Genomic DNA, 576716 nt, shown 5'->3' on the forward strand with positions numbered 1-576716 from the left:
CAGACCGCGAGTAAAGCGCTCTGTTATAGTTACCGCCGGGGAGCAGGAATTTATCCATCTCATATGCCGGGTTCGAACCAGGAGCGTAAGTAGCATGATTAATGGCAGACAACTGGGAGGCCCAATAGTACCGTCTAATATCAGGAAGCGCGATGCCCCCGTCATACCAGGAAAGAGTCAGCTTGGCCAAAGCGATACGCGATCGCCCGTCCCAAACCAGTCTCCGCTGCAAACTCTCCACCTCCCTAAAGTAGGCCGCAGGAATGACATCGAAGGAGTTCTGGAGTGCATAAAGGAATCTGGGAAGGGACATCATTTTAAACAGCGCCGCGCGACCAAGCGGAGACAAGGGCAGCTTACACCACCGAGCCGTATCTGCCCTCAAACGCCGGAGTGGAGACAGGAGATTCTGCTCATAGCGGACCGCCGGATCCAACGAAACGTACACCCCCAGGTATTTAAAGCCGGACTGAGATATTTGGAGCGGAAGCCGAGGCGGCAAGAGAGGAAGACCACCAGAGATAGGATACACACAAGATTTGGACCAGTTGATTATCAGACCCGAGTTTTTCCCGAAGGAAGTAAGGACATCAAAGAGAACATTGAGCGACTTCCGCGGTGAGGTGAGATACAAGAGAATATCATCCGCGTACAATGAAACCCGATCCTCGAAGCCCAGGGCCCACCGGAGCCCTCTAATCGAGGGCTCCCAACGGAGCCAGGCAGCGAGCGGTTCCAGGGCGAGAGCAAAGAGCAGCGGGGACAACGGGCACCCCTGCCTAGTTCCCCTCCCGAGAGCGAAAGGCCGAGAAACCCGCCCATTGACAACCACCTGAGCCATTGGTCCAGCATAAAGGAACCCCTCCCCAAAACCAAACTTCGCCAAGACGGCCCAAAGAAATGGCCATTCAATGGTATCAAAGGCCATCGTGGCGTCTAGGGAAACCAATATGGCCGGTTCAGCGAAGTACTCAGCCCTAGCGAGGACGCCGTGCAGACGCCGTAAGTTGAGGGCGGTATTACGATGTGGGATGAAGCCACATTGATCCGGATGTATCAAGTCACATATAACGCTCAGCAAGCGATTGGCGAGGACCTTAGCAAGGATTTTGGGTTCGGCATTCAGCAGGGAAATAGGCCTATAGGAGGCACAGCGGTCACGTGGCTTACCCTCCTTGGGAATCACCACTATAGTAGCCAGACGCTGGTCGTCAGGAAGGGAACCCCTCTCGAGCGATTCCTGAAACATATGACGGAGGAAAGGCGCGATTTTATCCGGGCGCAACTTATATAGTTGAATCGGCAGACCGTTGGGGCCCATAGCCTTGCCCGAGCGGAGGGAGCGAATCGCAGTAGCTATCTCTTCGACAGACAAAGGGGCATCCATCAGCTCGCGGTCCTCGACGGATAAGCCGGGCAGGGCAATATCCCGAAGCAGAAGACGAGAGTCGTCCTCATCTCTATCAGACACCGAGGAGTACACTGCACGGAGGTGGTCAGCAAAACACTCAACAATCTCACCAGGCTCAGTCACACACACTCCATCCGACACCCGAAGCTCCGGGACCACACGATTCACTCTCTCCTTCTTGTCCAACCAGGCAATCAGCTTACCCGCCTTGTCTCCGGCGTCATACAACCTACCCTGCTGCTCCCTATACATAGTCTTGGCAGCATCAGTGACGAGAGACTTATATTCAAACTGCTTCAGGCTGAGGGCATGCAGCCCATCCGGGGTGACACCCGCCTCCAAGGCTGCCTCCAGCCCCGATATTTCAGTCTCCAGCGTCACAACCGCCTCTTTCTTAACCCTCTTGGCCTCCACTATCTGGGACAGGGCATGCCCGCGGAGCACTGCTTTGAAAGCTTCCCACAGGGACACCGAGGACAACACCGACCCCTCATTCCCAGAAAAATATTGATCAATCGACTTAATCAGGCTATCACGGATCTTGGGGTCTCGCAGGTACCAAGGGTTAATAGGAGCGATCCGCCCAGTGGACCGCGACCCGGTGTCAAAAAGCAACCACAGTGGGGAATGATCAGAAATACCCCTGGCCAGGTGTTTGACCTCTCGAATCCGAGTAGCCTGGGCCGCGGGCATAAGGAAATAATCCAGTCTGGAGAGACTCCCATGGGCCCCAGAGTGAAAGGTGTACTGACACTGTGTCGGATGCATTAACCTCCAACAGTCCACCAGACCGAAGGTCTCCAGGAGCCCGCCCAGCCACGCCTGGGCAGCAGGGAGGGCCCTGGGCGGATGACGGTCCAGGTCACCCGAGACAACCGAATTAAAGTCCCCACCCATAAGCAAAAGACTGTCAGGAAGCCCAAGCAACATACGACCCAAGTCTGAGAAGGTGGAGTTCTGGAGGCCCGGGGGAACATAGACCGAGATCAAGGAAAGGGACTGCCCCTCCCACCTCCCAGTCAGAGCCACATAGCGCCCTCTATCGTCTGGGACCACCCTGGTGATCTCCAACGGAAGTGAAGCTCGCAAGAGAATGCCCACCCCTCTCGAACCAGTGGTGAAACCAGAGTGGGCCACAAGTCGATATCCCCCCCTGTTCATAGCCCGACAAACATTGCCAACCAGATGCGTCTCCTGTAAGAACCCCACATCAGGAGTCAGACGACGCAGATATTGCAGCACAACACCCCGTTTGATATGGTCCCCCAATCCATTGACGTTCCAAGACATCAATCTCAACCCCTCCCCCCCCCATCCCCTCCAGTAGATCAAGGGCCCCCTAGCAAAGAGCTCAACACCCAAGGATGAACCATAGCCAATATTTCGCCTTGAAAACAAAAAACACAAATGCAAACAACCCCACCCACCCACCAACCCCCCCCCTCCAACTCCAACACCCCCCACCCTGCACCCCTGCGGTCCAAAAAACCACCCCAACTTGCAGTGTGCCTGTCGCCCTACAAACCCCATTCTACGAAAAGACCCCGGAGGAGGGAAGGGACCCGTCCCCGCCCGCTCCCCACACACAACATAGTGAAACAAAATGCACAAAAGAAGTAGAACCCAGCCGAACAGTACAATATGGCAGAGTCCGGGACCATAAGTCACTCCAAAGGAGACCCGCCACCCTCGGTACCGGCAGAGGGCCCAGTCCGGTCACCCCGGTCCGGCAGCGAATCCAGCCAGTCACTCACAGTCGCAGGAGAGTCAAAAAAGGTAGTCCGATCTTCATGTTCCACTCGGAGCCTTGCAGGATAAAGCATAGAGTACTTGAGACCGAGGTCCCGGAGACGCCGCTTCACCCCCTGGAAGCCCATCCGCTGTTTCTGGACAAGTTGGGTGAAGTCCGGGAAAAAGTTAATGGACGAGTTCTCATGTCGGACCGGGCCATGGACCCGTGAGGCCTGCAGAATCGCGTCTCGGTCTCTGTAATGGAAAAGTCTCGCAACGATAGGCCTCGGGGGGGCACCCGGTCGCGGCCGGCCACCTGGGACTCGATGGGCCCGCTCCACAGCGAAAAACGTACTCAGGCCAGCGGGAGCAAGATGTTCGAGGATGAGCTCCTCGACCAGGAGATCAACCGGGCGGTTATCGGAGGTCTCCGGAACGCCTATGACGCGGATGTTATTGCGGCGGGCCCGTCCCTCGAAGTCTTCCAGCTGCCGGGCCATCAGATCATTGGCCGACTTGAGATCGCCGAGAGTGGCCTGCAGGTCCGACACTTCCATACCAAGGGAGGACGTCCGCACATCCAGCGATTGAACCCTCTCGTTGGTCTTAGAGAGATCCGCCCGGATTAGCGTAATGTCAATGGCCACCGTGTCGATTTTACGGGCCAAGGCCTCGTACTGCGTAGCGATGGACTCACTGATGCCCTTAATGGCGCCCATGATGTCCTGCAGGGACAGATCCGGAGAAACGGACGTGCCACCACTGGTGTCCTCCGGGGGGACATTGGCCGTCCCGGGGGATCCTTTACCCTGAGTGTAGCGGTCCATGTTGTTCGTCTGGACCGGTCCCCCACGTAGGGATGTTTTGGTCTTACGCCTCTCGGGGTCTCCCTTGCCTCCCATGAGAACCTCGATCGCCGAAGGGGACCACTGAGGAAGCGTCGAGGTGGCACAGGCCAGGCAGACGCGTGTCGCACCACAGGCCGCGATATGGCGGAGCGAAGGGACCACCGTCAATGAGCACACTGGCAGCAGACGAAGCCAACGGCATCAAGCAAAGGCAAAATGAAAGCTCAGTCGCACCAAGCAAGTCCACAGTCCAGCCCCTCAAAGACCAAAAGTGAAACCGAAAGTAATGTGACGGCCACTGGCACAGCCCCGCTGCCGTTGTTGTTCAACTACGCCCCGGCTCCACAGATCACCCTCGCATCGGGCACAGCCGTCGGGTGGGCCTCAAAAGTTCAAACCGCCATAACTCCGGATTGCCAGGTCCGATTTGATTTCCGAAAGGAGTTTAGTGTTCAGCCAGCATTCGTCTCCCAGATTCCACCAACCAAGTCAGGATAGAGTCAGGATAAATTCCGAGGAGCAGCGAGGGTCCGGGGAGCCCTGTGCTCACGCGACCATCTTGGATGCGCGCTAGGCTCCTCCTCAGTCTACCCAATCTTGATTCTGTGTCTTCTGGGTGTCTCTGAACTCAATCCTGTACTGTTCAGTGGTTAAGCCAAACCCATCAATGAGTGAACTCTTCAAGATTGAATAGTTGTCAGCATCCTCTTCTCTAACAGCGATGAGCTTATCTATACCTTTGTCAGCAAAGAAGCGCCACAAGATAGCTGCCCTCTGCCCTTGAGGGACCCACTGAACATTATAGGCCCTTTCTAAAGCAGTTATCCATTTATGGATGTCATCCCTAACATGGTAGAGAGGGACAATCTTGCTTAGGTTCCTATTATCAAAGGAATGTTCCTTAATTCTAGGGACAGTGTTGATGCCACCATCCACCTCTTGTCCCAATTTTTTTCTAGCTCTCTGGACGTCTAGGGACTCTTTATCCAGGGCCAATTGCTCTTTCCTGAGCCTAAGCCTAGCTTTCTCAAGTTCAAGAAATTGGTATTCCCTATCAAAAGAGTGGTCCCTCTTGCTAGATACAGAGGTCCCTACAGACTGTCCTGAGTGAACTGACTCTGCAGAGGGAGATCTAGATCTCCTTGGTAAACTCTGCACTCTTCCAGGAGTGGTGAAGGGGGGGGGACATCTTGGCCATCTCCACTGACTCCTGGGAGATCTGAGCTATCCAAGTGGGACCCATTTTGGTCCCCTTGGTCAGGGCTAGAGTTAGAGTGGGTCAAAAAAGGTGTCACCTCCTGACCTGTCTTCATTCCCTGTCCCACACACTCTGTCCTGTTCATCTGACCCAGGGGTCTGCCTAAGGTCATCTAACAGTAACATCTCAGTTAGACGTTGAGTGTTGGCACTTCTCCCTGTCTTCAGCTTTCTAGAGGCACACGGGGCTTTCAATTCTTGGAATGAAAGCTCACTGTATCTACAGGGCTGAAAGCCACTGGCAGAGAGCCACTGGCATCTCCTTTAGTAAACATACTAAGTGTGGTGAGGTGTTGCGACTACCTAACCTAGTGGGAACTAAACGCTCTGAGGTTGGAGAAGGGGTTTGCTAGACCCTTGACTTACCCAACCCTAGGTTCAGTAGAACATACTTATTCTACGCTAGTATTATATGTACCTAGTACTTAGTGGTTTTCAGTTAATCAATACAAATATTTATCTGGTAAAACAATGCAGGCTTGAATGCCAACCACTGCCAGCAATGTGGTATATGCTGTCCACTAGTTAAAGTGGGTACCCTGTACCAGTCTAAACAACCCTTATGGTGATTTAAGAGGTCAAAGATAACCTTAGAAAGCTATCCAAGTGGTAGCTGTGGAGAGCACTTAGCCTTGAAGAAATGTTAAGCAGCTTGTTTTACCAAAATGCAACCTTATAGTATTGGTTAAATGAAAGGAGAACCACACAGTAGTTATAAAAATAAGTAATTATTATTATAACACAATCTATGCATGTCACAGTATCTGCTAAACGCAGATAAACACAAAGCACACAATGCTGTAGCACAGAAACAATCGTAAGTAGCACTAATACACAATGGGCTCCAGGGGAAGACAAAACCATATACTAAAATAGTGGTAAAAGAACCACGACTTGAGTCAAGACAGTATCTAGAGGATGTAGAATTGCTGGGACCCCAAGGAACCACCCAAGGTGAGAAAGTAGGGACCACACGGAGGACGGGTGCAGTGTGGGAACACAACCGCAGGTGCCATACAATTCTATAGGAAAGTCGCGGTTACAGTTTTAAAGTTTAGGGACCCTTCTAAGTGGACTTCAAAGAAACCCCGTGGAAGTTAGAAGGTTGGAGAGCCAGCCCACCCATGGATACTCTAGTACCAGAGTTACCTATCCCAGGGAAGCCGGGTGCATAGGTCTGAAGTGGCGTTGGAAACCTCCATCGATCTCTATGGAGGACTTCGAAGAAGAACCACTGCTGGGAAGAAGAAAAGTGTCAGTTGGAATCCAAAGGTGGATTCTGGATGAAGAGTACCTGAAAGCAGAGGGAACAGAGTCTGGGTCACTCAGGAGTGACCAGAGGCTCGGTAGACGAATGCCCACCGATGTCTGGTGCTTCAGGTGCATTGAGGGGGTTATTGACTCTGCAGCAACAGGGACCAGGAGATGTCGAGGACAACCAAAAGCTGGATTCGAGCTGTCCCACAAAGGATGTCAAGTGCTGAGGGGTCGGTGTCTGGCTGGAGCACTAACAAGCCTTGGCAGCGGCAACCCATGAGGAAGGTCAAGAAAGGTTACGGTTTGGACCATCAAGGACCAGGAGACTCACCAAACACAGGGGAGTCAGGGCAGGCCTGGAGCAACTAGGGGAGCCCAAGAGAAGCATTGTTGACCCTCAAGATGACCCACAGGCCGGGCGCACAGGAGTCATAAGGGGACCTCAAGCAGTTTCACAAAGCAGCAGCCCACGGAGCACCCGGTGTGAGGAGGCTGGAGTCTAGGGAATGGTGCCAGAGGTTGGAGCTGCTTGGAGCCCAGTGCACTTGTTATGGGAACGCCAACAAACATATGCACTTGCAAAACTATGCAGTGCACAGGGGTACAGCTATTGCTGCCCCCACAAGGGATTCTGACCTCAAACTTGGAGAGAGGGCAGCTCAGACCTCAAGGGTTTTGGAAACCTACCTCCTGTGTTGCTGGAGCCTTCGGAGTCTGTAGGAGCTCAGGAGCAGCAGGCCGGTCAATCGTGATGTGGTGACTGCGATTGCAGGGGAGTGACTCCTTCACTCCAAGGGAGATGCCCTCAGTTGTCCTTGATGCTCCACAGGTCATGCACAGAGTCTGTATGGTGCACAGGCACAGACGATGCTTCAGACTGAGAGGGAGATGAATCTGGGCCCAAACAAAGTCCAGAGTAGTCCAGAGGGTCCAGGTGGTCGAAGTTCAGTGGTTACTGGTTCAGAATCTTGTTCACGTCAAATGTAGGGTCCTACAGCCAGGTAAGCCCTTTTGTACCCAGGGAGAGGGTTGGACAGATTCAAGGGACACTCCCAGGGGAGGACCAGTACAGTGGGGAGGTTACTTCCATGTCCTTTGTCCAGTTTTGCACCAGAGCAGTAGCCAACGGCTCCTAGGACTGGTTTGTACTGGACTAAGCACAGGGACACAAAAGTGCCCCTCATGCAGACTTTTGGTTGCTGGCAAGTGCACCCATCCGGGCCTAATACATTAAATCCTGTCTGGGAGGTGGTCACACCTCCCTGTGACTGGATGCCTATTGTTCTGCCTTTCTCTGCTTGAGCTTGGCTCAGCAGTAGGAGGGCAGACATGAGTCTGTGGTCGGCAGCAACCATTTTGGGCTACCCGGGACTAGAAAGCTTGTACTGGGAACACCAGGGACCTCACACAGCTCGTTTCTGAGGTGTGGAATCATACCTCCCACTCCGGTTACCGGTGTGAAGGTATGATTCCACAAAGTTTGATACCAAACATGATAGGGTTACTTTCAGACGTTTTAGAGTTGGTCATTATGCGGTCGCAAAATGCCACTCTATATGTCGTAAATGGCTGATACACTGGCAACCCGGGAGAATGGACTTCGTAGGCTGCAGGGGTGTCCTGCTCATGCAGGGGCACCCTCTCACTTAGAACCAAGCACCCTGCCTTCAGGATTGTTAAGGCCTGCCATAGGTGTGACTTATAGGTTTTAAGTGCAGTGACCCTTAGATATAGGAAACCTATATCTAAAGAAAGAAGAGATGCATGCACCATCTTACACAAGCTGTATTGGCAGGCCTTTAGTTCCATTTTGCATGACCTCTCATGAGTGGCATAATACATGCTTCAGCCCATGTGAGGCCTCTGGCGTACCTATGCCCTGGGTACATGGGTACCATATACTAAAGACTGACAAGGGTACCCCAGTATCCAAGATGGAGTGTACCTAAGTACATGGCATACCATTTTAGGGAGAAAGCAGATAGACTGGGGTCCTGATTAGCAGGATCCCAGTCAGACTAGTCAAAAACAGTATCACATGAAGCAAAAAGTGGGGGTAACCATATAAAGCAGATCCTAATTTCCTACACTCCACAATGCAGGAATCCGGATCAAAGCCCTCGACTGGATTCGATCATTCCTTTCCGGCAGAATGCAGCAGATCAGACTCCCTCCCTTCATCTCGGAGCCCACGCCAACATCTTGAAACACAACTTTCAAGAAGGAATGGAAGCAGTCGCAAAGTGAATGAAAAACAGCTGCCTACAACTGAACACAGACAAAACCGAAGTACTCATCAAAGGCCCACATACTGATGCCTAGAACGACACCTGATGGTCCCCTGCCCTCGGGAACCCACCGCCACCCACGGACCATGCACGCAACCTCGGAATCATCTGGGACTCCGAACTCAAAATGGACCACCAGATCAACGCTGTCACCTCCTTCTGTTTTCACACCCTCTGTCTGCTACACAAAACTTTCAACTGGATCCCCCTCGAACACAGGAAACCGTCACCCACACCCTCATCAGCAGCAGACTGGACTACGGCAATGCACTCTACGCCGGGATCAACAAAAACCTCTCCCGCAAACTCCAGAACATCTAGAGCACCGCCGCAAGACTAGTCCTTAAACTACCCCACCACTGTCACATCACCCAACACCTGCGGGCACTACACTGGCTCCCCATCGAGAAGAGAATCACCTTCAAGCTTCTCACCCACACCCACAAAGCCCTCCACAACATGGGCCCGCCTACATGAACCACCGTCTCTTGTTCCACGCACCCCAGAGATCCCTCCCGCTGAGCCCAGCTTTCTCTCTCCACGGTACTGCACATTAAGAAGACTATAACAGGAGGTCATTCCTTCTCCTTCCTCGCGGCCAAGGCATGGAACACCCTCCCTCTCCACCTCCACCAGACACCAACTCTCTCCAAGTTCCTGAAGGACCTCAAGACCTGGCTCTTCAACGAACCACCATGAGCGTCCGACACCTGACATTCCCTGATGGGCCATGGAAGACCTCTGAACCAACTTGGCCTTTGACGATACTCCGCGAGTGCCTTGGAGGTGCGCCCCCCTCCCCCAGCGCCTTGAGACCCTTCTGGGTGAGTATTTGCACTTAACAAACCCTTGATTGATTGATTGACCAGAAAGGACAAGGCTCACCAGCACCCCAACACAATTTGAGGTGAAGGAATAGCTGAGCCTCATGTGGCTCTGCCATCAGAAATCCTTGACCGGGCAGCCTGTCTGCCACAAGGCTGTTGGGTCACAGAAGTGGATGCTTCCACTTCCTTAGGGGTGTTCATACACTACTGATTTCTCCTGCCGTTGCCTGCCAAAATAGGCATGGTGCAGGTGGGTAAGTAAATAGGAAAAAGTCCCTGATGCTTAGCAAGACAACTCCCTGAACAAAAGGGACATTTGTTTTTTGTTGTGTCAACAACAGAATCATTGCTTTGGTGGATAGTTGCTCAGACAATAAACACAATGCTGAGTGGAACTCATAAAATGGCTCTCTGCTTGGCATTCTACTGCACATAAAGTACGTCGGGGGAGATCTAGATTGGATGGGTGGCCCTCTGTCATGGAAGGCAAGGACCTCTGCTGCTTGGATGGGCTGATGGATCAGCCACCTGCCTCTAAATGAGGTGCAGATTCTCTACAATGTAGGGTATTTTGAGCCACACTCCTGATAACTAGTAAGGCCATGATCAGACCAGTGTTAGTTTCAGATCTTGCCTCATATCCCTCAGCACTCTTAGAACATTGAACATAATGGGTTTGTGGAAGAAAATATACGGAGAAGTGTAAGAATTATTTTAGGATATATAGAATTACTGCCAGAAGATAGCAATGTATTAGTTTCCACCACTGTACCAAGGAGCAAGTGTGTTGTATTATTGTATTAGCACTGGTGTACTGAGATAGCCACCAATTCATTATTGCCTCTCAGGTTGTCAAAATAACCTATCTAGAATGTAATATCATGCTCTGAGCGCCACTAAACATTTCAATGCATAGCTGCCAACCTTTAAATAGACCATTGCTCTGCGGTTCTGATTAGAGATGAGAGGTGACAATAGCTTACAATGTATTTTCAATGCAAGGAAAGGACAATCATTATCTCAACGATTACATCTAAATACAATAGTTTTACCTAGATTTACCTTCTCAACATATATGTTCTCACTTTTAAATTTTCGACCTGCTTTGATTGTTGGTGAGCAAATAAAATAGACAGCCTCTGACACCTTACTTCAATGATTGCATAATGTACAGTAACAGTAGTAATATTTTTGCACCTTTGCTAACTCTAAATATAAACCAATATTAAATATTTTTATTATGACTCTCAGTATAATCCATTCCAAATTCCTTACACAATAAATAACCATCAACATTACATTCCACTCTTGTCCATGGGCCCGTCATCAATCGCCTTCCAGCCCATAGTATGACCACCACTTGCCCCGAATTTTGGTGTGTTTCTGTGGGCATCCTCAGGCATGATGAATCGGTTGTTCCATTTTTTAGCAGACCAGTCCACCACCAATCTGTCAGAGTGCAGAGTGGGGGAGCGGTGATGACCAATATCTCATTTGGCAACCACTGTGTCCACCCCCATCGTTATTTGTTCAAACTGGGAAACGCGAAGTCTTCCAACATGCCAAACAGTCCTATCCTTGGGGTCAAGTCCACCGGTCTTTCCAGGATCTCAGATAGTGTATTTTCCATTATCTGAGGGTAGTCCGATACTACATGAAATACATTTGCATCCACATGAGTGCACTGGAAGCAGGTGGGAAGGGGAATCCTCCTAGTATACCACAGCTGCTTAGGTATGAAATAGGTAATATGAGGCATCTGGGCATCATTGGAGCGTAGATATTTTGATCTCCACATTGATCAGGGAAATTGGTTGAAAACAGGAGCATTGGTTGGGTATTTGTCCATCCTTTAGGAGGACTGCAATTGTGGCCACATCAAGCTCAGAAGGAAACATTATCTTAGTAATTGCTGTATTGTAGATGTCAACGAGATGAGAGCTGAGGAGCTGGCAAAATTTCCAGTAGAACTCAAGGGGGAACCAGTCAGGCCCTGGAGTTTTCCATGGCTTCTTATCTAGTGTGGCATCAGTAATTTCCTTAAGTATATAGGACCCCTCTAAGTCTGAGTTTAGGGATGGTGTGAGCAGTGGCAGGGAGATATCATTTAGGATTGGATTATCATGCTCCTCTTGGGGCCGAAGGAATAGGAATTCCTATAGCAGTCCACAAATGCCATTACAATATCTGCTGAAGTACTTTTGCAGGTACGGGAGGGCTCAACCATTCCGGGGACAATCCTGGAGGTCATCTCTTTAGTAGCTAGCCAGTACAGCAGTTCCCCACTTTTTTTTCCCTACTCATATACCCGCCTTATGGATTACCTGCAACATTGTTGCACCTCATCGGCGATATTTGTCTCAGCGAAGTCCTGGCAAGCTAAAGTTGGAGGTCTAGAGTCTCAGAGGGGCCAGTCAGACTATGTTTTTCCATGTCAAGTATTTATCTCAAGTGAGGTTATTAGGTGAAACATTTCCTTCTCCTTGCGTTTGAGATAAACCCTTGCCATATAATTTATAGTGGCTTTTCCAACCACCCATAATGCCCACGGCAATGACAGCATGCCTTTGTTGAGCGCAAAGAAATCTTAAAGTTCAGTCGATGAGTATTCAGAGCATCGGGGATCAACAAGGTTCACGCGCTGAGTCCCCAGACAGAACGCTGGGTGTTATCAGTCCTCCCAAATTGGGTGGTAATAGGTCAGTGGTTGAAGATTTCCAGGGAAGGATCCCAATGCCAGTTAGGTTAAGGTTATCAGTCGCTGTGAGTAGAAGTTACTCTGTGTAGGATAGTGTCTTATGCACTGCTGAGGTGACTGTGAATTCTTGGTCTCTGTGGTGCCATACCCTCCAGGTATCACATAGCCCAAAGCAATCCATCCAAGAAGAGGGTTGTTTGGTCCAGGACATTTAACTCACTGTAGGTGCGCCGGAGGAGTCGACAACGGCATTAAGGGAGGTGTTAAAGTCATCCCCTATTACGATGAGGCCATGTGGGAATGCGTGGATGGTCTCATCTATAGTCTTCGGGACCTGAGTAGGTAATTGGGGCGGTATGTAAGCACTCAAGAAGTTGTACTGCTGCCCTTCAAGGATGACTTCCACTCCCACAAAGCAACCTTGTGTGTCAGAAACGGCAGAGGTCACCATCAGTGCAAATGTCTTGTGTAGAAGGAGTGCCACCCCTCTGAATCCTTATGTAAACCCAACGTGAAATAATCTATCATATCCAAAGCGTTTCCGGAAGGAGCATTACGTTCCCAACAAGTGGGTGCCCTTTAGCATCAGCACAATGGCAAAATTGAGCAAGTGGCCAGGAGGAAAAATATATAGGGAAAATAAATTCTCAATAGAAGGCGATATATTCCTCTATTGGTAGTACATAGTCCTGTTCTTCATAAGCAAACAATTCAACAAAAGAAACAATCACATACCACAGATCACATAATTTAATTAATGTAATCTAGGGATTACTTCATCCAAATTAAAGGGTTATTTTTCTCATATGCAAAGGACATATTTACACACATATACAAAAGACATATTTTACACACATATGTAACACTTATATACAAAATGGCAAAAGGGAAAACAAAGAATGTTTAGAGTAGTAATACGAAATAATAACAACAATATCAAGTTTCTAGCACCCAAATTATTGGAAAGGAAGTGTTCACCTATAACCTATAGGTAATACACTGGGAGGAAGTCTTGTAAACACAATTGGCTCTAAGATCACTACAGAGCCTCAATCAAAAAATTGTGCATGAATTCTTCTTAGAATAAATCGTATAATTTTCTCATCAGACTCCTTGAAACAAAATCTGTCGACGCGGGCGCGTTTCGCCCAAATGAAACATCACGGCCTCCTCAGGACAGGGGTGAAGAAAAATGACCAGAATTCCATCTGTCAGCACTAATCCAGAAGAAATAAATCCAACTGCGGCAGAGGGGCGGTGCAATTCTTATATCCCAATCAAAGGCACACCTCCAGGCCCTCAAATAAACTATGTGGTGCCAACTTCTTTGGGAGACATAAATCTTCACACAAACGGGAACCGGCACGGGCTAACGGACCTTCCTTCTTCGTCTTGGCACGGCAGGCATGAATTGTTTAGCGTGACTAAGGACGGCTGTTCGCTTGATGCAATCTAGGAGACCGTTAATATTCCAAGATGTTATCTTGAAGTGCGTCATGAGGGTGATAAGCATGAAAATTTTCAATGGGAAAAGGTGCTCAAGATGGTGGGTGTTTAATATAGAGAAATCTGTTTGTGGATGATGAAAGTTGCCCCAGAGTGCATAGATGTATGATGTACTACGTGTAGGCGTGGAACAGATAGGTACTGAAACAAAAACAGAAACAAACCAATGTAAAACATCCCCTCCTCCCAACTGTCAGCCTCCCCATACATTTCCCCCTGAAGCATCTTCCACCCCGAAATACCCTTAAACACAAACTATTTTGTATGTATGTATGTATTAAATTCTTGTTGAGCGCAACTGTCACCCCAAGGGTATCCTGGCGCTGGACCATAGGTGAGTCATCAGATCCGATACACTACATTACTTTGGAAAGAGATAGGTCTTTAGCTCCCTTTTAAAGGAGGGGAATTCTTGCTTGCTCCTGAGCAACAGAGGGAGAGTATTCCACAGCTTAGCTGCTGTAAAACCAAAGGCACGACCACCCATCCTCACGCTAACAAATTTAGGGACTATGGTCAAAAAAGCCGAGGAGGATCTTAGAGGTCTAGCAGCCTGGTACCACGAAAAAAGGTGTTGAAGTGGCAGCGGTCCCAGCCCATGCAGCGCTCTGAACACAACACAGGCAGCTTTAAAGACAATACGCTGCTGAACAGGCAGCCAATGGAGGTCAGACAAAGCTTCTGAAGAAGATGCAGAGCGAGGTCGATCTAAAGCCAGTTTGGCCGCCATGTTTTGAACCCTCTGCAGCCTACCTACTAAGGACTTAGGTGCCCCCAGAAGTAGTGCGTTACAGTAGTCTAACCTACTGAGTATAGTACTGCGCACCACCTCTATTCGAGCCTGTGGGGGGAGCAACGGCAAGATTTTGCGTAGGGCTCGAAGCAGGCCCATGCACGTAGCTATGGTCTTATTCACCGAGGCATTTAGTTGCAGCCCCGGCTCGAACACAATCCCCAGGTTACGGGCCGACTCCGCCGCTGTCACCGTACCTAAGATAGAAGCTGGCCAGAAACCTTCTGGTAACGTACGGGAGGGCTGATCCAATGAACAATGAAGCACTTCAGTCTTTGCCCCATTGAATTGGAGTGAGTTGAGTCGGAGCCATTCTGCTGTTTCCGACATACACTGATGGAAAGTGTCCCTCGAAACCGCCTCCTTTCCCTCAAAAGAAAAAATCAGTTGTGTATCATCGGCATAATTGATAACCGAGATGCCGAAAGATTTTATCAAACTGATTAGGGGCCGGAGGTATAAGTTGAAGAGGATCGGGCTGATCGCAGACCCCTGTGGTACACCCTGCTTCACCTGACGTGTATCTGACCGAAAAGGTGGTAAAGCCACTGCTTGCTGCCTATTTTCCAGGTAGGATTCAAGCCAGCCCAGCGCCAGACCACCCACGCCTGCCCCCTTGAGGCGATCCAGCAGGACAGCGTGATCCACCGTGTCGAACGCCGCCGACATGTCCAGCAGCACCAAAAATGCTGCCTTACCCATATCGACACGCGTTCGCAGATCGTCAAGCACGGTGATCAGGGCGGTCTCGGTCCCATGCGCCGGCCTGAAACCAAACTGGGCAGCATCCAAACAGGCGTTGGATTCCAGGAAGTTTGATAGAGTTCTTGTGACCAACTTCTCTAGAATTTTTATAGGGAATGGAAGCAGCGATATGGGTCTATAGCTGGCAGGACAAAGCGGGTCCAGAGAGGCCTTTTTTAGCAACGGTGTCACAATTGCAAGCTTCCAACTATCAGGAACCGTGGCTGAGGTCAGAGACTGACAGCAGATGGTATACAGCGGAGGTAGCAACTCTATCTGAAAGGCCTTCCATATCCTATGTGGCAGGGGGTCCAAAGGGGAACCCGACGACACACCATTAGCCACTATGCAGAATTCCTCCAAAGACGGGGTGGGAAAACAGGATAATAATTGTTGTTCACCCTTAACCTCCTCAACACCCGAAGGGTGAGGGGGTTTCCGTGGGGAGGACTCCATCAGGGCCACATGGCTCGGAGTCGAGAGGCCACTCAAGATGAGTCTGATTTTTTCCTCAAATGCCGAGGCCAATGAATCACACAGCTCCTGAGATGGTGTGGTAGCTGGGGCTGCAGAAGCCGGGTTTGCCAAGTTGTCAACCAGCTTAAAGAGGGTCTGCGATTTATTAGTGGCTTTAGTCAAAGAATCTTCCAGGAACTTCGCCTTAGCCAACTTTAGATGGTCTTTGTATTCCCGCAGGGCCTGTCTGTATTGTGCACGATCTGAGTCTGGCAAAACATTAGAGGTTGACCTTCTCCTAAAGAGGGTACTTCTAAAGTGTCTGTTGTCAGTTTTGTTACTTGTGGTTACTGTAACCAATTAAGCATTGGTGCGGGCCACCAGTGCCCTAAACTGCCCCACAGAATTCTAAATATAATTTAATAATTTCTTTTGACATTTTAATGTATATGCTCTATATGTGTGCCGTAGTGCCATTTCCATGTTTCTATATTTGTGTTTTTTTGGACATCAGTAGACTTGTGAACACTCTAGAGCTATGGTGAGTTTATCATCTTATTGTTCTCTGTACCTTTGCTTAAATTATTTTCTTGTACTTTGGATTTGAGAATTATACTCTACATTTGCTTCTGTTGCAAAATTGTATCTTCAATCACACAAAAGGAAATGGGAGGAATGCTTGCGGATAGTCAGATCTCTAGTAATACCTTGGGTTAGCATCCCAACCTATCTTTTCTCTGATTTTCTTTCCTTGCGTGTGGCAGTGAATGGTCTCTGTGCACTGCAGCCAAGGGCATGTGCATCAGACATGTCACAACTCACTGAGCAAGCGAGTGAGCTACCAGAATCAGTCGTATTTGCTATATGTGAGATTACTCACCCTTTAACTCAAGATGACACCTCATGGCTGAACCCTTGTCTGAACCTTAGCCCTTCAGAAGCCACCTTTTTATGAGTGGATATGGGACAAAAGGACAAGGAGTGGACAGTACAGAAAGTTAGTAGATCATTTAGTAAGTATTGTATTGCAATTACATTGATATAGCTCTTACTAGCCCTAACAAGTTATGGAAGTGCCTAATGCCAAGCAGCACTCTGCTCGGGAACCATGGTAATTGGTTAATCCAGTGGTTATTGTTTGCATTTATTCTAGTTCTCTCAGGGAGGCCATTCCATGTCTCCATGCCCACTCCAATTTCTTTGAGGTGGATTAATATTAGTATCAGTTAGGTATGATCCTTAGTGGGGGCGAATATATGAGTTCATGCAGATTGTCTGTGGGATTAGTAGATGAGCTAGTGTAGATTATATATTGCTAGGTTGCATGGTCTGAGTTACCAAGAAGGACAGGTTGCAAGCTTTGAGATAAGGTGTTGGACAATTTGCACAAATACAATAAAATAGATGAAGGCAAACAGGCACATGACTTAGAGAGGAGGCATGCAAAGAATAGACAGCAAGGAGAGGAACATTCAAAAATAAAATAGGAGCGGTGACAATTAAAAGTTTTAAGTCAAGGTTGTAAGTTTTAGGCACATAGAGTAGAAGTTTGCCATAACATGCAAACCAAGGATGCTAAATTTTAAAAAGAAATATCAGTATTTGCATGAGAGATATAAAATAGCCACCTTTGATAGGCCCTTGAATCAGGACTACAGTATGTCAACTTCTAGGACAATGCTAAACCACTGCTTCAGCGTGGACAGCTGATCAGCTGAGGGGTTGGAATCGTAAAGTAATGGCTAGTAGCATAAATAGGGAACTATCAAATGTTTCAGGTAATGCTAGAAAGATGCAATACCCTCATGATCAAAACATTAGAGAATATACAGGGTTAATAATGCAAACATCGAAAGGAGATTCTGCAAATCTGAGACCCATGTTTTCTGATGTTTGCCCTGAAAACTTGCCTCACAAATACTTTGCACAACGATGAAGGGAAGGCATTTGGATGCCCCTGGTTTAGCATGGAATAAGATGGAGGTGAGAATAGCTACTCAGACAGTGAAAGTTCATTGTATGCATTCCTGTAGCTGGAGGAAGGAACCAAGATACTGGCGTGAGGAGGGAGAGGCCGAGCTACCTAAAAAAATCAGTAAGGAAAAGGACAGGAGAAAACCTGTTAACTCAGTTGAGACCTGGGTGAAAATATTTTACAAAATAACAATGTCTCATCCGGGAATCATAAAGTAAGACAAGTAAAGAAACAATTAAATGTTGACAAGAAGGTAATGAGGGAGACCACTAAGGTTTGTGGAGGAAAATAGGGTCTACTTTAGAATGAAAGTAGTTATATCAGCACTACATGCAAACGTAACCCAATAGTACAATGTGCACATACGTGCTCGTGAGACAAGTGAACGGCGCAAGTGACACGTGACAAAAAAGTTAGGTAACAGCGGGATGGAGCGCAGAAACAATTTGATAAATGGTCACAAAAACAGTCAGTAAGCAATTCGCAAAAAGATTTCAGCTGTTTAAGGACATCACATTAGCACCCACAATGGTGCTGTATGGCATTTCAAACTGAATGATTCCAGGTCATCATCAGGACCAGGTTACATGGATTACAAGAGTGCTGTATAGGTGGTGAAACAAGGGGAAAGATAAGAACCAGGAGGTTCCTAAAGATGACATGGAGGAGAAAAAAGAAAGAACATGGAGGGGTACCTGTTGAAGTAGCAAGGTACCCGCATGAAGTAGAGTCGATTGATTCAATGAGAGAGCTTCTTAGGACAGTCTAGGGGAACGGAAAAAGAAGGTCATGAAATTACGGAGTGCATGGGGGTATGAAAGGTTAAGGAAATCTAGCCAATAAATGCACGTGTTACATGCAACTTGCGCCATTCACTTGTCAGACGAGCATGTATGTGCACATTGTACTATTGGCTTATGTTTGCATATAATGTAATGTAGTGCTGATTTCACTACTTTCATTCTAAAATTGATTTCCGGGGTCCACATTTTGGGGGTGAGGGGCACTTACCTTGTGTGCTTTGCACTTTTGTAAACTCTGCTTGAGAAGCCACCATCTCATAAAATGTAAGAATTCAACTGCCCCTGATAAAAGTCCTTGGGAAACATGCCTCATGGAACAGGAAGGATGAAACATAGAACATGGCGTGACAGTTGAAAGATGGCTCCAACCCCTGCACTTCCAAGGTCAGATGTGTTTACTGGTCTTGGCCAAGAAGATAGCCCACTTGTCAATGCACCTCCTGCAGTGATATGCATGTATGCACTGATTCCAAGGTCTTAAAATGTAAGGTTCACTCAGCCTTTTGTCCTTCTATGGGAGTTGAAAAGAGTACCCTGAGATGGTGATGGTAACATCACTTGTTAGCACCAAACACATTCCATTTAGTATGCACTGCTTAGTCTGTATTATGATCAGCATGGCGACTGCACCAGAAACCCCAAAAAAGATTTGTAATCCGCTCACTTCAGAACAGTTTCCCATGTCAAATATAAATAGTTCATGAGATTCTGTTGACTGAGAAAAGGCTTTCATTGGACTCTTTAATTGCTAATAAACGGTCCTCTTTGGGCAACATAGCCCTCTGCCCTACACCGGGTGGAGGTACATGCATGTCCCAAACGACGCAAGCACATCCACCCCAGCCTCAGTCCTCTGATACTCCGATAGTGATAGATAATTGCTCTCGGGGGGGCTCAGACTCATTAGGTCAATCAACAACCGACCACACTAATATAGGCAGTCCTCAGCCCGCTAGCACTAACATTGATTTGGCTAATGACAATAACATCATAGGGGGAGGAGTACCTAGGGGGGCAACCAGTGCACAAACACTAATGCCTAACTCACACCCTATACAATCACCCATTAGCGAAGTTATCACACGCTCTAAAAAATCCCAACTTGCGGCAGGGCAACTAGAGAATGGTGGAAGGTTTGCTGCTAATCTTCCCAGCAAGTCTGGCCGTGGAGGGCGAACCACGTCTAGCAAAAGAGGGAACACAAACAGTGAGAATATAGCATGCCCAGGCTGTCAAAATATAAACATGGCGGGGGAGCTGCAGGACATCACCACAGCATTTGGGGAAAAAATGGAACAGCTTTTAGCCCAACACTTAGACCCAGTCCTGAACGTAGTTTTAAATCTAGTGGAAAAGATAAGTAGGCTGGTAAACTTAGTTAGTGAGCAGCACAATGGGGTTACTCCACCAAGGAAGGAGAAGGAGTCAACAGTGGAGGATAGTGGGATTAAGTCTGTAACCAATCCTGACCCTGATCTTAGAGCCCATAGGCAAGTACCCCCGGACCACAGGAATACAAGCAACAGAACCCTCGGTAGCATGGCCCAGGGCTCCACACAACTCCCTCCCGAATCAAACGAGGCCTGTTGGGGACCAAGCGAGCAAGCCACCAGGGATAAAAACACTGCGAATACTTGTGTTCAAAGCACCCCAGGCCTCCAGACTCTGGATTTGCCCCCTGCCTCTAGCCCCTATTCGATTGTTTTAGTAGGAGTGCCGGGTCTGAACAATGATAGAGAGGAAACAACCAACGCTCTGATTAATAAAGCCTCACACTGGTTACTCAATAACACGCCTGATAGAAGTTTGCAGCACAGGCATATCCTTATGGCTAGGAGGGTAGCTTGGATTGGAAAGACCGCGAAAAAATTTGTGGGCGACTGTGTGATAGTTAACTTCAGGTACCCAGAGCTAGTCAGAGATTTGTTGGACAATCGATATGAGGAAAGAGTCCCTGGGTCCTGTATTAGGATGTTACCTCTGCATTTCTTTTATAGAAGTAGAGCTCCGCCTAAGGGTACTAGTTGGCTGGGGTCAGGGACAGTAGTTGGAAGAAGGGAGGAGGCTCACGGCTTTCAATCAAACAGATTTGCCCCCCTTTCAAGCCTATCTCCCCTGGATGAGCAAGACTGACTGACGATACCAGGCAACGGGGAGCAGGAGACAGACATAGACACCTTTAGTAATCATGTAGAATCACCTCCCTTAATGGTACCTGATTTGGCTCAGGGGACCCCCGACCCAGATGTAGCAGTTGGTGATGTAGGCATGTTGGGTAGAGAAGCTGGATCCAGGAGACCTCATACTAATTGTTTATCGAGGGGCTCCACCCCAAGGCACTCGCCCGGTGCACCAAAAGGACAAGACTCAGACCATAACGATTTGAGGTTGATCTCCTGGAATACTGCCGGTTTGGCATCTAAAATTCATAATTCGGACTGGCTAGATTTTATTAGGAAATACCATGTTATTTGCCTCCAGGAGACATGGGAAACAAGTAACAACGCCTCATTCATTGAAGGTTACAAGCAATTCTTTGTTGCAGCCAGGAAATCAACTATGGGCGGTGCCATGGGAGGGCTAATTATGTATGTGGCATTGGCACTGAATGGGAGGTGGGTAGATCTAGAATGGGATTCAAGTTGCCTACAGGGAGTGAGACTCATAACCAAGGGTATAAAGATCATTTTTATAAATTTTTACAATGCAGGACAATCTATGCTAAATTTGGTTGAACTGGAAGAGAGGCTGACTAGTTTAAATGAATCAAGGGATGCTGGCACCCAATTAATTCTTATGGGGGATTTTAATTGCCATCAGTGCCCACACCTGAAATGGGAAGATGGGATGTGGGATGCCTGTCCCACTATTAGTGGATGGCATCCGGAACACTCCAGTGAGGGCCTGGCATTAAGTAGAATTCTCGGCAAGTTTGCTTTAACCCACACGATGGATATGATTAGGAATGGGACACCTAACTCACTGATCCCTTCCTTTAAGGGGAGAGGAAGGGATTCAATTATAGATTATTTTTTTAGATCCACCGTGTTTGAAAATAGGGTAGCCCATTTTGAGATAGTGCCAAGCGTGTTCAGGGATCATAACCCTCTGGTTTTGTCATTAGTGGACATACTTGGTACCAAGGTGGCTGTAGTATCTACTGTGGGTGAATACAGAGCCAGGGACCAGGGGAGAAGAATCAAATGGAGCAACATTGATGGCGATGAACTCCACAGAGCTCTCCTCAACAATGCTGAGAATCACATCTGGAGGTGTTTAGATCCCAAGATAGAGGGGACAGACTTAATTGTAGCATTCGAAGGCACTGCTCAGCACATCGATAGTCTCTTAAGAAGTAAACCCAAGCCTAAGGGTGACTTTTGTCCCAGGTGGTTCGATAAGAACTGCTCAAAGGCCCATAGGGACCTGAAGTTGGCATTAACCAAGGTCCCTAAGGACAAAGGTGAGATAGCCGCTTGCAGGAGTAGCTACAAAAAGGCGACCAAGTCACGGAAAACAGCCCTACAAAATGAAGCATGGGTTTCTTTAAGAGAGGCTGCCGAGCTTAAAGACATGAGCAGTTTCTGGAGGGTAATAAACGCCCCTTGTTTCCAACCCCTGGATAAACCACAATTGGCCTCCCATATTTTACCAGAGGCGTGGGAGGCACACTTTTCCAGATTGTATAATCGTGGGGCACCTGAGGCACAGTTATCACCAGTAAACGGTTGCCCCATTAGTGCCTGGACACCCATTATGGTGGATGAGGTTCATTTGGGCATAGAAGGCCTAGTAGTGAGGAAGGCGCCAGGGCCAGATGGGATACCCCCTGATCTATTTAAAAGCCAGATAGATCTTTGGGCCCCCATTTTAACTAGGGTTTATAACACAGCTATGGAGGTGGGCATGCCGAGATCATGGTCTACGGCCGTCATTGTGCCCATATTTAAGAAGGGTAATAAAAATGACCCTCAATGTTATCGCCCAATATCCCTAATAGATGTAACGGCGAAAGTTTTGGGAAGAGTCATTCTAAATCGTCTAATGATATGGGCTGACGAAAACAATATTATCACTGACGTACAGTATGGCTTCCGAAAAGGGCGCTCCACAACTGATCAATGCCTTAACCTTTACCACCTGGTGGCAAAGTATACTGTGGCCAGGGAGGGGACAGTTTACCTGGCATTCATGGATCTCTCAGAGGCCTTCGACAGTGTGAACAGAAGAAGGCTGTGGGAGATCCTGAGTGCCATGGGCGTGGATCCTGGATTGATCCACGCCCTGCGTATGCTTCATCAAAACACCACGGCACGGGTCAGGTATACAAACGAGGGCGACGTCACTGAGGAATTTCAGTGTAAGGGCGGGGTGAGACAAGGATGTATCCTGGCACCCTTCCTATTTACGCTTTATATCAATGGGCTAGACAAGGCGCTCGGAGCCCTGGAGGCAGATTGCCCCAGCATAGGGAAGAGAGGAATACCCGTCCTCCTTTACGCAGATGATGCGGTCCTCCTGGCGCGCACTGGCAGGAGCCTGCAGGCCCTCATTGGGGGATTTGTCAGCTTTATGGCAGACCTCGATTTAGTCCCTAACCTCACAAAATCTTTCATTATGGAAGTAGGAAAAACCCCACACAAGAATTGTGTTTTCACCATAGGCACACACAAACTGGAGAAGGTGAAACATTTTAACTACTTGGGTATGGTTTTTGACAAAGACTTAAATTTTAAACCCCTTGTAAGTCATAAATGTACCCAACAACTTGGTGCTGAGGGGTCAATTATGAATTATGCACGCAGACTGGGTCGCTGGTCACCCAACGAAATTGTACATTTATATAGTCTTGTCTGCTGCGCCAAAACCTTGTACGGAAGTGAGGTGTGGGGTTTTACAAATGGGAGAAAAATTCAGATTGAGGAAGATAAGTTCTTGAGGAGACTTTTGCAAGTCCCTCAAAGCATCCCCTCTTTCATAGTCCACGAAGAGCTGGGTATCCCCTATATTAGCGATAGGGCATGCCTCAAACCCATCATCTGTTGGATTAAAATCTGGATAAACCCTGAGGCAAGCCTTAGCAGACAAATTTTGGAGGACTGTCTGAAGGGGGACAAGGGGCTGCAAATACCCTGGCTCAAATACGTAAAGGACACACTGACTAGTTTGGGCCATGCTAATCTTTTTGATGACCCCTCCATAATAGGAACGAGAGACAAAGAGGCCATAAAGGCAGACTTCTCACTATATGTAGCTAACGTTAGAGAGGAAAGGGAAGGGCGGAAATCTACCGTAAGAGAACACCAGCTTACAAAAAATTGTGCGGGGATGGAATTCTATCTGTCCAATATACATAACAGACATGACAGATTCCTGATAACAAGATTCAGATTAAACCTCCTGCACCATATTTTATCAGTTCCAGCTGGTTACACGAGTGATATTAGCAAAAAAGGGTGTTGCGGCTGCGATCAACGATCTCCGCAAGACACCATCCACTTTGTTCTCATATGTCCATTTTACGACCTTCCCAGAAAGCGGTTTCTAAAAAACATCTTGAAACGCGCGGGAATTAGACAGGCTAAAGTGGCCCTCTTGTTTCTCAAACTCTCTGCTGACCCATTTGTATTATTTAGCACTGTGCACTTTTTGCGACTGGCAGTTAGATTAAGAAATACCAGAGGAGAGGACTAACTACTAGGACTGCTACCTTGTTATTATGATTATAAAGTATCCTCTCTGCCATAGACAATCATTAATAGGCACAAGAAGGCTGCCGACAAATGAACCTTAGCACTTAATTGTCCTGCTTTTTATGATATCGCATTTTGGGATTTTATTTATTGATGATTTTAGGGTATTATGTATATTTGATTGTGGTTTTTAACAAAAGTATGTTGACTTGATGATGTGCATCTTTTATGGTTATTTGTAAATATCCGAATAAAGATATTTGATTTGATTTGATTTGAAATAGTTCAGCTAGCTCTGGTGCTTTTGCTATATTTAGATGCTTGTTATTTGCTTATCTTCTAGTAAATGCAGTCTGCAAAACAAGACTGGGCAAATTACACACAACTGACACACACAATTGAGCTCTTTGGAACATACTGTTTTGACATGTGCATGAGATGAGTATTGCCAGGCTTGGACTACACCACTTGTATGTGGAGAAACAAACTTCAACAGTTTACAGATTACAACTTTTTAGAAACGACACCAGCAGATATATTTTTTCAACATGGTACTTATGCAGCGATTCAGCCAGTATACATTTTAAAAATCCAACCAGTATCTGCTTGTTTTTATATTAGTAATAATATGATGGAGGAGCAGCTTTACAAAGTCATTAGGTCCCAGGAAAATCATAACCCTTCAGTTTTCTAAGCAAAATTCAAAGTAACCTGCATATCAGTAAAGAATACACATAAATCTATTTGAAGTTCCCTCCCAACACAAACATGGTGTGTCCTTATGGTCTGTCTTAGGAGGGAATAGTCAAACATTGTATTAAAATAATGAGAATATGGCTCAGACTTGTACATTTTTACATCAGAAACTCTAGTGTCAGGCTACACATACCCTCTTTCTTTCGCACTGTTTAAGGTGGAGGTGGGCGAGCCAATAAATTAACAGGGAGAGACGAACCAGACCCGAGTCAAGGGTCTGGCTTGGCTCTTAAAGCCTGTGCATGAGCCAAGACCTGAAAATGCTTGCTATGTAAATCCTACAACAAACATCTTTAACATATGGAAGCTTTAACATTAATATGTCACATTATAGCAATGCACTGAGAAGTACTTATTAAAAATGATAGTTTCTATTCATGAGCCATTAGTGAACTAAGAGGCAAGACAGTTGTCATGTAAACCCTGTAGGTGGCCCAGATTAATAATGAGAAACATTATAATCTATTAAACTAAACACAATTGATATTCTGAACTCACATATTTGAACGTTCTGTCATATGCAATAATGCAATAATAAACAAAATGGAGATTTGGTAAAAAACAAATATCTGCCTAAAATGGCATAATTTAGCCAGTGAAGCTGAGATTTATCCATGATTTATGGTTTCACTTTCTTCAAATCAGCCACCAAATGTGTATCTTTTTATCTTTCCATTTTAAGTTAATGCTTTGATTTGACCTCTTTGTGCATTTTTCTGCCTCTTTTTGTTTAGCACAAACTCCACCGTGACATGGATTCGGGGTTTGAAATGGCTTATAAAGGTCTTAATTTCATGAACATAAGAATGCGCTTCACACCAGCAAGGGAGCAGACGACATTGGAAACAGCCACCTAGTGGTGGCTTCTCCCTCCATAATGGCCGAGGAGTGTCGCCTCTCATCAGAGAAAAATAAAATGACAATGAAACAATATCATTTTATTTTTCTTTGAGTGATTCTGACTTGTGTGCAGGGCGGGTGGGGCCATGACAGGCTGGTGGTGGCACTTAGAAGTGTGCATGTATGTTTGGCTGGGTCCTAGGCCAGCAAAACATACATACATGCATACTTCTATTTCTCCAACATAGCAGTGTTCTTCCGGGTTGGAGAAATGCTGCTGGCTCACAGGCAGTGTCTGAGCGGCACAGCAGGCCGCTCAGACCAATCCTGGCGCTGCTCTCCCAGATCAGCGCCAGGATTTCCTGAGCAACCTCTTCCGTCCCAGAGACTGCTGGTGTCTGAGGCTGCGGGTAAAAGGTACGTTTTTAATAATTATTATTTCCCCCACACCCGTCCGTCCCCCGCCCCCCACCTTCGTGTTGTGGCACCGGCCTGCTCCTGAAGTCATACTTTTCCCACCCAGAGGCCCCCACTGGAATGGTAATGGAAGAGCAGATGTACTGATCCTATACCAGTGAACCAAGATAAAGCTTCCTTTAGCGCTAATGGTTTTAAATAGGGGTGGGCGGAATTTGCGAAATTCACTTTCGCAAATTATCGCGAAAATGTAAAAATTCTCCGCAAACATGCGGAAATATCACGAAAATGAGGAAGTTTTTTCCCCGCCCGTTCGCAGTATTTTCTGCGTGGTCGCGGCTCGCCAATTTACCCATGCAGTTGCTCGCGGGCGCGGCCATCTTGTTTTCACTTGTCTCGCGGTGCATGATCGTGAGAAGAAAGACGTGATTGCGTGACGAATGACGTTACTGCGGGCGCGAACTGTCGCGAGACAGCGCAAATGGCTACCAACAATCCAACATCTCGTGGAGAACGTGACCGGATCGGGAAAACTTGTCGGCGAACGCGGGGATTCAGGTAAGGCGATCGCGCGCACGCGAGAATGTATTATTTTACAGCGCAAGCAAGCAAAAAATTTCCAGTAAAATGCGGATTGCGGAAATTTTTACATTTTCGCACTCTCCGCAGAACGCGAAAATGTCAAATTATCGCAATTTCCACGAGCGGAACGGAATTTTAGCCCAGGCCTAGTTTTAAAGCTCGGGAACGCTTTCTCTTGATGTGTGGTCCAGCAGAGGGCCCCCGCACCTGGAAAGAGAAGCATGGACCCTACAGGGAAAATATATTGCAAGCCATCGTTTTTCGGCCACTGTGCCACGCTAAACAAAGACCCACCTTGTCTAACTAAGTCAATATGGACCCTGCTCCTCACGAGAAAAGTCCATCCTGAACTATCAAGTGGGGGACCCTCCAGAAGAGAGCACAAGTACGTGCCTGGCCTGTTTTGGCCTTGCTATGCCTGTCATTGAGCTATAGCTTGGCTTTTTGAATTTCTTACGCAATTTAGAGCTTCTTTTCATATTTTACTATATTGAAGGTCGGATTATTGTTTTGTATTATATTGAAGTATTTGTATAGTGCTGCATACTGTTGACGAGGATGCAAAGATCTCCTACCGATATTAGTTCCAATGCACCGTTATCAGAGTAGAGGGCTGATAATGTGTCGTTAAAGTTAGGCCTGTGAGGATCAATCTGGTAAGGTGGTCAAGGTTCACAGATGTGCTGCAAACATAGTGTAGTGAACAAAGTACATAATTAAGGCATTCAACCTTTGGATACCCTTATGTTTTTTGGAGTGGTCTGCTTCAAACAAACACAGGCCTGGGAAGAAATTTCAATGCATTCCTTCATTTGAGGTGGCCATTAATTGTTTATATTTTAGCACCATATCCTAGTGATGTGTGAAAGCACCTTCACGCGCATAAGAAACGTTGTAGAAAGTTATGGTCCAATGCAGTGGATGACTCAATCTGAGAAACACATTGCTTTAAAGGTAATAGGTAGAGCCACAGATAAGTTTGCAGCTGCGTTTTGGATTCTCGCATTACTTTGCATAATCAGGTAGAGAGTGGACCCTTAGTCATAAACTGTTGGAATATCAAGGCAATGGTGGCCTTTAGTATTTAAGGGAAACCTGGGTCCTGTAACCTATGACATACAAGATCATTTTATGTAAAAAGATAATTTTGTGAATTGATCAACTTGTGACAAGAGGGGGATATTAGATTCCTCGCTTGGTTTGAAAGATTTGGGGCAAGCCACATTTTTGTGGGGCAGATGCTTTAAGCTGAGTTTTCACCATATTTAGATTGATGTGGTTAATAACCATCCAATGGTCTTATGTTTATCTAAAGTCTATCTGTGATGCCAACCCTTGGTGGCAAGAGCTGAACCACTTAATTGTTGAAAAACTCAAAGCGGTATAAAGAGAGTAGCAGGCCATAGAAAGACACTGGTTAGATGAAGTGAATATGCTCAATGGGGTCCATCCAGGAGCAAATGAAAAGCAACTGACCAAGAGGCACTAACAAAAACAGAAAAAAGTGGGATGAGCCCAAGAGTGAGAGTGGAGCAACCCACCAAAAGACACCATAAGGAATAGGAAGACACCAAAGAAAGACACTCTTAATCTTTCTGCCCTTTACCTGGATTCCCAGACTGCTCAGGTAGGGTGACGGGGTGGGTCAGGCTTTGGGTAATCAGGAAGGATTGCAGTCTGGCCATGTGAACCAAAACTGAAAACAAATCAAGGGCTCATGTTGCCCATTGGGCACTCTATATATATAATTATCCACAGCAATCCACCTTGCTGTGCTGCATGAAAGGGAGAAGTCAGGAATGTGCCATATTTAACAATATTCGGTGCATTCCTGTTCTCTGCCTGCGCTGGCATAGAAACTGCTGCCTGACGCCAATGCAGATATCCTTACCCCATAGAGCAAGGTGCCTGTGCTGTGGGCAGGATTGTTTTTGTGCAGGAAGGTGCCCCTTCCTGCACAATATCAATACTCAGAGGCATTTTCCTCTTTCTAAGTGTGCTGCACAATACAGCACACTGAGAAAGAGGAAACAATGAGTAGAAATAAAGAGATTTCTCCTTGTTGCACCTCAGTTGGGGAGGCGTACAATTCTGATGCATTCCCAGGTCTACCAGTGCTGGGTAATCTGTGAATGTGGCAGGGGTATATGCGTGGGAACGTCCATGTTCCACCCATGGCATGCCTCTCTGCTGCAGAGTAATACAGGTCAACAATTTGCACTGCCTTGCATTATTCTAGCTATATTAAACCATGCAGGGACATGCAAGGTGGCAATGCGTGAGTTGATAAATCTCATTTAGGTTTTGCAGCCCCCACAAAGGCAAAGTAAAAGCTTGATAAATATGAGCCCAAATGTGAATAGAGTCACACAAAAAAAGCACGTTACACCAGCATAGCAACTTAAGTACAGAATTTAGCAAGGCCTATGCTGATATTAGCAATGTGATGACCAGTCTCATGTTTTGGGACCTGATTTCCAAATCAGACTTATCTACAAGTGTGACAAGGCAGGAGGAGGAGAAAAGGACAAAGTCCAGGCCATCAGTTCTTCCCTTCTTTCGGGGTGGTTGCACAAGCTTTTTTTCTGCAGAGTATTACTGAAAGCACTCAACACTATAATCTTATTTTTAAGAATTCTTCTTATAATAGTATATAGAGTTTTCCCATATTGGACTCCTTTTTTCAGTCTGAGGGAACAACAAAGTTTCCAAATTATTCAAAGCATTGGTTTTTTTTCTGTTTTCTACCCCTGTACCTGGATTACTTTGAGTTAAGGGCCTTAGGATTTTGTGCTGAAAGTCAACCTGAGAATGACAAACAGTAAATTTTTTCAAAATGTTGTTATTTATTGCGTTTTACTAATTGCATTTTGAATTGTGATTATTCTTGTTTCATGAAAGTTTCATCTTTAGTGTTAGAAGGTGCTGTACTTTTACATAAGATTATTGCCAAGGTCGTGGTTTGTTTCACTTGCTGGAGGGCTGAATGTAAGCATCACCAGGAATGGGACTTTAGCTCCACCCACATGTTGGGAGTCAGGAGTACAGGATTTGATGGGTAGATATTGTTTGCTTACACCTAAAGAGTACTTGTATTGCAGTCCAGTTGGCTAAACGTGGTCACTAGGGGGCCAATTCACAGAACTAATCTGAGACAAAATCCTAAACTTACTACTTTTGGTATTCACAGAAGGCATTTAGTAGTAGTAAAGTTAGGATTTTGTCTTAAGTTTGACTTAAGTTTGACTCAAGACAGACTTAAGACAGACTTAAGACAGACTTAAGACAAACTTAAGACAGACTTAAGACAGACTTAAGACTGACTTAAGACCGACTTTAGACAGACTTAGGACAGACTTAAAACAGACTTAAGACTGACTAAAGCCAAACTTAAGACAGACTTAGGACAGACATAAGACAGACTTAAAACAGACTTAAAACAAACTTAAGACAGACTTAGGACAGACTTAAGACAGACTTAAGACCGACTTAGACACACTTAAGACAGACTTAAGACAAAATCCTAACTTTACTTCTACTAAATGTCTTCTAAGAATACCAAAAGTTGTAAGTTTAGGATTTTGTCTCAGATTACTTCTGTGAATCGGGCCCTAGGTATAAATGCAGTGACAAAATGGCTTGTACTGTAACCTTATCGCCTGCAAATGCATTTGAATGATTATGGTAGTGAAATATAGGTAATGAAATTGGGTTAAAGTAGTGAAATCGAGTCTGCCCTGCCTGTCAGAATAAATACTTTCTTCTTTCATTTGAACATGCTTCAGCGTTTGCCACATCAGTAATAATAATTATTGAATAATTTGTAGATTTATATAGTGAAGCTTATCACCCATGAGGGTATGCAGGCGCTGTCCATGGGCATGGGAAATATTAAGATTATTATAATTGTTTTTAAATGAATTCATAAGTAAATGTTACATCATTTTCTGCACCACCTAGAACTCCTAATGAAATATTGCAGGGTTGCAGGAGAAAACCTACACCAAGGACCAAACAGCAAAGGTGGGACACTTCTTGGCCAATGTATGGGTTTCCCACGAATCGTGACCTATGCTAGACTTTGCTCACATGCGATAAACTTTGCAAACAGCTATTGAACTCTCAGGCTTGCTGTTGTCACGTAGCATAGATATATGCAGCAGGTCCTCTCCCTTCAAAAGCTATTTTAAAATGTGTGTAACAAATCCAATAAGAGAATCACTTCAGGTGATTTGGACCCTCACAACTCCGTCTCTTTTTGCCACCTCCTCACTCCAAATTTGTGACTTCTCAGAGATTTTATTTTCCTTTCTAGCATTGTGCCTATAAATAATAAATCAAACAACTGATTGAAATAAAGCTCTTAATACAGAGATGGACTGGTCTAGATAAAAATTATTAGATTTCCGTCGCTCCTATCTATGCCACTGTTCCTAACATAGAAATCCAGAGGACAAGCCTATCATAACATTTCTCGCTTTTCTTAATGCTGAGATAATATTCAACACGCTGTAAGGTAGGCGTGCCAAATTTTTACACTTCACTCCTATGTTCGTATGAAATATGTGGTCTCTGTATCAGTAAACATTACCAGAAAGTTGTAATATGTGGGAAGACGGAGGGCTCCTGCCTTACGTCTTTTCTCCATCCCTCTTTATTCCTCCATCCCCTTTCCTTCTTTTGTCCCTACCCTTCCTTTTTTCCTCCCTTTCCATCCACTCTTCTTTTTCCCTCGCTCTACACCCACCCTTCCTTTTCCCTTTCCCCTCCCTCACTCTCTTTCCTCCTCCTTTTCTCTTCCTCCCTCCACCTTTCTTTCCCCACCTGCCTCTTTCTTCCTCTCTGCCTTCCTTCCTTGTTAACCCATCCTTCCTCTTGTTCTCTCTCCCTCCGTTCTCCCTTTGTTTCTTGCTTTGCTCATGTTTCTCTCTCCCATTCCCTCCTTCCTCTTCTTTCTCCTTCTCCTTCCTTCTTTCCATGTTCCATTCTTTTCTCACTTTCTCCCTCCCCTTACTCACCTTCTCCTTCTCCTTCTCCTTCCTTCCTCCATTGCTTCCTCTTTCTACTTTCCCCCTCCCCCTCCTTCCCTCCTTCCTTTCTTGCCACTTTCTTCTTTCTCCTTCCCCTCTTCTTCCTTCCCCCTTCCTTCCTCTTTCTCCTTCCCTTATTCCTTCCTGTCTCCCTCTCCCCTGTCTCCTTCCTTCTTTTCTTCCTTCCTCCTTCTTTCACACTTTAGTGCCTTCCCTTCCATCCTCTCAATTCTTTCTATGGTTTCCTCACCATTCCTTTCTTCCTCCTTAATTCCTTTCTACCCTTCATTTCTCAGTCCCTCCCCCACCCTTTCTGTCTCCTTAACCCATCTTCCGTTTCCCCCTCCCTTCCCAGCCACCCTTCCTTTTCATCTCCCCTTCCTTGTTCTCCCTCACCCTTCCTTACTCTTTCATCTTCCCCTTCCTTCCTTCCTACTCTTCTTGCTATCGTCCTGCATTCCTTCATCCTTCGCTGCTTTCTTTTTCTCCATCATTCTCCTTCCTTCCTCTTTTTACCACCTTCGCCCTTTCCTTTCATTACCCCTACCTTCCTCTTTTCCCTTCTTTCCTCCTCTTTCTTCTTCCCTAATCCTTCCACTTTCTCCCCTTCCCTTCTGTTGCTCCCACTGGATTCTTTCCTCTCTTTCTCCGTCCCTTTATTTCCTTCCTTTCTCCCTCTCTCTTGCTCCCTTTCAGCCTTGATCTTCAATTCTTCTTTCCCTCCTCCCTCTTTCTCGCTCTCGTCCTTCTTCTTTCTGCCTCCTCTTCCTTCATCCCCCACTTTCCTTCCCCACTTTCTCCAACATCTTCCCTCCTCCCATTCTTCCTTTCTGACTACCTCTTCCCTCCTACCTTCCACTTTCTTCCTCCCCTTAGTACTTTCCACCTACCCTTCCTTCCTTTTGATTTCTCCCTCACCTTTCTTCTCCCTCTCTTTCTTCCTCTCCCTTGCCTCCTTTCATCCTCTTTCTCCTTCCTCCTCTCTTCGTCCCTTTTTCTATCCCCTTCCTTCCTCCCATTTCTTCCTTCCTCTTCCCCTTCATACCTCTCACTCCTTCATTCCTCTTTCTCCCTCCTCCTCCTCCTTTCATTCACTCCTTTCTCCCTCCCTGACCAAAGTTTTCAATGTAAGGCAGACCTATTGGCCATATCAATGCTTATTTACTGTTCAGACAAGTTTCTTTTTTTTTTTTTATAAATATTTTTATTGATAGCTTTCAACACAAATAAACGTACATTGGTATTGTACAAATCAGTATTCAGACCATTGGTTTGTGCACAATCATTTAGAATTCAACCTCACAGTACATTAACATAACAGTGGTATGGGGCCCCCAACTGGTCTTCAGTTTTACCATGTGTTTTCATAGCGGTTTTGAATCTACTATTGATCAACTGTAGTCTCTCAGTCACTCACTTCTGACTCTGAGGTAACTTGTGGGGGGTCACATATATTCCCTCTGTACGTATTCCATCCTCCCCATACCTGGTTCCATTTTTTGGGGCAGCCTCTATGTACATATACTGTTTTTTCAACAATCATTGTGGTATCCATGTCTCTACACCATTGGGGAAGGGTAGGGGGTTGCCTGGATCCCCATCTTTGAGCTATGTTTCGCTTTGCCAACAGCATTCCCAATGTCACCCATAGTTGCGCCATGCGACTAAGATCCGTATGTTCCCATACATTAAGGAGACACCTCCTCGGTTCCGGGAGAGTCGTAGTTTTTGTCACCTGTGAGAGTGTGCGCATGATCGCCTTCCATTACTGGACTATTACGGGGCATGCCCAGAGGGTATGGAAGATACTCCCTTTCTCACCACACTGCCTAAGACAAAGCGGTGAGTCCGTCCGTTTAAGTTTATATAGAAGTGTGCGGGTATAGTATGTGCGATGTAGAATTTTTAATTGTACCAGTTTAAGTTTCGATGGTATCCCTACCTCTTTGGGGGAGGAAAGTGCAGTCTGCCAGTCTGTTTCGTCAAATTCTCCCAGTTCTGTCTCCCATTTAGCCTTAAGGGCTATTAGCGGATCTGGCTGGTTATGTATTATTTTCCGATATGTTAGGGACGTGGCTTTTTTAGTCAAATGCTCCATGAGAAGTCTATCCTCCAGCGGCGAGGACTCCGCTAACCGTGTCCCTGGCGGAATTGCAGCACGGAGTGCGTGTCTGATTTGTAGGTAGCGAAATTGTTCAGTGGCTGCCAAGTCATACTCTGCTAGTAAGTGGGCGAACGTGACTATTTCACCTTTTTTCCAGAGATCACCGACCCTCGATATTCCTATCAGATCCCATTGCAAAAATCCCTTGGTAGTATGCATCACTCCCAACCCTTTTGTATCCCACAACAGTGTGACCTGAGTTATCTTTCCCTCCTATCCCAGTGCGTGTTGTGTCTCGAACCATATCTGCAAAGTATGTGCCGTTGGGCCCGTGAGGCTGCGTCTCTTAGTGTGGTTATACAGCGCCCCCATAACTCCTCCGGTCCCCAGCAGGTGGCGGTCCATACGATATGCCGGGTCGTCCCCCGGCACATGTAGCCACTGGTTTATGACCATAAGCTGTGATGCCCAATAGTATATTTTAATATTAGGGAGGGCAATACCTCCGTCATACCAGCCTCTGGTTAGTTTATGGAGTGCTATCCGTGGCGTCTTATCTTCCCATAATAAACTGGTCACTTCTGCGTTTATTGCGATAAAGTATGCGGGGGCAACCGGGAAGGGTGTGTTCTGGAGCAGGTAGAGAAATCTGGGGAGCGCCATCATTTTAAAGAGGGCTGTTCTTCCCAGCAGCATCAGGGGTAGGGAGCGCCAGTGTTTAACATCACGTCGAAACCGGACCAGGGGTTGTGTCAGGTTTTCCGCGACAAATTGCGCTCTATCTGCTGTTACATATATCCCTAAATATTTGAAACCACACTCTGCCATCCGGATTTCACACCGCCTAGGAAGCTGCGGTGGGGGTCCTTGGAGTATATAAAGATAGGATTTTTCCCAGTTTATCGTGTAACCGGATACCCTCCCGTACGATGTACAGATATCCAGGGGACAGCGTATTGAGCGCGCCGGCGAAGCCAAGTACAACAGGACATCGTCCGCATATAGGGAGATGCGGTCTTCCCACCCCATCGACCGGGTCCTGTCGTATCCAGGCCGCTAGCGGCTCCAGTACCAGCGCAAATAGAAGTGGGGAGAGGGGGCAGCCCTGTCTCGTCCCCCGCCCCAACGGGAAGGCGCTCGAGATATGCCCATTTACGACCACCTGCGCCAATGGTTGGGTATATAAATAGCTGGATCCAAGCGCATATCTTGGGGCCAAATCCCAAGTGGCGAAGAACAGCAAAGAGGAAAGGCCATTCCACCAAATCAAATGCCGTCCTTGCGTCTAGTGATAAAATGACTGCATCTTCCTCTATCGAGGAGCGATGCGCTAGGATTCCATGCAACCGTCGTATGTTCAGGGCGGTATTACAGTTTGGCATAAACCCAGATTGATCCGGGTGTATTACGGTGGCCAGGTGCGGCTGTAGTCTCGTTGCCAAAACTTTTGCTAGAATCTTTGCCTCGGCATTAAGCAGTGAGATTGGACGATATGATTTGCACTCATGCGGTGGTTTATTAGGTTTGGGGATGGCCACTATGGTGGCCAGTCTCTGATCTCGGGGTAGAATCCCCTTCTCTAAACTATCCGTGTACATGTTTAATAAGTGCGGAACAATGTGTGTTGTGGCTTTCTTATAGAATTCCACTGGAATTCTATTTGGCCCCAGCGCCTTCCCAGTATGGAGGGCGGCTATTGCAAGTGTGATTTCTTCAAGGGCCGTAACCGCGGATGGGGCCAACGTGGGCATAGCGATGTCTTTAAGGAATGTCAGGTTTTCCACTACGGTGGATGTGGCCTCTGGGGTATATATCGTTTTGTAATGCGTCGACAGGGCCTCCGCAATCCGCCGAGGCTCCGCCGTGAAACTACCATTATCTAACTGGATCCACGCCACCCATCTAGCCGCATGCTCCTTTTTCTCCAGCCAGGCCAACAATCTACCCGCTTTAGCCCCTAGCTCGTATATCGTGTGTTGTGTTGTGGCTTGTCTGGCTTTTGCCGCCTCCCAAACGTAGGACTTATATTCTTGCTGCGCCATGAATACTCTATGTGTAGTGTCGTCATCTATGCGTGCTGCATGGTCTGCCTCTGCCCGGGCCACCCCTTGTTCGAGGTCGCGTACCTCTTGTTGTTGGTTTTTCTTGTGATCAGTCACCATCGAGATGGCCTGTCCTCGAAGAACCGTTTTGTAGGCCTCCCACAATGTCGTCGGGCTTGTCACTGAATCCTTGTTTTCTTCGAAATACTGCCTGGTTGTTACCAGAAGAGCTTTATTAATTTTAGGTACTTTAAGGTATCCGGGATAAATTGGGAATACCCTACGCCTCTGTGGGGTGAAGGCTGCGTATGCGATGAGGACTGGAGAGTGGTCTGAAATGCCCCTAGGCAAATGTGTTACATCCGTCATCCCCCTCAGCCCCGTCGCCAGTGTAAAAATGTAGTCTATTCTAGAGAGACTGTTATGGACCCCTGAGTGGAATGTATATTGCCGCTCCGCCGGGCATCTGGCTCTCCAGGTGTCTATGAGGCCAAGTGCCTCCGTAAATTCCAGCAGTTTGAGATTGGCACTACCGTGATCTCTGGTGGACGACCTGTCCATGGACGGATCCATTGTCGCATTAAAGTCTCCTCCCATTATTAGTTCCCCCTGCGGAAGCGACAGAAGGAACTCTCCCAGCGCCTGGAAAGTAGCCTGATGGAGTGTTGGGGGTACATACACCGTCACTAGGTTATATATTTTTCCCTCCCACTGGCAGGTCAGCGCCGCAAATCGACCATGCTCCTCCTTGCGGGAGTCGGCAATGATCAGCGGGAATCGCTTATTAACTAATATACCCACCCCTCGGGAACCTGATGTAACATAAGAATGTACCACCATTTTAAAGCCCCACCTATCCAGGGCCCTGGTAGTCGTGCCCACTAAATGCGTTTCCTGAAGAAGCGCCACTGCCGGCCTTTTGCGCTTGAGATATTGTAAGACCAGCCCTCATTTTATTTTATCCCCCAAGCCATTCACATTCCAGGACAGTACTTTAAATAAGGGGCTGGGCGGCTGTGGACTCCCTATATCTGAGCTCGTGTTAGCCTCCAGGGTAGGCATTCGTACTCTCTCTGTCATTTAGGGTAGTGTGAAGTTGTGTTAAATGTTCATTTATCCTCCTTTCCATGCCATACATAGCGTGCATCAATCACCAATGTGTAATCTTGAAACACAGAATCAAACATAAAATAACTTTTGCATTTTGCCCCCATTCCTCCACACCACTCCCTGCCTCCCTGCTCAGCGGATTTTGAACTACCCGCCACCCCAACTTAGCAGAGTGCTTAGTCCCCATAACTTTGTACTTGCGTATAGGGGAGGAGCTGCTCCCTGCCATTCGCCCTCTCCCTTCACCAATTGTGGGTCAATGCGAGAAACCAGTGATTTAGGATATCAGAGTTCAGTCTTCAAGCATTTTATGGTGGCTCTTTCTCTTGCAGCCGGGGGGGCACCTCAGTCATCCAACCAGATAGCCACGCGACAGTCCGTTCTTTCCCCTTCTGCTTCATTCTAGTTGGGTGTGCTCCGTTTCTTCCGATCCAGCGTTCTCCGGAGCTTTTGAGGACCAAGAATGCTGTTTATACTCATGCCCTGTGCGTCTAGTGTCCCTTGCCGGGCACCACCCCTCTAACCACTCAGCGGCCTCCGTCGGTGTGGTGAAGAACCATGCCCTTCCTTCCGCCTCAACTCGCAATTTTGCTGGATAGAGCATCGCGTATTTGAATTCACGAGTGCGCAACTCCTTTTTTATGGGCAGAAAATCGCGGCGTTGCTTCATCACCGCTGCCGTGTAGTCCGGATATAGGGTTATTGTACAGTTGTCCACCTTCAGCGGGGGGCAGTGCGCGCCGCCTGTAGAATGGCGTCCTGATCCCGGAAATTAAATATACGTGCCAGGATCGGTCGTGGGGGGCTCCCGGTCTAGGCCTACCTCCGGGCACTTGATGCGCTCTTTCCACCGAGAAAAATTTTGATAGTCCGCGTGGTTGCAGCTGGTCCGTGTTAAGTTTTTCTATGAAGAGGTCCAGAGCCGGCCCCCTCTCGCTCTCAGGCACACCTACTACGCGTACATTATTCCTTCTGGACCTTCCTTCCTGATCATCAAGCTTTTCCAGCAACTGTTTTTGCACAAGTTCTAGTGTCTGTATCTTCTTTTTAAACACCGCCGCGTCGCTGGTAAGGGTCGCCGCAGCCGTTTCCACCTCTGTCAGTCTTGTGCTCATTTTAGACACATCGGCTCTCAGTAGCGTTATGTCTGTCGAGATTGTCCCTATCGAGACCTGCATCTGTGTTAGTGTGGCCATTACATCTTGGAGGGTAATCTCCTTCGGCTTGTCGGGGGGAGGCGCGTCCGCTTGTTCCTTCTGGTACGCGTACTTCTCAAGTTTGACGTGCGGCCCCACACATTGCCCCTTGCCTCCCATGATGGCCAAGGCGAGTGATATTGCCTTCTGACGATCTGGATCTTCAGGGGGGGGGCGTCAGCAGTAAGGATCCGGCAATCGCCGCCGCCTGCCAAGGGGGTCTCCCACGTGCGGCCTGTCAGTTTTACCGGTGTCTCACTGTACCTCCCCTTTCTCAGATCTCACCGCCAGTCGCCTGCTCCTGTGCACTGCAGCCCCCTTCCCCGTGTCACGATCTGCAACCGGGACCCTCGTTGCTCATGCACCACCTCCGAAGCCAATGCCGTCCCCCTCACTGATACTGCCAACCTGCCTGCGGTGTTCCACCCCCAGAGTCACTGGCTCTGGCACACCCCAAGCGGGGGGGGGGGGCCAACAGTGTTCTTCGTAGTGCTCAAGGGGCCGCCCCGCCGGCGTCTGCTAAACGCACCGGCTTTCCGCCTCCGCAATCCTGCCAGCCTTTCCAGCGCAGTCTCGAGCAGGTCTCTATTTCCGAGAGGGGGGGGCGAGGGCCCTCACAGGGCGATGAATCCCCCAAGGCTCCTCTGCCTAGCGATCAGCCGATCTCGGTGTTCGTCCCCGCAGCCCCGGGACATCGCCACGGAGCCCGCAGTCCCCCGGCCAGTACCAGGCTCTCTGGCTGTACGCTCTTCCGGGCAGCGCGGGACCCCTCTCACGGCCTCGCGCGGGTCCTCCGGAAAAGCCCCTGATCGCTCACACTTACGCCGCCTCATACAACACTACTTGCGGCTGCAATGTACTCGCTCCAGATGTCCGGAAGCTCGGGCCACAGGGACGAGGTCGCGCCCGCATGGGATCTCCGGCCCCGACTGGCCGCTACTCGAGGTCCCGGCTTCGCTTCCTCCCTCAGGCCGCACGCACGTTGTCTCGCGGCTCCTCGCCACCACGTCCGCTACCAGGCTGATTTCACTCTTAACCACTGCCCCATTCGCCCAGGGGCTGTCTCCGATGCTGTATCGATGGTTTCTCTCAGGATTTATGCCAGGATAGTTGCGGGAGTGGGCTTCAAACACGGAGCTGCACTAGGCTGCGGCCATCGTCGTTGGCTGCAAGACACGCCCCCCGACATGTTTCTTTTTAAATGACTATTAGAATTATCCCATGACTCCATTTAATTTTTTATTTTGCCATTTTATGTAATTGCTTAATAGTAGCTTCAAATTTTATTACCAAATTTAAAGTCACCTCCTAAACCTAATTCTCTAAATCCTGCCTATCTCAACCTCCTCATAGAAATACAGGATTGTGGCTAGTTTTTTTTTCAGATAGTTTCTCTCTCTGAAAATGTTGAGAGATTTACTGTTTTGAGTTGTGTGAAGTTTTAACTTCACCAGCTAGACCAGGGTGAAGGAAATGAGGTTTCCTGTAATTGTACTATTGGTAATTCGGGGACATCAGGTAATTACTGGAAGTGTATTCTGAGTGTACCCTCAGAAATAAGATGCTACCGGAGGAATCACCGGTAACACACTTGATAGAGTGGAAATTGCATTTTATTTGTAGGCGTGCATTATAATCATGCCTAGATTGCACCTGCATATAATCCTTTGTTGTATTAACATAATGTGCTCTTATTATGAAATGTATTAACATGAACACGTGGCGCATTTTAGGCCACTGGAAAGTACCATGGAGAATCGACGTAGAAAATGAATGTAATTAGCAGAAAACAATGACATGAAAACTCGTGTTGTGAAACTGACCACAGTTTATGTATTAAATGTGCTTATTAATTATGTCACTTCGTACGTAGGTAAATGCATTTTTTGAAAGTGCCTTAATGTTAAGTGAGTTCGCAAAGCCTATCTGATGTTTTCTTACGTTAGATGAATTTCGTAGGCCTGAAATGCAAGTCCCTGGAAACTCTTGCTTTAGAATTAACAGGTTGAATTTCATGTGTGCTGTGGAATCTGCTCTTTCTCATGTTTTGTGTTGCAGGTGAAGAAGCGCTCTGGCTGGATAGAATAATGTCTTTGTTTTATTAATTAGGTAGTGAGAGAAGAGGTTACAATTGTGTGGCTTGAGTAGATAAGGGAAGGTCGTTGTGCTTCATACAGGAGAAGGCATGCAACCAAGGACAAATTGTAGCAAGGAAGGTACACCGTTGCCACAGTGGAAAAATATCTTCAGGACTTTACAGCAGATGATTCGCATTGCAGCCTGGAAGTGCTACATACGGACAACTGGTTGTTGGAGTTAGGGATAGGGCCACACTTCTTTGCCTACAGAGAGAGAGCATCTTAGAACAAGCTCTGTCTTTGTAACTTTATTGTACATGACTCATTAATCGTGGAGAGACTTCTTAGGAAGACTCGTGATGCTGACACCTTTTATCCTTTCTGCTGAAAATGCTTAAGTAGGGATGCCATCTTAGTGCTAGAGTAGGGATAGATTTCACTCACCAACCCTTGATGCAGGGAAAATTGGACTCATGCGTCCTGATCTTTTGTATCTTAATTCTTGAACTAATTGTACTGCTTATGTTGCATCATCTAAATTGGATGTGCAGATTTGGCTTAATGCTAATTTCTATGTAATTCTACGCCCTTGTGTTGAGGTGTCTCTATGTTCACATGTTTTTGACTTTGTAATAAATCTAACTAACCTTACGTAGTTGTCCTTGGGTTATTATGTATCCAAGAAGAGTATTGGCTAATTGACTGGTCTCATAACAACTTTTCTCCCCTTCACACTTTCATGCTGCAAAAAAGAACCATTGGATTGTGACTCTAGAACAGGTCTAGAACTTATGGGCCCAGCCCTTTCACACTCAATTCCCCCACATTTTCTCATTTGTCCAGGAGAAACACATAGAATCTGCAGTTACAGTGGATCTCAGTTCTTTTTGGGTTGACAGTTCCTCTCATCAGCCCTATTAAAAATACAGGGACAGTTTTAAGGAGACGTTAAACTTGGCCACTTCACTGCAAGTCTGAAAAGTGTGTCACAAAAGTGATACATCATCTAGCAGGAAATTATATATATCCTGAAATCCTTCCAGTGCATATACATTGAACAGGGAAATAATGGGGAGGGGAGAATGTGGGGACAGCACCAGTGCACCTGCTATGTCTTCGGTAGCAGGGGGGCCTGTGGTGGAAAATCCCTCAAAATTAATGAGGGTGCAGTGAAGGTAAGTAGGGCAAATATTTTCCATGTCCTAACAAAAAATGGTTACGAATACAATTTTGCGTTTAATGTCAGAGTGTATGTTTTTGTACAGGTAAATTCTAGAAATGTGTGAGAGGTACAGATTCCCATAGTACTTACACATAATTCATAGTGAATCCCATGAGAGTCAGACCTTTCCTCAACACCAAGGAACTTAACTCTCATGTTTGATGAACTGAGCCATTTGTGCTTAAATAAGTCATACCTGGTCCCTGAAATGACATGCAGCGAGTCTGTCCAGTGACCCCTCAAAAACTTTTAGAGTATAGCATTGATGTCCATAAGTCATATGACACAATGTAGCACTAGTAAATCATTAACGCTAACTCACATAAAAAACTTTATGTATGACTTTATTTGGAAATGTTTATTTTCACATGTAATATCACAAAAGGAAATTGCATCAAATCTCGTTTGAAAGTATGGGACGTTCAGCACTGTTGTCATAAGAACTTCAGGAATACACATGTTAATACAATTGCCAGATAATTATAAATAAAATGAGTGAGAGTGGATTACAGATTTCTGCTTCAAAACATTGGTTCTAGCACTTAAGTTCCCGTAATGAAGTTTCCGCATTTTTCAAGAGTAAACAATAGCCAAGGTCAGGAATTAAATGCTGTATTCTGAACATAAGACCTAATAATGCCATTGATAACTGAAAAAATAAAATCATAAGGATATAATGCAGATTGTAAAAATGCATGTTAATCAGTCATTAACAGTAAAGGCAAATGAAGTAACGAAAATGAAACTTTCAAATGTATATACAAAATTATAGCAAAATACTTATTACTAATAAATTATGTGAGAAATCTCTTCTCTTCTCTGCCTGTAATTTCATGTAATATTGTACAGCTAAATGGAGGGACACCTTTTAGTGCAAAAGAGCCTGGATGTACCGGTCAGTGTACTTGGGTTTTACTGTCTATGATTCTTTTGAAGAGGGTTGTATGACATCGCCTCACATGCCTTTATCACGCATCCAATACAACGCAATGCCTTACAATGCATTGACTTTGCCACGCCTCCCTTTTCAACAACATGTTAAGTATGTATAAGGTGTTTGTGTGTGTTTATATATATATCACTGAAAAAACCATAGGTTTCAGACATGTTATAGTTAGCGGAAATTTTACTGATAAAAAACCAATGAAATTCCCCCGTTATAGTTAGTGCAGGCAACTATAACTCACGCGACCGCAATCCTCTGCTGATGCTAATACTGTATTTAGACACTTATTTGCCCATGTCTTCTTCCATAAATTTTTAGCTATACATATATTACAAATATTTTTTTTTCATAAAGACACATATGTCATCAGCAGAAGATTGCGGTCGCGTGAGTTATAGTTGCCTGCACTAACTACAACGGGGGAATTTCATTGGTTTTTTATCAGTAAAATTTCCGCTAACTATAACATGTCTGAAACCTATGGTTTTTTCAGTGAATTTGCAAGGTTTTTTAAATGCTAATTCCTAACTATAATGTGTGTGAAACCTATGGTTTTTTCAGTGAATTTGTACGGTTTTTTAAATGCTAAGTTACTTTACGCCATTCGTGGCGTGCACGCCCACTTAACGCAGTTCGTTCCGTGCGCGCAAGGTGGGCACGCAGTGCGCTACACGCACCGCGTGCCCACGTTACGCACCGTGCGCACATGGAGGACATATTATGCGCTTCCTTGTGATAGGTAATCTGTTAAATTTAATTTGTAAGTGATGACAATAATATGCCATGCACAGAGAGTGTTTTTTTGCATGGGAAAAACGCGTTTTGGGACCCCCCTTTTATCTCAGCCCCCGCTTGACGAATCCCCCCGAGACTTTCAGGGTAGGAGCGGAGCGTAGCGCCCCACCTATTTTGAGAAATGGCAGGATGGGAGCCGTGAGGCTCCCACCCTGCCTTAGCAAACAGCAGTATCCCGGGGTGGGCACCCCGGGACACTGCAGGAGCCGGCCCTGGGGGGTGGTGGGCCCCAGGGCCATCATTGGCTCCAGGGGGGGGCCACACGGCCCCCCCACTTAAGTTAAAGCCCCAGGGTGGTGGTCCCCGGGGCGTGTGGGGGGGCTCGAGCCCCCCCCACACAGTTTTTTTCTATAGCGGGATGCGCGTACCCTACGCGCATCCCGCGATTTAAAAAAAAAAAAATTTAAACATTTTTGGCCTTGGGGGTCCTTGTGGGACCCCCTGAGCAGGCCTAGGGGGTCAGGGTGTTTCTACCCTGCCCCCTTGTCGCGTTTTGCGTCTTTGTTTTTGTGCTTTCTTGTGCCTCGGTTCTACCGAGGCACAAGATGGCTGCCAACACTTCCTGATTCAGAGTGTTGGCAGCCAATTAGCATTCAGCTCGTGCTCGGGAGGGTTCGGGGAGGGTGCGGGGAGGATCCGCGGATCCTCCCCGGCCATAGATATTTATGTACTTTTAAGTCTAATTTTCTCAGGAACTACTGAACGGATTTACACCATTTAAGCAGAAGGCACTAGTCTGAACTGAGGACTACCTCTTTGCCAAATTTGGTGTAATTCCGTTCAGCGGTTCGGGCTGTAGCTGGGACAACAGATCCTATGGGAAATTGCATGGGGAAAACGCGTTTTGGGACCCCCCTTTTTTCTCGGCCCCCGCTTGACGAATCACCGCGAAACTTTCAGGGTAGGAGCGGTGCGGAGCTCGCCAAAAGTTTAGAAAATTTTGCGAAGATTCATCGATCGGCGCCAAAGATATTCCCAATAGAATGTTGCGGATTTCCTATGGAAAATAGGTCCTAACTATAACTATCTACTGGCGACCGCCAGTAGATAATATATACAATGTTTAGATGGAAATGGATGTGTGCTGAAGGTAAGAAACTATATGCATGGAAGTAGATGTGGCTTTGCAAGCGGGGAACCAGGATGGAGTCTTTGAGCTGGTTCACATCATGTGATTCTGGGCAAATCATATACTTTTACCATCCCTAAGAAAAATGTATCTGACCTTTTTTAATGCAACCTAGTGCTTATGTTAAGCAGTCTATTGCCCGTGGGCCAAGTTCATTATGTATAAAACTGCAACAAATACAAAATATGTTTTTTTACACATTCGGGCTATGCACCTCATCAATGTCTCATTGCAGTCTGAATGAACAAAAGATGTGGGACAGTTTTATTTTTTCTACAAATTTGCTTAATATTTTGTTGCACTTCCCAACCGGATAAGCATAAACCCCAGAGTTCTAACCATGGAAATGTTGTCCTGAATATCTGGAGTCCAGCAATACCAAATGTGTGTGGGTTTTCCTAGATACTGTTGTCTGCACAATCAATGGTGTAATATTTACGCAGAATTGTGGCAGAATCATTGTTTACAGTACGCTGTTAATTTGATGACAGATATCAAACTCAGTTATATATGGTGATATAATGATATATTTTCTAATGTTGTATGACCTATGAAAACTATTGGTACAAGTTAATCCTCTTTTGTCATGGCTGGCTTGAAGAACACACTGAACATGATGTTTCCAAAACATGCTAATTTCCTCCAGTCTTCCTCATGCAAGATCATATGCTTTCCAAGGATAGATCGCCAATTTTGTTCCTGTGGGTCTCCAAACATGTATGTATTTATATGGGTTCAGGGTGTCCACAGGCGCTAAAGTAGGTGCAGTTCATTTTGGAAATTTGGTAAGAAATTGCAAGTGAAAAATCGGTTAACAATACCTTTCTTGGGGGAGGAGCCAAGATGGCGACCGGGACGGCAGCGTAGACTCCCGGCTCCGTGAACCTCTGCATCCCGCACGGATATCCTGCCTGAGATCCTTAACCTGTGCTACGTGGTCGTGTTTCTGAAGGAGAGGGGCTCCCGACTGTCTGACTCCGAGGTTTCTAGCTGCGGTATCACCGGAGAAAACTGCATCTGAACTTTGCGGCCTGTGCGGCCCTGGAGCCGGGACATCGAGTGGACGCCGTGGCCGGGTGGCAGTGCGACAACAGCGGCCAGTGGTGACTGGGTGGAGTCGGCCCACCGGAGCGGTGCCAAACTCGGCCTACATTTCGGCATGGTCACTTCTACTGCCCAGCGTAGCGGACCGAGTGCATGACCGGGGGTGCAAATCTTAGATCCTCCGGTGACTGCCCCTGCCTTGCTGGTGAGCTGCCCGGCCGCCGTCCGTATCCTGCCCCGATCGCTGCGGGCCGCCCCCGGATTTCCACGGGGGCTGGTTCGTGGTGGGGACGACTGTTGCCCGTGACCACGGATAGTTTTTTGCCTGCCCCCAGAACCCGGTCACCCGCGACGTGGACATCGCGACGCTTGTCCCGGCCCCGGTGAGGGTCGGGCATACTTGGCGGCCATCTTTGGGCGATGAAGCCTACCATCCTGTCCGCTGGGCCGCGGCGGGCCTGTGAGCGTACGACTTCTGGGAGTAGGGCGGCGAGATCGCAGAGAGCTGAGCTGGGGTACGGCGACCTCCTCGAGGCTCTTGGTACTCTTCACTCCTCCTTGGTTCATGGTTTCGTGATCTTGGGGAGTAGGCTCGATGGTGTGGCGTCGGAGTTGGGGCAGTGGCGGCCCGCCTGTCCGCACGAATACAGAGACTACCCACACTGCGCACAGGAGGATGCTGTGGCGGCCACCCCTGAGGTTAGTGCACGACTGGACGCCCCGGCCAGTATGCTACAGTGTGTTCGACCTTCTGAGGGCCTGATCTGTCCCGGAGGCGTTGGACCTGAGTGTGATGTGGTGGCCTCATCCCGTACATGCCCTCCTACGACCCAGAGACAACTCCAGCAACTAATGTCTGCTTTGGCTGCTTCGGCCTCCCTGAACCTTGCATGCAGTGCAGATCCTAGGGCAGCACTGGGAAGCCTGTTTCCTCACGCGGCGGACTGTGTTGATGTTCAGAGACTTCCACCCCACCTGTGTGCGTCGCTTCTCTGTCGTTGTTGGACATTTCTCCGCCTAGGAACATTGGGTATGGTGCTGGGTCGAGGGGTTGGCATGGGCAGAATTCCAAAGAGTGGTCAGGGATGAGGCTGGCCCCTCGGGGGTGGTCGCCTAATGGACGGGCGGGCAAAGAGGTGGCGTGCTCTCCTGACATGGCTACTGGCACAATAGGTGCATAATGCTCCCCATCGTGGTTTGAGAAGATTGTCTTTGTGCTGTTCCTTGTTCACATTAGGGGAACCTTACCGTGCGGGAGGGAGAACGCCGGGGGTCTGTTATGAAGGCCCTCCTCCAGTTTATAAATACTTTCTCTACCCCCCGCCTGGTGGGGGTCTTTTCTTACTTCTTTTTCCCTACTCTTCTATATTTCGGGTCTGGTTCCAGGGCGACAGGCACACTGCTGGGGGGGGGGGCCGTACTCATTTGCAGAGGTGCAGGGTGGGGGGTTGGGGGAGGGGATTCTGTATTCTTTCATCTCTTTTTCCATGGCCTCCTTTTTCTTCTCTGATTCTTTTTGTTTTTTCTTTTTCTGGGATCAGCGTGATACACTCCCTTTTGCTATGCCTCGTTGCCATTCCATGTGTTCACAACTTCCGAGGTGTTCTTGGGGAGTTTTGGCGGGGGACTGCGGGCGCAACTGTATATTATGTTCTTCCCCATCCTGATGTTCTTGTGTTTGCGCCATCGTCCTAATAGATTGCTGTAAATCGCTAACGTTCATTACCCTGCAGCTCCGTGATCGTTTTAAAATTGATTGTCACCTGATCCTACTGCCTTGTCTCATTATAAAATGAAAACCTTTTTCTCCTGGTGCCCTACTTACGCTGTTCACAGTATTAGTAGTACGATTTTGCTCCCCGAAGTGCTGCCTGTGTTTGTACTTGTCGTTATTGATCTGATTGCTTAGCGGCCGGCCCTGGGGGGTTGTAGGCCCATACTTGTTCTTCTTGAACTGTTAATAAAGGTTTCCAAAAAAAAAAAAAAAAAAAAAAAAAAAAAACAATACCTTTCTTGTGGTCATATGTTTCACTCCTTGAGTGCATGAAAACACACCACAATCATATATTTTTTTAACATTTGCACATCCTAAGTTTATTTTGCTTGGTCCTAGACCAACCTCATGCTGATTGGCTGAGAGGGAGATCTCGCTGAACAAGATGTCACATTTTTCAAATATTTTCCAAATCACTGGCTTCCCTCCAATTTAACTTGTTTCAGGATCATATACCTGACAAGGCATCAGCATCACCTTTAATTCTCTGGGTCTCATGAGTGTGGGGGTACCAGACAGGAATTTGTTTTCTGCAGGTTAAAGTATACACAGTGGTAAACTGGGTGCTATGCATTTGGGTATTTGTAAAGCAACAAAAAGATACATGGGGGTTTAGGCCACCTATCTTTTTTGTTGTATGAAAACATATCACAGTCATTGACTAGCCAGAACAACACACAGAACTAGTTATCTGTCAGATTTTCAAAATCATTCCACAAAATGATGGAGTTTTCTTCAGTCTTCCTCACACTAAACCATATCCCTACCAACACTTGACCCAAATCTGTGTTTCCCTAGATTTTCTGAGTGTGAGGTCAACAAACATATGTGCATTTTCAACAAGTTCCAGACACTGTGTGGATTTTGTCTTAGGATACAAAACAATCAAAGCAGCCTCTAGCTCGTTGCTGGGGCACACAAATGTGTGTCTATGCCAGAGAAAGGAGTCGAAAACTGTTTGGACTGTTTATTAGGCTAAAAGAATATCGAAACAGTGTCTGTCTGGCTGTTTGGTCAGTCACAGACACACATCCCATTCATTTCACAGTGCTTGTCTTGGACAGAGAAACTATGTGAAATGAAGCAGGTGTGGCATCTGAATCATGACGTAGGGAGTGGGTGAGGAGTGTCTAAGAATAATCACAGCCCATCTGCTTCCATTCCCCACCTCTTTGTTCATTTCTTCTGTTGTGATGGTGTGTGGGATGGTTAGTTGCTGGGCAGCTCCTCCCGCCCTCTCTCCCACCTTCCTCCATCTGACCAAGACAAAAAAGTGGATCGAGCTTGTAGGCAAGGATAGGGGGGAGCTAAAGGAAGTTTATAATTGTTTTGATGAATCTTAACCAGTCAAAAAGTAATCTTTGACATAGTTCAAGAATGATCAACATGGAAATTAGATTGCTACTTTATGTATCCAGAAAGCAATTGCTGTAGTCTTTAGCCAACAACTAATTCTGGAGAAAAGCACTGTAAAAATTGAAAATTGTTTATCATTTCTACATGTTTTACGGTACAAAAAACATAATAAAATGTAACTGTTCAAAAAAGAAGCATGGTCTATAAAGTATGCACAATGGTTGCACCCAAAAATTCAGACATCATTTGTTAAATAAATAAAACGATCAGGCATTTGGTCAGTATAATTTCCTTTTTTGCGTTAAAACTAGAATAATATGTCAATCTTACAAAAATGCAAAGAGGGATGGCCACGGTACGTACCCCACTTGGCCACTTCCTCTACCCACTGGGTGCTTACTATATACCTCCAGTGAAGCGCCTATAAAAAGGCGATCAACTGATAACACAGCAGTCTAATTCCCTTCGCAGATCGCCCATCCCAGTAGTTAGGCAGGCATATGTCTGCTTTCCATGCTGCTCAGCCATTCTCGGGGTGCAGGTGGGCTCGTTTCCAAACTATTTTTCACTCCAAATGTTCAGAGCCACCTCAAATGTTTTTGCCACCAGTAAAGATGGAGTTCCTTCCTTTTCTAGGTAAAATAAGATTATGGTCGCATCTCACAGTGCGTTTACAGGATACTAGAGGAAAATGAAGGATTCTCGTAGCAGTTCTGCAGCTTCACTTATATTCGGCTATGTTGTTGGGCCACGCCTCCAGCAGAAAACCATTCAATACACTCTTCATGTACGCATATCTCATCGGTAGGATCCTCGACATGTTGTTCAAATCATAAAATGCAAACAATATCTACAAACAGATCGGATTTTACTGTGAAATGTGTGTTCATGTTTTAGCATCCGAGCCATGTCTTTGCTTCCCGAACCTCAGTTACACTTTGAGTTTTCCTGTCAAATGTTAATGAGTGCTGTCCAATGATGAAATACAGAAATCCTAAAATACAAAAGAAATAAAAAAGTAATCATACACCAAATGTAAAAAAAATGATCATGTCTCAGTAACGCTGTAATAGGATTCAAAAGAATTATACATATACTCGACATATTACACGTCTTAGTCTAAGCTCAAAGAAATGTAATGGGACAAATAAATGAATAAATAAATAAGCACCAATCCTCAATGACCAATAACATAGATATTGTGCTGTCTACTATTGCATGCTCCAGTCAAGCAAAGTTGATTTATATAACACTATATTGGTCACAATTGGTACCACTGTGCTCATCTTCCTCATCTTAATCCCTACCTTATAGAGTCTGTCCTGACGTGCATACATGCCCATCTATTTTCCTCAACTTTCTTAAAATAACAAGCCTTTTCTCTACATGGTGCCCTAAAAATAGGACAGCTTCCACCTCAAGAGCTCATATTTTGTCTCTGGTGAATCAAACCTACCATGCTCACAGTTGGTAGCTGCAGAGGCCATGGTTAGCATCCCTGGGTTCTGGTGATGGCAATGGCTTCAATATGCTGCCATTAACTTTTCAAGTAAAATTTCTTTGCTGGACAACAGGGTTCACAGGGTTTGCTGGAGTCAGCCAATCCAAAACTAAGGGAGATGGCTAAACATGGGAGGATCTCAGATGTCTTAAGCAAGGCCGGACTGGCCGCAGGGGGTATCAGGCGTCTTCCCAGTAGGCTGGAAGGATGGGGGCTGTTTTTTGTTATTGGGGGCTGGTTTTGCAATGGTGCTGCAATATCGGCCTCCAATAACAAAAGCAGCCTTCTTGACAAATTGGTGTCTGGAAAGATTCATAAGAAGCCGACCGGCTGCGTTCTGAATAATCTGAAACCTTTATATCACATAGCAAAGGAAGGCAAGATAGAGAATATTACCATAGTCCAGGCGAGAGATGACAAGAGCCTGGACAATGAGATTTTTGGTTACGAAAGGAAACAGATTAACGGCCTTTCTTAGAAGTCTAGGAACACCAAAGCAGCTTGCTGCTAATTTGATTGCTTGGTGATCCATAGTAAGATTGGAGTCCTGCCACACACCCAGACTCTTTATCACCTCTTTGCCACTAGGAAGACCTTCATGGCAGTCAGGCAAGGGAGTTGGGACATTTTTGTTAAAATGATTGCCCAGTACCATCACCTTGGTCTTATCCTCATTTAGCTTCAGCTTGCAATTGGCTAACCATTTGGCTACTTCCTGAAGACAGGGGCCAAACTAAGGTAGTTAGAGCTGAAAGCAGGGGAGATGGAAATCACCAGCTGGGTGTCATCTGCATAAGAAAACAGAGAAACCCAAAAGAATGGACAATTTCAGCCAAGGGGAGCACATTACGTTTTAAAAGAGTTCGGATCAAAGAAGAGCCCTGTGGCACCCCACAGCTCATTGAGAAGCTCTCAGAGTACCAGGGATGGTCACGCACTTGGAAAGTTCTATTCTTCAGGAAAGAGGAAAGCCATTTCAAATCTCGTCTTTCGATGCCCACTTTGGAAATTCTGTGGATGAATGTGGGGTTGTCTACCATGCCAAAAGCAGCGCTCAAGTCCAATAGAATAGTGGCTGCTGAGCATCCTTGGTCCAGGAGAGATTTGAATTCCTCTACCACAGTCAGCAAAGCTGTTTCTGTGCTGTGCTGTGGTTTAAACCCCATTTGAGTGGGGTGGAGGATTTTAGTGAACTCAAGAAAGGCAGAAAGATGTTTATTGACATGCTTTTCCAAGAGCTTTGCAGGATCCGGTAGAAGAGAGATTGGGCTGTCATTACTGAGGCAGAGAGGATCAAGTCCTGTGTTTTTACAAGCGGTTTCACCAGCGCATGTATCAATTGCGAAAGGACTGCCTCACTAATGAGAGAGAGATTCAACAATTCACCCAAGGTGGGGGAAATGCTATCAACCCCCTGGCATAAGATTTGAATAGTCCATAGTCTGACTACTTGAACAGAGAAAGATGTTCCACCCATGGGTTTATTTCTTGTATGCTGGGGTTTTAGGGTGGGGCGCCAATCTGGAGCGGAGCTTTCTTTGTTGTATGTATTTTGTGATTTTCTTGCTGAGGAAAAGTGGTCCTGTTCCATGTATTACTTTGTGAATGATACAAAGCAGCTTGAAAGTGGACCTTCTGGCAACTGGTAACAAATATAGGGCCCTTAAATCAGGGAGTTGTGTGCTGTAGGCTTGTGGTGGTATATGTAGGAGTAGTCTGGCAACCGAGTTTTGAATTCATTGTAATATTTTCAAAATTGATAGAGGTGATCCATGGTAGAGGCCACTGGTATAATCGAGTTTAGAGAGAAAGTATATTTGACCTTGGGTGGAAATTCGAGGTATCGGAAGGTAATAACTTCATTTAGATGTTGAAAATCATGGGTGAGATGATAGAGCCTTGAGTGACTCTTACGTTTATGATATAGGGTTTGGATAAGAAAGGAAGAGTAGGAATTACATTTATTTTGTTTTGAAAGTAGGATGTGATCCAGTCGAGAGCAGTCCCCTTATGCTTGCATCGCATAGGCCTAGGATTAGAGGGCCATGATCAACTGTGTCATAGGCTGCTGAAAGGACTAAGAGAGACAGTGCAGCAACCCCGTTGTGGTCTGCTGTGTTTTTAAGGTAATAGCAGATGGCGATTAAGGCAGATTCCGTGCCTCTTCCTGCACAGAATCCAGTTCGGAAGTCGGAAAGTATGCAGTTATCTTCAATAAAGTGAGACATCTGGGTGAATGCTGTTGTTTCTCTTAAATGCAGAGTGAGTGCTTGGCAGCAATGGTTGTTGGGTTTCCTCACTTATCCTTGCAGTTCACACCCATACTCATTCCCGGACAGAAAAAAAGCACAGGAGGGGAGAATAGCATGTTCTATTCATGTGCTGGTAGAAGTTATGAAATCCACATGCCAGTACATGATGCAATTTTTAATACAGTCTACATTCCAACTTAAAGAGCATTAGCCCCGTGTGGCACAGGATCACACTATTTTTACAGAAGGGGTCTAAGCAAGGGTGAAGGGCAGACCCTACTACAGAAACATGGTGATGCAAAAGCAATTATGCGGGAGTTTCAACAGTTGATAACAATGATACCTACATTAGTTAGGTTCATGACACATATTATGACAGAAAGATACAATTAATGATATTTCTGATGTTATATATAATATCATGCATGATAACGTCACTAAGGCATTAATGAAGTTACATTTGCATTGGATAATAATTCTATTTTTTGACCATCTGTAGATATAACTTAACACAACTTTAATTAATGTTTTCATTAATGTGTCTGCATGCACATTAAAACCAACTACCTTTAAAAGATATTTAGAAAACTATTTCCAAAAATCAGGAAATGTGATCAATAACACAGCAAAGCAATCTTAAATCTCCACTGATATATTGGAAATAAGATAACAATTTACATTATTAATGATATTATATTCCTGTCATGGCATGCAAATCATTAATGTCATTATCATTGGCATAAATGAGGGTCTCTCCTTTGTTAATAGTACTACAACAAACTATGCAGATATATTTAATGCTTACAATGGGTTTCCAGCATAAACAACATTTTAACTTTATTTTCCCATAGCTCAAATGCAATTTGTGGCTCAGTGATTATCCATTGACAGCTCCCTTTAGTTCTGTTGCATTTCATAAGTGGAAGTCGTACCCAAAATTAATTGTGGTTGCCTGAAATGTTAGGGGAAGGTACTGCGGAAGGGGAGCTATTTTTCCAAATTGTTCAAATGACCCTTTAGTGGCTTTGCCCTCTTTTATAGTGATTGCACACACAGCTAATATTAGTTGCTGACATAACGCAAGCTTTGTTTACAGTGGCAACCTTTATAAGGTCGGGGCACTACATAGATCGCTGGAAGTGAGAGAGCAGTTTCTGTTTCCTGCAGCTAATTTCTTTCTATCTGGCTGTTGTAGTGCAGATGACTCAAGCTGCTTGGCATGGATACCAGGACTCAAGACTCAAGAAATTCTCCTGAGGCTTACTGACTAAAGGACAATGGCTGTTATTCTGATGTTATCCTTCATGGTGTTCAAATTTGGCCCATCTACAAGAAAAGTGATCTTGAACATGAGGCAGCATCTTACTATCAAAGAATCAGATCCAGTGATCTCTTACCCCAGGAGAGTATCATGCACTAACTGCTTTAAGTACATATAAATATATGCAAAGCACCTGCTTGACGTGTGGGCCTTTCATTGCATATGGGTACCTCTCAGGTCCCAAAAATGCCCAAGATGTCTTTTAGCGCAAGCGGACATATGCATGTGATCGGCATACATATTTAACTGGACTAATGTGACTACAGCAGTCACTGAGATAGCTGGGTCAATAAATCAATGAGAATTGAAGATCTGTATCCTGTGCCAGATTCCACAGTGCAAAGGGGAAAAGCAATGAAACCTATAAAATTTTAGCTGTTAGATACACTTTGCTTATCAATGGTGTGGAAAATCATAATGAATCTATCACCAAAAGGTTTTTTTTTATTCTTGTAAACAATCCCTTTTCGGGGCTCAGGCTCTCTCAGCACTCACTGTTGTCTGATACCTCGTCTGAGACAAGACCAGTGATTGCTACAGTGATATAGAAAGCTTTATTTCCTGAATTGTCTTGGCAATCAGTTGACTGGTCACCTTAGCATTGGCTTGTGAGTGCGTACATTTGCTAGCCTGCATTACCTATGGCCTTTACGGGGTTTACTAAGCGTTTGGCCAATGACTTCTCTGATTATTAACTTTACTGATGAACTCTGCTCACTGTAATGTGTTTCAGGCCTCTTAAATCAGTGGCAGGCAAAGAATTCAGGTCATTTTTCACTTCAGGAAGACGTATGAAGGCCCCTAAAATTGCCCAATGCAGCATGGTGCAACCAGATGTTCTAATCAACATGATTGAGACATCAGGCTGCAGGGTCGGTATTTTCCTGCTCTCCCTTCAGCACATGCAAGGAAACACGATGGCTACCACTCAGCTGCTTTATCTAACTTCCCCCTTTTAGCAAACGGGGCTTAGTTCTGTGGGTAGGAAAGTATGCCGCTAGAATCACCAACCCAGTCTGGAAGTGGTAGAGTCCATGGAGCAGTCCAGAGCCCGTTTGAAGTTCCATGTTTTTTAAACATTGGATTTTTTAAATATTTAACATTCCAATATGGTGAAAACCAATCTTGGGGCGATAAATTAATATTAAACAAATAGGCATGAAAACTCATGCAAAAAGAAAGGAGTGTCCGGGGAGAAAATTTGAGGTGTCTTACCTTCTAAAACATTCTTTAAATAAAAGAAAGAATGTGATGGAAAGGTTTGGGGGAGCATCTGAGGAGCAGGTGGATAAAGTTGACACAACCAAATGGCGTGAGCAGTGTGAAGGGAGGTAGAGAGGCAGAGGGGCAACCGAGAATTAGGGGAATGTTTGAAACTTTTTTACAATAAGACAGACAAAGTGGGGTGGTGGAAGAAATGAAATAGTTGCATTACTTTGGGGAAGAGAGAAACAACATGGAGAGTGCGAAGGGATTTCAAGACAAGAAAGCAGGTCAAAATCGAGAGAGCAAATATGACTTCTCCTGATTCGTTATTTGCAATCTCTTGACTTGTTAAAAGAAAATGATATTTCCCTGAATGCAAGAAGTGGAAGAACACAAGTCATCCAATCACAACATAGTGTGAAATAGGAATGGGTGAACGTCCATTCTTTCCATTTGTGGTTAGCGGATGGGAAACTGGGGGCAGTTTCTCTATTTCCACATTCACCTGCCCGACTTGAAAATAGGGAAGGTTTCAGGAAAAATGCCTTGCAAAACACGAACTCCTTGCTCCAGGTGTGTGAAGAATATTGAAGTCCGGTGCTGCCTGGCCCTGTCAGGGGCCAGTCATTGTTACTGACATAACGATAATTGCAGACCTTCAGTTACAATAACCAGCCCAACAGTGCTCTTCAAAAACACTTTACTAGTAGGGGAGCGAATGTGTGGTGCCTTTCAGTCAGGAAGTAAGTAACCCAACCAGCACTGACTGCCCTATTGAGGAAGATGCACTAAAGTGCACTTTCGGGGACCTGACAATGTATTTATATGAATGCACTTAGCTCTTGGTAAAGATGCAGAAATCATTGATTAAAAAGCGTCACATTGATGGGTGCGGTTTTGGCGTCACCATCGATGGCCGCCTAGCGAGGGAGCTCTGTCCATCACGGACACATCGGTGCTGGATTCAGCATTGCCTGAGCTAATGTTTCTGAGGTTTGTGGATGAGGAAGCGGCAGAACGTCTGGAGGATGCAGAGCCATTTTATTTAGATACAGCACTTCCTGATTTTTTTCACTGCTGTTGTGGAGATTTCATTAGGATCGGCCGACATTTGGGGGCTTCTCCACAGAATGCACATAAGCAATTCAGTGAGCTCTTCAGTTATATGGCACCTTTAAACTTGCTTTACTTTGCTTTATGTTGCGCTTTTACATTTTTTTAGAAGTGTAGTGGATTTGACAGAGAACATTGGCATTTTCATATATATTCAAGTTATATATTTTAAATGAGTCTTCTGTATGGCGCTTATGTGACTAGCAAGGCATATTACAATTATATAATAACTGATTATATAGAGGTGGAATTCAGCTAGTTGAATATACGCATCTATATGAGTGAAGCGGAATTGCTTCTAAGGTTTTGGTTTTTGTGTTCTATATGGGAAGATTTAAAAACGCAATTTGTTTTCACACCTAAATTGCCATCTATTCTTGTTGGTATTAATACTTCTACAAAGGAAATGTCAATGGATAAATCAGGTCCTTCTGAAGAGATGGCTAATTAAAATGTTTTGCATGCTTCTTCAATACAACCTTCCACAAGTAAAACTCAGGTATCATCTGCAGAGACTACACAACTGAAACAAGATTCTCCTTCACCTGATACATCTTCATCTCCAATCTCCTTGCAGGTATTGTTGGAGGAGAGAAGGGCATTGCCTCCCCTCATTGAAAAGACTAATAAGAGGCTAAAATATTTAGATGACAAATGGATGCTGATGGATAATTGTATTTTTGTGGTGGAGCAGCAAGTTGTGGATTTACATGATGACATAACTAAAATTGAATGTCTAGAACGAGAGGTTCTTCAATTTAAACAGCACACAGAGGATTTGAAGAATAGAAGCAGGTGAAATAATCTCCGTATTTATGGTCTTCCTGAAGCAATAGAGGGCAATCTCCCGGTCTCCATATTTACTTACTTTTTTCCAAAATTGCTGGACATGCCATCTTCCACCTCTCTCAATATTCAAAGAGCTCATAGGCTTGGTTCTCATCTTTCTACGTTTGTATCGCCTGCTAAACCACGATGAGTGATCACATTATTTCTCCATTTTACAGATTTTTTCACAGTCCTTTCTGCAGATAAGGCCAAGCGACAAGTCATGTGGCTGGGTCAAAGGATTTTTCTGTCTCAGGATGCGTCTAATGCTACTGCTGCCAGACAGAAAGAGTTTCTAAACTCCTTTGTTCTCTACTGTCTTTATGCGCTAGATATGGACTTTTTAATCCTTGCATCTTTAAAGTAACGTATCAAAACCATACTACTACATTTCAATAGCCTGCTGAACTTAAAAAGTTCATACAATCTCATTCCGGATAGTATGGATACAGCTGGTCCTTCTACAAGTTGACTTTCCTTCCTGATATGAACTTCAGGTGATTTCCTATGTTATTTGTTCCAAAATATTACGATATTTATTGTGTATTTTATTGCATTTTTCATCTTGTCTTTCACAGAATCCTTATGTGCATTTGGATAGTACAATTTTCCTCCTGACTGCTTATTGTCCTGATGTAGCGCGGACTCCTTCCTTTAGGGTATGTCATCTGGTCTTGTATCGACACCACCCTATTTCCTTTTGATGCATTTTCATTTATGTTTACTTAGTCATCCCTTTTAGACATGCACTGTCTCTTCTTCTTGTTCATTTTTTCTTTCTCTTTTCTCCCTTTCTTGCATTCCCTTGCGTTCCTTTATCTTCTCCTTCCTATTTGCTGTCTTATTTCTCATTCCTTCATTATTCTTTTGCTATCGTTTGACCTCTATTGCATTTATTTTAGATGTATTAACATTCTCAGAAAGTTTCTTATTACTAATTTTGCATAATTACGTCTAATATCATGGCATATTAAAGACTCTCTTATTTATGTTAGACGACAGAGAGTATTATCTTACTTAGGTAAATCTAATCCCAACCTCGTTCTTCTTCAGGAAACTCCCATTGTTCAGTCTGAAGCATTGAAATTTTAACAAAGCTGGGTAGGGCATGTGTTTGTTTTCTCTTCAGTGAATAAAAAGAATGGGGTTGTTGTAATGTGCAAAAAATCTCTTAACCTTGCTATGGTTTCACAGGAGACAGATGATATGGGCAGGTGGATTGTTGGTAATCTTCTCATAGATAATATTCCTCTTAATATCTTAAATGTTGATGCTCCTACACAACCTGAGCAAACTTTTTAGCCTTCCACTGCAAGAAAATGTACACAATATTATGATGCATATTTTTTCCTGGGTGGGGACTGTAGCCAAATTATAGACCCCTTTTTGGATAGACAGTCCTCAGTTCAATTCTTGTCACATAAATTGCATGAGCATTTTCATTCTGCTATTTCTAAATGTTCTTTGGTAGATTCATGGAGATTGTCCAATCCCACTGCCTGAGATTACACTTTTTATACAGTACACTTTCACGTCTGGATCACATTTTTCTTTCCTAGCCCCTATCACAATGCATTATACAATCCCACATTACTCCAATTATACTTTCTGACCATGCTATGATTGTTACTGACTAGGATTTGGTTCCTCCCTGGTCTCCTTCGCATAGATGGAGATTTAATAATTCCTTATTACAAGATGCTCAATTTTTTAATTCCCTTAATTCTTTTGCTTTTTAATTTTTTTCATTTAATGATACTTCGGATATTTCTTCTTCTCTAATATGGGCAAGTGATTTTATTTTAAATTATGTTTCCAAGAAAAAGAAAAGTCGAGCAAAGGAAGATAATGTATTGCTTTCATCAATTAAATTTTTGGTAAGGCAATATTTCTATTCTAAATTGTCTTCTGATCTTAATAAAGTGCCGCAGGCCAAGTTGAAATTTAATACTATTTCCTCAGATTAAGCTAATTCTATGCTTCTTAGGAAAAATGCACATTATTTATTATGGTGGGAAAAAGAAAAATCGGTAAATTTTTAGCAAATTACTTAAAAGTTAGATAAGAAAGACATTTCAGTGACGCGGTATCATCTTCGCAGTGGCATACCATTACTAATCATCAAGATATTTTAAAAGAATTTGTTTACTTTTATAAATCTTTATATACTCCAGAATTAGAATCTGAATCTTCTGAAATGTTATATTATTTAAGCCATGGATTTTGAATCTCTGGAAAGAGATCTTACCTCTGATGAACTTTCTATAGCCTTAACGTTTTTAAAGTTGGTTTAAACACCGGGCCCTGAGGGCATTATTGTGGAATTTTATCTTCATTTCTCTAATATATCCTTCCTTACTTATATCATTTATTTAATCATTTTATTCAATCCTCTTCCACTGCGGGTACATTTCAAGAGGCAATAATCTGTTTTATTCACAAAAATGGCAGGAATCCAAGCTTTTAGCTCTTCGTCTGGAATCCTTTCTTCCACGTCTTGTACGGAAAGATCAGGATTTCTCAAAGGGAGGCTTTTATCTGATAATGCTCAATTATTTCTTAATGTTCTTAGTGAAGCCCATACACTTAAATCTTCCCTTGAAGCCATAACAATTGATGCTGAGAAGGCATTTGATAGAATAAATTGGGAGTTTATGGTTAGATCATTCCAATGGCATGAATTTGCTCCTAATATTATAGCTCTTATTTTACTTTTATATTGTACTCCTCGTGCATCAGTGTTGGTAAATAGTATAATTTCTTCCTATTTCCCTCTTCATAGCGGAGTAAGCCAAGGCTGTCCACTTTCTTCTTTATTGTTTGTTTAGCGCTTGAGGTCTTTTTCTCCCACATTCAGAATAATTCTTTTTTCTGGTTTTCCTTATGGAGATTGTCATCTAACATTTGCTGCTTATATGGATGATATTCTTTTATTTATTTCCTCTCTTGATAATTCCTTGCCTCCTCTGTTACAGGAAATTTCCTTGTTTTCAAATATTTCTGGATATAAAATCAATAAGGTAAAAACAAAAATTCTTCCAATTAATAAACATACTTTGAGTCATTCTTATCAACTACCCAGTTATAAATGGTCTCCTACTGCTATAAAAAAATATTTGGGTATTTAATTTACAAATTCTATTCCAGATACCATCAAAATTAATTTTAAAGAGCTCAGCGACAAAGTAGATAATATTCTAACCTCTTGGAACCCCTTATTTTTGTCCTGGTGAGATTACCTGGATTCCATTAAAAAGATGATGTCCCCTCTTTTGTAATTTGTTCTCTCTATGTTGCCAGTTCATATTCCAAAATATTTGTTTAGGAAAATGAATTCAATTCTTCTTAAATTTTTATGGCATAATAAAAACCAAGAGTTAATTTACAAAAGTCAAAACTAGTTGGTGGAGTGAATTTTCCAAACTTGTATTGTTATCATAGAGTTTCTGCTTTACTCAAGCTTCTCTTATAACTTTTGATTTGACCTTGTCTTTTTCTCCATTGTGGCTTGATCTAGAAAAAGCCTCTCTTCTTTCTTTTACTTTTACTTAAGTGTTATTTTTCTCTTCCACAAAGTTGTTTCTTCAAACCCCTATTTTACAGAAGATGGTTCCTTGATCAAATCTACATTTCTCCCAATTCACCTGACTTCATCTATATTCCTGAAATTGCCATTATAGAATATTCCTTAATTAAAATTAATAATAGACCTTTCTTTTGGAGGACCTGGAAGGATAAGGGTTTCTCAACTTTTTAAATAATAATTCTTCTATCACTTTCCCTTAATTTTGCCTCACATATCTTTGTTATAAATCTTTATATTTTTTTTTCATTGAGGAATGTAGTTCTTGATGTGTATTTATCCTTGCAATAGTCCCCAAGTCTAGTTCCTTTTCCTTCTGGATTTACGGATTTCTTATAAAACAGGACCTAAAGCGGGGATTATGTATAAGTAGCTTTATCTTCCAGATCCCTCTCAAATCAAGTTCAAGTCAGAGCTTTAAAGGGAAGGGGATATCTGTGTTGCTTGGATTGTTTCTTTCTGGAATAAGGTATGGGCACGCATTTACAATTTCCAGATCACCTAGTAGTACTCAATCCTTATTTTTGATATACCATAGACTTGATCTCACCCCTTTACAATGCTCCATATTTTCTTCAGCTATCTCTGATAAATGTTGGTCTTGTGAGTTTCCTAAGGCAAACCTTATGCATATGTTATTTAGATGCCCCAATACACTTTATTTTTGGCATAGGGTTTAGTTCCAGATTAAAACGATGTTTAGTTTAGATCATCCCTTCAATATTCTTTATATTTTTCGATATTTTTGTCCCTGTCCCATTTAATGTTTCCTTAGTTTTGTCCCATCATTTCCTAGTGATAAATTAATAGATATTTTACTAGCGATTGCTTTTCAGCAACTCATTTTTAATTGGAACATATACAAGGTCTGGTGGAATTCGGTATGTCTGCATCTTAAGTTGGATACTATCTATACCATTTAATGTTTATCCTGTCATAATAATGAATTGTTATGGTTACCTCTTACTACATTTCTTAACCAAGTTGAAAATGTTATATTAAATACTATCCCTGGGTTGTAGATGAGAACGGCATTTTTCCTCGTCATTACATTTATACTATAGGATATTTTTTCTTTTTATTTTACCCATCCCCCTTTCCTTACCTTGTAAAAATGATAAAGAATTTCATCCTTTTTCTCAAAGTTATTAGTACTGTATATTAATTAGTGATTGATTAGTAAATATATCAGTTTGTATTTGTTTATGCTATATTTATTGGCATTAAATAAAGTCTTTTAAACACAAAACATGGTCACATTCGTCAACTTACCCCTGAGTTCAAAAACAGCATCCAATTTACCCCAGATTCCCGGGAAGACATCAGTGATATTTTTCGGATAGTTTTCATCCATGGTGAATGTTGATTCATCAAAACTACAATGTAAACACAACATGATGAATGATAAACATTGTGAATTGAGGTGGAGTACCATTTACTTGATGTGCTACTGTCATTATTAATTAGTAGACAATCATGACTGCAATTGTAAGATGGAAGCATTCATGGATTAGACAAATAGGGAGGTTTATGCAGTGCTGTAGTCAGACAGGTGCATTTATATTAACTAAATATTCCTATGTTAATTGTATATTCTGTGTAAGGAATTTACATTTTTGTAGCATTGTATTGGAATCATAATTTCTCTCTGTACAGATTCACAATTCATGCACTCATGTCACTGTCATGGCAGCACCTCTTTCATTCCAAGCTATTAATGATGATACAATATGTCCCATAAACTTCAGTGCAATGTCACTATTTTCATTTCTGGATTTAAATGTAAAAAATGTGCCGTACCAAAGCTTCTTCTCTTGTATTTGAATGTTCTTAACTAGTGATCTAGGCCACAATTCTGCCACTTTCGCTGTGCTCCGCATTGGGCAGACTGACACTGCATTTTTTTTTTCAGTGCAAGTTATTTGGAGATGATTCCAATTTCATCTGACTTGACGCATAGATATTTTGGTTGGTTAAAGGCAGTTGTCCATTGTTTTGCAACTTTTCCTCTTTTGCATATGTTCCTATTGGACCATGTTTTTAAGTAGCAACTTACGCCCTCATTACCAGGTGTGCAGTAAAAGTGATGCTATAGTACTGAACTGAAAATTACTAATACCATGAGCATGGTAATTGCTGATTTTGTTACTGCTAGGACACTACAAGTTTTTCCCATTGTAAATGAGGAATAAATGTCACAAACATTACCTGTGTACTAATTTCTATGGATTTTCAATCATTTTGTGGACTACTTCCCAGACTTTTTAACTGATGAACCATATACAAAGGTGTAGATTGCAATCCATACCTCCAACACTCCAGGAAGAAACTCAACTTTCTTCTCAAAATCAGAATTAATAGGAAACTTGTAATGAGGGTGTTAGGTGTGAACAGAAGTTAGTTGCGCTGGAAGAGGAGTGAGTTTCATGTTAAGAATAGCTCTTTTGGGTGTGTTGTTTCAGTCATAAACAGGTACCACAATCACATCTACAGTCTGCTACCCAAAGGTGACTCATGCTTTAGTTATCTCTCAAGTAGATTTTTGCACCACTTTGATCGCTGATGTACCTCAGTCTTCCTCTGCTCTCATCCTTTGGGCTATATTGCACTCAACAGCAAAACTCATAGTCTTAGAGCTTTCAATCATAATCTTCCAATTCTGAAGGATTTACATTAGCTCCTGACTGATATAAACCTCAAATTTAACATGTGCTGCCTCAGTTACAAAATGGCCAACATGAATAAACCACCTTATTTAGCCAACCATTACCATATCCAGTTTTAGGAGAAAAAAATCAAACTTATTTGGAAATACTTGGATTGAAAATCTCTCAGTCTCTTGCCATAGATGGACAAGTGATACAACAACTCTTTGGAAATCTTTGCCTATTCAACTAAGATATTATCTGTGTCAGAAAATTGTCAAAAGTTAATCTTCTTTGGTTTGTCTTGAATGAACAAAATATATATGATATCTAGAACTCATCAATGTGACACTATGCAATGACTATTTTGTTACCTCCATCGTCTCTTTTGCTCTTTCGTACATATGAAGGGCACCCATACTAATTGATACAGCAACAACACTGATGTCTTTATTACACCTTTCACAAACTTTATGATACAGAAGGCAAATAGACAACTTTAAAAAATAAATAAATGAGACAGCGGAGAAAATGCCACAAGTGTCTGAGAGAAAAACAAATGAAGCCAAGTACACTAGAAATATACTGGTGCGGATCCCTAACCCACCAACTGATCCTCTCAAAACTGTGCTTTCTGATTCATTTGGTTTCATTTCTTTTTTGTTGCAGTTTTTTCAATATAGCATAAACTCAATCCAAAGGTATTGGAGCACTTTACATGAGGACAGTTTACATTAGACAAGAACACATTTATATTCCCTTGTAATATTCCCTTGCAAAAACACGAGGTACATGACAGTAAGGAATACATACCAGAAGAAGATGACAACTAAAAAAAAAGAAGTTGTATAACCCTGAAATGATGGCCTCAAAATTGAGTGGCCTGAATTGGATATTTCTTATGTATCAATGTTGATGAAGCAGGTGACAGCATTGGCATGGAGGAAAACCCTTTGTGCTGTACTGTATAGTAGAGGCATTTGTATAATGCTTTCATACCCATGTCCAGCCTGAAAGTGCATTTAAGAAGTGTCAAATTAGTAGCTTCTCTATTTCTTATGCATTACTGGGAGAAAGAGAGTAAGGTGTGTCCTTTGAGTAATATCATTTGGTTTTGTGCGTTAGGTTAAGATGTGTGCTCTAATCATGTAGCAGCAGGTAATTTACCATACTTTACTGAATCAGGGGAGGGGCGAAAGCGTGTGAGAGGTAGGGTCATGGTCTGAATATGCAAACCAAAGCTTTTTGTAGTCTGAGACCAACTGAAATCTTTTTTTATACAACAGCCAGGTCTTTATTGTTTTTAATTTGAGGTAATTATTGATTATCTTAGTGTCTTTAGACAGGTCTCATAGAACCTATATGTTTGTATAAACAAGGTGCTCTCATTGATATGTGTTCTGTTGAAAGGCTGATTGGTCAAGAGTGGATCATTTTGGATTTGAAGTGCTGTCTTTGAGTGTTGTGGTTGGTGTTTCATTTAAGAACAGGGGCACTATTCAATGAATCACCTGGTGGGAAATTCAGAAAGGCTCTAAAGAGATTCTTCTTGCAACAGGAAGCTAGTGAAGGGACATGAGGGAAAAATTAATAGTCACACTGGCTCAGGTTTAAAACATGTCTAGCTGCATCATTCTCGATACGTTATAGTTAAGAGTGGGCGGGACTCAAAAACTCTGTGGCATTCTGTGGAGTTACATAGAAACTCTGTGAGATTCCGTGAAGTTATGCCCACCCCTAATTAATGTCATGTTGCCTCATTGTAGTTGAGAAATCAAGAAGCTTGTGCTTTGTAACATTACGTGGTGACTGACAAAGCTGTAAAATGCAAATGCTTGGAATAAAATACACCAAGAGGGTGCCAAACAAGGAGAGTGTTATTCCAGTCAGTGTTATGAATTAGCGGCTGCACATCACACAGAACAAAGCCTGATATCCAACGTACAATTCAGATGGTGTTTACAGAAAATTGCCTGGTCTAAATGGTTATAAAAAGAGAAATAAGGATCGGTCCACTGTCAACAAAAAGGCCTTTGAACACTATGATGAGTACATAAAAGAACTTTAATTTAAGCCCTCTATTTGTTACGAGGATTGCTAAGCAGACGAGAAAAAAAAGTCTACAATCAAATAAACATCCATCTGAGCATATGTGCACAAATACAAAGAATAGTGGATTTCACTTTGTGATTAAATTATATGAAAGTCATGCTACTGTGTTTCCTCCATACACCAGATGAGGCATATTAATTTGCAAGGAGGTCCCTATTGCATTACTGGATCTCACAGATGACATTAAACCTTCTCTGATGGAAACTATCTGAGTGCTCCTTACAGTTTGTGCATACTGTTAATTACTCTATCCTCAAAGTAGAAAACAGATGTATTAAATAGGGCAGGAGCTGCTTTCAAAGTTCATCTGCTTTTGCTATGCCTTGGGTGACCACAAAGGGTTTGGGTCGAATAATTTGGAAATGTACATACTAATGTAACCCCGGGCACTTAATACGGATATATAGGCGCTGAATCGCTCATATAAGTAATCTGTTTGTAGGCTTTATTGAGCATGTTAGGAGACTTCAGAATGCATGGAGTGCCACAAACTAACCACTATAGTTTACCAACATTCGCACAAACTCAAAGCTGCATCTCTCTTTCAGTCCCCTCCTTTCCCTCCCTTCTTTCTCTGCTTCTGGCTACTAGCCTTTTCATTTAAATGAGCATCCCCCATGTGTACACGGGAAGAAAGAAAGATAGCATTCAGGTGGCTGATTTATTTTTGAAGGTGACACAATGACCTTTCAACTATGCACTCTTGCATTGACCACATCTCCATCATTACAGCTTCTATATCAGAAAAGGGAACTATAAAATTGAATTAATTCTAAAAGCGATCTGTGATTTACACCGATTACAACAAACATACAGTACAGTGAGTTCATGGTCGCACATTTAAAGGGTCCTCCTAGTGAGCATGAACACAATGGATCTCATTGTATAACCAAGAGAGTTCAAAATGGTGTTGGGACAGTTCAAATGTAACATAGGGATAGTGACTGTTGATGCAGTTCTGTCAATAGGGTAGTATCAGACACTTCCTTAATTACTAACTTGCAGCTCTGATGGACCCTGCTGCACAAGCCCACCCCTGTGGAGGTACTGCACCGGGCCAAGGTCCAACAGTCCAAACCCAACACCAACTCCGCCACAGACCTAACAGTGCCATTCCCGCTCTTCCTCTCACAGAGAAACAGAAAAGGGGCTAAGAACAAGAATAATGGAGCCTTGTTTCTACACTGAAATGCTCATTTGGCCACAGAGAATCTATGTTGGGGTAAGGCTGTCTGTCATTCGTTGTAAAAAATAATAAGAATTAGTGGTGGATGATGGTAAACTCTGCCACGCAGCAGTTGGCAAGTTTTTGCTGGAGTGGGGAGTGGCAAAACTATGCGATCTTTGTTTGGGGAGTTGAGATTCCGCCCACCCCTAGTTATAGTCTGGTAGGTGCCTCTAGAGACAACATGGAGCCCTTTAGCATGGTAAGCATGTAACTAGAAAGCCTGTACCCTGTGTAGGAATCCAAGAGGAGCAAAGACATGGGGCCCGATTCACAGAACTAACTTAAGACTAAATCCTAAACTTAGTACCAATCTGGTATTCACAGAATGCACCTAGTACTTCTGGTATTCACAGAATGAACTTACTACTTTTGCGATTCACAAAATGAACTTAGGACTTTTGCTATTCACAGAATCCATTTACGACCACTAAACTTACGTCCGCACCCGGGCCGGATTTTCCGCCCCCGGAGCGGAGTTTCCGGGCCCGGAGCGGGAAATCCGCATGCGGGCCGGAAACTCCGCTCCGGGGGCGGAATACCCGCTCTCGGGCCGGAAACTCCGCTCTCGGGCCGGAAATTCCGCTCTCGGGCCGGAACATCATTACTGTTGCCATTGATCATTTGAGCCAAGGGGAAACACCTGTTCAAGTCCCTACCATCCCCCACCATGCATCAGCTGACGCACTCCAGCCAATCCCAGCCAACAGCTCCAGTTAGCCATCATGTTGCTAGTGCCTACCATCCCCCACCATGATCCAGCTGAAGCCAATTAACACAGATTGACCAGCAGCAAAAAACATTTAAAAGCAGCACACAGTGAAGGCACCGGTTTGGCCACACGCAGTTTGTATTTCCAAGCAGAGACCGGCCAAGAAAATGGAGCTCATGAAGAGAAAGAGGAACTTTACAGCAGAGGAGACCACCATGCTTGTGGAGTTCATTGTGAGGCACCATAAACGCCTCTATGGACTCCCACCCTACTGCACCAGTGGGAGCCAGAAGGCAGCCCTGTGGCAGCAATTAGCCACTGCTGTCACAGCATTGGGGGAGGACAGGCGCACTGTGCAGGACGTCAAAAAGAAATGGCAGGATGAGCGGCTGAGGGTAAAGGATAAATACTCCAGGATGGAATTACAACAGATCCTCCCAGCCGCACACTCTGGACCACGCATCCGCCTCACCACACAGGAGGAGGACATCCTGACGACCGTACACCCCCACTTGGTCCATGGGCTGCCTGTCAGTGACGTCCGCTACGTGGTACCAGGTAAGTGGGATGAAAAGTGAAAGTGCATGAATAGAAGGTCTGTGTTGCACTGTCAGTGTGAATAAGGAAGTAGTCCAAAGTGTATTAATTAATCCGTAAGTCACAGACTCCTGTGTCACCCTCTGTATGTAGCACTACAAGTCCCACAATCCTTAGGGATGGAAATGGCAAATCCCTCCTCCACTCCTGAAAACATGGCCACTGTCCAGTTGCATTAATACACCAGCATGCTAAGTAGCAATTGACAAATTACAGCAGAGATGCCCCAGTAACAATGCCACACCCAATCCAACTCTTGTGCAACCGCGGATGCGTCACATTGACAATGCGGTGCACTGTGGCGCTGGGATAGACAGATGGGTGTCGCAACTGATGGCATCAGGGGGATGCTCTGCTGGAGTAGTGTCGCAAGTGTGACGCAACTCCAACTATGTCCATGGACCGCCTACACCTAACGCTCAGGGCAACTCATTACAGGTGCCTCAAGCTGGTTTAAGTTTGCATGGCAACACCCTATGAAAAGTGACTACGTGAAATGCCGTCAATTACAATGCATCACTTGTACGAGGCATAACCAAATAAACACACACCCTGCCAAATCACAGCTGATGCATGTTTAATGTTGCGCAGGCCCGCACACCGTGAGGCATCAACATAGATGCATAACATTGGGAATAAGTCTGAAGCCCTAATTTTCATCTCTACTGCTGTACTCAGAATCTTAATCTCAGCAGCTTGGAAAGATACACAGGCCCCAACATTTCAAATGTGGTTATCCAGATTTCTAGGTATACATAATGTGGAGGCGGCTCTGTATCAACTTAAGGGGAAAAAATCAAGAGAATTGGGGTTGAAGATTTGGGCACCAGTGGCTGCCTGGCGCACTAGTAGATTGTCATAATCTTACTGATTTTCAGAATATAGCTACGTCTGTCTTCTAATATTTATATCTTCATTAGCTATACGTTCCTTCTCGCTCTCTTTCTTCCTCTGATTGTGGCAGATGGCTCTTTGTTTTACTATATGTATCTTAACTTCAATATCAACATCGACGCCACATCATTCTATGATTTACAACCTCCAATCTCAATTAGACACTAGAAATGTAATTCGTCAACCGACTTCTACATGCCTTGTTCTTGCTTTATCCATATTTTTTTTTTTGGCTATTTTTGTAATTTGCTTATACCTCATTCAGCTTTCTTATTTAGTCAAAATGTATTCATATTGTATTGCTATAGTGTAACATGAATCCTCAATAAAAATTTTAAAAAAAATTAAAAAAAAAAAAAAAAGAAAAAAAAAAAAGGGAATAAGTCCAAATGTGTCACCTGTATTACCCCACCGCTGTGACACAGAAGTGACGCAACTGCCGTGTTAATGTATTACAAGGGGCGTGGAAACATGCCACTAAATCTCTATGAAGTAAATCACCCCGTGCAAGCTGAAAGCACAAAGCAGAAGGTGAGAGAACCATCTGGTCCAAAAGTCAGACACCTATTCTGTTGTAAATTTCCCACCCTGCCACGCCACTACGACCCCAATGCACCACTGCTCCTACCTGCCCAGTCAGCAGCAGTACTGCAAAACACTGTTAGCATGCAGAAGAAATGGGGAAATCACAGAAATGTTCCACCAGCACATATTCCAGTTGTTTAGTTTTCTCTCTTCTCACCCATTGACACATTCAGCCAGAGCACAGACAACTGCCGTAGCGGAGGTCCCTGCATCTACTGGGAGGCATCGCCACCGTACACCCTCACCGACTGGTAAGTCAAAGTGGCCAGGAGATGGTCAAAATGCATACATTGCCAGGAGTGACCGAGGGACATGTAGTGCCCACATATGAAAGTCAACCAGAGATGTACAAATCGCTGCATTACTATTGGAGTAGTCAATGGACATCCACCTTTAGATAATTATAATTGTGAACAGCTGAAGACAATATATTACATGTCTTGGCTCATCAAACCTTCGTAATTGCGGAACATGACATGTTTTACAGCAACAGGCCCAGACCTGGGAATCCAATCCTGTTATCGAGTGCCACAACTACTCAAAAGGGTGTCCCCACTATGTTGTAATGGTGTCTGTAGACGTAAGCAATCAAAGTAATTGACTGAAATATGGCAATGATGAACAAGTTAGATCCCAGGGTCATTAGTATTGACAATGCATACACTGTCCAACTTTGAATGTTTCCAATATAGATGAAATGCCCAGTCCACACAGCTGGTCATGTACCACTTACATTGTCTGGCTTCTGTGTTGGCCATCAACAAAACACGATAGTGGACCGCACATCAGGATCCGTAGACATGTCATTGTGATATAGGTTGCATCCAGGTAGTGGGCCCATTCGAAGTTATGTGGGAGCAATCATGATATTACGTATAACACACTAATGCAACGCTGGTGCCCACAACTGCTTGTGCTCATCCTTTGTGCCAGAAATCTAGTGCATCACATGTGGCTGCCGGAATGTTAAGTAGCAAAACACACTTATCATTGTAGGTACAACGAGGTCCTCCCAGAATCAAAGACACATACTGACTTCTGCTACAAGGTTGGCTGTGACATCTGTTCAGGGCCCACACACTGTTCCGGTGCTGGGCCAAGGGAGGGGAACCCAAGAATATATCAGGCTGACTGCTCAAGAAATGTGCCTTTCACGTCCGCCGTATGTTGCATGTGTATTACAACACTGTTGTCCTGCATCACAATATGCTCACATATGGCATTTGAACCCATGCAAGATCAGACCCTGGTGGCTAATGAAAGGATGACACAAAATGTATGCCAAGTGAGTGCAGAATGGACATTCAATAGTACCATGAGTCATATGAAGTGACCAAAACACAACCGGCTTGCAATTCAATGATAGGAAACACCACGATGATATTGCATGGCTGAGGCCAACACTTATGCCAGTAGTGTACCTTTGAGATGAATGTAGGGGCTGCTAAGGTGAATCTTCATGTAGTTACACCTGCTAAATGACTAGGCTGAAGAGCAACACGCTAATCCAGTGCAGGCAGAAGGCATCAAAGCCTTTCAGCCTATCCGCAATGTTACATTCTGCTTGCCTCCTCTCCTACTGTATTCACATGTATAGGTTAGTGTTTGACAAAAGAGGTTTGGATGTCTGCTGTACAAGACACCAATCGTCGTCAGCTAAGTAGTACCATGATCTGGGAAATAGAGTACGCAAAGAGAGGACACTCAAAGGACGGACGTAAGACATCTGTGTTCTCTCATACAAATATGTGTGACTTCATGCGTGGGGAAGCACAAATGAGCAACATCATGTCCCTGACAATTGTAAATCTCACACATGAAACCCTTTCTGACTTGACAACAAACAACATGAGACTCTGGAAATATGTAAGTCTGAATGGCAAAGGTGATAGCAGTGTAATGGGGAGGAATCGGGGTCATTTATCCCTTCCTATCAGTAATCTTCTCATACATGTGTGTCTGTTGATGTGTCATCTGATTGATGTCACTGCTGTGAGCAGGTGCCTAAATGTAAAGTTCAGGAGCTAAACATGCTGCACATAGTCCTGGATTACCCACAAATGGTCTTTGAGAATGACATGTTGGCTCCGAACTACCATCTGTTGTTGCAAAATATAGACCTGTATGTCTTATCACTGATGCTGACCGGATTACACCCCAGCAGCATGCACCATCCCGGGGACTGTATGACATCCAACCCTCGCGCAGCCGTCCTTCAGGTAATTCTAGCATGAGGTGTCTGTTGATGTGTCATCTGATTGATGTCACTGCTGTGTGGAGGGAACGGCTGGCACCTGCTGCATGTGAGCAGGTGCCCAAATGTAAAGATCAGGAGCTAAACATGCTGCACATAGTTCTGGATTACCCACAAATGGTCATTGAGAATGACATGTTGGCTCAGGGCTACCATCTCTTGTTGCAAAATATAGACCTGTATGTCTTATCACAGATGCTGACCGGATTACACCCCAGCAGCGTGCACCATCCCGGGCACTCAATGACATCCTGGCTGCAGCTGTTCACCCCTCGCGCAGCCGTCCCTCAGGTAATTCTAGCATGAGGTGTCTGTTGATGTGTCATCTGATTGATGTCACTGCTGTGTGGAGGGAACGGCTGGCAACTGCTGCATGTGAGCAGGTGCCTAAATGTAAAGTTCAGGAGCTAAACATGCTGCACATCGTTCTGGATTACCCACAAATGGTCATTGAGAATGACATGTTGGCTCAGAGCTACCATCTCTTGTTGCAAAATATAGACCTGTATGTCTTATCACAGATGCTGACCGGATTACACCCCAGCAGCATGCACCATCCCGGGGACTGTATGACATCCAACCCTCGCGCGGCCGTCCTTCAGGTAATTCTAGCATGAGGTGTCTGTTGATGTGTCATCTGATTGATGTCACTGCTGTGTGGAGGGAACGGCTGGCACCTGCTGCATGTGAGCAGGTGCCCAAATGTAAAGATCAGGAGCTAAACATGCTGCACATCGTTCTGGATTACCCACAAATGGTCATTGAGAATGACATGTTGGCTCAGAGCTACCATCTCTTGTTGCAAAATATAGACCTGTATGTCTTATCACAGCTGCTGACCGGATTCCACCCCAGCAGCATGCACCATCCCGGGGACTGTATGACAACCAACCCTCGCGCGGCCGTCCTTCAGGTAATTCTAGCATGAGGTGTCTGTTGATGTGTCATCTGATTGATGTCACTGCTGTGTGGAGGGAACGGCTGGCAACTGCTGCATGTGAGCAGGTGCCTAAATGTAAAGTTCAGGAGCTAAACATGCTGCACATCGTACTGGATTACCCACAAATGGTCATTGAGAATGACATGTTGGCTCAGAGCTACCATCTCTTGTTGCAAAATATAGACCTGTATGTCTTATCACAGCTGCTGACCGGATTCCACCCCAGCAGCATGCACCATCCCGGGGACTGTATGACATCCAACCCTCGCTCAGCCGTCCTCCAGGTAATTCTAGCATGAGGTGTGTCACTGGCTTCGACTCCAAAGCCATGACAGAGATCCTGATTCCCCTCTGCATGTAATCAGCAGTTGTGTACAAAGTGAAATACAAATCAGGAGTGTCATGTGCCTGTCTGACAATTGGTGATGCAGATAATTGAGAATGTTGTCACTTCCCTCTACAGCTGCTGGTTCAGGGACAGCTAGGCCCGTGAGGAGACAGGTCCAGCAGGTGACACTAGGGGGGAACACCAAGGGACAGAGAGTTGTGGCTGGAGCTGGTGAGTTTGCCTGTATCTGTGTAACACCTCAGTGCTATGGTGTGAGCTGTCATTTGTGGTGGTACCCTACACAGGTCACATGATCCTCATCTGTTGATGCAAAGTACAGTTGATACAAACCCTTGTTTTGCACCACATGTCATACAAGGTCAATCCCTAATACGGTTGCAACCTCTGTTCCAGGGGATGCTGATGACGAGGATGACAGGCCTATGACCAGTGCGGGCCGACGTGGAATCAGAGGGGAGAATCCCCTGATCCTCCAAGCTGTCATGTCGGCTGCAAGCACTGCTCAGGAGGAGGAGGAAGAATATCCTGAGGACCTCTGCTTGGTGGATGATGAGGACTACATGTCTGACGATGAAGATGGCAATGCGCGATATCGTGCCAGACTGGCTAAATCGGTCAGGGCATCAACTCCTCTGCCAAGCAACGTCCCTCCGCCTCCTCCCAGGCATACCATGGCCTGTCCCCAGACTCGAGCAAACCAGCCACAGCACACACGCATCACAACACAGACATCACTCCCTCACAGTCCTCACGTCCAGGACCAACATGGTGGTTCCCCTACCCACTCTTCCCTAGACAGTGTATCCCTGCCAGCCTCTCCACCATCTGGGGGTAGTACCAGCCCTGTTGTGCTGCTGGAATCCCCTGGGCACCATTCACCTGCCCACAGGCTCCCACCTCCCACCCCACCCCCTGCCGTAGGACCTGCACATCCCATCCATGGCAGACAGCTGCAGAGAGGGCCTGCACCTGGCTGTGATGACCAGTGGGAGCAGGACTTCTTCCAACAGCAGAGCGATGTGAGGCAGGACATTAGTGCCATAGGGGCTACCCTGTCCACCATGTCGGACTCCCTGCAGGACATGGTCCACTTCCCTCAGGCGGTGGAGAGGCTGAGCCAAGTGTTGGATAGGATGGATAGGACTTGGCAGGACATGTCCAGAAATATGCGAGACATGCTATCCATCCAGAGGGAAGAGAGTGCAAGACACCATGCCTTGGCCATGAAGATGATGGAGGGCATTCTGAGAGTGAGCCAACCTTTCCCTTCACGGTCAACGCAGGGAGGGGAGCCATCATATCTGCCCACAGGACAGCACATCCCCACACCTGTACCAACTGCACACCAACACAGCGAAGGGAGACATCCACACCAGCGGGCTGAACTGGCACTCCCAACACCACCCCCTGTACAGTCACTCCTGCCACCTGCACAACCATCCCCACCTGTACAGTCACTCCCGCCACCTGCACAACCATCCCCACCTGTACAGTCACTCCCGCCACCTGCACAACCACCACCACCACCACCTGTACAGTCACACCCGCCACCTGCACAACCACCACCACCACCACCTGTACAGTCACACCCGCCACCTGCACAACCACCACCAACACCACCTGTACAGTCACACCCGCCACCTGCACAACCACCACCACCACCACCTGTACAGTCACACCCGCCACCTGCACAACCACCACCACCACCACCTGTACAGTCACACCCGCCACCTGCACAACCACCACCAACACCACCTGTACAGTCACACCCGCCACCTGCACAACCACCACCACCACCACCTGTACAGTCACACCCGCCTCCTGCACAACCACCACCAACACCACCTGTACAGTCACACCCGCCACCTGCACAACCACCACCACCACCACCTGTACAGTCACACCCGCCACCTGCACAACCACCACCACCACCTGTACAGCCATCAAGTGTGCAAACACCATCTGCCACAGCACATGTGGATGACCCTGGACAGTCCCTTGGACAGTACCCACCTCCACGTAGGCGGCGAGCCAGACCTGAGCACTCGGAGCGGTCATCCCCCCCCAAATTGCGGCGTCGCACTCACCAGTGACAGGAACCCGGGACAATGTGATCACGTGTTTGTGTGTGCACCAAATAAACACCTACCAAAACTAATCATCTGTTGTGTATCATGTCCTGTGTAACGTTGCAGGTGGCCTGGAGATGTGAGAAGGTATGTGTGTGTGTGACACAGTTACAAGTGTGACCCATCGTTGCAACCAGCCATTATGTGCATAGCAGATGACCCACCAAATATGTGTCCATATTCAGAACCAGACATTCAGAATGAAGTTAAACAAGTGGAAGTTATGAGTATTCCAAATTGTATTTTGAGAAGGTACATAAGAACAACCGTCCGTTTGGAAGGGAGAAAGGAAAACAAATGAAGATCTTAATGCAGAGGGAGATGGGAACCTGGATTGGGGTGGGGCAAAAAAAATATAACACGTCAGGGAGCGTCAGGGAAAACAGTCTATTTACAAGGGGAAAATGAAATAGTTGTTCACGTCTAAAGTCAAGTGTCCTTCTGGTCATCCTCTAGGACCACAATGTCCAGATCCTCAGAGTCCGATGCAGGCACACGTCTGGCGGGTGCAGGAACAGGCACCACTTGGGTTCGTGCCACACGAGGAGTACGGGGGGAAACAGTGTGGGGCAATGGACAGGGGGAGACATTGACAGTGGTATGGGAAGGGATTGGGGAGACAACAGACGACATGGCTGCGGGCAGTGAATTGATGGCGGTGGTGAGGGTGGCCATACATCGGAGCATGTCCTCTCGCATCATGCGTACCTCCATACACACTTGTAGCGCGATGCGAGCGGACATGTCTGGCTGACCCTCACACATCCACATCAGGTCCACTGGCACAGCCACAGGAGGAACAACACCGGGAGGGGCCTGGGGGGAAGAGGAGGGATGTGGTGCCTGAGGTCCGGAGCCAATGATGTTGGGGAGCTGGCGGCTACGATGAGGGGGACTGGTTGCAGGGGATGCAGCTGGGTCCCCCGATGGAATGGGGAACTCTAGAGGTAGGGAGGGGCTGATGGCAGGCCCAGATTGTTTGTTGGCCTGCCCCGAGGACACCTTTTCAGGGACCACAGGTGAAGAATCCTGAGGAGAGTTGCTCTCCAACACCTCATGGTCCGAGGTGTCGTGTTCACCCCCCCCCCATTCAATGTCTGCAGCCTCCACCCGGGATGTGGCACCAGCATCAGGGTGTCCCTTGTCAGTCTGGGTGGGCGCAATCCCCTTGCCTCTTGATGTTGAGGGTCCCTCCTCATCCTCCTCTTCCTCGCTGGTGGAAAGTGGGTGTAGCCGCCGCCGCACTGGTGGCCTCTTGCTCCGGACCAGGTCCTGCTGCCCTTCTGTTCCGCCAGCTGTGCCTGCTGAAATGTAAGCAAAATCCGAATGTTATGTTTGTGTCATGCAGGACGAGACACATTCATAGGATCCAAGGTCAGACTTATTTTCCTCCGATCACACTCAATAGTTGTCAGTGTCTATGAGCTGACATTACGTGTATGTTCACCGTCAGTTCCTGGATTGAGTCTGACATGGCCATCTCACGTGGATGTGTGTGGCTTACACGACTGTATTGGCCAACCCTCAACCTGGCATTCTGGGGATCTGTGTGTCCTGCCACAGCTACATGTGCAGGTTCCACAAGCAGTCCACCAATGGAGAACATGAAGTCCCGAATCTCAGATTATGGCCATTCATAGGGAGTCGCAGCTGTTGAAGGTCTGGACAAGTGTCATCTGCTTTGTAGCATTGTATGGGACACGACAATTGGCGAATGTGGGTCACACATGCACTGAGGCTCTGGCCTATTTCTGTAGCTAAATTGTGAGTCTAGCCTTTGGCTGTCCCCACACATGTACTGACAATCCAGTGGCACATATTGGCTTTGGTGACTGATATGGTAATGCTGTACACCGCTGAACACTGGGGGAATTTAGTGACAGCTACCTGTACATGTGAAATGTGAAACAGGCCACTGAGGCTGAGCCGTCTGTCAGTGAACACCCCTTGTAAATTTAGAAGCGCTTAAGAGTGATGAAAGGATGTCAAAGTCTGTCTTGACTCCATGCCACATGATGTTTTGTCACAATTGGAACCCACACTCTAAAAATGCTATGCAAGTCATAGCATCCAATACCCTTTGGCCTGCCATGCGCACACAGGACAGTGTCTGTACCATTGCTCATCCAATGCACACATGATTTCCTAGTGCCAATTGTAGTGGTGCGGGAAGAGCTGATTTCAGTCCAAATGCACAAATATGGCTCATTTAGCCAGTTGTCATGGCGAGACTCCAACTCCCAAAATGCACTCTGCCCTGTACAGTCCATATGCCACAGTGTGCCTTTTTAAGCTTGGTTACTGCTGCATGGACACGGAATCTGTGAATGGAGGCATCGGACACACAATGGTACAGCACTGTTTCACTCACATCATACTCCCAGACACATTTAGCATATGATGCACTTACCATGTCCCTGCTGCTCATGCTCCTCCAGCTGAGCATGGAGGGTCGGCCAAGCTGATCGCAGGACCCTCCTGTACAGTGGGGATAGGCGAGGACGATGCACATGGTGCTGGGAAGACTGACCCATCAGCTCCTCAGCCTTGTGCCGGGCCCACCGTTTTAGGTCCTCCCAGCGCTTGCGGCATGCCCTCGCACTCCTGGTGTGGACTCCCACTGCACTGCAGCGCTCGGCGATGTTGGCCCACAGCCTGGCCCGGGCTGCATTGCTCAGCTGGTGTTCAGGGTCCCCATATAGCTGAGAAAATTTGGCCAGCACCCCCTCAGCCAAGATGTCCAACTCACTTTCAGTGAAAGGGGGTGCCTTCTCTTCGTAACCCTCAGCCATTATGGGGATAATAAGAAGGATGAGAGCAGCAGGATGTCAGAGGATCTGTCTGTGATAGAGGATGACTCAGAATGAACACAAAATGGCAGCAAACTATTTCCTGTGATGTATTTCCTGCCTCCCACTTCCTGTAAAACATTTCCTGAATGAAATTATGTGTTCCGGGTCATTTTCGGAGTTTACGGCCCGTAAACGCAGTTTCCGGTTCCGGAGCGGGAGGTCCGCACACGGGCCGTACGCTCCGTAATCGGCGTTTCCGCACACGGGCCGTACGCTCCGTAATCGGAGCTTCCGCTTTTTGGCCGCAAATTCCGAAAATGACCCGGAACACATTCTTCCATACAGGAAATGTTTGACAGGGAATGGGAGGCAGCAAATACATCACAGGAAGTAGTTGCCTGCCATTTTGTAGTCATCCAGATCCATCCACAATCTGGGATCACATCTACTGCCATCCTGCTGTTCTGTTGTGGATAAAAAAAGTAAAGACAGTGCATGTGAGAATTAATTAAATGTGACAAGAGGGTGAAGTGACCATTTCAAGACATGTCTGCAGTTTCTGTTTCAGTTTCTCATGCTTTGCATTATGGTACATGTAGTCCATATTAGGTGCTCATTTGCAGAGTTGTGTGATGTGTTCCAGAACATTGTGTTTGAGAAGTGTGGATATATCACAAACACAGGGGGGCAGAGTTACGGCTACGGACGCATCTCTGCTAATCAGCAGAGATGCGTCAGAAGAGTTGCGATGCATCTGCCCACCCGTGCGCCAACACAGATGCGCGGCATTGAAATTTCGGTGCACCGTGCAGCTCGGATGTGCAGATGCGTGACGCATCCCCCGTTGGAAAGGCGGCGCATTGCTGGAGTTGCGTCGCATGCACAACGCAGCTCCAGCAAGGCTCGGGGGTGCCCTATCCCTATGATGCTGCGTCAATCCTTACGCCTGCTTCAAGCAGGCGCAGGGTTTTGACGCAGCATGGCCTTAAAAGTGACTGAGTGAAATATTGTAGATTTTTAGGAGGCGTTTCTGCGCACGGAAGGCCCCCCCCCCAGCACCAGAACGCCTACATGTGGCGCAGGCCTTTACAACGTGACGCATCTCCCAGATGCTTCATATAGTACATTCCCCGCAGCATGGGGCTGGCTTTGCACCACCGCAGCGTCACAAAAGTGACGCACGGCAGCGTGAAAGGGCCGCAATTCCCACATTAATCTGCCCCATGGCGTCTGATTGACCCATTGCATCACTCACGTCGTGGGCGCATCATTTGTGGGGGAGTCACATCTGTTGATGGCACAGGGCCGACAATGCTATGGTTATGGCCTTTTCTGATTAAGAGACCCATCCTCATGAGGTCCGGCTGTGTCTCTCAGTACATGTATCATCTTGCATCTGTGGCTATAGATTCTTTCGGGACATCCACTACACTGATCGCTGACATGGGCACATGTGCTGATGCAGGCTCAACGTTTTGACTACTGTCAAGAGCTGTGATTAACATGCAGTTAGTGTGGCTTGCAAAGTAGCCTCAGGAAGGAATTTATTGACACAGTCGTGTATATCCAAGTTTCATCATTGGCAACAGACAGCAATCCACATTTGGTCCATTCCACTACAGGTTGCTCATGTGAAGAACGTGGCAACAAGCTGCTCACGGACTTGCATGCCCTGACCTCGGTTATGTGCCATGGCCCGGTTTCCCAGATTCATAGGTAGCCGAGGTTCCAGCGGTATCTGTAAGCCATGCGTTAAGGCAATGTTGTGCAAGACACAACAGGCTAATATGATCTTGCACACTACTTCTGGGGAGTACTGCAGCACCCCCCCTGTACGGTCGAGACATCTGAATCGCGACTTCAACAGACCAAAAGTGCGCTCTATGATGGCTCGAGTCCGTATGTGTGCCCTATTGTACCTACGCTGTGGTACAGTGTCTGCACGCCTGTAAGGGGTGAGGAGATGTGGGGTAAGTGCATACCCAGCGTCACCTGAGTAGAGGGGAAAGGGCAGTTGGTTAGATTTCCCTCTTTGACTTGCACAGGACATGATCTATACTGTATTACATGCATTGTCAGGTGGGCCCTGTATCTAGCTTTATGAATCTTAAAGTACTATGGTTAATTTTGGGGGCATTCAGACATTTCAAAAACACATAATCCTCCTTTCTAACGCTTGGTACTTACCCAGTAGCCACATGTTGCCAAATTCTCCCGCAGCTATCCGCCGGGCAAGAGGTGACATGCGGAATATGAAGCTGTCATGGGTACTGCCGGGGAACACCGCATGCACATCAATGAACCTCCCTCTGGAATCACAGACAGCTTGCACGTTGATGGAATGCCATCGGTGTCTATTGCAGAAGATGTGTGCAATGTGGCGGGGTGGCTGCAGGGCCACATGGGTACAGTCAATTGCACCCAGCACACGTGGAAATTGTGCAATGCGAAAGAAATCTCGTGCTGCCCTTTGTCTCAGGGCCAGTGTCGGTGGCATATGTATGTGGAGGTGGGATCTTGCAGTGATGCATCGCAGTACCTGATGCAGGCACCGCGACTGACTTGCCTGGGATATGCCCACATGGTCACTGGAGACCCTTTGGAATGAGCCAGTGGCGAAGAAATGGAGCGCTGATAGGATCTTGAGGTATGCTGGTATTGCATGTGAGCAGCAGGTCACGGAGTCAAGTTCCTGCTCCCACTCACATACCATTTCCAAGATGATTTCTGGAGGGAAACGGTACCTGGCCCTTATATCTTGACTGGACATTCCAAATAAGTTGATCCTCTGTCTGAAGATCCTCTCTGCTCTGGCTCTCATCCTCCTCCTCCTCCTCAAGTGGTTTTGCTGCATGGCAAGGGGCAGTGCAACAAACACATTCAGTGACATGTTGAAAGGGTTTGTGTGTGTCTGCTCTGCAGTTATACGTGGTGCCGAGCTAGGATTGGCTGGAGTGCGTCAGCTGATGCATGGTGGGGGATGGTAGGGACTTGAACAGGTGTTTCCCCTTGGCTCAAATGATCAATGGCAACAGTAATGATGTCCCGGCCCGAGAGCGGAATTTCCGGCCCGAGAACGGAATTTCTGGCCCGAGAGCGGGTATTCCGCCCCCGGAGCGGACTTCCCGGCCCTCATGCGGACTTTCCGCTCCGGGGGCGGAAAATCCGGCCCGGGTGCGGACGTAAGTTTAGTGGTCGTAAATGGATTCTTTGAATAGCAAAAGTCCTAAGTTCATTTTGTGAATCGCAAAAGTAGTAAGTTCATTCTGTGAATACCAGAAGTACTAGGTGCATTCTGTGAATACCAGATTGGTACTAAGTTTAGGATTTAGTCTTAAGTTAGTTCTGTGAATCGGGCCCATGGTGTAGAATTCTAAAAGTGAAAACAGTGTCTTATGGCCGATGGGGACATTGTCGACATCGCCAAGTTAGCATGAGCTCTGCTGCCATGATGCTGCTTTTGCGCACGTTATTACATGAGTTTATTTTTGCAAGACTCTGTTTATGCATTTCACATGAGAACCGTCTGCTTTATGCGTTCTATGTGAGTTCTTGGAGTTTAGTCTGAACACTGTGAGCAAAGTCGATAAACAATGCCCCTTGTTATTCTGTTCTGGTCAGTCCCTAGCACCTAGACAAAACATGCTAAAACAGATGTTGCTGCTGGAAACTTATTATATATTATAGGAATGCATGTTTGGTTAACACACACTGGAGAGGGACCTTTCCAGGGAGAAGAGCCATGCGGTTCCTATGGTGTAGATATATCATCTAGGCACTAAGGTATGGGGTCTGCTGACAAAGCCCAGAGATCTTCTAATATATAATAATACTTCTTACCAAGGGGAGGGTGTTTAGGCCTTATAGTCCTTTATCCACTGTCTTTATAAAATGACATCTCCCTTTATGATATATGGCCTTGCTGCAATGCTAACTGTGTTAGGATTGTGCATTTTGCTGTTAGTTGTGGCACGTACACTGCGTTATAGAGCACGATAGTTGAAATAAACATTTTAAACTATATTCGTGTCTCGGTCAATTCTTATTGTGGGCGTGTACGGGTGAGTGAGCAAAAGGGTGTTCCCGCAATTCCTGAGAGATCTGTGAGTGTTGTGTTCTGGTGTGTCTAATCATTTGCATCTTCGTAAGTGTATAGCAGAGTGAATGAGACACTATATCTAGTCGGTCCTGGGATTGTGGGTGCTGAGGTGGTAGGAACGCATAGCCCCCATGCACTGAGGTCCCGTATTCCTGCGCATAGTTCTGTGTATGTGCAGAATCCCTGCAACATGACACCACCAACGTTTGGTCTGGTACTTATTCGCATGACCCCTGAGTAGTGCTTGTGCTTGTCCACAATATACTCTTACCAGTTTCTGGAGACATCAGTGGTATGAAGGCATAGCCTCCTATATTTGAGATGTTATAGGTTTTTCAAGCTTAAATTTTAAAAGGTCTTTCTTTCCATATTGCCCCTGATTGTGCTACCCTTTATACGTTTGTATTCGTATTTTCCTAGTTATGGGGCTTGCCATACCGGCTCCACACCGCGCTCCAGTCACAGCTTATTTTTTCTCAATATGGAGTTGCTAATGCTGGGGCTAATCTTATCTTTGTTGTTGAGGCGGATGCTGACCACTGCTTCAAGATTTCCTATTCTTGGGTTTCCTTTACTGCAGTGGATGGAAATGATAATTTGTTTCACAAATATACTGCCTACACGATTCCTCTGGACTTTCGACCTTATGAATTAATTGAGGTTCCATTGACAGCTTGGCAGCACACAATATGGTTTAATGATGCCTTTCCTTACCCTGTTTCTAGGGTCCGTTTAGGCCCCTTATCAGTAGATAGGGCCACATCGCCCATTTTGACTGGGTATACACCACATCCAAATTACCTTAATGTTCCCATAGCAGAGCTACATCAATCACATACATCTTTAATATACATACATAGAGCTGTAATACAGTTTATGTCGCACAACATTCAGGTGGCACAGCCTGGAGTTGCTGCGCCGTCACCGGTGCACGGTGGTCTGGTAATAAGTCCCATCATGATTAATTCTGTGAAGGGTAAACGTCCTCAGAATAAAGATGATCTCCCTTATTGGCTAGCCGATAAATTTGAGCAACTCAAAGCTGTCTTTCCACATACCGATCCTGTGGAGAAACACAGGATTCTGACCATTAGTCTCCCAAAGCTTTTGCTCCAGAGTTGGCTGATTGTACCACTTGGGGTAAAGTGTTTGCAGTGGTTTATTCACTGTGTTTTGGCACCCCCTCCATGATCGTTCTACCGTCCGTCCTTAAAAAAGTTCAGGATGAACATGGGACAGAGGCTGGCCTTGAGTTGGGGATGAGATTGGTGGGGGTGTTTGATATTGTTTGCGATATGATCTTGTCTAGTGTAAAAGGGAAGGCAGTTAGCTAACAGGTGAGTCAGCTCTAGGAGGCTGTTGCTGACGCGAATTGCTGAAGATTATTGCCAAAGCACATAAGACCTTAGGTCGCAACAATCTGGGTATTAAGGCTTTTATACAAACTCAACAAAAGACCCAACCTGAAAAAGATGGGCATCCAGTCTTTCCTAAAAAGAACTAGAATAAGAATCAGTGGCAGCAACAACAGAAGCAAGGTTCGCATGCTGGTTCACCAACACCTGAAGCTTCTGAGAGTAGATATGATTTGCGTGACCGCAGTAAAATTAAGACACCTGAGAGGTTTCAGGTTCCTGATCAGCGCTTTCCTCATTCTTTGCAGGACACATCGGATTCTCAAATCAGTGGTGGTGAGCGCCAGGATCGTAGACAAGGCGAGATCGCTCAGCAGAGACGAGATCCGCCACGCCAGTTTGACGTGAAAATCAAACCAGAGGAACTAGCTCTTTTCAGGCCCCTGTATCAAAAGAAGAAAGTTGCTGCTGTAACAGCAAAGTATGCCTCAGACGGCGAGAACCCGTCTCCTCGATTGGACATGGGCAGTGACACTCCTCGACAGTGCGGCGGAAGTTACAATAGTGCGGGAGGCCCTCTATCATTGTCTGGAGGTGAGAGCAACTGACACTTTCACAGTGGAAACAGCAGATACACAAGTTGCACCCCGGATAGGTTTTATGAAAACGTCCTCAAAATTGAAGGTGATATACAGCGTACAATTGATGTGTTTTTTTGGGAAAACCTTAAATCTTCCCATGACTTTTTATTGGCAGAGGCAAATTGTCCTCCACCATTTGTTCCGGCTTCTTCCCAAGGGGAGAACTTGATACTTCCGAGTTTTTCCCGTTACGTCTCTGAAGAGTCTAAACAAGCTTACGCATCGGAGTGCGCATTAGCACTGGCTCCGGCCGTGTATCGTAATCACGTAGGCTGGGATAGAGATTCGCCAGCACATGAGATTCTTTTAAGACCTATGTGTAGTAGTGGCGGGACCGACAGGACACACTGTAGTGGGTTGGGTTAAGTGGTTTATTAGATATACCACAAGGGGGTGAAACAAAGAAGAAAGGCAATCAGGTCCATTAAGTCTCTCCAGGGACTTGGCTGTAGGTGACCGGTCTCCCTTTTCTTCAGGAAGTGTCCCTTCTTCCAGGATGTCCCAGGGGTCTCAGGTTTGAAAAAAAAAAAACAAATAAAGGGAAAAAGAATCAAAGAAACAGGGTTTTAGAAAATGGGTCACTATGTCAGGCTTTCTTAAAAGAGTGCCACCTTCACCAGGCAAAGAGGGGTGTCTGTGCAGTGTGATAGGCAGTGGCTATCACACTGATCATTAGGGTGTTATCCCTTTCTGTTCACCCTCCGCTACCACATGTGCTTCTGTGTGTGCAATCCTCCCCCGATACACCTCTTCAAGTGCCACTACTGCCCAGTGCCCCACCAGCTCAGCCAGAAGCCCCGGAAGGTTTTCGGTACTTGCCTTGAACCACGACCCATCTCCTGGGTCGTGGTGATGGGTCGTGGCATGGGCGGCAAGGGTGCTCGTCTCCTCCGTTGATGTCTAGAGGCTGCGTCCGTATAGACACGGTCGTCTGTCTCTGTTCTCCTCTGCCCTGTCATCCTCGGATTTTGCCGTCTTCCCCTCTCGTGTTCCGCTGTCTGTCTCCGCCAGTCTTTCGTCCCTCGCCGTCTCGCTCCCGTCATCCTTCTCCACTTCCTGGTCCTTACGTCTGCTGGAAGGGCCCTCCCAGGGGAGGAGCGACCCTTTCAAGTCCGGCTCAGCAAGAGCTGGAACGTTCTCTGTCAGTTGGATGCGGCCCAGCTGCCCGCCATGTTGAAATCTCGCATCTCCTTACACTATGCCACAGCCTCAACCCCGATATCCCATCAGACGTGAGACTAAAGCTTCCGTTTGTGACATTTTGTCTCATTTGGAATATCAGGGTGTGATTGAACCCTGTATATCACCAATTAATAATCCTCCTTTTCCAATATCGAAACTGGATGGTTCGTATCGTATTGTATTGGATTATTGCAATTTGAATAGTCATATTTGTACATTTGCTGTACAGAACACACACAGTTCAGTGTTATTGAATAACATTGTTAGTAAAAAATATAAAACAACACTGGACATATCCAATGGATATTATAGTCAATATCTGGCTTCAGAGAACCATGACTTGGCCGCATTTACCGCAGTCGGCAATCAGAAAAGATTTACGTGTCTGCCTATGAGCTATAAGAACAGTCCAGGGGCTTTTGCGTCGCATATTATGTCTCTTTTACACAACATTGACCCTGATGCGTTTTCATAAGTGGATGACATTTATTTGACTGATGACGAATTGGTCCCGCATCTCGTCCGTGTGGACCGCATCATCCTCTCTTTTGCAGACATGGGCTACAAATTAAATTTTGCCAAGTCACACATCGCTTGTTTGGTGGTGGTCTTTTTGGGCTATGAGCTCAATAATGAAGGTCGGGGGTTGGCCCCCCACTTTCTGGGGAAGTGTGCACAATTGCAGCCCCCGTCTACGTAGAAAAAATTACAGTCTTTGCTGGATTTTTTACATTTAGGGAGAACTAAAATTCCTGATTATGCCCAGCGTATCAAACTGCTTTATGCGTTAAAATAAACCCACTTTTTCTACTGCAAGCTGGATCTGGAACATGCCTCTATTCTTCAGTCTTTGCAGTCTGATCTCCTTGCGACTAACTTCTTGTTAATGTGTGATAATCCCACAAACTTGGTCATAAGAATTGTGCCAGGGACAGTAGGTTTCACATATTTAACATTCAATGAAGGTGACACAGTACCTATTGCTTATAAATCAAACTTGTACACATCTGCTGAAATGCGCTTTTCCAATGTTGAGAAGATATTGACGGCTGTCCAGATGGTGATTTTGAAGGAACGCTCTCTGGCACAGGGATAACGCATTCTTATTGTCTCGCCTATACCTGCTTTAGAAGCAGTGACTAAGGCAAGTGCACCGAATTTTAAAGCTTTGCATCCTCGTTGGATACAATGGGATAGTTTGCTGACATCTATGGATGTCATGTTTATTTATGATCCCTCATTACAGACACAGGAGTTTCTACAATACAAACATGTTCATCCTCCTCCATTGTCTTTGCTTCCTTTAGATCAGTACCAATGTATTATCTATACGGACGGATCTGCACAGCCAGCCGTCAAGCCCAAACATGCTTATTCAGCAGCTTGCTTATAGTAGCAGGCTCAATTGTAGATGGTGTATTTAAGTCTTCCATAGTCCATACTCTGGTGCTTGGAGACTGTACAGCTCAATTGGCAGAGCGGCGTGCTTTGGTTTCGGCTCTAGAATTTGCTAACCCTGCTGTGAACACTCTTATTGTGTGCGATTCTTACTACTGTGTGCAGGCTTTCAATGATAACTTGTTCTTTTGGTCTCAGAACGACTATTGAGACTCTAAAGGTAGCACAATCAAGCATAAAATGCTTTGGGTTCAAGTGGCAGAGCTTAAAGATAAGTTGCCTCTTGTGCATTGTTATTCAAACTCTTGCCCATCAGCGTGTGGGAGCACATGCTGTTGGTAATTGTTTGGCTGATCAGGCAGCCAAATCTTAAGTACCACATGTTCAGTTGCAGCAGTTACTAGGTCCATGACTAAGATTGATAATGATATTCTGGTGGCGATAGCTGCTACTAAGGAAGGAACTGTTTTTCCACAAGGTTTCCCTTCCAAGTATTCTTATCATTTGTCACTAGAGCAAGTCCCTTTTGCTACAATACCATCCGTTGGGGATCAGCTGATTCCCAACGAGGCCCACAGACTTCCTTTGATCATAGCCGCTCATGATGGCATGGCATCTGCACATGCCAGAGTTTTTGCATCTGTTTCTATCTTACAGCAAAGTTATTGGTGGCGTGGTTTATATAGACAAACCCATAATTATGTACTTTCTCGTGACATTTGTCAGCAGATTAAACCATCTACGGTTACACTTCCACCAAACACACCTTTACATTTCAAATCAATGGTTTGGCTGTATTTATCTTGATCACTGCGGACTGTTGACTTCTGATACTGCATATAAACATATTTTAGTTGCTGTTGATTCATGCGCTAGATTCCTGTGAACTTGGCCACAACGCAGTGCTGACGCTCGAAATATCATTAGAGATTTGCGTTTCTTTGTCGGGACTTTTGCCTGTGGCACCTTCCATTCTGATCAAGGTCCTGTGTTTGCCTCTGAGGCGTACAAGGACGCAATTAGGTATTTGGGGGTGCTGGTGCAGTTTTTGTCTCCATACAGGCCTGAGGGCAATTCTATAGTGGAGTGAATGAACCGTGACTTAAAGCAATCTTTGACAGCTAGAGTCTTAGGTACTGGCAGGAACTGGTTGACTCATTTGTATGGGGTTCAACGTGCACTTAATAATCTCCTTAGAAGATCTCTGGGTGGGCGAACCCCATTCGAAATGCTCTTAAAATGTGGCATTAAAATGTTTGTGCCACACCTTGATGGTCTAGACGTTGTGGCAGCTGCCCCAATGTTTGACGTTCATAGCCATTCAACTAAGTTACAGGAACTAAAAAATACCCGTGACACCCTGTCTAAGGATCATTCACCTTCTTCCACGGAGGATGCGCTGCTGATTCTTATTGCAGGCTGGCTTCCGAAAGTTGGTGATCTAGTACGAGAACAGCTGGAGAACAAAAAAAAATGTAGTCCCTCTTATCGTGCCCCATTCCCAGTTCTTGAACTGAAGGGTACTCGTACAGTGATTTTGCCTCCTTTGCCTGGCCTCAAGGAAAACAGATTTATTTCTATTGACAATGTCAAGCTACACCATATGGCAGATTCTGGATAGTGTGACTCCCAATATTCCAACCCATCCTATTTCATTGAATCCGATGGTTTCAACTTCATTGAATGGTGCCCGCGTTTTGGAGGCGGAGATGGAAACTTCTATTGACTTTTTCCATGTTGTACCTAATTTTCCTCCAATGCAGACACAACTATGCTTATCCTGCTAACGATGTCCAAATTGACGTGCCTGAAAGTCCTGTACCTCATCAATCTGATGCTGCATAGCCTCCATTAATGAGCTTGGGTGCTAGCGGTTATTACATGGACCATACAAGCTTTTCACATGATTCTTCTTCGTCCTTATCTGTGGCAACTCCACCGACACACATCAGTCTTTTCATCTCCTGGTTCAAAAAGACTTACCTGGACCCTCCTTGGACATACATCTGGCTGGTACGCATACTGATTTTCCTTTTTATGTGGATTGGGTTCATGACAGTGTTCTTCCTGCTCATCAATGGTCATTATTTGCCAGAACGGTCTGCTGGGAAGTTGGTTGATGGAATTCTGGCTCCCCATACATCGTCCCATATCATGAAACGTGATCAAGCCCTCGTGAACATTTCGACTTTCCCTGTTGCTGATGGCAGAGTTTGGGATAAAGTTGCATTTGATATCCATGGTCCGACGGAGGTCCTGAATGTTCCATACGTGTTCCGCGTTTTAATAGGAGATGTGGTTACACAGGACATACTATCATACGACTGGGATGTTGAAGACATTCACTCATTATTTTTGGATTTAAAATATTATGCTGCTTTCCATACCGAAGATTTGTATTTGAATCCTGCCAATTATGCAGATTTATTTTGCTACCAACATTATGGCCACCATTTCTTGCATAAAGCAAACACATTTCAACCAATTTTCAATTTTATGCAGTGGGAACATTGTCCAACTCCTTTACAGGGGAGTTCTAAATCTCTGAGAAGTAAGTTCACGTATATCTCAGATGACAATCCGTGCAATCCAGAGTGCTATTTTTATCGCTTAAAATTGCTAATACAACCTAAATTCATATTGTCGCATACTAAATTGATTTATTCTAATTCCTTTAGGACTGATTTGGCCTTACAGGGTTACGAGCACTGGAAAGACACCATAGATTTAAAGTCCATTTTGGGGTACAAAAGAATGGCAGGTTCAGGGTCCGGAAGCTCTTCATTGGGTATGTCCCATTCCAACTCAAATGTTGTTTTTAAATGCAACAGTGCAGCAGACTACTTGTTTTGTTTTTGGCTACAGCCAAAAATAGTAATTCCCTTCCATTCCTTCATTAGCTGAGTATGATAACTGGTGTAGGAACACTAATCGTATTGCTTGCCATGTATAAAAATGGTACTATAAATGTTTCTGATATTGATCCCCAGGGATGGTTGATGTGGCCAACAAGTTCCATTGCATGTCGAATGCGTTTTCTAAATATGAGTTCCGGTTTTAGGCAAGGTTGACCAGATCCATGTTACCCTCATTCTCATTCAGTCACCACATATTCTGTGGGCAAATTGTGTCAACAATTGTTAGGACACTCCACCCTGTCCTCAGTGACACAACACCTGTCACATGTCAGGTGACATCGATTTGTCAGGTTTTATCTTAGGTCCCAAATCACCTAGATCTAAATGATTTATTTATGAGGCATATAATGAATTGTGGAAACTATCACAAATGGAGACAGTGTTTCACCTACGACAAATTCACAAAGCAAATTTGTAAAAAGTACTTTCAGCGGTAGATAATAGCATTAATACATTGGATAATATTGCTTCCTCAGTTATTGATATTGTACAGAATGATGTATCTGTGTTGTATCATGGTCAAAATCAATTGAGCTATGTAATGCAATTTGCGTGGACGTTGCAGATGTTCAAAATGGGTAAAGTTCCATGGGATTATTTGGATGCTTCTGCACTGTTTTTGCCATTTAATTTAACTGATAAACAGAAGTTTATGTCCATGAAGACTCAACTTCCACGCTGTTACATATAGAACAATTAGAACAGTTGCCTTTCTCTGTAGCAGAAACTGATTCAGCTGTGTGGTTAATACATGGCAAAATTGATCTTCCATTTTTGCTATTTCAGTTCACATTTTGCATGAAACACTTCCCGGTTGGCTGCTTTGAACCCCTGGGAAGTGTTTTTATTCATGAATTGTGGTCCTTGTCTTTCACCTACAGATGTCAGTGCACAGAGAAGGAGGTGTTCCTAACAGGGGAGGAGTGTGATTCCATAGTAGGACATTCCTTAGTATACAAACATGTCAAATTGCACGGCGCTTGTAACGTTTTGGCCCCTAATCTGGCTTGTTTTCTAAAAATAATGCCCGTCCCGGCTATTTCTCCCATGCTCACGTTGCTTTCAAATGGAAGTTATCTTATTTTGAATAACCACGACTGCAGTGGCTTACGGCATAGCATCCTGTATATAGTAACAGTTTTGCAACGTGTGACTTGTTGCAGCAATGTCCTTTTTCCACCCCCACATGGGGTTGTAGATAGTTCACTTTGGCCTTCCATTCCTACTTTGAAACAGATTTCAATAAACTAAGCAGATTCAAAGAGCTGTTGTTTCAACAAAAAGTGGCTCTCACATCAGCGCGAGAGACCTTCAAATTGCAAGTGGCGAGAACTGCAAGTGAGATACACTCACTACTGAACAGCAATCTCCCATTCCAGTTTGGAGAACTAATACACAAAATATTTAATAAGTCTGACACAGAAGGCCTTGCTCATTTTTTTAAACTTGTGGTATCTGGCCGTGTGTCCTCTTTTCAGATGATTCTTTGGAGTAATACTGGCATTTAACCATTCTATTTTTTCGAGCACGTTCTGATGATTTCCATTGATCCTCGCGCTGGCAGGTAGTGTGCTGGTACTTCTGCTCCAGTTACGCAATGGCTGCCCATCTTGTGGTACTGCACAGACCTGGCCAATTGCAACTGTATCGTAACTGAATGCAACAACTTTTTGAATGCTTGCCATTGGCAACGCTTGGCGTAAGTTATGGACTTAGTTTTCACTTCGCCTACTTCACTTGCGTGCAACCTGTGTTCTATTGCCGACGGTGCAGTTTCCATTGGGACTTGGATTTATGCCTCTCCAATGTGTCCGGCGCTGACCTAGATTATACTCTTTTGATGGGTCCATTACTCGCCCATGACAAGGCCTGTTCTGGGGATGGTCGTTTTATGCGTACCGCTGCACTTGGAGTGTTGGCTTAGTGGAAGACCTGTGAGGCGGCACAGCGCCTCTTGCAATGAAGTTTCATCGAGTATCACGCAAGTTGCCCGGATATGCTCTTGGAAGCATCGGAGCATGAGGAGGACATGTGTTCCTTCGATCTCCTCAACAGAATGGTATCCCTCTTTGCTATGAATGACAGGAATGACCTTTTAGAACGAATTGCAATCACAAGAGGAACTCCACAGAGTGTGGAGGGGGGAACGGGAGGCGCGGGGTTCTAGGAGCTAGCAGCCTCCATTACTGAATATTAACCACAGAAAGCTGCTCCTAGAGTAGTGTGACCCTACTACAGTTGTAGAACTGACGGACTGGCCTCACACACCACCTGGTGTCATGCTTCATCATCGGCCAGTCCTCGCCCTCCAAAACCTTCGTTTGATGGAGGGCGGGCATACACCTGGAGACAGGGATGCACTTCTAAACTAAAGAGTGGGGGCCCGTGGGGTGGAACGTGAGGTTAAAAATCATTATAGTTATCAGAATTTTTTTTTAATGTGACCAATAACTCTATGATGCTAAAAACAAAAGGACGGTGGGTGGGGTATTTAGTGTCCCCTAGCCGTCTTGTGCAAGGTCGACATGTTTCTGCCTAGTTGGCCCGAGCGGGTCCAGGGCATTCATCAGGACCTAGAGTTACAAACTGGGGCTCCGTTCTTACCAACAGGTAGCAAGAGAGTACCACTGCGCGGGTGTGGCGGGGGCCACACTCCACTTCCTAATTGGCTTCCAGCTGTCAAGCCTATAGGGAGGAGTGTACAATCAAATGTATAAAAACTGTAGAAAAAGGGTCAAGACACGAAAACATTAAAGAACATAAATGGAAAGATACACGCATGCGTAAATTCCTTAAAGTGAGTGACTAATCACGTGACATGTGCCACTCTATGTGAGTACACAAACATATCGAGAGTCAAAAGTGCTCTCGTAAGGCTTACCCTAGTTGAAATAACTACTTGCCACATGGGGGGAAGGGAGGAGACACTCCTGTTCAATCTAAAGGGAGAGAAGGAAAATGAAGTAGTCAACAGACTATAAGTACCCGGAGTATGGACCCTTGCAAGCTTGCACGCAAGAAAAGACCACGATCATTCATACTGTAACCCACCAGAGGGGTTAGGTTACGAGACAGTAAGAGTATGAATGCTAGTTTTTCGTAACCTAACCCCTCTGGTGGGTTACAGTATGAATGATCGTGGTCTTTTCTTGCGTTTCACCTAATAAATTAGACATGTGGACCATAATGTTAACCATGCACAGCACTAGAGCATGCCTAGAGTATAGAAGAGAAATATAGGAAAACAGTGTCAAAAGGAGAATAGGAGATATTAAAGATACAAAATAATTTGTAGAAGAGGTAAAGAAACAAGAAGTATATGGTGGTATATGGTGGTGGATTAAAGAGGCATGAGTGGCAATCAAGACTAGGTAGCTTTGATATTTGGAATCCAGAGGCTCCTATGAAGTATATGGGCTTCTCTACTTATGTTTTTGCCAGTTAAACTCTTCCTACATGAGAATGATAAATAGAGGATTGGAGGCCTGGGTTGTTCTGGGTGAAGGTTCAAGTGAGTGAGGATGGTCTACAACTTTCATCAGGGGCACAGCAGGAAGAGGCATTGGGGAGGCATTGAGGAGGAACGTCATCAGAAAACAGTTTGTGTGATTTGATATGTAAGCGAAGTAGTGGTCAGTAAGTAGAAGAGTACTATGGCAGTATGAGGATAGTTAGGGTGATTGTGAGAAATTGGGTTGTTGGTTGAGTGGGGTGAAAACCCTGCTCAAGCAACAGCCACAATTGCTGTCAGGGTGAACCACAATAGTCACTAAATTAACCTGTGCTTTACCCTCTTGTAGCCTGGCACAAAAGCAGTCTGGCTTAACATAGAGGCCATGTAAAATGTACAAACAGCAACAAAGTGTAAACACAACACAAGAAAAATCCCACCCCAATTTAAAAACATAGAGTACATGTTATTAAATTATTTGACACCAAAATGACAATAATCCAATTAGTAGGACTGGAGTTATGAATGTTTAAAGCGTAAGGTGAAATCTAGCACCTAAAAGATCAAAGTGCAACTGTGTACATTTACTCTCGAAAGACTGGGACAAATTAAAAAAATATGTCAGACAGCGATGGATCGCAGGTTGGCTTGGGCAAGGTTGGTGCATACCTTCAGACTTAGAAGACATTTTGTGGAAAAACTTCTGAGGAGGTAAAGATCAGTGGGGCAAGCCTGCAGGAGGTGTAAGAGAAGGAGTCGTCATCGTCAGGCAGCCGCTGGATGAAGTCGCAGCAAAGATTTCTACATTTGGACTTTGTCTCTTTTTTACAAGTCAGAAATCTCCATCTGGATGAAGCTGAAGGCTTTAGCCAATGACGGCTCAATGAGGCCAGATACTCCTTCTTGGAGGTGCTGCTGAACAGAATTTTCTGCTGGGAGAAGAACGTAGCAGGAGCTGCTGCGAAGTCAGGCCGACGGGGGATACACCTCTGGTGGATCTACGAGCTGGTAGGTCCTGGTCTCCTCTCGGTTCTCAGAGCGCTTTTTAGCCAAAACATTTATAAGCCCCAAGTTATACATTTTGGGTATTTTTAGCATCACTTCCAAAGGTCCAGGACTGGAGAGGCACCACTTGGAGGAGCAGGTCTCATTCAGGCTGAGTCCAGGGGCATGTTCAAGATGGTTGGAGCCTTCTCTGTCCCTGACGCTCTAATCAGACTAGCTAACTAGCCCTTTTTTTTGTTGCAGTTTTTATACAGCACAAACTTGACCAAAGGTACTGGAGTGCTTTACATGCACATCAGTTATATTACACAATAACACATTCATTTTGGTAGGCATGGGGAGATTAAGTGATTGGCCCAGAATCACAAGATCTTGAGCCCACACCAAGACTCAAACCTGGTTCCTCAGGTCCAAATTCGGCAGCTCTGGCTGCCACACGCTCTCACTTGGAATAATTCTGGCAGTCCAGGGATCAAGCAGTGGAATGGGGCTAAAGCAGCAGGGCGGGACTCTGAGGGTTCAAGGAAGGCTTCAGGTAGAAGAACAGTGTGCAGCAAAGCAGTCTTCTGAAGTAAACAGCAGGCCACAGCAGCAGGCGGTTTTCTGAGAATCCTTCCGCAGGTCCAGAAAGGGAACTGAAGAGTGGGTCTGAGGGTCCTATTTTTATACCTGGTGTCTTGTTTGAAGTAGGGCATGTTTCTAGAAATTCCCTTTGAAGTGCTTGCAATTTTATGCCTCCCCTGACCTGGCTCTAGCCTGGTTGCAGGTGCAATGGGCTAATGTGAATTTCTTCCTAAGTAGGGAGAGCACAGCCTATTGACTTGCAAGTGGGGCTGTCATGGCTATTGGCTGCGGCTCTAGGGGCGCCTCCACACAGCGCAGTTTGTGCAAACACTCTCATGCATGCTCACTTTGTGGCAAAATGCACTGCGCCTTCCCCTTGGCACCATATTGGTGGTTTTGTACTGAACCTTGTCACAGACACTTGAGACTTTAAATGTTATGTATGGATGGAAGGAATGTTATGTGCCTGTTATTGTATGAATATCCCATGCTCCAACAATGAATATGCCCATATATCTCATGCGCTATGATCATGATTATTTATGCCCATATATTTAAAAAAAACACTGTTTTCCTTTACGTTTGCCTTTTATTAAAAAAAAAAACATTGTTCTTTTCTCCTACAATACTGCCTAGTTCTCCGTACCGGTAAATTTGGGCCACGCCCTCTCCCAGGACATACTGCAGCATGGGATCCATCTTGGGCAGGTCCCTTCTATAGAAAGGGACCGCGCCCTTTTGCTTGCGCTCGTTATTCTCTCCAGTTTTCCCGCTGTCAGAGCATCATGGCGGCTTAGCTAAATAATCTTCAGCTTATCAGCACAAGGGTTTTCTGGACGACGGTACAGAGAATGCTTGGCAAATGGAAGGGCAGATGCTCTGCAGAGTTGTGGTAAGAGCATTTCTTCCATTTCTTTGGGATCTCGATTGGATTGTGATCTATGAGTGCTTCATGGATAATTTTTGTGAAAAGAATATGTGCACAAGAGTTATGATCATGAGGTGGTTCTAGATAATTTTTGGAACTATTGACAATTACTGATTCCTACAGAAACCATTAACCCTTAAATGGTTTCGAGGTAATTTTTTAGAACTATTGCTAATCATTTAGAGAACATTTGCTCTTGACAGTTCATCTCTTGTATAACGTTGCGAGGCAGGTCCCGCATAAAAACCACATCTCGTAATTTTATTGAACAAGCTGACATAGCTCTAAAGGAATAAGACTGCTGGTGGGTATAAGTACTTTCATTCTTTAAACCTACTAAGATATAGTTGAATATTCCAGCTGTATGCAGAACCATTGATGTTTCTCATATATTCTATTGTAGAGTTCTCAGTCACACTCTTTCCAGACTAAGCAGTAGGGGAGACACAGGTGAATATGCTAAAATCACTAGTAAAATGTTATCAGTAATTAATAGAAAGTCAGTCTGTTTAACACTCTTTGCAATTTCTATTTACAGATCTCCTTCCCTGCTATTCCTATCCCAGCACCCTTTCCCCCATCTGGCCACTCTAATGTTCTGTGTCATAACGACAATCAGACATGGAGCTGCCTGGAGGTGGACCCTTCTAGCATAGTGCAAGCCCTGAGGAACATCGACACCTGACACCATCCTGCTAGTGATGGCCCATCAAGGCATGCCTAATCCCTCAATTGTGCGGCTGTCTGGGAGGAATAAACAAAGTCAAACTGCCAGCTGCAGCTAGTCATGTGACCCAGGAACTGGCTGCAAGCACAAATTATTTAAGACAGGAAAATGCCAACTTTCTACAAGTGGCATTTTAAAAAATGTGACTTAAAATATAACTTTACCATTAAAGACTTTTAACAGGACAATTTCTGAGACACCAATTATGACTTTCTTACCTGTTCCCAATCCTAAGTTAGCACTTATTAAATGTAATAAGGTAACTCCATGTTATTCTCTGGGAGAGTTAGACCTCACAGGAGTTTTTTACTGCCAGGAGATGTATTGCTTAAAAGTACATGACCATCCTTTTCAGTTACAATGCACCCTGTTCTATGGACTGCCTAGGGCCTACTTAAGGAGTGGCTTATATGTAAATAAAGGGCAGCTGAAGGCTTGGCAAGGGGGTTACCAAGTCAAATTGGCAGATAGAAACTCCATTCAGGCTGCAACAGCAGACCGGGGACAATTTGCGAGAGGCTGCGTAAGTGTATGGCACAATAAGTGCTGCAAGCCCACTAGTAGCATTTAATTTCCTTGCCCTGGATATATGATATTCCACTTTACTCAGGTGTAAGCCAATTTGACCAGGTTTTGGGGAGTGATCACACACACTTTAGTACTGGTTAGCAGTTGTAAAGTACACATAGTCCTAAGACCTGCAAAAACAAACCCTAAAAAATATGAGGGCGAAGGCAAAACATTTGGGGGAATACCTCAATAAGGCAGATGGGTCTAACAGTAATGTACATGCTGACAGACTTTCAGGAACACCAGTCAGCACAGTAGATATGTGTAGATAGGTCTGCCTCATTCTGCATCTGAAATTTACATGCAAATACATCCATAAACATCACAACATGTTTTGTTATCCAGTGATGCTAAAAATAATGTAAACAGGTTGATCTGTATAGATTTAGTACTTTTAAATATTCATGGAATGTTCTTACCTCCAGATATTTTCTCCTTCAAAGAACAATGTTTTGTTGGTCTCATTAATATAAACTGCAGCATCAATGTGACCGACTTCAGCAGGAAATCCCAACTTTGAAATCCTGGTAGGGCGTCGCCTTCCTTTCAAATTCTTTATGGTCCAAAATTTTGCGCCTGTATAAACAGAAGATTCTGCTTAAGTCATTTTTCAAAAATTCATTCTTCTGAAAACAATCTATGTTTTCTGTTCATTTATGTAGTTGTGGACAAGGATGCATTGATCAACTAACCTATGTGTCTTGCATGGTCTGGGTGCCTTGCTGAAGCTTTGTGGTAGCTCCAACTCCCATAAATATTATGTAGTTTGCAGTAAAATGAATACAAATATATCTGTTGGCAGATAAGATACATATTTTTAATGTTTATGTACGGTTGTCCAAATATCTGAGGTTTTGGAGCTTTGAACCAGGGAATGTTTGGTACAATTTCCACTGATTGAATGATATCATTGCACTAGCTGGGATAGTGGAGGAATCCAAATACCCTGGCCAAAATGCCCTGAGTGACCAATTGACTGTGTTCAAGATTCAAAAGGATTTATAAAGACATCTAGGAGATGAAGAGCAGAGCTGGCCTCGTTAGATAGGTGTGAACAGGCTACTATCACCTTCCTCCATTCAACTGGGAGTGGAATATTTTCTCTGTGCAATACTTTGTTGGAAGTGCCGCTGGAATGTGCTTGGTTTAATAAGCAGTCTGTAGGAAGATGCATCTTTTTGCATGATCAACCCCATATTTTTTCAACTTATCTAGCTCTTTCTTGAGTCTGTGCACTGGGACTCAGCTAACCAGGACCCAGCGCATGTAATCTGACTCATAAATCATGTTAAACTTGGCTAAACACCTACTTGACATATTTAACTTACCTATAAGTTCCTAGTAAATGTTACAAAATGTACCCAGGGTGAACAAGGTAATGTTACTACAGAACTTCAGCACACATTGTGCCACAGCTAGAGTGACAGTACAAAACACATCTGCTGGCATACCACTATAGTATGTCTATGCACTGTAGTCTGACTATGCAGTTTTTAGATAGAATTCAACCTGTCAGAATAACCATTTTTGACATTTTTAAATATTGATAAGTCACTCATAAGTACACCTTAATGACCAATAAGGGTACAGTGCATGGTAATTTAAAGTAGGACATGTAACTGTTTAATGTGAAACATATCTTTATTATATTAAAACTGGATAATGCTATAATATAGAAACGTAATAATGCTATCTCCACTTCGGAAACAATAACAAAGTTCATTTGTGGACAATGCCAATTCACTGGTAAAGTTGGATTTACAGCACATATTTTACATAAGGTACTTTCATAAATTCACCTCATATCTGCCTAAAGCCTGTAGAAGCTCATTTGCATGAGCTTCCATCTGTCACATGGGAGCTGAATAGCCTCAGGATGAGGTGTGAACTTGTTCTCAGAGCTGAGACAAAGGCCTTTGGTTGTGGAGAGGTGTTCTGGTTCTCTGACAGGATGGCCATCAGGGCAGCACCCGGGAGCCTAATTAACTTCAAAGAGGCCTGGGTCTGCCCCTCCTTTGTCCCTCTAGTCAGCCAGCCACCAATCTCAGTAGGAGAGGACCTGCCCCCTAACCAGTTTTTGAGTGACCACAGAAAGGGGGTTGCTCAGTTCTCTGGCCACACCTCTGGTGTAGTCACAGAAGCACTGTACAGGGAAAGAAGGGGTCTACCATGTTGGATTTAGGTAAGGAGGGTGTAAGAAATTGGGTTACCATTTGAGGGGGTGAAAGCCTCCTGAAGCAGTAACCACAATTCTTCTCAGGGTAAAGTTACAAGCAAACCCAAAATTAACCTGTCTCAACCCTTGAGTAGCTTGGCAAAGGTTCCTCTTGATTTCCCAGATGTGATCTAAAGTTCTATGGTCTGGGTCCCCCTTTTTATACACACAAATCCTTTGTCTCTGAAGGCAGAGAGTGTCTGTACCCAGCCAAAACCAGTGCTGGTGCAGCTTCCTGGCAGGAGGTGGAGACAGTATTGTTGAAAGCAGACTTGACCCAGGCAGGTGAAAGGAAATCGCCTCCCCCTACTCTAAATTCAACCCAGGTCCCAACCCTGACTCATCAGACTGCCGGATCCGCAGGCCTCTCCCAGCTCCTGTCACTCACAAGCCAGACATGCAATATACAAACCTAGCAGAGGCACACTGGAAAGTTAGGCAAGAAAATACCTACTTTCTAAAAGTGGTATTTTCAAACACAGAATGCTAAAATCACCCACACTAAAAGATGCACTTTAACATTCTGAGTCCAGGCATACTAAGCTTTATTTTCCTATCTTGTTCCCTAGGTCAGTTATGTTTATAAGATATTCTAATCAAACTGCCCTTCCTGGCCTATGGCAACAGATAGCCTTGCAATAGTGAAAAACAAAATTGGCTGTAATTCACCATCAGGACATGCCACACACATCAGGGCATGTCCTACATCTCACATATAATGCACCCTGCCCACAGGGGTACCTTGGGCCTACCTTAGGGGTGATTAACATGCAGAGAAGGGAACGTTTAGGGACTGGCAAGTGTGTGCACTTGCCAAGTCGATATGGCAGTCCTAGACTGCACACAGGCTCTGCAATGGCAGGCCTGAGCCATATTTTACAAGCTGCTTCTGTGGGTGGCACAATCAGTGATGCAAGCCCACCAGCAGCATTTGATTTACAGGCCCTGGGCACACACGGTGCACTGTACTAGGGACTGACACGTAAATCAAATAACCAATCATGGAATCACTAATCCATAACAGCAATTTACAAAAGGGAGCACTTGCACTTTGGCACTGAACAGCAGTGGCAAAGTGCTCAAAGCATCTAGACAAGCAAAAACAGATGAGGCAACAGCAAAAAGTAGAAGGGAGACTCACGCCAATGGTGCCAAGTCTAACACATAGCCTTGCCAAATAACCCAACATATTGTTTACAGAACATTTTCTGATGAAAATAGAAAGTTAGAAGAATGATGCTACTAGTAGAGTTCACATAAAGAAATAGACTAATGGAATTTTGAGAGCACCATTGAAGGCTTTGGAGAGTGAGGCTCAATAGTGGCTTGTCTGGACATTCTGCTGAATATTCCTATGCTTGTGTTTCTTGTTATCCTGGTTTAGTTTAGAACATTCTACCCTCAATGGGTGGAATATTCTATTTAGCATTAGAGCTCTGCTGCTTCAGACTGTACCATGTGTTAAAAACCCTCTCCTTCATTATAAACCCTTTTGTGCCGCTCAAGCCTATGGGCCTGATTCGGCGGACAGGTTACTCTGTCACAACAGTGATGGATATCCTGTTCTCCAATATCTAAATCCCATAGCATATAATGGGATTTAGATTTTGGCAGATGGGATATCCATCACCATTGTGACGGAGTAACTAATCTGTTGAGTTCTAAATCAGGCCCTATATGTTGAATTCAGCTCCTTTTACAACTGGTAGTGTTTGTTAGGGGTTACAATACTATATTAGAATATTCTAATGTTGAAAGCTCAATTGAAGACAATGGAGTGGCTCAAAGTTTATAATGGCTGGTATAAGCCTTCTGCTCCCTGAGTTCAATGTTTGTCTTTCTGTTTCTCCCTTTTTGATTTATAACATTCTGCCCTCAGTGGGTGGAATGATACATTAGCCTTCTATCCCTTCTGCCTCAGGCAGGATCCATTATGCTTACCTTCGACTTGGACCTATAACTTGGGATCAGGGCCTTCAACAACCATTATAGCCATCGACAGTGGGATAAAATGCTAATTTTGAACCCTGGATGCAATGTTGGGAGCAGGCTAGCCAATCAGAATACTTCCTTTGCAACCTTTATGTACTTTTAGAGGCCTAAAAAAGGAGCATTGTGTCCTATCAGGTCCTGCTCCTCGGCAGTACTCTGGCCTTGCCCTGCATAAGTGCTAGCGTTGGTGAAAATAGAAATTGCTGTAGGAGAAGAAGCTGTCTTTCACCTGAAAGACAGAGTGAGGAAAACAGCTCCATGCACCCACGGTGATTTACCAGGTTCAAACCTGGCTGTATTGGCTTCCCCTTTGTTTTGCTGAGAGGGAATCCCAATTGGCTTAAGAAAAGTAGACAAAAATAAACTCTGTTTGTTTATGCTTTTCTACTTTTCTTTGACAGATTGGGCTTCACTCTCTTTAAAAGCAAACAACCATGTCTGAACTGGCTGCTTCACAAAAGAAGAATGAAGATGCACTGAAGGAGAATGGAGCCATTTTTCACATTACCTCTCTTAGAAGGTCCTTTTCTGCAGTGCTCCCTATTTTGAGGGGCATGGAGGTGTGCTAATAGCCTTATTGCCCTACCTACAGGGCAACAATGGTCATTAATAATCTACCTTGTTGTGTGCTTAAACTGCGTCTGAGGCCCATACCTGAAACTTGTAATCTGAGGCCAAATTACTCATTGCTTTAGGCAATTCATACATATCACTGATATGTAAATGTGATTAGTTAATACAAACATACTGAGGAAAGCACTGTCCATCAATTTACTTACACAATGTTACAATATATGTAGTGTGATTTACCTTTGAAAAGGTACAATGATTTCTTTGAAGGAACCTCGTAGGCAGCATCAATATTTGACTTCATTTGAGGTACAAGATCTTTTATAAGTCCTTCCTTAACAGTGGACATGTCTAAATGCCTGCTCCACATATTTCTAAACATGTAAGAAATATTACAATGTTAGTTCATGGCCTTCAATGTTTGCAATTATAGTATATTTGCTTCTCGATGAGGATTGTATTGAATATTGGTATACTTACACCAGAAACATGAACCTTGTCTTGGTGTGTTCAAGTCACTTTCAATGAATAGAATGAAAAAAACTGAATTGCATATACATTTGCATGCCTAATGCTGCAGTGCACTTCTTTTTACACTGCAGACAGCTATGGAAATGCAATTTTAGACTTAAAATTAGATGGAACCAATTTATTTTTTACTCATATCTGGGTGATTTTCAAAACTACTTAACAATCTTAAAATTTCCCAATTTATAACAAATTACTTTACAGTTCTTTTCAGTTTGCAGTAAATAACATTAATAGTTTCTCTTCCATTCTTCTTACTCTAGGTCCTTGATTTTCCTTACTCAATAGCCCAGTTGTGTCGAAAGGATGGAGTGCCCGATTCTCAGAACTAACTTAAGACAAAATCCTAAACTTACTACCATTTTGGTATTCACAGAAGGCACTTACTCATTTTGGTATTCACAGAAGGTACTAACTCATTGATGAGTAAATGCCTTCTGTGAATACCAAAAATACCAAAATGAGTAACTTACTAATTTTTGGTATTCACAGAAGGCACTTACTCATTGATGAGTAAGTGCCTTCTGTGAATACCAAAATGGTAGTAAGTTTAAGATTTTGTCTTAAGTTAGTTCTGTGAATCGGGCCCGGAGTGTTTACCACATCGGGTAAAAGCCACTGTTACAAGGTGTAGTATACACTCCTTATCCTGAGTTTTCATCTTGAAAATGAGGCATAACATGCAAAATTGGCATATAAAATTCTGAATTCCGCATACTTTCCTTTTTCTGGGCCTGCTCCAGTGACACATTTCTGCACATTTGACTTGCTGAAAACAGTGAGTGGAAAACTGAGGGGACTGATAATTACTACACAACTCAAATTCTCTGCACAAATGTCTGTTTGCACAGATCTCAGAACTTAACCCCCAGTTCGTAAATGTGAGATTTAGAACAGAATATAGATTTGAATATTTTTCTGGGAGGTTCATTTCAAGGTAACCAATTAAATATTACACCAAATGTCATTGCTTAGATAATATGTATGAATATAAAATGATGTCAGAGCCGCCTCGGCTGTAAAAAACACAATTGGTAGGATTTGAAATTCATAAACATTTCTGAGTTGCTGTGGAACTGAAATCTTTGTGAGAGTTTACTATTGTAGTGCTAATAGCTTTCACAAGTTTCTGTTACATTCACTAATGTTTTTGTCCCTATTACAAACGTTTAAACTAGTACAATTGCTCAGTATTTTCTTTACAGCAAACATAGATGTCTTTATTACGAAGCCTGAGCTGGTGTTAGTGCAGTTATAGACCACCATGCATACCTCTGTCAAGTGAAAAAACATTTACTGTCTAACCAGAGCAAAAATGACATGCTGCAACAGTTAACTGAGACCTACAGCAAGTGCCTGGATAGCCTCGCAGGTGACAGGCTGCGATTTACAAAACTTGCTTGCTTGATTTGAAGGGCAGATGTGTTACAGCAGGGGAGGGCTACCCTATTGACGAGATGCACATGCTGGCACAGGAGGCGGAGAAAGGAAACCAGTTTCCAAGCCGATTTCATCAGAGGCGTGTAGCTCTGAGGTAGCCACATCCCAAGAGTGGGCTTGTGAGGTCTGTACACCGGGAGAGGGGTCTTGCCATCTTAGGAGTGGGTAGAATGGTGCATCCTGGGATAGCAGCCAGATGCCACACTCCACAGGAAGTATTCACCAGGGTGGAGGAAACCTGGTAACCACAGAGCACTTTTCAAGCATAAAGGCAACCAGACCTCAGATCTCAACAAAGTAGGAAGAAGAACCACAGAAGGACTATCCTGCTGCATCGACGGAACAGCAACGAGAGGTTGCACAGGCAAGGACTGCACCAGCTGCTCTTGGTGGCTAGCGAAGAGTGACGCTGTGTGGAGAAGTTCACTCCAGATCCCAGTCAAGCCAAGAGAACTTCAATAGCCAGCTGACTGGCCTCCTGTTTGCAGCACATGGACACAACAGCTGAAGAAGCTTGCCAGGGAAAGTAGGTAGCCCAAAGTCTTCAAGCTGCTACCACCGCCACCATGCAGCACTAAGGACCACAACCTGATGCAGAGAGTTGCATCTGAGTTCACTGAGCCTGGTAGTGCTGTGAGACAGTTGCTGGGACCCTCAGAAGGAAAGTTAATGAACCAGGAAGGATTGCCTTGTGAGCGCCACAACAGGCAACTGGTAGTCTAGTCGCGACTGGACTTAGCCCAGACCGGAGAAACCTTCGTGGAACGTTGACCCTGCAACTAGGACCACCTGCAGCCATCTTTGTGGACCAAATAATCCCTGCAGGAAGACCCCTGTTGACCACATCTCATCCACAGCATCTTTAGAACATTTTTTTCAGCATTCTTCATCCCTTGCATCAGGACCAATCCATAGGAATCCATTGCAACATAGATAAAGTGTCTGAAACTGTTGAAGGACTGCTTCTCCTGTGAAGGCAACTGTTCTTGAGAACCTTGATAGTCTCCCTGACTGGCTCCCTGGTGGAGTTGGTCGCACCAAGCACTTCTAACTGACCGCATGGTACTTACCTATATTTTCTTTGCTATGGTATCTAATTGTCCAATGTGTCGACTTTACCAATGCTTGTTCATGGTTGAGTGAAATCTATATATCCAGAACCCTACAATACAGTCTATTGATATAAATTGGTGTCAAATTTCTTGAGGGCCATTCCTAATATTCTTCCTCAATTGTTTTGGTGCTATTTAAATGCTTAATACTTTTTCCTCTGTGTAAGCCTTACTGCTCAATGCCACAGCTACCCAAGGTTTAGCTAAGGGTTTTTACAGACGAAATCACAGATGAAAACTACTGGACGTAAGGGGGTGGTAAGTGTATTACACGATGAGTTTGCACAACCACACCATATAATACACCTGATTTCCTCACAGTACCCATCACGGTAGCTCTTTCTCCCATCCTCAATGCCTCTATAGACTCATCCACTTCCCAGACACTAGAGATAAAAAACACGCCACTGCCACTCGTGCAAAAGTAACCTTCCACAGACCCAATCTCGTACACCAACTGAAGACCACTCTCCCTCCTACAGAACCCAGCCAAGGTCTTATGGAAGAACCTACACAGACGCTTCAACAACCACTTAATCAACCACTTCTTTGCCCCACCTCATCAACAGCTCCTTGGCATCACACAGTCCAGCCTTCAGACCCAAACACAGTACACAAATCACCTCCACAGACAACATTACACATGATGGAGGATAGAGGAGATACAGCGGCACTCATCCTCCAGGACCTCTCTGCAGCATTTAACATGGTCTTAACCCCACACTCATCAAACACAAGATTGGTAACTGAGGATGCGCCCCACTAGATCTTCTCATTATTGATGGACAGAACTCAAGCTGTGAGCCTGACATCATACTCTTTGGAAGCTGTCAAACCCATACTACTTCAAGGTTCATCCCTCAGTCTGACCCTATTCAACACATTCATGAACCCTCTGGCCACTGTCATCAACACACAATATCAACATCCCCTTCTATGTCAGCATGCAGCTCATAATCTCCCTCTTGGGTAAGAGGCCCCAACACAAGCAACAAGTTTACCTCCTGCATGACCACGTTGCCTATGAATGAGGTCGAATGTCTCAAGCTCAGCACTGAAAAGACAGAAGCAATGATCTTTGGAAAATAACATTTCACCATTGGGCTTACCTGTTGGTAGGCAGCCTTAGACCCATCCCCAGCACCCTTGCCATTAACCTCAAGATCATCATTGACAGCAAACTAGACAAGTCAAATCGGTTGCAGCATACTGCTTCCATACCTTAATGATGCTGAGAAAAATCTTCAAATATCTCCCAAGCAACTCTAGAAAAACTGTCACTCAAACCCTCGACACCAGCAAGCTAGACTATGGGAAAATCCCGTGTGCCAGAATCATGAAACACCTCACCAGAAGACTACAAACCATTCAGATCTCAGAAGCCAGACGACACATCAATTATTCCTCAGGAAGCTCTATTGGCTCCCAATACACAAATGTGCTCAGTTCAAACTTCTCACCCCCACATTCACCCATCATAGGACCTGCCTATCTAAACAGTTGTATCTCTTTCCATCCACCACCTAGACACCACCACTCCACTAGACTATCTGCACGCATACACAGAAACAAGTCCGGAGACCGGGCCTTCTCGTTCATTGCTCCTAAAATGTGGAACAATCTCCCACTACACATCAGAGCCTCCTCCTTTTTTGAGTTCTGCAATAAGCTGAAGCCTAGCTTTTCAAACAACACCCTGCTGTTAGCAAGGTCAGGCACAGACACCTTCTCACACGAGGATACTCTTGCAGGTGATAGTGCACTTTACAAATATGCATAACATAATATGCTGAGTTTGAGAGATCGGTGGCACAAAAATATTCTTCACTCCTTCTTCCCATATCAGTACTCTGCGCAGTTTTACATAGACAGCTATTTTACCATAGGGACAGCTGTGGCAATTTGAAAATGTAAACACTTATCCTTTAAGTAGTGTACACATGTCCGGGACTGAGTTAGCAGAGCTCAATACAATGGACATCCACATGGGGGCATAGTAAAAAGAAATGAACTAGAAGAAAGATTTGTTGTGTATTTCTAATTAATGATCATTATTTAATTGCAAAGATCAGTGTTGACAATGCCTTCGTTGCATTAATTGGTGCTGCAGGGTTCCTCCATCTGCTTTGTGAAGTGTCATGAGGCTGCTGTTTCTGTGCATCACTTAATCAAATCTGTACATTGTAAACATTTTGCTCTGCCACAGTGTAGGACGCCAGGTTCTTCCTCGTGCTGCTTCTACAAAGAAGAAATGCAGCTGGTGCTCATCATTTTGTGATGTCTGACCATAGCCAGTCCACTCCCTGTCTTGAATATCACGTTGTAGAATGCCTTCCCACATTGTCATATAGCGAGGTCTCGGAGAGTGCATAGAGGTGAGTAGGTAATTGTATAGATATGGGGGAACAACCTTTACAACGCAACTTTTACAACGCACTACCATTACAACGCATTTTTTACAACGCATAATCCATTACAACGCATGACATTACAACTATCCAACACTTACCCTACTGATGCACCCCCTGGAGTTAGAATAGTAATTTTTACCCCTACACTATCCAACACTTACCCTACTGTTGCACCCCCTGGAGTTAGAATAGTAATTTTTACCCCTATACTATCCAACACTTACCCTACTGTTGCACCCCCTGGAGTTAGAATAGTAATTTTTACCCCTACACTATCCAACACTTACCCTACTGTTGCACCCCCTGGAGTTAGAATAGTAATTTTTACCCTATACTATCTAATACTTACCTTAAATGTAATTTAATATTATGCGTTGTAATGGTATGCGTTGTAAAGGTAGTATGCCTTGTAATGGTAATGCGTTGTAAAGGTATTTTTTAAAAATGCGTTGTAGTGTCCTGCGTTGTAATGTCATGCGTTGTAATGGATTATGCGTTGTAAAAAATGCGTTGTAAGTGCATGCGTTGTAAAAGTGTGCGTTGTAACGTCATACATCCATAGATATGAGATCACTACTTTCATAGAATCTATATTTTGGACATACAATTCAAATTCCGTGAGTGGACGTGTGGCTGCGTCATGAATATGGGGTGAGAGGGCCCAGTGTTTCAATTGAAGGTACTGAAAATGTTCAGCAGGCTCCAATCTGTAATCCCTCCTGCAGTTGTTAAAAGTAAGGAGATCAGAGTTATGGAAGAGATGTCAGTGCCCGACACCCATCCTCCCTCCAGGGGTCAAAGGGGCCCTCTCGAAGGGCGGGGGGAAAGGCCAGGTTAAAGTGGAGAGGTGTATACGGTGATGGAAATGTGGTCCATTGGTCGTTACCCAATATGGAGTCCCATACTCTCAAGGTGGTCGGGGTAGGGGTGCTAATGTAGGTATTCTTGGGTCTCTCGCTCTTGGGCCTCCATATGAGATCCCAGATCGTCCTCCCTGCAATAGCTCCTTCCATATGGAGCCAGTGTTTTTCCGACACTCTATTGGCCCATTCCGTCACCACCCGCAGCTATGCAGCTTTATAGTAGAGTCCAAAGTCTGGGAGGCCCACTCCCCCCGCGGACCTCAATCTCCTTAAGAATGAGAAGGAAAAGCGTTTTCCTCCACCCTGCCATATGAACTTTAGTTTCAGGGATCGAACCCTAGAGAGAAAGTCCGTGTTGAGTTCAATGGGTAGTGCCCGAAAGAGACACAGGAGGTTAGGGAGCACTGTAATTTTCACTACATGTATATGGCCAAGCCAGGATATAAAGAGTGGTTTCCAGCGAACGAGATCTGCCTGGAGTCGCAAGAGGGAGGGAGGAAAATTCGCCCAATACAGCCCATCCACTCGTGGCGTCAATTGAACTCCCAAATATTGGAGAGAACGCAAGGTCCACTGTAGCAAGGTGTGCACTTGTAACTCTATGGCTTTGTCCTCTGGAATTGTGAGATTAACTTTATAAGATTTATCCATGTTGACCTTAAAACCCGCCACTGTCTCGAACCTGGTGAGTTCAGTTTGAAGCGTGGGGAGAGATGTGGCTGGTTCAGTAAAGGACAATAGCACTCGCAAAGCAAAAGGGAATCCCCTTTATCTCCGGAGCTGCTCAAATGCACATGGCCAGTGGTTTGATGCTAAGGGCGAATAGTAGGGTTGACAACAGGCACTCCTGATGAGTGCCCCTGGTCAGGGAAAAGGGAGCGGACAGGATTCCATTCACCTGCACTCTAGAGCGAGGTTGGACATAGTTGGCTCTAATCATGTGAATGAATTTATAAGCGAACCCGAAATGCTTGAGTGTGTTAAAAAGGAATGCCGAATCCACCCTGTCAAATGCCTTCTCGCCGTCTAGCCCAACCAGTACTGCCGGTATCTTTTGCTTGTTGGCCTTCTCGATAAGGTTTATTATATGTCTAGTGTTGTCATGAGTCTGACGGCCTTTAATAAATCCCAATAGATCAGGGTGTATTAGGTCCAGCATACGATCGTTTAGCCTGGCCCTAAAATAGCCGACTAAAGTTTCGCATCTAGATTTAAAAGTGCATTGAGAGAGTGACTTCCTCTTCCTCCGCCATTGTATTAAAAAGGTGTGTAAGTTGGGGTATAAGATCGGGGGCAAAGGTTTTGAAGAATTGGGCCGTAAACCCATCAGGTCCTGGAGCTTTCTGTGGTTTCAGAGATTTGATGACTGAGAGTATCTCTTCTGATGTTATAGGGGCTGTGAGTTTGTCGTTCCACTCCTGAGAGACCCAAGGGAACTGTAATGTCTGAAGGTAGCTATGTCGCCTATCTGTGTCTTGTGGTTCCCCTGCATATAAGGTCCTGTAGAAGGAGCCAAAGACATCGGCCTTTTCTGTGTCTTTATGAGTCAGCCCTCCCTGCCTGTCCTGTATTCCTCCTATGTTTTCTCGTTCCCACTTTTCAATTGTCTAGCTAAATGTTTACCAATCTTATTCCCCTGGGAATAGGAAAGTTGACGTAATTTCAGGAGTGTGTGTCTGCTCTGTAATGTAGTGAGTGTGCGTAAATATGCTCTTGTGGGGTTATTTTTATGTTCCGTTTCTGCTAATGCCAATTCAGCCTCCAGGTCTATTCTCTCTTTGGTTCGCTGTTTGTTCAGAGTGGAGTTGAGTGCTATACATTTCCCCCGAATGACCGCTTTTAAAGCGTCCCAGTTGGTGAACACTGAGGTGTCTGTGGGCGAATTCCTAGCGAAAGACATCTGTGATCGTGTCCCTCAATTCAGTACAGAGTACCCCATCCCTCGTGAGTGAGGCTGGGGAGTACCATTTGGGAGTGGTGGATGTGATATTACTTCATGTCAGACATATCGAGACCAGGCAATGGTCCGACACATAAAGTGGGAAGATCTTGGCCTCTCGGAGAGTTCCCATTACATTTTGGCTAATAAAAATGTAATCGAGCCTAGAATACATGCGATTTACATGGGAGCAGAAAGTATAGTCTCGTGTCTGGGGGTAAAGAGTGCGCCAGGCGTCCCTAAGGCTCATATCCTGAATTTGCTGTTTAAGCTCTGTGGAGAAGGAGCTCGTTTCCAATCTGTGGTGGTGGGTGCTGTCGCGATCTGCCTGCCATGTCAGGTTGAAATCCCCCAAGAAGATTCTTGACCCCTCTGCAAAATCCTGTATTTTCCCCATTAGCGTATATGTAAAAAGGCTGCCTGTCCTGAGTTAGGTGCGTAGACCACAATGAACGTGCAGAGTTTACCTTTCAGGTTGCCCCTCACCATAACTCATCTTCCGTCCTTTTCTGATTGGGTGTCGAATGGTTGAAATTTGATAGAGGTATGGAAAAGAATCGCAACACCCCGGTGTTTAGTGAGTGCGGAGGCCCTATAGATCAGCAGGTATTTTTTGATGGCGGAAGCGGGTTTCCTCTGCTCTAGCTAGGTGCGTCTCCTGAAGGCCCACTATGTCAAGGTGGTGGTCTGTAAGATATTTCTAGACCTTTTGTAGTTTTTGAGGCAAATTGAGACCCTTTACATTCCATGAGCCTATGGTGAGTACTATCTGTTCAGTGTTGAACTCCGCCGCCCTCTCATGATCCTGTGTGTTGGTCCCATGAGTCCCGTATCAGAGGCCCTGCAGAGTGTGTTACCTAGATACATCTGTCGTGTGGAATGCAATCTGAGCAAGACATAGCTTTGTAACAAATCTTTAAAAAGCCGTCACCAGACCCCAAACCCTCCCCCACCCAACAAACTTAAAAACCTAAACAAAACATTAATAATGTCATCAAGTGTCGGAGTAGTGATAGTCTTCTGACAATGGGTTAAGCAACCCAGGTAGACTTGATAAGGGGACGGTATGACCAAGGTCTCCGCCCGCGCCCAGTCCGGACGCTCTGAAGAATTTTGATCACCTTACTAGTGTAACCAGGCAGCGAAGCCAACTCAACATGTCCAAGCCTTAATGGGGGTAGAAGAGTTCTGATCACAGGTGTCTCTATTGCAGGGCTCTCGGCCGTGCTGCCGTAGAAAGCGTAACCCCCAAGGACTATGGGCAATAGTTGGCCTTGTTCGAAATTGTAGTCCGCCTGTGTGTCTCTTCTCCAAATTGGCGGGTGCCCAGCTCGTCAGCTTGTTGGCCCAAGTCGTCCCGAAAGTAGTGTGGCTAGTCGTCTCCCATTCCAGGGGCTTACGCTTTTATCCTAGTCTTATGTAGTCCATAGCTAGGCGAAGCTGGCCCTCGGCAGTCCATATTTCGGGGAGTGAGTGGAACGTACCTGTACCTCCTGTTTGCCTTATTTGTGGTGCCCTCGTGGGCTTGAGGTCCATTGTGCCCTGTGGGAGTTGCTACCCCGTGCTCCCTGTGTGGTGTTTTGTGAGGACTCAGACTCCCCTGTAGAGATACTCAACAGGTACAGACCCTCCCTTAGGTCTACAATATGTCGCTGCTTTTTATGGTATTCGAAGCTCAGACCAAGTGGGTAGGTCTATCGATATCTAATTTTATCGTTGCGGAATTTGGACGGGATAGGTCGGAACTGTTGTCTCCGTGCCAGGGTCGCAGGTACCAAGTCTTGGTAAATGGTGCAGGAGTGTCCTTGGAAGGAAATAGCACCTTTTTTCTGAGCTGCCAGAAGGACCGCTTCTTTCACTTTATAGGAGTGAAATTTCATGAGGACTTCCCTTGTCCGCTTCCGTTCGACGGTCGGTGGACCCCCAACTCGGTGTACTCTTTCTAGCTTGATCTTGAGTGTCTGCGGGCTAATAATCTCTGCGAACAGACCCTCCAGGAATGCTTCAAGATCTGGTCCTTCTGCCCCCTCCTCCAGGTCCCGAATTTGTAGGTTCTCCTTTCGTGCTCTATTTTCAAGGTCCTCAGCTTTCAACTGAGTTTGACGTAGCTGGTCTTGGAGGGTAAGCACATGTTCCTGCAACTCGGTGGTGCGTTTGTCCACTTCTTGAGTTTGTGTTTCTAGATCTACCACTCTGGTGCCCACTGAGTCCACATCTTGTTGAAGGTTAGCCATCTGTGCGTTGAGGTCAGATTTCAGCTGGTCGATGGAGGTCTTAATATCTTGGCTCAGATCCCTCCGCAGTTCTGTTTTAAAATCGTGCAAGGAGGCCATAAGATCTTCCTTGGTAAGCGCCATGGCACCTGCTCCCTCATCGCGATCCGATGGTAGGCGTTTATCCGCTGGTGAGAAAAAGTTGGAGACTTTGTTTGACGCTCTAGTCACCGTCTTCTTTGGCAGCATAGAGGCGGGCCTGGCTTGACCTCTATTGGCGTAGCGGGGGCCCCTTATTGCAAAGTCTGTCTGTATTGTACTCTACCCTTGCGTGCAGTCGGGAGGTACCAATGGAAATCACCACCAGGGATCCCCGTGGACACTGGGCGTTTGAGGTCTACGGCCTCGAACTTGTCTGCTATGGATCGCACTGCGGCTCCTTATTTGGTGATCGTTACCTGCGAGTCCCAGATTCCCATGGCCTGAGAACGCTGGAGACCTCCTGGTTCACCGGTTCGCTCTGATCATATTGCTGGTGGGAGCTCCCACGGAGGTGGTAGGGAGATCTGTGGTTCTTGGCTTGTTATCAGTTAGGTGGCGCGCTTTGTGTCTGTGTAGGGCGTGATGGTCAAGCCCTTCCCCCGGGACAGCCGGGGCCCTTCACGAGTGCGAGGGCCTGCACTGTTCTGCAGAGGTCACCGCCGTCGGAGAAGAGTCTCGTCCCCAGTCACAGTGTCAGGCAGCTAAGAGACTTCCCCCGTCATCCATGCATCACTCTGAGGCGGCCGATGCAAACAGGGAGCAGGTGGTGGTAGTAGCGACTCATTCACCGCTTTCAATCTGGCCATAGCCGCCATCTTAGGGTCAGGCAATCCGTGCACGGGATGCATCTGAGGGAGCAAATACCACCAGGCCACAGATTCGGGCCACCGTCAAGACTCGCCGGCGTGCCCTACTAATGTGGCGCTTCGTGGGGCCTCCAGCCTCCCATCCTACTCCTCCCCAGCGACAGCCAGCGGCGCCAAGAGTAACGGAGTGTCTCGGAGCATGACTTCCTCCGCGCCCGTCTCCTCACCGTGTGTATGGTGCTTCCCCACTGGTCACCAGGGCTTGCTTCTGAGTATCTTCAGTGGGGTCTCAGCCCCGGCCCAGTCTCGCATCGGCCGCGTTGACTGTGAAGGTTTCTCCACCTCAAGAGACTGCGGCTGCCATTTTGGGGGAGCCCGAGGCAGATCCGGCAGGGCCTCAGTGTGGCTCTTAGGGGTCAGCACGTATGAAGATTGTGAGTTGCCCCACGCTCCTCTCCCAGAGCTCTCAGGGAATGGTTGCAGCGACAGCTCAGGTTACGGTAAGTGGCTTTTAGGCATCTGGATCACAAGCGCGGACCGGGAGCCGAGAAGGATTATGTTCGTTCGGCCATCTTGCCCGGCCACGCTCCCAGAAATTGGTTTTTAAACTAAACGATCCTCCAGCAGCCTTCCATCTGAAAATAACCATACAATTTATACTACTGAACTAAGTCGTCCATTTGGTAGCCCAAAATATAAACCTGTGTTTTGGATGTATCCATATTATTCATAGGAGAATGATTTAGAGCATAAACGTTAAATGAAAGTCAAGCAAGACATCTACTGTCAATCTGGAACCCTACTGTTATGGCAAAATGTACTGTTAATTGAGAACTATCATTTTGATTTACCATAGCAACTCAAGCAATAACAATACAAGCGGCTATTGATTGTTCGAATAAATGAATCTATTTAACACAAATGGCTATTCTCCACATACGACATATTTACCTGCCTTTGAAGAATATTACACTTTCACCCAGTTGAGTAGCTGCATCAAATGTCAGGTTGGCTTTACATTTTTCCTCTGCCACCAGCCGTCTTGGAAAAAAGTAGCGCATGTATCGATAGACGTATGGGTAAGAATTTCCTCCAAAGAGCGACTCTGTTCCTAAATTAAGACAGGCATTATTTTCTGCTTTCTATTATGGTTTTAACTTTCTTGCTAGTCATTTCCTAAATTAATTGTACTTGTTTTTTTGTGAGTTCGAATGCAGATGCCTCCTATATTAGTAATTCTTCAATTCACATAGGAGCTTATTTATGAGCATGCTATGCCGCCAGAGCGTCACTTTTTGCGATGCTCCGATAGTGCCGATTACAAAATCATACCTATTAGGCCATGCAAAGCCACTATGCATGGCTTTCAATGGTCTCATAGATATGGAGTAGACATTGCAGCGTAAATCGCTGTGTTGTCTTACTCTGCACTCGGGAGGCGTTCCTTGGGAAGTACAGTGGGTTTTCCCATGCAACACCCATGGATTTTGACACTGCCCCAGATTTACAAGTGCATGTAAACCTGGGGAAGCGCCAAATCCTTATGTCACCCGAGCTGAGGCATTGTGTGCACAAATTTGTAAAAACAAACACATTTAAATGAATACATACATGCATACATACATACAAATATACATACAGAAATTGATACCATACCATACATGTTCTGAACCATCTGTGCATCCTCATTTGAGAGTGGAGACCCATCTGTGCTCCGTGACTGGTATGTTGGGTACATTAAAGATGATGGGTTTGAAGAATGCGATAGTCCCAAGGAGTGCCCAAATTCATGAGCTGCCACAAGGTAAAGGTTGAATCCTGCATGGAAAAGGAAAAGGAAAATAAAATTAAATGTACACATGCCACGTTGCAAATAACCACTATTTACATTTTCATAAAAGCTTTTTTTTCAGAAATTGTAATTGTGTGTTATGTTGTCACCTGGTAAGCTTAGATGAATACTGTTGTATGTTCGATTTTACATACAACTCCAGCGTCAGAGTCTGGCTTTTGTGTATCCCTTCCTACAGGCTCTGGGTGCAGCCACAGCCTTTAGGGCAGAACATAGTACATTTGGGATTTAGGGATTATATCCCTTCGGGTGCAAAGGATAACAATGGATAGGGCATAAAGAAATAGATATGCTTTCTATTTTGGTCATAATATTTTAAACTTCAGACATGGCAATGTATGAAATTTTGTAATTTTGTATTTTGCCTGCATCACAAAATTGTGCCAATAATTTTGTAAACTTGCATGAAATTAGTAAAGCTATTTATATCAATTAAATGAGAACAGATCCAAAAAGTAGATATTACAGTAGGTTGAGAACATAATCCGCAAAATAGGTGTTTGAAGTAGGTAGAAAGGTTAACGTTTAAAAGTAAAATAAAGGAGTGCTGTGCATTTTTTGTTTGGTTCAACATTGTCACAGGCCATTATATTCTTGAATGTGTGTTGCCATGATAGTATCTAATTTAAAAACTCAATTTTACAAAATTTACAATTCTGAAATTGGTGAAATGTGCACAGTCTTTCAGGAAAAATTAAAATTCTGCCAATGTTTACTCTTAAAATCTCCCCTCTTGTCATGAAATATCAGCTTGTCACGTGGAAACTCCCATAAAATTCTGCTGCTCTCTGATCACGAGTACTATATATGTAGCAAGTATCAACTGGCACTGAAGGCATCTGTGTAAAAGTCTGACTAAGCACTCATAAGGAACAAATTGTGGTGCAAATCTGAAAATTCACTAAGGATTACTGAGTGACATTTACCCAGGATTACTGGGCAACATTAATGATACACTAAGGCTTAGTGAATGATGGTGCACATATGCGTGTGTACTGAGACTTTATGAATGATGGTATGAATTTGAACATGAGCTGTTTAATAATTTGTAACAGTGAAAATCTGAAAACACACAATGGTTTTCTGATAGTTTAAATGCTGATATAATGGCTGCCAGTAGAGCTATTACTGTTATAGCCATGGCCTCCATATTTAATAAACCTTTTAGTCAATGCAACAGAATTTTGGTTGCAGTAGGAAACCAAATAAACCTAAAACACATATTTTCCAAGCTACCTACCGTTCAATTGAGTTGACCAGTTTTCATCTTCATCAAAATGCGTGTCACCTCCAATACCAACTCCTGGTCCAAATGCATGTGCCAGGATTCCTCCTGGTCCATCAAATGAATATGAATCACCATGAGCTGCAATAGAAATCAAGAAATGGAAGGCTCTTGAACAACTTTAGGAAGAGAAAAGAGAGAGGAAACATTCTCCTAAAAATAATCTCACTTACATCTTCTTGCAAAGTTGACAATGATATCAGCATTTCCAACATTGGAGGCAACAAAACTCAATGGGCTGGCATCACTCCAGACCTTTAAAGCTGAAGAAATGATTGAATTGACTGTTGAGGAAGGCAGACTTGATGTGTATGAAGATATACTATGGAAAGAATGTATATGCAAAATAATGTAATTCTGTCTGGTGTATCAACATGAGACATACAATTAAATGTATATGCTTATTAATTTCAACAAGTTTTTTACAGGACTGATATAAATGTACACACTTGCATTGTTATTTGACATCGGACTAGACGGTCCACACAATATATATATCTTCTGTCCCCATACAAATGATTCAAAACTGGGGTGAATTACCAGAAAGGCATGACTATATTTACACAGTGACACCATTACTAAAGCTACCTCTGTACCCAACACAAGAACATGCCTTATCTGTCATGACTACAATAATTAACGGTATCACCATGTTTATCATACACATTTGATATAGATTAATTCTAGGTGCTACAATTTGTGTTTATTCATTTGTGTTGTGGAATGTATGCCTGTGGTATTTCTATAGACTTAAAGTAGTTTAAAGGCAGTAGAGGGCTGTATTGGGTTAAATGCAGAGATACAGTCAATGACAGTCAATAAGTGATTGGGTGGTAACTGAGCTTTGGGAGCAGCAGGGGGGGCACTTCTGCATCGTGAAGGATTTTTGATTAAAGAAGCATGTTTTCAGCTTTTTCCTAAATAGAAGCAGGGTTAGGGCAGTCCTGATGGATACAGGAATGTTATTCAACATCTTAAATGTAATGATGGAAAAGGCTTTTGCTTAACGTCTCTTGATGTTACAAGTGTGGGAGCTCAGATATCAGTTAGTAATCAGCCAAAGTGAAGTTCACTGATTGCCCTATTTTATGGTGTTGCCACGTTATATTATATTTTTTTGTCATGCTGAGCAGGAAATTTGTAGTAAAGGTTTAGGAATCGCAGTAAAGATTATCAGCCATGACCATGAAAACGAATCTGTCTAAAAACCTAATAACACGTGTTTAGCATCCATGTTTCCTATTTAGTTGCCACAAGTTAATCTCCTAAATCTCTCTGGAAAACAAAATATCATTAACCTTCAATCAGTCTTGCATTGCCTAGAAAAGCTATTCTGCAAATATTTCTCCTAAAACGTGAGGGTGTTCTGTTGGTTCATACTTACAAAAGAATGGGTATCACGACAAGAGTGAGTTCTACTGGAAGATCCCACCCATGCTGCCAAAGCTCTGAAGAAGTAGTGCCAGTTTGGATATAAGGGCACCTCCAGTACACAAACAATCACTATCACCTGTGGAGTCCCCAGGGTCCCATACTGTATTTTGTCACCCTTAAACTTTACATGGTTATGCTTGCTGTTCTATTCTCAAATAAAGCATCAAGGTTGACCATATATGCTGATGCAACTCTTCTTGAAAGGCGCCTGTGATTCAGCTATCCAACTTAACAAACACTGCATCATCCAGACCTGGATGTACAGTGCCTACCTGACGGTCAACCCAACCAACACTGAATTCCTGTTTTTTGCCAAGAACAACAAACAAGATAAAGTACAAACCTGGCTCAATGACATGAACCTTGAAGAATTCAAACCCCAACTTTCGGTGAATGTCAAATCACTTGGATTTACCCTGAATACCAACCTCTTCTTGATCCTGAAGAATTGCTCAGATCATTTATTGACATATTTAGATAAGAAACATGTTGACTGCTTGATACTAATAAGCCACCAGAAATTATTGATTCTATTGGTGGCGCACACGCTTTCTACTCAGGACAGATGGACTCACAGAATAAATATTCTTTAGCCTTGAAATTTTCCTGATCCTTTTTATCTCACTAGCACTCTCTACCCCAACACTCACCTGTTACACATCTACACCTAGGGCCTACACAGGCACTTTGCATATGGTTTTGGAAAAAGATCTCTGCCAAAGAGCCCTCTAGAGGGTGCCGGCTCGACGGGGAGCAAAGTCCTATGATGAAGCATGACATTCATTACAGTGTGTGAGGGCTCTTATTCCAAAAAGGAACCACCCTTCGAATTCCACTAATCCTGACCTGTTAGAACTCTAAGCACACACCTGCTAACATCACCCCTAGGAAATGCATACCCATTTACATTCCGGTAATTGTTTGGAGCATGTATGATGGGCCTTTATGTACTCTTGGTGCTCCCTTGTTCTAAAATGTCAATTTTAAATTTCAATTCTGAAAATGTAACTTTTAGAAAGTTGGCATTTTCTTACTTTAGCCAGGGTCTCTGATACACATCTGGGTAGAGTGACAGCTGAGCCTTCTGTATTCCCCTAGACAGCTACACACACAGTGGTAGCTTAGGTGTGAGTTGATGGGCCATCCTAGAAGTATGGGAGGGAGGAATCTCACTCAGCCTCACTTACACCTGAATAGGCTGTGTCCTGTCCCCACACAAAGGGATGCATACCCCTTATAGTGCATCTGGAGCCAGGGCAGGAAGGGAGGACCTCTTTGCACTTCAAACTCATCTCTTTGAAGTCTCCCCCACTCCAAAGGCACAGCTGGGTAAGAGTACTGGACCTCTGGCACCACCACTTCAGTGCACTTCTGGACCTGTGAAGACTCTGTCAGGAAGAAGGACTGCCACTCAGCTGGACAGTTGCTTTGCTGGACTCCTGCCTTTCTTGTGCTGCAATGCTGCCTGCTGTTCCCCTACCTGGGTGAGAAGGGCTGGACCTAAATCACTTGAAACTTGAGTGATTCCAAGGGCTAGCTGGCTTGCCTTCTGATCTGAAGTCTTAGGTCTCAGGGTTTCAGGAACATAAAAGACTTCCAACTCACCTGCTTCTGCACCTGAAATCTGCCATCTGTGAGTCTGCCCTGCCAAGTGGTGCCACCCCAGTCCTGGATCCTTGAAAGTGAGCCTAGGTTGTTTTCTACAGCAAACCCTATGTATCCTCTGTCGAAATGGCACAACAGTTCCATTGTATGGACCAGAACTGGTGCATCTCCCCTGTGACATGGATCAGAACCAGTGCATCGCTCCTGCTGTGTGACCAGAACAGGCACATTGCCTCTACTGTGTGGATCTGCCCGATGCATCATCTTCAGAACCACCACTGCACAAGGTATTTGCATCTCTGTCAACAGCATCCTCGACGATGAATCTCCCGTATCACAGCTCTTCGTTCATCGGAGCCAACACATCACCGTTGCTGCGTGGATCAGGAGGGGTACATCGCAACCACTTTGTGGATCAACACCGGTGGATTGCTTCAGCTGCACCCCGCATCTTCAACATCGACGCAGCCGGGATCAAGGTACTTTTTTTCAGCGGGCCTCACTTGGTCTCTATATCCGGCATGGCACTCCATCGCTGCCAACCTGAACTTTTGACTTTGTTCCGGTCCGGCGCCACCAGATATCCCAAGAAAGCACTTATTACTTCTGAGTGCTATTTTACAGTATACTCTTCAAAAATTCATCTCTCAAGTTCTACTCAATGAATTGTTGTAGTTTTGGTCTTGTTTTATTTATTAAATTAAGCTCTACTTTCCTAACCTGGTGTAGAATCTTTTTGTATAGTGATTTCACTGTTTTACTGTTTGAAGTATTGCACAAATACTTTACACATTGCCTCCAAGTTAAGCCTGACTGCTCTGTGCCAAGCTAACAGAGAGTGAGCAAAGGTTAATTGAGGGTTTGCCTGACATTTACGGACCCAAGGATCGTGGTTGCGGTTTGACTGAGGTTCACACCCCAGTCAACAATTAACCCAATTTCTAACACCCACCCACAAAGATTTGCATTGCAAAAGAGCCCACAGCTGGGGAAGCCTGAATCTTACGTCCAGCAGAAATGCTCCTTGGTTGGATAGGCTTGGCAGGTGTTTGGAGCCAAAAAGTTTCTAAGTCCCAAGTCTTCAGTCAGGGGTGGAAGGATGTGAGAAATTGGGTTACTGGTTGAGGGGGATGAAAACCTACTCAAGCAGCAACCTCAATCCTTGTCAGGGTGAAGTCGTAAGTAAACACCAAATTAACCTGTGCTCCACCCTCTGGCAGTTTGGCACAGAACAGCAACAATTAACTTAGAGGCAATTTGTGAAGTATTTATTCAGCAGTTCAAACAGTGATAGAGTGAGAACACAACACAAAAAACATCCTACACCAATTTAGAAAAATAAATGTAAATTATAATAATAATAATTTTAACAAAAGTACATTTTAATAAATAAATCAAGACCAAAGATTTCAGTGAATCGGGTGCCAAAAAGCAGAAACTGCCAACTAAAGCTGCAAGGGTGCTATTCTTAAACCTAACCATAAAAAGTGCCTCGTTTAAGATCCTAAAAATGTTAGATTGATAATTCGTCTGGGTGTAGGGGAGAAAGTTTTTGTAAACGAATTTTAAAAATATTAAAAGACTGAACAGATGAGGAAGGATTAATACCTATGGAATAAGGTGGTTTTAAAGCCAACCATTTAACCATAGACCATTGTTTGAGTTTATGGGCCATTGTCAGGACGGCAATCCATCTGAAATGTAATTTCTTTTCTTGCTTTGTAGACTTTTAGGTGACCTTTGATTTTTGTGACTCATGAGATTATTTGGGCTGATCTGGATAAATTAGGGATTCCCAGTGCCCTACTGAGTATACTAAAGGAACTTCAACAGGGGATCTGGGTGCAGGTGGAATTAAATAAGGATGGAGCTTTATCTGATAAGATCCAGATATGTAATGGTCTACAGCATTATTTTTAAGAGGCCTTCCTGAAGGGATCTGCCTAGTCTCACCCCAAGATTGGGGGGGCACCATATGCCGTGTCTGATTTACACGGATGACTTTGCAAGGATATGACCCAAATCAGGCTCCAGCGGAAGCTAGATGCCTTTCAAAGGAACTGTAAGTCCAAGAAACTGGTGATTAATATAACTTTTAGTATTTTATCAGAAGAGGAAAGAGCGTATATGGTTTTTGGAGATGATGCAGATAGAAGAGGTGGAAACATACCATTAATGGACATACATTTCTCATACAATTTAAAATGAAAAATGCATTGTGAGATGGAGAAAACAAATGCCATGCCTACCATTATGGGTGTAAACAAAATTAGGGTGGAGTGTGGTGGGCCTGGTTTGAGGTCAGTCATAACCACTTTTAAAGCTATGGTGCAGGCGGATTGGTTGTATGGTGCTAAAATATTATTCCTGAGTGGGAAGCATAATTGAGAAGGAACTGAAAGGCAGTGTCTGAAAAGGGCCTTGAATATGCCCACATCAGTAACGGTACAGGCACGAGGTCTGGAATTAAGATTGACTTTGCAATTTTGCCTCTTGTCCTGAGTATTTGAAACAAGTTGAGATCTTAAAGAATGAGAGAAACTGGGCTGCAAGCCTAAGAAAGACTTCGGGCCAAATTATGAACCTTGAGGTCTTTGACTGCCTGGCTTGCGGTGGCACAGTGGTGGCTGTCCTGCAGCCGCCATATTATGAGGACTGCCACCGCTGCACCGGCTGTGCCAGAGAACCGTCATTCCCTGGCGGTGGCACATCAGACAGGGGTATACAATATGCCGTGGTCTGCCAAGCATATTACGAGTTTCCCCACCGCCAGCTTTTTCATGGTGGTGAGCCTGCCATGAAAAGGCCAGCGGTGGTGAAACAAAGAGGGTCCTACAGGGCCCCCATGTCCCCGCCACTATGGGGATGCATGCATGGGGGCACAACATGTGTCTCTCTGTTTGCATGCACCCCAGGTTCCAGAACCGCATGGACTTCACAGTCCATGCCGTGCTGGAACTGCTTTTGCATTCCCACAGTGGTGTGTATTTTCAGGGCACCGCCATGGGAACGGCAAAAGAAAAGCCCGTCAGGAATGAGTTCAACTCGTAATCTAGCGGGCAGACCATGCATGGCTTTGACAGTCCTGTGCCGGCGTAAAGCCAGCGAAGCACCGCCAAAGTCGTAATCAGGCCCTTTGTCATCACTAAACGAGTGCTATTTACCAGGTTCTCCCAGTTGTGATGCTGCAAGAAATATCAAGAAGGAGCGGTCTTAAGTATACTTTTACGAAGAAATCCACAGCACTCTTTTGGGACTCATGGCAAAATATTACAACATTTTCGTATTTATCAGTACTGGCAAACCCTGTAATGAGACAAAAAAAATAAGGTCTCAGATTGGGGTTCAGCCTAAGTATTTGAGGCCTGAGGTGGCCAAGAGACTAAAAATAAATGAGAGATTATCTGATTGTAAAATACAAATTAAATCTAATAATGTGCATTTGTTCTTGGATTATTTGTTTTTGAGAAGGGGGATTAGGGGATTTTAAAGCTAGTTTTAAGAAAATATGGAATACTGAATCGCTGGTAAGCTTCCAAATTTCTCTCACCTATGCAATCTTTAGAGGGGACCTGTGCTAGAGGTGTTTTTTTTTTATTAGCAAGTAGGAAACTATTGGATATTTTGTAATGGGGTAGTGTTGCATATGGGCTGGGGAATTTTCTGTTTGGTTTAAGTGGAGCTGGAGTTTTATGCAGAGCTATAGTTGTTGTATCCTAATTAATTCTGGCATCTTTTTAGAATGAATAATATTTTATTATGGACTTGAAGTATAAAGTCACAAAATGTAAGCAAATTTTAAGCTAATGATTTTATTTGTGGAGTATTTTATGTGCTAAGTTTTAAGGACTACAGTCTAAAAAAACGTATTTATGATGATGATACACAATTGGAGAAAAATAATGTGCGAGTTTTGAAACTGGTATATTGGCTGGTAACGACTTGCAGATCAAGATTGGAACATTTTCTAATAAAGAGTTAAGTGAGAATGTCATAAGGGCCCTCTCTCCAAGGGCAACACCTTACGAAAATCACATCCATGACATCATACTTTCAGCTAATTATTCAAAAGTTAATTATTAACTTAGTAGTCAACAATGGGCCCGATGTAGTAAAACATTTTATGGTCGCAAAGTCTGTGATTTTTAAATCACATGCTTTGTGACCCAAAAACGACATGTTGCAATATGCAAAGGACACACTGTAGGTCAGAAATGACTTCCCCACATGCAACATTTCCTTTGCAACTGATTGCAAAAGTCTAGGTGGAAGGAGTGTGAAGGGCGAATCCCACTCCTCCTACGGATTGCAATATAATGTTTCAGGGTTTTGTGATTGTAAATGCAGTTGCATTTCCCTGAAGGGGATGATATCCCGTTCACGAAGTGGAAGTTGTTCCCATGGGACGGATCCACCTAGTTAATGTACCTGTTGGACATTTGGTGAGGAAGACAGTGGTCCAGGCGACCACTGCCAGTTCCCTGTGCTGTCATTCACTCAATGTCAACTTTTTCTGTTAAGGTACCTTTAAAAAATGGCTATTGAAGAATGCGAGTGCAGGAGCGGTAGTCTGCGGACCCTCGCAGGACTCCATCTCTGTATTCCCATTCAACCACTGGGAGTCTCAAAATGACACCTGCCTCATAAATATTAAAGATGCAGATGTTTTTGCAACTTTTTGTAAATGGTCAGTTTGTGATGAAGGTGAACTTTTTGGAAGCTGAATTTGTAACATCAAATGTCCTCTGTTTCTCACCTGTAAGTCAGCGTATTCTTGGACCACAGATTCTGTTGACCCAGGGGGCTGTAGTTGCTGACGTCAGGAACTCCACATCGAGGAGATTTCATAATTTTCAAGGTTTGAGAATCCAATTTCCCTGTTGCATTTAGATGGAAGAAAGCTTGCATCTGCTTGAGTCTATCTGTCATAAAATCCGCACTCCTCTTGGTGCGATTTGCGAAATCTTCTCCCAGGTGGCAAAAATTTTCCAGATATTCCTATTAATGATAAATGGAAGTGAATTGCTGCAGACTGTTATCAGGATTCCATAAATGAAACAGTTCTGTTTTCAGGGAAATCAACAATAAGTCAGCATTTGTAGTTCTAAAATGACCTTCAAAATTGACTGTATCGCTTAACTACAGTGAAAGAAGCACGGTGGAGGCATGTATTTCATGCAGCTCTGGTTACTTGGCATTCAGATGGGTGTAGGTTACAGTGGGGATTGTGGAAACCCTGTTTTCTGACATAGGGCCTAATCAGGACTTTGGCGGTGTAGCAGCAGAGCCACCACACTGCCAAAGCTGTGTGAACACCGCCCGCCAGATTGCAAGTTTCTTCATGTCAGGCAGGTGGTGCTTTGGTGGTCCCACGGTGGTGCCTATTAAGAAGGCACTGCAATGGGAGCACCACAGGCAATTCCTGCATGGTATGTTCTCTGAACTCCATGCAGTGCAGGAAAGGGGGTGCATGCACACAGAGGGGCACAAAATGTGCACCCTTGAATGCATCCTATCACCATGAGGACACAGTGTTTCCTCAGCAGCACTATTTTCATGTCGGGTTCACCACCATGAAAACTGTAGCGGTGAGGAAACTCAGAATATGCTTGGCGGTGCACAGCGGCCCCACTAGCATATTCCTGGGCCAGACCGCCGCACTCCAGCAGACGGATCACAGATCTCAAATGGTTACAGAGGTTTTGTGGACGTGGGACCGCTGCTCTCAAAATGGGCAGTTGGTCTGCATGTACCGCCACACCACATCAAGGACGGCGGTCCTATGGACCGCCATACTCGTAATCATGTCCATAGTGGCTTTAGACCTGATAAAGACCCAGCCGTCTAAATAATTTCTCACCTTATCGACCTTATTGGGTTGGGACATCGAAGCTACACAATTTTCTGGGCTGCGTTCATGTGCTTTGTAGAAAACAGACAAATATATTTTAATACACTTGTCACTTGTGGTGAATACACCTTACACCTGGAATCAACCTATTCTAAATTGACACTCTTGCATATCATGTTCGCCACTTCTCACATGCACTATACCACCAATGTACAACACCAATTCAAATTCATAAAAGGCTAATAATTGCTCATTTTGGGCTGCCATTCGCTTTTTTGTAATGACTTACCTACGTGTGAGAACTCCATGCAGATTCACCAAAAATGTATGAAGGTTACAAGAATATAGACCGTAACAGCAACTGTTGCTCTCAATGGTGCAAGCTAAGGGGCCCAATTCATAAAGGCATTTAAGAGTCAATAATAGGGTGTTCATGCATTACACCTTTATATACTCTTACATGCCTTTCTGAATTTAACCTAAAATATCCTGTAGTACTCTGGTATGTACTCTTACAAGCCTTCCTTAATTGACCCCAAAACATTCCGTAGTACTCTTTTATGTACTCCTACATGGCTTTCTGAATTGGCCCCAGAACGGTCCATTGTAATCTTGTGTACCTACTCTTAAATGTGTTTCTGAATTGGCCCTAAAATCTGCCATAGTACTCTTATATGCCTATGTAAATTGGCCTGAAAATATCCCTTAGTACTCTTTTATGTACTCTTAAGGATCACTGACACAATATCGAGGTAAACAATATCGTTTGACACTGATATTGTGTCAAACATGTTGTTTATCAAAATATTGTGTCCCTATATACTATATTATGGTAAACACAAAATTATCGGAAATAAAATATTGTTTAACACATGCAGATGCATGTATATGTGTGTGTGTGTATTTTTAAGTATGTGTGTGTGTGTGTGTATATATATATACATATTTGGAGTGAACAAACAGGAATTTTTAGATGCTTTTTCTTCCATTCCCTGTAAAATCAAAAGTCTATTCACATGTAAGATGGACCATGCAGTCTATGTTTTGGAATGCACGTATCACCTTCAATACATAGGAAGCACTAAGCTTCAGGTTTTTAACCGTATTTTGCAGCATTTACGTGCTATTGTAAACTCGGATTCTACATATCCAGTTGCATGTCATTTCAAATTGGTACATCAGAACAATTTAAATGACCTTAGTTACTTTGTAATTGACGCAGTCCAAAGATCAATAAGGGGAGGTAACAGAGAGAAAAAATTGCGTCAATTAGAAAGTCAATACATTTTACGTTTAGACACGAAAATACCAAATGGCCTTAACACCGGGGAAGATTTGTACAATTTTCTATAATTTGCCTACTTGAGACCCTCTGCTGCTATATCAGTAAATGACAGAAATGAGAAAAGAAGAAATTTATCTCTTAAACAATTTTATACCTATATATATTTTTTATATGGGATTATTTATTCGTCTGGATTTCTAGCCTTACTTTTATCGGATTTTTACTGGTTTTACTAGATTTCTGGTCTTACTGGTTTTTATTCGATGTCTGAGTGGTTTTGGGATCCGGATCTGGTTGAATTGTTCTGGATATTTAAAGATATATATATGTTGATTCATGTTTCAAATTTGTAGTAAAGATCTGTATCTTACAAAATATTAAGGGCCATATGTAGGTAAATTACATTTACTGATTCTTAAATACCGAATTTTACCAATTCAGTATTTATGAATCGGTAAATGTAATGTAGGTAAATTATTACCGATTCGGTAAATGTCGGTATTTTAGAATCGGTATTTACCGAATCGGTAATGGCAACTGGCTTCCCATTCATTCCTATGGGCCTGGAGGCCCATAGGAATGAATGGGAAGCCAGTTGCCATTACCGATTTGGTAACTACCGAATCGGTAATGGGGGAGGCATCATCATGGGTGGCAGGGTGTCACATTGACACCCTGTTGCACCCCTGATTCGTCCATGTGTGCACATGTGGCGCACATACATGCCCTAAGGGCATGTATGTCTGCCACATTGCACACTTCAAATTGCACAAAAATGCTTTTTTACAGGTTTTCGTCATTTACCATCAACTTCTAGTTGGTGGTAAATAACGAATCCCCACACCAACGAGACACTCCCCCTACATCTCATTTCAGGATTCGGTATTTACTGAATCGGTAAAATAACCGATTCGGTAATTTTACCGATTCGGTAAATTACCGAATCCTGAAATGTGCCCCCTACATAGCAAAAGCCAAAATACCGGTCGGTAACGGTATATTTACCGAAAATCGGCCGTTACCGACCGGTATTTGGCTTCCTACATATGGCACTAAATCTTTTATAATTAGGAAACCGCGTTTTTTGCACACATTTGGATCTATATAACTGATTTGCACTTTCTATGCATAAAATTTGCACATATGGCTGTTTATGTGTATTTATTTTGATATGTTGCTCCATTATATTTTGTTGCCTGGCATACTAACATGATTTTGTATCAGTATTGTACATTTATTTTCTAGGCGTCCGTTTACACCTATTCTATTTATTATAACTTAGAAGCAACTTTTTATGAAATAGCAAGTCACTTATGGAGGTAATAAGTTGACTTGCAAGAGAATAGAATGAGTATAATTTTTTGCACTGGTGGGTTATTATGCACTTTCTGTCCAGGTTCAGGGCATACAATTCTGCACTATGCACTTTAAATATTTCAACAGACACAAGTGAATTTTGTCCATTACATTGGCAATATTGAGATGCTTAATATTAAAATGAGCACTTGTCCTTTATTTCTGATATGTAATTTGAACACACAGTATTATATGAATGTGAATTATCCTATTTTTACAATTATAAATATAAAAATAACGATTACCCTGTGTGAAAAGTAATTTTTTTAATGAATATTGTATTTAAATATAGGATTCATTTTGGTTATTCACATCAAAAGTCTGTTGTCTAGCTCTATGAGCAAATTGGGCGGATCTCATTGTTGTGCAATTGTATATAAGATCACGATTGGTCTCAACATGTCAAGTGATCAAGACCGGGGAAACCCGGTCGAAACGCGTCATGTTGCTGTTTGTGGAATAAAGAAGCACTTAAGAAATACCTTGCTGCGTGGTGGTCCGTTCCTGTGCATTTGCTGGAGATATACGTCTTGCAGTCAGGATTGTGAGTTCATAACTTGCACTTGCACTTGCACTTTATGTACATGGTTTTACCAATTGATATGAACAAAATCTCTCTGACAGGTCAATGAGAAGGTATATAAATTTAAATCAACAATACATCTTTTTTATCTATTTAAGGATATAATATTTTAATATATTTTAGATATATTTATTGATTTACAAAAATAAGATAGTATTTTATGGCCAAAGGGCAGTAGTTGTGAAGACCTTTTGGAATTCTAAAAAAAAAAAAAAAAAATAATAATAATTTTTAAATTACTTTGCCTTTTAGGCCTTCTTTACAATCAAGAATACTTTCAGAGAGAGAGGCATGTGATTGGAAAACACAAGGATTAAGAAGTTACACCAGGACACCCTCTTCGAAGTAATAGTAGATTGGAAGCCCTGTCAATTTGAACAAAGTAAAAATTGGGATACAGACTTGACAGCAGATTGGGTGCTATTTCAGGCCCAGCAATGTCACACTGGGAATAAGTAATCAAGTCGCCAGACGCAATTGTAATGTTTAGATATGATGGTTTGGTAATAATTAATTAAAGGAAATTAGTAATGCGGAAGGTACGCTCAGTAAATTAACATTTGTGGCAGGCTAGAGATTATTATGACACAATATCCACAGCCTATAGAGCAAAGTTTTTAGACTCATTTTAGTACACAGTATGCGTTGAGTTGTAATACCCCTTTTTTTTTTTTTTTTTCTTGAAACTGCACTGTATTTGCACTTTAGGAGATAGGCACTATGCACTTTATTCGCGTAACTGATGTTTACAGGATAAAAAGTCAACTGGGAACATGGCTTTTTTAAACTTAGAATGAAATTTCTGTTTAAATAAATGTCCCATTATTTATTTATAAACACTTTTCCTGCGCATAGTGGACAATATAAAATGTCTTTCATCTGATCGTCTTTGCTCTTGGTAATTGGCTGATTCAGTATAATTGTATCAGTCCATTTAAAAGAATATGAAAAGAATATTTTGTTTTTATTTTAGTGGCTGTGTCGATAAAGTTATGTTTATTCAGACAAAAAAATGGCAACTGTGTATACTTGCCTGTATCTAGGTTTGCTACAAAGTCTTTTGTTCATGTCTAGTGGTCAGCAATTAGTGGATTCTATCATGTGACCCTTTTTTTTGTACTCGTTGTTTGTGTATTTTAACCCACATACGGAAAGAGTTATCCATTACATGATTAAGGCAGGAATGCCGAAACGCGTCGCAAAGGATTGAAATCATTAAACTGTGGATTTGGTGAGAATCGTTGGTGTCGGCGTCCTTTCTTTGATAGAAGACGGGAGTTGGAGGTTGATATATATATATCTATACATATATTATCTACTGGCGGTCGCCAGTAGATAATTATAGTTACAACCTAGTTTCCATAGGATTTGCTAATAACTTTGACGTCGTTTGACGAATCTTTATGAAATTTTCCAAAAAGTTGCACCTTTTAGGTTAGCTCCTTTCTTGAAAGTTTAGGGGTGATTCTTCAAGCACTGGCTGAGAAAAAAGGGGGCTCCTAAAACGCATTTTCCCCATGTTAATTTCCATAGGAAATTTTGCGACGAGCTACAGCCCGAACTGCTGAACGGAATTACCTGAAATTTGGCAGAAAGGTAGAGCTTGGTTCAGAAAGCATCCATTTTTTAAAATGGTGTAAATCCATTCAGTAGTGTTTTAGAAATTCAAAGAATAAGTCAAAAAATCAATTTCCCATAGGAAACGTTGTGCAAGGCTAGAGCAGAAACTACTGAACGGAATTACCCCAAATTTGGCAAGAAGGTAGTGCTTGGATCGGAAAGCGACCTTCTTTTTAAATGGTGTAAATCTGTTTGGTAGTTGCTGAGAAGTAAGAAAAATAAAAGTTTCGCTATCTGGGCGGAGCCTAAGTTCCGTGCAGGAGCTTCACTGTGATTGGCTGTCAACACTCCAAACCAGGAAGTGTTGGCAGCCATATTGTGACTCAGTAGAAGCGAGTCACCAGAAAACAGAGAAACAAAGGTATAAAACAAGAGAAGGGGTCAGGGTAGAAACACCCTGACCCCCTAGGCCTGCTCAGGGGGTCCCAGAAGGATTCTCAGGGCCAAAGAAAGCATTTAAAAAAAACAATATCGGCGTAATTCGCGCTGGGGTCGCGGGTTCCCGCATTTTATTTTAAGGAGACCCCGGGGTGGGCTAGGTCCCGGGGGCATTTCTTAAAAATAATAGCAGGGGCTCGCTGGGGCTGTGGGGGCCCATGTTGGGAGGGGGGTTGCGCGGCCCCTCTCCTAGAGCCCTCCATGTGCTTATAACTTTGGCGTCGTTTGACGAATCTTCACGAAATTTTACAAAAAATGTATCTCTTTTGATCCGCTCCTATCTTGAAAGTTTGGGGGTGATTGGTCAAGGGGGGACTGAGAAATAAGGGGAGTCCCAAAATGTGTTTTCTCAATAGGAAACTTTAGAGAAGGCTTCAGGTCAAACTGCTGAATGGAATTTTGCAAATTTGGCAGGGAGAAAGGTTGTGATGTCATCAGTGATGTCACTGACCATGTCATGAATGATGTAATATGTGACGTCATCAGCAGTGCATTGCGGGGGAGCAAGTTATAGTTAGCTCAACTAACTATAACAGCGGAATTTCTATGGTTTTGTATGAGTGAAATGTCCAACTACCTATAACGTCCCTGAAACCTATGGTTTTTTCAGTGAATTTCAAAGTTTTTTTAAAATACTAATTTGTAACTATAAAGTCCCTGACCTATGGTTTTTTCAGTGACTATATATATATATATATATATATATATATATATGTTCCAAAACAAAGTTGCCCTCCAGATGAAATGCACTCACAGCCAGTTTCTTTACAGGAGAAAGCTGTTTCACCCAGCATGCCTTTTGAACTCACCTGAGGTAATTGGAAATCAAAGAGTTGAGTTTCTCCATTAGTAAGTTTGTCAATCTCATCACAGAGTGCCTGTGATGAAGGGCGTCGGCCCGAAACCCGTCAGGCATGCTGGGTGAAAGGAATCCATTAAACAGCTTTCCCCTGTAAAGAAACCGACTGTGAGTGCATTTCTTCTGGGGTCAACTTCGTTTGGAACAAAAATTCGTCCGGTCCGGTTGTGAAATACACCACCGCAGGATCTAATTGCGGGGCGACAGCCTATTTATTGGGGCAGGCACAGAGTTGCACAGCGGGACTTTTGGATGAAAGAAAGAGGTTCTTTCTGGAGTGCTTCAGCCAGGTTACTGTAGGGATGACAGCCCACATGATCGTTACACTATGGACTAAAGATCCCATAAATCTTGGCAAAACGGACTGTGAGTGCATTTCTTCTGGGGGCAACTTCGTTTTGGAACAAAAATGCGTCCGGTTCGGTCACGAAAGGCACCACCGCAGGATCTAATTGTGGGGATACAGCCTGTTTATTGAGGCAGGCACTGAGTGGCACAGCGGGACTTTTGAATGAAAGGAAACTGTTTTTTGTGGAGTACTTTAGCCAGGGTACTGTGGTGATTACAGCCCACATGGGATATACACAATGGACTACGGATCCCATAAATCCGGGCACTTGCCTTTCAAACTCACCTGACATGAGACTGCTGGCAGTGAGGAAACTTGTGATATGCTTGGAGGGGCCAAAGCGGTACAGCCAAGTGTATTGCAGCTTCAGACCACAGTGCCACTGCCAGGTGGATCCCTGATGGTTGTGGTGGTTCGACCGCCGTAGTCATAATATGGCAGTCAGACTGCCAGGGCAGTGGTCCCTGACTGCTACCACACCTCCACAGAGGGTTTAGCGGTCCGTTGGACTGCCAAACTCGTAATTAGGCCCTTAGTATTTGTTAACTAACCATTCTGTAAAAATAGTTTTACTATTATCCATCTCAAAAGAGGGTGCACTGAGAATTGGTTATATAGGTGCGCAGAAACTCATCCTGGCAAGTAAATAGCTGAGGCCGGTGCAATGAGAACCGTGCCAGAAGGTGCAAAAGATGTTGACACATCTCTGGTTTTCTGGAGTGGCCACAGGAGACATCAGATTATGATTCCTTCTAGGATGGTGACAATGTTGTGTCTACATTGGAAGAGTTGGTGCTACAGGAGCTGGTGAGGTGCACACAAAGCATGATGATGCGAGGAGACACTGTTTAGACACCGCACAAGATGGCCACCTAGATGTGAGGCTTCGCACCTCACAGGGACTGCTGACGGATGATTTCATACTAAGGCCCTCATTATGATGTCAGGTGGGAAGCCATCTGACAACTTGTCGGAGGCTTTCCGCCTAACATCATAGGTTTCTGTCCTGGCTGTTGGAGGGAAATCCACGGTGGAATTCCTCTCCACTTCCGATGGGCACACAGAGCCTGTCGGGTGGCGAGTGTGATTGTAATCCCAAAATGGCAGCGAAGCCAGCTTCGTCTCCGCCCACCAGATTATGATGTTGCTTTCTGCCTGCTCTTTAATGACGGTCCGCCCACTTCGTAAAGGTCGATGGCAAGTGATTTTGGGGGCCCCTAGCAGGGACGCCTTCCCCACAGCCCACTGCTATAGGGCCGGGAGGGAACCTGTGGTGCCCTCCTAAACATCCCTATGCCATGTGACAGGCACCGCCTGGTGCCTGCCACACTGTCCAAGAATTTTTGGAAACACCAATTTTTCTATCGCACTTATGCTGTGGCCAATTTCCAGCCGCTGGAAGAGCTGCAATAGGTGCAATAGAAAAATTGATGTTTCCAACTGCCAATAGCGCTTTCTCATCTTAATATTGTGGGTGGAACCCCTGATTAATAGTAGGGCGGTTCCAACTCGCTAGGGTGTTGGTTCGATGCTCGTTCAACCGACATCATAATAGGGTCCAAAGAAGTCATCAGGCTTCTGGTAACACCTTGACTGCACGGAAGCTAGCCTCTTCCATTACAAATAAGAAGATGTCACTACTGTGGTGACTCTTTGCTTGACACAAAATATAGGGCCAGATGTAGGTAAATGCATTTTTGCAATTCCTTAATAGCGATTTTTAGGGAATCGCTATTAAGGACTCGCAAAATGCCATGTGGGTAGGAATTGCAATATTTTTAGCGATTCCTTAATATTCCTTAATTGTGAATCGCAAATTGCGATTCGCAATCAAGGAATACCTTCCCATTCATTCCTATGGGCCTAGAGGCATGAATGTGTGCCACATGCACTTTTAAAAAAGCAAAAAAGTGCTTTTTTGAAGAAAATCTCTAATTACCACCAACTTCAAGTTATTGGTAATTAGCAATTCCTTAAGGCTAAATTGCACTTTCTTTTTTGTGCTACTTTTTTTTGGGGAACTTTTTTTTCAAGAGTTTTTTGTGTCTTACATTACAAATCCAAAGCATGTCAACATGTACCCAGAGCTAGTATAGCATATATGAGCTGTGCAGTGCGTATAACCGTTCATCAATATAGATACTGTGGATCAATACAGTAGGACCTGAAAAGACTCATTCATGCACCTTACCTAAGTACACATATAGCTAGCAGTAACAGTCAACATATCATAGGGCGTGAAACAGACAATGATGAAGATAGAGGCAAGGTAATGAACGCTTGAATACAGAGCGGAAACTTCTGATTGGATAGCTACGTGTCTGTAAGCAGAGCAGTGGGATGACCAGCCATTAAGCGTATCAATCTGTATCAGAAGCAGAGTTGTGTAGGCGAAGAATGAGCCGCTATTTACTCGCGGGCCATGGGTGGGGTCGTAGTAGATGAAGTAGCATCGGGTGGATTTACCCCTGGATGTACGATCAAGTAGCCCTTAAGAGGGCCCCAGATGTCTGTAGGACGTGATGAACTATGGATTAACTCTGCATAATGGGACATTTGCTCTTGGCAGTATACCAAGTCTGTTAGCCAATATTTAAACTTAGGTGCCCGCCCCCTACCCCACCGACATGCTACTCTTCTCTTGGCCAACAGCAGACACAGGGAGACGTATTTACGTTGTGCTTTAGGGATGTGTTTGGTGTAGCCCAATAAAGCGAGGAGAGGGGTTTTCAGTATAGTTAGTGTGGTCATCTGCTCTAAGGCATCCAGAACTTGACCCCAGTACTCATGTACCCCCGGGCAGTCCCAAGCCAGATGTAGAAAATCTGCGTTTGGACAACCGCACCTATCACAGCAATCCGAGTCCCTGAGCTTGTATTTGTGCATTCTAGCGGGGGTAATGTATGTGCGTTGTAGAAATTTGAAGTGTGTGACGCGCAGCCTGCTGCTGGTGGAGGTTTTCTCCGTCTGCAAACAACAATAACCCCATTGATCATCGGATTATTCAATACCGAGTTCAGAGTCCCATTGTGCACGCGCAGGTAAGGGAGTCCTCTGACATTGTGTGTATGTGATATGATATATCGTAGAAACAAGACGCTTCGGGGAGGTCGCGCTGAGCAGTGCATGGAGCGGGAGAAGGCAAGAAGGTTCCTGTGGGAAATCCAGGGTGATAGAGCGCATACCCTGCCTAAGGCGTATGTATAAGAAAGTGTCCAGTGAGGTTGACTGATGTGTTTGGAAGAAGGTGTCAGCATTACGAAATCTGCCCTCCTGATATAAGTCCCTCCATGTATGGATGTGAACACGGTCTAGGAGCTGACGAAAGGCTATCTCTTGTAACAGCGGCATTTTAGGGTGGTATACGAGGGGGAGCCTCGATGAGTATAACATGGGAGTTTGCATGATGGCCTTTATACGATTCCACGCCATTATCAAGCATGTGAGCGTAGTAGGTTCCTTCTCACGAGGCTGTGTGTTGGTGTGAAGCGCACCTGCAATGGGTATGGGATCGGCCAGCCAGTGTTCTGCCGCTACTTGCGGTATGTAACGGGGAGGATTTATCCAGAAATAAACATAGTGCGCCTGCGCACTAAAATAGTATAGTTCCATATCTGGAATATCAAAACCGCCCTGTGCGTAGGGCCTAGTGAGAATGCTCCAGCTTACCTGCAACTGCTTACCCCCCCACATCAGTCGGATCAGTTCAGACCGTAGTACTTGAAAAAAATATCTACCAGGATGGAAAGGAATATTGAGGTAGAGGTAAAGGAGCCGAGGGAGAATAATTATTTTTTTTAGTGACACTCGCCCCACCAGAGACAGCGGTAGAGCAATCCATCGAGTGACACATTCCTTTATTCGTTCAATGGATGTGCCGTAATTTAAGCGCATCAGTTCTTCCCTATCGCGGGAGATGTGAATACCCAAATATTTTGAATCAGTGTCGCACCATTCTAAAGGGAAGTCTAGGGGAAATTTAGATGTCGATGAAGTTAGCGGGAAGAGACTGGATTTCTGCCAATTGATATTTATCCTGGAGAGGTGCCCAAAACGTATAAATTCATGTAAAATGGGGTTTAAATTCTCCTGAGGGTGTCTGGCATACAGGGTGATATCATCTGCATAGAGTGACACCAAAATCTGACGTAGATTGCATTGGCGTGCCCTGTTTTGGTGATGCTGACGGAGTTTTACTGCCAGTGGCTCCAACGCAAGGGTGAAGAGTAGAGGCGATAGCGGGCAGCCTTGCCTCGTCCCCCTTGAAATCTCAAAGGCAGGAGATGTGTGCCCATTTATGAGAACTGTGGCCATCGGTCGGCAGTATAAAAGCTGTATCCAGGATAAAAAAAGAGGAGGGAAGCCCATGCAGCGCATGACAATGAAAATGTAGTCCCATTCGACCGAGTCGAATGCCTTAGTGGCATCGAGAAATACCGCAGCTAGGGGGAGCTCTGGTGCTACGTTGTGAAAAATCGTGAATAGAGTTCTTAAGTTGGAGGTAGTGGCCCTTCCAGGTATAAAGCCCGATTGATCGGGAAGGACTAACTTTTCCATAAGTAAACTGAGCCTGTTAGCAATGAGCTTGGCGAGAATCTTGGTGTCGCAGTTAATCAGAGAGAGCGGACGGTATGAGTCACAACTAATCAGAGATTTAATCAGAGATTTACCCGGTTTGAGTAGACACGTCACCAAAGCTTCCCTCATCGAGGGCAGGAGTATATTAGATTCAAGAGAGTCTTCATATACTTCGCACAATATGGGGGCCATTAGATCTATGTAAGTTTTGAAAAATTCAATGGGTATGCCATCCATTCCCGCCGCTTTCCCTGACTGTGTGTGCATTATTGCCTCCTGGACCTCATCTAATTGAAAGGGGGCACATAAAAATTTGCGTTGCGTATCGCCTAACCAACCTAAGGCTACGTCACTGATATACTCACTCCAATCGAACGGGTCAGAACTGGTGGATGTGTAAATCGAGGAGTAGTGCTCGGTGAATATATCGAGAATGCCCGCTGTGTCACGATGGAGCGACCCATCAGGCCCTTGAATTTCTAGAATGTAGCCGGAGAAACGTGGTTTACTTATTGTTTCCGCTAGCGCTTTCCCAGGGCGCTCGCCTTCCCCATACCTCCTGGCATTAGTGTCGCAGTAGGATTAGTGGATAGCTGTGACTCCAATGCCCTCAGCTCTGACTCCAGCTTACTCTGTGTGTTATGTATGTCCCATAGTACACCTGCACTCTTGGATATACAAAGGCCACGAATAGTAACTTTAAAGGCTTCCCATATAGTTCCTACTTCTTCCACAGAATCCTTGTTTCTGCTAAAGAAATCCCTTATTTCATCCTCCAACTCCCTCTGAAAACCGTATCCAAGAGTGCAGTGGGCTGCAATCTCGATCTATAGCGCGGAGTACAATACCCTGTCGGGCTCAGAGTCAGCAAGACTGGGGAGTGATCCGAGTACATGTGTGTGAGGTGTGTGACACTGACTATGGCAGTAGATAGTCCAGGGGTGCCCATGATGCGGCCTGGGTAGTAAAGTGTGTGCCTTCGCGTTTAAGCTGGTGCACATGTCTCCAGGCATCCGTTAGGGAGCACGACACCAGTATACCCTGCAGAGTCGCACTGGACTTTGTGTAATGATGTGGACAATGGTTAGATCGGTCTATGGAAGGGCTTGTACTGTATTAAAATCCCCTCCCCGGATTACATGGGTGGATCCGATTTCCAAGATCCTGCCACACAGGGTCGAGAAGAATTCTGGAGCTTCCTTGTTAGGGCCATAGCAACATGCTAAAGTCACTGAGTCTGTCCCCAAACTCCCCCATGCAAGACAATACCTCCCTTCAGGGTCACTGAGCGCTCCTACCAATGCAAAGGGCGTGCGTTTTTTAATAATAATAGCTGTACCCCTGGCATATGAGGAATAGGATGAGAAAATTCTATGGTCAGCCCATTTCTGCGCAAAGTTGTTAGTGTGCTGAGGATTACTATGTGTTACCTGAAGAAACGCTATATTAATTTGGTGCCTGTCTAAATAGGCTATGATTTGGCGCCTCTTCTGAGGATCACGCTACCCTCTGACGTTCCAGGTGACGATGTTCACTTTCCCAGGAGGGGGTGTGTTCGACATTTGTTCAGGGAGTATGTATCGATGGACATAAAAGTCGCACAATAAGGTGCGTCATGAGTATTAATCCATGAACTAAGAGATCCCGCTCTGCTACTGACATGCTAAACCTCAAACAATCCTCTCGTACCCCCACCCCCACCCACTGAAGCAACCTCAACTTGCCAGAAATGTACACCTGCCCTCCCACCCTTGCCCCGAACAATAGAAAAACATAGGCTGCAAAAAATATGCAGCTATCAACAGTGGGGGAATGCCCACTGGGGGAATCCCCTAGGTGCCAGCACAAGTGCACCTCGCCCTCAGAGTCCATGATAGATGAAATGGGTGAACTGAATGAGGGAGAGGGTGCCTGGCGTAACATTAAAAGTAGGCTCAATGTGGCATCCGGCGTCTACCCGCTGAACAAGGAGTGTTCCATAGCAGGCAGATCCAGCCTGTGACAGGACGCCCTGGCACGCCTCAGCCTGTAGGGCGGTAATGAATGTCTGTGTAGAAGTCATTATGACTCATCTTCTGCATCCAATGACGTGGATTGTTGGGATGCCGTGCAAGATCCAGAGTTGCGACCCACACGCTTCAAATGCTTTAAGAACTCCTTCACTTGTTGTGGTTTCGTGAAAAACGTTGTTTGCCCTGGTGAGTGACGCTGAGGTGTGCAGAGTACAGCAGCGCATAATCGATTTGGGCCAAACGCAGCTTATTTTTAACTTCTGTGAATTTGCTCCTCTCTTCCTGTACCGTGGGAGTAAAGTCAGGGTAGATTGAGAACGTGTTACCATCATGGGATAGTTGTTGTTTACTCGCCACACGGAGTGCAATGTCCCGGTCCCTATAATTCAATAGCCTTGCGATGATAGGGCGAGGCGTGCTGCCTGGTGGTGGTCGTGGTCCCATGGTACGATGTACGATGTGCACGTTCTACTATGAACTAGGTTGAGAAAGAGTCTGCTCCGATGGACGCCAGCAGTAACTTCTCAACGTACTTCTCCATCTTCCCTGTATTGGTCATTTCTGGAATCCCAAGGGTGCGGATATTATTGCGCCTACTGCGCACCTCTAAATCCTCATTCTTGGTTGCAATAAGTTTCAAGAGATTATCCATTTGGGCGATTTGTGTTGTGACCTGGGATGTTGTGTCCTCCGTGTCAGATATGCGGTGTTCCGCCTCCTTTATGCGGTCCTCATGGCCCTCGAGCTTATGAGCGAAGGCATCCATGCTCGTGGACATTCTGTCCACTTTGTTGGCGATAGTGGCAAAGCCCTGCCTAACCTCCTGAAGGATACTTTGCATGTCAGCGTCCTGTGCGGCCGAGCTCCCCTGGACACCGTCCCCTTTATCTGAGTCTTGTTCGTCTGGCGTGGCGCGGGTACTTTTCTTGGCTTTGAAGTGAAGCTTAGGCGGACGGCTTCCCCATGTTGACAAGTGCCCAATGACCACCGATGGGCAAAGCTTACTATTATTCGCGCACTCAAACCAGAGTTGGCAGCTTCCGATGCATCTGTGGTAGCGGCTAGTGGGGTCGGTGGCAAGATAATGTCGTATGGCTTTTAGCTTTTCTTCCCACGCTTCGTGTTCTTGGGTACAGACAAATGGCCACCCACTGGGATCAACAGCTGTCCCTACTCACAAGCCGACATGCTACGGTGCCTATATGCGGGCGCGCACTGCTGAGGAGCAAGGGACATGTACAATAAGAGGAAGAAATCGCCACTCAATATGCCGTATGTAATTCCTCTGGTGCTATGGCTGTGATGGATCGTCAGAGTGATGGGTAAATAGTCCCGTTACCGGAGCGGTCACTGTAAGGGAGACTCACGGGCAATAAAAAACAGACTAGGGGGTCCTCTATACCATAGCACGGAGGTAGGCGTTTCGCAGGACCAATCGCAAGCCTAACGAAAAGCCGCACACCATACTGTCAGCACAGCGTCATACAGCCGCACCACCACATGGTCACATAAGGAGGTTGAGCCTGCCAGGCTGAGAGAGGGCTCCCACCGATGTCGCACCGAGTGGCCAAAGCGACGCGCGGGAGCCCCAACCTTGTGCGCCGTTCTGCACCTCCCCGTTGCAGTACTTTTCCCAGGCCGGTGTAGTGGCAGGTGGGCAAAGAGTGTGCGGCTGAGTCTCGAGGCACCCAAACTGCCTGTGCTGCTCGACACGGCGGGGGCAGGGTGCGATCACTAGATGCAGCTTGGATGGCAGGTACAAGGTCTGTGGGGGAGTGAGACACTAAGCAGGAGAGGCACTGTGCTCCAGAGTGATGTATCGGGGAAGGCGGACGCTTTAGATCTCCCGCTGCAGCGGAGCCCAAGGTACCAGTTCTGTGTGGTCCCAGTGCCTCTTATTACTTCCACTTCTACCGGGATTCAGTGTAACAGGTCTCGGGAGGTGTCAGCACCGGGAGTGTCCTGCAAACCCAACATGAAGTGCAGCTGCAGATGGCAGCGTCCTCCCTCTCGCGCGGGCCTGTGGCAGTTCTCTTCAGTCACGCGCTACAGGGCCTAAGCGCCGCACGTGAAGCCTCGGTCTTGCATGCCACCGTCTGCCGCTCCAGCGGTCCACGCCTCACCGCCTGATACTGCAACCAAGGAGTAAGGGTTCTGTAACAGGTGCGCAGATGGCCCGATCTGGCTGCTTCCTCTGCCTGAGGCCCAGCGATATCGAGGAGAACAAGCTGACACCGCGCCTCACTTATGGCGACAGCAGGACGCAAAGCATAGGTAGCGCTGGATGGCAGGAACACTGTCTGCAGTGATTACGATGGACCCAAGGCTCTGCAGGGTTATGTCAGGGATGGCGGGCGCTATATAACTGCCGCAGCAGAGCAGCCCAGGGTGTCAGTTCTGTGGGCCCCAGTGTGACGCGCCACCTATCGCTTCACTTCTGACGGGGTTGACACATCGAGCCCCCGAAGGTGTCAGCGTGGAGAGTGTTCTGTGAGTTCAATGCCAAGCACAGCTTCAGTGAGCGGCGTCCTCCCTCTCGCCAGGCCCGCAGCGGTTTCCTGCAGCTGCGCGCCTTATGGCCCAGACACCACGTGGGAAGCCTCGGTCTTGCGTGCTGTCGTCTGCCGTTCTGGTATTCCACGCTTCACCGCCAGGCCTCAAGGCCAAAGATTGATGGCTCTGCAGCAGGTGCACGGCCAGCGCGATCAGGCTGAATCCCTCACCGGAGGCGAAGCAGTCTCAGAGCTGTGTTGGGTTTCGATTTGGGCAGACAACAGCGCCTATGAGCAGGATAAATAGAGGATTTGAACGCCAGGCTGCAGGAGCCTCACGATAGTGCGGCCATCTTGCGTGTGCGCCACCTAGCGCCCCCCTCATTTGTGCTACTTACATTGCATTTAAGGAATCACAGTTTGCGATTCCTTAAATGCAATCGCAAAATAGGGAATCACAAATTATGCGATTCCTTATTTTGCGAGGGGCTCTTTATGTGCTACATTGCACACTACTAATTTGCAATCGCAAATGCTGAAATTCTGCGAATTTTTGCGTTTGCGGGCGCAAATTGGCTTCCTACATCTGGCCCATAGTCTCTTCATCCGCAAGCAATCGAATGGTTCCCCTTGGTCTGTTGTGGCCACCATTTTGAAAATTACCATGTGAAGATATTACTAACAAGCTTCTTTGGCAAAAATGTACAAAGTCTACAATTTCCATTCGATTTTCTTCATATTTCAATGAAATAATTACTTAAGTAGCGAGGTAATTTATATATTGTATACAGTTTAGGCAGCATCGCTTACCCTAACACTATTAGTGTTTGTAACCTGTATATCAACTCCTTGAGCGCTATGAAGTTTTCTTTTATGGGCAAAATTAAGAAACTCACATATTCCAACAAGAGACACGCTATTAAAATATTAGACTCAGGCCTGTCCTCTGGAGAACCTTTCATGGAGGGTACAGGTTCTTCTTTCAACATGGCACAATCTGGTAATTCTCACTCCATGGCTACAACTACTACTCCTTGCACTCAGCCTTTGCTGCTAATAAAAGACTCAAACATAACACCCCTTCTCCAGACAAGACCTCGACTCCTATTTCTTTAGAAACCATGCTAGAGGAGATTGGAGGCCTAAGAGTATAAATTGAAACAAATACACAGATTCAGACCCTTGATGATGAAAGGTCACCTCTGGAGTCTAGAAAATCATCGGTTAAGCAAAAGGTCAAAGGTCTCCAAGATGAAACTACTAAAACCTCAGCTCTGGAAAAGGGCATCCTCATGTTGAAAAACCAAACAGAAGAACTTGAGAACAGAAACAGATGCAAGAATTTACCTTTATATGGGCTTCCTGAAGGTATTGAAGGAGACAATCTTGGGAACTTTGCCACTTTGTTTTTACCAAAGTTCCTTGTGTTGCCTTCTTCCATGACCTTAAACAGCACACACGCAGATTGGGCCTTCGCTTATCCTCCTCGTCAGCTCCTGTTAAATCTTGTGGTGTTATTATTTTGTTTCAGTAGTTTAGAACTGTAGCCAAATCTAAGAAATAAATTCTGTGGTATGTTGCAAAGATTTTTATCTTGCAAGATGTCTCCTCAGCTACAGCTAACAACAGGTAAGACTTTCTTAATCTTTGTGCTGCGCTCTGTGCTATGGGTGCTTGCTATGACTTGTTTAATCCCTGCATCTTCAAAGTCACTTACCAGAACAAGACCACATCATATGATGGTCCAGCAAAGGTCAGAAACTTTATCCATTCTCATTCAACTGACTCAATGGACATAGCGGGTCCTTCTTCACGTTGAGACTTCAAGCAATGTTTTAATGTATTCAGAACTTACATTATTTTTCCCACATGTTGTCACTTATTGGCTGTTCATCTTTTCATTGTGCATGCTCTGTTTTCTTTTGCAGGCAATCAAGATTTCTTCCATATTTGTTTCTTTTTTTCCAATGCAACATACAGTGTGGTGCATTGTCCCTAGTCGGTTGTGCCATCTTCATCTGTACATCAATACCCCATTATTCCTTTTGTTCTTCAGCAAGGTATGTGCTGTCATCAGTTTATAATATGTACTATCCTCTATTGTTCTATTTTCTTATTTTTCTTTATTTCATTCTCCTCCCTGTTCTATCTTCTTCATTTCCTTCTTTTTCTACCCAGTCTCCTTCTATACCTATTCCTTCTTTATATCTTATTAAAATAGATTTATATTTATTTTTTGTAACATTCAGGGTTGTTTCTTGGAATGCAAAGAGATTTGTCAATCCTATTAAAAGGCAGAGCATTTTATCTCATGTAGCTAAATATTATCCAGACTTGGGGCCTGGCTTAGATTTCAGTGGACGGGTTTCTCTGTCACAACAGTGATAGGTATCCCACCCGCCGAAATATAAATCCCATGGAATATTATTGGATTTATATTTTGGCACGCAGGATATCCATCACCGTTGTGACTTAATAACCTGTACGCTGAAAACTAAATCAGGCCCTTAGTCCTCCTTTAAGAGACTCATCTTACAGAATTAGAACCCTACTCAAATTTAAATGGGTAGATTTTGTTTTTGTTTCACCTGCTTTTACCATGAAAAAAGATTAATTATTTTGTGTCACAAAAGGTTGAAATGCAATGTTGTTACTCAAGAAATCAATACAGATGGTAGATGAATATTTATGAAGTTCCTTATTAATGATATGTATTTAACTGTTTGCAATGTGTATGTACTGACCCAACCTGATTATTGATTCTGGCCCAACATTTCCAAGAAATGTCTTCAAATTAATGATGAATTTTTCATTTTAGGAGGTGATTGTAAGCAGATTTTAGATATTATTTATAGATCACCAGTCTCAAGTTTAATTTGTTCCCAAGAGAACAAATAAATAATTTAAATCTACTATTTCCCAAAGCCACCTAGTAGATGTATGGAGATTTTTCAATCCTTCTATAAAAGAGTTCTCTTTTTACTCCCAGTCACATGGTACTCTCACACGACTAGACCACACCTTTGTTATCAAATCACTCTCACAAAACCTTTTTAATTCTACTATTGAACCTATTGTTATTTCTGATCATGCCCCAGTGGTTGCGGATATGGACCTACTCTCAGCACATCCCAAATCCAGTAGGTGGAGGTTTAATACTTCTCTTTTACCTGACCCAGTTTTCTCTACCTTGTCCACTTCTTTTGATGATTAATTTTTGAATTTCATGCAGAGTCAGATGCATTTCCTCAAATATTATGGGACACTTTTAAAGCTGCAGCTCGAACTTTTATAATTTATTTTGTTTCCAAAAAAAGAAACAATTTGCCAAATAATATAAGTCCTTATTTTCTAATATTAAATGTCTAGAGCACCAATTCTATACTTCCATCTCGGATTCTACACTACATGAACTTTTTCATGCTAAATTTCAATTTAATAAACTAACTACAGACAATGCTTCATCCATACTATTTAATAGTAGTGGACACTATTATGGAGGGCATAACTAAATAGGAAACTCCTAGCTAATTATTTGAAGATCCCAAAAAAATACCATATCTGATTCTATTCAGTCTTCTAGTGGAAAAAAACTGTCAAAACATCAAGAGATTTTAGAGGAATTTTTAAAGTTGTTTCAAAACCTATATACTCCGGAATCTCCTGCTCACCCTTATCTTACCGAGGCATATTTGAAAGATATCACTTCTTCTGTTCACAACACTATTAATCTTGCATCCCTTGAACATGATCTATTAATTTCAGAAATTCTCAGAACTCTCAATTCACTCAAAAAAGACAAAGCTCCAGGACGATGGCTTTACAGTTGGGTTTTATTTACACTCCGAAAATATTCTTCTTCCTAAACTTTCAATTCTTTTATACTTCTGGTTCTGCTGGTGATACTTTTCAGGAGGCTACTATAAGTCTTATCCATAAAGATAGTCGGGACTCTATGCAGTGCAAAAATTATAGGCCAACATCACTCATAAATGTAGACTATGAAACATTTGCCAAGTTATTAACTGGATCCAGTTTTACATAAATTGATAGGCAAGGAGCAATCTGGTTTTGTTAAGGGTAGATTGGTCTCAGATAATCCTAGACTATTTTTAATGTTTTGAATAAAGCCTCTTCTCTTTCTTACCTGTTGGATTCTGTTGCTATTGGTGCAGAAAAAAACATTTGATTGAGTTGACTGGACCTTTTTGCTTAAATCTCTTACCTGGCATGGATATGGTCCCAATATTATCTCACTTATATATCTTCTTTATAAGTTGCCCACAGCTTCTGCATTGGTTAAAGGATGAACTTCCCAATGTTTTCCTTTAAAAAGAGGCATTCGCCAGGGTAGTCTCTTATCTCCAATCTTGTTTGTTTTAGCCCTTGAGCCTTTTTTCCCACAATTTGTAATAATAATAGTTTAAGAATAGGTTTTTAGTATGAGGATAAACATTTGAAACTCTTTTCTTACGGGGACAACATTCTTCTTTTCCTCTCCAATCCTGACCATACGATTCCTACCTTACTTCAGAAAATATTCAAATTCTCTTTAGTATTGTGTTATAAAATAAATTCTAACATAAAAGAGGTTTTGCCCATTACTAAATTTAGTCTTAAACATTCTTTCGACTTTGCTGGCGTTCATTGGAATACTTCTTAAATTAAATACTTAGGTATTTGGTTTACCAATTCTACTCCAGAATCGGTCACCACAAACATGAAAGAAGGAATAAATATTATTGATAAATTACTATCTTCCTTAATTGGTGGGATCATCTTGACGCCATTAAAATGAGGGTTTACCTATTTCATTGTATATCTTCTCTATGGTTCTAGCACACATTCCTTGCACATTTTTATGGCATAATAAATAATCTAGGATTTACCTTTCACATCTTAAAAAAGCTAAGTTAGAGGGTGGAGTGAAATTTCCATATTTTAGGACCTTTTTGTTTGAAACAGACCTTGAAATGGCTTCTTATATCACCTTACGTCTTCACTCTTTTGTGGTTTGATATGGAACAAGCCATACTTGCATCGTTCCCTTCTAGAGAAGTTCTTTCTTTTTAACCTAAGAACACTACCACCTCTTCACTTTTATTCAAACATATTTATATTATGTTGAAACCTCATGATCAATATAATTCAATTTCTGGCAATGTTTTTCTATAATCTCCTTCATAGTATATTAATCTTATTACCATAAAAAATAACCCCCTATATCAGACATCTTGAAAGTTAAAGGTATAATATGTATTCACCACTTATTTGATGATTTCAATCCTCACTCCTTTCCTCAATTCCAAGCAATCTTTGATTGTCCATGATTATTCTGGCATACTTTTTCTATTCTTATAGGTATCATTTTGGAAACTCTTCATTCTTTACCTTCAATTCCTACATTCTCTCTGTCGGATTAACCTCTAATCGGAATACTGGCTTCTACCCCTAAAGCTTCTCTTATTTGAAAATGTGTTTCTTTGCCCCAATCTATCTTGAGCTAAAACCAAGATAGAGCTCCATTGGGAAGCAGATTTGGGATGTGCTTGGCCAATAACCTTTTAAAATAAAATTTGGACTAGAGTATTTAAGATTTCTAGAGCTGCTACCACTATTCATAATTCTTTTTGTATCTCGTAATAAATCATACTCCATCTTCTATTGCCAAATTCTCCAAAACCAATCATAATGCTTGCTGGTCTTGTGGTCATCAGAATAAAGGTCTCATGAACCTTCCTTTTCTATGTCCTCCTACTGCATATCTCTGGGATATTATCCAGAGAGGGTTCATACAACAGTTGTACTTTACAAAGCATAAAGGAGACCTCTTATTCTGAAGCCTGGTGAGGAATCATGATAGAAGAAAAAGATTTCTTCTCAAGAATGTCTTGCAAGACATGATCTGGTAGCCAGAGTTATGATAGCCCACTCACTTCCCAGTTAGTCTTGAGTGTGATAGAAGTATATATGTCCAGAAACTGGTGCTCAAGTAGGAGGGGGACAGCCACTCAAATACTCTCAAATCATAACACAAAATCCCAAAAGATTTGTCAACAGATGTGAGCACTCTCAAGAAATGATAAAAGGTCAATAGGATGAAAATGGGTCACTCTATACCAGTTTAATATTTGGGCCACGATATGGACTAAATAGGCTAATTAAATCCAATTACCTCTCAATCTGGTGGAAGCAACAGGTAGAAACTACTAAGTTCACATGGTACTTCCTAAGCAACTCTTTGTCAAACCAGAATCCAAGGTTTTATTATTGATCACATGGCGCATGTGGCCTATTTGATAACACTAAAAGGTAAACCTGCACAGACTGTACTGACCATGAATTTGCACCTCTGTATAACTGGGACTAAGCTTTAGCAAACTGTCACTCATCCATGCATGGTTTACCCTATGGCAGGAATGGATGGAATAATTTGACTGAAAATTGTGGAAAATCATAAATATGTCCTCCAGATTAAAGGAGAATCCTCTTAGTGGCAGATATAGAATTATCAGACATATTAGTTGGCTTCTCCTGATCAGTTTTACTACTTTCTGAGTTATCAGGTTATGCTTTTTCCAAGAGGCCATTGATAAACAGGAATTCAGAACATCCTATCAAGCTTGCAGAAATCTGTGGTGGATGTCTTTAAGTGGTGGTAAAGCTTGTGTCCTTCCATGACTGAAAATGGTGCTTCTTCACTCTGTCAATGGACCTTTGAAAACAAACTTTGCAAAGTTCTTGGTATGCTTTGCAAAGCTAGACATTGATTTCAGGCAGTTGCGGCCGGTGCAGGTAAGAGCGGTAGGGCGTGACAGGGGGGAAGTCGATAGATGGGCATAGGGAAAATCAAATTAAAAAAAAGAAAACCACTTACTATGCACTCACCATATCGCCAACTCGACGATGCGATGACCTCGTGGTAAGTGGTTTTATTCATTTTTTATTTTATTTTGCCTATTCCGTTGTCTGTCGACACCCCACCCTACCGCTCTTACCTGCACGGTCACAACTGTTTGCAGGAATGTCCCAGTCAATGATTTCTTGACTTTTGATCCTGTAAATTGAGCAGGTATCTTCCTGCAAGTGACTCTATGACCAAGCTCCAGCACACTACTTGGCCAGTGGGTGGCAATGGCTTTTCAACTCCTCCTTTACCCAGCTAGTAATAGGGCATAATTAGGCAACATCTTGTCTTAAATGAGATTTCCCTGACTGCCTCTCAGAATGTTCTTTTTTTAACACTACTGCAACAAAGACACTAGGCATCTTGGTATATGGGGTCCATTATTGAAACAAAAACACTCATTAACTTGGCACCAAAAAGAAGACAAGGAAATTATGGGTAGGTTCAGTCCATGAAGGCTCTAGAGGATATAAGGCACAACATAGAAACATATAACTAAAGACCTCAATCCTACTTGTATGATTTCGAGCAGCTCAGGCATCCACACTATGCTTTCCCTTATCAGACCCACACCCCTTTTTACAAGTGTGACATGTCAAAAAACTGGAGCTTAGCTCTGGGATGTCTACACATTACACTTGCTTCAGTTTTCAAGATGACTAATATTTTCACATTCATGTAAAATGTTTGCTTCTCTCCTCTTGCTTCCATGAAAAGAAAAGTTATCTCTCACTTAACAAGTTAGGAGCGCACTCACTTTGCCTGGTGCCAGTAAAAAGACCTGAAACCTCTAAGAGCAGCAGCCCTGCTATCAGCACCAATTAGTACCTTGATAGATCAAACTAGATGTATTGATTCAGTTAAAAGATAACAATATCAAATAATATTAACATTTTCCAATTTAACACTGCTCTACTTGTTACAATATGTATTAGCCTCACTGACTAAATTAAAGTTCTATAAGAAAGCATTACTACAGCATAATTTATAAACAGGATTTAACCATATTATTCAGATCCAGGAGAGTTGGATATAAATTCACATTGCCTTCCAAAAATGTTGTTGTTAGGTGCTGCCGCTAGGAAGACTTTAAAATACACTTTTAATTAGTTTTAGAAGTTTAGCGACATAGTATCATGCATAATTGTTGTTGCCTTTGTGATGATTAGACTATGAGATGGAAAGGCAACACACATGAATTGAAATGACCAGCAGCTCTGAAATGCATTAAACCTCACTTTTATGGCCAGTGTGGTTTGTCATGGAGTTAAATTGGTTCAATAACACAGATACACGTGAGAGCTGAGACATGTATAGTCACCTGCAGGAGCCCTTTCTGCGTTCTGAATGAGGTGTTCATAATTATATTGTCCTACTATTAGACAGTGATTAGAAGTTGTGTGGAAAAGGGTGGGGTATTTTCCACATGCTGTAATTATTGTTACCCAGGAGCAAGGTATTTACTGCATGTGGTAAATGTATATCAGACATTAGACTGCAGGTCTTTGCTCTGCACTCATTTATTCTGCGGGTATTACGTGTTGACATTTACAACGCATTGTATTACCCCACAGCACTTTACAACACATGCCATCACCATGTATTGTATTTTCTAAAATATATATATATATATATATATATTCACTGAAAAAACCATAGGTTTCAGGGGTGTTATAGTTAGCTGGACTTTTCACTCGTACAAAACCATTGAAATTCCCCCGTTATAGTTAGTTCAGCTAACTATAACTTGCGCGCACGCAATGCACTGCTGATGACGTCACATATTACATCACTCATGACATGGTCAGTGACATCACTGATGACATCACTGATGACATCTCAAATGACATCACTGATGACATCACTGATGACATCATCCTTGTGATAGAGTGCAGACCTCCTCTCACCCTAATATAACTTTTGATACACACATTCATAAATAGAGACTACAATTTTCAAAACAATAGACATACCAATACCAGTTACAACAACCTCTTCAGTAATTCTAAGATCCACATACACATCCACTCATTCACCAACAGTCCTATACAGTCACTCATACATGTACTCACTCATCATATGTACTCATACACCTATACATCCTGTTACACAATGCCACTCATCCATAGAGTTACTCACACACATAGTCAGTCATGCTAATAAAGAATCAAACATACATTTACTTGCATATACAGTTATACACACACCACCACACTTACTTCTACGGAAACTTACACATACTTAGTCTTTTAAACAATCACTTATAGAAACACATACTTATTCATACAGGAACTCTTTCAATCTCTCACTCTCACATATACTCACTTATATACACCAATAGTCACATATACTAGTTTAAAACATATGTAGTTACTCATAAAGACACTATTGAGACAGTCATTCACTCACTAACACACCCATACACACACTCATCCACCCATACAGTCCTGCACACATGCTGTGTTCAACACATACAAACAGTGAGTCACTCATTCATGCACCTATGCACTACGTAATACCCCCCCACCGAACCATGCAGACACTCAGACTGATACTCAAAAAACCAACTAATAAACTATATAGACACCCATGTAGCTACTCACCAACCCATGCAGCCACTTATACACAAAGTGAGAGACTGATACAGATATTTACATATTTAAACATTACTCACTAAGCCATGTATTCACTATGATACACTTAATCAGTCAGTTACACAACCAATTTTTAAAAAACAAATCATCCATTTAGACACTTATATACCCATTTATTCTTCCATCGACCTTGAGATATACATATATAAAACATATTTAATTTTCAGAAAATCACACATTCACTGGATGATGTCATCAGTGATGTCATTTGAGATGTCATCAGTGATGTCATGAGTGATGTCACTGACCATGTCATAAGTGATGTAATATGTGACGTCATCAGCAGTGCATTGCGGGCGCGCAAGTTATAGTTATCTGAACTAACTATAATGGGGGAATTTCAATGGTTTTGTACGAGTGAAAAGTCCAGCTAACTATAACACCCCTGAAACCTATGGTTTTTTCAGTGCGTATATATATATTCACTGAAAAAACCATAGGTTTCACACATGTTATAGTTAGCTGGACATTTCACTCGTGAAAAACCATTGAAATTCCCCCATTATAGTTAGTGCAGGCAACTATAACTCATGCGACCGCAATCCTCTGCTGATGCTAATACTGTATTTAGACACTTATTTGCCCATGTCTTCTTCCATTAAATTTTAGCTATACATATATTACAAATTTTTTTTTTTTCATAAAGACACATATGTCATCAGCAGAGGATTGCGGTCGCGTGAGTTATAGTTGCCTGCACTAACTATAACGGGGGAATTTCAATGGTTTTTCACGAGTGAAATGTCCAGCTAACTATAACATGTGTGAAACCTATGGTTTTTTCAGTGAATTTGCAAGGTTCTTTAAATTCTAATTCCTAACTATAACGTGTGTGAAACCTATGGTTTTTTCAGTGAATTTGTACGTTTTTTTAAATGCTAAGTTACTTTACGCCGTTCGTGGCGCCCACTTTACGCAGTTAGTGCCGTGCACGCACGGTGAGCACGCGGTGCGCTACGCGCACCACGTGCCCACGTTACGCTGGATGGGCCATGTACGCAGGATGCGCTTCGCGCACCGTCCGCACACGGAGGACATATTATGCGCTTCGTTGTGAAAGGCGATCTATTAAATGTTCAAAATGACCTGTAGACTACCTCTCTGCCAAATTTCAAGTAACTCTGTTCAGCCGTTCGGGCTGTAGCTGTGTCTAAAGGTCCTACGGAAAAATGCATGGGGAAAACGCATTTTGGGACCCCCCTTTTTTCTCAGCCCCCGCTTGACGAATCCCCCCGAGACTTTCAGGGTAGGAGCGGAGCGTAGCGCCCCATTAGTTTTGAAAATTTCACGAGGATTCGTCGACCGGCGCCAAAGTTATTCCAAATAGAATGTTGCGGATTTCCTATGGAAACATGGTCCTAACTATAACTATCTACTGGCGACCGCCAGTAGATAATATATATATATATATATATATATATATATATTCCCCAAAAAGCCTCCGAGCTTTAGAGATGCACTCCGCAAAGGATTGTTCGGCTGAACTTTTATTTAAATGGAAGCGGTTACACAAACCCAATTAATTAAATCCATGACGCGTTTCAGTGCCTCCGGCACCTTAATCATAGGGTGGGCAAGTGGGAAACACAGTACTGGACTGCCACATATTTTACCGTTCAGGCACGTGTTCTCCAATGAGCAGCATGCCGGGAGTAGCAGTCCCAATTCTTCCCCTCTGGTGGGGTCCGTTTTCCGACAACACTTCTTTTGCCAATGTTCAATTGTTTTCATCGCCCTCCAGTGGGCCTCAGGTCCGTGCAACCGCTCCCCAATTGTGAGAACCCTTGCGCTGGAACAGGCCGTAACGAATTTACAGCCACACAGACCTTGCCTCCGGTGTCAGCAGCGGTGCAACCTCCCACGGCCGGAGCCGCCGTGCGTCAACATTCCCCAAAAAGCTTCCGAGCTTTAGAGATGCACTCCGCAAAGGATTGTTCGGCTGAACTTTTATTTAAATGGAAGCGGTTACACAAACCCAATTAATTAAATCCCTGACGCGTTTCAGTGCCTCCGGCACCTTAATCATAGGGTGGGCAAGTGGGAAACACAGTACTGGACTGCCACATATTTTACCGTTCAGGCACGTGTTCTCCAATGAGCAGCATGCCGGGAGTAGCAGTCCCAATTCTTCCCCTCTGGTGGGGTCCGTTTTCTGACAACACTTCTTTTGCCAATGTTCAATTGTTTTCATCGCCCTCCAGTGGGCCTCAGGTCCGTGCAACCGCTCCCCAATTGTGAGAACCCTTGCGCTGGAACAGGCCGTAACGAATTTACAGCCACACAGACCTTGCCTCCGGTGTCAGCAGCGGTGCAACCTCCCACGGCCGGAGCCGCCGTGCGTCAACATTCCCCAAAAAGCTTCCGAGCTTTAGAGATGCACTCCGCAAAGGATTGTTCGGCTGAACTTTTATTTAAATGGAAGCGGTTACACAAACCCAATTAATTAAATCCCTGACGCGTTTCAGTGCCTCCGGCACCTTAATCATAGGGTGGGCAAGTGGGAAACACAGTACTGGACTGCCACATATTTTACCGTTCAGGCACGTGTTCTCCAATGAGCAGCATGCCGGGAGTAGCAGTCCCAATTCTTCCCCTCTGGTGGGGTCCGTTTTCCGACAACACTTCTTTTGCCAATGTTCAATTGTTTTCATCGCCCTCCAGTGGGCCTCAGGTCCGTGCAACCGCTCCCCAATTGTGAGAACCCTTGCGCTGGAACAGGCCGTAACGAATTTACAGCCACACAGACCTTGCCTCCGGTGTCAGCAGCGGTGCAACCTCCCACGGCCGGAGCCGCCGTGCGTCAACATTCCCCAAAAAGCCTCCGAGCTTTAGAGATGCACTCCGCAAAGGATTGTTCGACTGAACTTTTATTTAAATGGAAGCGGTTACACAAACAAAAAATTAATTAAATCCCTGACGCGTTTCAGTGCCTCCGGCACCTTAATCATAGGGTGAGCAAGTGGGAAACACAGTACTGGACTGCCACATATTTTACCGTTCAGGCACGTGTTCTCCAATGAGCAGCATGCCGGGAGTAGCAGTCCCAATTCTTCCCCTCTGGTGGGGTCCGTTTTCCGACAACACTTCTTTTGCCAATGTTCAATTGTTTTCATCGCCCTCCAGTGGGCCTCAGGTCCGTGCAACCGCTCCCCAATTGTGAGAACCCTTGCGCTGGAACAGGCCGTAACGAATTTACAGCCACACAGACCTTGCCTCCGGTGTCAGCAGCGGTGCAACCTCCCACGGCCGGAGCCGCCGTGCGTCAACATTCCCCAAAAAGCTTCCGAGCTTTAGAGATGCACTCCGCAAAGGATTGTTCGGCTGAACTTTTATTTAAATGGAAGCGGTTACACAAACCCAATTAATTAAATCCCTGACGCGTTTCAGTGCCTCCGGCACCTTAATCATAGGGTGGGCAAGTGGGAAACACAGTACTGGACTGCCACATATTTTACCGTTCAGGCACGTGTTCTCCAATGAGCAGCATGCCGGGAGTAGCAGTCCCAATTCTTCCCCTCTGGTGGGGTCCGTTTTCCGACAACACTTCTTTTGCCAATGTTCAATTGTTTTCATCGCCCTCCAGTGGGCCTCAGGTCTGTGCAACCGCTCCCCAATTGTGAGAACCCTTGCGCTGGAACAGGCCGTAACGAATTTACAGCCACACAGACCTTGCCTCCGGTGTCAGCAGCGGTGCAACCTCCCACGGCCGGAGCCGCCGTACGTCAACATTCCCCAAAAAGCCTCCGAGCTTTAGAGATGCACTCCGCAAAGGATTGTTCGGCTGAACTTTTATTTAAATGGAAGCGGTTACACAAACCCAATTAATTAAATCCCTGACGCGTTTCAGTGCCTCCGGCACCTTAATCATAGGGTGGGCAAGTGGGAAACACAGTACTGGACTGCCACATATTTTACAGTTCAGGCACGTGTTCTCCAATGAGCAGCATGCCGGGAGTAGCAGTCCCAATTCTTCCCCTCTGGTGGGGTCCGTTTTCCGACAACACTTCTTTTGCCAATGTTCAATTGTTTTCATCGCCCTCCAGTGGGCCTCAGGTCCGTGCAACCGCTCCCCAATTGTGAGAACCCTTGCGCTGGAACAGGCCGTAACGAATTTACAGCCACACAGACCTTGCCTCCGGTGTCAGCAGCGGTGCAACCTCCCACGGCCGGAGCCGCCGTGCGTCAACATTCCCCAAAAAAGCCTCTGAGCTTTAGAGATGCACTCCGCAAAGGATTGTTCGGCTGAACTGCAGCCTCTTCAGCACGAGGGTGACAGATTGGAAAGCGGAGGGTTTGACCTGAGGCCCACTGGAGGGCTTGAAAAGAATGAACTGAAACCGGCAGAAAAGCAACGTTGGTGTATTACTGACTATACCAGAATAGAAGAATTGGGACTTCTACTCCCAGCACATAACTTACTGGAAAGTGTGTGCCTGATGGGTGAAAAGAGGTGGGAGTCCGTGTCATGTTTTACCAACTGCCGCCCTATGATTAAGATGCTTGAAGCATTGAAACGCGTCAGGGAGCATGATTGATTGGGTCATCCACACCGCTTTCATAAATTAAAAGGTTTTGTCAAAACTCACCTTTTGTGGAGTGCTGCTTTAAAGCTCTGAGCTTTTTGGATGAATCTACGACACGGTGCCTCCGGCCGTGGAAGCATGCACCGCCCTTCAACTGGAACAGGGTCTGCGAGGCTAGTTAATTAACTGCAGCCTCTTCAGCACAAGGGTGACAGATTGGAAAGCGGAGGGTTTGACCTGAGGCCCACTGGAGGGCTTGAAAAGAATGAACTGAAACCGGCAGAAAAGCAACGTTGGTGTATTACTGACTATACCAGAATAGAGGAATTGGGACTTCTACTCCCAGCACATAACTTACTGGAAAGTGTGTGCCTGATGGGTGAAAAGAGGTGGGAGTCCGTGTCATGTTTTACCAACTGCCGCCCTATGATTAAGATGCTTGAAGCATTGAAACGCGTCAGGGAGCATGATTGATTGGGTCATCCACGCCGCTTTCATAAATTAAAAGGTTTTGTCAAAACTCACCTTTTGTGGAGTGCTGCTTTAAAGCTCGGAGCTTTTTGGATGAATATATATATATATTCACTGAAAAAACCATAGGTTTCACACATGTTATAGTTAGCGGAAATTTTACTGATAAAAAACCAATGAAATTCCCCCGTTATAGTTAGTGCAGGCAACTATAACTCACGCGACCGCAATCCTCTGCTGATGCTAATACTGTATTTAGACACTTATTTGCCCATGTCTTCTTCCATACATTTTTAGCTATACATATATTACAAATATTTTTTTTTCATAAAGACGCATATGTCATCAGCAGAAGATTGCGGTCGCGTGAGTTATAGTTGCCTGCACTAACTATAACGGGGGAATTTCATTGGTTTTTTATCAGTAAAATTTCCGCTAACTATAACATGTGTGAAACCTATGGTTTTTTCAGTGAATTTGCAAGGTTTTTTAAATGCTAATTCCTAACTATAACGTGTGTGAAACCTATGGTTTTTTCAGTGAATTTGTACGGTTTTTTAAATGCTAAGTTACTTTACGCCATTCGTGGCGTGCGCGCCCACTTAACGCAGTTCGTTCCGTGCGCGCACGGTGCGCTTCGCGCACAGTGAGCACGCGGTGCGCTTCGCGCACCGCGCGCCCACTTTACGCAGTTAGTGCCGTGCACGCACGGTGGGCACGCGGTGCGATGACAAAGCAAGAAAGCACGTCAACAAATCTGTTTCTGCTTTCCTCCGTGACTATGGTATGGGTGCCATTTACCACAACAACTTGCGTTATGACATGCAAGACATTTATAGAGGAGATGGTGTGCACTTCAATGATGAAGGGAACAGAGTCTTCCTCTTGAACCTTAGACTCTGCATCGGTACTTACTTGCAGGTACCACTAAAAAATCATTTCATAAACACAACGGCTCTTTTTAGAGCCCCCTAATATCTAAACACTTAAATCTGATTTTCATTTTTTTTTTTTTTTTTTCCTACCGTACGCTTACCGTAAGCTTACCGTACGCGTACCCCGTGATTTTTTTTAAAATCAATAAATGTTTTCTTTGTACTTTTCTGTCCTTCTTTGACCCCCTTACAAATGTTAGGGGGTCTGTAACTCTCCTCATTGCCCCCTTTCCTTGTTTTCACTCTTTTTTTTCAGAGTGAAATACACAAAATGGCGGCCGCCGCTTCCTGGTTTCGGCCGATTCGAATGTTTACTAAGATCTAAGAGCCAATCAGAATCGCGCTCGCGCACGCCACCGTACGCTTACCGTAAGCGTACGGTAAGCGTACCGTAAGCGGGCTCAGATATATATATTGATTTAAAGGCTATTTTCTCAGAATCTACTGAACAGATTTACACCAAACCTACAAAAGGCACTTCCTTGACCTAGGGACTACCTCTCTGCCAAATTTTGAGTAATTCTGTTCAGCCGTTCGGGCTGTAGCTCGTTCTAAAGGTCCTATGGAAAAATGCATGGGAAAAACGCGTTTTGGGACCCCCCTTTTATCTCAGCCCCCGCTTGACGGATCCCCCCGAGACTTTCAGGGTAGGAGCGGAGCGTAGCGCCCCACCTATTTTGAGAAATTCGCGAGGATTCGTCGACCGGCGCCAAAGTTATTCAAAATAGAATGTTGAGGTTTTCCTATGGAAACCTGGTCCTAACTATAACTACCTACTGGCGACCGCCAGTAGGTAATATATATATATATATATATATATATATATATATATATATATATATATATATATATATATATATATATATATATATATATATATATATATATAATACATTTGAGCCAGAAGTATCCTGAAACTAACCTGCATTATGTACAAAGCCCTAAACACATAACTCCTGACTGATTGACTCATAGACATGACACTTGTCGGTAGTGTTTCCCTATACTTTTTGCTTTTTCCTCCTGTGTTTTGCTGATTCTCTTGTAGTGGCCTGTAGGACCCTGGGCCCTTTCCCATTGTAAATGCAGTGTGAAAGTGCCAGTGCCCTTCCTACACATGTTCGGAAGTTGTGCTGACATGGTGTCCCTAAACATCTGTCAGGTCTGCCACTGCAGACCTGGGTGTGTGTACACTGGCACCTATGGTGTTTTAACTATGTGACCAGCCTGCCATTGCAGGCCGGTGTGTGAGCTCTTGAGCCTATAGTGATTTCAAACATATGTCAAACCTGCCATTGCAGGTCTGTGAGTGTGCAATTGCACTTATGCTCAGGCTTGCCTTTCTTAACCACTGGCCCATCCTGGGGGTACATTTCACCACCATTAGAGCACCCTTAGGGTAGGTCTTAAGGGATGAAGCAGGTGGTAGGTGAAAGGCAGGGCAGGTACACAGGTGTGTTTTCTGCTCAAGTAGTGAAGAATACCCATATATATTTTCACCACCTATTAGGTTTGCTCTTCCTATAGGTTAACATGTGGTAGTGAGTGAAATTACTTCAGGCTGCAATAGTGGATTGCAGTGGAGCAGCCTCATCATGTTTCCTATCATTAGATTCACAATGACAAACCCTTTACTGTGGTAAAGGTGTATTTGTCATTAAGAGCTTAGAATGCCACCACTTGAAAGTGGGCATTTATCTGCTCTAAAACACTTTGTGTGCCTTTAAATTTAACTCCAGTCCACACTGGAGGTTGGGAAGCACATCTGTGAATTCAACAGCAAGTGCTATAACACTTGGGCATGCAATTGGAACAACAGACCTTTGCCATTAGAGGAGTAGCTGGATAGATTGGAGGGAGTGGCTTTGACACTGTGCCTCTGGGGGCCAGATCATGTCCCCATTAAAGAATTAAGATCTGCATTCCACTATCTCATGGCAGACAGGGCTGAAATTTAGAGAAGACATCTGTGGTTCAAAGGGAGACCCGCTGAATCGCCTTCAACTTCAAAGGCACACTACCGTAGACCTACTGGTGCCATATTTCAACACTTGTGGGGATATAGGACTGGATAACCTGGAACGGTGTGGTTCACACTGCCAGAGGAATCTGTTTTGCACAATGAGGATTACTGCCATTGAAAGGGACCTTGAGCCCTTCCTGAATAGTGGCTGGCCTGAGCTGACTATCTGCTGCTGGGTTGCACCCTGAAGTGTGCTCTCCAAGGGTTTGTTGGCTTGCCCCCTGTTCTCTTGAGGAGGTCTCAGGGACATCAAAGACCTCCCAAGAGAGACCTACACCATCTACCTGTGACAACTGGAAAGCGGTGCCCTCATAAGTGCCCGCATCATCTGCTGGACCCCAACTGGTAGGGCGGCGTGAGCTTGAAACCAAGAACGTTGCCTGGAGACCAGATTTCCTGGTGTGAAACGAACCAGGACCTGCTCTGATTAACTGACACCCAGGAGCAGCTCCTCCACTAGGGGGGAGAAGCGTCGCCCCACTGCTTTCTCGCAGTGCGAGAAGCAGAAACATAAAATGGTAATAACAATTGCCTAGATATTGCAATATACCTAGATGGAGCCGGCGAAAGTCCCCCCTGGTTTTTGGGTCATGTCTGCCACCACTATAACAACTTACGCCTTTGTGTCGTGTAGGGTGGTCGGAATTTCCCACATGGAGGGTAAGGCAAATGAGGACAAAAAAAACAACAAAAAAAATGGTAATAACTACCATTTTATGTTTCTGCTTCTTGCACTGCAAGAAAGCAGAATGGTTTGGTTGCGAGCAGGCGGGTGTGCGGGGCTGCTCTGCGAGCAGGGCTGGGTAGGGGAGGAGTGGTGTGCCCACTCCTGGGTGCACATGACTGGTTTGGTCGGCCCTCTGGGGCCGACAAAACCAGTCATGCGCACTCTGCCCTTCTCCATGCAGGCTGCAATGCAGCCTACATGGAGAACATGACCGGGCCAGTAGCTCTTGGCTGGGCAGCTTCCTGCCCAATCACAATGCTGCTTGCAGCATTGTGATTGGCTAAGGGTTGGGAGCCTGGCTGCCTGCTTCCTATTCCTGCTGGAGGCAGGAGAGGAGCAGAGACGACGCTGGACCCGGACGGAGGGAAGGTAAGTTTGAATTTTTTGTTTTATTATTAAATTAAACCCTTCCCTCAGCGACTCCCCACCTCGCGTGACCCCTGGCAGCGACTATTGACTCCGTCCAGAACCTTCTGCCTTGCAATACCATTGACCTGTGACTTACTTCTTCAAGGCCCTGCCAGCCTTTCAAAGTCAAGCCAGTGCCCCAAGCCTGACAGTCTTTCTGAGGAAATGGCCTAGCGTGACTGACTAGATCACAACTACAAGTCCAACAATGCAGCACGGTTGAGTTGACGTCAGACTTGGTTAACCTCACAGATCACACGGGGAAGCTTAACAACTATGCATAATAAGAATTTAGAAAGCTTCACAATCACTGGAAATTAAATACTAGAAATTGGCAAGTATTTTCAGAACTGGGGCGCTTAGGCAAATGAATCTTATCTAAAATGCTTACTTTGATAAATGCGTATGGCACATTTTACTATTAAATGACACCATTTACATTAGTATACAATACCTATGGCGTATGTTTGGTTACATCACCTCTCCAATACCCTCTACAGTTGGCTTATCTTTCTTGCAGTGATAATAAAACACAAAGCAGGGGAAAGGGTGCTCATAAACATTGTTTATGATAATAAACTCTGAAAAGTGCAAATAGCAGTCAAGGATTTGCTTTCTGTGTTTAACGATTCTGTCATGTGTAGTGTAACTGGTGCTCATGTAAAGTCTCAAATACCTTTGGAGTGAAAAAACAGATCACCAACATTCATGCACTTTCAATAGTTGTGAGGAAAACTCTTAAATTACTTTGCGATAAAGCAGCACATCCAGTTTCACAGTCAATCAATATTAACGAAGAAACTGCGAAATAATTATAGGCTGTAGCCACCCAATAAACGTCTGTAATGTGATTGTTAACTTTTCGTTGAAGTTTTAGTTTCAATCAACACAGTGCTGTAATGTAAATTATGTCCCTTCCTCCACCTCGCAGAAGACGCTTCTCAGTCTCCCATATCTCACAGTTATTCATTGTGCCTTTGGAAGCAATGTGTTTTAATTTTGTGATTGTGTGCATAACGAAAGCAAACTTTCTTTGTAATTGTTTCTTCATTTTTAAACTTGGTAACACAATCCACACAAATACACTTCCCACTATACCAAATAATTTCAATCAGCATAATTATACCAAACAGCACACACTTCCACACCACATAATTCTACTCTATACATTCCCATTCCAGACCACATATTTCAATTCAACAACACAATCACACAACACATCTCATACATCCAATCCACACCACAAACTTCCACAACATGCCACATGCCACAAAATTCATCAGCACACCACATAATTATACTCCACTACATACCACTCCACAACACTTTAATTTTACTCCATAACACACAGTCCAACTCCACATAATTCCAGTACACTCAATTCCACATAATTACTATCCACATAATCACAATGCACACTGTGCCACATAATTCCACTACACAAATCCAATCCATACCGCACAATTTCACATCTAGCAGTTTCAATCCAACCTACATATTTCCACCCCACTCCACTCCACATCCACTCCACTCCAAACCAAAACATATGGGTAAAAGACATTATCATTTTCAACACCAATAGCTCTAACTCTCACAAATGCAAGACTTATTGAATTGCAAATGCTTCTTCTAGCTTTCCGTGACTAGCAGAAAGAACATGTTTATTTGTTGCAACCCTTGGATAATTATAGAAAAGTTAGAATCTTTCTGAATGTTTCTGCACATTCTGAACTACTGCAGCTTTTTTTTAACTGGCTTGCATTGAATTGTTCCTAATATCTGTTTTCAACAAATATCTAACAGATTTGATGTGTTTAATTTTGCACTTGAGGTTCTTTTTTTATTCCTCATGTTTGAAACCATGCTCTCTCTTTCATATGAAAGGCTAAACACCCTGGTTTTAATTGGTTTGTGGAAAAGATGATGGTGTGAGGTAAAGAAAAGTCTGGACCTCTGGAAGCAACTCATCCGAAATATTCAGAACATTCCAACAATATGGTAGGTCACTTGCAAGCAGATCTGCAAAAAGCCTTTCTTTTCCTACTTGAAGGGCAAAAGGAGGTTACGCAAATAACCCTCTGCACAAGAAATAGAGTCGTTTTATTACTTATGATTTTGGTCCAGCAAAACGGATGATCACTGACTTTCTCTACTTAGTCAGAAAAGTCGAGTCAGAGAATACCTTTGATTTTATGTCTTTTAAACTTTGATATATGTTTTTTGCTGTTGGAGTACATAGATAGTACCTAATCCCGATTTGGGCACAAAGAGGGGGTTGACCAAGAGTCATGCACACGATGATAGATAACATGCAGTATTATGAGTTATAAACTATTCCGAGGTGCACAAGTCGGAACTAGGTAATAATACTGGTTATTTGTCAAACTATTGAGGTCAATAAAATCAATCAAGAATTACATCAACTCTAGAATATTAAATCCTAACATATTTTCTACTTCCGCATACGTAGAAAAGCATAGATTTATTATTTTTAGCTCCACATTTATTTTCCCTTGGTGATATGTTAGAAATCTACTCGCTCGCCAACGTTAACTTGATGAGCTCGAGTGTTGAAAACCAATCCCAAGACCACCTCCCAGTGAGACTTCTCAACATGGGAGGTCGCAGATGGTCGCTACCGCTTGCAGTGAGAAACCTTCCGTTCGTGTTGAGGAAGCTACCACTCAACACCCTCTTGCACTGTGTGTGGTGCCATTTGCACTGATTTTACAGCATGGGACAACACCTGGCACTAAATATCAGCGCGAACAATGTGATGTACCGAACTCTGCCGCTTGCAGAAAGCGAGGCAGAGTTTTTTTGTCACTACGCGTACTCCGCCAAGTTCTAACTGCTGGTTGATACACTGTAATATCGCACCTGCTCTGCAGTCTCTGCACTAACTAGTGGGGAACTTACCACCTTCCCAAATAGAAGGGCAGTGAGATTGATGACCTATACCATGCTGTAGATTTGAGGAGAAACTGCACTTTGAAAGCCCAAAGAAAGGAGGAAAAACGAATGATTGCTATAGAATGATAAACTCACAGGAGTTACAATACATAGGGGATATTCTCAATGAAGTGCCGGTGAGAGGCGTTAGCCTCCTTGGCTTAATGCCTCACACCGCCACTTTGTAAACGCGAGGCTGCACCCTATTCTCAAGAATGTGGTGCAGCCTGGCGTTTCCCCCTGCGATGATGCTAAGTTTCACGACTTAGCGCCAACGCAGGCACCCTTGCACCAGATTACAAGAGTGTCTGTGTGCAGGGTAGGGTTGTTCATGTACAGGAAGGTGCCCCTTCCTGCACATGAACATTCCTGAAATATCATTTTGCTTTTTACATGTGTGCTGCACAAGGTAGCACACATGGAAAAACCAAAAACGAGGAGAAATGAAGCATTTCTTCTTGTTTTCCGAATTTAAGACCACGATTTTTCTGGTCTTAAGTTCGGCACTGCTACCTATTATCGCCGCCCTTTATAATAGGGGATAGCGTCGATCACAATGGGTGTTGCGGTGGATCGCCCACTACAACACCCACTGCATGCCCCTTTCACGCTAAATTTAGCATGAAAGGGGCCTTATTCTCAAGGCAGTGTTAAGAAGTGGGTTAACGCTGCCTTGAGAACAAGGCGCTGACCATATCGCCACAGGAACTTCAGTAAAAGTGACGTTCCCGTGGCGACAGGGGTTTGAGAATATGCCTTATAGAGTTATAGAGCCCAATTCAAAATAATATTTTCAGCCATAAACCTACATTTACAGCCAAAAATACTTCCATTTATCGCTGCAAGAAATTCACAAAAGGATTCCAGGCAGGCTTAAATGGATTTACTACTTCAGATTTCTCCACCATGAGCATGAAGGAGTCTGCAGTGGTAAATCCCATGCAAAAGAGGGGGAAGTGGGGAGTCACAACGAGTGGTGCATTGTAAGTTTGTGAACACCTACAAAGGTATTTTTGCTGGCATTTAGAAACTCAAATCCAATCCTAAAATCCTGGATATAGACAGAAATGTACTCCTTCTAAGGATTGGACTTGCTCACCTTCCAGGATACAAAGGGCAAGGGACCGCCCTGAGATTTGGTAGGGGTTTCTCTACCGGGAAAAAGTTTTCTATGAATAAAATAATAAAATAATGCCCATTGGCACAGACGACTTCATTTCCCTGTTTTTAAATCTACAATATATAGATTTCTGTACAGGTGGAATAGGCGCCCACAGGAGATAATCCCAGTAAAATGCCTGAAAACCTTCGCAGCTTTGCAGGTGTATTATATTGGAAATGATTGAGAATTGAACAAAAAAAATCGAAAAAGTTCAAGCAGACGTTTTACTCTTTTTTGGGACTTGGGCCCATAGACATTAGAAGTTTGACCACTGTTATTTCGCTACATTGATTACAGTTTATATTGGAGACTTTAACCGAATATAAGAAAAACAGAATTTCAAAATGTCCTTGGATTTCGAGTACGCTCTATCCTTTAAGAGTTCTGTAATAATATCGAACTTTGATTTTATTGCACTTTTTTTCTATCATGAACGAAATGTATTGTTTAAAACATAGATTACTAACATATGAGGATATAGCATGGACATAAAGTACATTTAAAAGGAGGAATAAACAAGAAAAGTCCTGATAAATGTATTAGATGTATTTACACCTCATCAGGGTTGGACTAAGGAACCAGTAGCAGCCCTAAAAAATCTCAAACAGCCCCTCTCCCTTCGTCTCTTCGCACAGTCTCTCTCTTTCATCCATCAATTCTCTCTCTCTTTCTCTCTCTCCTTCTCTCCTCAGTCTTTTCTCCCCCCCCCAGATGCTTTCTCTCTACCTTTCCCCTGCCTCCCTCTGGCAGCCTTCCTGTCCCTGCTGTAACAATCCACTAGGAAAAGTGACAGAAGGACCGGGAGTGGCCCTCTGTCCTCCAGGTGCTCCAGCCCACTGAGGAAACGCCCAGCCGTATAAAAGGCCTGCCGGGCATGCACCTCATTTTATTTTCCGTAGCTTTGATAAATATTTTCTTTTCATTGTACTCACATTTTGATTAGTTGTACCAGTTAAGGAAATAGAAATCTCTCAATATGTATACATATCAATATAAGGGATTAAAAATAACAAACCTTTGCAAATGCCGCATCGCTCTCTGGCACACTGTCGGCCATTTTGGTTTCTTTGCCATTTCCTTGCTGCATAAGAGGAGCAGCAAATACAAGAGAGAACGATGCCAGGAGAACGACTGTAGCCAGCTGCAGCGTCATGGTTACCTTCACGTTACAGGTGTCGGCCTTGTAGAAGCGGCTCAGAGGTGCTCTCTTTATAAGTCCCGACTTTCTTGTGCAATTAGAAACTTGATGATTCACCTGTGGCCAAAACTCGATGGTAACAGAGTGAAAGAGGGAGGTCATAGAGATGAGCACACTGTAAGCTCTGGAAAGCCGCCTCAAATCTCATTCAAATCCAGACTTGAATTCATTATATTTTTAGATAAAGGAATTCAGACTGGCACTGGATGGGCTCAAATAACACAGTAATATTTCCTTAAACCGAAGACAAATGAATGCCTAAAACTTTAGACGTGCGATGTTTCCGTATGCGTCAGTGATCTCTTTCATAACCCATCATACAGTTTGTACAAAGAACATCAAAACATGCATGCTTGAGCATTAAACATTGAATGAGATGATGGAATGTGTTGGTCTTAGTTCGAGCAATATTCTAATTTAGGTCAACAAAATAAGAACAGACACGGATAATGTCTGAGTTAAATATGTGCTACCCCGACATCAGGGCTTTAAGTGGGATAAAAAAACGGGGAGGTCTATCAAAGGGGCGTGGTCAATGTAACTAAGGAAGTGGCATAAAAACACGTAAGCTAAAAATCTGTGCATAACATAGTGTGCTCCCCGACTTGTATTTTGCTGTTTCTGCCATTGCATCCAGATATATGATACACCAAGTAACATCATACCTTCAAAAAGTCAGGACTATTGGCCTTGTCAATGGTTGTTAGTTGCATAAGATAAATAAGCAGCAACTATGGCTTGTATATAATATTGAAAAAGCTTCCACTTAAAGCCCTGGTAACACCAGGACAATGTTGCTGCTCCTGCGTTTCAAAAAGAGAAGGGAAATCCAGGGAGATAATGACGCTCTTTAAAGGATTTCCCTCCTCTACAACGCTCACCTGGCATGACGTCATGCCCTAACTACTCCACTAGTGAGAAGTGAGCAGTGTGAGCACACGCACATCGATGTGCCTGCTGTCACTGCAGACTGGAAAAAAACGGACCGGCTGTGCCAGAGCACAAAACAGAGCCCGATAGAGACCCTTTTCGAGGCCTCCTTTAAAAAACTGCCGGTGCTCAGCACCGGTGAGACCCGGCCCACTTAAAGCCCTGCCCGACATACAGACAAGTGATTATATTATGGGAGTAATCCAGTGGAGAGAAGTAACTGTAGTATTTTTGAAAGGCAAGTTAAAGTTACTATGGTGTTTAGCGACAAGCCTTAGCTTTGAGTTCAGGATGAGACTGTAACCACAGTGTACGAATTACGTGTGAAGAGTTGGTTTGGGCTGGCAACATATGAAATATAGGTGTAGCAATAAGTATAGTTGGTTATCATGCAACCTTTTGTTGGTGTCTAGGGGGTGCCGTAGATACTACTTCGTGGCGGTCAGTCAGAGAAAAGGCAGTGGCCAGTAGCGGTCCGTGGAGGGAGTTCCGTGGTGCGGTGAGGTGGGGCAGGGTGGCAAAATGTAAACACCGGAATATGGATGAATGGAGATAAGTACACATTTAAATAAATAAAACGAATTTCGTTACCCGTTCATCCATATTCCTGTGTTTACATTTCCCCACCCTGCCCCTCCCCCGCCCCGCCTCACCGCCCCACGGAACTCCCTCCACGGACCGCTACTGCCAGTGGCAGAAGTGAAAAAGAGGTGTGGCAATCAGTTCATGAACTCATTTTTGTGAGGATATAGAGGACTCGAAATTACAGCTTATGGTTGGTTGGTTAGGTACGCAAGAAAGGAACTGAATAGTAATCAGTTGTGATCCAGAGGTCCATTTGGGACCCTGGAGTGATGACGAACTAGTTCATGTCTCCAGTTGGGTCACAGGTAACAGATGTTTGGAATGTTATCTTCTAGAATGTAGCCTGGAACCCTATAATCAAGGGACTAAGGTTCATCAAGATGTGCGAAAAAGACTGTGTTGAACTCAAAGCATTGAATCTTCAGATCTGGTAGTGTTCTCAGCTTGTTGAGTCCTGTTGAAGATGGTGTTGGTTGAGGTACATTGAAAATAATGCAAAATTAGCTTACGCATCAGATTTTAGCGCCCTATGACTGTATATGGGCTAGCAGGTGTTTTCTTCCAATGTGACAGTTCCTTATAAGGTCCTAGTAATTAATAGGGCAGGGGGATTCCAACTACCTTTTAGTCCCTAGTATATAATAGGACATGGCAGTTTAGAGGCCAGCAGCCCTTTCTGCACTTGCATTTGTGCACTACTGAGATCCCGAGCTCAGCTTAACCTCTTCAGCGCTGCGCGGATTCCCGCGCGGTGCTGAAAGTTCTGAGCGCGGGCGGGGCCATGACGGAACGGTTCCGTCATAAGCACAGCCCAACCGACGTGCATGACGGAACCGTTCCGTCATCGGCGTCGAAGAGGTTAAAAGCAGCCCTGTGTTGTAGGACTACTTTTAAAATGTAAATTGTGCCCAATCCTGAGTTTGGTGTTTGGGGCACTTAAAATTTGATAAGCTACAATAGTTAGGCATATTAGGTATTCAAAGGGTCTCAGCTAGGTGTCCCAGGGGTGGTGGTTAGGAACTTATAAGGAGGACCCTTATAAAATAGGTTTTATATGCCCTGGGGATAGATACATTGCACATTTCACCACTCTCGTTATAGTACAGTGCTTCCCAAAATGGACTTTTGTGCTAGGAGCACTGCGGAGTGAGGATCTACAATATTTCTACATATTTTTAATCCCTAAAGTCTCCCCTAGGTGTTCCTGTAGATATAGGCAGGGTCCTTATAAAAGATGTTTTATAAGTCCTGGTGTTGAAGAAATAGCCCAGTTCATTTTCCCTATTGCAGACCCACATAGGTTAACATGGCAATAAGTTATTAATTATTAACTAATGCTAGGTTTTGCAGAAAATATAATTCAAGGACTTCGGAGAATTGTATTGATAAATCCAGCAACACTCTGTTGTTGAATTTATCCTAAAATATACAGAAAAGATGTTATTAGACTTTCTTGTCTGTTAGCCAAAATTCATCCTTCAAGTGGTCTGCCCTGATTGGTCAGAGTTAAGTGGATTAGTAGGGGTGCTTTGACGAAGTGATAAGTGGCCCTGGGATGAGGAGCCATCATATCCCAAGCTGCTAAGGTGGTTCATTTCCCTACAGGGAATGGTCTTTACTGTGGAACACAGACCTGGGGTTGCCCATGCCAATTCTGATGAACTTTCCAGGTTGTTCCACTTAGCTGAAGAGGACTACCAAGGTGTGGGTTAATAACCCATCGCCTTTCATTTGCGGGGGAGGACTATGTGGCAAAGTCATCCCATGTCCTGGGCACCCCCATTTTTTGCTGAATGGTACTGGTGGTAACTGACTCCGACTGTCCCTGGGTCTGCCTTACCAGGCCCAGGGCCAGGACTATGTTGAAAACACACAAACAGAATAGGGTACTCCAACGATTGGTGTGACCTCCCTTATAAGGCCCTAGTACATAATAGGGCAGGGGGATTCAAACTACCTTTAAATCCCTAGTATATCATAGGGCATGGCAGTTTAGAGGCCAGCAGTCCTTTCTTCACTTGCATGTGTGCACTGCTGAGAGCCTGAGGTCAGTTTAAAAGCAGCCCTGTGTTGAAGGACTGTTTTTAAAATGTAAATTGTGCACAAACTCGACTTTGGTGTTTGGGGCACTTAATAATTGATAGACCACAACATTGTGACATATTAGGTACCCCCAGGTTCTCCCCTACGTGTCTCAGGGGTGGGGGCACAGGTACTTAAAAGGAGGACCCTTATCAAATAAGTTGTATATGCCCTGGGGATAGAGAAATTGTACATTTCACTTCCCTCATTAGAGTAAAGTGCTTCCCGAAGCGACTTTAGTGCTAGGAACACTGTGGAGTGAGCATCTACAATATGCTTACATATCTGGAACCCCTAAAGTCTCTCCTAGGTGTTCCAGGGGTGGGGGTCCTGTAGATATAGGCAGGGTCATTATACAAGATGTTTTATAAGCCGTGATGTTGGAGAAATTGCCCAGTTCATTTTTCCCATTGCAGATCCCCAGCCACATAGGTTAACATGGCAATATGCTACTAATTATTAACTAACGCTAGGTTTTGCAGAAAATATCATTTAAGGACTTAGGAGAATGGTATTGATAAATCCAACAACATGCTGTTGAATTTATCCTAAAATGTACAGAAAATACATTATAAGAGTATCTTGTCTGTAAGCCAAAATGCAGCCTCCCAGTGGTCTGCCCTGATTGGTCAGAGTTAGTTGGAGTAGCCAGGTTTCTTTGATGAGGTGATAAGTGGAACCTGGGGTGAGGGGCCATCCTGGGAGGAGAGGGTTCTGCTGCACAGGAATGCCAGAGCAAGGGGGAGGGGTCGTAAACCATAATCTTCAAAGGAGGGAGAGGACAGAAGCGAAGTCCAGTTACACCCATCCCCTCTGAACCCAGCCAGATGGCAGGCTTAAGGAAGGAATGTGCAGATTCTAGGGGGAGAGAGACTGTGGAGATGAGCCATCCTTGAGGTTGGTTTAGCTAGGTCTTGCCTCACTGCTGAGACTTCAGCCATGTTGAATTTTGGAAGAATAGTGCTTTCTGGGAGACCATTGTGCCACACTTTGGATGAAATGGTCATGCTCTGGTGTGTTTTCCTGCACCTCATTGGACAGGACTGCCTCCTGATTGACCCAGAGAACACAGAACAGGTATCTGAGAGGGTTGAACCTTTCAGATATTTTGCTTGAAACAAGGGAAGAAGAAGGGTCCACGCTGGAAGTTTGATTTGCACCAACCAGGCCCTGCACTCTGACTGACTGGGCCCGCTGCACAATCCGAAACTCAGCCATGGTCCGTATAGGGCGTGCCACTGGGCGGTGACGTGGGGCGGGGGAGGGGCAGGGTGGGGGTTTCTAAAATGCAGCATACAGACGATTTCAGGTAAGTAACGAAAAAATAAATAAAACGAATTTTGTTGCGCGAGCTGCATCACATTTGGCGATGCAGCGCGCGCAACGTAATTTTAATTTTTTTCCATAATTGAATCGGCTCAACCTGGCCAACAAAGCCAGTGACCCTTAAATGCGAGCCGGCCTGCCCACCAGACTTTCAGAGTTTGACTGGTAGCTGGTCGAAACCCAAGCCGGTAAAGCCTCGCCAAAAACGGCCTGGATGAGAGCATCGAGGGACCCCGGGAGAAAAAGCTCCATAAAAGTATCTAAGTTTGTAGTTAAAAGACATGACCAGGACCAACCGCGAGTCAAACCGCCCACCTTCAACCGCGAGCCGACCTAGTTCCGCCGGAAAGCTACAGAGGTCTGACTTCCATAAGTTCGACTGGGACCTCATCGCAAGGCAAGCCGGTGAACCCTCACCGAATCCAGACTGGTGGAGAGTTTTGATGGACCCCAGTAGAAAAAGCTCCAGAAAAGTTTCTAAGTCAGAAGGTAAAAACTTTGACTGAGGCCTACCGCGAGGGGTAGATGCACTGGGCTGCATCGCGGTTGGCCTGAAAACTTTGAGTTTGTTCCAGTCTAGCACTATCCGTTTGTCCCAATAGGTGCTCTAGGTTTCTATGTGCTATATAGTGGTACATTTTTAAAAACCCATATCTCCGGTTCCCTGCATTGAAGTTTTCATTTTGATGTCATTTTAAAGATAAAAATATCTCCTATGTTTATAAATTAGTGTTGGATTTTTATTGTATGTTTTGCCTGAAATATTTACTGAATTGATGTTTTTAAATGCTTTACATATCAGTCTCTGAAGTTAGGCCCGCCTGCTCACAGCCAAGCTACCAACGGTTGAGCATGGGAATACTTTTCTGAGACCTATTCTGAGCCCTAGACTGTGTTAGTGGCCTTATTTCCAGTGTTAGATATATATTTACCACTTCTAATAATCCACTTTCCAACAATATTAATGTTGGTTTTAAATGAAATGAAGACGTATTGGGCCCACCAAAGAAAAGTGGTAATTGTAGTGGACAACCCAATCTACCCTTGAGGGCTTGGGCAAAGTAAATGGACAGGTATGTGTGCCTTCAAGGGATTTATTGTGATATTTAGTTCGATTATTCTCTATCTTTGTTATGCGCAGGATGTAATATTTGCCTGCCTGGTGAATTAATCAAGGTTATTTTAACCACACAGTTCTTTTATACTTAGAAATCGATCTTTACAAAGATATACTTTAAATAAGCAGCAAAAACACAGGTGTATCTACAAATAGTACATTTTATCTTTGAAATTTCATGAAGGGTACTCCAAATAATACATACAATAAGAAAAGAAGGTAACAGTTTGATATTCCAGATGCCAGTTGAACCTTCAAAATACTTGTTTGTATAAACGTTGTTTCAAATATTGCAAATATAGACTTTAGTTGCAATATATTTGGATTCACAAAGAAAGATGTGGGATTTTGATACAGGTATTTTATGAGGTGCTTCATTTACTATAAAGGTTGTCTACTGGTGTTGTCACACTGACAAAAGCAGTGCTAAAACTGTTAAGAGACTGATCCACGTAGATATATACCGAATTGTGTTAAAAAGGCATCACAAGGCAAGACGAACTTGAATAATTTTCACAGTTGCAGGAATTGCATTCCACAATGTAATTGCATACAAAAGAAAGGAGAGTCCACCAAAACTGCCTTTTCCATCACAGGATTCCACAGTACCGCCACGTATATTGCGGCCTCCTGATCGCCACACCACCTACAGGGAACAGCGGTTACCTGGTGACGTTGGCGGTCCCAGAGCGGTCCGACCACCCAACTCGTAATGGGGAGGTCGTACCACCGGTGCGGCAGTGGCTGGACCACCCCAGCCAGCCCCTACGAGTCTGGCAGTCCTCAGACTGCCAGACTCATAAGTAGGGCCATAGAGTACATGGTAGGCCACCAGGATGGGCTGATAGATTTTTAGTGACTAGGTGTCTGAAGGAGCACTAGACATCATGACCTGATTTTTTTTCTCATTATGCTTTGACTTGATTCACGTCATCCAGGGATCAGGGGAAGTGGTGACAAGACAATACACAAAGGGGTCCTTTGGCACCAATCTCTATCATGACGGAACCGTGGCTGCAATGCCTCCCTTCACAGCCCTGAAGGTTTGCTGAGTAAGCATCATGCTTAAAGTGCCTGCTCCGAAAAGTTTATGTATTGAGAAAGTTAACTGCCAAATACAAAAAATAAATGGCCCTGAAGTGCAGGGAGGTTTCTCCTTTTGAGACATTTCGGACTACCATCTAGGGGTGGTTATTTCCAGATATAGACCTTCCTTTAGAAATCGAAGAATTTTCCATTGCCACTCAACTGAAAATCAAACTGATATTCTGCAGTGTAATCTAATTGCCTGTGTAGGCTTAACAATGTTCAAGATAATTTCTATTCCAAACTTAACTTCAGTCTCCATCTGAATACCTTCATTCATGCACCAAAAACTCACTCGTATGCTATGCCATCAGATATACCTGGAGAGGGGCAAAGCTTACCCAGATCTCCATGCATTCTCACCACAAACCGAATGCCCTGCCATTGCACTACAGACAATTGTCCACAAACTCTGGTGAGATCCCTCTTTCTCATTGGCACCCCGCCCCTCCAATCTTCTGATTTGCCAATCTTCCGATCTACTGACAAAGGCAGCGACATCCACTTGGATGTTATATGTATGGAAGCAAATTGGCAGGTGGGTTGGGTAGAATGAACAACTTCACACAATCCTCAAGGTGAGCATTCTGGGGGTTCGAGTGTGGTAGCGCTTAATAAATTGTCAGGGGACAGATCCTCAGATTTGCATCTGGCTTAAAAACTCTGGATGGTGGAACCAACCCAATGAAAGGATGATGTGAGGTTCACATTGAAAGGATAGACTATGAATTATCATTCAGATTGGTTTGGTCCATTAGATGGTCCTCATCTTCAAAGTCAGTGAAATATTCAATAATACCTTGTGACATGTGCCATGTTGTCACTTACATTACAATTAGACATCACAAAACAACCATAAGTGGCTCAGGCTGATGCAAAATTAAAGCTTTCCAAGTTCCAAAATGTTTAAATATTTTAGTAAATGAAAAAATGATTATATTATCTTAATAATTTATTCAACAAACGTTTTGAGCGATTGTACAGAAATATATAACATCAGATTATTACAAAACAGAGTAGCGATCACTAGTGTCAGCAAAATAATTAAATACAATGCATGAACTTTTTGTGAGTGTAAAACCACACACATAAATTTTGCTAGGTTAAATGGCCTGTTTGTTAGATTTAAGAGGTCAACAAATTAACTGCAGAATAAGCTATGAACTTCCAAACAGAAGTCTCCCACATTGTTGAAGGAGCTACAAAGAATTACAGCACGGTTGGTTTTGTGCAATAAAACTGTGCAATTCCACCTTTGCTTCACACAAGTAGTAAGACCAAAGTGTTTTGAGTTCTTTCAGCATCCATTAGGAAATTAATTAGAAAGTGTGAATATGTTTGTGTGAGCAAAACCTAATTAAGAAAAGGTCTACAATAGTGACCGGCATTAGGAGAATATGTTGTATTCACTGATGCACATTTCTGGATCATACATATATGAAAGTGTACAGCAACCTTTTGTAAATTAAACTAGGACACATATTTCATGTGACATTAAAAAAGTTTAGAATATGTGTACATTAACAAGAACACTTCAAAATTAACATTAGAGTTGGCACAACCTGCCCATAGCACGTTGCACTTTTGAAGCATCATAGTGCGAGTAGCCATAAGAAAATACAATTTAAATATATGGCGGCATTAAATGGAACGTTAAGGGGTACAAACATAGCTGGGGGTAAGGGAAGGAGGTAAGAGGAAGTTAGATATATTATATGCTGAGAAAAATATCAATCATTTACAGCAAATATGTGTGTGTATGTACAGAGTGCTAAGTGGCAGATAGAAATGTAAAAGCAGTTTCACACAGAGTAAATAAATACCCTACTTCCTTATAGTGTTACAGTGAAGGCAAAATAACAATGTCCATGAGGATGAGATTTTAGGAGAACTGAAAAGAGAAAATTATTCGCTATAGGTGCTAATATGGAATCGAATCGTGGTGGCTATTTTGATATTTCTTGGCGTTTCTTATTATCATATAATCCTTCTTGAATAAAAACCCGCTTAGAAAGGCACACAGTGGTCATTTCCTTGGGTTTGTTTGTAATAACTGATTGTTGATTTGGATGTTTTATACAGTCCTCTTTTTTCTAACATCCAATCCAGGAACTGGATTTCACAACATTTACCACCTCTTCTTTTTCAGTGTCGTACTTGTAAGCTTTGGGGCCAGAAAAGAAATAAATATATCCTAGGAAAAAAGATAGGTACACTCACATTAGAGGACAATATATTACATTTACATTACCTAGATGTGAATTTAGCAATGCCATAAACAGTAGCTGAAGCAATAATCATGTTCTCACATTTTGTGAATCTTAAAGCAGTCAAATAATAAGATTTGCTGTTTTTTATATATAATATCGTGACATGTAAAAAAGAAAAATGCATTCTAAGATGATTTGCTTTTTGTTATATAATACTTTATTTTAAGGCGGGGATTAATGCAGTCCAGGAGACTGGGGAAATTGACTATTTTTTCTTAAGGATAGGGAGAGTGAGATTTCAAGCAGAAAAAAAGGTTAGATCAAGAATGAAATAGTTAGAGAGAGGAGAGGTGGAAAGTTTAAATATCGTATGAAAAGGAGAAAAGAGGTAGAGGAAGGTGGCAATAGAAACAAAACATTGTAAATACTAGGGGCCTTTTCAAAAAGGCATTCTTGATTATGTGTTGTAACAATCCTGTGGTGCTGTTTTATGTTCTCTTACATGCATTCATGAGTTGACCCTAAGACTTTTGAAGTGGTAATAAAATTAGAATATTCAGGTATATACGTATACAGTTAGTAAAAACAAAAAGTACAGTGCGCCATCTATTCCCTTTTACTAATAGGGACTTGACTGTTTTGATCCTATTCACAAAAGTATCTAACAGTATAAATGGTACACCGATATGGCGTAAACAAACAATTCAGTACAAAACCCATTAGCAAGAGACTGGCATGATGTTGTATCAGGACACCAGATGTCAAATATTAAGAAACAGAATGCTATTAGTCAGCTGGACTATTATTGCAAGTCACCATTGCCTAGTTCCTTTTATGCCACCTTATTTGGCTGCAGAGCAGGATATTCGTCCCCACAGTCAATCATGTTTTTATGTGATCTAGTTTTGCCACGCAAAGCTGAAAGTTCGTATTTGCTAACATGTATATTTGGCCTGAATTAATGTTTAAAGCCTCAGACTGACATTGATGGGCTATGCAAATAGTTCATATTATTTGGCTAAAAACTCAAAATTTCATATATCACAGTCAGTGTTTCCTAATGTTTTAAGTTATGATGGTTTTATGTTATATTCTATACAATGGAACTAAATGAATAGACAATCACATCATCAGGTTGAACCGCGTATCCACCTAAAGGCCTCATTATGATGGCGGAAGGCCCGCCACCGACAGCCTGTCGGTGGCGGGTCCTCCGCCATCATACTGCGGATTCCCCCCCGCCAGATTACAAAGACCGACTGCCACTGTTCCGACAGGCAGTCATTTTCTGACCGCCTGTCGGAGCAGCCACATTGCTCAGCATGGCGGCGGTGCCTATCAGGCGCCGCTGTCGGGATTATGATATCCCTTTTCGCTGGTTGTTTTGCGGCAGTCAACACGCCACAAAATGGCAGTCAGAAACGGATTTGGAGGCTCCTAGTGGGTCCCCCTTAATCCCTGGGCCTGGGGCAAGAGCACTGGGGGGGCACCACTTTTCACTGCACCATGTGGCAGGCACAGCATGGTGCCTGCCACGTAGTGCAGAGAAATGTTAAAGGTGCATTTTCAGCATTATGGTGGGTGCTGCAGCAAGCAGCACCAGCCGCAATGTTAAATATGGTAGATGCGACTGCCGTGATGGTGGTCGAATCGTTATTGCATATGTGGGACCATCGCCTTATAAGCGGGCGGTCCCCTTCCCCGGGACTTTGGTGGATGTACAGAAGTCTGTCCGCCATCGGAATCAGGCCCTAAGTTATGGACAGGGGTCCAAGAGTCAAAGGTCTTTAGCACAATAAAGGTGGGCCATGGGGAAATTCGTTTGCCTTGCTTCGAAATGGGAATTTGGTATAAAAATTCTTGTCTCTCTGTTCTATCGATGCCTCAAAAAATGTGCCCCCCAAACTGTCAAAGGAAGTTTGCGGAACAGACTTCCCAGTGATGGTCTTGGAATGCTTGGAATGTTGTGAACAGCTTTTTTATCCTGTAAGAAATGTGGGGGCATATTATCAAGAACGGCGTTAATATTATTGCTGTTTTAGCGGCAGGAAACTGCAGCTAAAGCGGCGATAGTGGGCTTGATAATATGCCCTTGAGAATTCCAATAGAAGCCCAGGTTCCCTCTGGATTCCATACTCACTCCCATCTCTTTCACAAACTGGATGTGCAAGTTTGTTCTCACTTTAGTCACTTAAAAAATGAATCAAGTCAACAGAGACCATTTTAAAACAGCGGTTCTTGCCTCCAGCCTAGGCTTTTGAAATGCCAATCTAGCAACTGTTCTGCAGTCCTCTGTGTTACCACTCAAAGAAATACTCCATTTAGCCGTAAGACTGATCACAACCACAAAACAAAATTGACAACATGATTTCCATACTTTATGACCTCCACTGACTTTTAATAAAAGAAAGGATCAATTTCAACTTCATCAGTGACAAAGATGTTCATCTGTACAATCCCTTGACTTATTAGCTCTTCAAGTGCCAAAGGTTCTGATAAGCTGAGGAGTCCAGAAATATATAATATAAACAATTGGTTCTGTCGGGTACAAATTATCTCTTTAAATTGCTAGTCCAGTCATTTGTTTACTTACATGAGAATATCAAAAAACAACACACATATAACGACCATCCAGGGTATTCAAAAGTTTTATAAATTACCTCATTTATAAATACCCACATTGATTTGCGTGGCTGTCAGAAACAAAACATACAGGGCGTTTGTAATCTGTGACAAGGTGAATATAGTGCTCAGTGACGTAGTGAGGGTGCAATATATACAGAGTGAATTTTTCTAAACTGTTATTAAAAGGCCAGAAAAAGAACAACAATGTTTGAATAGCTCTGTAGGTTGAATGAATAAGTCTTGAAACAGAGTCTTTCAACTGGTCCAGGGAATATGTCGACGTTTCAACCCAGGGGGCATTACTAAGTTAGTCAATGCGGGTCTTCATCAGGACAAGTGGCAGACAGCCTATGGAAAATGAGGGTAATGGTCAAGTGTGTTGTGACGGTGATTAGTATAACTAATTTCGACAATAAGGCGGGAAACTCACCTAAAAAGCCCAATTGCAAACAAAGGGCGTGTGTATCTTCAAGAATTCAGACAGTTACCAAATTGTACTGTACTTCCAGGATTAATCCAAAAAGGGGGGACCCTATTAATGAAATGAAGCATGTTTAGGGAACCCAAGCGCTACAATTGATTAATAAAAGGCGCTTGATTAGGTGTAAGCAGAAGCAATAGAATTGGGTAATGTGGGCTTACCCCAGGATGGATCAGTCATCCACGGTTACCACAGGTAGACATTACCCAGGGAAGGAGAAGCAGCCTGTCCTTGCATCTCTAATGCAGTCGATTGCGTGTTTCTAAATAAAAGGTTAAAAACGGAAAATCAATTCCTGCGCAAAAAGGCATCTGTGCTCGTGGAGAATCTGCCTCACACGCATGCTTACCTTTTAGTCTAAATTCCTTTCATAGAACCGGGGGGCCAAGCGGAGCGGTACAGGCAAGCGTCCTGTTACGTCCGTAGAAGTCGCGGCAATGCCACTCGACTGTAGTTAAGAACATAGACGCGTGTACGTTGCGTGGCGTCTGTGAGGCTGGTTGCTAGGCAACGCAAAATATCTTTAGCGTGCTCTGTCATGGAGAGTCTACGTGCGTTACGTGGCATCTTTGAGGATAGTTGCTAGGCAACGCGTAAAGTATCGGGCGTGCGCTCTGGATACGTCAATGTCTCGTAAACATCAGAAGGCGCATGTGAGTTACGTAGCGTTTCGGTTGCTAAGAGACTATGTGACGGGCTAAATCAAGAGTGGCACAGTATCGGATCATTTCTAAAAGAATGCGAGGCCACATTCGCATAGATCTACCCATTAAGAACATCCTTAATTGTCAATTGGGTAGTTTTCTTTATGAACCCACGAAATTCACAGATGTGTATCAAAACGAATTACAACAAATTACATATAGTCAGAACTTAAAATTATCGCAAGATCAAAGTGCAGGATACACTAAACATTGGGTTGAGACATACATTCTCTAGGGTATTGGCAGTATGTATCCAAAGTGGATTGCAGTGGATTACAGTGACATACATGTTATATATCTTCAGAACACTGATTGATCGCAGTATAGTATATGCGAAATCAAAGTACAGATTACACTAAACATTGGGTTGAGTCATACAAATTCTAGTGGATTACAGTGGGTAAAAGTGACATACATATATTAAGAACACGGAGAAGTCGCAGTCTAATATACGCAAAATCAGAATACAGATTACCCAAGACATTTAGTCATAACTCTCCTAGGGTATTGAAGCTAGTGGGAAGACCAAAATTGGCTAGGTTAGATTAGACCCCATCGGACACAGAGATGTGGGTCCCAGATGTGTGGAATTCCTAGCTAGTGCAGGGGCCTGAGAAATTCAGAGTTGTCCCATCTGTCTTGTCGTCTCTTCCATCTCGTTCAACCCATTCTGTATTGAGTTAAGGGAATGAATCCATCTGCACTCCTTGTAGTTGAGGATCCCAGAGATTGCACCTCCCCTTGGGTTTGGACAGATCTTTTCAATAATCAACCATTTTAAGCTGTCTGGGGGGTGGCCGTGTGTCAGAAAGTGATCAACCATGGGTGCGCCCTGTACCTTACATCTTATCCTACTCATATGCTGGAGGATTCTGACTTTGGCTTTCTGAGTGGTTTGACCCACATATATCAGGTCGCAGGGGCAAAGGATAGCATAAATGACATGGGAGCTATTACAATTTGTAAAGTGTGTTTGCTTGTATGTTTTACTGTTGTACGTGAAAGTCATTCCTTCTTGACATAGCTCACAGGCTTTACACTGTCCACATTTGTGATGTCCACTGAGTGCCGGTAATCCAAAGTAGTTCCTTAGATCCGGTTGTTTAGGTGGTTCAAGAAATGCTCTGACAACAGTGTTCTTGATGTTTTTGCCTCTCTTGAAGGCAAAGATCGGGTCTTGTTTGGTCATGAGTTCACTGGACACCAGATTCCAATACTTCTTGATGATTCTTTTGATGTCATTGCTCCGGGTGTTGAATGTCGTGACACAGACAATATTGTCTGATTTGGCATCTTTGGTCTTGACCTCCAACAGTTGGTCACGGGGGCAATACCAGGCGCGTTTCTTAGCACGTTTTAAAAGTCCTTTCGGATAGCCTCTTTCTCTCAAGCGACTCACGAGGGTATCCGCCTCCTTGAAAAAATCAGTTCGCCTGGTGCAATTCCTTCTGAGCCGGAGGAATTGCCCATAGGGCAGGTTATCCCTCAGGTTACGGGGATGGTGTGAATTGTACATCAACAATGTGTTTCGTTCCATTGGTTTCCGGAAAAGGTCACAGTACAGGAGACCATCTTCAACACAAAACGTGAGATCCAAGAAGTCTATTGATTCATTGTTATTCGTCATTGTAAATTGGATGTCATCAGATCTGGCATTGAGCCAGGTATGGAACGCATTCAGCTCCTGCACATCGCCTGTCCAAACCATTATTACATCATCGATGTATCGTTTCCAGACTGTAATCTGGTTCAGATATGGATTATCATTACTGTACAGATGCTCTTCCTCATAATGATCCATGAAAATATTGGCCAGACTCGGCGCATAGGTAGCCCCCATCGCCACACCTTTGCATTGATAATAGAATTGTTTCCTGAAGACAAAATAATTCTTCTTCATGGCGATCTCCAAGATAGAAATCAGGAAATCAGTCGGGATCCAATGGGGTCTCTGTCTTCCCTCAAGTGTATTTCTGATCACCGTCAGTGCCTTATCCTGGGGAATTGATGTATACAGAGATGATACATCGAGCGTTACTAGCAGTTGTGTCTGTACATTAAACGCCTGTCCCTCCAGAAGCTGTATGATATGCATCGAGTCCCGTACGAAGGATTTTGTTTTTGGGACCCATGGTTGGAGGAAATGGTCAATGAATTGGTTCAATGGCTCAAGTATAGATCCACAACCGGACACAATCGGCCTGCCCGGTGGTTTGGTTATCCGCTTGTGCACTTTAGGTAGTGTATAAATAGTTGGGATCCGAGGTTCTTTTTTATTAAGAAAATCATGTTCATGTTGGCTGAGGAATCCGGAAGTCAAGCCATCCTTCGTTATGTTTTCTATCAAAGACTTGAGATATGGCGTGGGGTCGCGTGGAGTAGGTTGATAACTCTCCCTGTCACTCAATTCGAGGTCTATTTCTTCAACATAGTCCGTGGAGTTTTGTAGCACTACGGCCCCTCCCTTGTCCGCGGCTTTGATGACTATGCAGTCATTATTTCTCAGCGAATTCAATGCAAGTTTTTCTTCTTTGCTGATGTTGTATTGTATGTATTTTCTCTCATCCAAGACTTGCATAGCTTCTTGGTGGACAATTTTCTCAAATGCCAGTATTTTTTCACTCATCAAGTATGAGCCCGGTGTAAAGGTGGAAATGGGTCTAAAGCAGGTCGCAGCCGGTTTTGGACTATATGTGTTTTTGCTGAAGTAATATTTCAGTCTGATTTTCCGAAAGAATTGTTGGAGCTCAAGTTTAACCTGGAATGAGTCCGGTATGACCGTTGGCACAAAGGAGAGCCCCTTGGCAAGGACATCCCTTTCAGCAGCGGACATAACATGAGTAGACAGATTAATTATAGGTTCATTCTGATCCAGCATTGTGTCTTTATTTGGTGGTAATATCTGTCTAGGCGCGCCAATCGACAGCTCTTGCGGTGTAGTCATGTTGGTGCTGGATAGGCTGGAAGTTGTCACATTGATGGGTGTGGTCATAGCATGTTCCAGTTCTGTGGTGTTAGACCCGTCACGGTCTGCCATCATGGGTGTGCCAATATTATTGTTATCAGTAACAGTGAGATTGGGTCTATGCGAATGTGGCCTCGCATTCTTTTAGAAATGATCCGATACTGTGCCACTCTTGATTTAGCCCGTCACATAGTCTCTTAGCAACCGAAACGCTACGTAACTCACATGCGCCTTCTGATGTTTACGAGACATTGACGTATCCAGAGCGCACGCCCGATACTTTACGCGTTGCCTAGCAACTATCCTCAAAGATGCCACGTAACGCACGTAGACTCTCCATGACAGAGCACGCTAAAGATATTTTGCGTTGCCTAGCAACCAGCCTCACAGACGCCACGCAACGTACACGCGTCTATGTTCTTAACTACAGTCGAGTGGCATTGCCGCGACTTCTACGGACGTAACAGGATGCTTGCCTGTACCGCTCCGCTTGGCCCCCCAGTTCTATGAAAGGAATTTAGACTAAAAGGTAAGCATGCGTGTGAGGCAGATTCTCCACGAGCACAGATGCCTTTTTGCGCAGGAATTGATTTTCCGTTTTTGGATTAATCCTGGAAGTACAGTACAATTTGGTAACTGTCTGAATTCTTGAAGATACACACGCCCTTTGTTTGCAATTGGGCTTTTTAGGTGAGTTTCCCGCCTTATTGTCGAAATTAGTTATACTAATCACCGTCACAACACACTTGACCATTACCCTCATTTTCCATAGGCTGTCCGCCACTTGTCCTGATGAAGACCCGCATTGACTAACTTAGTAATGCCCCCTGGGTTGAAACGTCGACATATTCCCTGGACCAGTTGAAAGACTCTGTTTCAAGACTTATTCATTCAACCTACAGAGCTATTCAAACATTGTTGTTCTTTTTCTGGCCTTTTAATAACAGTTTAGAAAAATTCACTCTGTATATATTGCACCCTCACTACGTCACTGAGCACTATATTCACCTTGTCACAGATTACAAACGCCCTGTATGTTTTGTTTCTGACAGCCACGCAAATCAATGTGGGTATTTATAAATGAGGTAATTTATAAAACTTTTGAATACCCTGGATGGTCGTTATATGTGTGTTGTTTTTTGATATTCTCATGTAAGTAAACAAATGACTGGACTAGCAATTTAAAGAGATAATTTGTACCCGACAGAACCAATTGTTTATATTATACGTTGTTGCCCAGGTTCTGAGGGATACTGGGTTACCCCATTGTTACTATATGAGGAGTCCAGAAAAGCAGAGGCAAAAATTGAAATGAAAAGAATCAGAGCTTCCTTTGCCCAGAAGTACTCCCATACTGGTACTGCAATTATCAAAATCTAGTAAAAATAGAAACTGTCAATTCTTCAAATGCTAACCCTCCATCTGCTCCTTTCCAACTCTTCAAACACTAAGAGCTCTCCATCTGTTCCCCGAAACCGACCACTTATCTACCTGAATATCATTATAACACATAATGTTATTTATGAGTTCCATGAGGGATCCACAGATTTCCCAAAAACAATGTATTCTTGAAAATGTTCTTCTCGGGTTAAGATAATAATACAGTGAATTCAGTTGCACCTTAATTCACTTTGGTGCAAGAGAGCTAAACCTATTAAAAAACGCTTATCTTAGAGGTTTTGGAGGCATTTGTTGGAGGGACATTGTTTTCATTTATGCTCTCCTTTTGGCGAGCCCCATATGCAACATACCATTGCACACAATGGAAGCTCCCTTCATAGCACCAGTCTCCTGAGGGACTCAGCTGTCCATAGGTTTTTGAGACACTATGGGAAATTTGAAACCCTAGCTTTTTTCTTTGTTATACATTCACAGAATTACAGAATAAACACATTTGTCACCCATCCAGTGCTTAGAAACTCATTGCCATATACAGAAAAATATTGCTCAGGATTCAGGGCACTTTTCAGTGAATGCCCATCTCCCTGACTATACAAATGTACCGCTGTTGTGCTTTATCCCTTGTAGTATGTGGTAGTGCACCATATTAGCACAACTGCCTCTTTGTGCTTGGTTTTGAAAGTTGAATAGCCCAATTAGAGCCCCTCAAACTCTGCATATCATGGCTCAGGTCAGATGATCTCAAAGGATATTTGATCTATTGAACTATGGATCCCATGAAGCACGTTTGAAAAGGCTGCACGCACAAGATACCAGTTGCTGCTAACAGGTTAAACAAATATCATGTTGCAAAGTAAGCGCTGCATATTTAATCCCTCTGGATTTTTTGCTTTTGACTATCCATTTTTGGGCCTTTACTGTGAGTCTCACCATTTGATTCTCACTTGTGTTAATTTCTATGGAAATGGACTGTGTGTGCTAACCACCAGTGTCTGCTTTTTGAGATAAGGCCACTGCTGCACAGCTTTGGTAACAGGCTCTGGACTGATTACACATGAATACATGAACTAATGCATTTGCACAAATGTGCTGGCTGTACAAGTGAGACTACTGTCTTGCACAACCTAGTATCTGCACCCAGGTAACCTGCCAAAGAGGGGATCCTAAAAAAGTTGGTATTTTCCTGGTGTAGGCCTTATTATGTAAGTAGGCATTCCTGCACTTTGACCATCTCGGCTGTGCCCTCTCATACCATGCTGCTCATATGGTAAACATGTGCCCACCTGGTGCTTACCCCGAGATGCGCTAGATGAACCAATATTCTGTGATGCTCAACTGACCCACAACAAGTAGTTGCTGAGAGGTATCTACAGGTGCTAACTGCCATTGTACACCCAGGCCAATATGGATTTCTCCCAGTCCGTAGCACGTCTGATAACATCAGGCAACTCTTCCATGTTATGGACCAGGCATTGCTGCGCTATCCAGAAGCAGTGTGACTCATATTAGACCTTGAGAAGGCCTTTTACTCTCTATCCTGGTACTGCCTTTTCGAGGCACTGTGAGCAGCGGGCCTTGAGAGGTACCTCTTGGCATACATGAAGCTACTGTCCATCAATCCACTCACCCAAGCATGCGTGGGATGCCTGAATTTACCCCTCAGCAGCAGATGTGGGGTCAATCTCTGTGACATTCTGGGATGTTGAAGCAGCAGCAGGCCTTTGGGTGAATTGGGGGAAGTCATTCGCTTTCCCATTCTGGTGGGAGGTGCCCCCTCAGGCCATAAGCCTAGGTTGTGAGCCACTAACATGGACAACAGCGACAGTCCGTTTCCTTGGTATCAGGTTATAAGACTCACAACAGGACTTGTTTGATGCGACTTGCGGTAGGCATTAATGGCCTTCAAGCCATTCTGGCAGCATTTACCACTTGCCCTAATGGACATGATTGCCCTTTCCAAAATTATCATCCTCCTTTGCCTCTTATATTATTTCATCAATGTACCTGTGTTCCCCCACCAGCAGTGCTTCCAGGAAATAGATCATATGCTAGGGGGCTTGCTGCGGGATGGTAAATGGCGACGGGTGGCCCTTAATAAGTTTCAGTTACCAGTGGAACAGGGTGGGCTTGGTGCCCCATCTTTTGAGTCCAATTACCTTGCATTGCTGCTCCAGTGGGTATCCCGGTGATTGGCAGCCAAGAATCTGTACGAGACTAGCACTGGGGACGACCCTCTGCCCTTAAATATTCTTAAATATTCTTTGTCAGCTACCTAAGCTGCAATTAAATTGCGTCACTACTGGTATCTACATTTTTGGGTAGCCCAGTGGTGCCTCACCAGGATCACTCAACTGACCAGACAGGTGCTGCTCTATTTCCCCGCTACCCCCTCCATGGACTTCTAGGACGCTTTACAGCTGACTAACTGACTGCGTGGCATGATTGCCCCCTGGAAACAGGGGGTGGGCTCCTCCAAAATGACCATCTTATCACATTTAACCAATTATGCCAGGATTATGACATCCCCCAGAGCCAGTTTCTGCTTCACAGGCAACTTCTGGAGGTGATCCTGACAACATGGCACACAGTGGATAAAGAGCCTCCTACTCATGTCGTAATACATACCTTACACATTATGGGGGGAGGACGTCACCTGGTAATATGGTTATGCAAAGCAGTCAGAGAGCACACGCGGGCCACTTTGACACACCTCCGACACATCTGGGAGGAGGATTTGGTGCACCTCTACATGACCGAACCAGGGACTTAGAGTCCCCTCAGAATATGTCTTGTAACACACAATTAAAAAACATCCAGTTCATGGTATTACATAAGGTGTACCTCAGACCTTCTCAGTTGAATCACATGTTCCACTCACATACCCCAGATGGCAGGTCCACTGACCTGGACACCATTGGAGAACTTATGATGCTGAACTCCTGTAAAGCTATGGCCTTAGGTATCTTTCCTAAGGGGAAGAGACATAAAGTATGGGCACATTTTGCCAATCTTGCCCTCCTGCTGGCTAAATGTCTTCTCACCATGCATTGGAGAGCCCAACATCCCCCTATGATTTTCCAATGACACAAGGCGCTTCTCCGCTGGGGAGAGGCATAGAGCACCGCTATACACTGGGAAGAATCCCAGTGCTTCTGGAGGCACCCCAGTGCATCAGAGTGGGACACCACACTTACTGAACTTAAAGAGCTGGTTAGAGAAGTCTCCCCCTTCCCCTTGACCCCCTGAAATACCGTTATGACACAGTTGTCACCGTCCCCCACCTCTATCAGCTTCACAAACCCCTCTATACTAGGTTGGTGTCTCCCTCCCCTCCTGTAATCCATGTGACCACCACCTTATTCACTCCCTGTCTCCCATGACTCTCAGCCCACACCTACTTCCTCTTTCCTATATACCGCCTTGATGATCTCACTCGTGCTGATCCCCCATTGATTCTTTTTCCTCACACTTTTCCCTCATTTCCCTGACTCCCTTGTTGATGAAGAGATTTTTTCTTCAATTCACACTACATCCGGCCCTATGGAGTATCTGGGATGCCTAAGCTCAGGCCCTCGATTGATAAATTCCACACGGATGCACATATATATGTCTATTTGACAATGTTTACTAGTCCCTGAACTGCTTGTCATGCATGTACATGCACTTATTATTCTTTCTTTTAATGCTGTAAAATGACTGTTGGTTATTTTATGCTCGGCAATTTGTAACCAAAATATTCACAAAAAACAATAAAAATTATTTAAAATAAACAATTATGTGTGTAGGCCTTAATTGTGTAGATTTTTAGTTCTAACTTAAAGTCTCTGGTGCTTAACTGAATTACACATTAAAACCAAAATGTACACTAAAGTATAGTTTCTCCCCATTTAGATCTACGGGGTTCAATGAGGTATCAATATTGATCTTAGTTTAATCTTGAATCACAAGTGTAGACCCACTGTGCCTTTCATCATAACCACACCCCTTTGGGACTTCAAGAATTATCATGTTTCACTGGCTCAGCCATATTCAGATTCCAGATCTTTGTTCCACCTAATGGGCCAAGTTAATTACCCAGCAAGCCAGCAGTAGGATCAAAGGCCTCCCTAGACAATGGAGTCATTAACAGTGCTTGAGCCAGTTCCTAGGAAAGGAAGGGGTGAGGAGGTAATCTGCATCTGCTAATTAACTGTTCACATTGCACTAGGCAAAGCTAAGCAAACAGAACTATAGCCGGAAAGCCAGACCTCATTAGCCAAATACACAAGAGGTTTCCCTTAAAGCTTTTATGAGAAGGGATCAAGCAGCTGTGTCAGTTGTAGGCAGAGTTGAGGCTTTTAGGAAAGGTCCTTTCATAGACCACAACGTCACCATCTTAAAAGTCCCACAATGCTGTGCATGTGGGGTGGGGCCAGGGTAGAGTGATGATGTGGCACACTAGAATTTCCCAGGTGTGCCTTGTTTCCAGAACTGTCATCCCCACTTAAAAACTCCTGCACTAGGAAAAGACTCTTGAGAAGAAGCTGGACCTAGGAGCAGCAATGGTAAATTAATGTTCAATTAAAAGGAGAAGCTAACTGCTGGTGGTGAGTAGGCTTTGCACTACCCCTCTTCTTTCTCGTCTTCCACATAATTTTACTTATGAAATTGAATATGAATTTGAATTTGCATTGTTTTTACTACAATATTGCACTCTGGTACAGCGATCTATTTTCCCTTATTGCTTGTGCTCACTTGAACTTGATGGCATTCTAGGTCCTTGCGGGACCGCGGGGGCTTCTTCTTTTTTATCTGTGCTACGTGCGTTTTCCTAACTTTTTTCTCATACTCTGCGGCCATGTTGAAGGCACCGCATCTTCTGGGCAGTTCGTGTTCCAGCTCCCACACTACGGCCCTTCATAAGATGTCCAGGGAGCAGACACGCGCAGAGTTTCTTTGCTATTTTGAAGAATTCCTTCGTGTTGTTGGCCACTGTATCTATTCAGGTAATGAAGGTTGCTCTTTGTGCTTGATTCACAGGTGATAGTTGATGAGGGCTGCTTTGTGAGCGGCTCTGTCAGAGAGGTTCATAGTGATGCACCATTGTTTCTCGAATCGGTAGCAGCTGCACTTGGTGGTTCTGAGCTCTGAGGTGCACCAGCTGGCTTGTTTTAGGGTTATGCTTATGTTGGCTTTTACTGGTCTCAACAGGGTGACACTGTCAGTGTATTTGGTGATTTATGAGGAGAAATTCTGGACAGCCTGGTCAAGTCTGCTGAAGCTTCGGGTTGGGTGGTTCTGAGGGCCTGTGTCCACTGAGTCCCGGTTACCTTGCCCCAGCTGTGGTGGTAGGAGCTGAGGTGCTGGGCATCGGAGATGGTGAAGTGAAAAATGGCATGGTCGGTCCAGGTGAGTTCTGTGACATGGCTGCATTTGATTCTGTTGATGGAGGAAACAATGGAGTTGAATGTGTGTCCGGCTTTGTGGTGGGTTAGGTGACCAGCTGGGTGAGATTAAGGTTGTTCGGATTTTCCAGGCGAGGGAAGGAGTTGGCGTCATCGTAGACGTGGAAATTGAGTTCGCCGAGTAGGACATAGTGGAGGGAGTTGATGGCTATGGGGGCAAGGAAGTTGGGGATGGTGTCGCAGAAAAATGGTAGAGGTTCCAGGGGTGTGTCTTAGCATCTGTCTGTAGTCAAAAGTTGAGGTGTTCCATGAGAGGTGTTCCATGAGAGGTGTAAGGTTATCACTGGTAATGGTGCATTGGTTGGTTTTCTTGAAGATACATTTACTGACTCATAATGATACTCAATGCTCTCATGTGATTACAGTGAGTGAAGTAAATAGGTGCATAGTCTGTATTATAAAATCAACAATGGAACACAGATAGTTTTGTTATTTGCACTGTTTGGGTTAGAAATGCTCAGGCACCATACAAGTTCATTGACACAATGTGTCAGGAAAAGGCAGGCATAGGCACCATCAAGGTTCATATGCAGGCTCAAGAAACCCACAATAAAAGACAAAGGTAATACAATGTTATTTCCTCTATCGGCATATATGAAGTTCACTACAACTCCCATGGTCCATCGCGAACAGCTCAATCAGTCATGAGGGGGAGTGACTATAAATAGAGTACTTGCACATAGGCTGTGCGTAAATCCATTCACCTATGAAGTCAGTTTTGTTGTGAGTGGAGCTGAAAAAGTGAGGATCTATGGCTGTCGGTTTTGGCAGTATTTCTATGTGTTCTAGTAAAAAGAACAGTGGATTTTGGTGGCTAAAGGAGGTCTGCCTTTTGTGTCCTTCTCAAGTTTCTTGTTAAAGTACCATGGGAGGATTGCTCTGGTTGTTCTTTAATACACACCAGCTGGTGTGTTTTTCATTTTCTGCATCCTTGATTTATTTGAATTAATTTCTTCTTCCTGGAAGTCTCATGACTTTAGCACTCTACAAACCTGTTGCTAGGAACAGCGGTTTAGTTGTAATTCTTTTCCTGTTCGGCAAAGCATACTATGTTTCTGACATTATACAGATAAGTGACTATTTGAATTTTTGCTTTAAAAATGTTGTGCTGCTGAATCACAGAGTGTTTTTTTACTTCCTACTTTTTTTCTAAACTCCTAACATACAAGACTGGTTCTTCTATTTTTGTAAGGAGAGCTTTTTCCTGGTGACGTTTAAACTTGGTAAATAAATGAACACTTTACAATTAACATTTCCTTTTGAGAGTAACTATAATTTACCAAAAGAATTTTAGCTTTTTGCTGATTTTGGTCCATTGGCTGTACATTTCCCACCACAGAAAAGAAATGACTTTCTGAATCTAATGTTTGGTGACATTATTTGGTTCATTGATGAGATTATTCATCATTGACAAACATACATGGGCTTTACAGTGTGTGCATGGTATGTATGAATTTCAATATAACACATAGCCTGCCTTACACTAGTACCACAAAGGTTTTGAATGAGGATTTTTTAATTTACTTGTGTTTCATTTGTATTGCAGCATTTTGTGCATATCAGCAAGGAAGGATATAGGAGACTAAATGTGGTGCATAAGGAAATTCACAGGTTCCATAAGTCAGCACCCCATATGATAGGTATTGTTCATAGCAAAACTATATCTATTTAAGATATCTTCTAACAGCAGTGAGAGTGGAGACCTTAATTGTCTCCTTCCTTGCAGTTCCATTCCCCACTACGCTTTTTTTCACTCAATCACTCCAAGCGTCTGTGCCTTCATGGTATGCAGAAATGGGGATATTGAGGGGTGGACCCAATTTGAACATCGTTCTGATCCCGAGGAGCTCGTACGCACACAGAGTCAGAACTTGACACAGTGTCCTAATTGTCCTCATAGAAACAGTGGTTTGACCCATAATAACTCAAGGATCATCATCAGGACTTAGTAAATCATATGGAGCATAAGGAAGCCGACATGCCAATTAAGAGGAGTGGCTGGGTAATAATATCTGATTAAAACTTCTTACTCAGGTGACATTGAATTACCATGGGGCACTGGTTTCCATACAATAGATATAACTGGGTTCTTATTAGGTTTGACCGTGGCTTGCCAAAAGCAATACATCACAAGGCTACCATCAAAAATGTAGCTCTTGCGTCATATGATTTACTAGGTCCTGATAAGGACCCTTGAATTACTTGTATGACTTCTGTATCTTGAGTACAAGTAAAAGCTGGACCAGCCCTTGGGGTTTCCTCACAGGTCTTAAACAGCAGATGCAGTTCTATTATGTTCTTTCGTATTTATTGTTAGCACCATCCAGTGTTTAGGGGTGACTCCTGGCTTTTCCCCAACCAGCGGGGGTTAAAAGTTCTCAGAGCGCAATCCTTCCCATTTTTGTAGCAGGTCATGTTTGTCATGATGTAAACAATCCCACAGTGACTCTTGCTACCAAAACCTTAAATGGGTGAACCCTCCCTCCCATGTGCAGGACCTGTGTGCCCAACCAGAGGTGTGGCCAGCCAGATGAGCTGTGCTATCCTCTGTGGTCACAAAAATGTTTTTGAGGGTAGCATCCCTTTCACTGGGATTGGTACCAGCCTGGCTGGGGGATCAAAAGGTTGCCTTCTGCAATTCTCAACTGACATTTACTTCTTGAAAGGGGAGGCCCGGAGTTATTGAAGTTCCTAAGCATACCAAAACTGATCTTCCTGCAAGGGGAAGAAAAATACATCCCTACAGCCAGGCCATTGTTTCTGCTCTGGCAGCAGTTTTTACAACTCATTAAGGTCAAGCACTGGCTGGGTAGCTCCTGGAGAGATAATGCAAAAAGTCAGGTCTACCAATGGTAGTAGATAGGGTTTTCTGTCAAACCTATTGGTGATAGCGAGGGAATGCCCGTGTACCACAGTTAGAATGCTCCTTGATGCAAACAGCATAAAGCAATGCAAACAGTTACATATGTTATTTTTAGAGTTACATTCCTATGCAAAAGGAAGAAAAACGTTGTACAAGTTTGTGTCACTTTGCACCTGTGCAGTGTTGATAAATCTGACCCTAAATATTCATCAGCCTAGTGGAATCTTATCCTTCTTGAAGTTGATTACGTTAGCATCGCTAATCTCTGCAATAGCAACACCTGTTGTTATATATGGTACATTACAACAGAACAGCTTTAATACTGAGTGAAATAAATCTGCATGCATTATCTGGTAATTGATTTGTTAAAGGATTTCTGAAACTGCCTTTTTGTAATAAAAATTAGCTAATAAAATAAATCACATTTTATAAAAATATAAATGTTCTTTGAATACTTACCATTCACCTCTTCTGCTGCATCTATGTTGCCTCCAATGCCTGCAAATTCATCTTCAATACTTTTAGGATACTCTGTTCCCATTTTCTTCTCAGCTTCATCATAGCTTTGGTGTACAGAATAATATTGCAATTTTTAGTCAATGATACTAACAGACTGTAAAAAAGTAGCTAAAAATGCTTGCTGTTGGATTATATGTAACAAAAAATCCACATGCTTGTCAACCTCAAAGAGTATTTACCATGGTAAAGTGAAAATGCATACATATTTGTATAAAAACACATTCATCATACAGCGTAGAGGATATCACAGTTACAATGCTGAACATCACTAATTGTGCTCCTTCAGGAGCACCTACAATATAATTAGTTTTCCCCAGTTATAATAAACAAACATTTTCACCCTTTACAGTGTTCTCCTGCCTATTTGCTAGTTTTGTCTCATACATACATGCATAACAGTGAGACATGGCTTCCCATATACATGCGTTTGGTTATTTGTACTGATTCCAACAGCAGCACGCATAGATACTATTAATGCTTTAGGGGGTCTCTACAGTGCGTGCACATACACAAGAAAAGGTTTTCAAAAGCAGACACATACCCAATCAACCAGATCTATTACCATGAGATCCAGTGAAAAGCCTTTACATCAAAAAGAATCATGCCCATTCATACCCATCACATAGACTGCATCAAATAAGGTAGCAGTCATATTCACATATGTAGTTATGTTCCAATGGGAATAAATTAATTCTGGTGATAAGAATCAATGTTTTCATGAGTCTACTAATACACATCACAAAGATTATGGAACTGAGTTGGGTATTGGAATTAATTAGAAGAGAAATAGGTTGGTATGAACCCCTTTCTACTGTCGGTTTTGTTATGTGGTCAGATTATTTCTTAAACATAATGACATTTTACACACATTTGCTTGTGTGCCTGTGCAGGATTATATTCTCTGAAATGGTTTTGGTTACATTTCCACTTCTTAGGCATATTATGACAATACCTTGGACAGAGGTAAAAGAGGCGCAGCACAAGCCGCAATGCCAAAAGGCATATTTTTAAACATCCCTGCACCCTGTGGCAGGTACCATGGGGCATGGCTGTTTGTGGGGTCACCTGTGGTGCCCCTCGGCCTCATATCAAAGGCCGCGGAGGGACGGTGGCCCTGCTTTGGGCCCCCAAAGTCCATTTACGACAGCCTTTCAATGGCGGTCAGACTTCATTGAAAGGCCGTCGGAAAGGGCCATTGTAATCCCTACGGCAGTGTCTGAGCAGGCACTGCCCTCCTTGTAGAGATTACATTCCGACCACAGACTGACTGCATTGTAATGCGTTGGTCTGACCACTGCTTCAGATGTCGGTGGGACAGACACCGATGTGCCGTCGGTGTCAGTACCACTGACATCCTAATGAGCCCCATAGTTCACTGTGCAAAATGTTGTTCTTTATTATTGTACGCTGGCAACAGAGCTAGCACGAAAGAATCAACAAAAGCAGCCTGGCTGGGACTTTGGCATGGCAACATGGATGATGTTTATTATATAAATGCCTTTACTCCCTTGTTTGGACAAAGGAGCATTTCACTGGAACTGAGAGGTCTCCCCATGCCAGAATTCCAGCCCAGTAGATTCCTGTTTACCCTTTGTGGGTTATGAAGCCCAGCTTTCCACCATGACGGGCTGCATGATGACACTTACCCATAGGTAACGGTGGAGTTAGATAACCCTACAGGGGTTTGGCAGATTCACCCACCCTAGACACACTAGGTTAGGTAGTTCTAGGTAGGAGTACAATAAATTATAGATCGTATATGCAAGCATATATTCTCTGCAACTGCAAAATGTTTGAACTGTTTATCTTATTCACCGTTCTCATAATGATGATCTCTTTATTCTGTTTTTTTCTATTGATTGTTGCAGCACACGTATATTACTCATGAATCACAATGCTTCAATAAATATTGAAACGCCATGCTGTGTATTTCTTGTGTAACTCTTTGGGTATGGATAAGTAACCAAAGGAAAAGGTTCTAGTTCTGTTACCACAATTTCCTTGGTTAGGCAGGGTGGTCATATTCTGAGGTTGCATATTCCACCTGTTACCTTTACTGGTAAGGGGTACAGATGGTGCACTTTAAGCTAGCAGGACTAAGGCAAACATATCCTGAAGGTGTGCTCACAATCAGTCTTACACAGTTTTGAAGTCTATGTTGCACAGTTTTTACTGAGAAAGTATAAGCTGTACGACAGTTTGCCTTTCTTAATAAATATAACAATATTGGCTTGACCTGGCACACAGCTGATTTTCATATGGCTAGTTCATGTCTAAGGTTGCATAGTAGGCCAAAAAAACGTATGGTGTGGGGTGAGGGCCTGAGTAATTTTAAGTAGCTGCAATTAAGCATTCAAGCCATAACCTTTTTGTATGCTTCAAAAACATATGACTGCCCGGAGCACCATTATGCTCTGTAGCAACACAAGAAATGGACAAGTTCCTTGCCATGAAAGGAGACCTGTAGTTATATATTAATTCGTCACCCCTAAAGTGTGCCTGGTACAGCTTTCACAAAGAGGCATTGTACACTAATATACCCCAAGATGAGTCACTATAAGTTGTGGCTGACATTTTGGAGAAAAGGAAAGTACCACACATGGTTCCACAGACTGTTTGGTCCAACTAGGTTCAATTTGTCTGTAAATGAATTTCTTCCTGCTCCAGACAGAAATGTATCTCCAAGTCAAGAAGAGAAATGGATATATGGCAAGAGTAATCCTTACAAACATATAAAGAAATGGAATAAATACATTAATACATTGCACTAGAGACTGCCAATCTGTTTATGGCATATTTCAGAGAGAAATGGTTATATGCAAAGAGTAATCCTTACAAACACATAAGGAATTGGTATAGATACATTGTTTTTCATCATATGGCAAAGGAAAGAAGTCCCTTGGAGACTTTAAAACAATGTCATGCATTACTGTGTAGTCAGCCAATGGATCTGAGATTTACAATGAAGTATGATATCCTTAAATAGATTTTTTGGGATCTATGGATGTTCCCAGATGAGGGGCATCTGGCAGTAAGCTTATTTTCATAACACACCGACAGAAACACACTGCTTCATTTCTCCAGTGCCCACCTATGCTCTCTCAAAGAAAACCATACCATTGGGCAATTTTTGGGGATTCCAGAAATAATACCCATAGGGAAGAGTATTTTTTGAATGACGATATTCTTAAAGAGATACTTAAAGCAATAAGATATCCTTGTAAACTTGTTAGTGGTGCCCTGAAATGTGCCTGGTGCACAACCATGAGACACTGCTGAAGCCTAGAGTGAAGGATAATAACAGCCCCCTTGAAATGTGTTCTCATGTACAGCCCCATTGCAAATACAATCAAGAAGATTATACAAAAAACATTGTAATTACTGCAGAACTTTAATGTTCCTTGTCTCTTTTTTCCTTTATGAAAGGTAAGAATATTCAACAATAAATAGAGAGAGCAGCCAGGACCAATAAGACATCAAGAGTAGATATCCCTTGCTTACAAAGACTTCCTACAGTGCTGGCTCATATGACATATAGCAAATGTAGTACCTGAAAGTACACTCGCGACACTAAAGAAGTGATCATAAATGACACCATTCTGGAGCAACAATTCTTTTTCAACTGCAACACTGCATAATGCCCATGCAACCTATATTATATTGTCCAAGCAACTCAGGAGGTGAAATTAAGGCACATTCAGCATAGATCGAGACTTAGGTGCAGTATTACAGACCCCCCTTTGGTTGCACCCTACAAAGAACTGAATCACCCTGAGAATGGTATCCGCTTGATCATGCTGTCTGTAATAGCTCAGGATCCCAGGGGCGTATCAGTCAAAATTCAGCTCACAAGACGGAAAGCCAGGTTGATAGTGAAATTAAATCCTGTACAGAGGGGTCTGAATGATCATGATGAGCTATTCACGATTATGTGATACCTTCTGGAAGAGCAACGAAATTGGTGCTAATATCACAGTAGCAGGGCAGTGTGTAACTTGACTACTTCATGTCAGCAAGGAGTTAAACACAGACATTTGGACTTTGACACAAATATATAATGTAACAATGATTTTTATTTAACCCTTCTGCTGTCCAAATGCATTTTTGGCCTAGACTGCACTACAAGTGTTTTAAGTATTTGTGTATAATTGTATTCAAGGAATGTTAGACAATCTGTACAGGCACGCCATGGAGTCAGCTGCAGCACTGTATATCACATATGGACCTTATTCCAAGATACCGCTCTGGCTTACCCCGGGTTGCTCCCTGGGCAGCTGACGGACGTTGTTCAAGATGAGCACATCCCAGTCAACACCGTGCCTGTCCTCTGTGGTGACTTTGTCCTGACCGCTTGGAACCAGCACTCATGTAATCTTACATGTGCCAATCTGGTTTAGTTTTAGTGGAGGTTTTGCTCTTATTGTGGTCACACAACCATAAAAGGTTCAGCATGTCTGTTTTAGCTTGAGCTGGCAAACAAGGAGAGTGGATATTTTAGTCTGATTCACAGATTAAGGTACAGACGGTACTGGGACATGGTGAAACTCAATTGTTTCATATTCATGGTGATGATTTTGTTTTGGATGTTTTGTATCCAGCAAGCCTACTTACATATAGTAGTTACTTATGATTCCTTTTGTTTGTTAAAGCGTTGAGTATAGTCGACTAGGAGCCAGATATGGGAATTTGTAGTGCCATTACCATTTTTTATCCAGCCGGCTTCCCCTTCTTTCAGGAGATACCTCATTTAAGCCGCTTTTGCCTTTATGAGGAACAACTCTGATCAGACTTAGGTGTGGGTGTCTGGGGTCAGCTTATTGTGGGTTGGAACCCACCTAAAACCAATGGAGGTCCCATACTGCTCCCCACAATTGAATGGTGACCCTTTCTTTTATAGCACCCTAGGCACCATAAGAGGTCTAAAACAAAACTGAAATATTCTTTTACATAGGATACTGACATAATGACTGTTTCTGCACACTAATGAGTATTATTACCAGATAAGATGGAATGCAAACAATTAAACTAAACTGTGCAATTGACTGTAGACTTTTTAAATTAGATTTTAGATGGGACTCACAGTTGATAATTTGACCATAGGCTATCGTGGGTTTAATTTTAAAATTGGCTTGTGATTGATTTGTACATATGTTTTTGTTTTGCGGGAGCTTTGCGTCTCCTTGGAAAATGTCCTGAGAAAGTCTAAAATGTACAGGCCTCAACACCTCAACATTTCAGTGGAAATAGGACCCATCTTGACAAATACAGTAGTATAAGTATCTATAATATTAAGAGACAAGACTGTAAGGCAATTACAGTTGGTTGAATTAACTGAATGGTTCACTCGAGTGGTGTACTTTGGACTTGATGTAAAATGTAGACACCCATGATGTGATAAATATTATACACTGAATGTGAAGAGAAGAAAGATTGGCTTTAATGTTAACATCTTTTGATGAATTATGTATTGTTGGAACAAAATTAATTTGAGTACTGTGCTTAGCAGCTACTATGGTTCTACATTTCAAGGGCTACAAAGCAATGCCAATTAATGTGTTTAAAATAAATAGTTGCCAGTAGAAACTGATTGCAAAACTTTGGTTGAGAGATTAGGTAAGCTCTTTAGAAAATCCTCCTAAGACCAATGGTAAGCCTCCTAGGCAGGATGCAATATATATATATAAAAAAGAGACAGATTATGGGCATAATTACAGGAGGTTTTAGAGGGTTCCTTTCTGAACAACACACTCTTTAACATGTATGTGACCCCTCTGGCCGAGTTGGTGAGATCTTTTGGGTTCCAGGTGATTTCTTATGTGGACGATAAGAAAATCATTGTTTCCATCTCGAATAATTTGCAATGGGCGCAGAGAAATGTAATAAGTGCATGGCAAGCATTATCTGCTGGATGAGGGTAACTTCCTAAATATCAATGCAATAAGACAGAGGTACTGGTATTTGGTATGTAAAATTCAATTTGGTCAAATGCCTGGCAATTGTGGTCCCCTTCCTATTCTGGTTAGGACAGCAAAAATTCTGGGGGTTACTTTTGACGAGGCTCTGACCTTTGATGCCCAGGTCAGCTGTACTGTCATCACCTGTTTCTATATATATAAAACCCTTAGAAAGGTGCTACTGTACATTCCGGCTAAGCTGTTTCAGTCTACCATCATTGCACTGGTCACCTCTCGGCTTGACTACTGCAATGCTCTGTATCTCAAAATTAATGCCGCTTCTCTGAACAAGCTTAAGGTTGTTCAGAATGCGGCGGCCAGGCTGATCCTTAACATTCCGAAGCACCAATCAGCACTCGCTCCCCATTAGGAAGCGCATTTCTTTCAAGGTCCTTAATATGATTTATAAGGCCTTTCATAATATGGGCTCACGGTAGCTGAACTCCATGTTCCAATGGTACACCCCAGGAAGGACTCTGAGACCCTCCTCCCAGAAAAAACGGATCTCTCCAATGTATCGCAGGGCCCGATGGGGCGGTCGCTCCTTTTCGGTAGCTGCCGCCAAACTCTTGAACCCCCTGCCCCCCTTCCAATCTCTCAGGCTTTTCAGAAAATTGAAAACATGTCTCTTCTCATCCTAGATGGTTGATTAGTGCCTCCTTTCTCTCTTTCGTCTGCTCATCGCCTTGACACCCCTGGGTATAGGTGCGCTTTACAAATGTTATCCTATCCTATCCCATTACGAGTTTGGTGGTGCGAAAGCAGGACTTCCCTGCTCCTGCACCACCACCCCGTTGTTGAACCACCTGCCAGATTAGGAGTTTTCTCCTATCTGGCAAGTGGTTCTTTGGTGTTCCCACGGCAATGCCTATAAAATAGGCAGTGCAATGGAAACATCTAAATCAGTACCTGCATGGCATGGACTGCTGCTGCGGCCTCAGCAAGCATATTACGAGTTTCCTCACTGCCACACTTTTCATGGCAGTGCAACCACCATAAAAAGTGTAGCAGTGAGGATACAAAGGGGATCCTAAAGGGCCTCCTTGTGCCTCTGCGCCATGGGGCGCATGCAAGGGGGCACATGTTGTGACCCCCTGTGTGCATGCACCCCTTTACCTGCACGGTATGGACTGCAGCAGTCTATGCCGTGCAGGTACTGATTTAGACATTCCCATTCCGCTGCCTATTTTATAAGCACTGCCGTGGGAACGCCAAAGAACCGCCCACCAGATAGGATAAAACTATTAAACTAATAATTTTAATTTGGAATTTTAAAAAAATGTAATAATTTAACAAACAAATATATAAATATGCATATACAAAGAACAAGCAATAGTTAAAAAACTAGCCATTCTAAATAAAACAAAAAACGTAAACAACATTAATAACTTGCAATTTACTAAAAATATTTTAGTGATTAAAAACATTAATAATTATAAATATTATAACTTTAAATAAACAAAACATAATAATATACATTGTAACAATATAAAATAAATAATAACATTTCACATTTAATAGAAATATTATTCCCACTACAATTTATACAAAAGTAGGCAAAGTGTTGCACTAAGTATGGATAAAGTTTACTACTCCAACTTCATGCAATGCAGCAGTAGAAAAACTGTTACATCACAAAGGGGGCAAATTTATGAATCCCACTACAGTCACTGCAACAGAAATGATTATATTGCAGAGATACATTTTACTATTTCCACAACACTCAATGCAACAATAGGGAAAGTGTTGGATTGCAGAGGGGTAAAATATACTATTCCCACCCCAGTCAGCATAACAGTAGAAAAAGTGTTGAATCACAGAGAGGTAAAACATGCTATTCACACTCCAGTCAGTGAAACACTGGGGAAATTGATGGATAGCTGAGAGGTAAAATGAACTATTCCCACTCCATTTCCTGCAGAAGAATGGAAAGTGTTGGATTGTGGAGGGGTAACATTTACTGTTCACTCCAGTTAGTGCAGCATTAGGGAAAGTGTTGGATTTCTGAGAGATAAAATATGCTATTATCACTCCAGCCACTGGAAAATTTGGAAAAGTGTTGGATTGCGGAGGGGTAAAATTTACTATTCCCACTCCAGTCAGTTCAACAGTAGGAAGAGTGTTGGATTGCGAGAGATAAAATTTACTATTCCCATTCCAATGAGTGCAACAGTAGGGAAAGTGTTGAATTGCGGAGGGGTAAAATGTACCATCCCACTCCAGTCAGTGCAACTTTAGAAACAAACAAATTATCTTCAATATTATAAAATAATTTCAAAAACATAATAAACAATTCAAAACATAAATATGTAAAAAATAATATATATAAATATATTAAATTAAATAAAACAAATAACATTAAAATGTCATAAATAACTACAAATATTACAATACAAACATTTATTATCAACATAACAACACTGTGGTGCCGATTCCGATCCGTTAAAAATAATTACCGTACGACTCGTATCCGTACTTTTTTAAGTACGAATCGTACAAGTCCCGTACAAACGGCGAAGTATGATTTGTACGTGAAAAATACATACGAATCGCCTCGGGAAAAGTCTACGAGACGTCCCCGGACAGTTTTACTTACAAATCATTAAACTGAAGTCCGAGCGCGCAAGTACGATCCGTATCGCCCGTCCGAAAACACAAGCGCATGGAAAAGGCCCCGTACGGAGCGAACTTTGTACGACCCCTACCCCGAGTACACTTGTGCCCGGGGTACGAGTCGTACGGCCCCCCCAGCCTCCCACCCCTCCCGCGTACGTCCGCACCGTACCCCCACCCCCATATGTATGGACCGTACCCCCCACCCCCGTATGTACGGACCGTACCCCCCACATCCCATATGTACGGACCGCACCTCCCCACCCCCGTACGTCTGCACCGTACCCCAGGTGTACCCCCCACCCATGTATGTCCGCACCGTACCCCAGGCGTACCCCAATCCTTGCGTATGTCCGCACCGTACCCCAGGCGTACCCCCCACCCGCGTATGTCCGCACCGTACCCCAGGCGTACCCCAATCCTCACGTATGTCCGCACCGGTCCGTACATACGCGAGGATTGGGGTACACCTGGGGTACGGTGCGGACATACGCGGGTGGGGGGTACGCCTGGGGTACGGTGCGGACATACGCGGGTGGGGGGTACGCCTGGGGTACGGTGCGGACATACGTGGGTGGGGGGTACACCTGGGGTACGGTGCGGACGTACGGGGGTGGGGGGTACGGTCCGTACATATGCAATGTTGGGGTACGCACCGTACATGATAACACGTACGATGTGGGTGATGGCGTGTACATCGCGTAGCAGGCCCCCTTTTCATCATGTATAGCAGCGTACTTAGCTTTTCCGGCACCTTTTGGCTCCCGTAAAAATATAGCCGTGCGGAGTGCTGTAGGTACGAATCGTACTTGCTGGTCCGTAAAACGCTGCCTGACTCCGTGCGGACGTCGCGTACACGCTGTCCAGGATCAGAATTGTATGTATTTTTTAGCCGTACGGTGTTTTTTACGATTCATACGGAAATGGCATTTCTGTATGAATCGTACTTGCTGGTTTGTACGGTGGAATTCCCGGGTACGACCATTCGTACCCGGGTTTTACAGGATCGGAATCGGCACCCTAATAAGTAAAATATTATTTACACATGTTACATAAGAAAATATTAGTTAAAATATTGATAGTAAAAATGCATTCCTAAAATAAATATAGTTAATTACCACCCCACCATTTATCATTACAAATAAACCAACTCACACCAAACATACAAATTAAAAACTTATCATTTTCAAAATGTCATGATTAAATCTCAATTAAACATTTTTTATCTGCAAATTCGAGTTTATTTGTTGAAGTAGAAAGAGCTGAAGGGGATGAAAACCTGGCCCCTTGTCGAGGCAGTAAATCAGGGAGTTAAAATAGGAGTATTATATCAAATGTTGACAGATACAGCAAGATGACATGGAGTTGCAAGATAGGAATTGGTGTGCCCGGTTACATCAAGATGGATTGTATGTGCGCGATTCATTAGATGTAGCTGGGAAAATACTGCTCTCAGCTAATCTGAGAGCACAACATTTTAAAACACAATTTAATTTGTATCACACACCTTTTAAGATAATGAAATGGGGAGGTACAAATGATGGTAGATGTTTTCGATGTGCAATGGAGAGGGCAGATATCACACGTATGTTTTTTGAGTGTGTGCAGCTAAATTTATAGAGGAGCCATATTGAGCATTTTTTAGCAGAGATTAAGGTGGTTAATGAACAGATAACGATGGATATAATTTTAACGGTAATAGGGAAATCCCTTAAACCAGGGGAAAGGTGCCATCCATTTAGATATGTGATATTCATAGCAGTGGCGGTAGCTAGGCTATGTGTAGCCTCATTGTGGTTGCAACAGGAAGCTCCCTCTTTTGAAATGTGGCGGGACAAATTTTATAATATATTTAATTTGGAGTACAGTTTATATTCTTTGAAATCAATGAAAAAACAGAAATTGGGTATACAGATATGGGGGGCCAATGATAGAACATTTGAAATAGGCAAGCTCTATGAGGGATATATCATGTATGTTGATGTCTGGGTTGTTTTTTTATTTATTTTAATTTTTATTATTCATTGTCTTATTGATGTGTATACATGGTATGGTGAATTGACAATTTATGTATTTATGTATATGACTTCGATTGTTATTATTGATGGATTGAATAAAAAAATGTATTTAAAAAAAAAAACTGTGTCAAAATATGGTGCAACAAAGACCACATAAATATGTTCCACTATATTTTATTTTTAAAAAACGATGTTTCAATAGAAATGAAAGTTACAGCAGGTGTACGCTACAGCACTTAAGAAAACACGTATGTAAAGGAAACATCAACCGCTGCACAAATACCTTAACTGATTAATGCAGGGATTATTGTTTGCGTGTTGGTGATTATTCAGATTTAGTTAAGGATTTTCAATGGCATTGTGTATTTTTTCAAAAGCATCTTTGCGTTGTGCTTTACAGTTGTTGTTGAGGATACCCATTGCACTCTGAGCTCATGTTGAAAACTTTGTATCAAATGACTTAGATGTGTGGCACCTAGTATTGAATTACCTACTACGAAAATGTATTATTTCCATGTCTGTTCAGTAGAATGAACGGTATATGAAATATTGCATGCCTGAATATATAAGACTTATTTAAATGTCAATTCACTTGGTACATGTTGAACTGAATGCTCTAAATGTGACGTTGTGCAGATATTTGTATATAGTTTGGGGTGACTGTACATTTGTACGTTCAGCTGTAACTTATTGTGGTTTAATTGATTATTTGATCCAGCAAATCTATCTGTGTTTGTCCTAAAGTGCATTCATTACATCAACTGCACATTATAAAAAAAAAAAAGGTGTAAACCGTCTGATCTTACGCGTAGGGCATAGTCTGTCAGTTTCGGGGCGCTGTGGTTCCTTTTTTCCTGTTGTTCTCCAATGACATTGATAAAAACCATTGCATATGAAGCTCAAACGTGCTAACAATTTGTGCAACATTTCATACAAACCCCTGGTTAAAAAAGAGGAATAAGAACATAGTGCAAAACAAAAACATTCTTTATTAAGTAATAATAAATTAATAATATTTAATTAAAGTCCCACTATTTACTCCTCCAACTTCAACAACTCACACCATTTATATAATAAAACAAATATTTTATGTACATATTTAACATAATTATTTTTCATTTCTATAATTATTATAAATTAACTTTATTTCATATTTAGTGTAATCGATTCCCTACATAGCCATTATACTTACAAAAACAACAAAAAACGTTTAATATATTACATATTACACAATTAACATAATTATTTTTAATTAAAAAAATAATATTATTTAAACATTACTTATTAACAAATATTTATTAAATCATTCTAATGTAGTTACTTCTCAGTCTATACCCCTACAAAATTTAAACCTGCACCTAAAACGGAACATTAAAAAAATTATTTATACTATCAACATAAATAGTTGTCAATTAACTAATTACCAATAATTAAAAATTAATTATTATTTAATTATAATTAATTTACCTCCCACAATATACTCCTACAAAATGCACAACACACTCTTAAAATTTAACTTAACAAAAATGTATTACACAATTAACATAATGAATTATCAATTTAATAATTATTACCAAATAAAATAAATTATTACTTAATTAGAATTAATTTACTTCCTACCCTATTCCCCTACAAAACCCACTACCCACACATAAAAGTTAACTAGAACAAATTGATTGCACAATTAACATAATGAATTATCAATTAAATAATGAATATTAAAAAAAAATTAAATATTAATTAATTATAATTAATTTACTTCCCACCCTGTACCCCTATAAGTCCCACAACCCGCACTTAAAATTTAAATAAAAATAGAAATTGCACAATTAACATAATTAATTATAAATTAAATATTTAATGCTAATTAAAAACTATTTATCAATTCATTATAATTAATTTATTTCCCACACTGTACCCCCTATAAACCCCACAACCCGCACCTAAAATTCTAATTAAAAAGAAATTAACTGCACAATTAACATAATTAATTATACATTAAATAATTTATATTAATTAAAAACAAATTATCACTTAATTATAATTAAATTACTTCCCGCTCACTGTGTCACTGGATTCAAGCATGTCTGGCTAATGAGGGGTGATGCCCCGAAAGCGGTACCAGGATGCTTGTTTCCGGTCCAGGGAGAACCTGGATTGGCAGTTCAGGCTAGACTGATCCCATGAGGCACAGGGTCAAGACTGGATTGCTTATGGCTGGGTCTAAACTGGGGTGGCATTGTGAGCAAAAGAACAATGGATTTTTCGCAGATCTATTGACTTGGGGTGCATATTTGATTTGCTCTGCATTCCATCTATTTTCTGTGTGTCCTTTAAGGTAAACTACTTGTGAGGCCCTCGCTGTCCCTTTTGCTACATATAAGTCGCCCCTAAGACATGCCCTAGGGTGCCCTATGAGCAGGGTGCAATGTATTCAAAAGGTAGGACATGTACTTTTGACTTTTAAATGTCCTGGTAGTGAAAAACTGTTAAATATGTTTTTTACTACTGCAAGGCATATCGCTCCCATAGGTCAACATTGGGATTGCCTTCAAACATCTTTATAGTGTAATCTCCAATTGGGAAAAGATGGAGATTTGGAGTTTGGTGTCTCTGGACTCACGATTTAAAATCACAACTCATGGTGAAGTTGGATTTTAAATTGTAAGTCTAAAATCCCACTTTTAGAAACTTGGCATCTTCTTACTTTAAACATTCGGTGCCTCTGCCTGTCTCTGATCACACATCTTGGTTGGGTGACAGCTGGGCTCTGTGCATTTCCTCTAAACAGTCACATAAAGGAAGACGGGGTGTGACATTTGCATCCTGATGGCCCATCGCCAGGCTGATAGGACTTTCTGAGGTAGAATGGGAGGGAGGAACTGACATTTCCATCTGTATAGGGCTGTGCGTGTCCCCACACAAAGAGCTTTATACCCCCTTTAGTGAGTCTGGAGCCAGGGCAGGAAAGGCAGGGACATTTTGATCTTCGAAGTGCTCACCGCCACTTCAAAGGATCATTTGGCTATAAGTTATGGTCCCCTGACACCCCCAATTCAGAAGTCTACTGGAACCAAGGACAGTCTGCCTGGAAGAAGAGCTGCTGTGCTGTAGGAGGGACTGCCACTTTGCAAACCTCATTGCTGTGTTGGCTTGCTGCCTGCTGATTTCTGTGCTGTAGGAGGGACTAAGCAAAAACCAAAGGAAATGATAGACGGAGTGTTGAGTATTGGAAGCACTCACCTCCAGTCAACTGATCTGGGTTTAATCCATCACCATTCTTTAGCCCACTCTGCCACCCCAGTTCAGACATGGCCATATGCAAATCAGTCTGACCCTGTGCCTCATGGGAACAGTCCAGCCCGAACTGCCAAGCCATGTCTTCCCTGGACCGGAAACAAGCTTCCTAGGACCAGTTTCTGGCATTTCAGCCGTCTTCAGCCAGGCTTGTTTGAATCCAGTGGCAAAGCGAGCAAGGGACTCACGTCTGAGCATACCCTGCCAACTTATGGTGAACTAAGCAAAAACCAAAGGAAATGATGGAACCAAGGACAGTCTGCCTGGAAGAAGAGCTGCTGTGCGGTAGGAGGGACTGCCACTTTGCAAACCTCATTGCTGTGTTGGCTTGCTGCCTGCTGATTTCTGTGCTGTAGGAGGGACTAAGCAAAAACCAAAGGAAATGATAGACGGAGTGTTGAATATTGCAAGCACTCACGCCCAGTCCACTGATCTGGGTTTAATCCATCACCATTCTTTAGCCCACTCTGCCTCCCTAGTTCAGACATTTCCATATGCAAATCAGTCTGACCCTGTGCCTCATGGGAACAGTCCAGCCCGAACTGCCAATCCATGTCTTCCCTGGACCGGAAACAAGCTTCCTAGGACCAGTTTCTGGCATTTCAGCCAGGCTTGTTTGAATCCAGTGGCAAAGCGAGCAAGGGACTCACGTCTGAGCATACCCTACCAACTTATGGCGAACAAAGCAAAAACCAAAGGAGCTGCTGTGCTGTAGGAGGGACTGCCACTTTGCAAACCTCATTGCTGTGTTGGCTTGCTGCCTGCTGATTTCTGTGCTGTAGGAGGGACTGCCACTTTGCTACCTGCTCTGCTGTGTTGGCCTGGTGCTTCTTGCCTGGCAGTAAGAAGGATGGACCTGTTCTCCACATCCTCGAACCCGAGTTTCTCCAAGGGCTTGCTGGCGTGCACCCTGTTTTCTGAAGTCTCAGGGTCATAAAATACTTCTTGCAATTCTGCTGGCGTCATCTGTGAGTCCTACCCTTGCCCAACATGCTCCCTCTAGTCCTGGGCCTTAGAAGTGGGTTCTGCAGCAGTTTTTTGCAAAACTTGACACAGTGTCACCTTTGCATCAATGGGAACCGACATAAAGCAGTGCGCTTCGATGCCGAACCAGTGCCTATTCAACGACAACACGGGTCCTGACTGTGAGGTTCGATGACAACGCAGCACCGATCTGAAGACACGCTATGAGGCTGGACTGCGATGCAGCGCTGACCCTTCAAAACCGACTGCGAGGCGCAACTCCGACGCATCGACCCAACTGACTGAATCGGAACTGACACAGGGAGTTGCTTGCTCCGTGCCAGGTACTTTTTCAGCTGGCCCTGCGAAGGTTCTGTAGATGGTTCTCCATCGTGGTTGGTATGAACTTTTGATTTACCCCGGTCTAGCGTGCCTTCAAGTAAGTTTATAGTTATTGACTTTTAAGCCCTGTTTTTGGAGTTAATCTTTAAATATTCACATCTCGATGTCTACTGACTGGATTGTTTCTTGTTTTGGTCTTGTTTCACTCAGATAAATGTTCTCTTTTGTTCTAAACTGGTATGGAGTATTTTGTGGTGTGGCACTGTATTACTGTAAATAAAGTGCTGCACAAATACTTTACACATTGGCTCTTAAGTTAAGCCTGACTGCTCAGTGCCAAGCTACCACAGTTACCCCCAGGTTAAATTAGTTTGTACATCTAACCTATCCTAAATAGGATTGTGGCTTCTGTTTGGACATGCTGTGTACTCTGCCAACCAGGAACCTTAATTAATAACAGAAGTGTTTCAGTCTAAGAGAAGAAATACATATCTGCAATTCCCTTTCTAGTACTGACAAGAGGCAGCTTTAGCTGACAGCCAAAAGCTAATATCATTAATACAAAATATATAGACACAGAAGTGTAATGGATCTTCCTCATCTTAGATATTACTTATTGAAAGTGTCACATTCACATTCTGGAACAGCCTATGCAACACTGATTTGCTGTCGAAAATGTCAGTCAAGCTTGCCTCTGTAGGGGAGCACACCATTTGATTAGACAGCAGTGGTAAAAGTTTGCATAAGACTGTAGACTTTCCTTATTTTACATGTTGGTTTACATTGCAGTGCATAGATGGTGAATTGTCCATGTATTTCAATGGAGGCCATGCATCATCACAACACAAACATGGCACAAACGTATGATTCTAGGGAGACCTGGAGGTGTTGCTCTGGTTCTTGATTCCTGTCCTGGATGTGTAACTACAGTACTTTTTGATGATGACCGAAGCTCTCCACTGGAAGTCTGTCATGATGGATGCTGGTTTGTGAGTTGTCGATGCGAGACCCTCTGTCTTCTCACCCAGTGAAGCACTAAGCAAACCTAAGTCATGCACTCATCCACCCACAACATGCACCTACCCCATTATCCTCATCTGAACATTCATACATCTATCAACTAACAAACACTCAATATTTCATCTGTCACTCATCCATCTCCAAAAGCGAATGCCTCCATCCACACATATGAGGAGAGAGGTAACAAGACATCAGGAATCATGATCTATTTGAATTTCATCAGTGCATATTTATGCATTCATTCACATACATACGTTTATTTGTCCATCAGTCCACACTCAAGTATTTGTCCATCCCTCCACTCACACCCATTCATGCGCTCCTAGTTGGTTGGTGGAAGAATGGAATTAATTCTTCCACCAACCAACAGCAATGCATTCATCTTCTGACCTCTGTTATGTTTTTTTCTTCTATGGTGCAGTATTGCCCCTTTATATGAAATCTTCGTGCTAATTGGAGGGAGACCTAGATGTAACTGTTGTCTCCAGTCAAGCATAGGAATCAGCTATTGTACTTGAGTTAATGGGATTAATCATCTTTCATCTGTTTGGTGTGTTCTGCCAGTGCATTTTGTGTCAAACAGGGCAGGTTTCTGAATATGGTGGGCGTTGGCCTATGTCACATCCCAGAATTCTAAATGAAGATCTTTAATGAGGCTCTAGAACTTCAGTGAGGGTATATGACAGTAACATAACCCACTGTTCAAACGTTATATTGGGCCCGATTATGATGTTGGTTGAGCGCCACTAAGAGGCCGGCGGTGGTGGTCCATCTGACATTGGAGGCTGCAGTCCGACTGCCACACAATGATGCAGTCGGTTGGAGTGCAGCGGGCGGAGGGACCCGCCGACACCTCCAACAGGCTTAAGCAGCCAGTCGTAGCGTCGGTCAGTGTAATCCCTACAATGGGAGCGATGCCTGTGGAGGCACAACCGTAGTGATTACGATGTCCCTTTTCCCCCTGACTTTACATGTCCACCCATCCTGCCTTTATATGGTGGTTCGACCCCCATGTAAGGGCAGACAGAATGGGACTTTGGGGGCACCCAACAGGGCCTCTGTCCCCCATAGGCCTCCTCTATGGAGGCAGGGGGGCACATGTGGTCCCCCCCAAGCATCCATGCAGTGTGTGCCAGGCGCAACATGGTGCTTGGCATACGCTGCATGGATATTTCAAAACATGCCTTTTTAATTGTAGCTTGTGCTGTCACACTTTCCCAGCCAGCAGTACAAGCCGTAATTGTAAAAGGTATGTTTCCAACTGTCTTCACAACAGTTGGATCGTAATAAGGCAGGTGGAGCCACCGACTACATGTCAGGCGGTCTCCATCCTGATACGATGGCGCTCGTCTGACCTCCATCGTAATGAGAGCCATAGTGCCTTATGGATGTACTCCACTATAGCTTTTTATTTACTAAACTAAACTAGAAATATAGAGAGGGAAAGAAACCAGGGGGCTAAGAAATGAGGCAGCACAGTGCGTCAAGCAATTTGGATGCACCACATTCACTAGAATACAGTGCACCCCTATGTTTTCCCTTGCACCGGCATTAAAAATGCTGCCTAGCATCAACGCAGACACTCTTGCACCATGGTGCAAGGGTGCCTGCGTTGCAGGGATGATTGTTTATGTGCAGGAAGGGACACCTCCCTGCACATAAACAATAATTAAAGGCAAATTGCTCCTTCTTTTTTTCAAGGGGATGGGGAATTTTATATAGTGCAAACTAGACCTGAAGGTATCAGAGCGCTTTACATGAGCACTAGTTGCATTACAGATGGACACATTCTTTTTTTTTTTGTTAGGCACGGGAGATTAAGTGATATGCCCAGAATCACAGGATGTTGAGCGTCCCTGCCAAGAATCGAACTCGGTTCCCCAGTTTTGAGGACACATAGAAAGAACACATAGAAAGAGCAAAATCCGAGGAGAAATACAATTATTTCCCCTCATTGTGCCACTCTAACTCCTGCTTTTCAATTGCATCAATTGTTGTCATTGCCTCAGATTTACAGATCCTTGTAAATCTGGGGCATTGTCATAAAGCAATTGGTGTTGCAATGGAATACCCAGAGCAACACCCATTGCATGCCCCTTTGATGCAGAAAACTGCATGAAAGGGAATGATATTTACAATGCGGCATTAAGCCAATCAAAGTGGCTCCGCGGCACATTATAAATATGGATCAAGGCATTGCGCCACCTGAGCATCATAAAAAAGTGATGCTCCAGTGGCACAATGCCACTGTAAATATGCCCCCAGGTTCTTGTAAGTAAAAGCAAAAATAGATCAAATGAAAAACAAAACAATTCAATACCTTCGAGTGTAATGATCGCAATTAGAACTCAGTGAGTGGCCCGTCAAAGAGGGCGAGTTTTCTCCTTGTGTGACAGACATCTTTACATTTTCTACACAAAAGCCAAACCTTTGCCTGGTGGACTTTGATTGTTGTTTCAAAATGGTCCCTACCCCCAGAAACCAGGCGCACCCCAAGCGTGCAGCATTTCGGCTTCCATGTAAGCAGGAGCAGTAGTTTATAGTAAATAAATAAAGGGCGCCACATCAGCGTCAGTAACATGAAATACTAACTAGGATGGGTTTAGGGAAAAAGAGTGCTAGGGCGGCACCGAACAGGGGGGCATATCAGCAACAACTGGCGATAATTATCGCTAAGCGCACTTAGCGCTAAGATAATTATCGCCGGCTAGTGTGGCTTTTTTATCGCTGAGATAGCGTGCTATTAGCAACGCTTATCTCACAAGCGATAAAAATCCTAGCGCTAACTGCCTAACGTGAGATTATTGCTGGAAACCCAGTGATAATCTCACGAAATGTTGCGTTAGCTTGTTGATAGGGCCCCACAAACTTAGCCATGATATCCACCTTCCATAGGATATCATGGCTAAGTCAGTCCTGAAGCAGGCGTAAGGAAAATAGCGATAACAGGGGTTATCGCTACTTTTCCTGCCGCTATGCTTCATAGCGTAGGGCTTGATGATAGGATAAATGTTGCTTAGCGACATTTCTCCTGTCATGTCAGGTCAGGAACGCCCACTTTGCATCTCATTAGAGATGCAAAGCTGGGCATTAAGAATTTGGGTTCTAATGCAAGGTTTCACGCGTTAGCGTGACCTTGCTGATTAGGCGATAAAATTATCGCTGCTCTTCGGCTGAAAACGGGCGCAAAAGCGGCGATAATTTTCTATCGTCGCCTTGTAAATATGCCCCAGAGTGAGATCAGAGGGTAATATGCAATGTTCTCTAAAGGCAGCAGAGTTGATTCTTTAACAGTGCAGCGGTGGCAAAGTTGCACAACTGTATCAGATGCTAAAAACTCGCACACTGGCACTCACTCTCATAGAAAATTGTAGCACCAAAATATTACATGGGAAATACGATTTTATAAGAAATTCCAAAACAATCCTCAAAAGTCAGTCTCTGAAAGATGTCAGCTGAGCTAAAATACCTCACATTTGCTGGGTACATTCTTCAATACCATCACTGGCCCTCTGACACTTTATTGTCTTCAATGGAAATGTCCTTATTCCAATATTCTACATCGCTTGGCCATCACCAGGCATAATCATGCTACCGTTAAAATTATCAGGTGAAATTGTGAAATATTCGATTGAGAACCGAGATCAATACATCAGTGAGTAATGCATAGCAACCATGAATATACTGTCTGTGGTTTTTGACTAATTGCACTGTAACAAACACCATAAGCAGGTAGTGTTTGTGAGTAATCCATGATTGAATTAAAGAGCTTCTATTCTGCAAGGAGGTACAATGACTCAGAGCTTTTTTCTTTGTTTTGGAAATAATAATTCTACTAAGTATTGGAATGAAGGTAAGGTAAGACGTTCCGGCACCCGAGCGTCAATTAATATTTTTGGGTATTTTTCTTTTGATCTCAGGTACTGGTGAAAGGGGATTCTGTCCAATTTGAGTATCAACATATAATCATCTTTAAACACAGAGATTTTTTAGCACCCACATTTAACTTGAGTGTGCAAAATACGTACTTTACAACTGCAAATTCCACAGTGTTGGAATTATATCATTCATTAAGGGGCTGATAACGCGTGCACCAATTTGTCTGAATCCTGCACATAGCCTCGTTTTCAGTTCACAGGGGTAGGTATTCTTGGTAATGCAAAATTTACAGCATCTCAGTGAGCTAAACCAACCAGAACCAGGTGCAATAAACAACACCACAAGTTTTCCGATGTACGTTTCAGAATGTGACACCTGCCTGGTGACATACTGAGGAAGAAAGTCCATCAAAAATTGAGAGATTCAGATTTTGGAGAAAAAGTAGCAAAATCTGCAGACTATGCCCTATTGTAAGCCCAAACTAATAATATTAGGTGCAGTTGTTAGTATCGATAAACGCTGAGCCCACCGAGTATTGTGTTTCATCAGGGGGACTTAATAGCTCCTCCATGGAGCTTGTAATCACAGTCTAACAGTACATGAGAACTCTGAAATTCTGCTTGTATGATAGGTTTGCCACATTTACAAGTTTAGGGTGAGGTGCAGATTTGTGGGAACTTCTGGATGGGACTCCTATCAAATTCAGGTGGACTCAGGTCTATGATTGTGGTAGTCACATACCTCCTGTATTTAGTTTCCTACCCGGAAATGCACATAAATCTGAAAACAGCTGGATTAAGTGAGTTTGCAACTGAGAAAGGCGAGCGAATCCCCCATATTTAACAGAAGTTTAGAGAAAGGGGTTTCTTCCTCTGCAAAATGCTGCAAAATGTTTTTGCAGTGCGAAAATAAGGTGCATTTGTAAAAGTACATTTACATCACATATCCACCTGCAGAATTTCCACATACATAAATTCAAAATTAATCTATGACTGGATAAGAGTTGAATGACTGAGGCACCCATGGCTAAACCACACATGCCTCTACCACGCAGCCTGAACAATGAATGTGTCTTGACCATGCATTCTCTTACCACATATGCCTTTACCACGCAGTTTTATGATTGGTATAGGGATGTGTGGTAAGGATCCCACCCTATGCCAACTGCCCTTAGCCCTAACTATTACTTCGACACACTCTGAGCCCTAAAAGGTACCCCAACCCCCACTTGAACCCTAAAAACCTCTCTGAACCCCTCTGAGCCCTACAAACTACCCTAATGCCCGAGCCTAAAAAGTACCCCGACCCCACCCTGAGCCCTAAAAATGAACCCGACCCCCCAACCCCTAAAAACTATCCCAACTTCTAAAAACAACCACGCACCCTCAGCCCTGAAAACAACCAACAACCTAACACTTAGCCCTAAAAAGTACCCCAATTCTTAAAAACGGCACCAATCTCCCCAAAACCTGACCCCAGCCCCATTTACCTCACTGTGTCCTCCCTGATCCTTCCTGTTCCTGGGCCTGCCCATCTTAGGATCTAGATCGAGCATATACCTTAACCACACGTGTGCGTGGTTAAGGAAGAGTGGTTGCGCTTGCATTGGAACGGCATGCGTGGCTCAAGTAGTTCAGGCCATTTCCACTGGCTAAGATTTCATTAAGAAAGCTAGGAACCTTAGTAAATTCATGAAGTGTTGGAAATTTGTTCTAAACTTTATAGTAATCCTAATGGTGAAGCCTGGACCGTTAGGGCTTGGTACCACCACTGTTGGAGACATAAGCTAATGTGAGGGTCTGAATTCAGGTGATAGTATTAGTAGAAGTCTGCCTTTCACATGTCCACTGTATTCGGCCAGAGGGTGGCTGAGACATCGCCAGTGGAGTGGTATAGTATACAATGGAGTAAAGTATTGTAGACTGCAGTGGTGTGGGGTACAGTGAAGTGGACTGGTGTGTTGAAGAGTGCTGGAAAGTGCTGCAGAGTGGAGTACAGTTGAGTGCTACAGAGTGGATTGCATTGTTGTACAGTGAATGGCACAGAGTAGACTGCGGTACCCATGTGAATTTGTGATAAAAATCACAAGACAGTGTTTAGGGACCAAACATGAATTTACTGAAAGTGAAAACAATTGGACACAAATGTTATTTGTTCATGAAATGACAATGTTTTGTTTTGAGTATCTAGAACACATTTAACCATAATTAAGAGTCTGTGTTTGCCAGGAATGTGTGAATTTTCTGAAACTGTCCAGCTGATGTTTAAATAGTCTTTTTGCTGATCTTGAATTCAGGGTGCACATACAGCTGCTGCTATTTAAGTGCTTATGTGTACTATATCTAAATCTATACTGCTAAATCTTTTCATACTTTATCTGTTGCTATCGCTGTGGTACTAGAATATACCAACCAAAATATAATCTGAAAAAATTCTGTGTCCCAAATATTGTTTACAAAAATATCCCCCACTACTGTTAATTACAGAAAATCTATACTCAATGGGATAACAAAATAATATTTCTGAATTTGTTTTGCACGTCTATGTACATCTGGTGCCTAGGGCCTATAATTGTGAAATCTGTAAATCTTTTTATTTTGCCCAGCGGTGCTGGAACAATTTTCACAGTGGGTATGTTGCCATCAATGTTATACTGTGATTGTGAAAAATCCAAGTTGACACACTAACCACATAGAACAAGTATATCAAATGAGCCATGCAAATTCAACAGGAAAGTGGTAAGGTTGTGGTATGTATTCAGTGGTGCATTTTGGAGTACACTAATACAAATATGTAACTTAAGTATGGTGTGGTAGAGCGCTGTAAATTACAGACAGCATACTTAAATTGAAATGACCACTAAATGTGTACAGACATGCAGTTTTACTTTAAACTAAATACTGCATGATAATATGTAAAAATGTGGTTTCAAGGAAACTTTATTATTTGCACATACCATAGTTAAGTGGTTTGATTTGGTTTGATCCTATTAAAATGTTTCTTCCATCACACTTCACAGCTACAAAAAGATGTACTTTCTTAGCTGGTACAATTTGTGTACAGTTCATTTAAAGACATCCACATTTTATTGTGTTTTAGAGCAAAAATGACATCCTTGCCTTTCCTTTGTTGCAGGGATTCTGCTGAGGAACAGAACACTGCTTGGTACCATAGAATATCAGTATGTAGAAGACTGAGTCACCATACCACATCAGTATCTATGTGTCTGAGTCTAGCTATAGTGCCTTACTTGCCCTCCTAACCTTTCCAGAGAGACAAGTGATTTGGCAACCCAGAACGCAACACTCCTGACCCTCTCAGGGATCAGGGAAACAGGACACTCCCTTTAATTCTCTCACTCGTACTTGTCCACAATAAAAAAGAAAAGAGACATGAAGGAAGTTCACAATCTTTATTTAAACTGTTGTGCTTTAAAATACAATATTTGCGCCACAATTAGAAAACAAATACATGTCAATAATGACATCAGCATGGTTAATAAACCTTATACAATACAGAGTCCTGTCATGTCATCTGACTGATCTGCCTAAACCCTCACTTTTTAATGAATCTAAGTGCTTATAAATATAGATCTCTGGGTTCGGTGGCAGACCCAGTACCTTATAAGTTGATGTTCTACATCTCAGCTGATGCAGCACTCTTGTCTCAGAACCTTTGCTCTGTGTGTGTCTTTTTCGGAACCCCTGTCCTCAGTTACATGACAAGATATGTGTATTCAAAACAGGAGCTGCATTCATTTATGTCTAGGTGTTAGTGTCTGACCAGAGAGAATAATAAGGGGCATTGTTGTTTGATCTTGCCTAGGCTATGCAAACTAAATCCAAGGAAAATGATCAAATGTGAAAACGTGCTGGTTCTGCATTAGAATGCAATGTGGCACAAAAGCAAACGTGATATTTAGTAACGTGCAAAACAAAAGCGGCCTACAACGTGCATAATTAGGTTAATATAGGTAAAACGACAATGGGCCGTACAAGAAACATACTTTAACACTCCATGTACCACAGCAAGGTTGTCAAATAGTTTACTTTATAAAATCCTGTCACTTTGCAGTTGGAGAAGCAAAATTAAAAGTCAGTCTCCCTGTTAAAAGAATAGGAATCAATTTCTGAAGACATAGTATGACGTTCGACCCCTATCTTTAAAAAGCACAGTCGAAGAGGCATGCAAATAATATTTTTACGGCCTCTTTATTGCTCATTCACCTTTTGAACTCCAGCATGGTTATATTTGGGGTGCTGCAGCACCCCTGCACCGCTACTTCCAGTGACTAGGATTTTGCCACGCTGCCCATTTCGGGATTATATTCTAACAATCTACTTGAAAGGTGGTAAATGGAAGAATAGAATTGAGTGGGCATTGGAAGAGATGAAAGCTGCTATTTAAGTCTTCGAAATTAACAGGTTTTTAAAATGCCCCTCCCACTAGGTTTTTAAAATGCTTGAAATACCAATAACATTTTAACCAATTTTTAGCAAAACTTTGTTGAGAAATACTAGCCTATGTTGACATCATTTGGAAAAAGGTGTATGAGCCCCAGTACCCCCAGGAAGGGTAAAGCAAGCTTAGGTCGTTATGAAGGTAGTGTCAGTACCTCAAGAAATTCTAGAATTATTGTCAATTTACATGAAAATGGTGCTATAAAATAAGCTGTATGATTACGTTTTTCAAAATATTTAGATCAATTCTAGACCAACATTAATCTCAGGTTCAGTACCAACCACTGAACGATAAAGCAGCAAATATCCAAATTATGGTCCTACTACTGCCCTGTGCGAACTTAACCCACTACAGGAAAATGAGGGAAAGTTATTTATGCTATTTAGTAATTTATGTATTTATACTTTATTTCTTATCCCAAATAAACAATATATTGGCACTTTGCTGGTACTGTAAGAAGTATTTTATGATGTGTCATAGCTGGAATTGGAGTTATTCCCCTAAGCAATCACCTCGAACACTGACATTAATTTGGGCATGGAGGACTTTTCTTCTTGTTGAATACCCTGGACATTTCGCCACATTACTGTGCTATATTTGTTTGCTTCTCCTGAAATGGGGCTTCACGGGGAAAAGAATTGTCCGTGTGCAGGCCCCGTACGTGTGCGTGGCTATAATTCTTTATTTTTAATGTACTCCGTGGGGCAGATTTACAAGCCCCTATCGCTGCCAGTATGTCACTTTTTGTGACGCACTGGCAGAGCATTACATTGCCCATATTTACAAGGATAGGAGAAGCCACCCTGCGTGGTTTTTCCTGTCCTTGTATATAGAGCCCCTTTACACGAATCACTTTGCGTGAAAGGGGTGTTCCATGGGTGTTGCTGTGGGTGTTCCCACGCAACATCCATGCCATGGAACCAGACACAATCCAGATTTATGAGGATTTGTAAATGTTTCATTTCTCCTTGTTTTTTCCTCTTTCAATGCATACTGCATTCTACAGCACGCATTAAAAGAGGAACATGCCTGTAGTGATTGTTTTTGTGTAGGAAGTTGCCCCTTTCTGCCCAAAAAAATTCTCCCCATTGTGGTAAATAATTTAATTACCGGGACTTAATTTGATACAGAAACATAATAAAAATAGCTCAGTAAATAAGAGGCAGAATCCGTGGTATTAGAGGTTCGGAATGGGCTTTATTCCAATGGACGATTCGAATCGGTTGCTCCAAGTTCCATCACCACGAAGGTTCAGGAAGTGAAGTACACACATTATTGATAATTAATCACTTTTATACAATAGGCATTACAGTGAAGCAAATGCAAGAGGCGTAACAATTGATAGTGTAGCTAAGAGATACATACGTAGCAAAAAATAGGCGTAACTGGGTGTGATTAAAGAACGTCATCAGATGTGATGTCATAATAGGGTGGTTCCATGAAAGAATTTCGCAATGTCAGCAGAAATACTTGGCAGAAATGCGCGCGCAGCAGCATGACGTGTGATTGACGTGCAACTAGGGGGTGAAGGGGACTTGACATTTAGCTCTACATGTGGCGACAGAAGTCTGGAGGGTCAAGTCAACCTAATCCCAAATCATATCTAACATCCTATGTTTAAAGAACTATGTTATCCAAAAGAGAGGTCTCTTAGAGTAGAATCTTATTCTATACTGACTATACTGACTGTTAGTGCGTGTACAAGCGTCTAAGTGTCTACACTAGATGCGAGGGCAGAAGTCTTCCATAATAATAGGGCTATGAATTACTTGCATAAAGACAGAGAAGCCGAGCCTTTGCTCGGTAGCTGGAAGAATGTTTACTTAAACTACTAGACAGGAATGCATTGGGCAGGGAGCGAAGCAGATAATTTCGAAGGTGAAATACAGTTTTTGGCAGGCAACAGGCTGATGTCAGACTTCATGAGCCGCGCAGGGAATGAGACAAAGTTCATGGTCACAGATGCAGGCTCAGACTGGAGCTTTCAGAGGCAGAAAACAAGAAAAGCTTGATGACAGAATCAGGGCCTACTTGCCTGGACTGTAAAATGGCATAAGTGAACCATATAAAGCCGGTGGCCTTTCATACTTAGGAATGGAATATCCGGCCTATTCATGGCGGATCTGAAAGAGGACATGTTGACGGTGGACGCACATGTGTTTGCGTCTTCATAACTGGAACTGGAGGAAACATACATGTACTTGTGATTCATACATGAAACCGTTGGGGTCCAAGATAGGGGACATAACTGATCAGAAAAATCCATATTTCCACATTCCCTCCTTGTCCCCTACTTGCCCGTTAAGAGATATCAATCTTCATCAATCCATTGATCTGTTCATATAGCATCATTTGTTCTTCTTACTTCTTCCGTGATGAATGAAATCTTGGTGGTGGAATACACGATGTGGCACACAGACCACAGATCGCTGGTCCACATTGTAGACATAGACAGCAACTGAATAGTATGAGAAGGCCAATACCTAGGAAGGATAGGACCTTCCATCCAAAGGTAGATAATACACTCCAAAACCAACCGGACCAAGTCCAGGTGCCTGGATTCTGGTGTATCTGGCTTACAATCTTATGAAGGCGAGTTATGGCTTTATATACAGATGGCGAATTTTCTGGTATGAAAATGCAACAGCTTGATCCGATGACCCTACAGGCTCCGCCCCTATCGGCCAGGATGACGTCAAGGACAAGACGATTTTGAAGCACAACAATCCGCATAGCAGACTGCTCTTCTGTTAAATTGCCTAAGGCGGAAATAGTTTCGTTCACTACTGCTTCAAGGGTTCTAGTTAATCTACGTATCAGCTTACTATTAGTAACGGTACCTATATAGGGAAAGAGACCTTTATTGAAATCTGTGTATTTTTCCCATGCTGTTTCAGTGTAATCGACTATTGGGAGATCTCTCCTTTCTCTATTGTGTACTAAATGAGTATTTCTGTGATAATCAGGAGGAGCTAGGAAAACAGGTGGCAAAAGAAATCCAATGTAGCAGGTACCATCCCAATCTAGAGGCAAACGTACATATGCCGTCTGACCACATATGAAATAGGAATGGCGGGAAGCTCTGAATGTAGACTTGCCTTGATCACTAAATTCTACTACAGTGGTGCATCTACTATGGCCCATATGTATGGAACCATTCTTTCTTACACATAATTCACCTTTTACTGGAAATATTGACATAGCGGGCAAAATTGGAGTAGCTTCGGATTCGACATTTAGGATCATAAGATTAAGCGTAAAATTACCTAATCCATACACTTCATTTTCTAGGTCAGTTCCTGTTCTTTTGGGAAGTCCCTCCTTGTTAGGGTAGCAGACTTTAAGTAAAACTAAATTCAAATTTCCCCATACCCAGTTATCTTGATAAACTGCAGAATTCGAATCTAGGGAATTAATTAAACTAAACCATGCTCCACAGGAGCCGTTGTGTGTGAACGGGTATGGAAAGAGAGGTAGAATTCCTTTATAATTCTGATAGGGAGGGAGTCGGCCACATATCCAACAATTTGTAGCATTGCTAACCTGATGGGAATGATGTAACATACTAATAAACGTGTTATTGCGCAGCGCAAATCTATAAGACAACTCAAGCGGAGGTAATTCACTAAAAGAATGTTCAGCAGTAACATTATAAACGTGTCTAGAAATAGGATAATATATATGCAACAATATACTTGCAGTAATTATTAAAAGACTTAAGAAAAACAAAATTAATAACGTCACTGTGCAATGACTACGCAGTGATTTACAGTACGCCTGTCGTTTCAACATTTTTCGGGTGTGTTCTCTATTCAGGTCTAAGGGATACATGTCAGAGACAATTCAACCGCTTCACCTTGGAGAGGACTTAAACAATCAAATTGCTTGACTGATTAGACCTGAGTTTTAGTTTATAATGTTCGTTATTACTTGTTTCAACCAAAGGAAGTTTTGAGTCAATGGGTGAAGACACACGAGGTGTGGTATTCACATCCGATGGTAGTCCATGAAATTTCTTGATATGGCTTGAATGAACCCAGCCTTTCCTGCCTTCGATCTTCACGGCTGTCCTTGTGGTGAGCAAGACAAGTTGCGGCGACTTCCACCTAGGATCCAGCTGAGTCTTCCGATCGAAGTTCCTCACTAAGACCAGGTCTCCCGGAACTACGTCATGGGATTTCACCTCAGTGTTGTCAGGAAAAGCTGCAGCTACCTGTGAACGACAAGATTGTAGTGCAGACATCAAGGAAGCCAAGTAATCTGTCAGCATATTACAGTCAATATCAGTTATTTTGCGTGGTATGGGCGTCCCCCACATATTTGGTGGTCTGCCAAAGATCACCTCATACGGGGATAGCCCTGTTCGAGAGTGTGCTACCATTCTCATGTAAAAGAGTGCAACTGGTAACGCTACTACCCAGTCGACACCTTTCTCTCTGCATATTTTGGACAATCTGATTTTCAGGATCTGATTATGTCTTTCTACGAGACCTGCTGCCTCGGGGTGTCGGACACAGTGGAATTTCCACTGATAGCCTAACAAAAGTGAAACGTGTTTCATTAGTTCGGATGAGAACGGCTGGCCGTTATCTGAGTAGACAACACGTGGTAAACCGTATCGTGGGAAGAATTCTCGAACCAACTGCTTGGCAGTAGTCGGGGCAGTGTAATCTGAAACCGGGTATGCCTCTGTCCAACGGGAAAGAGCACAGACAACTACGAGAACATATTTGAATCCTCGACATCGTTCCATCTGGATATAATCCATCTGGAGGACTTCAAAAGGGTGATCAGGAGGCTGAAATCCACCCTGTTCTACGGGAACGCTTTTTCCTGGGTTGAACTGACAACAGATCATACAGGTACGAACTTTTTGTTTAGCTGCTGCTCGTAAATGTTTATTGAACCAAATGTGTTGAATGCTGTCTAGCATAGCTTTTTCTCCTAGATGCGCTGGACTATGTATAGTGTTAATTATAACTTGGACCATTGAATCAGGAAGGAACCACACAGATTTTTCCCTCGTCATCCATCCTTGATCCGTTTGGATCCCTCCTAATTCAGTCCATTTCCTTATTTCATCTGGTGTAGCATGTGTCTGTATGTCAATTACGTCAAGAGTAGGATCTTTAATCGTCATACAATGTGTTGGCGTCGGAACTATTGTCTTTGTCATGTCGGATGTTTGAGTTTGAGCAGTCTGTTTAGCTGTTCTGTCAGCTAGATCATTGCCTTGAGAAATGATATCAGTAACTTTCGTATGAGCTTTACATTTCATAATTGATATTGCAGTGGGTAGATGTATCGCATCTAATAAGGCATGAATGAGGGGTCCGTGCTGAATGTGGGCACCGTGAGAAGTTAAATAACCTCTCTCTCGCCACAGCACGCCGAAGTCATGTACAACTCCGAATGCATAACGTGAATCAGTATATATGTTGACTTTTTTATTTGTGGCTTGAATACAGGCTTGTGTCAGAGCGATGAGCTCTGCGGCTTGAGCTGACAAGGTATTTATGCAATTTGTTTCGATGACTTCAGTGTCTGTTGTGACTGCGTAAGCGGCCACTAACTCTCCTGTACTTGTTCTCATACATGAACCATCTACATACAACGTCAGGTCTGGGTCTGACAATGGGACATCTGTTAAGTCTTGTCTGGGTTTCGTCGTGATTGTAATAACTTCAATACAATCATGAGCTAGTGGGTCTGTTCCGATTACAGGTAAAAGTGTGGCAGGATTCAATGTGTTACAACGTCTGATTTCTATATGTGGCTGAAACAATGTTAATTCATACCCTGTAAGTCGCGCTATAGTCAAGTGTTGTGTTTGCGTTCGATTCACGAGAACCTCTACTGCATGTGGTACTTGAACTGTCAATGGATGTCCTAACACTATGGCATCGCTTTGTCTGATTGCTAAAGCTGTTGCTGCCACTGATTTCAGGCACGCAGGCAAAGCCTGAGCTACGGGATCTAATGTACTAGAAAAATAAGCACATGGTTTGTGTGATCCTGCTTGTTCCTGTGTGAGTACTGACAAGGCAGTACCTTCGCGTTCTGTAACAAAGAGTGTAAACTGTTTATTGTAACATGGTGTTGCTAAAACAGGTGCTTGACATAAAGCTTTCTTTAGGCTTTCAAAAGCTTGTGTATGTTCCTGAGTCCAAGGGAGAACAGTCGATGTGGCTGCCTCCTGTGTTGTCAATTGAATGAGTGGTTTTGCTAGAAATGCATATTGAGGGATCCACTGCCTACAATATGAAGTGAGGCCTATGAAAGCCCGCACCTCCTTTTGTGTCTTGGGTATTTGCATGTTAGCTATTAACTGAATGCGGTCGGGTGTAAGCTGCCTTCCCTCCTTGGACAGCGAGTGTCCAAGATAAACAACTCGCTGAACACAGAATTGCAGCTTAGAAGGGGACACCTTGTGCCCCTTTTCGGCTAGAAATTGTAAAACTGTCAGTGATGCCTTCTCACATTCGGGTTCGCTTCTCGCGGTGATCAGCAGATCATCGACATATTGAAGCAAGGCGGTGTTAACTGGCATGTGGATACTGTCGAGTTCTCGTTTCAGTGCTTGGCTATAGATGCTGGGGCTTTCTGTAAATCCTTGAGGTGCGCGTGAGAATTTAAAGCTACGTCCATTTAAACTAAATCCGAACAAGTATTGGCTTTCCGGATCTATTGGGACGCTGAAAAAGGCATTCTTGAGATCAATTACAGTAAAGAATGTTGCTTCGGAATCAATAGCTGTCAGTAATGACGAGATATCTGGGACCACAGGGAATTGTGGCACAATGCACTTGTTTAATTCGCGCAGATCAATAACCAATCGATATACTGGCGGGGCCTTTGGATCTGTTCGTTTAAGAATCGGAATTATCGGTGAATTACATACATTGGAGTCTGTTTCCACAACCACTCCTTGGGCAATGAGCTCGTCAATGATTTGCAGTAAAGCCACTACAGCATCTGGTGGTAACTTGTATTGTCGCATTCGTGGTAGTACCACTCCTGCCTTTAGTGTAACTCGATATGGTGTAATATTCATGCAACCAACATCAGTAGGGCCTTGTGCCCATAGATGTGTAGGTAAAGTCTGCAATCGGGGATCCATGTCTCTAGACACATAGTGACCTTTGAAATCACGTAAAAACAATCTTACTCCTTCCGGAGAACAACATATTATAGCTCCTAGAGCTTTCAGTGTTTTTATACCTAACAAGTTTTCTGGACATGATTTAGTAAGCAATAAATCTGTAGTTCGGGTCAAAGGTCCTATCGTAAGTGGAAGAGGCTGTGATACTTCATTAACAATAGGTTTTCCTGAAAAACCAAGGGAAATATTCTGTGAGCCTGAGAGGGGTGCCCCTGGAACTTCACTACGTTTTATGGTTGTTCGACTTGCCCCTGTATCGAGTAAAAATTTTCTATCTTGGCCTAATAATTCACTATGTACATAAGGTCCTTCTTGATCTACAGGGACCTCGATAAGGGGTAAGTCAACTTCCCTCTCTAGGCTGGTTCATGCGTATCGTTGATAATCAGGATAGTCGTACTGTGCGGTCTGGTACAGCTGTCGTGTCGTGGTTTGTGTGGCAGCAACAGGCAGCGCTGGTGCAGCTGGCACAAACTGTATAGACTGTGGTGGAGCTGGCATGGACTGTGCATGCTGCGGGGCTCCTTGTTCATTCTGATCCTGTCTAGGTGGTCGTGGTCTTTCTTTTGTATTACCTATGGCGATATTATGTTTTAAAACTGGACAATCGTGTACGTAATGACCTGGCTGTTTACAATAGTTGCATGTCCCTTTTACAGGACCTGCTGAAACACTGGACTGTGTCGTACCCTTTTTATGTCCTTCAGCTGGAACTGTCTGGGAGACTAGCATTTTCATTTTCGTGTCTTTCATGCGTCTTTGTTCATTTTCTTGTTCCTCTCTAATTCTATTGTGATGATACTGTAACATTTGTAACATTTGTGATGGGGTGTTACCTTGCCAGGTACTCTCGAATTTTAATACTCTATTCTTCACTTGGGGTAAGGAATTTTCAACCAATTTTGTCACAAACAGATGTGGGTATGATTCGCTACTTGCTTTTATGCCACTATTTATACCAAAACATTTTTCAAATCGAGCATAGAAATCACTAGTGTCTTCATCTTGCTTTTGTTTACAGGCTGAGATTGTACCCCAGTCTTCCTTTTTCGTAGTTAATAAACGTGGCAGTACCTGTACTAGTAAACCTGGTAGTGCTTTAGTTTTATCCCCAAGCCCTGCTCCTGCAGTTCGGGCCTTTTCTTCTGCTTCTAATGCTGACCATTCTATCTTTTGGTCTCCCACCTCCCACTCTTTTTCCTTGAGTTTTTCGTAAATGCTAGCAGGCATTAATACCTTTAATATTGTCATAATGTCAGGATAGGTATACTCTCCCATGAGTAACATGTCTTTAATTTCTCGGTGGAAACCCGCTGGGTCTTTGTCATGACTGGGTACCACTTTCTTCATTTGTAACAATTCTATTTTCGATATGGGCGTATATACAAATACACGTTTAAACTCATTGTCCTCGCCTTTTATTGGGTGTACTTCTCGTAAGGGATTCTGTCTGTCCATGTAATACTTGGTTCTTTCCTTGATGGGCAGTGAGACATGTTCTGGGCATACAAAGAGAATGTACTGCTTTCTTGATTCTAGTATTTCTTTAATTAATTTAGTACCTGAACCTCTCCATCTATTTGTGAGTAATTCAGACAATATATCAGGTAAGGGACCAGGATCTGAATGCTGACTCTGATATAGTATAAGGAGTTGTTGAATCATATAAATCCCAGCTAAACGCTGTTCATCTGGGGTGAGATTCAAAAATGTGTGTGCTACTGTATCATCACCATACTTTCCGGGACTGTCAACCCAATGAACGGCTGACCTGGCTAATTCTTGTTCATCCATAGAATCGAGAAAATGATAACCCCTTCGTTCTCGGAGTAATTTGTCAGCGGCTTGGAACGAATGCTCGGGGGACCTTATATTTATTATAGGTGTTTGGAAATTCCTGTTATTATCTGAACATATCGGACGTATCGGGTCAATAAAACATTTAGTACTATTACAAGATCTTCCTCTACCTACATAGGCTATGGTGTCTGACTGTCCTGTGGGCAGTCCTGATCCTTCCTCCTCGCTTTGTTCGAACTGGTCTACCGCTAATCTCTCTTCGTGTAGGCGTTCTATTTCTTTACGGATCTTTCGGCACATGGCTATTATACAATTTTGCTTATCATGTCTCCCTTCTGATATATTCTGGCTCCATCTGGTAAGAATTTGCATTGCTTCCGGGTCTACCCCCGGTCGGTCTTGATTTCTGATCACACAATTTATGAGGAAACGTAACAGTTCCCCCTGTATCTCCACTTTCTGGTATTCCATAGCTCTGTTAATACATTCAGAATCTCGCCCTGTTTGGACAAAATGGTATATATTATCTAGATGCACAGTCATTCCTGGTATCTTCCCTAGATACACCGCGGCTCGTCTGATACGTAATGATGCCATGATCATTTCGTCCTCTTTGCCGGGCACAGGGTCATATCTACAATCTATAAGAAGTTCCTTAAGCGTGCGGGCATTTATGAGTTTGGGGGTACGTGAATGTGCTGATTCTTGAAAGGTAAGTTTATTTACTCTGGGTGGCGTAGAAAAAATGTTGGTAGCACCTCCCGTAGCCCCATCTGGGGTATCGGGCGTGAAAGGATTCGTTGAACGCGATACAGCAACTATAGGTGTGGACACAGCTATAGAAGTAGCTGTAGGAACAGATGTAGAAACAGATGTGCTTGCCGGAACTTGTGTCAGGATTTGTTGCTGTAGAGATACAGATACTGGATCTTGGCGTTGAACCTCCCTGGCAGGCGGTCTATGTGGGGCGGGATTAGCGTACTCGGGTGCTGCCTCATCTAAGTATGAGGAAAGAAAAACATCTTCTGCTGTTCTAGGATGCCCCTTAGGATGTATTATTATTGGAAACAATGGGGGTGGCAAGTCTTTTGGTATTTCCGGAGTAGCCTTAGGTAATCCCTCGGCCAGGAGGGGATACATACCATTCATAAGGGCATTTCTTTGTCTGTCTATTTGTTCTGATTTCACTCGTGTACCTTCTTCAATTAATAGATTTTCTCGGACTTTATTTGAACTCTCCTTATTTTTCTCTTCCAGTCGGAGTGCTTTTTCTGTACGTCTATGAGATTCTTTACGCCATAACTCAACGGCGTCTTTCTGTGACTGTCTGACTTTCCTTTTCCATAACTCTTCCTCTACTTTCATGATGCACTCTGCATCCCAGGTCCCAGCTGCGGGCCACTTCTGACTTTCTGGTAATTCCTTGGTGTAGTCTACCCATAAATCAAGAAATAATATAGCGTCTAAGCCATGTTTGTGATACATGAAGTACCCTGGAGTGTCCCTAGGAGGAATAGGAACGGCTTCTTCGAGTACCCCTTTTCTTGTTGTGATCTGTCTTAATTTCGAAAAGAGCGGCATATTGAGAACTGATCTGATACTTGATCTTGAACAAACTTAATACAAATATACACAATAATGAACAGTCATTCATACCACAATATGCAGAACGTATTTAAAACATTTAACATTTAACATTTAACTGAGCAACAATGATGATGACGATCTAAGGAAAACTTAATCACTAAACATAATACTCGGCATTATCTGGATTATTCTGAAACTTGATATACTAGATATACTGCTAAACAGTACAGATACACTGCTGAAACAGTGCAGACCGGATTTGTGTACCCAAACCCGTCTTGACCGGCACAACCTATGTGCACGTCAGAACGCCTCCCCAGTAATGGTACTCACCGGGTAGCTCGGAACGGAAGGCCTCGGAACGGAACTGAACTGGACCGGACTGGACTCGACTCGAAAACTTCGGACACTCTGGACACCTGGTGGGCCTCTGTATACCTCGGATCTTGCTCTCTCAGCTAGGCTCTGGTCGGGATACTTCGCACTTCTCACCGCCTCGTCTGGGTGTTGATCGCAGCCTCAGTCGCCCCCGCTTGACCGGAGGGAGATACAGGAAATCCTGCTGGTACGCATTATTGTCCGTCCAGCTGTGGCAGGAGACCGGGCCTGCAACGCACCGCCGGCGCGTGAGATGAGAAAGTGTCCCTGTTCGGGCGCCATTCATGTGGTAAATAATTTAATTACCGGGACTTAATTTGATACAGAAACATAATAAAAATAGCTCAGTAAATAAGAGGCAGAATCCGTGGTATTAGAGGTTCGGAATGGGCTTTATTCCAATGGACGATTCGAATCGGTTGCTCCAAGTTCCATCACCATGAAGGTTCAGGAAGTGAAGTACACACATTATTGATAATTAATCACTTTTATACAATAGGCATTACAGTGAAGCAAATGCAAGAGGCGTAACAATTGATAGTGTAGCTAAGAGATACATACGTAGCAAAAAATAGGCGTAACTGGGTGTGATTAAAGAACGTCATCAGATGTGATGTCATAATAGGGTGGTTCCATGAAAGAATTTCGCAATGTCAGCAGAAATACTTGGCAGAAATGCGCGCGCAGCAGCATGACGTGTGATTGACGTGCAACTAGGGGGTGAAGGGGACTTGACATTTAGCTCTACATGTGGCGACAGAAGTCTGGAGGGTCAAGTCAACCTAATCCCAAATCATATCTAACATCCTATGTTTAAAGAACTATGTTATCCAAAAGAGAGGTCTCTTAGAGTAGAATCTTATTCTATACTGACTATACTGACTGTTAGTGCGTGTACAAGCGTCTAAGTGTCTACACTAGATGCGAGGGCAGAAGTCTTCCATAATAATAGGGCTATGAATTACTTGCATAAAGACAGAGAAGCCGAGCCTTTGCTCGGTAGCTGGAAGAATGTTTACTTAAACTACTAGACAGGAATGCATTGGGCAGGGAGCGAAGCAGATAATTTCGAAGGTGAAATACAGTTTTTGGCAGGCAACAGGCTGATGTCAGACTTCATGAGCCGCGCAGGGAATGAGACAAAGTTCATGGTCACAGATGCAGGCTCAGACTGGAGCTTTCAGAGGCAGAAAACAAGAAAAGCTTGATGACAGAATCAGGGCCTACTTGCCTGGACTGTAAAATGGCATAAGTGAACCATATAAAGCCGGTGGCCTTTCATACTTAGGAATGGAATATCCGGCCTATTCATGGCGGATCTGAAAGAGGACATGTTGACGGTGGACGCACATGTGTTTGCGTCTTCATAACTGGAACTGGAGGAAACATACATGTACTTGTGATTCATACATGAAACCGTTGGGGTCCAAGATAGGGGACATAACTGATCAGAAAAATCCATATTTCCACACCATTACGCAGGCATCCTTGCACCATTGTGCAAGGGTGCCTGCGCTGGCGTATGGCAGCTGTTTGTGCGCCAGCGCAGGGCAGAGCACAGGAATGCGACATGTCATTGTAAATATGTTGCATTCCTGTGCTCTGAAAGTGCCGAAGCGTGGCTCAGCCAAAGGGCTTGCAGTGCCACGCTACAGCACCTTCTTGTAAATCTGCCACATGTCTTTATATAATCAAATAGTGCATTTCCTCATAGGCCCTTTGCAGTTTTTGCATTTACAGTGGACTCATGATTTGTATGAGGATGCTGCCATCTAGCATCTATACAAATTATTGCAAAACTATGGAGTCATAAGGGAGCTTGTGGATAGCGTAGAGTGCTAGGCAAGGTCTGTGTCATGGCTTTGGGTTGATTGCCGTTTTAATAATAGAGCTGGGGGTGGTGTTAGTGTTTCATTTGCACATTGCGCCGGAACTGTAACGGAAAGTGAAGTTGCTGGCTGGAATATGAATCCACATTACACAATACAACAATACAACATACAAAAGAATGTAGCATAAAGTGTACCCTTCGCTAACCACCACTGCACAATAACACAAAACAGCACACCGCAATACAACATAAAACACAACCTAACACAACAAGCAACAGAAAAATAGCCCCATCACAGCCATCCACATAACACATACAAAAGCAAAATCCCATAAGATGCCACAATAACAACAGCACACAAATTCACAACACAAGAAATGCAACATAAGTCAAATATACAAAACACAATGCAGTGCACAACAAACCATGAACCATCACATTTACACAATACAACGACAATATATCACCAGTGGCACATAAATAAGTCATAACACAGACTATTATAATAATGGCAAATAATATGCAACACAATAGAGCAGAACTGTCAGTTATGTTTGTGTGTTTCTCTGTTGAGTTATTCTTATTTTGTTGGCACACTGTTGCTGTCTTATTTTGTTTGATGTGGTGCTATTGAAAATGCTATGATATACTGTGTTGTAGTGGTCTTGTGTTGATTGTTTACCTAAACTGCAGTCCATGTCCTTAAGTATCTTAAAATCACTCTTGTCGCACAATAGTACTGCTCCAACTCCATGTTACAGACACTGTGATAAAAGCTGTTTGCACCAAGCATTTTGGTACGACCTAGGAAATTAAAATGTTTATAATACATAGTGTTTATATATTCCTTTATTCATTTTTAAAGTTATTATGTTCTGCCATCTGGCTGGAAGCTAAAGTACAGTGAGAGTGTTTATGCTGCATTCATATTCAGGTTTGCCTAATTTACTGTCTCTTGAGAAAGTAACTGCATTTGATAAAAAAGTATGAAAGTTGTTTTCAAAAGTGACTCTATAAGCTTCCTAATAAAAATGTTTTAACTTTAGAAGTCCGGACACTACTTATTCATCTAAATGCAGTCTAGATTTTATCTGGATGATGCAGAGACAGTGTCACTGTAGGGTCTGCTATTTTTCAAGTTATTAACAATGACAAGAGCACCCCGAATCCCAATGATGGCTTGACTACATATTGGATGGAGTGCTATTCTCGGGTGGGATACTGCTTCACCTGCTCACAGGAGGCCTGGTGCTCCTGGGAATTCCTGGTGCTGGAATACAGGCCCCATGTGACTGTCTGAAAATGTTGAAGATAAAATCATATGCAGATTACACTTAAATCATTACCTCCACCTGATTCCCTCCTACAGTACTGGGGAGAGCAGGATGCTTCCCCTGCCAGCCCACAACCTCTCCTGTCACCTAAAGCCCTCCACACCCCATACTTGACCCTTCTATTCATCACGAGCCCCCTCACACCCACGTACTGCCTGAAAACAGAAGTGGAGACGAGAGAGTAGATGTGTCCTCATAATGGGACTCTGTACTGGGATTGGGATTTAAAGGTCTGTGTCCTATTCTTCATTCAAGCCACAGAAGTTGCAAATAGCCTGATTTAAGTGAGCCAACACCAGCTGGACCACTGTTTCCAGCTGCACAGTGTAAAATGAACCGTAGGATGTAGTAGATCTTTGTCAGCAGTAACAGATTTCAGCTTTAACGGACCACAATCGATCCGGGGGGGAGGTGGGGGTCAAGTTTTCAAGCCTCTAAAAGTCTCTAAGTTTAGGTTGCAATTTTACCAAAAGTATGAATGTCCTAAATAGGAATTGAGCTACAGAAAAATCAAGAGTCTGGATATTGTTTGTCAGAACATGGGACATTCCTTTTAGAGGGGGCAAACCTACTAGTTGAATAAAACACATCTTGTTAGGTCATATATATAGGTAATTGAGAACCTTTGCTTAGCCCCTGGTAACTCAGGCACACACAGCAGGCAATTCTCCAGAGACATGTGTGATAGGTTGCAGAAGTACTTAACAGCATCAAAGTTATGAAGGAAACTGTAGGAAGGGAATTCCGCCCATTCAGACCCTGTTGGACCACGCCCCTTTCTTCAGGTTCTCCCCAAATTTTTGCCTTTCTTTACTGAACCCATTTTTGTTACTTTCAGGACTCTGTGCACTCTAGTCCTGCTTACCAGTGGTAAAGTGCTTGTAAAGTGCTTGTGCTAGCCCTTGAAAACATTGTAAAATTGGCCTTCACCTGATTGATACATTTAATTTCCTTTTAACTACCAAGTGTATGGCACTACATGTATCCAGGGCCTGTAAATTAAGTGCTACTATTTGGCCACAGCACTCATTGTTCCCCCCAGTAAAGTAGCACTGTAAAAATGTCTCAGGCCTGCCACAGCACCCTGTAGTACAGTTGTACACTACAATCTTGACCTGGCAAACCTTATTTTTCAATACTTATATGTCACCCCAAAGGTAGGTCCTACAGGCCCATTTGGAAAGGTGCAAACTGAACATGACTACACACGTCAATACAGTCTCAGCATACTGTTTGCTCACCCTGAAGAGGCTGAGGAAGATCTTCAAAAGGCTCCCAAGCAACACTAGAAAAACTCTCACTCAAGTCCTAGTACCCAACAATTTGGACTATGGGAACACCCTCTACACCAGGATCTCGAAGCAGCTCACTAGAAGACTACAAACCATCCAGAACTCGGCAGCCACACTCATCCTCAACTCCCACACAGAACTCATATTACACCACCACCATCTGGGAACTTCAATGGCTCCCAATACACAAATGCGATACACAATTCAAACTCCTCACACACACACACACATCAAAGCACTGAACAACTCAGGCCCCACCTACCTGAACAGTTGCATCTCCTTACACCAGCCACTCAGACGCATCTGCTCTGCAGGACTCATACTTGCACACATCCCCTGCATACACAAAACTAGATCAGGTGAACAAGCGTTCTCTTACGGCTATCCATTCCACATCAGAACCTCTTCCTCTCTTTTTCCAATTAACCAACCTACCATAAATAGGGCTTGAAAACGCTCACATGCTCAGTGCCAGGATACACTCGTGGGTGATAGTGCACTTTACAAATACACAAAACAGAACATAACATAGCATAGCATTGCAGAACATAGCATGACATGGCATGAAATGTGAAGGGAGTGGGTCTGCCTGATAGGATGGCTGGCGAGGAGTTGTGCCATGCCCTAAATACACTTCAAAGGACCCTGCCTGTATCACACTCAAAGTTACCTGACACCAGGTCTGTCCTTGCCTTTGTCTCGTTAGACAGTTTGGAGCCAAACTCAAGGGAAGGGGAAGAACTAACCAGAACCAGTTTGGAAGTAGGCCAGGGATTGCTCACACACACCACAGCTGGCACTAGGACCTGCATGCTTCCAATCCAGGATTCCCAAACAGCTTCCAAAGTCCCTTCCCCGCAACTGCCCAGCTGACCAACACCACCTGGACCTATCTAAGCCCTACTGCTGTTCCCCAAGAGGTGCCTCCAGGTACTCGACCCTTGGCAGGCATGAGAGCAGTCTCCTATTGCTTCAAATCTACAAAATCTGCACTTCATTTGAAAATCCTGAAGTTTGGGGTTCTTCATCATGTCATCAATGGTTGCCATGCCTCCCACAAATGCAAATGTACAATGGTGGCCTGCTCTATGTGACTGCCCATGCCTTCCACCAATGCAAAGCTCTAGCGACGACGGCTCCTCAGGCCAGCATCAAACTCCTCACAGCCACTGCCAATATGAAGATCAAACAGAGGCTCCTCACATCGACTTGGACTTTGAGAAGGTAAACTCTTCACCAAGACAAACTTGGTCCCTATATCTGACTCGTGCTTCATCGTGGTCGGCCTGAACTTGCGACTTTGACATGGTCCAACATGACCAGATACCTGCAAGTGGAGCTTTGTGGTTTTTGGCACTATTTCTACTTAGAAATTTAAAGATTGAATAACTCAATTTCTACTGATTGGATTTTTGTTATTTTGGTGTCATTTATTTATTGAAATTTACTCTATCTTTCTAAATTGGCTTTTAATGTGTCATCTTTTCACTTTATTACTGTGCTGCATACATACTTTCCACATTGCCTCTAAGATAAGCCTGACTGTTTTTGTGCCAAGCTACCAGAGGGTAGCAAATTTTTTTTTAGTGACAAGGATTGTGTTTATTATTTGAGTAAGACTTCCACACCTCTCAAATACTAACCAAATTTCTTGCAGTCTCCCTGGATTTTTCGTTTTTGACTACCTGGTTTCAGACCTTTCATGTGAGTGATTCTCACCGCCTGAGTCTGACTCACAATAATGCTATGTAATGGATTGAGAGTTCTAATCACCATTATCTGTGGCTGTACAGCTGGGGCAAGACACTCTGGACTGGTTGCAAGTAAAAATGTGAGCCCTTGCATGTGCACACATGTGCAGGCTAAGCTTGTGAGAATACAGTCAAGTTGAACCAGTATCTGCACACAGGTAGCCTGTTGGAAAAGCGAACCTTCAGGGATTGGTGCTAACTTTACAATGTGGGTGGACATTAATAATGTAGGTCTGTGGTGCTCATTCATAATCAGATTTCAGGCCTTTGTCCCCCCTATTGGGCCAAGTTATTTACTCAGCTGGCCAGCAGGAGAAACAAAGGATTCCTCACACAATAGAACAATTAACAGTTTCGGGGAAAGGAATGGGTGGTGAGGACATCTGCATGCAATTAACTTCCCACACTGTACCTGGCAAGGGCAAGCCCAAGCTTGCGGAAACAAAGAGGGAAGACCAGACCTCTGGACCCTAATACAGGAGAGGATATTTTGGTGGAAGGGATCAGGCAGCTATATCAGCTAGGGACAGAAATGAGGCTCTCAGGGAAGGTCTTTTATAGACCACTTGTGGTCACCATGTCAAAAAGTCCCAGAATGAGGTGCAGGAGGGTTAGGCCAGGGGTTGAAGTGATGATGTAGCATTCTAGGATTGATCAGGAGATTCTGGCCTCTAGAATGTTTCACCCTCACTTAAAAACCCCTACATAATGAGAGGCACTGAGACAACACTGGATCTGGGATGGTGATGCCAGAATAATGGCCAGCTGGAAGGAAGTAGACACTGAACCTCTGCAAGGATGGACTCAAGGAATTTCACAGCAGCTGGTACCAAAGACTAGCATCAGTCTCTCAAAGGCCAGTGGTGCTGGGCCCCTCATGCCCCTTGAGGAACAGTTGGGAGAATGGCCTTGCTCGGGGACACTGAATGATTCCAATGGAACTTCAGTGGACTGGCCCTTGATTACACTGATACACAGGTGCCTTTCAAGTCACCAGGAGGTTTTGGGAACCGGGGAGTACAGCAGGGAGTTTGTTCGACCTCCTGGTTGTGGAAGGATCGTGGAAGATTTCTCTAAGCAGGAGAGAGCATCAGGAGCCCAGGTAGAGGAGAGGTCTGGCAAGAGTGCAGCAAAATCAAGCTCCCCAACAAAAGTACCATTAAGGGGCAAGGATGCCTAAAGAACATGCCCCTGGGTGCTAGAGGTTGTTGGTTTCCATTAGAAAGCCAGGACCAAAAAGTGTGAAAATTGACTGTACAGGGACAGAGAAAATCACCTCCAAAGGATGGTCCCCCAGGGGGAATTTTAGTTTTGGAGCCAAAAGCACTAAGCAGGACATAGCTGCATTTCATAGATATTAAGGTCACTTTGCTCTGGTACGGATTAATCATCTTGCCAAAGTCCCAAGTCCGGAGGGGGTGTGGCTACCGCGCTGCACAAGATGGCGGCTTTTACATGAGCTCTGCTTCATTGTGGAGTGACAGAGGAGAATTTGAACGCTTCCTGACCCTGCCCTGCTGTCAGGTGGCAGTGTACGCATCCTGCTTGATGGCGGCTCATGTGTGCTGTATTTTGTAGGAGCGCGGCACCTACTTTCATCCGTGTTGCCGCCACTTGCTTCTTCTGACGCGGGCGGACACCGTATTGTGAGCACGGCGCCCGCAGCACCTGAGAAGATTTCCATTGTGCCAACACCGGTTGCAGATAAAGTTATGCTTTACTGGTAACTGTATGTTATTGGCCGTATTCTTTTCTGCTGCCCTTTAATATTTGTGGATGGAAGGATATATTTTTATGCAAGGGGCATTTTTGAGATAACCTAACTCTGGCATTCTTCATATATTGACTTCACCGGGGTCAGGTTTATTGTTCACCCAGGGTAATGTTTACTGGCATTTTCTCAGTGCCTCTTCCCGTCAGGTCCAACTGCCCCAGCTTTTATATCTCCTACCTATGTGACCTCATGACTAACTTTGGGTGTGGAGACCTTCTTCTATAACTCAAATGCGCCAACTGTCATGATGTGAAGAAGCAATAGGATACAATCAGCCCATCTTTTATCGTCATAACAGATATTTGGTTCTGTGACAACTCCTATGGGCTGGTGTTACCAATTATTTCTGTACGTTGCCATCACTCTTACTATTTTGACCACCATTGGAGTTGACTGGTCTTGGATTTTTCTCACAAGTGATTTACTCCCAAGAGGTTGTGTCTGGTTAGTCACTGTTTATGCTTATGTTCTTGCTACACTCAACTGCCTTCATCTTGTGTTTTACCCGTCACCTACATCAAAATTGTGTATGAAACAGCTGCACAACTTTGTTGTGCTCTACAATATTGTGAATCTTATTTATGGGAAGGATCTCTACTCTGAAAAATCATCTTCATCCTCGTCGTCAAGTGTATCTCGTCAAGATGGCCAACAAATCTACTTCTCTCCTGAAGTCATCTGCATCTGGCGCCAAACCGGAAAGAGTCGAAAATGGTCCTCCATCTCCAATTAAATCTTCTTCCACTCCAGTCTTAGATTCAATCCTGGAGGAACTTCATACTTTAAAACCGTTCATGAACACCACCAATGAAAAACTACAACTGATTGAAGACCGATGGCTCAATATGGAAGGTAAAATGTCCGAAATGGGACAACGTATAAATAGTCTTCAAGAAGTGACTACTAAAATACCTTTGCTAGAACAAGAGATTCATAAACTTAAACTCCACACTGAGGACTTAGAAAACCGCAACAGGAGGAACAATCTTCGGCTGTATGGTCTGCCCGAAAATATCGAAGCTCCTGATCTCCTCTCTTTTTTGAAGAAATTACTGGCTGACCTTCTCAATCTTCAGTCTTCGACTCCTCTCAGCATCCAACAAGCGCATCGTCTTGATCGTCCTCAACCTCATTCTACCAAACCGTGTGGCATAATTATGCTGTTTCTTGAATTCACTGACCTGATGCATGTTTTTAAAATTGCCAGAGAAAAAAGTCATCTTGTTAGGTCGGGTCGTCACATTTTCATCTCACAAGACCCTCACAAGACCTTTCTAATGCTACCAATGCTAGGCGCAAAGAATTCCTAGCCCTCCGACCACAAATGAGAACTATGAATATCCGTTATGGCATTTTACATCCCTTTCTTTGTAAAATCACCATGAAGGTGTTTCCCGCTCTTTTGAAGAGCCTCTCAAGTTTTTGCACTCTATTACTAGAATGCCTATAGACACAATACTCCTTGAAATCTTTTTTTTCTTGCTCTTATATTATTAGATTGTTAAGGTTTTGCTTTTCATTAATACTTCTTGCTTCGGTCTTTAATGTTCTTCATCTATTTATGATGATTTATGCGCTCTAAAAAGTTTCTCTTATACTTTTTAATTTCCTCTATATCTCACTTTTCTTATCCTCTCTCTCTCCATCTTTTCTCCGCTGCTGCCCTTGTCCATGTGGTTGGACATGTCAGTGTTTTGTATTTTTCTCTGCATATTACAGATCTGGCTCTCTGTCCTTGATCTGTCTCTCTCTATTTTTCCCTTTTCTATTCTTTTTCTACCTTTTCCTGTTTCAGTCCCTTTCCTTCACCTTCCCTACTTTCGTTATTTTCCTTTTCTTCTTCCTATTTGTATGAGTATTTATTCTATGTGTCTATGTATGATTTTCTCATTTCAATCCTGTTGCCCGATGTTTATGATTATTGATTTTTGTTTTTATTGTTGTTTCTTGCTGTTCCTCACCATTGTGATTATCCCCCTGCCTCCTAAACATTAATATGTTTAATGTTGTTTCGTGGAATGTTTGTTGTTTGGGCCATCCTGTTAAGCGTCAAAAGGTACTTTCACATTTATCAAAACTTAATTCCAAGATTGCTTTTTTTTACAGGAAACTAACTGTAACGATGTTGAATCTCTCAACTCAAACGTCAATGGGTGGGCCAGGTTGTTTTTTCTCCTGCTGTGAATCGTAAGGGGGGTGTTGCTATCCTCTGTCATTAATCTTTGAATTTGTAATTTGTATCTACTGAAAATGATACGAGTGGATGATGGGTAATACTTCTCGCTAAGATTTATAATAAACTTGTTACATTCTTTAACATTTATGGGCCGGTTAAATCTGACCCTGATTTTTGGAACAGTATTAAATTTAAATTATCTTCAATTACTAAACCTAATATTATTGTTGCTGTTGATTTCAATAATTGGTTCGATCTTTTTTCTGACAGGAAACCTGAATATAAATTTAAACCAGATAAATCTCATAAAGCATTTCAATCTGCTATTGCCTCCCGTCCACTTTATGATGCTGGGAAGACTAGTAACCCTGATGACTGTGAATTTATGTTTTATTCCAATGTTCATCATACCATGTCCCGTATTGACTATGTTTTGCTCTCAAAACCTTTACTTCCCTCGCTCCAATCCTCTACGATTGGCTCCATTTTTATCTCTGACCATCTCCCTGTTTCAGTTTCTATTGATTTATACCTTACCACTTCTAAACATGCTAGATGGAGGTTTAATAACTCCCTATTATCCGATCAAACTTTTATTTCAAAGGCTACTTCCTTTATACAGGAATTTTTTCATTTTAACAAACCAGATGACACTTCTGTACACAACAATTGGGATGCCTTCAAGGCCTCGTTTAGAGCCTTTACTATTGCATATACCGCTAGCAAGAAAAAGTCTTTGAATTCACAATACCTCTCTTCACTAAGTCATATTAAAACCCTTGAACATTCTTAATATACCTCCAAATCCCCTTCCCATCTTTTTGACCTAATCAAGGCTAAATCTGATTGAAACAAATTAGCTACAATTGATGCATCCTACTTAAAATAAAATCCAAATATCATGGAGGACAAAACAAAGTGGGGAGAATGTTGGCCAATTATTTAAAAGTCAAATCAGAAAGGAAAACCACTGGTCTCATTCGTAATACCATTAATAACATACTACTATACTCAGATTCTGACATAGTTATAGCATTTCAAACTTTTTATCGTATATTATATACGGCAGACACCCCTCTCCTTCCCTTATTCCGGACACTATGGCCCTCCTGGAAAAGGACATTACTCTTCAGGAGATTTCAGATGCAATTAAATCTTTAAAAAGGGCTAAAACTCCTGTCCCTGATGGTTTCTCCATTGAACTTATATACTCTTTCTCATCTACTTTTGCTCCACATTTGCTTGCTCTTTTCTCCTCCTTTTTACTCAACTCTAAACCTGAAGGTTCTTTTCTTGATGCTCTAATCGTTACTCTTCCTAAACCTGACAAAGACCTCTCCCTTTGCCAAAACTATGACCAATCTCACTAATTAATTATTATTGCAAATGTTTGCAAAAAGTCTTGCTTCTAGATTGGAAGGTGTAATCCTCTTACTTATCAAACCTGATCAATCCGGCTTCATTAAGGGTAGGCTCTCTTCAGATAATGCCAGAATGTTTTCTAATGTTCTCGCCTTGGGAAAGAGTTACCCTGTTCGTTTAGCCACTCTATCCCTCGATGCTGAGAAAGCTTTCGATCGTATCAATTGGCAATTCATGTTTAAAACTCTTCAGTGGTTTGGATTTGGACCCAAAATTATTTCTTTCATCAAATTATTGTATTCTGATCCTCGTGCATGTGTATCTGTTAATGGACTCTTATCCCCTTATTTCAACTGATATAGAGGTACACAACAAGCATGCCCTCTTTCTCCTCTTCTATTTATTTTATGTCTCGAACCCTTTCTTGAACGTATTTGTCACAATTCTTTGATTACTAGCTACTCACACAACTCTCGTGAAATTAAATTATCTGCTTATGCAGATGATATTCTTGTTTACCTCTCTAAACTCTTAACCTCCTTACCTCCCTTTCTGCAGGAAATTGACCTATATTCCAAAATGTCTGGTTATAAATTAAACTTTTCTAAAACTGAAATATTGCTCCTTAATTCAATTTGTTATCAATTCATGTTTGCGGATACCAACTTCAAATGGTGCCCTTCAAAAATGTAATAGCTTGGCGTATGGTTCTCCTCTACATCCCTCAAACTCTCTCCAACAATTTTACTGCTTTATAACTCAAAATTCAAAATTTACTTACCTCATGGTCCCCACTATATTTATCCTGGTGGGGCAGATTGGACACCATTAAAATGATGATTGTACCAATTATTGTATTCATTTTCTCTATGTTACCATTCAAAATACCTAATTATTATTTCAATCAAATTAATTCAATTTGCACTAAATTCCTGTGGAATAATAAACCGGACCCGTATTGCTTTGAATAAATTAGTCAAACCAAAAAATGAAGGAGGTGTCTGATTTCCTAATTTTAAATTGTATAACACTGCTTTTTTAATTAAACAAGCATATGCACTAAATAGACAATATCACGATGACCCGAGTCCTAGCTGGATACACTTCGATCGTTCTCTTTTACATATCTTTTCTTTTTATGATGTCTGCTTTATGTCTAACTGTACCTTTTTATCTAAACACCCTATTCTAAAATATGCTCAACATTTATTACATTAATTGTATATTGATGGCTCCAACTTTCATCAAGCCTTCCTTGCATCCTCTATCTGGAACAATACATTTATTAAGTTCCGACACAAATCTTTCTACTTTAAACTCTGGAAAGAAAAGAATATTCTATATGTTCACCAACTTTTATCTAATAACTCTGTTATTCCTTTTAGTACACTACAAGAATGTTATGGCCTACCATCTTCTTGTCTCTCGCAATTTGTTCAATTATCACAGGCACTTCAATCATTCCTCGCAACCAAATATTTTCCAATCAATACTACTACATCTTCTCCCCTCACTCCTCTGTACAAAATCTCCCCCGACTCTAACCCTAAAGCTTCCTTCATATACAAACTTTTATCCACTCCTATCTTGGACAGACCAAAATCAACAATTGAACTTGCTTGGGAACTAGACCTCTCCAATACCCTCTCTCCTACAAAATGGGATAATTTGTGGCTAAAACCTTTTTCCACATCTAGAGCAGCTAACATTACCCAATCTTTATTCTTTCTGTACAATAGAGCTGTTATTACACCTGTACTTACACTTAGATTCAACCCTTCTTCTTCTCCTCTTTGTTGGTCATGTCTTTCTTCTGATGGTACTTTATCTCATTTGTTATACTATTTCCCCAATGTTAAAACAAATTGGGAATCTATCTGGGCTAAATGTTCCAGGATTTTTCAATTTTGTACTCCCTTATCAACTCAAAATGTGTTCCTTGGATCCCTATCAGTTTATTGTCATGGTACATTGTTGATATTGAAGTTACATGATCTTTTTTATTGCTCGTGCTTTTAAAATCATTCTTACTTGTTGGAAATATAACTCCAAAATATGTATGTTACAATGGTGGAATTTTATTTGCGACGAACATAGAATATCTATTGCTTTATCTTTATCTTTACCCCAAAAAATCAAATCTGATTTACTCTGGTTACCTTTCACTACTTTTCTGTCCTCATACTCTTCTTTACACTAATACTCATTTTACAATTATTCTTTCTTTCTCTCTTCCTTCCCCCTTTTTCTTTTCCTCCTTTTTCCTTCTTTTTTCCTTATTATTAAATTGTTCAATCACCTAGATTCCAGATGGTACCCTAATTTTTCTCTCCTCCTATTTTTGTTATTGCTTGTATTTGCAATTAACAGTTCCTCTATTGCATGGTTTGTATATTTTGTTATCTTCGCTTACTATGTTTATTAATATGTTACTCTTTTTTCTTGTAACCAATTATATTCCTGGTACCTGTTTACTTGCTAAATAAAAATCAGTTAACAAAAAACAAAGACCCAAGTCCAATGTTCAGAATTGGTCTCTTTTCTTGTTCTCAATTTTACTTCAGTGGGGCAAGACCAGAGGTTGCTTAAAATGGGACAAACCAGTATTTTATGGCCAGCTAGGTTATGCCTTTATTTGGGAGCTTTGTTGCCTTTCCTGATCCTCCAGAAGTCAGAGATATGACATATGGTCTTAAGCAGAGTTTGCTGGAGTGGGACAACTGTAGAAAAGTGGCAGATGCCCCACCTACAGTATATAGAGTGTTCTTGACCTAAATATACTCTTAATATAGTAGATAGGTAATCCGCCACTTTTCAGCACATGTCCCACATCCACTCAACTCTCAATAAGATCTATGTATTAAAATATTTTAATGCTGGGATAGACACCCCTGATCTCTCCTGTTATGTTTCATATAGGTACCCTGATATAGGTCCAGGGAACATCCTACCCTTTCACCTACATCATCTCCCCTACATTAACACAAACAAGCCTTTTAGGGACATAACGCCTTATAAGGACAGAACGCCTCTTAAGGACAGAATGCCTTATAGAGACAGAACGCCTTATAAGGATTGAACGCCTTTTATGGACAGAACCTTTCGCCTAGTTCTAGGCAGAAGGAGGGTTTTCCCCAAACAATAGTACTATGACTTCATGCTTAGCACATATGAATAATTTATCCACGCTCCCTTTTGTCAAATCCCCCAAAACCCTATTTACCATACACGGTTAACACAGAGGGGCACTATTTTAATTTTCCTATTTCAAATTGATTTGCCACTCTTTTTGGTCTGGATGATTTAGACTGACTTTCAAACCTTGAGAATGAGGCTGGCAATCCCCCTAAAATGAGTCCTTTGCAAGCCATATTAGACTCAGATTATGTTAATCAGAAGATAAACCCCACGAACCCTAGCAAGCCAGAGACGAAGTTAAACTATGCCACTGATTGTCTCCCTTTAACTCCTGAAATTGATAGATCAATTGGTCGTCTAATAGCCAACACTCTTTCGATCCAACAGCTATCTAGCGACATTTCACTTTCATTAACCCCCCCTTCATCCCAGGAAACTAATGAGATCCTGAAGGACACTAAGAATGGTAACACCTGTAAAAAAAAGCTTCCACTGGGGGATAGTTTATTATCCTGGAATGTGGCAGGTCTCTTTGACAAACTGACCAATCCCTTATGGGTCCAAACTGTATCTCGCCATAGTAGTATCTGCCTGCAGGAAACTTGGACCATTAATGAGCTTCATCTTTTAGGGTATAAGACTTTACATACTCCAGCTTTTCCTAGCCTACATGGCAGAAATAAGGGGGGGGCTTTCGACATACATATCTGTCGAATGTGGGCTAACACATGTAAATTTTACTTGGACTGAAAATTATCAAATTATTGCCCTAACAGGTGGAGCTCTTAAAAATATCATCCTGGTTAATTTCTACAATAACATCCCAAGCCCCCTTCATGAATCGGTCCTCAATAGTTTAAAGGCCGATTTAAAAAAAAATAGAGGATCAGCTCAAAACAGATATGCTGCTTATCTGGGTGGGGGACTTTAATTGCCCCCTGTGCACACAGAGCAACAAGGGCATTTGTAGTCTGGATACCGGCAGGGATGATTCACCCACCCATTTTTCGCATACTAAATTAGGAGACTTATTAAATGGTCTAACATCTCATTTTAACTTATCATATGCGAACGAGTTGTGTTACCCACCGAAGTCTTTTAAACCAACTTATAACGGAAGAGGTTGCCACTCTATAATTGATTACACCTTATTATCCTTTAGATATTCAGGGATCATACTTAACTGGGAGACTCTCGATACTGCTCTCAGCGATCATTACCCTATTGTGGTAACCTTAAAATTAAATCCATATGTTATCTCCAACGTAAGGAAGAACCCTTCCCACATCCCGCCACATAAGCTGGCAACTATAAATGGGTTACATTTGAAATGGGATAAAGTAGTCCCCACAGTTTTTCTCCAATCACTGGTTAAAAACACCTATGCCCATATTTAGACATGCCTATCAACAACAGAAAATCCCCAGGCAATTAGCCATTCCTTCTCTATAATTACGACGGAGATCAAAAGATTACTCGCACGAGCTCCAAGGAAAGCCCCACCGTGCAGCCAAGGCTGGTTTAATAGGACCTGTACTAAAGTTTTGAAACTCTTAAAAACGGCCCTACAATCTAACCCAAGAAATCAGATAGAAATACGGCAAACTAGACAAAACTATCGTGCAGTTCGACTGGCTAGGAAAAACCAGCTGAAATCAGAGGCCTGGTTAGCCTTACAGGAGGCTTCTAGCAAAAGGGACAATACTGCCTTTTGGAAGGCAGTAAATGCCCCTCTCTTGCGGTGCACCCAGCCCCAAAGATTGATCTAGCCATACCTGCCGAAACCTGGGTTAGACACTTTGGCACCTTATATAATATATCAGACCCCAAAGAACCGGCGGGTGTATTGGAAATTCATCTCAATCCTCAGCCAGAGTCAAATACTCCTAGTCTTTTTCCTCTGGACATCTTTTTTGAATGCGAAGAGGTACTTGTGGCACTGAAGGAAAGCCCTTCTGGGAAGGCTCCCGGTCCGGACTGCGTACCAATAGATGTATTTAAATCACAGCCGGACCTGTGGGCTCCCTTGCTCACTAACGTTCTAAATTCCTTGAATGTCATGGGCTTCATTCCGACCTAGCCTGATGCGGTCGTAGTGCCGATTTTTAAAAAAGGTGACAGGAATAATCCCACCAATTACCGCCCAATTTCGCTGCTTGACTCCCTGATGAAAGTTGCAGGGAGAATCATTTTAAACAGAATCCAGGACTAGATAAGCGAGGGAAATATAATTTCCAACTTACAATACGGCTTTAGACATGGTAAAGGCACTATTGAACAAGGCTTGAACTTGGCCCTTATAATTGCCAAATACACCCAGGCAAAAAAGGGAAATCTCTTTGTGACTTTTGTAGATCTCAGTTCTGTATTCGACTGCGTTGATCATGAGCTGCTCTGGGAATCTCTTGTAGAGATTGGCCTAGAGCCCCCTATCCTCTCATTTATTAAAGAACTCTACAGGGGAGCATCAGCCCGCGTTAGATATGGTAGATGTGGAGAATGTTCTGATAGGTTTTATATTAGGAGAGGTGTAAGACAGGGATGTTTATTAGCCACTTTACTTTTTACACTCTATATAAACTCTGTTGGTCACCATCTCAATAGAACTTACCACGACTACCCCACCATAAACTGGAAACCAATACCGATGCTTCTTTACGCGGACGACGCAGCAATAATGTAACAGACTTGCATGGGGCTACAAAGGGCAGTAGGAGAATTCACCGATTTTATGTCACAAAGAGGATTAAATGTCAATGCCTCCAAAACATTCACCATGTCTTGTGGCTCAGGGATTGGAAAGAAACAACGCTCCATTTTTTTAAACGGTAGAAAGTTGGAAAGCACTGATAGGTTCCCATATCTGGGCATTACTTTCGATAAGAGGGGCTCTTGGCGGGCTGCTGCCCAAGCTAGGGGAATCGCGTTCTCTAGAGCTATAGGTGCGTTGACTAACTTCCCCAAAAAGTTGGGGGGACGTCCGATTAACCCCTTATTACAGATCTACAAGGCCAAATGCATTTCGACTGGCACTTACGGATCTGGGATTTGGGAAATTGACCAGGTAGACCACATTCAACGCTCCGAGAACTCTTTTTTACGCTACCTCCTGGCTGTCCCACGCGGTACATCTACATACGTGGTACATAACGAACTCGGTCTTACATATATCACGGACATCATAAATTCTTCTCCCATCATCCTATGGCATAAAGTCTGGACCAACCGAGAGACTAATCTAAACAGGGAAATCATCACAGATTGCCTTAGCCTGAATGAGGCTGATAACATCAAGTGGTTGAAATATGTAAGAAACCTGTCATCTGACCTCGGGCATCCTGAATTTTTTTTCTGATCCTTCAACTCTGAATAAAATACCTAGAGTTACACTAAAACGACTAGTCTTAAGCCATCTGACTAGCCGACGCTGGTTATCTGAAAAACATAAGAGCACGGTAGTTGACTACCAACATTCTACCATAACACAAGGGACCCAGCAGTATTTACTTTCAATACCATCTCCTTTTATCCGTATGCTCGTAACTCGTTTTCGTACTGATACTTTCTTCAGACTATTAACATTCCCTAATCAAAATTGTTGGTCCAGCAACCTGGAGAAATGCCCTTGCGATGGTCTGTCAACACAATCTAACATCCATTGCATTTTGTTTTGTAGGTTTTATCAACTGCCGAGGGCAACCTATTTGAAACCCTTACTTAAATCATGGGGACTACAATCTTGTAGAGCAGCCTATTATAAATTAAAAACATTGGACAATCCCTTAGCCATTGCTGTTGTTTCCTCTTACTTAAAAATGATCGTGAGAGTGAGGGCTTCAATGCAACCTTAGATGATATAAGATTCAACGCTTGTTGTGTATTTCTTACTCAAATGACTGCATGATGGCTGTTGTAATTATGCCTACTTGTACTCTTCCGAATACGTTTTTAATGTTTTTACGTGCCCTCATGGCATTTTTTTATTCTATTTTTTTTTTTTTTTTTAATATATGTGTACTTTTGTGATATTGTTTTTACATATCAAATAAAGTTTACAATTGCAATTGGAATTGGAATAATTTATAGGGAAACTATCCAGGGGCTATACTCCACCTTCCTCCTATCTACGCACAAGGTTCATCCCATATGTCACCCTCATACTAAACAATGGTTAACATAAGCACAAGGGACGAAGGGACTCTATACTCTTTCTGTATAAATATAGCACCTCTTGATATCACTAGTTAGAGGGAACCGAGACTTCCAGGCCGACACACTGACCAGAGACGCTGAGGCTCCTGCATGCAGTCGCTCCAGCTGATAGTGTTCTAACCATCCCTTGAGGGGTGTCCAACTCGAGACCAGGACGAGGTCCCACACTCTCATTATTCAGGTTATGGGGTTTGAATAAATCCTAGCGGGATTCTTGGCTCTTTCGCACCTAATCACATGCTAGGTACACTTAGGAACATCTAGACAGGTCACCCCCCGAGCACACTCCCCGTGAGTGAGCCCTTCCCCTGGTGCCACCTCTGCCCTGAGCCGTGCCCTGTGCCCTCCGCTGTGCCCCGACCACCGGATCCGCTAGGTCTGCGGATCTCCTGTGCCCCCTGCCACCAGCTTGCTTCGCCGCCTTTTCGTATCTTTTTCCCGCCGTTTTGCCCTAGCCCCCTGTGCTCCCCCCCTTCTCGCCCAGCCCCGGCAGCGTTTCCCGCCACCTCCCCGCCGCTGCCCCCCTGCGGCCCCGCCCCCTCCCCTCGCTCGCCCTCCCCATTCGCCACCCCGCTCCCCCTCCCAGCTGCCCCTCCCTCCCACGAGACTACTTAGAGTCCGTTGCTGCCAGTGAGGTGCAGTGACCTCTGTCCCTCCGGACAGGTCACCCCCCGAGCACACTCCCCGTGAGTGAGCCCGTCCCCTGGTGCCACCTCTGCCCTGAGCTGTGCCCTGTGCCCTCCGCTGTGCCCCGACCGCCGGATCCGCTAGGTCTGCGGATCTCCTGTGCCCCCTGCCACCAGCTTGCTTCGCGGCCTTTTCGTATCTTTTCCCCGCCGTTTTGCCCTAGCCCCCTGTGCTCCCCCCCCTCTCGCCCAGCCCCGGACGCGTTTCCCGCCACCTCCCTGCCGCTGCCCCCCTGCGGCCCCGCCCCCTCCCCTCGCTCGCCCTCCCCATTCGCCACCCCGCTCCCCCTCCCAGCTGCCCCTCCCTCGCTCCGCCCCCCCACTCTCCTCATATGGCAGAGTGGCCAACGCGCAGCGTGCACACGCAGCGGGCGCGCCGATTGTGCGCCGAAGGTGCGCCAAAGGTAAGCCCGTCTGCGCCCGTCCGTGCCTGGCCCGCACCCAGCGCCCGAACCCCTGACCCCCGAGGACCCCAGCCCACCCGCCAGATGTACGACGCCGCCACCCTCAACGCACTCAACACCGGCCGAATCCCGGGATGCTACCAAGCCACCCCGAGACGCACCCACGGACCCTTCAGCTGCCACGCCTGCAAGTTCACCTGCATCCGGATCTGCCCAGCACCAGCACCCGCCAAGCCGAACACCAGCAGCAACCACCTCAAGTGCATCCTGCTCAACACCCGCTCCGTCCACAGACACGCCATCGAACTCTGGAACCTCCTCGACACCACATCTCCAGACGTTGCCTTCCTCACGGAAACCTGAACAGACTTCAATCCATCAAATGCATCTTTAATCCACTACCAGACACTCCTTTCCCCATTATCTCACACTTGCAGGTGTCTGCTCCTCCTTTTGTGATGGTTTTTCCAACTTTCCCATCCTCCATCTGGCCACTATGTGTGTTTTCCCTCTTTTGCTTTCGGTAAATATCTAATAAGGAAACATAATTGCCCGTCCCCAAAAATGAGTGCTTGTGACCCTCACCAGCAGCCACCAGCTCAAATTAAGCACTGGCTACTGGGCTCTTTAAACCTACATGCCCTACATATACTAGAGAATAACAGGTAGGATGTCCTTACTAATTAGAAGTATACCAATCAGCCTATACCGTTAAAGAATAGAGCACTAAAACTGGACCTGGCTAGCAAAACCCAGGACACTTTCACAATAGGATGACTATCCCACAGCTACCCGCGATGGACCAGTGGTTAGACTTATTGCATGCAGCCTCCCAACACCTTTTGTGTGTTCATCAAAAAAAATATTAGTTTGTCCTCAATAGAAACAACAAGTGAATGTTGCATATTAAGATTTTGAAGGAACTGACCTGTAATAATCTTCACCAGTAAAGAACAAAGTCTTTTTGGAATCCTTTAAGTGAACAGCTGCATCTATTTTTTCTACATGGCTTGGAAATCCAAAGTCAGATATAGGCCGTGGTGAGCCTTGCATGTTAAATCCTCTTGTTTTCCAGTAATGAGGACCTAGAACAGAAGAAAAACAATAACCCTCATTGAAACCATTGACAGTAAAGTAAATTAATAACAGTGAAAAGCAATTGTACAGGTACCAGGCTTAGGAGGCTTGCTCTGGCATGTACCTCGGCCATATTGAGTCTTGCTATGAGTCTGCAAAGGGGTTTAATTCCCATGCACAGGGATTGTGCACTTAAAGTTGGAGTGAGTAGACAGACTTAGCTGCTGAGCATCAAGGTTCCTCAATATGCTAATTACAAACAACTGTGCCTGAAAATCTTTGCTGTCCATGACAACTAGTGGTTCAAAGAATTGTTTGAGTTAATTTGCAAATGGATGTCGAGTCACACAATCCAATACTAAATAACTCCTCTTTTGCAACAGTACCAAACAACCTCAATTTCAAGTATGGGTCTCCGAACTGAACCTGGACAGCTTCACCCATAACTGACCAGCAAAGTAAAATCTCTTGGATTCACCTTCAACACTGACCTCAAAATGTGGGGGCACTGATTACCTGGCTCACTCAGGGATTCCAGTAAAGCATCACTAACAGTATAAAAATGATTGGTGCTTGATATGTCAGTCATGGAGAAACCCTAAGTCTGGATGTGTGCAGAAAAGAATTTACTGCAATGTGTTCAGGGAAAAAACTGAAAACGTATCCATGCCCCTAACAGATGGTGAAAATAAATACTCTTCAGACTGTAAGGGACAAAGGGACAAGATTAAGTAGGATTTAAAAAACACTTTACTACAAACTATGTATATATGAAATGGATATTTGTATGTATGTAGGTGTTTTCTTCACACTACCTGAGTTTATATAAGATATATAATGCAATTGATTTGTAATGTCTTGTTAAAGCTCTAAAGTAAAATGGAAGCATTGCCTGGTGGTGAGATGCTGCTTTGCAGTTTATGTTACATCAAAGACTTTGATTGAACGTAGTTAACAACTGATGATGTAAGTGTGTGTCTATTTGTATAGTTCAAACCTAGCCACATGCAATGGGGTACTGCACAAGGCCAGATGTCAGAAGTACACTTTAAGTTTGTACACATATTGGAGGAGTGGGGCTATAGTCAACAAAGAGCAAGGCATTTTAGTGTGTCGAAATGCAATGTTCTTTAAGGAGGTGAGTCTCTTGTTCTTTTCTGAATCAAAGGAGTGTTGGGCAGTTCTGTTGGTTACTGGGGTGTTGTTCCAGCCCCTGCCGGAGAAGGTCTGCAGATGATATAGCTGTTCTTGAAGATGATGTTGGTTTGCAAGGGGAGCAAATGAAGTTTCATCTGGAGATGGGTCATATGGTTTAATTTCCTCAGGACCTTGAGGTGGTCTGTTGTAGTTTGGGGGATGCTTTTCAGGGGCCCATTGTGGAGTCTTGCATACCACGGAACTAGGATTGTACACAGAAGGACAAAAGTACGCATGCTTAGAGGGCATTTCTGAAATAGCATTCATATAGCAGTGGTTTCACTTGCTTAAAAAAATGGTATCAAGCGTTCCTGCTGACCTTCCTGAGATATGCTATTAATGCCAAAGATGAAGCTAATAACTTAGCTTTGGTCGATAACTGCAAGTTGAAGCAATCAAAGCTTAGGACATTGTTGTTGTTATTGATTTCCTCCCGTCAAGAAGAAAGTTATCAGTTTTATAAAGCTATTTCGCTTACCCCAACACACAGTGCTAGCACAGTCTATGGTGGAAATTTACATATGTAAATATGTAATAATTATGATCCACATAGCTTTCAAAAATCAATTGTTAAATAGAAAAACATATTTTTGATCTGCCATGTCGTTCTGAGAATATCCAAGTTTTGTTAGAATTTACACAGAGGATTTTGGCATGTTTTATATAAGAGATTTACAATTGGCACCAGAAGAATCTATTTGATACCTTTAAAGAAATAAGCAATTCCTTTATCTGAGTCCTCATAGGCTGCATCAACATTTGACATCAGCTTTGGAAATGAACTTGTAATGGAACTTGGTCTGACATCTTTTAGTTGAGTCTGTCTTCTCCAGAAGGACCTATTAATTGACAAAAAAGCAGAGTGTGAGTTTGCATAAAGTAGCCCTATTACAATTGCCCCCGCTTAGTTATTGAGGGGTTGGGCCACAATTTGTGTAACCGTGTTGTGCACTACTGTACTTTGACATACTGCTATGTTTGTGCGACAAGTATAGGATATGTTGATTTGTCTTCCGTTTTAACTTAAGATCACTCAGGTTCACATTAAGTTTAAATATAACTCAAATTCCCCATCAAGTTAGGGTTGCATTTTATTCATTGCACCATCTAATGGAAGATGCCAAACAGGGCAAAAAGCAATTGAGTGCCACCATACCTTGCTTTTTGTTTATTCTAGTGTACTGACACAGCCCATGATCCCTGTCCTTTCTGGAATCTTTTTTAAGGTAATACATGTTGCTCCACTGTGCCGCAACAGCTTACATTCTCTATGTGGCAGATCTAGTAGCACACTTTGATGTTGCACTGTATATCATATTGCTGAAAAAGTACCTGTCTTTAAAGAACAGAAGTTCTTTCCCCATGACTGTCACTGCATCAAATGATAGGATGGTGTCACACTGGTCTGTGTCTGGGGTGCCCTGTGGAACCTGAGGAAGGCGCTGTAGACCAGTGGACTTGCCCTTCGGAGATTGGCGTGACCCTAAAATACACCATTGATTTATATTATTCAACTAGCATAGAATACAAAATAAAGGGCAGCAGATGCTATGAAAATGGTTTATGATCAATCCAAAAACATATATGTTCAACGCATAGCCCAGACATTATAATCCCTTGACTCAAAACAGTTATCCAAGAAATAGGAGTAGAATCAAAGCCCTTACTTTGTTGCCGTAAAAATAGACATATTTAACGTTATGATCTATTTTAAAATTCCTATTAATTTGTAGGTGTGCAAGTGTTCTTCTTGTAATGTATAACAGAAATCAACATCCATCCATAGGAACTATACCCCCATACATATCAGAACTGTTCTTCATAATGCCAAGCTAGGAAAGTACTGCTAGAGTGATTTTTCAAATGTAGACCACTATATTTGAACATCTGAAAGGACCCAGGAACTGCTGAAAATGCCAGGGAACAAATATTGTAGCCAAATATTGGTCTGGCTATCTATCTATCTATCTATCTATCTATCTATCTATCTATCTATCTATCTATCTATCTATCTATCTATCTATCTATCTATCTATCTATCTATCTATCTATCTATCTATCTATCTATCTATCTATCTATCTATCTATCTATCTATCTATCTATCTATCTATCTATCTATCTATCTATCTATCTATCTATCTATCTATCTATCCATCTATCTATCTATCTAGTGTCTAAATTGAAATATGGTTGAGGCATCTGCTCTTATGTTCACATTAGCTTGCGACCGATGAGGCCTGACCTGAAGGGGGGGCACTGACCTCAGGGGGGGCACTGTGTTTAGAAATAATTTAAGATTTAAAAGCACCTGCTGTAGAGTTCCTTGTGTGTACAGATTTCAGGCAGCAAAAAAAAATGTCAAGATAGCTCTTGTGTTTAATTTCTCTGCTAGAGAGAGAGATTGGAGTTCTGTCTAGCTGCAGTTTTCCCCATAAAGTAGCGGTGAGGGTTTATATTCCTGCTTTAAAGAACAGATCTATATTTTATGTGGATACGTGAGTGGATTAGTAAAGCCAGCCTTTACCAGCGCTTTAAATCAAATCAAATGTATGTGAGAGAAGGGCTATGGAGAGATGAGGGGCCCTTTTGCCGGGTGGTAGTGAGTGAATCAGAGGAGGAGGTCATGGGGGGACGGGTGCCAAAACAGATTGCCGCACCAGGTGCCACCAGCGCTACCTACAGTCGGCCCTGGGTGGCAGTGTTCAGTAGTACATGGAAGTCTGATGTTCCCTGAGAAATGAGCACTTACCGGGGGAATCAGTAAGTTCATTTCCTATTAACCTGATTATTTCCATTTTCTCTGCAATATTTCACCTCCGAGACTCCACTTCACGAGCAGCTCTGCCAAATTTCATGCATCAGGGATTAGAGTGACGCATTCTGCGATTTTCCCTGCATTACCATGAGGCCCCAGAGTGCACACACAAATCAGCTGATCAAATGCTAGCAGTGTGTGTTTCTAGTTCTCTGTCTCTGCAATGGTGAAGGTCATTATTTAAGCAGCATGCCGCCCGCATCTGCCTCCTGCATGTAACTTGCAATCACTCAAGGGGAGTGTTATGACCTCGATGTATGCGGCCCAGCTCCCAAGTGAGTGCCTGAGTCCTCATTGGGTATCACGTACTTTACTCTTCTCTAGCTCTTGCATACATACCACCAGGCAGCAAAGACTGAGTGCTTGGTGCCCAGTGCTGTGCGTGTGGTGTACTTCTAGCCCCTGGAGACCGACTTCTAGCAGTGAGAGGTACAGACTCACTTTGATAAGTGGACAGTGCTCTGCTATACGCGGTACCAGCAGGTCAGTCATCATGTAGGGACCGCTCATACATCGAGACAGTGATGACTCGTGTACAGCGTCATGCACCATCCCGCTTTGTGCATGGGGATCTGTGCAGGGCACAGATCTGGCCACAGGTCTCCCAACAACTCCGTCCTTGACACTCAAATTCTAGGACTCGGCCTACTTCAAGGTGGCATCATTCTTCTGTCAGGACCAAGGAGGCAATTGCGAGACCATGTAGAGAGACGTGTGGGCAGGTGAGAGGCTGAGGAGTGGGTCTAAGCAAGGATGCTGGAAGAGGCAGAGATGAAAGAGAAGACAGAGACCGGAGGTATAGGTGAGGGGCCTCCAGGGAGGCAGCAGGACACATGAGAGGCCTGTCAGGGAGGGAGAGGGGCATAAGAGAGGCTTACGGGGAGCCAGAGCTACATTAAGCAAGCCAGAAAGCGACTCTAAGCAGGCATAGATGAGAAACCGATAAGAATGAACAGGTCAGCGAATGTGCCTTGACAGCAAAGCTTAGATAGAAAACATGTGTGAGCCCTCACACGCTCCCAGATTTAGAATTTCTTACAGCAGCAGTTTGCGAAATTCCAAATTCTGCTTGGCATTTACATTAAGGGAATTTAAACCAGGTAGGTAGCAAGTGCCCACTTTAGTATTTCTGCCTATTTAGCCAACAGCCCATGCCTCCAGTGTGTGTAAGAGAGAGACTTAAAGCCCCAGAATGTAGTTGCTGCTGGATTAAAAAAGCAATAATGGTTAAAGGTTCTAGGACAGCTCTGTGAGAAAAGGGGACAAAGCATGCCTGCGACAATTCCCAATTCAAACAGGAGGCTCATTGTTTTAGGCAGAAATCGACTACATTTTAGCTTTCAACTGCCTAACATTCCCACAGCTACATTGTTAACAGGGAAATTCATTTCACCTATATTTTTTTCCAAATCTCCTTCTTGCGTTTCTTCCTAGGGGGGGGGGGGTATGTGTAGGTTAGTGACCTTCCATGAACATTTCAGGAATGCTTCAGCTTTCTTAACTTATATGAAAAGGTTCATATATAAAATATATCTCACTACAGCATTAGAATTTCTTTTTTTTTCTTTTGATAAAGTGTCACACAGAGACATTGAAATGCCACACATAAGCAGACGGAAAACATGGATCTGTCACACATAAGCAATCTGAAAACTTGGCAGCTGTGGATGAGGAGTGGCTCGGAATTGCAACTTGCCTAATTCAGGCAAAATAAGGGGCATTTTATCAAGCACAGCGTTAAAACTATCGGGCTTGATAATATGCCGCAGAGAATTCCAATAGAAGCCCATGTTGACACAAGAACATAGGCTTCTATGGGAATTCTCAAGGGCATATTATCAAGCCCATTATTGCCGCTTTAGTGGCAGTTTTCTGCCGCTAAAGCGGTGATAATTTTAACGCCGTTTCTTTATAATATGCCCCCATGTGAGTACCAGGACCGGGTGGAGTGAGCTTCTGATAAAAATTTGCTGTAATAGCGCTAGCACATGATCACAGTGGTGCTGGTCGGTGCAACAAAGTTCAATAGAGTCTTTTGGTGCCCTTCCATTTCTGGTGCATTACAGCTGTTTTAAGAGTTTAGAGTTTTTAGTTGGTCTACTTCTTGATATTTATATGTTTCCCTCGCCTTCACTACCAGATTTTGCTTGCCAGAAAGTGCCACTCATAGTTGTTGAATGTCACTCATAATTACATTGAAATTATGAAAATATCACACATAAACAATCTGAAACCTTGGCAGCTATACACCTATTTTGAGCCATATTATAGCGGGACTCATAAGTCCAATAGAATGAGCAACTCTTGTCACACTGTCATTGGAATAAAGAGGGCAATATTAATGAAGCCATTTGTATTTCAAGAGCCTTCCTGAACCCTCTGACATCATGACCTATCTTTGTTTTTGAAGAGTAGTAGATCCTTTCTGATGCTCATCTGTGGGAATGGGGAGAGGCTTTGATATCTGACAAAGAAAACTAACAGGAACAAATAAAGGAAGCCCTGGTAATGCTAACGTTACACACGGTCTGTGCTGCATCTTTGGGCTGACTTGTCTCTTAAACAGCTGAAAAGCTAAAGAAACTGTGCTTTTCTATTATTGAGATAAATAGTTGTAGATTACTAGAAATGTAAAGAAATGTGCTGTTTCTGTCTTAAACTTTTTCTATAATAATTACAGAGCAGAACAGAGCAGAACAGAAAACATCACAGTAACATAACATAAAGTAAAATAACAACGAAACAAAAACATTACAGCTGAATAGTGCAATACAACAACGACAGTGCAACACAGCCATGAAAAATGAATGCAGCACAACAAAACAACACACCACCATCAAACACAACCCATATGCCCAAATATTTTTGACCCATCAATGCCTCCACAAATCTGCTTTCATAATATAGGAATAAAAGGTGTGTGCATGAAGTACTGCCTTTATTACTACAATGGACATATAAAAGCATCTATGGAACATTTTGTGTTCTAGCTCAGGTTGTTTCGTTCTGGGAGATAGACCTCCACTATCATGAATGAGGTAGTAAGTAGTTAGTGAGAATTCAGTTACTGGGTTCAACTTTTGCATCCTTTGTTAAAATTGCCCTGTAGTGAAATGGGTGTATGGATTTGTGTTGTGCTACCCTTGAGTGAGAACCACCAAGCATGACCCGTAAGTAGTGCTTTGTTGGGCCAATCACAGAAGAGGATTTGAAGAGGAGAGGAGTTTCTCATCAGGTTGGAGCTGTCACTGCCACTCCAAGCTAAGAGCAGTGTCACAACCTTAACCCTGGTGACTGGGTCCTGATTAAAAAGCACATTAAAAAATAATGCTTAGAGTCAAGGTGGAAAGGATCCTTCCAGGTGATTTTAATCACCATTACTGCTGTGAAATGCTCTGGGATACCAAATGGAGTGCATGCTTCTCACACCCAGAGTGAGGTGTGCGTTTGATGAAATGGTGACATTTGGGCCAAGTCCGAGACCTCCTGTGTACACACGTCCTGAAAGACCTGACGGGGTAAAGTACAGCAGATTTCCTCACCTGTTCAAGTTCCTGAAATCTTGCAAAGTGGTGTGGGAATATTCCCTGAAGAGGGAGACCAGATAACTGAAAGTAAGGGAGCTATTGATTCACTACCGGAACCATTGCCCAACCCTGATAAGAGTGAGGACCAAAAAGTACAATTGAGATTTGAATGGCCAACTAGTAGGAGTCAATTGAGATCTAGTGTGTCAGTTGAACGCATACTATAAGACATCTTTTAAGTCCAGTGGTATAAGTGAGTCAGAAGATGATCAACAGACACCAAGGAGACACCTATGAGGCCAAGTATCACCAATGGGGAAAATGAAATGTGCAATTCCTTCCTCACCAGGGTTTATAAAACCTCTTTTATAACGCCCCAGATCATAATTACAGGACCCCCACCCCTGGAACAGCTAGGGGAGATCTGGGAGGGTTCCTAATATTAAACAATTTTGGGTATTACTTCACAGTGCCCATGCCACCAAAGTCATGTTTGCACTGCATTTTACTTTAAAAGCTGTGGTCCAACACAGGGCTGCTTTTAAAATGAGCTCGGGCTCTCAGCAGTGCACACATGCAAGTGCAGCAAATGCTGCTGGTCTATAAACTGCTATGCCCTATTATATACTAGGGACTTATAGGTAGTTTTTAATATCCCCTGGCCCTATTATCTACTAGGGACTTATAGGGTAGGTCATGCCAATTATAAGTTTAGCTCAATGTATGTGCTTGTCTTTAACATAGAACTGACTAGCAGAGCCCAAGACACAGTCAGCTTCGGGTACCACCAGTTCCATTCAGCACTACAATTGGGGTGAACAGGCCAAAACAGACTTTCCAACATGTCCCCCACCCCCAAAGAAAAGGTGATGGGTCACTAACCTGCACCCAGGTAGTCCCCATCAAATACGTGGAAGAAAATGGAAGGTCCATCTGCATTGGCATGGGCAACCCCAGGTCTGTGTTCCACTGTGAAGTCCATTCCCTGTAGAGATACAGACCCCCTCAAGAGCTTGGGATTCCCCCCCCTCATCTGCATGAGCCACCAGAAAGGTCTGTGGTCAATCTGAACACAAAAGTGAGTATCAAACAGGAATGTTCTCAGCTTTTTTAGGGACCACACCACGGCAAAGGCTTCCCTCTCAATGGCACTTCATCTTTGTTCTCTGGGGAGAAGTCACCTGCTAATGGAGGCCCTCTTCATTTACCTGTGCCAACACTGCCCCAAGCCCTTAATCTAAATCATCTATCTGAATAACAAATTCCTTGGTGTAGTCAGGGGTCGGCAACACTGGAGCATCTTTCAGTGTCAAAAGCCTTCTGACACTCTGGTGTCCACACAACTTTCTTTGGCCTCTTCTTCGAAGTGAGTTCTGTCAAGGGAGCTACAATGGTCCTATAGTTCTGAACAAACCTTCTATAGTACCCAGTCAGTCCAAGGAAGGCCTTGTCCTGTGTCTGGGTAATGGGAGCTGCTCAGTCCAAAATGGTCTGAATTTGGCCTGGAGAGGCAGTACAAGTTGGCTCAGGTACACCACAGAACTCTGCCCTATTTGGCACTTTCTGGCCATAATAGTCAGGCCTGTTTGCTGCATGGCCTAAAGCACTTCCCTCAAGTGGTTTAAGTGACCCTTCCAGGTAGAACTGTATACAGCTATATCCTCCAGGTAAGCTACACTGAACTTCTCTAACCCAGCCAGAACCCTGTTCACCAGCCTTTGGAAGGTGGAAGGGACATTCTTTAAGCCAAAGGGGATTACGTTGAACTGGTAATGTCCCTATGGTGTGGAGAATGCTGACCTCACATTTGCTTCCTCAGTGAGGGCAATCTGCGAGTAGCCTGAAGTCAAATCAAATGTACTCAGATACTTAGCGACCCCTCACCTATCAATGAGCTTATCAGCTCTAGGTATAGGGTGAGCATCAGTCTTTGTGGCTGCATTCAGTCCTCTGTTGTCTACACAGAACCATACCTCCTTCTTTCCTCCCATGGATTAGGTTTGGGCACCAGCACCACTTGGCTGGTCTATGGACTGCCTGAGGGTTCGATTACCCCCAGCTCCAGCATCTTAGCTACCTCAGCCTTGATGCTGTGTCTGACATGGCCAAACAACCTGTACAGTTGATTTTGGCAGATATGCTGTCACCAGTGTGAATGTGGTGCACACACCAATCAGTGACACCTGGGGTCAATGAGAACAGACCAGCAAATAGCACATGCTTGTAGTCTCTGTGCTTCTGGTCTGTCAGTTTGGGAGAGAGTACAACTCCGTCCACTGACCCATCTTGCACACTGTTGAAGAGGAGGTTGGGCACTGGCTCAGTCTCCTCCTCTCCACCGTCATATGTGACCAACAACATGGTCATGTCTGCCCTGTCCTGGTACGGTTTCAATCTGCTGACATGCAGGACCCGGTGAGGGTTCCTGGGGGTGTTAAGGTCTACCAGGGAGGTAGCCTCACCTGACTGGATAGACTAGGGACCATTGCACTTGTCATGGTGGGCCCTAGGAGCTACAAACCAAGACCTGGAGCATTCGAAGGCATTGCAGCATTCTGGTCATACAAGTGCTTAATTAATGCTTTAGTCTGGGGGTGGTATGGGGTAGTGAACTTGTAGGTAACACATCACATTAGTCCCACATCACTTTCAGATAGCTGGACAGGACATTTGTGCCTCTATCTGGGAACCCCTCTCTGGTGGACACACCCAGTAGGGCCATTGCCACTGCAGGAGCAGAGACTGGCCTGAGGGGTAGTGCGTCAGGGTATCTTTTGGCATGGTCCACTACCACCAAGATATACTTATTCCCTGATGCAGTGGGTGGCTCCAAGGGACCAACAACGTCCATCCCCACCCTCTCAAAGGGGTTCCAACCACTGGCAGTATGATCAAGAAAGCCTTTGTGTTGCCCCCTGCCTTGCCACTGGTTTGACAGGTGATGCAGGACCTAAAGAACTCTGCTACCTTCTCAGACATTCAGGTCCAGTTGAAATCATTTACCAGTGGGTACCAAATCTTAGTCTGCTTCAAATGTCCTGTGAAGGGGATAGCATGACTTAAAGTCAGGATGAACTCTCTGTACTTCTGGGGAACCACCCCTCTCCAGGTAGCCCCTTCCTTGAGTTTCCTGGCCTCAGTATAGAGCAGTTCATCTTCACAGTAGATTGTAGATTGTGTGAAATCAACTGCCATCCTCCTCCTCTTGCTTCAAGGCAATCCGCCTCAAGCTGTCAAGGGTGGAACAGTCTCTCTGTCCCTGACAAAACTCCTATCTGGAGGGTCCACCTGCTCCTGTCAGTTCTGCCAAATCTGACAGGTCTGACAGGGATGGAGTCCATTCCTCAGAGGCCAGATCCTCCCCCTCTGGGTCAGATTTCTCCTGCACCTCTGGAGTTCCCTGGGTTGGCTCACCAAACCCATTCGCATTGTTCTGGGATGCTTGGCCCCTTGTTCCAGAGCCCAAGCATTCCCCACTTCCCTTCTGGAATGTCTGGGACCTGGTCACAGCACATACTTCTTTTTTTTTTACGGAGTTTTATATAGCGCAAACTTGACCCGAAGGTATCAGGTATCAGAGCGCTTTACATAGCACCAGTTGTGTTACATGAGGACACATTCACTTTTGTTAGGCACGGTACTTAGTCAGGAAGCTTCAATATTCTCATATGGAGCCTTCTCACCACCTCTGACCACTCAGAATCTTGAAGATCATTTCCCAATAAACACTGCACTGGGGGCACATGAGACACAGCTACCTTCAGGGACCTGTCCCACCTCCCCATTCCAAATGCACCCTGTCCAGGAGATGGAGCTAGGTGCTGCTGTCTGCATGGGTAACCTGGTGAAACTCACCAGGTAGGTAGGATCTGCTCTAGAGACACCAGCATGTCCATAACCATAGTCACACTGGCCCCTGTCTCTCTCAGAGCCTCCTCCTGAGCACCATTGATTTTAGGCTTCTGTTTGTACTTATCCATGCTCGGAGCTAAGGCAACCAGCGTTGCAATATCCACCTCTCCCAGGGACACCAAGGAGGCACTCTCCACCGCCAACTAGCAACCCCTGTGGGCTACCCACCAGTGGGGGCTTATTTGTGCAGACAGTATCTCCCTGCTTGTGCCCTAGCTGGCTACAGTCAAAGCACCTGCCCATCTTTGAGGAGTCAAAGAACCTACCATTCTTTCCCTGGTACCCCCTCCCTTTGAATTTGGGTTGGGTCGCCCCCCCCCCCCTTTGTTCAGGTTTTTGTGGGTCTTTGGAAGATTTCTTCTGTTTTGACCTTCTGTCCCCTGGGATTTCCTCTGGGAGGGACCTGTTCTCCCTTCTTTTGATAACCGCCCTGATGCTGACTGGAAACCCGGGCTCTCACCCACTCATCAGCTATCCTGGCTAATTCCCGAGGATTAGACAGCTTAGGGTCCATTAGGTACTGGTGTAACTTCTCTTGCACTCAATGAGTCAACATATGTTCTTTCATAAAAGATTATACAACCCCTTATATGTGTCCACTTGGTTACCATCAAACCAGCCTCCTTGTGCCTTCTCTGAGAGATCCACATACTATACCCAGGACTCAGTGTTCACTTTCTGGGTGTCCCTGAATTTCACCCTGTTCTGCTCTACGGGTCAAACCAAATTTCTCAACTAAGCATTGCCTCATGTGAGAGTTGTATTTGCCTCATCCCCTTTAGGGTCAGGAGCCTATCCCTCCGAGCTACTGGAATCAGTTCCCACGAGAGTGAACCCCAATGCTTAGGGCGCACCTCCCACATCTTAAGAGCCCTCTCAAATGCTGTGAGCCATTTATCAATGTTGCCCCACTCTGTGCACCTGGGCACTATTCCCCTGGGGAGCTTGGGGTTAACCCCACCTCCCCAGGACATCTCAACCTCTTCAACATCATTACTGCCACCAATTCTTCTGTCTCTTTCTTCCCCCTCCCACTTCTTCTTAGCTAGAGCCAACTTCCTTTCTGTTAGAGCTAGCTCCATTTCCAACATGGGACCACAGAGAGCCCTGCACAGGGTAGCTCGTACTCCCCTCATTCCCAGTAAGAATGAACCTGGTGCTAGAAGGAATGGAAAGGAGAATCTCACCCACCTACTGGAGGTGGCTGGAGGGGTCACCCTCCCCATAAGTTTCTGGAGCTGATCTTTCCCAGGCCTTAAGGGACCTAACCAATGCTGCCTTCCTAATCTTGTTAGAAGCAGGTAGCCCCCTGGCATTACACAAAACCCTCTGAGTTTAGTCAGTTTAGTCAGATCCATCTTCTCTTTTGGCTAAAAATTGCTGTTTGACAGTAAGGCCTGCCACTTATTTTATCAAAATAGGAAACCCTAAATAGTTGATGCTTGATAGATGATCAGCTCTTAGGTCTTGGGCATAGAGAAGATGTGTCTCCTGAAGTAATATTATCAGTAGGGGGTAACAGCGCATTTTATTTGATGGTGATAACCGACCACAGTTGAGGGTTTCCATAAAATCCGCTACAAGGGCACATGATTTAGTGTATTTTGCAATGCCAGAAAATAGAATTAGTTAAAACCTTGATTTAAGGTGTAAATGGCAAAGTCCACAGAGGCAAAATTGGATACATCTGAAAAGGAAGGAGACACAAGCTTTCTAAGCATGTTCATCAAATGAGGAAATGCTGGATGGAACTGGGAGTCCACAGGGAAAAAACAAGAGAATTTTTATAAGTCTATGAAGATTACAGGAATAATCCATATAAACTACAGAAGCAGCAAGTGAAGGTGTTTGATGTTAGTACAAATGCAGACAGAATAACTTTCCAATAGCTTCTCTACCTGAAGAAAGTTAAGTCAGTGGTGTCAGATTATAAATAAGCCAAAGTACTGAGGGCTCAGTGATGTGGATGCACTAACAGTTCCTCGATAAGAAAGGGTCAATGTGACTGAAGAAGGGCACAATTATGCCACTAAACCAGCTATTTAAGGTTACCCTACACCAATCAGGGTGTTTAGTAAGGGCTAAACATAAACAGTAAACATTGTTTGATGTAAGGTTGATCCTTGTTGTAGTCCACAGGTTAGAGCAACCATTGAGAGTTATCAGTACAACATTATGCGATGGTCAACCTTACCATCCTAGAACAATTCAGTAGACTCCCTATCTTTGCACAATCACATTTTTTAAGCCTGCTTAGCTGAAAGAATGTCTGCTTTGACTTCATCATCTCCAGCATCATACATAGGACAATACTAAACCAACATCTCAGAGGGGTCTGTACAGTTTACCCATTATGCTTGTGTGCTTTGCGCTTTGTATTTGTGTTATGTGTTACAACCCTAGCTGAGCAATTGACCATTGTGCATTAAAGGGAGGTTCAAAGACTATGCAAGAGCATGGTTTTTTTATTTACACAAAATGTATTACATTCAACATGGAGGCATATTAATTGATCTTCGCAGAATCAAAGCATTTTTGGCAACATGCAAACGTTAGAAGCAACTCCCGATGTTCCGCATGCAGCAACGTCACCATTCAACAACCTCTTCTCCCTGCTACATCAAAGCTAATTTCAACACCCATCAAGAAGGCATCTTTTGCATACCATATAGCGCCTGGATTCCTTTGGCATCATCCTTTGGAAGCCGAAAACCAGCAGGATGTTGATATCTGTACGTCGGGTACATCAAGGCAGAGGGATTCGTTGAATGAGCAAGGCCAAGTGCATGGCCAAATTCATGAGCAGCTACAGTAAATAGATTAAATCCTGAAAGAATAACCATTGATTCATGGATAAATCCCACTTCTCATTCAGGGTGAAGACATTCTAATGATGGTGAAATGCAAAATGTACAAAATAAGCCACTGTAAACAATGTCCATTGTTGGCATCAAACATTAAGATTTTAGTAGTCTATGCCCATTAGTAGGTAGGACAACATTTTCTCCCAACTTTGTTCAATGTTTATAGTGTAGCACTATTTTAACCCGCAGTAGTTACTTAGTCGAGTGTTAGTGATAATTGGTAATGTGGGGTATCATCTACAAAAGAGAACAACAACTCATAACTAAAAGCTGCACAATCTTATTGCAGATCACTGAGGACATCATATGAGATATCACATGTGACCTCAAAATGCTATTGTGGAATGAAGAGTACAAAACATAAGTATGTTCTAGGAGTCTCGTTGATGCTAGATATACATATGACGTGTATAGAGTGGTATGATGATGCTCTTTGCTTGCAATGCAAACAGCCAAGCGTGTTCAGTGTGTACACTGGGGCTTATTTAAAAGCCCATTGCGCTGCCGGTACATCACTTTTAATATGGGAAAAAGTGACGTACTGGTGGCGCAAGGGACTTGTAAATAAGCGCCAGTGAATTTATCTTAATCGATATTCCTCCCAGTTAGCGTTTCATTCCAGACAACACAGCTCATTAACAGCGGGCATGGCTTGCCTCTTCTGCTTCCAAACTGTGCTGGCCAGACATAATGTACTAACTCTGATTAATATTGGGTTAAATGAATTGATGTTATTCACCGCAGGTGCATAAAAACAGGCTCTCTGCTTTGCTCCAAGCCCGCAGCACACTCATGATACAGCCCCAAAGATTCCACGCTCATATTATGGTAACACTGGCAAAAGCCCGAGTGGTAGAAGGCCTGTTGGTGCTGTCCCTTTCACTGGAGTGCTCATGCATGTGCTTTTTACTATATCATCTAGGCAATACTACAACATTACTTTGCACTCTGGAGTGTCTATGCTAGTATGAAGATCTGCAAATATTTGGTTACCAAATCTTCAAAACATACATAGAGTAGGTCTTTTGGCTGTTTGGTGTATCATTTTGCCTCCAATAACATGCTTGCTTTGTAATGGATGACAGACTATTTTCTGCCACAAAAGTACACTTGACTCATCACACACTAAATTCTTTATCTCACAGATGCATTCTTTACAGAAAACAATATGTTGTTCTTTTCTTTTTAATGTTTAAACTGAAGATGCTAGCCAGCTCAATTGTCAATTGATATCCAAGGCTATCCTTCCAGTACAAAAACTATGTTAAACTCACAGAGACCCTCTTGCACTAAAGTACGGGTTGTATGGCAGCTAATTTCAGCCCCAGAGCTAGGTAGAGGGGAGGAGAGTGCTATATTTCTGTAAATATGGCACTCTCCTGCTCTCTTTTTCCCACACAACCCAGCACAGCTTTTTGCCTGCTGAGCTGCATTGCGTAAGATTTTAGTAAATCTGCCCCTTATGTTTCTAGGCTTAAGTCTTGCTCTTTTAAAATCCTGTATGATTTGCATCGTTGGAGGAGCGCGGGAGCTAAATAGGTGCAAGGGAGGATGATGCTCCTTGGTGTAAGTGTGATGGCAGGGATGGCCCCACCCCCACTACCTCATGGAGCCTGCATTTTTAGGAGTCATAGACCACTAGAGAGAAAAGGTCCTTTATGGTCTGTATGACTAGATGCTTCATATTTACTGTACTGTGTAAACCAGCATTAGGAGTTGGTATTTAACACAGTCTGTAGAAAATAAACAGATTTAGTTGGTCCTGAAGAAAGCCTGCTGACCCTGGGTGGCACTTGTAACAGGCTGAAACATGTCGACCTTACTAAGTTATAGATGTTAGGGGTCATTGCACTCACAGAACATCACACTGTTTTTATCCCAGCTAAAGGACCTTATTAATAAACAAGAATTAGGATCCTGAAGCCCACCCACAATGATCAAGCATGCCACTGGTGGTACTAATGGGTGAGGACCCTACTAATATATCCATGTGGTGCAAGGGTCGCACCGATTCATCTAGGTGTAGATTCCTTTCCACTTTGATATATATTGAGACCGGTTAATGTGACCTCTCAAAATGTTAGGGGTTCATCAGTCTTGAGGCCTTCCCTCTCTAGTGCTCAGATTTGTTTTACACACCATTCAAGTTGTATAAATAGGCTTAAGGCAAACCTCAGTGTGTTTTCGATGTAGTGTGCGTAAGGCTGATACGGTACATATTTTTGCAACCTGCAGCTCTATTACTCAGTTCTGGCACAAAGTATTTGCATTAATGTATCAACCTTTTAAGACCTATGCTAGCCCCAATCCGAAAACCATACTGTTCGGTCAAGCTTCTAGTGTACCCCCGGAAGCTGCTGGAGTCTTTTACTTTTATATAACGTCTGCAAGATTGCCAATTGCTTGTGCTTGGCTGCAAAAGGAGGCTCCTGAACCCCCATCCTGGTGGAAGGAGTTAATAGTTCTCTGCGGTCTGGAGTTTGCAAAAAAAGAGTGCAATCCCGGTCACCTCAAGCTAAAATGAATATGAGAACCAGTTAAGTTAGGCCCTTTGGAACTTTTACCTAGTTATGACTTGGGAATATGAAGTAGTATGGATATTTTTGCCTCAATTAATTGCTTTTTTCCCATGATAAATTAATTGGTATGAATGATTGGACCTATGTATGATTGAGGGTTCTATAATAATTAATATTTTTCTTCTTATCTGTTACGAGGCCCTGGTATCTATTTGTATTATCACTGTGAGATTTGAATGATCAATAAGCTTCTCACTAAAAAACAAAAAAAGAAATTGGGCGACTAGTTGAGAGGGTGATAATTCAACTCAAATAATAATCATAATCCTTGTCAGGGTGAACCACTAGAGCCACTAAATAAACCTAAGCTCAACCTCCTGGCAGGCTTAACCTAGAGGTAATGTGTAAAGTATTTATACAGTACACGAACAGTAATAAAATGAAAGAACAACACAAGAAAAATCTCAGTTTAGGAAAATAGGGAATATTTTAATAAATAAAATGACACCAAAATGACAAAAACCCATTGAATAGAACCAGAGATATACATTTTTAAAATTGAGTTCAAAATAACACCAAAAAGCACAAAGAATCTACCACAGGTATGTGGTTGTGCTAGACTGGATCAAAGTCAAAAGTTAAGGCGGAGTGCGAGTTGTCGCCGGTCGGATAAAGACACCAGTTTCTTCCCAGTGGAAAGTTACCTTCAGACCTGGAAGGCCTTATGGAGGTCAAAAGTCTTCAGTCGGTCCAGGCAGCCGGTTGGATCCAGTGAAGGCCTCGAGGACACATGGGAGGTGCAACGCGAGTACTCAGAGTTGACTAGAGGTTGTTCGGTGTTTGATCTGATGACATCAGAGAGGATTGTCAGCATTGATTGGATGCTGCTTGGTGTCGAATCTGGCGAAGCTGTTGCTTGGCGAGGAGTCCCATGAAACTTTCAGTTAGGCAGGGAATTGTACACTTTGACCACAATAAAGATATCAAGACCTTGCGGACATTGCTTGAGAGTCAGGGCTTACTCCCACAGAGACCAGCAGAAGAGCCCAGATCAAGTCTAGTTGGAACTGGTCAACACGGGAAGTAGAAAAGTCTTCTAGAAGCTTGCTGTCGCCCTTTGGCTCAAACAGGAGGTCAGCCAACTGGCCCTTAGAATCACTTCTGGGGTCCTGGAGTCAAAGCAAGCAGGCCTAATCTTCCTTCAGGACCTGCAGATAGCAGAGAAGTCCTTCTTCAGATTATCTGCATGTCCAAGAATCTTCTGTGTTCTGAGGATGCACTTTTATACCCAGTGCCAGCCTGTGGGTGGAGGGCAATTCTTTGCCCACCATCTAACTCAGTTCTTGGCAGCTTCCCCCCTTCCACTGGGGTTGGAACCAACCTGACTAGAAAGACAAAAGGGAAGTACCTGTAGGTGTGGGATTTATATACCACTGGTAGGGTAGACATCCTTTGAAGCTCACGTAGGGGCTTGCACTGTCCCCGGGCCATCCTGGCAATAATGGAATATCCCTCCCAATTCAGGGCCCTTTGTTCTCTGAGAGCAATATACTTCTCACCAGAGGGGAGCCATCTGTAATTAGGTGACAGTTGGAGACTGGCGGAAAGGCATTTTAGTTTTAGGCAGGTATAAAACAACTTTCTAAAAGTGTTTTTTCAACTGAGAATGGCTCTTCCCAGGAAGGTTTGATAGACGCGATGTATCAATAATGACTTGCCTGATAGATGGTAACAGACTATTGATGACATCATAGGTTGCAAAATAAATGTGATACCCTTCTGATGCTATTACTACTGAATTGGCATTGTATGACACCCCCTCCACCGATGCTATTTCATTTGTTGTACTTTTGGCACAGGTCCAATATGAGACCATTTTGCTGAGGAGTCACCTCTAATGAGCACTTAAAATGTGGAAAGACAAATTCAACTGACCTCAGTATTATGAATATTTTGCTAACACATTTTTAATGCATAGAAATTCTTAGTAGCATTCCAGAGAAAAGATCTGTGATGTTGCTGCACCAAGCCGGTTTGGCAGGCAGGAGTTCATTATAGATGTATTTGGTTACAAATAAGAGACCAAACAAGGCATGGTAAAGTGTGAAGATTTGGAGGCTTTGAATACCTAACTTCTGCCTTCTTCCCAAAGTAATTTTTTAAAGATTTAGATACATTAGAATTAAATGGCCAGTGTTTCTGTAAAAACCTCTGCACTTTCCACTATTTTAAATATTTGATAATAATAAATCTCTTTATTTTTTAAACTTTTTTTGGGATTGCATCAAAGTTATTCTTTACATATCAATTTGTATACAATTAGAAAGAAACAAGAGCCACACACAATAATACAAAAGTATAAAAATAATGCATTTGATTTTTTTTAATGTTTCATATTAATATGTTATCTACAGTACATGATTTAAATCACTGTATCATTTTGGTCACTCCAATTCAAATACAGGTCCTTCTATACGACAGTGTCTATATTCCCTCGAACCCACTGAACATATTGGGACTACACTATTGCTTAAAGCAAAAGAAAGTATATCGACAAAATAGTGTCATTTTATTCGGTCACATTGAAAAACAGACAGATGCTGTGCATACGAAATAATAATAATTCCAAAACTTTGTAATTGAAACAGTGCCATCGGCATCAATATAAAAAATAAATGTTTGATCTGCCTCATTGAGATTATCTCTATGAAGCATGCTGTCCAGCATATTGAACTGGGATTTAAACAGATTTTCTGACCTAGAAAATGCCTCAAGTTAAATGTTAAATGTTAAATGTTATCGGATTTCTAGAGCGCATAGCTGCCCGTGAGCGTCCCAGTGCTGAACAAGTACTGATGGAAAGAGAGGGAGAGAAGCTCATGGGAACAGCCATGTCTTCAAGGATTTTCGAAATGCCAGAAGATTAGGTTGGGCACGGAGGTCAGGAGGGAGGGAATTCCACATCTTGGACGCATTGTAAGAGAAGCGCCGGCCTCCTGATCGTGCTCGAAAGATCTTGGGTGGTTTAGTAAGGTTGGCATTGGATGATCGAAGGGGTCTGGAAGTGTTATAGGGAGTAACTAGATCTCTGAGTATGGGGGGGCTTTCCCATTCAGAATTTTGTGTGTGAGGCAGAGTGACTTGAACTGCACTCTTTCCATGATGGGTAGCCAGTGCAGTGCTCGCATGGCTGGTTTGGCTGAGCAGCGGTTCCTGGTGTTGGTCAGAATCCTGGTGGCGGCATTTTGAACTACCTGAAGTTTGGTAGTGACTTTTAGAGGTGCACCAAGGTAGAGTGCATTGCCGTAGTCCAACCTTGATAAGATGAGACCCTGTATCAAAAGTTTCCTTGATTGGAAAGGGAGTAGAGGTAGGATTTTTCGGGTGGATCGCAGGAGACCAAAGCAGACTCCGGCAGTTTTTCTTGCTTGGGTTTGCATGGTGAGGTTTTTGTCCAGCCATTGACCGAGGCTTTTAATCTCGGGCTTAGGGGTTGGAGGTTTACCCATGCGAGGGGGCCAGAGGAAGTCTGTGAGGAGGTGGGCTTGATTCCCCATCACCATGATCTCCGTCTTGTCGCCGTTGAGCTTTAAGTGGGATCTGTCCATCCAGCTGACAATGTCAGTCAGGCAGGAATAGAGGTCTATGTTGGGATTTTTTTGCTGGGTGAGGGAAACCACCAGCTGCGTATCGTCTGCGTATGTTAGGAGTTTTATCCCGTGTGGGGTGACTATCTGTTCCAGGGGGGACATATATATGTTGAAGAGTGTAGGGCTCAAAGAAGAGCCCTGGGGCACTCCACAACGTACAGGGGTCTCTTTGGATGAATAGTTGCCCTCTATGACCTGGAATGAGCGGTCTTGCAGAAATGATTTCAGCCAGGATAAGGCGAGGCCTGAAATCCCAAGATCGCTAAGTCGCTGGGCCAGGATCTGATGGTTGACCGTGTCGAAGGCCGCGCTTAGGTCCAGGAGGATCACTGCCACTGATTCTCCTGTATCCATGATCTTCCTGGCCTCCTCGACCACCGTCAGCATCGTGGTTTCAGTGCCCTGACCCGGGCGGAAGCCTGTCTGTGAGGATTTGAGTAGTTCGTTGGTCTCGAGATAGTTGGATAGCTGAGAGTTTATGAATTTTTCTGTTATCTTGCTAGTGCATGGGAGGAGGGAGATTGGCATGAAGTTGGAAAGGTTGAGGGGGTCCAGATTCGTTTTTTTTAGTAGAGCCCTAACCTTCGCCTTCTTCCAGCTGGAGGGAACCGTTCCGTTGGTCAAAGAGGCATTGATTACATTTACCAGTGGTTCGAGAATAGTCGGTGTTACAAGTTTTAAGATTTTTACTGGGGCTGGGTCTGAAGGTGAGCCACTTTTGAGTGACTGGAGAATAGGCGCCAGAGTGTCGGGGCTTATGAGGGTGAATGAATCAAGTCCCGTGTTGAGCGCGTTGGTCTGTTCTGCCGCTACCGGAGGATGATCCGTGTTGGAAAGGGGGGGAAGTTTTTGTAGGATATTTTGGATTTTTTGGTCAAAAAATGCGGCCAGTTTGTCACATTGGTTATCTGAGGGGTCGACAGATCCTGACGGTTCTGGTGTTTTTAAGAGTTGTTTGACGATTTGGAAAGTCTCCCTTGATGAGCAGGATTCCGCACTAATTTTCTCTTGGAAAAAGGCGGTTTGTGCATTTTTCAATGCTTTTTTGTACGCTAGAATCGACAGTCTGTAGTCTTTCTTGCGCTCAGGGTCGAAGTCTTTCCGCCACACTCTTTCAGCTTTTTTACAGAGTTTTTTTAGGTGGCGGGTCTCCTGTGTAAACCATGGGGCCGGAGTTTTTTTACGGGAGGTAAGGTGTGGTTTTTTTGGGAGGATCGTGTTAAGGGAGTTTTCGATCCAAGAGGAGAACTTTATGTCTGCTCTTATAGGGTCTAATTCGTGGATTGGTTTACGGCGTTCTAAGGCTTGTTTCAATTTTTCGATGTCTAGTTTGCCCCAGGGACGCGTGGGAGCGACAGAGGGCTTGTTGGGGGGAGAGATGTTAGGTACTTCCCATCTGAAAGGGATGAGTAGGTGGTCCGACCATGGCAGAGGGATCGGATCGTTGGTTTTAAGATCATCGATGTTGCATATGATAGGGTCAAGTAGATGTCCGAGCCTATGTGTAGGTTGGTTGTTCTGGAGTTGAAGGTGAAGAGTCGCTAAATCTGCCAGTAGTTCTGCTGCAGTATCGTCATCGTCCTTATCATAATGAATGTTAAGGTCCCCTAGGATTATCATGTTAGACGAAGTGCTCGAGAGAGCAGTTGAAAATTCTAGAAGGGAGCTACAAAATTGGCCTAAGGGCCCAGGTGGGCGGTAAATGAGGACTCCTGAGAGGGAGTTGCAAGGGGACAGTTGGATGTTGAAATGTACATTTTCACAGTTCGATAGAGGGCTGTCGTAAAAACGACATGTGAATTGGTTGTTATAGATAATCGCGATTCCTCCTCCCTTACCCTTCGCTCGGTCTAGATGTTGCAGTAGGAGGCCCTGAGGTAGGGCCTGGACAATGTCGAAGTCCGATTCTGGTCTGAGCCACATTTCTGTGAGAAATAGGATCTCAAGTTTCTCCTCTTCTAGTAGCATATGTATTTCCTGGGTATGTTTGGGTAAGGATCGACAATTTAACAAACCCATTTTAATGATTGTCGGGGGGAGTTGGTTCTTCAGAGCTGGGGTGAATTTGAAAGGACAGTTTGGACAGTGAGTGCACTGGTTCTCACCTGTAAGGGAGTTGGTACAGGAAGGCTGTAGGGGCTGGTTCAGTCGGAGCAGGGAGTCCCTGGAGTATGACAAACTTGCATGATTGGAAAGGTCTAGGGTTGCTGGCCCTAGGCCCGTCCTGGCGCGGACGGGCGCAGACGGGCTTGCCTTAGACGCGCCTTCGGCGCGCAGCCGGCGCGCCCACTGGGCACGTCCGCTGCGCTTCCGCCAGAGGCACATATTTATTGGTGGAGAGGGAGCACTGGGGGGAGGTGTGTGGCCTCGAAGGGGCGTGGTGTCGGTGCACGCCGGCAATGGCGTCCGAGAAAGTTTGTTTTTGTCCCAAGTCCGCTCTCAGCGTTAAGATCCACTGTGCAGTGTGTAGCCAAGGGAGGGTTTTCGTTTCTACAAGTGCTCAAATGAAGGTAAATTTTAAACGAAAATACAACCAACAAGTGACACTCAAATTTTAAAAATTGGTTCTGCTCCCGGCTTCCGCCTCAGGAGTACTGTTCTAAAGAGCGCTAGTTGTCAGCGCCTTTATACTGATGCGGGGGGGCGTGGCCTCGAAGGGGCGTGGCCTCGGTGCACGGCGGCAATGTCGTCAGAGAAAGTTTGTTTTTGTCCCAAGTCCGCTCTCAGCGTTAAGATCCACTGTGCAGCGTGTAGCCAAGGGAGGGTTTTCGTTTCTACAAGTGCTCAAATGAAGTTAAATTTTAAACGAAAATACAACCAACAAGTGACACTCAAATTTTAAAAATTGGTTCTGCTTCCGGCTTCCGCCTCAGGAGTACTGTTCTAAAGAGCGCTAGCTGTCAGCGCCTTTATACTGATGCGGGGGGGCGTGGCCTCGAAGGGGCTTGGCCTCGGTGCACGCCGGCAATGGCATCCGAGAAAGTTTGTTTTTGTCCCAAGTCCGCTCTCAGCGTTAAGATCCACTGTGCAGCATGTAGCCAAGGGAGGGTTTTCGTTTCTACAAGGGCTCAAATGAAGGTAAATTTTAAACGAAAATACAACCAACAAGTGACACTCAAATTTTAAAAATTGGTTCTGCTCCCGGCTTCCGCCTCAGGAGTACTGTTCTAAAGAGCGCTAGTTGTCAGCGCCTTTATACTGATGCGGGGGGGCGTGGCCTCGAAGGGGCGTGGCCTCGGTGCACGCCGGCAATGGCGTCCGAGAAAGTTTGTTTTTGTCCCAAGTCCACTCTCAGCGTTAAGATCCACTGTGCAGCGTGTAGCCAAGGGAGGGTTTTCGTTTCTACAAGTGCTCAAATGAAGGTAAATTTTAAACAAAAATACAACTAACAAGTGACACTCAAATTTTAAAAATTGGTTCTGCTCCCGGCTTCTGCCTCAGGAGTACTGTTCTAAAGAGCGCTAGTTGTCAGCGCCTTTATACTGATGCGGGGGGGCGTGGCCTCGAAGGGGCGTGGCCTCGGTGCACGCCGGCAATGGCGTCTGAGAAAGTTTGTTTTTGTCCCAAGTCCGCTCTCAGCGTTAAGATCCACTGTGCAGCGTGTAGCCAAGGGAGGGTTTTCGTTTCTACAAGTGCTCAAATGAAGGTAAATTTTAAACGAAAATACAACCAACAAGTGACACTCAAATTTTAAAAATTGGTTCTGCTCCCGGCTTCCGCCTCAGGAGTACTGTTCTAGGAGTAAGTAGTAATACTAGTAAGTATTCTAGGATATACTACCAATAGAGATAAAAGCATGGGCAGGATCATACCAAGTTGATCCAATCACCTGTGCCATTCTCCTGACACCATGGTCATGTATCAATAACATGTGAGTTCATCTTTTGAAGAAAAGAGGGAGTACAATTCAGTATCTACATACAATACAGCTGCATTCTATAGAGATTTGTAGTTATACATCACATTATCAAATGACAAAATATAGTCCTGCCACCATGTTAACTGCAAAACATCAACTACCACAATATTGTAAAGGCAAGTATACATAGATAACTATAGTGTTACTGTTCTTAACTCCACACCCATGTACCTTAATTAAGAATTAATTGTGGTTCTGCCTCAAATGCAGAAACAAAACCACTGAACTTCACCAGTTATGGTTAACAATGCACACAACACAGGCCATAACAGATTCTGCCTGCTATGCTGTTCTCTTGATAGCTTTTTGCTTTGTTTCTATAGCGTTAAATGTCTGGGGGGCAGCACACGTCATGGACTGTGATGTGTGCATTGGTGCCCATAACTGTCACCTCAGTGGTTTTGCTCCAGAACTATAACAGTTTTGACTGTGGTTTTAAGTCAATGTCATTGTTTTTTTAATTATATACTTACATTCCAACATCAATTATAGCTGCACAGTGACACATGCCAGTTATTAGCGTAGCCAGTGTGTCATAGGCAAGGAAGGAAATGGGCCCTCTGGCCTCTGTTTGAATAAAAAAAAACAGCTAGAAGCCGGACTCTCTGGGCCCTTCTTGCCTTGGGCGCCAATGCACCTGCTGCACCAATGGAAGCTGCACCACTGTCACCACTGTGTAGTTTTGATACTGCTGCATATTCCATTCAAAAACATCTTTGGATTTGCCTATAACTTGGATCGGCATCAGTAGATCTGCACCAACATTGGCACTCACTAAGCGTAATCAACTAAGGTCTGGCATGCCATGTTTCCTGCAGGGGAAAAAAAGTTAAAAGGATGGCCAAAAAAAATCTATTTTTACTTTAGCCTCCATAGGAACTCTTACTAGCACATTCAGCCAAAACCACTGAATGGATTTATACAAAACTTGGCATGAATGTAAAACTTTACTCAGAAGGAATGTTTTTGTTGGTTTGGTAAATCCGTACAGTAATTTCTGAGATATTAGAATTTGAAAAAAGGAGGAAGGAGAGCTTGAAAGAGTTTTTGTCTCTGTTATTTCTATGACAAAAATACATCCCTAATTTCGTCACTTATTGGAATATTATCTGTAGGAAATTATTTCAGTTGTACAGCTTTGAATCCATCAACATGGCATTCAGATGTGCCACACTTTTGTTATAAATGCAGAATGTTAGCGTTCATTAGAACCCTGTGGTGAATCTGCAGTAACTGTGGTGAATTTGCGGATAGATTGCTACTGAGGATGGAAGTAGATGGTTACTCAGAAATTAGACTTTGTTCTCATATGGCTCAGGAAGATAGCACAAGTTGATTTTAAAAAAAATGCGTTCCCATTTTAGCTTTTGGAGCACTTTCCATAATCTTTAACAGAAAATCATGAGAGAAAACCGTTTACTCTCCAACATGTTTCATCAAATACCAGCCATGGAGCAGCATTTTTTTTTGTATGGGGTAAACTAACCTTATAATACACCACAATTCCTAAAATAAGTTCCACCAATGAACAATTTAGAGAATGACTAACCCCTATTATCACCCTGCATATGTGTTCTTTTTTGTGACCCTCAAAAACAAGATATCTCTACAGTGCTTTTCAGTGGTGACCATGTTCCAAAATTCCAGTAATGGCTGACATAACATGTTGTTCATGTGGTGTCCAGCCAATCAAGATATGGGTTATTTTGGGACCCTTACCCCACATACCCCTAGGGGTTAGGGTGTGCTCACCCTTCCCAATTATATGTTTTATAATGCATTTTTAGGGTGCAGGGACCATGACTCAACATATTCTTCATCTTGCCGCCAGAAAATCAGGATTGATCATTGCCCTTTACACTGTCAAAGCAGAGCATATATGGATGCCAATGGTCAATATCACTACCAAGTTCAAGTTCAAAATACAATATTCGATCTAAAAAGCACATATATCATAAAAGCACAGAGCACAGTTTACAGTAAAATATCATAGTTGAAAAGCATTAAAAAGAAATCAGATAAAAGCACATATTTAAAATATAGCTGGTTCCAAATTACTTCATAAGCTTTCTTGCTTTTATTGCTAGAAATAAAAAAGATGCTACTGAATAACAGATAAAATGATCCTGCAACATTTGCAAAAAATATAACGCTACTCGACATTGCCTAAAATTATATTTGTGCATAATTGGAGCTTTAAACATTTTCCAATAAAGTGCATAATGTTTACAGAAAAACAGGAAGTGCACATCAGTTTGAGTCGAAACTCCATCATATTGACAAAAAGGCAAAGCTTGTTGAGAGTGGATACCAGAAGGATAGCCCAAAGTGTGCAGATAAGATTTAATCTGACCCTTAGCAATACAAATAGATGCTGATGATTTGTTACAAATGACAGATAGGAAGCTGGTCCCTAAGGGATAACAGGTATGTTCAAATAAGTTGAAACCATTCTTTTTTGGTTATTGTGTGCATATCTTACTCTTTCCATTTCACATAAAAATGTAGTTTTAATTGTTTTTTAGATATTAACCCACAAGTAGATGGGGTCACAAAAAGATGTTGTAGACCTAGAGTAGTGAGAGTACGTTGAACATACGAGATCCATGGCATCTTAGGAACTTTATCAAGTGAAAGACAGTCCTTAATGATATTTTGAGTTAAGTGTAATGATTCTCTTCACCAGATTGAGTTCCACAACAGGATTAGTGCTAGGTGGACCTTGTTGGTTATATATGGTACTTCTAGCTCAAGGTGACAATTAAAAGAAGAACAGCTTCTAGGAAGGGCTACAAATTTTTTCAAGAAAGTGTTTTCCGTGGACTGAAGTGACTCAGAGTTCATATATTCCCAAACTACTGCTCCATATGTTGCAACAGCGATAGCTTTGGCCCTATACATCAGTTTTATAACATCTAGGGCCATATGTAGGTAGCCTAATATTTACCACTTCATAAATACCGAATTTTACCGATTCGGTATTTATGAAGTGGTAAATGCTATGTAGGTAATCCATCGGTAATATTTACCGATTCGGAATGGGTCGGTAATTTAGAATCGGTATTTACCGATTCGGTAATGGTAACTGGCTTCCCATTGATTCCTATGGGCCAGGAGGCCCATAGGAATCAATGGGAAGCCAGTTACCATTACCGAATCGGTAAATACCGATTCGGTAATGGGGGGAGCACAATCAAGGGTGGCAGGGTGTCACAGTGACACCCTGTTGCACCCCTGATTCCTGCATGTGTGCACATGTGGCACACATACATGCCCAAGGGCATGAATGTCTGCCACATTGCACACTTCAAAGTGCAAAGAAATGCTTTTTTACAGCTATTCGTCATGTACCACCAACTTTTAGTTGGTGGTAAATAACGAATCCCCACAACAACCACACACTCCCCCTACATATCATTTCAGGATTCGGTATTTACCGAATCGGTAAAATTACCGATTCGGTAATTTTACCGATTCGGTAAATTACCGAATCCTGAAATGTGCCCCCTACATACCAAAAGCCTGAATACCGGTCGGTAACAGGATATTTACCGAAAATCGGCCGTTACCGACCGGTATTGGGCTTCCTACATATGGCCCCTAGTGGTTTAGAGCCCAGTATTTTAATAAAACTAAAAATTGCATTCATTTTTTTTCTTAAAAACGAGTTTCTATTGTCAATCATATGGTTCCAAGTTGCGGTTTTATTAAACAATATTTCCAAATACAAAAAGGCATCTATTTGTTTAATTATGCGGCCATCTATGTGAAGGACAGGGTTTTTCTTTTCCCGTTGGCCAGCCACTAACACATAGGATTTGGCTTGATTTACACAAAGGTTCATCTTTTCCATAAAAGACACATACTCTGTTATCAGTTTCTGCAGTGCCAAGACAGTCTGGGCAATTAGCACTGCGTCATCCGCATAAAGAAGTATGGGAATGCAAGTTTTATTTATCATGGGGACATCTGAAGTGGATTAAAGCAGGGGCCCCTCCACCCTGTTAGTATACAGAGCGAATAGAAGAGGGGCAAGGACACACCCCTGTCTGACCCCTCTTTCTATCCTAAAACCCCTTGTGCATTCTCCCTTATTTCCATATCATACACAGGCCGTAGCCTGTGCATACAGTTGTCTTATAAAGCAGATGATGACTTTATCAATGCCCATTTTTCCCATAGTAAGCCATAACTGGGAAGGGGAAACGCAGTCAAAAGCTGCTGTCAAATCCATGAACGCCATGTAGAGCATTCCCATTTTAGCTACAGTATATTTAGAGACAATCAAATGTAAATTTAAACATTGATCCACAGTGCCTTTGTGTTTCTTGAAGCCATATTGCACCGGAATCAGAATATTTCTCTGACTGGCCCAATCCTCTTATCTATTTAGTAGGATGCGTCCCATTAATTTTGTGGTGCTGTCCATCAGCAAAATGGGTTGATACTTTTTGGGGATTGGTATATCACCTTTTTTGTGTATTGGGACTATAATTGATTTTGGTCATGATTCTGGTGGTCCAACACTAGCTATTGGATTAAAAACATTAGTTAAAAAAGGGGCCCATAAGTCCGGTTTATCAAGAAAGAAATCAATAGGTGCACCATCCGGTCCTGGAGCCTTATTCCTATTACACTGCTTTATAAGGATCCCAAAATCTTCAAAAATTAAAAAAGTATTTGTAATTAATAAAGGATTTTTTAGATGAGGTTCCAAATCACCAGAAATACGTTCAAAGACTTTTTAAAATTTGTGGCCCAGGTGTCTTCATCCACATGGGTCTCAAGAGTAGGGTCTGAATTATTTTCAAAAAAGAGTTTATACCGCCCAGAAATGTTTGGCGTTATTTGTGACGGCAGCCTGTTTAAGACACTCCCATGCCTCCTCCTTTAAAGTTTTCGGTCTATTCTTTCTGGCCTCTTTATATTGTTTGCGAACATAACTAACCAATGACTGTTCCCTAGGGATTACCTTAAGAGCCTTGTGAAGGTTAGTTAAAGCTTTTGTACAGGTTGAATCAAACCAACCTCGACTAGAAGTATTATGACTAGTGACCTCACATACAAGATTGGATTTCACCTCCTTTAGAATTAGCTCAAAAGCTGCCACCACATTAATTTGGGGGGAGTCTAAATTAAGGCAATTCATTATTTCAGAAAATCGATTGTTAATCACCAAGGGGACACTTTTCCTTTATCAATACTGCCCCATTTGAGAGATATCCCATTTCTTTTCCCTATACACGTCCTTGGGATACAACTGGTATACAGAATGTGTGCTTTTTCCCCATTTCATTTTGCACACTAATATCATGTGGTCGCTAAAATGTGAGGGATATATTTGTATATCTCTAAAAAGGGTGTTTAGTGAAATTGAGACTATCAAATAATCAAAAATGGTGCCCTGAGAGTTGGTTCCAAATGATTTATGTAACAATCTGTGTTGCTATCGCCTGGATTATTAATTTCTAAATTGTTTGTAATAAACAGTCTGTTTATTGCTGGGCCATGATCATTGTGTGAGAAATGAGGGATCACCTCTCCTTCCTCATTTACTAGCCCACGCACTGGTTTTATCATTTTGTGGCAGCTGTGGGTATTGAAATCACCCACCCATAAAATATTTATAGTGCTATTGTAATCTCTAGTGTATACATCGATTACTTTATCCATTATGTCTAAGATCCTCGACATCTCTATTGTAAAATTATTATTATAGAAATTAATTAGTAGAATGATAGCACCATCCGGGTTTTTAAACAGAAAATGATGATAGTATACGGAATCATTATGAGAAGCTAGTACTTTGAGGTTTAAGGTGTTTCTTACCAACATCAAAATGCCTCCTATCGCACATCTGGCTCTGGATGGTAACCATCTATATAGACCGGGCTGTTTCCCATGTCTCTTGCAGACGTATTAAATCATATTTATTTATGAGTTCAATCCAATTTTGATCCATTAATTTATGTCTTAATCCCGCTATAGTCAAACAGTTCACCCACACAGTTCCCTCTTCAAGTATTGGGAGAGATGTTGCGGGCCTCCTGCTATCCACCCTCTGTCAATCACAAGAATCCAGGATATCATGGGATTTATCTGTGGTTCATAGAATTGGCATGACAAGGACTGGGGGAATATGGTATTATTCCTAAAATCCCTTTAATTTACGTTTATATTTATAGGTCTGTAGAAAAAGCCCAGCGGGAGAGTATAAATCTGTGACTTAGGGGAAGGAGAGCTAGGTAGTAGGTCCAATAGTTTACGTACCAAAAAGTGGCTCTTAATATTTTCCACTATACTATCCTCTCCTATTGTTTTCTTAGAGTTACCTACCCACCTCACTCTTCTCGCCATAATAAGATGTGTAAAAAGTTGTAGCCCTTCCAGGGAGTGTTTGTTCAACCAATGAAGGGCTTTAGTCATCAGTTGTTCAATGGATTCTACTTGAGTAGCATTTAACTCAGGGACATTGGCCAGGATCACCACATAGGGGCATACATCTGGGGCAGATCCAATCTTACAAAGGGTTGGACACTATTGTCTCTCACCCACCCATCCTGTAGAGAATTGCCTCTGTCCTCGTGGGTTACTCCTGCTAGCGCCTTATTTCTATGCCACCAATTTGAGTCCAACAACATACTCTGTGTAGCAGCTATACTAGTATGCACCGGCAAGATATCATGTCACAGGGGAGGGTATAACAGCCTATTTTGTTGTAATTGGGTTCCTCTGTGTGGCCAAGTACCTAAATACAGTTGAGAGTTGGGGTTTTTAACTACTGTGCTCTCTATGCCTAATCTTTGGCTGTTCCCACCCTGTGTCTGTCTTTCTGGTTGATTCAATAGAGCAGAATCCAAGGGAAGGGGAGGTTCACCTAACGCATGCAGACTGGGTGCCTGTGGTATTACCTCCATCCCCAAGTTATGCCCTGCAGTGGTGACAATGCAGCCAGAATTATATTTTTTCTTTGATTATACTTAATCTTTCCACAAAAGGTTTTAAAGATAGTTTAAGTGTTTGCTCCAATCTGGAGCATAGAATGTCACCCTCAGATAGCGAATTTGAGATAACATTAGGTTGTGTGTGAATCATGACTTTGGATTTCCCATAGACTGATTTATTTGCGCACCCCCCTTTTTTTCTTAGTTGGTGGTTCTGTGGGGGAGTTGGTGTACCTGGCCTCGGTAGGTGTGTTTATCATAGTCAGGGTTTCACCACTTACATTAACAGTGTCTGCATTGCGGTCAATCTCCCCACTGGCAGTACTCCAGGAGATGCAGTTTCAAGAACAGGTTGTAAATGTCCCACCTCTCCAACAAATAGCCTTCGATCTGCACTTTCAATCTCCTTTGCCAGTGCAGTCACTGCCTTGGCTAGAAAAGAGTCCAAGGTATTATGTGAGTCCTCACCTTGCTCTGCATTCCATTTCCCGATTATTCTGTTTTTCAATCTGCAGGGCTTTTGTATCATATAAGTTTTATCACTACCTTTTCCAGGAGGTTAGGCATCTTTTTAAACACATAGGGCCTGATTATGATGCCTTTCGGACCTTCCATCTCACCACCGTGGCCGCAATCCGATTCCAACCGCTGAGACCGTGAAAGTTCCCCCCGCCGTATTGCGATGCATACGCTGCTACCACGAAGGTCTCATCTACAGCAGTGCACATACCCCCGAACATGTTGCTGCAAGTGCATGCAAAATCACAAGAAACATGTGATATGTGCACACATTTATGACATATGTAGGGATATGCCTTGTGCACCATGTATCCCATTGCTGGAGTGTTGCGATCTGTGCTCAGTCCAAACAATGAGGATACATGCCACCAACGGAGTCATCTGCAGTCTGGCATTCTGCATTCCGGCACCCAGAAGGTCGTAGTCATCAGGGTTCAGCTGCTGTGGTGTAGGGGGTACTTGGAGAAAGGGCTCCATGCCAGAGACTGTCAGTGAGAAGCTGATTTGTGTGAGTATTCACCCCAAATCAATTGTTTGCAACGAGTCAAGGCAGGCTTACATATCGCCAGTCGCCTGTCTTTCAGCGGTCAGTCAGAGTACAAGAGTCATGCATCGTAATCCGGCAATCGAACCAACCACTTCCGACGAGACCATGGCAGTAGGACTGCCTTCTACAGAACCGCAGAAGCAGGTCCAACTGGCATTGTAATCAGGCCATAATTTCTCAAAAACTATTGTACAGATTTACACCAAACAATGAAAAGTAAACTTTCTGAGTACAGTTCTAAATTTCTGAAAACGACCTCTCCAAGAATACCATACTTCTACTCCCTCCCTAAAATACACAAAGAGAGTAGATCACCTCCAGGCCGCCCAATCGTTTCTGGCATAGGATCAGTCCTAGAGCCACTTTCACAATTTGCCGACCAGTTCTTAAAACCACTGGTTCAAAAGACACCAACCTACTTGAAGGACACTCGTGACCTACTGAATTTTCTTAAAAATGAAAACTTCTCCTCTGACACAATGCTCTTGACAGGTTTTGATGTAGAAAGTTTATACACCAGCCTGCCCCAACAAAAAACCCTAGAAACTCTTGAGGCAATACTTTTTGACCAAGACTGGTCATATCAAACCCCACGGCACTTCATTTTACAATGTTGCGCGTTGGCGCTTACTGAAAACTATTTTGAGTATGAAGGGAAACTGTACCAACAACGACACGGAACATCTATGGGCAGCACATTTGCGCCGAGCGTAGCGGGACTCTACGTAAGCACTTTTGAAAAAATATACATACATAATGCAAGGAACCCATACCAAACTAACATCCGATTCTGGAAACGATATATTGATGATATCATTGTGATCTGGGAAGGTGACCAACAAAGTCTGAGTAACTTTCATGAATGGATGAATAAACAAGATGAATGCTTGAGATTCACCTACACAGCTAACAACACACAGCTAGACTTTCTTGATCTTACTATTTACATTGAAGAAGATACTGTTAAGACACGAACCTTCTTCAAACCTACTGCCAGAAACAGTCTACTGTCATTTAACAGTTTTCACCCACGCCCGTTAAGAGAAAACCTACCATATAGCCAGTTCCTACGGCTAAAACGCAACTGTAGCGATCTAACAGAATACAAAAAACAAGCAAACGAATTAAGCTCTAAACTTTTGAAACAAGACTATCCGACAAAAATAATTTCTAAATGTAAGAAAAGGGCCAGAAATCAGCCAAGGGAGTGTTTACTAGAAACAACACAGAGGGATCCTACCGATGATACACCTACCTGTGTCACGAACTACAGTGCAGCGAGCAATGCTGTCAAGAAAATAATTAATAAAAACTGGCGTATCCTGACCTCAGGCACCTTAAAATGGCATAAACCCAGATTTGCCAATAAAAGGACAAGAAATATAAAAGACATATTGGTACACACACGACCTCCTGCCCCCCCAAAACTGATTAATACTCTGTGGGACTTACAACCAGTTATAGGACACCACCCATGTGGACAATGTTCAGTATGTCACCTTACAACATCAACCAAGACTGTCCAACTAACACCAAACCTCAAGTGGACCATAAAACAACATACAAATTGTAACACATCCTATGTTGTCTACATGATCACATGCCCCTGCAACCTAAGATACATCGGCATGTCGTGCAGGAAAGCCAAAGTGAGAATTTGCGAGCACAGAAGCAACGTGAAGTGCAAACGAGAGACCACAAAAATGAGCCGACATTACATTGAACAAAAACACTCTGTGGATGACCTAAAATGGATCATAATTGAAACACTAGTAGGAACAAAGAACAATGCAGAGAAAATCTTATTTGAAAGAGAACAGAGATGGGTACATCGTCTTAGCACAGACACCAAGGGCCTGAATGATAATATACCCTGGTTGAACTTTAAGTAATATGACTGATATATCACTACAAATTAGCCATGTGCCTGAAAATTGACTAAAATATTCTGATCGATACGCTAATGGTTAGCTTTGATTTTACTTGCCCTACCTTTTCATGTGGCTATACATATGTATCAGCCCCACAGAACTTTCAAACGCTAAATATTAGATTTACTAAAAAACCACCGATTCATGTAAATCACCTTTTAATTACACATTTTCAAAGAGGGCTCCACTTATTTCACATCGAGGAATTACCTCGCAGCACTTAACCGTGAGCCTAACTCTTTTCTGCATTACACTCCTAAGGAACACTATTCCTCATAGTCCTCCCTCAGTTTTCACTGACAGGGTATAAATCGGCCAAACACGGGATCTCGTTCTGTACGAGCCCTGCAAGCCAGCGTCAGCACAAGTCGTGCTTAGCCCACAAAGGAGGTACGATCATCAAGGAAGAATCCTCTCGGCGACAACCAGTCTCTTTGGAAGCAACTACTTAACGGTATTTTCCAACCTCCCAACCTCCCTCCCTCCCTTCCTCTCCTCCCCCCCCCCTCCTCCCTCCTTCTCTGCCTCTCCCTGTTTCTCCACAAAATAGGCTACGTGCTTACGGTGGCAAGGCAGCAGCCGCAATACGGATCTGCTCCAAGGTAACCCGTTTTTCTTTCTTCTTAACGCACTAATCACCAAGGGGCTTTACGGAGCAAAAACGCATAATACCGCTTATAAGATTAGCAATTCTTCATTAGAGAATTAAGACTTAGCGATCTCTCTTTATGCTTTATTACCCCCATGGCTATGATCGTTTTGCCTCAATAACCGTGGTCTAGATAGAGAAACCCACCTCCTATTTGTGTTAATTATTCACATTACCAGAAACCCCCTCGTCTCCCCCCACTTCTTTGGCCGATATCTCTGAGTACAATGAAGATTTGCCATTTTTAAACATTGCTTTACAATATTATAAAGAATTGCCCTTTTCACAATAGTATCTGCTTTACCAGCACCTAGTACAGTGCCCGTATCATTGTTTGTCTCTTTCAATTCCACTTGTCTTTTTGTTTGTAGGTAACACTAACCTTGAGGTACTGTTAGACCTCATGTGTATGAAGACAATCATAAATCTATTTTCAGAACTGGGCATTACCGGCTCTCACAACCACTAGGTCCTGAAGAACGCCCAACGACCCCCTCCTGGGGCACTAGAAGGGCAGAAACATGTCGACCTTTTTTTGATTTGGACACTAAAAAAGTGCTTTGGTTACATTATCTGACCTATTGCACTACTATTTTTACTTTTTTAAGAGTCTCCTCACACACCGGACAGAATAAATATTGCTTTTGAGAGCAGTGTGAGTAAGACATTTTTAACGTCACCATATCACCTTTTTGCACAAATATTTCTGATCACTACTGAGAATCAGTGGTTCCCTCCAGGTGGAGGAAGCATCATACAGAAGAGACCCAATGATAATGCTGACACGTATTATTAAGGCGGAGAATCAAGATAAACCGCCAATACCACCTAAGATACGTGATTGAGGGTTCTCATAATACCTATTCAGGTATTAATGGTTCAAACAACGGCTTAAGAACCCCTTTTTTCAGTTATAAGTGATGCATATTATATATGATCAAGGGACGTAAATGTGGAGTTAAGATTAGTATGTCTATGCTTTGTCAATATAGCTGAAATTTCAGTAGCATTTCCAATGAGTGTTCAAAAATGTACAAAAATATATGTAATTTGTAGAGGGGGTAGAATTTTTTGTAAAGTATGCCTACTCTGTTCCCATGGAACAACCAACACTATGTGGAATTTTATATCATGATGACTCATTTGCAGTGTGGCAGTATCCTCAAATTTCATCTAGATCTGATTTCTCTAATTGGAAATTCCTAACAGGCAAGAAATAAAATGTATAAATATGAAGGTTTAAACTCTGGTAGTACAACAAACTATACCCTCGTGTGAGTTTGAGGAGAACCTTATCAAAAGTGCAAGGAAAAACGTAGCTCTTCAAACCGTTGCTGTGTTCAAAGGACTTTAGGTAACGTTTCATAACTATTTATGACATTTTACTACTAGGAATTCTAATAATAATAATATCAAGTACCATTTGTGCCAGCCGTCCATTTTTCAGCATTGTCAAAGTGAGTGTCACCGCCCAGTCCTTCTCCTGGTGCAAAGGCATGTGCTAGTGTTCCCCGAGGACCATCAAATGGGTAGGAATCCCCGTGATCTGATGAGGGGAAAACAGTTAAGATTTACGGAAGTAAAAGTAATATCTCAAAGTTTATATTGCTGGGGAAGGTTTGGTAGTGTACCTCCAGTTTCGAAGGATATCATTATATCAGCTTCACCATTGTTTGTTTTGACAAAATTCAGAGGTGTAGCAGTACTCCATGCTTTAAGTCCCATCTCCACAGATCTGTCAACATCAGCACGATTCATACTCGGAGTATACTTTGCAATTCTGTAAAACAGAAGACATCTTGACTGGCATAGTAATCACATTTCAGCTGTTAACTGTATATTTTGGCATTGCATACAGTTGTTAAAACTCTCAGCATTGATGGATTCAAGACACTCTACCTTGTTTTCAATTGTGTTACAATTGTAAGAAACAAGGGCTTTTTGCGGTGCTCACCCACTTTTTGCCCCCATTTTGAATACTAGATGTTGGTTTTCTGACTCTGATTGTGCCCTGGGCTCTGCTTACCATACCCTGGGCCTGTGCTCTGATTAAAAGTACATTGTAATTAGGTATAATTACAATTGGTACTGACAACCTACCTGCAAGTACCTAGTATATGGTAGGGCATGTAGTTTTGGAGATCCAGTAGAATTAATGCACTTAAGAGTGAACTGCAGTGTTGCCTACTGTCATTTTAAAGACAGTCGTGCTTTGCAGGCTGCTTTTAAAATGAAATGATATGCAAGCTCGACTTTGGGCTTTTAAGGATTTGGCCAGGTGCATTGTGAGTCTTGTACTTCCCAAGGAGCAACTCAGAGATTCTGGAATCTTAGATTGATGTTATGGACCCTGAAATTCCCAAAAGAAACATCTGGAGAAGAAGGACTGCCGTGCTGGACCCTTGGACTGCGCAAGAGCAGGCTGCACTCATAAAGACTGCACCTGCTGCACTCACAAGGCTTCACAACAAAAGGAATTTGCTTATCTAAAAGGATCAGGAGTGGATTCCCTGATCAGCAACAGGTAGAAAAGTGCTGGAAGGGCTACCTTGAACATCAACAAGGACAACTCCAGTTGACAAGCATCACCTGCATTTTACTTGGATTGACCAGGTGCATTGTGGGAGTTGTGAAGCCTTGGCTTTCTCTATACCTTTTATCCATAAGATTACCTTTTTGCCTGCCCTTATTTATCGCCCTCCTGGGCCTTTTCACAACTGGTGTTTAGCTCTTTCTGACCTGTTGGCCCCCCACATTCTTCGGGCTGCCAACTTCTCGATGCTTGGTGATCTCAACCTCCACCTTCAAAACCCCGAAGATAAATCAGCATCCACATCTACAGAGGACATGAATACTGTCAATCTTTCACTGCTAAACTCACTACCCACTCACATTGCTGGTCACCTTTTGGACCCTATTTTTTCTAATCTTGCTACTGTATCTGTTGGACCACCTGTCCAGCTTTAGTGGACTGATCATTTTGCAGTTGCTTTTACTATCAAGCTTTTTTCTACTTCTTTTACTAGGCTGACATCATTGCCTGAAACTAGGAACTGGTCCAAACTTAATTTGTTAGTACTCGACAAATTGCTTCTTGGCAAAATCCCTTCTCTTGTTTCCCTCCCTGATCACGACCAGCTCTCGTGCACCAATGGCTTACAGCAGCCATTGATTCTGCTTTACCTCTCTCAGTAAAGCCACAGCTCAGAACCCAACCTCCTGCCCCCTGGTTAATGACTCTCTCAACAAGAGAAAAAATACTGCAAAGCCTTAGAAAGACAACGGAGGAAACATTACTTGTCTACTGCTAAGTTGGAGTATTTGGGAGCATTAAAGTAATATCATGCCCTTTGTAAATCAGCTCGTGCAACCTTCTATATTGAGAAGATTTCAAGCTCCCAAAACTGTCAGAAAACTTGGGAAACATCCTTTACCACGCAACCATTACAACGCGGTATGGTTACATTGTGGTTTTAACAACACAAGTCGTTACACCGACTTGCACTGGAGGGCGCTGTAGGATAAGGAATAGTGTGAATTAGTTTCCAACACCTTCCCTACTGTACGTAGACTGGAGTTGGAATAGTAATTCACACTATTCCTATGTCCAGCGCCCTCCAACGCAAGTCGATGTAACGACTTGCATTGTTAAAACCGCGATGTAACATACCGCGTTGTAATGGTACGCGTTGTTACATCATACATCCGAAAACTTTGTTCAAAATTGTGACTAAACTCTCAGCAGATAGTGCTTTCTTGTCCTCTCCCTCGCTTTCCCAGCCTCAATGCGATGTGTTTTTTAAATAATAAAGTCAAGTCCATCAACAGACAACTTGATGTGGATGCCTCCCAGTAAGGGAATCTAATGTGTCCTGTCAACCTAATGGTAGGGCTCCCTGAATTCTTCCCCCAAGTTCTTGTGTCTGGGGATTCCTCACAGATTAGTTCATGGCTTCCTTTGGATTTGCTTTCCCTGAGGCTGTTGTTGAGAGCCATTATGTCTGGTTTACCTCTTGATCCCCTCCCCCTTCTAAACTTAGTCTCCTGGATACGGCTGCCCTCTCTGTGATCCTACTTGCTCAATACCACTTTAAGCACAGGTTCGGTACCTCAGAGGTGGAAACATGCATGTGTCCTTCCGCTATCTTTGTTGGTCAAATTTTCCCCCTATTTCTCTTTTGTCTGTGTTCTCTAAAATTTTGGAACGGCACGATAATACTCAACTTTCCTCTTTCGTCACAACTCGTAATTTGCTGCCCCCTTCACAGTCTGGTTTTTGACCTGCCCATAGTATTGAGTCTGCCCTTCTTGGGGCCCCTGAGCATCTCAGGCAACAACTTGACTCCGGTGGTACTTCTGCCCTCATTCTGCTGGATCTAAGTGCGGCTTTCGACACAGTGTCATATTCCATTCTGATAGACCGTCTCGAAGCCGCCGGCATTGTGGATCCGGCTCTGAGGTGGTTGATCTCCTTTTTAAAAGCCCGTACCTTCCAGGTCTTTTCAAATGAGGTAAGATCTAATACTTTAGCTTTAACCTCTGGAGTGCCTCAGGGTTCTATTATGAGCCTTTTGCTTTTTGACCTATATGTTCGCCCTTTGGCTGACATTGCTGAGAAGTCAGGACTGACTATCTTTTCGTATCCCTACCATACTCAGATTATACAAGATAGTGGTTCAGCGCGCAATTTCAAAATTTGTTAGAAGTACATAGTGAAACTTATGTCTATTGTACACAATTTGTAACTTCCAACAATGTCATCATTTAGTCTCAATAAACAGATTTGAAGATAATTTCTTCTTTCAGTAAATCTTTATTCATCTCTTTTTTTCTTAAATCACATCAATTGAGAGTAAATGATGACATTGTTGGAAGTTACAAATTGTGTACAATAGACATGTTTCACTATGTACTTCTAACAAATGTTGAAATTAAGTGCTGAACCACTATCTTGTATGTTCATTTTGGAAATGTAATTCCTTTCAGAAGTGTAGAAGAGTTGCAATTTGGGTTTGTTGCACCATTGAGATTATAATTTACTGTTTCTACATTGTGCTGACAGGTGCAGGATATTGGTGCCTTGACCCTTCATATCCTTTGTATGATACTCATATTATAATTTCACTTTCCACCGCCCAGCACCAACATCCCTCCCTGCTTCAGCTTGGCATGAGTAATGTCTCCCCGTGGATGACCAGTAATGCCCTGAAGCTAAAAGGCACTAAAACTGAGGTGCTTGTTCTGGGTCATAACCCTGAGCTTTGGGGAATCAAACATTGGCCTGACACTTTGGGCCCTTTGCCTGCCTCTTTCTCCAAAGTTAAAAACCTGGGTTTCATTATTGATAAAAATCTTTTCCTTAAGCCTCAGGTGTTCAGGTTAATGGCATACTGCTTTGCTGTTCTTAGATGGATTAAAAACATCTTTTGGCTATTTCCATTAGCAGCTCAGAGAACAGTTTTGCAGGCTCTGGTGATATCCAGGCTGATCTACGGCAATGTGCTGTATTTGGGTGCAGACAAAACCTCAGTCCACCAGTTGCAGGTCATCCTGCACGTCTTTTTTTCCATATGCCTAGATGCACCTCTACGTCTCCTCTGCTCGACAAACTCCATTGGTTTAAAGTCAATATGCGCATTGAATTTAAGGCCATATGCTACATGTTTCGGGTCAAATGAGGCCTTGCTCCCTCCTATATTCAAAGATTGGTAACATCTTATGTGCCGGATCGACAGTTGAGATCCTCCAGTCTCTCATTGTTTTCAGTCCCCAGGTTTCGTCTTATCCGTATGAGGGGTTGCTCCTTTTCTTACCTGGGCCCAAAGCTCTGGAATGCTCTCCTAATAGATCTTAGGAATTGTCATTCACTTTTAGCTTTCCGAAAGTTCTTGCATGTCAGCGACCTGGCCTGACTCCTATTCCCACCTGTTGCCTAACACCTGCATGGCCCTGCTTCCACTTGTCCAGCGCCGGGAGACCCTGTTGGGTAGCTGCGGGCTCTATAAATCTATAAATAAATAGTTGTAGTCCCAGACCCCAAATAGCAAACCAAAGCTTCTGAACCCTTGGCAGGTGATGTGGACCACTTTTCTGCATCAAGAAACACTTCTGGAAGTAAGTGTAAAAGTGTTACAACGTGGGCGGCTTGGAATCTTGACTTTGTCTTGGTCAAGAGTAACCTTTTTTAACCCTTTAAGCGCTATTTGATCCTAAGCACTAGTTTTAATTTGTATTTAAAAAAAAAATAATATCTCTGGTTCCCTTCATTGGTTCATTATTGTTTTAATGTCATTTCTTTTTTTTTTAAACTCTTTTTATTCAGGTTTTAATTTTTTGATGATCAGCACAAACTCATAAAACATATTTATACAGTGAGGTTTCAACCAAATTTCTTAGCAATCCAAAAGTCATAAAGGAGATAAGCATTCAGAAGCTCTAACTCCGATTAACATTCAAATACAAAGGCATACAATAGTAAGCAGTAATACGTCTGCTCCCTAATATAATCCAAAAATTAGATTAAACAAGGCTCTGTCATGAGTCGAACATAGAGCTGCCCCCAGAGTTTTAAAACATTTAGGCTAATATGACACCGAACATCTTCCCCAGTCCTCCTCAGCTTATAAACCAAGGTTATTTAGTTTTCTATGACTCCTTCCACCTCGCTAAGGGAGCCCAGATGCGACGTCCCAGCAATCTCTTCTTTTTACCCTTTTTCTCATATATAGCTCTTTCCAGAATAAACAGTGAGAGTAACCACGAAAACCACTGCTGAAATGTAGGGGGGAGTGGATCGAGCCAGGCAGAAGCAATGCTTATCCGCACTACAGCCATGGCCAGAAAAAGAAATTGATATTCCGGATCTTGCAGTTCACCACTGCTAACTCCAAGCAAAATCAAAGCGGGGGTTAGTGTAACTTTCAGCCCTAATGACGAGTCTAAGAGTTTCGTAATAGAATCTAGCAGATTTTCAAGACGTTAGCAGGATGCGAACATATGTACGAGATCAGACGCAGGTGCATCACACCGCGGACAGGAGGTCCCTATTGACCCACCCCACTATGCTATTCTCGCCGGGGTATAATAAAGTGCAAAAGCAGTCTTATAGTGCTTTGCTTGAAGCCCAGCTGAGCACATAACTGTGTGGCCTAATTCTAGAGAGTCGAGGAACCTCTCTGGCTCAGCACCCACCCGTTCCATCCATTTTCCCACATGTATGGCTAAATCATCTTGCTTCAATGAAACCAGTTCAGCATATAATAACCTAATACCACCCTTCCTGCTACCTCTGAAAGTGTCTATAACTTTGTTTTTACTATAAAAGGTACGGTATAACCACCATTTGACCTTAGGCGAGTTGTGGGTGCCTTATATAATGCCTGAATAGCTTTGATAAAACCTTCCCCCAGGCCAAACCATTTCATAGTTGCCCACAGGAAATCCCAGGAGACCCTAGCAAATCCCTTCTCAGCATCCAATAGCAAAGCAGCCATAGGGTCCCCTGAGATCTCTGTTGCATCAAAAAGTGTGATTACTCGGCGGACATGCTGTGTTGTTCCCCGACCTATTATGAACCCATTTTGGCTGGGGTGGATTGTTTTCATCATGATATTGTTTAACCTTGTTACCATAGCCTTTAAAAAAAATTTAATATCGCTGTTTAAAAGAGTTATGGGCCTATATGAGCCTCCCTCGGGGGTTTGTCTTTTTTTTTTTAAATTACTATGTCCACCCCGGCCCACGACTCCGGCGCAGGTCCCCCCTTTGAGCTTGCCAAGATCAGGTCCTATTATATCTATAAAAGTTTTATAAAACTCTAAGGGGATCTGATCAGGACCAGCAGCCTTACTAGATGGTAGATTCTGCAAAGCACTCACTATTTCCTCTTGTGTCAAAACCGTCTCGAGTGCCCCCCTATCTGTTGGATCAATCCGATGCAGGGGTATCTTATCTAGATACTCTTGTTTTGCAATCGGCGTCTCTGAGGATTCTTTACTATAAAAATGCCGAAACATCTCCCGGATCCCCGGGAAATAAGCTACTATACTCCTAATAGCATCTAAAATTTCTGATATCTCTCCTGCAGCAGCTTTTTGTCTTAATCTCACAGCCAGGGTATGCCCAACCTGCTCGCTAAACTCATGGCAGTGTTCTCTTTTTGCCAAAAAGGTTTCTGCAGCTGTAGCAGCAATCCGTTCTCCAGCTTCAGCCTTATTCACAGCCAACTGTAGAATTATATCCTCAGTTGGTCTACCCATATTAACCTCTTCTGTGCCCATGACGAGATAGTCTCGTCATGGAGCACGGTTGCACTGTGCCTATGACGAGACTATCTCGCCATGAACCCCACCCACTAATGTAACGCCCGGCACAGGAGGGGGAGAGGGCGTGGCACTGAAGGGGTTAACAGCCGAGGTCAACGCCTCTTCTAATTTAGTCAACTTGTCTCTAACTACATCCTCCTGTTGTGCCTCCTTCCTTTGACGATGCATGCTATAGCTCATTGTTCCCCTCTGACCCCCGCATTAAAAGCATCCGAGACTGTCCCGACACTTGCACTCTCCCGATTAAAATCCCAGAATTCCTTGATCCACCCATTCATATGAGACACATAATCTGGATCATGCAAGAGCCTTCGTTCAAAAGTCCAACCCGGGTTTGCCTAACCCCCCCAGTAAAAGTAACTGTAAGAACTACTGGATTATAATCTGAAAGTATCCGAGGATACTTCTCAATCCTAAAATTAGAGATAAACTGATGTAATACAAAAAAATAATCAATTCGAGAGATAGCCTTATGCGGTGCTGAGAAAAAGGTACTACCGGGGTCTTTGGGTTTCATATAAACCCATGCATCAGTAAGGCCATTATTAGTAATCAGATTTGTTAGAGCTACGGAATCCCTTCTTTTCCTACCAGAATATCTACTTCCCAAGGTATCCCAGTGACCCCCAGCCCATTAATATTAAAATCCCCACAGACAATAATCGGAATAGGCCACATTGCAAGTTCAGAGTCCAAAAATTTGAGGTACATTCGGGTCATCACCGGTTGATCCATATACTGAACAGATTGTGAGTTTTTCACCTCCCACGGTACATTCGGCCATAGCCCACCGATCCCATTGATCAGCTGATTTTCTTATAACCATTACATCACTCCTACGGGTGAGAATTGCTACCCCTCTTGTGCGGGTACCATGTGTAGTATTCACCATAAGCTTATATCCTAGCTGTTCCAAGTTACAACCTCTGATACCTTCTATATGAGTTTCTTGAACACAGAGTATATCTATACGTAAATATTTAAACAGGATTACAGCCCTTTGCCTCTTACTTTGATCGTTTAGCCCGCAGATGTTAACTGTGGCTATTCGTAAACTCATTTTGTTATGCACCCCGATTCTTACCAAAAAACCCCAACATCCTATCGCCTTTTAATACATCCAAGCTCAATCTTGTTCTTACAAAACTCATTCTACTCATATTTTGATTCCCGATGCTCACCTCCATTTCTCCCCTGACCCGCTGTGCTATATCGTTTTGTGCTGACCCCTCCACACTCGAGCATCAAACCCAAGCAAAGGTACCGGGTAAGTCCGCGCAACCATTTTAGTCCATCCAGCCAGACATTTTTAAGGTGCCTCGAGGAGAGTGAGAGCTGGCGCTTGATCTCACTGAGGTCAGTCGGCGGCCATCTTGCCCGATCTCTGCCCCAATCCTATTGAAAATGATGTCATTTTAATGATAAAAATAATTCCTATTTGTATAAATTGGTGTAGGATTTTTATTGTGTACTGTGTCTTACTTATTTAAAGTATTGTTTTTTAAATGCTTTTCACAGCTGTCTCCTAAGTTAAGCCTGCCTTCTCATAGCTAGCTGCCAAATGTTGAGCAAAGGAATAATTTATTGAGACCTTGACTGGACCTTATATTGTAGTTGTGGCCTTATTGCTGGTGTTAGACAACTACCTACACCTACTAATAAACCACATTCCAACAACAATGCACCAAGTACAAGTGCCTGGATTTTGTAGAAATTGGTTTACATACAGGAGGTGAATAACACAAATGATTACAACATTAATGATAGAACTGATGAAACAGGAAAGCTTAGAGAATTAAAAAAAAAGCTTGACAGCTGTGCTTGCTGCCCATATTGATAAGCAGATGGTCTCGTACCTCTGGCATGATAGTCTAAAAAGATTTACCAATATGGATCTACACTTTGGAACTACAAATGGCCTAGGCAGCTGAAGAAAATAAGCTGTGGAGCATGGCCCCGGGGAGATCCAACATGCAATGGCAGTATGGATGACTAAGTGACCTGGCCCAGAATGATCTTCTGAAGACTGCACAGCCCCTTTGTCTCCAGTTTCAGACTGTGAATTGTGAAGGGGCCTGCTCTAGGGCCCAACTTCAATTGCGGAGGGAGCTTGAGAGTGTCCGCTGGCAGACTGCATGAATGAGCACACAGTACTTGTCATATCTGCTGTTTATGCATATGGGTCCTGTTGGACTAGGCCTTCTCTGCAGGGTCACACCCTAACTTTTTGCCTTCTCTCCGCCTGTTTTCTGAACCCATTTTGTTGGATTTTAAGTTCTCTTTGGGCTTTACTACTGCTTAACCCTTGATATGCTAGCAAGAGTATATTTTTCAAATAAAACATGGTATCCAAAAAGTTAGTCACATAAAACTAATGAGATTTATTTAAAAAGGGATGGAATTGCAATCTTTCAAAATATTTCATCATCGAAGTGGACATTTCGCTATTAATCTATTGTTTATGATAAAGAACATGAAGCATTATTTAAGGATTCCAAAGCCCTCAATTTAAAGATGGCTTGACCTGCTGAGGAACAGGCTGGTTCTACTTCTGGTAAAGATTTTGAATGGAAAATGCAATAAATGCAGAAAACTTGCTTGACCACTTGAAGAACACACAAACAATGTGTAGGCCTTGCTGCAGAGTCTTTGGATGATTTGTGAACCGCAAGCAGCTACAGAGACTCAAGGATGTAAGCCCAGTGGTCATATGGTTCATGCTGCGTGATGAAATATGGGATGCAATTTTTGACTCCTCAGATGTTGTTAATCATGACAGACTGCCTATTATACTGTGATAAGTAAATATCCAGCTCTTCATTTCCTTATCTGTGTTTTGCTAACTGTTTTGATGACATAGTTTACTCTCAATGATACAGGGTGTTATTGGCTGAGGTTAGGGCCTGATTAGGTCCCAGAAGCTATTCCCTCACGCTTTAAGTGTCATGTGTAAGTCCACTCTTCAAATATTCTCTTGCTGTTAAAATATTATTTTCTGTTTCTTTCCACTCTACTTGCAGTGATTAGAATCTTCACTTCCTTCTTTTCCTCCTTTTAACATGCTCTATTTTCTATCTATCTGAAGGTCCAGAGATTGAGCAGCCAATATTCTGAATTAAAAAATGCAATTGACTGATATAATGAAACACTGATAATAATGCTATTTATTGGATGACGCATATACACTAATCAATTGGAAAGAAACTAGTTTATTATGGATCCACTAGAGGGTATGAAAACCTGCATCCACAGAGATCACATTCTGCATTGGGATGATGCCCCTTAATGTTTGTCCCTTACTATGCAGTGCTTTAACTTCCTGATGAAGTGCAAAGCTTTACTGTACTGTAAGTAAGTAAGTAGTAGGTCTATTTTCTTACAGGTGACCCCACTGCTCTATGCTGACAAAGCAAATTTGAGATCAACTTAGTTTCCTATGTTATTTCACTTTAATGCTCCCACTAAATCTAAAATAGTGGGATATGGTTTGGGAGCCTACCAAAGCGGTGCTAAGAGGGGCATTAATTGCCTACACTGCCACAATGAGGAGACACATATTAGAGCACTAGGATCTATCTTAAAAGCACAGCATGAAAAGGGCTACACCATTAGAACTTACAGGATTTGGAGCAAGGCTAGAGGTGAGCTTAACAACATTTTGATAGCCACAGCACCCCAGAAAATGCTCTAAATTATGATGGAGGGAAGAAAGGCGGTGAAATATTGGCTATTGAAATGATAAAAACCAGACCAGGAATTACATCAGGCAAACAGACGATTCAGGTGGAGTGCTCCACTCTAACAACGAAGCAGTAGCAAAGATATTCCTAATGTACTTTTCATTCATGTGCTGATGTCAGGGTTGTGATTCATTCAAATACGAAGACCATTAGTCTACCATTTGATCTGGATTCAGTGGACGCCTTGGAGGCAACAATATACCCTGAAGGAAGTTTTGAGAGCTACTAAGGGGTAGGTAATAAGTCAGAAGACAGATTCTTTTACTAGGTGTAAAGTACCCTTTTAATAGGACTTCTTGCCAAAGTTTATAATTGTTACTGAACATCACTCTGGATTACACACTCCATCAAGGATTTGATTCTTACCCTCATATTTAAACAGGAGAAGTATTTACTTTCTAGTATATCGCACAGGCCAATGGTGTTCCCGAATTGCAATGTAAAATACTGTAATACAATATTTGTAACCCAATTGAAGGGTTTGAGGGCCCCATTTGCTCTTGCTATACTAGATGGGATTCATTAAGAGTAAAACTATATATGATAATGTTAGAATACCCTCCCGTTTATATTTATCGAAGCGATCCAGGCTTTATATAAGAACGCGCTAGCCACTATTAGGCCTCCCGCAACAGGTTGAAATTGTTTCCGAGGCAGTTTATTTGGGCACTCGCATCTCTTCTGATGTTCGGAAAATACCAGAGATCAATATAGATCCGATCGTGGGTTCTTCGAATAAGCTTTTACAAAAATTTAATAGACTATATCTATCACTTTATGGTCGATCCAATGTGCTGAAAATGGCAATACTTCAAAAATTTCTTTATCTATTCCGTGCCATACCCTTGGTATTCACTAATGCTCTATTCAGCAAGATTGAAAGAATGTGCTCACGCTTTATGTGGGGATACAAGAGAACTAGGAGGGCAATAAAGTGGCTTAACTTACCTAGAGTACGTGGTGGATGGGATGTGCCGAACTTTAGGTACTATTATTGGGCTTCCCTGCTGCAGCATCTGGGGGTTTTAATAGCAGGCGAAGAAGTAATGTATGATCCTGCTCTCACTCCGTCAATCTACAGGATGATTCTAGGTGATAATGCCCGCTACCTTTTAGTAGAGTTTTTGGAGCCGAGCTATTATAAAAGGACTAGGTTCAAGGTCCTGGAGGCTGCTTTTTAGATTTGGAAAAAGATACGCATTATGTGTAAAATCCCTAAAATATCGTTTCTGACTCCTTTTAAATCTATAGGGGTTCTTCCCAGTATTTTTCAAGATGCGGTTTCTCAGCGGTGGGAGCAATCGGGGATTCGGGATATTGGGCATCTGTATGAATCTGGACAGCGATTGTCTTTTGTAGAGCTTCAGAATAAATTTAATTTGTTGAGGGGCGATTTCTTTAAATATCTCCAGGTACACAGTTTTTTGGACAATGTCCGATCCAAAGGTCTCTTTCAGGAAGAGCGAAACAATCTTTTAATTCTGATCACAGCTAAGTGTAAAATAGGCCAGATCTATAGATGTCTAATATCAGCTGAAGCAGATGATTTAGAGACCCACCAGGAAAACTGGAAAAGGAAACTTGGTGATGCCCCGATTGATATACAGTCGATGCTGGAAATGGCCAGTTCAGTTCTACTTGCGGGGAATTTGAGAAGTCAATTTTATATGTCTGTCTTCAATTTGTATTACACACCCTCAAAAATTGCTAAATGGAGGACGGGAAGGGGGGACAAGTATCCTAGATGTAAGCTTTATGCTGCCGATTCTGTACACATGTTTTTTGCTTGCCCCCAGCTGGCGGTATTTTTATCTGAGGTTCAACACTTCCTCAATTTTTCTTTAGGTATAACATGTAAATTGACTGCAGAAGTTGTATTGTTTGGGGTTGCAGCATGCGATGGCAATGGTGGGGCGTATGCATCAGAGCATTGCTTTCTATTCATTTGCATGTCTATTGTTAGACTATGTATTACATCTAAATGGGTTGACTCTGATCCCCCCACGTTTTGGGAAGGGAGAACTAGGATTTTGGCTATATATCATTTAGAATCTGCTTTGTATAGGCTCAAACGACCGGGGAAAAAAAGATTCGGATTGCAAACCTGGGATTATATCAAAAAATGGCTTTGATTTGTTTTTTGTTGCTGGAATCGCTTAAGTCTGTGAATGTATCCCTCTTTTATTCTCTTTTGATGTTTGTTCATGGATAAATGAATTAAAAAAAAAACAAAAAAAAGAAAAGGAAGCAGAAAAAAAAAGATAATGTTAGAATAGCAGTAACCCTGATGGAAGTGACAGAGCACGAGAACATTCCCTGGGTCCTTCTTTCTTTCGACACCTAGAAGGTGTTCAATCAGATGGAGAGGAATTATTAAGATAACGTTCCAGCACTGTTCGATTAAACAGTATAGCAGAACAAACTTTGTTTAGCCACAAGAAAAGATTAAAATAAGTGGAATTCAAAACCCTACTGTAATTTTCTCTAGGTGCATAAGGTAGTGGTGTCTGAATTCATCATTATGGCTTGCTTTATTCCTGGAGCCCCTAATTCAAAAATAAATGTCAACTCACAGTTTACAGGGCTATTCCCTGGACTGGGCTACCACAAGTGGATTTACTCTCAAGTGATAGTCTTTGCTTTTTGACCCACTCATCTGACTTATTATCTACTCTGCTGTCCACTATACATAGCTTGTAAAGGGTTTGTGAATTTAAAATTACCTGGTCTAAATTCACAGTATGGACCTTAAAAAGGATGGAATGACAGTTGTGCTGGCCTATTTGATGATCATGGTTTGCTGTGGACCTATCTACTGAGTACTTGAATAGATATCTTGAAGTAAAACTTTCAGGAAAGATGAAAGATACCAATAGCTGCAATCCCTAAAACTAATAAATGTATTATATAAAGATCACTATCAATGGGGGAAACATGAAATCTCCTGGTTTGAAAGAACTCAATACTTTAGAATGTACTTGGTGCAGAAACCTCTATATTTGCACCAACACTTTCCTTGCAAGTTCCAAAAGTTATCTTTAAAACTAGGGGCCATATTTACTGATAGTTCATGCAACGCAGTGCAGCAAAGCAAGTTGCTGTGCTACGTTGCGTGTATAGGAGAGAGCTGAACAACATAATATTTACCAAGATATGTTGCTGGTCAGCTCCCTGTACATGCTGGTGCACTTGTGGGTGATTAGCACCAATGCAGGCACTCTTGTGCCATGGTGCAAGAGTGCCTGCATTACAAGCAGGATTGTTTTTGAGCAGAAAGGGATACATTAGTGCACAAAAACATTTCTTAAAGGCATATTCCTCTTTCTATGTGTGCAGGAACACCCATGTAATGCCTACCCGATGCAAAGGAATGAAATGCAGAACAATTTGTGGCTTTTGCGTTACTTTGTATTTACTAAATCACGCAAAGCCACGCAAACTGATTTTGAGTGGCTTAGTAACTGCCAAAAATGGATTTTGCATCAGGGCTGCACCACAAAATTGATGCAACCCAAACACAAAATTTTAGTAAATCTTGACCTAAGAGTCAGAAATTAGAGACCTTCCTTGGAAAGGCAAAATGTGTTGACTACTTGTCTTTAAGTTGGTAAATGATACTAGTTTCAGTTTCAGAAATATACGATTGACAATTTCCAACTGACACAACTATCACAATTGGCAAATAACCCAAGGATAAAAGAAAGGTGGCTAAGAGATATGCCACTTGTGGAAGAAATCCTTAAAAAGGGGGAGTTTAGGCAGGGGTCTCATCGTCTTATAAAGGTTTGCTTTCCATGGCTTCAGCATATTCCCATGTGTACATCACTTATGGATAAGTTATCTGAGCTGGGGGTGGGACCGCAGTAGACTCTGAACAAGATGCGTCGATGTTTTAGAGAAATCCCTCAGGCCCCCAATAACCTTGTCAAGCCGACAAATAGAGGCTAGGATACCTCAAAATACAATCTTAAGTGAGCCCCGAGCACTGCTGGTTATCCAAGTTGGTGGGTGCAAGAGGGCAGGAAAGAGCCACAGACAGAGAAGACCCTAAGGTTGGAACAACCTGCGAGTGGCGGATGGTGGGTCACCTCAGCTTCTATCCTGGTGCTTCAAATCTGGCCCTGACTCCATTTGGTAAGGTTGTTTAAGGGGTTCTGATTCTCCTGCTGTGCCCCATCATGAAAGGCTGGAGCCTTACGGCCTGCAGACACCGGGTTGCCTTCTGGACTACCGTGCCTCAGAGGCTACGGAGTGGTGGCTCTGAATGCCCTGGGGTTTCATGAAGACCAATAAGTGATAGCTGATGCACGTGAGCTGGAGTTGGGCTAGTTGGGTAGATTGAGATGCAGAGAAGTAACTATCTTGCTCCTGCTTTGAATTTCAGGCACTACAACCCATGCAGAGCCACACTGCTCCATTGAGAGGGAGTGACCATCACATGAGGCACTGGCTTTCTGCGTGCCCTTTTGCCCGTCTAGTATGTGGGCTGCCCACTTGTTGGAGGGGGGATCATGTACTCCCAGATTCCTTGACTGAGTAGAAAGTGGTATCTCGATGCGAGGACTGTGGACCTGATACATCCTTTCACACCCGGTGACTTTGGGATCTGAGCTGCCCTGGTGATGTTTTGGGACGCTCCTCCTATTGGGCACTTTTGAGTCTGGCACATGTAGTAAAGGGAAATGTGCTACTGCTGCCATCCTAGCTGTACCACATAGGCACATGTTGAGGAGATAACGATAGCAGCCAATAAGTTCACGATTTAGTGTCAGCCCCACCCCAACAGGAACCTCTGTGCTCCACACTTGCCACCCAGGATTGCAGTCACAATCAGCAAAGGCCGACATCCAGTTATTGTTCCACTGAATTTAAAAAATACATGTTACTGAATTTTAAAAATACATGTTTTAGACCTGTCATCCTTAGGGTGGGTTTTCCCCAAACATTTTGCCTTTTATCTGCAGTGCAGATTACTGCCACTTCAACTTGGCATGTAAAACTACTTGTCAAGCCTTAAACCCCCCTTTTATTGCATATAAGTAACCCCTAAGATAGGCCTTAAGTAACCCTAAGGGCATGGTGCTATGTAAGTAAAAGGTAGGACATGTTCCTTTATGTTCATTTTTCACTACTCTGAGGCCTGCTTCTCTCATGGGCAAGCATTTGGAATTCCATAATACACTTTTAAGCAGTAATTACAGATTTGACCGGACTAGCTTTTTCATATTTCATGTGTTTGCAATGGTAATGATAAATCATCCTTACTGGTGAAGTTGAATTTAACATTACTGTTTTAGAAATGCCACTTTTAGAAAGTGGACTTAGGGGCTAACACTTCACCTGAATAGGCAGTGTCCTGTCCCCACACAAAGGACTGATGATTACCCCCTTGCCCCCCACAGATAGCCTGGTAGACAGGACTGGGTTGAAATGGATACTTGTGCAATTCAGAAAGCTGCTTTGAAGTCACCCCCGTATCAAAGGCACTTTTGGGTATTAGTACTGGATCTCTGATCCCCTAAAACCAGGCACTACTGCACTTGTAACTGAAAATGTGCCAGAAGAGCTGCTGTGCTGCTTAAATTACTCAACTGGACTGCTGATCTGGAAGGTATCCTTTTCTGTTTTTTGTCCTGCTTCCTTCTGCTGCCTTCTGCTTTCTGACCCTGCTAAAGGAGAGCTGGACCCTGCCTTCACACCAAGTGATCTCCAAGGGCTTTGCTGGCTTGCCTTCTTAGACTCCGGGATCTCAAAGACTCTACCCCTGCTCCTGCGCCTGGTATCAACACATCTCCTGTCTGTGTGTAGCAGAACCGGTGCAAAATCGGGAACACAATCGGCACATCGCAGCGGAACCAATGTTTTGCCTCCAGAGACTGACGCATTGGACAGCTTATCGCCGCCCCTGCAGCTTGGTGAGATCGACGTATTTCCTCAACTTCATGGCAGAATCCAGCGCATCGCTTGACTCCCCTCAACCCAGGCACCCATCTTCGGAACTGATGCATCGCATTCACTACATGGAGAAGTTTGACGCATCCTGCCTCTGCAGGCCTCTACATCAACGCATCTCGCTGTTTGCGACCAGGAAAGGTTCTTTGTTTACCGGGGCCTGCATGGGTCCTGCAGTCAGCTGTCACTACATTATGGTCGACTGAACTTTGACTTTGCTTTGGCCCAGCATGACCTAATGAACCTTTTAGCCCCACTTGCTTCTCAGCACTTTACTGCATTTATTCCTTTAAAATTCAATATTCAAAGTTCTATACATTGCATTTTTGCCATTTTTATCTTGTGAGCACAGATTATCTTTTAGTGTTATATAGTTTATCCTGACTAGAGTTGTGGTTCCTGCCTGGCTGGGTACATACCTCAGCTAACAAGGAAGCCCATTTCTAATATTGCTTCACTTTGGCAGGCCTTTCATAAAGCGGTTCTGACCTTGATAATTCCCTACAAAAAGCTAAACACAGACTCAACCATATTCAAAACGCCCTGGTGGAGCATGTCTAAGACAATGATGAGCAAAATCTTATGCTGGATAAGTTGGAATTGTGCCAGACCGGGCTAGAGGAGAAACTAGAGGCCTATGAAAATAGGGTGCAACAGAATATCAACATGTTATAGGCTTTAATAAAAATGTCGCTAATGCTGCTTTAGAGGTGCACATCCCAGACCTGCACATCCCAGACCTGCACATCCCAGACCTGTTCTGTCAGCTGTTGCAGCTTCCCCCAGATTTCAACATGATGCTGGATTGCACACAAACAGTATATTCTCCCTTCCAGTAGAAACGGAACCCAACCGCAGAGTGACTTCTACAAGGATGTGGCAGCCTTATACAGAGACACCTGCGTGGACCAGTTTCACCTCCAACCATACAATGAATATAGGCAGGCTCAATTGTTACACTCAGTTAGGTATAAACAGGTAGAATTAGAAGCCAATAGGAACAGTACTCCAAAAAAGACCTTATTCCATAAACAGACCATGGAAAAGGAACATCTTAGCTATATAAAACAATAAACCAATTACATATGGAGTGTCCCCATTATAAATGGTGGCCTTGGATGGAGACAGGATGGAAGAAAGAGGAGAAAACATAGGAGAAGAGTGTAGGCCATGGCAGCAAAAGTCTATTATATGTGTGCACCATAAAGAAAACGCATATAAGATCCTCACCTGACGGCATCTCTGCTTGGAGGGAATGGGATGGGGATCAGAGCTGTGTTGGAGGGGATGTGGTGCACATGTGGCAGACTCGCCCAAGGGTTCGCAACTACTTACTGGGAAGAGGTGACCCAGAGGGTAGAGGCGATTACAGGAACGAAACTCCAGCTGAACCCTTCTATCCTTTTACTCGGGCCCCTAGTGAGGAATCCATTTATCCTTTCACTTGCCCAACGGGAAAGCTCACTACTCACTTGATGGCTGCCGCTGGCACAGTTCTGGAAACAAGAGCTAGCCCCTCCCTCCCCACTCCCTCCCCCTTTCCCCCATTATATCTGCTGAATGAAAGTTTGGTCTGTTATGCGAGAGAGAGATTAACTGCTCTAGTTCATGATGCTTTGAACAAGTTTGAGAAAACCCGGTCACCATTTCGGACTTACATTAAAAATGGAAAGCACTAAAGGGGAAGCGTTCTGGGGTGGATAGGATGTTCTTAAATCCAAAATCCTCCTCGACTAGTCCATCGACCCTTTGGGCAAACGGGCCATATCCATATGATAGAGGTACAGGCTAATACCCCGGGAGGAAATCCAGGACTGACACCCAATGCTCACACTCCCCTGGTTATGGGTGTTGAGTAGAACTGACTTCCAAAGAGAAAGGGCTCCTTTACATAATCCCGCTGTCACTGGGCCCTAATAGGGCTTGCTCACTGGGTTACACTAGGCAAGGCAGCAGGTCTCACGCGACTCCCTTACCCCTCCTTGGATTCAGTTGTCCCTATTTTGTTGTACCCTATGTCAACAGTTTGGTTTACGATGCACCATGTATGAAATGTTTACAAGATGTCCAGTGGTCAGATTTTTTTAACACTGTACGCCATCTATACAGGCGCTGTCCTGAGGCTCCTCTTCTTCTCGGTTGAATAACTGTCTCTTTTCTCTTACGGACTGGTTCTGGATAATGTAAAATTTGCAAGTAACTATCCATGGCATATATGCATTGTTCTGGTTGTATGCTCAAAATATAAACATTGTTAATAAAAAGATTTAAACTCAAAAATAGAGGTACAGGCTAATAATTGTTTTTCATTATAGCATACAACTGTTTGTCCCTGTGCACTGTGCTACAGTTAAGAAACCTATGACCTGTGGCCGTTTAATATCCTCGCTGTTCTACATTTTTTTTTTTTATTACATGAAATATCCCCACTGTGTTCATCCACTTAAACTGCCTATCGCAGGATGCTTGTTGTAACGCCAATCCTGGATACAAACACAGGATTGAACAAGACAAGGATTCTGAAACACATGACTCCATAAGACCCCTGGTTGATTATATGGAAGAAGGCAGCAAAAACATTTTTATTTTTAAGATTCTCGAAAAATGTATTAAAGTTAATGAAGTTGGAACCTCCCCAAGATTGACGATAGGAGTGCTGGGTGAGGCAGGTGCAGACGGAGGGGCTGAGGCCAGAGGGGAATGCTGGAATCTTTGCGGTGGCCCTGCGTTATAGCGGGGTTTAACAAAGGATTGCACGGTGAATTTACCCTAACCTATTTTATTCAAGACAATGGAAAACAAGGCCGGTCCTGGGAGTGACTGATTTTAGCAGTATCTAATGTTAATTGAAAGTCGAACCTTGTTATACGAGTAAAAACGTATTAATGAATATTTCTGTCTGTTCCTGATTTCCAGTATAGAAATCGTGTCTTGCTGGCTCCTATGTCTAGTACTGGAATCCGGAACCATGATTGGAATGGTGGAGTAGCCGCCAGCTAAGTAAAGAAAAATCCAGACAATGACGCTTTGTTTATGCATGAATTATAGTGTAAGTGAGTATTCTTGTGAGTGTATGAGACTTAGAGGGTCATTAGGATGGCGGGCGGACAAGAATGGGACCGTCCGCCATCGGTGCGGGTTCCCGTTGGTGGCATCAGGATGCGCCCGCCACACTGGCGGGTGCATCCTGCATTCCTGACATTGCGGCGGGCGGTGCTCTCAGCACAGATCACCGCAATGCCAGGAAGGCATGTTGTGCACTTCCATGCGCAGTGCCTGCCATGTTGTGCATGGAACTGCAGGGGGGTACCATAGGTGCCCCCCATGTGCACCCCACACCCCCAGAATCCGTGGGGGCCCGCTATGGGCCCCCAATGACAAAAACCGCCTGCCTTTCCATGGCGGCGTTGTCGCCATGGAAAGGCAGGTCCCCGCCTGTATACTAATCTGGATGGCGGTGTCTACCAGACACCGCCACCATATAAACTGCTTTTCCGTCCGTTAGGCAATCGGGCGGACTGCCTACTGGCAGAAAACCAGCGGACGGTCTTCCCGTCCGCCCGGGTCCCCCTGCCATGGTAATGTGGTGGGGGGAATTTTGAAGCGGTGGTGGTTTTTACCGGGCGGATCACCACCGCCATACGGGCAGTGGCGATCCGCCCGCTATCCAAATGAGCCCCTAAGTGTGAATCAGTGAGCGTCTATGTATTTGTGAGGGAGTGTGTGTTTATGAGTGAGTGAGAAGCAGTGAGAGTAGGGGAGTGTAGTGAATGATCGTGAGAAAATGATGGAGTGTGAGAGAGAGTTTGAGAGAGATAATGAGTGGGAGTGAAGATGTGTGGAAGTATGAAGGAGAATCAGTGAGTTAAAGGGAGTGAGAGCCAATGAGTCTGAAAGAGTGTGTGTGTCTGTGAGTGAGTGGGAATTATTGAGTGAGAGTGGTGAGCAGGGGTGAGAAACAGTGAGTGAGAGTGAGTATAGTGTGAATATGGGAGAATGAGTATGAGGGAATAGGAGTGTGATTGAGTTAGAATAAGAGAGGAGGTTTTAGGGCTAGGTAGTGAGTATTCGTATTAGAATGAGTGAGAAAATGTGAGGAGTGAGATCATTCAAAAGAGTGAATGAGGAGGAGTGAGTGTGAACTAGAGTGAAAATGTTAGTGTGTTAGTTTTGAAAGTCTGTTACATGGAATGGCATGCTTATGGTAATTCTTAGAATATTGTCCATGGCAACATTGTGGCACTGACATATTGGAGGTAATTATTGGCGCAAGTGAAAGCACCCATGGCAAAAAAGCAGGTGCAGGCATACTAGAGGTAATATTTGCTATGTGAGGGAAATCACCTTACAGTTTGCAACCTAAGTATGTACTTCAAAATTATTTTGGGAGAGTTAATTAATCACAATCTCCACAGGCAACATGTGTAGTCCCAGCTACATATGTCTGCTGCCCAAGGTCACGAAGCACCCCCCTCAAGAACATTTCTGAACTGTAGCGCATTTATGCACATTGGAACTGCGAACCCAGGCACAGAGGATGAGTCTTATTGGACATGCCATGTTTTGCATAGGTGGGGAAATCACCTAAGCAGCGCCAGTTAGGAAAAGGAAATTATTTAATCTTGGAGAAAAGGTGTGTGCCCTAGTGAATCAACATATGCTTTAGAATTCAACTGTACCAGTTGGTCATTCCCACAAGCAATAACTGGCATGTCTTCATTGTTATCAACCCCCACTACATTTGGGTCAAAATTCCATACAATTGACTTCACTAATGTAGGGTGAAAAGATCAAATGCTGCAATGAGTAACATATGAATGGCGGTACATCCATTCTAATTCTGTTTACAGTGAGTGTGAATTCTCCAAATGCTTATATTCAAGCCACTATGATTGGCTAAAGGACAGCTAATAAAACTCACAAAAGACCCAGCTTGGTTCCTGTACTAGCTATCAATGCTTAATTTGAGCCGGTGGTTTCCAGTTCTCAGCAATGGCACTTAATTATCAATGCCAGTACTTTTCATGAGCACCAGTTAAGGACACATCCATTTTCGGTAGGCACGGGGAGATTAAGTGATTTTCTCAGAATCACAGGATGTTGAGTCAACGCCAAGACGTGAACCTGGTTCCCTAGCTTAGAACTTGGCAACTCTGGCCATTAAGCCACATTCTCTCCCCACTTTCATGGTAAGTAGTTGGTTCTGTTTTAGGCAGCACTAACAGGAGAAATGGGCTGGTGCAAGCTGCCTCCTGACAGGAGACTTGGCACTTTTACCAATTAACCACTATGTTGTGAGTCCAGAAATCAGAGGAGCTTGTGAGTTTGGCTGTGTTGACTGCGGATTGTAAATTTACTTAATTTATGTCCTGATCCCACCACTCGCCTGCAAATGGTGACACAAACAGTTCTACCTGTTTCACAGCCTGGCTAAAATACTAACATTACTAGCCTTGACAATGTTTAATGGAAAAATAACAATAGATGATTATTTGTCCCCCCTTTCACTTATATCCAATGTTGACATGAAAGTTGTGCCCATACTCACATGCATTTAATAATTAGCACTTTTTCAAATAAGTTTATGTAACTGGCCAAATGTTTACAACATAATTCATGGAGGTCTAAGCACAATCTCCCCTATGGGGAACACGTGACTGAGCATCATCTCATTGCATTAGAATTTGACAAATTCAGACAAGGGGAAAAGAAGAAAATCTGAATGTCATGAGTCAACAGTCTTGTGGTTGGTATTAAAAGAGTATGACTCGGAAATGTATTTTATTCAGTGTTTTCTGGAAGCACTTCATGGTGGTTTGGTCGCCTCGGAGCACTATGCGTAGTGCTATGCGTGTAGGAGACAAAACCAGACATCAGTGCTATGCTGCTATCGGGGGGATCTATTCATCGGCACTGTCACCATTGGGAATTTAGGAAGACGGTGACATCCTAGAAGTGATTGACTACTATAGTCTCTAATAATGGCAAATAAGCGTTAATGAAAATTTATTTTGTGGTATGGTCAAGAGAGTTCAGAGAAAAACTATGCGTAAAATGCATAGAAGCCTTACTCATGAACAATCTGCATAGGCACTTCAGAGGACCTCCGATTAATCTATTGTGTGCTGCTGGACCATTACAACGTGTAAAGCCTGACACACATTTTTATATTTGTCTGAAGGAGAGTGAATAATTTCTGGGAAGTCCGCCTCTGGCACTTGCATGGGTAGTATGACTAGAAACGTTTAGTAAGGTAGCCAGAAGAGCGACTGTATATTGCTTGTTTAGTAGACATATAATCTCCAATTGACATCTCAATTGATGACTGATATAAAGTAAACTCGTGTGCAATGCAATAATATGAAGGAAACTACTGAAAGTAATCAGATACTTAGGTGGTCAATTACGTAAACGTCAAGCCATGTGTGAATTTATATACTATTCTGTGGGTTTTTTTAATTGTGATTTTCCAAATGAATAAAATACAGGCTGAGCACCTCAAGTACACATACATGGACAGAAACACAGTACCTGTAAGATAAACTATTTTTGGGCCATTTTGGTTGACCAGGGAACAGTCTGTAGTTCTCCACATCAGGTACTCCACAGCGAGGAGCCTTCATAACTTCCATAGTCGTGTAGTCTAATTTTCCAGTGACTGGAAGTCCAAAGAATGTTTGCATTTCTTTGATTTTGCCTGTCATGGGATTTCCTCCTTCTACCATCTGACCTACATGTTGATCGCCATCTTTTGTGAAGTATTTGTCCAGGTATTCCTGTAAAGTAAAGAGAAAGAAGTTACAGTAAAAGAGCATATCTTGAGTGAACACCATTCTCGCCTCCGGCTCAAAGAACAATTTAGTCCCAACTGTCAGTACTATTAACAACCACCTCACCTTCAGTATTTATTTATTTATTTATTTTGCGATTTGTAGAGCGCCTGGTGACCCGTAGGCATCCCCGCGCTATTAACCTGTAAAGATCCCGAAGGTGGAGAAGGGAGTGTCTTATTTGGGGAACAGGAAGGTTTTGAGTTTCTTACGAAAGACCATGTAGGAGGGTTCCAGGCTAAGACTGAGAGGGAGAGAGTTCCAAGCTGTGGCGGCTTTAACCGAAAATCGGCGACCGCCAGTGCGAGCCTTCCTGAATTTGGGCACCATAGCAAGATGTTCGGCATCAGAGCGAAGGGGTCTTGAGGCTTTGTAGGGGGTAACCATATTTTTAAGCGCGGCGGGACCAGCTCCATTGATGAGCTTGTGGGTGGTGCATAGGGCCTTGAACTCTACTCGTTGGCGGACAGGGAGCCAGTGTAGAGTTTTGAGGGCAGGCTTAGCTGACGCTCTGGGGGAGAGATTCATGATGGTCCTGGCAGCCGCATTCTGGGTGCGTTGAAGTTTGTTCAGGGTGTACTCCGGGGCCCCCAGATAGATGGCGTTACTATAATCGAGCCGGGCCAGGACAAGACCCTGAACAAGTAGTTTCCTGGATGGGAAGGGTAGAAGGGGCAGTATCTTGCGTACGGACCGTAAAAGACCGAAGCAGGTGCCTGCTGTCTTGGCTGCCTGTGTTTTCATGGACAGGTCGGGTTCCAACCAGACTCCTAGAGTTTTGATTTCCTTTCTAGGAGAGGGGATTTCGCCAAAAGTGTCGGGCCAAGATGTGGATGGGAAAGCAGTCCATTTATTACCCAGGAGCATGATCTCGGTCTTAGCGCCGTTAAGCTTCAATGCCGAGTCACACATCCAGGTATGAATGTCCTGGAGGCAGCGCAGCAGGCTGTCAGGATGGTTATCCAGGTGGGACAGGGAGACGACAAGTTGGGTGTCGTCAGCGTAGTTGATTATTTTTATATCGTAGGGGGCCACTACGTCTTCCAGGGGAGCCATATAGACATTAAACAGGGTGGGGCTGAGCGAAGACCCCTGGGGAACTCCGTTCTTCAGTGGAAGAGGATCTGACCTGGAGTTGCCGTCCCACACCTGAAAGGATCGATGGGAGAGAAAGGATTCGATCCACGCTCGCGCTGTACCCACAATTCCTGCTTTGGCCAGGCGGTGTAAAAGGACGCGGTGGTTCACCGTGTCAAAGGCGGCGCTCAGATCCAGGAGGATCACTGCCACTGATCCCCCTGAATCTAGGACACACCTTGCCTCCTCGATAACAGAGAGGAGTGCAGTGTCCGTGCCATGGCCGGGTCGGAACCCGGTTTGAGATTGGCGCAAGATGTTGTTTGTCTCGAGGAATTGGGATAGTTGTGAATTAACTAACTTTTCAGCCATCTTGCTGATGCAAGGGAGCAGTGAGATCGGTCTGTAGTTGGACATGTCGTCCGGGTTCAGTTGGGGCTTTTTCAGTAAAGCCTTTACGACACCGTTCTTCCAGTTGGGTGGAACCGTTCCACCAGCGAGGGAGGAATTGATAAGGTCCCTTATGATAGGGGCTATGGTGGAGGAGGCCTGTTTGAGCAGTCTAACTGGGGCTGGGTCAAGGGGGGAACCGCTTTTCATTTTCCCTAGTGTGGATGTGACTTCGGTGAGGGAAACTGATCTAAAAGTCTTCAGCTGTGGGCTGTTGTTTTCGTCCACTGAGGCCAGGGTGTGTGGGGGACTGACAGTAGGAAGGGAGTCCAGTATCCGCAGGACTTTAGACTCAAAATAATTGGCCAGATCCTTGCTTCTGTCTGGGGGGGGGAGAGAGTGGGGGGCGCTGTTGGGATGTTGAGTAGTTCTTTAACTATCTGATAGGACTCTTTGGCTGAGTTGGACGCGGTTTGTATTCTATTGTCGTAGAACATAGATTTAGCTGATTTCAGGGCAGCTTTATATTGTCTTACCGCGTTGTGATATATATCCTTGTTGCTGTGGAGCCAGTCTTTCCTCCATGCTCTCTCCGCCTTTTTACACACTTTATGGAGCGCTCTAAGTTCGGGATTATACCAGGGGGCATTGCGCTTGATCTTGTTTTTCACCTCCCGATTTTTGATGGGTATGAGGTTATCGAGGGATAAAGAGATCCAGTCTCTGAACTGGCTGTCTGCCATGGTGGGGTCGGCTGCAAGACTGGGGATAGTAGCCTCCAGCGCCGAGGCCCAGTTGTCCGTCGAGAGTCTGGCCCAGGATCTGTCCCTGGTAAAAATAGGGGGGTTGTGGGGTTTCTTAAAGGCCCCTGGGAGATGGGTTAAGACCAAGAAGTGGTCTGTCCACGGAAGGGGGAGGGAATTGGTGAACTGGAGTGAAAAGATATTCGAGAATACAGGATCGAGCAGATGACCTTTCACGTGCGTGGCTCCTGAGTTAGTCAAGGAGAGACCAAGGGCACCCAGTTCGCTGATAAGGTCAGACGAACCTGTATCAGTTAGATCGTCGAAATGGATGTTGAGGTCGCCTGTAATCAGGAAATTAGATGTTAAGTGGGCCAGGGATGAGACGGCTTCTAGAAAGGCGGCGGAGAAGGGGCCGAAGTGTCCAGGGGGTCTATAGACCAAAAGGCCTGATAGGGAATAGGTCGGCGAGAGTGACAATGTGAACATACAGCTCTCCGATTCCTTGCTCTCGATCTCGGTAGATCGGCAGGAGAAGTCGTCACGGTAGATGATGGCAATACCACCACCTCGACCAAGAGGGCGAGGTTGGGACATGATGAGAAAGCCCGGGGGGAGGGCCGAAACTATATCGGAATTGGAGTGGCCAGTGATCCAAGTTTCAGTTAAGAAAAGTATGTCCAGCTCGTGATCGACGATTAAGTGGTTTATGAGAAGGGCGTGCTTTGGCAGCGATCTACAGTTAAGGGTTGCTAATTTGAGGCCGGGGAGAGGGGCGGCCGTCCTGGGAAGAAGTAGGTTACCAGGTTTGCAGATGATACACCTCGTGAAGGGGACATTAGGGTCATGTATGGCCTGACAGGAGGTACTTTTCGAGGTTCTGAGGCTGAGAAGGTCTCGTCGAGAGTAGGCTATCCGAATGGAGGTAGGATCCGGCATGGGGACAGGCCCTAGGCCCGGTCGTGCACGGACGGGCACAGACGGGCTTGACTTTGGCTCGACTTCGGCGCGATGCCGGCGCTCCCGCTGCGCTCGGCCGCTGCGCGTCCGAAAGTGGCACATTGGTTGAGGGCGGAGGGGCGTGTCCTCTCTGGGGGCGTGTCAGCAGTAGCGGCGCGCGCGAAGGGCTCAGCGCGTTCCTCGCTGTGACCACGCTGGGAATGGCAGAGTGGAGCTAGGCGAGTAGGTGCTCAGGGTGAGTGCACAGATTTAAAAACTAAACCAAACAAAGTATTTTTAAAAAGGTACAAAACAGACCTCCCGGCTTCCGCCTCAGGAGTGCTTTACAAGGTACTGGCGCTTGTCAGTCAGCGCGTATATGTAGTCGGCGAAAAAGGGGGAGTGGCCTAAGTGGGCGCGTCCTCTCTGGGGGCGTGTCAGCAGTAGCGGCGCGCGCGAAGGGCTCAGCGCGTTCCTCGCTGTGACCACGCTGGGAATGGCAGAGTGGAGCTAGGCGAGTAGGTGCTCAGGGTGAGTGCACAGTTTTAAAAACTAAACCAAACAAAGTATTTTTAAAAAGGTACAAAACAGACCTCCCGGCTTCCGCCTCAGGAGTGCTTTACAAGGTACTGGCGCTTGTCAGTCAGCACGTATATGTAGTCGGCGAAAAAGGGGGCGTGGCCTAAGTGGGCGCGTCCTCTCTGGGGGCGTGTCAGCAGTAGCGGCGCGCGCGAAGGGCTCAGCGTGTTCCTCGCTGTGACCACGCTGGGAATGGCAGAGTGGAGCTAGGCGAGTAGGTGCTCAGGGTGAGTGCACAGTTTTAAAAACTAAACCAAACAAAGTATTTTTAAAAAGGTACAAAACAGACCTCCCGGCTTCCGCCTCAGGAGTGCTTTACAAGGTACTGGCGCTTGTCAGTCAGCGCGTATATGTAGTCGGCGAAAAAGGGGGCGTGGCCTAAGTGGGCGCGTCCTCTCTGGGGGCGTGTCAGCAGTAGCGGCGCGCGCGAAGGGCTCAGCGCATTCCTCGCTGTGACCACGCTGGGAATGGCAGAGTGGAGCTAGGCGAGTAGGTGCTCAGGGTGAGTGCACAGTTTTAAAAACTAAACCAAACAAAGTATTTTTAAAAAGGTACAAAACAGACCTCCCGGCTTCCGCCTCAGGAGTGCTTTACAAGGTGTTGCCATCAAGACTGTTAAGTCCATTAACCCCGCACACTGAAAGGCACTCCTAAAGCTATAACACCTGCATATCAAGTACTGACCGCTTATCCAACCACAATCCTGTGTTGATGCATCTCATGTTGATATTTGTGTCTAAATTAGAGGTGGGCGGACCTCGTGGAGTTTTACTCTGAGGAATTCCATGCAGTTACATAAAACTCCATGAGACTTCGCGGAGTTCAGTGAGCAGGCGTAATTCAGCATGTTGTGTTGCTCACGCTGATTTTTAGCACCGGGAACTTGTTCTGTGCTGTAAAAGCAGCTTGAGCCGCACCACATGGCATGCCAGAGGGCATGGCTTCTTTCTGTTGCTCAAGTAGATTTTATACATGAGCATCAGCTTTCTCCACGTGGCCAGTAGCGACCTGCCATGACCGCCTACATTGAGAAATCTCACTGGGAGGCATTCTAGCACTCGAAAATCATGCTAGGGGCTGCAAATTCTCGCTCAGCAACTTAATGTTGGCAAGCCGCATGTGAGAAAAAACTATGCCAGGAGGTGGTTGGAGGAGTTTTGCAGTAACTTCGCACTCCTAGAGGGATGTGGGATGGGCAAATCTCTGCGAACTCCATCAGCGGAGCGAAATCTTTCGCCCATCCCTAGTCTAAATCTGTTCTCATCAATTGGAAACAAGTTCATAATCTACCTGAGTACCCTTGATTTGCATGGTTGAAATGCTACCATATGAGCAATTATCTGATTCTTAATTACAACAATTTAATTAACATTAACAAACCAATTTGCACAAAACTTGACCCTTTCCTGAAAACGTGGGTTGCCGCTAATCTGTAGAAGTACAATCTCACTCAAGCACTATTGGGCCTTTATTTAGCCAACTAGCATAGTACACATTTCAAAATCAAGCAAAAGGAAAAGAATGGAAATAAAAGCGAAAAAGCTGAAAACTAGTCCATATGTTGCTTAAGACACATTCCAACTGTTGTGAACCTTAAAGGTCTCTGCAACTGAATCAGAGCAGGACAGAGAAAGGTATGATCCCACTAAAGTGGTAGCATAAATTCCTACACAGGTATAATAGTAGCAAGGAAAAAAGATAGAACAAAGAAAGATGAAAGCAAGAAAGAAGGCAAGAAAGGACAGAAATAAGGCAAAGAATGAAAGAAGGAAAAAATGAGGATAGAAAGAAAGAAGGAAAAAACAAGCAAAGAGAGAAGGAACAAAAAGACAGAAGGAAGGAAAAAACAAGAAAGAAAGATGACTTCAAGCAAGTAATGGCAAGAAAAGGGCAAGGAAAGAAGGTAAAAAAAGAAGGAAAGGAAAGAAGGCAAGAAATAAGGCAGGTGAAGAAAGGAAGAAGTAAAGAAAGAAGGAAAGAAAAAGAAACTAAGGTAAGAAAGAAAGAAAAAGAGGGAAAGAAGGAAGGAAGAAAGAAAGACAGAAAGAAAGAAAGAAAGAAGCAACAAAAAAAGAAACATACAAAGAAAGAAAGAAGGAAACAAAGAAACAAAAAAGGAAAAGAATAGACACAAAGAATGAAATCAAAAGGAAGGAACAAAAGCAATGAGGAAAGAAAAAATAACACACTAAGGAAAGAAAGACAGATCAGTTTTCAAGTATTCAGAGTTAGTGTGTGCTGCTGTCTGTATTACTGTTGTCTTTCAAAATGCTCTGTTCTCAACAATTGTTTCAGGTTAGTGAAAAAGAAACTGTTAGATAAACAAAGGTCACTTCAAAAGTAATTTACAACAGCACTGGCAGGAGACAGGAACTGAAAAAGCTGGAATATGCTGTGTGTATCAAAAGCGTCCTACTATCTAACCAGGCTCAATAAACAAAGGGAAATGTAAAGTAATTAAAAAGTAAAAACAAAAACACTGGCACTGAAGGGGACTAACGTGTGTGTGGATGTGCTCATTATGCGAGAGCAAAATGCAGTCACTGAAAGTGAAGTTGACCAGTGGCTTAAATAGACTGACCCACTATCCTATGCGGTATGCTGCAGTGGGCGGAAACAAAATGTGAATGATACAACACACCAATGGATGAAAAGAGATGGCTGAAAACACCTTTAAGTAAGTATATTATACATTTAATTCCAGTAAAAAAAAAAGGTCTTTGCTAAGGCCAGAACTAATACTATGCTAACATTTACATTTGTATTCAGGTACTCAGGTACCCACATGCAAATATTTATGCATCGTCAAATCCTTCCACCTTCTGCATTCTTCACATCATATTAAACTGGTGAGAGTTCATGTTAGCATGTTCAAACTTTTGTAGTTTTACCTCCACAGGCTTACCTAAAAATACAAATTCAGTATTAAAAAAACTGCAAATCAGGCAGTCAAGGTTTGCCATAATTTGTTAAAATTTTACCATTTTAAAGCCACCTCAAAATATTTCACTGATTACCTGGGTCTTTTTTAATCATTTTGATAACTCTCACGTTCATGCACTTGGCCTACTGAAAAATAGGCTCTAATCACTATCAAAAATGTGCCTCCAATTACATTCCAACATGAAATCCGCCACCGTATGCGAGATCCAGCAGTGTTTCTTCAAACATTTATAGTATGGTGGTGGCTGATTGAGTATCCAGTGCCCCAAAATCTGAATTGCCTAAAATCCCTGCATAAATTGTGAGCAAAGTGTTTTGTGAATCAAAAAACTTCTCAGGACAGAGCTTTCAAAACCATGATTTTCCCCATAGCAGTGTTTGATTAATATCAGTTATGTAACAACAGCCCTTGCCTCTGACTGAACAAGAACTGCCTTCGACTTTTGATCTAATCATGGTGTCCAACACTACCTGAGCATCATAAGATATCATCAGGTCAATCTTACAAAAGTACAAATAAGCAACTTTATGGCCAATAAAATAAAGAGTACAGATGATAACGTGAAGGCTATAAGGTCACCTAGGTTTATTATGTAACGAGGAGGGATGGGAAAAGGGTGAAAAAATCTAGATGTCTGCTGAACTATTACTAAACAAATCATGTTGGTATTAAGGAAAATGGTTTTAGAAGTTGGCAAATAGGAGGTCATATCCCAAATAAACTGTTGGTTCCTCATTAGTTGGGTACAATAACAGTCTGTTCCGCAACCCATCATTAGCCTCCAATGCTTTGAAAACACCCTGGGAGACCTGTTCGCAAAGGTTCCTTTAAATGTGTAAATTCGCTCATGTGTAAATCTACTACTGCAGCTAGGTGTAAATCTACACTTTTCTTTTATTTACCATTTACGAGTGTATAGATACACCTAAATGTGTACTTACATATCCCCACCCCCTTGTGTACTCCCCTACAACAGGATTTATGAGTGTAAAATTATTACTAATAACTTTTCACAGGTAGGTGGAGATCTCCACCACTGTCATGGTGATATCCCTATAGAAAAGTGAAAACCATTTCTAATATTTTTCTGATAAATCTAAAGTTATTTACAAAATATATTATAAAACTAGAACAAATAAAATAAAATGTTACAGCACATTAACTCATTAATGTAAATGTTTATTCATTAAAATACATTTATTTAATTTATAAAAATTATTTCTTAAAATGTTCTTAAAAAATCCTCATGTGAAGAATTAATTTAAATTAGTTGTAATGTTTTAACACAAGGTGAACATATACATTTCATTTTATTTCTAATTTGAATTTACATTTTAAAATATTAGAGCAATTATTTAATAATCATATATAATTTTTTAACATTAAAGAAAATATTGATAAGTAGAAATAATTGTATTAATTCAACATTAGTACTTATGGGGGGCCCTGCCTCCATTATTTTCTATGGGAGTGTATTGCAGTACCTGTGATGGGCCAAGTGTAATGCTTGACTTGCTTCAAAGCTGGGCTGAAGTTCGTTTACTACTGTTTTTCCACCATTAAGGCTGTAGTACTCTTAGAAGTGTAGTTTGTGAATAGCAAAAGGCTTACTTTTTTAAGTGGGTGTTTGTAGTAGCGGTTTTCTTCCTAAAAAGCACCTTACTTTCTCCTAAACACCTTCCAAATTATAGGGTCTTGCCCACAATGTCATTCCCAAACTGCATGCTATAGTAAGTAAAATGCAATTCACAAACCTACTGGTAGAGGTCTCCACCACTCCTATCTTTTCTATGGGGAGATCTCCATAGATGTAAGCTTACTACCTAATAATAAATGTGGGAGGGGTGGGGGATTAGTGGGAAAATACAGAATATCTACAAGCAACAATACAAACACCCACCCTCAAAAGAGTTAGTCCATTGCTATTCCCACTGCCAGTCAAGTCATGGTAACAGCACTCACTATAGGCTCCCACTCTCCTGCTCAGTCAGAAAGAGCACAGGGAGCAGGCACTGGAGTGAACCGGCACTCCTGCTGCTTGCAGGTTCCCTCTGCTGAGGTCCCATGTACTCAGGCCCTGAGGCTTACAGGGCCCATGTACTCAGGCCCTGAGACTTTTCAGGGAGTGCGAATTCAATGTAGAGTGGTTCTCTACTTCTGTTTGGGGATGGGTACTGAAAACAAACCTCACAACAGCACTTAGGGCTTACTGGTCCGTCAGGGGACAACCTGTAACAGCCTCCTCGGGGCAAAATAGAGATCCTGTCTCGGATCAAATGACATGCAGGTGCCTCTAAGCTCTGGGCCACTTGTCTCAATAAATACAGCACATCACATGAATGGCTAAAGGAAATTAGGATGTCCCTGGCCCCTGTGGCCCAATCTTGGTGGAGCGAGAAGTCCTTCTTAAATAAGCACACGGAAGATGGTGATATAGTCCAAATTAAAAGGTTTATTACGAACAAGAAGAAACTCCAGCCACAGTAAAGCTACAGCTCAGCAAAATGACACTATCATTGTTTCTTTGAATAATCACATTCTATTACAGAACACAACAACTGAATATACCATTAGTGTAACATAGGAGGAATAAACAAGACATCGGGCAAACCAATAAATAAAATATATACAAATGCAAAAGTGAGATACCACACACCTCCCTTCCCAAAAATAAGCAAACATTTTCACATTACATTTGTTCTGACGATCCAACCACCACAATTCATTAAAATTCCAAAATGCAACCATCGTTCATTCTGGCAGCACTGCGGAACACTTTGGTAACCTGGTAAGGAGTACTGAAATTCAAAACATGTCCCTTTCCAGGTAATTTAATCTTGACCCAGTCACCTATCCTGACTGTTTTGAGTTTGACCGCTGTGCGGAGCTCATCATTTTCACAACAACTGCACATTCTCTTCTCTATCTTTCAATGTGACATCCCCCGATCACAAACATTCTCCAAATCATTTTTGTAACTTTTTACACATGGAGGGTTTATGAGAGTGTTTGGAACATGTTTTTTAAGCAGAGATAAGGGAGTAGCACCCGTTACAGCATGAGGAATAAATCTATACTCCTCCACTCGCATCACTAGGGAGGAGCGTCTCTGCAAGTCATGGGAACATTTCTCAACTTCATGGTTTTATCACTCATGTTACACTCTCCACATTCTCTCACACACCGTCCTGTCATAATGTCCATTCCTGGTCACCAATGCGTACATCTTAATCTCTCCCTCTTTTTGCTTATCCCCAAATTACCTTCATGAACCATGGACACCAAGTACTCACGTAATGTAGTGGGAGGAATTATTCTTGTTCTTCTCAAAACGAAACCATTCACCACAGATAGGTCATGCACAACGTTGACAAACCCAGGGAACCTTTTAAAGTCTTCATCTCTGTTTCCTCCAACAACAATTCAATTTTGAACAAGGTAATTGGACCTGCCAAGATGATAGCACCCAGAATGTTCCACTGATAAATGTTAATTGCATACTGTATGAAAAGCTATTGAAAATTTGAATATCTGTAGTTGTTTTGCAAATACATGTGATATACTATATATATCTATCTATCTATCTACTATGCGAATTTGTTATATGGAATGATAAAACCCAACAAACAAATTTAAACAAAAAAAACAATCCAATCTTGAATCTGAGAAATCTCTTCATCCATTTCTCACAACCATTCCTCCTCCAAGACACATGCTCCCATTACAGTACAAACTTTAACCTCAACACCACTCCACCATTCATATCACGCCCCTTTGTCGAAACTCAAAATTTCCGGACAATCGGCTATGCGATTTTCTATTCTAGTAATATATGAGACAGAAGATTGAAAATCTAGAAGGCCCACTGACCCCTTACATATCCTTGAGGAAACTTTGTCCAATCTCTTTTTGTTATACACTTCTTGTAAAGGCTTATGTTCTGTTTGGATCAGGAATTTTCCTCACCACACGAATTGTTATGGCCCAAAACACTGCAAAGTTCTCCTTGTAGAATGTAGAATAACATACTTTAGAGCCGTTCAGAGATCTAGTAGCTAATGCAATGGTAACATCCCCCTCCCCTTGTTTCTGTCTTAAAACTGCCCCAAGACTTTTGCCACTTGTGTCCGGGACAATCACACATTGTCTTCCCGGTATGAAACTCTTCAATTTCTGTGCACAAATATGACTTATTTTAAAAAATCCTCAAATTTATCTTGACACTCCTTCAACCACTCAAAATGTACATTTTTTGTTAACAGGGATCTGATGGCTAAAGTAAGACTGGAAATGTTGGGCACAAATCTTGAGTAATATTCTCTCATCCCTAAAAGGGATTGTACTTCCTCCTTCTTCATGTGATGAGGTAAATTCATCATTGTTTTGACTAAGTTCTCTTTAGGACTTACGTCCTCACCTGAAATCTCATGACCCAGATAAATTATCTTTGATAAGCACAAACAACATTTACTGAGCTTCAACGTGACACCCCTCTCCTGGAAAATTCTCAAAACCTCTGTACCTTGTCTTGGTGTTCTTCTAACCCCCTCATTGAATACCCACATCACCTTGGAAGAACTTAACATTTTTGACAGATTTGAACAATTACATTATTAGCCACTGGAATACCGAAACAGCATCCTATTGAATCGGTACACGCCAAATGTGTGATGAAGGATGTGAGGGATTTAGTGTCCTCAGTAAAACAAACCTGATGATATGCAGATGTCAAGCCTATGGTGGAAAATAACTTGGCATTGCCTATCATAAAGGTCATCTCCACGATGTTGGGTAGAGGAAACCTATCCTCCACCTCTTCCTTATTTAAATTCCTCATATCCACACATAGACATATCTCACCAGAGGGTTTTGAGGTGGCGACTAAGGGAGCCACCCATTGAACTGCTTCCACGGGTTCAATTATGCCCTCTCTCTTCAGAAGATCTAGCTTTTCCGTGCCAGCATTTTGTAAACTCAGAGTAATGTTTCTTACTTTGCATGCAATAGGAATGGCATTATCTTTAAGCACTATGCGGTGCAAGTATTCTTTGACAAATCCTACTTTGTCAGAGAACACAGTGGGAAATTCTTGCACTTGCACTTGTGGATCAGAATTGGGATGAAGTAATATTCCCAACAACTTTTTATGTGGCCTTCATAATATGGTGCCCCCTTCGACTGAGACATATACTTTCCCTTGATCATAGTTCTCCTTAAGCACAAAATCAACTAGAAAATATCAATGGGTCTGCCACCATAACTGTAAAGAATTATGTCTGGGACCATCAAGTCGACTTTTCCTTCAAACAATTGAGATTAATCCTTGGGAGATACAAGTAATAATTCAGTCCATGAATCCATCGTCATGGAAACACTAATTCCATTGACGCTAACAACATCAGCTGGATAATCACATTTAATATTAGTGATATACTTAACGTCATTGACTACTTGTAATACAAACACATCTTTTTCAACATCAATTTCATTGATCTTTTCTTTGCAAGCTGCACCCTTACAACACTTAGCAAAGTGCCCCTTTTTTCCACAAGATCTAAATGTAACTTTTAGTGCTGGACAGTCTTTGCTATTAGCAAGATGACTGGGGTTTCCACACTGAAAACAAACTGTTTTAGGTCTGTTAACATTCCCTTGTTTTTTGCAAGTGTTCAATTGCACCAAAGCTATATTGTCTTTGGATGTTTTCAAGTCGCAAATGCATTGCATTGAGTGCTCAATTTAGCTATTGTTCACACTTCTGATAAGGAAGGATCATTCTTTGACTATAGTTCCTCTCTAACTTTATTGTTGTTACATTCCAACATAAAATGGTCACTGAATATTTTCCTCTGTATTATCCCCAAAATTGCATAATGCAGCTAATTTTCGTAGTGCTGTAACAAGCTCTTCTACAGTTTGATCATCTTCTTGTTTTCTTTTACCAAAATATTATCTTTGAAGGATAACAGATACTTTGGGAAAAAAATGTACGTCAAGTTTTTTAATAGCAGATTCAAATTCATACAGATTATCACATTCACCATCATTTATAAATCAGGTATATTTTCATACATGTCCTGGCCCCACAGCATGGATACACATGGATGTTTTCCTTTCTGCAGACAGGTTAGTCCCACTCAATTTAAGAAAGTTTGTAAATACCAATTTCCATTTTGACCAAATAAGAGGGGAATCTCCTCCTGAAAAGAAAATGTTACCAAACTAGAGAAAAAAAAAGTAGTATTTCCCTTTAAAAAAACTGCAGAAAAATAAAGGGCCTGATTCATAAAGGTAACCTTAGATGTTTGGTCTAAAGTCTAAGTTTATGTCATTGGGAATTCACAAAGGGCATTTAAGAGTACTATCTTTATGTCTGCACTCGGGCAGATCTCTGCCCCAAGTGCAGACATCAAGATACTGCTTGTCCCAATGAATAGATTATGTATGCAACCCATTCTTTTTGGAGGCTGTAAATAAAGATAATGCAAAAGTTTTATGTAAATGAAATTTGCCATATAGTAAACACTAAAATGATGTTTAGTGTAGAAAATTAAACTGAGCACAATTGCCTTGTGTTAGTAGGATAAGGAGTTCTAGCCATAAAAATCTGCATTTTAATTTATCAAATACATACTGAGAATTGTACTATTTTGTCTCTATTTGCCAAAATAGCCACTCTATATCACTATTGTAAGTTGTCTATTCTTAATGTAGCACTGAGTGTGTGCCAGCAGTGATTTATACTGTATAACTATGAGAGACTATCAGCACACCTGTACTGATTTCTAAACTACGAGCATTGAGTGTGGCAGTTCTGATTCATAATGTACCACAAGTTCTCATTGGAGCAGTACCAAGTCAGATTACAAGCACTCAGTGAGACAGTACAGATTCACAATCGGCACTCGTTCAATGTAGCAGTACTCTTTCTTACTACCACTACAAGTAATTTAGTATTGTAGCAGTGGCATAACAAACCCTCAGGGGGCCACCCTGCAAAGTAAGGTGAGAGGGCCCCCATTACCCATTCCCTAACTACCTTGCTGCTCCTGACTGTTTTATTTGTTTGCAGCTGGCTAGCCCAAGGGGGCCCAATTTGAGGTGAATGGCGTGGGGGCCCCCCGCACAGAGTGGGCTGCAGGGGCCTCTGTTACACCCCTGTACGGTAGTACTTATTCATAAACTACAACACCAACAAATATTGAGGGTGGCAGTACTGACTCCTAAACTAAAGCACTTGGGACCACGTGTATTCAGTTGTGTTTGCGATTACTAAATAGCGAATATGTGCGATTCACTACTTGGTAATCGTAAAGACCCATGTACACATGGGAATCACAAAAATCACAGGGATGGTGGCCTTCTAGGGTCAACAGACCACCATGTCTGTGATTGCTTTTAAATAAAGATATTTTTTTTATGCAGCCCATTTTCCTTGAAGGAAAACAGGATGAGTTTCAAGAAGAAAAATGAAACTATTTATTTCCATTTTTTTAGGGCAGGCTATGGTCCGTTGGCCAATAGCCTCCTCCTAAAAAATGCTTTTACGAACATTCTCAAAGGGGAAGATGTCCCTTAGGGACCCCTTCCCATATGCAAATAGATTACTACCTTCTTGGAGTAGGCAGTAACATGTAAATGTTTTCCAACACATGTAACAGTATTGATTCTTGAAGTTTCTCTACAAGCACTGACACTGCTTGTGTGAATAACATAATACATTCACGACGTTTTGATCTTTTATTGCCTTGAACGTACTGAAATAAAAAAAAGAAACATGTTTTTCTATTTCTATTTCTTAGCAAAAATAAATGAAAACCTCAAATTATTTTGCGTACTTTTAAAAGAAAAAAACATAGCGAACTAATATTTTGATAATTTACTTTCCAATGAAAGTGAAATTCACTGATGCATATTTTAACATATTACTATTTTGCTGGAAAATAAATCTGCATTTGTTTTCCTGCAGGGATTTCCCACAAACAGTTGTTTTGGGTGAAACATGTTCCCAGAGGCCTTATTGTTCAAGAAACTCATACTTTTGAAATTGTTTTAAGTGCAAGTAAACTTCACACAATCTTGATGTAGAATCACATTTGCTCAAAGTACAAACTTGCTTCCCCTCATTTAGAAGACTGCACTGTAATGTTTCATAGGGTACCCCAATATAGGCTTAAGTAGTCCCTTAACCCTTCACCTACATTTATCGTACCATTACACTACACAATGGGTTTTGGTATTGACCTTATACCTAGTTAAGCGCTGCATAAATGTCGTGTTATTTTACCTGAAAACTAGCCTCATTAATTATCCATGAAGATTCTCAGAATCACGGCAGGCCTACCATCTTCTGCATAATACCTATGTATAAGGGTCATCCCTTCCATCATCCTCGATCGACATGCCACATCCCCTGAGGATACCTTTTGGGTACATATACACCACATCTTTGCCAGGCAGGCAGAGGAGAAAAAGACTTCCATGCTGACACACTGACGCGAGACGCTGAGGATCCTACATGCAGACACTCCAGCTCGGAGTGGTCTGACATCCCTCGTGGGGTGTCCATCTTGAGACCAAGACGGGTTCCCACAGTGTCTCACTTCAGGTAAGGGGGTTGGTTTCAGCCTAGGGGGATTCTTGGCTTTACACCTACATACATGCTAAGTACACTTAGGTACATCTAGATAGGGTTGTGTCGTAGGAGTACTCACTATTATTGTCATGTATTTATATGCTTGCATCCATTTACTCTGTTGGTGCTTGTAAGCATTTATATCTGTTTCTGTCTTATGGTTGTTCCAGAACACCTATTTTACACTAGAAGGACGCTGGTTCAATAAATGCTTATTGAAAACATCCCCATTGTTTATTCTGTGTATCTCTCTGAGACAAAGTGGGCACGAGTGACTGAGCGAAAAGTACAGTACTGTTTTCACGATCCTTGATGGGACAGAGTTGTCATGTTCGATAGTTGCCAGGAACTATTCACTCCTTGGTAAGAGAAGTTTAGAGTAGCTCTGTGAACTAGCTAGGTATACAGGCGAACATACCCAGTGGGGGTGTCTGGAATCAGTCTGGACACCAAGCCCACAGTCTAAGTTGTCTAAACGCGCAGATCCTATTTATATTTATAGGAACTACACGACAGCACAGCCAGAAAAATGCATAGCAATCATACTACCCTAAATTCGAAAGCATTGCACTATTCTCAGAAGAGAATGAGTAGGGGCCCCCTGCAGCTCGAGGCGGGCTGCCATTAGTCGCACCACGGACAGGAGACCTTATCAGGGAGGTAGTCCCTCATCAATGTCTATGGATCTGGCATGACATCACCAGAACACGCCGAAGATCCTTCGTCCATTTAAGTCGGAGTAGTCCACTTGCGGCCCTCTTTCTCACTGAATTGCATCCTGATAACCAGTGTTTTTCACCCACCCATCCCATTGTGAAAGGGGCTGTCCCTTGCAGCAGAATAACAGGGGGATACCCAAGATTTAGACTTATTGACTGTACTGACCACTGGGCGGGGTGTTGTTTTGAGTGGGCACTGGGCTAGCAGGAGGGGGGACTAACCTGCTGATGGTCCTGGACCCTCCGGTCCTACCCCGTGATGTCTGGTTAGTACTTTGAACTTTAGGGGCTACACCTGTGGTCAGCTACCCCAGCAGGATCGGTGCGGTATGCGGTGCCCTGAGTATGCGCTAGCTTGGTACCCCTCTGGGATACAGGGGATGTCTAGATGTAGGTTTCAGCAAATATATTCTATGCAAATAGTGCCTCGATGTCCCAGGTAGTGGGCCTGGGAGGTGTTGCATGCTTTAGGCCTTCTGACACGACATTGACAACATAATTCATGATAAACCCATATGGAGGGTTTTGTCAAGTAAAATGAGAAGTTGAATTTATTTCTGAATGCAGTTATTTCTCTTCTTTTGAGGTCTTCCCTACCAAACAAGTTCAATGAGTGCTAATGATGAGAAATTTTAATGTTCAAAATAAAAGGCTACACCCAGGTGCATTTACTTTACTGAGTGTCCTCTGACAGGGTTTGAGGTAGGGGGTGGCGACTTGCACGTTGTGAGCTCACGAGGGAAACCAGCACGTCATTGAACTACAACAGTAGAAAGACTACTGGGAATATGCATTTGCATTTGAACGTGTTTAGAAAGATGTCTGTCTCATGCAAAAGAAGCCACTTCATACCGTAAGGACTGGAACGAGGAAGCTGGACGAAGGGGTAATTTGTCAATTCTGCATTGAGAATGAGAATAGCGCAATGGAAAACTGTAACAATGCAGCAGCAAAAAGATAGTGGTAACCTTGCACAAATAATTGGGGTAAAAGTTGCAGTGACAGCATCACTGTAAATAAAGTTTGTTTTAACATTAAGCAAAAATGTGGTAAAAGGTGCGGTAACTTTGTTCCCCAAATTATTGCACATTTATGGGTTGGCAGTCTTTAAGTCAACCAATTTTCGGCAGTAATTTTACCACCTCATCTTGATCTTACTCCTGGATTTTAACACTGCTCTCTATTGCTGGTTCCTTTACACCACTGTAACTTTCAGTACTACCGCTCACGCCTAAAGCCTTAAGCTACCATGTTTTGAGGTAAGTCCGACTATTGTAGCAGGGCCTCAATGAGTCTTTAGAGGGAGCATCCTAGCTGCTGTACATTACGCTCATTTGCAAAATCCTTTCACACAGTAGTTATTTCTGGTAGCCGGTTGTGCACAGGCTTGCCTTAGCTGCACATTTATTATTTATAAGAACAAACTGTACAACATTTAGGGAAAACATGTTTATCATAGGCTCTGATGTTTACAGTAGAGTGTGGAAAACTTCAGCTGAGGATATAATTAACTTGCCAGCGAAAATCCTCTTGAAACTGATCATTACTTTGTTCCAATTATACTCTACAATTATCCAGTTTTCAGATATCTCAGGGTAAGCCTTCATTTTATAAACTTCATGCCCTGAATTGGCATATTTTGGAAAAGTAACGCATTTGGGGAAATGTTGCATTTATTATGCGTGCGTGTAAACTAGAATGCCTGGTAAGTGGTAAACTACTTCGATTATTTTTTCCCATATTATAAGTGCATAAATTAATATTGACTAAAACATGCTGTTGGAATGTTAGACGATCATGCCTCTTACTACCGTGAGTGAGGCCCATTCCAGCGCAACTTAAAAGCCTACATTAAAGCAGCTACGGCAAAGTGACTCGCGTTATGTTCCATATCTGTGCAAGTGCATAAAGTTCAAATAGATCTCAAATACATATCTTCTGATTTTTAAAGGGTGGGTGAAGTTTTATAAAATGCCTTATAAAGTTTATAGCAACAAAGGATTTCAGTGTAGAGTGGTGCTCCCAGAGGAGAAAACCGTGCACTTGTTAATGCTAATACAAATATTTAATCTAAACGCATGAATAAAGGTGCAAGCGTCCACAACACTTTGTTTAGACCGCGACAGTAACTGCGACTTGCCGTCGAGTGCCCCTGGAACTACCCCTGATACTCGAATGTTAGAGGTGACTGCAGTAAGTAAAAGGAAACGGTAAGAGGTGCTGACACTTTGGGTAGAACTGCAGAATACAGACTGGTTTACAATTTAAATATTTATCAGTAGGGACAAACAGAATCATAGGCGTGGTAAAGTATATATGTGGATTGGTGGAAAAACAAACTATACTATGCAGTTCTACTCAGTGTCAGTAACTTCTATTTTTTTCCTTTTGGAAATTCTCCCTCTGGGTTTTAGGGGGTGCAGCAGTGTACTGGCAACACAAATAATTCTTGCTAAATAGGCAATTACAGGGAACTTGGGGGACAAGGGGAACCTTCTCAACTTTTTACTGCAGGAAGTAAGCAAGGCTGTTACAACCATGTTTGCTTTGTGTAGTTCCACTTGCCCTTCATAAAGCCCATCGGCAGGATGCGGGGGGCATTGAGGGCCTAAAAGTGGGACAAGGAATCAACTCTGCTCTATTTAGAGATCCAAGATTGTGTGTTCACCTAATGCTAACTCCGATATTTTGAGGTATCTGTGTCCTGGGGGGCAGGTGGAATGCGCCTACCCGTGATCTGCCATGTGAACTAGTGGAATCGGGGGGCATTTCATCATTCTGGTGACGTCTGAGCAGCTGACAATCAAATAAAAATGTATTAAAAAGATAAGGGGTTCATCAAGCCAATAACATGATTAACATAAGGTATTTCGAAATATTACGGTTTGGGCCGGACCAGTTTTCTATTTTTAAATCACTTTTTTGTACATTTCTCCGTATTGTATAAGTGTTTTCTCTTTGAGGTATATATACACTGCTTCAGTGACGTCCAGCTATTGTGATGTCATCAGGATCAGAGCCATATGGAATCACTTCCTGGGATTCAGGGTCTAAAATCATATAACATAACTCCTTGTAATGTCATTGAGGCCAAAGGATGTGTGATGTCACTTCCACTGCTCTTGGCATTATCGAGAATCGATGTCTATGTATACAATATACCAACATTGCTGTGTGCCTTTTGTTTTTTTAGTTAATTAAACTAGTCAGAGATGTGGTGTCTTGGTTTTGGCGTGCTTTGAGCTAATGTAACTTTCAATCAGCAGTGTGCAAATTGTGCAAAGAAAATTTGCTGTTTGAATTGAGGGGGGAGCATAATTGTTTTCTCTACATGTCCCGATCTCTAAAACAGTGATGATATATTTTGTAGGGGTGGGCAGAATTTGCGATATTCATTTTCGCAAATTATCGCAAAAATGTTAAAAATCTTTGCAAACACGCGGAAATATCGCGAAGATGTGGAAGTTTTTTTCCCGCCCGTTCGCGGTATTTTCTGCGTGGTCGCGGCTCGCCAACTTACCCATGTGGTTGCTCGCGGGCGCGGCCATCTTGTTTTCACTTGTCTCGTGGTGCGTGATCGCGAGAAGAAAGACGTGATCGCGTGACGAATGACGTTACTGTGGGCGCGAACTGTCGCGAGACAGCGCAAATGGCTACCAACAATCCAACATCTCGTGGAGAACGCGACCGGGAAAACTTGTCGGCGAACGCGGGGATTCAGGTAAGGCGATCGCGTGCACGCGAGAATGTATTATTTTACAGTGCGAGCAAGCAAAAAATTTCCGGTAAAATGCGGATTGTGGAAATTTTGACATTTCGCGCTCTCCGCGGAATGCAAAAATGTCAAATTATCGCAATTTCCGCGAGCGGAACGGAATTTTATCCCAGGCCAAATATTTTGCTGTCCCTTTGCTAATAATGTACAGGTCCCACAAATATTTAGGTGGTTGTAGGGCAATGAAGATCAATCAGATAGTCAATTTAGAAGTCATTGCAATGCCAACGTGTGATGTCATTACCTGCAGTTACTCAGAGGATTGTTCATTCTATAAGTTTTTAGAAAGAGGCCCTTCATTTTTAGGTATCACTTGCACTGTGCTTGTGAAGTCTCTTGTATTTAATGTATCTTAAAAGGTGGCTCTCATCTGTTCCCATCACCAAATTACTGTGTTCATTTGTTTTTGGGTGGAATTTTTTTTGCTATCCTCCCCTGGCTGCATGCATTTATAATAATTCTACTAAAGCTGTTCACTCTGTTTAAGCCACATTTACTGTCAAGATAAGATCTCTTCTGTCAAGGTACGATCTCCTCCCACAGAAAAGGCAGACAGCTTCTAACATTATGCTGAAATGCTTGCTTTTTTATTACTTAGGGGCCGATTCCGATCTCGCTCGGAAGGGCTCTGAATGCGATTCGGACGGAAAAAGTATGTGCTGTACGCGTGTTTTCCGACTGACTCGTACAGCTGTACGAGCGAGCAAGTACGATGCGAGAAATGCGAAATCGCGACCAAATTGTTTCCGGGTCCGAACCACTCCGTACATCTCGTCCATAAGCAAACTGTGCCGTGCAATTGAGGCAATTTCTGACCGAGCCACTACGATGCACGAATCGGACAGCCGGATCGAGTCGAAGCCTCCAACACGTAAACGCTACGGGAAGCGGACTTTAGGGGTCCGCGCCAGACCCCCCTTCACCCATAGCCTTACGAGTCGATCACAGGGGGGACCCCAAGGGTCCCCCCTACACATGCATGTACGGTACGGGTGGCACAGACACATCATAAAACACTCTGGATCCGAGTCAAACGGAGCTTTCTCCCAGCGGGATCGGAATCGGCTCCTTAGTTGTGTAAAGCAGATGATTTATTCCTTAGAATGTTTGAGGCATTTCCTATTAATGCGTCAGTACCTTTCTTTGCACTTTGTAGGCATTGTCGCATTGATTTTTTCAACTTAATCTATTTTGTCATTATGATCAAATTCTAAATATTGTAATAAACATTGCACATTAAAAATAAAGTTAATATACAAGAGCTATGCTATATTTTACTACTAAAGAGGCCGTAACAAGTGGATACCTTACAGACAACAGTGTTATGATTTAAATGGTGCAGAAGTGCAGTAGCACCAGGCCAAAAGTTGTCAGAACTCCTATAAACTCATAATATTGCTATATTTGACTATTAAACAGGCAGCCACAATTGCAGGTACCCTGCAGACGACAGGGACTTAATTTGAATGGTGCAGCAGATGCAGTAGCACTGGGCCCAAAAGTTGTCAGAACGCCTTCAAACACATAATGTTGCTATATTTGACTACTAAACAGGCTGTCACAATTGCAGTTACCTTGCATTTAAAAGGGACTTGATTTGAATGGTGCAGCAGGGGCCAACAGCTCTAAGGACCCCACAAAACCTAGACCATTACCAAAATCTTAAACTAAACAGACAGTTACAAGTACAGTTACCTTGCAGACAAGAGGGTATTGATTTCAATAACTGCAGGTGCAGTGGCACCGGGACCAAAAGCTCTAGACACACCACTGAACACCGATTATTGCTATATTTTACTACTAAAGAGGCAGTTACAAGTGCAGTTATCTAGCAAGCACTATGGTCATGATTTCAATAGTGCAGCAGGTGCAGTGACACCAGGACCAAAGGGTCCAGGGGCCCCACAAAATGCCTAATATTGCTATATTTTATTCTTAAACAGGCAACCACAAGTGCAGTACCTGGCAGACAACAGGGTCATGATTTGAATGGTGGAGAAGGTGCAGTAGACCTGGGCCCAAATGTTGTCAAACTCCTCTAAACACATAATATTGCTCTATTTGACTACTAAACAGGCAGTCACAATTGCAATTATCTTGCAGGTAAAAGGGACTTGATTTGAATGGTTCGTCAGGTGCAGTGGCACTGGGGCCAAAAGTTCTAGGGACCCAACTAAACGCAGAATATTGCTAAACTTTATTACTAAACATGCAAACACAAGTGCAGTTAACGATCAGGCACTAGGGCCATGATTTCACTGGTGCTGCAGGTGAAGTGACACATGGGCCAAAAGCTTTCAGAACCCCTCTAAACACCAAATATTGCTATATTTAACTACTAAACAGGCAGTCACAAATGCAGTTACCTTACAGGCAATATGGTCATGATTTGAATGGTGCAGTAGGTGCACTGGTACCTGGCCCAAACGTTGTCAGAACTCTTCCAAACACATAATATTGCTATTACATCAATGAATTCTATTATTTCCCTCTTTCATTTCATTTTTCAAAATGTTGCTATTACTTTCCCGCACTATACGACTATACCACTAGTAACAGCACAATATATTGCCTTTTAGCACATAAACAAGTCATAAAACTTTAACAGACTTTAAGTAACTTATATCATACAACTAGTCAGCAAGCTACAACTTACACAAAAAAACAGCATATTAGTAATCACATAGGTGAAACCTAATGCATTTACCAATGCTTGTATTTTCTGTTGTAACTTGTGATTAATAAACATGACTGCAGAGTGTTTACTGGGACCTCGCGAACAAGAGTAAAGTTGTGATCTAGAAAACAAATCTCGCTACTGGTAACTACAAAGCAGATATCAAAATTACTACATATCTCCATCTCAGCACCGAAGAAACATGCAATTTTGCAACTGTTCCCTTCAATTAAAACAGTAAACTTAGCTTTTCACAAAACAACAGTATTATTTCCAAGATATGATGCATGTGAACGGGAAACAGGTCCAGTACTACACACTATAACACAGGACCTAAACATAGTCCGCCTGGACAGAAAGTAGGCCCTGGCATCAAAATAAAAGTGGATCCCATTAGGGAATAAGACAGCTAAAATAGGTTGCACACATTTGCAAATCGGGGCAGATTTGAACTTGTTGAAAAGTGCTGTATAGGTGTGTCGCAAAGTATAGGCGACGGCACGCATTTGTGCCTGCTGCAGGCACTTTTTGTCTAAAATCAGGGAACTCAACAGTAAAACCCAGTTACCTGACCATAAAATAGGCCTATAAACAGCAACAGCCTAAATAACATCCCAAACGCTGTCCTGTAAGACCAGCCCTACTGGCACATCCAGATTGCACTGCAGGTCAGTCCAATTGTGGACCCTACTCCTGCTTAAAAAGGCTGAAGGGGGTGAAGAATGCGGCAGTATCACCAAGATAATCTAAAACGAGCATCCATAAAAACACACAATGTGCAATGAGTGCATTTTAAATTACCAATGGTAGCTTTATAACTCATCAGTGTGTGTGCATGGATATCTTATCTTTTTAGATGCGACATTAGCTAAGAACTTTTGAATTTACTCAAAATAAAGATATAATAAATTTACCTTTAGGGGCTTATAGGGGACTCTTCTTCCACTAGTCTGATATTGTGTCATTCACATTTTCTCTGCCAACTACAGCATACAGCATGGGGCAGGGAGTAAGCCCACTTCAGCCATTGGATAACTTGACTATGCGTGACAGCACTCTACCATTTCACAAGCAGCACTTCCACACACAAAGCAGTTCCTGTCATTGCCAGGGACAACTATGGCAATGTGTGCTTTTGAAGAGAAAATATATTTTTGCTTTTAGCCAATATTTTTATCTTTGAGTTGATGACAGCCCGGCAGCTCCAACAACAATAATATTTTGCAAAAACCATGAAAAAACAAAACAAGAATTCACGAACCGAAGAGGCTGCCGGCCAACACTAGCCCTATTGGATTTGCCAATGCTTGTTCTGGTTGCAGCTCTTGCTTATCATAAACACAAAGGTTGGCGTGACACCCCAGTCTTCCATTCAATGGGCTCCTTTAGTGAGACCTTAGGAGGAGGTGCGTTGACCTCCACTATTACCGCTACCTACTTTTACGCCTAGTTTCTGGGGCAATTCAAAGAATTGGACGAGGATGGCTCACTCACATAATGTAGGAGTGCTTCATCATTTGCCACCTCGTCCCACCCAGGCAAGATAATACTACCAGGGCGGACTCAACCTCAGGATGGGGCTTACCTGAGGGAGTTCTTAGATATCTCTTGTCTGGACAGTACTGTGATCCAGTTGTGCCAATCTTTGTGCTTATGGATAGTATCTAAGGGCAGGCGTGAATCCATTATTGCCCTATATCGCTCCACTTGTGTGATAGTGCAGCTCTTGTTTCTCATGCACCATTCGATGGACAATTATTCTCCTGAACTTCCATTAACATACCTGCCTTGTTGGACCTTAACCTTTCTGCATGGCCACACCATATTTTTGCTTTCCTCTGACTTCCTTTGCTGAATCTGTGGCTTTTAGAGCTATGTGCACATTTTCCCTGCTAAGCGGTGGTAAAGTGCTTATGCTTTTACTTGCAAACATGGCAAAAATCGCTTAAACCTGAGTGATATATTCAACTTATTTTTAAGTCCCTAGCATATTGTACTACATGTACTCGTGACCTGTAAATTAAATGCTACTAGTGGGCTGCACTACTCATTGTGCCACCCACCAAAGTAACCTTCTTAAACATATAATTAATAAAAATGTTGCCAGCACTAAGTCTTCCTTTTTAATACCTATAGGTCACCCTCAAGGTAGGCCCTGAACGCTCATATGGCAGGATGCATGGTATCAAAACATATAGGTTTAATTCTTTACATTTCCTGGCAGTGAAAACATCCTAAAGTTGTTTTTCACTACTCTAAGGCTAGCTTTCCTATAGACTACCATTGGGATGCCTTATTACACTTAATAAGTGCTAACTTCAGATTGTGACTAGAGGAATGAAGTTTACATTCAATGTAATATAAAATTTGCTTTAAAAAAGACTATCAAATGTCTTCCCATACACACGTGGACGGACATCATTCTGGCACTTGTTATGGCTAGATTACTCTATGCCAGTGTTTTGTACTTGGGGGCCCCGGCTGAACTGCTAAATAAGCTCCAAGTGGTGTAGAATGGAGCTTAATTCTAAAAACCCACAAAAGGCAGTCCATCCATAGGGGTCTGAAGGCACTGCATTGGCTCCCTATTAGGCAAAGAGTCAGTTTTAAAGCCCTAACGATTACTCATAGAGCGCTGCATAAAAAAGTCCCATCTACATATGCAATAAGTCAAAGTTTATGTATCTAGTAGGGCACTCTGATCCACTAACCATGGCCTGTTATGTATTTCTAAAGTCCACACAGCCAGAAGAGAAGGAATATTTTTCTCCATTTTGACAGCTAGGTTGTGGAATTCCATACTGAATCAGTTACGGAAGATCGAAGTGGAATCTGCACTCAAATCTGCTCTGAAGACTTTCCTCTTTAGAGAGATGTAGTTGAGCATCATTTACTTCAGTTAGCTTAGCAACAGGACCCTTCTTTGGGAGTAGCTGTCTGTGCTTTATAAATTGCTCTTCATTTATATATTCAATGGTGAAGTCGGCATTGAAGTTAGAAAGTTTAAAAAAACACTTTTAGAAAGCTGCAATTACTCTGCCTAAACAAACTGTGTCTTTCTGCAAGTGCCCTGGGTCACATGACTGGAAATGGCTCTGCTGTTGTGGATTGTGTATTACTTCAGGACAGTGAGACAAAGGAAGCCCAGGTGTGGGGGGGGAAACTGGGGAGGAGCAGTCCCCTGCCCTGACTACATTTTCAAAGGGTTCTGCCTGCAACACACACAAAGGAAACTAACACCAAGCCTGCCCTTGCCACTGTCACTCTAGACAGTTTGTAGCCAGATCCAGTGGAAGGGGATGAACTGACCAGAACCAGTTTTGGGAGTAGGACACAATGAGCTTCCAGAGGCCTTCCTTCACCTACCCAGCCGATCAGCACCAGCTAGACCTGCCTGATCTGCCTGAGCCCTGCTGCTGGCCTCTACTGGATTGACTTGTGATCCCAATAAATTGCCCCTCTGGGTCGTGGACCTTTGGCTGGCAGCAGTGAGGACACCTCCTCAATTAAAAGGTGAAAATCGAATGAGCCCGTTTAGGCCAAAACACTGCCCCCCCCATGGTGACCACCAATGCGAAGCTCTGGTGGCACTTGCTTTTCCTGTTAACATCGACTGTCCACGATGGCCAGCCACATGAGCCTGCACTTAGTGCCGATGATGAACCATGGCAAAGCTCCAGTGAAGGAAAGCTTTTTGCGCTACAGCAAAGACTGTCCACAAAGCTCGACCTCCTCTTCAAGCAGAAAGCCTTCTTCTTGCAGCCACCTTCAACTCTTTGCAATGGACTTCAGAAGGTAACTCCTCAGTGGGACTAACCAAATCCCTGTATGGGACCCGTACTCCATCACGGTGAGCCTTAACCACAATCCCACAAAAAAGAGTGGTGCAATAAAAGGACAATTAAAGATAATGGGGTAGACCTTGTGTCCCTCAGAACCTGGGTATTGGTAATACAATCTACAATGGGTTCTGTTGGGTAAACCAATGCTTTGCGAACTACATTCAATAAATGGTACAACACAAAATCTTTTTAATGTAGATTGAATAGCAAAGGAAACACACCGGAGAAACGGATTCAGGTATTTATATAAAATATTTACTACTTTCGTACATGGCTGTCACATAAAAAATTTGGAAACAAACAAAATAAAGAACGTGACTTTTGTGAGTTGAGTGAAAAAGTGAAAGGTGGTGCTACAAATGAATATAAAAGACAAACAATGTGTACATAATATGAATCAATGTGGGTCTGTCCTTCCTCAGAACTGATAACAGAAGTGTAGACAGCCAGGTGTAGGTGCTGTCAAAAATGCTGCAGCGAGAGGAGAGCTAGAGCCTAGTCCATCAGCTATAGTTGCCTCGCTGTGGCATTCGTAGCCACGCCATGGTTAAGATTCCAACCGGATGGTGGAACTCCCCTTATTGTTATTTAATGAAAAGACACTTGGGTTTTTAGATTCTGAATGAACACTGAATCTTTTGGACCGAACACCTAAGACTACAGATAATTAAATTCACCTGTGATTGATTCACAGTAACTATAGCTGATGGACGTGGTTACAGCTCTCCACACTTCTGTTATCAGTCCTGAGGAAGACCTGCTGTGACGCCTGTTGATTTGCGAACACTTATTGGTAAAACAGCAACGCTTTTTGTTTTTTTCATGTGCTTAGTCTCCACACCCCAATACCAAGAAAAAGGAAAAACTTTTAGGGTGTGGTTAGAACAAGTGATATAACTTTAGAAGGACAGACCCGCATTGATTCATATTATGTAGACATTGTTTGTCTTTTATATTCATTTGTAGCACCACCTTTCACTTTGTCACACGACTCACAAAAGACATGTTCTTTGTGTTGTTTGTTTCCAAATTTGTTATGTGACAGCCATATACTAAAGTAGTAAATATTTAATATAAATAACTGAATCAGTATTTACGGTGTGCTTCGTTTGCCATTTAATCTGAATTTAAAAGATTTTGTGCTGTACCATTTATTGAATGTAGTTCGCAAAGCAATTGGTTTACGCAATAAAAGGTCAACATAACTGTGGAAGTTCCATGATCACAAAGTTCAAAGAATAAAAATGTAAGAGTTTCATTCAGAGTGTTCCAGGTTTTGGTGTGGTAATACTACGACTGAAAATACTAATATCACAGATTGCTGTACTTACTGATTACTGGTTAGTGTATTACCTAACTATTGCAAGTCCTGCATTTGCCACACTTAACAAATGGTATACAATTTAGCACACTCAGTTACCAAGTGTGCTTCCTATTTCCAACCAGTTTTCCTCATTCATATTTCATCAGGTATTTATTCGCAAAATGTGAATAGAGGCAAATTATGGTTGTGTTGTTTTCACTGCACATATTGTAATCATGATCTATTTTTGCCAAAGCTGATATTACAATAGGACATAGGGTGAAGCTTTAAACGGGGATTATATTTATATGCTAATAATGATAGGTTACTTGTTTTGTATCTAGTACTTCATGCCCCAGTTTTTGCCATTAGACACATCTTCTATATTGTAAAATATACTGAATGGCAAGTATGCAATTGCATACTTTTTTACTGAAACGACGAAACTCTAAAAAAATTATAATAAACTAATGTGATTTTAGCCTTGTGTGGATCACACAAAGTGAAACGAACACTTCTTATTTTACCAACCCTATTTAAATGTGCTTTCAAGTCATTTCAGCATTAAGAGGCCAAATTGTGAAATTGTATTAACTTTAGAAAGTCAAAAGATAATGGGTTTTTTCTGCTTGTGTTTACTTATCCAAGACCCCAGCAAGAGTGTCACTAAAGTTCAAATTGCTTAAAATAGACGTGCATGAAAGCAAGCAGTCGTTAATCATGGGGGTTTTATGAATTCTGTTTTATTATACATTTCCTTTGGAAATCATAGACAGAAGGCGAATAGTTAAAGAAAAAGCACATCAGAGGGCTGATTCTGGCTCCTTATTCTTCAGAACTCCCTGCTGCAACCCTAGTTCCAGTGCCCATGGATGGTCCTGGAGAGTAAACGTCCTCAATTTAGAAAACAATCTTTAGCTTACTAGTCGTCTCATTGGCCAGCCCATGTGGAATTCCTCCCCTGTGTGTGTGAAGTTGACATGGTCCGGTGGTCTGAAAGGGTTCGAGCTGCTGTGAAGACAACAATAGGAACCGGTTTCTACTTGACACTTTACTGCAAATCTGGCTAGGAGATGTAGTTAGCCTTCCACAACTTTATCCTACTACCTCGTGACTAAAGAGACTTTTCTGAAGTTTTTTTTAAATTTTGAGACTTACAGAAGAGCAGGCCTGAAGCTACAGAACATTTCTGAAAGTTGGGGCTTAAAATGTTTTCTATCTTTGGAGGACAAGGACAAAGTGTGCTGACTGCCTAAAATGGAGTGGCCTTGCTAGCTACATTTTGAAGGTTGTGCCCATTCATTTCAGCACTTTGACCATTTACTGTGTTCCGTTGCTTTTTGGCTAGGATTCACACTATAGAAGTACTTTATGCATACATACATGCATTCATTCATACATACATATATTGTGACTAATTTATTAGAAAATGTAATAAACCTTTTTTTTAATGTTTCCCTATACTATACATAGGAAGATATCCACCCTGACTGTGGTGGAGCCTCCTTGGGGCAAAATTTAGGGAAAATTAAAAAAAAGTTTGTTAACCCCAAAAAATGTGTGAAAACATTTTTATGTTAAATATACATTAAATTATAAATGTAGGACAAAATAAGAAAAATAACGATGTCACTTTTACCTTAATTTTAAATTACATCTTTAATTAATTAAAAATATTAAGTTAAATATAATTATTTTCTGATGCTTAGATTAAAAAATAAATTCCCTCCTAAAATGAAAAGAAATTATTATGCATTATTAATTATTAACTGTTTGTATATTATGAATTAAAACAAGAACAATTATATTTGAATAAACAATACTTTTACATTAAAGGTTAAGTTTTAAAAAGTTGATAAAATATTATAGAATTAAATAATATAGCTGTTTTGTTTTTAGATTTATTAACTATTTAACTATATTAATTTATATTCTTAACAATTTGAAATACTATACATTATTTTAATGTTATTTCAAGTCCCTACCGCCATTATTTTCTATGGTAGGGTGTTTCAGCACTAGTGGTTGGCCATGTGTAATACTGGACTTGGAACTGTTTCTTTATGGCAGCAGTAATTTACACTTGTAAATTTGGTTCCACCCCCTGTTTTGGGGTTGGAGACATGCAAGTCTACACTTTTGAGTAACTGTCCACTCAAATTGTGTGCCCAGCCAAGGGTAGTAAATTTACTCAAATATGTAAGAGTAAATTACATGTGTAAATTTCTTACAAGTGTAATTTATATTTGTGACTATCCCCCTGGGTTTGAGGATAATGTGGCATTGAGAAAAACTGGAACCCTGTTCAGCTATTGTTACCAGCCTTGTCATATGGAATATCTTTTACATGCTTCTAAACTGTAAGTCCAAATGTGGAATCTATGTGTAGAATCAACCACCAGTCCCTCCCAGAAATCACTGGAAAGGGTGCCAGTTTCCCATTCCTCATTTGATCTGGGTGAACCTACAACTTGTTTATGACCATGATTCATCACCAGTCCACCTTGGAGAGCCTACCTGTTATAGTCAATTGCTCACTAGTGACTGATTGTAAGTTAATTAGGAGAAAGGAGTTCAAAAATTCAACTAAGAAGTATATAATACAGGAAGATGGTTACTTTGGGTACTTTACAAATATAATAAATGCCTCAAAAGTAATCAAACTTCATGGGTCCATCATTTACTCGAACTGCAAATTCTTGAAGTCACCTCCATACCAACTGCTGGCATTTGTGACCATTGACTTAATGTTACTTTCATTCAGGTAATGGTCCTGACCTGACCTTTTTCAGACATACTGCCATAGTTCACACCATACTTCGTAGCCAGGCTTGTTCTAGTTTTTCCATAAACATGCTTTTATCTTGTGACCCTATGCCTCATACCATGAAATGGCCAAGCTTGATGCCACTGTTCTATCTGGCATCCAGACTAATGCCCTTGGCTTGAAGAACTGGTTTTAGATGCTACACACGGGCATGCACCTACATATACCCCAGACATTCGAAGGTTGCGGTTCCTTTAATTTTCTCCAGTCTTCGCGTTTGAGTCCCTCAAAAGGGTTCTACTGGATAAAATCCCGCATAATTTGCTCCTAATGTTACATATGGGACATCCTTCGAGGTGTGTTTCTTGTCAAGCAGACACACCGCTGCAGATGACACCCAGTATGCACAATAGTTGCACACATTCATTCGCCCCACTCTCTGTCTTGACTGTCTTTTATACCACACCACTTAAACCAAACTTCTAAAGTTCCACCTTATTGGACGTCCCTCCAAATACCTCAACCTTCTCTGCTTTAACTCATTTACAGATTAGCCCCAAGAGGGAAATATGTTTACAGACTCGCAAACGTGGCCTTGACTTACCCACCTGAGCGATGTAAAAGTCTTTCCAGTTTGCTCTCGCTGTTGTGAAGGCCGCAGGAGCTGCTGATAAACATGGCAAGGCCACTGCAAGCTGAAAACAAATCCATAGAAGGTCAGGAGTCTGCATTATAAAAATATTAATTTGACGGGAAAATGTGAAAGTAGATGTAGGTGAAGGCAGAAATGCAGGCACCGGTAGAATTTCACAGCTTTTATAGAGGCGAGAGTCCCTCCAGAAGCGCAGCCCCGGTGATTCATGTCTCAAAAGGTAATTATGCAGCTGAATGTGTTAATGAAGGGGTAGGCAGCGTCCCTCGCCGTTACCAACAGGCTGCAGCGCTCTTTCATGCTGACTGCAAAGGAACTCATTTCATCCAACGAGTGCACGTTACGCTTTGCTTCCTTCTCAAATCCTCATGCCGATGTACAAAAAACCTTAGCTAGGTCTTAGGCATTTTGCACTTTTACCGAGTTTCTTAGGCTTGAGAGTGCACTGCATGACCCGAGATACTTTGCAAATCCCACTTACCCTGCATTTGCATTTTGGACAGTTGGGCACTTGTTTACAGTGCATGCAAGCAAAGAATTTAAAAACAATTTAGGCATAGCTTTAAGTGAAAAACAGATAAAAATACGACAGTCAACCTGTTCTCAATTAGTAGCAGCTTTGTACATACCTTAACAACTTACCGGGGTTAATTCTTCTCATATGTACCTGGGAAGTCTGATTTAGGATTGAGAATATTCGAATTTTCTGCTTGTAAAAAGAACAACCAATTCACAAAAGCCATATTGCATACGTATAATTATGGGTATTCATGCAGGGAAATCTATGTGCAGAGAGCACTACACATGTAGATATCTGTACACGCCTGGGCGAGGAAATTCTCCTGCTACCTATTCACCAATTCTTGGCAGATATTTCCATCCAATAGTAGGACTACATTACTACACCTACTTAAATGAGGGGTTGAGAAATTAATGACTAGATTTACAAACATAATGTTACTTTAAGTAACTTTATGAATGCATTTCAGGTGTAGGTCTGAAAACAAAGTTCAATGCAGTGAAGGCAGGGCAGAGCAAACCCGACTATACTATGTATAACTACAAATGGAAGCGAATAGGGAAATAGCATTCACCAGAGTATAATCACACACACACGTGACAAATATTCACAGTAGAAACACATAAATAGGGCTCACACCCTTGCACTGCCCTCTTCCCCTCCTATTGAAAGACCTAGCGGACGTCAGACAAAAGTCTTAGGGCCTTATAATGACTTTTGCAGTCCTCCAGCGGTTCCACCAACACGCCGTCTGCTGGAAGACCGCCAAGGTCGTGGTGCACCCGCCTGCTGGATTACGATTGTACTCCATGACAGGCGGACGTTGCAGCGGTGGTCTTATAGTCCGTTACACTATTAGGAGAGCTTAAAATGTAGACCACTGCTGTGAGAGCGCCAACTGCGTGTTCCTGCACGGTGTGGCATAAATGCCACACCGTGCAAGAACTGGGAGTGAAAATACAGGGGGCACTACATGTGTCACCCCGAATCCACGCCCAGGCGCGGCCGGGGGCACTATTAGGGCCCTCTTTGTTGCCTTTCTCTGCCACCCTTTCATGAATGGGCCGGTGAAAAGGCAACTTGTAATATGCATGGCGGTGCAGCGGCGCCACTGCCAGCATATTACAGCTCCCTGACCACTGCGCGACTGCTATGGGATCCTGGATCCCTGGCGGACACAGAAGTCCTTTGGCAGTCTAACCGCCACACCTAATACTGCAGGATGGCCCGCAGTGTGGTGGTGGTCTGACCACAACCGTAAGTACGGCGGTCCTATGGACCATTAAACTTTGTGATAAAGCCCTTAGCCTCAAGGATACAGCCCACCCCTATCAGGAGGAAGAAGAACTTCACTGAGGAGAAGAGAGAATTTTTAGTTAAATTTGTTGTTCACACTATAGGGAACCTCATTGTCTACCTCCACAGTTCACACAGCTTCAGTGAAACAGCGAAGGCATAAATAAATTGGAGCAATACAGGAGAAGACAGGTAGGGAGAAGTTTCACAGGATAGAGGTGGCTAAGGCTTCCTAGGATTGGACCCAGATCCTGTCTCTGTCTCAACCCTTCAATACATATCCTCTTGTAAATGCATTAACTAGAACATAACTCCCCACTCATTTCACTCTGTCCTTAGACAGCACACATCTCATCCCTCACAGATATGCACATACCCCACAAATGTCAGTCTTACACAGGCTGCTATCTCTTGAGAGTGAAAAACGATTAAACTAAATGTGATACAACAAAACCCTACTTTCTGTAGAACACGACCAGTGCACTTGCAAAAGCTGAAGCCACAGTAGCTCCTCCTGTGGCAAGGGGCCAACCAGGCCCCACATCACAATGTATCTCCTCACCTAGCCAGGTAGGCCTCACTGCTATCAATGCCACAACTATACCATTCATAAGTATGTATATATGAATGTTGTAGCTCAACATTGCCATTAACATATCTGTGCAGAGACAATGAAAATGGGTTATTATTTGGGGAGGAGGCACACCCTTCCCAATTAATATGTAGGGGTGTGCACAATTTGCTTTATTTGCTTTTGTGCCATTACGCAACATTTCTGGAAAATTCTGTCATATTACATGCAATCGTTCAAAATGTAAAACTACTGTTTATTATGTTTTAGTGTTTAATGGAGTCTTGTGTCAATTTTTGACCGAAAGACACTTTGCATGGTGAAAAATAACATGAATACCACAAATGTGGGAGCAACAGTGCTCACTTCAGGCTGTAAATATTTGCAGTGAATGGAATGTAATTATGTAATGTGGAGTAATGGGGTTATTTCGGGAATCTCATATAACAAGTGTAACTCAAAATTCCCCAAATTACACTATTTACGCCGGCGTCATTTCAATTATGCCCAGGCCTATTATTAAATCCAACACACTCATTCTATGAATAAACCTGGGCACAACCCCTGGTAGCTTTGACACAGAGCAAACAAGCTTACTTTAGGGAAACATGTGTGAAGTATTTAGTAGAAACAAAACAATTGAAAAGGAAAGCATAGCACAATAAAAATCTCACAACCAATATCTCAAAATGGAAAAAATGTCATTAGAAAAGAGACATCAACAAGATTGAAAGCAAATAAGGTGAACGGAAAATATAAATGTTTCAAGTTTTTGGGCGGAAAGCAATTTCACATTGAGTGCATTGGAGGGAGTGGAGGTCGAATACACTAAGTTGGTCAGCCGGTCAAAGATTTTAGGGGCATATTATCAAGAAACGGCGTTAAAATTATCGCCGCTTTAGCGGCAGAAAACTGCCGCTAACGCGGTTGTAATGGGCTTTATAATATGCCCTTGAGAATTCCCATAGAAGCCCATGTTCTGGTGTCAACATGGGCTTCTATTGGAATTCTCTGCGGCATATTATCAAGGCCATTATCGCCGCTTTAGCGGCAGTTTTCTGCCGCTAAAGCGACGATAATTTTAATGCTGTGCTTGATAATATGCCCCTCAGTATCCGAATTAGTCACTGAAACAGAAGCCAAATTCCTTCAGTAGGTCAAGGCTGCAGGCTCTATCTGGCAAATTCCTCTTGAAAAGGAATAGCCATTGGATGAGTCCTGCTGAAGCCATTCACTTTGTCAGAAAAAGCTGTAAACTGGAGAAAATTCAATTTTGAGCCAGTGGAAAACCTCGCATTAGTTAGATACGTTTAAAACCTTTGCGAGGTCAAGATGTATACCTTCAGAATATGGGCCTGACTTGGAGTTAAGTGTACAGATTACTCCTCCCTGAACATGAAGGTTATTCCATCCCCTTTATTGCAAGCGCATTATATCCAATGCTACTTACTACGGATGGGATATACATCATGTTTGCAATGGAGTGACCAGTCTGCTGAACTCTAAATCTGGCTCTTAGTCTTTTTTTTTTTTAAGTTAAAAATCCTCATGCAGGGCAAGCTTCTGCGGAAATCCGCCCACCATTGTTGCAAGGTTTCATTTAAGCTCTGAAGACCTTGCCAGCCCAAAAATGTTCTAAGTCCCAAAGTTTCAAACTTTCTAGAGCAATTCCTCTTGGAGTCTTCTAAAGCACCCACAGTCTCAGGGAAAGTACTTAGGGCCAGGCCTCACTCTATAAGAGATCAAAAGCAAAGTCTAATATTAGAGTCCAGTTTGCAGAGAAAGAGGCCTTTTGCAGCTTGCTTACTGTTTGCTGACATATTAGGTCAGCAAACTGACATTAGGAGTTCACTTCTTAGCCCTGGGTAGAAGCAAAAGCAAAACAAGCCTCTTTGATCTCTAAACAGTTCACAGACAGGATTTAGAGCATCTCTGAGTACGGAGACCTTGTTGATTGCTGTCAGTAACAGCATCTGCATAATCACGAACGAGGGAAACTCTGCAGCTCTTGTCCTATTTGATCTCTCTGCAGTATTTGACATGGTATCTCATAAGATCCTTCTGGACAGACTCCACTTTGAGGGATAGGGATATGGTTTTTGGACTGGTTTAAATATTTTTTAAGTTTTCAATCTCAGTCATTTGTTCTCAGGCCATGCCACTCTTCCTTTATGATCCATAGTTTTGCTGCCTCTCTGGGTTTGGCCCTCAACCCCATCTTGTTTCCGTGGCACCTCTTGCAGATATTAATAGGTACTTTGGATTCCGTTCTTATGCTTATGACAATGTCATGCAGCTTCTTCTACTTTTGGACAACAGTTCAGACTTTTGCGATTGCTTCAAATGTTGTATGTTGGCTATTGCCAACTGGATGAGGGCCAACTCTATGAGTCGGAATTACAATAAGATGGAAGTCCTGGTTTTTGTAAATCTTTCATCTTGGTAATTTGCCTTGTGGCATAAATCTACTTGACTAAGTACTTGGCCCTTTAACTTGATACAGGCCTGTATGAGCAACATAACCAATGCATAGCACCTTGCGTCTCCCCCACTTGACAGCCAGGGATGTTACCGGTGCAATTTCACAAAGTCTGGAAGACATTTCTCTTTGGGGGTGGGCGTAACTCACAAAATTTGCTATCGCATAATTAGGCGAATTTGCAACAAAACTACGTAACTTTAGGTAGAATTCTGCAAGGAGCACAAGCCTGCATTTAACACTATTTTCGTAGCGCAAAATGCACACTCTGGTCCAAATGAACCCAAGCTTTCACTGCCCCTTACTTCCAGGATGTTCTTGGAAAGTAACATTTAAAACTTGCCATTTGTTCACTCAATCTAAATAGAGCATATGGGACAAATGGGAAAACCTCTGATGGTCCTCACTCTGTCAGGCTGTTGGAGGTTTATGTTGGCGGCGGGAACGGAGTATTGTCCGCCTATATCATACTAAAAGTCCACCCAACTCTACAATATGCCAAACTCTAAATCAGGGCCGCATGATTATGTCTGAAGCAGGTGTAGATCTGTCCTGGTTTTGGACACTCATCATCAAGAGGCGCCATGGCTCGCAAGGTATTTTGGGCAGGGTGATCCTGCCCAAAATACTTAAAGCAGTTGACTCGTTAAATGCAAACACATTTGCAAAATTCTATATAAGACCAGTGGAGCATGTTAGTAACATAGCCTTGGATGGCATTAAACATGCATAATGGTAGCCTTCGGTCTTATAATGAAATGACGATTCTCCAACTAATATGCAGAGAGAATCTTGATTTCATTAAAGACATACAGAGGGTATCATTATCCCACCCTCCTCACCCTGAGTTGTTTTTTGTGAGTACCTTTTTTGGAATATTCAAAATGTTTTTGTTTTTTTAAAATGACTTTTCTATCCTGAAGTGTTTACTTCTCTGCATATTATTTTTGACATTAAGTCCACCTTTACTGTATAATTTTTTTGTCTCTATCTTGTCCCATTAGACAATAATGTATAAGACCAAACAGAAATCCTCGAGGCGGCTTATCCTTTGTGTCATCATAGTGTAAAGAGGAAGATAAGATTGTGCAGTGGATATTTATAGCATTTTACGAGTATTCTAATGTTTTATGATGTATGAACATTCTATAAAGAGCTGCATGTTGGAGCAGCTAATGAAAGTCATCTTCTCAAGAGGCTCGAGAGGACATAATATGGTGGCTTAGGAATCTGGAAGCTTGGAATTGCAAAGCCATCTTCCAAAATGTAGCAGACTTTGTCCAAGAATCAGACGCAAGCAACCTGGGTTGGGGAGCCCAAATAGGCAATCAGGAAACAGGAGGAAAATGGTCCATACAGGAACAATCACTCCACATAAACTCTTTGGAAATGTTAGCTGGCCTGAATGCCCTCATGAGCTTTAAGTCCTTATGCAAAAGTTTAACACATTGATTCGACTAGACAAGTTCTCATCTGTATCATATATAAATCGACTGGGGTATCAAAATCACAAATGCTTTTGACCTTAGTGAAACACATTTGGTATTTCTGTTGGGAACAAAGGATAGTGCTGAGAGCAGAATTAATTCCAGGACTTCAAAGTACGAGGGCAGACTGGAACTCGAGGTTCCTCAGAGATTCCAGGGATTGGATGTTGCATCCAGATGTTTTCGAATGGATCCAAGATCTATGGGGACCAGTCCAAATAGATTTATATGCGAGCAGACTAACCCTTCAAGTTTCAACATACTTCAGTTGGAGACCAGACCCAAAAGCAGGCCATAGATGCCTTTCTTCAACCATGGGGCAAGAACAAAGGTTATGGCTTACCTCCCTTCTCCATGATTTAAAGGGCCATGTGGACAGTTAGACACGAGTGCAGCAGTATTATTCTAGTGACCACCCTTCTGGAAGTCCCAAGTCTGGTTCCCAGGGGTGATTGAACTAGCCATGGATATCTCATGCCTGGTCCCGGTGTCATTGGTCCTTTTACTAGGCCCAGGGGGAGAGGAACATCCTTTGGTACTAGAGGGGAAACGTCTGTAGGGTGATGCCTGTGTGTCTTACATGCTTTGTTCTTAATGAGAAAGCTGGTTGTTCTGACATTACGATCTTTCTTTTATTAACTGTGCACTTTTTGTCTCTTACTTTTTAGCCGTTTTAACCGTTTTAACCGTTTTTAACATTTCTATGGTGCTCCCGTGTTATGGGATTGTAGAGTAGGCTGCCTCCTCTCACCTATTTCTTAATATCTAATCTCACCTTATCTCATCTCCCCAAGGGCCTCCTGACTCTCCGGTCCACCATGAGGTTCCTGTCCCATTTGTACGGAGAGAGTGTGGGATGTGGCTGTTTTTTCTTCCAGGTTAAAATGCCGCCATATTCCTGTGGTTAACGGTCTAGTTGTTCTGGGCTGCTGGAAGGATTTCCAGGCAACTTAGGCATAAAATGAGGATGGGAACCCAGGCGCGCAGCGGGGCGCTGCTGGTGCGCCAAAGGTGTGCTAAAGGCTTGCCCGTCTGCGCCCGTCCATGCCTGGACAGCACCAGGCGCCATTGCTGGAGCAGAGTTTTCTGTTGAAAATCTATTGGATTTTTTAAGCTCTGGTTTGTCTATTTGTCAAAAATAAAAATATTAATTCATAATTATTAATTATTTGTTTTGTGTAAATGTTCTGATTAACCAATACGAATTAACAAGAGAAAACTACACGTGGGAATGCGTTCGTGTTGCTTACTAATAATGTGCATGTTTTATTAAATGAATGTTGCTGTGTGCTGTTTATTTTAAAGCACAAAACGCTTTTGAATTGTTGTGTACTAATGCTTTTCTGTGTTGCAAAGGCTAGATAATTACATACACATAAGGGTATTAGTGGGGTTAACACTGTTTAATCACTATGCTGTGGTAACGTTGTTTTTGTCTCTTTTAATTAAGATGGTACGTTTTGGCCTAGTAGAAAAATGGCTGCCGTTTAAAGCCTGTATTCAAGTAGTCGAATTTTGATGAGAAGGCCTTGCTGAACATGGTCGAGAGTCATCTGACCACAGTCTTCACCTGGTTTAAAGTTTTCCGTGAGGACAGCAGCTCTGGGCGAACATCCAAGTGTCCTTGGAGGACAAAGGAGCCACAATGAACTTTGTGATTGTAACGCTGGTTCCGAGGAAATATGAATACGAAAGAAACATTTGTAAACCTAGGGTTTCCTTCTTCCGATTTTTTATTTTTGTGATTTTTCTGAGCGGAGATTTTCCAAATGTAGCGATGCTACATCCTTTCCTTCTCGCTCTGCTCAGCGGTTCAGCGGACGTTTTAAACATTTTATGTTTCTTTATTTTGTTATATTTGTTATAAATATTGTTAGCCTAGAGAGGGTCTAAGGCCACTTCTTCCCAAACCTGCGTTGGTGAGGATCGATGCTGTGAGGACGGCGACTCGGGAGACTTCTACTGAGAGACCTGTCCTGACCCATTCTGACATTTAGCTAGAATAGGTAATTATGAGAATAATGATTTACTCTGATTGATTTTCTTTGACTAATTTTAGATAAAGTACCTTAATTTTTAAATACAGTGTTGGTGGTTATTTCTTGTCAATTATTGAGTACTCTATTTAGATTATTGTTGTATAGATTGTTTAGATCATGACTCAGGACAGTTACAATTAGGTCTTATCGACCTCAGTGTAGATGCAGGGTGTTTAGGAGTTTTTTCTTTCCACAGGTTCAGTGCTGATAGAGTATTTGAGCGTATGTTAGTAAAATGGGCCCAAGTGTATGATGAGTGCATGTGCGTGTATCTGTGAAATTACTCTATCCGTGGAAGTAGGGAGAATTTGTACACTCCGATCTGCACCAATTTCCTGGTAGCAGAATTTGATGGTTATTGATGATTGTCTTGATCTGATTAGATTGCTTGTACATTGGCTTATTGATTATTGATTGATGTTGGTATATGTACTAATACTATATGTTGGAGTCGTCGTGTTGAGTTATATGTAGTGCTTCTGGAATTTGGGAGCTAGTAGCAGTTCCGTAGTAGAGCAGAGGGAAGTATATACTGCTCTCGGGAAAGACGGGATTGTTGGTCCTGTATGTATGCAGGAAAAACGTGTGACAATTGAAGTTGCACGTCACATTGTCTGGGTTCGGAATCAGTGACATTGTTGTATGTTACTATTAGAATATATTTCTGGTATAAAAGGAGTGCGTATGGTAGCGAAGGTTATCTGTGAAACTCTGGTCTTAAGTCCCAGGGATCCGTAAGGTTCACCGTTAAAGCTTATTGCGGGAGAAGTAATAGGTATTCTCTGAGCTTGTTTGAAGGACTGGGCAGAGGTAAGCTGCTTGGTTAACGTGTGTTATAATTCTGTAGCGGGACAGATTGTTCGCTGTTCTCGGGAAGTATTCTGTGTGTATGTACTACATTTTCTTGTATGATTGTGCGTGAATGTATGAGCATTTAGTTGATTGTAAAACTCTTTGGATCAGTCCTAGAGGAAACAGTTAATGAATGCATGATAGAAGGGCAGAGTAGAGGGATGTGCTACTGTGTCAAAGAGAGTATTAATTCCGTACTGAAACAGAAGTGAGTGAAAGACGGAATTCTTATGAAATAGATTTTCTTTACTATTCTGTGGTTAGCGAAGCAGACAATGGAGATGTTTATATGTTGTAACTAATAGATTTTGTAGAAATTTGACACGAAGTCTACTGAAAAGTTTTGTAAAGGAGGGGTAGACGAGTGACAGGAGACAGAGCGGAAACTGCAGCGGCTGCTGACGTCATAGAGACCGCGCTCTGATTGGGTAGTGGATCGGAACAGGGTTCGCGCAAGGATTGGAAGAGGTACAGGGTGACGTAGGCGCTCCAGGATTGGTGCGTTAGTGTGAGTCGCGCTGTTATTGGATGAAATATCGTACTGTACAGTTGTATTTCGGAAGGGATTAGAAAGTTTTGGTAAACGTTAAAATGTATTACCAAGAAGAGAAAAAGAAAAAATCATTGTTTGGAAAAATAAAGCGCTGGTTTGACAAGGATAAAGATGTTAAAACAAGAGAAGGTGAATTGTTACCTCCAACGAAAACGCCTGCATCCTTCATGGCTGAGAGATATGGGTATCATACCTGTATATGGTTGGAGAATTGGGTTAGATATACTAGGGAAGATGGTGTTCTAGCATTCCCAGAACATGGTTCATTTAATCTGGCCGTGTTGAAAAATTTACGGGAAAAGATGTTATGTCTTGACCCAAGACCAAGGCCTACACAGTTTGAGGCTTTAGTGGAATGGGAAGAGGAAGTACATGAGCGAGAAAAACAGAGGTCTGGAGGAAATTACAGATACATGTTTGGAAGGAGGCATGATCGTGAAACTCATCATGATCGAATGAAAAGATGGCGAGATGCTAGCATGTCAGAGGGATTATATCCTATGAGAACAGTTGACGAGAGAGAAGAAAGGAAGGGAGCGGAAAGGGTTCCTGAGGCAGAAGTGAGAAGATATGGAGTTAATGAGTATGAGGATGAGGTCTTGAATGACATGATTTACAAGAGACCACCTCCATATAGACCAGAACCAGAAGAGAGTACACCAGTTGTTTCTCCGATAAGAGATACATTGCGTATCATTGAGACAGAAAATGTGACACCTGAGTTAAGAAGTGGTAATCCTTTCAGGGAGAGAGAGAATCGATGTGGTGACGAGAATACGAGAGAATTAGCCAGAACTACATCAGAGCTGACTGAAAAGATTAGAGAGCTGACAAAGAATCTGGAAGCTGTTACGGTGCCTGTAACCATAGGTCCAGTTATGCCTGTTTTTGATAAGCAGAGGACGAGTGAAAATGGTTTGGTGATTCCATATGTTGGGAATAAGATAACAAGTTCAGCTGGTCCCTCAGGAGATTCAGGAAGAAGGACAGAAAGTAGTGATCTGAGACAATCCAGACATGACACATGTAGTGAAGGATTAGAGGTACAGTCTAATTCGAGATTAGATGCTAGTGAAGCTAGTTGTTCAGGGATGCCGATTTTAGAACCGCAGAAGAAAGTGGTTCCAGTGAGAAAAACTACTGAAATAATGGCTGAAGATTTGAATGATTGGATGAAAGTCCTTCAAAAGAGGGATAAAGATTCACAGGCAATTGATGTGGCCAGGTTACGTGTAGAATTAGAAGAGCTTGTTGCAGGGACAGTTCCTACAGAAATTCTAAAAAATCATCATGATGGTGAATTGTTGTTTATGTGTAAAAACATCACCTGGAGAGCAAGAAATACACATGACAGGTTAAGAGCAGTAGCGAATGAACAGGGAGTTGACATTGATAAGGTAAAAGCTCTGCAGAAGTCTTACAGGATGGATTTCACAGACAAAGACATTGAAAATCTGAATGGTGCTGGTAGAACAGGACAGATTAAGGAAATGGTTGCATTGTTGCGAAGATGGGGTGATGTAGAGAAGTGGAAGGATAGGTGGTACAAGAAAAGGGAAGAATCAGTGGACAGGACTTATTCAGCGTTTCCTGTGAGAGAAAAGGAGAAAACAGTGGATGCTTATCCTATGAGAGAAATACCTGGAGGAGGATATGTACATGTTCCATGGACCAGACAGGATATTTTATCATTTACGAATGATTTCCCTCGACTGAGAGAAAAGCCCGTCGAGTGGTATAGGCAGGTAGATAGGTTTGTGAAATTGTCAAAAGTGCTGTGGATTGACCTGAATAGTCTGTTTGATATAATTGTTCCAGCAGACTTGTGGACTGAGTGTAAAATAGTTGTAAGTTGGCCTACTGAGGAATATCCAAGAGATCAGAGAACAGGAGCACCAGATCCAGAGGTAATGAGAAAGTATGATCAGGTGATGGTATACCTGAAAAGTAAAGTACCTCCAAAAGAGACAGACTGGGTTAAAATAGACCGAACACAACAGGAAGCAAAAGAATCAGTTCATGCTTTTTATGAGAGGCTGATACTGGCTTTTAAACAATTCAGCGGGGATGAGCACCTGGGTGACAAAGATTTGAGTCATTTTGTATACAGATTTGTATATGGCCTGAGACCTGAGATTAGTGAGAGAATTCGAGAGCATACAGTGGACTGGCAGAGTAAGAAAATAGATGAGATTTTGAGACATGCAAAATACTTCAGTGATGAAATTGAAGCAAAACAGAGAAAGCTGAAAGAAAAAGCAATGTGGGCACAAGTGAAAGTTGCGGAAAGACAGGAAGCACAGTTGGTGGAACAGGCGAATAATGCAAGAAATAATGCAGGGAATAGGCCCAGGTATGCAGGGAAAGGAAAGGGGTATCTTGAGGAAGCCAAAAAGAAATTCCCATGTCACAACTGTGGCCAACTGGGACATTGGAGATCTGAATGTACCAATCCACCATTAGCGAATAATGAGGGTAAAACCTTAAATGAACAGGTGCAGAACGAAGGGAATAATCTACAGCTAATGGGAAGTTCAGAATTGTACAAGATTTGAGAAAAGTTAACCAAATTGTGGTGGCATGCTGTCCCATTGTGCCAAATCCGTCAGTGATTTTGTATCAGATTCCACATGATGCTGAGTGGTACACAGCGATTGATTTGTGTCATGCTTTCTTTTCAATTCCATTGCATCATGACAGCCAGCCGATTTTTGCATTTAGGTTTGGCCAGCGTATTTTAGCATGGTGTCGTATCCCACAGGGGTATACAGAGAGTCCTTCGATATTCAATCAGTTATTGAAAAAATCATTGGAGAGCTTGATTATGCCTGAAAACTCAGTACTAGTGCAGTATATTGATGACCTACTTGTGGCATCAAAGACACGTGAAGCTTGTGAAGTAGATACTATAGCTTTACTGAATCATCTGGCAGATGGAGGGTTAAAAGTATCTCCAGCCAAATTGCAATTTTGCAAGAAAGAGGTGCATTATCTTGGACACAATATTGAAAAAGGTCTGAGAAAGGTGACTGATGACAGGATTAAAATCATCAGGGGAATGAAAGCCCCAACGACCCAGAGGGAAGTGAGAATGTTCCTGGGAATGGTGGGTTATTGTCGTCAGTGGATTAGTAACTTTTCTCTGATAGCAAGACCACTGATTAAGCTGACAAAAAGTGAGGTAAAAGACCCATTGGAACTAGATGGAGAACAAATGGCAGCATTTGAGGAACTGAAGAGCAGAATGTGTGAAGCCCCTGCTTTGGGTATGCCAGACTATGAAAAGGAGTTTGAGTTGTACTGCAGTGAGAGAAATGGATGTGCACTTCAGTGTTAATTCAGAAGCATGGACAGCTGAGGAGGCCAATTGCGTACTTCTCATCGACACTTGACCCTGTAGCTGTAGGTTTACCAGGTTGTTTGAAATCTGTGGCTGCAACATGCAGAAGCCTGGAACAGAGTGAGGGAATCATAATGGGATATCCTGTAAGGGTATTTGTACCTCATAATGTGGCAATTCTTTTGACAAGAAGCAGAACCCAGTACATGTCACATAGTCGGCTGACTAAATATGAGAAAGTAATTCTGGGAGCATCAAATGTGACTCTTGAGAGATGTGTGAATGTGAATCCAGCGACATTGTTGCCGGATATTGAAAATGTGGGTGTGAAGACAGAAGATGATCATGATTGTTTGGATGTGCTTGATTACTGTACAAAACAGAGACCAGACATAAGGGATCTTCCCTTGCTTGAGAGTGATCATGTGCTGTTTGTGGATGGATCATGTCTGAGGAATGATGAGGGTGTGCTGAGTGCAGCATATGCAGTGTGCAAGGTTTCAGAGGTTATGGAAGCATCACCATTGAAAGGAGTGAAATCTGCACAAGTTGCTGAATTGGTGGCATTGACAAAAGCTTGCAAAATTGGAGAGAATCTGAGAGTGACTGTGATAACTGATAGTCAGTATGGATTTGGAGTTGTGCATGATTTTGGCCAGCTTTGGCTGCAGAGAGGTTTCTTGACATCGAGTGGGACTCCAATAAAGAATGCTGAAGTGATTGGGAAATTACTTGAGGCGATACAGCTGCCTAAAGAATTAGCAGTTGTGAAATGTGCTGCTCATGGACAAGGAGATGATTTTGTGACAGTTGGCAATAGATTTGCTAACGACATTGCACAATATTGTGCGAAAAATAATCAGTCGATTAATAGGGAACGAGAAAGTGAAATGTCTTTTTGTTCTGTGATGTTTACTAATGTCCTAGAGACGTGGGATGAAGTGAAACAGTTGCAGGATGAGGCAGGAAAGGAAGAGAAGAAAGACTGGATCAAGGCAGGTTGTGCCCCAAGAGAAACAGACCATGTTTGGGTCTATAGAGATGGCAGACCAGACATGCCTAACTCTATACTGTCGACAATGGCAAGGATGTATCATGGCCAGGGACATTTGGGAAGGGATGCTATGATCAGGTCTTTTAAGCAGACTTGGTACAATGCAAAGTTCAGGACAATTGCAGAGAGCATCTGTCAAAGATGTTTGATTTGCCAGCAATTTAACACTGGGAAAAAGACAGTGGTGAGTCTGGGAACAATAGGCAGAGAAGGTGGTCCTTTCACAAGAATGCAGATTGATTTCATTGAAATGCCCCAAGTGAACAGACTGAGGTATGTTCTAGTGGTAGTCTGTTTGTTCTCAAGATGGGTGGAGGCCTATCCGACTAGGAGAAATGATGGAGCAACAGTGGCAAAGTTACTGTTAAGAGAGTTGATTCCTAGGTACGGGTTTCCAGTAACAATTGAGACTGATAGAGGTGGACACTTCTATAATGAACTCATGAGTTTGATTAGTGAAGCATTGAGCATACAGCAGAAGCTACATTGTGCATACAGACCAGAGGCTTCTGGTGTCGTGGAGCAGATAAACGGCACGATCAAGAATAGGATTGGTAAGATGTGTTTAGCCACTGGAATGAAATGGCCTGCTGTCTTGCCTCTAGTGCTAATGACTATTAGATCTACTCCAGATAGAACTACTGGTTTAAGTCCACATGAGATTTTGATGGGACGTGCAATGCGCCATGCATTTGTACCTGTCAATAAGTTGATGACAATAACTGATGACATGATTTTGGATTACTGTAAAGGCCTGGCTGACGCAGTTCATTCTGTGTTTCACCAGGTTGGAGAAGAAGCTACCACACTTGAGAAGAAGCAAGCTCATGATCTGAGTCCAGGGGACTGGGTGAGAATAAAAGTACACAGAAGAAGAAATTGCTTGGTTCCAAGGTGGGGAAGGCCAAGACAAGTCATTCTGACTACGACAACTGCAGTGAAGTGTGCTGGTGTGAAAAATTGGGTACATGCGAGTCATACTCTGAGAGTTCCAAACCCAAAGGATGGGACTGGTAAGGAGTATTTTGAAGAGTCAGATTCCAGTGATGATGAAGACACAGAACCAGTGAGAAAGAATCAAAGTTCAGAAAAAGAAGCAGAAAAGGCTTCAAGAGAACCATTGAGAGTCTCAGAAGGGAGATCAGATTCTGTAAGAGAGCCTGAAGTTCCAAAAAGCAGTGGAGGAAAAAGAAGAGAAAAGAGCAATTCCACAGAAACTACTCCTGAATCAGAAGAGGAGGAGATTGAAGAACCACTTGAGATTATACCTGAAGAAGCAGGGTTAGAAGAAGATAGAGAGGGACAGATTGCGGAAAACCCCCGAGGAGGTGTAGGGAACATTCTTGACAAGCTAGGTGAAGGGACAAGTAGACAGCAAGAAGATTGCGTGTCGGAGACCCGAGGAGGGACAGAAGTAGGGAGGTCTCAAACAGTGGTGAAAAAGACCGTGGAGCGAAAGAAAACTGCTGAAGAACCAGAGGCATTTGAAACAGAATCGGATGAAAGTGAGAATGAGAAATCAGAGGGTCGGGTTCTGAGAAAGAGAACTTGGATTGGAGAAAGAAATAATGCAGAAACAAGACCGAAAAAGGTTATAAGAGGAGATCTTTGGCCTAACAACAGAATAAAGAGGCTGAGATACAGACTGATACGAGCAAATACCTCGAAAGCTGAACAAGTGAATGAGGTGTCGAGTCAGAATCCAGCAAGAGGTGAAAAGCGAAAAGAGTCAAAAGAACCAGAGGAGATTAAGAGGATAAGAAAACCTAACCAGAAGTATAGGTCGCCGGAATGGACGTACGTGGCACTGTCTGAAGGTGAAGAGGCAGAAAGTCAAGGAAATCCAGAGGAGACCGTACGAGAAGTGGTTGAGGAAGATACAGGTGAAATCCTGAAAGTAATCTTGACTGACATTGGAGAAAAGTCGGATACTGAGGATATTGTTGGAGATCTAATACAATTTGATGTTGAAGAAAATGAAGTAAAGAGTGATGAGTATCCAAATTGAGTGAACAGAAGAAATCACTTGGAGAAAGTGAAAAGAAGAGAAACTGAAATTAATTGTTTGAAGTAATCCAGAATTTAAGAAACTCAAGTAGTGGAGTAGTAGAGGCTAAGTCAAAAGACACGGTCAAAGTAGTAAAATGGCTAACATAGAGAATAACCAAAGTAGATGTGCCTTCTTAAGAAGATGGTGTAAAATGTGCTGCTGCTGTACTGGATTATTAATGCTACTATGGGGTGTTTTAGCTTTATTAGTTACTTTTAAAGTTACAATAGGTACATTTGAGATGCATACAGAGAATGTGACAAATGCAGAGAAGAGTTCACAAAAAGTAGTTCCAACTAGAATTAGTAATACTTACATACATAAAGATAGGTCAATTAATGATTTTTCTAGTAATGTTTTTTCAAAGTTGTTATACGAATATGTGAAGACAATGGAAGTTAGGGATTGCTACGTTTGTATGCAGTTACCTGCATCCATTTCAGAGGGTGTTACTTATCACCATTTACCAGCTACGTATGGAATTTCTTGTAGTGTGCTGAGTAGTGTTTTTTATTTGATAGGGAAAATAGATTATGAGATGTCTAACAAAGATAACATTTTTGGGCAATTGCCAATGAACAACAAGCTGAATCCAGCTAAAGAAGCTAACATTTTTGGTGAGATTTTTATTGAGAAAGAAGAATTAACATTGGATTACATGTTTAAGAACAATTTAACTTGCAGTCTGAAAGTAGAGGAGAAAGCTTTTCTAAATATGGTAGAGGAAAGCAGAATGAGCATGCATGAAAAGGCAGGGAAATATAAAGTGGGTGAGACAATTTGGGACATTGAGATGGGAAAAGAATTGAGAAATGGGGCTAGTCCAACTTTAGCTCTAGATGCACCACAGAAGGGTAAGCTGTGCATTACAAGAAGGAAATCCCAATATGATACATATTTTGTTGGGACTAGTGAGTGTCATGATACATACTTCATTGCAACAGGATGGGGTTTCAAGGGAGGAGAAGATACAATTTTCCCAGGAGTGTATTATGTTTGTGGGAACAAGGCTTATTACAGGTTGCCTGACCATTGGTATGGCACGTGTTATGTGGGCCTGGTCTTTCCAAAGATCTTTCATATAGATAGAATAGAAGATGTAGAACATATTGATTTACTAACACGTTTTAAGAGAGAAACTTGGTCTGAAATAGTGGGTGACATTTTTGGAGCTTTAATTCCTGCAGTGGGAATTTCTTTGAATGCTTATGGAATTCGGAAACTGTCAACAGTGGTGGATCGCTTATCGACAAATACCGCTGGAGGGTTTGTTTTGGTGAATACGGAATTGATTGCCGTACGTGCCATGTCTATGCAAAATCGACTTGCCCTTGATATTCTATTGGCCAAAGAGGGTGGAGTCTGTGGAATGCTGAAAGTTCAACATTGTTGCACTTACATTCCAGACGAAAGCAAAGACCTGAAGGTCTATATCAAAAATATTACTGATTTGCATGAAGAATTAGTACCACTGGAAGCTGAGAGTATTTGGACTAAAATAGCTAATAAAATAGTTGCTGTTAAGAGTTTTATTGCAAAAATAGGTAGTACTATTATAGGTAAGATATTGTTTCCTTTGACTTGTATAATTGTTGCTTTATTGATACTAAGATTGGTGTGTTTGTGTTGTAAAAATAGGGGAGGGAAAAAGAAATTAATCAAAAGAAATAATGAAAAGAGAAATAAAAGGTTGAAAAGAGAACCACAAGAAATAGAATTAGAAGAATTGAGGGAGAGTGTTTACTTGGAAACAAAGAGGGATGATGAAAGGGTGTCTGGTGTGTAGTGTTGTGTAAGGAGAAAAAGACATTTCCAATTTCTCCTAAAATGGGACTAAATTTTACTTTTTTTTTTTTTTTTTGGGGTTGTTTATTTGGTGATAATATCACCAAAGGGGGGATTGCTGGAGCAGAGTTTTCTGTTGAAAATCTATTGGGTTTTTTAAGCTCTGGTTTGTCTATTTGTCAAAAATAAAAATATTAATTAATAATTATTAATTATTTGTTTTGTGTAAATGTTCTGATTAACCAATACGAATTAACAAGAGAAAACTACACGTGGGAATGCGTTCGTGTTGCTTACTAATAATGTGCATGTTTTATTAAATGAATGTTGCTGTGTGCTGTTTATTTTAAAGCACAAAACGCTTTTGAATTGTTGTGTACTAATGCTTTTCTGTGTTGCAAAGGCTAGATAATTACATACACATAAGGGTATTAGTGGGGTTAACACTGTTTAATCACTATGCTGTGGTAACGTTGTTTTTGTCTCTTTTAATTAAGATGGTACGTTTTGGCCTAGTAGAAAAATGGCTGCCGTTTAAAGCCTGTATTCAAGTAGTCGAATTTTGATGAGAAGGCCTTGCTGAACATGGTCGAGAGTCATCTGACCACAGTCTTCGCCTGGTTTAAAGTTTTCCGTGAGGACAGCAGCTCTGGGCGAACATCCAAGTGTCCTTGGAGGACAAAGGAGCCACAATGAACTTTGTGATTGTAACGCTGGTTCCGAGGAAATATGAATACGAAAGAAACATTTGTAAACCTAGGGTTTCCTTCTTCCGATTTTTTATTTTTGTGATTTTTCTGAGCGGAGATTTTCCAAATGTAGCGATGCTACATCCTTTCCTTCTCGCTCTGCTCAGCGGTTCAGCGGACGTTTTAAACATTTTATGTTTCTTTATTTTGTTATATTTGTTATAAATATTGTTAGCCTAGAGAGGGTCTAAGGCCACTTGTTCCCAAACCTGCGTTGGTGAGGATCGATGCTGTGAGGACGGCGACTCGGGAGACTTCTACTGAGAGACCTGTCCTGACCCATTCTGACATTTAGCTAGAATAGGTAATTATGAGAATAATGATTTACTCTGATTGATTTTCTTTGACTAATTTTAGATAAAGTACCTTAATTTTTAAATACAGTGTTGGTGGTTATTTCTTGTCAATTATTGAGTACTCTATTTTGATTATTGTTGTATAGATTGTTTAGATCATGACTCAGGACAGTTACAATTAGGTCTTATCGACCTCAGTGTAGATGCAGGGTGTTTAGGAGTTTTTTCTTTCCACAGGTTCAGTGCTGATAGAGTATTTGAGCGTATGTTAGTAAAATGGGCCCAAGTGTATGATGAGTGCATGTGCGTGTATCTGTGAAATTACTCTATCCGTGGAAGTAGGGAGAATTTGTACACCCCGATCTGCACCACCATGACCCCTGCTCAAATGATTAAATATACAAGTGATGAGCTTCTAGCAATTCGGAAAGAGGGTAAATTACCCCCTTATCGCCCTCATTCTCTATTCCCGAGCTAAAATGTTTTAAATGTCAAAATTGAAACTTTGACCTCAAAGAGACTTTTATCGAGCAGCAGGGACCTAGGAAACCTAGAGAAGCCCCCAGAGGAAAAGTGGAGAGGCAGGAGTCAAGGAGGGAGGTCTTATGTATGCTTCTTAATACAAGATCGTTGGTAAAAAAACAAATATGAGTTTGCAGACTTTTTGAAGCAATACAATCCAGATATAGTTTCTCTCACAGAAACTTGGGCTCACAACTCCTCCGGTCCTGACCTGAACATTGTAATTCCCACAGGATATAACATCGAGCACCTGGACAGAATAGGTAAGAAAGGGGGTGGGGTTGCGATTGTGTTTCGCAATTTAATAAAGGCTAACTTTCAGCCTATACCCCATCTGGTTCAGAGGCGCTTGGTTTTGCCTTAAAACTGGACCTTCCAGGGCCTACTGATTTATCGCCCGCCAGGCCCAAAGGCTAATTTCATTCATAGAATACAGGATTTTATGGAATCCTTTATACATTACCCCAGTTTTACGCTAGTAGGCAATTTCAACTTTCATTTGGAGCTCCAGAAACATTCAGACACAAACAGTTTTGCTGATATTATTAAGAGTTTTAATTTAAATCAGATGATAACAGAGTCAAACCACCTTGCCAACCATACTCTGGACGGTATATGCACTAATATTCTGGATTTAAAAATTGAGAAGGTTCTGCCAGTAGTATGGTTGGGTCTTAAGGCTATTTTCTTTACAGTTGGGTTCTCCTCTTACAATGCTACAGATAGCAACAAACTTAGAAGCATAAACTACAGGCCCTGGAAAAAGCTGAATATTTAAGAACTGAGGGACATACTTTCCAATACCTATCCGGCCTCTTATGGCAACACAAATAATGCAGCGGTGACTTATACTCAGTGGCTAAACTCTGCTGCACTAAAATTGGTGCCAGAAAAGACAGTAAAAAGCCATAGGAAGTACCCGTCTCCTCCCTAGTTTTCATTGGAGCTTAAGGCCTTCCAAGGGAAATGCCAGATGCAAGAGCATCAATGGAGAAAATAATATTGTACAAATGAAAGGGCTAAATATAAAGAACCACTGAGGGAATACAAGGGCCTGATAAAAACAGCTAAAATGAAATTCTTTTCGGAAAGCATAAGCACAACAAAGAACTCAAGTAGAGAACTTTTAAAAACTATGAAATCCCTGTCTAAACCAAACACTGAAGGCTCTGGTAGCCCTGATGAGGCATTTTGGAATAAGCTGGCAATCTTTTTCCAGTCTATAGTCAATTCTGTCTACCAACGTTTTTCGCCTTCCCTTAACTCACTAAGCGTAGATAATTTTCCAATGTACATGCAGGAATCTGACTCGCAAGACACTGTAACCTCTCCAGAACCTCCTCAATTCAGTTGTTTTCCCACTTTTACTAAGGAGAAAGTTATTAAGCTCATTCATCTAATCTAATCTGGGGCTCTATCAGATCCCTGTCCACCACTGGTTATCAAACAAATTGCTAATGTGGTTGCTGGCCCGCTTATAGAATTTTTTTAATGAGATTTTGATCTCAGGGCAAGTTCCAAACATATGGAAAAAGGCCTCCATTCTGCCACTGATAAAGAAACCTTCCTTGGACCCAATGAAGATGGAAAGCTATTTGCCTATATCCTGTCTACCTTTCCCAGCCAAAAGTCTTGAGAAAGCACTGAATAAGGAGGTCTTAGCGTTTCTGGATGCTAATTCTTTGCTTGATCCCTCACAGTAAGGCTTTAGAGCAAACCACTGTACTGAGTCTGCTTAGGTAGCAGCCTCAGAGGAATTCAGAATGGTAGTCAATAAGGGTGGAAAAGTGGCACTGATCTTATTAGATCTCTCTGCCGCTTTCGACATGGTCCACTATTCACTCCTCGTGAAACGTCTCCATCAGCTTGGGTTTAGAAACTCGACTCTTACTTTGTTACGCTCATTCTTGAGCAATAGGCAGCAACGAGTGGAGTTGGGGAAAGTGAGTTCTTCACCCTTCTCTTTACCTTGTGGTGTTCCTCAGGGGCCCTCCCTCAGTCCCACGCTGTTTAATGTATATGTTAGCCCCCTCATCAATCTATTTCAAAGTCAAGGACTAGCTGTGTTCTCCTACGCCGATGAGACACAGATAGTGGTTTCTATCTCATCGGACGTGGATAAAGAGACCAGAAATGTCTGTAACATTATGTCCCAAGTGGCATTGTGGATGCAGAATAATTGTCTGAAATTGAATACAGACAAACCGGAAGTGCTGCTTTTTGGAAAGGAAACCTCTTTCTGGAACGATTCATGGTGGCCGTTGAGCCTAGGCACGTTACTTACTCCTGTCCAGAAAGTTAGAAATTTAGGAATCATATTTGACACCGAATTTTCTTTTTCGAAACAAATAAATTCTATTACCTCTTCTTTTTTTTTGTGTTGAAGATTCTGAAGAAAATCTTCCCATTTATTCCCCATGACCTTCAGAAGACAGTTATGTCAGCTCTTATTTTCTCTAAGCTGGATTACTACAATGCTTTGTATCTGGGTGCTCAGAAGTGTGTGATAAGGAGGCTGCAAGCTTTGCAAAATGCAGCAGTGAGAGTACTTCTACAAATTCCCAAATTTAGCTCTGTGTCTGAATCAATGCAAAATTTTCACTGGCTCCCAGTATGGTTCACAAGACCCTTCATTGGACCGGCCCTACAAGATTGTTTCTCTTGGTACCTTAGATCCAACTCTTTACGCTTTGTTAACATTTCTAGATCTAACAAAGCTGGATGGGGGTCGGGCTTTCTCCTTATGTGCAGGTAAATGGTGGAACCTACTCCCGCTCTCGCTGTGAGGTCAAGCCTCCCTGATGTAATTTAGGAAGCAGCTGAAAACATGGCAGTTCACTAAAGTAGTAGAATAAGCTGCCGCATGTACCAGGTGTGGTCCTATCGACTTAACAGTATTCTGTTTTCCGTTCTCTTTTCTTTCTTCTTTTTTTTTTCTTCAGTGGTACGACACCCTCGGGTATGTGCGCGCTTTATAAAATTATCTTCATTCATTCATTCATACCCAAATGTTTCATCAGAAGCTAAAAGTCTTTTGGAAGTATCTTGGGCACCAGGAACACGGAAAAGATACTTAAGGGTATGTAGTAGATGGTGCAGTTGGTGCATGGAAAGGAATTTGGATCCCGTGGAAGCCCCTGTGCAATTCATTGCCCATTTCCTAGCGAGTGTTATTAAGTCTGGACTTTCCTATAGAACGATCAACTGCAATAGATCCGCTATCTCTTCTGGCCATGCTTTGATCAATAATTTGGCGATTGGGAGTAATGCATTAATTAAAAGAGTTATGAAGGGTGTGAGACTTAAAAGACCACAAAAAACATGCTATGAATACATGTGGGATGTCAAATTGATGTTTAAACCTTTTAGTTCTTGGCAAAACAATACACATCTATCCCTTAAACAAATTTCTATGAAACGTGCTACCTTACTCTGTTTGATAACATTTAAAAGAGTATCCAATGTATTAGCTCTAGAAATATCCGACAGATTCTATTCGGGTGAGGGTGTACACTTCGATCTCTGGAAAAGAACCAAGACCATGTCTGATTCTGTTTTTTACCCTTTCTTTCATGATTGTGAAAAACTATGTGTGGGAGATATATGAAAGAATATGAAAGTAAGATTTTAGAATTCAGAGCGCACAGAGTTGACCATAGCAACACTTGTCAGATGGGTACGTATGATTATGAGTGAGGCAGGGGTTGGCCTTTCAAGGTTTGGAGCTCACACTTCAAGATGAGCACTGTCTAGTAGAAACTTTTGGTCAGGTGGTTCTCTACCAGAAATTTTCAAGACAGTTGATTGGTCAAACGAAAGCACCTTTATTAAATTCTATCTGAAACCAATAGAGAATGTTAATAATGTAGCCTTGAGGGGATTTGACCTTTGAACTTTCAATTGTACTACTTCAGTGGTAAGTACACGTATGTATCTTCTGTTACCCACTATAATCATCAAGGTCTTCATCATAACCATAAACTGATGCATGTTTTGTAACACAACCTAGCACTTTTTCATGTCATGTTAATGTCTGCCTATAATCTACAAAATTCTCCTAGTAGCTGCCACCCATAAGGCAACTCTGTGGATGTTTATTCACTGTGTAGCATTAACATGTTTCCATGCTGTCATACTATTTGTGTTGGCATATGTCAATACACTAGACGTTTACCACTCAACAGCTAATACATGGGCACCCAGGAGGCTACAACTGAGGACATCATACAAGCAGGAATTCAGCCATCCACCACCAGTCGATCGGTTAAGCATGTGTCCATAATATATATACTACTATCTTGAAACATTTGCAGTTCATTTTCCCCCTTACTCATTTATAAACAATTTATGCCTGTTAACAATATCTTCATGTGAAAGGTATATGCTATACCTTTCTTTTACATTTTTCATCATGAACACTATATGTCACTATATGTCACATCTATCACAGTTTTCCAGTCATACATTGTTCTTCAGCTGCTTCACCAAGGGATACATGTCCACTGCAATAGTCAAGGACGCATCCACAAAGCAAGTAAGCGTAACAGTCACAGATAATACACTAATATATTGCAGGTCTATGAAGCAACAGACACCTGTATAAAACAATGTAATATCCCATTTGACTTTGCTAACTTGCCCTCTGTGTCTTAAAATTATTATGCAGTATTTCTTGTTTTTGCATCTACACCCTCACTAAAATCTAAGGCCCTGATTTAGAGTTTGGCATCTTGTAGAGTTGGGTGGACTTTTAGTATGATATAGGCGGACAATACTCCGTTCCCGCCGCCAACATAAACCTCCAACAGCCTGACAGAGTGAGGACCATCAGAGGTTTTCCCATTTGTCCCATATGCTCTATTTAGATTGGGTGAACAAATGGCAAGTTTTAAATGTTACTTCCCAAGAACATCCTGGAAGTAAGGGGCAGTGAAAGCTTGGGTTCATTTGGACCAGAGTGTGCATTTTGCGCTAAGAAAATAGTGTTAAATGCAGGCTTGTGCTCCTTGCAGAATTCTACCTAAAGTTGCGTAGTTTTGTTGCAAATTCGCCTAATTATGCGATAGCAAATTTTGTGAGTTACGCCCACCCCCGAAGAGAAATGTCTTCCAGACTTTGTGAAATTGCACCGGTAACATCTCTGGCTGTCAAGTGGGAGAGATGCAAGGTGCCATGCATTGGTTATGTTGCTCATACTGGCCTATATCAAGTTAAAGGGCCAAGTACTTAGTCAAGTAGATTTAGGCCACAAGTCAAATTACCAAGATGACACATTTACAAAAACCAGGACTTCCATCTTATTGTAATTCCGACTCATAGAGTTGGCCCTCATCCAGTTGGCAATAGCCAACATACAACATTTGAAGCAATCGCAAAAGTCTGAACTGTTGTCCAAAAGTAGAAGAAGCTGCATGACATTGTCATAAGCATAAGAACGGAATCAAAAGTACCTATTGATATCTGCAAGAGGTGCCACGGAAACAAGGTGGGGTTGAGGGCCAAACCCAGAGAGGCAGCAAAACTATGGATCATAAAGGAAGAGTGGCATGGCCTGAGAACAAATGACTGAGATTGAAAACTTAAAAAAGATTTAAACCAGTCCAAAAACCATATCCCTATCCCTCAAAGTGGAGTCTGTCCAGAAGGATCTTATGAGGTACCATGTCAAATACTGCAGAGAGATCAAATAGGACAAGAGCTGCAGAGTTTCCCTCGTCCGTGATTATGCAGATGCTGTTACTGACAGCAATCAACAAGGTCTCCATACTCAGAGATGCTCTAAATCCAGATTGGAAAGAGTTGAGCATTTTATGCTTTTCAATGGGGCGATAGAATTGTACATTAACCCAACATTCAAGGATTGTTGCCATTGCAAGCAGGTGGGAAATTGGAAGATAATTGCACAGAATGTCCTGATCTATGGTAGGCATCTTAAGTAGGGGACTAAAAGTGCTGTCTTGAAAAAAGAAGGGACTGTACCAGAGATTAGGGATTGGTTGCACATAGATACAATTACCGGTGTGATGACATCAGCAATAACCCTAAGAATGTTATCTGGAAGAGGACCAAGAAGGAATCCAGACTTAACAGAAAGCATTTTATTGAACTGCATCAATAGTAGACCACAAGGTAAGGGGTTCATACCCAGATGCCACTGAAGGCACAGAAAGAGAAACCTTATTCTGAAAATAGACTGATAAGTCCTGACACAGTTGTTGGTTAAAACAGAAGCTCTTGTTCCTTTCATGCGCTGCTTTCAAAAAAATTCTATTTGGGAATACAAACACAGGAAAGCTGCTCTGCTGTTCCTTGCAGGTCACCATTCCTGTGTTGTGGCCAATCATGGAGAGTTGCAAATAGTGACCTAAGTTATTAATATTCCATGGGTAGGTTGTCTGAGATCGCATGCACCTGCATATTTTATGATGTGACCTATTCGTACATAGTTTGCATAACTAAAGCAAATGATATGTGCTCCCTAATGGTTGCCATCCTCTCCTAATCTTAACTCCATTTTACAGGATTGAAAATATCTAATTAGGCATCCCTAAAGATGTCAAAGATCATACGACAATCCCTCTCCCTCCATCTATCAAAGAGGTCATAATATTGTGCAGGGGAAACACACAGCTTTCAATGAATCAAAGTTCAAAGAGAGAGGAATGTAGTTAATCTATTCTGTCTTGTGTCTTGTGAAAATGTTCCAAGCATTCAGGACAGTTCCCATCACCGTCCTACGTTATACATTCTGCGGTCAATTTGTCCTTGGTTTCCTTCACTATTGCTCATCTCATTACCTATCCATTTTGCAAAATGACTAGTTAAGTAGCACTCACTCATTAAGAGTATTGGGTAGTTTGCTTTGTAAAGATCAGTGATCAAAGTGATTTAAATGGTGATATGTGTGCCTGGATATAATTAAATAGACCTATTTATCCTTTTAAAAGGAGCCACCCTCTTCAATGCTTCTACTTCTTCCAAATTGAGAGTACGATTTAGAATTTTGGATTTGACTAGATACATTTTGAACCCTTCCTTTTTTTCAAATCTCTGTACACACATCATAATTCAATGAAGAGAAGTCTCATCTTAAGGGGTGGTTAGATAGTGATCAGCAGCCTTTTGGCCCCATCAAGAAGGCCATGGACAACTAATTATGCACCCAGTTGGTCTCGACAAACCTTGCTGGTTATAAGGGTGAAGGTTTTTTGAAGGAGTATGGCTACCTGCTCGGGACACCCTAGAGAACACATCATAAAAGACTCTTGTATAACCAAAGTGGCCCAGCAATTTGCACTGTGTCCCCATAAGGTGGGTCTCTTGCAACATAAGAACGTCAGGTGTGTGAGTACAGCACCTCATTTCATTTTCTTCAAGCAGAGCGTTCTAATTCAAGGAGATGATGTTACATGGTAAAGGTTGTGGTAAGTTTAAGGGTATAATAGCTGTGGATTCACGAGATGCAAAAAGAAAATGCATAAATTATGCTGGCATGCTGCATGTAGTGTTGCCATGTGCAGGTTATATATTACCGATCTAGGGCCTCTTAGGCCCACATTAGGGACTTCAATTGTTGCCAGTTGTGTGTATGGCAACAGAGTTCCCAATACTAACAGTGTAGAAAATATGTTAATTAAAAAACTGAAGATCAAAACTATTAATGATTAACCAAAAGGAATTAATTCAGAACCCCACTATCTCCCCTCCCCATATGTATGCCCCCCTGAAGCACCCACCCATCAACCCAAGAACAAATCAATGTCTAGCTAGACAATTTATGTATACTAAACTAAACAATCCAAAGAAAAAAGAAGAATGAACCAAGCAAAGAGGATGTAAAGTGGTCCATCACAATCCCCACAACAACAAATGTGGGCAAGAGCTCACTATTTAAAAATGTAACTTCGGATCACTGTCTTGTGCTGCACACCAGAAAAGGTTGTAGGTGAAAAATATTCTGCAGTCAATAAAGTCATCAGCTGAGTAAATCAACTGTCATCAGGCACTGGACAAGTCATTCAGACTTTCGAACTAAGTGATAAGTGCTGTGAATTGGCGGGCCCACAGGGGGTCACCTCTAGGAGTTTCGCTAACATTATCATTGAGTAAAGTGACTTGCATTGCACCCCTCTCCCCTGACTGCGATCGAGCACGATTATGGGATCATCGCGTCATTGTTCTTAAAGGTCTTGATTGCCCACGGGCCATGGCCAAGTGGGCATGCCTCTCCCATTTCCAGTTTCCTCCGGAGAATCAAAGAACAGGAATTTGGCACCTTTGAAGTGGACTCGCAACCTGACCAGAATCATTGGAGTGTAGGTCAACTCCATCACCTTATTTATTTATATGTGTTTATTGATGTATTTATAGGTTTTTTATAGCACTAGCTAGACCCGAAGGTATCAGAGCATTTTACATAAAAAGAAAACAGCATAACGTAGCATTACAAAGGATGCATAAGGGAGACATTGACTGCGTATGACCCTAAACACATAAATTCTAGATCCAGCCTGAAATAGAGATGGGGAGAGTCAGTAGCAGTAGAGGAGTGATTACAGTATGTGGATTTGTTTAGGACAGCTTAAATTAGAGGAGCAACATTACTATTTTAGAAATACCACTTTTAGAAAGTGGCATTTCTGTACTCCTAAAGCTCTGTGTGCTTGAAGCGTGTCTTCAATACATGTCCGGGGTGGGTGACAGCTTGACTTTGTGCATTCCCTCTAGACAGCCACACACAAAGGAAGGTTAGGTGTGTCTGAGTGCCAATCTGCACCCTGGTGGGCCATCCTAGTCAGGATGTGAGGGAGGAGCTGACATTTACACTTGAATAGGCAGTGTCCTGTCCACACCCAAAGGGTTAATTACCACCTTGTAGTGATTCTGGAGCCAGGGCTAGGAAAAAAGGACTTTTGTGCACTTCACAGCCCCTATTTTGAAGTCACCCCCACTTCAAAGGCACAACAGGGTATAAGTACTGGGTCTCTGATCTCACCAAACCAGACACTTCTGGACCTGTAAAAAAAACTCTGTCAGGAAGAAGGACTGATGTGCTGCTACAAGACTGTCACTCTGCTGGACTGCTGCTCTCAAAGAACTGCTTTTCTGCTGTGCTGCCATGCTGCTTGCTTCCCTCTGACCCTGCTGAGGATTAACTGGGCTCTGCTTGAAACCAGAGTGATCTCCAAGGGCATGTTGGCTTGCCTCTTGTTTTTGAGGCACAGGTATACAAAGTCTCACCACCTGCCCCCTTGCCTGGTCCATTGGATGTGGACTCAGATGCTTGCTCCAGTCAAACCAACGAATCTCCTGTCTGCGTGTTGCAGAAGCAAAATCGCCACATCGCACTTTGAACCAGCACATCGCCTTAAAGAACCGATACATCGGAACCAACGCATGACTGTTCCTGCAGAGTGTGAACATCGACACAGCTCCTCGACTGCGTGGAGAAGCCCAGCGCATCGTCTATGGAACCAACGTCTCTCGACTTGGTGCCTCATCTTCAGAATCAGCACATCGCTACCACTACATGAAGAAAATCATTGCATCATCTTGACTGCGGGATCGACACCAATGCATCACTCAGCTGCACTCTGCAACTCACAGTTGCGACTAAGATCTAAGTACTTTGTTCAGTGGGCCTTGCGTGGCTCCTGTATCCGGCCCGCGCTCCATCGTAGTCAGCCTGAACACTTGACTTTGCCTCGGTCCAGTGCGATCAGATAACCCCCATAGGTGCTTATGGCTTCTAAGTGCAAATTTTACCTTTAATCTTTAAAAATTCATATCTCAACTTCTACTTATTGGATTTTTATTGTTTTGGCCTTTTTACATTTACAAAATCAAGATCTATTTTTCTAAACTGATGTAGAGTCTTTCTGTGGAGTTTACTCTGTTTTACAAGTTGTTGTATTGCACAAATACTTTGCACATTGTCTCTTAGGTTAAGCCTGCCTGCTCTGTGCCTATCTGCCAGAGGATGAGCATAGGTTAATTTATGGTGTGTATCTGACTTACTCTGACTAGGATTGTGGTTCCTGGTGGTGCATACCTCTGCCAACCAGAAACCCAATTTCGAACAGAAAGCAATTACCCAGAACGCTAAAAGGCAGACGATTTTGTTGGCCTTGGCTCCCCATGCATCCAAGGAGCACCTGGACCAGGAATACGCATCTACACTTGCTCCAAGGACAGAAGGAACCTCATGAAAGGCAGCGGCAGACAGGTTAATGCCTGGCTGTATCGTGATGCTCTTCTCTCAGGAACATCAATGAAGTGCGGGAAGCACACAGTAACAGCACAAAACATGTTCTCTCGTTCTGAGTTATGGCTAAGGCATGCGCTGACCTGGCAGATCAGATATCTCCTGCAGCTTTGCTTTGTCCCCACTTAATCTAGTCCATACCCCAGCTTAGCTTGCAACTAAGCTCACAATCACTTTCATCAAAAAATATGAAAAATATAAAAAAAAATATGATGTGCCTGTGCGATTCCAGTGTCTGTCTATAAGGTAAAATGTGAGGGAGGACCTGCAGTAAATTTGCCCTGCTAAACACAGTTAGAAGAAAATATCTTTCCTTCAGTGATGTTAATGAGGATGAATCTGAAGTGGCTATGAACCAGCAATGGAGGGCCTGCAGGCCGGCCTTTCAAGTGCTGGAAAGATTGAACATTAATGTTACTCCGTCCCAGATCAGCGGTGACTCTGCCAACACTGGAATTCTCATGTGGCTTCGCACAAAGTGTGTCTACATCCCCACTGTGCTATATTCTGGAACAGCTGTTGAGCCCTCAAGGCACACCTCTAATTTCATAGTGGACATGCAGGGAGGTAAGGGGAGGGGGATTCAGTGACAATGGCTTCCCTGAGGAAGATGAATTAAAACAATCACTGCACTTCAATAGGAACACCCCCACACTGAGAAGGAAACCTGCTGTACTATGACCCTTAAGGGAGGTGCCAGCAAAGACGACACAACGTTTTAGTAAATCTGGGCCATAGTTTTAATTGAATTAGAAAGAAATGTCTGAATGGAAAGAAAAACAATTATTGGGTAAATTGCTTCAAGCACGTTTTTTCAAATCATAGTTCATTGTATGTGTGATATGTTTTTTTGGATAGTTGTTTGTTTGGAGCCCTAGGTTATATTAGAGTGTAGGCTATGGGCCTCATTTATGAGGTTTTGCCATAGGGAAGCGCAGCAGGCCTTCCTGCTGCGCTTCCCTACGGCAAAAGAAAAGGGCAGGGAAGCGCCGTATCTATAAAATGCGGCGCATTCCTGTCCTTTTCCCCTGCGCCGGCGCACAATGGGCTGCCTGCGCCAACGCAGGCACCTCTGCACCATGGTGCAAGGGTGCCTGCGTTGCGGGGATGAATATTTTTGTACAGGAAGGGAATCCTTTCTGTACAAAAATAATCACAAGAGGTTTTTCCTCTTTGTATGGGTGCTGCAGAATGCAGAACACATAGAAAAAGGAAAAACGAGGAGAAATAAAGATATTTCTCCCCGTTGCGCCTCCCTTACGCCTCCCCTGGGGAGGCGTAAGCTTTTGGCGCTGCCTCAGATTTACGATTTCTCGTAAATCTGGGGCAGTGTCAAAAGGCCATGGATGTTGCTGGGAACGCCCCCAGCAACACCCATTGCACGCCCCTTTAACGCAGGACACTGCGTTAAAGGGACTGATATTTATGAGGCAGCATTAAGCCAAAAAAAGTGGCTCAGTGCTGCCTGATAAATAACACGCAGGCTTCTGCGCCACGGAACGTCACAAAAAGTGACGTTCCGATGGCACAACGGGCCTCATAAATCTGCTCCTATATATTTAAGTGATCTAGGCCTTAAGAGTTTTCAAATAGTTCTACTTTGTTTGACAGCATGTTATCCATGTATTTTTCTTGTTAGGATATTTTAGGTTGTTCTATTCAGTATCTTCATAGATACATTTTTCTGGTACTGGGGAACTGTGGAGTGCTGTCTCTCTAGTGTTCTTTGAAAAAAGTTCTGCTACCTTTCTGTAGATTTACTTATTTTGCTTCTTTGTTTCATGAACTTTCATAGACACTTCTCCATGAGCTATGTAAACTGGGTTCACATCTGTTGCCTGACCAATTCATTTAACCAACCCAGATGCTTTCGAAACAGCCATGTGTGTGCATGAACGCATGCAAAACTGGTATTGTAACTTTTCTTTTGTCTCTGGAATCCAGCAGCATAGCAAGGGGCAGTGGGGGGTCAGTCCGCCCTGGGAGGCACAAGTTTTGGAGCAGCAGCCTCTCCCCCACTCTTACCTGCGGCTGTCACAGGGCGGCAAACACAGGAATCACCAGTCACCCCCCCTTTACTGGCGGCTGCCACTGCAGGGCGGCAAAAGCAGTTACCACCACAGGCGGCAAATGGTCTAGCTACACCACTGCTGGAATCAATCTAATTTAGCGTGTACATTTAGGCCTAGGCTAGTGCTTGACAATCCGAGGTCGAGGGCCTTTCCTGTGACCTGAGGAGGCCCTCAAGTGTGGCCTGATAGTAGCAGAGTACTGTTATCCTTACTTGGGTACATCCAATAAAGTCATTGTGACAGCGTACATGAATCGGTGGCATTGACTAGAACTTTTCCTCTGTGTTAGTGGGAGTGCAGTCTACAGTACCTTCTCATGTACAGTTCAGCTGTTATGTGAAATCAAGAACCTTGCGTTGACATCCTGTGTGCATGTTGAGCGTATGTGCTGTGCATATGTAGCGCATGTATAGTAGAACTCTCTGTGTTGTCTGACTCTGAGTACTAGGCCAGTGGGATCCATATTGGAGGCCTCTGATTTATTATGGCACAAGAGGGGGGGTGAAGATAGCTTCCCCAAACAGTGGAAATGTATTGCCTGCATGCCTCTGTCAGCAGCCTTGAGGCCTAGACACTGAATTGAGGAGGATGGAGATAGAGTAAAGTTTAGCAATTCCATGGCATCCTTGTTAGCAAAGGAGTTCTGATTAGTTCTTCCTGAGCACTGCCATTTGGTAAATTATAGAGGTGATGGGTAGAACCTCGGGTTCTGTTGTACAAAGTGAGGGAGTATCTAGGCAAGGCCTGTCCGTTTGTCTGACTTTAGTAAGGCTGATCACAGCCAGAGGCTGAAATCTCACACCTCATTGCACCCGTTTTAGATACTCCTGCCAGCCCCATTGATAATTACTGTGGGACTCATCAGTTGGAACAAATGTGGTATTTGCAGAGCGTGAAAATCACATTTTAAATTGAACCAGCCCATACCGATTCTTCAGCCTAAGTAATGTATACATAAGCGATATCCAAACCACCTCACTTTGTTTTGGTTTCACACTCTTCGTGACCAAGGAAAAGTGTGCGCTGCAGCATACTCAAAGAACTGCTGTGTGGCCAGGGCTGGTGTCTGCCTGACAGCCAGCCTCACAGAGGTGTGGAGACATCACCTGAAGTCTGTACTTTCTGCTTGAGGAGCTTGAGGTTCTATCAAGTGCCTGCAAGCAGACAGAGGGAGAGAGTTCCTGGCCCTGCAGAATGACAGATTGTTCAGGAGGGGAAGGCCAGTATGTTGCTAGTGGGAAAAACACCCAGAAAAAGAGGACTGACTTACACAGTGAAAACAGGATTGACCCAAGTCATGAGGGGACGTCCAGTCTCTCTACATCGTTCCTGCTATAAATTGCACTAAGATTTTACATGCACACGTATCATAGTGTCAGCTGACAGCCGCTGTAAGCCCACATGGTGGGGCTCCACCTGCCTAGGTCAGAGAAGATTAATTACGATCGAAGTGGAGCTCCATTGGCTTGGGGGTGGGTGGGTGCAACTGTCAGAGACACATCATAGCTGATAATTTGGACTGGACCCCATCAAATCTGATGGTTTAGCCTGGAGGCAGCAACTGCTTTGTCTGTGTACCCATCTGCAATCGGCCAGGGGAGCTGCTGCGACTACTACATAAGACCTGCCATGCTGATCTCATTCAGTGACTGTTGTTCCAGATGGAAGCCATTGCTGAAGTCGCCACAGAGAGGAGATGCTGTTGTAAAAGGAGAGGACATGGGCTGTGCCCATCACACCACGTATCCAGCAACGCCATCAAGCAGGTCAATGCGGTGCTTAGCCTGTGAAAGAGGACTTTTTGCCTGGGTTAATACCTGAAATGAGAATTATTGAACTGAGTGCATCAGAGCTGTGAGGGTAGAAGGGAAGTAATATGCACCTGTGCCTAATTTATGTCTCCGCTAGGAGTATACCAGAGACTATAACCATTCTAAACAGCAGTATGTAGAGAGAGTGGCAGAAGATAAGGCATAGCGATTACTGGAGATTGTAACTCGGATTATAAACCCGTAATTGCAATCCCAGCTGAACTGAGTAGTATTTAATTTTTCAGTCTGATTAAAATACTTTCTTTTTGCATGAAGGCTGAGCTCTGGACTGGACAAGGTTATTGTGTTTTGAGTCCTGAGCGCTTGCTGCCTACACTACCTCTGGGAGAAGCATTTGAATGCTCACCCTCGCTAACCTGAGAATCAAGTGTGGAAAGGGCTGTATTCAGCCCAGTTTGCACAGCTATAGAATAGACCCCAGGACACCAGAGGCAAACAACCTCAACCACCACATTTGGTGACCCGTAGGTACCTCTCAGACCTGTGGCTCATTGATTGGGGTCGGACAGTGTTCTTTTGCTTTAGAATAGGCTCATCCTATTAGTAGTTCATAATATTTACTAACTACTTTAGTGACAGAGACATAGGCTAGAGTAATTGAGTTATTTAATTCAAAAGCAGAGTCGCTGTTAGTGGCATATTCAATACTTAGTGTTGCTGTTGAACTTGGCCCTTTTTAGAGGGTCATCCCAGAACGTTTTGCCTTCCTCCTGTATTTCTTCTGACCTGTTGTTGGTGGTTTTAAGACTCTGGGCACTTAATCACTGCCGTTCAGTGCTAAAGTGCATGTGCTCACTACGGTAAACTTGATAAGATTGGTCTACACCTGTTTGGTATATTTAATTTACCTGTCAGTCCCTTGTACAGTGGTATCTCATATACCCAGAGCCAGTAAATTAAATGCTACTGGTGGACTTGCAGCGCTGCTTGCGCGACCCACCAAAGTAGCCTTTCAAACTTGTCCACAACCTCTGCCACTGCAGGGCCTGGGCACGCAGTTTACTGCCGCTGTGACGTGGACATAAAGTGGATGCCACGTCTGTGACTTCCCTTTTACTTCATATTTTACTTCATATCATTCACCCATAAGGTAGGCCCTAGCTAGCCCTATGGGCAGGGTGCGGTGTAGGTAAAAGGTAGGACATGTGCTTTAACAGTGTTGCATGTCCTGGTAGTGAAAAACAGCCTATTTGGTTTCTCACTGCTGTGAGGCTGCTCTCTCATAGGAATGCATTGGGGGTTCCCTGATATGTGCTTCAGTGGTAATTCCTGACATGAGAGGGGTAGCGTGATCAAGTTTGGTATGTTTGGAATACTGGTGATAAATACTGCGTATTGGTGTTGTGGGATTATTATCACTATTTTAGAAATGCCACTTATAGAAGTAGGCATTTCTGGGTGCTACGTGTCTTTGTGCATGCCTGTTGTGTATTGACTGTCTAGCCTTGAAGTGACAGGGGCTGGGGAGGTGTAGTGGCTCCAGAGAGTCTGGATTAGTCAGCGCTAGACTGAATAGGCCTGGTCTGCATTTGGAGTGGTGGGACGAGTAGCACCTGCACCTGAATAGGGCTGTGTCTGCCTTCCACAATGATGGCTCCGCCCCCCTGTGGTGTGTCTGGGGCCAGGGCTTACACTTACAATGGGGAGTGTTGTGCACTGTAAAGATATTTTTAGGTGCCCCCAGAACTGGTTTGGACTGGGCTCAGAGCCCTGTGCCATCAGAGCACAAAGACTTTGGGGACTATAAATATTGGGGCTGTAATCCCATGTCTTTTGAGCTTGCTTGGAACCACCACAGATGCTGCTGGGTACAGACTGCCAGGAGGAACCGCCATGGGACTTGCTGAACCAGAGAGCTGGCCTGCTGCCTGCTGGGTAGAAAGAGGGACTGCCATTGTGTTTTAGACCTTTTTGTGCTGGCCTGCCTGTGCCTGGTTGTTGGTAGCCTCAGGAATCTCCCAGGGCTGAGTGGCTTGCCCTGGGTGAATTGGAGCAGCGCGTGGTGAGCGCCATGCTCTATGCCCTGTGATTTGGAACAGCTCATGTGGAGCGCTGGTCAGGGCCTGGAAGAGCGCTGTTGTCGGAGCTTGAGTAAGTTGCGGTGCTGGTTTCCTGTCCAGCACCGTGTGGCGTGCAGCAATTACAGTTCAGCAGGGGGCTTTGCTGAAGTGGCCCGTACTGCTGCACCCGATGGAGATGCCGCAACGAGAAGGCGTGGCGGGAGAATGGGAACGTGTTCCCCAACGAAGAAGGCATCTGCGGAGCTGATGGAGACTTCGCTCCATGTCCTGTGCCTTCTGCAACAATTGAGGGACTCCGAGGTGAGGCTGCCCCCAGGTGTAGTCCCTACAGCTGTCCGCGAGGCCCATCGCAGTACCATAGGGCTTGCAGAGAGGTTGCAGGAGACAGGTCCTGCCCGGCAGTTGGCTGCTTGTGTTCAACAGAGACTGGGTGTGTGTGCGCCCTGCCCCTGTATTGGATGTGCAGGTCTCCGGGGATCTCTTGTTCGGCAGGACTGGGGTGAAACCTCGACGGTGCTCCCAGCCCTGCAAATACCACGCAGCCCCCACAGTAAGCGCTGAAGCGCTGGGGCTGCAGAGTTGGAGTAGAGATGCCGTTTCTTCGGCGCCGTACATGTGTTGGGGGCCAGTTGGCTCTCAGGGAGGTTTTTGGGGCAGGCATGTTCAGGCCCTGATTACACTGTGGGACTACATTACGGTATATACTGCAAAGTGTGTAATTTATGTTATGCCCTGATGTGATTAGGCTTTGGGGTTACATTGCCAAGGTTTGTACCCAGCGCATCACCATGGGGATTTTATTAATGGGTGCACTCGCATAAGTGTTTACTATGGTGCACTACTAATGATGTGTGCAATAAGGTGTTACGCTTAGTGTAATATTACCATTAGTTACTGTCAGCTTGATGTATTGTTATGACAGTGGCCCAATTGGCCTAATGATTTATGCAATCCCTGTATGGCAAGTGCCTGGTGGCACAGTGCATATATTTGATTATGTTCTAATGTGTTTTATGGATGAAACAAAGGCTATTTTTAGATAACCTTGTGTGGAGTTTCTTTTGTGGTGTGCCTAGTGTGTCGTTGATGTGTGAGTGTGTTGTGCCAACCCTTTACACATTGCCTCTGGGATAAGTCTGACTGCTCTGCCAAGCTACCAAGGGGGTGAGCAGGGGAAATCTTTAGCGTGTAACTCCCTTGCCCTGACTAGAGTGGTGGTTTCTGCCTGGCTTAGGCACATGCCCTAGCCAACCAGAAATTCCATTTCTAACAGTTGCTTTCTGTATAACAAATTGCTTGGTTAAAATGGAAATAAGAGCCATGAATCTGGGTCTCATTGTAGTTTTTTATGATGGTGTTTATCAAAGTATGTTTAAAATCTAGCGTAGCCGTTCGGGGAGGTTGCACGAAGCAGGGCACTGTCCCAGGAGTCATAGCCTATCAGGCACTCCCTCCACTCGTTCAAAGGCTCATGGTGCATTAACCTTACAAACTTCAAGTTTAACAACTACAAAGACCAATTGAGGCATTATAATTTCATGCAGCAATTTCTCCTGCAGAATTTTTCTTACAACGTACATTTATGACTATATAACACATCACTGTGAGTATAGGAAGGGATCCTTAAGGTCCTGAAGAAGAAGCTTGGGGAGCTTCGAAACATGTCGGCAGATATTTATTTATTTATTTTACAGTTTTATAGAGCGCGAACCAGACCCGTGAGGGTATCAGAGTGCTTTACAGGGTTGAAGGGGGGGAATAAAACATAGGGTGTGAGGGATCACACTGGGAGAGAGAGTTAAAGGAGGGATACAGGAGGAGCACGCAGTTTAAAGTCAAGCTACATGAGGGAGAAAAATTGAAGCATGCAGAGTAACAGTAAAAAGGTTTCCAGTCCACGAGGTGCATCATAGCTGAGGTTGACGCTACATTTGGGATAAATCATGAAAAAATAATAGTTTGAACAGGTAGTTGTAGGGTACAAGAGGCAAGTCTATGAGGTGATCATAAAGAGTTTGCTAGATGAGGTATTTTCCCATTAAGAAGGTTTTGGTCTCCATCTTAAAGTGTGCCAAGGACGGGAGTCTTCTAATGGAGGGTGGAAGGGAGTTCCAGATTCTTGGAGCGGCTCCAGAGAAGGCTTGATTGTATGTTTTTTTCTTCCGGAAGTGTGCTGGCTGCAACAGCAGGTTTTTGGCAGATCGGGAATTTCTGGCCTGTCCGGATATCACGAGTTTTTGTGCAAGAAATGTCGGTGAGTTCGTGTACAGAGCTTTGTGAGTTATGCAAGCCAGTTTAAATTGTATTCTGGCCTCCAGGGGAAGCCAGTTCAGAGCTTTGAAGTGGGGAGAGATGTGGTCAAATTTTTTTGAGCCCGTTATGAGTCTGGCAGCGGTGTTGAGGCAGGCTTTCAGTGGGGCCAGAGAGTTCTTGGGTAGTCCTGCGAGAGTAGAGCATCCATATTCAAGTCTGGAGATGACAAAGGCCTGGGTAGCCATTTTAAGGTCGGACCTATCGAGGAAGGGTTTTAGGTTTCTTAAGTAGCTCAGGTGGAATCTAGCCGTTTTGGCCATCGCGTTTATGTGTTTGTGCATATTCAAGCTGCCGTCCATGGTTATTCCCAGGGATTTTGCCGAGTCAATAATGGTAGGAGGGCAGTTTAGTGCCGTGATTGTCTTGATCCATTCCTGGATGTCTGGATTTGGTCTGGGTGGGGAGATCAGAAGGAATTCAGTTTTGTTTGCGTTGAGTTTAAGCTGGTTGGCAGCGAGACAGTGGACTGTTAGCTTGAGTGCCTTGTTTAGGGAGAGTATGTCCTGAGGGGAAGAGATTTTAATGTAGACCTGTGTGTCGTCGGCGTACATAAGGTAGGAGATGTTGGCGGCACGAAGCACCTCAGTGAGAGGTTCAAGATAGAGGTTGAAAAGGGTAGGGGAGAGGGTTGATCCTTGGGGGACTCCCACGGAGACTGGAGATGGGGCGGAAAGATCACCATTGATGAGGACTCTTTGAGAGCGGTTTTGGAGGAAGGATCTAAACCATTCAAGGATGGTGCCCTCCAACCCCATCCTGAATTTGAGGCGTTCAAGGAGAATTTCGTGGTTCACCGTACCAAAGGCGGAAGAAAGGTCTAGAAGGATTAGGAGACAGGTTTTCCCTAGATCAAGGGCTTGGAGAGCATCATCAACAATGTGGAGGAGGGTGGTTTCTGTGCTGTGATCCGGTCTGAAGCCAGATTGAAAGTCATCTAGCAGGTGAAAGTTGTTGATGTGAAGACTTAGCTGCTGTTGCACACATTTTTCCAGAACTTTGGCAAGGAGTGGGATGTTGGAGATGGGTCTATAGTTCTCGGCAGATATAGGAGGCATAGTTCATTGAGGCATACACACCTCCTCCCCCACCTTTTATTGATACCAGCTCAAAGGTATATTAAAGTTTTTAGACCATCGAGCCAGGTATTTTTTAAACTCGCGCTCCCAACCACCCCTGACCCTTCCTCTCACACCCCTACACAACACATAGTTGTCTCACAACAACAGTGCTCCCACGCAAACGTAGGTCGCAGCACGCCCCATCCCGTAGAAGGGCGGGAAGACCCCTATGATGAAGCATGACACCAAGGGCCCCTTTGGTGTGTGAGGGGTATTTAAACAACTAGTGTGTACTTTCCACCACTGTGGGGATACATACTTAATCTGGGAGGACCTGACGTACATACACACCTGTGGGTGGATCACTATGTTTATAAACTTAACTTCGGGAGGATGTATCCACCTCCACTACTCATGTTGAGTGGTTCCTCTCTACTCCCCATTTTGTTCCTTTTTGTTTAAAATCTACTCCTATTTTCACATGTTCACATGTATTAGTTTTTCGATGGATCACAGATAAAAATTCTTGATAGGTTGAAGCTCGTTTGTTTGCAGAAGGCCATGCACTAACAGAATAATGTTGCGATACTCTCCTGGTAAAGTGTAAATTAGGCTGAAGAGGGAACATGATTTAAAAGTCCCACACACTAGCCAAGTTGGTGGCTGGCTTAATGTTAGTGTGTTATGCGCAGTACTGAATATTATTATTCTTTTGTCACTATTGCTGTTGTCACACAGGATACATTATTTTTTGGGTGTCGTAGTAAGGGGTGAATGTGTATTTCTGCAAAAGGTTTAGATGGTGGTGTGGTGTGGCTAATCTTCCTGCTCTTCTTTTTCTGCAGATCTTTTTTATCAAGTATTGTACTGGTGGCAATCGACCACCTACGTTATTTGTAGGTCTCGGGCATATTCCTTGATTATTGTGGCAGCTAAACCTGGTTTCTGTCTCTGTTAGATCCTTTACAATGTTTCTTGCTTCTATTTTAGCCATTGAAGGTAAATGGTTGTGCTCACTGATGATACAGCTTCCATTGGCGACTCCTCAGCTAAAGTGGAGGAGCGTCGCCCCGCTGCTCTTAGAACAGTAAAAAGGGGTGAAATAAAATGAAAATAACGAGGTTATTATCGTTTTATTTTTGGTTTCTGCAGGCTGGGTTAGGGCAGGTGGGGCTGGTGGCTCAGGGTGGGAGGAGGAGTGGACTATGCACACTAAGGGGCTGATTCCGTTCTCGTTGGGAAAGCCCTCCGTCAGAGTCAGATCCGGAGGGTTTTCTGACCAAGCCGTGCCTCTGGAGTCTGACCGAGTGAGTACAATGCAGCCGTATGCTGACGGACTCGGGTCGCTCGGACTCCCATTGAAGTCAACGGAAGCCGGTCGTACGACGCGTACACACGCTGCCATTGACTGAATGGGTATGTTGCGAAGAAGGGCGCCCCCTGTAGTGTGTACACGCTGGTGCCATCCGCACCGTACATTCATCTGTAAGGGGGACCCTTGGGTCTCCCCATGTGACTGATTCGCAAGGCTATGGGTGAAGGGGTGTCCGGCGCAGACTCCCGAAGTCCACTTCCCGGTGCGTTTATGTGTCGGAGGCTCCGACTCGATCCGGCTGTCCGAATCGTGCATCGTACTGGCTCGGTCGGAAATCGCCTCCATTGCACGGCACGGTTTGCTTACGGATGAGACGTACGGAGCGGTTCAGACCCGGAAACGAGTCGGTCAGCGATTTTGCGTTTCTCGCATCGTCCTTGCTCGCTCGTACAGCTGTCGGTCGGTACACACGGGTATGGCTCGTAGTTTATCGGCCCGGATCGCGTTCGGAGCCCTTCTGAGCGAGATTGGAATCATCCCCTAAGTGTGCATGACGGCCAGCCAAGCAGTCATCTGCACTTTGCACATTCCCCACCAGGTCTGAAATGGACAGCCTGGTGGGGAACATGCACAGGCTTCCTGTCCTGATCTGAGTGCATTGCAGGATTGTGATTGGCTCAGGGTTGCCTGTGTGCATGTGAGTTTATGCAGCTTCTCCGGACTGAAGTCAGGAAGAGCAGAGAAGCGGAGGAGCAATGTGGCTGGTGGAGAAAAGGTAAGTGCTTTTAAAAAAATATATATTTTCAAACCCCCCTTCCTCATCTCTCCCTTGGCCCCCCACACCCCAACCCCCATTCCCTACTAACCGCCACTGACAGCTTTATTACTTGTAGCGGCTCAGCCATAGAAGCTATCATTTATTGAATTTCCAATGCATGCATTTTTCTATAGTGTTTTGTTTTAGAGCAGGTAAATCCCATGTAATATAACAAAAGTTTCCCTTTTTGTCATGTTGTACAGCTTGGTTCAGTTGACCGCCAGGGATCGCTAAATTATATCAATTTGATAACTATGTGGCATAGTTTATTATTTTAGGGCAGGTTACATTTGATTTAGTTTTGATATTTTCGGTACAATACATAATTCACACTTAGGGGTTTCTGTGTGTTCTTCATTTGTGAAATTTTAAATCTTGAATAAAATTTTGACTATATCTTTGGTCGTACGTTTAGTAGTTAGAACTATTTCTCTTGATGTATCTGCACTGGGACTAAAAGGGAAATATGTATATTATAAATATTAACATATATTAAGTGTTAAAAAGACATAACACTGAGTAGAGAAGGAAGAGTCTTTATTGCCTCTTACAACACCAACAGGTTCCAGTCAGCTGAAGTCAGCTGTGGAATCTTCGTTCACCAACTGTAAGAACATTCCAAGGGAAGAGGAGTGGGAGGGGGAAAGGACACTCCATGAGTGAACCAAGTAGATTACAATATACCTCCCTCGGCAGGGAAACCAAATACAAATTGACAAAGAGGAGAGGGAGAGAAAGGAAGGAGAGGAGAGAAGGAGAAAACCACACATTCAATTCTTTAAAAAGTACAGTACATCCAAAGTGTAAAAAGAATAGCTGGAAAGGATACCGTTTATACAAAAAAAACAGGATAAACAAATTCCAGCACATCCAAAGTAAGAAAGCGAATTAGCTGGAAAGGATACAGCTCATACAAAACAACCAGGATTTAACCAACATTATAGTCTTTATGGCATGTAGGGCGTACACTGTTCCTGAGTGATCTGCGAGGAAAGCCAATTGACCTTCCCAACTGCAAACCCCTGGTACTTGATTCATTTAGAAACAACTGGGGAGGCTTGCATGCAATCACTGTGCCCATCCCCCATGTTTACCCATTTTCTAACTGGACCACGTTTCTTCCCACACTTCCTATATTGAGGGGTTGGAGAACCAGGAGTAGTTTTTTCTCCTTGCCTTGGGAAGATCAATTCGTACCCAATCACCTTGTCTGAAGATCTGTGTTTTAACACATTTCGTGCTGTTATATCTGGTTTTGTATTTGCTTTGGTACAAGTCGATTCTTTTGCCAATTTCACATCTGTTTATATAACATGTACACTCTTTATGTAACCATCCCGCAGTGAGGTTGGTCTACGGCTTCCTACCTTTTAAGGAGATAAAAGGTGACACCCCTGTGACGCTATTGGGTGCAGTGCTGTAGGCCCATATCATCTCTTGCAAAGCAAGCTTAGCAGGTACATTAGACATTTCTGCTCTTTGCAGATACTCCTTGATGACCCTGTTCATATGTTCCACCAGCCCATTTGCCCGGGGGCAAAACAAATCAGTCTTTTGGTGAGAAATATGAAGATCTGAAAGAAAGTCTTTCATGAGATCAAAAGTTAACTGAACCCCATTGTCTGTCACAAGTGTGTCAGGTATGTCTTCTTCATAGAAAGTGTCTTTTAAAAATTGAATGAGAGACATGGGATCTATTTGCTGTACACATTTGGTGACTACCCAACGAGTATGGTAGTCCATGAGGACTAAAATGAAGCGTTCATTTAGATAGATGTCTGAGATTGAGAGGGCCAATGATGTCCAACGCAAGCTTAGCCCATGGTAGCGCTGGGACTTGGACATGGGATAACGTGGCTTTCCTGACATCAAGCGTTTTATCACTTTTAGCACACTCACTGCAACTTCCACCATGGCATCCATGCCTGGCCACCAATACTCTGCTCGTACTTTACCCTTGGTAAGGCTGCGGCCCAAATGTTCTACATGCGCAAAATCCACAATTTTGTTTCTGATGTCCTGACGAGGTACAATTTTCTCTTGGTAAATGGTACCCTCAATCATGCACAATTCCAATCTTACTTTCCAATATTTGCTCAGAACTTCAGGTAGAGTATGCTTGTTGTTTGGCCAACCATCCGTTATGTATTTTTTTAGTAAAGGTACTGGTTCATCTCATACACTACAATCGTCCCAATCCTTCTTTTCCAGAACTGCTGCTTCCAAAACTATGTCCCCTTCCTCCCCCTCTTGGGTGTCAACACACACATTCAGAGGAGCCTGAGAAAGGAAATCAGCCACCACATTCTGTTTACGTGGTACATTTTCGACTCTAAAATTGTAACTTTCTAACCCCAAGGTCCATCTTGAGATCCTAGGCGTGGTCCTATTCGAGCCTTTGGTCGTGAAAGCATAAGTGAGGGGTTTATGATCAGTCATAATGATGAAAAGTATACCCCATAAAAAACATCTGAATTGTCCGATAGCCCAGAAACAAGCTAGGGCTTCTTTCTCTACCACAGATTAATGATGTTAAGCTCCCTTCAATGTCCTTGATGCAAAAGCAACCATTTGCTCCTTATCCCCTACCCTTTGAGTAAGGCTGGCTCCCAAACCTCTATTACTGGCATCCATGGATAAGAATGTAGCTTTTGTGGGATCAACCTGCCTATAAAAGGTGCATTTTTGATACAAGACTTGATGGCCTCGAATGCTGCCTGACAGTCTTCATCCCATACAAAGGGTTTTTTATCTCTGAGTAAGAACCAAAGGTGATCCGCCATACTGGCGTAGATTTGTATGTACTTGGAATAATATTCTGAGAGGCCTAAACAAGACTTAAGCTCTTCAACACTGGTAGGAGCAACAGTATTTAGGATGGCATCAACTAAATAAATGTTTCGCTTGATGCCATCTCGGGAAATAGTGGGTCCTAGGTATTCCACAGAACCCACCCCAATTTGGCACTTCTCTTTCTTTAATGTGAGACCTGCCTTGCCCAATTTGTGTAGAACTTGTCTCAGCATGTCATTGTGTTCCTTTATGTCTTTCCCATGTATAGAACTGTCATCTTGGAAGCAGTGGCGGCTGGTGACATTTCAAAGTGCTGGGGCAGAAAACTAGGGGCTGAGTTTTACATAGTGAGCTAGTGAAGTGAGCCAGCCCAACTGCTTAGAGACCCCAAGCAGTAGCACATCAGACAACAGTCCCCTGCAAGAAGGAAAACTCCTTAACTCCCAGCCAACAGACAGACTCCTTGCGTGCACACACAAACGCAGACAAAAACAGCAGACACACACTGGCAGGGATAACACCACACACTCACCAGTCAACACACACAACTCAGTACACACACGTACTAATGCAGACCACTCAAATCAGAGCAAACTGTTCATATCTTCTCAGATGAGTGTGTGCTGCCAGACATCAAACATAACAGCTTCTGTAAATCCATATGCCATTTTCACAAGAGTCTCATGGCATGCGTTGCAGTTCGTCATCTGTCTTCACCAATGACAGATTTGTGGTTAATATTTTAATTCACTCTGTGCAGCTTCTGGAATATTTACATTACAAATTTAGGACGGTTTCTGAGTTACACATGGAGGGGCAGATTTACAAGGCCCTTGTGCCACTTTTGGGTCATTTTTAACATGGGAAAAGTGATGCAAAAGTGGTGAAAGGGGCTTGTAAATCTGCCCTGGAATGTTTAGGAAATGTCCAGCTTCACAACAAAAATACAGCATATCGAATCTTATGGCACAAATGGGAACTTCGCACAATTTCTAAAGCCCCATTTTCCCAAAACTCCAATCAATTAGGTCTTTGATGCGAGCATCGACACCACATCCCCATATTCTGAAACTAAACAGGCTCTAACCTGAACAATTAGGCGTGATAATTAAATTGTTATTAGCGCTCCGGAAAATAGAGTTTAAAATAAGAGCTGTAATTGTGGAATCAAAATGGGTCGCAAAACACCGTGCAGTTTCGCCATTGACACCCCACTTCATCAATAGATTACACAATTGGTAATGTAAACACAATATTTCATGTGAGCTCAATAAGTGCAGCTAAAAAGAGACACAAAGCAGAAAGCTGCCAAGCACTAATCTCTGTGAAGGAAATCAGATCTTTTATTCTAGCCATAATCCCGTCAGCTTGATTAGCAACAGAAGGCCTCCAGCTCCACCACCTCCCCCCCACCCTACCCCACCCCACCACCACACACACTTTTCCCAATAAGTGTGATTATCTATCTGGCATAACTGACAACACCATTGTGATTTTAAGATTATAAAACCTCAGGTGTTCTCGCACTTACGCAGGATAAAGACCAGAATTAATTCATGCTGAAAAGCTCAGCTTTCCCCCAGTAGCAGTTCTTGGCAAGAGGCAAGGGAGCCCCTACTGGACACCGGACAGCGAGAGCAATTACAACCCCCCTCCAGGCGTCAAGTCGTCCCGCTTCCTTCACTGTTACCACCACTGCGCACTTTTACCTTAGAATCACCACTGACAACTTTCTTTGGTGCCTGAAAAGGTCGCAGTTTATTTATCACGTCAATATTTAATTTCTTACATAAATTTTGTTCTCCATTTCAAACGTTCATGGTCATTGCATCGTTTAATGTCCATGTTGTACATGTTGTCTCTTTTCATCTATTGTCCTTTGAAATTCTTTCTCTTGCATTATGGACCCAGCCTCCTCTATTTCCTGGGAGGGGAGGGGCCCCTTTTTTCTGGGCTTCCGATTCACGGGTCTAGGCTTCAGCTTGCTACCGATTTGGAGGGTGTCCGTCTGGACCTACCCGGGCTGCAAGTGCCGTCCCGCTCGCCCTCTAACCCTTTTGTGGGCCCTCCCTTTTCCCAGGGGTCCCTGCCGTCCAAGGCATCCCAAGGACCTTACTTGGGCATCTACTCTACCTTTCCTGAGGCTGAGTCCTTGCCATCTTCTCCCTAGGTACCCCTGCCGTGAGGCATCCCAAGGGTCCTGCGGGAGCATCACATTTCTTCTTTTTATGGCGGCACGCCGCCCCTTGGCTCCCTCAGTGCCCCTGCCGTGAGGCATCCTAAGGACACTCTGAGAGCCTTCTATCTATCTTCTAGTACATTTCTCTTTCTACTGGCTTCCTTGTGCTTGTTCCGCCACGCTACCTACGGTTTTTCGATTGGAGGGAGCTCCCCCCACTCTCCCTTCGCCTTCTTCCTTGAGAGAAACCCCCTGCTCTAGGTCTCCAACGTACTGCGGTAGCCCATGGCTCCTACCCCAGCACCTCCGTTTGCGGCGTTGGTCTAAGGACAGATTAGGGAATTCCTTTAGTTCTAGCCATGCGCCTGCTCCAGTTCGTGCCCTTGCGCCCTGCTGCGGCACTGGTCTGTCTACCTGAATTTGTTTATCCCGGGGTATGAAATTCCTACCACCCGGTGCCCCGCATTCCTTTTTCGTGGTCAGAGCCAATGCTTTTGTGTGTATTTTATCCTTGGGACATGTAGTCCTCCCACCCCTGCTGCACCATCCTTTTGGTTGTCGGTTGCAGTGCGCTATTAAGGCTATGGGGATGAGCGCTGTCTGTAGTTAAGGTCAATCATTTGTCCAAGTTTCTAGGTCTCCGTCCCACTTCCTCATCCCCTATTATTTTTAGAAGAGGTAATTAAACTTTCACCTTTACTCCTTCTGTTCCGTAATGAACAGCACATGTGCAGTATATTGGTGTTATCAAAATTACCCTCAGCACCCGTTAAAATATAAGATGTTCTTTCACTGGTCCTCCCAAATAAGGGGTTCCTGTCAGTCATTTCTGAGTCCCAATAACACATTGACCTGTGGAAAACATACGTGATTTAACACAATTGTTTTAGAAGAGTTGTTTCGCATTTCCGTGTGAAACTATTTTTGGGTTGTTCGAAATGGCCCCGTTTTATTATGAATCGTGACATCGCTCCCTATGCTGTACTTCTGCATTACCTATACTACTTAGTCCCCCACTCCGAAGGGCTTGTGTACTTAATGCCTGTACCTGACGTTTATGCCTTCGCTGAACATGCTGCTGCTTTGTTTGTCCCTGACACTGGACTGCGCCAGAAGCTCACTTTAAAATATTGGCCATGGCCCTTGAACCCATGCCTCCTGTCAAAAGACAAATGGTAAACACGAAACGTGCTAAATTAGAGACCTGAAAACTAGCTTTCGGACGCAGCTCCACAGTGTCTCCGAAATGGAACAGGAAGCATCACACCATATGTGAGTGCATTATTGAGCGCTCTTTCCCGATTTCGACCACATAGTTCCGCGCTCTTAGGCATCTTGAAGCTATGCCTGGGACTGCAACATTGTGATTTTGATCGGTGTGTCGTTTACCGCCATTCCCTCAGAGATAGGTTGCGAGATTCACTCGCTTAGGTTACCGGCTGCCGCATGAATTTAAACACCTGGCTGTACTTTTTTTGTGTAGATATAATGGGCAATGAAATACAAAAAGACATCACGGTAAACAAATGAACATTACCATGCTTAAAGCACCATATGGGCCTACAATACCTACACAACCCGGCGCACACACATTGACCGAAACACTACACAGTAACTTACTCAGCTTGCGCCGTGCAGGATTTGTTCCCCAAATTTCAGCCATGTAAAGCTTGCAGCCAGCTGGTCATGATAGTCGGTCTTTCTCCCTTGAGCCCAGTGAGTGGTCACGCTGCCAACACAAATGAAATCAATCCTGCAGCTGCTCTCAGGCTGTTTAGCATGAGAGCAGCCTCAGGATTGGACAGAGCAGGCAAACCCAGCGCTCCATTTGCGACTGGGGGCCTGTGTCGGCAACCCAATGGTGGATTTATTCGTTCAGAAATGCGCATGCCTGGGCTGGCCGTCCCAAGACAGCCGACCGATCACGACATGCGCTTTCTGCATTTATCATGTCATCCAGGCTGCTGCTAATCAAGGAATCACCTCCCGCCCTCAAACTCACCGGTGTTATGGTAATGAGGCTGTAGGGTTAGCACCATTTTATTAATTCATTTGCTTGTTGATTTACTGCAGCGCTGGCAGCAGGCGGGGCGATGCTATTACTCCCACAGGGAGGAACCGCCCCTGCTTTGAAGCACAAAGTGCCAGGGACATCCTTGAGAATATGCTGCATTATCCTTTGAAAGGCAGTGGCGGCTGATGCCTGCCCGAAGAGCATACATAAATATTGAAATGCACCTAAGGGCGTGACGAATGAAGTGCGGTGACCAGAATCAGGATGCAGTTCCACTTGGTGGTACGCCGAGGATACATCGAGGAACCTTATGAGGGTTAATATTTCATGAATCCTAGGAAGCGGGTGTCTGTCTAACCAGATATTCCTATTTAAATCTCTGAGGTCAAGGCATAATCTAACCTCTTTGCTAGCTGATTTAGATGTAATAACGATGGGAGCCAACCATTGCAAACTTCCTTTGGGTTCGATAACACCCAATTCCAACAACCGGTCTAATTTCTTTTTAAGGGGAATCTGCATAAGGTGTAGGATGGGTCTGACTTTATGTGTTACAGCTTTGGCCTTGTCTTTGAGTTTGATGTGGTATTGGAAGTCTTTTAGTAACCCTGGTGTATCGGTAAAGACCTCAGGAATGTAATCACAAATGTCTTGACAACACACAGAGCAGTCAACTAAAAGTACTTGATCTGGGCTGTTTGGGTCTGATTTGATGCTCAGTTCCTTTTGGTGTTTCCAACCTAAAAGATTGGAACCCTTCTCAGTAATGTAGACTTTACTAACTGTGTTGCTAACCTTGTAACTGAACAGTATGGTGGTCAGCCCCACCAAAGGAAGTGGATCACCATTATATCCTCCAGGCTTGATATCTGCTGCCTGGAGTGCACTTGGGGGCACATGCATCAAGCTAAGAAATAGCGATTCCTTATTAGCGATTTTTAAGGAATCACAAATAAGGACTCGCTATCTCCTATGCATGACGCAGATACCGGAAAATTACCGATTCGGTAAAAATTGCTAAACGCGTTAGCGAAAATAACGAAAAATCGCTAATCGTTGAAAACACACAATTTGCGAACTCGCAATATGCGAGAACGCAAATAGCGAGATCGCTAATTGCGAGATCGCTAATTGCGATCTCGCAAATTGCGAAAGTCGCATCGGGAACTGCCTGATGACATCAGAACCAGGAAGCAACTCTTCCCATGGTGCATTCTGTGTCCAGAGGAAGCCAGAGCAGGAAGCTGAGTGCCTGCAAAGAGCTGTGGAGAGGACCACTGAGTATCCAGACCACTGCCAACCCTGGAAATGGCCAATAGACCAGCTGAGGAGGGTGCAGGTGCCAGGAAAAGAAAACTGAAGTTCAGTGAGAGGGAACTGGAGTACCTCATAGAAGATGTAGTGAAGAGCCATGACAAGCTCTTCGGGAAGCTCTCCCTTAAAGTCCCAGAGGCAGAGAAACGACGCCTCTGGAACAAGATAAAGACAAGGGTAAATGCTGTGGGTGTGACACACCGCAGCATAGATGACTTAAAAAAACGCTGGTACGATTTGCGCAGCCGTGCAAAGGAGCGTATTGCCCAGAGGCTGAGGGAGGCTAGGAGCACCGGAGGAGGACCATCTACAGTCCCGGACAACACAGCCCTGGAGGACCTGGTCGAGGGCAAAATCCTGCCTGAAGCTGCTGCGGGGGTCACGCAGATGGATACATCCGGCGCAGCCTGCAGTACTGAAGGTAAGAGGCACAATGATATACCCATCAATGTACATCATAATAGCGCCCATACAGTAATAAGAAGGCAGGCAGCTGTAACCAACCCCAGTCCACAGTCCATATACAGTAACTAATGCATCATGGGAGTTGTAGTCCCCTGAACCAATCATTGAGTCACATAGCACATAGTGTGACCATTGGGGCCAAGATGCATTACAGACAGGGAATACAGAGAGTGAGAACGTAATAGCAGACATAATCACCATGTAGCAAAACTTTATCCAATGAAACATTAATCCTGCACTGTTTCACACAACAGGTGCTGAGGAAGGAGACAGTGATGACAGCGAATGTGGGGAGACCGTCCAGTCAACCGCAGAGACTGCTGTCGCAAGACCAGTCACACCTCCCAGCACATCCCAGGCACCCATACGACGCAGGGCTACAGTCCCTCCCATGCAGCCAATGGAGAGCTCTCCTGAACCAGAAAGGGCAACTGCAGAAGGGGCGCCTCGGGTCAGGTCCCCCACCACCACCCCGCAGACACCCGTCCCGATGAGGCGAAGACGCAGGGCAAGGGGCCAGACAACTGCGCAGGAGCCATCGACACCAAATGTCTGGGGACCAGTTGAGCTGCAGATGACAAGGGTGCAGCGCATGCAGGCACGCCACATGGGGGCCATCTGCCTTCAAATGTCCAAACTGAACAAAAACCTCTCCACCATGGCAGAGCGCATGAGTGACCTCACTCAAGCTGTTGTGGAGGGCAACAGGGACACCAACGCAACATTGCACGAGCTCGTGCGTGTGATGCAGGAGGGACAGATTAACAAGCGGAGGAGGCATCGCCAATTCATCGGGCGCCTGTCTGGATTGACAGGCTCCAACCTCAAGTTGAGCAACGCCACAGCACTGCTGTCACGTCGGTCGGTGGCAATGCAGATCGACATGGGGCATTGTTGTGGGGACGTGGCCAGGGCCCTTGGACAAGTGACAACAGCTGTAGAGCAGATCCAGGCTGGTGTAGGTGGCCTCAGCAATGTCACTGGCGATGAGGGGAGTGAGGGGGCATCCAGCGTAAGCAGCATGTCTGCGCAAGTCAGCACCGGCAGAAGGCGTAGTGCACGCCGTTCGACGCCTACAATTCCACCAATGGGTGAGGAGGGCGCAGCAGGAGGTAGGCGCCTCGGTGTGCGTGGGAGGAGGCGCTGAGCAGTCTCATCCCTCCGGACAATTGGCCATGGTGGCGTAACCATGGTCAGGACGTACAGAGGGACTGGCAATGGTGTCCCAAACCTCGTTCATCATCGTGCCTCGGTACATGACGTCAATGTATCCTCAGGCTACATGTCTGTTCAGACACCCAAGAATCCATGTGCAAGTGACAATAAAAACTTTGCATTTGATGGATGATCGTTTCTGTCTCATTAATACGTACCTTTGTTGTGATGTTGGGTGATGTGGACACGTATCAACTGCCCCGCCACATAGCTTCCATGATGCGGGTGTAGTGGGTGTACAGGGGGCTGATTGGCCGCAGTGCCGTGGTCATCTATGGGTATGCGTATCGTGGTAGCTACGATGGGCTACATTGCACATGCTGCCACTATCCGACAGCAGGTCACCGGCTGGTCCTGCATCGCAGCCCTAGGTCTGTGCAGGATGTGTAGGCGACTCTTGACCTATCCAAATGTCCTTTCAATCACATTACCTGTGCTTGTGTGTGGTGTGTTGTACCGCAGCTCCAGTTGTGCGCCTGTGTTCAACTGTGGAGTCAGGATATCGTACCTCACCGCGCATGCACTATCACCTACAGGGTAGCGTGGAATGTGTATGTGTCAGGTTTGCATTGCCATTACAGTATGCTTTAGTGTGCATGAGTATATTGTCTGACCTAGCAGGTGTCCCTCGCCATGTCCACCCCTGAGCAGGCGTGTGTGAATGCCAATGTTTCGGAAGATGTATGGATCATTGATGCTCCAAGGAGTTTGCGCTGCGATGTCCGACATGATGTCATCCACATTGCACATTGGTTGGACGTGGATGGAGTGATAAAAATTCCGGTCATGGAAGCTCTACTCATTGACTGATGGTGGACATATGGGTCGTGTGGGCTATCTAGCCATTCAATTCACATCAGGGAACTGTGCAGTCCTATTTGAATGGAGTCTTGGTGGAATCAAATCCTTTTGGGTTCTGGGGAGGCTGATGTGGTCGTGGGTCTGAGTCATCATGGCAGGCAGGGAGGTTCTCTGGACACGTGAGTGGGAGCCCAGTGATACCCCTCCCGCTAATGCCACTACACCCTGGACACCTCATGATGCAGTGGGTGCAGGCAACATTACACCTGGACATGGGGACCCTTTGCATGGGTCCTATGTGTTTAGCGCAGCATTGGTGTTTTCAATTTGGATATGTGGGTGAGTTGTATCGCAGCGTTGATCATGTACTACTCATATGAGTCCTCTTGGGTGTGTCACATCTGAGTGATGCGCAGGCAGTATGCCCTCTCCTGGAATCTCCGTCTGCCCTGCCCTGCTGCATGGGTCCTCATCCCCCTATCACACATGTTGTGTGCCGTCTTTGTGTGCCTCCTAAATGGACTCATTGGTTCGTTGCAATAGCCCTCACCAGCTCCATCATTGTTTTTGCAGTGAAATGAGAAAAAAAAAAATTACCACCTGCTTCTGATACTCCTTATTCTGCACTTGCTAAATTGCGAATTTTGGTGAAATCGCTATTAGCGATTTTTGATGCATCCATTTGCGGGTTCATTCTGCGATTCCTTATTTGCTCCCGCAATTCTGGTTGGTGCTGATTCCGATTCGCTATCTCTCGGGGATCCCGGTATTTGCGAGTCGGTATTTTAGCGAATTTCGGGGAATTGTTTGATGCATGGGAAATCGGTGGTTTGCGCTCGCAATTAGCTACTCGCAAATTTTGCGAGCTGTTTTAGGCTTGATGCATGTGCCAGTTGGTCTGTTTGGAAACATTCCTTTGATAACTCTACCCTCTAGCAGAGTGTAGGGAGAACAAGAATCCACAAAGACCTAGACTTGTTTGTTATCTGGAGTAATACAGCACTCAAAAAACTTACACTATCATCCTTGTTCTCAAGTTGAAATACCAATTTGGTTTCTACGGGTGTTGTCGGTTCTATCAAAGATACAGTTTCTTACGCATGCCACGGCAAACTCTGGCCAAATGTCCTTTCCGCCCACACTTGTGACACGTCACATTCCTAGCAGTGTTACCGCACCTGTTACATTTAAACTTAGGGGCAGATTTATGAGGCCCGTTGCGCCATCGGAACGTCACTTTTCGTGACGTTCCGTGGCGCAGAAGCCTGCGTGATATTTATCATGCAGCACTGAGCCACTTTTTTTGGCTTAATGCTGCCTCATAAATATCAGTCCCTTTAACGCAGTGTTCTGCGTTAAAGGGGCGTGCAATGGGTGTTGCTGGGGGCGTTCCCAGCAACATCCATGGCCTTTTGACACTGCCCCAGATTTACGAGAAATTGTAAATCTGAGGCAGCGCCAAAAGCTTACACTTCCCCAGGGGAGGCGTAAGGGAGGCGCAACGGGGAGAAATATCTTTATTTCTCCTCGTTTTTCCTTTTTCTATGTGTGCTGCATTCTGCAGCACCCATACAAAGAGGAAAAACCTCTTGTGATTATTTTTGTACAGAAAGGTTTCCCTTCCTGTACAAAAATATTCATCCCTGCAACGCAGGCAGCCTTGCACCATGGTGCAGAGGTGCCTGCGTTGGCGCAGACAGCCCATTGTGCGCCGGCGCAGGGTAAAAGGACAGGAATGCGCCACATTTTATAGATACGGCGCATCCCTGCCCTATTGTTTTGCCGTAGGGAAGCGCAGCAGGAAGGCCTGCTGCGCTTCCCTACAGCAAAACCTCATAAATGAGGCCCAAAGTATTTATACTCCCTTGGTTTTTGAACTTGCCATCCTTATCTGTCTTGTGAATTTCTTTACTTTCTTGCTTGGAAATAGCATTCACCTCATGGCAAGAATCAGTGCTCACTCTTATTTCTTTTATGCACTCTGCGGTATATTCTACTCCCAACTCTATTTCTATGGCTTGTTTAGGATCAGGGTTACCGGCTAATAATTTCTCTTGTATTTTGGGGTTATTAATGCATCTCACTAATTGGTCTCTGATAAGTGAGTCAATCAAGCCTTCAAATTCACTGGGGTTGGACAAACCCTTCAACACAGCAATATAAGTTCTGATCTTTTCAGTCCTGCCTTGGACTCGAGAAAAATTTGTGTCTTTCTAATACCACATTAATGGCCTAACCAAAGTGTTTCTCTAACTTATTCATAGTAGCTAAATACACATTGAAATCACCATCCCCCTCATCAACTTCATGTTCAGATAAATTTTGGTTGTAGAAAGTTTCACGACCTTCTATCCCTAAACTATGCAACAGTATGTGTTTGTTTTCTGAAACGAGAGAATTTGTCCCCCCAATAGCTATGAGGTAGGACTCAAATAAATCTTTCCATTCTTTCTACGGAATATTAGTTTCACCAACCTCATTTAAAAATGGAGGTGGTAAGGACATATTGAAAGCAGCCATGTTATAGGAACAACACTACAGAAAATACAGAAATAAAATAGAACCTACTAGAAGGTTGCAATAACTAGTGCATAATGGCCTTGTCAGAAATAGAAAAACAAGGGATAGTAAATAGTACAATGAAGTGCTTTAAAAACACTTAAAATTAAAGTAACATGCTTATGAAGTGTTTTAAATTTTCAGGCGAATAACACTGTAAGAGGTTCAGTCCAGCACCCAGCTGTGCTAGTCAGCGTGCAATGCCAGCGATAAGCCCACCTTCATGTTGCTGATGAGCTTGCTGTGCCCGTCAGCGAAATAAGGCTGTTCCTGCCACTGACAAGCTTGCTGTGCCCGTCAGTGAAATAGGCGGTCCCTGAACTTGACAAGCTTGCTGTGCCTGTCAGCGAAGAAAAAAATAGGTGGAGAGAAAAAAGGATGCAGTCCCCAGCACCTTCCAAGCTTCAATTCTAGAATTGACAGGCTTGCTTTGCCTGTCAGCGTAAAACAGAGGTGGAGCAAAGGGGCCGGCCCTGCCTCGCACACGCCCTTAGCCTCCGGTGCGGAAATGCGTAGGTCGGAGCCTCAATTAGGCGTGAATGAAGGAAGAATAAAAACTCCTTGCCAGAATACGCCTTCCTCCTCCGATGCCGGAATAATTTCTCGGAGCCGGAACCACAGGCTTCCTGTCAGGTGTGACTCAGGAGAGCAGATGGCCTCTCTATGTGGTCTCGTTGGAGAAGCACGGACAATTTGACGCTGCCCACAAGATGGAGTAACAAGGGAAGCAGCAGGCCACAGAGACACCTCCAGCGATCACCAAGCACAACACGCCCCACAAGGACCATGCAACGGTACAGGCACCGCTTGACCACCCTCAAAGAAGACAACAACAACGCTGCACGCAGGTGAGGGTTCTTGAGAACCATGAGTAATTGGTATACGTTAGACCAGGTGACACAACTCCCTTAATGAAAGCTTAAAAGTACAGTATCTCCAGAGCTGTTAGTGAAGTAATATGATGTAGACTCCAAATGTAATTACCGCTGCCACTGGAGTACGGCTGTATACAGTAGGCAGAATACCGCTGGGGATGGTGGTGTGGCTGCCCCCACACAGCTAATTGTCACCTGTTTTAAAAAGACGTAACACCGAGGGGCTGATTCCGATCCGGGTTGGAAAGCACTCCGACCGAGCCGGATCCGGAGTGTTTTCCGACCGAGCCTGAGTCCTGCAGTCCGACCGAGCGAGTACGATGCGGCCGTATGCTGCCAGACTCGGTTCGGTCGGACTCCCATAGAAGTGAATGGAAGCCGGTCGTACGACGCGTACATGGACTCCCATTGACTGAATGGGTACGTCTCGCGCAAGGGCGCCCCCTACAGTGGGTACGCATCGGTGCCATCCGCACCGTACATGCCTGTGTTGAGGGGACCCTTGGGTCTCCCCCTGTGTCCGAGTCATAGGGCTGCGGGTGACAGGGGTTCCGACGCAGACCCCCAAAGGCAACTACCCGGACGATTTGTGAGCCTGACACTCCGGCTCGCATAGGCTGTCCGACGCGTCGTACTGGCTCGGTCTTGAATCGCATCCATTGTACGCCACGGTTAACTTACGACCGAGACGTACGGAGCGGTTCGGACCCTCGGTGAATTTCATGTAGCTCGCATCGTACTTGCTCGCTCGTACAGCTGTACGAGTCAGCCGGAAAACACGCGTACGGCTCGTACTTTTTCCGGCCACATCGCGTTCGGTGCACTTCCGACCTGGATCGGAATCGGCCCGTGAATAGAGAAGGAAGACTCTTTATTGCCTCCTACACCACCAACAGGTTCCAGTCAGCTGAAGTCAGCTGTGGAATTATCGTTCACCAACTATAAGAACATTCCAAGGGAAGAGGAGAGGAAGGGGGGACAGGGAAGGGCAAGAGTGAAACATGTAGATTACAAAATTAAGCTTAGAATTTACTTTAAGTTTTGAAAGCGAAGATACTTTTTAAAGTTGAACAAATCAATGCGCACTTACATCAAGCTTGTAGTTCCTTCTGTCGTGTAGAGTAACTTTTTCTCTCCTCATGCTGCTTTGGCAGCAGCTTTCATCCTTTGTCATCTTTTTCTATTTACATCATTGAATAACTAATGGCTCATTTCTATTTTGTGAACTGTTGCACTTTTGATTGGCTCGACGCAAAGGTTTGGTTCTAATCTGGTTCATGCACAATTAAAGGATGAGCTAGAGACGAGCCAGGCCCTCTGTTTCTATCCTTAGTTTTGTATATGAAAAACAACCAAGCAGCTTTCTATAAAATAAAAGAGATCCTCTGCACCATGATATGCATGGATGACAATTTAAATATGCTTCTCCTTTCACCAAGTTTAAAGTGCTGCCATCTGCCACCTTGTGTGACCTTATATAGTCTATTTAGTCATTTTTTTTTGCTGTGCAGGGAGTGCTCCAGCACTTTGGGGAATATTTACAAGGGGATATCGCTAGCAGAACATCACTTTTAGTGACATTCTGGCCTCCTCCTTATTTACAAGCCCTTGTAAATAAGGGCCCTTTTCACGCTTCACTTATTGTGAAAGTGGCATGCAATGGTGTTGCAGTGGCCGTTGCCCCGGAACACCCATTGCTTTTTGACACTACCCTGTATTCACAAGGATGAGGCAGCGCCAAAAACCTGGTCTTAGGATGCTGATATGAGGACAAACTATTAATTTCTCCCCGTATTTTGATCTTTCCATGAGACAGTAGATCGCCTTTAAAGATTTGTTTATGTGGAGGAAGGTGACCCTTCCTGCACATAAACAACAGCCCCTGCAGCGCAGGCACCCTTGAAACATGGCGCAGGCTCTAGCCAGCTTTTTTAGCAACAGCACTATGAGAAACGCAGGGCTGCTCTGTATTTTTGAAGCTACGGTGCATCTCTGTGTTTAAAGAATATTGGAGTGCGGCGTTACCTATTTTGGAGTAACATCGCGCTCCGACCTTTTATTGTAAATATCCCCTGTTGTGTTTAATTGTCTCCATGGGTAGTCATTTGTCTCTGTGGTTTTTGATAAGGTGCTTAGGAAAGGAAGAAACCAAGATTGACTGCAAGGGAGATCCTTTGTACACAACACTGAGAGACCATTTGTTCAATTCCCTGTATAATATTTATTTTGAATAACTTAATAAAACTTTTTTGTTCCCACTTGAAAACAAATCTCAGCTTTTTTAGAGTAGCCATACACTTTCTGTGTGCTTCATGATGTAAAAACAGCTACCAGTTACACTGTCAGCTACAATTACTTTAAGTGTAAGTTTATATGTTATACTTTGAAGAAAAGTAGTGAGCAATATTTTACAATCACAGCATGTTGTAGATAGAATTCCTAAAGGATGCTTACACCACATTCTAACCTCACTAAATGGTAGGCTGTCAAATGTGTTTTTGGCTAAATCAATTTACAAAATTATACCTTCATTTAAAAATAAGAATTAGCAGGTGCAGCATCTGTGCTATGTGTACAAGGTTATATTTGTAACCTGTAATCAGCCAAGTACATGCGGAACTAGAAAAGTAGTGAAGGGTAAATCGCCGGAAAGCAGTTTATTCAAGATCTGCACTTTGGGGGTCTGAGTCAGACCCTGCTTATAATACTGCAACATGTGTGGCAGTGGTGGGTCTAGACTTTTAAGAAAACTGAACACAAATGGAGCTTGCTCCTTATATGTGATCACACTTTCATATAGATAAGAGGCCTGTTGCTCAGACCACTGATTGGTTAATGCACTGTGTGGTTCACTGATAGAATGTTAAAAATATTAATGTACAAAATATCAGAAAAAAATATGGACTACAAAAATATCGACTCTCATACCTGCACAGGTAAGAACAAAAATATTGAACCAAAAATATTGATGTAACAAATATAGATGTAAAAAATATCGATTTAAATGTGTATAAAAAATAATATATATTACATATATTCAATATTAATATTAATTTTAACAAAATAAATTAAATTTCATATACATTTTTACAAAATATTAAACATAAACATAATAAATAAAATAAACACAAAAACATAATGATTTATAAATATAGGGCCCGATTCACAGAACTAACTTAAGATAAAATCCTAAACTTACTACCATTTTGGTATTCACAGAAGGCTCTTACTCATTTTGGTATTCACAGAAGGCACTGACTCATTCCGGTATTCACAGAAGTTAGGAGTCCTAACTCTAGGACTCCTAAATGCCTGCTGTGAATACCGAAAGTCAGAAAGTTAGAATTTTTCTCAGTTAAGGAGTAGTAAAGTTAGGAATCCTAACTTTAGGACTCCTAAACATATTATAATATTAATTACATATAACAAAAGCCTACAAATACTTTATATAGAAAAATAATAAATACATTTAGAAGAAAATTATTCTTTTAAACTAGAAAATATTTACAGACAAAAAAATTAACTAAAACATAAATGTATTTATTTCATTTCCTATCCTATAGCACCACACAAATAACAAAACACTTCAACATTTCTAATTACATTTATTTAAATAATTAACATAATTAATAATCAATAAAAAAAATATTAATAAAACAAACTAATAAACATTAATTTACTACACACACTTTAGCACTATAATTTCCACAACACACACATATATTAAACTGTAAAATAATAGAACACAATCAAAACTTTTTTAAATTAAAGACTATCACCCCAACACAGACTTAAAATGAATTACACAATTACCATAATTAAATATCAATTAATTAATTTGAATTAATTAACAACCAATTCTGAATTTATAAATTCAAAATAAATTACTTCCTACCCTTTACACCTATAAACACCACAACACACACCAACAATTAATTACAAAATTACCAAAATTAATAACCAATTAATTCATTAAAATTAATTAACAACCAATTATTAATTCATAAATTAAAAGTAAATTACTTTCCACCCTTTCCACCTATAAACACCACAACACACACCTAAAATTAATTACACAATTACCATAGTTAATTACCAATTAATTAATTAAAATTAATTAACAACTAATTATTAATTAATTAATATTACATCACTTTACACATTTAACATTATAACATCTCAATTAAACAAATACTAAAAAATCTAAATGTATCAATTGATTTAATATAATTAATATACTTCCCACCCTAATCTCCTATAAACCCACAACCTGCTACGGAACTAAAAACACAAAATTCTAATAAAAGAATAATAATACATTTAATATAATTAGATTACTTCCCACTCTATTCCCCTATAAACCCAGAACCCACTAGGGAACTAAAAGCGCAAAATTCAAATAATTGTTTTTAAAATAAATTTAATACAATTAAATCACTTCCCACCCTATTCCCCTATTAACCCACAACCCGCTACGGAACTAAAAGCGCAAAATTCAAATAAAAAAATTAATAACTACTAAAATTGTCATACATATATTAAAAATACTAACAATTCTTATGCAAAAAACATACATCACTTACATATAAAACATATACTAAAATATATAACAATAACAAAAAACTATATTTTCAACAACTATATTTTTGCAAATGATATTAAACACTTCGATATTTTTAAAATCGATATTACTTACCCTAAGTCGATATTCTTGACCATGCTGTCGATCTTTCTGACCCATGATATTAATGACTCGATAAGAAAGTAAAAACCCATCTTTTCCTTTGAGGACCGCCTAAGTGTTGAGTGCTGCCGATAGCGCTGGGATGCCTACGGGTGAGCATGCGCTTTATAAATGCTACTTTCATTTAATTTCATTTGTTCAACTCAATATTTTTTACTCGTATTCTGTCTCTGCACCCACTGTGCCATTCTGATAATGGGTCTGTCATCACTGCTGACAGTGATCAACATCAATGTTTACGATCAAGGCTGGGTCTCCTGTCTCTACAAGCCAGAAAGAGTGCCCACCCCTTAATGCATTTGTTTAATTTGACACCAACAATGTCACATTTTGACCACATTAGATATCCTTTCAATACAACTGAATGTAATTATTTTGGAAATAACACTTGAGAAGGTTAGTATAACCACAGTCTCTGTTTTTACACCAACAATGTCACCTTTTGACAACGTAGGATATCCTTCCAATACAACTGAATGTGATTGTTTTGGATATAACACTTGAGAAGGATAGTATAACCACAGACTTTGGTGCCGATTACGATCCGGTAAAAACCGGGTACGAACCGTCGGTCGGAGCGTTTTCCCCGTCCGACTCGTACCCGGTCGTAAAACTTTACAAACATGGAATTACGATTCGCACGGAAACACCATTTCCGTACGAATCGTAAAAAACACCGACCGACGAAAATATACATACGAATGTGATCCGGGAATGCTGCGACGTGACGTCGGGACGCTTTCAGGCAACGTTTCACGACCCAGGAATTACGATTCGAACCGACAGCAGTCCGGACGGCAATATTTTCACGGCACCCAAAAAGTGCCGCAAAAGCGAAGTACGGTGCGAATCGACCAGAGTAGGTGGCCCGGTACGCACCGTACCCCCCCCAGCCCCCGTAGGTACGCGCCGACCCCCCCCCAGCCCCCGTAGGTACGCGCCGCCCCCCCCCAGCCCCCGTAGGTACGCGCCGACCCCCCCCCAGCCCCCGTAGGTACGCGCCGACCCCCCCCCAGCCCCCGTAGGTACGCGCCGACCCCCCCCAGCCCCCGTAGGTACGCGCCGACCCCCCCCAGCCCCCGTAGGTACGCGCCGACCCCCCCCCAGCCCCCGTAGGTACGCGCCGACCCCCCCCAGCCCCCGTAGGTACGCGCCGAACCCCCCCCAGCCCCCGTAGGTACGCGCCGACCCCCCCCGAGCCCCCGTAGGTACGCGCCGACCCCCCCCAGCCCCCGTAGGTACACGCCGACCCCCCCCAGCCCCCGTAGGTACGCGCCGACTCCCCCCAGCCCCCGTAGGTACGCGCCGAACCCCCCCCAGCCCCCATAGGTACGCACCGACCCCCCCCCAGCCCCCGTAGGTACGCGCCGACCCCCCCCAGCCCCCGTAGGTACGCGCCGAACCCCCCTGTATGTACACCCGTGTACGTGTCGAACCCCCCCGTGTACGTTCGAGTCGAACCCCCGTGTACGTTCGAGTCGAACCCCCACCCGTGTATGTACGGTGCGTACCCCCCGTGTACGTACGAGTCGAACCCCCCCGTGTACGTTCGAGTCGAACCCCCACCCGTGTATGTACGGTGCTACGCGCTGGGGGTACGCACCGTACATACACGGGTAGGGGTTCGACTCGAACGTACACGGGGGGTTCGACTCGAACGTACACGGGGGGTTCGACTCGAACGTACACGGGGGGTTCGACTCGAACGTACACGGGGGGTTCGACTCGTACGTACACGGGGGGTACGCACCGTACATACACGGGTGGGAGTTCGACTCGAACGTACACGGGGGGGTTCGACTCGTACGTACACGGGGGGTACGCACCGTACATACACGGGTGGGGGTTCGACTCGAACGTACACGGGGGGGTTCGACTCGTACGTACACGGGGGGTACGCACCGTACATACACGGGTGGGGGTTCGACTCAAACGTACACGGGGGGTTCGACTCGAACGTACACGGGGGGGTTCGACTCGAACGTACACGGGGGGTTCGACTCGTACGTACACGGCGCGTACCTACGGGGGCTGGGGGGGGGTCGGCGCGTACCTACGGGGGCTGGGGGGGGTCGGCGCGTACCTACGGGGGCTGGGGGGGGTCGGCGCGTACCTACGGGGGCTGGGGGGGGTCGGCGCGTACCTACGGGGGCTGGGGGGGGTCGGCGCGTATGCGGGCACGTCTCCATGGTTGCTATGGGAGTTCGGTGCGGACGGTGATTTTTCCATCCGGTTGTAACCTCGGACGCACGGGATGGATCGTGATTCCTCGGTCGGACTTCACCTTTCACGTTTGTACGGTAATTCGTACGAGGACGTGTCGGACACATTTTCCGACCCGAGGCCGTGTGGGGAATGATTCCCAATGCGGTTCGTATGGACTTTTTACCATGCGAATCGTGATTGCCAGTTCGTACGGCACTTGTACGATTCGTACGGTAAAAAGACCGGATACGAGTCGCACGGGGATATTTTTTACCGGATCGTGATCGGCACCTTTGCGTTCTCTCCGTCCGACTCGTACCGGGTTGTAAAACTTTACAAACATGCAATTACGATTCGTACGGAAACACCATTTCTGTACGAATCGGAAAAAAGACCAACCGACAGAAAAATACATACAAATGTGATCCGGGACACCGCGGACGTGACGTCCGGACGGAGTTAGGCATGTTTTTACGTACCAGCAATTACGATTCGCACCGACTGCAGTCCGGATGGGAATATTTTTACGGCACCCAAAAAGTGCCGGAAAAGCTAAGTACGCGGCGATGCGAGCTGATTAGGGGGCCCAGTATGTGCCGAACCCCCCCCGCCCCCCGTATGTACGGGGCGTACCCCTGTACCCCCCAGCCCCCCGTATGTACGGAGCGTACCCCCCAGCCCCCCGTATGTACGGAGCGTACCCCTGTACCCCCAGCCCCCCGTATGTACAGAGCGTACCCCCTGCCCCCCGTATGTACGGGGCATACCCCCCAGCCCCCCGTATGTACGGAGCGTACCCCCCAGCCCCCCGTATGTATAGTGCGGACCCCCAGGGGGTACGCTCCGTACATACGGGGGGCTGGGGGGTACGCCCCATACATACGGGGGGCTGGGGGGTACGCTCCGTACATACGGGGGGCTGGGAGGTACAGGGGTACGCCCCGTACATACGGGGGCTGGGGGGTACGCTTCGTACATACGGGGGCTGGGGGGTACGGCGCGTCCATCCGCGGGGGGGCTGGGGGTACGGCACGAACATACGGGGGGTGGGGGGGGGGTACGGCACGTACCGGGCTCTTGTTTGGACATCTCCATGGTTTCTATGGGAGTTCGCTCCGGACGGTCTTTTTTCCATACAGTTGTACAATCGGACGGATGGGACGGATCGTAATTGCGCATTTGAACTTCAGTTTTCCCATTTGTACGTAAAAATGTCCGGGGACGTGTCGGAGACTTTTCCCGACCCGAGGACGTGTGGGGGAATTTTCCCAATGCGATTTGTATGGACTTTTTCCCATACGAATCGTACTTGGCAGTTTGTACGGCGCTTTTACCATTTGTACGGAAAAAAGTCCAGATTCAATTCGGTTGGGGAAATTTTTTCCAGGATCCTAATCGGCACCAAAGTGGTTGGGGAACACTCTACGACTTCCTAGATATAAAAGATAGAAGAGACATCTGTAGTAAATTCACAAAATACCTGGAACTGGAATACATGCTCCTGTATAGATAACTACCCTCAGTGAATTATAATGAAATCGGTGATTTCAATGATTCTCAACATTAATAGTTCATTTGTATTGTGCTTTTGTTCCTGACAATATGCATTTTACTCCCTCACAACTGCCAATATAATAATTCCATACTTAATTCAAGTAATATAACAGAGCCAGTACAAGATGAGGCAGTGCTTAATTTGTAAAAACTAACATAAATACCAGGGCCCAAGAAGTTTCTAAGAAAGCCAAACCACCTTGGTTGACACTATCTACTGTCCATGGCAGCATAACCAATCAATAACCAACACACATTACAAGTGAGACATTTTGGACTAACCCGGGTCAATTTGTGCTGTAAGGATTTGTGAAAATGCTGTTCTATTTTCTTTTTTTTTAAGGCACAATGAACACTTTATTGACATGCTGCATTCAATAATAGATAGACAGTGCCATCATGTGGAGGACTGTTCTTAAAAAGTGCAATATAATTTGTAATCCTTGGAAGGATGATACTACTGCTTTACAGTTTGCTCTCCTAGGAAGAGTGATTCCAGTATTAATGTGTAATCAAAGTCTAATTCCCAGATCTCAAGTGTTTCCAGGTTACTTCTCTGAAATCAACAAGTTCTTGATAACTCCTGATGAAAGTGAAATGATTTTCAATCTCCTGGCAACAAGGTTCTGGCTGCAGCAAATTAGTAGCACAGTTACCTAGCAAGGAATACTCTGAAAAACAAGGATTACTATATGGATCTATGATAGGTGCCACGCTTGCAAGTCTTGTAAGAATCCAATGGCACTTTGTCTAAAGTAGTTTGTGATTGCTCTGCTTGAGCTTTCACTGTAACAGTGAACCCACCCAGAAGGAGGCACCCGTACTCTATATGTACCACTGACCTCCTCAGCAATGGAACACTCAGGCTCTTTTGAAGTTCCAAGGAGGGCATCTTCTTGTCAGCTTAGTCTACACAGGTGAGCATGGGCCATGGATTATGATATCATGATTCAGTCTTCCTGACCTTTAAATATTTTCTTGTTTGCTTCCAACTACTCAGTCCATTCTCATATATCTTTGCTTGAAAATAAAATCTATTAGCATTAGGCAATGTATGACTGGTGACCTTTCAAATAATATCATTGCAGTTCATGTGTGTGTGTGTGCGTCTTTTTGTGTGTGCGTGTGTGTGTGAGTGCATGTGTGTATGTATGCTTGCGTGTGTGTGCGTGTTTTTGGTTATCTGTAAGCACAATCTCTGTCCCAATGCCCTTTCCAATTATGGACTACTTTCTAGCATCCCTTGGTTTGGAAAAGCTATCAAGAGATATAAATCCAATCAGCTTATCACCTACATTAACAATGAGCAGCTCCTCTCTGACCACCAAAGAGTCTACCTTTCTGGCTACTGAACTTGTTCCCCTAACATCTTAAATCATTTGCAGTGCATTGTGAATGGGGAGGGGCTCCTGCCTCAGTGTATTACTAGATGCTTTGGAGCAATTGTATGATAGGCTACATCTATTCGCCCTATGTCTCCTTTCGCATGGAAATCAGGAGCAACGCCAACTCGCTACCACAATTCCCAACGGACTGCCCCATCCACCCAGGAGGACGCATCGCCATCGTTGACAAAAGCACGCTCCGTATGACCACCCTCCCGGATGACACAACAAACCTCATGGAACACCTCCACTTCCAGATCCAGACCAACCCCAAAACAACTCTCTGCTGGACCCTCATCTACAGGCTGCCAGGCTTTAGCATGCCCTTTACCAATGCTAATACTGACTTCATCACACCCCATGCCCTCGCATCCATAGACTACATCCTACTCGGAGACCTAAACTTCCACCTGGATAACCACGATGACTCAAACATGGCCTCTCTCCTAGAGAACCTCGCAAACTGAGGACTGAATCAACTAGTCACAGCCCCCATGCACACAATGGGACACACACTTGACCCTGTATTCACCAGAGGAAACAGTATCTCCTACAGTCACACCACAGAACTACTCCGGACAGATCACCACTGCATCCACTTCTCCTTCATGAAACCCACCGTACGCAAGCACGCCCACCGACTCCCCCGCAGAACCTGGAACAAAGTAATCGGAGGCCAGCTCACCTCCACCCTCACCAGCACCCTACCACCAACCATGTCAGATGCAAACACTGCAGCATGGAACCTTCACTGCTGGATCACAAACTGCACCGACACACTCGTCCACCTCAATAAGGCACCGGAAACACATCAAGAAAGTAAGCTGGTTCACTCCTGCACTGCAAGAATCCAGACGCTCCTGCAGACAACTCAAAAAGACATGGAGGAACAACAAACACCGGAAACCTGTGCCATCTACAAAGCAGTCACCACCACACACCACCAAATCATCAAATTCACCAGGAAGAAATCTCTCCAAGAAAGAATCCTCACCAGCGCAGATTACACCAAAGAGTTCTTCTCCATCATCAAGGAATTGGCCAAACCTTGCAGTGAAGCAACATATATCCCACCCTCCCAAGACCTCTGCAACAGACTTGCCACCTTCTTTCACCACAAGATTAAGATGATCTACGACCACTTTGACAACCAAGACCACCTCTCAGCTTCAGATACCCGTCCTGCAATGTCACCCAACATACCCTGCTCAAATGGATCCCCCTCACGACAGAAGACACCTTGTAGACCATGAAAAGCATCCACTCTAGAGCACCATCAGACCCCTGCCCACACCACATCTTCTACAGAGCTGCCTCTGCCATCGTACCCAAACTATGTTGGACGATCAACTCCTCCTTCGAGACCGCCACCTTCCCCGATGACTGGAAACAAGCTGAAGTCAACCCCCTCTTGAAGAAATCCTCCACAGACCCGACAGAACTCAAGAACTTCAGGCCCATCTCCCTGCTTCCCTCCACAGCCAAGGTCATCGAAAAGGCCGTCAACACCCAGCTAGCAAGCTTCATTGAAGCTAACAACATCCTGGACATCTCCCAATCCGGATTCCGAAGCAACTACAGCACTGAGACCGCCCTACTCACAGCCACTGATGACATTCACTCTCTCCTTGACCAGGGTGAAACAGCAGACCTCATCCTCCTGGACCTCTCGGCGGCATTCAACACCGTCTCCCACCGCACCCTAGCCCCCACCAGACTCTACTGCACCGGCATCCATGCGCTCGACTGGATACATTCCTTCCTCACCGGCAGAAATCAGCAGGTTACCTCTCAGAACTGACAGAGACCAACTGAGGAGTGCCACAGGGCTCCTCCCTCAGCCCCACCCTCTTCAACGTCTACATGCCCCCCCGAACCATTATCAGGAACCACGGCCTCAACATTGTGTCGTATGCCAAAAACACCCAGCTGTTCATCTCCCTCACCAACGAACCCAACATCACCAAACACAACTTCCAAGAAGGGATGAAAGCCTTCGCCACCTGGATGAAGAACAGCTGCCTGAAAATCAACTCAGAAAAGACAGAAGTCCTCATTCTTGGCTCCACTCCCTCCGCATGGCCCTCTGCCCTCGGAAATCCCCCCCACCCCGACTGACCACGTTCAAAACCTCGGCATCATACTTCACTCCTCGTTTCACGATGAACCAACAGATCAACGCCGTATCCTCGACCTGCTTCAACACCCTCCACATGTCCTAAAAGACTTTCAGAAGGATCCCAAGAGAATCCAGAAAAATCGTCACACACTACACAGAGACCGCCTTCCTGGCTGTAACAGAACATCTGTGGACCATTCTCGATTCCGGTCACACGGCGGCACTGATCTTGCTCGATCTGAGTGCTGCATTTGACATGGTTTTGCATGGGATTCTGCTACAGCGTCTGGAGGAAGCTGGTGTGGTGAGCCTAGCGCTAGAATGGTTCAGATCGTTTCTGACAGAGAGATCATTCCGAGTGTCGCCCCCCCGTTTCTCTCCCAGGCTCATTCCATCGGGCAGGGGGTGCCTCAGGGCTCTGCATTGAGTCCTGTATTTTTTAATTTATATGTTCCGCCTCTTGCAACGGTGGCCAGGAATATGGGCCTCACCATGGTTTCGTATGCAGATGATACGCAGCTGGTGGTGGCCCTTTCTGAGGGTTCCACGCAGGATGCTTCTAGGTTTAGGAGTGGCCTGGCCGCTGTTGCAGAATGGATGACCACAAACTGCCTCCAGTTGAACGCAAGTAAAACGGAGGTATTGCTGGTGGGGAAGGACAGGAGTAGCTGGAATGAGCAATGGTGGCCTACCACTCTTGGGAGTATTCCCACCCCTACGTCAGTGGTCAAGAACCTGAGGGTAAGGATGGATTCTACCCTCAGTTTTCAAGCTCACACAAAAAAGGTTGCTGGTACTTGTTTCGGCCTCCTCTGGGAACTTAGGCCTCTGCTAAGGTTCTTTGACCCGCCTACGCGCCAGCTGATTGTTCAATCAGACATTCTATCTAGACTAGACTATGCTAGTTTGCTCCTTCTTGGGGCTAATCAGGCTGAGGTCATGCGACTGCAGTGTGTTCAAAATGCTGCCGCTAGAGCCCTGCTGGGGCTTCCGCGTAATTGCCCCTCCTCTGGTGCCATCAGGAGGTTACACTGGCTGCCCATGGCCAAGTGGATCCAAATTAAGTCCCTCTGCTTATCTTTTAAGATCTTGAAGCTTGCGTCGCCCAGCCTCCTAGTTAACCTGCTAGCCCCATATGTTCCAACTCGCCAGCTGCGCTCTTTGGGACAACATCTGGTTAGAGTCCCCGTGTGAAGCGCCTTCGGGCCGGGGGTCGATCCTTTCATTGCTTGGCAGCCAAGCTATGGAATTCCTTGCCTCCCCAGATCCGTAGTATTGATCGCCTGCTGGACTTTAGGAAAGCAATCAAAACTTATCTTTTTCCCTCTGCCTAGTCGTTTTTTGTCCTTTTGTATCTTCCTGGATTCTACCTGTTTTGTTTCTTAGCCCTGATCCTTCTGAAGGTGGCAGTGCCGGGATGCCTCTTTGCTGAGGCAGCTGTGCGCTATATAAACTCAGATAACATAACATAACGCACTCATCAGCAGCAGACTGGACTACGGCAACACTCTCTATGCCGGAATCAATAAGAAACTCCTTTGCAAACTCCAGAGTGTCCAGAATGCTGCAGCCAGACTGATCCTCGACATCCCCCGTCGCAGTCAAATCACCCAAAACCTGTGTGACCCCCACTGGCTTCCAAACGAAAGAAGAATAACCTTCAAGCTCCTCACCCATGCATACAAGACCCTTCACAACACCAGACCAGTCGCCTCTCCTTCCACACACCCAAAAGATTAGAACAGGAGGAAAGTAATTTGTCTACCTCGCAGCCAAAGCCTGAAACACCCTACCCATCCACCTCAGGCAATCTCCCACATTGTCCCAGTTCAGGAAGGACCTCAAGACCTGGCTCTTTCAGGATGACCTCAGCACAACACGGAGCCACCCCCTCTCCCCACTTAGTGCCTTGGGACCCTCAAGGATGAGTAGTTGCGCTTTACCAACCATTGACTGATTGATTGATTGATAGGCTAATCCCAGGCATGGAATATGATATGGGCTTCCATGTCTGAGTGCTGAGCTACATACCTTCTTTACTATGCTCCTTTCTACCCACCCGTTTGTTCAAATAAATTAAAACTAGCGGTATGAACTTTAGCAATATCAAAACATTAGGAGAATTAAAGACTGGGCTAATACCAGGAGAACTACAAGCTGGCTAAACAACATAGAATTTAAGATTTTGCATTTAAAAAACAGTTTTAGATAGCAAACTTTGGAGGCAAACTTGATTTATCATTTTTAGCATTAGGTCACCTGCCTAGAGGTGCCTGTGCCAGTGTTGGGCCTCTGGAGGTTGTTGCTGCTGTAAGAAACAAGAAGCTTGAAGAATTACAGAAATCGACGCATCGAAGCATTGCGGCTGAAGAGGACCGATGCAGCGCCACTCAACGCTGCTGCATCGCTCGGCGACACATCCCGGATTTCCACGCATCGTAACTGTGTGGCACGCTTTCCCGACGCATCACCTGTGAACTGGAACCATCACGAAGAATTGACGCACCAGTCCCCATACAGACTGGATTCGATGCAACTCGTCCTCTGCGTGTCGCAGAACTGTTGCATCACCTCTCCAAGGTCTCAGGAGTGATGCATCTCTTTGTTTTCCGACTCTGCGGCTGTTTGGCTTTGGAACTTTGACGGATCTACAGGTACTTTGGTGAAAAGTCACGCATTCATAGTTTTCTATGGTACAAGTTCTTGAAACCTTTTCAAAGTCATATTTTTAACTGTGTATGTTGAATTTTTGGTCTTGTTTAGTTTAGATAAAGATATTTTATCTTTCTAAACTGGTGCGGTGTCTTTTTGTGGTGGTATCACTGAGTTACTGTGAGTGTTGGTACAAATACTTTACACATTGCCTTTGGGATAAGCCTGTCTGCTCATGCCAAGCTACCGAGGGGGTGAGCAGGGGTTATCTAAAGAGTGTACCCTGACTAGAAGCAAGGGTCCCTATTCGGACAAAGATACCTACCTCTGCCAACTAGAGACCCCCATTTCTAACATTGGTGGTCAGCGGTTTTGGATTTGAACCTGTATTTGTACTTGACCCACAGTGATTGGTGTACATCACTAGTTTAGTGCAGACCACTACGCAACCATATACTGTGTTTTGTTTTGGTTCTATTTTTGAGTGACCCTTAAAGTATCCACGCATCATGTCTCATAAGGGTAAACCAGCACGTGAGATGGCAGAATTGGAGTTTGATATTGAGATTTTACATGCCTACAGAGTAGATCAGCTCAAGCAATTTTGCAAAGATTTTGGATGTCCCATGAAGAGCAGCTCCAGGAGGAGGAGCTATAGAAGGCCTTAAGGGCCTGGTGGGAGGCCAAAGAGGCTGGGGAGACGGATGATGCAGAGGTGGATGAGGATGCAAAAGGGGATGGTTTCAGATCACAGGATCTGCCTGTGGGAAGAGCAGCCTCCAGGGCTGGCAGCAAGCATTCAGCTAGAAGTTGTTCCCCAGAGGAGTTGGAGGAAAACCAAAGGGTTAGAGCTCATGAGTTAGAAGTCATGAGGCTCGAGATGAAAATATTGGAAATGGAGAACCAAAAGCTGCCATAGACAGAGAAAAGATGGCAGAGGAGAAAAAGAAGATTAATGCTTTGGAATAAATGAAATTGACCTTGGCACATGAATTAACAATGAAGGAGCTTGATGTGGAGCTCGAGAGACTTGAGGCCATGAGTGTCTTAGCTGAAAAGGAAATGTGTGCAGCTAATGAAGTGAGCTTGGCTAAGTTGGAAGTGGAGTCCAGCTCAGATGGTGGTAGCATAAATGTAGTATCTAGTGCTGAGGGAGAACTACACGCACCCAGAGATGTGGCACCTGACTTGAAGGAGGGGGTTGACATACACCAAAGGGTTCAGGGTTATGAGGTAGCTCCAGTGGTGTGCAGTGTCCCCGAGATAGATTGGGGAACTGAAACAGGGGATAATATTCCTGGTGGTGGGAGGGACACTCTACTGACTCTAGATGAAAGGTGCAGGTAGAGGGGTTCCCCCATGGTAGGAGTCCTGGTATGTGGAGACTGCCCAGAAGAGTGTGGGTCAAGTGACAGAGACAGTCAGACACTGTCTTGCCAATCTCAGGAGAGTGGTGCGGGGTACTTGTGTGAGGCACTGGCTGGTGGGGCAAAGGGTAGCTTGGTTAACAACTGTGGGGGGCTGTGTGATTCAATTGTTGGAGAGCATATTTTAAGTCCCTGTTTTCCAGAGCTATGCCAGCACCAGGTGGAGTGTGAGTTCTCTGATTCCAGGGAGCTTGCGCTGGTGGCAGACCTTTTTGTGGATTCCAGAGGGTCTGAAGAAGCTTTTGGGAGTGATCCTGAAAGGGGTGGCTCAGGTTTCCCCCAACCAAGTGAGGTAGGGGAGATTTGTGGTAGCCCAGATAGGTCCCAGTGTAGTGGGAGGAGTCTAGAGTCGCACGTCCTGTCTCAGAGGAGAAGGAGTGGGAGTGGGCTGTGTCCCAAGGTGCCCAAAATCCAGTGTGTGGGCCTGGTTGGTTCCATAAGTGAACACCAGGAGGGGGACCTAGTCTGTACTGGGTCGCCATTTCCTAAGGGGGATCCCAAAGTGTCAGGTGGACTAGGGGGGGCTGCTGTAACAAGCAGTTCTGATGTCTAGCAGCACTGCTCCTGTGGGGGAGGGCGCAAGAGTCCAGAGAAAATGGTGAGGGGGAGAAAGTCCCCAGTGGAAGGACCAGTGGGTCAGAGGTTGCCAGCTCTGAGGTCAGAGCACCCCAGGACTGACCCTAGTGAGGCCACTTCTGGCCTGGGGGGTCTTCATGCTCTGGCAACTAGACAGGAGGCTGGAGACCTGTGCCAGGCAAACTCTCATACAACTCATGAGGAGTGTGTTTCCCTTGGGGGGTTTGGTGTACTCCCCCAGAGGTCCAGGGTTGCCAGGTACAGGTCCAGCCTAAGGGTACAGACCCTGGGTTGGAGGACCAGGTTTAGGGTGTCCCCCCTGACCTGGAGGAAGGTGTGACAGCTAACAGTGCCCCTACCAAGTTGTCTTCTGGGGGTATCTCTCCAGGTGGGAGGTGGAGAGCCCCAGGGAGGAGGACCGGGTGTGGGAGAGCCCGCCCCAGTCTCCTGTCCAGTTGCAGGGTACAGATCCTGGACTGGTGGGCCAATGTCAGGATGCCATACCTGACTTGGCAGGAGGGAGAGTGGAGAAATGGTACCAGGCACCTGGGGCTACTACCCCCCACTCTCTGACGCCGAAGAGGTTACAGAGGCCTGAAGGGCATGAGGCCTGGCTCTCATCACTGACAGCTGTCAGTGGCCACGGTGGCTGGCTGTCCTAGTGGACAGAGTTGCCCCTGGGAGGGGGACAGGAGTCACACCTCTGGGATGGACTGGGCCACACACCACTGTGTTGGCCATATGGGTACTGTCTGTCTGTTGGGACACATCTGTGAGCAAAGTAAGTTTAGGCGCTGCACAGATGGGGTCCAGAGGTGAGTAGAAGGGTTCCCCATGGGTCAGCTTAGTGGGCCCTGAGAGCATGGACAGAGGGATTGAACTAGGTTCAGGAAGGCGAAGAATGGGAAAAGACACCTGCTGTTGTGGGCCAGGTTCCATGTTCTATCTCCCCAAGCTGGGAAGCCCATCAAGGTATGGATTGGTCTACCCTGGCCTTAGGCTGGATGTGGGTTGTGTTGGAAATTGCCCTTTTTGCAGGGTTATCCTCAAACTTTTTGCTTCTTCCTCCTATTTTTTCCTGACCTGTTGTTGTTGGCTATAGGACTCTGGGCACCTTGCCACTGCTGATCAGCGCTAAAGTGCATATGATCTCTGTGTAAATTGATATTGTGATTGGTTCTCCCTGATTGGCATATTTGTTTTACCAGTAGGTCGCTAGTAAAGTGCACTGAGTGTCTCAGGGCTGGTAAATCAAATGCTACTAGTGGGTTTTCAGCACTGATTGTGCCACCCACATGAGTAGCCCTAAAAAGATGTCTCAAGCCTGCCACTGCAGTGCCTGCGCGCAATTTGTTAACTGCCATGTCGACTTGGCAAGTGCACCCACTTGCCAGGCCCTACCCTTCCCTTTTCTTTCACATAGGACACCCCTATGGTAGGCCCAAGGTACCCCCCTGGGTATGGTGCAGTGTATGTGAAAGGTTCGACATGTACTGGTGTGTGTAACGTCCTGATAGTGAAATACTGCCAATTTAGTTTTTCCCTATTGAAAGGCTATCATGCCCCATAGGACAGAATGGGGAATGCGTTGCAACATTTTACAAGCATATCTTCCTACAGGGATACAATAGAAAACTGGAGGTTGGTACCCCTGAACGGGGCATTTAATAACACATCTTTTAGTAAAAATGGTTTTTAAATTGTATGATTGAAAATACCACTTTTTAGAAAGTGGCTGTTTTCTTGTTCAACCGTCCTGACTACCTCTGCCTAGTTGTGGATTGACTGTCTGGCTTTGGAGTGACAGGGGCTGGGGAGGTGCTGTGGCTCCAGGAGTCTGGATGAGTAAGCACTAGGCTGAAAAAGCCTGATCTGCATTTGGAGTGTAGGGAGGAGTAGCACCTGTACCAGAATAGGGCTGTGCCTGCCTTCCACAATGCTGGCTCCGCCCCCCTGTGGTGTGTCTGGAGCCATGGCTCACACTGACAATAGATGTTGTTGTGCACTTGCAGAGTGCCCCCATGATGGGTTTGAACTGGGCTCAGAGCCCCTTGCACAAAGAGAATAAAGACATTTTGGGGTATAAGTATCAGACCCAAAACCCCAGACTTTAGATCATTCCTGGAATTCAAGAGGAACCTTTGCCAAGGAGAAGAGCTGGAGAAACTGAGGAGAAGTACTACCCTTGCTGTGTGTCTGGGGTTGGCCTGCAGTTGCTGTTTCTGCCAAGGAAAGGAAAAGGACTTTGCTGTGTGCTGTGTTCCCTGCTTGAAGGAGATCTCCAAGGGCTTGAAGTGAGCTGGCCTCCTGTTCAGAAGTCTCAGGGACATAAAGACTTCCCCACCACCTCCCCTGAACACTGCTGTTGTGAGTTCTGACCTGGCTAGAGGTGCCTGTGCCAGTTCTGGACCTCTGGAGGTTGTTGCTGCTGTTTGGGAGCTGTAAAAAAGAAGAAGCTTGAAGAACTACAGAAATCGATGCATCTAGGGATCACGGCTGAAGAGGACTACCACACATCATACGTGTATGGCACGCTTTCCCGACGCATCACTTGCGAACTGGAACCATCACGAAGAATCGACGCACCACTCCCCATACTGACCGGATTCGACGCAACTCATCCTCTGCAAGTCGCAGAACTGTCGCATCGCCTCCCCAAGGTTTGGAACTTTGATGCATCTACAGATACTTTGGTGAAAAGTCACGCATCCATAGTTGTCTATGGCACAGCTTCTTGAAACCTTTTGAAAGTCATATTTTTACTGTGTATGTTGGATTTTTGTTGTTTTGGTCTTGTTTAGTTTAGATAAAGATATTTTATTTTTTCTAAACTGGTGAGGTGTCCTTTTGTGGTGTTATCACTGTGTTACTGTTAGTGTTGGTACGAATACTTTACACATTGCCTTTGTGATAAGCCTGTCTGCTCGTGCCAAGCTACCAAGGGGGTGAGCAGGGCTTATCTATAGTGTGTATCCCCCTTACCCTGACTAGAAGCAAGGGTACCTACCTCTGCCAAATAGAGGCCCCCATTTCTAACACGGGATCATTATGATGTTAGGGGGAATCACTTACGCCCAACACCAACTCGGTCATGGGACCAACTGACTCTGGGTCGGTGGTCCAGACCACCTCATTAGGATGCGACCGAGCACTGTTCGGTCGTACTCCTATATTTAACTATGGGAGCATGCATTATGGCCGTAAACCAGCCATAATACATGCTCCCATAGTGAAATGGGAGGTGTGGTTAATCCCGGCACCTCGTGGCAGGCCCCTCAAGGTGCCTACCACAAGGTGCGGGATTCAACAGAGGTGGCGTGCCACCTTGGCCTCCAACCGGAGGCTGTGCACCAAAGGGGACCCTGCTGTGGGCCCCCAAACACACTTTTGACATGGTTTCATATCGGACAGACTGGCATGGAAACTAAGGGGCCTATTGCGATGGCGGGCGGAACCGCATCGGGTCTCGGGACCGACCGCCCATGCAATTTTAACATTGTAAAAAATGCATGTTGTGCATTTGCATGCACAACGTGACTGGCACCACGCGGTGCCTGCCACCTTGTGCATGCAAATGCAGGGGAGTACCATAGGTACCCCCCATGTGCACCCCCCAACACCCTGGGGGGGGCCGCTATAGGCCCCTAACAGCAAAGACCACGAGCAAAGACCATGGAAAGGCGAGTGACCGCCTGCATCATAATATGGATGGCGGTGTCTTGCAGACACAACCACCATGTTATGGCCTTTTTCCGAAGAGTCGACCGGCGGAAAAGCGGTGGACAGTCTTTCCTTCTGCCGCGGACCCCCCAGCCATCCTAATGTGGCGGGGGGGTCATTCATGGCAGGATGGCGGGTGGATCACCCACGCCGGGCTGGCGGTGGCTTCCGCCGGCCCAGCGGGGGCGATCCGCCCACCATCGTACTCGGCCCTCATGTCGGAAACCATGATCAAAATCTCAAGGGTGGAAAGACCTGCCCTTGAGATTACTTGCCGGCTTCCGACTGGCGGACAGGCTCTCTGAGTGTGTCATAAGCCAGCCAGAATGACAGACAGGTTTACTTTCCGACTACTTCCAACATAATGAGGCAGTCGAAAAGTAAAACGACTGGCCCATTATGATGCGGCTCTAAAGTCTCCGTCCAAAGGTCGGTGCCTTTATGGGCCGTATCATAATTGGCCCCATAATGTATCTTCAGTTTATTCAAATATAAAAACATTATATTTAAAACCTAAAACAAAATGTAAGCTATAAATTATTAAACATTATTCTATCCAAACACCCCTTTTTTTGAGCCCCCTCTTGGCCAATAACCCTAAAATTCTTCCAGGAAGGAGTTGATGTGGATGAACATTTTTTGGAAGAAAATTTTGTGGAGACTCGTCAAAGAGATCAAAAGTTATTAGCAAAGCAAAAAATAAGTTTCTTATGGAAACGAAGTCCTAACTATAACTGCACATTGGCAACTGTGTTTTACATGGACTTAAAAGCCAGTGGTGGTAGCCATTAGTTGTGTGGCCTGCACAAGTAATTGGTTCACATTTGTGGTTGACTCTCTCAGGGTAGTGAAGCAGAGTTGTCCAAGGCCTCCTCAAGGGAGGTTGTCACATGGTTCCTATGAATCACATAGGAATGTGTATGTGGAGAATATAACAGTCAATATGGGGACCAAGTCCACTCATACCATTAGAGTATGATGTCCTGTTTCCTAGCCACCTCACAGTGCGCCATCTGAACCTCAAACCTTCCAAAGTACCAGATGGGATCTGCAACCTCAGAACATGACCACACTAATTCTCCAAGGAAATCGTTGTTACTCAGGCATGCCCAAGGAAGACACAAGGAAGATACAAATTGACTTTTCAAACATTTATTGAAACAATTGTATTCTTGTGAAAAGCACATGATGCAAATATTAGTATGACAAAGTATTGTAACCAGCATTACAAGAATGGTGAAAAAGATAAACAGTTCAACCAGTATAAAGTTACAATGTAATTATAAATATATTTATACTCCTATGCTAACACTACCTACACTATCGAGAGCAGAGTGGGAGTACACTGTGCCAGATCTCTTGGGACACCTCAACCCCCATACCTGTGTGTGATGTATCAGGAAACCGATCTAGTGAAGAGCAGGCTACTGTCCTTTGCAGGAAGTAGGTAAGAATCATCAGGGATGCATCTCAGTCACAGACACAGCATTCCAGGATAATCTGCAGAAGTGCTCCTCTGCCGAATTTGGCTCAGAGGTGGTTTGTATAACAAAATGCACTGTTCCTATTGCACTGTGTCAGATGAATAGCACTGATGTTGTTGCTTTGCTTAGGACTCAGAGCTGTCTTCGACCGGACAACCAAATCCAAGGACATTGCTTACAATGTTCCTTAGCCTTGGACAGAGTGTACAAATGACATGATAAAATGCTTACTAAGAAATGTGCCGCAAGCAGAATACATTATCGTGCAAGTATAAGGCATGCAAAAAGTCACTGTTTAGAAAATGATGTCAAGTGTAAACGTGTAACTAAAAGCGGGACTTGTGCGCTGGACCTGTTGAACCTTACAACAAGATGGTGCGGGCTAGTAATTAACAATAACTGGCACACAAGAATAACACTCTATAAATGATTGTCCAGTCTGTGCTTTTGTAATAGGATAAGTGCATTAATTACACATACACTTCTCAGTACTTTGCAGTAATTTATAAATATACATTACTTAATCATCATCATCATCTTTATTTCGGTTCTTATAAAACCATAAAAGTATACATAAAATATACACAGTACATAAAAACATGAAAGGTTAAGAATAATCCACTGTAATGCACATAAACTTATAGAAGATAAACATGGTGCAATCATAATCATCCAATGCCAAATACATTCGGCTGAAAATGGGCTAAATCATGATAGAATTGGTGATATACTGAGCCTAACCAAGTGCCCCCTTAATCAGACAATTCCCAGTATGAGAAAAACCTCAAAAGGAGTCCTGGAGAATGGGCTCAGATTGGGTCTGCTATGCCGACTGGGAAGTCTATAACTGGGAGCAATTGAATCTGAGTTTAAAGTGCAGGGTGCAAGAGAGGGAGAAGTGGAATGGCAAACGCCCCACCTAAAACTAGTAAAACCGCTCCACTCTTCTGATTGGTGTAAAACATGATGGGTTTGGTTAGTTTGCAGGAAAATAGAGAATACATCTTCCGATGGCTGTCTTGGAAGAAGCACTTCAAGTGGCTTTGAGAACACCAGGTAACCAGCCTAAATTTAAAATAGATAATACAGTAAAAAGGTTGAAACAACAGGGAGACAGCCATTGCAAGTTAATTCCTCCCCACCTTTTTTGCTCTAATAAACGATATGGAGGTTAATTTACTTGAAATCAAATAGGCAATGCGGCTCCTGGTATCTATCTTGTATTCTCTCAGGGCGTTGCACCTGCCATCAAGCCCGGGAAGGCGACAGAGAGGAATCATCCAGCGAGCATGTTGTTTTCGATAAGCACCATAGAAAAACAATTAATGTCATTAATTTTCCATAACCTGGCACCCCATAGGACACAAGTCAGTGGAGCTGGCATTGCTGCTCCACGAGGAAGTGAAAGAGACTGCAGGTAATCTCCCTAATCTAACTTTGATTAAAAAACAGAGACCTTGATGATGGTATGGAAACACAATTCATAAAATATTCGAAATGAGGACCACCATTATGTAATCACTTCTGACCCTCTAAGGGGGGTCCAGTGCAAGAAACCACATGCCACAATCATTATCTTGTATTTAAATGCAATAATCGAATATAACCATGATCACGGGTGGCTGTCAACATTATTATTTCAATAAAGCATTAACAAGAAAAATATATATGCAGGTCTTAATGGTTGGTGTACTCATGATGACCATGCAACATGGAAAACACAATTGTAAACGTTGTCCCTAGAGGGCGTCACATTTTGATCACAGCACTTGTAATCATAGGCTTCAGAACATATACAATGTTTCAACATCTTTGAAGCCACAGTAATTGCAGTCATAGACGTGGCCCTTAGAGGGCGCTGCTCTCCCAGCTATAAAGCCCATGATCCAACCACAGGGGCGCTTGAAAATGGAAGGAAATCCTGCGGTAGTGATGCTTTTGCAGTCCAACCAAACTTATAGTGGGGCTGCTTAAAGCCTTTTTGGGGGGAGGCTGCACACCTCCTTCATCTTCCCCATACTTTTTAATTTCGTTGGTGGTGACCCGCCGTTCTGGGGCCACCACAGAGGGAGAAATAGTGCAAATATGGGCCAGCCCTACAGAGCATTATGGGGTGCTCCTTGAGAGTGTGTGCATATTTTCTGAGTGACTCTCCTGCTTCCTCGGGGTGAGCCTCTGACATTCTTTGTCTTCATTTCATCCACACTGCATCATGCCATGTGGCTCTTTTCCATTTTTTAGGGGTGCCCGGTCCCTCCGGGGCACCGTGCACTTTGCTAATTTTGGGGGCCAGCATATGAAGCCCACTCCTGGCTGTGCCTGCCAGCTCCCGTGTGGGCAGTACTCTTCTGCCTTGCCCGCTCCTGCCAGCAAAGTGCTGTGGCGTGTAGTGGCCTCATACTGACCCCAGACACGGGCATGTGGAGTGGGGAGCCAGCCATGCCTGTTGGGGTGTAGAGGCACTTCCAACCACCTTTCCTCCATGTCGGGCCCCAGGATGGGGTCCTAGGCCCTGTGCTTCCTCTCTCCTCACCTGGGGAAGCACAACATTGCTTCCCCGCCTTCGGTGGCAGTCGGGGCCTGGAGTTCGGCCCCCAGGACCCCAGATAATGAATTGTCTGGGAGTTGGGGTCCTCAGCCCATTGGACGCTGGGAAGGGGACCCAATGCATGCCCCCTCTCAGCAGAAAACTTGACATCCTTCTTGTGGCAACCCCTTGGGTTAGAAAGGCTCCAGAATTGGAACTGCACATTCTCTGGGCCTTGCTGGGGGGGGGTCAAAGGTCAAATCCTTTGCAGGCTCATATCTCGGGCCATGTTGGGCCGTTTTACTTGATCTTGGTCTTGTGGTGCTCCTGGTGGCGCGCCTTTCTTTAGGCTATCTGGCCTGCAAGGCTTCAAACTTTGCAGGGAGCTGGTTTCACTGTGTCCCTGCACCAGCCTGTCTACTTGTCGTCCTCTGGGTCTTTCTCCTCCTTGGTGCAGAAGCGCAGTCTTTTCCCCAACTAGTCCTCAAGGTGTGTATGGGGACCAGCGTCCCTGGACCTAGGGAGAGCCCCACCGATCCTGGGGTCATCTGAAGTCAGAGTCCTTAGTCCAGTTGACCATCAGGGGGTTCTTCCTTGCAATTGTCCATGCCTGGCATCTCCAGTACCAATGTCCAGAAGAAAGTCACAACCAAGAGAGAGCTCTCCCTCCTGTGCAAGACCTTTTAAGTGGGGTGAAGGTCCAACAGTTGGCACCTCTGGTCTATCCAGTGGTGCTCCATCACATCACCTCTCCGACCCTGTCCCAGCCTTCCTTCACAGCCTGCTGGTACTGGTGACTTGGGGGCCTAATGCATCCACCCTAAGGGCCTGTATACAACCTCATAGTCACAGGTTCAAATCCTGGCAGGTCCACTCAGCCTTTCACCCTTCTGAGGTTGATAAAATGAGTACCACTGAGTTAGGTAACAATAAACATTTGTTATTCAGTGCCAAGATACCCTTTGGTGAACGTGTGCTCTACAAATACACATGTTATGTTATTATTAAAAAAAGTGTCACCCAGGAGTCACTTACCACATCTGCTTTGGGGGACTCAGCCCCACCCCTTGCTGACATCCCTATTAGGGCCTTTCCCAGCAAATCTTCAAAGGGAGCCCACTCCTGGGTTAGCTTCTAAAGTCTGGACTCCCTCCTTTGTTTAGTGAGCTTGGGCAGGCCCATATCTGGCACAGTGTGACAGCTGGTTGATTGAAGCGGTGCATTCTGCCTCACCCCTTTCCTCCTAGGGATCAGAGGTAAGCACTGTTAATTGCTCCCTTTGTGTGGGAAGGGCTTTGTTCCTGCTTCTGAAGAGAAATGTAATTAACTTAGCACAGTAGGGTGACAAAAGGAGAACTGATTGTCTCATACAGATTATGCCATAATCTATACATCTCTTGCGTCTGTAGGCCCAGTGGAAGTGAAGCTGCACTCTAAGGCAGCCCTCCCCATAGGTGTGTAATTGAGTATCACTGCAAACAAGACAGTAAACCACACTGAATATCCCTAAGAGTGTACACTAACATTATGAGACATACCCCAGGTCAATACCCTCTCTTGCCAAGTCCCCTCTGTGCCAGGCTACCTGTGCGCAGTTACCAGACTGCACACGGCAGGAGTTTCTCACCTGCAATACTCACACATGGGCACATGCATGTGTACACAAGTTTACGTGTAACCAGCCAAGTGCTTCTTACCCGTGCTGCATCACTTAATAGGCAAAAACGCATAGTCCATTTACCATGAGTTTATCGTGGGTGAGTCACAGGTTTTGATGTTACCCTAAAAGGTTGAAAACCAGGGGATCAAAAAGCGAAAAATCTGGGTGGATTAGATGGGCAGAACCTATCTTCTCACAGCGTCAACAAATAGGTTGAGCGCCAGGCCTGTGCTGAACCCCATGCTGCGCATGGCGATAGACATCTTACTTTATGTTACAAAAACCATAGAAATTCACAGAAACAAACAAAGGTTAAAGTGACATTATAGTTAGGAATGATAATAATATGTTACCTTGCAATAAAAAAACCTTAGAAATTCAATGAGAAACCAAAGGTTGAAGGGGCAGGGTGCGAGCTATATTTACTTTAGGACTCTAGTTGAGATAACTATATCTGTGTTTGTTTGTTTAAAATAGTACATTTTACCTGGCATTTTCACATAACTATGATGGCCTTTAAACCTTTGTTTTTTCAATGAATTTCTTTAAAAAGTTTTAAGTAACATAATATTAGAGTTCCTAACTATAACGTCACTTGAAACGTTTGTTCAATATGTATTTTTAGGATATTATCTACTGGCGGTCGCCAGTAGATAGTTATAGTTAGGACCGTGTTTCCATAGGAAATCTCAAAATTCTGTTTTGAATAACTTTGGCGCCGGTTGACGAATCCTCGCGAAATTTTCAAAACTAATGGGGCGCTCCGCTCAGCTCCTACCCTGAAAGTCTCGGGGTGATTCGTCAAGCGGGGGCTGAGAAAAAAGGGGGGTCCCAAAACGCGTTTTCCCCATGCATTTTTCCGTAGGACCTTTAGTCGAAGGTACAGCCCGAACGGCTGAACAGAATTACTTGAAATTTGGCAGAGAGGTAGTCCTCAGGCCAGGCATGTGCCTTTTGCATATATGGTGTCAATCTGTTCATTATATATATATATTCTTGCCTATACTTACCAAGCGTGGTAAAGGTGGGGTGGTAAATGCATTGCATGGTAAAGGCATAGTTATAAAGGCTGGGCTGCTTCCCTCCAAACACTCTGGACCTCATTACAAGTGGTCAGGTAAAATTGCTGCTTAATACCGGACCTAGGATTGCTGATGCAATGCGCTATTACTCCATATTTATCTGGTGATTCTGAGTTTTACAGCTCGAGTGGGGAAGAACATGTGGAAATTTGGTATTAATGCATCGATTTCCTTCTGTTGTTTCCCGATTTTAATACCTTTTAGAGGAGCGGCTCCTCCGTAATAGTGGAGGAGCATCGCCCCATGCTGGAACCAGACACATGTAAAACAAAATGATAATAAAGCAGTTAATAAAACTGCTTTATTATAACTTTATTTTACTCTAGAGATGCCACTGAGTCTTGAGGGCAGGACCATCAGGAGCAGGAGGAGTGGTGGGCTTAGGGCACTGCCCTGTCTTAGGACGGCCAAACAGACAAGCGAACCTGAATATCTCCATGCTATTGCTTGGAGATATCGGCAGGCTCAGGAGCACAAGCTTTCAGTCCCTGCTAGAGCATGGAACCAGCCCGCTCCAACCAATCCCAATGCTTCTCTCATGCTGGGTAATACCAGTATGAGAGTAGCGTCTGGATTGGCGCATGGGACTCAGGAGCCTGTGTGAACAGAAATGGCGAGGCTGCGAATAAGCTTTTGTTTAATTTTTATATCCACTCCCTTCACCGCCCCGCCCCACCACACGCTGCCTCACCGATTTCCCCTGCTAGCGGCCGCCACTGCCATTGTGAGGTTAACAGTATTATTTCAGCTGGTGCAGCGATATTGTACCACTTATAATACCAACTCAGGGCTTTTGTTCTAAACAGAAACTCAAGGCCACAGACTGTGACTGTTAGTGTCTGGTCTGTGAATCAATATGACGTATCTCGTTAGAATTTAGCAGAAGTTATGAAATATGTTTTTTTTTACTTCGCTGTCGATTTTAAGTGTGAAGTATGCAAGGCGGCTTCGGAATGTGTGCCCCAAACACATTTACACCAGTTTTAGTTATAATAATTCCGAAAGAACAATGGGGCATATCTACAAGGTGGCGATAGAAAATTATCGTCGCTTTTGCGAAAAGCGGTGATAATGTTATCGCCTAATTAGCAAGGTCACGCTAAAGCGTGAAACCTTACATTAGCGCACGAAATCTTAACGCCCAGCTTTGCATCTCTAATGAGATGCAAAGTGGGCGTTCCTGACCTGACATGACAGGAGAAATGTCGCTAATCGACATTTCTCCTATCATCAAGCCCCACGCTATGAAGCATAGCGGCAAGAAAAGTAGCTATAACCCCTGTTATCGCTACTTTCCTTATGCCTGCTTCAGGACTGACTTAGCCATGATATCCTATGGAAGGTGGATATCATGGCTAAGTTTGTGAGGCCCTATCAACAAGCTAACACCACATTTCGTGAGATTATCGCTGGGTTTAGAGCGATAATCTCACGTTAGGCAGTTAGCGCTAGGATTTTTATCGCTTTTGAGATAAGCGTTGCTAGTAGCACGCTATCTCAGCGATAAAAATCCACATTAGCCGGCAATAACTATCCTAGCGCTAAGTGCGCTTAGCGATAATTATCGCCGGTTGTTGCTGATATGCCCCAATATTCAATAATAATAATGATTTCAACTAAATCACATCAACATTTCGAAAATTCAGTGCACTATAACCTGAGAATAGGTACCCACAAATAATTTCGTGCGGCTGGTAAATTTTAAATAAAACAAAAGCACGATGGCCGGGCTGCATAAAGAGAATTTCATACTGTCAAGAGCCTGATCTGTACAGGGGTATTAATCGATAATTCAGGCACTAATGGACCATGGTACAACAGGACGGACTGGAGCTGAAAATAGGCCCAAGTGCCAAAATAAAAGGGGCCCTTTTTAGGAAATATGTAGCTAAAATAAGTCACCCGCATTTTGGAAATTGTGGCAGTTTGGAACTTGTAAAGACGTAGGTGCTTTGCATGGTATTTTATGCTGCAGGCAACGTTTACAGTAAATTCAGGGAAATCAACAAAATCCGGCTCACCAGACTATAAACAAAGCCCACAAACAGAATACTGGCCCACACTCTGACCTGTTGGACCAGCCCTTCTGACACTGCCAGACTGCCCTGGTTCACAAAGCCACTTGCACCTGCAAGTTAAACTGACACAGACTTGGGAGTGTTTGTGATTCACACATTGTGGCATTATCAAATCAACTCATATATTTTTGTGTTGTCTTTGGGCTAGAAGTTCAATCCTAGGGTGGTAATTTCCAAAATGTTTAAAAACTCCCACCATTATGTGGGTGTGTGTGTTTGGATAAATATGAAAACATACTATGTGGCAAATGACTATAAAGTTTGTGGTTAATGACTATATAGTTTGTGACAGGTGACAGATAAGGCAAGTTCCTATATACAAACAGTAATATAATATACAATATAATTATGTAATACTATATATATATATATATATAGATATATATATATATATATAGTATTATTATATTGTATATTGTATTACTGTTGCTATATAGGAACTTGCTTTATCTGTCACAAACTATATAGTCAATCACCACATAGTATGCTTTTTATTGTCAGTGAAGGCATTTCTTCCTCTGTGACATCACTGTGACATAATAACAGCTTTTAAATGGCTAACACTTGCTCATGTCACATAATTGGAGGGTGGACACATGATGTCGCGTGTCTCCCCAGGAGCCATATGGCTTTCACAGCACATGTCATGGACTACTGTTCGTTTAATTGCAGGGTGGAAATGTCCTCGTCTGGGCTCTCTGGCTCCCACCTGCTTAGGTCGCTAGTAGACATTTAATTTTATGTCTATAATAACCTCTGCTGATAGATCACATTTTAGAAGGTTGGACATAAAAATGTCAGGTGTCTCCAAACATTTATCAAGGAAATGCAAAGAACACATTGCAACAGCACCTGTTTTAAAGCATCACAGAGCATCACCTACAAAATGCAATAGAATGCAAGTTTATTATAGGCAGACTGTTCATTGAATAGATTGCTGCAATAATATGTAATATACCCTGGAAATGGAGCCCTGCAGAGACCTCTGATATATTTTACTGTGCCTTATATCGATCTAACAAATCAGGTATTTGACGTGTGTACTGAAAGCAAACTCTGTCAAACAGAAATAAGAGAACACACAGCAGAAGTCACTAAAATCAATTGTAGGGTTGCCCTGAAACAAACAGATCAGAAGCAGACATTCTATTTTGGGTTTTGTGTGATAACCAGTCTGGTCACTACACCTACCAGACCTCGATGGAGTTAACAATGCTGAGCCTGATTCACAAAGGTAACACACTTTTTTTCTAAGTGTGCTACTTTTTACACTTATCAGAGTACAAGTTATTACAAAAAATAATTAAACAAACAGTAGTAAGTCCAGCACCACACATAGCCAATTACTGGTACTGCAACACTCTCAGTAAAATAAGGGAGTTAAGGAATTAAAACAAAACTGTTAGAAACGGGGTCTCCAGTTGGCAGGTGTGAAAAGTTGACCTGATATATGCTGTCCACTAGTTCTAGTGGGCACCTTGTATCAGTCCAAACAACCCCTTATGGTGATAGGTTAAAGACAACCTTTATTGAAATCTATCCTAGTGGTAGCTATGGAGAGCAGCCTTCAGGCTAAGTCTTGAAGGAATGTAAAGCAGCTTGTTTTACCAGTCTATAATCTCTTGAATGATCAAATGAAAAGACAACCACACCAGGTATATATTCAAAATATATGTATTTAAGATAAAACACACCACTCTAGTCTCTTTATGAGACTGGAGTTCGAAGTACTTAGTTTACAAGTTAGCAATTATCAGTAATAGGACAAATACACATTTGGGCCCTAGGGGCGTACCAAACCATATACCAAAAAAGTGGTATAAGAACCACGACTTGAATAGACACAAGGCCTAGAGCCTGTAGAATTGCTGGGACCAACAAGGAACCACCCAAGGTAGTGACACAGGGGACCCACGGGGACTGTATGCAGTGTGTAAACACAACCGCGGGTTCCCGTTATCTTCTATGGGCAATGTCGTGTTGGAAATTTAAAGATTAGGGACACTTCTAATCGAGTCAGGACCAAACCCATTTGGACTTAAGAAGTTCTAGGGCCAGCACCCACGGAAGCACCGGAGTACTCGAGTTACCTCACCCAGAGAAGCCGGGTGCATAGGTGTCTTTTGGTGTCGGGTCGCGTCGTCGATTTCAATGGAAGCCTGCAAAGAACTGCTGCTGCCGTGAAGAGGAGAAGTGTACGAAGATATCCAAGGCCGGATCTAGGATGGAAGGAACCTGAAAGCAGAGGGGACAGAGTCTGGGTCACTTGCCAGTGACCGAGGGCAGGATGGACCAATGTCCACAGATGTTGGGTGCTTCCGGTGAGTTGGTGTCTTGACTCTTCAGCCATGAGGTCCAGGAGGCGTCGACGAAGTCTACGAGCTGTCCCACAAAGTCTGTCGAGTGCTGCGGTGTCGACGACCAGAATGGACCCAACAAGCCTTGGCAACGGCAAGTCACTGGAATTCAGAGAAAGGACTGCGGTGCAGACCAGCAAGGTCTGAGGGACTCACCCTGCAAGGGTAAGTCAGGGCACGTCTGGAGCAACCAGGAAAGCCCAAGCAGAAAAGGAGTTGCCTTCGTGGGGACCTGCTAGCCAACAGGCTAGTGATCGCGAAGGAGCCTCAAACAGTAGCACTTGAAGCTGGCCCACGGGTCACTCGTGGAGTGGAGGCCAACAATCTTCAATGCAGGATGTGCTCAAGGCTGGGGCTACTCAGAGCCCAAAGTACAACTTCGAGGAGGACCAGGAAGATAGTGTTGCTGCAAAAGTTCACAGTGTCCAGGGGTCACAGTTCCACGTCACCCACAATAGCCACAGGCCTCAGCATTGCTGTGGACTCAGGGTAGCCTCGGGGAAGTCTGGAAATCTACCTGTGGTGATGCAAAGACTTCAGTGTCTATCGGGTGCTTCAGCGATGCAGACCAGTCAGTTGCTTCTTTGGTGCCTGTCAAGCAGGGGAGTCACTCCTTGACCCCAAGGGAGATTTCTTCCATCTTCTAGTCAGGATAGAACGTCGAAGGTCCAGGATATATGTAGCAGAGTTTCGTCCAGGGTAATATAAAGTCCTAGGGACTGGATCTGGATTCCTATACTTATAGTAAGTTTAGGGGATGGACTAACTCTAAGGCCCCACCTATGGGTGGGCCTGGAAAGAGGGGTGGTTACACCCATTTCCTTTGTCCAGTTTTGCGCCAGAGCAGGGGCAGGTAGCTCCTGCAACCGGTTTGAACTGGGCTATGCACAGGGACAGCAAACATGCCCCCAGTGCAGGACTTCAAAGCACCAGAGAGTGCTCCCGCCCAGACCCAATACACATCTGCCTGTCTGGGGAGGTGGTCACACCTCCCTTCGACAGGAAACCTATTGTCCAGGCCTCCCCTGATGGAGTTTCGGTCAGCAGCAGGAGGCCATACCCGTGTCTGTGGCAGAGGCATCCATTTTGTGATGCCAGGCCTCAGGAAAGTCCTACCGGGTTTAGCCAGTGTGAACATGTTTCTCCCTCTAGAAGGGTGTAATGCTACCCCCGCCGCCAGAATTGGTGGGGGGCAGTATTTCAAAGCAATTGACACCAAACATGACATGTTTTGATACAGCCATTCCAAAGTTAGCATTTACCGCAAGGTTATAATGCACTTAAGAGTATATGGTATGGCTGTATCAAAGAACAAAGCAAAAACCAAAGGAAATGATGGACGGAGTGTTGAACATTGCAAGCACTCACCCCCAGTCAATTGATCTAGGTTTAATCCATCACCGTTCTTTAGCCTACTCTGCCACCCCAGTTCAGACATGGCCATATGCAAATCAGTCTGACCCTGTGCCTCATGGGAACAGTTCAGCCCGAACTGCCAAGCCATGTCTTCCCTGGAACGGAAACAAGCTTCCTAGGACCGGTTTCTGGCATTTCAGCCATCTTCAGCCATGCTTGCTTGAATCCAGTGGCAAAGTGAGCAAGGGACTCACGTCTGAGCATACCCTGCCAACTTATGGCGAACAAAGCAAAAACGAAAGGAAATGATGGACGGAGGGTTGAACATTGCAAGCACTCACCCCCAGTCTGCTGATCTGGGTTTAATCCATCACCGTTCTTTAGCCCACTCTGCCACCCCAGTTCAGACATGGCCATATGCAAATCAGTCTGACGCTGTGCCTCATGGGAACAGTCCAGCCTGAACTGCCAAGCCATGTCTTTCCTGGAACGAAAACAAGCTTCCTAGGACCAGTTTCTGGCATTTCAGCCATCTTCAGCCAGGCTTGCTTGAATCCAGTGGCAAAGTGAGCAAGGGACTCACGTCTGAGCATACCCTGCCAACTTATGGCGAACAAAGCAAAAACCAAAGGAAATGATGGATGGAGTGTTGAACATTGCAAGCACTCACCCCAGTCAACTGATCTGGGTTCAATCCATCACCGTTCCTTAGCCCACTCTGCCACCCCAGTTCAGACATGGCCATATGCAAATCAGTCTGACCCTGTGCCTCATGGGAACAGTCCAGCCCGAACTGCCAAGCCATGTCTTCCCTGGACCGGAAACAAGCTTCCTAGGACCGGTTTCTGGCATTTCAGCCATCTTCAGCCAGGCTTGCTTGAATCCAGTGGCAAAGGCTGACAACTCAGGAAGGCTATCGGCATGCAGATGGGAGGGGGGAGACTGCAGAGCACAAACTAAGTGCAGGCAGGAAAATGTCCACTAAAAGTGGGGTTTCTAAACGAGTAGTGCCCAAACCCAGAACATCATTAGAGAGGGTTCTCCGCTACGATTCCAACCATACAAAACATGACATACTTGTTAGGTCCCAGTCAGAGTTATCATATAAGGCGGGTTCCCAATGTTGGAGGGGTAGGCATCACTGTGGTAGCAGGGGCCTGTGGCAGATATGCCAGTGTCACCATGTGTTTAGGGGAGAGCACCTGCACCTTAGCACTGTTAAGCAGTGGTAAGGCGCCCAGAGTCCCAAGTCCAACAAAAATATACTGCCAAAGTGGGAGACAAAAGGGCAAAAATGTAGGGGGAAACTGCCCTAAGGCTGACAGGTTCAACAAAAATCAAATAGTAATTATTATTAATTAAATACAATTATTTAAAATAGTTATAAATATAAAGTTATTAAAAAGAAGGGCAGTCTTCAACATACGTGGATTTTTAGGTATGGCTAGACAGTACAGCTGTCACCTGACCTTATGTCATGTGATCAACAAAAAAGAGCTTTCAGATTCCTAATGAGAGAGGGGCTTATGCTCCACTCACATTAGTCAGCCTTTGTCCAGGATTTGATTGGACTGAATGTGTGTGCTTCCACTAAAAAGACACATGCATTGACCTTTTTGACTTGTGGCAAAGTTGCATTCTTGATATGGCAGGACTGACCTGGGTATGGTGGCAAGCCAATCATCATGACAATAGGAATGAACTGCTAATTTTGAAATTATATTGTAAAGGCACAAGGTCTGATGTATTTATTGTGAAAAGCTTATATTAACATTCAAGCCTTTACATTTCAATTCTTATTACTCCGTATTAAAACATTGGAATGTGGAGCACTCCATTGAATACAATGGAGTGCTCTGTGCTTCTACAGGCCGGTAAAAGCCCGCAGAGCAACATTCCACGTTGTGCTTGTTCCCAGCTGTTGCTGTGAGCAAAGGCCTCTCGGAGCCAAAGGGGATTTAAACCTCCTCGGGCTCCGAGAGGCCTTTGTTTTATTTGTTAGAACGTTCTGCCCTCTAGTGGCAAAATGTTCTAATAGCCTTATAGCCCTTTGAGCTGGGCTATACCGGCCATTAAAGTCCCGCTCCCTTTAACGCTGGAGCGGGCCTTTAATGGCCGGTGTAGCCCACTAAGGCAGGCTATAAGGCTATATTAAAGTCTATAGATTGGTGTTTTGTTGCACAAAATCTCACCGTTTACCATAGTAGGCAAGGATTTTGACGTTGGCTACACACTGTAAGAAAGCCTGGGGGTTTTACTGTTATGATTCTAGTTAGACCCTGTTAAGAGGTGCTGTATAATTGCTTTATAAGCTACAATTTCTACATATTTGTAGTTTTATAACTGTATGCATGATGGTTGCCAGTTTATGTGCCTCAAGTAGGCCGGTATTGAATAAAATGTAAAGCCATTGTCAAAGGGTAAAGGCTTCATCAGTTCATTGGGAAAAGCATGCCAGATTTCAATGGTTTTATCTGTTTATTATGAAACATCATGACAAAGCAAGTAGGCCTGACCTACTTATTGTGAAAAGCATGTGTTGAAGAGAAACAGGCTTTTATGGATGGCTTGTTATTACACTATGCTAAAGCCTGCAAACAGGTACTTTATTACATATCATTTTACAGACAACTGTAGTAGCAAGAGTTTTGAGTCGGTGATTTACCTAAACAAACTCTGGGGTTAGAAGACATACACTACAATAATACATATCAGGCTCTCTTAGGAAAGATAGTATTTAGTTTTGCCAACTGTAATTGTGTATACATTTGTACTTCTGTGACTGTGCAAGATGGTTGCTGTGTAGAAAGCTTTCATTCAGTACAATGGGCTTACATTGGTTATGGTGACACACCAATGTCACTATATGCCTGATTGTTTATTATGAAAAGTTACAAGAAATTCAGTAGACCTGATATATTGATTGTGAAAAGCATATGTTAAATTTGCTAGGCATTTAAGGAAGGGTTGTTATTACTCTGATTTATAGGCTATACATAGGCATTTTGGGGAATTTCACAGATTACCATAGTACATGTTGGTGCTGGTTACAACCTCTAGCGAACTATGGGTATAGAAGAGCTGTACTGTTAGAATCCTTGTTAGGCCCTCTTAGCAGAGATAGTGTTTGCTTTGCCAGCTGTAATTTTGTATACTTCATAATGTTATGTCTGTATACTTGAAGGCTGCATTGTGGGAAAGCTTATGCTCAGTACTGATGGGGCTGGGCTCCACATTCTAGTTTTACTCGGGAACCCCTGATCGACAGATCATTGGTTCTTGCTTAAAAGTTTAGAGGGGAGAAGTACCTTGCGCAAATTGATTTCACAATCTCAATAAATCATGGCTGAGAAGAATCACTGACTCCAGGTTCTACGATTAAATAATTTATTACAAAGCCAAGAACAATTGGACATACAACACCTCAAGATGAGGGTGTAGACATACATTGGGACTGATACAAAGCCAAACCTACGGGCAAAGTTTAAATGATGAAGCATGCAAAGGATAACTATTTCTAGGATCAGGACACAGGCAATGACTGCGCCTACATCAAGGTTATTCTTCATTGGAGGTTTGTAAGTAAAAAGCATTAGTCTGTTCCTACACTACCACTAACGTGACATCCCTACTTAGCTTTTCCCCAGGCAAGTTCAGAAAAAGGTGTCAGCACGTGAAGACTTCCTAAGTAGTACACTCACATTGAATGGGTCAAGTAGCATTAAGCCACAGAGCTCATTCTAAGAGGCTCCTTCCTTCTCCATCAGATCTCCTCTCCTAACACAATCCCCGGGGCACTGTCCCTAATTCTAACATCAAAATCCTAGGACACACCCATCTCCACATCATGCGATCATCCCATCCAGCTAGACAGCTCCTCGTAGGTAACTTTCCAGGCGACTTTGATCCTCCCAGCCTCTGGCTCGATGACCTTGATTCTCAGGTCTTCTCCAGTGAGAAAGAACACCATCCCACATTATCAGCATCACTTGTTCAAATGTATCCTCTCCTCTCTAAGCCTAACTCCTAAAACAAAAGCGTTATTCTAACTAACAAAGATGAATTTGTACTCCTGCAAAAGAAACGTGAGAAAGAAAAGATTCTGCATACACGCCAAAATTATGAATGCTTCAATTCTGAGAGGCAGGGAAAAACACACATGAGGCCTACAGAAAATCGGCTAACATAAGAACCACTCTGAAATGTCCTTAACCCCATCGATGCGCATGACGGAGCGGTTCCGTCATGCGCATCGGTTGCGCTGTGCGGATGACGGAACCGCTCCGTCATGGCCCCGCCCGCGCACGAGCCCTTCAGCACAGCGCGGTAATCCGCTGAAGGGGTTAAAGACGCATATACATGTTTAAATCAGTGTGTTACACATCAGTGGACTAATTTCTCATTAGTCAAATATAAAAAAACATTAAAACTTCACCATTTATAACACAATTACAATATTCATGTCTTCACGTTGCATGAAATCCCTATATCACATTACTTTACACGTAAAAACATTTCACATTCTAATAACCAAATGTTAGCACCACAAAAGAATATATGCAGGTGCAAACTACTCATGATTATAATGCACCCCTACGAATTGAAGAGCACAAACATGCTCTATCAGTCCACTAGGCCTCAGTTGATTATGGTGATATACCGTTGATAACAGCTACAAGCCTGATTGGTTAACTAGGGAAATATATTTTTGTTACCATAGATCTGGGCTGTTTATTCTGAAAAGTTATTATGAACACATTAGGCTTGACATCTTCATTGTCAAAAGCATATGTTAAAATCAACCAGCATTTAAGGGTGAATTATATATTAAAGCCTACAAACAGGTATTTTGTGACATAAAATGTCAGATTACCTTTCTAGGGAATGATTTTGGTGCTGGTTAAAGCCTCTGACAAACCCAAGGGGAAGAAGATTTGCACTGCAATAATTCTTGCTAAAATCTCTTCTTATATGTCTGCCAGGATCTTGTCCTAAAACAAAATCATTAACTAATACATAGATCCATATATTTAAACATAATATCCATATAGATAAATAAAGGGTCTTTGGGCCCGCTCTGTTTGGCCTATGGTCTGTCACAGTGTCATTTACACTCTGCTTTCATCCATGACAGTGAACTGCATGGGGTACTGCTTCAATCTGCATTAGCCATTGGCTCTTTTACACTGCGAATGATGGCATTTTCTGACCATGTTTGTACATGCACCTGAAAATGAGTGTGCTTCTATATCAGGGCTGATTAGCCAGTCCTTTACTTTTTAATTTTCTCCTTTTATAGTTCCTCCTTCATTCCTTTGATTCTCTTCTTTTTATTTTAATGTGTAAGAGGATACTACAGTTCAACAGGCAGTGCTAGTGGGTTGCTTGCTTGCCACTCTTTAATCTGCAGTGTGTCACATTCCACATGACACCTTCCGCTAAACCAGGGGCGCACTATGGAATGCTGGGGTCCATAGTATATCATTGTTTACCAGGATTCAAGAAGGCCAATGCTTTGGGTCTAAATGTGGTGGCCATGCGCCAAGATGCTCCCTCCGGAGCGAACGCCGCGCTTTACAAATACCCCCACAAATACAAAATACAAATACAAATACATGCTTGAACTTCAAAACAATGATTGACTATATACAATAACTTTGGAAGTCGGACACCCACTGCTATGTTTAGATTTGTTATGGCAAACATATGTTTAGAAGGCAGCATGCTTCCCTTTTTCTATTTCTATTCTTTTATTATATCTTGCATATGTTGTTGGGTTTTTGGGTGTCTTAATGGAGTTTTGTCAGAGGATGAATGGAAGGATGAGTCAGTGGATTGATGAAAGGACGTTTGAGTGCAGAGCAGTACTTCGGCAAAGCATTGTTCTCCTTGTTTGATAGTCAGGAACAGATTGAGGGTAATTAAACAGTAGCTAGCTTCCTTATTCACCTCTAGAGGTCCTGGGCTCTTAATCTGTCTGCAAACCCTCATACTCAGGAGCTGCAAGCCGTCCGACATCCCTTGACATGGGCAGATTCCACCATCTCCTACCTGGGGATACACATTGCTCTGACGCTCACAGCCACAGTCACAGCCAATTATAGAGCCCTGCTAAGCCAGATGAAGGCAGACCTTGCCCAGTGGAGGCACTGCCATCTCTCTTGCCTCAGCAGAACAGCAGCCCTGAAAATGACTGGCTTCCCAGGGCCCTTTTTCTGTTCCAAGCCCTGTCCTTTACTCTGCCCTGAGGAAGAACTCAAAACACTCCAGGCAGAAGTTAACCACTTTTTCTGCAGCGCAATCAGCGCTGGCAGTCAAGGGGAGGTTGGGAGTCTTAAACCTTCTTCATTATTACCAGGTATCACAGCTGCGCTTCCTGGTAGAGTGGAACCGCCCGGAATCTGAAAAGCATTGGTACTTTATCGACAGAGCAACAGCAGGAGATCACCCCTGGAAAGTGCCCTGGCTGCATTGGAGGCAGAGGCCAGGGGACCGCTATTCCTCACCTGTCGCCAGAGCTATTTTGGTGGCATGGAGTATAGTGGCCACCCGGAAGGGATTGACATCCTTTACCTCGCAATTGATGCCCATTTTCGGGAACCCGGGACTGCAGATCACAGAAGTTACTGCATGGCAGCGCCCAGGCTGTAGATCTACTGGACACCTCCATGAATTCAAGCAGCTGCAGAACAAATATGGCCGTCCCAAAATGGAGCGACCTTCCCTATCTACAGATCAGCACTTGGTACTGCACCCAAACAATTGGAAGGGTGCACAGAGGCATATTATGCCGTACAAAAAAAAACGTTTCTGTCCAAGCAGAGTGATAAACACATCATAACCAAACGGTATGCCCTCCAGCCTCACCCCCACACAGAGCAGAAAACACCGGGGCATAGACGATGGGAACCAGATCTGGGACGAGCCCCTATGCAAGAAGAATGAGAGGACATGTATTACAGATCACGGCACACAGCCTATGATTCCACACGACAGCTACTAACACCGCGAAGTGCTGGTACCTCACCCCGGTTAGACTTCACAGGGGCAGCCCCACTCACACCGAGCTTTGCTGGAGGGGGCGTGGAGTGCCAGGCACGCTGCTGCACCTTCTGTGGGCATGCCCAAAACTGACAGGGTACCAGGATGCAGTTTTGACGGCATAGATACAGACGTTGGAACACAGCTTCTGCGCTTCCTGGCTTACGTTATATTGGGGCTTCCTGACCCCCTGACCTCCACCCTGCGATCTCGACGGGGTCCCCACACTAGCCCCGCATTAGGGGCTGCGCTTCCGATGATACTCTCCCACTGGGGCACAGATAAAGTTTCCGCTCATATTGCGTGTGTACATAGGATATGGCACACGCTTGGGATGGAGACACTGGCCCTAGTGACAACTAATAACCTGGCAGCCTACCGTGACTTGCCCTGGATGCTTGCGACTGCTGCAGCTACCAGAAAGGGTAGATGGCACTGGCATGGAGGGAGATGCCCCTTAGGCCGTAGAAAGGAGGGGAGGGAAGGAGTAATGCTCAGAACACAGTACAGAAGAGTGAGAACAACCAGGGTGGGATGAATGAGGCGGAAGGACGGGTTGTAGGGGGACATGCTCATGCCATTATGTATTGCTGCTTAGTCCTGCATGGCTGGTCTGGGAGTGGCCTTCAGCAGTGTAGGCTTGTTAGTTTTGATGTTTACTCTGGAAAACAATTAAACTGATTTAAACCATGAATTACATTTATAAGTGGGATAGAATATAATGGAGGATGCCATAAATACTGTGGCCAAGCGGTATTAGGAGAGGTCAACCTTTTTGGTCTAAAACATACTGGCTAATGGTGAGCCCTCCATCCACCGCCCTCAGTGCCTTGAGACACTCACGGGTGATTAGTTGTTCTATACAAACCTTGATTGATTGATGTATAGGTAATGCTGCAATAGGTTATTTTTTGATGGCCACTACTGGTCAGTTATGACAGATAAGAGCTGTGTTGGGAGAGTGTGATAAGTTATGTTTACTGTGTACCGATATGGTAGTTGGTTGGTGCGTCTTGGTACTTTAGCATCATAGCATCTTATGCATGTGGGTGTTATGCTTAATAAGACCTGTTGAATGTTGGAATATCCTGTAATATAAAAGCAAGGCACAGCAAACAGTCAGGACCAGGGCAGCTTTAAGCAACCTTAGCGTGCGGCTCATGATTGTTTAGTTTACATAGTTTATCAGTCCCTTCTTTGCTTCCTGACATCCCTGTTTTAATCACAGGTGCCTGATTATGAAACATCTTGGGTTGTTCTATTGGTGGGTTTGTAGTGTCAAGAACCACTGTAGCTCTAGAGCACTCTGCCAATGCAATTCAGTTCCAGTTTGTGGTAAATCTTGTAAAAATTGAGTTACTTAAACCAGGGCAACTTCTTAATGGCTTTTGCACCTCACCACGTGGCCTTCCCTGCATGGCTTGCAAATGAACATTCTGCCATTCTGTTATTCAACTGAGATTTTGTGCAGTTCACTAGATGCCAGTTTGGCTCATCTTGTTCTTCTTGTGGACTTTTTGTTGGTCCTCAAGTGTTCTGAGATAGCAACTGGGATCACTGAAGCTGCTGCAGTGTGGGATATGCTGGTGAGTGAGGGAGGTTGGGGTTATCAACTCTTTGCATCCAGATTGTGATTACCTAGCAAAGCTGTTAGGATCTGGTTGTGATATGTATGGGCTTGTATTCAAAATGGATGCTCAGATTTGCTGTACTTGTAGGATTTCATAAGATTTAGGGTCCTGTATAATCCTATGTAATGACAGGTCCACCAAAACCAGCAAAACAACAAAGGCACATGTGGGTACATGGAAAGGGTGGCTCGGAGTACGGATAAGGATTGTTCTGACTCACATAGCTCCATATGGCACGATGTGTGTCTCTGGTACCCTCATGACTGTGCCTCTGCAGCATTCCACAAAATGCTGTCTCTCCCACTCCATGCACTCACCCAATACGTCCATGTGGGTATGGGCCACTGATCCTTGATGAATGCATATGAGATGTTATGTTTTCCATAGTGCTTAGGTTGCAGAGTCCCTCCAGGTTTAGGCAGTAACATTACCTCCAGTGGCGGCTGGGGCATTTCAAAAGTGGCGTGGCAGAAAGCTGTGACTTGAATATAAAGTTTGAGCAAGCTTGAATCAAACATGGGTGGGGGATACAGGGGGGTCCTCAGAAGACACTTTGAGAAATAATAGGTATAAATGATGCATTTTCAGCATATCTTTCAAGAAAGCTTGTAAACATTGTTTTTGTTCAAACAAAGAAGCAAATGGGCTCACAAACAGATTTGCAACTCTACCTGCTCTCACACAAACACATTACTCACCCTACACTCACAAACACGCCACCCCTCTTGACCTACTGTTACAGACGCACATTGATTTGCTCACTCTACTCTCACACATGCATACTGCTTACTCAGCACTCACACAGACAAACCCTTCACCCTGCACTTATACAGCATCCCTACACAACATAACATAACATACCATGTGTGTTTGTAAAGCACACATTCACCCAAGGGTATCTTGGCACTGAATACCTGGGGGCATATTTACAATAACTGGCGCATCCCTGCATATCAGCAGGGATGCGCCAGTTATTGTGCGCCACAGCTCCGCCACCATGGATACGCCGCATTTATAATGCGGCGCACCATGGGGCAAAAACGGCACAGATGCGTGACGCATCTGTGCCTTAAAAGTGGCGCATTGCTGGAGTTGCGTCGCAAGCGCGACGCAGCTCCAGCAATGCTCTGGGGGGCCCTATCTTTACAATGCTGCGTCAATCCTTACGCCTGCTTCAGGCAGGCGCAGGATTTTGACGCAGCATGGGCCTAAAAGTGACTGAGTGATATCTTGTAGATTTCACTCAGCCACTTTTAGGAGGCGTTCCTGCACTGGAACGCCCCCCCCTGCACAGGAACGCCTACATGTGGCGCAGAGCTTTACAACGTGAAGCATCTCTCAGATGCGTCATGTTGTAAGTACCCCGCACCATGGCGCAGGATTTGCGCCGCCGCTGTGTCACAAAAGTGACGCAACGGCGGCTTAAATGAGGCGCAAGGGGCTTGTAAATCTGCCCCCAGATGTTTATTGTTACCAAACTCAATGGTACTCATTTTGTCACCTCAGAAGGATGAAAGGCTGAGTGGACCTGCCAAGATTTGAACCTGTGACCAGGAGATCGAGCACAGGCCCCCCCAGTGAATACATTAGTCCACTATGCCACCTGAGAGTCCACCCAGTGGACTCTTTTTACTCACCCTGCACCCATACAGACAGACTGCTCACCCTGCACACATACAGGCACACTACTAACCCTGCACTCATACAAGCACACCACTCACCCTGCACTCATACAGCGTCCACACTCATCCTGCATACACACAGGCACACCACTCATCCTGCACTCATACAAGAACACCACACACCCTGCACTCATACAGCACCCCCACTCACCCTGCACACATACAGGTACACCACCCACCCTTCACTCTTACAGCATCCCCACTCACCCTGTACTCATACAGCATATCCACTCATGCTTCACTCATACAGGCACACCACCCACCCTGCACTCATTCAGGTACACCACCCACCCTACACTCATACAGCATCTGCCTCACCCTTCACTCATACAGCATCCTCACTCACCCTGCTCCTACGTGGGAATAGAAAAGAGATCAGGCCCAGTGGAATGGAATTTAATTTAAATACTTTTCCACAAATAGTATGCATTTGTCCATGAAAATGGCACACAATTGTGTAATTGCTGCCTGCTGTTGGCATTTCTCTGGATGTACGCAACATTTTTACTGCCAGCCAGTATTTTTACATACCTAATGCAGACTTCCAGCTCTCCCATAAGGCAGTCAGAAATCAATGGAGACATGGGGGCTGGGGCTGTAGCCTTGCTCCAGTCCACAAAAACACTCAGAGCTTCAACACGTGGGTCATTGGGCAGCACGGATCTGTGGAATCCTGCTGCTCGATGCAACGATCGCGGCAGGACCAAAGTGTATGGGTTTCACTTGTTCCCTCACGTGTGTCAACTGGCAAATACACTGCGGGCTCCTCCTCCAGCCCGTCATCCTCAAAACAAAAGCATGCCAGCATAGGGTTGGGGAGGGGCTCGCATGTTTGCTGACACCTAGTCCACCCTGCCTCTTTTGTCTCTGGCACTGTGGAGCTCGCCCAAGTTCACAGGCCTTAATGCCCAACATGAAGCAAACACACTGGCATTGAAAAATCACCCTGATGACACAACACTACCTTGTTACTCCAGGGCGAGTGACCTTTCGCCCAGCCCAGCACAGGCGCAGCTTCCTTTACTTTTCCAGCACTTAATAAACAAGTTCCGGTTACTTGCTGCCTGAAACAAAGCACCAGGGAGCCTTTCACTAAAGCAACTCCGAGTTTTTTTTTTCTTTTATCATTACTGTTAGTGGGGGATCGCCCACTTCGCCCCTTAATACCAGCCGTCCCTGAGTCGGGACAAGACACCGCGATTTGACGAAAAACCACTCCCTGTCAAGCTGTTGTCAGAAATGATATTCAACACCACCACCCTCTTCTTCAGTGCTGAGATAATAAACCTAAGTAGGTGACTGCGAGGCACGTCAGCAGTTTCTAATTAGCATTAGTGTATAAGGTTGTGTGCATTTTACCCCATTACTGCTTCAAACTCCTGCTGTAGAAAAATGTATTCATCTGCAAAATGCCATGACTGAAGAAGAATGCCTCAAAGCCTCTCCCTGTATAATCTGTGTGGTATAGTATGTTCTGTAGTGTGTACTATGTGTGGCGGTGACATGAGGACAACGTAAACAGCTAAGGCTGTCTATAGTGAGACCTTAAAAAAATGCCTATCTCCACATGAAGCACACGAGTATAGAAGAATACAGAAACATATTCATCGGAACTGAGGGGTGGAGCCAATAATTACCAGATTGATGCGCTGCAGCCACTACCACCTGAACAAAAGTGAGTGTAAACCTGTATGACCAATACCCAGTGCTTGAAATGGAAAAACAGAAGTGCAGGTAGTCTGTGCCAGAGTACCTACTTGCCTCTGAGAAGTGCTGGTACTCTCCAATTAAAAGTATTACGTCTCTCTTGAATAGTGCAGGTACTCTCCCTCTCAAAATAAAAAAGTGCTGGTACTCAGTACCGGACAGTACTGGCCCATTTAAAGTGCTGCCAATACCACTTTTTAGGTCGATTCTGCAACAGTGCGCGCACAGCAGGCGCTCTCTCTTGCAACTATTGTTTATAATAAAGGGCTTGGAGGCCGCCCATTGCTTACCATTTCTTAGCTTCCGTGTCACTCTTCTTTTGCTGCCTCCTATTACTGATCACTCCCCCACTTCCTCTGGGCCTCTCTTGTTTTGCTTCAACCTCTTTGCTTTTTAAAAAAAAATATATATATTGTACAGCATGTGCAAGCAACATAGCTAAAAAAAAGCGATATGACTAGGGTGACTGTTGGACTTGGCCCTTCTGGCAGGTTCACCCCTGAACTTTTTGCCTTAAGCTCTGACGTAGCGGTAGTGATTTTTGGCCTCTGCGCACTTTTGCACTGTGGCCCAGTGTAAAGTGCGTGCGCTCTCTGAGTGCGTGCAATGAGATTGGCCTGCCCTCCCATAGGAATGCATGGGGGATATGTGTGTCCATGGTAATTCCTGGTATGAGAGGAGTGCAGGGTCGAGTTTAGCATGTGCAAACTCGTGAGAATAAATGCTGCGCAATGGTGTGCGCAGATTTATTGTGACTAGTGGAGAAGTGCCACTTTTAGAACTTGGCATTTCTGTGTGCTGTGTGATGTGAATTGCATGTCTGGCTTGTGATTGACAGGAGCTGAGAGGGCTGGGGAATTCCAGGAGCCAGGGTGAGTCTGCCCGGTGGTGAATGGAGAGATCTGCATCTAGATGGGAGGGAGGATTTGCACCTGGGACCTGAATAGGACTGTGCCTCCCCTCCATAATGCTGGCTCCGCCCCCTGTGGTGCGTCTGAGCACCTAGCCCCCACCTGACAAAGGAGAGAGGAGCTGAGCAAAACAAAGTGCTCCAAAGCTCCCCCAAACCAGTTGCATCTGGTTTTTCCCCCAGCCCTGTGCTGTGTCACAAAGGGAGATGTTGTATAAAAGAAGGGGCTGTGACCCCATGAGGTTGCTCAGTTCTTAGAGTGTGCTGATCCTGCTGGGGCGTGCTGCTGGGGCCCAGGGGGTGCTGCCATGAGGGCTTGCCTCCCTGGGCCCTGCTTGGCCCCTTGATGCCTCCAGGACTTTTTCCTTGGACCTTTTTTTCCTTTACCTTTACCTTTGCCAATGCTTGATACAGCCTTTCAGCGCCCTGGGAGCGCTTTATCTGGAGCTTTCCTAGGAGAGGGAGATCCTGGGGGCTGAGCAGTGCTGCGCTGCAGCTGGGGCTGAGGGAATTCCGCTCGTAGGGATTCCCCCTCCTCGTGAGCCTTGTGGGTGCCCACCCCTCTTATTTAGTTATTTCGACGGCGGGTGCACACCCCGCATTCTGGTGAGCTCGCGGGTGCCCAACCGCTCTATATTTTAATTTTGGAGGGAGCCTACCCCTCATTGCCCCCAAGAGCCGAGATCTCTGCCGCCATCTGTGGCCCGCCTGGTTGTGGGTGGTGCCTAACGGACGGAACCGGAAAAGAGGGAGCGATAAAGGTGGCACCGGTGAGCAGGGCTCCCGTATGCTGGGGAGAGCCCTGCCTGCGCCCCAATGAAGCCCCGGGTCCCAGGAGGGGGCCCGGGTGAAGAGAGTGCGGCCGGAAGCTGGGGATGCAAGAGGGAAGGACGGGAGCCTACCCCGCCTCCCTGAGTGGCCCGGGTGAAGAAGAAGTCCGGCCAACGCCAGCGAGGCTCTCAAGAGAGAGAGCCCCTCCCGCTGCCCGGGCGAAGTGCGAAGCGGCGGCCAAGGCTGCCAATACAAGTGCAAGGCTCCCATGAGTGAGGGAAGCCCCGCGGGTACAGGAAGGCTGGCACGACTCGAAGCGGAGCTCTCATGAGGAGAGAGAGCCCTGCGTGGAAGGCGCCACTCCAGAGCCCCTGGAGACAGAGTCCTGCCTCCGCCCCCCAGCCGGTGAGTTGTGCAAGGGAGTTCGGGTGGAAAGAGGCAGAGTCAGAGCGGCCCCGTCTGGCAGCGGGCTGCACCAACAACATGGCCAAATGTTCATAGAGCCTAGATGGCTCCAGCGGTTGGGGACATATCTATTTCCAGAGCCTAGATGGCTCCAACCCGGGGCAAAGCTATTTTGAAGGTCCCGTGGGGGCCAGAGGGCACCGTGGTGCCGTGCCCGCATGCCTTGTTCCCAGCTGCCCCGATGCCTAGAGGGCAGCTGCCACAGTTGGCCATGATTATTTAGAGGGCCCAGAGGGGCCCATGCTTTTCACCGTGTAGAGGCACATGGAGTCCAGGGGCACAGTGGTGCCTGCGTTTTTGGCTGATCTCAGCTGCCCTGTGAGAGCGCAGGCAGCTGCAACGTTTTTGCGCAAGTATTTGATTTAGGAGTCCCTGAGAGGGACAGGAGCGGCACAGTGGTTCCAGGCCTCATTGGATTCACAGCTGCCCAGCAAGTAGTGGGCAGCTGCACCGTTTAGGTCTCTCTTGACTTTGGGGGCATGTCTGAGTTAGGAGTGAGTTGCCCTCCTTTGCCCCTGGCCTTCACAGCTGCGCAGCACTTAGTGCCAGCTGTTACGTTTAGGTCTGCGCAGATTGCGCACCCTTGACTTTCGCTGCTTAGGCAGCGCGCCCTGACTTTCGGGACACAGGGCATTTGAGCCCCCTTTTTGAGGGTTGTAGGGCGCCAGGCCCTAATGTGAGTGTGGCGCTAGGAAATGTGATTCCTGTAGAATGATTTACGCACCTGTGTTGATACCTCTAAATGTATTTTATGATTATGAGGTTGGTTCGCATATTATGGTTTATGCTAGTGAGATTTGTTTCCTAATGTAGTTATACTTAGGAGGTCAGGGTCTAATGCGTTTAGACTTGTGAGATGATTGCCTCATGTGTTTATGATGGTGAGGTTGGCGCAGAATGTAATTCGCACCTAATGTGATGCTGTGCATAATGTAGTTTATGTTACATGCCGATGCTAAGTACAGTGATTACCAGTAGTTACTGGTTGTGTTCTATGTTTATGATAAGTTCTACATTTACTAAATTCACTTTGTGATGGTACTGACAGTGGTCCAGTTGGCCCTGTCAGGTGTAAATAATCCCTAGTAAATATTGCCTAGTGCCAGGTGGCACCCTGTATAATATGTGCTTACTATTCTAATGTGTTATGATAATACAAAGGCTACTTTTATATATAACCTTGTGTGGAGTTCCTTTAGTAGTGTGCCTGGGATGTTGTTGCTGTTGTGTGCGTCGCAAATGCTTTACACATTGCCTCCGGGATAAGCCTGACTGCTCGTGCCAAGCTACCAAGGGGGTGAGCAGGTGTTATCTTTGGCGTGTAACTTCCTTGCCCTGACTAGAGTGGTGGTTTCTGCCTGGCTTTGGCGCACGCCTTAGCCAACCAGAAATTCCATTTCTAATAATGACCAACCGGCTGTAAATTTCAAAGACCGTCAGTAATTTAGGACTCTTGTCCGTTGTCCATGAGGAATTCTTTTACCAATGCCTTTTGTCTGTAATTTCTGACAGAGCGAGCTGTCAGGGGCAAGCAGCCTGAGAGTTCTGTAAATCTCACTCCAGGAGCCAGTTCGCGCTCCTGCTGTGATCTTAAGGGCCAGCAACGGCCCCTCACTGACCAGGCACAGATTGCTATCGGACCAATATAATTCTGTATGCCGGCCTAATTATCGAATACAGAATGATAATGGGCCTCTGCGCAATTACAGCATTTGCTGGGCCTCCTCCTGCTCGAGCCTAGGGCATGCTACCCTGCTTTTGTGTAGGGGCTCCTATCACTGTGAAACAGCGCCTCATTGTGGACAGCATTAGATATGGTGGCAAAGTTATAGTTAGCAAAGCTGAAGACGCGTGCATGCTGATCTCATGTGAATTCACACTGCCTTTCATGCATACCTTACAACTCACTCCTGGTCATTTTTTTGCCAATCAAAACATGCTAGACTGGAACCAGCCCTGCTCATTTTTGCTTGACTGGTGAGTGTCTATAAGTGGGCAAATATTTTTCTTTTTTTCTGTTGCATGCCTTTATGTCAATGAGTTGCCTATGCAACTGGCTTATGGCACAAAAGCACAGAGTCACAGAGTCTATGTCCTGCAGGAGTCACATCTTTATTTGTTACCCTCGTGAGAGCCTCATCCCTTTAATCAGCCTCTGCACCACCTTTCAGCTTTCATTGTTGCTTCACGTTTCCCAAGAAGCTATCTTTGAAACTAGTTCCAGTGCATTAGGACATTTTTCATTAAATGATCCTGCATTAAACCCTTGCCATAAGAAGTAATGGTGTCCTGGTAATCAGCACAAGGACTGGATCTTCAAATGCCTCCTCTAATGGAAAGGAGATTGCTTCAGTAACCCTGGGACGACTGATCATCCATATGCAGAGCTCCTACCTCCAGCGAAAACATCCTAGAACCTCCTTGAGGTTAGATTACTTACTAGCTCCAGGAAAAAATTGGAGACACTTGCTGCAGGGAAATATTGATGGCATTGCTTGCAGAAATTCTGATTTTCCTCTAACACTTCTCAATTTATAGTACCTCTCCGATCAAGTCTTGTCAGCCTCCTGTGCCTCTTTTCACTACTAGATTGAGGCACATGCAAGGCCAGTGCAGATCTTTTGAAAGTGACCAACAGACCTTCACTGCCTCCCTGAGAGATTCTGGAGATTACTAGGTTGTGTCCTAGATCATGCTGCAAGCAATAAAGGTTCTGCGGCAACAAATGATGAACAGAATGCTGAATAAATCAAACATTTACCCCAGTCAAGAATTCTGGGTTAAATCCATTGTTCTTTTGCTCACTACGCCACCCAAGTTTGGACCCAGCCATATGCAAATCAGTCTTGACCCTGCTCCTCATGGGAACTGTCCAGCCCAAACTGCCAAGCCAGGTCCTTCCTGGACCAACAACAGGCATCCTTGGACCAGTTACAGGGCATCATGCCTCATCAGCCAGGCTAGCTTGAATCCAGTGGCACAGGTGCGCAACCTCCTCTGTAAAACTTACCTTTTGTCCTGAATTTTTGTCCTTAATTTTGACCTTCTGCCCTAAATTTTTGTCCTGAATTTTTACACTTACCCTCCTGAATTTGCACACATGCCAGTTGGTCACCCTAGATATTGTAGTGATCGTCCGATCAGCATTCTAGTGTTTCCCCCTGCTGTACCACACACTGAACACCCACCCACCACAGGCGTCACCAGTCAGGTGACCCTGATAATAAAAGGGGCTGAGCGCACGTGCTCATGGCCAATTATGCACCCATACTATCTGTGTCCGTGTAATCCTTTTACGAGTATGTGGGCCTAGTGCCCGCCAACTCTACATTGGCGATCGCTGAGCCTTTTACCAGACTAGGTCGCCCCCAAGCACTGCTGCCTCGCTCCTGACTCGCTCCTGACGACCCAGCCGCCGCTGAGCCGCCCGACCTCCGGAGCTTCCCGCCGCTGCCTCCCTGCGGTCCCGCCCCCCTCCAGCCCATTCGCCACCCCGCTCCCGCCACCCTGCTGCTCCTCCCTCCCGGCTCCTGATTTAAGGGGACCTGTTCCTGTGCCAGGAAGCGACCGCTGAGCCTTTTACCAGGCTAGGTTGCCCCAAGCACTGCTGCCTCGCTCCTGACGACCCAGCCGCCGCTGAGCCGCCCGACCTCCGGAGCTTCCCGCCGCTGCCTCCATGCGGCCCCGACCCCCTCCAGCCCATTCGCCACCCCGCTCCCGCCACCCTGCTGCTCCTCCCTCCCGGCTCCTGATTTATGATGCCCCCAGAGCGACCGCGCAGCGGACGCATGCAGCGGGTGCGCCGATTGTGCAAAGGCAAGCCCGTCTGCGCCCGTCCGCTCCTGGCCCGCGCCCTGCGCCAGACCCCCTGGCCCCCGCAGATGCCAGCCCACCCGCCGGATTTACGACGCCGCCACCCTCAACGCACTCAACACCGGCCGGATCCCCGGTTGCTACCGAGCCGCCACCCTCAACGCACTCAACACCAGCCGGATCCCCGGTTGCTACCGAGCCACCCCAAGACGCACCCAAGGACCCTTCACCTGCCAAACCTGCAAGCTCTCCTGCATCCGGACCTGCACCGCACCCGCCAAGCCGAGCACCAGCAGCAACCACCTGAAGTGCATCCTGCTCAACACCCGCTCCGTCCACAGACACGCCGTGGAACTCTGGAACCTGCTCGACACCACATCTCCAGACGTCGCCATCCTCACGGAAACCTGGATGAACGCCTCCTCAGCGCCCGACATCGCCATCGCCATCCCGGACGGATACAAGATCATCCGGAGGGACCGAGTCAACCAGACAGGAGGAGGCATCGCCATCGTCCACAAGAACACCATCCGCATCACGACCAACTCCGACGCCACGATCACAGCCGCCGAACATCTTCACTTCCAGATACACACCGACCCCAAGACCACACTCGGAGGCACCCTCATCTACAGACCCCCAGGACCCCGCACACAATTCAGCGAAGACATCGCAGACTTCATCAGCCCACGCGCCCTCCCCTCCGCTGACTACATCCTCCTAGGGGACCTCAACTTCCACCTGGAGAACAACAACGACAACAACGCCACCACCCTACTGGACAACCTCGCCAACCTCGGACTCAAGCAACTGGTGAACACCCCACCCATTACGCCGGACACACGCTTGACCCAGTCTTCTCCTCCAGCAAGTACATCTCCTTCAGCCACTCCACCGGACTCCACTGAACAGACCACAGCTGCGTCCACTTCAGCTTCAGAAGGACCACGACTCACCACCACCCGCAACAGGTTCCCCGCAGGAGCTGGAACAAGATCACCACCGACCAGCTCACCACATCACTGAGCCAGAACCCTCCCGCCAGCTCAACGGACCCCAACCAAGCAGCCAACAACCTCACACAGTGGCTCACCAACTGCGCTGACGACCTCGCACCGCTGAAAAACCATCCCAGCAGGCCCGGCAGCAAGAAAGCCTCCTGGTTCAACGACGACCTCAAGGACTCCAAGAAGAACTGCCGTACCCTCGAGAAAGCCTGGCGAAAAAACCCGACTACAGACAACATGACCACCCTCAAGCACGCCACCCGCAAACACCACCAGCTGATCCACACCACCAAGAAGACAGCATTGAAGGAACGACTAGACAACAACGCACACAACAGCAAGGAACTCTTCAGCATCGTCAAAGAGCTCTCCAACCCCAGCGCCGGAAACAACGACATCACTCCCTCACAAGACCTCTGCGACTCACTCGCCTCGTTCTTCCACAGCAAGATCGCCGACATACACAACAGCTTCGGCGCACAGACCACGCACCCGACCACCGAACCGACGCCCCCCACCACCACCCTCCGCACCTGGACCCCCGTCAGCACCAAAGACACCATCCACATGATGAACACCATCCACTCCGGATCACCAACAGACCCATGCCCCCACCACGTCTTCAACAAGGCCGACTCCTTCATCGCACCCCAACTCCGGGACATCATCAACTGCTCCTTCAACACCGCCACCTTCCCGGAGAGCTGGAAGCATGCCGAACTCAGCGCCCTACTGAAGAAACCATCAGCAGACCCCACCGACCTCAAGAACTACCGCCCCATCTCGCTCCTCCCGTTTCCTGCCAAACTTATCGAGAAGACCGTCAACAGACAGCTGGCCGCCTTCCTCGAGATGAACGGATCCCTCGACCACTCGCAGTCCGGCTTCCGAGCCAACCGCAGCACCGAGACCGCCCTCATCGCAGCCACTGACGACATCCGAGCCCTGCTCGACAACGGGGAAACAGCGGCCCTCATCCTCCTGGACCTCTCCGCAGCATTCGATACTGTCTGGCACCACACCCTAGTGCAGCGCCTCAGCAACATCGGAATCCATGAGAAGGCACTAGAGTGGATCATCTCGTTCCTCGCCGGAAGAACCCAGAGAGTCCGCCTCCCCCGTTCAGATCCTAGTCCACCGAAGTCATCTGCGGCGTACCACAAGGATCTTCACTCAGCCCCACCCTTTTCAATGTCTACATGAGCCCCCTTGCAGCCATCGCACGCCAACACAACCTCAACATCATCTCCTACGCCAACGACACCCAGCTGATCCTCTCCCTCACCAACGACCCAGCCACCGCCAGAACCAACCTACACGAAGGGATGAAAGACGTAGTCGAGTGGATGATGAACAGCCGCCTGAAACTGAACTCAGACAAGACGGAAGTCCTCATCCTTGGATCATCACCCTCTGCCTGGGACGACTCCTGGTGGCCCCCTGCCCTGGGCAGCGCACCCAAACCAACGGACCTCGCACGCAACCTGGGCTTCATCCTGGACTCCTCTCTCTCGATGACCAGACAAGTCAACGCCGTCTCATCATCATGTTTCAACATCCTACGCATGCTCCGAAAGATCTTCCGATGGATCCCCACCGAAACCAGGAAGACGGTCACCCAGGCACTCGTCACCAGCCGACTGGACTACGGAAACACCCTCTACACCGGAAACACAGCCAAACTGCAGAAAAGACTCCAACGCATCCAGAACGCCTCCGCACGACTCATCCTGGACATCACCCGACACAGCCACATCTCCGGTCACCTGAGAGACCTGCACTGGCTCCCTGTCAGCAAGAGAATCACGTTCCGACTCCTCACCCACGCTCACAAGGCCCTCCACGACCTGGGCCCCAGGTACCTCAACAACCGCCTGACCTTCTACACTCCCACCCGCCAGCTACGATCCACCAGCCACGCCCTCGCCGCCGTTCCACGCATTTGAAGAGCCACCATGGGAGGAAGATCCTTCTCCTACCTGGCAGCCAAGACTTGGAACTCCCTCCCCATCCACCTCCGTCTGACCCAAGACCACCCCTCCTTCAGGAAGCAACTCAAGACCTGGCTGTTCGAGCAGTAGCGGACCCCCCTCCCCCAAGCGCCTTGAGACCCTCCGGGTGAGTAGCGCGCTATACAAATTTCTTGATTGATTGATTGATTGGCAATGAGGGGGCTGTGCCCATGCGTGCAGCAGCCCAGCAGATGGGGAGAAGGGGGAGAGAGCTGCCCGTGTAGAGGGCACCCCCTGCGAGGAGGCGCGCCGCCCGCCTAACAGCCCGCGGGGCATGCGAAGAGCCCCGGGCCTGAACTGCATGAAGAAGAAGGTGATCGGGAGCCCACCCGGCACCTAGTATGCCTGCACCCCTGGGAGGAGGTGCCTGATGCGCCCGATAGCCCACGGGGCGGGAGAAAGCCCCGGGTGGGAAAGAAGCTGAGCGGGAGCCCACCCCGCGTCGGAAGAGCTGCAGACTGCCGGGGCAAGCGACGAGTGTCCCCATGAAGCAGTAGGTCCACGGGAGCCCACCCCGCGGTGAAGAGTCTGCTGAGGTCGCACCCGGCGGTGAGTGAGCCTTGGCTGCGGGACGTTGGGGCAAGATAGAGGTGGGAGGACGAAGAGTGGAGTAGCTACCCACTCCCCCGTCCCCGCCGGAATGAACAAACTGTGCCCAAGGCCCCTAACGAATGAAGCAGCCCCAGGGGCAGCGCAAACCTCCTCCACCCTGCGCGGTGTGTGAGGAGCGAGCCAGTGGCGGTGGGGTGGAGGAGAGATGGCAACCCCAGAGTGCAACTGCCCTGATGAGAAATAAGGCTGCAGTCCCCGGTGCCCGCTCCAGCCCCCTGGGCAGCGAGGGAAGTGCATGAAACCGCAGAGTGAAAGGCAGTGCAGCAGGCGTCCAGGAGAAGGTAGCGAGGCAGCCTGCCTCATGATACAGAGCCCAAAACAAAATGCCCGTAAAAGCGGCGAGGTGTCCAGCAAGTGCACCCCCCCCCCCATGAATGCCACCAGACGCACAACTCACTGGGAGTGGAGAGACAAGGTGGCCGTTCAGCTGCAGGGTTCTCCTGACGCATGTGTTATCCCCGCACAGCCCCAGGGAAGAAGGAGAGTTCCCCAGTGTCAGCTCCTGCCCTCCCCCATGCAGCGAAGGAAGTGAGTGAGGCTGCTGCGGGGGCGGAGAACACAAATAGACTGTGTGCAGCCAACACCGCTGAAGCGGTGATCTAAAGAGTCCGGAGGAGGAGCGGTGCCCCTCCCCTATGTATTGTGACCTCCCGCATTGACCCAAGTTAGCAAGGGAATAAACAAGTCACTCACCGACCGTGATGTGGGGCAGCCGACAGGAAAGTGACTGGGATTCCGAGAGTAGATCGGAATAGAGCTGGGGAGGAAGAGAGGCGAGAAACCCCTAGCGCTCCCCCCATACACACACCAGCACTGCACAGCAGAGTGCACACACGACAGGCATCTGGCCCTAGATGGAAGAGCTGAGCAAAGCCTGCAGCGTAGCAAAACTTCCAAACACTGCAAAAGGAAGTTGGGTCAAGGTAACACTGCCATCTACTGGCCTTTGTGAAATAGTGCACTCCAGCAAAGGAGAATACAATGATGAAAGGCACTGGTTTACAGCCAAGGAAGGACTGACTGTTGTCACCTGCAGCATAGAGTTAGGCTGCTGTGACCCACAGAAACAAGATAACCAGTGGAGAGCCACCCTGCTGGAAAGTAGCTGCCCCAAGGGAAAAAAAAATGAATAGAGGAAAGCATCACCAAAGAAAGCATTATGGACATAAGCAGTATAGCATTCCCCAAACATGAAGAAAAGAAAACAGGGTGCAACCACATACTATCACAACGCAAATACTGCCTGGACATGCCGACATGTAGGTGAGATGGATCCGTGGGCGTGTCTCGGAAGGAGCATGAAGCAAGTATGCACCGCAGCAACACCTATTGCAACACACAACCAATGGTGAGGTCAGAGCACAGGCTCTGAATACCGGGACAAGCAAATCCGGAAGGAGAGCAAGACGATTATGCGCAGGAACAGGAGCCGCAGAACTCACCGACAGCAAAAAGGGTATCGGCGATAAGGGAGCCCTGAACATAGTGAGAACGAAGGTGCAGCGGTACGTGGTGGCCACAGGTTGTCGCAGCAGCAGCAGGAAAAGGCAGGAGCACCACCAGAAAGACAAGGGTGATTCAGGAACCCAGCACCAAGCAAGTGCGCAGCAGCACAGAGACAGCGGCTACAGCTACAGGAATGCAAGGACTGAAGAGAATGCGCAGTAAGTGCGTCCAATGAAGCAACCAGAAGGCGCAGTCAGAAGCGCGCTGAAGCAATGCGACTGCAGAGACGACGAAGAAGTGGTTGCGCAGACCACCAGAAGCACAAAGACCCGCAAGGAGGAAGAAGCCGACCTCCTGATGGTCGTATGGAGGAAGAAGCCAACCAGTCAGATGTTCGCAAGGAGGAAGAAGCAGACGCGCCAGATGGTCGCAAGGAGGAAGAAGCCGACCAGCCAGATGGTCGCAAGGAGGAAGAAGCCGACCAGCCAGATGGTCGCAAGGAGGAAGAAGCTGACCTGCCAGATGGTCGCAAGGAGAAAGAAACCGGCTTGCCAGATGGTCGCAAGGATGACGCTGACCTACAAAGAGGTCAGAAAGAGAGAACAGATCTGACAAGAGGTTCGACAAGAAGAACGGAGGAGAGGTCCGCGAAGAGGACCAGGAAGAGACAGATGAGAAGTCCAACGACATTAACTAGAAGTCAGAAGTAATCGAATGAAAGAAGGTTGCGACAACAGGTCCAGTCACAGATAGAGGTGAAGGCAGTGTCCTAGGGGAGGATAAGACCAGGGAGACACGTGTAGAGTGCACGCTACACAGAGAGGCCTGGTTAGGGCAGACCAGCAGGAGAGAAGACCAGACCGCATCACGAAGGAAGGAAAGAGAAGACAGATTGTGAGTGGCAAGACGCCATGGCAAAGGAAGAAAACAGAGGAGAAGAGTAAAGAGGTGTGCGGAACAAGTCAACTCACACACCAGAAGGGAAAAAACCCAAAGGGAAAAGTGCAAAGGATCATGAATATCGGAACACAGTGCCTGGAGAACATCAGTATCATTGGGAGTATACATCCACGTGCGAATCCTTAGATCACCTGGTGACGACAGAGGTGAGCAGGCCGGTCCATTGGTAACAACTACCTCTGGGATGGAACGGACACAGGATCGTGGATATCCAAGGGGCAGAGGCCTCTGGGACACTGGTGGCAGCGGGTCCCGACACGAGAGATGGACTGTTGAAGCTCGCTCTGGAAATCCTGCGAGGACAAAGGTATCGTGCAAAGGAGCAAGTGCCAACAACCCCCTTTCAGGGGGAATTTAGGACACACAGAGGTGACCCGTAGCGACTCCTCCAACCTGATTGGAGCGACATGGCGGAAGTCCACCGGTCCAGTGGAAGCCTAGCAGAAAAGGGCCTCCTTGTCGTCCGGTGAGAGGGGACACCCACAAGAGAGGGTCATCCGTGAGAGGGACGTCCTGCAACTGCAAATCCTGTCGGAAGTAAAGAATCACCAGATTGAAAGTACTTCACCCAGGACTGTACAGTGGAAAATAACACATAGCTGATCCACCATCATTCCATCTGCACATTGACTGGATGTGGAATAGGAAGAGAGAGACTGTAGATCACACTTCCACGTTGCAAGTCCAAGAAAGACTACATCTACCGGGCACCCTGACATCGTGCCAAGGAGAACTAGTGGTCCTGGCTGCAAGGATACCATCATCGGCGGTTGGCCAGCAGCGGAAGAGACTACGTGGAAGTCATTATTATTGTGTTGCATTTTGTTTACAAATTATATTCTCTCCCACAGGTTCGGACTTCATTGTTTAGACCTTTATTAAAGTTTGGGAGGGATGTAGTGGTCGTCCGATGAGCATTCTAGTGTTTCCCCCTGCTGTACCACACACTGAACACCCACGGTGTTTATTATCAGGGTCACCTGACTGGTGACGCCTGTGGTGACAGGCGTCACCAGTCAGGTGACCCTGATAATAAAAGGGGCCGAACGCACGTGCTCATGGCCAGTTTTGCACTCATACTATCTGTGCCCCTGTAATCCTTTTACAAGTATGTGGGACTAGCGCCCGCCAACTCTACGGATGTGACGCAGTCTGTGGTGGCCGTGTCATAGCATTTTTTTTACTTTGCTTTAGTTTAAGAAATGTTGCACAGCAGCTCGCTGCTGTGCAACGTCTAAAAAAGCATTGGCAAAGCCGATAGAACTCGCATAGGCGAGACCTATTATCTTTGCCATGGCGATCGAAGACCTTTGCTGAAAATTATGTTGATTTCGCATTTTGGATATCATAATACTTGAGCTCTGTGATTTTCATAATTTTATCACGTCTGATGGTGCTCTTTAAATATTGTTTTCATAAGATCAGCAAATACTCTTCATTAAGAAAAATGCTTACTTTTGATGTATAATAAGACCCAGGAGATTTTCGTTAAAAGCTCCGCCTCCTCATGTGTGAAAATAATGCTTGGTGAAAAGACCGTTTCAGTACCAGTGCTGCTGTATTGTTTTCTTCCAATAGGTGGCGATGTCTTCATGTATATTCAATTCTGTCTGCGTTTGCCGAGACACGCTGATCAGTGAGGTGATGCTGGTCGTTAGAAAGCCAGTGATCGTCTGTCAACAACCGCCAGCGGTAAATGAAATTCGCTTTAAAGTAGGCAGCGCTACAGCGATATTATAGAAATGACGGCCGAGCGTGGGTACGCTAACTTCAGCGAACTTTTAGATCAAATTGTCAGCATTCTGGCAAATATTACGAAATTGTCTGCGGGAAAAGTAGATGAAGTTTTCCAGGTTATTTCCCATGTTACCGTCACCTCTTGTGCCAGGGATGTGCATAGGGTGACCAACTGGCATTGGTGCAAATTCAGGACGGTCAGTGTAAAAATTCAGGATAAAGGGTCAAAATTCAGGACACAAATTCAGGACAGGAAGTCAAAATTCAGGACAAAACTTCAGGACAATCGGTAAGTTTTACAGACCCATCAGAGGAGGTCACGCAATAGTATATATGTAAGCCCAGCCATATCCAAACATATTCAACCATTTGCAAACCTATCCATCATGTATCCTTCCATCTATCATTTCACTCATCCATCCCTTCATCCATCCTTTCACTCATCCATCCATTATCCATCCATCCACGCTTTCACCCTATCCATCCAGCCATTTACCCTTTCACCCATCCAGCCATCCTTTCACTTACTCATCCATCCACCCAGTCACTCATCCTTCCACCCATCCACCCTTTCAGTCATCCATCCATCCTCCCTTTCTCTCTCCATCGACCCTTTCACTTAGCCATCCTTCCTTCCATCCATCCACCCACCCATCTACTCATCCACTCATTACTTCATCCATTGACCCTATCACTCATCCATCCTTTCTCTCATCCATTTATCCTTTCACTCCTTCACTCATCTATTCATCCTTTTGTCCACCTACCCTCCCTTTCACTCACTCACCCATCCTTACATCCACCCTTTCAATCATCCGTCCATCCATTCATCCTTGCACTTATCAATTAATCAATCCATCCATCATTTCACTCATCCATCCACCCACTCACTCATCATCCACCTTGTCACTCATCCATCCTTTTACTCATCCATCCAACCTTTTACCCATCCAGCTTCCCTTCCACCCATACATCCAGCTATTTACCTTTTCCCTCATCCATCCTTCCACTCATTTATCAATCCATCCATCCATTCTCTCTCATTTTCCATCTATTCAATCTTTCATTCACCCATTCACCCTTTCACTAATCCATCCAGCCATCCAGCCATTCCTTCACTTACTCACTCGCCCACCTTTTCATATTAATTTTGAGCTGAGCCTTTTTGAGAAGAGGCCCATCAAGAACTTCACCCTCGCTGCAGGAGCCATTCCAGAACTGGGGCAGAAGCCACCCAGGGAGGAGACAGGATCCACCACAGGGGGGACAGGAGCCATCACAGGTGGGGGCAGGAGCCACCACATGGGGGGACAGGAGCCATCACGGGGGGGGCAGGAGCCATCACAGGAGGGATAACAGGATCCACCAGGGTGGGCACAGGGGTGGGCATGCAGTATTCTAGTATCATCTTGGCCCCTCCAGGGTGGGGTAGGGCTCCTCACCCCCTCCTGGACAGGACATCGAGAAAACAGGTTCTCTTTCCAAAATGTTAGTTTTGTCATCCCCCACTGTGATGTACAGTACTTAAAAGAGATACTCCAAGAGAACTGATTTAACTGATTGTTCTCCATACTTTGTTAATCAGTGTGGGTGCGATTGTGCCATTTCTTTATTTTATTACATTATAGACTGCATGTTTGAAGAACCGAGGTTTGCTTACAATTTAGTAACAGTAATTAAGCTCTGTGAAGAGAACCACGTGCTGCCTCGGTGTAATCAGGGCCGGTTCTACGATTTTTGGGGCCCTGGGCAGAAAGGGAATGTGTGAGGCCCCTCTAAATTGCAGAGACATGACGCATTCAGGGCTGTTTGCATCTGAATAGATGCCCCTGTGCCTGAAGCTGAAGCTGCAGCCCCTCCCTCTCAGCCACCTTCAAGCACCTCTTAACAGCTCATCTAGGGCTGAAGGTGTGAGGGTTGCCATCCCGCTGTGCCTCTCCAATGCTGCCGGGTATCTGAGCTTTGGTACAGCATCAGAGTCTGTTACACCCAACCTCAACAGCATCGGAGTCAAGCAGGGAGGTGGGTGGAAGCTGTGCCGGCTTTAGGGTGGTGCGATCGGTGCCCGGTTAAAATTACGAACAAATGGCGTCCGTTAAAGAATCCTTCACGGACAACGGACAGATGGCCGAAATTACGGACTGTCCGTGAAATTTACAGACGGTTGGTCACCCTAGATGTACAGGGATGGAGGGGGAGGGGGCGGGTGGTGGGTGTAGGTGCTTGAAACCAGTTAAACACAACCCAGCCCTGCAGGAGACTGCAATTCGGCCTCAGTACTATCAATTTCGGTGATATATCGGAGCGCTGTCATTTTGCCTTACGCCACTCTCTTGTGCGACCCTACACTGGCCAGTTTTACAATAGTCTGGGGAAAGTCCCCGTTTTGTGAAGCATCCGTATGCTGCAATACTCACACTATTACTATTACGTGTTTTTACACTTATTCGCACTAGTGGCGGATTCTGTTTTTAAAAAAATTATTATTATTATTTTTTAATTAAGGGCGTCTAACTTTACATCTCGACCTGTGCAAGACGCTTATGTTGTAAACAAATAAAACACTCTGGGGCAGATTTACAAGCCTCCTGCGCCACCAGTACGTCACTTTTTGTGACGTACTGGTGGCGCAGGGGGCTCCTCCATATTTACAAGGACAGGAAAAGCCACCCTGCGTGACTTTTCCTCTCCTTGTAAATATGGCCCCTTCATACGCAGCACTTTGTGTTGAAGGGGTGTTCCATGGGTGTTGCGGTGGGTGTTTCCACGCAACACCCATGGAACAAGACACATCTCCAGATTTACGAGAAATCGTAAATCTGGAGATGCGTCTGAATGGTAGCGAGGCGCAACGAGGAGAAATGTATTCATTTCTCCTTGTTTTTTCCTCTTTCAATGCGTGCTGCATTCTACAGCATTCATTGGAAGAGGAAAATGCCTGTAGTGATTGTTTTTGTGTAGGAAGGTGCCCCTTCCTGCAAAAAAACAATCTCCCCATGACGCAGGCATCCTTGCACCATGGTGCAAGTGTTCCTGTACCGGCGCATGGCAGCAGTTTGTGTGCCAGCGCAGGGAGAAGCACAGAGATGCGACATATTCTTGTAAATATGTTGCATCCCTGTGCTTCGGAAGTGCCGCAGCATGGCGCAGCCAAAGGGCTTGCGGTGCCACGCTGCGGCACTTCCTTGTAGATCTGTCCGTCTCCCTTGAGAATCTTTGGAACCTATTGGTCATTGGTTTGCCAATAATTCAGCAATTCTGTTCAGCATCCCCAATGCTGTGCATCATGACTAAAGAGGAAGCAAAAAAGCATTATTTTGTTTCCTCTTTAGCTATGATGTACAGCATCAGAGATTCTGTACAGTATCGCTAAACACAATTTCAGAGCAGTATGCCCCAAAGGCAAGACCTATTGTTTTTGTCAATGCTTGTTGTTTTAAGGATTGATAAAATAGATTGAGTTTTTTTAACTTGGATTTTCTGTCTGAAAAAAAAAATGTGTTCAGATTTTTACAAATGGTTCTGCTTCTCTCTAGTGGTGTAAAGGAGCAATTGAAAGTTTTTATCTTCCGAATGGGATATGTATGGCGTTACCATCTGTTATCTGTAACGCCGTAAGTATTGAACTATTCTCTCCATATCTATATACCTTAGAAAAATTGCATATATATTTAGGTTTCTCCCATAAATATGTGTTGTAGCCTTAAATGAGTCAAACAAATATCAATGCAATACAGTTTATCACTATTACAATCAGAAGTACCTGTCACAATCTTAGGAAAAATAAAGATATGGTTTGCCATGGCATTATTTTTTCTAATGTAAAGTAGACAGTGGGCCATATGTACAAGGACTGGTGAAAACTATAGCTATCATTCGTTAGCAGCAGATTTCTTACCGCCGTGTACCGCTGAAAACTATCGCCATGTTAGCGACGTATGTAGAAGGTGTCGCTACATGGCGATAGCTTCAGGGATCGGCGGCGAAAACTGCCGCTAACATTAGCGTGATGGCAAAAACCAACGAAAGGCCCATTAGCGGCAAAAAAACAGACGTTAGTCACCCAACATGAGCTTTTTTGCCTCTATTGGAAAAAATAGCCTATCAGTCGACCTCCAATAGAAAATAGGCAAAAAAAACACAATGAAATGCAGAATAGAGCAGCCAGGGCCGAGTGCCGCACACATCAACAACCCCCTCAAGCCACCCAACATCCAGGATGACCAGGATGAGAGCCTGGATGCCTCGCTGGACCTGCGCCTGGAGCTTGGATGCCTCCTGGACCTGTGTCTGGAGCCTGGATGCCTTGCTGGACCTGCGTCTGGAGCCTGGATGCCTCGCTGGACCTGCGTCTGGAGCCTGGTGTGGGATGCGGAGGAGCTGTGGAGTCGATGAGCCTTAGTGGTAGACATTGAGGCGCGGCGATCTCCCATATCTGGTGGTGTAGTCTGGCAGGTCGCATGGAGACACGTTGCTGACCTGTGTGAGAAAACCGTCTTGTGCCCCATGGAGCTGTGAATGGTAGAGGCGCTCCTGCGCACCAACGTAGGGAGGTCTGCATGGCATACTACGATCCACCACTACACCGGGGTGCACAGAGGGGATTTCCAACAGTGTGTGGTGCCTCTCTGCATCACAGGCCAGATGATGTTGCGCTGTCCGGACTCTGTGGAGGGTGAGGCCTCTGAGCTGCGCTGAATTTGTGTGGCGGGAGCGCTGCAACTTCACACCTAAGGGGGCCATGCTGCATCAACTGCATCTGGATGTTCACCAGTGGACTTGGCGGCCACTGCTGTACCCAGGCTTGTGAAATCCCACCTGGCTGAGGCTCCTGCTGGCTGAGTCACAGATTTGGAGAGAGTTTAGCGGATTGCGCCACAGTGTCAATGTCCAGGTAAGAAGAAGGTGGGACACGTAGCGGAGAAAGCCTGGGGGTCGAGTCGCCCAGGCCTAGCACCTGTAGATGACGCACCCCCAGTGTTGACTCATCCGCTTTGGCAGAAGAACGTCACCCCACTGCTTTCAAGCAGTGCAAGAAGAGGAATAATCATTACATGATGATAACTTCCTAATGTAATCATGCCATGTTTCCTTTGCAGGTGGGAGGGTGGGTAGGGCTGCTCCACTCACGGAGCAGAGCAGGGGCGGAGTGGCATGCCCACTCAAATGCACATTGACTGTTTGGTCAGCCCTCTCAGGTCGCCCAAAGCAGTCATGCGCACTGTCCTGTTCGCAATGAAGGCTGCGTGACAGCCTGCATGAGGAACTTGCCCACCCCTCCAGCCGCCAATGACCAATTCCAACGCCACATTGCTGCGTTGTGACTGGCTTAGGGGAGGGAGCCTGGCTGCCTACTTCCTGTTCCTGGAAGCATACTCAGGAGAACAGGAGCAACGAAGACATGGGACCCGGCCTCGAGGTAAGATTTCTCTCATTTAAATATTTACAACACCCGCTCACACACACACACACCAACGTCCACGCCCCATCCAGTGTTCTTTCCAGCGTTTCCCACCTCCCAGCTGTCCAGTCTTCCCCGCAGCACTTCTCAATGGCAGCCGCTGTGCGACCATGTGCAGTGGGCGTACCACTGGTGTGCCAAAGGTATATATGGAGTTACAACGCATACCATTACATCGCATTCCATTGAAATGCATACTAATACTGGGCATATTGCAACAGTAGGGAAGGTGTTGGATTGCAACAATTTACAATTTACCAAAGGATAAATGGTAGAGGGCCAATGGATGTACGGAGCCAATGATATAAAAATTAAATAGTTTCTAAAAGAAGAAAACGGCGATCTCTGATAAGGTTCTAGGTTGGTAAGTTGTATATTTATCGTGTCTGGTCCACTCTCACTTTTACCCTTTCTCTTTTCTGAATAACACATATGGTGTGGCTTTTGCATGTGGTATTTTTTCCTTTTTGTGAGTATTCTAAAGGATATATATCGTGCCTCTCTGTTGTGGTTGGGTCTGTTTCTACACTGCGAAAAATATAGGCACCAAATGTAAATTTAAGGAAGACACATTCTCTTTTCCATCTTCTTCTATTCATTCCTTGTGGATCAATTTATTTTTCTTTTTCCTTTTATCTTAGACACAGAGGTATATATGTTTTATATTAACAAATAAGATGTATAGATCCAAGACTCAGTGTTCATTTATGCATCTATATTTAGTGTCTTTTTATTGTCTGTCTAGGAATCACTGTGACTTTCCTGAAGAAGATGCTCAGCACACCAAAACGTGTGTAGAGAAAATAAGAAAGCTTATTATTCAGCCACCATGTCATTTGTGAAACCTTTTACATGTGTGTGTTTATGTATTGAGTTGTGAGAATCGTTTCACAAATTATACACCAACTTGGATTTTTATATGTCTGTTTATTGTTCATTTAAATGTTGTTTCACCGAGTACAGTATGTTGTAATGTCTTTTGTGTAGTGATGTATATGTTTGATACAATTATCTTTTAACATGAAATTGCACTAATAAAATGAAGTTTTTAATTTGAATTTGTTATACACTGAGTCTATGCTAGCATCAAGTTGCTCTGAATAGGTCCATATAATTAATTGGGCCTAGTGTTGCCTAGGGATGTTACTTTTCAGATTTGTATTTTCCCTGCCCTAGGAGCTACTATTAGTAGCAGGGGGTCCTTTATTTTGACATTTGGAAGACATAGCAGTGCAAGTCACTGCGTTGCATTACTCTGCGTCAAGGAGGTGTTCTATGGGCTTTGTGCAGGGCCGGACTGACTCGCGGACGTTTTGGAATGCTGCTGAGCTGGGGGCTGATTTCGTTGATGGGGACCTGCGTGTACTGAACGAAATTCGTTTTGCTTTAATTATTTCTAAGTATACGCAGGTCTCCATGAACGAAATCAGCCCCCACCGCAGTGAAATCAACCCCCTGCTCGGCAGAATTCCAAAATGCCCGGTAGTCAGTCCGGCCCTGGCTTTGCGTGTGGTTTCCACGCAACACGCATGGATTTTGCCCCATAGTTACAAAATCAAGTAAACCTGGACCAGCTCCAAAAACGGACGCCTCCCCAGCAGAGGTGTAATGAGGGGAACAGTTTTCATTTTTCCTTGTTCTTTGCTCCTTTCATGTGTGCTGCATTCTGCAGCTCACATAGAAAGAGGAAAATGCCTCTCGGGATTGAATTTGTGAAGGAAGGTGCCCCTTCCCGTACAAAAACAATCCTGCCTATGTTGGTGCTACGCAGTAATTTGTGCGTCAATGCAATTGGGAAAGGACGCTGTACGCCAATTCATCATAAATGAGGCCCTTTGTTTTTAGCTACACCATTGACTACACCCCGAGGCTCACTGACCTTTGGATTGCTAAACACTGTTTAATATTATTTCCCCACCGTAAAAATTATTTGCTGTGGGAATTTGGGCCATTTATGGTTGTCGATAGTTGTCGATGATGAGGAGTACCAGGTGCTAGAAATGTTTGCCAGAAGGGGGTCCTTAAACCTAAAAAAGTTTGACAAGGGGGTCTTGGCATCAAAAAGTTTGAAGACCTCTGCTCTAGATTGAAAAACAGCATTCAACCTCCACTTGTCTCAACTTTTGGAGACTTCAGTTAATGCTCTGAATACTCACCAGGAGTCTCCAATTGACTGAGATACCAATGTACATAGGGCAGTCAGCAAACCAGAATGTTCAAACAGCACACGACTGGTGTATAATCGGCCCTACATTTTGCAAGATAAATGCTGTAGTAATCATTTATGTCGCAAAATGGATATTCACAGGACGTCGCAAAAACTCCTTACTCTTGAATATTATGAGAGCGGAGGCATTTTGTGACCCCCTGTAAAATCCTGCAAGCACAGGGGTGAGACCCTGCAAAGCACCTCAGACCTCCATAGGGGACCATGCGTTTGCATGTATTCAGCTAGACATTTTGAAAATATGCCCTAGTCCCTTAAAGGACACACGGTGCTTTAAAAAAAATCACACTGTAGACAAGATATTTAGTGGAGCATACAGTGGTCCCTGGACAACTGTCTGCTGCCCCTGAGGCCTCCTGATTGATTTGTGAAGGGGAAAGTATCCCATGGGGACATCTTTACCTTTGTTTCTCATATACTACCACAAATTAGGATTTGCAACTCATCAGTGCTTTGTAACATACTATTGCAACTCACAATCAGGAGGGGGGGTGCAAAAGAAATATTTTTTCACTCACAAATTTACTTTTGAATATTGTATAGAGGTATTTTTCAGTTGCACAACCTCACCTGATTTTCTTGAGATTTCACACACCTCAGTGCCTGAATTTGATGCTCTGCATTGTGTGAAAGGGAAGACACACCCAGTGCCATATCTGCAAAAAAATGGCTTGCTGCTGCTGTCATTCATTATGTTGGTGCTCAAACAGGATGTCTTGCACAACACCTGCCTTGCACCATGGTACAAATGTTAGGGTGCACTATCTAGTGTAGCGTTCGTGCTGGAAGAATACGCATTATGCCAGAATATATCAGTGTTTGTGCTGGTCAACCACTAGTAACCCCCACAAAAAAGCAGTACAAAGTGTTCTTTGCACTGACAAAAGAGCATCTTTCCAGCGCAAAACCCATTTTGTGCTGTATAGTGAATTGCAGCTACTGCTTTGCACAGCTTGACATTGCTCGCTGTCATGCTAGCGGTGGTGCAAAGACTTACTAAATCTGGCATCTATGTTTTCATTAACAACAGTTATGGCATCAGCATAATACCTCTGCACCTCTGGCCATAGTTTTACTCTTATACGTTGCAACCTTACATTATGATCATGAGTCACGTATAGGAATTAAACAAACGCTTTAGAAATATAACTTTATCAAAACATTATTGACCCTCCACCTTGCCTTGAGGTGTTAAATCTTTGACTTTCCACGTAGAAACCTTCTTGTTAATATACTAATCAGAAAGATAGAATGCAGAGTTGGGAGAGAATGAATCTAGGAATGCAACAAAGACTCAGTGTAATCAAGATTACAGGTAGCTAATAGAGCCTTCACTTCATCATAAGTCTCACTCACCATAATGCTTACAATATGAGCATAGGTCAACCCCTATCAAGTCTTCAAATGACAACCAAAGCTGTTACACATCATGTACAACTCATGGCCATCGTTGAAATACTGACTCAAAAACAGCCACCTAATCAATAAATATAGATGTTTGTCACGTTTGGACCATATTTTGAGATCTTGAAACTGCTCATACCAAAACACACTAGTTGTGGCCAGAGTGTCAGCAAATGACAAGCACATTGTCAAAGACCAAGTGCTACTAAAAAGAAGAAGAAATTACCATCTTTTGCTTGATATTCCACCAGATGTTTGCCTTCTATACCTAAACCTGTTTTGTTGGCCATAGCACTCTGCACACTTTACTCCTGTTAACCAGTGGTAAGGTGCTTGTGCAGTCCCTTTTGAAACATGATAAATTGGCATATACCCATTTGACACATTGAATTTACTTATACGTCCCTAGTATATGGTACTATGTGTAATTAGGGCCTGTAAATTAAATGCTACAAGAGAGCTAACCCACTAAAGTAGCACTGTAAAACATGCCTCCAGGACTGCCCTTGCAGCCTGTGTATACAGTGTTAAACTGCTATTTCAACCTGGCACAACAAACCTTCTGCCAGGCCTAAACCTTTCTTTTTAATACTGATTAGTCACCCCTAAGGTAGGCCCTAAATGCCCATAGGGCAGGGGCATGGTATATAAAAAGTAGAACATGTATAATTAAAGTTTTGCATGTCCTGGCAGTGAGAAACCTCCAAAGTTGCTTTTCACTGTGGCAAAGCTGTCTCTCCCATAAAACAACATTGTCACATTATACCAATTTATAATACTTAACTTCAGTTTGGGAGCAGCAAGAAACCTGATTCAAGGATTCATTTGAATAGTAATTTACGATTCAACCTAATGGTAAAATCGGAGTTTATATTGCTATTTTGGAAATGCCACTGTCAGAAAGCTGTCATTGTCCTGCCTAAGCCAAATGTTCCTTACTGCCAGTGTCCAGTGTCATCTGACACTGATGGCTCCCCTGGAGTGGTATTCCCATTGCTCCCAGACAGTGGACAAAGAGCTTTGGGCATGGGAAGGGATGTTCTTCTCCAGAGCACGATGGCTCGCGGGCTGTACGCAGCCCCTGCCTGAGATTCAAATCGTACTCTGGTGGCTCTACCCAACCCCTTCATGACTTCAAAGGAAGCCATCCCTGTCACTGGCAGATGCAGCTTAGACATAGGCATGCCTCCCCTAAATCTTCCTAGTCAGCTGGCACTAAAGTGACCGGGGGTAGAGGAAATAGTTTAGGGGGTGGACAAAGGCTTTACCTCCATCATCTGGTCATCCTCATGAATCTGGTTTGCTCCTCCAAAGGAGATCTGCTTTCCAGAAAAATGTTTACATTTGATTGTAGAGGGCTTCATCTGGACCAGTGCTGAGCAGCAATCCATCGCTTTTGAGGCCTCGCCAGGCAGGAACTTTGCCCACTAGGAACTATCATCTTATCTTTATGACCAGGCTATGACTCCACTCTTCAGCAACCCACAGTCGTCAAACCCTGCCTAAGATTTAGCTTGCAGGTTGCCTGCTGACAACGTATTGACAACCACTTTTTTTCCAGAAAAACTTCAAAGCCAGAAGGTAAACTTTCCACCGGGTTGAACCTGGTTCCTGTATCCAATCCGTTCTCCATTGCAGTCGGCCTAAACCTTTGACTTTTAGTTTGTCTAGCATAACCAAATACCCTCTGTTGGCACGTTGCTGTTTGCACTGTTTCTAAATCAAACTTTAAAAATGCATATGTCTGGTTCTAATTATTGGATTGTAGTTATTTTGGTGTCATTGTATTTATTAAAATATGTTATTTTTTTTTTTAACTGGTTTAGGATTTTTCATGTGTTGTTTTGTCACTTTATTACTGTTTGAGTGCTGCATAAATACTTTTCACATTGCCTCTAAGGTAAGCCTGACTGCTTTGTGCCAAGCTACGCGAGGGTTCAACACAGGTTTAATAAGTGACTTCAGTGTTTCACCCTAACAAGTGCACTTAATCACTACTAACCAGCGCTAAAGTGCTTGTGCTGTCTCCTTAAAACATAGTTTTTAGCACATTTAATTTGCTTATAAATCCCTAGTAAAGTGGTACATGTACCCAAGGCCTGTAAATTAAATGGTACTTGTGGGCCTGCAGCACTCATTGTGCTACCCACTTTCATAGTCCTTTAAACCTATCTCAGGCCTTCCATTGCAACCTGTGTGTGCAATTGACCTAACAAAAAAACCTTCCTTTTTAATACATATAAGTCACCCTTAGGGAGGTTTCTAGAAGCTTCTCTCTCTTCAAAGTGGGCACTAGGGATAAACTCTTCAGTACAATCCTGAACCAGTGGAAACTACAGAAGAAGGACGCCCTGCTGCTCTGCTGCTTGAGACTGGCCCTGCTTGCTGAGAAGGAACACTGCAGCCTTCATCCCTGGCTGATGTGATGCCAAGGGTTGGCTGATTGACCTTCTGTTAGCACTACAGGAACATTAGAAGCTCCAGAGGCCTCCCAGCTGTCCTGCTGCCTGGACCTGCAACTGAACGTACAAATGAACCTGCTTGAACCCTGCTGGCCTCTGATAGAGTGAGTTCCTGATCCCCAAGAGGTGTCCCTCAGTTCCTGGACCATTGTGTGACATCAGTTGCACTCCTCCCTGAAGAAAAGGAGAAATCCTGAAGTTTTGAGCTCTTTGCAACCACAAACTGACCTGTTTGCACCAAGCTCTTGGCACCCACGCCAACCGCAAAGCTCCGGTGAACCCAACTGTTTGCGCTACAGTGACTGCCAGCGACAACCAGAAAGGTGAGAATTGCACCTCACACTACAGTATGGACAGTCTGCGGTGATCACCAAAGCAAATCTCCAGCAACGGCTGTCTGCGATGCCTGACAGGATCTTTACGCTACAGCGACAGCTATCTGCAATGCCCAGCCTGCTTTTCTTGCTACAGCGACAACCATCCACAACGCTTTCCCTGCTCGTCGCAGCCTCCTCCACCATTAACTAAACTCTTTGCTTTGTACTCTAGAAGGTAACCTATTCAGGACTAACCCTGTATCCGGCCTGCACTCCATTGTGGTTAGGCTGAGCTTGTGACTTTTATCCGGTCTCACATGGCCGGATTACTGCTAGAGGCACTTTGTGCTTTTAGGCGCTATACTTACCTTAAATCTTTGAAATTGCATATCTCTGGTTCTACTGGTTGGATTTTTGTCTTTTTGGTGTCAAATAATTTTGTAAAATGTTACTGTATGTTTCTAAACTGGTGTGGAAATGTTCTTGTGTTGTGTTTTCACATTCTGTTTGTATGCTGCATAAATACTTTACACATTGACTCTAACTTAAGCCTGACTGCTTTTGTGCCAAGTTACCAGCGGGTTGAGCACAGGTTAATTTGGTATTTGCTTGTATTTCACTCTGAGAAGAATTGTGGTTGCTGCTTGAGTAGGGTTCCACCCCTCTCAACTGGGACCTGATGTCCTGCAACTTTATTACTGTTTAAATGCTGCGTAAATACTTAACACATTGCCTCTAAGTTACATCTCACTGCTTTTGTGCCAAGCTACCAGAGGGATAAGTACAGGTAAATTTAGTGACTCTTTGTGGTTCACCCTGACAAGTATTATGGTCATTGCTTGAGCATAGTTTCTACCTCCCTCATTTAAAAAACACATTTGTACCAACATTCTTCTCATTTGTTTTTATAAATTGGAGTGTGATATTTATTGTTTTGTTTTCGACTTTTTATCTGTTTTGGTACTTCTAAATGCTTTGCAAATTTTCTCTAAGTTAAGCCTGTTTGCTCCGTGCCATGGCTATCAGGAGTGAATATCAGGTTTAAATTACTGTAATCTTTGACTGAATTTAACAGGTTAGTAACTTTATTACTTTTGGTGGACTACCATCTACCTAAATTAATATTCCACATTCTGACAGTCACTAAATGTCTTGTGTAATCACCCCCATTTGGGATGTTTTAGGTGACAATGGAGCTTTGATTACCAGAAATCATGACTATCATGATGGCTCCCAAAGGGGCACAGATCGGGTCCCACGGCTGCTTGTCTCAACGAGTCTCAAGATACTGTTGCACGAAATGGTGTGAGGCTGCAAATGTCTCTGGGATATCGATTAGAACATTGACCACTGTTAGAAATGGGATTTCTGGTTGGCTAGGGCTTGCGCCAAAGCCAGGCAGAAACCACCACTCTAAATCAGGGCTGGGGAGTTACACGCCAAAGATAAACCCTGCTCACCCCCTTGGTAGCTTGGCACGAGCAGTCAGGCTTATCCCGGAGGCAATGTGTAAAGCGTTTGCGCGCGCACCCAGCAACAACACCCCAGGCCCACCACAAAAGAAACTCCACACAAGGTTATATATAAAAATAGCCTTTGTATTATACCAAAACACATTAGATAATATTCACACAATTTACACTGTGCCAACTGGCACTGGCAGAATTTACAGGGGACTATTTACACAAGACAGGGCCGCATGGACCACTGTCAGAATTAGCACAAACAACTAATTGTAGATGTAAAACATATATCAACTGTAACACAAATTATCACTGTAGAGCACAACCAGTAACTACTGGTAAAAGGTAAGTACTCCCTACGCAATCCTAAACACCTTAGGCATATATCACGCAGGGAACCATGATCTTCACTAGCACAACCTATACTAGGAAAAACCCTCTCCTACGCATAGACACAGTCAGAAATACAAATAAGCATAACGGCAATGCACATTAAATGTAGAACACATCAGAAATGTAGCACACAACCAGAAACTACTGGTAAAAGTTAGGAGCACACTATGCGATCACAATCACATTAGACATAAAAAATATTAGACCTAAAACACAGGAAAACTGTCCCCAGGCCAACTTGACCTCTCAGGGGCTCAAACGCCCTTTGGCCAAAATGTCAGGGCTGGGCTGCCAAAGCAGCGTAAGCAACAGCGCACAGGGGCACAACCTAAACGTTGCAGCTGCCCACTAATTGCTGGGCGGCTGGGAAAATGAGCCTGGGCACCCGCGTGCCCCCTGAGCCCCTCTCTGGGACTCTGAACTAAAAATGACCCAAGTCCCACTCCGGGACTGCTAAATATCAAATGACCCCCTTCATTGCAGCTGCCTGCGTTCTCGCAGACCAGCTGGGGAAGAGGCACAAAGGCAGCCTGGCACTCCTGGTGCCTCTTGGGTCCCCCCGGGGGCTTTAGAAATCCTACGCCCCAGCATAAATTAGCGCAGGCACCACTGTGCCTGGAGGAGCCCCTCTGAACTGGCTCCAACGTTGCAGCTGCCCTCTCCCTCTCGTGCGGCAGCTGGATGCAGCAATGGACACTGGCACCGACGTGCCTGGGAAGCACAAAGAACCTACGCTTCCACTCTCTGCCCCCAACAATGCTCCAGGCACCGGCAATGTGCCCCAGGGAGCATCAACGCTTTAACCGGACAGGGGCCGGCACCGGCCGCGTGCCAGCGAAGCCCTCACTCACCGGGGCTTCAGACACGCCGACTCCGCTCTTCTTCCTGGTGTCGGTTGCAGCATTCGCGGGGCTCTCCCCGTGGTCACGGGAGCCCCGCCTTCAGACAGGCTGCTTGCTTCCCCGGGTTAGCACGTCCCAGAGCGGGGTGGGCTCCCGCCTGGGCCTCTCGACGCGGCGCTTCCTGCTGCACGGTCCTTCCGCTTCCATCAGTGCGGCCCCGCCCACAACCAGGTGGGCCGTAAATCGCCGGCGTTTCTCCCTCACGAAAGACAATACCAATGGCGGGGTGGGCACCCACCAACGATCACTGCAATGCAGGGTGGGCTCCCGCCGAAAACAATTAGAAAAGACGGTAGTTATGCGGGGTGGGCACCCGCTTCCTGGAATACCGAGAATTGCAGGGGAATCTCCACGCCGGGGATTCCCTTTTCACGATGGGCAGCTCAGCGCTGCGGAGCAGGCATGCTCCTCTTCACTTTGGCAATCTGGTGCTTTTACCAGGATAAAAGGCAAGCGCGCTGACACACAAGTAAGGCACTCTCCTCAATAAGCCAAGTGGTTCTCTAATTAAAAGCAAAGCAATAGAGTCCAAAGTCCAGGGGAAAGTCTTTCAGGAGGCAGGGGGGCAAGGGCTGGGCCCAGGGGCCAGCTCACAGGGCCCTCCAGGCAGGGAGGCAGTCCCCAGTGGCGGTCCTCCTGGCGCCCAGCAGCAGCAGCAGGCCCCCCTCTAGTTAGGATCAGAGAACCCTTTACATGGGGTCACAGCCCATTTTTATTCACAGGTTTCCTTTGTCTCAGGCTGCAGGGTTAAGGAAAAACCAGATGCAACTGGTTTTGGAGCACTCTGTTGTGCTCAGCCCCTCTCCCCATTCACTGGACAGGCTAGGGACATCAGTCACACCACAGGGGGCGGAGACAGCATTGTGTAGGGAAAGTCCAGCCCTATTCAGGTCCCAGGTGTACTCCCCCCTGCCATCAGCATGCAGATCTCTCCATTCACCACCGGGGCAGACCCATCCTGACTCCTGGAGCCAGGCACACCAGTCAATCACAAGCCAGACAGTCACTTCACATTTATTACACAGACATGCCAGCTTCTAGAAGTGGCATTTCTACACTAGACACAGTAACGCCGCACACATCATTGTGCAGCATTCAATCTCATGAGTTCACACATACCAAACTCGACACCGTGCTAAAGTGCCTAGGGGTCTAAAACCACTAACACTCCATAGGGAAAAAGCTAGGATAATTGCAAAAAGTTTTGGGGGTGAACCCGCCAGAAGGGCCAAGTCCAACACAACCCCCTTCCAGCCAAAACGCAGGGGAGATCAATCACCACCGTGATGGGCTTCCCTGCTTTGGGCGATAGAACACGAACGCGGGCCCGCAACGGCAGGGACACCCTCCGGTTCTACGCCACTCTGAACCTACGTGGTTCCCTCTGTAAAAGCTCTGCGTACCAACTGTGCTACCCCACTGGTACTCCTCAGCTGTCCGCGGCCAGGACCAGGCCCTAGGCCATCCAGATGCCACTGGTCCTTGCCTATCCACAGAGTAGGGGGTAGTAACCCCTGGCACATGGTAACCATTCTCCACTCTACCCCTCATCAGGGCAGTTCTAAAACTGCCACTGATCCTCCAGCCTAGGGTTTGTACCCTCAAGCTGACCAACAGTCACGGGCGAGGCTCTCCTCCCCCTACCTCTTCTTCTAGGGTTCCGTCCTCTCTTCCTCTGAGAGGCACCCTCATAACACAACTTTCCCACCAGTTCAGGACCTCTTTCCAAGAACTGCTCTCCCAACCTAGGGTTTAACCCAGGGGCGGTGGGTGAGATTTTAAAGTGGTGGGGCGCAAACGAATTAGCATACAGCACCGTAGCGAGCGAGCACAGCTCGCGAGCCCGAACCCCAAAAAGGGGGTTTGGGGGGTTCCCCCCCCCAAGAAAATTTTGAAAACAAAGAAGAAAAATCGTGCATTTTCAAGCAAATTTGAGAAAGCAGGAAGGTTAATAAAGCAATTGTGAAAGTGCAGTTATTAAATTAATAGATGGCATAACATAGGTAGCTGATTATTCAGTATTACCACAGAGCTTCATACATTCTGTCCTATTATGCTCAGGTGCTGAATTCAGACTATAAGACTCATGGAAATCTCAGCTCTAAGAGTAGAAGAAGTTGCACAGCAGTGTAATGGTTGCCAGGCTCGTTCCACAGGAGCGTCAGGAACTTGAAGAAAAGTCCACAGTCTTCCCCTACGGCCTTCCGACTCTATGAGACTCTAGAGTAACGAATGGCATCCCAGGGGAAAACAGGGAAACAAAACAAGGAAAGGCGGGGGAAGAAAAACAGTCTTACAACATACTGAATATTAGACTCTAGAGTAACGAATGGCAAGCAAGGGGAAAACAGGGAAACAAAACAAGGAAAGGCGGGGGAAGAAAAACAGTCTTACAATATACTGAATATAAAAGAGGCAGCGCAATGCGCTGTTACCGTGATTCTGGTTGAGCTGAGCTTTGTACACACACTTCACATAGGTCCACGCAAGTACCCCAAATATAAATGGTATAAAGGTTTTCGCAATTTGCCAAGGGGAAAGGTTTGATAGGCAACACAAGCAACGAATCGTTCACCCTGCGGGAGACAGGTCCGGCCAGTGAACAAAGGTGAGCAAATCTGTGTAGTCTCCAAATAGAACAAACACTACAAAACTTTTAAAAACAGAGATAACAATGCATTTCTTACCTCAATCAGAATTTTTTGTATTCAACAAACAAGTAGCAGCATTCACTTTTTGTAAATGAAATCCGCACGTCTGTCTTTCAGTGTAGCAAACTTGTCAATTACTTTCATGTTGAAGTACGGTATCTTTTGGACTAGCTTGCTCTCTACAGATAGCATCGCCAAAGCATTTAGTCTTTCCTCTAGCATGGTGTTCCTGAGGAATGTCTTTATGCGCTTTAAGGCTGAAAAACATCGTTCAGCTTCTACTGTTGTCATTGGAGTCGTAATCACAATTTTTAGTAAAGTCACTGTCTCTGTAAGTGAGTTTTCCATATGCAGTTTATGAATTAAACTCAGCAAAGTCAAGGCACTTCTGGCCTTCCGGTACACAGGCATTTCGTAGAGTACAGTTAACTCAGTTCTCAGCTGCTCTTTTTTGAGCATAGGATATGCTTCCACAGCCTGATTCAGTGCACGCTCAGGGAAGGATTCATCATATTGTGCAAACTCTTTACTTTGCAATAAAGTTGCACTCACCAAATGTTTTGTGAATGAAAAACGTTCTTTTGCCTGCACAATTACAATGTCACATATCTCCTTTCCAATTCGAACCAGAGAGGTGATTTTTTGTCTGCGGTTTGCAAAAATAGAATGCTCCGGCAGTTTGCTCTCTAAATCTTCAACCCCATCTCTCACTTTCATAATCAGTTGTACAAATGCAGATGTATTGGCTTTCACAGAGACAGTATCTAGGTCTTTTCTTTGCAACTGATCGTATAACACATCAACAGGAATCATTATGTCATGAAATAAAAACAGTAAGAACTGAAACTCTTTGTCTTGTAGTGTTCTAATAAAGCCATGGGCTTCACTCTGACTTGTGTGATCAAAGTCTGCTCTGGATGCTATGACGACAAAACATTTCTCAAGGCCCTCCCTCTGTTCAAAGATTAAGTTGACTGTACGAATGTGAAAGTTCCAACGAGTTGAGGATCCCCTTGGTACGCTTTTGTCCACAATCTCATGAAGGGCTTCTGTTCTTTTGGGGGAACGTGTGAAGAATGCTGCTATGCGTCCGATATCCTGAAAGAAAACTCGTGTCTCTCTGATCTTTGATAACGCCTGTTGCATAATAAGATTGAGTTGGTGGGCGTAACAGTGCACAAAATGAGCATTAGGGTACACATCTCGAATTCGTTTCTGTACTCCACTAAGGCTTCCACTCATTACGGACGCACCATCATAGCTTTGTGCGATAAGTTTTTGTTTTTGAGGCAGGTCCGGGAAAATTAAGTCCAGTTGACACAGTATTGCTTCAGTGATGGTTGCTGCACTAGAGTCACTTAAATGCGTGAAGCCATAAAATCTTTCCACAACGTTTCTGTCACTGTCAAGGTACCGAAACACTAACACGGACTGTGTTTGAGTGGACACATCAGTGGTGTCATCAGCCTGAATAGCCACAAAGTCTGTGTTTCGCAACTCTTGCACAATATGGCTTCTTATAATTTCGAGCATACAGTCAAGAAGTTCATTTTGTATTGTATTAGAGGTGCCCTTAAAGACTGTAGCATGTGCTAAATGTCTTTCCAAATCCTGGTCTATGGTTGACATTAAATCCACTAGGCCTCGGAAGATCCCAGGTTTTGAGGAAGTTTCTGATTCGTCATGGCCTCACAATGCCAGTTCGAAAGCACCACAGAAACGAATGCAATCAATGATCTTGGATAGATTTTGTCTGTTCTTATCAACAGCTTCATTGTGTTTTTGAATGGATTTGCGATACGCATCATTTATCTGCTGCTCATTTGGTGCGTCTTCCCCCAACATTCCCAGTCTTGTCAGGTTTTCCAGATGATTTCTTGTGAGCGCATGCTTCTTTATTTTTTCAGCGATGTGCTTCAGGTCGACCATTCCTTGCCGTGTCCAAGAAAAGTCACCGCCAAACAGCAAGCAGGGGAAGCAGAACAGAGAATTTCTTATAGGGCACCCTGTAAGCCAATCAGCTTTTGTGTACCAGGCATTTGAGAATGTACGTTTTGACATTTTTCCTCTGTCCTGGGTAGTTTGCTGTAGGTTTATTTCAGGCTGATGAGGTCCTAATTGTTTTATCTGTAGTTTTTGTTCAAGTGGCCGTGACTGGAATGACTTTGTAATCAGCTCTTGTACTGTATTCATGATGGTGTGTTGCTGGCCTTACCAATATATATATATATTAAAGAAACCTGTCAATAATCAAAGTACAACGTATAAGGTGCAGTGCAATAATATCAAATTTCAGTATAAATACATTATACATATATCTTGTGCATTATCCTAATACATCTCAAATGACTGCTAAAAATAGAGCCGTACTGCCTTCTGCCTCTCTGTGCCATAGTGGTTGCTGGAGGCACTGAAAGACACTGCTTGAGGGCCTTGAGAGTGACCACATACATACATAGCCCTAACTCCCATGTAAAAAAATATATAGCATCAGTTTCCTTACCTTTAACACTGGTGTTTGCTGGGTTGTAGCCGGGGTCGGGTGAGAGAGCAGCAAAGGAGGTTGGGGTCCTCTTGTTGTTTGCTGGAAAATTGCCCCAAAAAGCGGTAATGTTTCAGGTTGTCAGGTGCTGAAAATGAAAAGATAACAATTTATTTTTGAAACAGTAGGGTAATGAATAGGCCTGGGCGAAGCACTACGCTACGCTCGCGTAGTTTGCGAAGTTCGCGCTACTTCGCGCTACGCGAACTGCACGTAGCACAGTGCGAACACGCGTAGCGTAGTGTTGCGTAGTGCTGCGGTCATTTTTTGCTTGCTCGCGGTCCTCAACGTCAAGTTGGCGACCGCGAGCAAGCAAAATGACATCCTGGCGAGACTTTTTCCTTGTTCGCGATCGCGAGCATGGAAAATAAACCTCCCGGCGAGATTCCCAACGCGAGAAGGTCAGGTTTCTCATTGCGAGGGGTCGCGTATGCTCGCGACCGCTCGCGATGAGAAACTACCAGTTCGCGTTGAGAAAGCTGCAGCTCGAGTAAAAATCTACTCGAGCAGCAGAAAACTACAGCTCGCACTGTGCAAGATGCCATTTTCAATGATTGCACAGTGCCGGTTGCTTGTCCGCACTGTGCAATCATTGAAAACAACATCTTGCACAGTGCGAACATGTTACTTCGCAGTTCGCGAAGTGCTACGCGTAGCTCGCGTAGTGCGAACTTCACTTTGCGTAGCTTCGCGAAGTGCTACTTCGCGAACTACGCCCACCCTTAGTAATGAAACAAAGACTGTGGGGAAAAAACATAACGCTCCGATTTTTTCCTTGCAGTTTGCATCCAGCTCTTAGATGACAGTTAATAGCTCTCTGTTGTATGTTAGGATTTTAACTTAGAAACTGCAAGTACCAAAAGGATCTCTCTGACAAAAGCAGTGCCTCACTGACCTATTTACATCATATGCATTTTGTGATCTGCATCAGGTATATATGTTCTTTGCAGCAGGCACATTAAGCTTCTGCGCTGCCGCCTGCTGCTAGTTCACTACTGGGACGGTGGGACCACAAACATAGTCTGGCAGACTGCCAACGCTCCTACATATATAGGCCAACAACTGATGTTTCTATTTTTTGTTTTATATAGCGAAGTAGACCCGAGACATCGGATCGGGCATGTATTTTATGTATGTGTTGTAAAAACTTGCAAGTGGTTGTAAACACGCACTTTTCTACTTTTCGTCGTTGCTCACGAGAACCAAGGCTGGCAGTAACTGCGCCTCGTTTACTGCCAGACTTGCTTGTCGTAAGCAAGGACTACAAGTACAAAGTGCTTATTTACTCACCGCTTTCAGGTTTTCAAAACACATAAATAAAAGGCATTGTCAATAGCTCAAACTCTTGCAAATGCGAGACCTATTGCATTGCAATTGCTTGTTTTTATAGCGGCCTAATCCTCAGCAAAGATAAATAGGCTGCCCTGAATCACCTTTGTGGGAAGGGAAGAAAGACTTTTACACTCCTGTTCCCCGAATATGCATTCCTTTGCCTCTAGTCACATTCACTTCACGTCCATTATTTCTGTAAATTCGGATTCCTACTCTGAGTGCCAGAAAACAGGCATTTAAGAGGGCAAAAAAGATGTTGGTGGATTGATTGCGCTTCACATAAAATGCTAACCACTTAAAACTCCCACCGCCTGGAGTTCTTCTTTCAGCTTTTTATAATGTATTAATCGCTCTAAGAATCTGAGCCATGTGACAAAGCCAGAATTGACTCCCTTACCTACATTTGGACCAAGCTATGCTTCCCTAGCAAGCTCTAATGGGTAAATGCTCTTTTTCAACGTGGGTTTGAATGGTATTTCTATGATATAAAAGCAGGAATACTTTGTATGGAATGGTAAATGTTTCTTGGTTTTTGGCTCAGGATTTCGCCAATCTCCTACAAAGGATCAGAGAGAATACAGACGTTTACAGCGTTGCTGGCCCACAGCTTTCTTTCACTCACATGAAATGCTCTCTCTCTATAACTGGAAGCACCCAGAGTTCTTTATCCCACCCACCCGCAGTGCACCAATAAGAGGCCGTACCCCCTCACCTCCGGTGCCCTCCCTTCTGGGACCACTTCCTAACTGAAGCCTGCTTCTCCTAGTCCTGTCCCTGGTAGATTAGGATCAATGCATCCATTCTCCCTCACCGATTCTGTATTTATGTGCCAGGAAGGAAATGTCCCCGAATCCTCTTATGTTTCAGAATCCGCCATGCACTGCAGGGACAATTAGAGGATTTCCCATTGGAGCTGGCGGCTCTTACCCATATAAAAGAAAATGAAGACAATTACAAAAATGTACAATGAGGCCGTGGCAATCGAAATTGTTACGAGGCAATGGGTAGATAACCTGGGGGTACACAGACCAACAATGGGGATACTTCAGTTTACAAATTAAGCCGATATCTTTCAATAGAACACAAAATGATACATTTCAAATTCCTAGAGTGGTTCTACTACTCACTGGTCAGGCTATATGAATTCCAGCTGTGACTAGATGCTAAGTCTGCAAGATGTTCCTAACCACAGGCAGATTTCATACTTTTGGCCTGGGAACACTCAGAAGACAAATGATTTTCGTTAAGATCTGCAGCATGACAGAAATCAAGCATCTCCCCACCCCATTGATAGCATCACTGGGGCATGGTAAGTAGATCTCATCAACGGAAAGGTGCTTTACAGCTCTTGCAATGGAGTTGGCAATTTATAGCACTTGCAACGAAGTTGGCTAAAATACAGTAGAAATGTGTTGCTATAGAGGCCACAGCCCAACCATGGAGCCCTAGAAGAAGGATTCAATACTCTGCAATGAAGCATCAGAGTCTTATTCGCTACTCCTGCCACGTCAGGCCAGACCAAAAGATATTTGGGAACCCCCGAGAAAATAGTTACGAACAGGAGAATAGGGGAGTCCTTCCATATACCCGAGGTACACATCTTAAAAGTGCAGGAGATTATTTGAGCTATTCCGGAGGAGAGATATTTGAATTAAAGCTTATATGTGTTAGGTGCAGGGCCGAACTGGAAACCAAAACCGGCCCTGGCAAAGTGCTTGGCCCTCCCTCCCTGGTAGCTCCATATAAACAATAAAGTTAAAAAGAATGTCACATATCAGCATGTGGTGTTAAACAGATCACCAATTAATACATAACAAATGGTCATTAATACATAACAAATGGTCAGGAAAGGTGTTTGTACATACATTAAGCATTTGTAACCTTTCCCCCCTCTCTGCCTTCTCTTTTACACCACCCCCAGTTATTTCCCTCACTCGCTGCTCTTTAACATCACATTCAGTTCCTTTCACCCCTCTAGCTCCTCTTTTAGGACACCTTCAGTCCCTTTCCCTCGCTCGCTCCTCTTTTCGGTCTCCTTCAGTTCCCTTTCATCTCGCTGGGCCCCTGTAGGTCACTCTCAGTTCCTCTCGCTCACTCTTTTATCCTTTCCATCACTCAGATCTTGGCATTCTTATTTTTGTTTGCCTCCCCCGTAGGTGTTACCCGTCATTTCCAGTTCTTGTCTTTTACATGCAGCTCGCAACCTTTCCTTTTAGCCCCTGTCTCTCACCCTCAGTAACTTGTCGTCTTACCCAGATGCCACTCTTGCTCCCCGCCTCCCCACTTTCAGTCCTATCGGCAGCTACCCTTCACTTTCATCTCTTGCCCCTCACTCTCAGCTCTGTCACTCTCTCCAACTCTTATCTCCCACTTATCCCTCACTCTCACGGTTGTCACTCCTACTCGTGCCCCTCATTCTCTGCTCTGTCACTCTCTTCCGTCTCTTGCCCCTCACACTCAGCTCTGTCACTCTCTTCTAACTCTTATCACTCACTCAAGCCTCACTCTCATCGTTGTCACTCTCTCCAACTCTTGCCCCTCATTCTCGGCTTCTGTTACTCACTGCCAGCTCTTGCCCCTCACTCTCAGCTCTGTCACTCTCTTCCGTCTCTCGCCCCCCTCTCTGCTCTGTCACTCTCTTCCAACTCCATCACTCTCTTGACTTCTATGACCCTCACTCTCAGCTCACGTCCCTCAATCTCAGCTCACGTCCTCGCTCTAGGCTCATGTCCATCACTCTCAGCTCATGACCTTCACTCTCAGCTCACGGCCCTCACTCTCAGCTCACGTCCTTCAGTTGCGGCTCACGTCACTCACTCTCAGCTCACGACCTTCACTCTCAGCTCACGTTCTTCCGTTTCGGCTCACATCCCTCAATCTCAGCTCACGTCCTCGCTCTCAGCTCACGTCCCTCACTCTCAGCTCACGTCCTCGCTCTCAGCTCATGTCCATCACTCTCAGCTCATGACCTTCACTCTCAGCTCACGGCCCTCACTCTCAGCTCACATCCGTCAGTTTCGGCTCACGTCCCTCACTCAGCTCACGGCCCGCCTCACTCTCAGCTTACATCCTTCAGTTTCGGCTCACGTCCCTCACTCTTAGCTCACGTCCCTCACTCTCAGCTCACGTCCTTCAGTTTCGGCTCACGTCACTCACTTTCAGCTCACATCCTTCACTCTCAGCTCACGCCCCTCACTCTCAGCTCACGTCCCTCACTCTCAGCTCACGTCCTTTCGTTTCGGTTCACGTCCCTCACTCTTAGCTCACGTCCCTCACTCTCAGCTCACGTCCTTCAGTTTCGGCTCACGTCACTCACTCTCAGCTCACGTCCTTCACTCTCAGCTCACGCCCCTCGCTCTCGGCCCATGCCGCTCACAGTCACCGCTTGCAAGCTCAACGTGTTTCGGTGTGGTTCTGGTTCAATCACGTTTTTCTCAATGATAAAAAATAAGCCTGCCATGACTACAATCAGTTTTTTTTTTAAGTAGCCACTGAAGCCCAAACAAAAACGTAACATATATGATTTGTAAATGCATTTGACGTTCTTACCGACTACAAAAAAAATCCAGCCAAGAAATAAATTCATTTGAGTCGAGACACAGGAGACATGAATCGGTCGGACCCTTTAAAAGCACCTGTCCCTGTGGAAAAGCTCTGAACACTGAACTATACACATTATTCAAGAGCCGTGACAAAGGCTGTCCTATTCCGACCTAACTACCTTCCACACGCCAGCCAGCACCAGTGCACCACTCCACACACCGTCCACGAGTTTCACGAGGCGACGCGAGTGAACCGTTACCGAACCGGATCCAACGCAACGACACTGCAGCGCCGCAAATGGCCAATCACTGCATGACTACATTAAGTCAGAGACAGTGATTGGCCATTGTGCAGGGCGGCTGAGCCACACACGCTCGGCATCCAATATGGATTGCCCCTGCAGTGCTGTGCGGTGACCGGCCAATCCTGGCGCTGCATGCAGCGCCAGGATTGGCTTGGAGGGCATACTAACTGCTCGCCCTGTCGCCCTTTTGCTGCCAGGGGCTGCCGCCAGCATAAACCTGCACCCCCCCCTACTAGCTAATGGGGCCCTGGCCCTGGGGACTTTCATGCGCATGCTCGGGCAAGTTGCTGCCCGAAGCATACATGCGGGAAAACAACTGAAGACGTCACCTCACACAGTGTCAATCAATCACCAGCCCGCCCCCCCTGCGCACTCCCGATTCAGTGCTGCCCGGCGGCGCCGGATAAATATAGTGCTAACTTAGTAAAAACATTTATTTTAATTATATTACGGCAGCCGCGGGTCCAAGCAGGGCTGGTGGGGCTACGCCCCTACGCCCCAATGGACGCACCGCGGCTGGTTTAACCCCTCAGGTTGCATCGGGGTCAGAGGCGAGGACTCTCTCCCTCTGCACCCCCTTCCAGAGTCTGGTGCCCTCCCAACTGGAGTGGTGCCCCTAGCAGCTACATCGGTCAGGACACTGCTTACAGTTGTCCTTCCCTCCAGGTCAGGCAGATCCTGAATCTGGCCTTCCAACCGTGGGTCTAAACCCTTTTGCTGAGTACTCGCCTGGTACATCAGGACTTCTGGGGACTCACACAATATCCCCCTGAGCTAACACCTGACTCATATGTTGCGTAACCGTCTGCCTGACTCAGATTTCCCGTCCCCTGTCCACCTGACAGTGCGCAAAGATCCACCAGAACATAAGTGGTTTCATCATGGTCACTCCAAGGGAACTCAGCCGTACTGGCTGGTCCCTGACCCACTGGTTCTACCACTGGGGAACACATTCCCCATTCACTCCTCAATTCGGACTTCTGTACCCTCCCTACTGGAGCGGCACCGCCCGACACCAGAACCACTGGGGCTCTATTTACAGACGCTCCCGGCTCTCTAGACACTAGGAGATCCTCCTCAAATGGACTAACAGGACAGCCTAGGCCCCCAACCTGGTGTTCCCTGAAGAAACCATCCAGGTTCTGAGACTGGGTTTTGGGCACCTCAGGACACTCAGTCCCATACTCACTCCTACTCCACTCTAGACAGGATGTGAGCCCCTAAACCCCTCTCGCTACACTGGGACCTAGCTGGGCTACTCTCAACCTCTTCCCCAATACAGGATGGGAAGATACCTGAACCACTACTTTTGGAATCGCTCTCCCATGCCTCATCAGAACCTCGGGCACTTTCCCAGCGGTCTGCTTCCTCTGCAAGGTCCCAAGGACAAAAGCAGTCACACCTCAACAGGTGTTGGCGCAACCCTGGAAAACAACAACTGAGCATCTGCTCTTTGATAACCAGATTGAACAGTCCTTCAAAATCCTGTTCCGTGTTAACTCTTATCCAATCAACCAGTGCATCATTACATTCATCCGCAAACTCCCCCCAAGTCTGGTGAGACAGTTTCTTGCTACCCCTGAACTTCAACCTGTACTCCTCTTCTTGGGGACAAGATACCATACTTTGGGAACTGGAAATGGGACTTCCTGCACTGGACTCTATATCGCTGCCACCACTGGATCTCACCCTTACTGGTGAATCCAGAAAACCACAACTGCGCTCAGGGGATAATCTACCCTCCAGAGCTAATTTTTCCCTGGCGAAGGCCCTCTCAGCCTCTGCCATCCTCTCCTGCGCTAAGACCTTCTCGGTCCCAAACTTGTTCTCCTCCACACTCAGCTGCGTTATCTCCTTGGCATGCTCTAACCTGAGCTTCTCCAAAGCCAGCTGACGCTCCCTTTCTTCCCTCCTATTTACCCACTCCTCTGGGGACAGGGAAAGGGATGAGGCGCTGCCCCCGACACTGGACCCAGCAAGGGACTCCCTATCTATCGGGTCCTCACTATCTACTGGCGTCCCGGTCCTGCCACTTTCTTCCTCCTCTTCAGACTCCTCAGGGCTCCCCTCAGACCCACCACCCTCTTGGCGTGCGGCCCGGGCCCTCTCCTCCTCACTGCGCTCACATTCATCAGGTTTTCCCTAAGTTTTGACTGGGAGTCTGACACACTCACTGCTATGTCTCTCTCCTCACAAAACTCAACCAACTCCCCCATACTGTATCTAAACAGACCACAGAAATTAAAAGCAGACTCCATTTTGGCAGGACTCTCAGGGACACGTGCAACACCAGGGACCTAGGTGTCTGAGCTGAAGCGAGAGTACACAATTAAAAAATGACACTTTTTAGGAGAAGAATTATAAAAAAACCTCAGAACAATAATCCCCAAACACGTGATTATCTAAAATGCAGAGTTTTGTAGTGCAGCCAGTCGTCGCTGTGGTACTGCGCAAACGCAAGTCCTAATCCCACCGCTGATCATCAATGTTAGAAATGAGTTTTCTGGTTGGCTAGGGCTTGCGCCAAAGCCAGGCAGAAACCACCACTCTAAATCAGGGCTGGGGAGTTACACGCCAAAGATAACCCCTGCTCACCCCCTTGGTAGCTTGGCACGAGCAGTCAGGCTTATCCCGGAGGCAATGTGTAAAGCGTTTGCGCGCGCACCCAGCAACAACACCCCAGGCCCACCACAAAAGAAACTCCACACCAGGTTATATATGAAAATAGCCTTTGTATTATACCAAAACACATTAGATAATATTCACACAATTTACACTGTGCCAACTGGCACTGGCAGAATTTACAGGGGACTATTTACACAAGACAGGGCCGCATGGACCACTGTCAGAATTAGCACAAATCACTAATTGTAGATGTAAAACATATATCAACTGTAACACAAATTATAACTGTAGAGCACAACCGGTAGCTACTGGTAAAAGTTAAGTACACCCTACGCAATCCTAAACACCTTAGGCATATATCACGCAGGGAACCATGAACTTCACTAGCACAACCTATACTAGGAAAAACCCTCTCCTACGCATAGACACAGTCAGAAATACAAATAAGTATAACGGCAATGCACATTAAATGTAGAACAAATCAGAAATGTAGCGCACAACCAGTAACTACTGGTAAAAGTTAGGAGCACACTATGCGATCACAATCACATTAGACATAAAACATATTAGACCTAAAACACAGGAAAACTGTCCCCAGGCCAAGTTGACCTCTCAGGGGCCTCAAACGCCCTTTGTCCAAAATGTCAGGGCTGGGCTGCCAAAGGAGCGTAAGCAACAGAGCACAGGGGCACAACCTAAACGTTGCAGCTGCCCACTAATTGCTGGGCGGCTGGGAAAATGAGCCTGGGCACCCGCGTGCCCCCTGAGCCCCTCTCTGGGACTCTGAATTAAAAATGACCCAAGTCCCACTCCGGGGCTGTTAAATATAAAATGACCCCCTTCGCTGCAACTGCCTGCGTTCTCGCAGAACAGCTGGGGAAGAGGCACAAAGGCAGCCTGGCACTCCTGGTGCCTCTTGGGTCCCCCCGGGGGCTTTAGAAATCCTACGCCCCAGCAGAAATTAGCACAGGCACCACTGTGCCTGGGGGAGCCCGTCTGCACTGGCTCCAACGTTGCAGCTGCCCTCTCCCTCTCGTGGGGCAGCTGGATGTAGCAATGGACCCTGGCACCGACGTGCCTGGGGAGCACAAAGAAACTACGCTTCCACTCTCTGCCCCCAACGATGCTCCAGGCACCGGCAATGTGCCCCAGGGAGCATTAACGCTTTAACCGGACAGGGGCCGGCACCGACCGCGTGCCAGCGAAGCCCTCATTCACCGGGGCTTCAGACGCGCCGACTCCGCTCTTCTTCCTGGTGTCGGCTGCAGCATTCGCGGGGCTCTCCCCGTGGTCACGGGAGCCCCGCCTTCAGACAGGCTGCTTGCTTCCACGGGTTAGCACGTCCCAGAGCGGGGTGGGCTCCCGCCTGGGCCTCTCGACGTGGCGCTTCCTGCCGCACGGTCCTTCCGCTTCCCTCAGCGCTGCCCCGCCCACATCCAGGCGGGCCGCGAATCGCGGGTGTTTCTCCCTCACGAAAGACAATACCAATAGTGGGGTGGGCACCCGCGACAATGAATACAACGGCAGGGTGGGCTCCCGCCGAAAACAATTAGAAAAGGCGATAGTTATGCGGGGTGGGCACCCGCTTCCTGGAATACCGAGAATTGCAGGGGAATCTCCACGCCGGGGATTCCCCTTTCACGATGGGCAGCTCAGCGCTGTGGAGCAGGCATGCTCCTCTTCACTTTGGCAATCTGGCGCTTTTACCGGGATAAAAGGGAAGCGCGCTGACACACAAGTAAGTCACTCTCCTCAATAAGCCAAGTGGTTCTCTAATTAAAAGCAAAGCAATAGAGTCCAAAGTCCAGGGCAAAGTCTCTCAAGAGGCAGGGGGGCAAGGGCTGGGCCCAGGGGCCAGCTCACAGGGCCCTCCAGGCAGGGAGGCAGTCCCCAATGGCGGTCCTCCTGGCGCTCAGCAGCAGCAGCAGGCCCCCCTCTAGTTAGAATCAGAGAACCCTTTACATGGGGTCACAGCCCCTTTTTATACACAGGTTTCCTTTGTCTCAGGCTGCAGGGTTAAGTAAAAACCAGATGCAAGTGGTTTTGGAGCACTCTGTTGTGCTCAGCCCCTCTCCCCATTCACTGGACAGGCTAGGGACATCAGTCGCACCACAGGGGGCGGAGCCAGCATTGTGTAGGGAAAGTCCAGCCCTATTCAGGTCCCAGGTGTACACCTCCCTGCCATCAGCATGCAGATCTCTCCATTCACCACCGGGGCAGACCCATCCTGACTCCTGGAGCCAGGCACACCAGCCAATCACAAGCCAGACAGTCACTTCACATTTATTACACAGACATGCCAGCTTCTAGAAGTGGCACTTCAACACTAGACACAGTAACGCCGCACACATCATTGCGCAGCATTCAATCTCACAAGTTCGCACATACCCTGCACTCCTCACGCATCAGGAACTACCATGGACACACACATTCCCCATGCATTCCTATGGGAGGTGAGGAACTTCGATTTCCGATCGCGATCGAATCGACCCGCCATTTTGTGCTCCGCCGCCATTTTGTGTTGCCATCACTCAGGCAGCACGGCGAACAAAGTCTATTCTGCTCTTTCTACAGCTTCGTGTTAAAAAACAGCCTTTCTGCCTCTATTTGCAAAGCTGGTGTTAGGACTGGCCGAGTACACTAATCCCCATCTGTTTTTCTAATCCCCGTCTCAACTATCTGTTGATTCACACTATTCTTTTCTGACTTTATCTTATCATCTGGCCTTCACTGTCCCCTGCTAGTATTCTCTCGTTTCACAACTGTCCTCCAACACACAAAAAACGTATCTCGCCACCTGCAAGTTAGTTACGAATCCGTTAATAAATTAGTTTGAGGGAGGCGTGACAAACATAGTTGGGGGAGAGGTTTCTTCGAGTCATCTGACACATTGTTTTCCAACTTTCCTTATTGGTTCTTTTCTTGTATGCTCTGGGTGTACATTTGGTTAATGTATATGTTTCTATATGGTATATAAGATTGTGCGACACAGAGTGAAGTGGCAGTCTCCTGAGAACCTACCTTGTGTACTTCTGGGATAACTGTACTAGCTGCAGCTAATAAATATGATCTTCTAACGCCGACAGAGTGTCCCGAGTCTCTGTGTAGCTAAGCAGGTGAATCCAGGAGATTAAGGCGTACCCTGCGCCGCCAGGCCCAAAAGGTTCTGGTTCTTCAACTGGTGCCCAACGTGTGGCGGCTTCAGTGGTACCGGTTCTGCCCGAAGGTCGTGAGGAACCCCGCAAGAAAATTCCGGAGGGTTCGCGAGCTACGTTAAGTGACCCCTGTATGTCGAAAGTGGTCTGAAGGTCTTTTGCAGCGCGGTTACTCCTTCCTGATGGCTACTGACGACTGCTGCCCTGACTGCCGCCCTGCCTTGGCCCTTTCTTTGGTGATGTATGGTAAGGAGAGACGATAGACGGGCCTCTGTTGGTGTAAGAAGACGTCCTTAGTTAAGTATCTTCGTGGGTCGCGCCCACAATTTTTGTTCTTTGTTTTCTTAGTATTTGTGGTCCTTGGATTCGACTATTGCAATAGCCGAAGCCGAGGGTAAGTGCATTTGTGCTGCGTAAACTGAGTTTTACCCCCTTGAAGTTTGTGAACAGTCCGGTGAAATCACGAGATGCCTGGTCTGTCTAAGTTTGGAGAATTTTGTTGCTTGGGTTGTAATAGGGATTCCCGACGTGAGGACTCTTGTCCGATTCCTTCGGTTGGAACTCCCACATATTAGCTCTATTCAAAACATGGCATTGGCCCCATTGCCTTTAACGAGGCATGGACCCGATACACGAAGAAAGATGGTGTTTTAAAATGGCCAGAAAATGGTAGTTTTGATCCTGATGTGTTAGACAATTTAGAAGCAGTTCTATTCAAAAGAAAAGCCCGGCCGGCAATGTTTGACTCTTTCCACCTTTGGCGTAAGGAAGCCAAACAGAAAGAAATTAAGCAAGCAAAACGAGATAGAAAAACACAGGGTATGACAATTATACAGGCTGCCCAACAATTCAAAGATGATGAAATTGATAATGCGACTGAAATTTCAGAGACACAGCATCGCATGGCGATAGATAAATGCTATCCGGTGTTGCCTGTTTCCCCTTCCGATAATAAGAAAGTTATAGAAGAAGATCCCCTAATGTCCCATTTGTTGAGGTTGCCTCCGCCTTATGCACAAAATGCCAATGCACCCCAATTGTTACAGCCTGTTCAGCCGCCAGCGGTACCTCCGCCTGTTCCGGCTCTTCCACATTTGCCTCCTTCAGTATTACCGCCTCTGCCGGTTTTACCATTAACTTCAACTTCTTTGCTCTCATCTCCTGATCTTAGATCTCCTTTGCCTTCTGCTCCTCCTGCAATTATCGGTTCTCCTCCTGTTGGTTCTCCTAATACTTTGTCTCCAATTCTTATGTCCAATTCTCTGTCTGTGCGTAAGCGTCTCACAGACACTGTCACTGGTATTTTATCTCCTTTCTTTGAAGCTTTAAATATGTCTCCGGCTTTTGCTCGAAGACAGTCTTGTAGTCAGTTCCCAGATTTTGAAGAACGAGAAAGGTTGGACTCTCTTGCACTTAAATGGATCAAAAAGGGTCCTCAATAGAGTGTGCTTGATATTATGTCTACTTTTTCACAATGGAATGCGCCTACGCAAAGATATGTTTTTAATGCAATGTGTGATACTCTCATTAAGGAATGGGAAGATGTGAATTCGAGTCTGATCCCACAAGATCTGTTAGATGTTCAGACTGATTTTGATAAAGGACTTATTGTGGGTTCTAAGGTTGAGAAAGCTGTAAGGACACTTATTACTTATAGATCCTTATTGTCCTCTCAAGCTTTCCTTGATTCTGATCCGTCGGTTAAACTAACACTGAAAAATTATCCCATGAGAGAGGTTCCTCCAGTATGAAAGGAAGAGGTTCCAGCAGCAGGCAACGTACCACTTATTCCTGCTCATTTTCAACGTATATGGGTACATGTCCCTTGGAAGACATCTGAAGTTTTGGCTCTTAAGCAGACTCTACCGGATCCTCGTAAGAACCCTGCAGGTTATTATAAAGAATTATCACAGACAGTTGATGCTTGCATCATGAATCTAGCTGATATCGATATGTTGATGGGAAATGTAGTCCCACAGACAATATGGGCTAAGATTCGTAACGAGGATCACGCCCAGGAATTAGGTGCTACTTGGAATGTTATAACTGCCACAGATAGAGATCAAGTGGGTGGTGCAAAGCCTGACGCTTTGATTTCGGAACTCCCTGGTATGATTATTACATTAATGAAAACTATGATGCCTGCATTGAGAGTTAACTGGGATAAAATAGCAGCATGCAAACAAAAGAAAGATGAAAGTGTCTCTGATTTCTTCACTCGTTTCGAGGAGACATTTATTGATCACAGTGGTCAAGATATGGCTACAGAGGGTGGACAGCGATTATTTGTGGACAAATTCGTATTTAATTTGCTTCCCGAGCTGTCACACAAATTGAAAGATTCTGAAAGTTCATGGGCTGTTTCTTCTTATGCCCAGATATTGGCTACTGCACAATATTATGAAAATAGAGATAAAGAAGAAAAAGAAAAGCAAGAGAAAAAGACGAAAGAACTAAAAACGAAGGTTCTCTTGCAACAAGCTTATCCTCCTCGTTATGCTCAGCCTCAGTTACAGCAGCCTCCGCAGTTTCAGAGGCTGTATCAAAAACCTGAGCCATACATTCCGCGACCTTTGTTAGGACCTAATCAATGTGCCTATTGTAGAGAGGAAGGTCATTTTAAGAATAGTTGTCCGGTTTTATTGCAGCGCAATGGAGCATTATCTGCTCCACGAGGTCGTGCTGGCCTCCAGTCAGCAAACAGAGGTAGAGGTTGAGGTATGTTGACTCAAGAACAGCGTGCCCTTCCTTCTCCCAATTCCATGAACTATTTTGACCAGCAAAATGTTAGGTCTACACAGTATTACAATAAAGATCATTATATTGAAAACGGAAATGAAAGTCTTCATGCCAACTAGGACAGCCATGGACAAAGTAAGGGAGTTGTGTCGGTTCCAGTAGATCCGAATGGACCTTATGTTAACGTCACTACAATGGGTGTTTTAGAGCCATTTCTTCTAGATACTGGGGCGATGAGAAGTTCAATCATTCATTCTAAACTCCCTGGGGCACCTTTGTCTGGCTTAACGAATGTTTCTGTAGGATTTTCTGGAGCCCCTGTTCGCAATCCAGTTTCTTGCCCTTTGCCTATTTCAATTGGCCCTTATGATTTGGAAGCTCCACTTCTTTTGACGAATGGTTGTGGTGAGAATCTGTTGGGTTTGGACCTATTGAAAAGAATGCATGCTACGATATATTGTTCTCCTTCTGGTGTACATCTTACTTTAGGACAGAAACTGATCTCTCCAATGTATTTGTCCAAAGATCAGTTTCCACCTGAATTGCTTTCCCTTCCGACAACACTTTGGGCTACGGGTCCGAACGATGTGGGTTGTCTTGAGATTCCACCTTATGTTGTCACTCTCAAGCCCAATGTTGAGTTACCGCGCATCTCGCAGTATAGAATTTCCACTGAAGGTGAAAAAGTGCTTTTGTGAAATCATTCATGATTTGATTCAGAAGGGTGTGGTTGAAGAAACAAGAGGTAACACATGCAATAGTCCTATTCGTCCTGTTCTTAAACGCACTGATCCTTCTCAGCCACCTGTATATCGTTTCGTAATTGATCTGCGGGAGGTAAACAAAATTGTTGTACCACAATTTCCTGTTGTTCCAGATATCACTGCTTTGTTGACAATGATACCTTCCACAGCGACTTGGTTCTCTGTCATTGATCTAAAGAATGCCTTCTTTAGTATTCCCATTGCAGAAGAGAGTAGAGACATTTTTGGCTTCTCTCTTGGAGGCCGAAGCTTCCGGTTTAAGCGCGCACCTCAGGGCTATTATGAAAGTCCCTCCATTTACAGCCAAGCTTTAAAATGTCATCTTGATACTTTTCATTTGCCATCTGGTGCAGCTCTTATCCAGTACATGGATGACTTGTTAGTCGCTGCTGATTCAGAAGATATTTGCAAAAATGTCACTGTTGCATTGTTACGCCATTTGTTTAATCTGAATCATAAGGTTTCACCTTCCAAATTACAATATGTCTGTCGAGAGGTTACCTACTTGGGTCATCTCCTATCAAAGGAGGGATGACGATTAACCCAGAACGAATTCAGGCGATTATGCAAATGTCTGTGCCATCCACACAAAGGGAGGTACGTGCCTTTCTGGGTATTACTTTTTATTGTAGGCAGTGGATCCCTAACTTCTCTCTGATGGCCAAACCTTTGTTGGCACTCACTTACGCCTCAGCCCCTTCCTTGGACTGATGAGTGCCAAAAGAGTTTTACTGATTTACGTACTGCTCTGTGTTCTGCTCCTGTATTGGGTACTCCTGATTACAGTAAGCCTTTTACGATCTATGTTCACGAGAGAGAAGGTTGTGCGTTGTCAGTTTTAACACAGCAATTCGGAGACAAACAGCGGCCATGTGCCTATTTTTCGGCTACGTTAGATCCTGTAGCTAAAGCATTGCCCAGTTGTCTCAAAGCGACAGCAGCAGCAGCAATTTCTATTCGGCAGTCTGCTGGAGTGGTGTTGGATAACACTCTCATTGTCTTGGTACCACATGCAGTGGATACTTTACTAAACAGAACGAAAACGCAGCATCTTACGAGTGCTCGTCTAACTGGATACGAGCTGACACTTTTAGCTAGTCACGTACACATCAAACGATGTAATACCCTAAATCCGGCTACTCTGTTGCCTCTTCCAGATGAGAAAAGTGTTGAGGAGCAACATGATTGTTTCTTCCGTACTGAGGAAGAGACAAAAGGAAGAATTGATTTGAAAGACACACCGCTAGAGAATCCGGATGGAACTCTATGGGTAGACGGTTCTTGTTTTAAAATGCCAAATGGAGATACAGTTTCAGCCTATGCTGTAACTACTTTACATACAGTCGTGGAAACAGCACGTATTAGACATAATTCAGCTCAAGCAGCAGAATTGATAGCATTAACGAGAGCATGTGTATTGTCAAAAGAGAAGAGAGTGAACGTGTACACCGACAGCCAATATGCCTTTGGTGTAGCGTTCAACTTTGGGCGTCTTTGGAAGGAAAGGGGATTTCTCACTTCACATGGCACCAAAATGCAACATGGTCAGTTAGTGACTGATCTTCTTGAATCACTTGCCTTACCCACCCAAATAGCGATTGTGAAGTGTAGTGCACACAAAAAGATTACAGATGCTGTTGGTCGAGGAAATGCATTTGCAGATGAGGTAGCGAAAAAGACAGCGAGAGATGCAACAAGTCGAATGTATGTGGCGGGTCCTGCAAATTGGGTTAGAGAGAGAGGAATGTATGAGGATACAGTGGAAAGTGTAAGAGCGATTCAGAAAGAGGCTTCAGAGAAAGAGTTGAGCAAGTGGAGAGAAAGTACAGGAATGTTGGATGAGATGGGTTGTTGGGTGGAATTATCTGAACACCAACGTTGGCTGTTACCAGATGCCTATGTACTTCCAGTGGTTACTATGGCACATGGTCCAGCCCACTTAAGTGCAAAATGTATATGCAAACTTCTGGCTCCAGTGTGGCAAAATGAACAAATCCCAAAATGCGCAGATAATGTAGTGAAACATTGTATTATTTGTTTAATGTACAATCCGGGAAAGGGAACCCCAACTCTAGCGGGTCACTTTGCTCCTCCGACATATCCATTTGAGGTATTGCAGATCGATTACATTCATATGGAGCGATGCAATAACCTCAAATACGTTCTGGTGGTACTATGCGCCTTTTCAAGATGGATAGAAGCATACCCTTTAAAAGACAACACAGCCTTATCAACAGCTAAAGTTCTACTAAAAGAATTTTTCCCCAGGTTTGGTTTGCCGCGCATTGTCTGGAGTGACAATGGGAGCGAATTTGTTGGCCAAGTCATGCAAAAAGTTTGTGCGGGTCTTGGTATCAAGCAAAAGTTCCATGCGGCAAATCATCCACAGTCAGCGGGTTTAGTAGAATGCTACAACGGAACCTTAAAGTTAAAACTACCACAGATTCAGGCTAGTACAGGACTCAATTGGCCCGATGCTCTACCATTGGCTCTGCTGTCCACCAGAACTGCAGTACACTCTCGTTTGGGACTTAGCCCTTACGAAGTGGTTTTTGGACGCCCAGATAATGTATGGGGAGTCCCTCGCCCTAAGAAATACTCAGACTTGCCATATCCAATGTTAATTGACTACCTGCATGATCTTACGACTAATTTGCGTGTTCTCCATCAACAGGTTCAGAGTGCTCTGCCAGAGGTTTCCACCGACCCAGGTCATTCCATCCGACCAGGTGACTGGGTCTGTACCAAGAATTTCCAAAGGACGAGAAATTTGGAACCCAGGTGGAGAGAGCCCCGAATGGTTTTGCTAACCACGAGAACAGCAGTCAAAGTTGAAGGAAAGAAAAATTGGATTCACGGTGTGCATTGTAAGAAAGTGCCTTTGCCTCTACCTTTCAATCAGTGGGTGCGCAGGGGCATTGGCGACTCTGAGAGTGAGAAGGTTCCACGATTCGTGCCCTTTAGTGATGCACACCTGAATGGGACATTGTCTGAGAAAGAGGACGACGACATTCTGCAGGAAGCAATACCATCACATCGTCGCTTAGATACGACTAATCAACGAACATTGTTCCAAGATCAGACCACACCTGGAAAAGAACACTACAATCTAAGACCTAGAACAAAGAACTCTTAAGATTTCTTTCTTGTGTAGTATTCTGTCCCGGTTGCAGGGTCACGGTAGGAGTCTTAATTGTGACCTGAGTAGTGGCAATAGGCCTGCAGGACTTGCAGTGTCATAGGACGGCAGATAATCATAATTGAGTGATTGAGGAAGATTGCAGTGAGCATCCATTAGAAAGATGGAAACTACACCAAGCAAAAGAGAGAGAAAGAATGAAATGAAGAAAGAATCCTGTAAATTAATGTACAGTCGTTTCAATATAACCTTATGTATTATTATATTATTGTGTATTGCTTTGGCGTTTATAGGTTGGATTAGTTATGCTCTGCAGCAAAAAGTTGTCTCTCCTTCTTCCTCTTCGTCTTCTTCTACTGTCTCTCCACATCTCTTTCATACCCTTCCTCAACATGAACTCATTAGAAGAACTGAATATTATAACAATTCCTTTATCCAGCTGTTACATCAGCACCAGTTAGTGGTCAATACGACTGACTGTTGGGTGTGTGGACTTATGCCACATACCACAGAGAAAGGAATGCCATATTTAGTTCTCCCGTTTTCTTATGAGGGTTCTGCTTGGGCTTATTTTGTCATCTTCTCCAATGCCTATCAAAGCAAATTCAGACGATCCGTTAGTTCACGTGTTAGTGATCCCGATTTTAGTCATAGTTCATTGATTAAGGGAATGGTAGCTATGGCTAATATCATGGAAAATAGTAAGATCTCCAAAGACAAAAGAAAAGCACACACTAACTGGAACGTCACCCAGTATATGTCTAGCCTTAGTGATAAAGTTAAGAAAGGAAAATCTTCACCGATTTGGACTATTCCTCATCAGGGAAATTTCTGTCTGCAAATTAACGATCACTCTTCTGACACCATACAAAGAAATAACTGTTCCCACACGTACATTTATTCCTCTCAAAACTCGCCTCCTCTAGTGCCGTCTCAAGGCACATATTTCATCTGTTATAATAGAGCTTACACATGGTTACCAACGGGTTTCTCCGGTACTTGCTATATAGCTTTCCTTCTTCCCCCTACATACACCGCTTCTGCAAATCATCATCGAAACAGATACGGCAGAGGGATTATTGATTCGAAAGATACAGCAGGACAAGAGGGAGGAGATTTCCTCAAAGGATTTCTTCCCTTCTGGGGTCCAATGGCTAACAGCAGAAATATAAGGCAACTGGTCCGTGTTGTAGAAACCACCATAGACATCACTGTAGGAGCCTTAAGTAATATCACGGCAGAACTACAGGCAGACCGTCTTATGACCTTACAGAATCGAGTTGCCATAGATTTTGTTCTTGCAGATCGTGGTGGAGTGTGCAAATTGATCGGGTCAAGTTGCTGTATTTTCATACCTAATGACGCTCCGACAGTATACCAAGCTATCTCCAAGTTGCACATAATCTCTGAGTCGATTCACAAGGACGAAGGAGATTGGTCTTTTACGGAGTGGTTTTGGGGACTACTGTCCAAATGGGGTTGGAAAGCGTTGACATTACTTGGAATAATTCTGACCATTATTTTCTCCTGTTGCCTTTGTATGCACTGTGGTCCCGCCATCTGTGACCTTTGTGCTACTATGTGCATCCCTAAACCCAAACCACAAGTAACAGAAAACATAAGAATGATGTTACAACAACAGCTCGATGACCTCATGGCTATCGACATTGACTCAGATTAACATGAGTCTATCTTGCCTGAGTTCTGGCAAAAGGAGGGTCTGAGGAACTTCGATTTCCGATCGCGATCGAATCGACCTGCCATTTTGTGCTCCGCCGCCATTTTGTGTTGCCATCACTCAGGCAGCACGGCGAACAAAGTCTATTCTGCTCTTTCTGCAGCTTCGTGTTAAAAAACAGCCTTTCTGCCTCTATTTGCAAAGCTGGTGTTAGGACTGGCCGAGTACACTAATCCCAGTCTGGTTTTCTAATCCCCGTCTCAACTATCTGTTGATTCACACTATTCTTTTCTGACTTTATCTTATCGTCTGGCCTTCACTGTCCCCTGCTAGCATTCTCTCGTTTCACAACTGTCCTCCAACACACACAAACGTATCTCGCCACCTGCAAGTTAGTTACGAATCTGTTAATAAATTAGTTTGAGGGAGGGGTGACAAACATAGTTGAAGGAGAGGTATCTTCGAGTCATCTGACACTTTGTTTTCCAATCTCTCCTATTGGTTCTGTCATGTTTTCCAACTTTCCTTATTGGTTCTTTTCTTGTATGCTCTGGGTGTACATTTGGTTAATGTATATGTTTCTATATGGTATATAAGATTGTGCGCCACAGAGTGAAGTGGCAGTCTCCTGAGAACCTACCTTGTGTACTTCTGGGATAACTGTACTAGCTGCAGCTAATAAATCTGATCTTCTAACGCCGACAGAGTGTCCCGTGTCTCTGTGTAGCTAAGCAGGTGAATCCAGGAGATTAAGGCGTACCCTGCGCCGCCAGACCCAGAAGGTTCTGGTTCTTCAGAGGGCAGGTCAGTCTCACTCAATGTAACACAGAGCGCACGCACTTTTACACGGGGACACCGTGCTAAAGTGCCTAGGGGTCTAAAACCACTAACACTCCATAGGGAAAAAGCTAGGATAATTGCAAAAAGTTTTGGGGGTGAACCCGCCAGAAGGGCCAAGTCCAACAACCACTGAGTCAGCTAGGGGTTTGTCAAAGTAGGACATCTATAGAATTTGGACAGTGGGATATCTGTATGATTTGGACATCATGAATCACCTTTGGGCATGGCTCAGGAATACGAGGTTCCGGCGAGTCAGTTCATGACTTATGGACCGATTCATGGTCACAAGAGTTGGGACAAGAGTCACAGACAAAGAATGGGACTCAATCCATCGACATGCTTCTCAAATTTCTAGAAATATAAGAGGTAAAATGCATCAATTCAGTTTCTTGCACAGAACTTATCTGGCCAGATTGTCTAAAATGTACTGCACCATGAAGTCCAGGTGCACCAGCTGTGAGAGCAGGGAGACAACTTCTTTCATATAGTGGGTGTGCCCAGTCATTGTTGTATATTGATAGAAAACCATGGGTACCCTTAAGCAGTCTTTGGGTAGAGCATGGGTACCCTTAAGCGGCCTTTGTGTAAAGCAACAATTCTGAAACATGAAAGTTGCTTAGTTGGACTAATGCCCCAGTCGAAGTGGAGGAAGTTGTAAAACAGATTCTGTGATCTAGCACTGCTGGTGGCTAAAAGGTGCATTGTGCAGGCCTGGAAACCCTCAAGAATGATCAGATTGGAGCAGTGTGTCAGGCCTTTAGTATATTGAGTGGACGTGCTCTGCACCGAGCAGTGCAGGGGAAACTGCTGCAGGGAGGGGGTAATCCTGATATAATTCAGAAATGCCACCAATGATGGTAAGTCACCTTTAACCTTAAAAAGTGCAGGCTTGAAGATTAGGCCTCTACCCCCTCTGTACATGGGAACTCACTAGCATCCACTTTTGCTGCATCTGGTTCTTTCCTGGGGTCCCTCCCTCCTCCTATACACATCTAGGGTACAATGGATTCTTCACTATAACACTACAACACGTGACTTTAATACTGACTTCATCCCACCACCCACCTAGATGTTATTGTATATTAGAAATTGGATTAGGAGGGTACTCGAGTTCAAGATGTAATTGAAGTTATGTGCACTCATGTGATAGCCATGGAAACCTGCTTCTTGTACTAATGACGAGGCTCATATGTAAGTATGTCATTGATATCTACGTATACTGAAGAAAAAAATAATTAAACTTGTTCGGGTGAAAAAAGAAAAAGATTACTGTTCTATATTCCCCCCCAAAAAACAATGCTATACCCTAGTGTGGAAAGAAGGTATGCCCGTACCAGAGTGCAACCCAGTCATGCCACGTGACGTGGTTGATGGTTCATCATATTTTTATCTTGGAATAGGTGTATGATGGAAATGTAATTTTATTAATAGGAGCTTTCGAATGAGTATTACCTGAACCCAAAGCCAGACAAGGACCACATCTTCGTTGATGTCTCAAGAGTCTATAATGGGAGGAGTTGTGTAATGTCCATGCACCAAATTGGCTTTGACTCCCTCTTGGGTACAGAAACAATTATGGGCAGCTCAAAGATCTTGAGTAAAATGTGAAGTTTGCCTCCATTGGCCTAGTCTAAGTACAATCCCATCATATGTAATGTTCCACTGTTTATGAAGAAAGTTTTGAATTTGATGCTCTCTAGTTGTTTCTTCTGATACCTCACTGAAATGGTAAAGTGGCACTTAAATAACAATTGGAAGTGCTTCAAATCATATTATTACCATGTTACACCTCAGAAAATTAGAATGTGATTATTAAGGGGTGAGACTCGATATAGGTAGACTTCCTTCCACCCAAGATAGCACAGTCTGTGAGGCCACGGCCAGGCCCATCCATGCCGTTGTACCATATTCTGCGATAAATAAGCCTCCTGATGATCTGTGGACTTTGTGGTGATATTTGGACAAATTACTAAACCCAAACATGGCTCTTGGAAGAAACGCAGACATCTTGATAGATCAACTACTTTATTTTCACTACACAAAATTAAAAAACTATAGAAAAATATAATAAATTATCTGTGCAAAAGCTGAATTTAGTGCTCTTTCATCAAGAAAACATGAGTGGATTTGGTTATTTCATTATAATACTTATATTCAAGTAAACTTTAATCAACAAGTAAACCAGCTGCTTTTCGTCAGTACCCGCGTTACTTTCTTCAACCTCATGTTAAATTCAAACTGGTGTTGTCCATTGAAGAAATACAGAAGTCCTAAAAAGGAGAAAGAACTATTATTTAACACCATAAAAGAAATGCATCAACTAGCTCCTTTTAGACAGCATTTAGCATACTCTGAACGGATGCAAAAACTGCAGCCATAGGTATTTAGGGCCAGATGTATGTAACCTATGGTAATCACAAACAGTGATGTGCAAATGTATTTTGAACACATTTAGCGGTTCCAAGTGGCCACAAATAGACCTACCTCATTAATTTTGTGTCAGGAAATTGTAAATATTTGTTGGGAGCATGTGAGAGCTGTATAAAAACATGTGGCTGCCCAACAGTGCCAAAAGCTCCAGAGAGATTGTGAGCATTGATGACCATTGTGTGCTGCTTTGACAATGTTACCCAAATTCCTTCTACAGAGCAGTTTGGGTTGTGTCTTGGCTTTGTCTGTCATTAGTACCATGTATAAACCTCCTGGAGAATTAACTTGTGCTGGCTTATTGATTGGTCAGTTACTGCCCAACTTTTTAGATCTTTTGTACAAACATATTTAGCTGTCCTTTGGCAAATTGAGCTAATGTTTCCAATAAAGACTTAGGGACAAATTACGAGTCTGGTGGTCCTCGAGTCCCCAGACTTGTGGTGAGGCAGCAGTGGCGGTCTTACGACCTCCACATTTCGACCCTAATGGTTGTGCTGCCCTGGGACTGCTGACTCCGCCAGGGAACTGCCGTTTTTCGTGGCGGTTTCTCCTCCATGAAAACCCTGGCAGAGAGGAAACAAAGGGGCCCCTACAGTGCCCTCTTATGGCCCACGCCCTGTGAATGCATACATGGGGCAGAGGGCATAACATGTGCTCCCCTGTATGCATGCACAGAAGTTCCAGCACGGCATTGAGTTTTCAGCAGTGCTGGAACTTTTTCTGACATTCCCATTGTGGTGCCTATTTTATAGGCACCGCCGTGGGAATGCCAAAGGAAATTCATTATATAGAGGGCAGTTCTCAGGCGGGTTTGACTGTGTGGCGTCGGGGCGGTCCCACCGCCGTGCCGTCAAACTCGTAATCGGCCCCTTAGTGTGGTCTTTGGGTGCACCCATTGCATGTGATTCGATTACTTTGTTGTCTAATGCAGATCCCTGCCCCCTTATTTGATGAATGTCCTCCCTTTTATTGTGTTTGTCTTGCCAAGGAAGACTTTCACTCTCACCGCTTTTTTGATTATGTGAGTTGAATCCTTTCGTTGCTGTTGTGAGGGAATAATTATTTTATTTTGCTTTTAGCACTTTCCTGGCTGTCTTCCCCACCGCCTCTTTATTTTTTATTTACATATCCATTTTTTAAAACTTTTTCCCGAGCTTGGAGCTGCACGTTGGTATCGGGCTACTTGCTTTTGCCAACATGTGAGCCGTGCATCCCCCTTCTCCCCTTTCTCCATGTACATTTTTCAATTTCCCATTTTTTCATTATTTTAGCAAGGGGGCACATGATACACTTTGCTAATGGGATGCTTGCTTTATTCCAATTTGTGTGGCATCCTACATCTGCTGTATTTTTTAAATTTATAATTTCAAAATGTCAAACGACTATCTTGGAATGGTCAATTGAAAATAAAATATAAAGATTGTTTACATGTATGCATATGTTGAGAAGGCATCCATCTTTGATTCTTTTGGTATGAGAAAAACATTGAAAGACAGTCCCAACCCCTGCAGTATACCATCTTATTATAAAAACATGTCAACCAAAAGTATAAACATTCAAAGATGGCTGCTGTGCCATTGTACGTTTATGATGAGCATCTTTAAATCATTTTTCTTTCACTTTTAGAAAATGTCATTAAAAAGGGCAGCTGCGCATACATTCATATGTGTAGTGGTTGTTTTTTAACAATGTTACTCAAACCTGAAAAAAACACTTGGTAAACCTAGTGGCTTTACCAGTGCTTGTGGAGAGAATTCCAGCTTTTACCCAGTAAGGCCAAAGGGATATAAACATTGATCAATGCATAGATTATGACATTAATATATCATTCAAAAACATAACCATGCTCCTAACATAAACACAGAATTGACAAGATTTTTAAATTTCACCAAAAAAGATTGACTTATTTACCGTTAGCATAAAAAACTGCATCAACTTTTCTGCCGATTCCTGGGAACGTAGTTACTATCTGCTGTGGAGAGTCTTTGTCCATGACCTGAAGTGCTTCATGAAAGCTAAAGACACCAATAAGTTTAATTTAACTTTAGTCCAGAAATATTTTTAATTAACAAGCAATAAAATAATTTGGTTAATGCTGTCTTTTGTTTCTTCCCTTCCAGTCATATTGTAATTTATGGCACTAGAGTAATGTTCCACTGCTGCAAGTGATGACTAGTATCATCTCAATTCTGAACAAGTAAATCTGGCACACATTCAAAATATTATAACAAGACACAAAATGATTCACAAAAATATCAGAGGATTAACTATAACATGATTTTTTCCCATGTGAAGGAGGTTGAAACACGTCGGAGGCAGATATAGTGATTCGAAGAGTATGTGATCAATGCAGGACATTTCCTCAATGTTTAAAGTGAAGCCACTCTCATGGAGCAATGTCAGTGAACACTGCTTGTAACAAAGATGTTCTTGTTTTTATGGTCTTTAGTGGTTCTTATAATGTATGACTATTATTTTCCTTTATAATAAAACTATTTTTCAATATTTAAATAAGAAATATTTAAGTCATACAAGTATCAATGAAGTCAAACAGCAGGCCAATGCTATTATTAGGATTTAAGTCGAAGATGTGCTGTTTGATTTCTTAGCCACAAATAGGTTCTCTTTATCATCATCAGTTGTGTAGTAAGTGATAATGCATACATTAATATATGTTACCAACCATTTAAATATGAACGCAACATGACAAACAGCATGCCATCTCTAATATGAACTATAATCTTCATAGTTCTGCCTGAGGTTTTTTCATCTCCTTACCTCCAGTACTTGTCATTGACAAAGTAATATGTTTTTCTTGTGTCTGGGTGATAGACAGCAGCATCAATCCTAGTCACTGTTCTGGGGAATCCAAGTGAGTAGATGTTTTGGGGGTAATTTGGCAACATCCGATATCCTTTCATTGCCCAATATTTGTTTCCTGCAAACAAAAGACCATCACTAAGTAGTTCATACATGCTTGATACTATTTCAGTTGTAGAGTTGTTAAAGATGTGCATGAAACTCTATGATATTACACTGTAGCTTATGCAGTGTAAATATTGCGGCTATTTAGTATTTAGAGTCTGCATATGTGAGAGCACATTTAGTGAGCGCAAGCAGCTGATCGTGCTGCTGTTTATTTTCTGTTGCACTTGGTGCCATTTTCTTCATGCAAAATGCATCCACATGCCCATATTGGATGTGTAGGTGCATTTTGTGCTAAGAAACTAGCGCTAAATGTTAGGAGTAAATTGGGGGGGAATCTTACACCAAGTGCACATTTAGCGAGTGTGAGTGGCTGCTTGCTAATCATGTTCTGTTGCATTTAGTGCTATTTTTAGTGTAAAATGCATCTTTGCATCCATTTTGGAAAACAGAGCTTAATGCGGAATTACTCTTCTAGCGTTATTATGTGTAATCTCCAGGAAGGTTTGGGTAATTCCACCTGAATACCTTAAATGAAATTATGCAAGTTTCACCTACCCCTCCTCATTAGCTGTGATGTGTTGTAGGATACCTCCAGTAGGAAGATCTACTGTGGACACTATGCCAATTTAAACTGCTGGATCGGGGACTGCTTAGCAGTGCAGCTACTCCTCTTCCAAAGCTCATCTGCAATTATGTCTGAGGAGAGCTGTACAGTGGCAGTGGGTGCAATGCTATGGTCCTCCTTCAGTCCCTTAGAAGTCATTTTTTCCTTCCTGTTTGCCCATTTCAAGGGGTCACACCTACAGCAAACAAAGAGAATGCCATCACTTTAAAAGATTGGGACTTCCAATATGCAATGACTGTCGGATGGCTGGCCTGAAACATGATGAACACTGCCAATGAAGACAAGAGTTGATGGGGGCTGAGCCACTGCACCCTTATGCTTGCTGCCGTGTGGGCTGATGCAGAATCTGAATGAAACTCCAACAGAGCAAATACTGAAGGAGGCTGGGCCACAGATCCTATATGCATTCTTATTGGGTATTTAGGCTGGCAAACAGCTATAGTTTAATACTGATGTATTGGGTGATAATGGGTACTACTGTGATATACTTGTGCATGTGGAATATTTTGTCACTTTATTTCCGACTGCTTTACTTGATTAGGGGTAACTGTGGGTGGGGATAATTGATGTTATAGTTTTATTGTACTAATTTTAGTAGACCTAAGATTTGTATGAAATTTACAGTAGTTGAAATATGATTGAAAGCTTGTGGATGCATGTCTTATGAGATATATTGATTATCATGTTTAATCTGTAAATTATGGTTATCTGAGTATTATCTATATTTTAAACTATTTATTATAATTATCGGTGTACTTGTTTAAGGCAAAATACAGTATATGTAGTGCACATCATTTAAAATCTGTATTATATGCCTGTCACTATTGCACTAAGGTCTATTTAAAAAAAAAATTAAAAAACGATTTAAACGTGAGGCTGGCAAACAGCTAAAGCTGCCTCTAGGCCATAACTAAAAGCAGGACATGTACTGTGATACTGTAGAAATGTGCAACTCAAGTAATCACATAGAACTAGAATGTGGAACTTACAAAATGATAATAATTGGAAATATGGTACTACTGAGGACCTAGAGAAGTGTTTTCTTGCACATGGAATGCAACCCTTTTCAAAGAGATCTAATAAAACCAAACTGTGTGAGGGGTTGTTTTTAATTTGAGTGCTGAATTTCATTATGGTGGTGACAAATTAATATGCTTCTGATGGATAATCCTTAATCGCATAAGCACCTTTTAAAATAAAAACATGTCTCCATAAATCTGAGATGCTCTTAGCAGACGTCAGAGGAGCAAACGCCCTACGACATTAACATGAGTCTTTAAATGCACCAACAAAAAAACACACCAAGAATCAGTTTGAACCAGGTTCCTCTATCACTAACAAATGCTATCACTTCCACAGGAAGTGCTAGAAACCAACTGAACACTTGTATTATTTTACCTTTGAACAGAAGCACCTGATCTTTTTGCTGATTTTCATATGCGGCGTGGATCCCAGATGGCAAAGATGGCCAGACCGCTGAGATTGTGTAGCTTATGACATGTCCAGTATGTGGCATCCTGCGCAGGAAAGTCCTGTATAAAAATACAAGGCAATAATGGGTTAAAAAATGAAAATTCTCATAGAAAAATGTAAGCAAAAAAGCAGCCTTTTAATAAAATAATGATGCTAGGCTGGCGAGGATTGCAACTATTAAACATCAAAAATACCCACTTAACACATCTGAACAGGTGTCGGGAAAGGTTTGACCAAATAACAAAGTATATAAATATAAAAACTTAATGAATGCCAAACAATTTCTGGAAGGATGTTTCCTTTATCAAATGATTTAACTGGAGCAAGGAAGAGTAGGAGACTGTAATGTAGATTTCCAGTAAGGAGACCAGAATTCTGGAATAAATTGTTTTTATACCTGCCGTTGAAGAAAAGAATGTCATTGCGGAGAGTAGTGATAGCATCAAAACGTATAGCGGGGTTGCAATAGCTTGGTAGGGTTGGTTTCGTTGGTGGTGGTGTTTGTGGATCAGGTTTTTTAGATGGTCCTTGAGGAGACAGTAAAGATTGTTCCATATTATTAATAAAAATGACTGGATACACATGTGCGCATTTAAAAAAAAAAAAGAATTCTCGGTTATCTAGGTTCCATCTGTAATATTTTTTTTAATATTGCATAATGCTGGCAAGAAGTTTGCCTTTGATATTAACTAAAAGGAAGATAAAGAGTTGTTTTTATGGTCCACTTACCATATATTGCTTGAATGCCGTTAATATCGTCCTTCGGGAGCCGGAACCTGGCTGGATCCGTATAGGAGTAGGTTGGGAACATCAGTGCATTTCTGTCATTGGAATGGGACAAGCCTAGTGAATGGCCAAACTCATGAGCTGCCACGAGGAAAAGGTTAGTGCCTGAGGAAGTAAATAAAGGGTATTCGTTTAGGGTCAGAAGTTAAAAAGGTTCCAATAAAAAGTTCCACATAAGAGAGTACAGATGGAGCTTAGACACTCTTTCAGCACACAGTGGACAAAGGAAAACAATATCTGATGGCAGATCATTGACTAACTGGATGTCAAACTCAGTGCGTGATACTGACCCTCAATGAGTACAATACATAACATATCTCCATCACAGTAGGGCATTGTTTTTATTAACAGTTTTCTTGTGCATCAATATTATGACAACTTGTGTGATTACTGCCTATGGGTTTGCCTTGTTTTTAGGTCTTTTGCTGTCTGTTTTCGAAGATCTGGTGTTCCAATTGCGAAGCATAGACTAGGCTTGGGGGCAGCCCCAAGCTCAGTATATAGATGGCTTTTTTGTGTAGCTCGGGTGGATGCTCCTCTTTCCATGACCTTCCTCCCTATTCTTGTTTCAGTGTCTCCCCTGGATTACAGCTTCTTTACCATTGTTTTCATTGCATAAGTAGTATCCTTCCACTGCTGTTACCAAGGAGCTATTTTTCATTTGTGTTTTAGCATACCATGGAAGTGCAAGGCCTTCCTCAACCTTCCATGTCAGCTCTCTTCCTGTTCCTTCTCCAACCCCTTTTGTCATCCCATGGGTCCCCCCAGTCGGCTTCTTCATTTTTACAATTTATTTTTTTAATTGATTTTGCGAAGGTCAGCACCTGCACACTACAACCAGGCCACTCACTTTCCTGCTTGTCCTTTGCTCTCACATCGCCCCTCTTCTCACCCTCTACTTTCTTTTCTTTTTTTTTTTAAATTAAAAAGTAGCTTTGTGAGGTCCCAGCAGCTGCAACCGGCTACCGCTCACACTTCACTGATTGGTGCAGATCACTTCCCATACTCTGTTTTATCATTTATGATTCCAAAATTGTCATCTGCCACCCTGGAATGCTAAATTAGTAAAGCATAAAAAACCATTACAAGGTGGCCACTATACTCACATTAAGGCAGCAATCTTAGAAAACATTTTGTTATACTTTCTAAAACACTCCAAAATGACCTCCTTTGTGTATACATACCATACACTTGGACAGATAGGAGATATCAGGCATTCTTTTTCTTAAAGTTTACAAAAAGTCCTCCAAGATGGCCTCTGTGCATGCCTGACTGCCAATGTGTAACCTTTTTCAGAAAGCTTGAAAAGAAGAATTCCAAGAAGGGTGTAGGAGAAGGTATTTTCTCCACATGGAGAAAGTATCCATAGGAATAAACAAGGAAAAAAGGTTTTAAATGCAAATTTTGCCTAAGACTGCATATTCTATTGATCTGCTCTCAAAACAATGCACAGGAGCAAGGTAAGTGCATGAAAATTCACAAAAATCAAAAATCCCGAGTATATGCTATGGGACTTTTGTAAATATGGGAGGGGTTCTTAATCTATGCAATGTGTAAACAAAGATCCATGCATCAGGCATTCAGGCTTTGTTTGAATTTTACAGAAAGACGTTCATCTCTGCAGAGTCCATTAGATAGAGTCATTACTAGTTCAGATGATTTTTCTTTAAGTTAAAGATTTTTTTATTCAAGAACAACAGAGTAGAAAAAAACTTTGCCATACATGTAGGCAATGCTGTGAAATTTAAACAGATAATTAAGCAACTCACAAAATATAAATTTGAGAAAATTGAATATAAGCAATGCTACAGGCATATATAGTATATTTAGTTGATAAATGATAAAGAAAGGAAAGAGAAAAGAGAAGGCGAGAGAGAGGAGAATATAAGTAGTGAGTCAAACTGTAGAGTGATACAGAAGAAGAAGTAACAAGAAAATATATTTTTATGCATAAAACATCTCAAGTTCATGAAATACTGCATGTTAACACATGCAATACAACAAGAATGAAAATTTTTGCTATTTGCTGGAATTAGAAGAGACACTAATCGTAGTAATGTGTGATACATAGTCAGAAAGCGGCATCCATATTTTATTACGCTTCACTAATAACTGTACCAAGCTGAGATCACATTTGTCTAGTCTGTAATGATGGCACACTAAATTCCATCATCATAAAATAATGATATTATATGTGGATTACCAATTAGACTTTATAACATGTCTGGCTATTGCAATCAGAAGATATACTAGTGTCCGAAGCAATATATTGGCAGACCAGGCAAGATGCATTCTGCTCAAAAACAGAACTGGGTGCAAAAGGGGTATATGAATCTGAGTTATATCATTCATTGGTCCCAAACTAAAGACCAAAAGTTATATAGAAATGGACAGAAAAAAAAACATGTGAACATACGTTCCTGCATGTGAATCACACCGCCAGCCAGGGACATCTTAAGGATTTTGGGGGCCCTGGACCAAACATATTTTGGGGGCCCCTGTTCAGAACAGCTTTGAATTTATGATCCAATTTGAGCCCCTGTTTCCCACACAGTTTCCGCTTCCTCATTTTCATTAGCGATCCAGTTTGCATCATAGGCATTAGCCTATATATTCCTGATGCAAACAGACGTGTGCAGCTGATAGCAGTAGGATTTAGTGTTTCCTGCCCTGCTACTAGGTTTTTAATACTTTTTAAATTGTATATTGTGGCTGAATTACTACGTGCTTTTTAACAATTTCTTCTACCTACGTGCACTTGCACTTTACTTGATTCTGCTTGCCTGCACCTCCTTAGCAACTCCGATTCGCATCTCGCTTTTTCTCCAGTCCTGGTCCGCCGTGGCTGATACGCCGATTGTGTGGAGGGCTGGGGCTACTATCGGGCTCCTCACTTCCGCCCACGTAGTTTCTGCTTCCTCAGCTGCGTTAGCGGTCCAGTTTCATCAAAGGCATTAGCCTATATATTCCCGATGCAAACGGACGCGTGCCTCCGGTGCGCCGCTGGTGTGCCAAAGGCAAGGCCCTCTGCGCCTGTCAGCATCCCGGAGGCGTCTGGCTCTGGCCATGCTGCCCAGTTCCCCTCCGGTGAGTTTCTTCCACTATATTACAATTGGGAAAAACCTCTTAGCCTTAGGCGGCTACCATTATGTCAGTGTACAGCCACTGATCCGAGCTTGGAGGTAGACTTTCGATTTAATAAGCGCAACTGGTCTCTCCTCCAACCTAGGAAACTCGCACCCAAGATCCTCCCACGCAACAATAAGTGTAAAAACAATAAGAAAACAGAGGACTTAAAGGCCACCCTTTTAAATTGTCGTTCTATGCAAATGCATGAACCACACATTTATGACCGACTTTTAGACGATCAGCCTGATCTTTTATTTCTCACTGAGACCTGGCTGTCTGTAGCCTCCAACCCTACTATCACCTTGGCCATCCCTACGGATTATAAAATCTTTAGGAGAGACTGATAATTTATAATTAAAAACTAGACTGCTCTCCCATACCAATGGAAAACATCGAGGGTGCAGAGTCCTTAGGCTTCTGCTGTACCTTATCCCCCCATCATACCATAGCTGTTTTTCTGATTTACAGACCTCTCGGTGCAATTGGAAATGTTATTACTACGCTTAATACAGCCACCACCTCCCTGGCCTTAAAATACAACAACTGCCTTATTCTGGGAGATTTCAATATGTATATGGACAATGGAAAAGACCCTCAAACAATTTCCTTGTTGGGGACGCTGAAGGCCTGCAACATGTTTCCATCTATTTCTTCGGCCACCCATGAGAAGGGCCATACCCTAGACAAAATCTTTCACAACTTTGACATATAAGTAAGCCTACCTCTTCCCATTACCTGGTCTGACCACCTCCTATTAAAATGTCATTCCCAACTCTGCCACAGCCACTCGGGCTAACACAGGGCAGAGGGTCCCTAATTACATGACGTTCCATAAAATATCCATCCCGATGTTAGCAGAAGCCCTCGGTTGTTCCTCACCGGAGCTGTCTGGCTGCCCCGACTCGGACACCCTCTCAATAGATTCATGGCTCCGTACCAACATTGGTACAGTGGTACTGGTTGTTTCCCGCTCCTCAAAGAGGTCGGCCTCACCAGCTCCATGGTTTAACGGTTCCCTCAGATCTAGCAAAAGAAATTGTAGAAAAATGGAATGGAAATGGCGTAAATCCTATCTACCTGAGGACAGGAAGGTGTATAAAGACACCTTAAAAGCTCATTACATTCTTGTGAAGGCAGCCAAGAAAAACTTCTTTCAAACCAAAATAGAAAATGCCCTAAATAAGAGTAAGAAAATCTTTAGCATAGTTAAATCCTTTACCGTCCCGAAAGCAGGCACAAAGGAAGGGCCATGTACGGAAGAATGGTCTAAACAAATAGCTCAATTCTTCCACAAAAAGATCTCCGTGATCCAACAAGCCTTCAGTAACATCTCAGTGGAAGAACTGACCTTCTACCTTAGTTCCAATAGCAAATTTCACCTCTTGGATCCTCCATCTTTACTAGTTTTCCCTGAGCTTTAGCTTGAAGAGTCACTGACCCTTCTCCAAAGCATTAACTGGCACATGCATCAACGTAGGCTTTAGCGATTCCTTAATTGCGATAATTAAGGAATCACAATTAAGGAATTGCAAAAGCCTATGCATATAGGAATCGCTATAAAAATAGCGTTTCCTACACATTCCTTAATTGCGACTCGCAAATTGCGAGTCACAATTAAGGAATGCCATCCCATTCATTCCTATGGGCCTCCTGGGCCATAGGAATGAATTGGAGATTGCATGAGCAATTTGCGAGTACCAGTAGGTACTCGTAAATAGCTCATGCAATTTCAAGGGTGCAAGGGGGTCAAAATTACACCCTATTGCACCCCTGAAATAGATCTGTGCACATATGTTGCACACACACATGCCCTAAGGGCATGTGTGTGCGCAACATGAAACTTTGAAAAATTCACACAAGTGCATTTTTCAAAGTTTTTGCAAATTACCATTAAGTTCAACTTCATGGTAATTTGCTCCCCCTATTAGCGAAATCGCTATTTTTTTTTACGTTAATGCATTGCATTTAAGGAATCTCAATTTGGGATTCTTTAAATGCAATTGCAATTTAAGTAATCGCAATTGAGAGATTCCTTAAATTGCGATTTTTGCATTTGGAATGATGCATCCCAAATGCAAAAATACCGGTCGCAAAGGGGCAGATTCTGAGAATCTGCCCGTTTGCAACCGGTTTTTCTTTCATGCATGTGCCTGTAAGTCTGGCTCTCCTACCGACCCATGTCCAGCGAATATCCTGAACCTATTAGCTCCCACCATAATCCCCACGGCAAATCAGTTCTTTAATGCTTCCCTCTCCTCAGGCAACATGCCGAAATTATGGAAGAATGCTAAGATTCTTCCACTGATAAAAAAGGCTAACGCCAAACTGATGGACCCTGCCAACTACAGGCCAATCTCCCTTCTTCCTGCCCTCTCCAAAGTATTAGAAAAGCATGTAAACAAGGCCCTCCAAAAACACATTGATGATGGGAAGCTCCTTCATGAGTCCCAATCCGGTTTTAGGGCTAACTACAGTACGGAGTCCGCTCTCCTGGATGTGACTGAATTTCTCAAGGGTAAGCTGGACCAGGGAGGCAAGGCTGTTCTGATAGTGCTTGATCTGTCGGCGGCCTTCGATACGGTCCCACATGAGAGGCTCCTGGAGAGACTTGCTAACATTGACCTGGGGGGGTGCCTTAACATGGATGTCATCCTTCTTGGCAAATAGATCTCAGGACATCTGGCTCCCACCTTTCTCATCCCCGGTTCTGGCCATGAATGTAGGTGTCCCCCAGGGCTCCATTGTCAGTCCTACCCTTTTTAATATATATCTATCCCCCCTTGCATTTCTGGTAGAGGAACAGAGCATCAAAATTGGTTCCTATGCTGATGACACTCAGCTGATTTTTACATGTGAAAAAGGAACCGACTTTGACGGTGCAATGATTAGGTCTTGCCTCACAAAGGTTTTTAACTGGCTTAAGATCAATCATCTGAAGTGCAATCCTGACAAAACTGAAGTTATTTTCTTTGGTAATCCAGAAACTCCTGACTGGAGCTCTTGGTGGCCAAAAGATCTGCTTCCCCCGCCCGCGGAAAAGGAGAAAGTCAAAAACGTAGGAATTGTCATAGACCAGACACACTCCATGCACTTTCCAATCCAAAATCTAACTGAAGCTTGCTTTGGCATACTCCGGATGCTAAAAAGATTCCTGCCACTGTTATCGCATGATAGTAGAAAGATCGTGGTTCAGGCTCTGGTGACATCAAAGCTTGACTATGTCAACAGCTTGTACCTCTGTCTTCCCAAAGCCCTTATCCAGCGCCTACAAGTAGTACAAAACGCGACTAGAGCCATCCTGAGACCTAAACCCAGATCTAGTATGAACCCTATTCTTAAGTCTATACACTGGCTCCGCATTAAAGAACGGATCAACTTCAAAGCGATGACCATCTTCTTTAAAGCTTTCCACAGCTTAGGAGCCGGCTACCGAAATAAGCGCGTTAATCACTGCACAACATCTAGACCCCTAAGATCTTCCAATGCCTACCTGGCCATCGTACCTAAAATATGCTGTGCCCGCACTGCAGGGAGATCCCGCTGCTTTCTAGGCGCAAAATTGTGGAATAGACTCTGAGTCTCTGAGACTAACCACAGACCTACTCTCTTTCAGGAAGAACTTAAAAACCTGGCTTTTTAATAACTGATGGGTCTTTTACGCACGTTTTCCTCCCGCTGTCATGTGCCAGGACACTCTAGTCTGAGTGGCTGCGCGCTTTATTAAATACATTACTTCATTTAATTTCATTAGGTCCCTGACAGTGCAAAGGAACACTCGTCCAAATTCTAAGGACACATTGCTGGACTTGCTTCTATTTTCAGACACACCCCAGCAATGCATCACTTTTGCGCCTACAGATGCGCCAGAAATACTGACGTATCTGTAACTCCTTGCGACATGATGCGACATACAGTAAATATGACGCATCCGTCATGTCGCAAGGAGGGTGCACTAAGAAGTCACACAGCGATGCATCAGTTCTCATAAATAAGGCCCTAAATGTGTTTACATCTAATATTCAGGGATAGGTATGTCTGTTTTCAATATTGTAACACAGCAGCAGCTCACCAATATTACTGCAAATAATCAATGTGACGCCCTCCCATTTCTTATATGTTAGGCCTTGTTTTGATCTAAAAGAAACTTTTTTTCTGTATACTGCATGAAACATAAACGCAACATTTCTCCGCAGAATGGATGTACTAGACTCTCACACATCAGGCACATAAAACATCAATTAAAGGGAAACAGTATTTAAAACAATCAGTTTAAGAAATAATCAAGGTCATTAGGGCAAAAATCTGGAGAACGGAGCTGACTCTGTCAGGGGGCCCCCTGAAAGTCTGGGGCCCTGGGCCAGAGCCCACTTTGCCCATGCATTAAAACGTCTCTGCCGCCAGCATGTGTCTTGATTAACAAACTTAGCCTTGAAAAGACCAACTGGAGTATAAAATAATCTTTTATAAACACAATTGCCAAGTTTGAGTTAAACTAGCAGTGCAAACTCTGGGATGTATTTTGTCCCGCATGCTGTCCGATAACGAGATAGGCAAGTCACTTTCCCACAATGTTTCAGTATTTGTTTTAGCCCTGTCTTAGTTGGGTGTTTTAATCAATTTGTAAATGGTAACAGCTTTGGAGTACACAATTGATGAGATTGGAGGAGGAGGTTAACTGGGCTGGGAATGAGAGGAAAACGTATATTGTATGAAAGCAGTTTGTATTATGACTGACAACTTATTATCCAGGGTACGCATGGTGCATGGGAGGGAGGATATATGAGGTAGGTAGTGCAGTAAATGTAATGAAAGAGCTTCCTATTCTTCATAAGCCATATGTTATGCCAAATAGGACAATTCAGGAACAGATTGGAGGGAGTGAGATGAGAAACAGCAAATGGCTTTGATAAGGTAAATTAATGTGAAACAGTCGCAGGCAGCCAACATTTAGAAGAATTGGGCATGAAAAGAAAATGTTTGTGCTCAAAAAGAGATATCATAGCACTTTCCAGGACCTTGTATATCCTCATGCCCTTAGGAACTGCATACCCTTCTTTAATACATTGCCTTGGGCACGTATGCTGGACCGAGTAAAAAAGCCCTACGGTCCCCCCCTTTTTTGTTGATTCACATTCCAGGATGTACTATAATTTAGAAGCAATTTCGGTAGAAGGAGACATATAACACTGTATTTGATTAATTCTGAAAACCCTATGATAAGTAGTAAAGTCAGAAAAATCATCTCCACCAGAAATCATGGGAAGTTTTATTTTCTGCAAAGAGGTTCTAGATAATTTACCATTTCATAGAAATTTGGGGAGGAGTTTGTCAGTAGAAGCAAACAATCAGGGCCGGACTGGGAACCGAGAACAGCCCTGGCAAAGAGCTCGGCCGGCCCCGGGGGAAGGGGGTGCACGGGTGCTAGTGAAAAGCTTGCTGCTTTTGTTGCCTGGGACCGAAATTGCAGTTATGCTGCAAAACTGGCAACCCTGTAACACAAGCATTGGCATAGCCAATAGGTCTCGCTTTTGGGACCTTATACGTTTTAGCTATACAACAGTTGATGTTATTGCACCAAGGATAGTGTGCTGCATAACCAAATACTTATAAGGTCCCAAAAGCAAAACCTATTGGCTATGCCAATGCTTGTTTTTTGTAGTATCCTTGTAGAGCTGCCGTAAGTGCGTTAAGTCCAAAGGTGGCGACTGGGTTGGGAAGAAAGAAGGTCTTCACCCCTCTGCCATTTCTGGATTCCTAACAGTGATGTGGGAGCGAACGACTGTGCTTCACATCCCACCCTGTTGTCCAGAATGAAAGTCCCAAACTTTTATGTAAACCAGACACCGATAGAGTAGAGTAGAGAAAATGCGTCTGGTTCATGGACTTTGTGTACAGTATTCAGGGCAGGCGTCGAGTGCTGGCGTGCTCGATCAGAGGTCCTTGCACAGGGAAGTGGATATTGAATTGTGTGCTTCAAGCCCAAGGATCTGCTCTGTGCATATCGGGCAGTCCCAGTTCCCTGTGCACAGGCTTTATGTGATGGGTCGGAGGGAGCACTGTCCTGTGCTTGGTGTTGCCAAAGGAGGTGATTACAAGGTCCTTGTTTGGGCGTGCCGTCCAGAAAAGGGTGTGGAAAGTGAAGGTGGCAGTGTCTTATGCTTGGCATTGCATAACGGGTTGGCGCTGGGTGGAAGATCCTAGTTTGTAGATGCCATCCAGAAGAGTAGGGTGTGGAGTGAAGGGGTCGGTATCTTCTGCTTAGTTTTGCCTAAGGTGCTGGTTGATGCAAGATTCACGTTTGTGCATGCCGTCCAGAAAAGTGGGGGTGCTGGAAAGGGGGGGGACTCCTGCGTGTGCGTGCTGCCCCCAAAGGGGTGGAGGTGTTGTGCTGCGGGCAAAGAGTGGCAGACCGTTATTGCTGCCTGTCTGCTACCCTATCCCTCATGTCCTGTCTGGGTGCTAATGAGTTTATATTAAACAACAAACAGACGCAGCTCCCGCACAAACGCAACTCCTGTCCTGCTGCCACAATTGTAATTGATTGCAATCCGTTTATTTACCTATAGGATTACTATCCCCTGATGAAGGGTCTTTTGACTCGAAATGCATTGGGATTATCCAAAGGATACTAAATGTAACTTGGACATTTAAGATATGCATTGAATCCAATATATATTCACATATGAGAAGTATCATCATGATGAATTACATTGACAAATAAAGAAGAATTCTTGGAAAACGAAACTACATAAAGGCTGTTGTGGATTTGATTTAAAACCTAGTAGGTCTTTTGTAGACCACTTGCGGAGTGCAACAGAGGGACACTAAGTACTTTATCTTGGTGCTTTATACACGTCTGGATCCACTTTCCACAGGTCAGAGGGAGATACCTCGTGTGCACCCAAGCAGCACTATTGTTTGAACATTTGATATTTAATAATTAATTACCAGTGTGCCTCACTACTGATATTTTTTGTCCTCTCATACATAACATGACGCATGGCCAACACTCGGCATACTTCCCACCAAGTACAGCCCCAGCAGTGTATGAAAAGCTACCACTCTGCAGCCTACTCACGGCGACGGTATTAAAGCAAGCTTACCTGCCACACTAAAACAAGCATTGGCCGCTATTTTGCAAGACGGGCGGGCGCGAGACGCACTCTGTGGAGGGGGAGGGGCGAGCAAGACAGTGAGGCAGAGCGAGGCGCGCACACGGGAGAGCGAGAGGAAAGCCATATGGCGCCTCTGCTTGTAAGCGCACGCCCGCGCACATGCACGCAGGCTGTATGCCGGCCATGGTAGTATTTTTTGAAGCCCTTACTAAAAGTCTCAACAGACCAGCGCATGCGCTGGGTCAGGCGAGACCTGACAAGCGGCCAATCATGGGTCTAAAACCGGCCCCCACCCTGGCGGCCCACTGTGGAAACGCCTGGTGCCCTCTATGGCCAGTCCGGCCCTGCAAACAATCTTTTAGATATCTTAACGGGTAACCTCATGAGAAAGACATTAATAATAGGGAGGAGCATCATTTATAGTATTTTAGCGGACCCACCATGAAAGGTATAGTGGGGAACATTTCTAAGAAAAGTGATGGAGCTTAGAAAACAGGGAGTCTGAGTTTTCTTTAAGACTATCCTTAAGATTGTTACAATCCAGTATTCATAAGCATTTCATTTTACTGGAATTCCAATAAAGTCCAGCGTCAATAAATGGCTGTTTGCTACAGTATTGATTAATGGCATTGCTACAGACTTAGCTATGTTTAATTTGTAACTTGAGGTGCAAGAGTAAAGGTTAGAGAATGCTCTGGGTGAGACATGAATAGAAGGATGTCATCTGCATAAGGAGTGAATTTAACATGAGTGTCCTTAACTTCAAACCTGAAAAATCATCAGAATGCCTCAGTTGGTGAAGGAATGGTTCTAAAACTAATACAGTAAGCTGGGGACACAGGGGACAACCGTGTTCCTCAGTTACGAGAGAAATAAGAGGACTGCATGTCATTAACTATAACAGGAGAAGAGTTTATGTGGAACAAGCTATTTATAGGGTCAACTGGTGAGTCTTAATGAAAGTCTTACAGATGCAGGGATTAATTCAGAGGACATTAATGCAATGAATGCACATTACGCATGGAATCTCCTTGCTATTTCTCATCACTTACCAGTGGAACCTTTTGACCAGTTTTCATCTTCATCAAAGTGAGCATCTCCACCGATTCCAGTCCCAGGGGCGAAAGCATGAGCAAGAGTGCCATAAGGACCGTCAAATGGAATAAAATCACCATGTTCTAAGGTAATGAAAAATGGAAGATTTGCTCATTTGAACAAACATAAAAATGTGTTCCCCAAACGATAAGTTAAGTCTAGCGCAGGAGTCACGAAACATTCCCAGCTCCTCGACCAATACCACTACCAAGGCTCTTTCCTGTACTATTACTATTTAATTTGCTTTACAAAATCTATGGACCCATTTCATTCATAATAATGTTCCATGACGTGGACAAAATGTCAAATTATTTGATTCCATTAAAAAAATTGAAGGAACAAAGGAAAGATGGAGGAAGAGAAATAAGGAAGGAGAAAATAAGAAGGAAACAAAGGAAGAGAGAGAAAGAAAGGAAGAAAGCACGCAGGAAGGGAAGAGAAAGAAACAAGTGAAAGTGTGAAAAAGAAGACGGGAAGCTAAACAGAAAGAAACAAAGAAAGCCAGAACAAGGAAAGGACGAAAAAGAAAGATATGAAGTTAGGAAAGAAGTGCACTAAGTGTTACCGTACCTCGTGCTCCAAATGAGATCTGGATATCAGCTGTGCCATAATAGGTCTGGGTGAAGGTCAGCGGGGTCACGTCGCTCCAGAGTTTGAAGGCTTTCTGGATTGCTGTATCCACATCAGCTCTTGCCAAGTCGGGGGTGTAGTTCAAAATTCTTTTTGATTTTGAAAGGCAACAGAAAGTCACATCAGTCGAATCTTTTGGTGCATGTTGCATTTCCTTACATGTCATTTCAATTGTTAAAGTTATTTGCGAGCAGTTACCTGTAAGTCAGGGCATGTGTTCTCCACGCAGGTCGTCCAGGGAAGGTGCTGTATGCAGCAACATCGCTGACTCCACACCTGGGCTGCTGCATCACTTCCAGCGTGTTAGAATCGACCTTCCCAGTCACTTGCAGCCCAAAAAACTTCTGCATTTCCCTGATTTTTTCAGCCAAAGGGCTGGCGCTCTTTCTCAGAACAGGGGTCTTATCACTGTTGAGGCCATAGTACTTTTTAAGATACTCCTGAAAAAATAAGTAGCAGCTTGGATTCGGGTTGATACAGTTTTGGCTTGATTCTTAAAGATTTCACCAGTTCTAAGAGGGATTACAGTATTCACTAGTTATAAAACGCGTGCACCACAGGAGTGTACCTGATGTGCGCAATGGATGTACCATGCATCTGGTACACACACTAGTTCTTGCATTATACAAATGGAGTGTCAACATAGCGGTAAAAGAAATCCAATCCAAATTAGGTAAATACCCACACAATGGTAAACTATGTGGGTCCTCACAAACATTGAACACACGCTTATTTGCCAGCATAGACCTCAATGGTTTGTGTGAAAATGGCGCAGTTTATGTTACAAAGTGCAACCAGTGGGCTCACTTAGGACTTGATTATGAGAGACCTGGTAAGTGGGCAGGTGTAAGAAATTGGCTTGTTGGTTGAATGGAGACTAAGGCCTGGTCAAGCAGCAACCACAATCCTTGTCAGGATAAGGCACAAGCAAACCCCAAATTAACCTGTGCTCACTCCCATGGTAGCTTGCCACATAGCACTAAAGCTTACCTTAGAGACAATGTGTAAATTATTTGAGCAACACTTTAAACAGTACAGTGAAAACACACCAAAAAGGGAGTCCTCAACAGATTTAGAGAAATATAGTACGTTTAACAAACAAAACAAGACCAAAATGACACAAATTTAATTAGTAGAGCTGAAAATATTGCATTTTAAAGTTTATAGTGAAAATAGTGCCCAAAAGCACAAAGTGCTACCGGGGATATCTGGTTGCGCTGGACAGGGAAAAGTCACAAGTTTAGGCCAACTGCGATGGAGTGCGTGCCAGCTACAGGGACCCAGTTAGGCTTTCTGAATAGAGTTCCTTAAATCCTGGTTGTGGAGCATTGAGTGGATCTTCGTCAAAGAAGCTTTGCACAGCTGAAGCGATCCATAGGTCCTGAAGTGCACTGATGTGGTGGTGTCTGAGGTCCTTCTTTTATACCCAGTTCTGCCTTTGAAGTGGGGATATGCCTAGAAAGGCATGCCTTTGAAGTACACAGATGCCCTGCCCTCCCTGCCGTGGACAAAGACTAACTACAGGGGGCATGCAGTCCAGTGTGGTGCTAGGACACAGTCTATTCAGGTGTAAGTGAGGTTGGGCCCAGCTCGTCCTTCCCCATCCTGTCAGTGATGGCACTCTCAGTCACACCTAAGCTCCTATTGTGTGTGGCTGACTAGAAGTAATACACAAAGCTCAACTGCCAACAACACCCAGTCATGTGACCAGAGAGAGGCTGCATGCACCAATGGCTAAGGCAAATACAATGCCAATGTTCTAAATTTGGCATTCCCAGAACTTTAATTTATAATGTGAATGCACCATAAATTAAGATTTTAAATTAGGATTCAAGAGACGCCAAACTTGAATCGGTCATATATTGGCATTGGGAAATTACTCCTAGAAAACATAATAAAGTAATCCCATTGTTATCCTATGGGAGATATACAGCTTGCAGTAGTGAATAATGACTTTAAGAGTTTTTCACTGCCATGACATGTAAAACTTAAGAGTACAAGTCCCCTATGGATAATTTATATGTAATAAAAAGGAAGGTTTGGGCCCAGCACAAGGTTTGTTTTGCCAGGTCGAAAGGGCAGTTTAAAACTGCACATACAGGCTTGGCAATGGCAGGCCTGAACTGTGTTTAGAGGTCTACATAGCAGGCGAGTCTGGCACAGGTAACGGCCATGGGGCTATTAAAGTGTACAGATGACGAAATAGGGAAAGTAAAATAAAATAAAAAATAAAGTCACTTACCTTGCACTCGCCTCATCGCTGAGTCCAACAGACAGTGAAACCCTCCATTTGCCTACCCACTCTAATTAGAGTGGGCCGACACATGGCCAAACCTCCTTTGCCCCTTACTCTGTCAGGCTGTTGGAGGTGTATTCCTGCAGCAGAGACAGAGTAGTATGTGCTGGTGACTTACTGAAGGTGTGCCTGACTCTAAATGAGCTTTGACGGAGTACCCTCTCTGTCAAACTATAAATCAGGCTCTCTGTTGTGTCACCTCAGGGGAGACAGAATTAGGGCTCCTGTGATGTGAAGCAAGAAAGGTGGCAGCATATAATGGGGACACTACTGAGCAACATGCCATAGGGTTGTTTCGAACAGTAAAAAGGATGCTTTTTTTTAAATAAATACAGTTGCAATGTTAGCTAAAGTGATTCGCCTAATAACACATGATTTATGGTCTCAATTCCAGGATGAAAAAACCCAGCCTCTGAATTTTAAGGCCAGCAATGAATCTACTCCACACATTTTAACCTTCTCCTCGGGCATAAACCCTCACACATGTCCGTGAGCCGAACAGAAGCATCCACTTGAAACTCATGTGCATAAGCACCGCTGCGATTTGCCGAGTTGTGCTCTTGTCTTGTGATTTACAAAAGTGCAAGCTAAGTCTAGGGAAATACGTGTCAGTCCCAACCCAACAACTGTGGGTTGTCTGCTGAGCAGATAACGCACAGTAGCAGGGATCTAGTAAATGTGTAATTTCACGTTTTCATCTCTTGCTAATGTGCACAAAATTGTTGTCTATGCAGAAATCCCCCCCTCTGCGCCCACAGGTGAAAGGCGCGCTCATGGACCCGTCCCCCAGCCTACAGCTCCTTCAAGTAGGCATACAAGTCGAAATTCAATAATTGTGGGGAAAAGGCATTGTAAATATTTGGGTATACTACAACCTTACTTTTTTGCCTGGCCTTAGCCACTTAACAGATTTCCTAGTCGACCAGAAAATCTCCATATTATTCGCCGCAGCATCTCTGATTTGATGTCACAGATGGCACTTTTTGCCATTCGCACGTTAACAGTTTTGCTAGTGTCCAGACCTTAAAGCTGTCTTACATAAATGTTCTTACTTGCTACCTGTACTGAACCTATGGTTTCTGTGCTTTCCGCCTTTTCTGCGTCTTTCTCTCGGCAGTTCTTATTTGCGTTTGATCAGAAAGCACTTTGTTTGCAGCGTCTTTCTTATTTTGATACCCTGCTTCTAGAACGCATAAAAGGGAAATGTATGCAGCCTTCTCCTGCAGCCAACTGTTTGCGCCTGGCAACTTTACAAAGGATAAAGAGCATGTGAGGTATGTCTATATGTGTGTGATGTGCACGTTCATATGTCAGTAAATATTACGAGCAGACGTATTTTCCAACGCAATGAAATGACGATGCTCACCTCCACATCCTGCCTGATGGTTTCGTCCTCTTCGTTCGCAGGTGCCTCCTGGAAGGCGGAAGCACCGGCTGCGCACAGTAAGAGGAGGGGAAGGATCTTCATTCTCCTGGCTGTCCCGAGAGGCAAACCTCAGGTCAGAGACTCTCTCCTGACTCTCCCTCTCACCCTCTATTTATGCAGACCCGGCGAGCTCTCTTCACACCAGAATCAGCGTGATTCATGCCCTCCCACTTCCGACCAATTCACCAACAGAGAAAAAAGGCAGGAAGTTCATGACAGACGATTCATGGCCGGGAAAATTTACCGATGTTACGACACTTTCACATGATTAAGCCACGGAAGACTTCTTTCTGAGAAAACGACCTGAAGCACTTATGTCTTTTGAATATTTAGATTTTCTGTCAAAGCAGTTTTGTTTTACCAGAGGAAATTCAGGTGAGTTAGTAGGTAATGCCTTGGTTACCACATGCTTGCTATTTTAACCCGGTGGTCTTGTTGCCACATCTGAACATTCAACAACCAATGGGAAAAACGTTGTTGAGACCTAGTGTCAGTGTTTTCGTGTCAATTTCCATCATAACGTTCTAGCCTTCTTTCCATTGGTCAGCAGTTGCTGGAATCACTTATTAGAACTTACATGAGATGTTCACCAGCATGCTCAAGGCAGATGGAGGGAATAGGTCCTTAATTACAGAAGCGAGCGTCCCATGCAGCATTGACCTTGTCGAAGGCATGTCTGATTGTCAATGTTTTCAGCTCTTTCCTCAATCTGTGGTAGTTTCCTAACTCCATGAGCGATGGTGCCCCATAGTTCCTCAGCTGTGTGCCCACTGATGTTGCCACTCTTTCTTCACCTTGCTTCCACTTCACCTTTGGTTTTTGCATCTGACTGGAACTATTCATTCTTGAGTGCATTCCTGGCAGGTCCTGATGGTGGACACAACTGTTCCCCAGAAGGCCTTGTTGATGGTTTGCAAGATATCAGAGTTAATCCTTTTCCTTCAGCAGGAGCCAGTGCAGATGCTCACACAGAACTGCTTATTGACATTAAATCCGGTTTGAATATTTTTTTCTGCACCCTCTGGAACTGTTGTTGAATATTCTTCTTCAGAAGTTCAACATAGACCATGTGGAAGGGAATCTACATCTTTGAGCTTAAGTAGCACAATATCTAATCACTTCCCAACCTCCACTTGAAGGACACCATACCTATAAAGTTTGCACAATATCAGTAACAGCATATACACTCAAACGTACATACAAAAATACATGTTTTTTCCTTGCTAAATCCAAAGAAACAGGCTGAATTCTGGTCATATATTAACAAACTTTCTGGGCATGGCCATGACAGGTGTAATGTGGCTGCTAGTGACATATGGATAACCTATGTAACAACATTATATTGTGACGCACAAAATTTGACATCACCGAACAACCAAGAGCTTTTTACCATGACTGCTCTGCCCGAAACCTCAATAGTAGCCACAGAAGACAAATCCGGATCGGCAGTGATAAAGAACCCATTAAATATGGAGATACCTCCAGAAGCCCCCGTCGTAGGGAATCGATTGACAACAATTTAAAAAAACATTCGAAAGGATGGGGCACCAGGTCCTAACGGATTACCAGGACAATTGTTTAAAGAAAACCGCAATTTCTGGAGAAGTATACTCACGCCGCTCTACCAGCATTGTCTGGCAAATTCAACAATTCCAGAGACTTGGAAAGGATCTCTATTACAACCTATTCATAAAAAGGGCAATACCGTGGACCCCTCGAACTACAGGCTGATAGCCCTTTTAGACATTGAAGCGAAAGGATATGCTAGCCTCCTTCTACAAGACCTGCAGACCTGGGCCGATGAACATGAAATTCTACCAAGTTGCCAAAATGGCTTCAGGCCAGGAGCGTCGACAATAGATAATATTTTAGCCCTTGCATACATGACAGAACAGACTACACAGAAAAAGTTGCTGCCTCTCTTTGCATGTTTCGTGGACTACTCCACGGCCTTTGACGCAGTCAATCGGAGTCTGCTGTGGCGGAAACTACAAGGTTGGGGGATACCAGAGATTCTTTTAAAGGCAAAAATTAGCCTTTACACTGGAACCTTGGTATGGGTGAAAACTTCGATGAATTCAGCTACTAAAAAGATCCCAACAGACCGTGGTTTAAAGCAAGGCTGTGTATTGGCACCTTTGCTTTTCAACTTATATACAGCAGACCTCGCAAAAAATATTCTTAATGCAAATCTTCTATCTCTGAAAATTGGCTCAAACAGATTATTTTTAATGCAGTATGCAGATGATATGGTGCTATTAGATCACACAAAAGTAGGCATGCAAAGACTATTGGACGCCATAAATCTTTACAACAACAAGAATGACCTAAGAGCAAATGCAGGAAATACAAAGGTAATTATATTTGGAAAGTATGCCAACAAACTCAGACAATATTAGAGGTTGGGCAACTTGAAGATAACAACAGTGACCAAATACAACTACTTGGGGGTGTGGCTGATGAGTAATGGGAAATCAACAGCTCACCTTGCTTCAGTTGAAACAAAGGCCAAGGCAGTGACGTTCGCCTTGTGCAAACTTAATTCTAAACTAAATAGCCCAACAACAAAATCCATTAGAAGAGTTATAAGGGCCAAGCTGCTTCCCTCAATTACATATGGTCAGTTAGCATTTCCTGCGGCTTTTGTTAATAGCCTCGAACATATCAACTGCCGGGCCTTCAAGCAAATTTTCCAGATTCCAGCGCATACACGAAACATCCTGGTGCGACAGGAATTTGGGTTGAATAAACAAAGCTACGAGCACTGGGCAACGTTCATGCGGTACTACCGAGGGGTTTGTGCGGCCCCTCCGAACACAATGAAGTCAACCCTGAAAATGATCTTTATGAAAGCCAATAATTCATGGAGCAACGGCCTGCAAACTGCCTGCACTGCATTACACCTTAACATCATCAAAAATCTGTATTAAAAAAACAAGTTAGAGCATTATCTAGGGAAGAAGACATGAAGGAGTTGAATCGTTCCAAAAGTAACATTGGGATACTTGCAAGCTCCTATGAAGATCGGTTAAGGCAACCATACCTCGACGCTGCATTAAACAAGATCACTCTAAAGCAAACCTTAACAGTGAGGCTTATGGCATTGCCGATAAAAGATATCAACAGGCGCTGGAAATCCCTAGAGGCGATTACCACCTGCAGACTATGTCACCAGCATGAAGAATCTATGGTTCATTTGGTCTGCATATGCCATTGCTTAATACACGCACGTCGCACTTTACTAAGGCCATTGTTTTTAAATATATGGGACACGTAATTGCAAGGATGCCATGAAACTCTTGTTTAGCCTGGAGACACCGATGGAATTGGCTAGGTTTGCCAAATTTGCACACAAAGTTAAAGAACGTTTAAGTAACGCACCTTGCACTTTATAACTTCAAGACTGCACTTTCAGCATGCCTAGACTTTGATTTGCATGTTGTGACAAGATGTATGTATTCTGCACTTTTTTGTAATCTCTGTTCCAAAATAGGCCCTTGAATACCTCTCTACCTGGAAATTTTATATGAATTTGCCTGTTTTGTGAAGTTTCTATGCAGGGGAAAGTCCCTGGTTTTAAAAGAAAAAAAAAAAGGCGGTGCGTACCCATTTTGCACTTTTTATTCCCTTTTCTTTTCATAACTGATACATGGGTTTTAGTGTTTTTATTATCTATAATCTGTATTTTTAGGATTTGTTTTACCGGATGTAGTACATCAAATTTGTAGTTGTTAATGATGACTACTGTAGCAAGCAAGTTTTGTCGATATGTAATAGGAAACGTATTGGAACAATATTTGTTAATTGATACAATAAAATACTTTCATTCATTTATACATACAAAAATACATATACCAAACCTAATATTTGAGTCTCATATTACTTTTAAAATACTACATTTGATTTTAGTACTTTAGTAGTATGCAATAAATGATCATATTACATTCTCCCACTGTTTGGATGCATAACTTACTCTGAAAGTGTTAGGATCTGGGTGTATTATATGATAAGGCTGTGGGGCCTTATCTTAGAACACACTCGCAAAAACCTTTATTGAGTCCAGTCAGGCTCATTTCAGCAACCTTAAGCTCAACCCTGGGTAGATATGGCTTTCAAGCAGCAAGGCTTGAACAAAGGAACTTAGGGCCCCATTACGATGTCAAAGTCCGCCCGCCACTGTAACGGAAAACGTGACCGACCACCAGAGGTGTGGCGGAGCCGCGAGGCCAATTAGGATGCGACCCCCACCCTGGCGGTCGCATCTTGTATCTTTTCAATTGCGGCGGGCGGTGCTGTAAGCTGCACCCGCCGCAATGTAAAAGTTGCATGTTGTGCATTACCATGTACAACGTGACAGGCACCGTGCAGTGCTAGCCACCTTGTGCATGCCAATAAAGGGGGGTACCATGGGTAAAGGGGGGTACCATGGGTACACCCCAAGTGCAGCCATTCACCCCCGGGGGCCCGCAACGGGCCCCCAAAGTGATTCACCGTATGCCTTTCCATGGCGGAGTCCCCGCCATGGAAAGGCATACCCACCTCATATATCATAATATGGATTGCGGTGCCCCAGATCTGCACGGCAGGCAATCGTAACAATTGCCTGCCGGCAGAAAAGCGGCAGCGGTCTTTCCGTCCGCCGCTGTACTCCCCGACATACTAATATGGCAGGGGTAAATTAGGTACAGATGGCGGGCGGATCGCCACCGCCAGGCTGGCGGTGGTGATCCACCCGCCATCATAATAGGCCCCTTAGTGTAAAGCATTTAACAGTACCAAACAACAAAATAAGAAAGCCACACAAAAAAAAGAAACACAACACCAGTTTATAAAAATAGTGTGCATTTCTATGAATTGTTAAAGCGCAAAATGAGCAGAATCGGCCAGAAGGTCTTGGAGGTATGATTTTTTAAAGAATTTATCACTTTTAATTTTGATCTCAAACTCTGTAAACTTTTCAAAAGTTTGTGAAAGTTAGTTTGGCTACTCTGACCTGGTTTGGGCAACCAAATCTGACAAGATGGAGGTCTGGGGAGGGTAATGGAGTAAATTTGGACAGTCACGTGGCCACTAGAACATTTTCCAGTCCAGTTCCATCCTTTACAGCACGACCGCCATAGACTATAATGATGCTGGGGATGCAGGATAAAAAGATGCTCAATGATGCTCCTGTTGCTGTGCAGTCGATGGGGGCGCCTTGTGGTGGTTCCTTGGTCCATGGGTGATGTGGGGAACTTTGGCTACAGAGGTCAGGGGCTCACAAAGTCCTCTTTCCGATGGTAGAAGGCCATCGGTGGCTGGGCTCCTGCTCTCCAGTTACACTGGTCGAAGCAAAATCCTTTAATGGGGGCTAGTGTCCTTCTTGAGTGACCAATCGAGACTTTAACAACAATCCCCAGTGCAGCAGACTTGGGCTCAACATTTGACTATCAAAGATTGGTCACTCAAGGTGCACAGCGGCAGCTAGCAGAGAGTCTTCTCCCGTGGCTAGCAACTTGCCAGTTTGGGCTATTTCTGCTCTTTTGTCCCTGGAGCTGATTCCAGGAGATCAGCTGTCTGACCCTTTGAGTCACTTCTTTGGTCTGGGGCTGGGAAAGAACTTTTGCCTGAGCTTGGAGCCACAGGGACAGTTCAAACTTTGCTAGCCCAAAATGCAGCAGGTGGAGTACAGTAGACAGTGCAGCCTCTCTTTGCACAGTTCCAACGGTAGCAGATCCTCTTTCCATATCCAGCTTGATCTCAGAGTCCAGGGTGCCAGGAGTGCCCTCTTTATCACTTTAAAGTGCCCGAGGGGGCCACGTGGTCACTAGCCAATGGCCTACCAGGTCCCCTCCCTCTTGGTGATGACTTTCCAGTGATGTGTGTCATCTGGCAATTCCGGAGTGCATCATTCTGGCCTCTCTCAAGATGTAGTGACCCTTCGTTGGGTTAAGAGTTCACCCTAGAGGTGTGACTACCCGGGGGCTACATGCCCACTGAAAAACGGGATGGGCACTGGTCTTCCCTCTCTGTCTCCAGCTTATCTACCTAAGCAAAGGGCATCCCCCTTTGGAGTGTTATCTCCATTTGTCCATCAAAGGCAGCTTCCCCCTTGAAGCTCACCTTTTGGGCTAACACCCTGAGTTGCTACATGTGAAGGGGAGGTAACACCTCACCCTGAGGCAGGCTGTGTTTAATCCTAAGACTAGGAGCCATTAACACAACCCCCAGACGGGCAGAAAGCTGTCTGTAGGTCATAGCACTTGTGAGGCTACTGGACCACTGGGGCACAAAGTGGCAACTTTCTAAAAGTTGCCTTACTTTAATAGTTACATTAAATTCAACCTGGCCATCAGGTCTGGTTTGATGCCACAATTAATTTGATACCTTAAAGCACCCAGTTCGTTAGTCCCTCACCTCACAGGAAAATGTGCCTTATTTATGCTCAGTAACTCTCACATTTACCCTCTTCCCCCTCTCTCGCTCTAACACCAGATTATTCTTATCTTTACAGTTTGCACAATATCAGTTCAACATATACAGTCAAACATACATACAAGAATATATATACCAAAACTGATGTTTGGGTCTCATGTTAAATTTAAAATACTGCATTTTATTTTAGTACTTGTTTGTTTGTAAATATGCATTAAATGATCATATATTAAATTCTTCCATGGTTTGTATCACTACTTCTTTGAAGGTGTGAGGATCTGGGTGTATTTTATGATAAGGTTCTCTTCCCTCTCACTCACTCTAACACCACATTGTTCTTACTCATTCTCACTCATACTATCATTTACTGTTACTCACACACAAACATCCTTATACTCATTGGCTCTCATTCTCACAAACACACACTTATACACACTCACCCTTGCCCACTCACTCTGAGCCTTGATGCAACTACACCAGCTGCATCAATGATACCTGCACCCCTGACTCACTTCCACTTCCTCACACAATCTCCAATCACTCACTCCTTTTAACACAATCACACTCGTTCATTCACTCCTTTTTACTCACTTTCAATTATTCATACAGTAAAACCCAGATTCTAACTCATTTTAACTCTCATTAACACTCGCAAACACACTCGCACACCCTTTCACTCAATCCCATTCACTCTCAATCACTCACAAACACATCCTTTTTTTTTTACTTGCCTTGATTCTTTTGCAGCAGAGCAAGAATCTGGTGTTGGAAATTGGAACCAGAAAGTCATGATCTCCAACCAGAAACCAGCCAAAGCAATAGGGGCATTTTTGAAAAGGAAAAGACTCATCTCAGTCCCTCCCCCAGCTTCTTGACAGGGCTGGAAGCACAGCCCTATAAGAAGCTGGGACACAGCTGGGGATGCTGCCCCTGTTGCTCTGTGTGTCTCTTACTGGTTTCAAGGATGCACTGACCTTTACCGCCACATTTGAGCAGATATACTGTGCTGCCTGATGCATGCAGAGTATAGCTGCTAAGTAAAATAGATTGATTGTACCTGTGTGAGGGGACCGTGGTTGAACTACGCCTCCTCAGACATGCAGAATCCAGACATCCATGTACAGAGTGTTGTTTTTTAACAGCACTCAGTAGCTGGATCGTGCCTCAGCCCTCTTAGGCTCCTCCTCCTTCTCTACCTGTCATCAGGAGCCTAAAGACGTGCCCGAGAGGCCTGACCTGCACACTGGCAGTGTTACTGAAAACATGAGTCATGCTTTCATCACTGCTAAACTAAATAATGAGCTGTGTTGGGACTCGGAGAGGCAATCAAAAGAGGCAGGGAGGCTGCGCCCTGGAGTCCCTGACAAGGAACTGTTACTGATTAAGAGCTAGAAAGTACATATCATCAGGCATTATGGAAATTGTATATAGGTTACAGAAAATCTGCACAACGGTTTTGCTTATACTCAAACATGAAGCTATGTGCCCATCGGGAATAGGTTCCTTTCTCGTCATAATTTCTTGTGCAGCATTAGCAACAGCAACACATACAGAAGGTACATTGGGGTGGTTGTATGATAAAACAATGCATGCAACTACCATGCACGCCTTTACAATGCTGTGAGTACAACGCATGCGTGATTGCCACGCATGCCTTTACCACGAACATTTCATAGTAAAGGCATGGTTGGTAAAGACATATTTGTGGTCCGTGTGTCTTGTTTTCGCCTGTCAGATTTCATCTGACAGTGGTGAGTTTTTGGATACCGAGGCGATAGCCTCATTACTCCACATTCATTTTGAGTTTTTTAGTCGCTGTTTCGGTTGTCTTCTTGATGTGTGACGCTTTGTCACAGTTGAGGTTGGATCACAAGGTCAGCGCTGTGATAGGCCGCGGGTTGCGGTCAATTTGGTTTGCGGAAGTGTCAGCAAGTTTTATCGCAGAGTCTTGTATTCGTCTGCCAAATGTCTTCTGGCGGTGATGAGCTTTTGATGGCTGCCGTGGCGGTTGCCTTCCGACAGTGATGATTTTCGGGTACCTGCCGGGGCGATTTGCCCTCAGGCAGTGAAGAGTTTTTGGTTGCTGTGTTGCTGTTTCAGTTTCACAAGTTTAGCGCTTCGATGGGCCTCGGGTAGCGGTCAAATGGGTTTGTAGAAATGTCTGCAAGTTTCCTGATCAGTGGGTTATCTTTTTGATCCAGTCCTTTGTAGAATGTCCTGTTGAGTTTGCGGAGATGGTCGTCCAACATCTCAACGCTTAGGTCTCTGTGGAGGTCTGCTGTTCTTGTGAAGATTGGAGCACCTGCTGCAATCCGTAAGGCTTTGCTCTGTAGTCTCTGCAGGTCTTGCCGATGTTGCGGGCGGCAGCCACTCCAAACTGGTGCAGCGTACGCCATGGTTGGTCGAATTATTGCGGTGATTACTCGCACCTTGCTCTGCAAGGGCATCGACTTGGTCTTCAGGAGTGGGTATAATGCATACAGTTTTGTTGCTGCTTTCTGGCAGGTCTTCTCTATGTGGTTTCTCCATGTGAGTTTAGAGTCCAGAGTCACCCCCAGGTAGGAGCTGCTGTTTTCCCATTTGATCTCGTCCCCGTTGAGGAGGATCACTGGGTGTTTTCTGTTCAGCTTCCTGGTGAATAGTGTTGCTGTGGTTTTGCTAGTGTTCAGGGTGATCTGCCAGTCGCTGTACCATTCGGAGAGTCTGCTGAGTGATGCCTCAAGGTTCTTGGCCACTTCCTGTTCGCTGAAGGATTGGGAGATGACTGCTGCATCATCGGCGTAAAGAGCCAGATCAGTCTTCTTTAGGTCCGACATATTTGTGGTAAAAATGTAATAGGTAAGTATAATCCCAAAATCTGCTTCATACATACCCCTAGTACTAGAAAACAAACTCAATTACCAACGCATATGCTGACATCTACACCGATAGACACACTCACAAGTATACCCACCAGCTTTATGTGCTAACTTACACCCCTATTTACACTAACAAACACCAGACACCTATGTACGCGGATCTATATACATGAATCAACACAACACCCTCCAACCCACAAAATCACATGCACAACAGGTCAACATACATACCCTTGTGTTTTACCAAAAGGTGAGTCTGGATGTGTGCGCTCATGCCTTGTTTTTTCACATGGCACATGCACAACCGCACCTCCTGAAGGCATTCTTGTTCAAATTTGAGAGGGCCAGTTGTTTTATCATTTTCATTGCACAATTATTAGGTACATGCCAGTGCATTTCTCACTTGCTACTGTAGTTTCCAACGGGTTGGCACGCCTTTACTTGGCAGTTACTGGTGTTACAGCGCCCCCCACTGAACACAGAGGCACTGCATTATGAGTTCAGGTGTCTGCAGGGAGCAAATTTAGATGCTATGTGACATCAGATGTATTGTATTATATTGTTACCTTAAACTTTATACCTTTTCTGGTGTAAATTCGTTGTAAAGGCATACGTGGTATAGGCATATTCGTTGTAAAGGATTCGTGGTAATGGACATACGCGGTTATGACCGCGTTGTAATGGCTGTATCCACATTGGGGTGGGACTTAAGGGTGTATTTCAAAATCATGTCCTATGCACACATCTTTAAAAGAGTTTTATTAGTACACTATTCTTTGACTCTCTTTGTACACAAGTAACGCAATGCCTTTCTAATGGCAGTATTTTTTTTTTTTTGTGTATGACCATATTGACCTTTATAACCTTTATTTTTTGTTTACTTTTCGATAGGGTGCACAAAAGGTTTTGTATTCTATTTTAAGTGCTAACAAATAAATGTGTGATGGTGCTGTTTATAATATCAAGTAGCTACTTTCCAAAGTACCATGTTGAATACATAATTTGAGAAACACGTGAAAAAACAGTTCAGCTAACAAGTTACTAGCATTAGATTCAGTTTTCATATCAAGTGTTGTGACATTTCCAACTCTACCAATTAAAGGCCAGTTTTCTACAATTTTTTATTAATATACATTCGTTGACATATAGTGCATGACTAGTTCCACTGTAGCATGACGTGATATAAAACACCGTTCATAGAAATGTGTCTACATTAGGTTGTGTGAACAAAAGGCTGGTATTGTAACAATGAAACAAGCAGTCACATCAATTTATCAATCAAAGGGTCTAGCACCCATGTACTTGGGACACTGTATATGGGGCAAACCAGGACTAAGCATATCCTATGTTGTGCTATTGCAGGAATATGTAGGTAATTTATTTTCACTCCCAGGCAAGAAAAGGTCAGATAGTGAGAACACAACCCAAAGTGAACTTAAATGAGCTGAAGGATGGAGTTTGCGGATTTGCATTTTCTTTACCTGCTTGCCAATGTTTCGTGTTTTTGGCTCAGATTTACAAAGCCCTTGCATTGCCAGTTCTTTACGCAAGAGCTTCAGTGAGATTTACTAAGACTTGCAAGGCCACATTGAAAAGCTCTGCATGGCTTCGTAAATCTGGAGTAGCGCAAGGCAGCGCAAGACGCTGCCTTGCATAACTCTGCCCTGTCAAAGCGTTCCATGGGTGGAGCCTGGGTGTTCACACACTTCCACCCATGGGGAACTTAGTGCATTCCCAGATTTACTAAGACTAGTGAACTTGGGAATGTGTGAAAATGGTAATGCTTCCCAGGTAAGGTGTAACAAGGGGAAATATGCTTATTTCTCCTTGTTTTTTCCTGTTTTTATGTGTGCTGCATTCTGCAACACATATAGAAAGAGGAAAAGAAACATCAGAGTATTGTTTTTGTACAGGAAGGTGCCTTCCAGCACAAAAACAATCCAGATCACAATGCAGGCACCCTTGCACCATCGCGCGCTGGTGGCTGCATTGGCGCTAAGCTGCACTTAGTGCACCAGTGCAGGGAGAGAGCAGGAATGCGCCATGTTTTAGTAAATGTTTGATGTTTGATACGTTTGATGTAATAGAACTGTGATGTTGTTGCAAATATAATACGAATCCAGGTCACATATAAGGTACACATTATGACTGATTTGCCTCCTCCTTCACTAATAGCATTGTCATCATGGTGGGGGCAGAAATATTTCTCAAGAAAAAACTCTCACTTTTAATTGATACTTCTGGATGAAGCGATCTCAATAAATTCAGCAACTGTAATACTACCAATGTGATATACAGATTTACCTGTGAATGTGGTTTACATTAGATTGGTTTAACTACACGAAAAATTAAAGTATGGATCCAGGAACGTCTCAGTACAATAAAAGTTGGAAAACTAACTATATGATTGGTTCGCCATTTTCAGGAACAACAACACAATTTTAGAGCATTAAAATGGACAGTGCTAGAGAGAGTATTTGGTGAGGCATGCAGTATAGAAGGGAGACTTGCAAGAAAGGAGGCCCGCTGGATATTTTCTGAGAAGGCTGACCAATCGGGCCTTAATGATTGTATTGAGTGGAACAAAATCAGTAGATAAGCCACTGGTGAAACTAAACCGGCTAAATTCTTTGCCTCAATGTTCCCTTAATAAACATAGGACTGCAGCATTGATGTCAGTGAGGGTGGTTGTCTGACCAAGCATGTATTGCATGATAAGAACACACCTGAATGGTTAGGCTTTTACAGTAAGAACTATCAACCCTGAACAGTACCGTAGCCACTATTCTATTGGCATCTTGTCACATTGCTACTTCTCCCAGGTCTGATAAAAATAAAAAATGTGCCTATTCTTTATTCAAGATTCCCTTGGGAAATTAGTCTCAAGGACCCCCTTGGACAATTGCAGCCCTGGCGTTGAGGGCTTAATGAGATGTGGGAGATAACCCAGGGTGAATGTGTCGCTATGTACTTGAGTGCGTGGTTTGCAGTGGCGGGTTTAGTCCACTTGCTAGCACAGTGAATCATGTTGGCAATAATGACATATCTATTTAAAGAGGTCGCTGGCACTAACGTGGCTGTGTGGCGTGACTGCGGGCACTGTCACGTAGGGTTAGTATCCAGAAGCGCTTGCGATTTGGGGCGCGGGCAGAGTAGAGTGGTGCCGGTAAAAGGCAAGAACGGCATATAGGCATGAGAATGTTTTTAAATATTGGTTATGTGGCAAGTTGGAGTTATGAAAGGATTCGTGCCTGCAACCTTTATTTGTTTTTTTTTAAAAAGAACCATTAAAAGATGGCACGAATGCCGGGGCGATCACGTGATATGATCACAAGCAGGGTCACATGGCAATACTCTTCCGGGACGCGCACTTGAAGTAGAGCGCGAGGAGAGCAGTAAGACGCTGGGATGAGACAAAGCCGAGTACACGCGTAAACGTGGTAAGGGTATGCATGAAACCGTGATGGGAGGTGAGAGAGCCTCGAGGTATGACTCCGTAAGGGATGAGAATGGGTTGAGTGGTGGAATGTATCTAAAGAATGGAGGGAGAGTCTACTTCCCGCATCTATGCTAAAGAGGATGGTCATTCTTTGATTTGCGTTTCCCTTTTGTAAAACGAATACCATTATTGAGGGGATGAGAACCCAGCAAGGTTGCTCTTGTCTATCGTCTTGTGCATAGCGTGAGTCCAGGGACATGAGTAGGACTGTTTTGCCACTGTTTGAATTGAATTGAATTGAACAATGTATACATCACCTGAGGTTGAGAACAGGTTGAAATTTACTCGCGCACAGGTATACAGACGTGACGGACTGTGCCGGTGGGGGACTTACGATTGAAGGACACCCCCATAAACGGTGGGAAGCCGGTATGACTATTGTGGGCTACCACCCGGCAAATATACTATGAACTCTGTGTCATATATATTACATCTGACAAATCTGTCAGTAGATGCGATGTAGGATGTCCTGACTGGTTGGTAGTTTTAATTTGTTCTATGTTGTTTGTTTATTAATCACCCGAAGGTCTAACTTTGAAATCCAGTAAGGTGAAGTTTGGCCCCGAGCCCTGATGAAATTGCTGTGATGGAAGATTGGAAATGAAATGTGTTAGCCCATCTTAAGGTGGTCTGAAACATGCTGTTTTCTTTTAACCTTGAGTGGGCTCACAGTATGGAATAAAATTAGGATCCTGTACATGTGAGTCATAACTTGATTTTAGTTGGAGAAAAGTGGTTATTCTTTCTCATATTGCGGGGTCTTGTCTGACACAAATACGCTTCTGTGCATATTCTTTAATTGCTTTTCACCTCTTATGCTTTACACTGGACACTTTTTCTTTTCTTTTCATGGGTAAGAAAGTTACCGATGATGAGAAACGTGGGTAAACTGGGGAGTACCTATCAGCAGCTCCCCTAGTGATGCTTACGTGAGGTACTTTCTCACCTTCACACAATTTTTTTTCTACACACCTTTCAAGAGGGGGTACATATACACGGGGTGGACTGGTAAACATGTGTCTGAAAGATTTTTGTGGGGCATTTAGGACTGGATACGACTGGCAATTGACTAAAGACAGTTGTTGGGTGGAGAAAGCAGTATGCCACCCCCTGCTCTGAAGAAATTTTAATATGTCCTAAATAGTCAGGTCTATTTTGTTTGCTGTCGCTTGTGAGTGGAGGGGGACCTGACTGGTATTTTCCCTCTTGTGCTCCTTAAGGTGGATGATATTTCTTTACGTGTCTGGGCGCCACTCCAGCACCAGACAAACATTTTGGTCCTCAGTAATGGACATCCTGGTCAATAAGATGCTCTTACGCCAGGAACATGATAATTCTGAATCCTTTTTTCTCTCCTGGCAGATTGAAAAGCCAACATCAAAAAGTAGGTACCACTCAAAGGGCACCACTTTTGGCACATTTGTGGGGTAGGAAGACTTCCTCACTATTCCTGTCCTGAAGAAGCACCACAGATCCTCCAGACCACTAGGGGCGGAAAATATGTTGACTGCAGGGAGAGGACCCTAAAGAGGAAACTCACATCAGACTACCAGGGTACTTTATGACCCCTATGGTCGTATTTACCTATAAAGATTTTTAATCTGATAGGGCGGTCCAGTTATTAAAAGTAGTTGGTGGCCTTCCTGACCAGTTTTAACCCACATCATCACCCATGAGATACCTCCCACCTAGACTTTACCTTGCATTCATCATACGGCATACCAATAAAAGATCTCTGCCAAAGTGACCCGTCGGGGGACCCATTGGAATTACAGCGCCGGCCCAATGAGAAGCAATAGCCCTATGATGAAGCATGACATCCCTTTGAGATGTGCGAGTGCATATGCACAGTGGCAGTTCTGTTGACTGTCACTGTGCATATGCCTCATTCCTGCACTACCTGTCGATATCTCCTCTTTTCTCTTTAGGAACAGTAGCCCAAATTCTTGTTTGTGAGCAATACACCAACTTGCAGATACACCTAGTCATGAGACCCAGAATATCAGCTGCAGGCAACAAATGGTTCGGACAAGAAAATGCTGACTTTCTAAAAGCAGTATTTTCATAATTGTGACTTAAAATGACTTTATTATTAAAGAGGGTGTTAAATTACAATTCTTTAGACACCAGACTCGACATTCTCATCTACTCCCAATTAAAAGTTACCACTTATTAAATGTAATAAGGGAGCCCATAGTTATCCTATGGGAGAGTTAGGCCTCACAATAGTGAAAAACACCTTTTTTGTTTTTCACTACCAAGACATGAAGAACGTAAAAGTGTGTGTCCAGCTTTTAAAATACACTGCTCCCTGCCCTAAGGTCTATTTACAGACTACCTTAGGGGTGACTTATATGTAATAAAAAGTAAGGTTTAGACCTAGCGAAAGGTTTATTTTGCCAGGTCAAAATGGAAGTTTAGAAGTGCACACACAGACCTCAATTTCAGGCCTGGGACATGTTTAAAAGGCTGCTTAAGTGAATGGCATAATAAGTGCGGCAGGCTAACAGATAGCATGTAATTTACATACCATGGGCACATGTAGTATCACTGTACTAGGGACTTGCATGTACATTAATTGTGCTAATTGGGTGAAAGCCAACTTCAAAATGTTTAAATGAGAGTGTACTTTAGCACTGGTTAGCAGTGGTGATGCGTGCAGAGTCCTAAGACCAACAAAAAAGAAATCAGTAAAAATGGAGGAGTAAGGCAAAAGGTTTGAGGGAAGACCACGATAAGACTGACAGGTCTAACAGTACACAATTGTAAATGGAGTCAGTTATAGCAATCTGAAGATCTAAGATAGTGGATGTTTCAATGCCGATTTGAATGGGACCATCATCAGCACAGGAAGAGTCATTATTGCCATTCAGGCTAGAACTAAGAGCAAACTTAAATTCCAGGAAAAAACAAGTGAACTTTAAATCTTTTACCAGTAAGGTCAGACTGTGGAACAGGAACTGGTTAATCATGGTATTTCCACTGATTCAGACTCAGCAATGCAAACTCTAGCTTGTCTGCAGTGACTGCCTCAGGGTACATGTAGGATCAGATCAAAACATGTTGATCCATAAATCAAGTATGTTCAAATGGTTAATTTAAGAATTGGAATTCACCATTGCCCGTGATTCATTATTATTGACTGGCATACCATAGCTGCATATTAATTTGAACTTGCTAAACTCTGATACCTACATTTTGAACAGTTAATTCTGCCATGTTTTTCAGCTAAAACATATGCGTTTTTTGAAGCTCCAGACAATTAAAGTTTTACATTTTTTAAGCTTAGTACACACTTTTACGTTAATGGAAATTATTTTATACTAGTAACTAATAATTGACAGGATTAAATTACTGTATCTACATTTTCCAAATGCTTAATGCCCATGGGAAAAAGACCAGCTAGCCGCATCTCTAGTCACTTGCACCCAATGCACCCAATGAGTGTCGACTTAAATAAGATTTTTCATATTATGAGAACATCGGATCCTTCTTGATGAGTGCATTCGTTAAAATTGAACAAATTCTGGATGTTAACTCCTAGGGATCCCTTGAAGACACAATGAAAGTACATCGGTGCTAGTGCTCATAGGTCTGGTGCACAATATAGGCATATTTGAGCAAATCCAAATGATTTGCGCAGATTGTCTTTTGCTACACCAATTTCATTTTAGTTTAAAACGTAGCCTGCGTTTAAGCTCGTAAAACTGGAATATTTAAAAAAAATCACATTTTCTTTCGCTCTAGACCTGAGCCTATGCAGAAGGCTGATTTTTCCAATTAATAGTCGCTTTATCACAGAGAAGAGGTTCATTTTGTATGCATTTCTCTATGAGTACCACTTCTGAAGTAGAGTTTCATTTTGTATGCATTTCCCTATGAGTACTACTTCTGTAGTAGCAATACTAAAAGCAAACAAAGCTTACAATCCTCAACATTCTATAACACCTTATGTCTGATGAACAAAAAAGAACTGCTAAGATGCTCAGTCACCAGAGGCGTATGTGGTACAAAGACCCTGACCAAAACCAAAGCGATCCCAAGAATTTGCAAGTCCACAGCAAATCACAAGACGTGGCAGCATGGCAGACAATGGAGATTCAAACTTCACAAAGAAACAGACAGGAGCCCTAAATGCAAAATGTAATGCCATGCTAGCGATAAATGCCGCAGGAGAGTCTTGTGACTCCTCCGAAGGGAGCTGGTAGTGCAAGTAGAAGTTCTTCAAGAAGAAATCCAACACGCTTATTGTGAAGATGAAAATGGGAAACTATTTAACATAAAACCACTGACATGCTTTAAGAAAACCAAACATAGGTCAAATGTTTCAGAATACAGAGCTAAGTGAGTTCCCAGAAAATGTCATACCATATAGAGAAAGAACTACAGAATAGGAGGTAGATTAAAAGTAACCTCTCATTTTTTGCTGACAGGTACTGGTGGTAACTGACTCTGACTATCCTTGGGCTCTGCCTAACCAGGCCAAGGGTCTCTGCTATGCTGAAAAGTCACTTAGAATACAGAGAAAACACCTACATACACTAGGTACACTATGATTTAGGGTACCCTACGATTGGCATAATCTCACTTATAGGGCCCTAGTACATTATGGGCAGGGGAATTGAAACTACCTTTAGGTCCATAGAGTATAATAGGGCATGGCAGTTTAGAGGCCAGCAGCCCTTTCTGTACTTGCATGTTTGCACTGCTGAGGGCCGAGGTCAGTTTAAAAGCCGCCCGGAATTGAAGGACTGCCTTTAAAATGCAAATTGTGCCCAATCTCGACTTTGGTGTTTGGAGCACTTAAAAATTAATGAACTACAATAACTGGGTATATTAGGCACCCCCAGGGTCTCCCCTAGGTGTCTCAGAGTGGGGAACAGGTATGTATAAGCAAGACCCTTATAAAATGAGTTTTAGACACCCTGGGCTAAGTGAAATTGCAGATTTCAATCCCAACATTGGGGTAAAGTGCTTCCCAAAATTGACTTCTGTACTAGGAGCACTGTGGAGTGAGGATCTGCAATATTCTTACAAATTCAGAACCCCTAAAGTCTCTCCTAGGTGTTCCAGAGGTGGGGGGTCCTGTAGATATAGGCAGGGTTCTAATAAAAGATGTTTTTATAAGCCCTGGTGTTTGAAAATGGCCCAAGTCATTTTCCCATTGTAAATTCCCTGACATATTGGTGAACATGGCAAGAAGTTATTAACTAATAATTCCCTGTAGGAGAATCATAAAAATACCATTCAAGGACTTCCTAGAATGGTATTGATAATTCCAACAATGTGGTATTGTTGAATTTCTCCTAAAGTGTACAGTTAAGAAGTTATAAGACGTTCTTGTCTGTAAGCCAAAATTCAGCCTTCAAGTGGTCTATCCTGATTGGTCAGAGTTAAGTGGCTTAGCCAGGCTTCTTTGATAAGGTACTAACTAGCTCCCGGGTTTAGAACACTCTTCTGGGAGGGCAGGGTTCTGCTACATAGGAATGCCTAGCAGGGGGAGTTGTTGTAAACAATATTCTTCAATGGAAGGAGGAGACAGGCAGGAGAAGACAGTTTTATTTACACCTCTATTCTTTGAGCCCAGCCAGATGGTAGGATTAAGGAAGGAATGAGCAGGTGCAAGGGGGAGAGACAATAGATATTAATCATCCTGGAGGTGTGTTTTGCCAGCTCTTCTCTCCCTGCTGGAAAATTAGCCATGATGAATTTTGGAGAGATTGTGCTCTCTGGGAAAAATTAGTGCCACACTTTGAAGGATGTGGTCATACACTGGGGTGTTGTCCTGCACCTCAGTGCCCTCCTGCTTGACCCAGAGAACTTGGAATAAGTATGCGAGAGGGGCAGAGCCTCTCAGATCTGCTCCTTGATACTGAAGGAAGAAGATGTGTCCATGCTGGAAGTTTGATTTGCACCAACCAGGCTCTGCACTCTGACTGACTGTGTCTGCTGCCCTGTGGATCAAACCTGCTTCAAAAGGACTAAAGAGTGGACTCCCTGCAAGCTACCAGAGCTCACCTGGAACATCACCACCAAGAATCCTCAGCCTAGAGTACTACCAGTGATTTGTAAGGGGTTTTTTTCCGGGTGGATTGTGGGAATTGAAGTCCCAAACTATCAAGGACCATCTTGGAGCTTCCATACCTCTGGAGTAAGTTTTGGACACTTTGGAACCCTCAAGGGGAACTTCAGCAAGAAGTTCCAGAAGTTTGGAGAATCTTAGAGCAACTTTGGAAAAAAGCTCCATAAGTGGACCGACTCAACCTGGCCAGCCAAGTTGGCGACCCTCAACCGCGAGCCGGCCTGCCGGCCAGGTTCGTCCCACTGAAAAGCACCAGCAGTTCGACTTATAGAGTTTGACCAGGAGTAAGCTGAAACCCAAGTCAGGGAAACCTCACCGAATTCGGCCTGGTGAAGAGCATCAAGGGACCCGGCAAGAAAAAGCTCAGTAAACGTTTCTAAGTCTGAATGTAGAAAAGGTGACCAGGGCCAACCGCAAGAGTCAAGCCGCCCACCTTCAACAGTGAGCTGGCCTGGATCTCTGGTTTGTCCTGCTGGAAAGCTCTGGAGGTTGGACTCCCACAAGTTTGACCGGGAGCTCTTAGCAAGCAAAGCCGGCAAACCCTCACCAAATCTGGATTGGCTGAGAGCTTCGAAGGACCCTGGGACGAAAAGCTCTAGAAAAGTTTCTAAGTCCAAAGATTAAAAGTTTGACGAGACCTACCGTGAGGGGTAGCCATGCAGGGCTCCATCGTAGTCGGCCTGAAACTTTGACTTTGTCACGGTCCAATGCGACCAAATGTCCCGATAGGCACTATAGGTTTCTATGTGCTATATAGTGCTCAATCTTTTTAAAATTATTTCTCTGGTTCCCTCCATTGGATTTTTTTGTTTTGGTGTAATTTTAAGGATATAAATATGTCCTATTTTTATAAATCGGTGTTGGATTTTTATTGTGTGTTGTGTCTTAATTATTTACTGAATTGGTGTTTTTAAATGCTTTACATGCCTGTCTTCGAAGTTAAGCCTGCCTTCTCGCAGCCACGCTACCAAGGGTTGAGCATAGGAATAACTTTCTAAGATCTGTACTGAGCCCTATATTGTGTTAGTGGCCTTATTGCCTGTGGTAGATATATATTTACCACTACTAATAACCCGCTCTCCAACACCTAGTGTAGACTCATCTGCCAAAGAGGCTAGGATTAGAAAAGAGGATTGATGAGGAGTGTGCAGTAAACTACTTAAACTCGGCATTGCATTCAAATACAATCTCACGTGCATAGACCACTTGGTGTGCACCTGAGTTTGTGAGCAATGACATGAAGTTCCATACTTCTCTTATTACACACTCTCCTAACTGCATCTAAGTGAAAGTTGTGCAGATGTGTGCTCCCTGTGGCCTGGAGTGCCATGTACAATGTAAACAACGCTACCATTCATGTCTATCAAGAACCTTGTCAAAGTCACACTGGTGTTGGAAGTCATCACTCAGAAAGCAGAAAGTTACCCACAAACAATTCTGCATATTAAAAAAAATGAAAATACACGGACAGAAGCACAGAAACATCAGCTGTCTGCCCTTATCATCATTTATCACCCTGAAGGAAAATGACAACGGCCTTCACTGATGCACGTGCTGACATGAAGGTGCAAATACAGTGTATGTGTGAGAAAATTGTGGACTTAGGGCAGGTGACATGGGAATCTAGAAAGTCAGAACACTGTTTGTTGGAAAATTAAAAAAAAAGCTTTATATGCATCCCAAATGTAGGGATACGTATAACCAGTGGTATTTTCAATTTAAAATACTTCATGAGTCCAGAAACGAAATAAGTCGTATCTAGAGGAATATCATCTAACAGGACATGATCTTCAGAAGCTGCTCATCTACGTTGATTAAACGTTAAATAGGAAGACCTTCCTGGAATGACTCTGAAAGCCAATTATCTATGGCTTTTTGGGACCCAAAATGAGCTGGTCCAGGCACACCCGACCTTGTTTTACTAGGTATGAATGCATGCCCAATAAAAGCACAAGTGCAGAAGGCCAGGGGCTGCAGGCCAAGACTCCGCCTATCCTCTATCCGGGGCACTAGCACCAGGGGGGATCAGGAAATGAACCCAAGCCAGATAAAGAACTCTCCTTGCCCGAAACACCCTAGCCACTTCCATTTCTATAACCCATGACCCACAGCAGCTGCCGGAAGATTCTTACCACCTGTTCAGAGCAGGGGGTAAATACATGGACGTCAATTCACCGAAATGCCTGGGATAGAGGAAGTGACATCACACGGCCTTTGAACTCTACTTTCACTCACACACTCATACTTACACTTACACACTTAAACACACCCTCACCCGCAAGCACATACACAACATACATTCAAAAGCATTTTTTATTTACCTCAGCTGCCATCGTAGGACATATTCCAGTTTATTGTACTCTATTTTCATCACACTATTAGTGAATAATATATGTTATTTATTCACTATTAGTGCAATAAAAAATTGACAGAAAATAAAGAGAGTGGAGCCCCAGCTGCCCCTGTGTTCCTGGCACTGAATTTGCTACCTTGGAGGCTGCGTCACCTGGCGACCCCTAAATGACGTCCATGGGTAAATATCTGAAGAATATCCCCCCGAATTGGTGAAAAAATTCAGATTTTCACCCAGTGTTTCCAGGTCTGCATATTTATGTTCTGTCTCGATTAACACAAACTTTAATGACTGGATTTCGGTGTGGTAACACTGGTCAGAATGGGAGATTCATTGGTTCCCAGTATCCTCAAACGGAAACCAGGCCAGCTTGTAATGAGAACCTAGGTGGGGCCTCATCTCCCTCCCACATAGGCACAGTCAGGAGCACAAAAGGATGCTCAGCCTTTCATCAGCTGAGAGGATAGGTGTGAAATGAAGGCACATGCCTAAGAATGGCAAGTACAAAAACTGCAAGTTATGGGAAATTAAGGGCGCTGTGTTAGCAAAATGGTGCTGTACTTCACTCTAAGTCTGTCTCCCTTATCCATCATTGGCGGTAGGATGTATGAAAAAAGAAAGAAAAAAGAAAACAGTAAAATGGACATTTGCACATAAGTCTGTTGCTCACAGTGACTGTGAATCTTGTCCGCACTGATCTTCGCAAATTCCCACTGGATTTATTCACCTTGAGCTTTTCTAATGTAAACAGGCGTTCACCAGATTACACTGACTTGTTATACCCCCTCTGGTATTCTCTGTTAACTAGTTATTGTCGAAACCTAGACCTCTGATGACTGTGGTGACCCTACCAATGAAAAAAGGGGGACCCCTAGTAAACTGATGTAGGTAGAGAGTCAGGGGAAAAATCAAATTCAATACAAAAACCATACTCTACCCTTTCTATTTTTACATGTACAGTGTATCATATAATTAAATCAAACCAAAGACACTCTGACTGGACTAAAGGAAAATATACATATATATATATATATATATATATATATATATATATATATATATATATATATATATTACCTACTGGCGGTCGCCAGTAGGTAGTTATAGTTAGGACCCTGTTTCCATAGGAAATCCGCAACATTCTATTTGGAATAACTTTGGCGCCGGTCGACGAATCCTCGCGAAATTTTCAAAATAGGTGGGGCGCTCCGCTCCGCTCCTACCCTGAAAGTCTCGGGGGGATTCGTCAAGCAGGGGCCGAGAAAAAAGGGGGGTCCCAAAACGCGTTTTCCCCATGCATTTTTCCATAGGACCTTTAGACACAGCTACAGCCCGAACGGCTGAACAGAATTTCTTGAAATTTGGCAGAGAGGTAGCCATAAGGTCAAGGAAGTGCCTTTTGCAGGTCTGGTGTAAATCTGTTCAGTATTTCCTGAGAAAATAGCATTTAAAAGCATATATATATGTGGGCGGAGCCTAACCACACATCTCATCCTGAGATCTGATTGGCTGTCAGCACTTCATCCAAGAAGTGTTGGCAGCCATCTTGGGACCAATTTACATGATAGCACCTCATTAAAAAGCATTGCAGTTAATAGAAGGTTTTAAAACTTTAGTTACATTACAAATCATTTGTTGATGGTACCATACTCATTTTAGGAATTGTGGTATGTTCTAAGGTGATTTCACCATGTGAAAAAGCCTTCTGCTGGGATATCATGATTGAGAGAAAAATATTTTCTCATGCTTTTACCACAGAGGTTTGGAAGGTGATCTATAGGCTAAACTGAGAGCTTATTTTCTGTAAATTCACATTATCTTTCTCAGTCATGTGAGAATGAAGTCTGACATTCTCAGTAAAACATGTACATCCAACAAGGGCAGAGACTGTCAGTTGATTCCTTTGTGTTCTACTGCAGCTTCCCAGAGTGTTCCAAAGAACTACTAGAGCGCTAACAGTCCTACTTATGATAAACGTATGGCACACCTGAAGCCATCTTGCTTGGATTAAAGTGGTAACTCTTAAAACATTTAATTTAAAAAGGAACAAAATGAGGGGGTTCATTTTTCCATAAAAAGTATGATTAGTGCTGCAGAAAGAAAAAGTAGGGCACATTTTGAGTGACTTCTCAAATCCTCTTCTATTTCATTAAAAAATTCTGACATGCAGACTGAAACATGCACTTTCAATACCAGCAGCAGTTTTCCCTGGTGAGCAGTAGCTTTACTACAGTGATCTAATGAGCAAAAAGAGTGCTAACATTCTGAATTTATGGCAAATGTGTGACACATCTGAATGCCTTCTTGATGGAATCAAAGTAAAAAACTGAAAGTATTTCCTACTGAGGAGACTGCAGTAAATGAGGAAATTAGGAAACTTCATAACAAATAAGTCTCCCAAGATGGCCACCAGAGACAAAAGAGCCCAAATGTAGCCCAAATATCACCCAGATGTAGCCCAAGTATAGCCCAATGACAGAATGTCCCAGAATGTTCTTAAAAACAACTAGAGCGCTTACTGTCTTCATTATGACAAAAGTATGGCACACCTGAAGCCATCTTGATTGGAATAAACTGGTAACACTTAAAACATTTAATTTAAAAAGGAACACAATGAGGAGGTTCATTTTGCCATAGAAATTATGATTAATGCTGAAGAAAGAAAATGAGGGCACATTTTGAGTGACTTCTCAAATCCTCTTCTATTTCATTAAAAAATTCTGACATGCAGACTGAAACATGCACTTTTAATACCAGGAGCAGACTTCCATGGTGCAGTAGTTTTACTACAGTGATCTAATGAACAACTATAGTGCTAACATTCAGAATTTATGGCAAATGTGTGACATATCTGAATACCTTCATGATGGAATCAAAGTAAAAAACTGAAAGCATTTCCTACTGAGAAGACTGCAGTACATGAGGAAATTAGGAAACTTCATAACAAATAAATCTCCCAAGATGGCCACCGGAGACAAAAGAGCCCAAATGTAGCCCAAAATCACCCAGATGTAGCCCAAATATAGCCCAATTACAGAAGTGTGCAAAACACTTATTATTTTGTGTTTTTGCAGTGTTATATAGTGCAGACTTGTCAGGTATTGGAGTGCTTTACATGAGCATTGGTTACATCACACAAGAACAAATTCATTTTGGTTGTAGACATGGGGAGACTAAGTGATTTGACCAGAATCACAGAATGTCGAGCTGAAGCAGAAACTTCAACCTGGTTCCCCAGTTGCAAAGTCTGCAGTTCTGGAAGTAACACCACATCCTCTCCCCTAAGTGCAACATTTAATCAAGTGGTCAACTGGATAAAAAAACATAAAGATAACAAATAATTTAAAAGTGCTTTGTCGCTATTTGAAAACTCAGAAAATATGTCCTTATTTTAGTCTTTTAGAGCACTAACCATAATTTTGATGCCAATAAGACCCTCTCATATATGTAATTTCTAAAGGAAATGCTCTAGGTATTACAGTTTTGATTACATCAAGATGATGTCAGGCGTTCCACACTTTTGTAATAAATATAGAATGTTAGCAATCTAGTTGTTCATTAGGATACTGTTGAGAGGCAGAGGCCAGGGGCACGGACTCTGAAAATTGAAGGCAGGTAGGAGGGTGCAAAGGCAACAATTTAACCACACTGAGCAGGCAGGAAGGGCCGTGGAAGCACAACAGACTATGGAGGGCAGTGGAAAGGGGGGCAGGGGCAACAAACCAACAATACAGGACTTGCAAGAGAGGCTGTTGGAGGGAATATCTATTACGGGTCAAGGAAGCTAGGGGCGGTCCCCAGATCCCCGGGAGCCACCACAGAACTGAGCAGGAGAGTGAGTCAGGGACAAAAGGGGCACCTTAATTTGAGCCGGGGTGCCTAGGAACGCTTGCTCCAAAAATGAAGAAAACAGACATCTGAGACATGGAATTGGAGGCAGAATACAATGGCAGTTTAATGAGAAGACTTCAAGGAAACCGCAGAATAGAGACATAAAGTACAAAATACAGAATCCAGATAATCATACAGCTGTCATAATATTCTCTGTATCTCAATTAATGTACTGACAGAGAGAGAGAGAAAACACATCTATAAATGCATCATGAGAAACAAGTTACACCAAGGAAAATGTTACCTAGGAACACTCACGTTTACTCTTAGAGCAAGCATTCCTGCAATTACAATACAAAATCTTTTAAATGCAAAAGTAAAGAGAACAATGGTTAAACATAACATGACATTTCATATAGGTAAAATAGAATAAGATACTTCAAGCAAAGCAGAGCAAGACATTTTAAGCAAAGGAAGACAAGAGCTCCCAGCTCTTGGGGAAAACCTGCACTGCCTGTTAACCTACATACAGACGGCGAGGTAGTCCGTCGATATCTGTGGGTGCTCCCTTTTTATATCATTTTGTGGGCTCCTTTGCACGCTACATCTACCTACGTATGCTACCCAAAAGCTTCGTCTGCAGATTTTACCAGACATTTCGTCATTTACCCACTTAATGCTGACAATGGACTGGGTGAAAAGGTCAGTCTCTCAGGCCAATCGCTTATCGTAAGTTCCATAGAGCAAGCAGAAAATAATGGGTATTGTACGGGAATTCAATATATTCATGTATAAAATCTCCTCAGTTCTCCTAACTTGACGCTCTGCGGTTGCCACTTCCTTAAAAGCGGGAAACCTGCCCAGGAAGCAAGTACCAGTCCAGGATGCAGCCTACTGTATGTCGACAGCTTCAGGGGGATGTTGAACTTTGATACCGAGCACGGAGCACTCGGGTAGGGTGGGGGCTACTAGTTTGGATCAGAAGGCCTCGCAGACCTGCCTTCAGACTGCTATACACTAAAATTGCAGAGCTATGGTCAATTTAACAAAGAGGCCTACATATTGAACAGAAGGGCCTACACAGGGGTTTTATGCTGGCTGAGTGGTAAGGATGTCTCAGGATAATTATATAGCAACACAGGACCCGCTGGTCAATTTAATATGGCCTACAAATGCAGCTGGCAGGGCAAGGACAAGGGTCTCATACTTCAGGTGTGGACAGAACGGGCCAGGGGCCCCCTGTGATACAAAATCTACCCTCCTTCAAGGCTGTGGCAATGTAATAGACCATTGTGGGCAGAAGGAAGAGGCAATGGTAGTACAACCATACATGCCAACAGACCCGATTCAGCCAGGAAACGTCCAATGTTTTTAAGCTCAAATGGGCTTTATTTGATCTGTCTCCTGTCTACAATATCCTCTTTTTCAATGTAACTCAAAGGGGAAAATCAATACCCCAGTTTTTTTTCAAAATCTCCCTCTTACCAAGTTCAAAATGTTCGCAAGTATGGTACATTGGATCATGGAAGGAAATGGGATAGGGACATGGACTTGGATAACAGAGGACAGGAGGGACATGGAGAGGTGCACCAAACTGACCCTGCAGGGCAGGCATCAGGGTTTGCAGCAGCACAATACACCACACAGGGCATGCAGGACGGGAGTGCAGCACAACAATCCATAGAAAGCAAGAGGGAGGGGACAGGACCATGCACATGGACAACAGAGAACAGAGGGGCAAGAGGCAATGGTAGCTAGCTGACCATAATGGACAGACAGGAGAGAAAGCTGCAGCATAACAGACCATAAAGGGCAGGAGGGACGGATCAGGGGCATTACAATGGAACAGACAAGCCAGGAGGGAGGGAGTAGGGCTGGGGGCAAGGGGGCAGGGCAGGAGCAGCAAGATAGCCATGGAGGTCAGGCAGGATGGGCACTAGAAGCAAGACACACCATGAAGAGCAACAGTGAGACTGTGATGGCATACACACAGACCATGGAGGGAAGGTGGGAGGGGGTCAGGGGCAGCTAACTGACCACACAGGGAAGGTGGGAGGGGCCATGGCAGCACAGAAGACCATGCATGGCAAGTGGGAGGGTTAGTGGCAGCACAATGGCTATGATGGGCAAGAAGGAGGGTGGAGGGGCATGCACAAAGGACGATGGAGGATAGAAGGGAGGGTCAGGACCTGTGCACAGACAAGAAAGTTCAGGGGAAGGGACCTCACAACAGACCACACGGGGCAGGCAGGAGGAGCAGTTGCAGCACAACAGACCAGGGAGGGCAGAAGGGTGTGGCAGTACAATGGACCATGTAGGACAGGAGGAAGAGGATAGGGGCATGGCATGTGGACAGGCAGGGTGGAGGTGGCAGGGACAGGTTACAGTCATCTGACAATGCTAGGCAGGTGGGAGGGGAGTGGCAGCTCAACAGAACACTCAGAGTAGATAGGAGTGGCAGGTCCATGGGACATGGTGGGCAAAAAGGATGGAGCAGGGGCATGCACAAAGACATCGGAGGGCAGGGGGAAGGAGAATAGGGGCAGCAAGCTAAGCACAGAGTTTAAGCAGGAGGTCAATGATGGGGCATAGAATTGGGCAATGGAGGGCAGGAGGAGTGGACTGGTACATCATACTAAATTGAGGGCAGTGGCAGCACATCAGACCATGCATGGCAGGAGGGAGGAGGCTAGTCCATGGATTCACACAACAGAGGATAGGGAGGAAGGGGATGGGGCAGCAAGCTAACTGTTCAGAGAAGGCGGGTATTAGGAACTTTATTGTTTTTAAAACATTGCGAACTACTTAAAATATGAACAAGTATGCAGCATAATCTCACTTTTATTCAGGAAGAAGTGGACGTTTGTGACTGTGACTCCGGGCTCACTTGGCAGAAACACCCCCTGACCCTCCACCCCCTATCGCAAAATGTAATACCCGTGAAAAGGGTAGGTGAACACAGTGTTATATAGAACATAGTCCTGAGAGCACGATTGAAAATGAAAACTAGATATAGTGTATGGTATAAACTATGCACCAAAAAGTGTGATATAAGATGAACCGGGCGTGAAATATAATATGCAATACATTGTGCGCAATGACAGATTCATTGGAGAGCGCGAGATAGCACAGGCACTAGCGCGTGCTATGCGATATGCGCCTTGGAGTGTAATATGCACAGGGCAGTGTTGTGTAACCTAACTAGTCTCTAAAGTTGTAATATAAAATATGTGCTGGGGAGTGTAACGTTGCATATGCACTGTGACAAAGATATGGATCCCAGATTGTAATATGTATGGCATAGCACTGTGCTTTATAACATAGGCATCGAGAAAGGCACGTTAGATGGGGCAATATAACCCGTGCGAAGACAAGTGTGGCATGACATATTCACGGGGTGGTGTTACAGTGCACATGGGCTAGAGAGTGTCATAGCATATGCACTAGCTAGTGGAATACAACACAGAGGTGTGTGGCACTCGGCAGGCAATGGTGGGTGTAACCCAGCATTGGGCTCTGTCAGGAGCACGCTGTGACTCTCAAGTGATGTTCGTCCCCTTTCCAGAGAGTAAAATAAAAAGTATTACACATCCGGCAGTGGATGTGTGTTTTATTAACCGTGAGGGGGGTTTCTTGCATAGTTTTGGTCGAATTTTTGTCGAATCCCCTTTGAATGGCTTGGTGTGCATGTGTATTAAATGTGCCCGTCAATAGCTACCCATGTTTGTATAAATAAACGACAAGGGTGTCTACCAGGATTAGGCACGGTAGGGCATCAGACATGTCAGAGCTTCACTAGTGGTGTAAATACATTCCACGTGGATTCATTGCATGCATAGTCGCCTTTTAATGAATATCACGCAAATCGTCATGGTGATAGGTACGTACGGTTTGTCCAGCATGTCCTAGGTGTGTCTATGAATATATATTTTTTTAAAATAATAAAAAACAGTGGCCGGCCCTGGGGATTGGGGTCAAAAAAATATAATTAGGAGACTGGCCCTGGGGGATGGGGTCATCAGGGCCAATAAATTAGAATAAGAAGGGGAACCATACAGCCCCCCTTCTTAAAAAACTAAAATAAATAAAAGACTGGCATCGTGCCGGAGGCCATGCCCCCTCCGTGCAGCACTCTCCAAACGCGCCCCCAACAGGCATCTCCAGTATGCGCCAGGGAGCTGCGCTGCAGCCAGGTGTTCTGAGGCCAAGCCCCTTTTTACACCTCTCTGCAACGCAGCTCTGTGGCGCTTACTGGAGGTACCTAGTGGTCTAGTTTGACCCTAGGGACCCTTAGGATTCAAGGGGACTTAATCTCTCAACTTAGAACAGCCACAGGGCGCGTTTACACAGTGGTGAAGGGAGGGGACGGGGCCTGAGGTGACGTGTGCAAACACGCACTATGGCACGTTTTAAATTGGGGATATAATTTCCCTTCAATACTGAGGGCCCCTGGGGGCTAACTAGCCCACCAAGTGCTTCCAGTAAGCGCCACTGAGCTGCATTGCAGAGAGGTGGTCCAGGCCGTGCCACTTTTTACACCTCTCTGCAACGCAGCTCTGTGGCACTTACTGGAGGTACCTAGTTGGCTAGTTGGACCCTAGGACCCTCAGGATTCAAATGAACTTAATCTCCCAACTAAAAATGGACACAGGGCGTGTTTACACAGTGGTGAATGGAGGGGACGGGGCCTGAGTTAACGTGTGCAAAAATGCCCTGTGGCCTGTTTTAAGAGGTAGTTTTAATCCCCATGCCCTATTATATACTAGGGGCTTACAGAGGAGGTCATGCTAATCACAGGGGGACCCCAACGCATAATGTTCCCTAGTGTATGTAGGTGTTTTCACTGTATTCTAAGTGTCTTTTAACATAGCACTGGCTCTAGGACTGGTTAGTCAGACTCAGTTACCACCAGTATCCATCTGAAAAAGTTGAGGGTACAGGATGATTTTGCAACAAGGCTTCTTTCTGCTCTTCTTTTTGTTCTTTCTGCACGTTATCCTTCTTCCTGCACTTATCTTCGTATTTGAGGACTTCTGTTGCTTCTTTCTGCACTTCTTTTGTTTCTTTCTGTGCATTTTTTCTTCTTTCTTCACATGTCCTATCTCTGTAGGCATAGTTAGAAATTAGCATTTAAAAAACCTTTGAAATTCACAGAAAAAACCATAGGTTTCAGGCACGTTATAGTTAGGAATTAGCATTTAAAAAACCTCAGAAATTCACTGAAAAAACCATAGGTTTCAGGGGTGTTATAGTTAGCTGGACTTTTCACTTGTACAAAACCATTGAAATTCCCCCGTTATAGTTAGTTCAGCTAACTATAACTCGCGCGCCCGCAATGCACTGCTGATGACGTCACATATTACATCACTCATGACATGGTCAGTGACATCACTCATGACATCACTGATGACATCTCAAATGACATCACTGATGACATCACTGATGACATCATCCTTGTGATAGAGTGGCAGACCTCCTCTCACCCTAATATAACCTTTGATACACACATTCAAAAATAGAGACTAAAATTTTCAAAACAATGGACATACCAATACCAGTTACAACAACCTCTTCAGTAATTCTAAGATCCACATACACATCCACTCATTCACCAACAGTCCTATACAGTCACTCATACATGTACTCACTCATCATATGTACTCATACACCTATACATCCTGTTACACAATGCCACTCACCCATAGAGTTACTCACACACATAGTCACTCATGCTAATAAAGAATCAAACATACATTTACTTGCATATACAGTTATACACACACCACCATACTTACTTCTACGGAAACTTACACATACTTAGTCTTTTAAACAATCACTTATAGAAACACATACTTATTCATACAGGAACTCTTTCAATCTCTCACTCTCACATATACTCACATATATACACCAATAGTCACATATACTAGTTTAAAACATATGTAGTTACTCATAAAGACACTATTGAGACAGTCATTCACTCACTAACACACCCATACACACACTCATCCACCCATACAGTCCTGCACACATGCTGTGTTCATCCCATACAAACAGTGAGTCACTCATTCATGCACCTATGCACTACGTAATACCCCCCACCGAACCATGCAGACACTCAGAATGATACTCAAAAAAACAACTAATAACCTATATAGACACCCATGTAGCTACTCACCAACCCATGCAGCCACTTATACACAAAGTGAGAGACTGATACAGATATTTACATATTTAAACATTACTCACTAAGCCATGTATTCACTATGATACACTTAATCAGTCAGTTACACAATCAATTTTTCAAAAACAAATCATCCATTTAGACACTTATATACCCATTTATTCTTCCATCGACCTTGAGATATACATATATAAAACATATTTAATTTTCAGAAAAACACACATTCACTGGATGATGTCATCAGTGATGTCATCAGTGATGTCATTTGAGATGTCATCAGTGATGTCATGAGTGATGTTACTGACCATGTCATGAGTGATGTAATATGTGACGTCATCAGCAGTGCATTGCGGGCGCGCGAGTTATAGTTAGCTGAACTAACTATAACGGGGGAATTTCAATGGTTTTGTACAAGTGAAAAGTCCAGCTAACTATAACACCCCTGAAACCTATGGTTTTTTCAGTGAATATATATATATATATATATATATATGTATATATTACCTACTGGTGATGTGAATGATGTCATCAGTGATGTCACCGACCATGCTATGACCATGTCATGAATGATCTAATATGTGACATCATCAGCAGTCCATTGCGGGGGCGTGAGTTATAGTTAGCTGAACTAACTATCACAGCCACATTTCTCTGGTTTTGTACTAGTGAAATGTCCAACTAACTATAACTTCCCTGAAACCTGTGTTTTTTTCAGTGAATATATATATATATATATATATATTGTATCAGGGAGTAAAAAAGAAAGAAGGAAATATTACATTTTCTTTATTATTATTATTATTATTATTATTATTAATAATATATTTTTTAACAGAATAGATATTCATATAAATCACATTTATAATAAATCCAGGAGAACAGTTCCAAAGACAAAAACATATACAAATTCATTTAATTAATATATAGCAAAAACTAAATGAAGCACATTACACAAATATAGTACTAAGAGACAGGATCCCAACAAAGAAAAGACAACAACTAATCAGTCCGCACATTCATACTCAGACCAAGTTCATGCAGCATCACAGATCCACACATCACACCGATATCAAAGTACAAACTGACAGTACATTCGGGCGCCACCAGCCTAGGACTCAAAAAGCACACTAGTAGATATTCAAATAGATATGTAATAATGAAATCCAAAGTTTCTGAGAACAAGATTTTGTCCAAAGTTCAATCCAGTGGAAGGGGGTTCTGTTCAAAGCGCCGACGCGCGTTTTGTTGAAACAACTCTCAATTAAGAGTACCACCTTCTTCAGGATACAAAAAACAACAAGGGTGAGAAGGGACCTGTCATAAAAATAAAAGAAAATATATATATATAATGTGTAAGGCACATATAAAATACCACACCAATCACATTTTTTTTTTAAATGAATACTCTGTGGTGACCCTGCCTTTCCTAATGATTTGATACCTTGACATCTGTAGGATATTGGCTTACTGGTTGAGGGGGTAAAACCATACTATCCTTATCAGGGGGAAGTCACAAGCAAACCCCAAATTAACCTGTGCTCAACCCTCTGGTAGCATGGCACCGAGAAGTCAGGCTAAACTTAGAGGCAATGTGTAATAATGTATTATGCAGCACTTCAAACAGTAATTAAGTAAAAACACAGCCCAATAAAACTATCCCACAGCAATTTAGGAACACAAAGTACATTTTAATAAATAAATAAATAAATAAAATAAAAAAATAAAAAAATCCAATTAGTAGAACCAGAGATGTGCAAGTTTAAAGACTTTAGTGAAAATAGCACCAAAAAGCACAAAGCACCAACTGTGGATATCTGGTCTCACTATTCTGGGACAAAGTCACAAGTCCAGTTCATCTGCGATGGAGCACGGGCTTGCTACAGGGACCCTGCTGAACAAGAGCACTTTAAATCCTGGTTGTGAAGAGTTGCGTTGCCCTGCGTCTAGGATATGTTGCACAGTGGAGGCAATGTGAGGCCCTGGACTGCAATGATTTGTGTAGCATCAGTTCTGAGGAGCTGTGAGGCAGCGATGCGAGGTCCTGTGTCATTGTCGAGGAGGCTGTTGATGAGGGGGCCTGTGATGTGAAGTCCTGCATCACGGATACGTCATTCACTGGCTGGTTCCAAAGAAGTTCAGTAGCTTCCGATGCGAAATTCTGTGTCGTCTTTGAGGCTGTAGTCAATGGGAAACTTGCTGTGCACGGGCCAGCATCGAGGATACCGCACATTGGTAGTTCTGATGAGGCTGCGATGGTGATGCAAAGTTCATGCAATTGAAAAGTCCATGCAGCAGAGGTAATGTGTTGGTTCTGTTCGGGGTTGCTTGATTGCAGAAGAGGGGACGTGTCAATTCAGCTGGGTCCACAGATGAGCTGGCAGAGCACCTTCAGGCCCACTTCTATGGGGTGGCACCACTTGAGGGGTAAGACTCACAGCAGGTAGAGTCCAGGTGCTGCATTCAAGATGGTTGGAGCCTTTTCTGTCCCTGAGGCACTGATCAGGAGGTCAGCCAGTTAGTCCTTGGAGTCACTCTCGTAGTCCTGGCTTCAAGATGCAGGTCGAATCTACCACTTGTCAGGGTAGGACTCACATATCTCAGAGTCAAGGTGCTGGGTTCGTGGTGGTGGGAAACCTGTTATGTCCCTGAGGCTTGTGAGCATGAGGCCAGACAACTAGCCTTGGAGTCACTCTAGGGCTCTGGCTTCAGAGGTAGGCCTTCTCACCCAGGCAGGAGGGCAGCATGGCAGCAGGTCAGCACAGCAGGGCAGCAGCTTTTCAGAGCAACAGTCCAGCAGATTGGCAGTCCTTTCAGCAGCAACAGCAGTCCCTCCAACAGCAGTCTCTCTTCCCAGCAGAGTTCACAGGTCTAGAAGTGTACAGAAGAGTTGGGTATAAGGGTCCAATATTCTTACATGGTGCCCATTTCGAAGTGGAAGAAGCTTCTAGAGGTTTTCACCTCCATGAGGTGTCAGGCATGCCCTTCCTCCCTCCATTGGTTTCAGCTTGACTGGTGTCACAGTGTACTAGCATTAAACCCTTTGTGAGAGTCCGCAGTCCGGGCCTTTGTGAAAGCTCCTTCCTCTTAATAACTCAGTGGCTCATCCTGCCAACCACTACCTTATTTCTCTTTGTCTCACTGTCTGGGTGGCAATACACAAAGACTGATTGCCCACTACACCTCAGGAACAAGCTGCAGGCACTAAATGCTTTAGACAAGAAAACACCAACTTTCTAAAAGTGTCAGTTTCAGACTTGTAACTGCAAATCCAGCTTTACTATTAAAGAGGGCTTTTAATTACAATTCTTTAAACACCAAACTAAACCTGTCCACCTGTTCCCAATTGGAAGTTACAGTTTATTAAATGTAATATTAAACTCCAATGTTATTCTATGGGTGCGGTAGGCATTGCACTAGTGAAAAACGAATTTAGGAGTTTTTACTACCAGCACATGTAAAACCTAGAAGTACATGTCCAACTTTCTAAATAAACTGCACCTCTGGGCTGTCAGGGACTAACCTAGGAGTGACTTATAAGTATTAAAGGGGAAAGTTTGGGCCTGGCAAAGGTTTATTTAGCCAGGTCAGAATGGCATTTAAAACTGCACTCACAGGCTGCAATGGCAGGCCCGGGACATGTTTAAGGGGCAACTTAAGTGGATGACCCAATTATTGCTGCAGGCCTGCTAGAGGCATTTAATTTACAGGCAGTACCACTTTACTAGAGACTCACAGGTAAATTAATGTGCCAACTGGGTGTAAGCCAATTCTACCATGTTTTAAGGGGAGAGCTCAAGCACTTTAGCACTGGTTAACAGTGGTAAAGTGTGACAGTGCTAAAGTGCTTAGAATCCTAATACCAGCAAAACTGAGATCAGCAAAACAGGAGGGTTGAAGGCAAAACGTTAGGGGGGAACCACACAAAGGATGCCAGGTGTAACAATATCCTTAAGTGAAATTCCTGAATATTGATCCCCTATACCACCCCTGAAGTGACCATTGGTGATCTGCTACTCACATGTTCACTAAATCGTGCTCAGGGTTTTCTTTTCGTGAATGTGAAAACAGCCCACCGGATCTAAATCTGAATCTTACTTTCCTGCTTTGAAGGTTGTTCCAGAGGATGACAACATAGAAAAGAATGCCACCATTTTGTGAGCCACTGCCAGGTTGGCCAATACAACTGTATTACAACAGGTAAATCAAAGATCCACTAATGCAAAATAAAGAAATATTGAAAAGCCCTAGGCAATGGAGGACCTCTCTGCATGTTAGACTGTCTCCTGTTGTTTACCACATGTTACCCTCAACACAGAATATGGGGGCATATCAGCAACAACCGGTGATAATTATCGCTAAGCGCACTTAGCGCTAGGATAATTATCGCCGGCTAGCGTGGTTTTTTATCGCTGAGATAGCGTGCTATTAGCAACGCTTATCTCAAAAGCGATAAAAATCCTTGCGCTAACTGCAAACGTGAGATTATCGCTGGAAACCCAGCGATAATCTCACGTAGTGTGGCGTTAGCTTGCTGATAGGGACTCACAAACTTAGCCATGATACCCACTTTCCATAGGATATCATGGCTATGTCAGTCCTGAAGCAGGCGTAAGGAAAGTAGCGATAACAGGGGTTATCACTACTTTTCCTGCCGCTATACTTCATAGAGTGGGGCTTGATGATAGGAGAAATGTCGCTTAGCGACATTTCTCCAGTCATGTCAGGTCAGGAATGCTCACTTTGCATCTCATTAGAGATGCAAAGCTGGGCGTTAAGAATTTGTGTGCTAATGCAAGGGTTCACGCGATAGTGTAACCTTGCTGATCAGGCGATAAAATTATCGCCGCTTTTCGGCCGAAAACGGCCGCATAAGCGGCGATAATTCTCTATTGCTGCCTTGTAGATATGCCCCTTGGTTTCTAGTCTGCTATAGGTCATCTCCAGTTCACCATTGCGTATGGCATAGTATCCATGTGATAGGCTTATTGTCCATACCTTAGCTTAAAATGTTAGTGTTTCTGTTTTTGCAATGTAATTTTATTTTTTATTTTTTTGCAAAGGCACAGAACATACAAATGCAATTAAAATAATTCATCACAAATTAGCTGCTTTATTACACTTTGGCTTACCTGTTTTGGGTCACCATCTTTGATTTATTTGCATTATGTGGTGATCTGCTATGGTGTTAAGCAGTATCATTCTCTTATATCTAACATGTGTTTCGTTATGAGGTTGAAATATGTCTTTATTTTGCTAGCAAATGGGAGAAGCAAGAATTTATCGGAGTCTTACAACCACTGACATTCTTGTTGACAGAAATTGTCCGTATTCTGGTGGTCGAATTGGATAGTCATTGTAAAAGTTGATATTCGCAGCTTGATAAATACATTTGAACATATACTACTGTTTGATTATTTGCTTTCATCGTTGGAATGAGGACTTAACTCTCGAAATGAATGAAGTGTGAAACTATTCAAATTCACAAGATTTACCTCTTAGTAAATTTGCGGTGATTTCACCTGCCAGCTTTCCCGCTGTCCTCAGATAGGTGGGGGCTTTAATTTGACACCTGCCAACGTCATAGCATTTTAGCAAGCTCTAACGTTTTGGAAAAAACAGGAAACAGGAAACATAATTTATATCTCAGTCAAAAACAAACACACCCACACAAAACAGAAAATAAGAAGTGAAAGAAATCGCTGCCCATGACAAATGTCTGACGGGTCTTTTAATAGACTGAAGTTAAAAGAATAAATAACAGCGGTCATCTCTGCTGACAAAGACCATTTATGGAATGTTTGGAGAACGATGCACGTAAGGTGCACTGCCTGCGTCACCGTCCTATCAGTGCATTCATGTTACTTTAGCTGCCTTGAAATGTGTGAATCAATTTTAAGGTTTAAAATCACACTTATTGGCAGCAGATGATCAAAGGGCGTCCGACTCAACAGAGGCGCAACTAGAGCTAATTTCGGGGGGGGGGGCTAAGAAAAAATTTCGGGGGTGGGCTAATTCTTCCAGCAATAGGAAGTGTGGAGATGCGGAGCTCTAAGAAGGGGTGAAAGAGAAGAAAGCCTCATTAACAAGCAAATGGTCTTTTAAAGACCTGTGAAGTGCCCGGGATGCTGACTCCGCCGGGCTGACACACACGACGGGGGGGGGGGGGGGGGGGTAGCAGAAGCCCTTTGAGCCCAATCCCCTGCGACTCAAAGCCACACTGCGTATTCCCTTCATCATAATGGGGTATTGCTTGCTGTGGGAGGGGCAGGTGGTCAGACCAAACGCCATTCAATCCCGATCTTCAATGAATGGCGAGGTATTTCACGTGTGCCCATTGGCTTCAGCCATGGATTTAAGATCAGAAAGCAGTAAAATGGACATTTGCACAAAAGTCTGTTGTTCATAGTGACTGTGAATCTTGTCTCCAATGATCTTCGCTAATTCCCACTGGATTTATTCACCTCGAACATTTCTGATGTAAACAGACATTCACCAGGTCACACTGATTTGTTTGATCCCCTCTGGTACACTCTGTTGACTAGTTATTGTTGGAACCTAGTCCTCTGATGACTGTGGTGACTCAGCCCTTCCTAATGATTTGAAACTTTGATATTTGTAGAAAATAGGTGTTTCTGGTTGAGGGGGTGAAACCCTACTCAAGCAATAAGCACTATCCTTGCCAGGGGGAGGTCACAAGCAAACCCTAAATTAACCTGTGCTCAACCCTCTGTTAGCTTGGTACAGAGCAGTCAGGCTTAATTTAGAGGCAATGTTTAAAGTTTGTATGCAGCACTTCAAACAGTACGAAAGTAAAAACACTACACAAGAAAAATCTCACACGAATTTTGAAAAACAGAGTACATTGTAATAAAAAATCAAAAACCAAAACTACCAAAATCAAATTAGTAGATCCAGAGATGTGCACGTTGAAATATTTCAGTGAAAATAGCGCCTAAAAGCACAAAGCACCAAATATGAAACTCTGACCGCACTATTCTGGGACAAAGTCACAAGTCCAGGTCAATCACGATGGAGCGCGGGCGGCTACAGGGGCCGAGTTAGGCCTGCTGAACAAGAGTACCTTAAATACTAGTTGCGAAGAGTTGCAGAGTCCTGCTTTGAGGATGCGTTGCACAGTGGAGTCAATGCAAAGTCCTGAACCGAGATGATTTGTGCAGCGTCAGTTCTGGGGAGCTGTGAGGCTACCATGCATGGTTCTGTGTTGTTGTCGAGGAAGCCATTGATCAGGGGGCTTGTGATGCAAAGTCCTGCGTCAATGATGCGTCATGCACTGGCTGGTTCCGATGAAGTTGCGGAGCTTGCGATGCGGAGTCCTGCGTCATCCACGAGGCTGCAGTTGATGGGAGACTTGCTATGCATGGGTCTGCATCGAGGCTGCATCACACACCGGTGGTTTCGTTGAGGCTGCGGGCTGTGACAGTGATGCAAATTCCTTGCGACAGAAAAGTCCACACAGCAGAGGCAATTCGTCAGTTCTGCTAGGGTTGCATGAGCGCAGCAGAGGTGATGTGTTAGTTCTGCTGGGTCTACAGATGGGCTGGCAGAGTGCCTTCAGGCCCACTTCCAAGGGTCCAGGAATGGAGTGGCACCACTTGAGGAGCAAGACTCACAGCAGGTGAGTCCTGGGGTTGGGTTTAAGATGGTTGGAGTCCTTGGAGTCACTCTGGAGGTCCTGGCTTGAAGCTGCAGATCTAATCCAACACTTGGAAGGGTAGGACTCACAGATGGCAGAGTCAATGTGCTGGGTTCGAGGTGGTGGGAAGCCTGTCATGTCCCCGAGTCTTCTGATCAGAAGGCCAGCCAACTAGCCCTTGGAGTAACTCTAGGGTCCTGAGTTTAAAGGTGCAGGCCAAGTTCTTCTCACACAGAGAAGAAGGCAGCAGGTCAGCACATCAGGGAAGTAGCTCTTCAGAGCAGCAGTCCAGCAGATTGGCAGTCCTTTCAGCAGCAACATCAGTCCTTCTGTCTAGCAGAGTTCAAAGGTCCAGAAGTGTACTGAAGATTTGGGTGTAAGGGTCCAATATTTATACCTGTTGCCCACTTTGAAGAGGAAGAAGCTTCTATAGGTTTCCACCCCCTGAGGTGTCAGACATCCCCTTCCTCCCTCTATTTGCTTCAGCTTGACTGGTGTCACAGTGGACTAGCAATAAACCCTTTGTGAGAGTCTGCAAGCATGGCTTTTCTGATGTGAAAGTGTGGCAGGTTACAGCTGCTTTCTCTCGTTAACTCAGTGGCCCATACTGCCAACACTTATCTTCCCTTTGTCTAACTGTCTGGGGGCAATACACAAAGACCAACTGCCAACTACACCTGGCACTGTGATTCAGGAACAGACTGAGGCACTAAATGGTTCACAGAAAATGCCAACTTTCTAAAAGTTACATTTGAAGACTTCTAACAAAAAATACAACTTTACTATTAAACCATGCATTCTTTCGTCCCACTCTGCACTTACATCCACACCCAAATTCATATGGTCAGCTCACTCACCCTGCATTCACTCCTCTTACCCTACTCTCACACTGTCATATCACTCGCTGTGCACTCACATGGGCACTCCTACCACCCACAAAGTGCAGAGGGTTAATTTGCTTGCTACAAAGAACGTGTACCATGCAGATCATAGAACTGAGAGTGAGTAAACTATGAGTAGCGCTATAAAAAAATAAATGTTTGTCAGAAAGGTGCTATAGAGAGATGAGGTGCATTGTTGGTGGGTGGTAGTGAGGGAATTCATGGAAAAGGAGGAAATGGGGGAGGGTGTGCCAAAAAAGACTGTCAGATGCCATCCAGAGACTTTTTGAGGCGTGGGTAAAGTGGGCTCTGGCCTAGGGCCCCAGACTTTCAGGGGGCCCCCTGATAAAAACAGCTCTGTTCTGTAGAGTCTTGCCCTGATGGCACTAAATGATAAAATACAACTTTCCTTCACTTTTTTTCAATATTGGTGATGTGTGTCTATTACAGACATTGTGTACAGGAATGTTGTGTTTCATGCAACATCCCAAAGAGGGCATGAAAGAGCTGAAATAGGATCATAAATTCAAAACTGTTCTTACTGGGGGTCCCCAAAATATTGTTTGGCAGTTGGACCCTAAAATCCTTAAGATGTTCCTGGTGCCATCTGCGAATATGATGGCCCTAATTACTGCGTGGGTTGGCTCGTCTAGGTTCACGGAGAAGACATTTTGTGTATAAAGTTCAGCAAAAAAAACAAATTGTAGCAAAGGTGCAGAACGTTTAAACTCTGCATATTTGTTTCTGTGGTGGTGCACAAACAAAAGGGGAATTAGTTTGACTAAATAGGTTTGATATATATATGCTGCTGCTTGCTGTACTTGTTATTGTTTTACCAATCACTTTGAAATATTTGCACCTTCATGCAAAAGCACAAACCAAAAGGTCATTGGTTGACTAAAGTGGTTTAATTTTTGTACGCTGCTGCCTGCTGTACTTGTTACTGTTTTGCTAGTCGCTTTGAAATATTTGAGCCTTCAAAAAGGGAATTGTTAGTTTAAAGTGGTTTGATTATTGTATGGTGCTGTAGTTGTTATTGTTTACCAGTTGCATTGAAATATATGTGCCTTTATGCACACACCAAACAGGGAATTGTTTGACTAACCTGGCTTCATTTTTACATACTGCTGGACTTGTTTTTATAATGCACTTTGAATGTATTTTCACGTTGATGCAAGAAGAAAGTTAATTGGTTTTACTAAACATGCTTGATTTTTGTTTATTGCTGGACTGGTGATTGCTTAACTATGCACTTTGAAAGTAGTTGCACTTTTATTTTGCTTTACCAACTACAGTTTGTATAGATTGTCATTAGGTATTTGCTGATATGGTTTGTTTTTATTCTACATGCAGTGATATTTATAGTGTTGCTTGCACTAGCCTGTAATATGTGTGCCTTAAATCTTGTATTTCCATGCCACTGGAATCAAGCTATCCTGGCTGAAGAGGTGTGAAACCCCGAAACCGGTCCTAGGATGCTTGTTTCCAGTCCAGGGAGGACCTGGCCTGGCAGTTCGGGCTGGACTGTTCCCATTGGGTACATGGTCAGGTCTGATTTGCATATGGGTTGATCCAAACTGGAATGGCATTGTGAGCAAAAAAACGATGGATTTAGGCCCAGATCTCTGTACTGGGGTGAATGTATGACATTGTTCTGCATTCTGTCCATCAATAGTTCTTTTTGCAGTTGTCACCTTGAGTTGGACGGGGATGCTCAGACGTGAGTCCCGTGCTCTCCATGCCACTGGAATCAAGCTATCCTGGCTGAAGAGGGGTGAAACCTCGAAACCGGGCCTAGGATGCTTGTTTCCAGTCCAGGGAGGACCTGGCCTGGCAGTTCGGGCTGGCCTGTTCCCATTGGGCACATGGTCAGGTCTGATTTACATATGGCTTGGTCCAAACTGGAATGGCATGTTGAGCAAAAAAACGATGGATTTAGGCCCAGATCTCTATACTGGGCTGAATGTATGACATTGTTCTGCATTCTGTCCATCAATAGTTCTTTTTGCATTTGTCACCACGAGTGGGACGGGGATGCTCAGACGTGAGTCCAGTGCTCTCCATGCCACTGGAATCAAGCCATCCTTGCTGAAGAGGGGTGAAACCCTGAAACCGGTCCTAGGATGCTTGTTTCCAGTCCAGGGAGGACCTGGCCTGGCAGTTTGGGCTGGACTGTTCCCATTGGGCACATGGTCATGTCTGATTTGCATATGGGTTGGTCCAAACTGGAATGGCGAGCAAAAAAACGATGGATTTAGGCCCAGAGCTCTGTACTGGGGTGAATGTATGACATTGTTCTGCATTCTGTCCATCAACAGTTCTTTTTGCATTTGTCACCCCGAGTGGGACGGTTATGCTCAGACGTGAGTCCCGTGCTCTCCATGCCACTGGAATCAAGCTATCCTGGCTGAAGAGGGGTGAAACCCCGAAACCGGTCCTAGGATGCTTGTTTCCAGTCCAGGGAGGACCTGGCCTGGCAGTTCGGGCTGGATTGTTCCCATAGGGCACAGGGTCAAGACTGATTTGCATATGGCTGGGTCAAGTCAAGTCAAGTCAGAGGCATTTTTATAGCGCAAAACATATCACTCCGAAGAGTCTCATGGCGCTTGCAGCGGCTCTGGGCAAGAATGAAAGAAGAGAGTTACTGATCAAAACAGCCATGTCTTCAGCTTATTGCGAAAACAGCTGTGAACGGGGATGAATCGTAGGTATACAGGCATTTTATTCCAGGAGGCCGGGGCTAAGTACGAAAAAGATCTACCACCTTGTCTAGTAGTATTTATTCTGAAAGGGGTAAGCAGTGACATGGTACTAGACCTGAGTGCCCTCTGAGGCTTGTACCAGCAAAGTTTTTGGGACCAATATTGTGGGCTTTTCCCATAAAGATGTTTATGCGTAAGGCAGAGGACCATAAAAAGAATACGCTTTCTCACTGGAAGCCAGTGTAGAGCTCTGAGGCATGGGGCGGAAGATGTTGGATGCGGCAGGTTCAGGATCAATTTAGCCGCAGTGTTTTGTAGAATCTGCAATTTATTTAATGACGTTTCATTAATGGACTGCAAAAGTGCATTACCATAATCCATTTGATTGGTAATAAGACCCTGAATTATAGGTTTTCTTGCTTCCAAGGGGATCCATTTAAAAACTTTCCGCAGAGTGCGCATTTTTCCAAAGCATGAGCTGACAATGTGATTTACCTGGGCTTTCATGGACAATTGATTGTCCATGTGAAAGCCCAGATTGCGAACCACCTCTTTGGGGACAGGACAGGTGCCAAGATCGGATGGCCATCAGTCAGGCGACCAGTGTTCAGACGCTTTCCCAAAAAGCATAATCTCAGATTTAGTACCGTTCAATTGAAGATGGTTACTTTTCATCCACCTATTGACGTGGGACATGCAGTTTTTAAAGCGTACCATGGTTTCTTTCGGATCAGGACCCAGTGTGACTATGATCTGAGTGTCATCGGCATACGATATGATATCAAATCCATAAGCCCTAATCACTGGGGCCAGTGGAGTCATGTACAGATTAAAAAGGGTAGGACTCAAGATGGAACCTTGTGGTACTCCCATCGTAACAGATCTTGCGGAGGAGATACTGAGTCCCGTCTGGACAATGGTTTTACGGTCCGAAAGATAGCTTCTGATCAATTCCAGGTCCTTGCCACTGACACCAATCTCCCACAGCCGATGTTCTAGACTGGAATGGCATGGTGAGCAAAAAACGATGGATTTAGGCCCAGATCTCTGTACTGGGGTGAATGTATGACATTGTTCTGCATTCTGTCCATAAACAATTCTTTTTGCATTTGTCACCCCGAGTGGGACGGGTATGCTCAGACGTGAGTCCCGTGCTCTCCATGCCACTGGAATCAAGCTATCCTGGCTGAAGAGGGGTGAAACCCCGAAACCGGTCCTAGGATGCTTGTCTCCAGTCCAGGGAGGACCTGGCCTGGCAGTTCGGGCTGAACTGTTCCCATAGGGCACAGGGTCAAGACTGATTTGCATATGGCTGGGTCCAAACTGGAATGGCATGGTGAGCAAAGAAACGATGGATTTAGGCCCAGATCTCTGTACTGGGGTGAATGTATGACATTGTTCTGCATTCTGTCCATCAACAGTTCTTTTTGCACCGATAGATTGATAGCAATTTAGCCAAAGGAGACGCTTTCTTCAAGATAACAACTTCGATCACATTTATGACACATGTTGCATTAATATAATAAAATATGCAAGTGAGTGTGGAGAATTCATTCTCTCACTGTGGAACTCAGTGATGCCATAGAATGACATCACTGAGCGATTCTGTGAATACTGTCAGTTGAAGAATCTGGAGGTCGCTGTACACATCTGAAGCTGTACTCTCACGAATAAAACCTTTTATTCATAAACCACTGCCTCTGTGGTTACTACATTTTATGAAGACGGGGATGGTTTAGTTCTAGCGTTAAAACAAGAAGAGTGGAATGAAGCTTTGGATAGAGATGAGGAATACATGGAGCTTAAAAATGTCATACGTGATGGTTGGAAGAATGAAATTACTTTGAATGAAGAATTGAAGAAATATCTAAAAGTAAAAGATCAGGTAAGTATCCAAATGAACAAAGTTTTAAGATGCAACCGTGTAGTTCCTCCTAGGATGTTGAGAGGGAAGTTAATCAAACTCGTACACGAAGGACACTTGGGAAGAAGCATGTGTAAACGAAGGTTAAGACAGAGTTTTTGGTGGCCTGAAATGAACAGGGAAGTAGAATTAATTGTAAAAGAATGTCAAGCATGTAGTAATAGCGATAAATGTAGAGTAATTCGTCAACCTCCACTGGGGTCTGCTGATGTTCCTAATCGACCCTGGGAGAAGTTAGCAATAGATTTTTTAGGTCCTATCAACAGATTAGGTGAAAGTAACAGATTTTTGATCGTTTTAGTTGATTACCATAGTAAGTGGTTCATAGTGAAATCTGTGGAACATATTACGTCTGAAGTTGTAATTGAATTTTTAAGAAAGGCATTTTTTGAAGAGGGAATACCTAAGTGTTTAGTTACGGACAATGGAGTTCAACTTGTCTCCACAGTGATGGCAACATTTCTTTCAAATCTAGGTATTAGACATGAAAGGGTGGCGCTATTCAGACCACAAGCAAATGGTTTGGTTGAGCGAGTTAATCGTATCATAATGGACAACATTCAATTGTCATTAAGCAATGGTTTAAGGTGGAGAGAAGAGTTAGACAAAATGGTGTGGGCTCACAGAGTGACTCCTCACTCTGTCACATGTGTTTCACCTTTTGTGGCTTTAAAAGGAAGAGAACCGGCAACCAAAGAATCTCCTGTGTGGTTGCAAAAGAAAGATCAGGTCTGGGTAGATCGAGAACGAATTGCAGAAAGAGTCAGAGAATCTCAAGAAAGAAATAAGGATGATTATAACAAGAGAAAAGAAGTGAAAGATATTAAGATTACCAATGGCGACTGGGTGATTACAAAAAAAAAATGGGTTTGGTAAAAAAAGGAGAAAGTACTTTTTCTAAACCGTAAAGGGTATTAAAAAGTAATGAACTCAGTGGTAACTCTTGATGATGGAAAAATGTGGAGCATTGGTAACTTGTGCAAAATTGATGTTCTAAATTCTTTTGAATAATTATTTTCTTGTTATTTTTTTTATAACTTGTGAATGTTCTATTATTGTTATGATTTTAACATGTATAGTTATGACGTTTTATTGTAAATTCTTTATAAAGGGGGAAATGTGTGGAGAATTCATTCTCTCACTGTGGAACTCAGTGATGCCATAGAATGACATCACTGAGAGATTCTGTGAATACTGTCATTTGAAGAAGCTGGAGGTCGCTGTACACATCTGAAGCTGTACTCTCATGAATAAAACCTTGTATTCATTAACCACTGCCTCTGTGGTTACTACAGTGAGGATATCAAAAAGAAACAAACATGAATAAAAACCATGATTAAGAAAAAAATTAAGAACAAAAAACAATTGAGGTAGTCAGAATAAATGAACAGATGCAAATATATTTAATAAAATGTTATAGTTTGATGATGTAGTAATAGGCAAATGCAGTGCCTTGATGTGGAAAATACCAGTCATGCTACTTGAGACTCTTTGACCGGGAGCACCAGGAACATTGGCCGGATTCAAAGAAATTACTTTAAGTTGAAACATTTACTCATGTAGGAGTTTACAAGCTTGCACATGTGTACATTTCTGACTTAGCCTAATGGACGCCTGTGATTTTCCATCTACAATATGCATGTGTACATAATGGATGCTCCACTGTACGCCATGATTTGCTGGAGCAATGGTACGTTTCAAAGATGCAAAATTTAAGATTCAGTGGAATATTCTGCCAGTGCCTGGTAAAAGTGATTTTGCGCCATGCAAATGTGTGTGGTTCATTACTATAAATGGTGTGTATAGGAAATGTACTCACAGAGACAAGAAATCACACCCAACTCATAAATACTGGCATGTGCCAAAGCCTGTCCCTATTGCACTACTGCAGCACCTTGTTCCTGAGGCACAAACACTTAGTTGAAGCAAGGCCTATGAAGAGCAAGGGAACATTCACAGAGGACTAATTAGACACTTTTGTCTCCTACGTATTGACCACTTATGTTGAACTCTTTAGTTTGCCTAAGTGCAGCAAACAAACAGTCCTTGTGTCAGGAGATCACTGCCATGCTGAATGCTTTTGGAGTAGAAGACATTCCGTGGAGGTGTCCAAGGTGAAATGTCAGGACCAGATTGAGAAATACCCCAGGTCACGGAAGAACATTACAATGCCTGGTGGCAGACGTGGATCACTTCAGGAGAGATAGTGTTTCAGGGCCAAAGAAGCTGCAAGGCCACTGGTATCTTTCTTCAGTTTGGCAAGTGGTTCAAGCAGAGGAGGGCAAAGAGAGGTGGGTCCATGATGAAGCAAAGAAGGACCCTTTCAAGATAACACCACAATATCTGTTGACTGAGGAACTCCACATTTTGCTGTTTTCTCCAGGGCCACCGTGGTGCATATTAACAGCAACTTTCCCTGTGAATCCAAGTAGAAGTGGCAGAGTTATGTCAGACTCCTATGTAGATTAATATTGATATCATAAATTGTTTGATTCATTCCATTATTTCTGCTGCTATAACAATAAAAGGGTCATTTGCACATCGTACTACTTTTTTGACTCTCCTTAACATTTCCTGATTTGAATATGTTAGTGCTTGTGTCAAATGACTCTAAACTTATTAAAATATCTGCACACAGGGGGCAGGCACAAAAACATGAAAAGGGGTGTTTAGCAACTATTAGAGTACCTCCCTCACTACATTATGTTGAGCAACTTAATGTAGCGAGGTAGGAACTCATAATTAAGGTACTTAAAGTAGTAAAGAACGAACCCATAATTAGTGTTCATCCCTTACTACCTTTTGTTGGTAGCATAAGGAATTGAAGGAGGAACCCTAATAGATGCAAAAACGTTTACCTCATAAAAGACAGGCACAATTAATAAACAATAATAAACTATTCCTATCAACTATCAACTATTTCCTTATGGATAGATTTGTTGTACCTTCTCGTGACCTTTCACCACAACCTCTCCTCATACAAAAACAAAAAGAATCACAAGTGCTCAAGGTAAGGCCATTCTGCAATAATTTGGTGCTGATAAAAGGGGCCCCTATGATGCAGCATGACATCTAACGTGGGTGAGGGGAACCATCCCTTTTTGCAACAACCCAATAGACACAGTGGAAAATGTTTTACACATGAGACAAATGAGACCAGGAATTGCCTTTCACTGATCAAGGACAGGAACATGGAAGATAGTGAGACGTTCCACATACGCCTTTCACAAAGCCTTTCCAGTCTTCAGTTACAAATGAAACAGTAGAGACAATATGAATACTCCAGAAAAGATTGGAGATTTTGGATGAAGCAACTGCAAAGCAAAAAACAGACTCATCTTCTGTCAATCCAGCAATCCGAGACCATCAAGAATTTCAGCTGGAAATCTAAAGTCATTTGCAACCTCTAATCAGAATCTGGGCTCATTCTTTGTAACTGAAGATGCAACATTAAATATCACATTGCCTGAATTATAAACTGGTTCTACCCCTGTATATCCTCCCCACCTTAATATGAGATATCTCTAACCAGTTCATATAAGTGGTCTCAGACTTACATTGTATTATTAATGACTCACTTTCTCAAATCAAACAGCTGCATCATTCAAAGGTTGCTGGTATGAATGCTTTCTAACATAGTTTACAGGTATGTTGGCTCGGCCTGTTGGAAGTGTAAAAAGGCTGATTGGGACATTATGCATATTCTATGGTCATACCCTCTCTAAACTGGTTCACCATTTGTCCCAAGTGTGGGCATCCATGAGGTTTCTTGTGAATATGACTTTTAGGTTTCACTCTCCATACCCATTCAGTTGGGTGTCTCAAGCATACCCGGATTATCAACCCATGGAGGTGATGTTTTGCAATGCTCCTGGTGGTTGCATATGTTTGCATCCAGATGAAATGGCATTTCTTCATGGCACCATTACCTAGAGACTAGGATACTGCAGGGATGATTATGTCCAGACATGAACAGCTGATACACAGGCTCAATGACCAAGATTTTGTCCATGATAGAAACTGGGGTCACTTACTATGAACACCAAGGGGCAGATTTATGTTGCCTGGCGCATCTCTGCAAATCAGCAGGGATGTGCCAGGAAAGATGCGACACGCAAGTTTACCCTTGCGCCACCCATGATGCGCCGCATTTACAATGCGGCGCATCATGGCGCAGGAATAAACAGATGCGTGTCGCATCTGGGGCGTAAAGTTGGCGCAGTGCTGGAGTAGTGTTGCGTGCGACACACAACTCCAGCACTCTTCCAACTTGCCCTATCTGTAACGTGGTGCATCAAGCCTTACGCCTGCTTAAAGCAGGTGCAGGGTTTTGACGCATCAGCGTTGGAAAAGTGACTCAGTGAAATCTTGTAGATTTCACTGAGTCACTTTTCAGGGGCGTTCCTGCGACAGAAAGCCCCCCCCTGCGTAGAAACGCCCACATGAAACCTGACGCAGGTTTCATGTGGCGCAGGGCTTTACACCGTGATGCATCTCCATAGATGCGTCACGATGTAAATAGGGCGCAACGTGGCGCAGGGTTTACGCCGCCGTTGAATCACAAAAGTGATGCAACAGCGGCGTAAAAGTGGCGCAAGTCCAACATAAATCTGCCCCCAAAACTTTAAAACATTTCCCATAACCTTTGACTGAAATGATTCATGCTCGTACTTCACACAACTGAACTTGAGGCTCATCTGATGTGTACCGACCTCTGGCTCTCTATCCGGCAACTACTGTCCACTCCCTCCATGTTCTGCCATGCCCAAAGTACCTCAAAACCCTCTTTTTTCTTCTCTTCCTTCCTCAGGCCCCCAGCATCCACTTTGGAGACACCTACTCCTCTGACTCCGACAACCTATATTCTTTTCGGGATCCCCTACCACAATATGGTAAGCTGGAAATTGGAACTTCCAGTGGAATGATTTATGCAGTTTCTGCACTCATACGGACAGTCAGGAGTCTCCTTGGGTATGATTTCATCGATGGACCAACAATCTCTCCCTGCTCAAACACATTTGCCCTCTCAAGGTTTTCTTTGGTGTTCCACCATGACTTATTGGCAACCAGTGGCGGCTCCCCCATTGGGGCGTGGGGGCGTTGCCCCACTGCTTTCTCGCAGTGCGAGAAGGCAGAAACATAAATGGTAATAACTACCATTTTATGTTTCTGCTTCTCGCACGGAGAGAAAGCAGAAGTACCTGGTTGGGGGTGGGCAGTCCTGCTCGAGGGCAGGGGGAGAGTGGCTTGCCCACTGTTGTGCATACTGACTTTTTGGTCGGCCCTGAGGCTGACCAAACAGTCAGTATGCACAACAGTGGGCAAGCCACTCCCCGCTGCCCTGGAGAAGGACCGCCCACTCTCCCTTTTTCTCTATGTAGGCTGCTGCATGCAGCAGCCTACATAGAGAAAATGGCCCGGGTGGGGCGCCCTCGGATCCGCCTCACTAATCACAACGCTGCAAATTCAGGTTTGTGATTAGCAGAGGGGACGGAGGGAGGCTGCCATGACGATGCAGGAATTGGAAATGGGGAAAGCAGGAAGGCGGGAGTCGGACCCATCCAGAACTTCCTGAAGTTGAGGTGGCAGCGGCGCAGGACGGTAAGTTACGTTTTATTATTATTATTTTTTTATTAACCCCTTCGACGCGCATGACGGAACGGTTCCGCCATGCACGTCGGTTGCGCTGTGCGCATGACGGAACCGTTCCGTCATGGCCCCGCCCGCGCACGGAACCTTCAGTGTGGCGCGGAAATCCGCGCCGCGCTGAAGGGGTTAAACGAACCCCTCCCGCCTCCCCCATCCCCCCCACGACCCCATTTCCACCCCACCCTCCCCAGCACCCGCCCGTCATGCCGGCCGTGACTAAGTGCTTGGATTGGCTGGAGAGGCTCAGGCTTATTTTTCCCCCGGTCAGAAGGAAAGTGAAATAGTGTCCTGACTCCTGAAGTGTGAAAAACCATTCTTGAGTGCGCACTTTTTAAAATGTACTGTGATCTCAACCGGAAGCTATTTGTGTTTTAAACGAGCACCAGTGAGCATCTGTTCTCAGACAATGCAGCACATTGTCGAAGCTGCTGTTCCGAGTACATTGTGCGACAGGAATAAACACAGGTGGGTGAGAAGTTTTCCTCATCAATCCTAACTTGTCAAAATGCTGGTTACGTTAGTTAGGCCTGATTTTCGAAAGCGGTATGCCAAAGCTCTTTCGGTTCACTTGAGAAGGGAAGCCAACGCGCTTCTTAAATAAATGAATGCAGTGGCAAAAGCAGGTGGCTTTTCACGCCCACAAAAAATAAACCAGAGTAAAAAAACTCATTGAGTACAAATGTTGTTTGATCTGCTGGACTTGTCATGTCGACAAACGCCCATTTGTAATTAGTTAAGTACCAGGGGGGAGCTCCCGAGCACTGACATTATTGCCCAAAGTCCTTTCTTTATATGCAATCCAGATGAATGAACAAGCTTTAAAATAGTGCCACCCCGATTCTAGGTACAATAAACGCACCCGCGGTGTAATGTAAGCCCCCTTAGGCCATGTGGCGCATTAGGACCAGCTCACTGCGGGTTATAGGAAAGCTACATGCTGTAGGAGTATTAGTCTCCTCGCCATATTTTGTGGAGAGGCGGGGTGGTCAGGGAGTGAATTGCGTTACACCTCCCAATAATGTTGCAAAGATTTCAAAGCAAGGCAAACTTGCATTTTGCCTATGGAGCCTTCCGTGTGCACCATTAACTCACAACTTTCCGGCCTTTTGTTGTAATTTGATTCTCCCTGTTAAGGGGGCTTTTGGGTTACATCCTCAACTCGCTCCTAGAAGAACTGGCCCTGGCGCCCCTGATCAGCACAAGTCATTTCAGAAAGAGGGCTGCGGACACCCAGGACTGGAGAGGCAAGAGCCCTGGCCTGGCTAGGTTACCGCCTGCTGCTCTGCAGCAGAACACTGCAATTACAATACACAGGGTCACACTTGTTTTTTAGACACGGTGAGATTGTGGTTTGGCCAGAATGACAGGATGGTTTGTTAGCCCTTGCCTAGGATCAAACCCAGTTTCCCAGTTGCATAGTCAGCAGCTCTGCCCTTAACGCCACAGACATCAGAGCGGGTTTGTGTCTGTGGCATTAGATGGAACGCTGCACTGCACTGGACAGACACCTCAAAATACATGCCCATAGCCGGGACCCTGTGTGTGGAATGGGTGGTTCTGTGCATGTTTCAGAAGGTGTATATCTCCTGGGAACCAGCTACTCAAGTGATGGGGAGGATATCCCTGATACCTCTCCTGACAGAACAGGGGCAGATAAGCTGGATGGCTCACTGCGCTCGCAAACAATGGGAGCCAGCGACCACTGGGGCACAACCAACTCTCGTCATCTCTCTGGTCTGAAGCCGAAATGGGCAGTGGGCACCCTACTGCAGCCGGAGGCGTCTTGAAAAGCGATGAGATTTCATTATTATGAATGATTGTGAAGGCGCACGGCACTGGCATTTGTCTGAACCCCATCGGTTTTGTCACAACTGAAAGCCCTGTAAATTACTTGTTTTATTGTTGTGAAGACATACATTTTAAGCTGAAATGTTTTGTTGGAATGCGTAGAGCGAAAGGAAACACAAATAATGCCAGGCAGTCTTGAAGTAGGGAAAGCTGGTCAGAGTTGTAGACAGTGACATTCACATTTGAAGCAATTGAATTTGCCTTATGTGTTTTTTTTATTTGTTAATTGACAGTTATGTCCAGCGTTGATGGCGATGTTTATATTTGAAGCAATTGAATTTGCCTTCTGTAGGTTTTCCAATTGTTTAGGTGCGACATTTCCATAGTTTAAGTGTACTGTACAATTTGCACACTACAGTAACTGTTGAACATATTAAATGCAGTAAGATAAAAGGCAGTTTTTAATGTGTTTAAATAGCTCAAGACTGCACGTTCACAATTGCTTTATAAACCTCGTTCCTTTCTCAAATTTGCTTTGAAGTGCACCATTTGCCACTGTATTCCTCAAAATGTTCTCTGGGGGTGAAACCCCAAGCTTCCTTTCTGTTGGTCATGCTTTCACGCTTCGCAAGCTCACGACGTAAGATTCATACCCAGCTCTTACGCCTCACCTCTTTCAAATGTCACCAACCGCCACTGTTGGCAACTTCTACTACCTTTCAATGAGATTGCTTTGTAAATTTGTGCAAGACTGCCTGTTTGTAAATGAGTCTTGACTTGATGTTCTTTATCTTGTTGTAGAAAGGGCTAGGGTTTAGTGTCTGGCAAAAGTCATCTTTCACTTTTGGTTAGATAGATCAATAGCCGCACTTTGGAGTTCACGTCTGAGATTTAAATAATATGTGCACATGGATGATGTAATATTGGGTATTAGGAAGGGTAGCATTGCTTTACAATTCTACCTTCTCACAGTTTGTGACCAGCAAGTGTTATGAAATGCCCTTAAAAAGCATACTCTATACCTTCATGCATTTCATATGTGGATGGTTCTGCGTGCTATTGCTTAGACTTTGCCTAATTAAATTATTTTTAACAATGCATCTCAGCAGTCAATCACCACACAGTCAGAAGTTGATGAGTGTTCAGCCAGAGAGAACTGCACTGATGGGGTTTTCCCAGCTCTGGTTAAGAGCAGTAGTGTCAGTGCAAAATGGTAGGGCAACCACTACATGGGTACTGCATTGATCCAAAAAGATCACAGCAGTTAAGGATTCGAGGCGGCGTTATCACATACTTTTCTGCAATCACCCTCTCCTGTTTCATGTCGGTATTTTTAACCTGATCACACTTACTGCTGACATTTATTTATTTGTTTATTTTATCCATATTTTGGTGCTTTGTTAAGCTCTTCTTGCTGTATATAGGCTCTTTCAGAGTGCCACAGGCAAACAAGGAGGGGGGAGGGGGTAGCGGCACGAGTGATAAAATAGAAGAAGGTTTGGAAGAATCAGGACACAAGTAACATTCTAAAAATCCAGGAGGTTGAATTCAAGATTCCTGTATACAGAGGCTGAGTGTTGTTGCATACAGAGGATCCTGGTAACACCAAGTAGATTTATCTTGTTCCCAGGGTATTAGTAGGCAGGTGTCTTATGACCATTCCCTCCCATCTTAACTGAAATGGCCCATTGTGGGATGGACCATCATTCCTGCCGGAGACTGGACAGCTTTCGGTGAGTTACCCTCCACCTATCTGTAGCTTAACACACAAAAAGAAGCATAGGGATTAAAAAAGAGTCTTTGTTTGGTCTTTATGCATTTGCCAAGTATGACTCGTTTTCCATAAGAACCGCTTGCATCCATTTTAACTACCTAACGATTAAAACGTTCACTAAGTTTGTTTAAGTTCACCTGCATATCCCCAATCATCAGCTTTCAGGTTGTTTTATTCAATTTATGGCTTTAGTCCTCCAAAACTCACCTGATTTTAAGCATGTAAAGATTATTTAATGTAATGTGATTTTATCCTCACATTTTTATTACCTAAAAGAAAGCGTGGCCACGCCATGTTGATTAACCTCATTTTTTCTGTAAGTAAGGGCATGACTGAAGGCTCATGTAGTATTTTATTTTTATTGCCCCTTTTAGGTCGAGAATTCAAGACCTGTGGTAACTACTCTTGTGAGACTAAATCCATCCCCTTGCTTTTGATTTGTTTGTTTGACTGTCCTCTAAACATCATTGCTTGCTAGTGGTCAGTGCTGCCTCTTTGTCCCTCCTTTTTCTCTTCAGTCCCTCCCATGCAGCAGGGACTAAGTACTGTCTCATTAGACTAAGGTTCTTTATATGTTCTTTGGTGGACTATTTTGTGTGTTCTTGGTCTCCTGCTCTGTTACTGTCTGCCTTTGTTTAGCTAGGGTACCACAGTTGCTTTGTTTTTACTATAGCATTCCTCCCTCCCACCTTCTCTTAATACCACAGTTGTATTAGTGTGCCCCCTCCCACGCTTTGCCTCCCACAACTTTGTGTGTGTTTTCTATTACACTTTTTGGTACTTTTCGATGCCCACAGGAGTTAAACTTCTTTTGGTAGGATATTGGTTTGGTTTGGGCTTGTTGACGTCTTCTTCCTAAGAAGGAAAGAGGTATTGTAGCCCCTCCCACTCCTCGTGGTGCTCTGGCAGCCTGATTATGAGGCAGACTCCGGCTCTCTGGAGAGGTGGGAGGAGGTGTGGCACTTCCCAGAGAGCACACATCCAAGCAGTGCCCAGGCTCTTTCCTAAGAGTGATGGCACATCGTTCTCCCCGGCTGTACTGTCGTCCCTCCTGCTTGATTAACCACGCACTGCCCAAGGCAGGCCCAGCTTCTTCTAACAGGCACCTCCCACTCTCTAACCCTCGTCCGCCTCCCCACTTCCTCCCCCTGCCTTGGTCCTGACGCCATTATAAAAGTGGAAAAAGGTGGCTATTTTCTTTTCTACAATGAGCTGCATCTGCTGTTAACATAGTGGCTCTGCCAGCATACTGTCCCTAGGAGCCATGGGAGCAAGCTCTGTAAACAACAAGGGGTGGGCGGGGCTTATAAGGTTGCACACAAAACATAATCGCGTCCCTCCTGCTTGATAAGGCGCACTGGCTGGGGCAGGCCCAGCCACCTCTAACAGGCATCTCCCACTCTCTATCCCCCGTCCGCATCCCACTTCCTCTCCCTGTCTTGGTCCTCACGTCGCTCTAATAGTGGCAAAGGCAGCAATTTTCTTTTCCAAAGGGAGCCGCACCTCCTGTAAGAACAACTTAAGAAAATAATGGTGGTTCTGCCACCATACTGTACTTGTGAGCGCCGGGAGCAATCACTGTAACCAAAGGCGCAAGTGCAACGTGAGGCAGCTTCCCGTTTCCTGTGGCAAAACTTGGCTCTGGCTCTCCTTCCAATGCACAGGACTGCCATGATCTGCTTTGGGCAATTGGCGCTTCTCTAAGTGGCAGAGGTGCTCCTAGGCTCTGGCTTCTCGGTCACTGGTAGCAGCATGGCCCCGTCACGCTGCGAACCACATGCCTGCCTTTCCCTTGATCTCCTCCTGAGTCCCGCTGCTCTCCTTGACACTGACCTCCAAGCTTAAAATCCAAAGGGGCTGCTGCTGCTGTACACCCGGGGTACAGCAATCCGCATCACCCGTGAGGCCAGAGAGAAGGCCAGGGAGGGCAGCTGCCGATGGTGAGTGTCAGGTTTCAGGGCATAAACCATGTCAGAATGTAAAAGCCTCAGATATAAAAAAAGCTTGCATTTTTCATTTTTTTGTTTTTGTATTTTGTCCCTTAGAAACGGTACTGGTTAACGGGTATAATTATCATACGGTGGCGTCACATTGTTACATTTATTGATGTTTAAATTCAAAGTTAAGTTTAATGGGTCAAAAAAGCAGTTGTTTTAATATGACCCGCAAGTGAAGTGGCCAATAAATACTAAGGGGAATATTCTCAAGAACGTGTGATATTCATCGCAAAATTAGGTAAGCGCAACTCTTCACATCGCAGTCTATTGCGGGAAATTAACACTGTGGTAACGTGGTATTCACAAGCCGGCGATACCATGTGAAAGGCTCACGATAACGCATCAAATGGCGCGATAAAGTCAACGCAACCAGGGCCAGACTGGCTACCAGGCGTTTTTTACTGGGGTCACAGGGTGGGGTCAAGGTTCACTGCACAGGGGCTTATTTTCTTGCTGGGGAGCTGCCCGCGCTACTAAATAAACAATGCAAAACAAACAGTTTTAAATAGTACTTTTTTGAACATTTGTTTTGCATTGTTTATTGAAGAAAGCCCGGTAGTCTGTCCGGCCATGAACGCGACAATGCAAACATGCGAAACACGAACGCAAAAAAAGTTGCAATGAGGCCAAGCGTGATACAAATATCAGCAAAAACCACTGACAGGCATGCAATTCCCAAACGTCATGCGGGAAAATGCACTATACAAGCAGAGAAAAAAAAGGGAGAAAAAAAGAAACTGTGTAGCACCATGGATGCACCTGGACCATGTGCAGAGGCCAACGTGAACTACACAAGCCCAACAGACGCCAGCAAGGAACAACGGTGTCGGGGAAGGCCAAGGAGAAGAGGAAGATGGGGTGCTGTCCACGGGAAAACCAGATCAGCACCACGGAGGTGACAAAACACTACCATCAACTGAACTTCAATATGACAAACGTGAATGCAGTCGGAGTGTCCAGGAGGTCTATGGAGGAGGACAAGAGGCGCTGGCATGATGTGAAAAACCAAACCAAACACAAACACACTGCCAACATGAATGCAGCAACTGCGACTGGAGGTGGGAGTCTTGCGCCACAGGAGGAGCAGGAGCAAATGGAGGCCACAGTCATCAGGGTGGAGACGGTGCAAGGAGTTGGGAGTACGGACATAGCTCGATATTGATGGAGCAGGGTTTTTACTTTAAACCCAAATATCTGTTTCATTTTCGTATGTTATTATTAAAAGTACTACTGATTAATTAATAATTACTAAAGATTTGTCGAGTCTGGTCTAACCAACCTTATTAACAGAAGAATTACACGTGGGAATGCTATTGCATGGCTAAAATAATAAGTGAACTAAGTTGGTGAGCAAATTGACAGAATAGATGTTGCTTATGTGATGTTTTTGTGTTTTGCGCTTATAATTAATATGCATTAATGGCTTTTGATGTCGCAAATGGCTAGATAAATACATACACATAAGGGTATTAGCAGGGGAATAACACTGTATAATCATTTCCGTGCAGTAATTATGTTTTGTGTTTCATTTTACTTAAGTTGACCAATGTGGCCTGTTAGAACATGGCTACCACCCGCAGCCTGCATTTGAGTAGATGGAAAATTTGACAGGAGGCTTCGCGCTGACTGCTACCTTGCCCTCCTATTGAACTGAAAAGCCATGATCATGACGACAAATCTGGGAGAGATGCCAAATGCCCCTGAACATGAAGATTGTTGCCAAATCCAAATACCGACCTGATGAACTTATAATGGTCCCACGGATGAGATACATTTTACCCTAAAGAGACATCCGTAGAAGTAACGAATTAGTTATGGACTCCTAATTTCTATTCATTATTTGAGACTATCAATGTGTGAGAAAAACTATCGTTGTATCCCAATGTACCAAGACGACATAATTTCCGCCATTCGACTGTTTTGTAAGATATGATTGCAACATTTGGAATGTAAAATTGGTATAAATATTAGTAGACTAGAGAGGTCTAGCGCCACTTCTTCCCGAACTGATGATCAGAGGTCCTGATGCTGACGGAGAGGACAGTGACTCTACATGACGGCTAGAAACTTTAACTATTTTGCTGAGGACCGGTTCTGACTTAGAAAACGACTTTTAGCCAGAATAGGTAAATATGAAAGAAATGATCTTGCATTTAATTGGCTTTTCTTACAATTTTAGATAAACAATATTCTGTTTGAATTACTGTGTCGGGTGGTTATTTTATTGTCATGTTTATTGAATTTATAGAGTGCTAAGATGTTTTACCAGATCTATAGCAACTAGTTGATGCCATTGACCTCAGGGTACATGCAGATTGGTTAGGTATCGAAAAGTGTTTCCCCTTATACAATGCACGGATAGAGTGGTAGGATGAATGTTGGTGTTATGGGCCCCACCAGCGTGTGATGTGTGTGTGCTCGTATGACTGTGAAATCACTCCGTCCGTGGAAGTAGAGGGGATTCGGAAGCTCCGATCTGCACCAGTTTCTTGGTAGCAGAATGATGGTTAACTATTGTCTTAATCTGGTGAATTTTGCGTGTATATAAGCTTATTGATTATTGATTGGTATTGATATATGTACTAACACTGTATGTTGAAGTCGTATTGAGTTTATGTAGTGTGTACGGCTTCTGGGACGTAGGAAGTCGGTGACAGTTCCGTGGTAGGGCAGAGGGAAGCGCTGCTCTCGGAAAAGGCGGGATTGTTGGCCCTGTATGTAGACAGGGGAAAATGTGTGACAATTGAAGTTGTGCGTCGCATTGTCTGGGTTCGATGAGGTAGCATCGCCGTGTGTTGCCATTAGAAACGTATTTTCTGTGTGAGAGAAGTGTATATGATAGCGAAGGTTATCTGTGAAGTTCTGGTCTTAGGTATCAGGGATCCTTATAGCATTCCGTTAACGCTTATCACTAGAAAGGTAATAGGTATTCTCTGAGCTTGTTAGAAGGACAGAGCAGAGGTAAGCGCTGTTTTGTTAACGTGTGATATAATTCTGTAGTAGGACAGACTGTTCGCTGTTCTCAGGAAAGACAGAATTCTGTGTGAATGTACTACATTTTCTGGTGTGAAAGTGCGTGAATGAGAAGGCATTCTGGTTAATTGTGAAACTCTTATGAGCATTCTGGAGAAAACAGTTAATTGGTGCTTGTTAGAAGGGTAGAGTAGAGGGATGTGCTACTTTATCAACGGAAGTAACGATTCCGTAGTAGGGCAGAGGTAAGCGCTGCTCTCGGGAAAGTCGGAATTCTCGTGGGAAAGGTCTTTTACTGTTCTGTGGCTAGCGAAGCAGACAATGGAGATTTTTGTATGTTGTAACTAACAGACTCGTAGAAGTTGAAACAAAGTCTACCGAGTAGTTTTGTAAAGGAAGGGTAGACGAGAGAGACAGGAGACAGGAGCAGGAGCTGCTGCAGCAACTGCTGACGTCAGGGAGACCGCGCTGTGATTGGACAGTGGGTTAGAACGGTGGAAGCACGGTGATTGGTGTGCTAGTGTACACCGCGCAAGGATTGGGAGACATACAGGGTGACGTAGACGCTCCAGGATTGGTGCGTTGGTGAGAGTCGCGTTGGGATTCGTGGACTGAGTCAGTGACGTAGACGCTCCAGGATTGGTGCGTTAGTGTGAGTCGCGCTGCAATTGGACAGGAGATCGTACAGTTGTAGAAAGGACAAAAGGGTTGCGGAAAATAAGAAAATGTATTACCACGCTGAGGAAAAGAAAAAGAAATCCTTGTTTAGTAAGGTTAAGAACTGGTTTGACAAGGATAAGGATATTGTGACTAGGGAAGGACAGTTACTTCCCCCGATAAGAACCCCCGCATCCTTCATGGTTGCGAAGTATGGGTATCATACCTGTATTTGGTTAGACAACTGGGTGAAGTATACTAAAGAGGATGGAGTTTTAGCTTTCCCGGAACATGGCTCATTTAATCTGGCCATACTGAGGAATTTACGGGAGCGGATGATGTGTCTAGAGCCTCGGCCTAGGCCAACGCAGTTTGAGGCATTGACTGAATGGGAAGATGAAATGCATGAGCGAGAAAAGCAGAGGAGTGGAGGAAATTACAGGTATATGTTTGGGCGAAAGTATGATCGCGAAACTCATCATGACCGGATGAGAAGATGGCGAGATGCCAGTATGACTGAGGGATTATATCCTGTAAGGACTGCAGAGGAGACAGAAGGGAGAAAGTGTACAGAAAAAGAACATAATGTAGAAACAAGGAGGTATGGGGCGAATGAGTCTGATGACGATGTCTTAGATGACATGTTCTACAAAAGACCACCCCCGTATAGACGAGAACCAGAGGTAGGAACAGCAGTTACCCCAATGAGAGACACCCTGCGGATTATAAAGACAGAGGTTATGACCCCTGAGTTGAAAAGCAGTAGTTCTCTTGCGGAAAGAGAGAGAGAGAAAGAGAGCGAGAAAGAGAGAGAGAAAGAGAGAGAGAAAGAGAGAGAGAAAGGGAGAATAAAGTTGAGGATGAAAAGACCAGAGAACTAGCAAGAACCACATTTGAATTGACAGAGAAAATCAGAGAACTGACTAAAAATCTTGAGGCAGTTATGGTGCCTGTGACAATAGGTCCGGTTATGCCGATTTTCGAAAAGCAGAGGACTGGTGAAGGTGGTTTGACAGTTCCATATGTGGGCAATAGATTGATTGTTCCTCCAGAGCAGGCAGAAATGAAAACGGGAGAAAATCAGTGGAGAACGGGAGAAAATCAGTGGAGACATACCATATGTTGAGGAGAGTTGAATGTGCAGACTAACTCAGGTTTGAACTCTGGATGTGTGGAAGGGAACAGAGGATCGATCTTAGAACCACAAAGAGTGACAGAACCAGGGGGTGCGGAAAAATCCATGGGAATAACTGCTGAAGATTTGAATGATTGGCTGAAGGCTTTGCAGAGGAAAGAAAAAGAATCCCAGGGAATTGATGTAGCTAGACTACGTATGGAAATGGAGGAGCTGATTGTAGGAACAATCCCTACAGAAACGCTGAAAAATTATCTATTTC

The 576716-nt window shown here is 44.1% G+C and overlaps 3 protein-coding genes across 3 annotated transcripts; all 3 read right to left on the reverse strand.

The window, feature by feature from the left end:
- Nucleotides 1-49118: 49118 nt before the first annotated feature.
- LOC146801921 (matrix metalloproteinase-20-like) lies at nt 49119-164241 on the reverse strand. Its single transcript, XM_085624068.1, has 10 exons — nt 164092-164241; nt 123648-123889; nt 116026-116174; nt 115808-115933; nt 114372-114533; nt 113667-113826; nt 101602-101735; nt 97004-97160; nt 61785-61888; nt 49119-49702 (listed from the first exon to the last, which is right to left on the reverse strand). The coding sequence occupies exons 1-10, from the start codon at nt 164227-164229 to the stop codon at nt 49602-49604; spliced, it is 1473 nt and encodes a 490-aa protein (XP_085480194.1). The 5' UTR covers nt 164230-164241; the 3' UTR covers nt 49119-49601.
- An 8143-nt stretch (nt 164242-172384) lies between these two features.
- LOC146801922 (matrix metalloproteinase-20-like) lies at nt 172385-338123 on the reverse strand. Its single transcript, XM_085624069.1, has 10 exons — nt 337962-338123; nt 306665-306909; nt 283749-283897; nt 283538-283663; nt 261241-261402; nt 249653-249803; nt 249026-249159; nt 246975-247131; nt 190553-190656; nt 172385-173594 (listed from the first exon to the last, which is right to left on the reverse strand). The coding sequence occupies exons 1-10, from the start codon at nt 338082-338084 to the stop codon at nt 173494-173496; spliced, it is 1452 nt and encodes a 483-aa protein (XP_085480195.1). The 5' UTR covers nt 338085-338123; the 3' UTR covers nt 172385-173493.
- A 156051-nt stretch (nt 338124-494174) lies between these two features.
- LOC146801923 (stromelysin-1-like) lies at nt 494175-516289 on the reverse strand. Its single transcript, XM_085621449.1, has 10 exons — nt 516040-516289; nt 512576-512817; nt 512318-512466; nt 511705-511830; nt 500352-500513; nt 500020-500149; nt 499548-499681; nt 497375-497534; nt 496508-496611; nt 494175-494436 (listed from the first exon to the last, which is right to left on the reverse strand). The coding sequence occupies exons 1-10, from the start codon at nt 516139-516141 to the stop codon at nt 494336-494338; spliced, it is 1410 nt and encodes a 469-aa protein (XP_085477575.1). The 5' UTR covers nt 516142-516289; the 3' UTR covers nt 494175-494335.
- Nucleotides 516290-576716: the final 60427 nt, after the last annotated feature.

The sequence above is a fragment of the Triturus cristatus genome, chromosome 8, assembly GCF_964204655.1.
Source record: "Triturus cristatus chromosome 8, aTriCri1.1, whole genome shotgun sequence".
Classification (NCBI taxonomy): Eukaryota; Metazoa; Chordata; class Amphibia; order Caudata; family Salamandridae; genus Triturus; species Triturus cristatus.

What these genes read in the sequence shown, in the direction of transcription:
- LOC146801923 (XM_085621449.1), bottom strand. Translation starts at nt 516,141, where the DNA reads ATGAAGATCCTTCCCCTCCTCTTACTGTGCGCAGCCGGTGCTTCCGCC. An exon ending in GATCTCATTTGGAGCACGAG is followed by an intron (nt 511,831 to 512,317) that starts GTACGGTAACAC and finishes TCATTACCTTAG; the next exon opens with AACATGGTGATTTTATTCCA. An exon ending in TCAGGTGCTTCTGTTCAAAG is followed by an intron (nt 497,535 to 499,547) that starts GTAAAATAATAC and finishes TTTTGTTTGCAG; the next exon opens with GAAACAAATATTGGGCAATG.
- LOC146801922 (XM_085624069.1), bottom strand. Translation starts at nt 338,084, where the DNA reads ATGCAGACTCCTGACCTTCTATGGATTTGTTTTCAGCTTGCAGTGGCC. An exon ending in GATATCCTTCGAAACTGGAG is followed by an intron (nt 283,664 to 283,748) that starts GTACACTACCAA and finishes TCCCCTCATCAG; the next exon opens with ATCACGGGGATTCCTACCCA. An exon ending in ACTGGTGAAGATTATTACAG is followed by an intron (nt 190,657 to 246,974) that starts GTCAGTTCCTTC and finishes TGTACACCAAAG; the next exon opens with CTATGATGAAGCTGAGAAGA.
- LOC146801921 (XM_085624068.1), bottom strand. Translation starts at nt 164,229, where the DNA reads ATGACGCTGCAGCTGGCTACAGTCGTTCTCCTGGCATCGTTCTCTCTT. An exon ending in CTGGTCAACTCAATTGAACG is followed by an intron (nt 114,534 to 115,807) that starts GTAGGTAGCTTG and finishes TTTTCCATGCAG; the next exon opens with GATTCAACCTTTACCTTGTG. An exon ending in ATCATTGTACCTTTTCAAAG is followed by an intron (nt 97,161 to 101,601) that starts GTAAATCACACT and finishes CTGTTTATACAG; the next exon opens with GCGCAAAATTTTGGACCATA.